We start from the raw sequence: 576716 nt of genomic DNA, 5'->3' as shown, positions 1-576716 counted from the left end.
TTTCGCAAGGATGCTGTCATTTGACCTTTATGAAATTTCTGTGAGGTACTGTTTCTATGATTATTCTTATTTTATGGAGGGAAACAATGGAGGTGCAGAGTAATTTGATTCTTGAACAAAGACAGAGATAGTCCAAACTAGATCTGGGATTCAAACCTGGGTCTCTGGATCTGGAAGTCTTTGCTGCTGTCATTTCACTATAGAAAACCTGAATAATACTGTGAATTTGTAAAGTCATCATTCTATTTCAGAGTAAAATTGATCAACAGGTGGTTTAATTGGTGTATATGAAGAACTCCAAGGGAAATCCAATATAACAATTCTAGTCCTAAAATATGCATTAGTCAGTCTGAAACTTTTTGATGATTTACATTTTTATGCCTGGGTGTAGCACATCTTTGGACTTGAAGGACACAGAGGCCAATAAGACACTCAAAGACCCATCAAGTCTGTAAGCTCATTGAATCCCAGTATCTCCACTCTGAGAAGTTCCTACTGGTACAGCCTGCAGCAGTTTACACAGTGGTCCTAAGGGTATCAGCTACTAACTGGCTGTTTGCAAATGCATTTCCTTGTGCTGATTCTTCATTCAGTCATCCCTTGCTGGTTCGATGTTGTATTGCCCTAGATGTGCTTTTCTCTATATGTTGTGCCCTCACAGTCGATGCCAACCAGAATGTTCCTTATCATCATCTAGAAATGGAAGATAGAACCTACAAGCAGTCGGACATTTTCTTAGACAAACTTGCCTTTGATATTTCCTTCTCTAGAAGCTCCCTCGGGCATCACTTTAACTCAGGGCAAAATATATCTCTCACTGATTAAAACACTGGAAAGTTCAGGGACTCAGAGGAGAAAGAGCATCTGGCAATCTCTTTGTCCCTTGCTCCTTTCTTCTCTCCTTCCCTCTTTCTACCTCTCTTTCCTTCCATTCTGCTCCATTTCCGTCCAGTCTAGTCTATCTCATCTTCCCTCCCTTTTCTTCCCCTCTTTCTGTCTCTCCTTCCAATCTCCCTCACTCTGCCTCTCTCCCTCTAACACAAGCAGGAACATGGTGCACACACACACACACACACACACACCCTTAACTTCTCCTTAGACATCTCAGAGCAAACTTGCTGGAAGTGCTTAAGGCTAAATCAAAAGTGAATAAATGTTTCTTTTACTGGGAACTTTAACTTTTTCTTTGAAGTTTAATTTAGTTCTTGAATGTTAAAGACGATATATTTGATATCTGTAAATCTGTCTGTACTCGTCTGTGCATGTGAATATATATACATGAGCAAAATGAAAAAAAGAAAAAATCTCCCAAACTTCTGCTTTGACTGCAAGATTAGAGGTTCTAACTTCTTGATTATTCCTTAACAAGAACATTTTAGAGAAATCAGTATCTTTTGTCCTCATTCCATATAGATTACTGCAGTTTGCAGACAGCCCTTTTTGCATATTATGTAAATAGAAAGTTACATTAACAACACTGTAGGTAATGTAGGAACATTTTTTTTAATTTCTCTTTTTTTCTTGTAGAAAGAGCTTCTGATTAAGAGCTGTGAATGCTGTTCATCTTTAATTCCATGCTGACTCCCCAAGTGCTGTCTAGGATGCCTCAAATACTTTTTGTAAAACCATCAGTGCTGCCATTTGCATTCAGCACCACCTACCCTAAAAGATCACAACTTGGCCCAATGGAAGACCATAGACTTTGTGAACCTATCCTGCTGAGTTACCTAGTCCAGGGTTACAATTTTGTTCTGTTGGCGGTGGGCTGTAAAAATAAAATATAGTATCCAAAGGTAGCATTTTTGTAAGGGTGTTGTGAAGCTGAGAGGCGGTGGGAGGAAGCAGACTTTGAGAGCGCTTCAGAGCTGGATAAATAAGCTCTAGCTTCAACAGAGAACAGGAGGGAGTGGGAGAGGGAAAGAGCGCCTTGATGCTCTTTACTGGGTGTGTCAAGTTATATGTACATAAATAGAGTCATTGCTTTTGTCCATGCATGCTGTGAATTTTGCAAAATATTAGAATAATGAAATGCTATTTGATAGCTTTGATAGATGATTACATTTAATAGGCACACAGAGAGACACCTAAAGGTATTACACATTTCACCCCCAAGGACAATGCAACAATAGTTACACAAAGTTTCACTTTCGATAGTGAACCTTCATTTTTGTGGAAACAAAATATTCAGCTTGCAGACTAAATTGGTGGCCCTGACCCCTGACTCACCAAAAGCTGGAGAGATATGGCCCCACCCCAGTTGTGACTTTTTCAAGGTCCTCAAAGTACTATGGATGTCAATGATCCTCCAGCTTTTCTTAACGCAGAGAAGAAAGTTGCTCTGCTGAGCACAGTCTAAGTGTCTGATTATAATTCATATATAGCTACAAAAATTATATGGTTCTATCAATTTACAGGACTGCCTCACCTTAAGAAGTTACTAAAATTTCTCTCCTTGAGCAAGTAGAGTCTATAACATTTCTATACTACTAGCATTGAATGGATTCCTCCATGCTCTTTTTGGAAATGTTTGTTGTGATAGCATGTGACACAATTTACTTATTATTGTGGCAGTAGAAATTTAATGTGATTGAAAGCCATCAAAAGGCGTAGCATCTGAATGTCAAACATGACTTGTATCTATAATTCCAGGCAATGATTTGGATGCCTGTTGACTTTCTTCCTCATCCACATGATTTTTTTTTCCCCTTTCCACTAAGTGGCACTGTGTTATTTGCATTTTTCTGTTCAGGTCAAAATATCCGAACATTTGGAATGCTGGTATGAAAACCAGTTTAAAGCTTTGCTGTAAATTTCTGCTAAATAGGTTGGATGGAAAAAAAATACGCAGCAATTAAATTTTTATAAGAAAAAAACTCCCATGAAGCTTACTCTTTTCTGTGCTTAACTCTTTCCCACTTTTCCTTTCCAGCTCCATTAGCCTCCAAATAAGCACACCATATTATATATGTCGAAGGAAGTTTTATTTAGACTTATAAGGGCTGATCTATTCCCATACTGTTTAAATTAATGTTCAAAAAAGAATTCAAACCACATTCTAACATTTGGACTATGTAAGAAGGAAACAGATTTTTCGGGAAAAAAAAAGATGTTGTTTTAGCTAGGCAGAATGGGCTGTAGGAACATAGACACGTGCAGACGGATTTCTAAATGTGTGTATTATCTGATAAGATCTGGGCTGCTCGTGTGTCAATTCAGAAAGTAAATGAGCGCAGGAGCAGAATTACTTTCTTTCCATCCCTCTTGCCTTCCATCCTTCCTTCCTTCTTCCTTTTCATTTCCTTTTTTTCATTATTTTATTTTTTTTCCCTCCTCCTCCGCTTCCTTTTCTTCTTCTAACAGCTTGGGATTTACTTTTATCTCAGCCACCTGCAGCCTAAGGCTTGGAAACACTTTGGTTCTTCACCTAACCGGTTACTTTTCAGACCAAATTAGCTCCAGAAATGCAGGGTGACTTTGAATAAAGAAACTAGAGTCTCTTGAAATAGAATGGCCTCGATTTGCATCAGAGTAACATTTTGAGAATTAAGTTCTGATCACTCTCTCCAAATTCAGTACACCACTGACAGACAGAATGCTTTGTTAGGCTGGCGTCTATACAATCATCCCCCAGAGGAAAATAGTCATGGAAAAAAAAAAAAAAACATAGCTACTGACTTTGCATGTGAGTGGCCACCTTTAGTTTTTTCAATACAATAGATTTTTCCAGTTTCTCAAGTGCAGCAAAAACATTGCCAGATAAAGAAACATAAATGCAACCTTGGAAAGGGTTGTGAGGCCAAAAATTCTATGTGTATGTGTGAGTGTGTGTGTATGTGTGCTTGTGCGTACGCACGCGCGCACGCGCACGCAGAGCCAGTTCTGTTTGAAACTAATGAATTACATTTCAATTAGCCAGCTTTTAGCAGCAGTTACTTTCTTTGGTGTGTTGGCTTCTATTTGTAGCACGTATGGTAATATTTTTTTTTTCCTCATAAACGAGGTGTATTTTTTTAATCAGAAAAAGAAAAGAAATTAGTGAGCCAGAAAAATGTCAAAGTCTACATTTTTTTAAAAAAAATATATATCTCCTAGAGAATAGCACCGCTCTCTCCTTCACGTGCAAAATATTATACGCTTGCCTTTGAAATTAGCTAACATTCAGGAGGAGAATGAATTTATAGATTTCTTCAAGCCAATGGATTACAAGGAACGTGGAATGGCAGTGAAACCCGCACTATGCCATAAGCTAGCATTACCAAGGATTGAGGAAGACTCTCCCGATGCTGTCACAGGAGGACAAAGGCCAGTGAGGTGGTGGAGAGTTGGCATGCATTCCTTGGCATGTGAGCTGTTTTGGGATGATCATCAAATAGAAAGTACTGTATTAGGATGCTTTGTCTTTACAATAGACTTATGAAGATTCACAGGCCACTAATGAATCTGAAACAGCCTACATAACCTATTTCATCTTGTTCAAACTAGCTCTTCCCAAACTTGTCCCATCTGGTACCCCCTTTTTTCCACACCACATGTATTGCAGTTCCAGTGAACTAGTTTAACAGTCAGGAAAGGTTAGGTTATGCTGAGGTAACAAAGAGCCTCTCAAAAATCAGTGTTTTATTTCAACACGCATTTACTTCCTACTCATGGTCAATGTCCAGCATGTCCTTAGGGATCATCAGAAATGTTGCATTCATTATACTCATGGGCTAACCCCAAAGAAAGAGCTAGCACATAAAGTGGGCCAGTTGCCATGATATAGGAAAAAGAGAAAGATCTGGAAAGTCTCCTATATATATCAACCATTAAATGCCCTGGATCAGAGATGACTCACAGCCCTTCTGATCACAATTAATTGTGTAGAACTAGTCAGATGGTTCCGTGCAAACACAAGAGGGTAGAAAATATAATCTTAGCATGTGCCCAAAAGGCAGAGATCCTAAAAAAAAAAAAAAAAAAATCCAAGAAAGCACTAATCAGTACCATATCCGGTATTCTTCAGATTTTATTTTAAGACTTTCTGGACAACTTATGTCTTTTAAATGCTCCAAATCTCATTGTGCATTTTTCCAAGATTAAGAAGAGTTGCACCTGGGAGAAAGGGAGGAGAGATTACAACACAGTAGTACGTTGGAAATACTTCAATTATATGAGAAACACCTTTTACATTTGAGCTTCATAACAACTGAGTTACAGGAGTAGGACATAGATTATGATAAGCAACGTTTCCTTATGAGAAAAATTGAGACGAGGTAATGGCCTTCATGACTTGCTACAGTATTCAAATAGTCTTTGTAAATCAGAAGGAAATGTTGGCATACGGGAAATGTGAACAGGTTCAAAATTTGAGACAGCTGGACTAGCAAGAATTATCACCCACCACAATGTAGTTTTATTCTGAACTCTACCAGATTTGTCCAGGACTTGTCCAAGTGTTGGGGAGATTATTCAACTGAAATACAGTGAGAAATAAAGCTCACTAACACAAATGTGACAAAACAAAGTTTTGGTGAGGTACCATGAGGTGACAACTTGTTTCATAAATATCTTGAGAGTTTCTGGCCACTGGAAGCAATGAACATGAATCATTATTAAAGAAAAAAAAATTCATGCAGTGCCATTGGAGAGAAAAATTTAACCTATCACTTCGGCCTCAAAAAAAAAAAAACAGTTAAAAGTAAGAGAAAAAAATAAATTCTGCCCCCTTTATGTGCTATTGGACTCCTAGTGAGAAAATAAATTCTGATTTTTTGCTGTTTGCCTCAAAAGAAGGATGGAGGCACAGAATGACATTTCATAGCTTTGTTTAGATTGTCAGTGTAGGTGGGGTACCAGGCTGTGGGGGCAAGTATGCCATGACAGCCACTAGCAAGCCACAAGCCATGCTGCATTACCCATTCCACGTCCTGCCTCACCTCTATCTGCCCCAACCCCCAAATCTGCCATAATTAGCCTTGCGAGGCTTACATTGCCACAGCCGCATGCCTTAGGCATTATCTCCTATCTGTGGTATTATGTGCTGTAATCCCACAGCTAAATGTGGTAACCCAAATTTCGCAGAGACTCTGTAGCAGGCTTGCTGAGATAACCCATCTCGATATGTGAAGTGCCAGGTCGCTCAGAGCCTGTAGGCTTGGAGCGCTAGGGATGCTTTGTGTAGATTCATCCTACGCACCCTATAGCTTACCCATCCTTCCAGAGATCACAAGAACCCTAAATAGCAAATATGGCATCCTAACTAGAACACCACCTGTTTTGTGCAAGTGTACATGGGCTTCTGCCACCCGGCTGCTTCTCTCTCTCTCTCTCTCTCTCTCCCTCTCTCCTTCTCTCTCTCTCTCTCTCTCTCTCTCTCCTCTCCCTCTCCCTCTCTCTGGAGAAGAGACAAAATGTAGAGTCTGTCTCTGTTGCCTGGCTTACAAAATATACAGAAAACTGGTAGATATAAGCTCATTGCCTGAACCCAGGCCAATGGTACCTATGCCACCTACACAACAGTGACCTACATACATGTGTCACACATCATGCGCTTAAATATGCTCGCAGGTGCTGGGATCCTAGGCAATAAAGATCGTTGCTTGACAAGCCTTTTTGTTCTACATTTCAGAATTTTTTTGTGGTTGTTTGTTGTCAAAAGAAATATACATATTCTTTCTCTCTTTCTCTCTCTCTCTCTCTCTCTCTCTCTTCTCTCTCTCTCTCTCTCTTTCTCTGCTGTGGGATTGCTTAGAAACATGCAGGTTTTGACATATGCTTTTACCTGAAAATGTATCTACTCCTGCTGCTTTATTGGACCTCCTAATTACTTGTAAAAAAATAATAATAAATTGGGCAGGTGTTTGCTCTTCCAGTTGATTAATTGACAATGATTTCACCACAATTGACGGCAGAAAGCTAGGAAGCTGCCGGTTGGAGTTCAATGAGGAATACACATTTTTCTACTCAGCCATGTGAATCAGCTTGAGAGGAAAATTTACAAAAGGCTCAAATTGCCAGAAAACTCTATGTTTTTCATTCCAGGCTTGGAGATCTCTTAGTCCCTGTATTGGGCCCTGTCACATATATAATTCTCTGTTTTATACATATGAAACTCTGGAGCTGATAAAATGAGTTTAGAAATGTTTTTTCCCTTAAGTGAAAAGGATCACCCAGATCAGTCACTATTATGTGTGGAAAGCAGCGCATGATGGCAGGAACAATGAAGTCTGATGTAAAGTTGACCATGCTTTTTCACTGTGTCGGCGGTATTTTGCTTTTCAATTTACCAGCATCACAAGCAGCAGCAGCCAGCCTAAGATGGTCTCTGAGGACCATGCCTCCCAGAATATTAGCATAGTAAAGTTGGGGCCATTCTGTATTAATCTTTTTCATAGCTTCAAAGAAAGCCACACAATGTTTTCTGGCTGGTGAGTAAATACAAATAAAGAGGTCTGAATTTCAGAAATCAAGAAACAAAACGAAGTAGTTTTCTTCATTTTTTGATTGACATGAAAACTTTCCAGGTCTTACAGAGAATTGAGGGATGTACAGAACACATGGAATATTATAGGTTTGATCATTTTAATTAAGAAAAGTCCTGGGCTTCAAACTTATATTCAGATGAACAGATTTTCAAAAGAGAAGTAGTTTGACTAATAGCATTTTTGTATGAAGTAGGGAAGTGGTGAACTAGTGAACTGATCTAAATAAGTTAGATTCAAGGTTTGGCTGGAGTTCAGGCCGTATTTTTATGTTGATCCTTAGAACTCATTCATTCACTCTATTTTTATTTTACAGCTGGGCTTGTAAGCATGAATAATGTAGATACACAAATAGCATAGAAAGTGAGTGTAGCCAGGAGGTAACGAGAGAGACAAGAGTCCATATTTCCTGAAAACAACTCCAAATAGAAAAGACATTTTCATGCTTTCTAAAAGACAATAACAAATAAAGAAGACTTCACAGTGATGTGGATCAACATAAAGTACCCCTTGAAACATTGTTTTCTAAACTTAGGTGTTAGGAGACTACCTTATAGGGAATCACTATGACCATTTTATGGGATTTTTTACTGATCAAATTTATAAGAGGAAAATAATGGCATTCCAGAGTCAAATCACTAAAACCATGAAATTGATGACCTCTCATCTTTCAAAAAACCTTCAACATATGATTGGGATTCAAAATATTTTAAAGGAACACTTCCCCAAAACAAGTAGGTGATTTGAGAAAGAATGAATATAGGAATTCACTCATATGTTTGCATAGAGGAATTATATTCTCTTTGATGAAAATGATAAGGTAGAGAGTAGAGACTTCTAAATATCATGCATTTTCATCTCCATTCTCTGTGACGCCTATCTTTGGCTATAAACCTTCCTCGTGTTATTTTGATATTCTGATTTGCCAAGCAGATAAAGGGTTCAAATCTTTTAACTTGTCCCTTCATGAGAAAGAATTAAAAAGTGCAAAAACACGAGATTGAAAACTGTCTTGGAAGGAGTATGAGTTCCTTCCCCTTGCTCCTAGGGAGGAAAACATGTCTCATACACTGAGCTTACTGAAGGATTTGCATGGTCAATTTCTTTTCTTTCTTTTTTATTTATTCATGAGACACACAGAGAAAGAGAGGCAGAGACATAGGCAGAGGGAGAAGCAGGCTCCATGCAGGGAGCCCAATGTGGGACCCAGTCCCAGGGCTCCGGGATCACGCCCTGAGCCGAAGGCAGGCACTAAACCGCTGAGCCACCCAGGGATCCCTGCATGGTCAATTTCTTTACAGGTCTAAAAATTCCAATAGACTGCATCTCTCCGATGACTTTAGAAGCTGTTCTCTCTGCCACTGTAACACTGGGAAGGTAAAGCAGCAATTTTCTGTAAGCCTCAAGGATCCAAGGGCACCAGGCTTCTGCACCTGACTCCAGTGATGGGTTCTTAGCATTAATACTTTGCCAAGAAGATGAGATGGTGGTAACTTCCAAACTTGAACAGTAAAACAACAACAACAACGTGTTTTATACAGGTGAATCAATCCACTTGCCTCAAGAACACACACTCAATGACCACTACAACAGCTTCCCAGAAGTAGCACAAATCAAATTAACATTACCAAGGGGATGGAGAGGATGGCGCTTGAGAACTTTCTGTAGCAAATATAGGCTTCCCTTTCATAAAATTCTCCATTTCCCAGGTTCTACGTGAGCACCTTGATTGCCTTGTGGATTAGACTGTGTATACACAGGATGGGCTGTGAGTCAAGGAAGACACAAAGCAGACGGGCATATCCCAGCTGTAAAATTGCACATTCTACCGTAAGTGAGCAATCCCGACTACCTACTTCATCTCCTTCTACCAAAATATTGCGTTTTCCCTCCCAATAAAGATGTTTTATAATGGCAATGAGGTGCTGTAATTCACGGAGTTTCTGCTGCTTACTCGCTCTCTGTGTCCTGTAACTCCCACTCTATCAGGAGAGCATATGTTGTATCTCTGTCATGAATTATTATTTGATGATTCCACATTGGAATTTGCACTTGGAAGGCAGTTTCTCCACCCCCACGGCAAGGATTCCTGCTCATTCATAGAAGGTCCATATTGTCTAACGGCTTCCATGTTGTAAAACAATTCCTTAGGTGCTGCATCCAGGGGCTTGGTCTCCTAAATTCTCAATTAGCAAAACCAATCCTGAACTTTAATATAGGTGCCTAAGGTGCTGTGCCTCTTCATTTTGAAATACCATTCGTGTACACTACATTCAAGACAATGATTCGCTCAACAATGAGCAGATTCAATGGCAAAACATTTCAGGTGGCAGTGATAAAACTCTTGACTAGCACAAATCAGGGGAAAAGACATCCTTTTTCTTTTTTTTTTTCATGAACTGCCTCCTACCTTTCTCCCCAACTAGTAAATTTAGAGGATGGAAAGTAATAAAATGCAATTGGTTTTAGCCTTTTTGATTCTGACTTTCATCAAAGGGATTCCAAACTGTTTTCCTATGGGTAGGCTTTCATTCAAATGAATATTTATTGGACATCTCCTAGCAGTGGTATATTGGAGCCCATTCATTCTGGCTCATAGGAACTGATTGGGCACATCTCTTCTCGATTGCGCATTTAGCAGATGACTCATTGTTGACTTGAAATGGGCCATTGTGGGAGTATTTACACTATGGAAATCAACAAATGCCACAAATCAGGACTTTCTGGGGGGAAGATGGGGGTTAGTTGCTCAACGGTTACCAGTATATCACTGCCTCCTACCTAGTAGGCAAAATATCATACAGATACTGACATTATTGTGTATAGTATCCTGAAACCATAGTGGCTAAGTGTGACTTGCAAAAGTAATTCATAAAACAAGATAAAAATAGTTCAAATTATTAGTGGAAAAGATGTCAGGTGGGGACTGTGACTCACTGGTTAAGGAACTGGGCTTGGTTCAGTTTGAGTTGGTCCACTTACTAGATTAATATCCTTCAGCAAGTCACTCACTTCTCTGAACTTCAGTTTAATGGAAAATGGATATAATAGAAGTTAATTCCCTCACGTGGTTATTTTTTTTAATTGATTGAGGTAACGAATGAATGTTCTTGGTCTTCGGCTAATACTGAGAGCCCAAGACATTTTAGCCATTATTGCCGAAGTCAGATACTTGGAACACTGCCAATGTCATGTTAGTTGCAGTTACTGGTTTACTGAGTTCCAATCACATGTCTTTTTCCGTGTCCTCAAACATACCAGTTTCCTGACTCTGAGCCTTTGCATCTGCTGTTCCTGCTGTCTGAAAAATCTCTCCCGTGGATCTGTGCCTGGCCAGTTTCTTCTCATTATTCCCTGACAGCAGTTCAAATGTGAGCTCTTCCAAGAGGACTTCCTGGGTCTCTCTCTCTCTTCCTTGGCACACATTCTCCTCTCCTACATTTAGTTACCACGTTCCAGATTTCCCTGTTCTGTATTCCCATATAACTCTTCATCGTGAGAAGTTTTCTGCTTTATTTGGTGGCATGTTTATTAACTAACCATCTCTCTTACTGAACCTAACATCTGTGGGAGCAACGGCGGCCCTGCTTGCCTTTTTTGCCACTTAATCCTGAGCCCCAGGAATGATGCTTGGCATGTGGTAGGCATGCAATAAATAGCGGTGAGTGATGAATGAATAAATGGTGACTTTGGAGCCGCAAAAGTTAATTCACTACTTAGGTGGAGCAGATAGTTCTACAGTCCCTATTTTTAGTCCAATTAAGGGTTGTTTTTGATAATAAAATAGAAATATTTATGGATCCACAGGAGGTAGAGAAGTTCATTAATGCTCTAGATAAATAACGGAACGAGCAGCAGAAAATCTATTGACAGATTTAATCAGGAAATTGTGAAAACAACCAGATATAGCTGATTTTGCAAGGCATAGAAAGATTGGATTTAGAATAACTTGATTGGGTGAATTTGAAAAGATTTTCTTTCCTTACACAGTGCTACAGGTTTATTTATCTCTGTGATCTTAGCATAATGATTGGAAATAAGAAAGCAGAATTTAAATTCCCAATCATTAGCCATCCTGATTATTATAATTTGGGATGGGAGGAAAGCTATAATGTGGACTCACCTTCTTGGTATGCAAGAGTTTCCAAAGACCCTTGTGCAGGTGTGTGAGTGACACTTTTCTTTCTCTCATCATATCTGTTTGAGCCTAGGAGAAGGGGAATAATGGGTACTGAAGAAGGAAGGACAAAATAAACCAGTTTGAATGACTACTTTTTAATTTTTGTAGTATCAAGTAATGAATTAAGCATTTCCATGTGAGAAGATATTTTCTTTAAGAGCATGAGAGGTTTGGAGAGCTTTCAAAAAAAATTCATCCTAAAAGTGAAGGACTTTAATTAATAGAAAAAATATTTGCTACCTATTACACTCAGAGTAGAATTAGGAAGAGTATTATGAAGGTAGAAATAGAATTTTAACATAGACATGCATCTCTTGCCTTACTGAGGAAAAGACATTTTATAAGTGGAAAGGAGAATATAAATGCAAGGTATATGGAGATAGAGCTCTTTATCTGTATCTGGATTAAATGCTCAAAGTCCAATATTTTTCTTTATTTTTCAGATTAGCTAGGATAGAGCAGGGGGTAACCTACATAATGTTGGCAGGATTTTCAATTAAATTGTGGATAGATAGTTAGACTGAACATTGAACGAATTACATAAAGTTTTAGGTATTGATGGCAGGAGATTTAAAAGTCAGTTATTTTATGCACATACATATGTATATGTATACATGCACATACACACACATGCAATCATTACCACCACTTTAGGGTAAATAATTCAGATAGATAAAAAGCTGCCCAATTCCCATGCAGCCTTTTGAGCCTATTTCATTATGTGCAAGTAGAATTTTTAAAAATTAGTTTCAGATTCTTAAAAATAGAAAAGCCCTGATTTCCTCTGCCAAGAATTCTACAATTGGGGCCCTGGCCTAAAATGCAGGAAATTAAGTAGATGATTTTTTATACAAAAGAAACAGGCATCTAATTACTGCACATGTAATTTATTATTTACCAAAATGTGTAAGCACATACCATATACAAATTTTTATGCCCACGCTTGTACAGAAGCTAATTCTTATCATGGTTAATATATGACATTATGTAGCAGAGATTGATCCTAAATCAAAATACAGTGTGAAGAAACAGCATTTAGTAACAATAAGCCACGTGCTGGAAAATCTAGGTACTATACACACACACACACACACACACACAAATACATGCACACATATACAGTTGACTCTTGGACCCTTGGGTTTGGACTGCATGAGTCAACTTATACATAGATTTTTTTTTATATATACAGTGCAGTACTATAAGTATATTTTATCTTCTTATAATTTCCTTAATAACTCTTTTTTGTCTAGGTTACTTTATTATAAAAATACAGTATATAACACATAGAACATACAAACTATGTGTGAAACAACTCTTTATGTTATTTGTAAGGCTTCCAGCTTAGCAGTTAAGTTTGGGGGAGTCCAAAGTTATGCATGGATTTTTAGCTGTGTGGGGGAGCTGACACCCCTAATTCCCACATCATATATATATACACACACATATATATACACACTTCTTCTGAAAAAAGGATTAATGTGTTTTCACCTGCACACAGGATAATTGTATCATGTCAAGTGGAAGTATGACCTCTATTTGGAGATGAAGTATGGTTCAAGGAAATGTGTATGGGTGTCCAAGTTGGGGTGAACCTGTGATGCTTGATTTTAATGTGTCAACTTGGCTGGGCCATGGTACTCAGATATATGGTCAAGTATTATTCTAGATATTTCTGTGAGAGTTTTTTGGGATGAGATTTACATTTAAATCAGTGGACTTTAAATAAAGCATATTCCCCTCTATTAGGTGGGTGAATTTTGGTCAATGAATTGAAGGCCTGAGTAGAACAAAAGATAAATCCTCCCTGAGCAAAACAGATTTGTGTAGCAGATATCCTTTGGACTCAAACTGCAGTACTGGGTCTTCCTTGGGTCTCTAGCCTGCTGCTCCACTCTGTAGATCTTAGACTTGTCAGCCTTCATAAACATAGAAGTTAATTCCTTAAAATAAATCTCTTTCTATATATACACATACATATCCTATTGGTTCTGTTTCTCTGGCAAAGACTGACTATACACAGTTCAGTGAAGAAAAGACTCAAATCTTAATTATTTACATGAGCAAAATGAAGCTCACAGAGGTTTCGTTGTCCAAGATCATAAGGCCAGCAAATAGTGGAGTTAAAATCTGATCTCACCTCTTCTAATGTGAAAGTTGACATTCTTTTAGATTTTTTACACGACTTTCAAAACAGACTTCTAATAATCAATAACTTCCTCAATTTATTGATTATTGGAGTTTATGACTAACTATGATTATCTGTTAATCTATAAACTCTGAAAGGACAAGAAATATGCCTTAGCTGTCTTGTTGGCTATGTCTAGCACAATGTCTAATACAGGAAACACTAGAAATCACACATACACAAGCCACACATTCCCCCTAAGACACTTACCCACATCACAAGCACATATACTTTCTCTACCAATGTAACTTATTTAACTCAAAAGAGTCTACATCTTACATAAACTTGGACAACAGCTCATTCTTTTTCTTCAGTGTATGATCCCACGTGCAACAGTGAGCAGGACAAGTCCTCTTAACCTCTCGGAGTTTCCTTCCATTTCTTTGGCAAACCAAAGTTTGGTCTGGAAAAGGGTTTCCCAATTATCAGGTATCTGACGTTTACAAATCATTTTCCTGATGTTTGATGGTCTTACTCACATGTCATCACAAGAACACAGACTGATGCTAAAAAGAAGGCAGAGTTGGTACAGAGGCACCATGACCTAAGCAGTAACATTGTCAGGTTTTAGATACTCATGAAGATAGATGCATAAATGTTAAAAAAAAATTCAATTGTCTACATGCAAACTAAAGTCATATAGTACTACCAATGAGATGAATGCTACACTTTGGAGGGAAAAGTCTAAATTTGGGCAGCCCGGGTGGCTCAGTGGTTTAGCTCCGACTTCAGCCCAGGGCCTGATCCTGGAGACCCAGGATCGAGTCCCATGTCAGGCTCCATGCATGGAACCTGTTTCTCCCTCTACCTGTGTCTCAACCTCTCTCTCTCTGTCTCTCTCTCTCTCTTTCTGTGTCTCTCATGAATAAATAAATAAAATCTCTTTTAAAAAAAAAGTCTAAATTAGCACAACGTAAAGTCTTGCCTAGTTCTGTCTCTATATGTTTGTAAATTGAGTACCGAACATTACATAATTCTGTAATTTACTCCAGATATAACCTTCTTAATATTCCTCCAAAATAAAAAAAAAATCTCCTAAATGTGAGAAAATACTCTTAGTCTTCCATATTCATATTTTCTCCCTGGCTGCTCCTATACCCCTGTCTCAGCGGGATTCACAGGTCTTGTAAAGGGTTCATAGATTAAGTGAGAATATACAGGCTTAAAACTTCAAAGGGTCTTTTCCAGAAGATTCTTGTCAATTTTTTTTTACTACAACCCACATTATGAAATACATATATCTTATGACCCAATGTAGATATACGTATGAATACTATATAAAGTAAAATTTTAATGAACCATGCTTATACTTCATTCTGTCCTGTTTGTCTACTTCATTTTTTAAATTATAGATTGACACTTATCAAATTTACTTTTTTTTAATTTTTTTTATTTATTTATGATAGTCACAGAGAGAGAGAGAGAGGCAGAGACATAGGCAGAGGGAGAAGAAGGCTCCATGCACCGGGAGCCCGACGTGGGATTCGATCCCAGGTCTCCAGGATCGCGCCCTGGGCCAAAGGTAGGCACCAAACCGCTGCACCACCCAGGGATCCCCTCAAATTTACTTTATAACACATATATTAATTACCTGTTGCTGTGTAACAATATTGCCACAAATTTGGCAACTTATGAAAACACACTCTTGTCACACTTTCTGTGTGTCAAGGATCTACATATAGCTTGGCTATATCATCTGCAAGGCTGCAATTAATATGTTAGCTGGGGTAAGGATCTCATATGAGATTCAACTGGGAAAGAAATCATGTCCTTGGTCACTTGGCTTTTGTTAACATTTGGTTCCTTGTAGGTTTGTTGGACTAAGGGCTGGATTTCTTGCTGGCTATTAGATGGAAGCCACCCTTGGTTTCCTTCCACATGACCCTTTACATGGGGAAGCTCTTTACCATATTCTGTTAGTTAGAAGCACATCATAGGTCCGGAACACACACAAATGGAAGCAATTATGCAAAGGCATTAACCAAGAGGAGGGACTTAGGGGGCTATCTTAAATCCTGTCTACTAGAAAAATTAATGTATCGATCTCTGAAATTTGAAAAGCACTGGTCTGACAAATAAACTCTCCTCAGATGATAATAATTTTGAGCCTCTGTAGACCAGCAAGGCAAGAATCATTATTTATAATCTCTGATATTCTATATGATCTTAGTTCTTAAGTTCTTCATATATATGTCTGATACATGTATATTAATATTTAACAAGAGTTAATGATGCCAATTTTGAATACCTCTACTTCTCTACATGTTTAAAGGCAGATGTTTTCTCACAATCTAGCAAGATAGACTTGGCATAAATTCTAGGCAGTGATAAAGAAAACTTGAAAGTAAATTGAGTACATATTATATTATTTCACATGTTTATTTATAGACTAATAATGCCCCTAACAATTCTGATCACATCATAGTTGTGAAAATTTTAAGGAATTGAAAAAAATGTCAATTTGACTATAATTATTTTGTCATCTTATGTTTTAAAACAATTTTATTATTTAAAGCAATGTTTGTTATCCATCACCACTGCCCCAAATAGGGCCAGCTCTGAAATGAGGGTTTGAGGAGCTTTTAATTTGTAAATTAAGCATCATAATAAGAAACAGCTCTTCACTCTGTCTCGTTTTTCCAGATAATGGTCATTTGAACTGTCTCTGAGTCTGGAGGTTGCTGTTAACAATCCGAATTGTATTACTGCTGGGCTAGTTAACATTTAAATTAGACTTTTCAAAACAATGTGGAGAAAACAGTCAACTCTTTGATGGGATTTATGATGGACACATGGCTCGGCTAATGAAGACAACATGTCAAGCCTTGAACAAAAATGATTTTAGGGATTTTTTGAGACAGCTATTTGGGTTGATGGAGCTGATTTCATCTTTGGAGATCACATTCTGAATTAGCAATCACCACCTTTACAGAAACAAGATCAAAGATGAAGGGTGTGGCAGTGTTGGGCTAGATAAATAATTCTAGGAGCAGTCAGATAAATAAATCCTGTCCAAAAGGATATGGATATTTGGAAATTAAATAAAGATTTGCTTGTGGGATTTTTGGTGGGAGTGAAAAGGATTAGGGAGGGCAGTGAAGAGTCGGTATCACAAACAGCTAATAAGAGGTCATGTAGTACAATATACACCTGTAATGAAGATCCTTAGCACTTTGTTGCACAACATGAATGAATTTCCACTTGGGAGAGATGAGCTAAGTAAAAGCCATTTCTCCAGCCAGTATCCAGCTATTTCTTGTTATTTCTTGTCAGAGGTCTTCGAAGCTAGCCACGTCTCCCTACAGCCAGGATAAGCCCAGCTCTCTAGATTTTATTTCCTTTTATCTGATAGACTCTCAAATTATGCTTACCCATTTTTATGTCCTAAAAAATATCTGTATTCTGTAAGAACCATATTTTTACAGAGAAAGGAGAATGTTCAGTGTTAGTATTTTTCAAAGACTTCAAGTATTGAAGTTTGGAAGAAAGACTCAGGAAATTGAAGTGTTAATCTATTAAAATACCTTTACATTGAAAATTGTTACATAAAAGAAAAATTTTTCCCTTTTTAACTGGCAAAGTTTGTATTTCTGAAGATTGTCATTAATCAGAATTACCATTATAATGAAAATTATAATTATTGAATCACAGAATTTTTCAGCTATATGAAATTTCAGATCTCCATATGAACCACTAAGAACATGGCAGTGGAATAAAACTCCAGTTTAGCCAATACTTCTGCATATTATCTCTTTTAACTAAAGTCTCATGATATTTTTGAAAAAAATAAAAATGAAATCTTAAGCTCTCCTTGACTGTTTTTTGTTTTGTTTTATTTTTTTCATTAAAAGTAATTAATGTTCTTCTGTTTCTGGCCAAAATGGAGTAAGAAGAACCTGCCCACCTTGTTCATGATCTTAAAAAACATTTTTTAAAGTACTTTGTCCAGCTTTTTGTTTGTTTGTTTTTTAGAAGGTATTTGGTTTTTAGAACGTAGTTTGGTGATTTCTTTAAAAGTAAATAGATACCAACCACACCATTCAGTCATTCACTACAATTTGAATGAAAGCACATGTCCAGACAAAGACTATTCAACAATAAAAATGAATGGACCACAGTTGATACAAGCAACAACCTCGATGACTCTAAAAATTATTATGCAGAGTGCAAGAAGTCAGACAATGAAGACAATATACTTTATAATTTCATCTAGATGAAACACTAAAATATATAAACAGTAGGGACAGAAAGCAGATACACAGTTACCTCCAACCAGGGTGAAGGACTGCAGAAACTATTGCGGATGATGACCATGTTCACTCTCTTGATTTTGATGATGGTTTCACAGACTTATACATAGATCAAAATTATCAAATTGTACACTAGATATATGCAGTTTGCTCGTCAATTATCCTTTAATAAAGCTGTTAAAGATTTTTGTAAGTAATTATTGTTACTAAAACTTAATATAAGACATGTAACAGAGCACTGTGTCCTAAGTACTCTTTTAACCCCCAAGTTATGATATACTGCTCTATGGAGTACTCCCTCCTCCTACTCCACCCAAATCCCTACCTAAAATATCAAATTGCAAGAGGGAAAGGAGTAACATCAGCAAGGAAGTTTGGCTCCCAAAAGACAGAATTTTAACTCCCTGTGTCATTTGACTCTTTTTAAGAATGATGGAAAGTTGCCACCTTAAAAAATCAGTACTTTTCTTCTCCACAGGTAAGTATTTTTAAAGGAAATTGTACTATCATTATCTGATTGAGCAGATTTCTATTCCCCCTAGATTTAATGTTTTCCATCTGCAATATAAAAGGAAGATAATGCACAATTATGCTAGTAAGACTCTCTCTTTCAATAATGTTTGCACTTCTCAATACCACATTTAAAAAGGAAATAGTAGCACTTGAAAAGTTGAGTAAGAAGATGAACAAAATTGAACAGAAGAAAAGTAACTGTCTGAAGACATGCTGAAAATACATTTAAAGTCTGTCTGAGACAGCAACTTATCCAGCCAGCCCATCTTTTAAAGAGCCGAGCATCATTCAGGTGTAAATATTGAGCTGGAAATGGAAAGAAGAGGGGATCCTACAAAAATATCCAAGAATAAAGAATTGATTTGTCCCAGGAATCAGGCAACTGAGGTTCAAACTTCTATCTCTCTGCCTTGGTATACTGTCACTTCTTGTGGCCGTGAATTTTTAAATGCACATGTATGCCTGGCTTAATGACTTTTCACATATCCCTGAAAATTTTACATCCAAGGGAGAAGCTATTAAATGAAAAAAAATTGTCTTAATTTTAAATGTGTTCCATCTCAACCCATTACTTTCAAAATATATCAACTGAGTTCTATAAATCAATGATCAATTTGTAGCAAAATACAACAATTGAAAAAGAGAATTCATTTGAATACATCAGTTGGATAACTTGAAGGCCAGTAAGTACAACCTGTACTGAGAATGTTATGAGTTGAAAATTTGTGACACTCAATCTAGAAAGAAGATAACAGAAAGTAGCAGGTACTGCAGAAGGGCTCCAAAGGAGTTATTTTTTGGAAAATGCATTTTTCTTTCTGCATCACCTTCTTCATAAATTGTTTTTAACCTTTTGCAAGCTTATGGTTTCCCTGAGGTCAAACTAGATAGAAATAAAGTTTTAGCACAGAGAAGAAAAAAAAAAATCTCAAGGCAAAATAAAGGCTAAGAAAGAGAGCTTTTCAAAAAAAAAAAAAAATGGAAACAGAACTCACACCAGAATAAAGAGATGCACAGATGACATCTCCCCAGCCTTCGCACTTGGTGTACAGCAAATTATTTAGGGCTCAGCCAAGCGTTGGAGCAATTCAAAAGAATCCACGTGGGTTTCTCGGAGTAGAAACTCTTATAGAATACGTTGGTGACTGTATCTTTGCCTAAAACAGTAATGTCAAAATATCACTTCATATAGTGTCATTTTGGTGAAACGTGATTATATAAAATAAATATATTTTTGGTGAAAAAGCAATTATATAAAATAAAAAGGAATTGTCTGAAAATAAGTGATAGACCTTTCCCAGAGCAAGCACCTGAAAAGTTGTTATGTGAGATATGTCTATACCAACTCTGTGAGGGAATATTCAATTGATTCAGCAAATGTGCTCCCCATGTTCTTTTCTTCAATAATTGGTAAAAGTTAAGGGTTTTTCCCCCAGTTGTAGAAAAAGAATTATATTAAATCATTGTCACACTCTATCTCTCTTTTTTAAAGGCTTATTTATTTATTTGAGAGAGAGAGCATGGGGGGAGCATAGGGGGCAAACAGAGGATGAGAGCGAGAGAGAGAGGTGTCCCAAGCAGATACCACATAGAGCTTAGAGCCTGATGAAGGACTTGATCTCACAACTCTGAGATCATGACCTGAGCTGAAATCAAGAGTCAGATGCTCAACCAACTGAGTCACCCAGGCACCCTCATTGTCACTCTTTCTTAACAAAGAGTATACCTTTTAAAACCTGGGTGGGAATACAGGCACGGTCTGTGGCCCCCAAGGGAGGGTTCTTCAAGTCACATTACCACAACTGTTTAATCAGAGGAGCTAAGAGGCACAGACTGCATGTGTTCATGGACCATAGACTTGGCATTCTCTGGAGACAGTGCACCATCACTAACTTGTCTAACTAGAAGTTCAGTTGAGTTAGGTGACATGAGGTTAGGCAATGTGCTCAGAGGGTGGAGGGCTCATCCCTAAAGACACTTATAGGCAAATGAATTCTTACATTGCTTTTCTTCTCACAAAATGGATTTCCTGATGAAAAAAAATGGAAGCAGCAGCCATGTGAATAAACATTAGAGATAATAACAAAATTTGCAAAGCCTTCATAGATATACAAGTGTTATTATGTTTTCTCTTACTTCTGTATGGAGAATAAAAGGCAGCCATTACTATTTTATTGCCATTTAAAAATGAGGAAACTGAAAAGTTGTCTAAAGACACGCAGTCAAACTCCATCCCAGTGTCCATGAAATCCAGATCTCTGAATTGTGAAATCAGGCCTTTGGCTTACAAATTTAGGCCTTCTCATACTATCATAAACTCCAGAATGTGAAAATAAAGGTAATACCAAAGAAGCATCTTTTTCCCCAATCACCACAGTGTGCAGTGATGGAAATAGAAATAATTGACTTAACAAATTCATTCTAGTTCAAATAATCCATATATAAGCTATAAAAACATAATAATGAGAGATTCTTTTTAGTCATCTTGCTTTATATTGATAATCACACTTTTATTTAACTTGAAAGAAAAATGCACTTCTTTCCCTCAAGTAGAAAAGTCATATATGCCCACTAAGGAAAGCTTGAACAAATATAAAAAGTATAAAAAAAGACAACAGGCAAATTTCGAAAGCATTCCAAAAAGAATAAATGGAATGGCATCAGATTAGGAAACATGCCTCAAGAGGCATAATAGAGAGGACTGACAGAGCTGCAGACCTTAACATGTGAGCAGACCAGCGTGTCTCTCATGAATAAATAAATAAATAAATAAATAAATAAATAAATAAATAAAATCTTTAAAAAAAAAGAAAAAGAAAAACATCAGCTTAGAGAAAACTTAAGGGGATTATGTTCATATTTTTAAATAATTGAAACTATTTTTTTAAGATTTTATTTATTTATTCCTGACAGAGAGAGAGAGGCAGAGACACAGGCAGATGGAGAAGCAGGCTCCATGCAGGAAGCCCGATGTGGGACTAGATTCCAGGACCCCAGGATCACGCCCTGAACCGAAGGCAGACGCTCAACCACTGAGCCACCCCGGTGTCCCTCTAAAGTATTTTTTAAAGTGAGACCTACTGATTTATTTGTGCTTCAATGTACAAAACAAGTCCCGCGAATGGACATTTAAGGGGGTAGATTTTGATCTGACACAGATGAGAACCTGTGTTCTCTCATCTGGGACAAACCTCTATTCACCCCATTGAATAGAGCTGTTGGACGATGAGGCTGACCGACTTGGGGGTGACTGAATATCTAGGCTGAAATGGGAGACAGGTGCCTACATTGGACTTGGAGGGATGAACTAATTATATGGTTTTCTGGGGCTCTCAGAAAATGTCTATGGCTCTTTATAGCTCTGCATTACTAATATTCTTTTCTAAACTCTGCCTCCCTATCCAATGTCTGTGTTAATGAGGTGAGGACTAGGTAATATTAACAATTATTCATTGCTGACAACAAATGATAAAGAGGAGTGCAGAATTCTACTCTTCATAGTCTTACCCCAATGCCCAATGCCTCATTACTTGCCCTATTTTTTTTTTAACTTTAAAACATGGCCCTGACTTAACTTAATAAGAAGCCCTCTGACTTAAAGCCCAATGCAGTGTGACCAAAATTCTGCTGGAAACATCCATAGCTCCAGTTTCAATTCCAGTTCTCTTAGCCAGTACGTCTCTGCCTCAGTTTCTCCTCTATAAAATTAAGCAGTTAGAACACGTGATTCCTTAAATACTATGCAGCTTGAAATCCTATGTACCACATACTGAGCTTCTACATAGCTAATACCTTCAGCAATTGCCCCCAGAGTTTCTGAGTCTCGGGGTAGTATTTTATCTATCCATTCATTAATAAGAATGATCTGCCATCTAAACAAGAAACTCATGATCTTTACAGTTTGAGACTCTTCCTGGGTTCTAGGTATTGGCCTAGAACTACAGAATGATCATCTAACAAAAAGTGATGATTTGGGAACAATTCTTTGTATCTCCCTAAGTTCAATATGGAGTTGGGCAGTGGATGGCCAGCAAAAAAGTTTCCTTAACTGAAAAAAAAGTCGTCAAATGAGGCTTGGTGGACTAAATATCTTTTGCATCCTTACAAAGAGAAAAATAGAGAAATCTCGTAACTAAAGAAAGTGAAATGCACTTTACTTAATGCGGACCTCTGTCTCTGGTGTGCAGGTCCTCTGTGTCCAAAGATAATTAGCACTTTATAATGCTAATTATTATAATTATGTCTGAGAAAAAAATCATTAGGGGGTAGGTCCGTTCACTAATTTTCAATTGCCCCCTCTATTTAAAAATAAGGTCACTTTTCTATGAAATAGCTTTAGGAGCTCAAAGAAGAAAGAGGGTTATGGAAAATTCTGTGTAGGGAGAGTCCTGAGCTTTTAATATTCTTATAATTCTATGATGTGTCTGGGACTGAGCAGGGAGGAAAACAGTGAAGATGTTTAGTCTAGGGGACTAAAAATCAGGACCCGGAAGAGCAAATGTTTCTGTAAGACTCATCCTCAAATAGGCATTTTCTTATGACTCACAGTGTGCCTGGTACTGTGTGCCTGTGCTCAGCTCTTCATGCTACCTCATATAATAACCTTCACCACAGTTCCATGAAGTGAGTAGTAAGCATTGTTCCATGTGCCCGATGTGAAGGGTATAGGAAACAAAAAACTGGTTTCTGACTCAGGTTTTGCTCACTCCAAAGTGTGTGCTGTAAACCCTTTCCTACCTGTGCTTCCATGTAAATGTTCCATTCTTCTTAGGGCTCTCGATGCACTGAGCCATTGTCAGGGCATGGAGGAGTCCAGCTTGGAGATGCCATCCATGTAGGCTGCCTGAGAAGCCAACCATCAGGAGGTAGATCAAGCCAACTAGGAGAGCTAATGACACTTTCTGAGATTCCCAGAGGTACAGTGGGGGCTCAAGAAGGAAGATTTTGGGGCATGGAGTGAAAATAGCCAGGGTCTAAAGAACAGCTCCATTTTTGCCTTTCTAGGTGACCATGAAGGAGCCCAGTCATTTTGCCAGGCCGCATTACTGATGCCTAAAATAACAGCTCCCACAGATGTTACTCTTACTACTGATTCTACTACTACCATTATTATCATCACCATGATCATTCTGAAAACTTCCTAGGTGCCAGACACAGTGCTGAACACATCATATTCATTGTCTTAAATACTCCCAAAGCATCCTTATTAATCCAATTTCACATATAAGAAAACAAGGTTCAAAGAGGCTAAGTAATTCATATATGGACATGCTTTATAATGTGAAACACCATCCATAGTAGGTATCATTACTAAGAAACTATCAGCTGAGGAGGAAGAAGTGGCCTTTCATCTTTCAAAGATGAGCAGTTGTCTTTCTGTTTAATGGTTTTTTAAAAATCCCCTTGTGACAAGCTCCAGAGGACAAATAATTTATTTCTTGTGGTGTATGGCTTTCTAAATGAATTAATTGATAGGCATCCCATTGTCAGTCTGAGGGATATGGAAATAAAACAGACATAAGATGTTCTCTACCAAACTAATTTGTACTTTAAACACATAAATAATAATTTTTTTAAAAGTAATTGTGTGTTTACCTTCTCTTCTGCTTCAGAACCTGTGTCTTTGTCTTGCCTTTGCACCATCAGTGAAGTTTGGTTTTGTTTTTGAGTATTAGTAAGTGGAATTAATCAGTAAATATTGCTGGTGGGGGGGTGGAGAAGGTAGGATCCAAAAATAATTCATCCCTGCCCTCATTCATTGAAGAGGGGATAGGAAGAATAGGTATAATAACCATAATAATAATACAATAGTAAGAACCACTCTTTCCTTTTCAGGGGGGCCACGAGGGCAAAATTATTTTCACAGTAATACTAAGATGCTATTTGCCTTTTCACTGTGCTGATACTTGCATTGATTGTGCCAAAGCAATGGTGCCAAAGCACAATTTAAGACCATGAAAATAAACTATGCTGATAATAATCATATTCTTCACCAATATTCATGTACAGGGGGGAAAAAGTCAGTTTCATTTAAGAAAGTCCTTGGTGAAGTAGTAAAAATATTAATTTCATTAAATCTCAACCCTTGAGTACAAGTCTTTTTAATATTCTGTGTGATGAAATGGGAAGAACATTTAAAGCCCTTCTGCCGCATACAAAAGTATGACAATTGTCTCAAGGAAAAGCACTTGTGTGTGTTCAAGGACCACCATTTTTATCTGAAAGAATGAGGGATGAAGTATGGGTTTTCAAAGTTGTATATCTGGCAGATATTGTCTGGAATATAAATGAAGGGAGCTTGTGGCTTCAAGGAAAACAACTGACAATATTTATGACCAATAATAAAATTAAAGCTTTCAAACAACAGTACTTTGACAGCTCCCCAATACTTAAAGAATTTTCTGATGAGACTGATGATGATGCTAATAAACGTGGCGTTTTGGTATTTTATTGTGAAATGTGTCAAAGATTGAAAGGTATGCATAACCCTGAAAAACAATATTTTTCAACCCGTGACCAACACATGATTTTATGTAATTATGGATAAGTAAAAGAGCCATTTAGGTGCAAGACAGACCACTGGATTTTAATTCAACAGAGTTCAAAGCATTGACTTCTGATTCCATATTGCAACTAACCTTTAAGAAACTATCACTTGTTGGTCTTCAGGTAGTGTCAAAGAAAAATACCTACCGTTATATGAAAAGGCTGTTCAAATACTTTTCCCTATTTCACTTACATTTCTGTGTGAGTCAGAACCTTTTTTCATACATATTTCAACCAAATGTGGATTGATCGTGGAAGCAAATATGAGAATCCAACAGCCTTCTATTAAGCCAGATATTAAAGAGATCCTTTAGTTTGGAAAATACAATTATTTTTCATGAAAATTTAACTTTTATTAATTTATAGCAAGTTTATTACTTTTAAAATCAATGAATACATAAACATTTACAATATTCTCAGGTTTAATTTCTTATGTAATACATACATAATACTCACATAAGTCTTTAGGGATCTCAGTAATTTTTGAGAGAATAAAAACATCTGAGAACAAAAAATTTGAGAAATTCTGGTCTAAGGAAGTAGATAATTAAATGAATTGCCCTTGAATGTATAAACTGGTACAAACTTTCTGCAGGGCAATTTATTGACACTATTAAAATTTGAGTAATTGTAACTTCTACCTCTAGTAGTTAATCCTTAAGAAAGAGTTTTAGATCGGAACAGGCATTTATGTATTAGCATTTTCATCATGGTACATCCTTTAAGACCAAAAAACACCCATAAATATCCAGGGGATTGTTTAAATAAATGTTAGTATCCCCTTAAGATGGAATATCATGCAGCCATTAACAATATGTTAAATTACATAAAAGAATATTTGATGGCACATTAAATTTAGAAATGATACAAAATAATACCCATCAAATAAATGTATTTTGAAAAACTAAAATGAAAACTCTCTTCCCCCCATATATTTACATGCTTTATTTATATTTTTTCCATATATCTGGAAATGTTATAAATGAATTTGGAAGGCTGGTGGACAATAGTTTATTAGTAGTATTTTTAAGAATCTTTTTGTATTTTTAGGGGTGCCTGTGTGGCTCAGTCAGTTAGGCATCTTGCTTTGGCTCAGGTCATGATCTTGAGGTCCTGAGATTGAGCCCTAAATCAAGCTCCCTGCTTGGCAGGAAGCCTGCTTCTCTCTCTCCCTCCCCTGCTCCCCCTGTGCTCTCTTTCCATCAAATGGATAAATAAAATTTTTTGTATTTTCCTAATTTTCTACAGAAAATGCAATAATTTTATCAGAAAAAAATGTTTATGACGTGGTAGATAAATTGTGCCTTTGGGGTTTTTTTTTTTTCAAGTCTTTGATTCCTGAGTTTTGATAGAAGAAACTAGAAACATGTGAGTCTAAGGAGAGAGGAAGAAGAGCAGGGCATTACTGCGGCACTGGAGAAATTATATGATAATGGAGAGGCTAAGAGAATCCGCTTTTATTAATGACTGATGCTGGCTCATTTTATTAGGTGCCAGATTACTAATATGAAATTGTCATTTTTGTAGGTCAAACGGGGTTGAGGATTAGCAATTCATGTCAAATAACTCACTTAATATAACAGACATTATTATGCCCATTATACAGTTAAGGAGATGAAGATCAAAGGTTAAATAACTTCTTTTCAGTAACACATGCCCATGCTTTTTCTAAAACATTTTCCCTTCTTCAAAGTTTTCTCTTAGACCAGTTTGAGGGGGAGATCTACATAGGCGTGTGGCATATTTTCACAAACCAAAAGGTTACACATAATGTCTTCCTAGAAAATCTTTGTCTATATATTTAAGATGGTGGAAAACCCCTAGATGTACAAGGTGATTAAAAACTGTTTGACAGGGGTGCCTGGGTGACTCAGTTGGTTGAGCACCCAGCTCTTGGTTTCCACTGGAGTTATGGTCTTAGGTTCATGGTCTTGGGGTCATGGTCTCTGAGTCAAGGGATCTGAACCCAACATTGGACTTGACGCTCAGCAAGGAGTCTGCTTGTCCATCTCCCTACCCCTCTGTCCCTCTGAGTGCTCTCTCTCTCTCTCTAAATGAATAAAAATCTTTTTAAAAAGTTTGATATACTCTTAGTTAATATTTTAGCTATTAGTAAAGTTGATAAACAAAAGCAAAGCATTTAATTATAATAAATGTATTATAAATATAGACCAGATAAGTTTTCAAGAATTTGTCACTTGCTCTTTTCCAAAAATGACTTTGAGACACTGCTCACATGGGAAAAATTAGTATGATAATCTATGAAGTTCAAAGTCTATATGCCCTCCTGCCCACCCCCCCAAAAGAAAGCAGGTAAAATAAAGCAACAAGATATACAAATGTCAACCACAGTTGGGTAATAGAAACAAACAGGAGCCCCATTTAAGCTAAAGAGAAAAAAATATTGAAAGAAAAAAGAACTAGAAGGAAATACAACAAGAAAAAAAATACCGTTTAAACAATAAGCTTAAAAATAATACCATTATTATTTTTTGTTGTTTTTTTATTCCTTGAATGCTCTCCATGTTTATTCAATTTTCTGTATATGCTCCAATATAGGACAGACATTTCACAAATACCGAGATCCTAGGATTTAAAAGTCACAGCCTATGTCACTGAGGGCTTTCTGAGAACCAGAACTAATATTCTATCTCTAAGAGGGAGTTTCTGGGCACAGCTTACCCCAGAAGACTATTTTTAATGTTCTTCCATCAGAGTGGGTGGGGTGGGAGGAGTCTTCAGCTTTTCTACCAGTACCGGTCATCTTCATCAAAAGAATACCAATCATCACCAATGACAATCTGTGACTTGACTAGCTAGACTTCCTTCAGCAGCTTCCTTATTTGAGTGGGATACTCCCTTTTCCACAGCCCGATTATTTGCAGGTTGGATGCGGGTTGTGCAAAGGCTGGGCACAGCTTCGTCATTCCCAAAAATAAACGGTAAAAAATACCGTTTAAACAATAAGGGAATATGTTCAATCCCTTCAGAAAATACTGAGACAAAATTAAAAATAGGCAAATCCTATTTTAATATGAGAAGGTATAATTCAGGAAATAAAGTTGAAAATTCAGAAGCACACTGTAAATGCTAAGTTAAAGAAGACCTAGAGTAGAGGTGACCTTGGGAAGGGAGAAGCCTAATAAAGTTGGATGAAGCTGCCCCAGGGCCACCTGGGTAATTATATTTGGACAAAATTTATCCTAGACATAACCAGAAGAAGTATGAGCTGAAAATGAACCAGTACAGATATAGATGGATGAAAGTGAATGAAGGGAAAGTATATTTGATCCATGCAGGCATCCAAATTATGGAGCCAGTTTTGTTCTATCAATGTGAAATGTAAATAGAGACATTTCTGTTTGAGATATGGTACATCTGACATAATTAAGAAGTAATTCTTAGGGGAGGAACTCCCTCTAGGAATTCCAATGTGTGATGTGGGTTTACCATACACTCCAAAGGAAATACTTTTCTGCTTGAAGAACAGCATCTCATGGAATAAGCATTTTGTCAAGAACTGATCTGGTCTCCAAACATCATTTTATGGACAAGTAAATTCAAATTCAAAGAGGTGAAGTGACTCTCTCCAAAATTGTGGATGATTACAAATTAAAACTCAACTTAGGTTTCCTGTGTGTGTCAGTTCATTTCATTGTTTGTTTCCATGTTTTCACTGAGTGGCAAGTGGGCAAGCCTGCCTTAAACCAGTGCTTTCTCATTTTCATGCCATTTGTCTAAATCAGCTATAATATGAAGGAGGAGTGGTAAAGTTTTTAGTAGTAAGGACTGGTATGGGGTTGGTTGTATAATTCTATCTGGGGAAGGAAGAAGTGGGGAAGGCTTTAGGGCATGCCTTTAAAATGATCATGAGTATAAAGAGAAAAGTTGTATGGGAGTTACTGATTTTTTAGAGTGCATGAGAGAGGATGTACATGGAATAAGTACATGGAAATGCAGACTCCAAGTGGAATTCCAGATCAATAAAGTGTTCTTCAGGACTCTGCTCAAATAGTACCTCCTACAAAGTGTAGGATAGGGATGCCTGAGTGGCTTAGTGGTTGAGTGTCTGCCTTTTGCTCAGGGTGTGATCCTGGGGTTTTGGGATTGAGTCTCGCATCAGGCCGCCCACATGGAATCTAATTCTCCCTCTGCCTATGTCTCTGCCTCCTTCTATCTCTATCTCCCAGCCTCCTTATCTCTCTATCTCTCATGAATAAATAAAATCTGTTTTTTTAAGTGTAGGACATAACACTGATGAATGTCCTTATCCTTTGGACACCCTTTCAACTTGATTTCAGCCTTCAATTTTACAGCTATGGAATCTAGTACCCCAAGATTTCTGCTGATTCTAAAATCACTTCCTCATAGAAATGATTCCATTCCATCTCGTATACTGACTTTATACCATTCACTTAAGAAACTGTCATGCTCATGATTTCATGGAGTTAGTAACTTTAATGAACATTTGCACGATTCTGGGAAAAAAATTCACACCAACACCACACATGCTTCTACCATTTCCCAGCTTCCCTCTTCATATTCTCTCCTACCTTCTTAAATCCCAACCTCCAATCACTAGACTAGAGTGATCAAATAATTTATTATTGCCCAGATTAGAACATTTTGAAATTAAAAGAGGATGTTACTAATAATACACTGGAATGATAAGTGTAAACCTGGACTATGTGGGAGAAAACAAGATGTAGGTTTTCCCACAAATATGTGACCCTTAACCACTGTGAGCAGGCCTATAGGAAATGTAGTTCTGTCTCCTCATCTTTGAGGACTTCCCTGATTGGACTAGTAAACTTTCCCAGGACCCTAAGGCATTCCAAAGAATACAGTTTTCTCTAACTCATTATACTTGTTTGATTCCTTACATAATTATTAATGGATTATCTCTCCCCTAACTTTGTTTATGCTTCCCACAACACTTTTATTCTTTTAAAGCAAGACACAATTAACCTCAATATAATCCTTTATGTACACATCTATCTTTTCTACTAAACAGTAAGCTCCTTCGGGGCAAAGACCATATCAACTTCATTATAGCAAAATATTCTAATTGCCTCCAAATATCTGTTTTCTCCTTTTCCTATCATAATAGAACCTTAAGTTTTAGCTAAGCACATGGCCACCCAGAATTAAAACTGTATTTCTCAACCAGCCACTTTCATAGCTAGGAGTAACCATGTGATAAAAAATGTATACAGCAGAATAAGAGTTGTTAGTTACGCATGAATTTTTTTGGCATTCCCTCCCCTTTACCAATTCATATTCCTACTAGGTGGCATATGAATTTGATTGCATAGCAAAAAGTATTATAAATCACCAATTGTATATGTGATCCTTTACATTTACCATCCTCTTACATCAGTAAGTTGGGATCATGGGACTATCTCTTACCATGTGATTGAAGCAGGAGTTGTGTCACCTTCAGAAAGAGTCAATTAAGACCCAATGTGTATTTTCCACTTCTTTTTTTCCACAATGGACTTGCAGGCCACTAGTGCCAGATATATAGCAATGAGAAAAGCCACCGGACCCATATGAGGCAACTCAGATTTAGAGCAAGTTTGTTACTATAACATAGTCTGGTGGTATTTGACTAGAGTAGATAATGAATCACCTTAAGGCTATGCAGTCAAGTGCAACATCTGATGGGTAACAGAGCCATGATACAGAAGGATCTGGGTCCCTGACTTATGAAGAAAACATATCACATTGGAATTTAATTTATCTGGAAAATAAATACCCATTTCTTTAAGCCACCACTAATTTGGGACAATTTTTCAGCAGTCTAGTTCATTCTCATTAACATTTTTGTAGTTCTTATAGTGTCTTGTATGGTATCTCACTTACCAGAGATACTCATTTGAACATCTGGTGAATTGACATGGGGTGGATGAGGATACAGTGTGAGAAGATAAAGAGCATTTAGGCAAAAGTATATTAAGGGGCAATCCATGAATGAGGAAAAGCTATTTACAAAGTCTAAACATCTGGAGGCACCAGGGTGGCTCAGTGGTTGAGTGTCTGCCTTTGGCTCAGGGTGTGATGCTGGGTCCTGGGATCAAGTCCTGCATCAGGCTCCTGCAGGTAGTCTGCTTCTCCCTCTGCCTATGTCTCTGTGTCTCTATATATGTCTCTCATGAATAAATAAATGGAACTTTTTTAAAAAAGAAGAAGTCTAAACTTCTGGACAAGATTTCCTGGCATTGTTTTCCAATCGGCATACCGATTGGAAAACAGTCTAAAACCAGAGGACTGTAATCCCATAGGTCTAATCACACCTACAGATGGGTTGGGTGGGCAGTAGGGGTGGGGGTGGGGGTTGGGGGGTGGTACTTGCATTATGCTTTCTTTAAAATGTGAATTAGTTGTAAATATTCATAAATAGAGTTTACATGGAAATCTGATTCCAGCTTATTTTGAAAAATTAAAAAACCTGGAAAATTAGGGCATATAGGGAACCATGGCTGCCCCCTTTAGTCAGGACATGAGTAACCAGTTCATGATGACTATGACATTGCCTTTCCAACACTGAAGCTATTTGTCAATTGCCGTCTTTACCACAGTGCTTGCTTGCTTGCTTTTTAAAAGCTTGGTCTGCTTCCATAGGCAATCTTACAAATAACTGAGATTGAGAGCTGTACCCAAGATATTGGAACACCTGCCTTAGACATTTGCTTTAGGGGCAAGATCCTAGGGCACAAAGGTTGAACAACAAGAACAAAAGGAAGTAGGAGATAACAAGAGACAGCAGGATAGCCAACAGTGGGATCTCAGGCAACAAATTGTGATGGCAGAAGGCATTTATATGAGCAGGTGTGAGGAGAGGACAATGATCCCAGTAGGCATATGACCATCATATTCTCTGCCTGTTCTCTTAGCCCCACAAAAGATGAAGTGGACCCCAGGCCCCAGGCCTAATGTAAGAACCATATGCTGTTGTGCTCTTTTGAGCCCTGCTCCTAGATCTTGATAGAATTCTTGACAACCTGAATGGTGATTGGTGCTTCTCCAAAGACTTGAAAGATTGAGAGGAAAATAGATAGCCTATTCGTCTCCCCCTACTCATCTTGGTTTCAATACGAAATGTGAAGATAGAAGGTGAAATACAAGCAGAGACAAAATGAGGTTGTAAATCAAACACTTTCTTACTTTCTTTGCTCAAGAAAGCTTGTTGAGTGCTTAAGAGAGGAAGCGAAAGAGCAAGATGTGGAAAGGGAGGGAGGAAGGGAGGAGACTTGCATTGAGACAAAGGGAAAAGTTGTATTGTTGTTTTTCAGTTAATCTCTTGGTGTTGGTGGGTGTAGAGACCCAGATGTTAGCGCTAATGCAATATGCATTAGTCCATCACATTGGGAAATCTCTAGTCCCAGCAACAAGGAATTAATAAATCTAGTAATTGTGTCATGTTGGTAATATAGGCTAGAAAAAAGAATTGTGTAAATTGTTTGATAAATGGGCATGCCCAGATAGCATATGTTTCTGAAGCCTTCCACAGAGACTGACCCAAAGGTTGCCCAGGTATTTCTTCTCTTCCATTCTGCCCTCTGGGAGGAGGTGGTATGAAACAGAATGGTCATTTATTGAGTGTGGCATGGGCATCGAATTAATAGCATACAAAATCAATTCTCTATGCTTTGTTTCTTATCAAACCCATCCCCAGAACATGAGTTCTCTAAGGCAATTAGAAATAATCACAGGCTTGCCAAAATGTTCTTTTCTATTTTTTTAAACATTAAAAATCAAAATGTGGCTCAGTTTTAGCTCTTAAGAGGCTCAGGTTCCCCCCCCCCCTTTTTTTAAATAAAATGAATGACTAAGCAGTTGTCTGCAGCATCAGGACACTATATATGCATCCAGAATGATATATGCAATATGCTTTGGAGAAATTTCTTCATTTCTCTTTTGATTTTCTGCAGCATGTAGAAAGGTATAAAATTAAAAAATGATTGTGTGACAGCATCATCACAAATTCTTGTACCTCTTCCATGTGCTAAACTCTACACAGAGATAAGGATATGGGGGAAGCAAAAGAAATCCAAGAAGTGAAGGGCATCTGAAAAGGAAGTATCTTGAGGACAGAATCATATTTACCACAATTATATCAATTTATTTCCTGTTAGAAGATTCTTGTACCACTTACGATGTAGGCTTGAGAAAACCAATGAAAACCATTGAAAGCTATGTCCCCATGTATAGCCAAGGTGATTAATCTCTTAGAGGCTGAGGACACAGTAATTTGAAGGTACCACACATCACAATCAACACAAGTGATTATTGACTATATCTGTGTGGATGGACTCTCTGGCAGGACTCTCATGCCAGTCAGAAAACCACCATGTTCACATTGTTATAAATATGCCTTCTGCCGTCAATAAGCTTTGGAAACAAAATCCACATCCACAGTCTTCTTAACATTAGCTTGACTTCAGTTTTTTTCTCTAGAGTGTGGACCCAAGAGGGCAAAAGATCTTTATCTTTTGTGTCAATCCAGATAGTTTTATTTGTAGTAGCTCCTCGGGCACTGTGCTGAGGCCACTTCCAGCTGCAGTGCTATGACTGATTAGCCATGTCTAACAGGGGTAAGGAAAATGAGCATTGTGATATATTCTCTGGGTGTTTGCCAGCCCTGTCCTAAACTCTCCACTTTTTACTTTCTAAAATATCTATAGTTGAGTCCTAGCTATCTCCTTCACAAGATTTCCTTTGGCATGCAACATCTAATTGTGAATCAACAACGCTTTCTCGTGCAAGTAAGATGGAGCTGAGAATCTCATCAGCAGGACTGCTTCCTGTAGGTCAGACCCTCCGTATTCCATAATTACTGTGCCTTATTCAAAATACAAAAATCAGTTTCTAGAGTAATGTGAAATGTGATAATGTATCTTTAAAATTAGTCTGAAAATAAATGAATGAAATCATCTAGGAGTCTGGAAAATAATTTTAACTCTAATGTTTAAGCCTGACTAGAGCTCAAAAAAAAAAAAAAAATGGCAGAAAAGTGGAAAAGGCAAGAAAGTGAGAGAGGAGTTGGCTGAACTTTACATGTTAAGTGGCAAGGAAGCCAATAAGGAATTTGACTCTAGGAGTGAAGAGAAAATTTCCAATCTGAAAGATATATTATATTAGTCAGGGTTCTCCAGAGAAACCGTGTGTGTGTGTGTGTGTGTGTGTGTGTGTGTGTGTGTGTACACACATACAGAAAGAAAGAGAGAATGAATATGAGGAATTGGCTCATGCAGTTATAGAGGCTGAGAAGTCCCACAATCTGCCATCTGCAAGCTGAAGACCCATAAAAACTATTGGTGTCATTCCAGTCTGAGACTGAAGGCCTAAGAACCAGAACTGATGATGTAAGTCCTAGTCCAGAGATAGGAAAAGACCAATGTTTCAGCTCAAGCATTCAAGCAAAGAAAGCAAATTCTCCCCCGTTCTGCCTTTTTGTTCTATTCAGTCCCTAAAAAGGTCAAATGATACTTGCCACATTGGGAAGGTTATCTTCTTTACTCAGTCTGATTCAAAGGTTAATCTCATTTGGAGACGTCCTCACAAATACACCCAAAAATAACGTTCAACCAAGTATCTGGCCGTCTCACCACCTAGTCACGTTGACACATAAAATTAACCATTGCTCACATTAAAGGAATAAATTATATGCTGCAGAGGGGAGGCTAGACATGAGACATAAAGGAAATGGAGTTGACCAACATAGAGGAAGAAGATATACTTGTTGTGGTTTTAAAACATGTCTGCAAATTATCTGACACTTCTATCAAAAGTTGGAGTCTAATTATCCACCAATGAACAATGGCTGGCCTTAGTCATGTCACTAAGACTTCCTGTGAGAGGCTAGATCATGAAAGGGGACCCAGCTTACTCTCATCCCTTCTCTCAACATGTATGTTTGGAACTCTGAGCCACAAGGTAAGATATTATGCTGGAGAGACCATGTCAAAAGACTACATGAGAATAAAGGAAGAAGCTGAAGGAGCCCCATCTGTTCAGCCGCCACTTGACTGTGCCACCAGGCAACATCAACCTTCAGACAGTTGAGTGAACGAAGCTTCAGGCATCCTAGTCACCACTGTCTGACTCAATATTGCACAGGCTCCAACTGAGAATTGCCAGCTGAGTTCAGCCAACTCCAGGACCACCAGAGATAATAACGATCATCATAAGTATTGTCATTGTTTTAAGCCACTAAGGTTTGGGGGATGCTTTGTTACACAGTTAATAGATAATCAGAATTGAGCCTTTAAATTCCATTTTTTCCTGAGCCTCTTTCTCTTTATCAAGGATAAGAATAGGCCATCTCTAAATGTCTTTATAATTCTAAAAACATATTGGAGAATCTAAGCTAAAGTCAAAACTGATGTGAATAGATAGTATTTGAGGTAAATTTTGGGATTAGGTGAATCCCATATTGTGCCTCTTTTCTTTTCTCTCCTTCAAAGTACAGACTTCTCATGGTGCCTGGGTGGCTCAGTCAGTTAAGGGTCTGGCTCTTGGTTTCAGCCCAGATCATGATCTCAGGATGATGGTATTGAGCCCTGAGTCAAGCTCCTCATTCAGTGGGGAGTCAGCTTGGGATTCTCTCTCTCTCCCTCTACCCTTCCCCCTGCTCTCACTCTCCCTTTCTCTCTCTCTCTCTCTCTCTCAAGTGAATAAATAATTTTTTAAAGCAAATTACAGGCTTCTCTGTCCAGCACTGCCTAGGGAGAAATGCCATAGGACTGAAACCAGGGTCTTGGCTCTTTGTCTCCCAAACCCAAGCCTTTAGGAAACCACATGCATTTTTGAGAGATAGAAGAAAAGAAGTAAAGTAGCAAGCAGGAAGAAGCAGAGTAGCTTGGAAAAAAAATATAGGAGCAGGAGAGAGACAAACCACCCCCTCACAACTAGAAGGAGATTCCTCTGGACTGAGGTTGGACTAGAGAGAAAGGAAAGAAAGATCTGAGCTTCATGCAAGCAGGGAGGGCTGTGAGTATTTCCTTGGCAGCAGCCTGAAGGAGCAGTAAATCTCCAGAGAAGAAAGATATGTCTGGACAGTAGGATTCTGGGAGGACTTGAAATAGAGCCCCATGTCCCAAACATGGCATGAAGCCCCAGAGAATTACCAAGCAGGAAGAACCTGAAAATCAAAATAAGTTGACATATAAAATATGAAGAGATGTGATTTTTCTTGTCTTCCTGAGTCTGTGAAGGGTGATTCATATCCTACACTGGGAGTTAGGAGTGATCAGAGATATTTCAAGAACTGATGAGTTGAGCTTCCAGGATCTGGAGAAGTTTTTTGCCTGATTTGGGAGAGGAGAGAGTATTTTTCCTATAAGAGAGGGCAATGAGGAAAGTTCATGGGGAATGGGGAAAAAGAAAACAGAACGTGTTTTTGCAGATGGTCCCTTTGCCAAACCATGTAGGTTTAGGTGACAGCAAAAAAAAAAGAAAGAAAGGGGTGTGTGTATGTGTGTGTGTGTGCGCGCGTGCACGTGTATGTGTATGTGTATGTGATTGTGGGACATGAAAACACAAGCCACACTAATCTCAAAGCAAAGGACCACACATTGTGGGAGACTGAGACCTTTTCCCTCTTATATGGATAAAACAATTTTGCTGCAGAAATGAAGAGGGAGGCAGCACTGCTGAGGGTCAGGTGCAGTGACAGGTGAGGCACTCTCCCAAGCAGCTTCTAGACCTGTGGACCATAAGAAGAGAGCAGAGTAGGGCAGAAGATTCAGGAAAGACTATTCAATTGTTCACATGAAATTTGCCTGAAGATATCCAGGAACATTTAGGGGCTGGAGTTTTTAAGGTATGTTCACTGAGACAACATACCATGGATATTAAAATATTTGCCATAAAAATGACATGATATTACCTTTAGAGTGATAAAGTCTTGGAAAACTCAGGTTCCAAAATCATTTCTTTTGAATCTAGAATGCATTCTAAAATGATTCTATGATCTAATTGGCAATAACTAAGCCTCTGATAGACCACTGTGCAAATCTAATTCTATGATTCTGGGTAATTGTGAAATTAAGTTTAGTCAGAAAGCTTCATTTCCCTCTATTTCTTAAGCCATGATCTAAATAAACACTGCTTTTTAGAATTAATCTCTCTTTCCCACATACACTTATAGAAGTGTGATTGTTTCTCTATAGCAGCAATTATCACAATCTGATTTGGGTTAGTCTGTTATGTTTGTAGCTGACTCCTCACAAGATTGTGAGCTCTGGAAAGGCAGTGACCTTACACTTTTCATTATGCGCCTCTCACAATTCCCCTTATAGAGCACTGTGTTCAATGTTCATTCATTCATTCATTGAAAACAAGTTTATAGAATATCTGTTTTGTGCCTAGCACTGTGCTTAATCAATGCTTCAGGGAACTGAAAATGAAAAGCTTCTCATTTGTGGTAACTAAGCTATTAGGAAAGCTAAGATGTTTCTAAAGGAAAATATTTTTTAAAAGAAGAGTAGTCACAAAAAAAGTCTCTCTGGGGGCATCTGGGTGGCTCAACTGGTTAAGTGTCTGACTCCTTGATTTTGGCTTAGGTTATGACCTCAGTGTTGTAAGATCAGGCCCCATGCTGGGCTCCACACCAGGCATGGAGCCTGCTTAAGATTCTGTCTCTCCCTCTCTCTCTGTCCCTCTCCACCTTCAACCCCAACTTGTCCTGGCTTTCTTTCTCTCTCTAAAAATCAAGTAAGTAAGTAAATAAATAACAAATCTGTGTGATCACTTTTAACTATTTTATTTAGGGCATTTTCCTCTATGTTCCTAAGAAAGACGAACTTACAATGTTCAGTTTTTATATAACTTTGGTATTTGTATAAGAGTTATAATAAGTTTGTATATTACTTAGAAATCATTGAATTTTTATGATTATCAATAATTTTTATATCATCAAAATCTATTCTCTCAAGCTTAGTAGAATTCATCAATAAAATCTGAGTCTAACGTAAAGAGTTTTGAACCCATCATTCTGGTCCTCACAACAAAAAAAAAAAAATGTGAAAAACTGAAAATCAACAACTGTTCTTGGATACAACAGAGTATTGAGACCACAAGGCAAACTGCTGCCCCCCAAAACTGAAGAGACAGACAGATGGATAGAGAGAATCACAGCTTATTGGGAACAGAAGCCACTGGAGCCAGGAACTGGTAAGAACGTAAAAATGGCCATTTACCAGTTGTCGGAGACTGAGCATGGGCTTGCTTAAGGGATAAAACTCCTGGAAGCCCAGCATTAAGGGTCTTTCCACACGTTTGTGAGCTTTACACTCATCAGCTCCACCAGCTTCTTACAGTGAAGATCAGAGACAAATCCTCTAGTGCTCTAACAGAGGAAGGGGGAAAGTAACTATTCTGAAATATGGTCAGATCATTCTGTTCTCTTTAACAAAAACCTCCTTTCAAGAGAAACAGTTTCACCAGATCCTAACTGATATGGGGCAAAGGAAATGCTCAGAACCAAGTCCCTCTAGCTACTCAGGTGGCAGGAGGAAATGCACAATTCCAGTGCCATCAAGCCTTCCTGTCTCACCTAAGGGGAAGAAAAAGCTGACAAGTAATTGTAAAGATCACACTCCAGGCACAGGTCCACTAAAAGACTGAGGTCTAATCATGGTAGATCATAGAACACTTCCTCTTCACACCTTACTGCCACATCAGCAAGACTCCTTTATAACAGGAAAGTACAGAAGAAAGAACTGCAATATTCGGATTCCGTTTAAAAAGGAGACTTTAGGGGCATCTGGGTGGCTCAGTTGGTTAACTGTCTGCCTTTGGCTCAGGTCATGATCCCGGAGTCCGGAGATCAAGCTCTGAGTAGGACTCCCCATCAGCGGGGTGTCTGCTTCTCCCCCTGCCTCTCCCCCTGCTCATGCTTTCTCTCTTGCTCTCTCAAATAAAGTCTTTTAAAAATAAATAAGTAAAATAAACAAAAAGGAGTCTTTAGAGAAACCCAAAGGCAATAAAACATAAAAACAAGGACACTAGGGATCCCTGGGTGGCGCAGCAGTTTAGCGCCTGCCTTAGGCCCAGGGCACGATCCTGGAGACCCAGGATCGAATCCCACATCGGGCTCCTGGTGCATGGGGCCTGCTTCTCCCTCTGCGTATGTCTCTGCCTCTCTCTCTCTCTGTGTGACTATCATAAATAAATAAAAAAAATAAAAATAAATAAAAATATATTAAGAAAAACAAGGACACTAGAGGAAATTTTAACCTCTGACACCTGCAGAACAGCAAACTGTAAACACAACCTGACTCCTAGCCAGATAAATGTAATACCTGACACTAAAGGTCAATTTGCCTCAGTTTTTAACCAATACATCATGACCAGCTATCAATAAAGAGTTGCAGGATAAAGGTAAAACCACACCAAACAAAAACACAATCTCAAGACACAAAAGAAGCATCAGAACAAGACTCAGAAATGACAGATTTTGAAATTATCAGACTGAGAATATAAAATAACTATAATTAATATACTAAGGACACTAATGTGAGATTTAACAATATAAAAGAATAGATGGGTAATATAAGCAGAGAAATGGAAACTCTAAGAAAGAATCAAAACTAAATGCTAGAAATTTAAAAAGGTAACAGAAATGAAGAATGCCTTTGATGGCCCATCAGTACACTGAAAATAGTTGACAAAAGAATCAGTGATCAGTGATATAAGATTTAAAGAAGCATCAATAAAGGGGCACCTGGGTGGCTCAGTGGTTGAGGGATCCTGGGATCAAGTCCCACATCGGGCTACCCATAGGGAGCTTGCTTCTCCCTCTGCCTAGGTCTCTGCCTCTCTCTGTATCTCTCGTGAATAAATAAATAAAATCTTTTAAAATAAATAAATAAAGCTGTGTCAATAGAAACTTCCCAAACTGAAAAGCAAAGAGAAAATAGTGTTTTTAAAAAGGAACAGATATCCGAGTATTGTGGGACACAATTCAAAGGCTATAACACATCTATAATAGGAATATGAGAAAGAAAAGAGAGAAAGGAACAAAATATATCTAGGCAAGAATGACTAAGGATTTTCCAAAATTAGAAACAAACACCAAACCTCTAATCAAGGATCAGAAGACACCAAGCAGGATAAATAGTAGCAAAACAAATAAACAAACAAATGACACCTAGGCATATTATACTCAAACCACAAAAAACAAAAGCAAAAAACTTTTGAAAGCAGAAAAAAATCTTTACCTCTAGAATAAAAAGTGTAAGAATTCTATCAGTCTTCTCTTCAGAAACCATGCAATCAGGAAGAGAGTAAATGAAATATTTAAAGTATTGGGGGGAAAAAACCTATCAGCCTAGATTTCTATATACAGTGAAATTATTCTTCAAAAATGAAGGAAAAATAAAGGCATTCTCAAACAAACAAAAATTGAGGGAATTTGTTGCCAGTAGATTTGCCTTGCAGAAAATGTTTTGAAAAAATTCTTTAGAGATGGAAAATGATAGGTAAGAAAATTCAGTCTACATGAAGAAAGGAAGAGCAATAATATAGGAATAAATGAAAATAAAAGAAAATATTTTTCTTATTCATAATCTATCTAAAACGTAACTGTTCAAATGATAGTAGCAATAATGCATTGGATGATTATAGCTTCTAGATAAGTGAAATGAATAACAGCAATGTTCTAAGGGATGAGAGAGAAGATTGGAAATGCTGTGTTAGGAAATATCTGTAGTACTTGTACAGTGGTCTAGTGTTATTCAAAAGTGGGCTTAGATTAGTAAATATATATATTGCAGATTCTAGGGCAACCACTAAAAAAATGTAAAAACTAGTGATTGGCATGCTAAAGAAGGAGAGAAAATGAAATCATTATAAAAAGCTGAATTAGGGGCACCCGGCTAGCTCAGTTGGAGGAGCAGATGACTTTTCATTTCGGAGTGATGAGTTCAAGGCCATGTTGGGTGTAGGGATTATTAAAAAAAAAAAAAAAAAAAAAAAGCTGAATTAAAATCAGAGAAAATAGAAAACAATATGAAGATAACAAAGTAACAAAGAGTGAGGAGTAGAAAATGGTAAAAAAAAAAAAAAACAGGGCAGTTAATTCATCCAACTTTCTGGATAATCACTGTAAATGTGAATGGTCTAAATTCACCAATTAAAAGGCAGAAAACTGTCAGCGTGGATTAAAAACAACAAAAACAGACTCAGCTCAACAATAAACTCATTTTAAGTATAAATTAGTAGATTAAAAGTAAAGGGATGAAGAGGACCTCAGGCAGCTGAGTCAGTCCAGGTCAGCAAGATGCCCCAGGTTAGGTGACATAAGTGGCCTCCCTTTTAGTGCACAGTGCTATAGGGTCTGCTGTGTAACCTACTGCTCCTGGGAGAGACTGCTTGTGCACCCCAGCTCAAGAGGGCCCTCTTGGACCTGGAGCAGACTCTGGTAAGCAGATATGTTGCAGCAGTGGCTCACTGGGGTAAGGATGTAATCGGTGCCTTGAGAGAAAGTGCTACAAGTTAGTGGGGTGAAAATGTTGGAGACACCAGAAAGTATCCTTGCTGAGTTCTATCATGACTTGCAGAGGAATACCTTCTACCCAGCCCTCATCAGCTACTGGCCTCTTGGTGACCATGGTCTGGGAAGACCTCAGTGAAGTCTGCACCAACTTGGCTGAGGCTGTCCTGGACATCTTCACAGGAGACTTCAACATTCACATCAGTGCACAACCTGAGGGTGTTGCACAGGAAGACTGGTGGGAAAACGAAGCTCACAGAAACAGCCTAGACTGGTCCATGGAGCTGTAGGAATGTCATTCACACCAGTGCCTCCTGGAGGGAACCCACTGGGAAATCCAGCTGTGATTCCAGAGCAATGAACTGGTGGACTGGGCAAAAGGAGGCCACCATTGCAACATCTACCTCGCTTGAGCCTTCAGCCTGCCCTCTTCCACTCCAGCACCTGCCTAAGACCAACTAATTCTGTTGACAAGAACTTAAGCCCACACTTATGCTCTGTCCTCCTGTCCCAGATCCCAGACCACCTCCCTGTCTACCTTCTGCCCTACCCCAGCCCAGGGAGGTTGATCTACCAACATTATGTGCCTTTCAGTATCTTAAGCTAGCAAGAAATTGGACCATATCCTTTCTATACCAAAGTGGCAGGCAACCTTTGAGGTGTCTGCAAAAGTGATTATATAACCTTCCTTCCCCCAAAGGGTTGGACATGGTGCTATATAAAAAAAGTAAAGGATGAAAAAAAGATAAGTCATGTTAATATTAATTAAATAATATTATTCAAAGGAAGCTGAATTGCTTATATTAATGGCAGATGAAGCAGACTTCAGAAGCAAGGGTATTTTTCAAGGGTAAAGAGAATCATACATGTGATAAAGGGGTCAATTCTCTACGACTTAACAATCTTTAATGTGTATACACCTAACAATAGAGCATCAAAACATATGAGGCAAAAACTGATAGAATTTTAAGGAGAAATAGACAAATCCACTATTATGGTTGGAGATTTCAAAGCTCCTGTATCAGCAATTGACAGATCAAGCAAACAAAGAAAAACTCAATATTGTTAATGTATTGGTTCTTCCCAATATGATCTAAAGATTCAGGGCAATGTCAAACAAAATCCCAGCAAATTATTTTGTGAATATTGATAAAATGATTCTACAGTTTTTATTAAAAGGTAAAAGACACAGAATAACCAACACAATATTGAAGAACAAAGTTAACAGACTTATACTATCTGACTTCAAGACTTACTCTAAAGCCACAGTAATTAAGACAGTGTGGTATTGGCAAAATAATAGACAAACAGATCAATGGAACAGAATAGAAAGCCCAGAAATAGACCCACACAAATATGGCCAATGATCTTTGACAAGGAATAAAAGCAATTCAAATGGAAAAGGATAATCTTTTTAACAAATAGCACTGGAACAAATGGATATCCACATGGAAAAAAAATGACACAGACATTATGCCTTTACAAAAATGAACTCAAAATTAATCATAGACCTAAACATAAAATAAAAAATTGTGAAACTTCTACAAGTTAATACAGGAGAAAACCTACATTGGGTTTGAAGGTGAATTCTTAGATATAACCCAAAAAAAATCCATGAGAAAAAAAAGTTGATGTCAAATTTAATTTAAGTGAAAATGTTCTGCTCTGTGAAAGACACTGTTAAGAGAACAGAAAGACAAGCCACAGACTGGGAAAAAAAACTTGTAAAACCTACATCCTATGAAGAACTTGAATCTAAAATCTACAAAGAACTCTTAAATCTCAACAATAACAAAACAACCCAATTAATACATGGGCAGAAGATCTGAATAGACGCTTCATCAAAAAAAGATATACAGATTCTAAGAAGCCAATTGAAAAAGATGCTCAATATCATGTCATAAGGAATTGCAAATTAAAACAACAATGTGATACTATTACACAGCTTGTAGAATGGCTAAAATCCAAACACTAACCACAACAACAAATGGCAGCAAGGATATGGGAGCAACATGAACTCTCATGGGAATGCAAAATGACACAGCCACTTTGCAAGAAAGTTCAGCATTTTCTTACAAAGGTAAACAGAGGCTTACCATACAATCCAGCAATTGCACTCTCAGGCATTTATCCAAATGGGTTGAAAGCATGTTTGCACAAAATCCATATACAAATGTCTATGGCAGTTTTATGCATAATTGCCAAAACCAAAACAACCAAGTCCTTTGATAAACGACTGGATAAACAAACTGTGGTATACCTATGCAATGGAACAGTATTCAGCATATAAAGAAATAAGCTCTCAAGCCACCAAAAGATATGGAGGGAACTTAAATGCATATTGCCAAGTGAAAAAAGCATGCAAAGACTACACACTGTATCATTCCAATTATGTGACATTCTGGAAAAGGCAAAACTATGGATACAATAAAAAGATTACTGTTCGTGAGAAATTGAGGTGGGGAGAGATGAAAAGGTAGAGCACAGAAGATTTGTAGGATACTGAGAATTGTCTAACTGATATTATAATGTTGGATCGTTGGTTGCCAGGGTTTCTGGAGGATGAAGGCATAAATAAGTAGAAGACGAAATTTTTAGGATGAGGATTCTATTCTGTACGATATGGTAACGGTAGATGAGTGAAACTATATGCATTTGTCAAACTCTGAAATTTATTCTTATTTCTTTGATCAACTTAGCAAAGACTTTGTATTTATTGGTCCTCTCCAAGAATTAGATTTTGGCTTAATGATCTGGGTTAGACTTTTGGCTGTTATATGGTTAATTTTCCCTTTTCTCTCTTAATTTCTTCCCTTTACATTTCTGTATATTTTAATGCTATTTTTTCTATTTTCTTTAAGTGTATGCACAATTCATTTCTTTGTGGATTCCTAACAAATATATTTAATATTAGAAATTTTCATCTAGGTACCACTTTACAGGGTATAGCTACACACAAATGTGAACACACACATGTGAATACACACACACACACACATTGCTCACATTATTTATTTCTAAATATTTGTAATTTCCTGTTGGATTTCCTCTATAATCATAGTTATTTAGAATAAGCATAATTGTATTTTTGTTTCCAGAAAACATGGCTTACTTGATTTTTAAATTGAGAAACTTGTTGAAGTATATTTTAAGGCCCAGGTGAGGGTTAATGTTGGTGAAGATTTCATTGAATTTTGAATGGAATATAAATTATTTTGCATGTATAAAATCCTATACATCTATTTCAATTACTTCTTGAATTTCTATTAGTTTCAGTTTAATATGTATCAAAGTTATACTGCAGGGTGCCTTGAGGTTTGTAACTCATATTTTCCTGATGAATTCTACTTTTACCAATATGATTTTATCTCACTTAATACTTCCACCTTAAATTCTATTTTCTCTAGTATTAAAATCAGCATAAACCTACTTTTAGTAGTTGTGAAATATATCTTTTTCCTGTCCCTTTTTAAAATTGTAATAGCAATACCAAAAACAAACACAGCTCTGGAGATGTAATTACAAAACAACTACTTTTTCTTTCTCTGCCTCCAAATCTGTTTTAGGGTGTCCTCTGCTTTCAGACAAAGATTAGATACGTCATATAGTTTTTTATTTTTCTGCGGTAGTAAAATCTTTGGCACTTCTAGTCTCAAATACAGGCTGAGTTTAATAACTTAAATGTTCATCCTTGTGTAGGAGACAACTTTTAAACTCCTTAAGTTACTTCTCATCCAGCTCAATCCTTGGGTTAGTAGGAAGCCAATCATCAGAGGGGTGGGCTTTCTTTACTTTTTCTCTTGCTAGACCTTCTACTTATACTCCTCTGCCTTGCTATTGATGATCTTTGACTTGAAGAAGAGAGAACAGAGGCAAGGGAGCAGGAAATTTTTGGCTTAACTAATACTGTTATAGTGATCTACCAGTAGAACTCTGCTTCTTTCTCTTCTAAAGCAGGGTTGAATCTGCTTCTTTCTCTTCTAAAACAGGGTTGAGAATCTCAAGTACACTTTCTTTTATGTGGGCAGATCCATCTCTATTCTAGCTGCTTACTTCCCCTTCCTCAGATCTATGGGCATTCAGTGATGTCTGTGGTTTCTCTGTATATGGTCTGTCATGCCTCCAGGGACCTAAGGTAGATAGGACCTAAGATGACTCCACGCCAGCTCTCTTTTATGTGGCTCACAGTTGGGCCCACAAAACACACGTCTGCATCCTTTTCTCTGATACAGGCCATACAAAGCCTTCTCTTTTACTCCATCTTCAAACCTCATGTCGTCTTTTAGATTTCTTAGAATAGAATCAGACACACTCTGTCCCCTAAATTCTCAGAGGCTCACCTAGTAAGTTCTTCAAGTTCTTTGTGGAAGACTTTCTTTTACTTTTATAGGGTGGGATTCTCCAAAAATCTTCTACTTACTTCATCTCTAAATCCAACCCTTTTATATGTTTCTTATGGGCAATGAGTATAAGGGACATGTAGCTGGATTTTGGTCACCTCTTTGAAAATTACATTCTGTGCCAGCCCCAGTGGCTCAGTGGTTTGGCGCCGCCTTCAGCCTAGGGCCTGATCCTGGAGACCTGGGATCGAGTCCCACGTCGGGCTCCCTGCATGGAGCCTGCTTCTCCCTCTGCCTGTGTCTCTGCCTCTCTCTCTCTCTGTGTCTCTCATGAGTAAATAAATAAAATTTTAAAAAAAGAAAAGAAAAGAAAATTACATTCTGACCTAGAACCTCACCTTGGAATGTAATATCTGAAGTCTTAGTGATTTATCTAAAACCGTTTTAGCATATTGTTACATGATCTTTCCATATCACTCACTTTTAAGTATGTGCATCTCAGGGTTTTTAGATGAAAATAGCATTAGTCAACATTTTGCTCCAGTGTTTTCTAATATAGATTGTTTTTGATGAGAGGTATGATGCCAATTAGATTTTCATTTCTTTGAAGAAAACCTGGAAAGGTTTTCATCTTTCTGGAAAGTTTAAATTTTCTCATTATCCTCAATGTTTCTAAAATTTTATCCATAAAGTAAAATTACTGCATGTATTTTGCTCAATATGAAGAGTATCTCAAAAGCTGAAAAATCATTTCTTTCTTTCTTCATAATTACTTTCTTTGTTTTTCTTAATAATTTCCTCTTCTACATTCCTTCTTTTCTCTTCTATTAGAATTTCAAAATTTAGGTAAGATTGCTCTCAAATTTTTGGATTTCTATTCCATGAAAAAATATGACTTTTCTAAAATATATATGTATATATGTATGTATGCATATAGATGTCATCTTAAAAGTCTTTTGGGGAAAATTATCTTGTTCAATTACTCTGATTCATAAATATCAATCCAGCAGTGATATTAGGATGGGGGTTGGCATATACTCCTAGCTAGAGTGCCTGGAATTGCTGTTCTAATTGTGGAAGATTCTAAGGCCCTCCTAAAAGTTGCCATATACCTGGATATTCATCAGCTTCTCCCAGTCATTTGCTATTTTATCTTGTGCTACTAAGTCAGGTCAGAAGGGAAGATGTAAGCTACCCACATGTTCAGAATATATTTTCCCAATTTATCACCTTCACCATTTCCTTGTGCCCCCTCTACCTACAGAATCTTTGATTCTTAGCTTTGAACTTCTATAAAGCAACTGCCCAAGCTTCTGAATATCTCAAGTTCAATTATTGCCATGTATCCAACTCTATCTTCTTTCCATTTATTCAGGAATTTCTTAATATTTCTGCTTCACTGATGCCTTCTTTAAAAATTTTAACACAATAATTATTTAATCCTTTAAAAAATATATTTATTATTTTTAGAAATGATGAACTGGAGGAAAGTTAGCTACCTACTCTTAGTTTGTTATCTTAACCCAGTTTCCCCAGAACACATTCAAGGAGACTCTCTTTTAAGAATGATATTCTAGGCATTAAGTTCAAGACCAACACATTTCATTATTTTTAGTCCTGGAGTCTGACTGTAACACTATAATCATGATAGCCAAGAATAGAGAAGGCCAGTATTTGAAATTGGCTTTGGCTGAGTCTGGGATGTTATGCTTGATATTATTTCTTTTTGTCCAGAATAATTAAATAATAGCTTTCATAAAGTGGATAGTTAGTCCCTTTAAAAAATACATCAACTGAGTATTGAAAAGCCACTATCTTTAAAGGAAAAATTATTTAACTGCACATGAGTAGTTGCACCACCAAGTTGCATCCACAAAAAGAATTCTGATCTTCAAAAGTGTTCATAAAAATCAAAATCACTTTGAGAACTCTGAGATGTTAAGTTTTCTCTACTAAGTGATTATACTTTTTAAAAACATGAATTAAGCATGTAATGGTCAAAATAAAATACAATATTCTAGGGCTAACTTTTTTTTGATAGTTTCATCATGTGTTATTCAAAAAAAATTTAGGTACAATAGAAAAAACACCAAACCATTATGTGTCACTGTATGAGGGGGAGAGAAAGGGATAACTTAGTGGTTAAAAGCAAATATCCAAAAATTAACATGCCAGGTCTTACATGAGTTGATTTTTTTTTTTTTATTCAGTAAAGATGATAGAATCTCACCTTCCTTTCCTCCTCCATCATCATTAGCCCAGAAGGAAGAAGAGATAAAATGAATAAAGTCTAACTCTATTCTCTTTTGTCCCAAGGCATGGGATTGAAAATACAAATTTACAACTAGGAGCTAAAATGTAGGATTATATGTAAAAGACTCTTAATGATGGAATCAACCTTAGATTCAGAATACTTGCAGGTGGGCAATGATTCATACATTTCTAGAAAAGAGAAAGGGAATGTACGAGAGCAAATAATAAATGGATTAAAATGTTTGGGGTATTTATTTCAGGGGCCCTTAACCAGTGATCCACGGATCCTTAGTGAGACTTCTCAGAAGGTTTGTGACCCACTTGAATGTATATACAAAATTTTCTAGATGTATATACATAGGCGGCTTCCACCAGACCCTCAAAAGCTAGGTCAGAGCTCACAAATCTACAGCTTTGTTGACATCAATGATCAATGACCGAGAACCTGTAAGTTTGTAGAAATTTGACCAATGACTGAGCTACACTGTTCCCCCAAGGAGCCCTAGTCTTCTTGACATCAAGACCATACATTGCCTTGTATTCCACTTTAAGCTATTGTATAACGATTTTCTTTTTCAGATCTATAAACATAAAACGATATAAATTATACTATTCTACCCATCTTTAAATATGGTATTTGATGCCAAAACTTTAGATTTAGTAAGAGAATAAATCCCAGAAAGGAGAGGAAGTGATCTCTGCAATAGCATTGTCTGTTTTCTATTTTACCTTGAAGGTTTTTATATTAACATTACTTTTATAATTTTTCTAATGCTAAAAGAAATGCTCTTGAAAAGTGCACCATCTGTGCTTTGTCTGATTAGCTGGTCCAAATGGAATGGATGTCAAATTCTGAGTTCCTTTTATTTTTATGAAAATAAAAAGAAGCTTCACTTCTAACTCAGCTTTATGAGTGAATCAATGAGAAGTCATCTACTGCATAATCTTCCCCCTAGAAAGTGATAAATATTTACAGTATATAATGAGATTTCATGTCAAAAATTGATGGTATTTATTGTGTTTTAATAAAAGCAGATTTGGAAACATTAGTTTTATTAAACAAAAAACAGAATATTGTTTTAAAAATTGCCATTTTCATATTTGCTTTTTCTGTGGAGACCTTATATACAAAGGCAGATTTTTAGCTAACTATATTACTATGGAAATCAGCTCCAACTGAATAGAAATAGTACAAAATAATGAAAACACTAATACATCTTTACACATTGTATTATTCATCTATCAATTACTTTCCCTTTTGTGGGGCTCACTCTTCCAGGTTTGGCTGTTTAACAGTCATATTTTTTTTACAATATTTATTCGCAATTTCTTTCCTCAATCTTGATCCTAAGAATTAACTAAAAAAGAATATTTAAAAGGTCATGTTGTCCTTTCCTGTGCAAATCTGGGAGATAAGGCTGTTACTAACGCATTTTCTAATTTTTTAAGTAAATGTTAAGGGGAACATTTGGTTCTCTTCTGAAAAGCTTTTCACAAACAGGTCAAATATGTTACAGGTGGCACAACCACACATGCTCCTTCGCACCCTGTCTAGGTCCCCTACTCCTGAGAAAGTGGCTTCAAAAGGATTATCTCTCACCATGGTTAGAGGATCATCTAAAACTTTGAGTTTTGAAGCTAATAGCTCTCCTCTGGTGAAAAGGCTCTTAAAGATGGATCTGGAGAAGGCAATGGTTTCTACAGCCAATGATGAAAACACATGGCCACGGGCAACTCTCCATCAGAGATTATAACTCAGATGCTTCTCAGCATCTGGTATAAAATAATAGATGGTAGATGACCACAGCGAATGGGAAAGTACAGGATCACACAGACACTAAGATTTTCATCTTAAAACAATATTGTGCTGGCCAGAATAAAAAACATATCTGTGTGCTAAATTCGGCCAGTGGGGCACCAGATTTGACCCCTAAACCACACAATATGACAAAGCTTAGGGGACTGATTCTATCCCTTCCTCTCTCACAATCACAGCAATTTATTTCTATAGTAAGTAACATGTGGTTTGGGGGCTGAGAAAGATACAGGAAAAATAGGCAGATATAAAGATGTGAGATTATCAGGTTAAGGTAACTTATATCTAGTTGTTCATTGTTTTTCAATCCAAAATCAATGTTGACCTTTATCAAATGCCTTTTCAGAGCCGTGTTATGATCATATTATTTTTTCCTCCTTAAATGTATCAATATGATGAAGGATATTAATAGAGGCCCTAATATGAAACCATCCTTGCATTTCCTCAATTGAACCTAGTTGTTTCTGGTGCATTTTAATTGTTGCTAGATTCCATTAGCTAATGTTTTATTGAGAATGTTTCCACTGATGTGCATAAGAGATATTGTGCTTTAGTATTCTTTTTTGTGCAATATTTGTTAGATTTTGATATCTGTATTCATTACAAAAATAATTCAGTTCTTTTTCTAATGCTCTGAAAAAGTTTAAATATTATTAACTTATCATACTCATTAAGGTTTAGTAGACTTCTTTTATGAGTCTATCTGGGCCTGGTGTTTTTTGGAAATGGCTCTTTTCTATGGAAACAGTTTAAATTTTCTAAGTTTGGGAATATTTTGTATTCCTGAAAATAAAATATTTCATATAGATTTTCAAATATATTCAGATAGGGGGATCCCTGGGTGGCTCAGCGGTTTGGCACCTGCCTTTGGCCCAGGGCGTGATCCTGGAGTCCAGGGATTGAGTCCCACGTCCGGCTCCCGGCATGGAGCCTGCTTCTCCCTCCTCCTGTGTCTCTGTCTCTCTCTCTATCGTGAATAAATAAATAAATAAAACTAAAAATAAACAAATATATTCAGATATCACAGCAAAATTATTTATTGAGCTTTAAATTTCCTGTTTCTCAAAATTTCTCTCCTCTCTTTTAATAGTTCTTTTGCTATTGAGGTTCTCTCTCTCTCTCCTCTCTTTCTCTGCATGAAATTAACAATTTATTAGCTTTTTAAAAATAGAAGCTTATAAATAAAAGCTAAAGACATTTTTAAAACAAAAGCTTAAAAATAAAATTCACCATTATTCTATTTTCTAATTAATTCACCATTATTCTATTTTCTAATTGATTCATTCGTGTTGTCCTAGTAATGTCACATAGCAAACAACCACAAAATCTTCATGGCACTGTCATTTTTGAACTTCAGTGTTGCCTGGGACAGTTTCTCTCCAGGTCGTGGTGGGCGAAGCAGCTCTGTGTCATGCACTCGATAGCTTGTGCAGCTCTCCTCTATGTGTCTCTCATCCTCCTCCAGGCCAGCTGATGCTTCTGCAGCATTCCTTTATGTGTCTCTCCTCCAGAACCAGCAGGCTAGCTGATGGATGTTATTCTCAGGGCAAATGCAGATACACAAGAGTTTACACTGCTGCACATGTGCACTGCAAGCCTCTGTTGCATCCCATCTACTGGCATCCCATCTGCCAAAGAAATCCACATGATGGAGCACAAGGGCAAGAGGCAGGGGACATATACAGAGAGAACTGAAAAAGTGAGACGTATTCAATCTATCAAACTTCCTCTACTTACCTCAGGTTAATTTCATTTTCTCTCCTCTAAATTTTGAATTGGATATCTATTCATGACTCCATTTTTTAAATTTATGGCAAACTTTATTTTCATTGATACTTCATTTGACATAATTTCAAAGTAGGCCTATGCTCTAGGATGAGCCAAAGAACAGAAATCCTAAATCTCATAAAAGATTTTTTTCACACCATTATGAGCAGGTCATGGGGCTTTATGTTAATACCTAACATTGTTAATGAAAATACCTAACATTTTACCCCTTGAGACTTTACCTATAGATACAGAAAGAAGAGATAACATCAACATACAAGAATCAAACTATATGAGAATATAACAATAAGCTCTTGGATTATATACCAGCAACCTCTTTAGGGTTGTAATGATAATGACTGATTTTTTTTCTCCTAGAAAGTTCAATGTCATTTTGTTCTGTTTTGTTTTGTAAGTAAAATGTCAAAATACTTGAAAATGCTGCACCTAATTTCTCTCATTACACTTAAAATACTGGAAGTTTTAAATTCTTCATGAGTCCAGGCTGGACATGACTACTACTGACGGGGCATGTTCAATACAGTAATTCCAAGTTTGGCAACCATCGACAAACTGGCACCAGGCAAATTTTCCAGAGTCATAGAATCTCATTCCTATAATGCCAGCTAAGGCTCCAGATGTAGCTAGGAAAATCCAATTGTTCCTCAGATCCTGAGACAGCTGAAAAGCACCCAGGCTTGCTAAAGCACAGGGAAGAAGCCTAGCAGCCAGTGACAGGACACTACCTGCCTTTGCATAGCCAGTGATCCCACCAGAAGCAATCAGTGCTGCATAGCCAAAGCCGATCCAATGTGAAGGCACTAGTGGGCCAGAGTCCTTCTGCATGGTTCCCTCTCACTCTGGCTGGACAGGAGGATACACCAGGCCTGCACTGAACCACTTTCCCCTAGGCCTGCATGAGTCGACAAGGGTGCACAAGCCCCATGACTCCATTTTTTTTACTGAGGTTAAGTGTTTTAAGATGATGAATTTTCCATAAACCCCGTTTTAACTACATCCCATAGATTCTAAAGTGTTTTTATTACATTTTTTTCTACATACAATGCAATTTCATTTTTTATTTCTTCTTCAATTTAGATTTTAGGAAAATATTATTACAAAGTCCAAGTTAAAGGGCCTTTGGGCTGTCTAGTTTCATTGTATGGTGATTAGAGAAGGTTATACCTAAGGTTCCTATTTATTTTTAGTTCAGAATAGATTAAGGATTTTCTTTTTTTTTTTTTTTTAATTTTATTTATTTATGATAGTCATCACACAGAGAGAGAGAGAGAGAGGCAGAAGCAGGCTCCATGCACCGGGAGCCCGACGTGGGATTCGATCCCGAGTCTCCAGGATCGCGCCCTGGGCCAAAGGCAGGAGCCAAACCGCTGCGCCACCCAGGGATCCCAGATTAAGGATTTTCTGGTGGCTCCCATACATGGCCCATTTTTCTAAATATTCCAAGGTTTATTTAAAATTAATAAAGTATAGAATCACCTTATCAATTAGCTTACGTTATTAATTATGTTATTTCAGTATGCAATATACTTAATTATTTTCATCTACTTGATCAGGCATGGACCAAGAGAGGTGATTTCATGTCTCCCACTAGTGTTTTTATGTCTGTTTCTGCTTTTATCACCTACAATTTATGCTTTTTGAATGTTTGGTGCACAGATATTCGTAACTATAGTATGTATGTTTTAAGTCACATACTTCTTTTTTTTTTAATTTTTTTTTTTAATTTATGATAGAGAGAGAGAGAGAGAGAGAGGCAGAGACACAGGCAGAGGGAGAAGCAGGCTCCATGCACCGGGAGCCCGACATGGGATTCGATCCCGGGTCTCCAGGATCGCGCCCTGGGCCAAAGGCAGGCGCCAAACCGCTGCGCCACCCAGGGATCCCAAGTCACATACTTCTGCAGTATTAGTATCTTTCTTAATATTATTTTACTGGAGTCCCTGATCTATTTTTATGTGTATTTTCCGCTCTGCCCTTTTTAATTCTTCTATTTTCAGCCTTACTGAAGTGCCTTGCTTTAGATGAGTCTGTGCCATAGAATCAGGTTGTATGATTCATTCTGGAGATTCATTTCCTTTAAAAATTAAATTCAGGGGCACTTGGGTGGTTCAGTCTGTTAAGTGTCAGACACTTGATTTCACCTCAGGTCCTGATCTCAGGATCCTGAGATCAAGCTCCATGTTAGGCTATGCACTCAGCTCAGAGTCTGCTTGAGATCCTCTCCCTTCTTACCCTCCTCCTACTTACGCATACTTGCTCTCTCTCTCTGTCTCACTAAGATAAGCTAATAAAATAATTCTTAAAAAATTAAGTTAAGCCTTTAAAAAAATTAAAAAGTTAGACAAAGATAAGCCTTTTAAAAGGTGACTTATTGATATAAAAGTTATGTTTCATCTTTTTTCCATCATATTATTGTATTGCATTTTCAGTGTCATTTTAAAGAATTTCTTTCATTATAAATTCCATTTTATTTGGGTGTTTTTTTGTGTGTGTTGTTTATCTGCTATTCAAGTTATGTGGTTTTTTTTCCTTTAGTTGTTATCTTTATAATAATAATTTTATATTAGATCCTTAATCATGTACTTTTTAAAAATACATCTCTAAGTTCCCTACTATAACTAATAGTTAAAAATTAAGATATTTCTTCTTCCTTTTCTGTCTCTCCCCTCATCTCTCTCACCTGACTTTAGTTACTAACAGTATTTATTTTTAATAAATTAAGTGAGAATAAATTTATCTAATTTCTGACTTCCTTTCTCTCTTGCCTATCCAACTTTAGTTATATCATTTCTACATAGTAAAGACATGTAATATCTATATTTCACTCTGACATCTCAATCTCCATATTTTGTTTCTACAGGCAAATACATTTAATATTTATTCCCAGTCCTTTTGCCACTGTTTACCTAATTACTTAGTTGGTCAAAATTCATTGTCTAATAATTCCTACTAGAAGGATTCAATGGCACAATATTCTCTGAGCTCTTGCATGGTCAAAACTGTTCGTAGAGTAGATATTAAATAAAATGTGGTTGGTTAAACTATCTTTGGCCTACTACTTAGTATCTTGTTGCTTTCCAGGCTTCTTGTATAGAAACGCTGATCAGGAGATAAATGAGGCTAGTATTTTGTTCTTGTAAGAATTTTTGTTTTGTTCCTGGTTGTTGCTGCTGTTTGGTGGCTCTTTTTTCTTTTTTAGAGTCCACGTACATGTCTTAGGTTGATCATACTGGACCATTTTCCTGGTTTACTGGCATCCATTTAAAACATTAAACTTTACTTAGGCCCTGTGATCCTAGAAAACAGCAAAGTTAAAAAATAAAAAAAAGAAATCCCCCCACTCTTATGTTCTAGAAAACTACTTATTGCAAAGAACCCCATACCATGCATGACTTAAATAAGACATACAGATTCCTCCTTATCTACCTGTGACAGGGCAACGCAGACCTCCAAAATTCCCATTCTCTGCCTCAGAAATGATTAGCTGAACTGTTTCGTCCTCATTGATCGGTGATGAACAAAATACGTACTAACTAAACTGGCTAATTTTCTCACCTTCTCCCACATATCTGAACCTTGACCCATCCTCTGCCAAAGTCAGCACATGACCCCTCTTTATGGAATGCATGACAAAAGACTGACCTCAGGGTAAAATATCTTCTGATTTATTGTCTGATCATAGATATTTCTGCTCCTTCACAGGGAAACTTAAGCCTTGTCTTCATCCTAAGTACAACTTGTGAAAACTTGCATGGTTCCTGCTTATATTCAAATCTTCACTTTCCCTAGTATTCAACTTTGTCCTCAGGAATTAAACACAAAGGGGGTGAGGCATGGAGAAAGCATAGTGAAGGATCCAGGGTCCCTTTACTGGGGTCCATCTTTATCCAATGTCCTTGTGTATTCTCCACTTGTTCTTTGCCATTGTCCCATTTCATGAAATTTTTATCTCCCCTTTAATAGTAAGAACAACTGAATCTGACTAACCTCTTAATCTTTTATCTCAAATTAAAACAAGACTTTTGAAAATCAAAACTTCTTTCTTTTCTAGCTTTACTGCATCCTCCTCCTCTTAACTAATCAGTACCAGATGAGGAGTCACCAATGCCTGCATGTGAAGTAAGGAAGTAGGAAGCAGGAATGACAGAATTGTATCCTATGCTGCTATGAGTTGCGAACTGTTTTCATTGACATAATAGAAGTGCCTTGAGTCATCTGCAGTCTCACCGATCCCTATTTCTCCAGGTACTACAAATCTTGAGACTTCTGGGTAAGTCTAGGGAGGGGTGTCTCCCAGTGACATCCTTGAACATCCCAAGTCCAAGTTTTATAGGCAATAAAGTATGAGGTGAACCTATCCCAGATCCCTTTGATACCATCTTCTACTGAGAATATCTGGCCAGATAATAACCATTTATTTTCTTCTCACCATTCTTTTTTATTTTCTTCAGATACCTAAGATATAGCTTACTGGATACTTGTTTTCTGTTAATAACTCATCTTCAATCCAGAATTACAGAATTCTCTTCCTTTTAAAATAGAAAATGTTTTTACCTCTCCAAGTCTCTGTCTTCATTTACAAAATAAGGATTGCCATATTTCCTTTATAGGTGTCACACATATGACCCTATCATGAGAATCTGTTGAGACTGAAGATCTGATCCTATTGTGAAAATCAGAAATGATCATATCAATATCAGTTATAATTGTTTATAATATACAGGAATTCCCATGATTATAGAAATATTTGCAAACAGGTCTGAGGAAACCTCTAAAAATACAAAGAAAAACACTGAGAATGGTAGTCTTCCCAAAGCCCCTTAGAAGCTGCTCTTCCTTCCCTGGGGCTGTGCACATCATATTCCAGAATTCTGTCTCAAATAGGTACTCATCTGGCCTCACTTTGCAACTCAATTATCATTATAATATGATCGGGCTCAGCCGGCTGAAGTACTTAGGGCTGTGACGTCTGCATCCAGCAAGACAAAACTATCAAGTGACTTGTAGCTCAATGGGCAGCAGAGGTAAGGTTGGCACCTGTACTATTTTATATCTGCTGTTTGAACTGGCCTGACCCTAAAGTCTAACCCACACTGGGAAATTCCCACCCTCCTCAGAGAAGGCCTGCTTTTTCTTGAACTGGCTTTTATTTTTGCCTCTAATCTTCAGAAAGAATGTTGGTGGTGGTGGGGGGGGGGTTGTTTTGTTATAGCTTCTGTAAGTTTCTTTTCAGCAGGAGCTGAAGAAAGGGGAAGGGAAGCCTGGAAACCAGCATGAGGTTTCTGATCCTGGGCGAGTGGGCATCCTGATACCTCCATGGCTGTTTGATGTCCATCATTGTGGCAAATACACTGACTCATTTGGCCCAACTGGCTGACAGAGCCATCTGTTGTCAGGGAACCCAATTCAGGACTGTCTAGTCAGGGAGCAAAACAAAACACAACTCTAAATCAAAGGACAGAAGGAGAGCTGCAGTTATCTGCTGATTTTTTTTTTTAAATAAGGTTTTTCCTGTAAGCAGGTGGAAGAATGTACCTTACAGGGCTTCTGTGATTGGCTCTCAGCCAGTCTTATGCATTTTTCACAGCTGGCTTCAAGATAAACTAATTTTTTTGCTAAATTGACCCCTATTACTTTCATTTTCATAGCTTGCAACCAATTGATGGGATACAATTTAATACAATGCCATTAATGTTACAGCATCCTCTGTAATAAAGAATCAAAAAAATGAGATAAAATCTTCCAGTGCCCACCAGTGGGGGTGGGGGAATGGAAATAAAAAATATAGAAGATAACATGACCCTAAGAAAAAAGAGAGTGCTAAGAAAAATAAAAACAATTTCTACTGAGAAAGGGATTATGAAAAAAAAAAAATAAAAAATAAAAAAAAAAAATAAAAAAAAAAAATAAAAAAAAAAAAAAAAAAAAAAAGAAAGGGATTATGAAAAATAAGACAACAAATGATCAATAATTACTTCACTAAGATGCTTCTAAAAATTCAAGAAACTTTCCCAAAGGAGGTAACATAAAGCTGGGCCATGAGAAGTGAGGGAAGGAAGACACCAAGCTGGTGGGGAACAGGAAGTCTATTCCAAGCCCAAGGAGAAGTCTGAGCAGGTGCAGACAGCTATAAAGAAACACACCTGGCCCCAAGATCTGATGCCTGCCTTCACCACTCTGGCTGGCATTTGCCCACCACCACCCTAGTATATGATATATTCATTCATTCATTTAGTTTTATATCAATTTGGACATGCATATTTCTATTTTATTCAATGGATTGTAATCCTTTTCTAGCATTATTTATATTGATGCTCAGACTCTTCTAGATTTTGGACATCAGTAGCCCCTTTAGTCCAGTTTTGGTGTCCTTTCATCAGGTTTCCAACATTCTTGAGTAGTTTCTGACTGTCTTGAATAACTCATTTTGTATTTTTTTTTTTTTTAGCTTAAGCATTGGAATTAATCATTCTTCCAGGGAGCCTTGGTCCTTTTTAGTGGAGAATGATACTTAGGAGCCAATATCTGAATACTAGCTGTGGTCATTGCTACTAGCTTTTCATTGCTTTCAACCTCTCTCAGTGTTCAGAGCTAGGAAAAACAACAACAACAAAAAATACACACACACGTTTATTTCTGAATCTATCGATTTATATATTAAAAATAATGAATTAACCTGGTGATTCTAATTCCACTTCAACACTCCTGTGTTCATTCTAGCTGTCTCCCTCCCACAGTTATAACTGCAATAGAGGAAAATCTGGCACCCATTATCATCAATATATTTACTGATTCGCTCAAAGAACACAAAATTATTTCAGAATTGTTTGCCCATACCAGTGTGAAAAGGATTCCTACCAAATATAGTGAGTATTCCCTTTTTTAAGAATAAAACTTATAATCAGTAAGATATGCACATGTTAAGTGGACAATTCAATAAGATTTGGTAAACGCCTACATCCACGTAACTCACACTGCCATTAAGACATAGGAAGTTCACCATTGTAGAATGTTCTCTGGCTTCTTCTGGGGATATCCTTTGCTCCAGTAGGTTAGGGTTTTCTAGTCTAGAAATTCATACATATGAAATCATATAATGTTCATTATCTTGTATCTGACTACATTTGCTTGGTATGATGATTTATCCATGTTGTTGTAGAAGTGAATAGTTTTCATTTTTATTGTTTAATATTATTTCATTGTTTGAATATATTCTTTATCTACTCTTTGATAGGCATTTGGGTTGTTTCTAATTTTGAATATGAATAAAGCTGCCATGAACATTTATCATAAAGTCTTATGTGGACATATATTCTCATTTCTTTTGGATAAATTCCTGGGAGTGTCATTATTAGATCATAGGGAGGATACATGTTCAACTTTAAAAAAAGAAATCAACTAACAGATTTTTACATTGATTGTACTATATAATGCTCCATTGTCAATGTGTGAGAATTCCAGTTGCTCCATATCCTTGACAACACTTAATGTTGCTGTTCCTTTTTAAATTTAACCATCCTGCTAAACATGGAGCGTACAGTACCTCTTCGTGATTTCATTGCATTTTCCTGCAATGATGTTGAATCATCTTTCATTTATTTATTTATTGGCCACATATATTTCATCCTGTGTGATGTCTCTGTTCAGGTCTTTTATGATTGAATTGTTTACTTTTTATTATTTAACTATAGAATACAAGTTCTTTGTCCTTTCCCAGATATATGTTTTACAAATGATTTCTCCCAGCTTACTCTCATTTGATGCAGATATTTTCATAAGTTTTCTTTCATAAGCTTTATAAGTGTAAATTTTAAAATTAGGCCTGTGATCCATCTCAAATCACCACACAACATGATGTAGAGGTTAAAGTTCAATATTTCCATGTGGATATCAAGTTGCACAAGCACCATTTATTGAAATCCTTCAGTGCTATTATGAAAACTCAATTGACCGTGTAAGTGTGATTGTATTTCTGATTCTCTGTTCTATTTAACTATCTTTTTATAAATACCACACTGTCTTTAAATGTAGCTTCATAATAATAATGTACCTTAAATGTAGCTTCATAATGGTCTTGAAGCCAGGGAAAACCTCCTATATTATATTATTTTCCCTTTTTGAGACTGTTTTGACTATTCCAGGTTATTTATACTTCCATATAAATTTTAGAATAGCTTATCAATTTATGAAATAAAAAAACTTTCTGGAATTGTGATTTGGCTTCTGTTAAATCTATATAACAATTTGGGGGAGAACTGACATCTTGACAACTTTGTCTTTTATCAATTAACATGGTAATATAATAATTTCTTTAATTTCTCTCATTAATATTTTGTGGGTTCAGGGTACAAGATTTTTTTATGTATTGCTAAATTTATCCTTAAGTATTTTATGGATTTGATGCCATATTAAATGCATCCTTTAAATTTTTATTTTCCAAATCTTTGCTCTTAGTATATTAACTTTGTATACCACAACCTTGCTAAGTTCACTATTAGGTCTAGTAAATGCTTTGCATATTATTTAGGATTCACTATACAGACAATCATGTCATCTGCAAATATTGGCAGTTTTGCTTCTTTCTTTCTAATCTCTATGTCTGTTCCTTGCCTATTGCACTTTCTTAAACTTCTACTATGATGTAGAATAGAAGTTGTGAGAGAATACCCTAGCCTTGACCATTTTCTTAAACTATAACCTCTTAAAGAGAAAAATGTAAAACTCCTCCTAAATTTTCCTCCAACCTTTGTACAAAATTCATGCTAGTTGTCTCCATACTGTTACAATATCAGTATATATGTTGCCTTTAATGCAATCCCTATCAAAATAACACCAGCATCTTTCACAGAGCTAGAACAAACAATCCTAAAATTTGTATGAAATCACGAAAGAGACCTCAAATGCCGAAAGCAATTCCGAAAAAGAAAAACAAAACTAGAGGCATCACAATTCTGGATTTCAAACTATATCATAAATCTTTATTCATCAAGATAGTATGGTACTGGCACAAAAACAAACATAAAAATCAATGGAACAGATTAAACAACCCAGAAGTGGACCCAAAACTATATGGCCAACTAATATTTGACAAAGCAGGAAAAAAATACCCAATGGAAAAAAGATAGTCTATTTAACAAATGATGTTGAGAATACTGGACAGCAACATGCAGGAGAATGAAAGTGGACCACTTTCTTACACCGCACACAAAAACACATTCAAAATGGATGAAAGACCTAAATGTGAGACAGGAAACTATTAAAATCCTAGAGGATAATACAGGCAGAAACCTCCTTGAGGTCAGCCATAGTACCTCTTATTAGACATGTTGCCAGAGGCAAGGGAAACAAAAGCAAAAATGAACTGTTGGGGCTTCATCAAGATAAAAATTTCTGCATAGCAAAGGAAACAATCAACAAAACTAAGAGACAGCCCCCAAAATGGGAAGGATATTTGCAAAAAAAACATATCTGATAAAGGGTTAGTATCCAAAATGTGTAAAGAATTTATCAAACTCAACACTGACAAAACAAATAATCCAGTTAAAAAATAAGAAGACATGAGTAGACACTTTTCCAAAGAAGACATCCAGATGGTTAACATGAAAAGATGCTCAACATCTCTCATTATCAGGAAAATACAAATCAAAACCACAATGAAATATCACCTCACATCCATCAGAATGCCTAAATTAACAACAAAGAAATGTGTTGGTGAGGTGCAGAGAAAGAGGAACACTCTTACACTATTGGTGGGAAGGCAACTGGTGCAGCCACTCTGGAGAACAGTTTGGAGGTTCCTCAAACAGTTAAAAATAGAACTACCCTATGACACAGCAGTTGTATTACTACATATTTACCTAAAGTATACAAAAATACAGATTTAAAGGGGTACATGCACCCCAATGTTTATATCAGAATTATCAGCAATAGCCAAACTACGGAGAGAGCCCAAATGTCCATTAACTGATGAATGGATAAAGAAGATGTGGGGTGTGTGTGTATGTATATGTGTGTGTGTGTGTGTGTGTGTGTGTGTGTGTGTGTGGAATATTATCCAGCCATCAAAAAGAATGAAATCTTCCATTTGCAACAATGTGAATGGAGCTGGAGTGTATTATGCTAAGCAAAATGGGCCAGTCATAGAAAGATAAATACTATATGATCTCACTCATATGTGGAATTTAAGAAAACAGACGAATATATGGAAGGGGGGGGAGAAAAAAGGAGAGAGGGAAACAAGCCATAAGTAACAATAACAGAGAACAAACTGAGGGTTGACAGAGGGAGATGGGTGGAAGATAGGTTAGGTGGGTGAGGGGTATTAAAAAGGGCACTTGTTGTGATAAGCACTGGATATTGTATTTGATGAATTACTGACTGCTACTCCAGAAACCAATATTGCACTGTATGCTAACTAGCAAAATTTAAATAAAAAATAATTATTATATATGTTGCCAAAACTAGTACATATTTCCTCTGTAAGTCTGTGGCTTCTTTGAGGCCAGAACTTATGATAGAGACATCTTTTCAATTCAGGCACCTAACATAATGCCTCAACCATGTAAGAATTCCTAAAAAGCATTAAAAAGCCAACATTAATTAAAAAGAAAAAAGATTTTTCTTAAGAGATAACTCTCATAAAAACATAGTACCTAATTTCCCAGAGCATGTTCCATCCAATACTAGTTCTGAGAGAAGATGTCACTTGTTAATTTTTTTTTTAATTTTTTGACAAATACATTTGGGGGATTCTAGATTAGATGAAGAATCAGATTGGTCTATGTAATAGAGTAGACAATTCATACCTACATCTAATTTGTGTAAAATTCTACGATACTTCTGTAACTAAACTCCCTTATAATCTGCATTTCTAACAATGGATAGAAAGTAATAAAGAAAACTTTCCAGTTACAGGTAACTCAATCTTTTCCAGTTTAGTATCTTCTCACCTAGGTCATTGTTCACTCAATTGAACATTTAAACTCTCCTTCAAGCAATTTTTCACCTGCAGATGATCTTTCACCATTTTCTTTCCAAAAGAATGTCCAGAATTGGGGTTAATGACTTCTGGACTTTCTCTTGTTGAATTCTGGTTGAGGTGTAGCTTGTGTCACCTAACTCTGGGCAATGGTCTTTTTTCTGACTACATCCCCTTCTTAGGTGTAACGTATTGCCTATTCTCCTAGCAAAATCAAAAGTTTTGAGAGCCTCATCCTCATTTTCACATCTGGATATTATGCTTCTCCTTGGTTTCCTATGCACTCTAAATCCTTTGCTTTTCAGCTGCAGCTTCTTTCTGCTTTACTGTTTTTTGTTGTTGTTGTTGTTGTTGTTGTTGTTGTTTTTTAATGTGGGATCACCTTGCCATCTACTATGGTGACCCATAACAGATCCAGTCTTATTTCTCAACTATTTTCATTTGCCTCAATGGGAGCATGGAACAAATGTTTAATTCCTTTCACACCAAAGATCTGTCAAGGGAAATTTAATTGGCAAAATTCCCTGCCTAAATATGTGTACAATCTTTTCTATTCCACTGTGACCATCCCATTTTGGCACAAGAGGACCTTGTAAGTCATTGTCCTTTCAGAGTTACAATTGGCAAAGGAATGCACATACCCTACAGTTTCAACTTCCCTTTTATTTTGCCTGAAGTTTTTAACCTCACTTGTCTGGCAACCCTTGGGTGAAGACCTGTGGAAGTGGAGGTGCTGCATCTCTGAAGGATCCAGGCTGCTTCTTTTTCCTCTACCTATCCTTCCCAAATGTCTCCTGTCTGCCTCATGAAAAGTATCATGTTCCTTCCTCATCCTGGTAAGGCATTCTTCATACACTACTGTTTTCTGATTAACCTCTCAACATTTTTTGGTAAAATTTAGCAACCTATGGTTCCATTAAGTCTGGATTTGGGTATGTTAAAGATCTTTTGGAATTTATAAATCCATTCTCTCTCAATAAAGCTGAGATTTCAAGAATTTTTCTAGTCTTGATGTTCACAGTCTCCTTTTGGAAGCTAAATGTTAAATATTAACACTTTCTCTTCAAATTCCTACTCTACTGTAATTATTCTGATTTTGCCTAAGGCACTAGGTACTTCAAATTAAATAGTATGGTGATCATGGGTAATGCAGAAGAGAAAAGCATGTTACTATCTTCATGTAACTCGGGACTTCTCAAAGCTTTCACTGTGCTAAGAGTTTTTGACTCTACATGCATGAAGGGTATGGCCTATCGCACTTCAAACTTATTTGAACACAGATCATTTTTCTTCAGAGAACATCTGGTCAGACTAATATTCCATCAGAAATACTCTGAGGTCCAAAAGGATACATTGCAAAACAGGAAAAGCTGGAACCAGGGACGCTAGCTAAGAAAGTACTTCATTTGTCCAGAAGAGAAGTAATGAAGATCTGAACTGGAGAAATGGTAGTAGCCATGAGCCTAAACAGATTCAATAGGTATTTAGAAAATGAAATTACATGATCTGGTGAGAATATTTATCTAATAGATTGAATTCTAGATAGAATTTTTATCTAACAATATAGTTTGTAAATTTTTAAATTTCATGAAAGCACCTGGATAAAAACTAAAAACATAAGCTATATGAAATACATGTTAATGAAGTAGATGGAGAAAGAAAACATTTCCTTTGGGTTGCCTTGAAGGGAAATTTTCCTAAAATGTCCAATTATGTTTTATTCTGCCCCTCTTAGTGTATGAAATATACTAGAAAGGTCCCCTTTATTTATTAAGACCTTTAAGAACAGACCTACCAATGGAATAAGAAAGATTGGTGGAAAAAATCACCAAACAAGCAGTTCAGTGAAATTCTGGATCCAAAGCAATTTCAATATTTTAAGCACCACATATTTTTTTAATAACATGTTGGAATATCCTTCATGGGCCTCCACTGATGAATACTTTCCACTAACTAAGCCTAGTACGATGTGTTTATTGTAATGTGATTTGAACATAGAAGGAAGAAAAAGACAAATTTAGTCATAAACCATATTTATTGATATTATTAAGTATGGTATAAAACACTGCAAATATTTCAGGCTTAGTCAAATAGAACTAATAATAAGAATAGAATTGATGATTTCCTAACTAAAGACAAAACCATAATGCTATGCTTCTTTTTATTAAAGATGGTGATCCTTAGAGAGAAATTATTAATAAGGTATGTTCCCGAAAAATGGCCTTTTCTTCCGTATCTTTCATACAGTGAGAAAAAAGGTATATGAAAAAAAATTATATGAAAAAAATAGTGATAAAGGAAATAAATTGGGGAATATGGCAGATTGCTGGGGGTGGGGGGAATGACTATAGTCATTTCCTTCCCTTTCTTTTTATCCACAGCGCTTTGCAATGTGACTTTGCAGCTACCTATGACTTGCTCTGAATAACAGAACACAACAGAAGTAATATCAAGCCAGTTGCAAGCTTAGGCTTCAAGGGCCATGGGCACTTCCATTTTCTAGACAGGAAGTCTTTTCTGCCTCCATGTAAGCAAATCTGAGCCAGTCCGCTGAAGGATACCATTCCACTGATGCCATCCTAGGCTGGCCAGCTCTGGTAATCAGCGGCAAGTATATGACTGAGACCCGCTAAGGCCAGAAGAACTGCCCAGATAGGCCCAGACCCAATGACTGCTCTGTAGAATTATAGAATAAATACATGGTTGATTTTTTAAGCCACTGAGTTTTGGGGTGGTTTGTTGCCCAGTAATGAATTAAATGGTTCAGATTGTTTCTCTCCTTAACTATTTAATCACCTCTCTGTATTATTCCTTTCTACTGTCTTTCTACTCTCAGTCTACCCACATATTACTGTCAACTTAATTTCCTAAATGCTATTCTTACTCTATTACTTCTTACTCAAAAAATGTTCAGTGGCTCCTGATGGCATGTGTAATAAAGTCTCAACAACTTTAATCTGGTATTCAGGCCTTTCATGATTTCTCCACAACTTAAAATTTGAATCTAAGTTTCTATGACTTTTCTCCATTCACCCTCAATTTCATCAAGATGAGTGATAATGTCCTAACTCACTGATGAGACACTACTGATTGAAAGTCCATCATTCACTTAATATGCATCTTATGCCATAGCCTACTGGAGGGGAAGGTTTTTTTTGAAAGTGACTCCAAGATAATTCATGATATTCAAGACATTAAAACATAAAAAGATAATGTAGCTGAGATTTAAGGCAAGAGTCCTCATTGTTCTCCATGTGTATCATGTTTCCTGCCTTTGTCCCTATCTAGAACAATTCCCTCTGTTTCATATACTCCAGGTCTGCATATTAAAATTCTACCTATCTAAAAATCTATTCAAATGTCCCCTCGCCTAGAAATCCTTGAGAATCTTTCTCTTCACTGAATCAAATGAAATCACTCCTACATGAACTCCCCTAGAAATGATTAGAACCACTCATAGACACTTGTCACTTCCTACTCCATATTGGCAACTTGTTTTCATTGCTTTAGATCATCTTCAGTTGAGGGCAATTCAGTATTTGTTGAATATTTCACACCCTCTTTTTTGCAATGCCAAACCAAAGTTCTAAGTACAATGTCTACTGGGTGTTATACTATATATTTCTTAAGAAAGTAACTCAATGAAAAGCACACCTATAACAAACTTTGGGCTTCTGACACTTCATTTTTATTCTGTCACTAAGTAACCATGTGACTTTAAGCATATTACTTAACCTCCTAGGGCTGAGGCCTCAGATGACATAACAGATGAGATCATGCATGTGTGAAACTCTGTATAAACTATAAACCGTAAGATCAGTTTGAGGTATTGGTATTGTTTCCTATTCTGAGAAATTAGGCAGTTGAACTTGATTGTGTGTGTGTGTATGTGTGTGTTTTAATGATCCGTCCACATAGCATGCCACAATGACATGCTTGCCAGTTGCTGCTTTTTCCTGAAGGGTGCTGACTCAAAGTCTAAAGCGATTTAAAACCTGGTTATAGAATCTGCCTCTTAGAAAGCTTGTCATGGTAGCTTATATACTAGTGAATATCCCCTCGTGTAATTATCATTCTGGACAGTTTTGCACCATGTGGACATGTTAAATGAGACCAGAAGTATTATGAACCAGTGCCAATCAGGCCTATCCCCTTGCACTCTGAGATCAAAAGAGCCAGTCTCACCCGGAAGGAGATAGGGGTTATTACGGCAATATAAGTCACCTGAGAGTTTTGATCAAAACTTTTTTATTAGCTAAAACTTTAATTAAAAAAGTAGTTTTAAAACATATTAAGAGTTCAATATTTTAAAGAATCACCTCTCAGAAATAGGCATGTAGTGATGGGTGTTGGCGTAATGATACACCATAAATAATATGAGTACTACAGAGGCTTGAGCCCCACATCTCTACATTGTGATGGATTTTCCAGTTCAGTTCAATACAGTTCAATTCAATTCACTTTGATTCAATTTACATTTCTTTCAATTCAAGATAGCATTATGATATTGTGGAAGGATGGTTGGCTTTATCTCAGATCTTAGAATTCACAGACTTCAACATAGACTACCATTAGTATGACGTTTGGCAATTTACCCAATCTCTCTAAACCTTAATTTCTTCATCTGCAAAAAGGGGATAATATTAGTCACCTCATAATAGATATAAAGTCCCCAGCACAATGATTATATCATCTTCCTCCTTCTTCAATTCATGTCAGTTCAATTTGACTTAATTCAACAAACATCAACTATTTATCAACTACAATGCTGAGACATAATAATGAATTATGGTAGCATCATTGCAAATGCGGGCTTCTGAGAAGGCCCTGCAATTCAAAAGTTTATCCTTGGGATACTATGTGTAATTTGATTAAGGAATGAGGTTATAATGGACAATGACACAGATGCACTTAGTATGGAACAAAAAGTGAAGGGATATTTGGATATTCCATGCCTATGAACATATTCAGGTCTTCAGAAACTCACTAGGAGACAGTTCAGTGTGGCAGGTATTAGGATCTTAACCAAGACTTCTCAATTCCAATGAGTTCTGATGTGGCAGGAGATGTTAGAAAGTTTCTAGCTCTGAATGTTAGTACATTCCCTCACTTAAGAATTTAATTTCCCCTAAGCAGTGATTCAACTTATATCATAAATATTTATAACATTAATATATAACCCATTCTCCTGACTTTTGATTATAACGTACAAGAAATTTGCAAATGTTAAGGGGTGTTTTACACATAATATGTTACGATATTATAATACAAAGTCCCAAAATCTTAGCAGCTAAACATATAAGGTTTATTACATGCTCCTGCAAAGTCTATTATATGCTGGGTGATCCTTCCAGGCAGCTGTCCTCCATGTAATGATTCAATGATTAAGGCTGTTGTCATTCTGTCATCTCAACAAACAGACTCCATTCTTTTTGCTCAAAGAGAGATGGAAGAGACTGGAAAGTTATGTAGGGGCTTGTTCCCTGCCTCCATTTCAGAGGGACACATATCAGTTCTGCTTATGTTTCATTGGCCATTAGTCGTATCTTACTGCAAAAGGACTTGGAAACTTTGACTTTCATATGCCCAGAAAGAAAAGAATTATCAAGAAAAGAAGCATCAATAAATTGATGCTTTATTACTATATAGCTCAGTGGGAATATCACAAAGGAAAGCCTGATATTTTCTCTCTGAAAATGTGATGTCTTGGCATACTCTACTCAATAAAATGAGTAAGTCTCCTTGAATTTTAGGAAGACCATTGTCTCCCATAACCAGGTCAGGGGACGTGACCTGAATGGAAGGCATGAGTGAATCTAAGTATTACAAGGATGGACTTTAGTGGATCCCTCTTGTAGCCCACTTAATTCTGTTCAGCCAGATTTCTTTCTCCAGCTACTGCTGCAACAACCAGTCCCACATGAGCTTTGATGAGCTTCACCCAGATGCAACCTCAGTTTGAAGCTTTGTTCACAGACTGTTCACCATTCCCTGGATTCTCTGATGCTGCAGCAGAGGACACCTACAGAATCCCACTCAGAACCCAGAAGTATGAATGAGTTAAGGGATTAATAGACAAATTATTCCCTCTTTAATTCCCCAGGCAGATAGGTCTGAGATGCATTTCATTAGGCTCCTCAGAGAGTCCCACAGGATGAACAAGAGTCAGAGTAGATGCCAACATGTTCATGCATCCTTGTTTTAGCTTTTCTACCTTTCCTGTTTCACTCTGCCTATCGCCCACTCCTGTTTCCTCATATTACATTAGGGGGAACCTGGGCTAAGACTGAGTATAATAGGACAATTTGTAGAGCTTGAAACTTCTCTGTACTCATTAATACCTAATATGATAGACTGGTAAGAGGTGGGCCTGATATTGTGATTTATAATAAGAAATACATATTTGGTCTTCATCCCCATTTCTGACACAGAATTCCTAAAATCCTTGGAATTTCTTAAGTGAAGAGAGCAGAAAAGTTGTCTTTGTTATGAGTCACCTAAGAATGGGGGCTGGCTGCCAGAACCAACCACCTGATTAGAGGGTCAGAACTTTCAGTCCCATGGGGAAGGAATAGGGCTGGAGGCTCAATCAACTGCCAATGCCCAATGATGCAATCAATCCTGTCTATAAACTGAAGCTTTCATAAACACCCAAAAGGACAGGGTTCAGGAGATTCCTGGTTGGTGAATACCAGGCAATTGAGGGAGAGTTGCATGCTCAGAAGACATGACAGCTCCATGTCCTTTCCCCATACCTTGCCCTATGCATCTCTTCCATCTGGCTATTCCTGAGTTATATCCTTTCATAATAAACTGGTAATCTAGTAAGTAAAATGTCTTTCTGAGCTCAGTGAACTGCTCTAGCAAATTAATCAAACCTGAGCGGGAGGGGGTGGGTGGCCTTTGGAATCTCCAATTTGTAGCCAGTTGGTCAGAACATAGGTTGCAACCTGGGCTTGTAGCTGGCATCTGAAGGGGGTGGGAATAATCATGTAAGACATCTTAACCTGGAGGATTTTATGCTATCTCTAGGTAGATAGTGTCAAAATTGAGTGGAATTCAGTTAACTGTAGGACACCAAGCTGGTGTCAGGTGTTTGGGTGGCATGGGGTAAACCATCGCCAACATGGGGCATGTTGGAACTCTACCAGAACCATTTTAGTGAATCTTTGTATAAGGAGTCAATGAGACTCTGAAAAGAAAAGATTGAAATGTCCTTCCCTTTGGGGTTCAAGTTTATCAGAATGGCTGATGCATCAAGATGGCCCTAGCGAGGTTGGTCAGCAGCAGAAGACACTCAGGACCCCTAAAGGAGTTTTATCATAAGGGTAAAGGTGGGTCCTGGCTGTTGACTTAGGCCAGGATTGAGCACAGTGTGAAGGTGAGGTTGGAAATGTCATCTAATGTGGTATTTGTGAACTTGCTTAAGATAGGCTAGCTGTGTATATGAGTGCAAATAGGCAGCTATAAAAATGAGATCCCAATCATAAGGCAGTATGAGCCATGATAGATAAGCGTTACCCCAAGGAAAGGCACTTCTGTTTCCTGCCTGCCCTGTCAGCCACTGCTGAGCAGCAATATCAGAGTCAACAAATGTTGATCATCAGACAATGAGTAGGATTTCATATAAGGCCTGTATTATGTGTAACTCCAGATTCTGCAATTCTTTCTGTGGAGATTCTTGAAACTAGACCTGGGCCTGAGAACAAAACAAACTGTGCCACAGCAATATCAGAGTTGCTGTTGTGTGGATGGAAGCATCCTTACCCCAAAGGGGGAAATTCACATGAGCCAGGACAGCCGCGCATTGGAACTAGACTAAGGGAGAACTGATCCAGGGAAAAGAGAAGCTTGTTTGTGACAGCCAAGATAGAAGTTCAATTTGCATAATGTGTCTTTTAGGCCCTAAGTAAGAAGAGCAGAAAATTAGACAGCACCATGGTTAAAGAGATCTCATGATCCAAGTGCAATGGATTCCTGGCAGATTTCTCATCCTTCTGGTCCCTCAAAGATGGGAGACTGAATTTTTTTTAGGCAACAGCTTTGTGAGGGTTTTGATTTCTTGACTTTGGGCTATTGTAGTTTTGTGCTGTGTTAATTTAGCTAAGCTGGAACTACATTCCCCAGAATTCCCCTTTCCCTTTATGGCTCCAGACTACCCTTGGCCACCAGAAATTTCTATGAAGCTGGGAAGGTGAAGATTCAGTTTTGATTATGCTGGAAGGTTGGTATATGGTCAGAAGTAGTTGCAGCTCACATACCTTGTCACAGGTGCTGGCTCACCTGGTTGGTTTGCAGCAGCAACCTAGCCCATTCTCTATCATCTTCCTCTTTTGGCTTCTCTGACTACCTAGCCAAGAGTCGGTTCTTGGCTACTTCTGCAGTAATGGGCTGGCAGCTTCTTCTGCAAATGATTCACATTAACAAAGTCAGAGGCTTAGAGGTGGTGTGACACCTCCGTGGGTTCTGCCTTGATCACGTGAATTACAGCTTGCATTTGCTCTCCCCATTTCACAACCATCCTTCCTTTTCCCTGTCAGCCCTGCTCATGCCAGACCCAGACTAGATGCAAAAGTAATAGCCCTACATAAATTGTCTTACCAGTCACCAGAACTTTACATGGTTAAAATCCCTATAATAAGCTCCTTATTGGATATCACTCCTAGCCAATTTGCTTCTGATCAAATACTGTCTGATACCATGGCCAAACACACAAAGATTTCTGTTTTACAACTTTGGGCCAGAGGTGTTTCCACCTGTTTTGGCCTGATTTCATTTGTGCGATGTACAATATGGGTGGGAAAGGGGGAGGTTGGGGTGGGAATAGTGGTTTCCAAGAGAGCTCTCCTAAGGATGTTCCCAGTTTTAACACGACAGCATAACTGAAGCCACAACATTAAATCCTCACAGGGAAGAAGAAAGTGAAGAAAACAAAGAGAGCAGGCAAGGTGGAGACAAGAGAGCATGTGCTTCAGCAGGGGAAGCAACCAATCCTTCAAGCTGGTTGTTATCAGGTGAGAATAGACACCTGCTATTGCAAGACTTGATTTTCCTAAAAAGCTGGAAATTCAAATTCTTATACAAAATTTCCCAATTTTAAATGTTTACAGCCATAAAACCAAAAGTTAAGGACTTTTTTTAAAAAAAAAATTAATGTTTAAACCTAACAAATCCTACCCGTAAGTCAGATCTCACCCCGGTTAAATGTGAAGTCCACGGCCAAACTTCCTGGTTGCAAATCCATGCTTAACTATTTATTATATATGTACCCTTGGCCAAGTTACTTCTGTACCTTGGTCTTTAAACTATAAAATAAGACCAATAGCACTAAGCGCATAGGATGTCTACAAGGATCAAATGAGTTACTAATACATTTCTTTGTTTCTAAGACACTACTGAATGTAGGATGAACCATTATTTAATGTGTCCCCAAGAAAGAAAAGATGGCTGCTAATTAACCTATGACACAATGGCTTCTTATCACTTGGAATTATTGCTTTATACTTATTGAAGAAGCTCTTTCAGAGTTATTTTAACATCTATTTTTATCACTTATCACATATATAAAAGGCACATAGATAAAGGAAATATAAGTGAAATAATCAGGGTTGGTCTTCTTAAACCCTCCACATTATGATGCTGACAACTAAGAATTAGCTTTCAACTTCGTGCTTTTCCACAAAGTGTCATCCTTTCTGCTATTAAGAATGTCAGTGATGCAGCATTTCTTAAAAGAGTACTCACCATTGTCTCTAGAAATTTCTTCCACGTTGCTGACACCCATAGAGAGAGGATTTGATCTTACCAGAAGATGTCAAACAGAGAATTTTCAGACAAGAGAAAGATGTGTGTTATTTTTTTTAAATGGTCCTTAAGTTAAAGATTGTTGGCTAAACATTCAAAGGATTTCAGCTTTTAGTCATTCGCCAGGAATAACAAAAAAAGTTTGTGCATCTACAAACATTGGCAGCTTCACAATAACTGTTGTTTGGCTGAAAGTGACTGTCAAAGTGGCATTGATTATAAGATATTTTCCTACATATTAAAACATTTAAAAAAGTGTATTAACTTTCATCCAATAGAGTTTTTGCAAAGATTATAGGAGAGTGTTTGATAAATAAAGGTAAATAAAATCTAAATACAGGGGGGAAAGCTAGCATTACTACTTAAGTCTCAGTCCTATCTTGAATTACGTGTATGGCATTTCTTAAGACATTAATCTTTTCATATATAAAGTACGTATAATCTGAGTTGTATTGATTGCATGTGACAGTACCTGGGTGAATGGATGGTCATGTGTAGAATGTCAGGTTTATGTCAATTCAGTGGATCAGAGTCTCTCTCTTAAGGTTGGAAGAGACAAATGTGTAGAAAGAAAGGAACAAAAGAGTTCGCTGATTAGGTCTCTTTGGGAAGGGCAGACTGAATCAATACAATTTCTTAGAAAAGTAAAAATAAAAGACCCATAATATTGTTTTTTTAATGTGATCTCTGTGTCAATATGGAGTTCAAACTCATGACCTCAAGATCAAGAATCACATGCTCTACCAACTTAGCCTTCCAGGTGCCCCTACCCACAGTATTGGTTTTGACTACAAATGTAACCTGTTGAAGGCAAGAACAAATAGAAAAACTTTATCTGCAAAGAGAGGAAATAGCAGAGACAACATTTGCCTACATCAGACAACCTGATTGGAAAGACTTAGATAGTGTGAGTCCAAGTTTCATCTGATCTAGGATGTCTGGCCACAGGAAGTCCCAGAAGAGACATTGTAATGGCTGAGGTCCTGGGACCCCATTTGTCCACTGCACCTGAATCTCAAAGTCCCTTCTCTGAGAGAAAACAACATTGCCTTGGCTTTTTGGTTCTTAAATTATATCATTTCAGTTTCTCCCTCCCCCGACCCCCCCTCCAAGCCCCAGGACATACCAGGACTTGAAGAATGAGGCCGTGTTGGAAAGAAATCAGGCAGAGGAAAGGCCACCCCTCTCCTATCCCACCTTCCATGGTTACAAATGTTTCTGTGAGCTGAACGGGGGCACTGTATATTTCATTTACAATGATTGTACAACAGCTGTATAATCGATGTTGTTGAAGATAGGAGTGTTGCTCAGAGTGCAGCATAAATGTCCACAGTGAGCTGCAAATGTGAATAAGAATGGCCCTGCCTGCATAGTAATTGGTATTATTATCGGAATGAATGGGAAAGCCACATATGGATGGATGGGTGGGCCTTTGAAAGGGTGCAGCACGAGAGACTAGCGGTAGTGCTTGTTTTCTCTTATCCACGTCTGTTTTCTCAAATAACCAGCCAAAGGAGGTAGAGGAAAGGGGATAAGAAGAGGGAATGTAGCGGGGAGAGAGGGAAGCTCTTTATCTGCTAGTCCATAGCAAGCCTGTTTTTCTCTGTCAGTGCCCACTCTTATTAATTACAACCAAGTATATCACACATCCCTTCCCTTAAAAAAAAAATCTGTCACAAAAGGATAGAGTCATAGGCTCAGATGAAGGGGGTAAGGGTGAGGGGGAGACATAGGGAAGAGAAACACTTCAGGTTAATTGGAGCTGAGAATATAAAATACTCGTCTTAAAGTGTGTGCTTCAGTTATGAGAAGGAAAGTGTCGAGATCATAATGTTTTCTGTGCAGGATTCAACACAGCATGGGTGTTTTAAAACAAGCGGTAATCATTTCTCATGGAGAAATTATAAGCTGCAGCTCCAGGCTCAGGACAAGCACATGGGAGACTCTCGTTCTTTTCATCAGACTCTCGTTCTTTTCATCTCTTCAGGGAGACACAGGGAGACACTCGGTAGTTAGCGGCTGAGTCCCTTGAACCAAATGGCAGAGTTAGAGACGGAGAGAATTACATAGTTTAATCTGCTCAGTGCTTTATTCATTCAGAAAGAAATGACATGGAATTCTCCTAGAATTCTGAAAAGTAGGAGGGAAGAAATTTTGGTTTGGAAAATCAAACTGCCTGGCTTCTAAAGAGACCGGGAAGCAAACTGATCAACTTTGTAATCAGGAAATAACACAACATTGTTACAGTGATTTCTTTGGCAGAGCTCGCCTAGCTATGTTATTTCTTTTAAAGACAAGACCTTTTGAGCCTGATGCAAAAACAGCCTCTGCGGAGTTAGTGCTTTGGTGTGCTTGCTCTCGTCCTGGATTATTCACCCATGTGGCATCCGAATCGCGATTAGGTCTCTGTTTAGAGATTCATTTTTACTAGAAATAATTTCTTTAAAGTAATAAACAATACACTGCATAATACTAAGTTAAAAATTCTTAGAAATAAATGCAGGGAAATTAGTTACAATTATTCACATAGTTCTTCAAAATGGTAGCACATGAGAAGAAAGAGGGGTCCCTCTCACCCTTTTTTTTTGAAGATCCATCTTTGTTTACTTCATTCCCAAGTATTAAGAGATTGCATGAACCATTTGCATAGGATAACTAACATATACCACATCATTTGCACGTCTGCAAGTACACGTGAGTAACCGTAATTACACGTGACACCAATTACTCTATTACTTTGTATTAAATTATAATGGAAAATTCCACTAGAGAATTGAAGCCTAATTGCATCTTAATTTGCATAATTTTGCATATTAATTACATCTCAGATGAATAATAAATTTCAGCAGATTTTTAATTTATGCATAGACACAAAAACAAGTGGAGAAATAATTTAGAAAAAAAAATACCAGCAACTATTACTTAGGGCATTCAACTAATTTTGCTTAGTTTAGCAAAACAAAACTTGGTTTGTTTAATATAGCATCTTTAGGCTGATTGCTGTTTATTGCACAATATGTCAGTCTTGAAACATAGGTGCAGACATGGCTTTTCTTAATAAAAAAAGTGTTCAATTATAACATTTCAAGTTTGGGATTTTATATTTTGATAAAACTGTCGTGGGGATAACATCGTTTAGTTGGAAATACCTATAATTGTGATGTATTTTATTGAGGCTTAATTTCTGTTGCAGTTATTTTAAATGCAAGGTATCATGAAAAAGAGAACGTAAAGATATCTTGGTGAAGGAGATCACTAATAAAATATGCCAATGCTTTCTAATTTTGAGTCTATTATGAAGTCACCCAAGATTGTTTTAGTGATTTTGCATGAATGATTCAGAGTAAGAAATTCTATACAGAGAATCACAATTTAGAAGAATGGCTTTTAAAGATTACTACTATTTCCTAATTGTTTTCTTTGTTTTTCCTTGCCTGCATGGTAAACAATCATAATTCCTGACTGCTAGAGAGACCTTGGTTTTAAATTTAGTCCCCTTGCTTCTGATTTACTAAACAGAAGGTTTATTTCTCTGAGATAATTCATGCATTTTAGTTACATAGCTATATCTAGGTTGACAGTCATTAGGAAACACCGATTTAGTGTTCCTCAAATGACAGTATGTAACGGAAAATTCATTTCATCCACGTCTTGCCTAAACCCAAGCCCTACTGCTTTATACCTGCTGCCACTGTTAGACGGGGAAACCCTTAGTTCTGCCTCCACTAAGTCTAATACTGTGATCATTTGCCAAATTATACAAAAGAAGAGGATGACAACGTCCTAATAAATCAGGAAACTGTCAAGATTAATAATCTCAGCCGTCATCTGTTTTCCTATAAAAGCCCTACTGGCATCAAATATTTTCCAGTTTGTTTTGCAGTTCTGTTGGTGCAGAAACTGGACTTGTGCCAGCCTGGTGCCATGTGAACTCCAAGAGGCCATTCTATATGTCTTTTATCACATTAATCTGGATTTCACAACTGTGCTGGTTCAAAAGGCTGTAAGCAAGAATTCTTTACAACATATGTTCCCCTTCTCCAGTTACCAGCCACTGTTGTTATTTGCTATTTAATACACAACACATTTGAGCTAGAGGTTTGGATTTGTCATTGTGTCCTTCTATTTCAGTATTTTCTGTTTGCATCCAAAAAAGTTTGCCTTGTTTGTGGTAAAAATAAAGACTCGTCGGTGCTTTCTCAATTACATGAATTTCTATCCTGTGCTTGACCCGGGTCTTGGGTTTCTGTTAACCAAGTCACCGTCCTGGGAGTACCTTCGATTATTTTAATGTTTAAAAGCTGAGATACTTTAGCTATCAAAAACAGAGCTGCATCGATGATTGTATCTGTCCCTTTACTTTTTTGTTCCACCCCTTTGACCAGGTTCTTCTATTAAAGAGAGATTTGAGCTGGAGGAGTCCCTCAGAAGACCCAGTCCTTCCAACATTTAAACAATGGTTCCCTCTTGTGGCCATGATTGAGAACTGCGACTTGAGAAGGGGGGTAAAAATCTCTTAAAACCGATTACTATGACACATACAGTATTAATCTGCTTTGCAGATAATATTTAGGGTCCTTCTCAGGTCCCTCAGGCCTTTGTTACCTATTTTCAGACAGTTGCAAGTTTTGGAATTTTTTGAGAAAGAATGGCCAAGCAGTCTGATGCTTATTATAGGTAGCATGGAGGAGGGGGGATATCCCTCTTTTGGGGTATAATGTCTGCATTTGAGGGTAGTTTTGAAGCTGTTAATGTGGCTGTTGGAAAAAAAAGACAGTTTAGCCTTTCACTGAAAGCTCTGGAAATGGATTTAGAACTTCACTATTCACTATTCATTATCTCCTGAGGGAACGTTGCTAGTGTAGAATTAAATCTAGACTATGCTTGTTCTTTCAGGCATTTTATCCTCAAAGTTCATCTGAGGGAGGAAAAATCTGACACTTAACCAGTTGTTCAAAGACAGTCTTTCCAAGCACCTTTGATATATGCTCTCAAAGATTTATTTTGAGTCAAATTTCCCCAGGGGCCACCATCTTACACTCTCCAAATTACCGTGATAAAGAGCATTCTTCTGACACAGCAACTATAAACAGCCCACAAATGCTTTCTTTCGGTGCTAAGCTATGTTCAGAACAGCAACAGCCAAGAGATGTCCCTTAAGTAGATTTTTTCCTTAAGATCATGTTTAATGTAAAAGTAAAGTGTTGTTAGCAACAGAGACAAGAAGCTGCTCTTATGGTCATATGACCATAAGTATCTACAAAGGATTGCAGCCATCCACACAAGATGGATGCAGTGTTTTTTTAGTATACTCCAAAATCTTGAGTAATAAAAATGCCATCTTTCAATTCTACTCTAAGGATCCTTTTTAAAGAATGAAAGCATTCGTATTTGTCAAGCCATTTTCAAGCCACGATCCCTCTCATTCACTACAGAATTTATTTGTATAGAAGTTTAACATGGGAAGTGAGTTTCAGGATGGAAATGTTCACTAGTTCTGGGTGTCCAGCAGAGGTTGATCAAAGGAGAGCTAAATGTCAAGAAGGGAAAGCACAGAGATCATTTAATGAGTAGTACCATGTCACTTGCCCTTTGATTCCAAGTGAATGCCTCCTTCCCTCCCTTCTCTCACCCACTTCAGGCTCCGCCACCAAGTTCAAAATCTCTTCCTTTTCCTGTTGAGGTAGCAAAGACAGCACAGGCCACCTCCACCTATTTTACTGACCATCCTCCATTTTGTGCAGAAGCACACAAGCAGCTCATTTTTAACTATCCACCCGCAATATGAGTCATATAAGCCGCTCACATAACACAGGAAGATTATATATTCAGGAAATAGGATTAGCATCAATTTAATTTTTAGCTGGAATTCCAAAATGGAAAAGAATGACTTTCTTCAAATAGTGACTTTTTTTTTTTTTTGTAAATTGTGTTTCCCATGGTGACTCTTGCTACCCTTTCCTGTCCTCACTGGGGAGGGAAGAGTCCCATTTACACCTCCTTTGTCATGCTCTCTTGGGTCTGATAAGAGTATCCCCTGGGAGTTGTGCCTACAATTCCTTTCAAGAGACTTTTCATGCTGTCTTTTTGCTTACTATAATAATATAAAATTAAACGAAATAATGAACTCGAAAAGCTTGTCTTACAAATGCACAATTATTAGCTTTTGTGGACAGTGATTTTTAAATCACTATCAACTGTTTTTTTTATAGGATATGTACCTTCAAACTCAATCTCCCCCTGTTCTTGCTCTGTTTCTGTCTCTCTCTCTCTCTGAGATTAGCAGTGTAATTCATCAGCACAGCAGAAATACAAAATAAAAATCCATTTGGCTTTTCATCTTCCTTCTCTTAGAAGAACACAGAGGCCCTTGGAAGTTGCAAAACAAAAAAAGAACAGAGAGGGGAACTGCAACGCAGAGACTCCCAGATTTTAATTTTAAAGATCCAGTAAAAATTTCAAACACAGGGATCCCTGGGTAGCGCTGCGGTTTGGCGCCTGCCTTTGGCCCAGGGCACGATCCTGGAGACCCGGGATTGAATCCCACGTCGGGCTCCTGGTGCATGGAGGGAGCCTGCTTCTCCCTCTACCTATGTCTCTGCTCTTCTCTCTCTCTCTCTGTGACTATCATAAATAAATAAAAATTAAAAAAAAAATTCAAACACAGTCAAGATTTGAGGATGACATAGGTTTTCCAGCTTTTGATTTTGCCAAAGAAGCTCTTTTTAAAAAATCTAAAAATAACCATATATGCTAACTATCATTTATAAAAGATAGCTTAACAACAAAGGAATATGTAGAACATAATCTCAAAATATAAAAGGATATCCTTTTCATTAACTATATTTAGCTTTAGAAAACAATCACTCTGCTTTCCTTATTTTTCTCCTTTATGCTTTCATCAATTAGAGGAGTTAAACTTCAATCTAGAGTAGCACCAGTCCACGGGCCAGCATCTGGGATTCACTAGCTTGCCTACTTTATTCTGGGATAGATCACCTCTTCTAGGAGATTTCCCCTTAATTTTTTTTCCCCTTAATTTGTTATCACAATGAACAACTCTGCCATTCATGCTTTCATGATGCAGTTTTATTTTATTTTCACCATTTTATTTTAAATTTGTTTTGTTACTTAACTCGTTTCCATCTTCTGATTGTAAACACCTTGAGGTCAGAAATTCCTGTAACTGAAGCATTTTCTAAGAAGCATTCCATAAATTTCAGTTGGCCAAATGAACCCAAAATCTCAAAGAAAATGATATGATTTTGCAAGAGTTGATTTTCCCTCCTAAAGACCAATAACTCCTGTAGGCATGTAGAAAAAAGATGAGAAATGTTAGAAGATGGGGGGAAAAAAACAAAACCAAAACAAAAAGAAATATTGGAAGGTGGAATTGATCACATCCACACAGATAACAATGAGGGGAAGTGTCCAAGAAGATGTAGATTTCCCAAATTGTTCTACTGTGTTCAATCCCAAATCACATAGGTACATACATCAAAAAATTCCCGTAACCTTGCTCTAACTGAGACCACAAACTAAGGTTTAGATATAGGGAGGAAATATGTACTTCTTACTGACTGGTCTTGCTCTTGGCCAAACACTTCCATTTTCAGATTCTCTTTGCTGAGCTCGATTCCTGACAGCTAGGATTCAGAGGCCATTGACTATCATGGGGTTGTGGTTCTTCAGAGTTAGAAAGCCATTAGGAGGTTACCTGTATCTACCTTCCTGAGGTATAGAAGAGGAAACTGAGACTCAGAAGGACAAAATAAACTGGTCTTCTGACTTCCCAGCCAGTGTTTTTTTCCACTCAAACTACTAGATTGACAGAAGGGAAAATCATGTGGCAATTTGTGCTTTTTAGAAGAGAATTTTAGAGGTAATCTAATTATTTTTATATTGCATTAAGAAAGAGAGAACGGAAGGAAGAGCAAGCCGCCAAAATCAGCAAGGTAAACTCTACAGAAAACCTGGTTTTCATCAGCTGGTCATAGCCTTGGGAGTCAGACCAGGGCCCCCGAGGAAAATCCAGGGCTGATCCATTCTTGGCAGAAAATGTTTTTTTGGGTAAGCCGCCCAATAGCCTTTTTTTCCTCCCATCTTCTAGATAAAAATGAGTGTTTAAAAACTGTGCTAAAATTTTCAAAAACACCTTAAAAAGATTCCATTACTTAAAGTGATTTGGATAATTGTGTTCAATGGTAGCCATTATTTAAAAATATAATTAGTTGCTGAACTCAGAGAAGGAGGGAAATTTCTGCAGGTGTTTCTCATTATTTGCTATGCATACAAAATATCTGCATAAATTACCATTATTATTCCAATGTATACTAAGAGACAATAAAGCATTAGCAAGCAAAGAAGAACGCTGTTGACCCACAGACTATGAGAGAGGCTGGATCCACAGTAATGGTGTGCTGGCCTTCAGAGCTATTGTTGCACATGTGCAACTGCATTCAGGATTGAAAGAAACAATTTTGCACCTGTAACAATATTACATATGGAACGTAACTCCATCAGAAAGATATTGAAAATGGAGGGGGGGTAGGGAGAAATCACCACAAAACAATGTGCAAAGGAACAGTGTGTGCTCTAATTGTTTCAAAAGGTTTACACATGCTGTAGGTGGGTTTTTGGGATATTTCTTTGCGTTTATAGCCCCCACAGGATACACAGATGAGGTTTGGTTTGAAGTATGTGGTGCATTTTGCATATTTCTTTTACGATATTTCTAGTGTTTGAGAGCAATGTCATTATCAGCACAGTCCCATAGAACTTTCTGTGAAAGGTAGAAATGTTCCACATCTGCACTATCCAACACCAGTAGCCATCTTTGGCTATTAAATACTTAAAACATGGCCAGTGCAACTAAAAAACTGATTTTTAAAAATTCAGTACCTTTAAATTTAAATAACCACATGTCGTTAGTGACTGCTAAATTGGACAGCACAAGACAACTTAACTTCCCTGGGTTGTCTTCGTCAATGAAAATAATAACTAATATCTTTTGTGTACTTACTATGTACTAGGAACAAGGCTAAATATTATCTCATTTCATTACAAGTCTCTGAAGTCAGTACTATCAGAGTTGAAGAAACTCAAGTCCATAGAAATTGAATTACTTATCTTGAAGTCACCGGACTAGCAGGTATAGAATTTAGACAGTCTGACTCCAGATTTTTCCCTGTTGAACTCTTAGGGTGGTATCAAGAGACATGCTGTTGAATTCAGTCTACTATTCACAATGAAGCAACATCTGTAGGTATATATGAGTTCAAATGATGAATGGATAATATAGGAATGTGCCACATTGGAAATAAAGATTAACCAGTGATCAATCCAGTTCATAATACTGACAGGATGGAAGCCCAGAGGAGCTGAGTTCAAACACATGAGTTAGTGTTAGCAAGCTTAGAACCAAAGCCATCAAGATACATACATACATATATATATACTGAGTGCCCCCAAACAGCGTATCACATAGTAAATACTCATAAAATGGTAAATCTGATATAGCAACTGAGAAGGAAGACACAGAAGAGAAGCTGGGGCCTACTTACTTGCTGACAAAGAACAAATGAAAAACACTAACTGGGAAATGAAGGTAACTTACTGACAGTAATCATAATTCTGGTTTTCAGGTATCATCCCTCCTTTGCATGAGTAATACTATACCAATCTGCCCCAGCCTCTTGTAGTTCAAGAATTCACAAACCTCCTCATGCTTAAGACTTGTCCAAGAAAGGAATAATGCTAAGAGGTTGTTCAAGGGAATAAGGAAAACAGAAGTTGATTCAGCTTATTTTATCACTCTCATATTGCAATGACTGTTAACAAAACCTATGTGGAGTCTTACTACCATAGCCTTTGTGCTATTTATGTAACCTTTTTGGGGTTATTCACATCTGCATATCTTTTGACTAAATACGTAGACCCCTTTGGACCAGAGGGACCAGAACATAGAATAAAACTTTCATTTCTTAACCGTGTACACCAGGCATTTTTGCACATCTTAAGGTAGGTAAAATTACTCCCTTTGAACTTCAGAGAGGTTAAGTAACTTGCCCCAAATGACAGAACTAGTGAGTTAGAAATTCCAAATTTGAACTCAGATCCATTAAATTCTAAAAACTGGCACTCTCTTTACTACTCTGACCTGCTCCTCACCGCCATACAGTAAGGTCTATGATCCTGGCTTGAAATTCTAAAGATAATCTGTCTCATTTTTGATGTTCAATACAACCAGAGTTTAAAAGACACAAGCCAAACCCATCAGACTTGCATGATGACATGTCTCAAAATCCTGACTAATTCTGTTCCCTCCAACTAAATGAGACCACACACTCTATCCCTACCCCTGACTCGTGACCTCTTGAACAAAACTTTCTAAATTTCTAATTTTTCACAGTAATTTTACTGCTTGCCTGCCCCCCAAATTTCTCCTGGGAGCAGAGTTGATTATCCCACCCATTCTTCTGACTGTTGCACCTACTGCACAAGCAATATTATGATTATTTGTTTAGGTGCCCACATCTCTACTCAGCTACTCAAAGTTGTGTTCTATCACAGCCCTTTTATGTATCTTGTAACTGAGAAAGTGCCCGCACACAGTAGGTGCTTAAATATGTGTTGAATGGAACCAAACAGCAAGTTTACACAAACACTATCCAAGATATATGGTTTTTTTCTCATTGATGATGCTTTGAGTGAGCTAGCCATAACAATGATATCTCCATAATTGCATTTACATATTAATGATTTGCTTCAGATTCTGTTTCCCCACAGGACTGAGAGCTCTTTAAAGGGAGTGTCTCATTTCTGTCAGTATAGCTTATATGTTAAGAGCACAGATCTGGAGCCCCTCAGCCTACTGAGTCCCAAGTGCCCCGTTCCTGTCCTCCTTACCAGCTTATGATGAATTGTACCTGGGTCCTAATTTACAAGGGCAACTGAGTGACGACATGGGGAGGTCAATGCCATTGAAAGAAAACAAGAGTCATGGCACACCACAAAGGGCCACAAAGGAAGCACCACATCCAGTCAGGAGGCAGAAGCAGGAAGGATGGGGGGAACCTAGATCAGAACTTTGATTTGTCCTTCTGTGCGAAAGGCAAGACAGAGCAGAATAAATAGTTTAGGACTGGCTAATCTGAATAATTCCAGTAGATTTGGGGCTCTAAGGGTGGTCTCCAGTTGCTTGAGCCCTGCCCTGGGATGATTCAGGGCAGTAGAAATATTGGTTATGTGTGTGAGATTTAGAGAAGTAGGTGGTTGGGAGGATAGACTTGGGACTGATTGGTTTGCATATGAAAGGTGTGCTCCAGGGATTATGTTTTGCTATCTATAAGAAGAGTTCGCTTCCCCAAGGAGGGCCAGTCTCTCCCTAGCCAGCAAGATAGAGAGATAGATTTTTTTTTTAATAGGCTCCATGCCCAGCATGGAACCCATCTAGCCAGCAAGATTTTTTAGATGTTAAAACATCTAAGATGTAGGGGAAAAAAAATGCCAATGCAATGTGACTTTGACAACATGCTCACTCCGTCTCCCTTTCTCATCTGTAAAATGGGGATGATAATACAACAGAGTTGTAGCAAAAATTAAATGAAGTGTGTGACATATAGGATATGATATAAAAATCAACCATAATATTTGTCACATGCCTCCCACAAAGCAGGAGGTGCCCTGAAAGTCCTGAATGAATGAATGCGTGAATGAGCTCCCATGATTATGCACCTTCGTGTTAAGCAACCAACATTTTCAATTTCTTAGAAACAGAAAATGAATCTGTGGGCAAAATTGGCACGGAAGTGGAAAGATGAATCAAATCTAGAGGAAGAATAAGATTCCCAGCCACTAAAGGGTTGCTGCGGTTTTCCTATAGTGCTTCTGTTAGTCCATCTATCTCTGTCTCAATATTTAAGGCAGGCATTTGTCTTTCAGGTTTCTTTTGGCATCACCGCAGTCATCAAATGAAACATAATTTCCCCCATCCATAACCCAGTGAAGTTTAGTTGGACTTGGTACCACTACTCTCACTCCCAATTTTACAAAGAAAATTTGCATCTTCAGACATCAGCAGCATGAGACAACCTAAGAAATAAGTGTGCATTAAGCTTCTAAATAGACTTTTCCTTTATTATCTGTATATAGCATCTATCTAATGGAAAACGAAGCAACAGCATCCATCTCTTTCTACTGTCATTAAAATTCAGTGGAATCCAATGAACTCTCCCTGTTACAAGCAAAAGACCTGGTATCATTCTCTACCTCTAATGAACCTGGCATCTCAGATGCATAGACATTTAGAGTCAGAGAACTGGATAGTATTTAATCTACACCCTCGATTTCCAAAAAAGGAAATAGCTTCCAATGCCCCATCTGCCATTTCTTGTCAACAGTTCTAGAAAAAGGAATCATTTCTGTGTGTTTAGGACACCCAGAATAACATCTTGTTTTTTTTTAAATCATCATCATGGTCGATGAGTGCATACATTTTACTAGTATTAACACAAGAAACTCACTTCATTGAACAGTGAGGCTTGGAAATGTCCATCTAATGTACCCTTGATGCCAAAAGCAGAGCAGAAATAACCCATATTATAACATGAATGAGTAACTAATCCTCTTATGCATAGATGTCAATAGTTGTACTGGAAAGGACATTAGGTGGGGGCCTTGAGGGGGGGCCCCCAATTAGCTAATCTCTAGCTAAGAGACTTTGTGTAAATTATTTAAACACTTGAGTCTCTGTTTTCTTATCTGTAAAATGAGGATATTAAACCAGATGTTCAAGATCTAACACCCTGGTTTGATGAGAGAGATTACACTCAAACTTTATGGCACTAATTACGCAAGGGTCACTTCAGCAAGTCCAAATGTCAAGGCCAGTTCACACAGATCCAATAGAGTTCCGCAGACCACCTGATAACCATGTGTATCTATTGGCATATATATATGTACATATATATCCTTTATACATTTATCATCGTTTATAATCTTTTAAGGCTATTTCCTATAACAAGAAGTTCAATTTAAAAATAAGTAGAGTTATGGGTCTTTATACAGCATTCATTTCTACACACTTGAAATGAGAAATGTTCGCTATTTAATTAGTCAGGTTCATGATTTAGTCTGTAAACTCAAAGACCATATCTAGGTTTTACATAATATTGATTACATGATCTGGGCTCATTAAAGGATAATAATTTTAAAATCACTTTTAAGTGTTAGCTTTCTCTAGCTAATTTCCTTTCCATATGAATGCTTCGTATTTTAATATACAACCTTTTTCTCCTATTTATTTATTTATTTATTTATTTATTTATTTATTTTTTTTTTTTTTTTTTGCTCTAGAAAACCAGTGAGAATTCATCTAGAATGATGGCAAAATTAATGGAAATTTAAATGAAAGTGTACTCTTATTGGAATTTCATTTTTGATGACATAATAATAGGCTTATATAGCACCTTTCATCTATGGACCTCTAAGTACTTTACAAACATTAGTTAATTCGCACAACAATCCTGTGAGGTTGGCAATTATAATCAGCCCCATTATGTAAATCAGGGAAGTGCAATACAGAAAGGTTAAGCTCCTCAGGCAATGTGAAAACCAGTGGCACAGCCAACTCCATACCACAAGCTTTCATGAGCTTAGCACTGCACACCCAGAAAGGCCTGTGGAAAGTCGCCCATTTCTGTAGGTTGTAAAAAAAAAGAACTCTTGTGAAAAGAAAACCAAAAGAGATGTCTAATTTTGTCACCTTTTCAGTGTTCTACACTGGATGTGAAACAACTAGAAAGGGACAGCAGGACAGAGTGGAACTTGACTTGAAATGTGAAGAGAACTGGTACTATTAAGGGAACTTCCCCACCAGTATGACTCTAGCCAGAAGTCTATGTGATACCCACTCATTCATATGGAGAAAAAAAAAAAAAAAAGTATTAACCCAAATACTAATGTGAATGTTGTTTATAGCAGCAGCAGTTCTTTATTGTTTATGGGCCTATGAGCACCCTATGACTCAGTGACTTCAAAATACATTTTTCTTGCTCACAGATCTATAGGTCAGCTGGGGGTTAGTGATACAGGTTGGGGTTGGCTTCAAGCTGCAGGTAGGGTCCAGGTCTGCTTCATGAGTGTCACCTCTCCTTCAGAGATAGATAGCTAGAGCATGTTTTTCTTATGACAGGTCTACTTTAAACTGTTATTGCATCATACTGACTGGTAACCCATCGGTGTATGCAAGCTACATGGTCACGCTCAAAGCCAAATTATGGTGAAATTCCTTCTGCCTTACATGAGGCCAGTCAACTTGCATGGTTAAACCCAGTATCAGCCAGGTAGAAAAGCTAATTATTCCCATTAAGGTGGTAAAGAAGTGTGAATGTTTTTGAATAGTCATAACCTACCATTGTAGTTATTCTTGTGCCCATTTTATAGACAAAAAAGGCTACCGCCAGAGAAAGCTTAGGAGTACCCATTTCTGTATTTCTCCTACCCTCTGCTCCCACTGCTGTCTCCCTTCAAGCACCAAGTATATTAAAGGCTGTTTCTCCTCCCTCAGATCATCCATTCAGAAGTGATATAGATCTACCTTCTCCTCTCCACTGGAGACTGATGATGATTTAAATTACAGGCCATGGACCTCTCTCCCCTGGTTATGGCTTAAGCAGGGACTAAATAGCCCTCTTTGATTCCATGCCTATAGTTTCTCATGGGACCAAGAAGCACTGAGCCCTCCTCTTTCCTTCATCACCAGTGCATTTAAGCCATTAAACCATCCTGCTGCATTTCAACAAATGATGCAGACAATTCACAGAAAGCACCCTTTAGCTTTTGGATATATGAATTAATCATTCCAGCTAACCAGATACAGAGTCCACCTAAGGCTTCTGACCTCCTCAAGATAAATATTAAATGTCTCAGACTTACTCTTTAGAAGCAATGCAAATAACCAACAGTCCCTGGGTCAAAGATCTGAGAAGTGATAAGTTCAAATAAATCCAATCATGAGGTCAGGCAAGAATCTTATAACTGGTGTGAATATTGCACATTGCCCACATACAGTTTTCTCCTGCCAATACCAGCAGGGACACCAGGAAGTGTGAATGGGCTGGTTCAAATCCCCTACTTTTGTGGGCTGCTACATCTTTCAACCCCATTTACAGGATGAAAAAAAAAATCATGAACACAAGAAAAGAGATTTGCGACTTTATTAGTGTATGTCTACTGGTTTAAGAGGAGCCTATAACATTTAATATCTGTAAAACTATGAAAGGGGCAGAAGCTGCAACATTCCAGTGTTTCCTTTTCGAATTCTGCTTTGTAGAACACAAGTATTCCCTGGCAGGACTACAGGAGCAGCTGCTGGAAAAAACAGAGAGGCAGAGGTACAGTGCCCTTGGCCTCCCCTTACTCTACTGGAGCAGCTGCATTTTTATCTGCTTTATCAATTGAACTCCATGTATGATTACATTTGAATAAAAGCATTCTGCTGCTTTAAAAAAACGGTTGGGAAACATGGGTTTTGATCATGTCTTCCTCTGCTGTAAGACCCATTTTTCTACACCCAAGAACAGTGTTTCCCTTGAACATGGCCTTAACATTTATTTATTGAATTTTTGGCTCTTTATATATTAGCAAAGAATGGGATTATCTTTGCCATGCTTTGGCCTTTTTTTTCCACAACGTGCCCCATTTTATTTTGATTGCTTTCATCTTTTTGTTCTCTTCTCCTTATGTTCAGCCTCAAAATTGCTATTTTACTCCTAGCCTAGGGACAGGCATGTTTGATACCATTTCAAATAAATAATCTAACTGGAGATTGGAGAGGAAAACAATGTGATCTCTCAGGTCTAGGAATGGTTGTGTTTCATTTAATTTATGCAAAGCCTTCTGTACCACACTCCCTATAGAGTTTCCTTTGGAAGCCTGACCACTACCTTTCAGGAGAGTGGAGTTTCCTGGAGCACACGGTAAGGATCAGCATAGCCCAAAGGGCTCTCTCCAATCACTTCCACTTCCCATCTCTTTTTTCTAAGTGTCATGTATGGATGAGCAGAGAGACCACAGATACACACAGGCTACTCCCTAAAAACCAGAGCTGCTTTGTATCTATTTATATGTGGACATGGTGGGATCCCCTGGACAGGCAGAGTGGCGCTTCACTGAGATTGCCATAGCCTTTGCTTTTAACACAATATTCCAAGCATCCCTTTTTCTTACCGTGGTGAGTACTACCTCACATTGTACCATCCCTCAATTTCTTGGCTCTCTGAATGGTGCCTTCACAGTTTCAGAAAAGGAAGAATCAAATTTAATCTTCGCTGATGTCAAGTAATTCCTTGTGTCTTCTTTCATACTATCCTTGGTGGCAAATTTCTTACCCATTTAGACTACTATGGCTTTAGAATTCATGAAAATACCCTTGCTGACCTGTCTTAAATGGTCTTTAAATCTGCAATTATGTTGAAATAAAATTCATGAAATGAGTTCTAGGTGACATTTGAGGGTTGTTGAAGAAAACAAATTGGAATACTCATTATGAACCTTTCCTAGTATTCTAAGGAAGGGACCATATTGACCCTTTTTATTTTTTTATTTTATTTTATTTTTTATTTATTTATGATAGTCACAGAGAGAGAGAGAGAGAGAGAGGCAGAGACACAGGCAGAGGGAGAAGCAGGCTCCATGCAGGGAGCCCGATGTGGGATTCGATCCCGGGTCTCCAGGATCGCACCCTGGGCCAAAGGCAGACGCCAAACTGCTGCGCCACCCAGGGATCCCGACCCTGGGTGGTAGTTTCAACTGTTAGCACCCAAAAATATTTGTCTAAAGGTTTTCTTTAATGGCCAGATATGTGTACAAAAGCATGACAGTCTAAAAGCACAGAGAATGAATGCATTTTGGGAATAGCTCTAAACTCTGATGGATGGGACTTTGAGATAAAACACTCCACTTTCATCACCTTTTTGGTGGGATAACTCTGAGGGGCATACCTTCAACATGGTCCTTCAGAGTCCCCCTGTGGAATGAAGCTCCAGTAGCCCACAGTGGTAGGTAACTTCGTAACACATCATTTTTCTGTTTTCTTCCCTTGCCTGACTAAATCCCCAAATTTCCTACTGGCATCTTCTGGAATCAGTTCCCAAATAAACTATTTGCCTTCAGATTCTTGTTTCAGGATTTGCTTCTGGAGCAACCCAAACTAAAATACTACTATAAGCCTCAAGTCTGTCATTAGTAAAAGGGAAGAAATATTAACTCCCTCATTGCCTTATAAAGATTAAGTGAAGCAATATCTGTATAATTCTTAGACTGTTGTTACTCAGAACAAGCATTCAATAAATTATAGTTATCCATAACAACCCCTCACCTTGCCCCCATATCTCTTTCACCAGTTTTCCTACCACTTTATCCTCTATTCATTCCAATCAGGGCACAGTGATCTTGTTGCTCTCCCTTAAACATGCCAAGCACTTTCCTGCTCCAGAGTCTCTGCACCCTCAGTGTCCTTTTCCAGATATCTGCATGTTTTTCTCTATTACTTCTTTCAAACCTTACTCAAATGTGAGCTAACCAAGAAAAGAGTTACCTGACCTTCATATATAAAGTAATATGTCCCATAAGATCTCAGTAACCCCTTGCCCCATCTTGATTTTCCCCATTATAGTCATCACTCTACTAGAACAGAAACTCCATAATGGAAGGAGCTATGTCTGTTCTGTTCATGGTATATCCCCAGCATTTATAACAGGGTCAACCACACAAAAAATGCAAAAATAATATTTGTTGAATGAATCAATGAATCTTCACAAAATCCTAAATTTAAAAAGTCTTTTTAAAATATTCTTATGAAAAAATAAAATAATAAAATAAAATATTCTTGTGTTGAGATATACTGATGAGGGGGATTTTATCAGATTATGACAGTGGTATAGTATGCTGGCTAACACTTACAAGCCAATTATTAAGTATTCAACCATTTTGTCAACCTGTATTAAGGTGCTATAGCTCAAAATTGCCACGATGGAAGCATTTACACCACATAAATTGGCAAATGCTATAAATCAAAACTTTTGTTTTTGTGGAGAACTGGTTGACCAGCATACCACTGATGACAGGCAAAATTCTGGTAAACAAAAAGTGCCTTCAGATTGACTAGAATATAGCTTAAGAAAGGACAAAGGATAACACTTTTGAACACTAACAGCATCCTGGTCACTGGGTTGTGCTTTAAGCCGGATAATTTGTGCTCCCATCTCCAAATCATGTTTTGAGCACAAACTAATGCCCAATGTGATGGTATTAGGAGGTGGGGCTTTTGGGAGGTTATTAGGTCATGAGAGTAGAGCCCTCAGGAATGGGATTAGTACTCTTATGAAAGACACCTCAGAGAGCTAGCTCCCTTGGTCTTTCTACTATATGAATATACAACAAAAAGATGGCTATTTATGAACCAGAAAATAGGCCCTCATAAGGACACTAAATCTGCTGGCACCTTGATCTTGGATTTTGCAGTCTCTGGGAACATGAGAAATAAATTTCTGTTGTTTATAAATTCCCCAATCTATGATAATTTGTTATAGCAGTCCAAGTAGACAAAGATCATGTGATAAATATTGTAAAATCATCCCCAGGCAGATTTAGTAATATTCTTTTCTGTGCTCCACAGCATACACACACTCCACTATTGTTCTTAAGACATTAAATTCTCATTGTCAATATACAAACTGTGAGCTCTACGAGGACAAGACACTGTTCATCTTTATAATCCCAGGGATTAACAAAATCTGCCCACACAGTTTTCTTGTCTGTTGGAATGACATAATGATAAAAGCAGGCAGTATAAAGATGAACACAAAAAGTAAGAACATATATAACTGACTCCATAATGCTTCCTTTTGTAGTATCTTACAGAATGAGGTTGGATTCAATTTCATCTTAAACTTGCAGTCATTTCTGCAGAAACAATGAAAATTCAATGGGTTCAGTCCATTTTTCTTTGCACAAATCAATTCTACTAAGGGTAGGGGGTTCTCAAAATAATGAACGCCAGTCTACTTTTAAATGTAAAACCATAGGGGTATCTGACTTCTGGAACCATAGGGGTATCTCATAAAGAATGAGTGAAGTTTTCAGTTTTAGCCTTACATGCCATTAGTAAAAGAAGAGCTACTAGAAGTCTGAGTAAGGTTTTTCTACTTAGAATAGTATATGAAGTGGGCAGCTCGGGTGGCTCAGTGGTTTAGTGCTGCCTTCAGCCCAGGGCCTGATCCTGGAGACCTGGGATCGAGTCCCACATCAGGCTCCCTGCATGGAGCCTGCTTCTCCCTCTGCCTGTGTCTCTGACTCTCTCTCTCTCTCTCTTTCTCTGTGTGTGTGTCTCTAATGAATAAATTAAAAACCTTAAAAAAAAAAAAAGAATAGTATATGAAGCAAGGAAAGAGATTATAATTAATAGCCCCTAAAACAAAAAAGCCTAGAGATTGCAGTGATATAAATCAATAAAGTTAATTTTTTGTTTGAATCTCAGAAATATCAGTCTAATGTGGGAGACGTGGCTCTCCTGGGTAGGATTCCTCTAAGGCACTCATACCTATTTTCCACTGGCCAGAAGTCAGGCACATAGCAAGAGAAGCTGAGCAAGGTGGTTTTTATATGAATTTGGAAAAAGAAATTATTCAGGTGAGCTTCTAGTCAGTGTCTACCAATGTGGCTAAAAAGTTATCAGAGATTCTACACATAAATTCTTTTTATGGGAAGTCTCATTATCCCCAAATTACTGACAACAGCCTACTTTTGCTATGAGTGGAAGTTTCGGTTTGCTGCCCAACCAATAGTCCCATGTCTTCTGGTTGGGAAAGACTATATCCCTCTCCTAGAAGTTAATTTTCCTAACCTCCCTTGATAACCTTGTGAGTCTTAAAAAGAAATCTGATGGGAAACTTTCCTCCCTAATTAAAAGAGAACCAGGAGTAAACTCCTTTTTTCTCTATTGATGTGGCCATGCAATCTGACCTTTGGAATTAGTACTGGCATCTTGTGGCAATGAGGGAATATACAGCAAAGGTACTGAAGATAGTTGAGCTTAAAGATGCAAGTGACATAGTTCTTGGTAATAATGAGGATCCATTGAATTAACTCTGGAATTCACTACACTGGGTCTCTTATTACTTGAGATAATAAAGGGTTTTCATAGTAAAATCTTTTTAGGGTACTTATGGTTTGATTCAACAGGCATTTATTGAGTGCCTAATTGGCACAAGGTGTAGTATCTGCCACAGAAAGACAATTTCCATGCACTTCAAGATCTGCTCCATTATTTTACAGAATGCTGCCAGGGGCCTCTTTCTAAAAGCCAAACACATGCTCTCTTACGTTGAAACCTGCCCAAATATTTTACCTTCAACCTTTCTGTCAGTCAGTTCAGGCTGCTTTAACACAATACCATAGCCTGCATGGTTTATAAAACACAGAAATATATTTCTCACAGATCTGAAGAATGGAAATCCAAGATCAGGGTGCCAACACCGTCCAGTTTTGAAGACCCTCTTCTGGGTTGCAGAAGCTGTTTTTTCATTGTATCCTCACATGGTAAAAAGAGGAGGAGGGTGCTCTGGGATCCCTTTCATAAGGCTTCATTCTTATGATCTAATCACCTCCCAAAGGCTTCACCTATTACCATGACACTGGGGATTAGGATTTCAACAGATGCATTTTGAAGGATGCAAACATTCAATCCATTGTACTTTCAGTCCCTGGAAGATAGATGGTAGTTTGTTTTTTGTTTTAAAGATTTTACTTATTTATTCATGAGATGCACAGAGAGAGGAGCAGAGACATAGGCAGAGGGAGAAGCAGGCTCCCTGTGGTGAGCCTGATGCCAGACTCCGTCCCAGGTCCCAGGGATCACGACCTGAGCCAAAGGCAGATGCTTAACCACTGAGCCACGTAGGTGCCCAGATGGTAGTTTCAGAATTGCTAGAGTTTGTTGTAGTACTGCTAGCCATGGATAAGGGAACGGAGGACCAGGCCTTAGCTACATTGATGTCATATCTCTAAGTTTGTGTTGTTTTCTTTTTTGTGCTTTTATTTCATTGTTGTTATCCCCAATCCCTCAGAAAGTTTGTTATACATAGCAGAGCTGTTTACTGGTGTCCTAGAGAATAAGGTGAACAACTCATTCAAATTTGTTCAGGACTTCTCTAGTTTTAGCCCAGAAACTCCCACATCCCACGCAAACCAGGATAGTTGGTTCTCCTACCTAAAGAATGGATGCAAGAGGGTTAGATCCGTGGGTGACAGTGGGAACTCAATAGTAAAAGCTGATTGAAATTGAGCTGAGGGGTAGTTTTCCAACCAGGAAGTGAGAGTTACTGAGAGAAGGAAAATACTTTCCCAGGATCCTGAGAAATGCAGGACAGATCATTAGATATCCCCCCTGGGACAAGGACGTCAAATGGACTATTTAAATGGTAGGGAAAAAAAAGAGTAACTTCAGAAGACTGAGAAACAGAGATCCTGGTGTTGCCTGTTTAAACCATTTCTACAACTGTGATAAGTGCTACTTCAAGCAATCTTTTACAGCCTTTTCCTCTTACAGCAAATGCTGTATTTCCAAATATGCCTGACTTAAATCTCTCTGCTTCATTTGGGTCCTAAGAATAAAATTTCCCATAAATCAATTCTGCATAATATGTTATCTATTAGAGAGTTGATTCTCCCAGATAAAGAAATTCAATATACAGGAACGGTGATAATACTGGATAAATTCCGCCCTCCAGGGAAGGTGTTGGCACATACAACTCTGACTACACAAATCTCAAGGTTTCTCCTGAATAAAGCCAGTTGCCAAAATAAACAAGAAAAAAACAATAACTGCATGTGGCACATTCCTCAAGGCCCCACTGAATTCCATTACCCGGACTTCTGGTTGTCCAGGCAGGAAAATAGCCCATGCGGCTTTCTCAATGACGGAGAATAGAACTTCCTCCAGCTTGTCAATAAAGTTCAGTGTTACCGGCTTCATATTCTGGTTAATGGACTGTGATCAGCTACTTGCTATTTTTTCTTAGAAATGATATCATTGCTGCTTATTAGGTCAAAAGACCACTAATAAAAGTTCTCTACCTGAATAAAGTGCCCCAAATGCATTTTCAAAATTCAGTTTAAGAATCTGGCAGTTGAAAAAAAAAATAGGTTGCAATGAAGAGGCTCTAAAGTAGACACTTGTTCTTTGGTAAAAACAATTCTCATGCATTCTGAACTGAATAAATCTAACCTAGATTATGATCATTATATTGTTTTAAAAATAATAAGCTGTCAAGTCTGAAACGAGGAAGAAATTGAATAAACAGACTGAAGAGCTGGGTATGTTTCAGGCATCTAATGGTTTACACAATGGCAGTGAAAGAACAAGAGCGGACGCATGGTCAGTAGCCAGAAAACTTTACCTCTTCTCAATTTCCTGGCTCTGAGATTTTGATAATTCATGGACACCATCTCTGGCTTCTTGGACTTTGACTTCAATGTTACTTCCCATCAAGCAGTGACATTCTAAACATTGTTTTCAAACAAAAAAACTAAAAATAAAATTTCTTCTACCACCACCAATGCGGCTACACAGAACTCATGCCACAGGAACATAGCAATTGTTTTTGCACAGTTCTCGGAAGTCCCTAAATAGCAGCAGAGAAGACATGGCAGTGGTGTTGGAAGCACGCACTATGAGGTCAAATGGTCAGAGTTTGGACCCTAACTGCACTACCTCCCACTGTGTGATCTTAGGCAAGAGGCTGGAACCCTAAGAGTAGCATCTAAACAGCATCTGTGGCCACAATCCAAAGGGCAGTCTTCTCCCTTTTGCTATGGTTTACATGTGCACATCTTTTTTTCCCAACACAACTGTGACAGCCTTGAAATAGAACCTCTCTTCCCCTCTAAGAGCCTTCTACTACAGAACGCACATAGTAGGAGCATGACAAATATCTGTAAAATAAAAGGCTAAATAATTGGGAGTAGTTTAATTATCATGTGTTTCTGACCTTCATCATGCTTTATGACATGAAAAACAAAGACGAAAATTTCTCAGCCAAGATCTATTTCTTGAGGCTCAGGAATTTTTTGAAGCAGAATAGGGGGGTAGTAAGAATTACTGTGTTTGAATGTAGCCCCTATCTGTCATTTGCTGTGTGATATTAAACAATTTCCTTATTTCTCTGTGCTATTTCCTCATCTATAAAATAAGAACAATGACAGTATCTACATACAGTTATGAAGAGGATTAAATGAATAAATGACAAGTGCTTAGACTTGTGTTTGGTGCATGATAAGCACATTATAAAGGTTTTTTTTTTATTACAAATAAACATGTAAAATCAGTATGCATCCTAGAATTGATGTATCAAATAATTGTATCTTCTTCTCCTCCCCCAGCTTATATTAAATCTATGTACATCTTATAATGAATGATATCTATAAATCAAAGAAACAGTCATTAAAGGAAAGCAAGAGAGGCAACAAAATGGGAAAAAAAAAATGGCTAAAGAAAATTGAAAGAATGGGAAGAAAATGGAAATGGAAAGATACATGGAAGGCAAACTCAAATCCTGCCCAGTTGGTTGTTTCATCTTGAGAATGTTAGGTACATCTTGCCTTATGTACCTCTATAAGGATGAAGTAGCTGAGAATGACGTCAAACATAGTTACACTATAGACTGAATATTTGTGTGTCCCTAAGATTCATGTTGTAACCCTTACCCCCAATGTGATGGTGTTATAAGGTGGGGGCCTCCAGGAAGTGATTAAATCATGAGGGTGGAGCTTCATGAGTGGGATTAGTGTCCTTATAAAAAAAACCTAGAGTGCTACGTCTATGAAGACACAGTGGCCTTCTATGAACAAGGAAGGGTGTTCTTACCAGAAGAGGACCTGCCAGCACCTTAATCTTGGACTGCCCAATTCCAGAAGTCTGGGCAACAGAGGTTTGTTATCTATAAGCCACCAAGTCTATGGTATTCTGTTATAACAGTCCAAACTGACTAAGAAAAATTACTTGGCCTCTAAAGACACAAGATTGGCTAAAAGGATTTATTAACTATTCCCCTCAGCTCCTTCTTTCTGGTGTTAGTACTTTTTGTCAGAGGTGGCCTAGAAAGAAGTCCATCATAACACCAACAAGGAATGTGAGAGGAAATTATCTCTGTGTGTTTCCTCCAGAAATCTCAGTGTAGGTATTATTGTCACCACATTAAAAGAGTTGATGGGAATCCTACAAATACTAGGTGAAATATACCAGGTATATTTCTGTATCATATTAAAATAATCTCAATATTATCCTAAAAACACATGTACAAAAATAAGCAGCTTCTCTTTTGAAAACTATGACGTCTTTACATTTTGTTTCAGGGTCACATTTAAAACAATCCAGACCTGGCTTCTTAAATTATGTTCTATAGAAAACTAGTTCCATGGAATGTTTGTTGTTATGTTGGATGTGTCTTTATATCCTTTTCCCTCCATAGAGTTTTAATAATAATACCTTAAAAAAAAAAACACTTTTTCTTAATCCTTAAAAAAAAATCCAATGGTCAAAGAAAGTATTAGTGAACCAAAACTTAAACAAATTTCTTTTTGATGGACTTTTTAGAGCCCTTAATATGGCAAAAGGATTGTTCATCTCCTAAAAGGAGATACCATAGGCAGTTTTTGCCAAACATATTTGACCACATAACATTTACAGCATTTTACCTCATGGGGCATTTTGACATGTATGTTTTAGAAAAAACATTTAAAGAGTTGACTTAGTCTTCCTATAAATATAAACAATAATGCAACTCATTTGACATTCTGTACTTTCACAAAATATTTTCATATATATAGTAATAATTGTCCATCTCTACAGTCCCTGGGAAATAACAGGAAAGTAATTAGTACCACCATTTTATAGATTATGAAACAGAAGCCTTGGAGTGTTCGATTATTTTCTCATTGTCACACCATGTGGCATCTAGGGCATTTGACATTTAGGCCCCCTGTTTCCAAGTCTAGTCTTGAATAAGAGGGTATTTAAGAAATACATGGACTAGTTAGCCATGCAATCTCTCTGTAGCTTTGCACCAGCTCCCATCCCTTTGCTGTAACTTCAGGAAAGGGTGACAGCATCTAGGACACAGAGTACCCTGGTCTAGGGCCCCTGGGTAAACCAGAAAGAGCCATTTCTGAAGTACGGGCAGCCAAGAAAAGCAGCATCCATAGAGCAGCTATAGGAGCAGTTGGAGCTGATTTTTCAGACTGATAGACAAGGAATAATACATTGGAAACTGCAGCTGGGAAGGCCTGGGTGTGGCTTAGGAGGTGATGAACAAAGATTGGTTGGCCAAAGGTCTCTCACATTAGTTGGTGGCTACATGGCACGTGGGTAGATCATTGTATGGTTGTCACAATCAGCTAAATGCAGATGAGGGTTATAATTTCTGTTATTGGCTTCCAGTTCTGGAGGGTCAAGAAGAGCCTGAATGGAACCAAGGGAAAGAAATCATGGAAATCCTTTGATTTCATTGCATCTGGAGTTTTCAAGGTAAAAAACATTCTCAGTGATGATACTTGGTTCAGCGCAGCATACCAGGATAAGAAAAAAGACTTGGAATTCAGTACTGAACTCTTTTATTATGTATGGGAGATACACCTTCTCATCATCCAAGTCTCCAAAGCTGAAAGGAATGTGCAAAGTCAAGTACAAACCGTGGCTTCCCAGGGAAGAGAATTCTATTCAGCCAAAAGTCAGTTAATCTCATAATGTGTTTTCATGTGCTAAGTGATATTTCACTGCATAAGTTGTCTGAGCAGCACACACTGGATTGCCACCAGCCTCCAGAGCTGTAGGAAAAGAAAATGATCACTTATGTATCTTGGTGGCTTATCAGGGAACATAGAAGAATTAATGTATTTATTCTTTCTTCTGAGATTAAATGTAATTGCTTTAAAAAGATAATCATGCTATTGTTTGAATTGTATGCATTTCTTATGAAGCACTAATACATTTTCCTGTAGTCTGACAAAGTATATGGTCTCTTATCCTCATTTCCCTGTGGATAAATACTTTGTTAATTAATAAAGTATTATATGAGCACTTAGTGTCTGCATTTAACAGTGCAAGGATTTCATTCAGATTATGTTAATAGATTGTTCGCATTATTTCTTGCATTAATTACAACTTCTTTCTGTGGTTTCATCATAAGAGCATTGTCTCTGTGAATACAGGGGGCTTTTTGGATTATAGTCTTGTTTGACTGCTGAAGTAATACTAGGAAAATATTATTATACTGAGAACTACTTGCTAGGACTTGGATCAAAAGACAGAAACAGAGATTCAATTATTTCCAAATCTTAGAGGCGACACAATTAGAGTCTGTCTTAGTTGAATCAAAATCAAGCAATTTGGGAATTTCTCTGGAACCCACAATACCTTGGGAACAAATTGATGAAATTGGTATTCCACATCATGATACCTTAGGCATAATTATGAGAAAAAAACTAAAAGGATTCTTCCTAGTTATTGATAAGCGTGGAATTCAGATGAAGCAAATGTGTGGGGTAGGAATGAATCTGAGGCTATGGGCACGCAGTAAATTTCACTTTATTTTCCCTGAATCAGTTTAATTCTGCATCCTCCTGCTCTGCTGCTGGGAAATTTAATCACAGTTGATGTGATGACCTCTCCCTCTCCCACTCCTGCCAGTGTTATGCAAAAGTTCTGAGTCTCTAGTAATTTCTAGAAATGAGGCAGTCTCTTGGTCATCAGTTGATTATGATTGCCACTGAGGCATTATGGGCCTAGCTCTCTGGGCTCCTTCAGGGCTGACTGTACTCTTTATATGCTCCAGCAATCTGATGTAGTTTAGAAGGCTGGGGATCTCTGTGTCCACTACAGAGATGCACCTCCACAGCCATACCTCCAAGAATGCATCCCTTCATCAGTCCACAAGTACAGACCCTCACCAGGAATTGCTATCCCCACCTTCCCATTCTGTTTCAACCTCTTTTTTTTTTTCCCCCATTCTAGGAGCTTTTTCCTTCCTTCACACTGACTGCTTTAATAGTCATATTTACTCACTTCACTCTCCAGTTCCCTCAGAAGCAATTTTAGCATTATTTTTTTAGGTTTTTCCTAGTCAGGGAGACTAGTTTTGTGGAACTGAAGGTTTCCACTGGGTCAAAATAGCTCAGAGGTCCATTTGCAGAAGAATCAGTTACATGCTCAGAACACAGATGAGAAGAAAACAGTGGGCAAACGTTACCATCTTGATAACATATCCTGGAACCCAACTTATTTTCCAAGGGAATGCAATTTTATTTTTAAAAAACTAAACTGGGGGCAGCCCAGGTAGCTCAGTGGTTTAGCGCCGCCTTCAGCCTAGGGCCTGATCCTGGACACCTGGGACTGAGTCCCATGTCAGGCTTCCTGCATGGAGCCTGCTTCTCCCTCTGCCTCAATCTCTCTCTCTCTCTCTCTCTCTGTCTGTCTCTCATGAATAAATAAATAAAATCTTTAAAAGAATAAAAAATAAAAATAAAAAAATAAACTGTAGAAAACACAATTCTGCTGTCATTATTTCATGTAAAAAAAGGAATAACTTATAAAAATTAACAAGCTTGAATTCAGAATTTGCAAAGGCTCAGATTTGATGTTCTAGATGACAAAGTGAGAAAACATTAACATCTGAAGTTTTATCTAATTGTATTTGTTTACAAAAATGATTAGGTTATTTTCATTTTATTTCTTAAATATTCCCAGGAAGGGTAACTCCTGAAATTAAGAAGCGTATTTTCTTTTTCCCTTTTTATGCCTGCATGTTGTCATCCTCCTGCCTCAGTTCCTCTGTTTCCATGCTGTAAAGGTAGATTCAGCTCTATGTTGCAGTCTCTCACGTCTTGCCCTCTGTATTTACACTTCTCCAATTTCTAGGGCTGTTGATTTAGCAAATAAAACTACAGACAGCCACATTAACTTTAAATATCTGATAATAATGCAGAATTATTCAGTATAAGTATGTCCTGTGCAGTATTTGGGACATATTTCTACTATTTCATTGATCTGAATTTCAAAGTCAACAGTCTTCTGCATTTTATCTGACAACCCTACTCATATCCCCAGGTCACTATGGCCTTTTTTCCCCTAACTTCTTCTACCTCCTCTATCAGAAGATTGCTCCATTTAAAGAGCCATTGTAGTAAATGTGAAAGAATCTTCAAAGAAAGGCACTTTGGTTGAATACCCCGAGATCTATGACAAACCTGTGCTCCCAGGCTCTAAGCTATGTGAGAAACAGGAAAGTGGCTTCAAGAGACACAATCTAACAGCTTCAGGATTCCACATTTATAATAAAAATAGAGTCAAGAAAAGGAATTGAAGTTTAGGTCAGAAGATAGTGTCACATAAGAAAAAAAATTCAACCGTTTATTATAATCAAACACTCTGAATTCATGAAATAAACTGAAAACAATTTCACAGTGCAGTTGAAAGGAGAATTTGGATTTTTTTGTTTTCAACTGGATAGTGCTAGAATTAAGAAAGTAAGCTTATTCCTTGAACAGGTCTCTTTAGAAATAATCCATTTGGAATACAAAGACCTTTGTTACAAAGAAAGGTATGGCTGGGAGGGAGAGGCCATTGAATTTGTCCGTTGTGCTCCTCAAGCATTTAACGTAGAAGAAGTAAAGGTAAAATAGCAAGAATTGTTCCTACAGGAAAACATTTAAACTTCTAAACTGGGCTTCACAAATAAGAGTACAAGGACAAGACCAGTAGAGGCTTTTATTTCAAAGCAAAATAAGAGCTGTGCAGGATACCACCCTTCTGGTTCAATAAAGTCTCCAAGATGCTTTCAAGTTGAACATGTTTTTAAGCATTGCAAGGGTATTCCATAAATGATTTTTCTTAAGCTGTTGCTTATTAAATCAAATCTGAATCTGGCAAAGTAACAGCATGAGCCAGGGGAAAGCCAGTAGATGATGCATTAATGCAGCCTTGAAAATAATTTTCAAGTCTTACTCAGCAACAAATTTGGTTATGTCCTGCTTCATACGGAATGATTTCATTCCTTTGTTTTCCTAATCAGTTCACCTTCTACAATAGCCATTTAAATCAAACATCAAGTTTATCAAAAGAGTATTCCTTATTATAATTAATTCTAAGGGATAGAAGAGTACCACCTTCTTTAGCAAACACAGAGTGAGGAACTCTGACATTTAATCATATTTACACAGGAAACAAAAAAGCTATAGATTGACCAGTTATCAGTTTAAAACACAGCTCCATTATTTACTAGCTTTGCAGCTTTGGGAAGATCCATTAACCTCTCTGAATCTCCTTCTTTAATTGTAGTATGAATAATAATGCTTACATACATGATAGTTTGAGAATTAAAAATAGTATGTGGAAAGTGCTTCAGAACGAATAATATCTAATAAGGTCTATTAAAGATATTCTGAGGCTCATGAAAGAGAATTGCAGAGACCTTTTGGATAACATTTCTCATGCATGTTGGGAGAATATTAATTCCTACAGATGGGTCTTATAAGGGATTCTATTATCAAATAAGTTTGGGGAGCATATTCTATAGGCACTACTAGAAAAATCTGTTTAGACTCTGAGAAATTCTGCAAAAGAAATGGTTGTTCAACACTGAGTTTTCCAAGCTAAGGAATCTAGTAACCTTTTATTAGGCATCAAGAGGAATCTTAATCATGGGCAAATCTTGCTTCTTGCATGGAAAAAAAAAAAAAAAAAAGCAAATTTACTGATATTTGTTCAGCAGAGGATATATTTCACACTTAGATTGATTTCAACATTATTACCTTTCTTTTCACTAATTTCAAAACATACAGTATTATATCTGTTCCAAGTGTACAACATCATCACAAGTGCACTCATCCCTATCACCCATTTCACCCATCCTCCTATACCTCCCATCTGGTAACCATCAGTTTGTTCTTTACAGTTAAGTGTCTATTTCTTGGTTTCTCTCTTTTTCTTTCCTTTGATTATTTGTTTTGTTTCTTAAATTCCACATATGAGGGAAATCATCTGGTATATTTCAGTTCTCTGAATGACTTTCTTTGCTTAGTGTTATTCTCTCTAGCTTCGTCCATGCCATTGTAAATGACAAGATTTCACTCCTTTTTATGACTGAATAATATCCCATTGTATATATGTACCACATCTTCTTTATTTATCTGTTGGTGGACACCTGGGCTGCTTCCACAATAGAGTTATTGTAAATAATGTTGCTATAAACACAGGGGTGCATGTATCCTTTTGAATTACTGTTTTTGTATTTTTTGGGTAAATACCTAGTAGTGCAATTACTGTGCTATAGAAGAGTTCTATTCTTAATTTTTTGAAGAAACTCCATACTGCTTTCCACAATGGCTCCACCAGTTTGCATTCCTACCAACAGTGCAAGAGGGCTCCTTTTTCTCCACATCCTCGTCAACACTTGTGATTTCTTGTGTTTTTGATTTTAGCCATTCTGACAGATGTTAGGTGATATCTCATTGTAGTTTTGATTTGCATTTCCCTCATGATGAGTAATATTGAGCATCTTTTAGTGTGTCTGTCGGCCATCTGGATGTCTTCTTTGGAGGAATGTCTATTAATGTCTTCTGCCCAGTTTTTCATTGAATTATTTGTTTGTGGGTGTTGACTTAAGTTCTTTATCTATTTTGGATACTAACTTTATCAGATATGTCATTTGCAAATATCGTCTTCCATTCAGTAGGTTGCCTGTTAGTTTTATTGATTGTTTCCTTCACTGTGCAGAAGCTTTTTATTCTGAAGTAGTCCTAATAGTTTATTTTTGTTTTTATTTCCCTTGCCTCAGGAGACATATCTAGAAAAATATTGCTATAGTCAATGTCAGAGAAATTACTGCCTGTGCCTCTTCTAGTATTTTTATGGTCTCAGCTCTCATATTTAGGTCTTTAACCCATTTTGAATTTGTTTTTGTATATAGTATAAGAAAGTGCTCCAGTTTCATTCTTTTGCATGTAGTTTTCTCAACATCACTTGTTTTTGTTTTTTGCTTTTTAAAGATTTTATTATTTATTTGAGAGAGGAAGAGCAAAGGAGAGAGCATGGGCATGGAGAGGGACAGAGGAGAGAGAGAAGCAGACTCACCACTAAGCAAGGATCCCAATGTTGGGCTCGATCCCAGATCCCAGGATCATGACTTGAATAGAAGACAGATGCTTAACTGACTGAGCTACCTAGACATCCCCCAACACCATTTATTGAACAGAATTTCTTTTTCCCATTGTATGTATATTCTTTCCTTTTTTACTAATTTTTTGATCTCCAATTTTAATTAATTAAAAGAAATTTGGATGAAATGTTATTTATTAAAAATATACCAATTAAGGGACCCCTGGGTGGCTCAGTGGTTGAGCATCTGCCTTCAGCTCAGGGCGTGATCCTGGAGTCCCAGGATCGAGTCCCATATTGGGCTCCCTGCATGGAGCCTGCTTCTCTCTCTGCCTATGTCGGTTTCTCTCTCTCTCTCTCTCTCTCTCTCTCTCTCTCTCATGAATAAATAAATCTTTTTTAAAATTGAACCAATTAATATTCTTTCTGAAAGATTTTCTTATGCAACTTTTAAGTTTAAAATTTTGTCTGACCTGATCAGGAACTATTACATTTACAACCAAGAATATACACTGATCCATTGCCTTATGAACAGAACATGCTACTTTCCTAGCTACTGTGGATATATACACAGTATATAGGATTGTGTGTGCTTACACTCTTTGAGCCTGTCTCCTTATCATCATCTTCTCAAATTCCATCAGCCTCTGTCCTTTCTCTCTCCACATAGGCCATCCCAGCATAAATATAATCCACTTTCATTTGTTTTATCTCCAAATTTCCTCTCTTCTCCAGTGAGGATCCCTATTCCCATGAAGACCTGTCTATAAACAGCATATCTATAAACAGTTGTATAGGACATAGATGAACCAGGCTATTTTCTGCCTGGGTTCCACATTTCACAATCCATTCAGCATCTGCTTGACGACCTCGTTTCCTAAGGCCCCAGTAAGTGAGGACCTGATCTCTCTCAGCTCCAAAAGTTAGATCCAGACATTTTTAATAACTCAGAAGCAAACTATAATGAGTTTTTGGTAAGGCATATACAGAGCAGCAGTAGTGACTGCTATATGCATTATTTGCTATAAAAAAGGATGACTTAATCTATTAGTCATTAGGGCTGATAATACAGTCTTACTCATGTATTGGTTTTGGTCTTTGGAAGAGGGAGTGTATTGGTAATTATCCAGAAGCAGCCAATTTGCTCCCATGGAGCATTCTGAGCATTTTATACCTGGACATTGTGCAATGAGCCTTGAGATCAACAGCTCCAATCCCACAGGCCTCGTGGAAAGTGCCAGTTGTGAGTTGCAGCCAGAGCATTCATCTCACAATCTCAGTTCCTAGAACACCAAGCCATCAAACAGCCTGCTGGGTTGGCAGGGGCTGCCTCAGTGATGTCCAAGACCAGGGCCATGGCAGGGAAAGGGCTGAGGTGTTTTGGCATGAGGGATGGAGAATGGTTTCTCAGCACCTGCCCACAGTATGCTTGCTTCCAGGTGCTATGACAAACACCTTGGCTTTTTATGACTCTCTAAAATTATTCCTCAGCCCAACATAAGACTATAAACCGAGAGGAATATGGATGAGCTCCCTGAATAGTGAAACATAAGACCTCTATTAGAGCAGAATGCAATACATCTACTTATAATCAATCTTTGGTTGTGCTTTCACATTGTTGACTTCATGAATATGAAAGCTCACTGTAATAAAATTCAAGTGTAAGTTTTCCATCAAGTTTCAGCTTCCTAGAGCAAGAAGCTTTTGAATAAAAAGTCTAACGATAAGAGTTAACACACATAGCACTTTTCCAATACAAGAACTATTCAAAATACTTCACATATTAAGATTAACTAGTTTAATTCTCAAAACAATCCTATGAAGAAGATACTATTATTATCCCCATTTTAAAGATTAGAAATGAAGTTAAATAATTGTCAATATGGAGACTAAAGCATTGTTGATAGTGAGCAATTATAGGATCAAAAGCCCTACTGCTGTGAGGAGGTAAGAGGTCCACCAGAGGTGGACAGGAGACTGTGACATCATCACTGCCTACATAATAACAATAGCAAAGTCACATTTGGCCCCACCATCTTCATCTGTGAGATGAACATATGCTCATCTTTTCCTAGAGTGTTTGAAAATATATTTTAAAACATCATGGAAATCTATGACAACCACTACGAATAACAAGGGAGCCATGATGAATAAGTACCTTAAAGCTATGGAAATAGAAGATCCACAGTTTGAGCCATGATTGCCCAACTCTCTGTGCAGTACTGTGTCTCCTGCAACTATAGTCAGGAAATGAGTTATAGTGCTCTCTTGGGGACCATTCAAAGGACAGGATTCTGGAGTAAACTGAAGAAAAGGAAGTAGCCATGTTTTATTCAGAGTTATTTTTCTAGTTGGGACCAAGGACAAGACTGAGCCAAATGAAATTGTTCATATTCAACCATCTTTGACATCAAAAAATGACAGTTTCATACGGTTCATCTAATATAAAGCCCTACTTTATGGGACTCCTAGGAAAAAACATGTTTGATTAGAAGGTAAGTCTGTAAGAAGTCAACGTTGAAATACCTAGCCCAAATCAATGAACCTACACCACACCTACAGCAATCTTGAATACATGATAGGGAGGTGGGTATGCAAACTATATTCATAACTATAGAAATCTGAATCAGTCTATGAGATCACCATTAGCACAGGGAATACACCTGGAAACCTGGGTTTTTTTGTCTCAATGCCCAGTGTTCCAGAAAACTTGGTGCAACCATGTTCATCCTTTCCAGCAGGAAGTTTTAAATACAAATCTGCTAGACTCTTGTAAAACAAACATAGTGAAACAAAAATAACAAAGCCTCTTCCCAGGATTTTTTTTTTTTTTTTTTTTGGAAAGACAGTGAGGTAATGTAATGGAACTCTGTAATATACTTCTATGGCTCCCATTGTAATTTGTGAGATATCCCTACAAAAACAGATTTGGAATCACTCCAGCTCATGCTGTCAGTTTGGACTAAGACTGGCAGTACAAATGGGCAGACCATTTTTTTGATAATGAAATCTAGAAATTCGTTTGGAAGACCCTGAGCAATGTCATTGGTGCTTGTTTGATGCTGCAGTGCCATCAGCATGAAGTGAAACAGCTCTGCTTTAAAGTGCCTGGCAAAAAAAGGCGCATGTCTCTGCATCTCAGGAGCAAAAGCAATAAACATCATGTTACTGTAAATTCCATTTTTATAGCATAGATTAATAATGCATGAGCATGCATTTCTTATTGCCATTCCAGTGAATTTCCAGAAGACTTTTAATTCTAAATGAAAAAAAGGTGTGTTTATATTTTCCACGCTGTCATGTGTGCACTGTACATGTAGTAAGAGATACAGACACATAAAGAGAAAATACAAATTTTGAATCTTGGAGGAATCATCTTTGTGTCCATAAGCATTTTTTGGTGTCTCTGGAGAGATCAAAAGTGTCACTGCACGTATTTCAGAAAGTAAGAAAAGAACAGAAGCATAATGATGTTATATCTTCCTGGGGATTTCATTACTTAAAACAAGTGAATTGTACAGGTGAACACAAGGGATTGGTCTCTCAGTGCTCCTCCAAGAAATCCCTTAGAAATAAAAAATTCGCGTGAGGTCAACTCTGGAATAACTAGCCTGGAAGATGCCATTTATTCATATTTCCCTACATAAATGGCATTTTCCAGGGTGCATGTTCACCCTGACATGCACACTCAGACACAAAATGTGCACAAATCGAATGCAGTAACTACTGCAGTCTTCTGCAGCCAAGATAGAAGTCCTTACATCAAGAATTTCATTTTTCAGTCTATGAAGTCATTCAGCCTCCTACTTAGACTACAGATGGGAAATAATTTTCAGAAGGCCCACCTGAAAACTCTTCCGGTTGCTGTGATTAAGGCTAGCCAGCTATCCCTTCTCAACCTTTTGGCTAAAATCAAGTGCAGTTTAGCCAGCTATGCAATTGGGTGAAAAGTATTTACTGTTCCATTACCTGGGTTGTTGAGTGAGCTCTATAAATTTTGCTGGTCTCTCTGTTTCTGGCTCCCTCTCTTCTTTATCATATTATCCTAGCTTTCTAATCCATCTTATTTTTAGATTTAGATGGCATTTCTCCTCCACCCCCCACTACACACACACACACAATGTAGGTGGGCTTTTAATTGCATGAAGCCACTAGAATAGTCACATACCTATCTCTAGGGTCCATTCTTCAGAAATTGATTTTACAAAATGACCTTAGAGGAATGTACTAACCCTGCTGTGAGATAATTTGAGTTTTACTTGTGCTCACCTTATGTGGAACCTGGTGATAAATGTGACCTAATATTAATTCCTCAATCCTGTCTTCCTTGTTCAGGGTGGCAATCTACCCAGCTAAAAATAGTCTGTTGTAGTTAGAGATGGCCATGGGACATAATTCTGGCCAATAGAAATGGTTGAGGTTTTCTGGGAAAGCTTAGATTTCTCAGTAGAAGTACATTCCTTCATGTTTGGCCTTCTTTCTTCCTGCAACAAAAGTGAGATGAAGGTGTGGCAGCTATACTGCAACCAGGAGGTGGCAAACATGAGTACAAGTGGATGCTGGAATACAAAAATAGAAAATATCTGAGTTCTTGCCATTATTGCTAAGCAGCTGGAAGACACTTGGCCTCATTACCTCTGTACTTTTCATTATTTGATCAAAGTAAACTTTATATGCTTAAGTGACTGTGATCATGTTTTCTGTTATTTGCAGCTGACCCTGTCTCTCAAATGACATGCAATATTAGACAGGGTTCTCCACAGAAGCAGAACCAGTAAAGATTTATTGTAAGAAATCGGTTCACTTGGTTATGGAGGATGAGAAGTCCTGCAGTCTGCCATCTATAACCTGGAGACCCAGGAGAGCTGATAGTGTAAATCCTAGTTCATATGCAGGAAAAGATCAATGTTCCAGCTCCAACAGTAAGACAGAGAGTGCGAATTCTCCCCTCCTCTGCCTTTTTGTTCTCATCAGTTCCTCAGTGGATTAGATGATACTCACATTTGGGAGTGCCATCTGCTTTACTCACTCTACTGATTCAAATGCTAATCTCATCCAGAAGCACCCAGAATAATGGCTAACCCGTGACCCAGTCCAGTCAACACATAAAATTAGCCATCACACATATCTTGCACTCTGCTAACAATTTCAGGTAACCATATCTTCTTTGTGGATTGCTTTAGGGGTTGGGTAAATGCGTGATGGAGCATAATAGTCAAGAGCCAGTTCTTCTTTCAGATTCCTCCCTTCTGAGCAGGTGAACCCACAATGCTACTGGAGAACACTCTTTATTTCCCCTGCTTGTCCTTCCATTTTCAGTTATTCTTTCTTGACTTTTTTCAGCTCTTTCTCTCAATACTTCTATTTTGCTCACTTCTATAAAAGAGCAAGGAGAGAAGTCAGAGACACCGAATTGGAGGTAGAAGTATCTTAGTTTGAGTTTCTCTAAAGCAGACCTTGGGACAAGGATGTGCGATGAGTAGTTTATTTGGGAAATGACTCTAAGAAAACACATGTAGAGAAGTGGGGAAGTGAGACAAGGAAAAGAAGACAGCAAACAAAAGGTGTGTCATTGTACAGGCAACTGACAGTGGGCCACTGAGGCTTAGAGACATGGTGTAATGCGTCTTAGTTATCCCAACATGCCCAGATACTAACCCCAGCAAGGTAATTGGAGTATTTATAGGGGAGTATTTACTGGGGAGAGGTGGTTATTCCCCAACACCTCTAGCCTGTGGACCAAGTGGCTCCAGGTGAAGAGTTGCAAGGGCTTGTAACTCTAACAGTTGAAGTTCACTTTGTTAAGTTAGTGTTTCCTCAAGGTGATATCCAGTTGCAATTTTACAAAGACCAATAAAGTCTTACACAGTAGATTCAGTGGAACCACATACTGTCCTTGTTGTTGCAGTTCATCCAAGATCATAATTAATATACCAGGACTCTATCTGCATGCTCCCACTCTATCAAAGGTGGTATGATGCCATTTTTGAGCAATTTGATTTCACTATCATTTGAGACTATGTATATAACAGTCATTGAAAGACCTATGTTCTCCTTTCCAGTTACTCTGGCAAATACCATAAGGTCCTTTAGGGAAGGACTGGAGAAATCACTACTCTATATCCTCAAAGGAACTTGGAATGTCCTTCCATTAAAGGGAAGTAATGAAAAAGAAAAAAAAAAAAAGAAAAAAAAATAAAAATAAAGGGAAGTAATGTCTCATGGCTTTGAGAACTGGCTCACATCTGGAAGGTAGGTGAAAAATTGTGATTGCCCATTTTAATGGTTCTCACTAGTCTTCTTATTCACCCACTTTTGATCTTTTGTGGTTGCATTAGACAGACAATACTCTTACTGGCTACCCATCTATCTCACCTCCAGGTCCACCATGCTGTATATGCCACGGCCACAAATTGTAGCAGTTCAAGGCCCTCTGGGCCATGTTGGCTTTGCTGCCCTCCATGAAATCACATCCAGCTTGTTTCTGGTGTTTAGTTCCCTCTGTCCTGGTTCCTTATTATTCCCATTGAAAGCAGCAAGCCCACTTTCACAGTGACAGAAAACAGCCACCACTGAACTTCTCAATGATACCAGTCCCTCTCCCCAGTGCATTCCTTATCATCTTCATGATGGGAGTGTACTCCAGGCCTTCCCTAGAAACAGAGTTAGCCAGTTAGTTCTCTAATCTTAAATAGTTTACCTAATCCATCCATTTAATGCAACATTACAGACTTTTAAATTATTACTCAAATCTGAGACAAAGTTGATCACCCTTGTTTTCAGACCTAAGGAGCCATCCTTTTACAGAAATAAAAAGAATGATGAAGAAATAATTTGAACAAGTATATGCCAACAAATTAGGTACCTTAACTTAAATGGAAAAATTCCTGGAGAGACACAAACAAAACCAAATTAAAAACTAGAAAATCTGATTTGAACTATAACAAGCAAAAAGATAAGTAATCAAAAAACTTACCACAAAAAAAAACCCAAAGCCAAATGCCTTCACTGATGAATTCTACCAAACACTTAAAGAAGAATTAATACCAACTCTTCACAAGCTCTTCCAAAAACTAAAAAGAGAGAACTCATCCTATGAGACCAGTATTACCCTGATTCTAAAAACAAAGATTGCACAAGAAAAGAAAACTAAAGAAGAGTATCTCTTGTAAATATAGGCACAAAAATTCTCAACAAAATACTAAGAGATCAAATCCAAAATTTATATAAAACAGATGATACAGTTGAATGAATTTGTCCCAGGAATGCAAGGTTGTTTTAACATTAAAAATAAATTAATATAATATACTACATCAACTAAACAAAGAACAAAATCACATAATCATCTCAATAGATGCAGGAAAACCATTTGATAAAATTCATCACTTCTTTGTGATAAAAACACTTAACAAACTAGAAGTATAAGAGAATTTCCTCAACTTGATAAAGAGTATCTATGAAACACTCACATTTAACATCATACTTCATAATGAATGCTTAAACCTGAAATACTGAATACTTTCCTAAGATCAGGAACCAGAAATGGCTGTCTTATCTAGCACTTGTATTCAACACAGTACTAGGAGTTCTAACCAAGGTAATTAGGCAAGAAAATGAGATAAAATATATCCCATGATTAGAAAGGAAGAAGTAATACTATTTTGGTTTGCAGATGACATGCTCTTATTCAAAGAAAATCTTAAGCAATTCACTAAAAAAAAATTTAAGATTAATAAATGAGTCCCACAGATTGCAGCATACAAGATAAATATACAAAAATTAATTATTGTTCTATATAGTAGCAATGAGAGAGCAAAATTTAAATAAATGAAAAAATTTATAATAGCACCAAAAAGAATAAAGTAATTAGGAATAAATTTAGCAGGAGAAGTGTAAGTATACTCTGAAAACTATAAAACGTTATTGAAGGAAATCAAAGATTTAAATAAATGGAAATAAACTCCATAAACAAGGATCAGAAGACTTATGTTGCTATGATGACAATGCTCCCCAAATCGATCTATAGATTTGGTATAATTAAATCAAAATGCCAGCTGACTTCTTCGCAGAAACTGACAAGGTGTTCCTAAAATTCATGTGGAAATTAAAGACTTAAAATAGCCAAAGCAACTTGCAAAAGAACAAATTTGGAGAACTCACACTTCCAAACTTTAACCTTACTACACAGCTACAGTAATCAAAACTGTGTGGTATTATTATTAAAAAAAAAATATATATATATATATATATAACAATAAAATAGGCATCTTACCATTTATCTTCAACTAAGATGGCCAGGAAATTCAATGGAGAAAAAATAGTCTTTCAACAAATAATGTTGGTAAAACTGGATATACACATGCAAAAACTATACTTAGACCCCACTTCACAACACTCAAACCCTAACTCAAAATGGATCAAAGATCTAAACTCAAGAGCTAAAACTATAAAACTCTAAAATGTTTTATGCATAAAAATATAGGCATGATCTTGAATTAAGCAATGGTTTCTTAGATATAACACAAAAGAACAAGCAAAAAAGACAAAATTAATAAAATATACAACATCAAAATGAAAAACGTCTGTGCTTCAAAGTACATCATCAAGAAAGTAAAAAAAGAAACAACAGAATGGGAGAAAACTTTTGCAAATCTTATATCTGAAAATAACGAGATACCACTTTACAACCACTATGATGGTTATAATAAAAAAGATGGGCACCTGGGTGACTCAGTTAAGTGTCTGCCTTCAGCTTAGTTCATGATCCCAGGTTCTCAGATTGAGCCCCACGTCAGGCTCCACACTTACATTTTTTTAATGTTCTTATCTCAATAATCATCATCATCATCATCATCATCCATAATTAGCTCACTGCTGCCATCTCCCATCTTAACCAAAAAGTCCAGGATCATTGATGCATATTTTCAATAGCAATTCAGTTTGAAAGTTTATCCGGAATAAAAGTAGTTTGTAAAACTGAAGGCTGAAAAAGATGAGAGTCTCAGCATATTAAGATCTATCTTACTGGTATGTAAATATTGGGTATTAATTTAGAAACAAAGGTGGTTTTGACAGTGAAGTGCTAATACTTCAGCCTCATCTGAGGGGAAACATGCAATTGATTGAATCAAAGGCATTCAAAAAAGAAGGTTATTTCAGTTGCTGTGTCACTCAAGAATAAAAAGAAAAGGGTGAAAGAAAATATTCTATTGATATGTGTTGTCATCTGGGTTTGCTTTTCCATAGTCATCTGTGTGTGCGTTTGATTGTATTTTATGTCACCCTGGTGAACAATACCACAATATGTCAAGACCATTAGAATTCAACTACAAAGGAGGCAAGAAAAGAGTTCTGGTTTTCATGTCGATCAGCATCATCTGCTTAGATTTGGAGGCCTTAAAATTAACTCAAGCAATATAAAAAAAATATATCAGACACAATGCAGAACAGGCAGTCTCACAAAAGACTTCCTTTATGGCTCATCAGAGTAAATTTCTTGTCAAAATACTCCCAGCGCTAAGTAAAGGTTATCTATTCATATGAACACCTGACTTATGAAATCAATCAGGGCACAATAAGAAAGATGCCTGCTTTTTGCATGCATTCAAGTTGTTGCTTCCATTAACTTAACTTCCTAAAAATATATTTCATTTTTTCAGTCTGCTCTGCATAACTCATTAACATCATAATCGCCAGCAATAATTGCCTGAAGTGAGTAAAGAAAATCACGAAAGATGAAGAGTTGAATTACCACTTAATGAAAGAAGAAAAAAAAAGAAGACAATTTAAATCAACAGTCTACGATACTACCACCACTCCCTTCCTTGAGAAAATGTATAGTAATTGTGTTTCTTGGAGCTTGTTGTGTTTATAAATGAGGGCTCTCAGACAGTAAATTCTCGAAATGATTCTAAGGGCTTAATTGATGATGTGAATCAGAATATTTGCTCAGCAATCCAAAGATGCATTTTTATAACAAGTCACAAGATAATACTATTTAAAATATTTCAAAATTATCTCTATGGTAATTATAAGTCCTGGCCAAAACAAAGTGTTCCTCTTGGTCTTCAAAATGTGTGGAGCCTACTAGAAATGTTAAATATACTTGGGAACTTAATGGGTATCCATTTAAACCAGTGCTTCCCTACTAGAGTTGATTTGCACTCCCAGGAAACATGTATCAATGTCTGGAGAACTTTATAGAGTTGTCACAATTTAGAGTATGCTCCTGGCATCTAGGACAGCTCCACACAATAAAGAATCATCTGGCCAAAAATATCAGTAGTACTGAAGTTGAGGAATCCTGATTTATATAGCAACAAAGGACCTAAGAGGTTACTATAAAAGGCAAGTGAAATAAAGGGACAGTGTCTTTTACTACAAAAAGAACACAAAGAAGTCTGAGCAAAGCTAAAAAAAATTAATGCAGTAGTTTACAAAACAATAATTTATTTTATAGTTTAGTGAGCAAGCTGGAGTTAGGGAAATGGGAGAGGGAATATAATAACACATTACTCCAGCTGCCCTTACTGGCCAACCTTCAACTCATAGTAATTTAGGACTGATGAGTGTCAGATAATCAGCAGGCTTTGGTTTTAGTAAAATGTAATTATGATTTATCATTTCATAGTTATTTCTTAAATCTGTAAACATGTGCATTATTATAAGAAACAGATTAAGTGGGTCAACAAGTTCAGCTAAGTATACACGTGAGAGGATATTAAAGTGGAATTTTAGGAGATACCTTAGAATAGTGGCTCTCAAACATCAGCATACATCAGAATCCCCTGGAAGGTTTGCTAAAACACAGACTTTTTATGCTTCACACCTAGAATTTCTGATCCAGTAGGTCTGGGGTGAGTTCTGAGAATGGGCCTTTTAACCCATTCTCCCATTATCCTTGGGGGTTCCCCGCCCCCAAGGATAATGCTGGTCTGGGACCATTGTAAGAGCCACTGCCTTCGTTCAATGGATACTGCAACCTTAAAGGAAGTGCAAGGCAACTATGATGCAAACTGTTTGGAGGAGGTGATTAAAACATCCTCCTCCACAACAAGGACCTAGAGATTTAGAGATGAGGGAAGTAGGGCTTTACAGAGAACTCTAAATTGTGTATTGTGAGGCACATCCCCTAATAGGGGGTAGAAGCGGGCTGGAGAGTGTAGGCACTTCCCATCATGACTGGGGGAGAAAGCTTCAATCCAACCACTCACAAAAATATCTTCCTTACAGTTTGCAAACAGAGTACACTCATCTCTCTCTCTCTCTCTCTCTCTCCCCCCCCTCCCCCGAGAAATCTAAATAGCAACAGAGCAATAGAGTCTGACTGGCTGGCTAGCTGATCTGATGGTAGGGCAGATGGGAAGTGGCTATTGTGTTGGAATTAGTCTGCTCTGCTGGAGTCTGACAGGGAAAATGTCAGATGACTGTCCCCTCACATAAGGGCCATGTGCAAGAGACCTTGCAGAGTCTTCGTAAATTCTGACCAAGAGGGCAGCCTGCCATGGTAAGGAGTAAAGGCTGGAGGTACTGCTGGATTTATAGAGGCCAAGAAGAAGTAAGATGTGAGCCATAATACAGATGTATTTTACCCAAGGCAGAAAATTTCCCCAAGAGGTCACCAACGACTAAGTTAAGTGCATCCAGAAAGTCATTGTAAATGCCTGACAAATCTCACAAGCATTGAAATTAGGTAGGTAGGATTCTATTAGGTGGGAACTTTTCCCCTTAGGGCATCTCTCCCTATCCCTCCAACTCTGGAAGGATTAGAAGCATGGTTTTTCAGAGGATAGAGAATGTACAGAATATGGAAAAGATGCCATCTATATTCTTACCCCTGATTCCAGCCTCCCTACCTGGAGGAGGCCTGAGCAACGGAGAATTGTTAGCTTAACTAAAGAAGGACCAGAAAAGACAAGGTCCTGCCTGAGTTTTGATCCCAAGGTAGAGTAGAAATTTGCCTCCCAGTGGGGATTTAAAAGGAAAATGGAAAGCTAAAATTAAAGTTGTTATTGTTTTGTCATGCCCCCATGAGTGATGTATCTTCAGTAATGTCTATACACACAGTATTTATCTTACCTTCCTAATGTCTCTGAGTAAGTTTCCTGCTACACAAATCCATGTCTGACCCACTTCTCCACATTTGTCCTCAGTTTCATCCTTTGATAGAAGAGGTCAGGGTTATTTTATTTTATTTTATTATTATTTTTTTATCAGGGTTATTTTATAAAGCGTGGATAGTTGTAAGCCAAGAAAAGTCTGATAAATGGCTGTTTGAATACAGAAACATCATATTACATTCCACAGTAGATTGAAAGCCCAAAGAATATGTATTATTTGATGTATTTGACCAGAGTTTAAAGTCTTTTAAATAACCCTAATACTTGAGTGAGCAATCAAGTAAGCCATTTGGGGACTCAGTTTTAATTGATATAGACAATTGCAGAGCAAAAAGTAAAGAATATATGAGAATCCTAATGGATATATGTTATCAATTGGATATGCCTTTAGTATTTAGGATTTCATTGTTACAGCTATGACAGGTTCCCTAACTTCTTCATTTTCACTTTTAGTAAACCCTGCCCCCATCACCATATTGATGTCATGGATTGAAACACCATTTTGATCAGATCCCCAGTCAAATCTAGTCAATGGGTCCTCGTGTCTACAGAATTATAATTATCCATGTTGGTTAACATGTGCTGATTAGGACATTCTATCAATTATGAGTATGATCATTCTGAAAAGGAATTTGGCAACTTAATAATCAGGGTTCTACCAGAGAAACAGAACCATTATTATCTCTATCTATCTGGTAAATTATGTAAGTGTGTATATAACCTATACGTATTGATGTATGGGTGCATGTGAAGACATATACACATGTATATAAGACATATATGTACACACATATGACATATATACACATAGTATAAATACCTACAAATACATAAAGAATTGACATGAGTGACTGTGGGGACTGGGTAGACAAATCTGAAGCCCATTCAGGAAGGCCAAGCTAGAAACTTCAGGCAGGAACCAAAGCTGCAGTCTACAGCAGGAATTTCTTCTTCAGGGAAGTCTCAATTCTGCTGTAAGGCCTTTCAACTAATTAAATCAGGCCCACCCTGATGATTGAGGATAATCTCCTTTACTTAATACCAACTAATTGTAGTTGTTAATCATATCTACAAAATACTTTCACAGCAACACCTATATTAGTGTTTGATTGAATAACTGGGTACTACAGCCAAGCTAAGTTGACACATGAAATTGGCCATCACAGCAACATTATCAAAAGGTGCAAATAGCTTCGTATCATTTGACTCAGGATTCCAATTCCTGAAATCTGTCCTAAAGGAAATAAGCAGAGATGTGCACAACTTTTCATATGTATTAGTGGCTCACTTCAATTACTATCTTGAAACAAAGCTCTGTTCCATCAGCCAAAGACACATATGCTTGATCCCAGAAAGTATGCTTATTTGGCAAGTTCAAGCCAAGGTTATTATTTAATCATTGACTAATAAGTTGCATCTTTAATGAAAAGTGGAAAAGGGTTAAAAAGTGTTAAGACTGCATACTATGGTTATTTACCTCTTCACACCATAACATTTCTAAAAGATCCTAGAGTATGCATGTAACTTTTTACACTCTGAAAAATAAACATTTTATATATTTTTAAAATAACTCCAAGAGGCATTTTAAAACACCAATAAAAGCAAAAACAACACTGTAATTAAACTAAGTACAGCACTCTGAATATGACAACATAATTTGTATGCATCCTAATGTTATGATTTTAATGCCTAACACACCACACAGTGTCTAATATTAGGGAATCAAAACTGAATATTAGAGAATTGAGCTTAGACCTCTGAGTTCTACTGTAGGATAAACCAGTGACTACTACCAGAGCAGATAGTACAATGAAAACAACTTTCTGGGAATTAGTGGAGCTTGTATAGAGTCTATTACTCCTTCACCTGGTACCGATCAGGTCAAAAATAAAACAAAACAAAACAAAAATCTAAGTACCAGCATAAATAGCTTATTGCCCAAAGCCACTCCTCTTCAAAGTACCCTGATCCATTCTTTGCCACCCAAAGGCATGTCTATGGTTCTCCTTATGCCAACTTCTAGAAAAACAATAGGCTAATTGTAGTGTCTTCTGACCCTTCCCACTAATCCAGATGGATTAAAACTTTTCTACAAATCAATTTCCTAAACTCTTCTAACATTAGGAGAGACTGATTCATCATAACCCAAGATATTCACTGGATCAAGTCATGTATAATAATGGACAAGCCCAAGGCAGCCCAGGTGGCTCAGCAGTTTAGCGCCGCCTTCGGCCCAGGGTGTGATCTTGGAGACCCGGGAAAGAGTCCCACATTAGGCTCCCTGCATGGAGCCTGCTTCCCCCTCTGCCTGTGTCTCTGCCTCTCTCTCACTGTGTCTCTCATGAATAAATAAATAAAATCTTTAAATAAATAATAAATAATAAATAAATAAATAAATAAATAACAAGCCTGCTATCACTTTAATTGTATGAGCCCAGCTTCCACCCTTTATCTTGATCTTCTAACCTCACCCTTAAAGTAAAACTGGTCTATGGGACAAGTTAGTTGTCTCTTTAAGCTTCCCTTTATTTTCTCTTTAATATTTTATTTATTAATCTGAGAGAGAGAGAACAAGCCATGGGGAGGGGCAGAAGGAGAGAAGAAAGGAGAAAGACAGAGAGAGAGAGAGAGAAATTTTTCAAAAGACTTCCACCGAGCAAGAAGCCTGATGCAGGGGCTCGATCTCAGGACCCAGGGAAACATGACCTGAGCTGAAGGCAGACACTTAACTGACTGAGCCGCCAAGGTGTCCCATAAACTTCCCTTTGTATTCCAGGTGGCTGGCTGAGTAAACTCAGAGTCCTTCTTGGGCTGAGTACTTACCTGCTCTCTCTCTCTCTCTCTCTCTCTCTCTTTCTCTCTCTTTTCAGGTTTATCTGATTACATCTGTCCCAAAATTATAGATTTGAAGTTGAGAGTAGGGAAGAGATAGAGGTTAGAGGTTCCACTGAGGCTCTAAGCTTTAGCCCCATTCTCTGGTTTAGCTTTCATGAGACAGCCTATAATACAGTATTGAATGTTCACCCCTAATCCCTAACAAGGCTTAAAACTGGATCCTTTCCCTAACTTGTTTTAGTCTTACATGTCCATGATGTTCTGGTGTTATTCCTACATCACCACCACTTCAAGACTGGATAGAACAGCCTTCCTCTATGAAGTATAGCTATTCCTAATGACTTTAATGCCTTTGTTTGATTCTACATTTCCAAGAGAAGCTTCTCTGTTCATCGTCTTGGCTTTTTTGAGTTACTGTTTCAGGCTGCTATTCAAATCAAGCCCTGGTATCCAAGAGTCTCTTTCTGCTGTATTTTAGTGTTTACCTCCTTCATTTCTCCTCAGTTTTGGTGATTTAACCTGCCTGCTTATCTTGGGTCCTATGGGGGGGGGGAGGGGGGGGAGGGCAGAATTATAAGATAGCCCCAAGACTTCTGGGCCTTAGTATATATGCCCTGTATAATCCCTTGCCCTCAGGCATGGGTGGGGCCAGAAAATATGATGGATCTCATTGCATGATTAGTTTGTACCATATGCCAAAAAGTCTGAGATTTTTAGGTATAAATCAGATCTCAGGATGATTAATTTTGAGAATATCAAAAGTAAGATTATCTTCAGTGAGCCTGACCTAACCTACACCCTTCAGAAGAGGAGGTCTAGAAGTAAGAGAAAAGCAGCAGCTGCAGCAGAAGTTAACCTTGAAGAAGCAGCAGCAGAAGTTGGCCTTGAAGAAGCAAACTAACACTGCAGAGAGGATATGTGGCAGAGAATGGAGGGTGGCCTCTAGGAAGTAGGGACCTTAGATCTTCAAACATAAGGTACTAAATTCTGCTGACAATCACATGACCTTTGAAGAGAGACCAAAGTTCTAGAAGGGCAGGCACTCCTTCAACATCTTCATTGCAGTCTCATGACACCCTGAGCAAAGGGCCATTTTACCCATGCCTGGACTCCCGACCCACAGAAACTTTGAGATACAGAATGCATGTCGTCTTAAGCCGCTAAATTTGTGATGTTTTGTGACACAGTAGTAGTAGAAAACTAATATACATTCCTAGGGTGTTTTTACTACAAGCATGACTGGAGCCTGCAGTACTGAGGACTGCACATGCAATTGCAGGTCAGCCAGACATTGTCTTAGCACTCTCTTCCAGCAACACACACACAAACACATTCCTCCATTCCTAAACTGCCAGTATCCCTTCTGCTTTGGGAGGAGCTGGATCTAATTTCAAGCTAAAGCTCCTCCTGCTCCTGCACTGGACCGATACCTGCAGACCACCTATAGAAACTTTTCTCTGAGCCTGGAGATAAAACAACGTTGTCCTTGGGGACTCGTAGCCTCAGCTGGTGAAGTTGCTTCCATTAATTACAGCACAAAGAAACCTCTTGAATGTAGTATTGTGAAGTTTGTTTTGAAAATCATACTCCTTTTGAAAATTACCATTCATTATGCTTCGTAGCCAAATCATTTTACTTAGGAGCAAAAATGTGATTTTTCTACCAGCTGAAGAGTTCCTCTACAATGAAGCTAGAGAATTATTCCTTGAGCAAGACTGCCTCTCCTGAAGCTAAACTCTTCTTGCATATTTTAGGGAAGAAATGGACAAATCACATGTAAATGGAGAAATAAATTTTTGAAAGCAAGAGCAACCTCCCTTTCAGTTCATTTCTATGAGTATCTTTTTTCTTGTTTTGCTTGCAAAATGGGAAAGAATATAACTATCTGTATTTTTTGTGAATAACTATATAATTCTTCAATTCAAAATCTAAATCTTTCTCTCTGATCTGTAATATCTCATAGCCTCTATAATAAAACAATCAAATCAACTCAATGTGTCTCAAATATGCCATACTCTGTGACACTCTTGTTCAAAGTCATTTTTTGGCTCCTTAACACTGTAGTTTCTTGATATATGCAATGCCATATTTATAGCTATGAATTGTATTTGCTGGATAGACTGCAATGATTTGTATAGTGATTTGTGATATGTGTCCCTGAAAGCAACCATACAGAAATGAATTGCATTATAAAAACTACATTTGATGCCTCAATCAAGCCCATTCATTATAATCTTGAAAATTCCACCATGCATAGGTCAGAGCTACTACTTTGCATTTATCAGTAGTTTTCCATTCTCATGGATTACAGATTTATAAGTTTCTAATGATTTTCTAGGCCAAACTGAATACCAATAATCAAAGAAGAACTATTTAGTTTCTAATTATTACAGTAAAATAACCTTGTCTGATTACAAGGAAATGAAATCAGTCTTTTGATCAGAATCATTGCATGGGTACATAAGCACTGAAGTGGGTTATTTATTGAAGAAGGCAAGGCTTGTGGTGGATATAAATTAAACAGATGATTCCTTTCCCTTCTTTACTTTCTTTCTCTGTCATGGCACGACAGGAAATGAGGAAGTGCCAGGATTCCCTTTGCAATTCTGAACATTGTCTTAGGTGTTTCAGAACCTCACTAGATATCTTGAGCTGTATTTAAGGAAAAATAATTTGAAATGGCCGACACAGTCAAAAACAGAAAAAGTTTTTTAAAAATAGAAAAAATAAACTTACCTTTTTCCTTCTTCATATTTTCCCCACTCCTGAATATGGACTGTGGTGATTTTTTTTTCTCCTTCTTTTGCCATGCCAATGAGATTGTAGGTTCCATGGAAGTTGAAATGGTGACTTACTTATTCACCATTATATTCCCACAGTTTAGCAGAGTGTTGGATATAGAGCAAGGCCCTTACAAACATGTGCAATACATGAATATCCCTAAGCATTTAGAAACTTGTGCTTCTCTCTAAAATCAGAAAATGGATTGGATAAACCATGTTAAGATGAAATTTCCCACCAAATCTTTAACCAATCTTTGAGGACTAAACTATGTTGACCAGGGATGACCCATAGGAAACCATGCTTAACAATAACAACAAGAGGGATCCCTGGGTGGCGCAGCGGTTTGGCGCCTGCCTTTGGCCCAGGGCGCGATCCTGGAGACCCGGGATCGAGTCCCACGTCGGGCTCCCGGTGCATGGAGCCTGCTTCTCCCTCTGCCTGTGTCTCTGCCTCTCTCTCTCTCTGTGACTATCATAAATAAATAAAAATTAAAAAAAAAACAAAAAACAATACCAACAAGAAAAAATTTTTAAAACTTAGGAGAGATAGCCATCATCACACTGTAAGGAGTATAGACTCTACATAAATAGCTCAGGAAAAATCACTAAAACATGTAAACAAGTGAGCAACATTCACAACCCCTATGAGAGGTGGAAATAAGAATCTAGAGTATACAATATATTACCTAAAATACTCAGTTTTTAACAACAAAAAAAATACAAGGCATGCAAAGAAATAAGAATATGTAGCCAATATATAGAAGGATACTATCTCTGTTTCAATATAAGCACTCTGTAGGGACCCAGATGTTGGACTTAATAGACAAAAAAGTAGGTATTATATATGTTCAAAAACAAAGGTAAACCATGTTCTGATAATTAGAGGACAGTATAATAACAGTGGATAATCAAATATAGAACCTCGATAAAAAGAGGGGAGTTATAAAAACTAACCAAGTAGAATTTCAGGTACTGAAAAGTACAATAATTGAAAAAATCAGTAAAATAGCTCAACAGAAGATTTGAGCTAGCGGAAGTAAAACTCAGCAAACCTGAAGTGGGTCAATAAAAATAATCCTGAGGAACAGAAATAAAAAAGAATGGAGAACATAATGAATAGAACCTCACACACTTGGGACAACATAAAATATATTAACATATATGTAAAGGAGTCTCAAAGAGAGGAAAAGGGGCAGAAAAACAAATGAAGAAATAATGGCTAAACATTTTCAAAACTTTATCACCAAAAAAGAGAAAAGCATTAATCTATATATACAGAAAGCTTAATGAACTGCAAGCAGGATAAACACAATGAGATCCACACCTGGACATGTCATAGATAAAGTCCAAGGGGAAATCTTAAAAGCAGTTAACGCATATATACACACAAAAACACCCTCCCCCCCGCCACAACTCATCATCAACAAGGAAACTGTGTTAAAACTACCAGATGACAGGCAGAAAGAAATGAGGCCAGAAGGCAGGCAGTGGGATGACATATCTAAAGTGCTTGAAAAAATACAACTGTCAACTAATAACTGTAGCAAGCAAAACTATAAAAAAATGAAGGAAAAATTAAGGTATCTCCAGATACAAACGAAGACTGAAAGAATTCATTAACAGATTTTCATGGCAAATATCAAAAGAAGTCCTTCAGACTGAAAAGAAATGATACCGTATGGTAACCTGAATCCACACAAAGAAAGAGCACCAGTAAATATAATTATGTAAGAAAATATAGGGCAACTAGGTGGCTTAGTCGGTTAAGTGTCAGCCCTCCACTGAGGTCACATCCTGGAGCCCTGCTGAGCAGGGAGCCTGCTTCTTCTTCTGACTCTGCTCTCCCTCCCCTATTCATGCTCTCTCTCTCTCTCTCTCTCAAATAAATAAATAAATAAATAAATAAATAAATAAATAAATATCTTTTTTTAAGTAGAAATATATTTACAGATACGTAAACATGTAAATATAAATATATATATTTCTCTTTTCTCTACTGATTTAAAAGGCAATTGCAAAAAACAATTATTACAAAACTATCAATGGGCTTATATAAAGTTATAGATACATGACAATAATAGCATAAAGGAATACATCTGTACTGGATAAAGTTTCTATATCTCACTGGAATCAAGGCAGAGGATGAGGGCTGGAAACAAGAGATGCTTTAGGAAGTTACTCCAGTAGCTGGAAATGGTCACTTAGGGACCATAGTAGAGAAGTGGCAGTCTACTGGAAACTATTTGAGTGGGATAAATAGATAGAATTACCAAATTTGGCAAAGGTTTAGAACAAAGGGACAGGCTAAAGAAAATCTAAATAAGGTTGAAATGGAAGGAGTATCCATTTACATAACTGGAATAGTGATACTTTGTTGTAGATTATTTAGATTGTTTTCTAGCCTGAGGATTCACTAAGAGCCAGGTCTAGGGGATCCCTGGGTGGCTCAGCAGTTTGGCACCTGCCTTTGGTCCAGGCCCTGATCCTGGAGTCCCACGATCGAGTCCCGCGTCAGGCTCCTGGCATGGAGCCTGCTTCTCCCTCCTTCTGTGTCTCTGCCTCTCTCTCTCTCTCTCTCTCTGTCTATCATGATGAATAAATAAAATCATTAAAATAAAAAAAAGAAAGAAAAAGAAGAGCCAGGTCTATGAGGAACCGAAAACAAGGCAGGTCAGTTTTGGCAAGCCCAAACTCTCCATCCCAACCCATCTGAGTTACTACAATGGGAAACCCCATTTGAGTAAGTCACGAGGGTGATGATTCTCAGCAAGGAGAGGAATAAACACAAAAGGTGCCAAGCTGAAGTGGCATTAAATGAAAATTCCTCATATTTCAAATTATTGTCTGGCACTGGTGCTATTAATGAAAAGGAGTCTATTTCAACTCAGTTTCAGTTAACTTAAAAAAAAAAACCAATAGTGTGATAGTTTGATGATGAATATAGAGAAAACTGCCAAGATTTCAGATTGGGAAATGAAACAGGGCAGAAATGAGGAAAAGATGAAGAAATGTAATTCAATTGCCATTTAAGAAGAATCTAGGCTTCCATCTGGAACCGTCTAGCCTTCACCGTTGACTTTGCTGTATTCTGTCATTCTCTACAGGTTGAGTGGTAATTCCATTTTCCCTTTTTTCTTTTCAGTATTAATGATTATTTGAATATATTTCTGAATATATGAGACCAGTTTAAAAATTTAGGGCATATTTTTATTATACCAAAAAGATAAATGGTAAATTTTCTCCTATGTTCCATACTCCATTAAAATGGCCCTGGAAATTTTGATTGGATGTCTGGACCTGTGGTGCCCAGAGATCTATGCTAGCTAAGCCTCTGGAACCTACAAGTCCTGACTCTTCTTTTGGTTTGCAGTTCTTCACAACACACACAGTTGGATTTGTGTGAATTATGCTAAGCAATTTTTTTTTCCTTTGGTTAGAGAGATTCAGGAAAATAAGCAACTCTTATGGAGCCTGGAGATTAGATAATATTAGGATTAATAAAAATGGCAGGGCAGCCCGGGTGGCTCAGCGGTTTAGCGCCACCTTCAGCCCACGGTGTGATCCTGGAGACAGGGGTGTGATCCTGGAGACCTGGGATCAAGTCCCACGTCTGGCTCCCTGCGTGGAGCCTGCTTCTCCCTCTGCCTGTGTGTCTGCTTCTCTCTCTCTTTCTGTGTCTTTCATGAATAAATAAATAAAATATTTAAAAAATTTAAAAAAGGGGCAGCCTAGGTGGCTCAGCAGTTTAGCACTGCCTTCAGCCCAGGGCCTGAGCCTGGAGACCCAGGATCAAGTCCCACGTCTGGCTCCCTGCATGGAGCCTGCTTCTCCCTCTGCCTGTGTCTCTGCCTCTCTCTCTCTCTCTCTCTCTCTCTCTGTGTGTGTGTGTGTGTGTGTCTCATGAATAAATAAAATTTTAAAAAAATTTAAAAAAAAGTAAAAATGGCAATCAGTATCTCCATGGAATTAATAATTCAAGAAAACTTTTTCTATTTATGTGTCCTCTCATCTCCTGTCATCACTCTTCCTATTCTTTTCCTCTCCTTTGTTTATATGGGGAAATACTGCCTTCTAGAAAGTTGCCTTGAATAACATCAAGAGCAGAAGTCACTATGAAGACCTGCTCAGTTATGATGTAAATGGCATCTCTTGCTAAAAACATATAACACCCCCAAAAAGGAAATCTTGGCTGAGGAAGAGAAGAGCTCAGCATGGACTCAATGCCATTGACATGATTTTCATCATGTGTTTCAGCAAACACTGGAGATTTTGTGACTCATTCCTTGGGGGACACCCCATTTCCCAACAGATAGATGACCTTGTCTACTTAAGGTCTACAAGGTAACCAGATCTTGCCAACAGTAACCACAGTTTTTATATTATAATTTGTAACACCTTACCTTACTTAAAAAGTATGAATGGGGAAAAAAAGTATGAATGGCCCAGTTTACTGAAGCTAGGAGAAGTAAGTTACCTTGTGTTGAGTAGCTATTCTGTGCATTATATTAATTAATTGAATCCTTTCCAGGATGCCTGGGTGGCTCAGTCAGTTAAATATCTGCCTTTGACTCAGGTCGTGATCCCAGGGTCCTGAGATCAAGCTTCATGTTGACTCTCTGCTCAGCAGGGAGCCTGCTTCTCCCTCTCCCTCTGCCTCTGTCTGCCACTCCCCCTGCTTGTGCTCTCTCTCTGTCAAATAAACAAATAAATAAAATCTTTTTAAAAAGTCAATTGAATTCTTTCCATAATTCTGTGAGGAAGACATTCTGTGACTGTGACCAAGGCTCATAACATTTAAATGACTTTCTCAGGATCATACATATAAGCTCAGAATAGATTAAGAGGTAGAATCCATGGACAATTTCCTAAGAAATCAATCTGTATCCAGTACTAAAGCATTATCCAAGTACTTGGAAAATTTCTTGACAGTTAACCCAAGGATTCAGATCAGATTTCTCACCATCACTTGGGAAATGTAATTAGTCCTCTAGGACTGAAAGAGAATAGAAAAAACAAGAGTATAAAACACTCTTCTTTGGAACTGATCTCACTGAAGACTAAATGCTGACTAAACATTAAAAGAATATTTTTTGAAGTAGGGCTGCATTATCAAGTTTTCCAAGGACCTTATCTGTCTCAATCAAGGGCTGCATTATTCATTTTCCAAAAACCTCATCTGTCTCAATCAAGCCCTGTCATGTAGTGTCACAAAGCAGGTGTCCTGGGACACCTGCACACTCTGAGAAGGAGTTAGCATACAGACAACTTATTAGGGCATATTTTTAAGATCAATACCTACAAAAGAAAAGAAGAATAGAGGATTGGGCTAAAGGAGGAGGTAAGCTGTGACAAAGATTCAGCTGTGGCCTTGGCTAATCTCTACAATTGAGCCTTTCATAGCTGTTCTGACTTGGGCTGAGATGGTCAGGTATTTACATATTTCTGTCAGTGGGCCATTGGATGATATGGATCAGCTGCCCCAGAAAGGAGTGTGACCATGGGCAAAGAAGTATCAAAGGATTACCAGGAGTAATTTCTGGAGATGGCTGACAGCTGAAAACTCTCAGCTGCAGACTCCCAATCACTGAGAGGAAATGTCCCTCATTCCAGAAGACAGTTCTGGGTGAATCATCACAGTATTGACTACATGTAACTCAATAATAGTTAAGCCAGCCTTCATAATCAGACCCATGTGGCTCTGAGCACATGTTTTGTCCCTTATATCAGTATGCCTATCTGAATGCACAAGGAACACTGTTCTCGATTGCCAAAGTTCCAACCTCTTCTAACCAGGCTTCAGAGTATCTTAAAGAACAAAATATATGTTCCTGGTTGCTCAAATCAACATTTGATTCAATTATAATAATTCTGAGCTAGATGTGGGAAGGAGCATCCTATCACCTGATATTTTCACCCACTCTCCAAATATAGTGAAGTAATTCAGAGAAACCACTCTTACATGCAGACACATAGATATACAGCAAGACTATTATAGGTAGGCAGTCCTTGAGGCTTTCCTGATCCCTAGAAAGTGCTCTGCAGGGCTGAAAGTTGGGTCCCTAGTAAACTCCCCCAAGCCTTTGCTTCCCGTGCTGAAAGAGGTGTTTGCAGCTTTGCAAAGGAAACGGTCAATACTGCCAGACATAAGCTTTTGCTTTTCCCCAAGCGGTGCTAAGGTGTCTGAAGATCCGCTGGGGAAACCAGGGTAAGTTAACAGTGATTCTTGAATGTTTCTCCTGGCCACTGAGGAGTGAGTTGAAAAGAAGGAATCAGACATGATCCAAACCATAAGTGTAGTCTTAGTTTGGGTTCCTCTACAAGCAGAACCTGAGACATGAGCAGGGAGGGGAGAAACAGAGAGACAAGGACAAGCAAATTCCACACTGAGTGAAAAGCCCAACTCAGAGATCCCCCTGACATCAGGGGCAAAACCGAAAGCCAGATGCTTAGCTGACTGAGCCACCCAGGCACCCCTAAATGGTTTCTGTTAGAGCTGTTAGCCCTGGGTAACTAGAATTCAATCCTGTGGAAGACCTTTTGAGGAAACCTTACAAAATTCACCTCAGAATGACTTCAACAAAGAATGGGTGCCTGGGGAGGCATTTCTCTAGTGCCTCCAATCTCTTACTGTATAATGGTCTCCCCTGAGGAGATGAATCTCTCCACACTTCCAGAGCCAGCTCCCATGGTTTTAGAGAAAGCACTGAGTAAGAAGCATGGAGGACCCAGGTGGGACAGGGTCAGCCTGCCAGAAACTGTCCACCACAGCTGGTGCTGAAATTGGACATGGGCCGAGAATATTCTGTAGGACTTGAAAGATGTCTGCTATAGCGGGGGATTGTCCTGGTAGATTTGTGCATGGTTGTTTTGTGAGAACAGCTCTCGCAAAAGCAAGAGTGAAAAGGTGGTCACTTGACTGTCGACCTTAATCTTGAATGTTTCTGCCCTCCGTGCTCAGGGGCCCTTCCTCTTGCCCACATTAAAGAACACCTGCGTGCTTAGGAATTGTTTCTCCAGGGCATTTGTGAGCTTTTTGCTTTCAGTTCTGGCTCAATCCCCCCAAACCAAGAGTAATTTACCCCTATCAGGCCTCTCTCCTCATCCCCAGTTAAATATCAGTTCCCACACCTGCTGCAAGGAGCAAAGTTCAGAAGATTGTAAGTAAACAGTGTTTGTGAGGCTGGGGTGGTTTCTTCAAACTACACATTTTAAATTTTTGGCTTGATCAGTGGGAATCTAGTTACCGGTAAAGATGTCATTTTAGTGACCTTTTATTTTGTCTGAATTCAATCTTGGGTATCGGGAAGGGCCTCGGAAATCAGCTGTCACCACTAACTAACCTTGTGACTTCTTGGGTCACCTGGGTGGCTCAGGAGTTGAGTGTTTGCCTTCAGCTCAGGGCATGATCTGGGGGTCCTGGGATGGAGTTCCATATCGGGCTTCCTGCATGGAGCCTGCTTCTGTCTCTGCCTATGTCTCTGCCTCTCTCTGTGTGTCTCTCACAAATAAAAAAATAAAATCTCTAAAAAACAAAAACAAAAAATTTTGTTGCTTCTTTGGGCTTCTGTATGCCTTATCCGTAAATTCTATGATTTCATTATATATCATGAAATGGCCTACTATTTCTTTTTTTTTCAATCACTCAGGCAAGTGAGATATAACATTTCATTTCTATTCATTGAATATGATTTGTAAAATGGTACAGAAAGCTAAACTCTTAGGGGCAGCCTTTTCACTACAAATCAATTGGCATTCTTCCTACTGTTTGAAAAATTATAATACTCATGTCTTCAGATTTCTCACCCTTATCTTCTTTTGCTACTTCACTGCACTGAACCTTGAAATACAATTTTTTCAGCACAAAAAATAAGGCTGCCTTTTTGGCCAATGTCTAGAGAAGAAAAATAAGCATGAAGGTAGGTTTTAGGTTTGCTTCCCTTATTACCTGTCAAATGTATGATTCTAAATAAGATGGTGCAGACCCTCATTCTCAAATGCTGGCTATTTCTTGTTATTCATTAAAGGGTACAATGTAGTGGCTCCTGGGTGGCTCAGTCAGTTAAATGTCTGCCTTAGGCTCAGGTCATGATCCCAGGGTCCTAGGAGCAAGCCCCATGTTGGGTTCCCTGCCTATCGGAGAGCCTGCTTGTCCCTCTCTCTCTGCTCCTTCCCCCTGCTTGTGCTCTCACTTAAATAAAAAATAAATAAATAAAACTTCTTAAAAAGGGGCACCCTTTTTAAAAGGAGCCTACTTCTCCCTCTGCTTATGTCTCTGCCCCTCTCTCTGTGTCTCTCATGAATAAATAAATAAAATTTAAAAAATAATAAAAATAATTCAATGTATTTTTTAAAAAACAATCATCTAGATCTCTTTGTATGTCACAACTCTTAATTCCCACAGTATCCTCTGTGAGTAACTGCGACTGTTAGTTCCAGAGACAGGTGGAGAAACTGAGGCATTTAACATTAGGTTACACTCCCACGTCTGTCAAGCTACTAAGTAGGGGAGCCAGGATTTAAACCTAGGCAGTCTGACTTTAAATACTCATGCTCATTATCATCATCTTACACGGCCTCTTACCTAAAATTCTCTCTGTGAAAGTTTTTGGCATGAATTCATTGATACCTTGTCAAGCTATAAGGAACTTAAGGACACCAGCTTTATTTATATAAACTATGTAAATTTGTTTGAAAATCGGCAGCAAAGCAAAACATTTTCTGCTGAACCTAATCTCCATATACATAATCTAATTTTAGTAATCACGATTTCTCCCACAAATCAGAGCCCAAGGATGTGTCCATGTCTTTCCCTAAGATACTGCAAAGTACCCCAAATGTAAGGGCTGAAGCTTGGAGATATTTTTAGTCATAGAAAAATGTGATTAAGGATAGTAATTCTGTTAGTGATCTCTGACCTATTTTTGGCTTAGAATCACCAGTAAATCCTGCATATAGCTAGCTAGCACTGATGGCATATCAGCATGTGCGCGTACTACGATTCCATTCAGTCTTTTATGGTTGGGGGGTGTAATGAAATCTATTGCACACTAGATGGCAGCCTTGCCACGTGAGCCCCCAGCCTAAACCCACAGAACTAAAGTGAGAACTGTTCTCATTTCAAAGTAGTATGTTTAAGAAGATGTGAACACAGAGCTAATAATGAATCTACTTCTCTGATTCCAGGTTTAGAGGCTAACCCCTGTGGAAGAAAGGACTAACATGGAAGTGAAAGAATTGTCCTCTGCTCAGTAGTTGGACAGGACTAACAGTTGTCCTACAGAGACTTCTTCCCTATGAGGCTAGGAAAGGTCACTTTCTACACCTTGCGCAGTTAGAATCATTACAGAAAGCTTCCCTGGAGACTCTTCAGAAAGACACAATAGTACACATAATTATACACTGAAATAGCTGAATCCTTGTAGCTCTTACATGATTAATTTATCACTGAATAATTACGTGATGGTTGATCACATTTGTGCTAGACATTTTGTGCAACTTTTTTCTTCAAAACATCCATTTTTCCCCAAAACATAAAATATTTGATAGATGGGGACACCTGGCTGGCTCAGTCAGTAGAGTGAGTACTTGACTCTTGATTTTCGGGGTTATAAGTTTGAGTCCCATGTTGGGTATAGAGATTACTTAAAAATAAAATCTTTAAAAAAAAAGATTTGATGGATAAATAAAAAGGTGGTAGTCTCAGTATTATTATACATGGTACTTTAGAGTCATTGAATGTAACATCTCCTTTTTCTTCATCCTAGAAATGCCTCCTCTGATCTTCACTGTTGCTGAACTCCGTCCCCAGCAGAGTCTATGCTCAAATCCTCCAGGTAGCATGTCTTCCTCCCTGCCAGATGACAGCTAGAGAGACTGGAAGGGAGAAAGGAACTCTCTATCTCACAGAGTCAAAAAAACATATTCCTGCCATCCCACAGGGAAACCTTGACCACACTGCCTCGTGGACACAAAGACTGCTTCAGGTGTATTAACCACTCAATAGACTTTTGTGGGTTGGCTTATGAACTGAATACCACACATGTGCTTGTGAGAAACAGATTCACTGTGCAGTACAAACTATTCCGATGCCTGGGCTACATGCAGCTCCTAGATGAGGGCTTAAAAATAATATTTATCTCCTTCATATTCTGTTGACCTCCTACAGTTTTAATCAGACCTCCCAAGTCAGATGGCTGCTGCTGTTCCAATTTATCTTGCTACAACTATTTATTAGCAAAGCAATAATTATGGCATGACATAGGTCCACTGGGACAATAGTGTTTTATGGTTATCTTCTTGGAGATAAAAAAAAAAAAAAGCTTTCAGTAAAACCCTGCATTTAGGGGCACAATCTAGGTGAGTGTTTTGTACCAAGTGGAATAATCACCGTCAAACTAGAGAGGTATAACAAACTCTTTTTTGGGGGGAAGGGGGTATAACAAACTCTTAACCCAGATACATGTTTGCCCCTCATCTCAATAATTTCAGACTCTTTAATCATTATAATGGTTATATCTGCCCTCCCTCCTTCACTCATTCCTTTCAAAAATTCTTTAAGTCAGTCACTACATGAGGGCCTTAGTAAAGATACATATAACATGTTATAAAGCAAGAAACTCCTCCCCTATGATCTAGTACATAATGTGGAACCATAAATAAGCATTATGCATAGGTTGAAGGAACGTTTAAAGATCTGCAGCAACATTTTCCAGCTCTGTACTGTAGGCTGTCATGACAGCATTCAACTCTCAGAACAACTTCTGAATTGAGGAAACAGATGCAGAGAAGTTGAGGGCCTTGTTCAAGAGCACGTGGAGAATTCTAGAGTCAGGATTTGAAATAACGTCTATTGCACTGATTTTCAGTGCAGTCTCACTGGTGACTATCACAAGTGAATGCATAGACATTTTCTTGGTTTTAAGGCTTTCTTTTTTAAAAATTTTATTTATTTATTCATGAGAGAGAAAGAGAGAGAGTGAAGCAGAGACACAGGCAGAGGGAGAAGCAGGCCCCATGCAGGAAGCCTGACATGGGACTCGATCCTGGGACTCTAGGATCATGCCCTGGGCCAAAGGCAGTGCTAAACCACTGAGCCACCCGGGCTGCCCATTTTCTCAGTTTTAAAACTAAGTCTCACCTAACTATTCCCTAAATAGTTAGTCACTAAGCTAAAAGTCTTGGCAAATTGTGACAAAATCTGCTCTGTTCTGGGTAACTGGCTGCCTATAACTGTGACCTCATTAGTGGTGTGTTTAGTTTATACAGTTTCCATAATATTTGAAAAGAAGAATTCATAACAAAATAATTATTTTTTATCTATGTGACTACCTATAAAAGAATAAACTAGTCCATAGGATTATTTATATTTACTCTTGATTATATAAAAAAAACTTATCAGAACAAAAATGTTAACCAAAGTTACCCTATTAGGTTCCACCATTTATCTTTACTCCCATTTATCTTTGAAATCCTTGATCCCCAAAGCTGGATGTACCAATGGACGAAACTATGACCAAGGTCAAGTATAATTCCCAAGACAGAGGCAAGACAGTGTCTGTTATGTGGGGATATTTGAGAAAAAGGCCTATACTCTAGGATATCAATCAAAACCCCTAATAACCTAACAAGAATGGAATCCAGATTTGTGGCAATTTTAATATGAATGTGTCTGAAAGTCAAGTTTTGCCCATAATTAAAAAAGATGAAGAATGTGATAGAGTAAGAATTTCTGTTCTAGAGAAGATAGATGAGAATCTCCAGGTACCACAATCCAGAGCAGCAGCCTAAGTATAGGCCATTCTGAGAAATTTAACCAAATAAGTGCTTTCTACCTTCACAATGTCTAAGTGACAGCCATGCCTTCTGGGGGCCACCACCCCAGAGGAACCTTACAGGTACAAATGTCAGTCAGTAGGCAGACTTCATAAAAATGCCCATCACTTAGGGCCACGTTAGTGTTCTCTTCCAGACTCCTTTGTTGACATCAGTCCTTGATCCAAATGTTAAAATAAAATGTCCCAACACTCCTTGCTGCCCAAACCTCGGCCTACCATGATGGCTCAACACAGAGGACTGAAATTCTGCTCTGAACATCTACTCTGGTCTCTTTGGTTTCATGGTGCCTGCTCCTCTTCTAGGACTGCAGTTGGTCTGTCTCCTTTTCTAAAAGGCTGAATATTCTCTCCATACTCTCCAGCCCACAGCTATTATTTATAGCTAAAGTGATTCTATATTTATCATCTAAATCAGTACACACTTAAGACTGAAAAGGGGGCAGCCTGGGGTGGCTCGGGCAGCCTGGGTGGCTCAGTGGTTTAGCGTTGCCTTCAGTCCAGGACATGATCCTGGAGTCCCCAGATGGAGTCCCATGTTGGGCTCCCTGCATGGAGTCTGCTTCTCTCTCTGTCTCTCTCATGAATAAATAAAACCAAAAAAAAAAAAAAAAAAAAAGACCGAAAAGGAACACTATCAAGTATGTGGGAAACAGGAGGAAACCAAGATAGTTCTGTGTCCACCAGGATATATAACCCATATCTATCTACCACCAGCCTGGCTTGGGAATGAGTCTGGAATCCATATTTCCTGCTACATGTCTAGTAAGAGAGGCCACTTGACTCACTTTGGTACATGTTGTACTCTTTGCACACATGGTAGGAAGGGCCTGGTCACTCTCACTATGGGCTATTCCTATAGGTGAGTTTTCCTCAATTTGTGGGACATACCCCACTTTTAACTCATCTTTAACTTAAGACTTTACCTATTATGAAACATACTGAGAGAATGTCCCCAGCAAAATGTGTTTAATTACCTTTATTTTTGGGGTGCCTTGTGATTGGCAAGGATCTCTATATCAGACATTTACTGAGTGTCTATATGAGCAAGACATTTTAAAGAAAGAGGGATATAAAGATAAACAAATAAGAAGAAAAGGAATTTAAATAACAATTACAGAGTTGTAAGGGCCATTGAAGAAATTTAGGTGAGGGGCATCTGCCTTTATAGAGGAGTTAAAATTGAAGATTCAGCTAAACCAACCATCAGCTGTATCTTTCATTCCCACCAGGAAATACACAGCACATTCATATTTAGAATAATTTTAGAAAAAACAAAAGGACCCATTACAAAGTCATGTGCAGGGAATAGGGAAACCACAAGGATATGCATGCAGGAAACTGGTGGTAGTGGCAATTGCCAATGCTGTATGCTACCCTAGGACAGAGTTTACTAAGATGTTGGTTTCTGCTGCAGCACAGTGAGCGGGCACTTAAGAGACCAGAAAATAAAATTTTCTACTCACAGGTCCAGAGAGGAAACCCTAGCAGGCCGTGTAGGACCAACAGGAAGTTGGGTGATGCAAAGGCTCAACTGGTGAGTTGAAGGGTCGTAGGTGGTCCCTGGGGATGGTAGCCTGGAGGAAACTTAAGTGTTTTGTTACCGACTGTACCATACTCCTGGAAGGTAAGAGCAGAACTTGGGAGTGGTCAAATGAAGTCAAGATGTGCACCTTATCAAAGCAAGGCAGTGAAATGGGAAGTTTGGTTTTTGTTTAACTTGTTAGAGGCCTACAAAATGGATGCCACAGAAGCACAAAGAATAACTAAAGAAGGTTATGATGCCATTACTAGATTGCAAAGAATGAGAGGAGAAAGCAGTATTACTATTAAATGTATATTGATTTGGAGCCCAGGAGAGAGACATGTCAGGTGGGCCCTCTCGAGAACAGCAGTGTCTGGAGCTGAAGATACTGAGCCATCTTCTCAGAGGGAAGCCAGAGGGATCATTCTTCTGACCTCTCTCTTCTCTCTCCCTCTGAACTCCTTCTGGGGTTCCCAGTTGGCTGACATAACAGGACACTGGAGGGCACAGGAGCCTGTTCGTATAGTCCATGCAGGTCAGCATCCACAGGGAAGAGAGTATAGTGTAGACAAGCAGAAAGCAGATTTGGGGATAAAGAGGCAAACAGAAGATACCTGCCTTACCAGTATTAAAGAATTGTCCTAATTACTACTGCTGCCTAACAAACCATCCCAAACTTACTAGAGTAATACAAAATCTCAGAATCTGAAATACAAAAACATTCCTAGCATCCTACAGGAGATGTAGTTGGAAATTCAAAAAGGTCATGGGGGCACAACTTGTCTCTGCTCCATGATACCTGGAACATGAGTTGAGAAGACATTGAGGGATGACTTGATATCTGGGGGATAAAATCATCTGTTCACTATCCACAAGTCTAGCAGTTTAGTTTGGTTACCGCCTGTCAATCAGAATACCTGTATGTTAGCATCTCCATGCAGTCTGGGTTCCTGCATAGCATGGTGGCTGAATTCCAAAAGCAAATGTCCCAAAGAAGAATCCGGTGGAAGCTGTGTCAACTTTCATAAATTAGCCTCAGATTTCACATTTCATCAGTTATACTATAGTCACAAGCTTGCCCAAATTCAAGGTGAGAGATCATAAAGCTCATGTCTCCATGGAAGGGACAAGACAGGATAGAATATGGCCATCATTGGAAAATGAAATATGTTATACTTGGTCAATAAAACTCTCTATCTGGGATGTCTGGATGGCTTAGTGGTTGAGTGTCTGTCTTTGTCTCAGGTCCTGATCCCAGGATCCAGGATTGAGGCTCCCTGCATGGAGCCTGCTTCTCCCTCTGCCTATGTCTCTGCCTCTCTCTCTCTTTCTGTCTCTTATGAATAAATAAATAAAATCTTTAAAAAAAGATTTAAAAAGAAAACTCTCTTACTTTTAATATCATCATTTATATGCCTTATATACTTTTTTTTTTGTTTTTTTGTTTTTTTAATTTTTATTTATTTATGATAGTCACACAGAGAGAGAGAGAGAGGCAGAGACACAGGCAGAGGGAGAAGCAGGCTCCATGCACCAGGAGCCCGACGTGGGATTTGATCCCAGGTCTCCAGGATCGCGCCCTGGGCCAAAGGCAGGCGCCAAACCACTGCGCCACCCAGGGATCCCGCCTTATATACTTTTAAAAATAAATACTGAATTAATATTAATATAATTTGATTTATTATATTCTTCAGACATTATTTATTTGGTTGTACCCCATGAAAACAAGCAATAAGGAACAAAGCCCTTTTTTGAGGATGGATGTGATTCCTTATAAGATTATATAGATATGATTTTTATATGTATAATACTATCAATTATAATTCCATATTAAATGATTGGTGTAATTTAATAAGTCTTGACTCTCCTTCCATAATTCTGATGTATTGAGCACCTCTAGAATAGTGTCATGTCTATTAAGATATTGAAAATATGATTATAGGCAATCATTAGTTATATACAGTAGGAATGTATTTTTGAGAAATTTTATGATAAATTGGATATTTTTTCTAAATGGTTGTGGTAAGGGAATAAAATTTTGTATTTATGCATGAAGTTCAAGATGAAACACACAATTATGTGGTGGTAAAATCTAATTCAAATATAGAGAATTTGCATCATAAACTGGATATATTCTGTATCTCTCAAAGGAACCCATTACTTCTTCCATACACTGTTCTATTTTGAAGGAAAAGGATTTGCCCTTGAAGTTTGGATTAAGTCTTGTTAAAAGGATGACTCAAAATATCAAAATACAGGCAAAGCAAACACTCTACATTGTCATATTGGACATCAATAAAGACAGTTCTCTTAAGGAGAACAACCCATGACCAAGGCTGAATGATAAGAAAAACCTGAAGAAAACTTTTAAACAAAGACATGTTGGGCAGTGGTATAGAATAAAAATAAGCTGATAAAGCAAGAGACATAAATTTGATAGAGGATTTGGTTATATGATCAGGGAAAGGTAAATGCTTTCATGAGAAGAGATTCTTGCTATGCTTTTGTTGGAACTCTGCAAATAAGTAATTATTAAATATTACCATAAAAATCAAGAAAAAAATAATCTGGATAAGCCTATAGCTATTAAAAATTGAATCAATAATTAATAATCTTCCAAGTTGACTTAATAACTAACAATCTTCCAAAATAAAAAGCACCAGGCCTAGATGGGTTTGCTTGTGAATTCCTAAGAAAGAAATCATACCAATTCTCTACAATCTCTTCTAGAAGACAGAAGCAGAGGAAATGTTACCTAATTCATTCTATGAGGCCAGTCTTACCTTAGTATCAAAGCCAGACAAAGACATTACAAGAAAGTAAAACTACAGACCAGTATTTCTCAAAAACATAGATGTAAAAATCCTCAACAGAATAGTAGCAAATCGAGTCCAGTAACATATAAAAAGAATTATATACCATGACCAAGTGGCATTCGTCTCAGGTATGCAAGGCTGGTTCAACATGTGAAAATTAGTTAATGTAATCTATCACTTCAACATGCTAAAGAAGAAAAATCACATGATCATATCAGTAGATGCAAAAAAGCATTTAACAAAATCCAATACCTGTTCATGATAAAACTCTCAGCAAAATAGGAATAGAGGGGAAGCTTCCTCAACTTGATAAAGAATACCTACAAAAAACCTAGAGGTAAAATTATACTTAATGATAAGGAAGTCAAAGCTTTCCTGTTAAAACTAGGAACAAGGCAAGGAGACCCCCTCATCACTGCTTTACAACATAGTATTAGGAGTCCTAGCAAATGTAATGGGATGGCAAAAGGAAATAAAAGGTATACAGATTGGGAAAGAAAAAATAAAACTGTCTTCACTTGCAAGTGACAAACTATCTATCTAGAAAATCCAAAAGAATCAACAAAAGAACTCCCGGAACTAATAAGCAATTACAGCAAGGTTGCAGTATGCAAAGTTAATGTAAAAGGCAATCAGTTTCCTATATACCAGCAATGAACAAGTGGAATTGGAATTAAAAATTCAATAGCATTTACATTAGTGTCCCTCAAAATGAAATACTTAAATATAAATCTAACAAAATATGTACAAGATCTTTATGAGGAAAACAATGAAACTCTGATGAGGCAAATTAAAGACAAAATAAATAATTAGAGAGACATTCCATGTTCATGCATGGGAAGACTCAATATTTTCAAAATGCCCATTCTTCCCAAAAAGGTCTATAGATTTAACGTGATCCCAATCAAAATCTTGGCAAGTTATTTTATGGATATCAACAAAATGATTATAAAGTTGCCAACACAAAATGGTAAGAGAAGAATACAGTCAGAAGACTGACACTATCCAACTATAAGATTTACTAACAAGTCACAGTAATCAAGACAGTGTAGTAGTGACAAACAGGATAAATAGAGCAGTCCAGAAACAGATCCACATAAATATTATCAAGTAATCTTCGACAAAGGAACAAAGCCAGGACAATTGAGAAAAAGAGTCTTTTCAACAAATGGTGCTGAAACACCAGGAACATCCACATACAAAAAAAAAAGAAAGAAAGAAAGAAAGGAAAGAAAGAAAGAAAGAAAGAAAGAAAGAAAGAAAGAAAGAAAGAAAGAAAGAGAATTTTATAGACATAAACTCTACAACTTTCACAAAATTTAACTCAAAGTGGGTCATAGACCCCAACGTAAAACACAAAATTATAAAACTCCTAGAAGATGACATAGGAGAAAATCTAAGTGGATCTTGGGTATGGTACTGACTATTTAGATCTAACACCAAAGGCATAATCCATAAAAGAAATAATTGATAAGCTAGACTTCATTAAAATGAAAAACTTCTACTTTGCAAAAGACACTATCAAGAGAATGAGAAAACAAGTCACTGACTAGGAGAAAATATCTGCAAAAAACCATATCTGATATGCAATATTATCCAAAATATGCAAATAACTATCAAAACTCAACAGTAAGAAAATAACCAATTAAAAAAATTAGCAAAAAAAAAAAAAATTAGCAAATACCTGAACAGACACCTCACCAAATAAAGTATACACATCCCATATAAAATATGCAAAGATTCTCAACATCAAATGTCTTTAGAGATTTTCAACTAAAACAATGAGATACCACTACACATCTATTAGAGTGGCCAACATCCAAAACATTGACAACATCAAATACTGGCAACAATGTGGAGCAACAGGAATTTTTTGTTCATTGTCAATGGGAATATAAAATGGTACTGCCACTTTGGAAGACAATTTGGCAGTTTCTTACAAAACAAAACATACTCTTATGACCCAGCAATTGTGATACTTGGCATTTACCCTATTGGGTTGAATACCTATGCCTATACAAAAATCTGCCCAGGAATGTCTATGGTAGTTTTACTCATAATTGTCAAAACTTAGAAGCAACCAGGATATCCTTGAGTAGGTGAGTGAATAAATAAAATGGGGTATATCCAGGCAATGGAATATTATTCAGTGCTAAAAAAGAAATAAATTAACAAGCCATGAAGAGACATGGAAGAACATTAAATCCATACTGCTTAGTAAAAGGCAATTTAAAGAGGCTACATATTGTATGATTCCAACTATATAAGGCAAAACCACAGAAATAGTAAAAATATCAGTGAATAACAGGAGTTAAGAAGAAGGGAGCAATAAATAGGTGGAGCGTGGTGGATTTTTTAGGGCAGGGAAATCATTCTATATGATATTATATGGTGGATACATGTTATACATTTACCAAAACCCACAGGATCTCCAACAGCAAGAGTGAATCCTAATATAGACTTTGGATAATAATGCTACAGCAATGTATGTTCATTGACTGTAACAAATGCTCCACCCTAGTGGGAGAATGTTGATAGTAGGACAAGCTGTGTATGAGTGGGGAAAGGAAATATGGAAACTCTACTTTCTGCTCAATTTTTCTGAAAATCTCAAACTTCTCTTAAAATAAATTTTGTTTTACAAATCAAGAAGCACATAGGGCAATATAGATAGTAATATGATCTTACTAGAATACTTATCCTATTCTGTGTGGAAGGGAAATTATGGTACCCTACTGAATGGGTACACCACTGTTACAATCTTAGAAATTGAAATGAAGACATCTGACCTCAGGGTTTTTTTAAAGATTTTATTTACTTATTCATGAGAGACGCAGAGAGAGGCAGAGAGAGAGGCAGAGACAGGAGAAACAGGCTCCATGCAAGGAGTCCGATACGGGACTCGATCCTGGAACTCCAGGATCATGCCATGAGTCAAAGGCAGATGCTCAACCATTGAGCCACCCAGGCATCCCTAACCTCAGGTTTTGATGGCAGTAGGGTATCCTAAACCCAGTGTATAAATCTATGAAGCTTTCTGTAACTATTTGACTTAGAGTTGGAGGAGGGGTGGATACATAGCTTAGGTAAAGCCAACTCCTCTGAAGCTTTATTTTCTAAGTGACATTTTCCAAGTATGCCAGAGAAACCCCATTCATTGGATTCTTCCTGTGTTACTGCTTGAATGATGGGGGCATCATTTGAAAGGAGCTCCGTCACAAAATGTAACACAATAAAACAATGCTTTCATAGTTGTATTATATTCCTCCTTAAACCCACAAGGGCCTGGCATAATTTAATCGGTAAATAAAGAAAATGCAGCCTAATATTGGGCATTTGAAACTCAATTTTCTGTTTCTTCTCTATGTATATTCCTGTCTTCCTACAGGAAAAAAGACCCTTGAAAGAAAAAGAACATAACTAGCAATTCTTACAAACAGTATTTTTAGTCTATGAAAAAAATAGTTTGGATTCATGTGTTGTCACTTAAGTCTTTGAAAAGATCATTTTAGAGCAAAGACATTTCATACACAGATATTATATTTTAAATATTTCTATAAAATCCAATGACACACATCAGTAATTTACAAGAAATGTATAGAAACAGATAGCACCACCAATATGATTGATACTAAGAAAGAATCTTGATTTGAAATTTGGCTCAGCGAGGCACACATTATTCTCCTTTTCAACTGGTACATTTAATAGCCCTATTGTCACTGGAAATTTGCTTCTTTTTTGAATAACTAGAGAATTAGCTTGAGTCTTTCAATCTGGATTCAGGAAGATGCTAATATATTCTTTTAAGCTCAGAAAGAATATATTTTCCTGGGGTCCAAATAATCAGGCTTCCCTTATGCCAGCTATAATTTTATAAAGGTATTTTCCTCAAGCTAACTTTTCTTGACTGTGATTCCACATTCTTAGGAGTGACTCAAGCTACCTCTTACCCTCATTCTACCACAAAGAAAGAGGCACTCTAATGTGGGTTATAGGTATACAATTAAATTCAAAGGGAGAAGGAATTAACATTGTTCACTTCTCCCCAAGTGGAATCCCTACCTTCATATAACTCTAGAATTGCCTCCTACATTTCTGGGCACCACCCTATCAGTTGTTCTGATTGGCCTAGTCTGGTCTGCCTGTGAAAAGTAGCCCCAAACTCTGAGAACCCTATCGTTATTTTGTCTTTATTTCTTTTTAAAAAATCATTCAGTCTCATTCAGTCTCATCAAAGCCTCTTCTGATTTCCTTCTCTTGTTCCCATATCAAAAGGCTCTGGTAAAAGATACATGTCTATATCACTTGATAATTTATGAGGTACTCTTACATATTATCTTCTGGCCAGGGGCCCAATATTTCCATTTATCTTTAGCAAAAGGAGGGCTCAGTTTCTGAGAGGCTATAAAGTTTATCTCAAGGTGATAGAAGAAATGAATTGCAGAGCCAGCCCTGGAGACCAGGCCCTCCAACCTCTTGTTCCTGGCTCTCAAACTGAGCATGCATTAGTATCACCAAAGGACTTGTAGGAACACAAATCTAGGGTGTGTGGATGGCTCAGTTGGTAGAGTATGTGACTCTTGATCTTGAGGTTGTTGAGTTCAAGCCCCATATTGGGCATAGAGTTTACTTAAAAAAACAAAAACAAACAAACGAAAAACATTTAAAAAACAAACACAGATCTCTAAGGGCCACAAACAGAGTTCTTGAGTCAGCAGTCTGGGATGGAGCTAAGTGTTTGGATTTCATACAAATTCCCAAGTGACTCTGATGCTGCTGGTCTGGGGACCACACTTTGAGAATCACTGCTCTATAATATAAGTGCACTGCAGTATAAGTGCACACCTGCCTTATATGCATGCCCCTCACTTCAGACCCAGAGAAATTCCATAAAATAAAAAGAAATGTGTAATAAAAAGAAAGGGGGAAAGAGAATCTTTAGGTTTGCTACCTCCCTTCTTCTAGTCCCTCACTAGAGAGTCCAGAGTTTGTCATCAATAATGTTGTATCATAGTGTCCTGAGAATTAAGTGGTCACAGCCCAAGGCTGTGGGAAGAGGAGAATGGATGGGCTCTGACAAAATGCATTTCCAGGATATGATCATTTTGGTCTTTTCTGCAGATTTCATCACATGCTGTTCTCTCAGCAGGCTTTTGGCATCTGGCCTCCACAGGAAACTCCAGCTTGACTCAAAGACTGAGGTAAGTATTTTTAGCAAGAACTATCCACCATTACTAAATGTGTTTGGTTTTGCTTTAGATTTAAACATGGACTAATTTAATAAAGGTACTGAAGCAAAAGGAAGAATAAACAGTCCTATTTGTTGTGGGGGAGTACTGTCTTATTAGAAGCCAGGGAACTTGACCAGCTGAAATCCCAAACATTTTTCATTGTAAAAATAGTATGAGTTTAGCAAGTCACTTGAATTTAAATTCCAGAATAGCTAATAATAATGATGCTTACTGTGTGCCAGACATGGTTTAATATATAGCTACACAAATTAATTTCATTAATTTGAAACATTAATGAAACATGCTCAGCAAATTCTAAGAACCAGGTACTGTAAATGTCTTCAATTTGGAGATGAGGAAGAGGAGGTCAAAAGAAATCAAGTGACCTACCATAATCTAGATGGTTAAGAAGTGAAATCTGAACCCACATAAATTCTGGATTCTGTGCTTGGGCTCTGAACCACTATCTTTTCACTCAGTGGCCCATGCTTTCTGGCATGAATTCACAAGGAAAAAAAAAAAGGAATGATGATGGGTGCCTGGGTGGCTCAGTCAGTTAAATGTCTGCCTTAAACTCAGGTCATGATCCCAGGAAGCCCTGGAGCAGGCTTCCTGCTCAACAGGGAGTCTGCTTCTCTCTCTTTCTCTCCCTCTGCCCCTCCCCACCACTTGTTTTCTCTCTCTGTCTCTCAAATAAGCAAAACCTTTAAAATAAAATAAGAATGATGAGATTGAACTAGATTGAACCAAGGTTTGATGCTATACCAGGACTGTGCTGGCAAAATGCAGTAATTTCAGGGCACCCGGGTGGCAAGGTCTGCTAAGCATCTGACTCTTGGTTTCGGCTCAGGTTGTGATCTCAGGGTCCTGGGATAGAGCCCCATGTTGGGCTCTGCACTCAGTGCAGAGTCTGCTTGGGTTCTCTCTCCCTCTCCCTTTGTCCCTCTACCTCTTAAATCAATCTATCTATCATCTATCTATCTATCTATCTATCTATCTATCTATCTATCTGTCATCACCATCTATCAATCATCTATCTATCTATCTATCTTTAAACACACACACATGCACACAATAACTTTCCATCTTGATCGCACTGACTTACACTTAGGAACCAAGAGTCTAGGTCCAAGTCAGGAAAGCTCAGACTTCGGATGTCCCCCCACCCTACTCTTAGTTTGTCTATGTAAACTGCCTTAACAGCAACAACCACAATTGACTAGTAATAGAGAAATAACACCAAATGAAATAACAGGACTCAGATTCAGAGACAATTAAGAAGAAAACAGTTCTGTTTCACCTGATGGGTCTTAGTTAGTGTGTCTGTCCGGTTTCAATCACCTCTTCTTTGAAAGAAAAGATAGTTAAGATGCCTGGTGTTTGTTACATAATGAGTCGTTTTGTGACAATAATTGATTTCTAGTAGAACATGATGTACCCTCACAGTGTTTTGCCTCATCTATCAAGGTTAGTTCCTTTACTTGCTTTCCTTTTCTTTTTTAATTGTCTAGAAAACTAAAGTTGGGAAAGAGGAGAGGGAAGCAGAAGGTGCCACCACTGAGTGTTACCTTTCACCTCCACCTCCTGTACTAGGTGACTGAACACCTGAGCCTGAGATGAAGTGACATTAGCCCAAGTTGTGGCCTCTCTGTTCATTTCAAACTGTTTTTAAAGATCCAAGTGTCAAATTTTTCCAACTAAGTCGCTCAGTTCTCACTTTAGTGTTGAGAAAACAACTTTAATTGGCATACCAATTTCCATTTACAAGGAATTTTACATATCATCCAGTTTGGTTCTTGTAATAATGCATGAGCTTATTCAGGTAGTTATTTTTATCCTCATTTTCCAAATACAGAAACTGACACTCAGAGAAACTCATTTTGAAAAGCTTATATTTAATAAGTGACAAAATTTAAGCTTGAACCTGAGCCTACAAACTATAAAATTTTAGTTCCTTTTATTTTTTTCACTATTACATACTATCTGAATGTATAAAACCTGATTGCATTTTTTCTTTTAATTGGCAGTTGAAGACATCCCATATTTTTTTAAAGGAATGATGTGGTTTTTTTCTTCTAAGCAGCTATTAATAATATTTGTAACAATAAAAATTCTATTTTGAAATTTGGAAAGCAATCTCAACATTTTTTTTAATTTTGAAAGGGATTTAAAAATTATAAAATATTTTTCAAATGTTACTATCAAACATTAATTTCTTGATGGGACTAATTTATCATTTTAAATATTTTATTTATTTATTTATTTGAGAGAGAGAGAGAGAGAGAGAGCATAGCATGTGTGCATGCAAGTTTGGGAGAGGGGCACAAGGTCAGGAAGAAGCAGACTCCCCACAGAGCAGGGAGCCTGACCCCTAGGGCTGACCTGAGCAGGGGTAGCTGCCTAACTAACTGAATCACCCAGGCACCTCTCCATTTTAAACACATAATCAAAAATAAAATATAAATGTCAAATGATAGTTTACAAAAAAAAAAAGGAAACTCTTTCAAATGGCCAGTGTACCTTATCAGTGAACATTAAGGAAAGGCCAAAGACTCAGTGCTGATGACACAGATGCAGATGTGGCTAATTTCTTGGAATATATGGAAAAGTAAGACCTCTCAAATATATATACTAAAATCTTCCCAAGGAGTGGGGGGTGTCTGGGTGGCCTGGTTGGTAAAGCATCTGCCTTCAGCTGGAGCCTGTGATCCCAGGGTCCTGAGATCGCCACCCCCTTCCCCACTCTTTCTCTCTCTCTTTCTCTCTGCACTCTTTCTCTCAAATAAATAAAATAAATTAAAAAAAAATCTCCCCAAGGAAATAGGCAACATTGCCATCCATGAGGAGTCAGCCCAAATATCAGATATAATAACACAATACAAAAAAAAGAGCAATGTTCTCTATTTCTATGGGGAAATATAAACTATTCATATTACAGTAAATGAAAGAAAAAATGTCTCAGGAAATATTACCAAAGTATCATGAGAAAGGTGAGAGGCATGGTGTGACAAACAAGAAAGAAAGGGGAAAAGGAGGAGGAGAAGGAAAGCCAGAGAAGAGAGGAAGCTTCGAAGGAAGGAAAGGAGAAAAAAGGAAGAATAAAAGGAGAGAGGAAGGAGGAAAGCTTTTAAAAGGCAGATTAAAAAAAAAAAAAATCCAGTTTGGAAGCAAACAAAAGAAGCAAATTAAAAGGCAGAAAAACAGTCCCTGAAAGGGCTTTACATTATAGCAGAACTTAAAAGTGGAGTAAAATAAGCACCTGGATACTAAATAATGAAGCAATATAAAATTTAAGAAGTGTTATGGCTAAGAAAATAAGGGTTAAAAGGTCAGTGGAGAATTAATAAAGTTAGAAATAGTGAATAATAATGGTAATAATAGTTAACATTTAGATAGCAGTGGCTGTCAGGTACTGTTCTAAATACACACACACACACACACACACACACACACTCAATCCTTAAAGGGACACACTATGTTACACCTAACCTGACACCATAAAAAAAAATTAATTTGACACAGAGCAAAGACTTACATGTGAAAGAAAAATCAAAGAAGCTTCCAGAGGAAAATATAGCAGACTCTTCCTAACTTTAGGGTACACAAAGATTTCTACACCAAAAAACTTAACGCAAAAAACTGACAAATTAGACTTGTGAAAGTTGAGAATTTCTGTTCACTGGGGTGCCTAGCTGACACAGTTGGTGAAAACATGCGACTCGATCTCGGGGTTGTGAAATCGAGTCCCATTTGGGCGTAGTTTACTTTAAAAAAAAAAGAATTTCTGTTCATCACATAGTGAAAAAAAGTAGGGCACAAAGTGGGGAAAGACCTTCACAACGCTGATTTTTCACTTGTGTGAAAAATATACAAAGAATGATAGAAATCAGGAAGACAGGGAAACCTGTTTTGAGAAATAGCAAAGGAGTTGAAGGGACACTTCATAAAAGAAGATCGGGGGACGCCTGGGTGGCTCAGCGGTTTAGCACCTGCCTTTGGCCCAGGGCGCGATCCTGGAGACCCGGGATCGAGTCCCACGTCGGGCGCATCGGGCTCCCTGCATGGGGCCAGCTTCTGTCTCTGCCTCTCTCTCTCTCTCTCTGTCTCTGTGTGCGTCTCTCATGAATAAATAAAATCTTTAAAAAATAGAAGAAGGGGGCATCCCTGAGTGGCTCAGCGGTTCATCGCCTGCCTTTGGCCCAGGGCGCGATCCTGGAGTCCCGGGATCGAGTCCCGCGACGGGCTCCCTGCATCCTGCATGGAGCCTGCTTCTCCCTCTGCCTGTGTCTCTGCCTCTCTCTCTCTATCATGAATGAATTAAAAAAAAAAAATAGAAGAAGATGGTGCGCGGGCGCCCCAGGGCGCCCCCCGTCTGGCTGCGCCTCCCCAGTGCCCGCCCGCAGCCCACCCCACCCAGGCACGCGCCTCCCGCCGGGCCGGCCCCGACCGCCCTCCACATCTTTCCCAGTTGCAGCCTTGGGAACCCCCTGGGCCAACGCGGAGGCCCCAGCAGCCACCCGCCCCCCCTTTCTCTGGGCTGCTGCCTCCGCGGGGTTCCAGGGGCTCCGGGGCACGCGACCCCCCCCACCCCCGCAGCGGCTGAGCCACCCAGGCCCAGGCCGAGCAGAACCCGCGCCTCGGCCTCGGCGAGCTCCTGCGCGTGCTGAAGCCTCCTTCCCCCCACCGAAGCCGCTGCGGTCCTGGCGAAGAGCCTGAGCTGGGCCCCTGGGGTTCTGTCCCCAGGCCCCATCTCTGTGACTGCCGGGAGAACCGCTTCCCAGGTGAGGACGGGAGATTCATCAAGATGAGAAGATGGAGACCACCTGCCTCGCCTCCTCGGGCTGGCGGCCCTGTGAAAGGCTCAGCCTCTGGCCTGAGAGCGCGCCCCCAGCCCAGCTGCCTTGGAGGGGCCCCTCTGGCGGGCCCCCGGTGCCAGGGCTTTTGCCTGAGCCTCGCTCTGCAGCTACTAGGCCGCTTTTTAATTGCTCTGGAGCCCTCGCCCAAGCTGGGAGGAAATGCAGACAATAAAGCTTTTTGCAACAAGAAAGGGGAAAGAAAGAAAAGAAAGAAAAGAAAGAAAAGAAAGAAAGGAAGGAAGAAAGAAAGAAAGAAAAAAGAAAAGAAAAGAAAAGAAAAGAAAGAAAAGAAAAGAAAAGAAAAGAAAAGAAAAGAAAAGAAAAGAAAAGAAAGAAGGAAGGAAGGAAGGAAGGGAAAGAAAGAAAGAAAGAAAGAAAGAAAGAAAGAAAGAAAGAAAGAAAGAAAGAAAGAAAGAAAGAAAGAAAGAAAGAAAGAAAGAAAGAAAGAAAGAAAGAAAGAAAGAAAGAAAGAAAGAAAGAAAGAAAGAAAGAAAGAAAGAAAGAAAGAAGAAAGTCAAATGACCAAGAAGTATATATAAAGATGCTCAATGTCACCAGCCATCAGAGAAATGCAAAATAAAACCTCAGTGACTCTATATCCGCATAAAAATGTCTAAAGTGTTCAGGGCTTCTGTAACTTAGTACTGGAGAGCATGTTGAACAACCAGGACACTCTGTATGGCTTGCAGGGAGATGGAAAATCTCCATAAAGACAAATGTAAGGTTCCACTTCAAGTCAAAAATGGCTGTTTGAAAGGTAACTTATTCAACACTGGAAATCTTGTTACATACGCTGTTTGAAAGCCTATAAACTTATTTTTTTGTTTTTAATTGATTTATATTTCACATACACTGAAGAAATTTGGATTATAAAAGAATTCTGAGCTGGAGGTGTCTTTCTTTTGTAATATGAGTAAGCTACCTTGTATTTGTTTTCTAATTAAGTATAACAGTGTATAATTGACATGTCAACATAATCATTAAGACAGCACAAATATAAAGAAAATAGTTAATAATTTCATTCAATCTCCTCCCTTTCACATTTCCATTCCCTTGAAGTATTGTGTATAAAGAGCCCAATATTTATCTTCCTACGTTCTTTTCCAAACTCAAATACAAGAATTTATAAAAATAACAGATGTTTGTTTTCTTTTTTTTTTTTTTTTTTGACCATGGAAATCAACAAATGATTGATTGATTTATTGATTGATAGGAAGCCAGTTGCTTAACATTGACCAGCACACAGTCACTGTATCCCTAGCTCCTTTAATACTCAGAATATAATAAATACTCAATTAATATTGATTGGTTGAATGAGTGAATGACAGGTTTCCATTTAATCTCAGATCATCACCCATCACACAAGCCTTTGCCCCCCACATTCCCATGTCAGCTCAAGTGCTTCTCACTCCTTGGAAACAGAACAAGGCTTTAGTTCCTGAAGGCTGGGCTTCCAACTTCTTCACCCTGCTTTGCATCTGGGGCCTGTCCATGGGGCCTCCCTCAACTTTGCTGTCACAAAGGTGGGAAGACTTTTCAGTCAGGTGTTTGAACTGGATGCCCCATTTCCCTTAGGACGGCAGAGAAGTTGTGCAGCCAAGCAGTCAGCCTTGCTGAGTTCAAATCTTGACTTCTCCACTTACTGGCTGCATAACCTTGAGCAAGTCATTTAACCTCTTTAAGCTTCATTTCTTTGTTATGTAAGGAATTTCAACAATAGTACTCAGTTAATAGGATTTTCAGAGGGATCAAAGTGAGTATTTGTATAAAGGACCTGGCAAACGGTAGGCACTCAGTAAGTGTCAGCTGCTATTATTATTCCATTTGCTTGCCGTGGGAGCCGAAAGGTCTGTAATCAATTGACAGCACAGAAGACCAGAGCTGCACATAACCTCAGCTTCACAAAAATACTGGAGTGTCCCAGGGCTCTCTGTTTTTGAATCTCTCCTGTATTCCTTTATTTTCTCTAGCTTAGATGTTTGTTTTCTAAAAAATGGAATGATACTGTATACATGTTTCTTAAACCTGTTTTACTCACTGAATAATATACATCATAAATAACCATGGAGGTCAACACATACAGAACTCTCTTTGGAGTAAAATCTTCCATCCTCTAGATGCTGGGAATTTCTGCCAGTGACAGCAATCTCTCCTGGGCACTACTTTGGCATCAGAGAACTGCCTCACTCAAGGTAATGCTTCCTCCTGGTGACTGCCTGCAGCCAATGATTGACTGATGTGGGAATACAAGGGCCAAACTTTCTCACCTGGGGATAATTCTGAACAGCTTTCTCAGCTCCAGAGCACCCTCAAAGGGTTTCCAAAGCCTGGAAACCTTTGTGGGTCAGCTTGTCTTTCTGCCCAGTCTTACCTTTTCCCACCTCCGAAGTAGGGTATCTCCTGAGACCTCTCACCAAAAACCTTCTTCATGCAACTCCCCCTCCGAGTCTGTTTCAACCTGACCTATGTGAGGGAGATGGGGAAATAAGTAAGTAAGACTGTAGAGAGATATTATATAGATTTTTATGATTTTAGTGCATCATAAATTTGGGCAATGATTCTCAAATTGTGGTGCTTTGAACCAGCAGTGCCAGCATCACTTGGAACTTGTTAGAAATGCAAATTCTTAGGGCCCGCCCCAGAATATTAAGTCAGTAACTCTTGTGGAAGGGGGTAGCTAAGGCATCTGTAGTTTAACATCTCTTCTAGGTGGTTCTGATGTCACTCATGTTTGAAAACCACGGGCATAAGGAATAAGATAAATTCAACACTCAATACCTAACATTGAAAACAAGAGGACGTGTGTCATTGATGGCAGAAATGATTATAGAGCAAGAAGTATAAAACTGAGCATTTAGCCCTCATTCTCCTATTTCTGGGCTACTATAAAGATTATATATTTATTGTGGAATCAGTTACTGAAGCATGTTAGAGGTGTACATATGTGGACATGAGGCTGCAGAGATAGTAATTTCTTTTCCATGAGACCAAGTGGCTTGGAATCGAGCAAAACCAGCCATCGGAGAGCCCTGTGATTACTCTTGATGATTAAATCCTTCTCTTTTTTTTAAATATATATTTTATTTTTTTAAAGTATCTCCATGGCCAATGTAGGGCTTGTACTCTAGACTTTGAAATCAAGAATCACATGTTGTACCAACTGAGCCAGCCACACACCCCTAAATTCCACTTCTTGAACCTACAGTGAACTAGATGGAAGCCCCACTGATTAATTTCTATTAAGAACTACCATGGCTGTCATAACCTGTCCAGGTTAAATATCTCTTATGGCACAGTGAGTCCTCAGCGATGGACTCAAGAGGAGAAAGGAGTAAACTGGATAAGGAAAGAACTTAATGTAGGTTGAGGGCTGACTTCCAAGGAGGGTGTCTGTCAATTCAAATTATAGCATTGAAAACAGTAGACATATTTAAATCTAGTAATCACTAACCAAGAAGCTAGACCTCTGTTTAATGGATTGATGTCACAAAAATCATCCCCACCAGGGCACCTGGGTGGCTCAGTGGTTGAGCATCTGCCTTTGGCTCAGGTTGTACTTCTGGAGTTCTGGGGTGGAGTCCTGCATCAGGCTCCCCATGGGGAGCCTGCTTCTCTCTCTACCTATGTCTTTGTCTCTCTCTCTCTGTGTCTCAAATAAATAAATAAATAAATAAATAAATAAATAAATAAATAAAATCTTTTTAAAAAATCACCCCCACTTAGAGGATGAGTGACCACATTTGGTATCCAATGGAGAGTAAATACGTTTTTAAATATATTTTTAAAAAATTCTGTATTAAAGCAGAAACATAGAAGACTCAAGGGCAGGAGTCCTAAATTCTAAACTGACGATTAGGAAATGCATCATAATTGAAGGAGAATTTCACCATGCTTGAAGACATGATCTGAGGGCCAGTAAAATCTATTTTTAGCATTGGCTAAATGAGAGCTAATGCCGTGTAACAGTAAAGTACATTATCAGTGGCATGTGACTATTTCAAACTTTGGGTTGCAACGCTCAGTTAAATCATCTGTGTCTGCAGGTCAGCTGATCCAGGCTGAGTTTGGTTGGCCCACTCTCTCTCTCTCTATATATGTATACATATATACATATATATATAAAAGATTTTTAAAAATTTTTATTTATTTATAGAGACACAGAGAGAGAGAGAGAGAGAGAGAGAGGCAGAGACACAGGCAGAGGGAAAAGCAGGCTCCATGCAGGGAGCCCGATGCAGGACTCAGTCCCCGTTCTCCAGGATCACACCCCAGGCTGCAAGCGGCACTAAACCGCTGCACCACCGGGGCTGCCCAGTTAGCCCATTCTAGAATGATGTCTCATTCTAGAGCTCAGACTGAGGGGGGAGCAGCCACACAGGAAAAGCTCTTTTCATGGCAATGAGAGGCACAAAAGTGCTTGACTAAGTACTGAAGCACATTTCTGTTTACCACCCCGGCTCCAAATCTCCACCTGGCTAAACCAAGTTACATGGTTGAGCCCACAGTCAGAGTTTAGGGAAGAAGACTCTTCCCATGGTGATAGGAAAAACAGGAAAAGTATGTGCCATCAGGCCTGATTACCAAAAGGGATTAAATATTGGGGCCAATAATTCAATCTCCAACTTAAGTTACCTTAAGCAAGAAACAGAAACTGTTTTCTCATCAGCAAATGGCAATAACAGTAGCAAATCCCCAATGCTAAGAGGGACTAATAAATTGCTGGATAATCATAACTGATAGACAAAAAGGAAAAAGAGGGGCACCTGGGTAGCTCAGTGGTTGAGCATCTGCCTTCAGCTCAGGTCATGATCCCAGGGTCCTGGGATTGAGTCTTGCATTGGGCTTCCGGCAGGGAGACTGCTTCTCCCTCTGCCTATGTCTCTGCCTCTCTCTCTGTATCTCTCATGAATGAATAAATTAATTCATTAAAAAAAAGAAAATTGTCATTTGCTTATTACCAGGTATTTATTCCAGCCACTGTGATATGTCCTAGAGAGAGCTACTTATAGAGAACTACTACTACAGAGAGCTACTATAAGCTTAGAGTCTGATAAGGGGGAACCAAGATACAAAAATATAAAACAATGTATGTACAGTTTGTGAAAATTCATAAATCTGTATACTAGTGATACGTACATTTCTGATATAACTCAATAAAAAGTTTTGAAAATACCAAGTGTAACAGGTGAAGTGATAGGGATAAGTAGTAGGTATAATGATAACATGAAAGACAGAGTCCAACTCTGTTTATGTCCTGGAAGACCTCCCAGTGGAAAAGATGCATGAGCAGGAGTTTGAAAAGAAAAAGTAGAAAAGAGTAGAGGTCCAAGTGGTTGGGATGGAAAGTTAAGTGGATAGAACGTATTCAAGGAAGAGAAAACATCATCTACACAAAGTGGATGAACACTCAGTGCTTAATTCCAAATAGTGTGGGAATTAAGTGTATTTAGACCCAGAAGAGAAGTGAGTCAGAGAGCTAGGTTACACAAGAGAAGAGCAGTGTAGGCAGCAGCTTAAGTTCCATCTGCTGGTTAGGGTAGAGCTTATTAGATACTTTCAAGCCCTATTCACCTTGATCCTGGGACTGACTAGAGGCTGATTCTACTGAAAAGTTTTAAAATCTTTCCTCTAGGAATAGAAGACCAACTACCATAGCCCTAACTTGGATTTTGAGATGTACACTGTATTTCATAATCCTAGTAAGCAAATCACTTATTAAATTTTAGAAAAATAAATGAGTCGAGAAAAATCCTTATTTTAAATTTAAAGGATTCAGAAACAGAACAATTAATAATTTCAAAAAAATAATACTCTTCATTGTTAAAACTCTTATGAGGGAAATCCCAAGATGAAAACTAGTTTTACTAGAAAATTCTACCCAAACTTCAAGATACAGATAACTATAATCTTGAACAATAGATAACTCCCTCTAATTAATTTTATGAGATAGTATAACCTTGATACCCAAATCAGTAAGGACATAATGAAAAAAGGAAACTTGCAAATTGATCTCACTCTTTAATGTATCTGAAAAAATCCTAAACACAATATTAGCAAGTCAATTCCAACAGTGTAAAGTGAAGATATATCACGACCAAGTTGAGTTTATCCTGGGTGTACAACTGCATTTAAATTAGAAAATCGATTAATGTAATTCACAACATTATCAGGTGAAAGGGGAAAAAATGTGATCATCTGAGTAGATGCATAGAAACACTCAGTATAACTCAATGTATATTTATGATATTTAAAAAATATTATCAAACAAAGAATAGCTTGGATCTTCTTTAACCTCACAAAGAGAGAGACTGTGATTTGCCCTCACAGGCAATCTCCTTCTTTATTAAGTAAATAATCTTACAATTGAGGAGAGAATAGCACTGTGGGCTACAACAAAATGTTATTAATTTCACTTGTAGCTGGTTGTTTGTCCATGAAGCATAAAGTTAAATTTTATGTAAGATTTCTTAGAAGTCCTTCTAATGGAAACTGATTCTATTTCTCTCTTCTCTCTCTCTCTCTCTCTCTCTCTCTCTCTCTCTCTCTCTTTTTTTTTACTGGCTTCTTCCTTGTTGCTCCTAGAATGGTTGCTGTGATGACTGGAGACCCAGCAACTATTTGGAGCCATGAAATGACCTTGAAAGGAAAATTTGTGTAAGGAATAGTGGAGGAAAAGATTAAACAACTACATTTCTCATGATTTTATGTAACTGCTGTATCCATCATTGGACCACTTATTTCTGTACTATTTTAAATAATAGGATACATCTCCGTGTCAATAAACTACTCTTGTTTTGGATTTTCTAAAATCAAATTGCAACAACTCTAATCTGGACACTCTTACATAGAATTTGCCAAAAAGAAAGCTCAGGAAAAAGCATTATACTTCACAGTTAAATATTAAAAGTATTTATTTTAAAATCAGAGTCAAACAAGACTTAGGACTTCTGATTAGCATTGTACTGGAAATTCCAGCCAGTTCATAAGAAAATAGGTATAAAAATATAACTTTCCAAAAGAAGTAAAAAACTTTGTTATTTTCAGATAAGATTATTTTCTAAATAAAAAAAGCAAAATAATCTACAAATAAATCGTCCCTCTACCTCTGCTTCTCCCTCTCTCTCTTTCTCTCTCTCAAATAAATGAATAAATAAAATCTTTTTAAAATTTGCACTAGAACAATTGGCTATTTATATAAAAGAAGATAAAATCAATTCAAAGTATATTATGGGCCTAAATTTCAAATTGAAAACTTTTAGTGCTTTACAGAAGACAATAGGGTAAAAAGTCTTTATAATTTTGGTATAAAGTAATAGTTGTTTTTAAAAACATACAAATGAGGAGCTCCTAGGTGGCTCAGTTGTTTAAGCATTTGCTTTGGGCTCAAGTCATGATCCAGGGGTCCAGGGAATCAAGCCCTACTGGAGCTCCCTGCTCAATGAGAAGTCTGCTTCTCCCTCTGCCCCTGTGCTTCCTCACACCTCACCCTGCTCATCCTCTCTCTCAAATAAATAAATAAAATCTTGAAAAAAAACCATACAGGGAACCCTGGGTGGCGCAGTGGTTTAGTGCCTGCCTTTGGCCCAGGGCGCGATCCTGGAGACCCGGGATCGAATCCCACGTCGGGCTCCCTGTGCATGGAGCCTGCTTCTCCCTCTGCTTCTCCCTCTGCCTATGTCTCTGCCTCTCTCTCTCTCTGTGTGTGACTATCATAAATAAATAAAAATAAATAAATGAATAAATAAATACATACATACATACAAATGATGAAAGCATCATGAACATTACAGAATTTTTACAACATGAAAATTAAATTTTTTTTCATGAAATGATTTTCTGAAGAAATGAAAAGATAAGACAAAGCAGAGATAAAATATTTACAACTCTTGGAATTGACAAGGGATTTAGTATGCAGACTATATAAATAATTCCTGTAATTCAATTGGAAAAAAGACCCAACAGAAAAGTAGGCTAAATTACTGAACTGGCTTTCACAAAAGAGAAAATGTGAATGACAACAAGCATATGAAATCATGGTAATCTTACTAATAATAATCAAGGATATGCAAATTAAAACCACAATGAAATATGCTTTTATTTAACACAATTGGCAGATAATTTAAAATCTGACAATACCAACTGTTGGTGAGGCTGTGGTGTAATGGGTCTTTACTGTTGTTGGACATGTATATTTCTACTACCATTTTGGAAAAAAATTGTAAGGCTTGAAAATATGCACAATTGATTAGCCAGAAAGTTCTTCCCTAGTGAAAACCCAAAATGTTTACATGTATATTTTAGGAGACAAACACACAATTGATAGAGCAGTATTATTTTTTTAGTAAAATACCACAAACAACTCAAATGCTCATCCACAGAACAATAGATAAATAAACTCCAGTGTATTTATAAAAAGGAATGCTGAATAATGAATGACTGAACTACAACTATACAATTAACATGGAAAAATCTGTAGTAAAAACTTTAACCAAAAGAACAAACTCCAGAACAGGACATACAATACAATATCATTTTATTAAAGTTCAAAACCATGTAAAAAAATAATAAATTTTAATCATAAATACTTATGTGCTAAAAGATAAAGAAAGTCATGGGAATGAAAAGAATATTGCTACAAATGGAGTTCACCTGTGGATATAGAGTAAAGAATGGCTAAGGAAAAACAGGGACCTCAAACATGAAGGCAAGGTACCATTTCTTAACCTGAATATGAAGGTTTTATAAATTATTATTCTTTACATTTTTAATATATAGTCTTCTGTATGTGTGAAATATTTCATATAAAAAAAAAGCTGGGGCACCTGGATGGCTCAGTAGTTGAGTGTCTGCCTTTGGCCCTGGTGATGATCCCAGGGTTCTGGGATTGAGCATCGCATCAGGCTCCCTCTGTGGGGAGCCTGCTTCTCCTTCTACCAATGTCTCTGCCTGTCTCTCTGTGTCTCTCATGAATAAATAAATAAAATCTTAAAAAAGAAAAGGCAAACAACAAAAAGTGACAACTGCTCACAAATGACTACCAAGGTCTATGGACATAATTCCTTTTAAGCAACTAATGTTCTAACAACTTTCATGACTTCCTCTGGGTAAAAATGATGGCTTCTGACATCATTTGATTACAACTGTCCTTTTCCCAGTGGATATACTGCGGGGTAGGATTTTACTTCTACCATCTTTCCCAACAGATTTCTGATAGAACATTTAAACAGTAAGTAAACATTGTTTCTGGACAGTGATTTCTCACAGGAATTTTCAAAGTATGTTGTGCTCCTTGTGTGTGTGTGTGTGTGTGTGTGTGAGTGCGTGCATGAAAAGAACAAATTACGTGTAGGAATAGGAAATTCAGGACCTTAATAGAAAATATAATAATAATATATAATAATATTGTCAATATTGTTAAAAATATATTTTAACTATATTTTAGTTTAAAAGTATATTTAAGCAGGGCAAATTTCTGAGTTTCAAATATATTTATTCATTTGTCTTTATTGTAACCCTATGAGATAAGAATTACTATCATAGTTTATACTGTTATGAGGAGACTATATTTTCTGAAAATTCTCCACACTATTTTAATCCCAAATTTTCCTCCAAAATGAGAAAGAACACTCCCGTGAGTGATGCTCAGGGACCTCAGACAGTAAACATAGCTCTCTGAGAATTTTAAATAGTTGATTGGATGATATTCCATTGCCTGTTGCCTGGCTCTTGTGTCTAGCCAGCCCTCACCTTACTAAAAAGAAGATATCCAAATGTCCATTTTACCATAAGTAAAATGCGAATAAGACCACAGTGAGGTGCTAAACATATCAACTGAATTGCTAAAATGTAAAAGTCGGATACTATCAAGTTTTGATCTGGGTGTAGACTGATTATAACTCCCATGTCCAGTTCATAAAAATATGAATTAGTATAAGCACTTTGGAACAGGCAGTATTTATTAAGTTTAATATATGGGTACCTTACAATGCAGTATTTCCATTCCTATGATACAAATATGTGCATGCAGAAGCTTAATTAAAGATATATACTAGAGTGTTCATGGTAGTAATATTTTTAATAGCCTAAAACACAAAACTACCAAATGCTCATCAAAAGTTAGATGAAGAGTAAGTTGTAGTAATTACACACCAACCAATATGGTACACTATTGAGAATGAACCATTTACAAATCTCAGAAACAACATTGAAAGAAAGAAACAGATGCATATAAAGCACGTCTATAGACAGAACAACTCTACTAGGTAGGAATAAGGATGGTGATTCCTTGGTGAAGGGACGGTGTAGGGATTGGATGGAAGGAGGGCCTTCTGGAGTATTAGTTATGGATGTGCTAAGTTTGTGAAAATTCATCAACGTGTATAATTTTCAAACATGAACCTTTATATATGCATGTTATAGTTTGATAAAATTAAGTCCCAGCTTGGGATGATCTGACAGTCTGTCCAGGTGGAGACTCTCACCTGCCTGAGACAGAAAAATAAAACTCAGGAGAGAGGTGAAGCATTTCTTGGATTTTGATGAAGTGAAGAAATGTAATGGGTGGATTTACTGTGAAGCAAAAGACATGCTTAAATTTCAGGGCTCCTCCCAGCCCTGGACCATACCACTTCAAGTCACACTAACCCTCAGGTATGAAAATCTTGATCTGTCTTTGAGAAACCTCATCCCTTACTTATTAGTTGTTAGAGTTATCCCAGCCTTCATCTCCTTCCTCCTAGGGTTTATTTCCTTAATTCTGAGTTATTCAATCTGGAATACTTCCCTAGAGATTCTTAAAGAACAGTTCTGTTTGACTTTGGTGTTCTAAGCTTCCCCAGAATTGGGGCACCTGTGTAGCTTATTCGGTTAAAGCACCCAATCCTTGATTTCAGCTCAGGTCATGATCTCGGGGTTGTGAGATCAAGTCCCCAGTCAGGCTCCACACTTAGCACAGAGTCTACTCGAGATTCTCTCTCTCTCTCCCTCTGCCTCTCCTCCTGCTCATGCTCTTTAAATAAGTAAGTAAGTAAGTAAGTAAATAAATAAATAAATAAATAAATAAATAAATCCTTAAGCTTCCCTAGCACAACCCATGTTGGACATAGCCCCACCAAATTTAACTATTTTCAAAATCCCAGCTACTGGGAGATCACAATTGTTTATTTAGTTTTTTCAAATCATATAAACACATTCACACACACAGTGAAAGCAAAGATTAATTCTCAAATATTCATAATCAATAAAACCTAAACTTAGAAAAAAGTAGATGATATTCTAAATATTCTAACTGCTCCATCACCTTCAAGGGCATTCCAGACAACAACAGAATCTGCACTTCTGCGATGCTGTAGAGCACTGTTAGTTCTTGCATTTCAACTGTTCCTTTTTATATTTTTTAAATTTTTTAAAGATCTTTGAGAGGCAGAGAGCGAGCATGAAAGAGAGAGAGCACGAGTGGGGAGGGGCGGAGGGAGAAGCAGATTCCCTGCTAAGCAGGGAGCCCAAACTTGGGACTTCATCCCAGAACCTCAGGATCATGACCTGAGCCAAAGGCAGATGCTTAACCAACTGAGCCACCCAGGTGCCTCTCAATTCCTCCTTATCCCAGCTTTCAAACTGCAGTCCACAGGGCCTCCTGCAGATGAAGAAGCTGCACATTACTGAGTGAGCTGTTTTATTAAACCTGCAAGGACAAAGCTGAAATCTCAAAAGAATGCTTTGTAAGGGCTCGATTAATTTCAGACACTATACCAAGTTCTCTTTTCCCTTGGTCAGTGTGTGTGTGTGTGTGTGTGTGTATGTGTCTGTGTGTTACAAATTGTTGATGGCAAGAAAGGAGGACATTGTCATAGAACTAATTATATTTTTATTGTTCCCTTGGTCTAGAAAAGTGAATCAGAATCAGCATGACCTGGAAACTTGTTAGAAGTTATAATTCTTAGGCCCCACGGCCAAACCACTCAAAGCACTGGAGGTGGAGCCCAGTAATCTAGAACCTCCACTCCACTTCCTTTTAGCTCTCTGCCTGGCAAGAATGGCCCCAAGTATCACACCTCTTTGTGACACCTTCCAAGCCCCAAATCCTGCTCACTAAGCAGAACAGAAGTGCCCTGAATTGCTCTGTCCTCTGTGCTTTCAGGGCAATTTGGACATATGTACAACTCTCCATTATAGCACATATCACATTTCTAAAATAGTGGTTTTTCCACCCACTTCCACCCACATCTATTTCAACTTACTTGTATCTTATGATGCCAGCTGCAGTCAAAGGTGTAATAGAGGAGCCTTCTTTCTCTGACAATGTTGGGTCAGTAGTCATGTATGTTGAAGTGAGTCACTGGAGAAAGATAGCATCAATGACACAGTCCTGAAATTTTCATAGACATCTTTTCTTCCATTCTCAAACCTCAAGAGAAACAAGAACCAATAAACTAGCTATTAAGAAAAGAAAGAAATTGATGAGCCGTAGATTAGAAAGCAGATCAGTAATCAGGATGAATGCTGAATCATTGCCCTCTTGCTGTGTTTAGACCACTTTACCATTTCTTAATTAAGCAGTCTTTTTGCCATTGCCACCCAAAAGGTTTCAGATGTCAGTGCTTGTCATATGTTGGGTTGAATGTCTTCACCTTGTAAATGAATCATATGATTAGAAGCTTATGAACCAGGGGTACCTCGGTGGCTCATTCAGTTGAGCATCCCACTCTTGATTTTGGCTCAGGATCGTGAGATTAAGCCCCACATCAGATTCCACACTCAATGGGGAATCTGCTTGTGGCTTTCTCTCTCTCTCTCTACCCCTCCCCCTGCTCACACTCTCTCTCTCTCCTTCTCTAAAATAATAAAAGAAATAAATCTTTTTAAAAAAATAGAAGCTTATGAACCAGATGTGGATGTTTGAGATATACTTGCGAACAGGTTGGCAATGTCTCATTGGAATGGCTCCTTGATTATAAAGTAGATGCTTTGGGAGACTGCAGGATTCCCTTTAAGTTAACTGAGTAAAATCAGATAATACTGCTCCAGCAAACTAAAAACATTTTTTTTTTTAGATTTTATTTATTTATTTGACAGAGAGAGAGAGAGAGAGAGTACACACACAAGCATGGGGAGTAGCAGGCAGAGGCAGAGGGAGAGGGAGAAACAGGCTTCCTGCTGGAGCAGAGAGCCCGAAGACCTAGGCTCCATCCCAAGACTAGGAACATTACCTGAGTCAAAGGCAGCTACTTAACTGACTGAGCCATCCAGGTGCCCAAAAAACAATTTTTAAAAGTGAATATTAAGGATGTAATTCTGGAATAATTCAGTTCATTTTCTATTCATTTTCTGTTGGTAAATCAGAGCTGAATATTTGGAGCTGTATCAGAGATCTCTGAAAATCAATTAATTCCTGTTTGTATTAGGATCAGCACCATGAAAATGCTTTTCATACACTTGGACTTTTGTATGGCCACCAGGTAGCTATATTTTCCTCACAGGTAATGTTTTTGAAAAATTGAGTAAATTCTTATCATGGTTTTGGTATTGTATTAGGATCAGCTCCATGAAAATGCTTTTCATACACTAGAGCTTTTGTATGGCCACCAAGTAGCTATATTTTCCTTGCAAGGTAATGTTTTTGAAAAACTAAGTAAATTCTTTTCACGGATTTTCTCTCCTGGTATTTTCAAGAAAATTTAATGCTTTCTTATCATTGACTCCCATTACTTGTTGATAATGGAAATGAGCAGTACATCCTAATTGATAATGGACAATAAGGGAATGAAACTAAATTATTCCTAAAATATTTATCACTATCATATACTTTTTAGGCTATTGTATGCCACTCTGACTAATAGAAATAAACATTTCTCAATGCTTCTCTTTATTTCTCTACATATCTTTTTTTTTAATTTTAGAGAGAGAAAGAGAGCACATGTATGAGTGGAGAGAGGAGCAGAGAGAGAGAGAGAATCTCAAGCTGACTCCCTGATGAACATGGAACTGATAAGGGGCTTCATCTCAAGACTCCGAGATCATGACCTGAGCCAAAATCAAGAGACAGATGCTTAACTGACTGAACCACTCAGGCACCCCATATAATTTTTATTAAATATTTTGTAAATGGATTTTAAAAGGACATCTTCCATTATGTTCTTTTAAAAGTTAATAATAATAAAAATAATAATAAATAAAAATGTGTGTCTATTTTGAATAATTGGAAAATAAAAACATATAAACATATAATAAGACAAAAATCTCATTCAGGAAAAATCTATTATTTATACTATTGTGAACTTTTCTTATTTATATATGCATTTATCTTTTTTTCAAATTTGGAATCATAAATCACTATATAGTTTTAATTATGCTTTATTTAGTTAATATATCTTATGCATTTATATCTTCACTTTAAAAAAACTATGAAGTGACCTTATTGTTTTCCCATATCTTTTCATTTTCTTTCATAATAAATTTTAAATGACTTTAAAATTATCCAGAAATTATTGTGATTTTAAAAAAATCCTCAGAGAAGTTCCAGCCCAATGCAATTCAAGAGAAAATGAGCCACATATATAATTTAAAATTTCTAATAAGTTAAAAGAAAGTATATTTTCTTTAACCCAATATATCCACCAATCACCATTTTAAGATGCAGTCAGTACAAAATATCATTGAGTTAACTCACATTTTTTTCTTCATTTTTAAATCTTTGAAATCTGATTTATGGGGACACCTGGGTGTCTCAATGGTTGAGCATCAGCCTTTGCCTCAGGTCATCATCCCCAGGTCCTAGGATCGAGTCCCACATTGGGTTCCCTGCAGGGAGCCTGCTTCTCCCTCTGCCTATGTCTCTGCCTCTCTCTCTCTGTGTCTCTCATGAATAAATAAATAAAATCTTTTAAAAAAAAAAGAAAGAAAAAAAAGAAATCTGATTTGTGTTTTATACACAGTGCATCTTAATTCTGACCAGCCACACATCAGACATTTGATAGCATCTAGTAGCTAGGTACCTGCCACATGAGATAGCATAGTTCTATATCGTCTCTTGTGTTTTACTTCATGCAGTAGATATCAGACAATCACAACAGTTAAACTAGTATTCCAAGGTACATGATTTCCCTACATGGCCCCTCTTATACAATCTTATTCGTTTCTCCTACTATCACAATTTCCCACAAGATTCTAATTTTAAGTTTCACATAAAAATTCCCAATAACCTGGAGATGCCAGCTCCTTAAAGCCCAGCCCACATCCAACCCTATCCCTGCCACTCCCACTCTCACTCCTATCCCCAGTGGTCTAGGGCTTTAGGACTTTGGTCCTGAACTGCCTGCTTTAGTCATTTCATGCCCTCGTTATAAAGAAATTTCTCAGTCTCTGGTCTCGTTCTTCTCCTTCTTTGAGACCATGCTTCTAGGGGTATTTTCTGATTACTATATTCCCTTGTACCTTCCTACATTGGGCCATTGTCCAGCCTGTCCACTTTGGAAGCAGTCTTCAAACTGGAGTCTGGCCATCACGGAGTTCCCCAGCGACACATGGGCACGTAGATATTTTTAAGAAAATCAATGTCCAAAATCTCAACCTCCATATGCATTCTTATCTAAAATGAACCAGCTTGAAAATGCTTCACAAGTTCTCCTTTCTTGCCTTCATTTTTCCAAGTAGCCCCCAGCACACCTTTTCACTAATGCCTTGTATTGCTCTATTGTTGTGCACAGAAAATCCTCTGGTGCACACAAAAAAGAAATCCTGTCTAAATGTCAGTACAAGTGCTGAGCAAGTGAATACCTATAAGGAAAAGGTAGCAAACCTTTTTCAGGTCAGGTGCTTTCTAATTCTCCACTTTTCACAATTCATCTAAGTGAATTATGAACTTATAGATGCTTAAAATAATTCTTGGTGGTAGATCACTAAGTATTTTTTATTGTATAACTTGGAAAAGTTGTCAAAGAATTCAAGGGTCATTGCTAGTAACAACTCTTTTTATTCCCATCTATTTATTTATGCAAACATGTTTTCTTAGTACTTACACCAGAAAAAGATATTAAATAGGAGTAAAGCTGATGCTAAACCCCTATTTTAAAAAAAAAAAAAAATGTAGAATCTGCCCTGAATGCATAAAGGAAATCCCTATCCATCTCCTTAAGAAATGCAATAAATTTTCCTTTTATGCTTATTATTTATTAACATTTACAATACATCTACATCACTTTTATTAGCTATCTATTAATAATAATTATAAAGATAACTCAATCTGGAGCCTTATTGTCATAAGAAATGAAATATTTAAATTTCAATTTATATGCACCATTTTCTCACAGAGAATTTTGATAGTGTGATCAATTTAAGCCTTTCAAATATAAAAATACTTTTTAAAGATAAAATCCTATGAAAGAAGTGGAATGGAAATATGAGTTTAAGGAGGTGAAAAGAAATATGTAAAAATTTCCTACTGTTGTTTATATATATATGTGTGTGTGTATATATATACATATATTCATAAATATATATATATATATGATTTATTTTTAAGTAATCTCTACATCTAATGTGGGGCTGGAACTTATAACCATAAGATCAAGAGTCACATGGTCTACCAACTGAGCCATTCAGATACCCCTGGATTTGTTACTTTTTTTTTTTTTCTTTTTTTTTTTTGAGAGAGAGCACGACTGAGAGTATGAGCATGGAGGAGTAGAGGGAGAGAGAAAATCTTAAGTGAGCTCTGCATCCAGCACAGAGCCCAATGGGAGGCTCGATCTCACTATCTGAGTCAATCGGTCCCTTAACCAACTGGGCACCCGGGGATTTGTTACATTTAAAAGAGAGGTGTCAAAATTTCATTGTTAGAAATTACATCCTTTGTCCTTACTTAAATGTATGTTGAAATTTCTTTAAATATTAAGTTAAAGTATGAGATGTAACACAGCTTCTTTTAAAAAATTAGACCCTACACAAACACTTTGACTCCCTACAATTCCCCCAGCATGTGGCCTTCAAGGAGACGCCACTGGCTAGACCTTTAAAGTTTCTGCATCTCTCCACATCTAGACCATGGAATTATAATATTATTTTCCTCACAGCATTGTAAGGTTAAACTGAGATAACTAATCTAAAAGCATTTTGTAAACTATGGAGTATTGGGCAGATGTTTGTTACCAATAAGTGTTTTCATCCATGAATTCCCTTAAACAAAAATATATCTTGATCATCTGCTCTGTGACAGGAACTGTTTTAGGTTTGTGTTTTTGTAAATCTTACATTTTCATAAGATTAGCAGAATACACAAATAAATGAACAAAACAAGATGATTGCAGGTAGCAATCTGTGTTAGCAATTACTGAACTTCCATGTCATACTTTTTGAAAGAAAAAAGCACTGCCTTCATTATACAGAACATCCCTTTCTAAATGTTCTAGGACAGCCAAAGACACCACGGTAGGTTATATACCCCTCCCCACCAGTCTCCTACCATACTCCACTACGTCTGCTGTGTTCCAGCCCGGTGACCTCTTTCTTCACTGCATCTTGACCACTCAAGGTATGCTCCTGCCTTGCAGTGTTTGTTTTTTCTCTGGAAGGCTCTTTTCTGATACATGCAAAGAGAGCTCCCCCACCCCCTTACATTCCTTTCCTCACATTTAATCTTCTCAAGAAAGTCTATGCTGACCGTTCTTTTTTTTTTTTTTTTTTTTTTTAGTGGATATGCTGACCGTTCTATCCCAAATTGTAAACTGTCTCCTCCAACCCTACATTACCAATCTATTTTGCTCTATTTTTCCCCCATGGGACTTAACACATTCTAACAAACTATATAATTTACTTATTTATTATTTCCATCTGCTCCTTCTAGAATGTAAGCCCCCAAATGGGAAAGGTCTCTGGAATTCTGACTCACAGGCCAATCACTAACTGCAGTTGAATTTAATTGCAATGTTCCCCCATAGGGTGCTAATTGTTTTATTATTGCTATCTCATTTAACCCTAACAACAACCACATGAGGTGCTTTCTAATTTCGTTTCAGTATCTATTGCTACATAATAAGCTACTCTAAAACTAAATGGATTGATACACAATAATTTATCTTTTCTCACTGTTCTGCAGGCCAGAAAATCAGGCATGTCTCAGCTAGATAATTCTCTTTTCACACAGGATCACTCACTCATCTGGCTTTCCTATTGGATGGCTCGGCTGGAGGATCCATGAAGACTCCCCTCAAATTTCTGAGATCTCAAGTACTCCTCCCCCTGACCTCTCTGCCACTACCTGATTTTTTTCCCCATCTCAATAGTCTCATTCGAGTTTTGTTATACCACATGGGCTGGCTTTCCTTACCAGAAGCTCCAGGCTTCTTCAAGTTTGTTACAGGAACTAGCATAGAGTTGTTACCTCTATAATCTCTTAGTAAAAAAGCCATTTCCTCACAAGGCTGGCCTAGATTCAAGGGGCTGGGAAATAGAATATACCTCTTAATGGATGGAGCAACATGGGCATAGAGAGAGACAGAAAATGATGGCATCTCACTTTGGAGACTAGCTACTACCGCTGCTCTTATTTTTCAGATAAGGGAATTGGAGCTCAGAGAGATCAGATTGACAAATTAATAAATGGCAGAGATGTGACTCGATTCTAGCTATCACTGACTCCAAAGCCGGCATCATTAAGCACTCTGCTTTACAATCTCTACAAGAGTGGCTTCCGCACTAACAGAGGATGTCTGGGCCCCTCCAACACAGATTGTGGGAAGGCTGGGAAGCAGGCCTGCTACTGGGGTGCTAAGCAGTCAAGGCTCTAGGATCCTAGTTCCACTTCCATCAGAGGAGTTCAACCTCAGATTTCTGTACTCATTGAGCTTCCACAAAATTTGAAGAAGAGATTCCACAGATTTGGAATACAGTCAAAGCATACCAAACAAGTATCTGATTCAAGAATGAGTTTATATTTCTGCAAGTTAAAATCTGTAACATACTAAAAAGATGTATGTTTATGTTTATGCTTGTTGTTATTCCTATTTTGTATATAAAGATAAATTTTAAAGAGATAACTTCATTTCAAATAGGTATTTTATGCTTAAGTTGAAGGTGATTTTTATACAATGATCTTAAGATACTATTTTTTTCGGAAAAAAATACTGTTTTGGGAAAGGCTCTCTGAGCTCTTTTGAAACGTTATAATATATGATGAATCCAATTTCAAGCTGATAGGGGAACAGTACATTTCTGTTGTGTGGTTTGCAAGAATATAATTTGGGGAGCAATTTTCTGTGCAGTTAGTGGGCATGTTACATTACAATTTTGTGCAAACTTGGCACAATATTATTGTAAATTCTAATAATTCTGATTCTTCACAATGCTGCAAATACTGGGGGAGGAAAAGATGGTGAGCAGTCTTGCTTCTGTGTCTCATCCAGAGAAACGTTTCTTTTTTACTTTTATACATTGCATTTTTGCACAAGATTTTTTTAAAAAGATTTTATTTATTTATTTCTTCATGAGAGAGACAGAGAGAGAGAGGCAGAGACACAGGCAGAGGGAGAAGCAGGCTCATGCTGGGAGCCTGATGCGGGACTGGATCCTGGGAGGTCCAGGATCACGCCCTAGGCCGAAGGCAGGTGCTAAACTGCTGAGCCACCCAGGGATCCCTGCACAAGATTTTATATGAAGAAAGTTTATCAGCTGTGAAAGAAAAATACAACTTCAAAGGTGTCTCACTAAATGACCTCTAAACCATGAAGTTTAGCTAAGTCTATGGTTTCCTGGTCATTAAGCAATTTATTCACCAAAATCTATACTAAATATATCCTGAAGTGGTTAAGGGATTTGATAATTTCATGAAGTTTTTGGCAATAGGGGCACCTGGGTGGTTCTGCGGTTGAGCTTCTGCCTTTGGCTCAGTCGTGATTTCAGGGTCCTGGGATCAAGTTCTGCATCAGGTTCCCCTCAGGGAGCCTGCTTCTTCCTCTGCCTATGTCCCTGTCTCTTTCTGTCTCTCTGTATGTGTCTCTTATGAATAAATAAATAAAATAACTTTTTTTTTTAAAAAAGAAAGTTTTTGGCAATGATATCATTAGTTGGGAATAAATAACATAAGAGAGAATAAAAATCTTCCCTCCATATGCTGATGATGACCTGGTAAAAGTATTTTGCCTTGGTATAATTATTTCATTCAAAACCTGTTGAAGATAATTAAGATGTCCCAAATTTTCTCTAGACTATTTCTTAACTTTCCAGAAAATTGCTCTAGATAAGAAATGCATAGACTTTCCATCCAAGAAATCAGTAGAGAACAAGAATAACTGTATTATGTCTAACTGACATCCACTAAAGAATAGAAGCTATCCTAACTTTTCAATAGCCACAGCTCACATTTAATTCAAGATCCATCCATTCCACTCTTGATTAGTTTTACTTGTATCCAAAACTTATTTTCAATTTGTGTTTTTATTTTATTTTATTTTTTTAAAGATTTCATTTATTTATCCATGAGAGACAGAAAGAGGCAGAGATACAGGTAGAGGGAGAAACAGGCTCCAGGCAGGGAGCCCATTGTGGGACTCTATATCCCGAAACTCCAGGATCATGCCCTAAGCCAAAGGCAGGCTCTCAACCGCGAACCACCCAGGCATCCCCCAATTTGGGTTTTTAATAAGCACTCTTTTCTTGGGACAATTTACTTTTGTTTCTAAAGTAGCAACCTGAGAAGCCAGTGGTCTCTCTGATTCCTCCTGGACTGGAAAAGAGCACAATAGATACTCATTCCACATAGTGAGTGTTGGAAATCATTAAGCACTGTCAAATCACCAAAGAAAAGAGTATTGCTCTAGATCCGGTTTGGCACTGAAAGGTATCAAAACAAACAGATACCAAGGTTAAAGCAGAGAGAAACTTTAGTCTCAAGGCAAATCAAATGCAGAGTTAGATACAAGAAATATAGTTTAGACACCATGCATACCCTGCTTTCACAAACTTGGAAATGATTGCTAAAATGAACAATAATGGAGCCAATGATAAAAACATGAAAACCAGTTAGCAGGCCTTTATAACAATCCAAATGAAAAATGCAGGTGAACTAAGCTAGTAACAAATAGGAGAGAGAGGAAAGGGATGGAGAAAGAGAGAAGCTGATATCAGGGGACCAAATATCCTGGTTTGTGTGGGATTGAGAGGTTTTCTGAGATGTAGGACAGTCATTTTTAAAACCAGGATATTCCTGGGCAAACTATTCAATTTTTAGGAGCTTGGGGGGTTTTCCAGAATGTGAGGCTTTTAGTACTAAAACTGAGAAAATCCTTGGTGAACAAGGACAAATTAGTCACCATATACTCAACTTTCCTTCATTTTCTTATAATAACCCAGCTTCTTCTTGCCTTGACATCATTGCAGAAGCTTTACCCCCCACTGATGGCATTGAACCTATCTCTCCAGAAAAATCAATTACAACTGGAAAACTTTAGACAAGTCTATTCTAAATGCCACAAGAACATCTTGAGATGAGTCAGAAAGGGAAAAACATAGTATATGGAAGCATTACCACTGACTTCTATTAAAATCAATGCAAACCAGAAGACAATGGTCTGACATTTGGTTGGTTTAAAAAAAAAAGGAGACTAAAGAAGTTGCAGACAAACACAAACTGAAAGAATTTATTACTGGCACTGCTGCACTATAAGAAATGCTAAAGGAAGTTCTTCAGGCACAGGACAAACTATTGGATATCCGTGAAGGGAAAAAATGAACCTTGATTCTAGGCATAAACAAAAATTCCAGGTAGATTTTTAAAATAATGTAAAAATCTAATCAATAAAGTAGAAGATAATACAGAAGAATATGCTCTGACTTTATGGTATGTAAATTTATCAATTTGATAAATCAGACTACATTAAAGTTAAAAACTTACAGTCCTTAAAATACATAAAGTCAGTGAACAGAGAAGCCACAAAATGAGAGAAGCAAGCCATTATATACTTAATTGAGAATGTATTTGTGTGTGTGTGTGTGTGTGTGTTTGTGTGTGTGTAGAGAGAGAGAGACAGAGACAGAGAGAGAGAGAGAGAGAGAATGAGCAGGAGGAGCAGAGAAAGAGGGAGAGAGAATCTCAAGCAGACTTTTTGCTGAGCATAGAACTTGATGTGAGGCTGGAACTGAGAAATTACTTGTAACCATGATATATAGAGAATATTTTTTTAAAAGATTTACTTATTTCCTTTTAAAGAGAGAGAGAGAAAGAGTGCAGTTGGGAGAGGCAGAGAGAAAGGAAGAGAGAAACTGAAGTCAACTCCACCTCAGCATGGAGCTCTATACAGGGCTCAGTCTCAACCCTGAGATCACAACCTGAGCCGAATCCAAGAGTGGGACCTTTAACTGCCTGCGCCACCCAGGGACCCTTATAGGTAGAAACTTCTAATCAATAAGGGAAAGAAGACAAACCAGTAGTAAATGGACTACAGATTTAAGCAAATACTTTACAAAAAAAAGATATCCAAATGGCCAAAAATATTTAAAAAGATGCTCAAGTCATTGTAATTGGTGAAATGCAATTTAAAGCAAAAGAGATACCATCACAATGTGTGAAATAAATAAGACTGACAATATCAAGTGTTATAAAAATGTGTAGCAATGGAATTCTTATATACCATTGTGGGATTGTAAGAGGCATACCTACTTTGGAAAAATATCATTTTTAACAAAATTAAAATTTAACAAAATTAAACATATATCCACTCCACGACCCAATAATTCTAAGGAATATGCCCAAGAGAAATGAATACATGTACACATAAAAAGACTTACATGAGAATATATATTATAGATTGAGTCATAACAGCCCAGGACAGGAAACAACTTAAATGTTTATCAGCAGTAGAAAGGGTAAACTACTCTACAACCACTCATTGTATAAAAGGTAAACCACTCATTGCAGTAGAAAGGGTAAACTACTCATTGTGTTACAATCGGAATGTATATTATAATACAATAATATGCAGCAATGTAATGAATGGAATATGGGTAAAGGCAACAGCATGAATGAGTCTCACTATCAAAATTGTCTTGAAAAAGCCAGACAGGAAAGAATATCTACCGTTCTATTCCATTTATACGAAGTTCACCATCAGGCAAAGTTAATCTCTGGTCAGAGAATCCAGATAGAGGTTACCTTAATGGAGGAGAGTCAGGTAGTGCCTGAGAGGAGTGAGTAGGGTGCTGATAATTTCTTGACTCGCGTGGTGATTACCAGCTTGTTCACAATGTGCTATTTCCTCCCACTCTCTACTTATGGTGTGTGAACTTGCCTGCATGTATGTTGGAATTTAATTACGTTTTAAAATAATAAAAATAAAATATAGCAAAGTAAAGCATATTGAGTTCCAAACGAGTAAGATTAAAGACCATAACATTGGCAACTATTTATTGTCAATTCGCTCTGAATTTTTTCTGGAAACCGACATTTTGCATTGAGTGAATGACTGTGGCCTCGGTTGTGTTCCTGATCAGCAGCCCTGTGGAGCTGAAGTGTGAGTCAGTTCAGGTTACATTAGCCTTTGAGGGAGCAGTGCCCAGCAGGTGGCTTCCCTTTGCCCTTTTCTAGCAATTTTTCCCTGTTTCCTTTCTGCTCTCCTCCTGCTGAGAGGTCTCTGGTATTAACAACAAATAAATGGGCAGCTGTATCCTACACAAAGGCATGCCTTCGGTAATCCCTTTGTGATGAATCATCTAATTTTTTATTAATTATTGTCCTTTTGATTTCAAGAGAAGGCAGAGGGCACGGCCTAGGATCCCACCACTGATAAATATTATTTGTTGTTTACGTGCCAATAATTGAGGGGATTGATTTTTCTAAAATATATGATAATTATAACTATAGCTATGCTCATTTGTACAGCATCTTACAAAACATTTTAATATATGTTCTCTCATTTGATCTTCATAGTAATCACGTCAAGAATGTGGGGGCAAGCATGACTATTTCCTTTTAATTCAGGGAGAAACCAAGGTTCAGATAAGTCTTACAAAATAAACACTGTATTTTAAACGACAAGGGAAAGGGAAGATCTAATATCACTGTTTGAGTTTGGGTTTCCTCAGATGCAGATCCTGAGTCATAGGTATATGTAAAGAGTTCATTTGGGAGGAGAAGAAAACACTGGAAGGGAAGCAGAGAAGCAAGACAGAGAAGGAAAAGCAATCAATAAAGTGTGTGTGACCATTTATTTACAGCTCCATTATTGGGATTTAATCTAGCTCTGGGAACCAGGGTTATATGTTATATATTTTATCCCACCCAAATCACAAAATAGCTAAGAGCTGGAGTATTTATCCACCAACATTCAGTACATTAACTTTTATAACTACTGGCCTTCTGAGCCTGTGTCTAAAGAGGAGATGGAGTCCACAATATGAAAGGTAGGGTGAGGACACAGAAGTCAACTCCTTGGTGATATTATGAACACCTGATTCAGAGTTAACCTGAATCAAGCTGAAAAATTGGACCTCATAGTTAAATGAAGTAATTCCCTTTAATGTTTAGGCAAGTTTCAGTTTTTACTTTTATACTTACAATGAAAGGATTCTAACTGATATGAAATATGTCATCTCATTTAAATCAACATTATTAGAATTATTATTATTTTATATACTATTGAGAAAAATGCATACAATTAAACTAAGAACTTTTGCTTTATACCCCTTAAGTTTTTAAATTTTTGTTAACTTTTTGAAAGACCTCTGCAAGGTCATTTTTTCAATCATATAAGTTTGGGAGGCATTAATCAGGGTATATAAGTGACATAAGCTAGTTAAAATGTGTTCCCATTCTGCGTTCAATTCTTCTCAAATCATCTCAATCATCATCATTACCTGTATGTTCCCACCAAATATCTCCTTGGGGACATAGCTTTTTTAATATGTGTAACAGTTGAGACTGCAGTTTTTCTCTAAGTCCTACATGTCTGTTCTACAAATTTAATGCTTACTGTTTCTTGTCTATAATAGACAATACTTCAGCATATATATTAGTAACAAACCCTCATACATCATCTACCATGGATTTCTTCCTTTCCTTGTTCTCAGAAAGCATTCAGTTGCAGTCTGCAAGAAAATGGAGAATGAATGTATTTGTTCAATGGAAACATTTGCTTTGCAAATATTAAATTTATGTCCCCATTGTTTACTTCTGTTGGCTTCCTAGGTACATGATAACTTTTCACCTTTAAATCTTAGTGAACTTCTTAAAAACAGTGATGGAACTCAGTTATATTTTAATAATATCTATAGCTCAATTGATGTTATAACAACCAGCTATGACCAAATTTTGGTCATACACACAGGCAATGATAACTAGGTTGCTGAAAGGCATTTTAAGATGCCATAGGTTAAAAAAAAAAAAAAGATGCCATAGGTTACATAACACATGACAATTTCAGAGATTTTCAGAGTAAAAACATGGAAAGATTTGCATCTTAAAATAGATGAAATACAGTATCACTTATCTAGTAATGCAGAATCAAGTCGTCCCTATTATTCTGGTCTCCTTTCAATACAGTTACGCCTTCTTTCTTTTTTTCTTCAGGTATGCCTTATTTCAATGAAGATGTTTGTATATCCTTCCATTTCATTACTATAGTTAGAATTCTTTCAAGTGTTTGCTGTTTGTATATTTCTTTATTTTAAAAATTCTTTGAAACACGAGAATGTGCTGGTCCTTAAAATAAATTCTAATATCTAAGCATTTTTAAAAATTTGAATAAAATAAGATTTGAATAAATGGAGATTAAAATAGATTTCTGGCTGTGAAGAATTAATACTGTAATAAAGTCGATTTCCAGTAAATTAACTTATGAGTTCAGTGAAATTCAAACTTAATTTTCTGTAGATCTCAACAAGCTAATTATTTGATGCTCCTGGAAGAGACAATGTATAAAAGTAGCCCTCTTTTTAAGCAAAAAAGGGAAAATTTCTCTAAAGGATATAAAGTATTCTGTAAGAATACATTAATTATAACAGTATAGGTTGACACTGGCAGAGAAAAGTAAAACTAATTGAAGAGAAAAAGGAGGGCAAAACCACACATTTATGTAGAAATATAGATTAAAAGTGGCATTGCAAACTAGTGAGGGGGAATGGTAAATTCTGTACACAATGCTGAAGCAAATGAAACCAATGTGGGGTCTTACATGATCTGAAATTTAAGAAATAAAAACAAAATAACACAGAAATAATCCCATATTAATATTTGGAGAAAATGAAACTGAATTTTTGTTGTAATTGGGTAGAGAAATTTTATTTTAAAAAGATGTTAAACCTGGAAGAATTTAAGAAAAAAACAAAGATTCTACTACTATTTTAAAATACATGACATAAAAGACTTTATAACTAAAACCTGGGGTTAAATCAATCATTGGGAGAGTATATAGACAATGAGTGTATCTGGGTGGCTTAGTTAAGCTTCTGCCTTTGGCTCAGGTCATGATCCCAGGGTCCTGGGATGGAGCCCCACATCAGGATCCCTGCTCAGCAGGGAGTCTGCTTATCCCTCTCCTTTTGCCCCTCTTCCTGCTCGTGATCTGTCTCTCTCAAATAAATAAATAAATAAATAAATAAATAAATAAATAAATAAATAAAATCTAAAAAAATAAAAAGAATAAAAGAAAACATAGGCAACATGCATAACAATAGAATAATTTCTCAAATATCTAAAATATATAAAGTGTGCAACTCAATTTTATGTAATAAGATTTTGCAATTGAAAATCCATAAAAATAAAACAAATTATACTATTGTTATGCTAAGAATAAAGATACATTTATATTGAGATTATCATAATATATATATTTTAATGCAGTCAATAAAATATGCAAATTATAACTCTACTATTGAGAATTTCACACATTTTTATGATATATGTAATGGTAGCAGTGATTATATCTGGGAAATAGAAATACAAATGATTTCATATTTTATTTTCTTTTGGGAAATATTTTCTGAATTTCCAACAACAAACATATCAACTGCCAGCAAAAATAAAAGCTTTATAAATGTATTATGGATGTTATTTTTCCTTCTTCCAATTTTTATTTTTTCCAAATTTACTTTATGAACATATTTATTTCTCAGGATAAGCTAGATTATCCTTCAATAAAAAATAAGCCCAAGATTTTCAGCAACTTAACACATTAATGCATACCTGATTTCTATTTTTAGCTTCTTGGCCATCCATTAGTCACAAGGCACTGCATGTAAGGGAACTGGGAAAAGAAGTAAGATCATATTTACTCCATAACTGATCAGTGTCTCCACCACCATCTGTCTTTCTGGTCAATAAGCATGCCTTTGTTAATATCTTTCCACTCATAGAACACACTCAGCCTTTCCCTAAGAAGACAACTTGGTGTTAACAACTCAGTGTCACTTCACCCAGCTCAAAGAGTAAGCCATACTCTAGTTTCTCTCTCCTCTTGGGCCATACACCTATCAACTAAAAAGATGGGTGTTCCCTTCCACCTCCTTAAGATTTATTTATTTATTTGAGAGAGAGAGGGTGAGAGAGAGCATAACAGAGAGAATCTCAAGCAGACTCCCTGTTGAGTGTGAAGCCCCGACATAGGGGACTTGATCCAGGACCCTGAGGTCATGACTTGAGCCAAAATCAAGAGTTGGAAGCATAACTGACTGAGCCACCCAGGTGCCCCATCAACTAAAAAGAAAGCTGTTTGCTTCCCTTTCACCCAGTATAACTGGTGGAACTGAAACAGGAAACCTCAATAAAATCTTTCACCAGAAAGGGAAGAATGGAGAAAAGCCTGTACTGTTCCATAGCAATTTTGAAGTCCTGCTGGCCTCCCTATCCTGGATGCACCTTTATTAGACCCTGATTCAACTTTCAAGGAGAAAGTCCCTTGACCATTATTACTCAGGGCTTTCCTTTCTCAGTTGCTTTCTGTCTATGGTAGTTTGGGGTCCTAATGATTGTTAGGTTTTGAACAATCACAAATATTTTTTGGATAAAACTCGATTTTTATAAAAGCAAAACTTTTTAAAACTAATTTATTCATTTGAAATAACTTCTACACTCAACATGGGGCTTGAATTCACAACCCTGAGATCAAGAGTCACATGCTCCACTGACTAAACCAGCCAGGCACCCCAAAGTGAAACTCTCTTAAAAATAAATCAGTATACTTATCCTTTATTTGCTTAAAGTCACATCAATATGCACAACCACGGATGGCTCCCAGATTTGCTACATTTTCCTACTTCCCCCTCATCCTTCTCTTGCTCGATTTAAAGTGAATACCTTAAGGCTATCATTAACAGTAGATATGAAGGTCATACTCTTACTCTGATCTTTGCCTTGGGTCATTTTAAGCTGGTGCTTATTTTAAATTTGTTGAAAAGAACCTCCTTAAATGCTTAATCTTATGAGCTAGTGTCTAGAATCAGTGACTTTGCCAATCCTACAAGGCACTGAATTTCTGCATTTTCATTATTCCTTTTTTTTCCCACTTACATCTGAGCCAATTTTTTCAAAAGCTCATTTTTTCCTTGAAATAACTTGCCAAATGTAAAAGCAAATAGCGCCACCTCATACTACCAGGTTTTACTAAGTGTTCAACCACAGGATAATATAGATCCATCTTTCCAGCCTCTGTATACTTTTTTTTTGAGACAGAAAGGGGGTGTTGTGCAGAGAGGCAGAGGGAGAAGAAGAGAATCTTAGGCAGGATCTATATCCTGTGGGAGCCCAACTTGGGGCTTGATCCCACTACCCTGATATCATGACCTGAGCCAAAATTGAGAGTTGGACACTTAACCGTTTGAGCCACCCAGGCCCCCCTCTATACTTTTTCCCCCACTTCCTACTGGCCAAACTATTAAGCTAATACCAGACATTTCAGTGTTTTTTTCGTTTTCTTTTCTTTCTTCTTCTCCTTCTTCTTCTTCTTCTTCTTCTTCTTCTTCTTCTTCTTCTTCTTCTTCTTCTTCTTCTTCTTCTTCTTCTTTTTTGTTTCAATGGCAATCCTCACTTTAGTACTAATATTTGTATTGGTAAGTATAACAGTTAAAACTGAAGTAATAAATCCTGAAACCCTAGTGGCTTTACATAACAAAGATTCATTTTTCACAGGTGTATATTCTGTTGCTCATTGGTGACTGACTCCCTTGGATCTGTTAACTCCTTCCACTTTCAATCTTATGATGAGGATTCCAATTTACTGCTCATGGGGAAGAAAGATCTGCAGAGTAACAGTCAAAATTCATCACATGGTCATGTCAAATGAAAGGGAGCTGGGAATCATGAGGAAGTGTATGGGTATTTGGTGAGTATTAAACATCTCTGTCACCATGTTTTATAAATACTGAGTACTATGTTGAAAAATAAAAATTTTATGCAGTTGCGATGGCTGGGTGGCTCAGCGGTTAAGTGTCTGCCTTCGGCTGAGGGCATGATCCTGGAGTCCTGGGATTGAGTCCCATATCAGGCTCCCTGCATGGAGCCTGCTTCTCCCTCTGCGTATGTCTCTGCCTCTCTCTCTGTGTCTCTCATGAATAAATAAATAAAATCTTTAAAAAAAATTTTATGTAGGTTATTTCTGTCCCTCCCAAAAGAAAAAAAAAAAAACAGGGGTGTCTGGGTGGCTCAGTTGGTTAAGTGGTGCCTTTGGCTCAAGATCACAGTTCTTGGGGTCCCAGGATGGAGCCCTGTATCGGGCTCCCTGGTCAGCAGGGAGTCTGCTTCTGCCCCTCCCTCTGCTTGTGCTCACTTGCTTTCTCTCTCAAATAAATAAATAAAATCTTAAAAAAAAAAAAGAAGCTATTTTTCAGAAGTTATAGCAAGGAAGGACAAAAGTTAAAAAGATATATTCCAAACTGATAAAAAGAATATAGTACCTTATATTCAGAAAAATATATTCATGTTTTATTCACTCTTCTAAAACATTTACAACTGTATAGGACATATATTTACAAATCTTCACCTTATAAAATTGTAGTGACATTGATACCGTAAACATTTATCTTTGCAAATAGTAACAAGAATAATGTTTATTTTTTTTTTTTTTTTTTTTTTTTTTTTTTTTTTTTTTTTTTAATTTTTATTTATTTATGATAGTCACACAGAGAGAGAGAGAGGCGCAGAGACACAGGCAGAGGGAGAAGCAGGCTCCATGCACCGGGAGCCCGATGTGGGATTCGATCCCGGGTCTCCAGGATCGCGCCCTGGGCCAAAGGCAGGCGCCAAACCGCTGCGCCACCCAGGGATCCCAATGTTTAAATTTATGTTACAATTTTAGTTTTTCTCACAAAATATTTTTAACTTATGAAAATAAAGTTGAAAACTATGAAGAAAATAGCAATCATAATCCTGCTTCCCAGTAACAACCAATGTTAGCATTTACACTTTTTTTCTTAAATATTCACATTCATAGTTTACATTATAACCATAGTATTTTAATACTATCTGATATCTTTTCATTTTGCTAAGTATTTAATATAATATTTTCTCATACTATTCAAAATCATCTGTAAACATCATTTAATACCTATTCAAATCAACCACATAGATATGCTGTAATTTATATAATTATATCCTACTACTTGGACAGGTTTCTTTCCAATTTTACAGCTAAATTACTGTTTTAGGAAATGAGTATATTTGCACATAAATCTTTGGACTTCTGTTTCATTAGTATAGATTCCAAAGAGTAAAATTACTCAACCAAAGGGTATATATGTTCAGAAGCTATGAAAATTAGCACATGTATTTCTAGAAATGTTCTAATTTGCATTCCTGTTGTCAGTATACTAATATTTCTATCTTGCCCAAATTTTATTAGCACTGATATACACACATACATACATGATATATACATATATATCTTTGCCAATTTGAAAGACATAAAAATATTCTTTTTGCATTGTTATTGCATCTCATTTCTTAAAGTAATTGTTTTCATTTAATTGAAGAATAATTTGCATAAAATAAAATTGATAGATTTTAAGGTTATAGCCTGATAAGTTTTGACAAATGTGTACAACAGATTAGCCACCACCCCAAAGAGATATAGAATATTTATTTGATCATTCCAGAAAGTTGCCTTGTGCACATCTTGTCAATCTTCCCTCACAAGCAGACATTATTCTAATTTGACAGTTTTTAAAAATCAACTTTATCAAAGTTGATATCAAAATACAGGTATGTTAAGTGTGCACATCAATGAGCCTTAACAAATATATATGCATATGTAACTAACATTCTGGTTAAGATAAGGAATATTTTCATTACCTCAGAAATTCCTTTCTTTTGTTGTCAGTCCCCTCTATCCCTAGCCTTGCACAACCATTGATCTGCATTCTGTTGCCACAGATTAATTTTGCCTATTTTAGAATTTTTCATAAATGGACTAGTAATACACTATACTGTATACTCTTGTTTTTGGACACATTACTCTGTGCCACAATTTTGAGATTTATCTATGTTGTCACATGTAGCAGTAGGTTATTCTTCATTATTGCTGAGTAGTGTTATACTGTATGGATACACTTTTTCAGCTGCTGGTGAATTTTAGGTTGCTTCCAGTTTGGGGCTATTCTGATTAACAGCTCCTATGAGCATTCCTGTATAATGTTTAACATGGGTAATCTTTTATTTCTATTGGATAAATACCCAAGGATGGAATTGAGGTATCATATGGTAAGTGCACACTTAACTTGAGCTTTACTGTAAAACCAACTACCGAAGTGCTTACACATCTGACTAGCAAGTATAAGGTTTTCCTTTGTCCCACTTTTTTGTCAACATGTGATGTCTTTTTTTTTTTAATCATTCTGCAGGGAATATAGTGGTATTTTATCATTTTTTGATGCTTTTTGTGACCTTCCTAACAAGTCTTTTTTACTCCAAGTTAACAAAGATTTTCTCCTTGTTGTCTTCAAGAAATGTTGTAGATTTAGCTTTTATGGTTAGGACCATGGTGCATCTTGTATTAATTTTTTTTGTATAGTGTGAATGAAGGGTCAAGGCTGATTTTTTTTCCTTAAATGGGCATCCAATTGTTTCAGCATTATTAGTTAAAATGACTTTATGTTCCCCATGGAAATGCTTTGGTACTTTTATTGAAATTTAATTAACCCTATATAAACATGTTTAATTCTATAGTCTTCACTTTGTTTCTTTGGATTCTAAATCTGTCCTTGCATCAATACCATATGGAATTGATTCAGTAATCTCTTTGGAGATGTTCTGGGTGATGATCCATTTAAAAGCCCTTGAATAACCACTGAGAAGTAATTTCCCAAGACATGAAAAACTGGTTTTAAAGAAAAAGAAAATGTACCATAGCATTCTGAAAATGTATATTCAGGATGCTTGCTGTGTGGTAGACTTTTTTTGGTTGTTTTTTGCTTGTTTGCTTTTACCATCTAGTAAGAAGCTAATGTGGTTCACTTTTATTAAAGGCCTATATTATTTAAAAATGGGAAGGAATCTCACATAAATGTCATTCTGTGTTTCTCAAACTGATGCTTGCATTGCAAAGGCAACATTTGTTTCCCCGTAATCAGACCTCTTCAATCACTTAAAGATGTGTTTACTTTATTATCAGCTGTAGTATTATATATTTAATATTTTATATAATCTCTCTTAAAAATCTAAATATTTTAAGAACATAAATATTAAACAATATTTTAATCACTACTGAAATGGAAAACTTTTTAAATATGCATTTTCATAGTAGATAATTATTGAAATAACATAATGTCATCTTGGTACAATCTAAAATCATCCCACAAACAACTCCTAGTATCATAATCTGAGCACTACTTGAGGCCTATCAAACTAATGTTGATCTTTTAGGGAGATTTCCACAGAAAAGTGAATGATACTGTCTATATTCAGTAAGTTTTATTATTAGATGGCAAAGAGTCCAAGTATTTATGATTTATGTGTCTCAAGTTTTCAATATTAGAATTTGAGTCTCCTTATTCCAAGTCTGCTTTTTTTGTCAATTATACCACCATGTGTAGAATACACTTTTCTCCTCCATTTACTTCTTGAAACATGTGTATTCAAACTGTTATTAGCCCAATTTTTATGAGAATGTGTACAGAGCTCAATTGGTAAGTCAAGTTATGCTTTTGAGATTTGTGAATTTATTATCCATAGAAAACTCCAGATTTTTTGGTTTGTTTAAATTATATTTCTGGAAGCAATAAAATAAAACTTGAAATCTTATAAATGGGAAAGATAAATTTTCAATTTAATTATTAATTTTTGACTCCAGTTTATAATTTCTAATTTTTCCTGAATGCAGTCAATATTATTAAGGACTGTTCATCCTCTGATTATAATAGTATGCTACTCATTTTTCAAAAGAAAATAAAACTTTCAAAAGATCTAATCCTTAAAAAAAGGATAAGAAGTGTGATATAAGATTTTTTAAAAAAACTTTTTTTAAAAGATTTTATTTATTTGAGGAAGAGAGAGAGAGAGAGTAAGAGACAGTGGCAGATGGAGAAGGAGAGGCAGACTTCTTGCTGAGCAGGGATCCCCAGGTGGGGCTTGAGCCCGGTACCCTGAGATCATAACCTGAGCCGAAGCCAGACACTTAACTGACTGAGCGACCCAGGCATCCCTAAAGATTTTAAGTAATCTCTATACTCAGTGTGGAATAAGAGGTGATTTTAGCTACTTTCCCTGAAATTCTTCCACATGTGGTTAAATAAGCATTTAATAGCAATTAAAATTGTTAGATGTTCCCGTTTTGTTGCCTTTGGCAGTGAAGAATGAGTAAGCTTACAAAATGCTATCCAGGGGAGTATTTAACAGTTGAAATTCGAACTTAATATAAAGGAGCTGCAGTGTGAGCTTGTTGATCGATAAAAATACTCTTCTTTTCCAAAATTCAAAGGATTCTACACTTCTGCACCACACAATACAGAAATAACACATTGAGCCAAGGCACCTGCCAGTTGATCCAGAAGTACTTGATTCCATACATTCATTCATTCATTCACTCATTTTTCATTGAAGCAATCACAATCTCTATGGCACCTGAATCACTTTGTGAATGGCTTTTATTTTGAATCATTTTGTTCATTAAGCACAGCTGTAATATTGATCTTTATGTATTTTTAATGAGAAGAGCAAGCCATTGGGGGCTTAGCCCACTCAAAATATATCTTAGCATATCCAACAATTTTTTTGCTTTGTTTCTCCAGATCTAACCTCCCTCCTCCCAAAAAGGATTGTGACTGCCATGTCAAACTATCACCTAAACGAAAGAAATGAAAAGTTAACTACAAATTATACTCCTTAAAACGTTGATAATTTTAGGGGTACCTGGGTGGCTTAGTTGGTAAGAGACTCTTCCTTTGGCTCAGGTCATGACCCTGGAGTCCTGAGATTGAGCCCCACTTCAGGCTCCCTGCTCAGTAGGCAGTCAGCTTCTTTCTCTCCCTCTGCCTGCCACTTGTGTTCTCTCCTTGTCTCTCTCTCAAATAAATAAATACATAATCTTAAGTAAATAAAACATCAATAATTTTAGTTTTTAGGAAACAATTTCTCCACAATCTTTGTCTTGCAATGTTGACAGTGTTGACATTTTTTTTTTTTTTTGGTGAAAGAAAATAAATCCACAATGTAAAGATTTAAAATTCTAATGACTTCATTATTTCAGAAACTGTGTTTTTTTCACATTTTATTTTTTCCTTTTAATTGAAACCTAAGAATTATTTTTCTTTAATGTTATAAAAAGGGATTTTATGTGTGTCACTCTTAGAAAAAATAAAATGAGATGACATATAAGATCATGTAACTATGTAATAAAATTATCAATCAATGTGCATGTAAAAGTTACTGATCTATTAATGGTTGTACTTATAACCCACATGCATAACAGTCTTTATTGAATGTTCCATCTATTTTCCCTCATATCAGCAATTTCAAATGAAATTATTCCTCAAGGTAGCCTGTAATTGTTTCTTTCTAGTATTTCTTAGAATTTAAAATATTTTCAAAGTGCTGTACCTTCTCAATTTCTGTGGTCCCTGCTATGGCATAGCTGGGTCTTCATATATCTTGGGGCAGTCTGATATTTCCTTTACCTCTACAAATGGTCTTGATAACTATTTGTCATCCTCAGTAGATATTCTACATTTATTGGGTGGTAATATGTATTGTGCTCAGTAATCTGCTAAATGGTAGGGAGCCCAAAGAAATGAGATTGACAGATTGAAAGTCAAAGTTGAAACACAAGGTACATAATAATTATAGACAGTTTCATAAACTGACATTGCGGATATTTTGCAACTCACTAGATAGTCTTACATCCTCTAAATGTCAACTTTTTGTCTTGAGACCTGCTAACCTCAAGGCAGCCTGCATGTGTATTCCAGGAAGAACAGCTTGTAGTAGTGGCCACAACATTGAAATTTTAAAAAACAAAAATAAAAAATAAATAAAAATAAATAAATAAATAATTTAAAAAACCCTTTTATTAAAAAGGAAATATATAGCTTCATTTTAATATGAAAATCAAGTTTCTAGAAGATGGGCCTTCTTCATCTTGTGGCTTTAGAAATAACTTTACCACATACCATGATCCATCAGGGCACAAATACTTCAGGTTGAGAAGCTTTAAAGGTGATTTACAAAAGATGAGCCGCCATGAATATTTTATCAGAAGAGCTACAACTCAAAGGAAAAGAAGGAAATTAATCTTCTGTGGCCATGTTAAGGGTGTGAGCATCAAGAAGTACACACCTTAATAATCCTTCATAGTTTGAAAAAATATTAATCCAGGAAAAACAGAGATATAAAGAAAAGTCACAAGGGTACTTTGCTGAGACCATTTAGATATAAGTATTCTCTCTTGAATTGACTGTTTGACCTTGAAAAAGTCATAGCTTATCTTAGTGCACCACTCTCCTCTACTAGACTCAATGTATGGTCTCTGTAGTCTAGTTTTGCCATCCTATGATTCAAAATTGTATTGAATTTCTTGTCACTTTACCGCACTCCACTTTGAATTAATGAATACAGCAGAGTGGCAATGATCCCCAAGTGCCAAGCTCACCACTAGAAATAGCTTTAGCAGTGTAATTTTGTTTTATTTATTTGAGAGAGAGAAAGAACAGGCAGTGGGGAGGGTTAGAGGGAGGAGACAGAGAGAGAGAGAGAGAGAGAGAGAGAGAGAAGTTTCCTGCTGGGCAGGAAGCCTGGTATGGGGCTTAATTCTAGGATCTAGAGATCATGACCTGAACTGAAGGCAGATGCTTAACCAACTGAGCCACCCAGGAGGCCCTACCAGTGTAATTTGAAAATATGTTTTGACTGCCTGAAATTTTAAGGCAGCTACAAGGGAAGAAATTAGTATTTATTAAGCTATTATAATATACCAGTCTTTGCATATTCCACAAAATGAAGAAAGTGACTCAACACTTTTCCTTACAAACTATTTAGGAGCAAAATTTATAGAACAGAATTACATAAGAAATGTTTCAAAACTGGGAAGCAGCAAAGGAATAACTGAATCTTGAAAGTTAAAGTGATGGCCAAGGTGGGAAAGGAGTAATAGAAGTCTTTCAGAGAAAGTGAATTTTGAGCTGAATCTGGGAGAAGACAACACTTAGCTAGTAAAGTAGATGTGGAGGTGGGGAAGTAATAAAAAAATGCAGTTGAAATGAATCTGCAGTTCAAGGATTTTGAATGAAGTAGTGGAATGAAGACGTTGGCAACATAGAGATCATAGTTAAGTTCCTTAAACCAACCCACACTGTGTAAATAACCCACTATTTTTGGAGAACACATAAGTCTATATTGAAAACCTCTAGAGATCAAAGTTTAAGCTAGGTACCATGAAAGACACAAAGCATCTAAAATACAACGCTGGTACCTAACATGTCTCTGATCTGGTAGAAGACCCAAGGCATGCAGACTTTGGAAGGTAATGAAACTAAATTTTCTAGAATGAAGATATTGAAAGAACACATGTCTTGATATTTAATGAGACATTACCAAATACAGAATTTGGATAGTGCTACTACAATTCAGAAAAGAAAGAGATCACTGAGCCAGCACTATGAAATTAAACAAGAAATAAACAGCATGATGTCTCACTACCAGGAACTTATAACTTTTAAACATCTACTTCATCAGTTAGAGCAGTTCGACCCTTCCCTTCCCCCTCTGTATCCTTTTATTTCTGTTTTCCATTAGCTGAGTGATGACGGCATTGCCATTTACATCAGCACTGAGCATCTATTCTCATCTTTTGCTAAAACATTGGGTTTTAAATACATACAAAAGAGCAGCAGGAGACTTGAAAAAGACTGACTTTATATATATATTTTTTTCTTGTGTGAAAGTCTAAAAACAGAAACCAGGATAGAATCTAGGAAGGGAAGGAGGGTGTAAGAGTCACTCTTTTCATCTTTAATGCATTAAGCAAGAAGACTCTGCATTGTCTCTATCTGTATGTGAGCAAACGGATACAGTTTTTCTTCTAAGTTCTCAGGGGCAGCAGGATTGTTGCAAGGGTTCAATTTTCAAGTGTAAATACATGACCCCTTATCTTATTTTGAAATATTTTCCCTAAACACGAATCACATTATATTAAAGCTGGAAGGGACCTTGGAGAGCCAAAGCTTCTCTTCCTTCTTTGTTTGTATGAATCCCAGAGATATTAAATGATTTGTTCAAAGTCTCAAAATTAGTTGAGAATGAGTCTGTAGTGGAACCTGAGTTTTTGATGCCCAATATCTTGTTATTTCAATAAAACTAAATGATAGTTTCTTCTTGGAAAAATGATAGTGAAAAAAAAAAAAAAAGAAAAATGATAGTGAAAAACTATCATTTTTGATACTTGGAAAAACTAAATAATAGTTTCTTTTTTAGCACCAAGACAGATTTTGATCTCACCCAAATGACTGAGATACTTATATATTAACCAAACCCTATTTTGGCCTCTACTTAACTCAGAGCTTAATTTAACGTTCAGATGAGTAAAATCACATTTCTTGTACAATAAATTGCTCTTTCCTTTATATAATTTTTTTTCTTTTCAGGGCTTGAACTCACGACTCTGAGATCAAGACCTGAGATGAGATCAAGAGTCAGATACTTAACCGACTGAGCCACCCAGTTGCCCCTCCATTATATAATTTCTGATTTTTCTGAGTGTATTTTAGATTTCATTATAGAGTAATACATATTCATGGGAAAATCTGGAAAACATGTCAAGCTATAAAGAAGCAATAAAAGTTCTTATAATCCCACCACTCATATTATATACTTCATTTAAACTAACTTTCTGTGTCTGTTTTAAATAGTGAACTGTCTTGAAATAGTTTTAAAAGTAGGAAGACATTACTTTATGAATAAGTTCATTTTATCAAGGAGAAATTACATCACCTCACTTTTCCCAAATATTCACTTATCTGTTAATATGTGTAGTCCATTCAACTTAACAAACATTCAACAACTGGAGCCCTCTTTTTAAAAATATGGGTGTCATATGGGTGTCCTGTACTGGGAGCACCCAGTGCAGGACAGAGTCATCGGAGCTTGCCTTGGATTCATTGTGAAAGGTTATAGAAGAATGATTCTATAGCTCGAAATTTTTGTGATTTAAAGAGTGTACATTATTCTTATGTACTTTAGAAAGTGTCTGTTGTATAAATACACATTAGAAAATGCCTGCTCAATAATCTGATCAGGGAAGTTTAGATCACATACAAACTCCTCTCTTCATTTTCTGCCTATAAATTATCAATCCAGCAGTATAGGGAAAACACTTGGAATATTTTCTTTAAGTTAAAATGTATGTGGTTTATAAATAAATAAATCAAAAGGGAACTCCCACAACCACACACCCACACCTACAGTCAGGATATCAGTGAATCAGGGGAAGGAGAAGAGATTGGATAGCAAAGGGAATTGTAATGAAGGAGCTGTGAAGTCAGTGTCGAGATTTGCTGCTGAGGAAGACCTGCTATAGAATAATTTCATCCATCCATTTACTCATTATTCATTCATCAAACATTTTTAAATACTCCTTATGCCAGATTTTTTTGAATAAAAGATTGGATAAGACAGTCTTCTTAAGATAATAAACCTTCAAAAGCTTGGTGGGGCAAAAGACGGAGAGATAAACTAATAAATAGAAAGTAATATATGGGTGAAATGAATGAACTAATAATTGTGATAACTGACTTTTATTCTTTCAACAAGTATTTACATGACTACAATGTGCCAGAGATCATGTTAGTTACAATGGGAATACCACAATGAGTACATGGTGGACATTGGCCTTGTTGATTTCTTTGTCTTTTCTCATTTATCCCTCACAATTGCTCTGTGAAATGTATGTTATTATAATTCCCATGAGATTCAGAAAAGCTAAGTAACTTACTTAAAAGCACAGAAGTAAAACTAGGTCAGATTATATACAACTGATATACAACAGCTGTTCTGAAAGCAAAATGACTCCATTTTAAGGTGCATCCAAATTAGGCAGGAGTAGAACGTGGGTATGTGTGTGTTAGTCATGCTAAGGAGGTTTAAAAAGTGCTTTCCAGGAAGTGAGGATAGTATGATCAAAGTCACAGGCTTCTGAAGAGCATTGCATGTTTTGGGAACTTCTAGGAATTTTGTTTTCCTTGCACAAAAAATTTGAGTATGATGAGAAATGCATCATGAAGAAATAAACTGAGCTCAGAAAATAGACATTTGACTTTACCCTCCGGACAGCATGAGGAGTGACATGATGGGCTTACCTTTTAATGAGATCAATGCTAGCTGGAATGTCAAGAATGGTTTTGAGGTAGATAAACTTTTAGGTAAGGGAACCACTTAGGAGGCATTGCAGGAGTTCACATAAGACATGGGAAAGACCAGAACTAGGTATTGATTAGATGGAAAAATTAGAGATTCTTTAAGATATAATTAGGAGATAAAATAAGGGCCTAAGGATATGATGGGTGTTGGGACTAAGATATAAGAAGGGGGTTCCCTGGTTGGCTCAGTCCATTGAGTTTCTGACTCTTGATTTCAGCTCAGGTTGTGATCTCCGGGTTGTGGGATCAAGGCCCATGTCAGGCTCTGCACTCAGCATAGAGCCTGCTTGTCCCTCTCCCTCTCCTCCTCTCCCTGCTCTTTCTTTCTCTCTCTATCTCTCAGTCTATCTCTCTCTAATAAATAAATAAATCTTAAAAAAAAAGAAAGAAAGAAAGAAGAGGGATGTCTTCCTACTTAATGATGGATGCAAAAGTTTGTGTGGGAGAAATAGTCAAAGTGTAAAATAAAACGCACAGTTGGATGTTATCAGAAGCTTAGAGGAAAGGCCTTGGCTTCATATTAAATATTTGAAAACTGTTTTCATAGAGGAGATATTTCAGATATGACAGCACTTGAGTCTACGGCCATACCACCCTGAACGCGCCCGATCTCGTCTGATCTCGGAAGCTAAGCAGGGTCGGGCCTGGTTAGTACTTGGATGGGAGACAGCACTTGAGATGAAAATATTTAGTAATCTAGTTTATGGAATCTTGAAGAATGATGAAATATGAAGAAAAGTTGAAGGAAAGCTTTTTTTTTTAATGAAAATTAAAAATTCAACAGGCAAGGGGCTTTTTTTCCGAGACAAGAAAGTTTGCTATCTTAGAAATTTATGAAGTAGAGAGTTTTTTTTTTTTTAATTTTTATTTATTTATGATAGTCACACAGAGAGAGAGAGAGAGAGTGTCAGAGACATAGGCAGAGGGAGAAGCAGGCTCCATGCAGGGAGCCCAACGTGGGATTCGATCCCGGGTCTCCAGGATCGCGCCCTGGGCCAAAGGCAGGCGCCAAACCGCTGCGCCACCCAGGGATCCCTGAAGTAGAGAGTTTTAAAAAAGAATTATTGGCAGGATCAAATGCAGGGAAAAAAACATCAGGAATATATGTGCTGAAAATGTCCATTAGTTTAGAAAAATAAACTAATGACTTTAACAAGAGGTCATCAATGGTCATCAATGGCTTTACAAGAGACATCTTGGTAAAATGGTTGAAGAAAAATCCAGATTATAGAGTCACCTGGGTGGCTCAGTGGTTGAGCATCTGCCTTTGGCTCAGGTCCTGATCCTGGTGTCCTGGGATAGAGTCCCACATTAAGTTCCCTGCAGGGAGCCTGCTTCTCCTCTGCCTATGTCTCTGTTTCTCTCTCTGTGTCTCTCATGAATAAATAAATACAATCTTTAAAAAAAAATCTAGATTATAAAGGGTTGATAAGGAAATGAGGAAGTAAGAAACTGGTCATGGTAACTAAGGGCTAATTTTCAGGAAATTTGAATGTGAAGGAAATGTGAATAACTACATAAATCAAGGAAGGTTATTTATAAGGTCAGAGAATCTGGAATATTTATAGGTTAAGAGACTAAACCACTAGAGAAATAAATACATAGGGGAGAAGGGTTTGACAAATGGAATACAGTTCTAGAAGCCAACTATGAAAAATTATGGGGGTTGTATGATACTCTTACAGAGAACACTTAATCTTTTGGGAGAAAAGGAAAGATGGTAGGATGAATGAAGTTATAAAATCACTGGCAGATGAGAGAAGATGAAATTGAAGGTGTTCACCATTAAGATCTGATGAAATTGGAGCAGTGTTTCTTTCAAGAGGCCTAAGCAGAATGTTGAAAACTTCAGATGGGCACTAAAGGACATAATGTTAAGTTTCCTGTGACAGAACATTCCAAGGTAAGGAAAAGATAGTTAGGTTTAATAAATGAATAAAGCAAATATTAGCTCCAGTTTTTATTGTCCACCCTCCGGAAAAGGCTCACATAAACTGAATGCAAAGTGGTCTGGATTATACTCTTGGCTGTGTGACTTGAATATTGTGAAAATTTACCAAGAGTTGAGGATGCTATTAGATGAATCCCTGAACCCCTAGGAATCAGCTATCTGACTGCTGCCAAAGGTTTGTAGTGACCTAAGTTCCCAAAGTGAGAGTCTGCACAGGACAGCCTAAAATAATATCCTATGCTTATAGAGCTCTTACTATGGATACCATTATATGTGTTTTATATTATTACCTCATTTAATTATCACAAGGTTCAAGGTAGAGTATGAGTATTATTTCTCTCTAATAGATGAAGGTTCACACAATACTTCCAAAGCTCTCCATCTTATAGGTGAGGAAGACCATATGCATAATTGGTCAATGAGCTTATCTAAATCTCTCACGTCAAGTTAATATTTCCCCTGCCCTAAATCACCACAGGGCCAGGTGCAACCCCTATGGCCTAAATCCCACCACAACTATTGAAATGAGCCAATCTTAAACTCTGTCCTGCTTTGCCTTTCCCACAGAAATCCCAGTAAAAGCTGTGACCTAGGAGCTCCCCTCACTCTTGCTTCTGTTTCCTTGGTGTTCCCTCTGTGGCTCTGCATCGTGAGTCTTGTCTCTCATTTCTAGGGAAATTGTAAGTGATATTAAACTTCTCTTTCAATGGCATTGACCTCTCTGTCATCACCTTTATAAATTAAGACTGGGTACAAAACAAATTGTATTTTACCACCCTTTTCAAATTCAAATTGTCACATGACTCCTTTTACCCATTAGGTTGTGAGCAGAGGTGTTAAAACAGTGTATGTTCTATCATATTTTCTTTTTCTTATCAGGGAAAACATTTTGAGCAGAGTTTCCATCAATCTGGACCCTAGTAATGAGCAGAGGTACTTGCCAAGTCATGTTGGAAATGTAGAGTGAGCAGGAAATAGCATTGCTGTAAAAAGCCACTGAGATTTTATATTTTTATTGAAGTATAATCTAGATTATCCTGACTGTGATCATAACTCTGGAAGTTTTTGCCAGAATATTCCAGTTTCTATACACATTGAATGTATTTTGGGAACAGGAGGCAGTAACCATACCACCAGAATCCAGTTTAGTTGGATCACAGCAGGACAACTCAAGAGCATTAGTAAAAGAAATGAATGAACTTGATTTTCCTTCTGAGCTTCTAGAGTCATTTATATTTAGAAGGAAAAACTCAGAAGCCATAGGTTGTGATGGGTTATTAATACATGAATGTGTTCTGAGTTAATAAGACCATATATTGTAACAGTCAATGATATTTATTGTGTATAAATAACTTTGAATTAGGTGTTAGAAAACAACAAAAAAGGAGAAATTGATGTTTGTAATAATGCTTTATATCATGTGCTGCACATTACAGGTTTCAAAGATTTTTCACAAATATTTTCTTCTACTCGGTGAAGAAGGTAGGGAAAGTATTATTCCAGTTTTACAGATGAGGGAGTATTAAGTCACAAAGATTAAATGACTTTCCCAAGGTAGTGACAAAGTCACAAAGGGGATAAGTGGTAGAGGTAAAACCAAAACACCACACTTTTGAGTAGACATTCTTTTTTTTTTTTTTTTTTACCAGCCTATAAATTAAAATAGCTACTTCTCCTCTGAGGGCAAAAGTTCTTGTTGCCAGAAAAAGTTTAACAATGTTTTCAAAGCCTATGGACATCAATGAAACATTTATTTGTACCATGGTATTGAATGAATGCTATAATTTAAAACTGGACATGAAGAAGACCTAAAACCATCAAACAGATGTGGAGGTGGGTGGGTGGTTTCTGAAGCCCCTTTTCAATTTCATCCAGACTGAAAAGACAGCATGAAATGTTGAGATGTTGTTTTGAAACCTCAGGAGTTCCCCAGGTAAAACCTTAAATGAATCCTGTATGCAGAGGGCAAGGAGAAACCAAAGAAAAGGGCAGGCCACTCCAGAGTAGTAGGTGGCAGGTTTAACCAGCAGAAGGACTTACATACTAGGCTTGTCTTGAGTAGCTGCAAAACGAATAGATGTTGGCATCCACCCACCAAAATCTTAGCTACGGCTTAAAAGCTTGCTTTCTCAAGTCTGTGCCATTGAAAACAGCTCCAGGCTGTGGGAAAGGTAGGCAGAAAATACTTTACAAGGATAGGGGGAAAGTGAGGAGTCTCTGATTGGAGACCAGCTCCGGGGTCAACCAGTGGTCACATCCTCTCCATGACCTCCACCAACATGAGAGAACAAACATGAAAGAAAACAGTAACCGTTGCCATTTATACATGGTTTTAGTTCTCAAGGGATTTCAATGTATATTTTTACACTTGTGTCTTTTTTTTTTTTTTTTTTACACTTGTTTCTTAACATTTTCCGTATAAAGAATTACGGACTCGAGCCAAGATTTTGTACCCTTAAATCCCAAATTGTTATGGAAATATTTAGAATAGGTGAAATTAGGTTTTTAAATCAAATTTTGGAATACTGTCATAAGGCAATCTCCTTTGAAACTTGAAATACTAACAATCGACTTGGAGATTTTTAATACATGGATTTCTGTTCCTTCCCTTTGAATCTGGATTCTGTGCCTGCTTTAGTCCTGGCAGTTTCTGGACCAGGTAGTTAGAAACTGGTAGTTCCTAATTCCTGTCTCTTGGGATACTCAGGGAAGGCGTGGATTCCAAGACCAGAGTGGTGATGACGGTCTTGAAGACTTCTTGGTGGGGATGTAAGCACGTAAGAGGTGGTGAAAGCCATCTACTACCGACCAGTAGGATTCAGTATGATCCGAGGCTGGACTATGATTTTAGGGGAGAAATCTTGTCATGTCTAGTACAGTCCCTCACACACAGTAGGTACTGGAGAAACGACTAAGACAGTGAGTGATAAATGCTGAGCTTTCCCCCCCCCCCCCCCCCATAAAACCTAGGCTTTCTCTGGGGTTGCCTTTCTTAAGCCCCTCTCCTTTCTCGTTGCATGCGTTTGGCAACGAAGATCAAGGCCACGAGCCAACCGTTTTTACACACACAGACACCCAGCTCTACAGTGCACATTTTATGAACCCGAATGCTGGTTTACACCTGATGTTATTTCCTGCTGAACTTCAAGCCACTAGATGCGGGGCGTTTTTCCGGCTTTCACATCCACAGCAGCAGCCCGGGTTTTCTAGGACGCGGCGCGCCGCCCAAACAGAAGCAGGGGCTCCCTCTGGCCTCTTCCCCACTCTGCCCACGAGGGAGCCAACGGAGCCGCCCGCAGGAGTCTGGGCGCGCCGCGTGGGGGACACCGCCCCCGAGGGCTCCGTTTCCCCACCGCGCAGCCGGCTCGGGACGCGAGGCTGGGGGGGGGGCGCGCGGCTGGCGGGGCCCGGGGGGCGGGGACCCCCGACAAGGCCCGGCCTCGCGGTCGCCGCCCCGCGCCGCCCACGCCGGAGTCCCCGCCCCGGCCCGCGCCCCCGGGCCTCCGCAGGCCGCGCGCCGCAGCCGGATCTTCTTGAATTTCAACACAAAGGGAATCCTCGGCCGCAGGAAGTGCATCACCGAGGAAGAGGGACTGGGGGCGGGGTGCGGGGGAGGCTTCCACCCCGCCCCCCCCGCAGCCCCGGGCGGCCGTGACGACAGCCTCAGGGTCTCCCCTTCGCCCCAGGAGCCCGTCCCCTCCCCCCGCCCCGCTCCCCGCTCCCCGCTCCCCGCTCCGGCCGCGCGGGAGCTCGCAGGCGGCGGGGACGCGAGCTGCCCCTCGCCGAGGCTGCACACCTGTTCGCTCGCCCCCTCCCTCCCTCCCTTCCGGGTGCGCCGGCACCTGGCGGACGGCTGTTTTTCCGTCCCTGGGCTCCCAACTTTTCCCTCCACGTCTCCTTCCCTTGTGCGGGCGCCGCAGCTCCCAGCGCGGGGCCTCCTCCGCGCCAGGCGTGGGCCGGGCTTCCCTGGGCGGAGCGCCGGCAGCCCCGGGTCCCCGCGTGGCAAAGGGGACAAGGGCACCGAGAGCCCGCTTTCGTTTTCCGCGACACCTGCCGCTCCGGGGACTCGGCCAGGCTTTCCAGCCGGAGGCTCCAGCGTCGGAGGCAGCCTCGCCGTGGGGCGGGTGGGGGTTGTCGGGTGCTGGGGAGGAGGCGGCCTAGGCTGCTGGCTGTGGAAGCTGGTGGCTTGTCTTACGAGGCAACCTTGCTGCTTGCACTTAACAGTGCATTTTGCAAATCAATAAAAACAGAAAACTTTTCTAGGAATGTTTTATTTACATTTCATCCGAGAGTGAGAAACCGGTTATGCATCGTCCATTAAGAAACAACCCCCCCCCCCAAAAAAAAAACACACACACACAAAAAACCCCCAAAAAACCTCTTATTGTTTTCTTTTAGTTTAGAACGGCTTGGGAAGGCCACGGGCAATTTGGAGAGCGGGACCGAAATACCCGCTTTTGAACCCGGGAAGGAGAGGTGGAAAAACCCAGGAGCTTTGGACTAGTTTTCAGGCTGCAAGACCCGGGTCGCTGGGGAGGGGGCCGCGCGACTAACTCGGAGCTGCCCTGCTGCAGGCTCGGGCACTCGCCGCGGCAGGTGTGCCGGAAGGGGGCCACCTCCCCCCGCAGGCGCCCGGCTGCCTCGGTTCTCTCGGACACCACGGGGGAGGGGGGGGGCTGCCCCCTCCCAGGCTCCCGGGTACCTGCCCCAACCTGTCTCCTCCCCTTCTCCAGTACCACACCCACGGGACTCCGGTCTCCCCGGGAGAGGGACGGAGCGGGAACAAAGGGGTCTTTGTTCACTGGCTCCTGGGGGGTGGGAGTCGAGCTCGCGCGCGTTTCCCCGCGCCCCTTGGAAACCGGGAGGTTGGGCGCCACCCGGCCTCGCCCTGCAGCGAGCGCCGTCCTCCGCGCCCCCAGCGCCTGAGGTCAGGGCGCGGCGCCCCGGGCCACGGCGGGCTCTTCCCGGGCGGGGCGGGGGGTGCGAGGCCCGCGGAGGGGCGGTGGGGGGGCTTCGGCGGCTGGCGGAGGCGGAGGGGGCGGGAGAGGGAGCCTGCGCCGGGCTGCGCCTGGAGGTGCGGGGCGGGCTCGGAGCGCTCGCGGGGAGGCTCCAGCCGGAGCGGCGTTGGCTGGAGCGCGCTCCCTCTCCGCTTCCATCCTCCTCCCCCGGATGGGCCCCAGCGCCACGCCAGGTTGCCCTCCGCTGCCGTCAGCACGCTCCCCTGCTCCCTTCTTGGCGCTTTCCTCCCGAACCATCCTTCTGGACAAACTTTGATGGAGAATTTCACACCACGCTGGAAAAATGCCGGTTATGAAAGGATTACTGGCGCCCCAGAACACCTTCCTCGACACCATCGCCACCCGTTTTGACGGAACACGTAAGTCTTGCACTTCGACGAGTTGTGTGCTATTTTCCGAGAATGATTTTTCACGTATAAATTACTTTCTCTCCCACCTTCTTTTTTTGCACCGGCGGAGTGAAATTCTTTCCGTTTTTGCAAAGGCGTCTTTCCTTCCACCCATGGTTCGGTGTAGTGTTAACACTTTGGATTGGTGTAGTTGGTCCCCTTGACTTCCTGGGTTTGTGGGAGCCAGCAAGCAGCCTGAAGAAAGACCGACGCCCGTGTTCAGTGTGGGACCTGGATCGGGCACTTCTTTATGGGACTGTTTTTTTTTTTTTTTTTTTGAAAATTTTTGAAAAATTAACTTAACGAGGTGAGAGCGGGAATGTCCATGTTAGTGAATTTCCACCTTACCTTCCTAGAGTTTCAAGGCTGTCTCGATTACAGGGTGAGTTTGAAATGTTAGGCTTCCATGGAGCATCATTCCTTGAGGTCTTTCGGATAGGCATGGTTTCCCATAAGAGTTTGAGACACGCAAACTAGAATCAGGATTGCCAACTGTAAGCTTTCTGTAGAATTCTAAGCGTTATGAGTTTGTCAGAATCTTGATTCCTGCCTTTAAGCTAGAAGAGCGTACCTCTCAGTCCTGAGATTATCCTCACTCTAGGATATACTGTTGGGGAGGGATGAGCTGGGCATTATAAAGGCTGATCGTATGAGAAAGTTTCCACCAATTTTTTTTTTGAGGGTGAGTATTATTAGACGTTTAGCTTGTTTCAGCTATAGTTGAAAACAAGGATATAGTTAGTGTCCTGTGGACGTTTGGAGATGTTTGGAATCACCTGCAAGTTGTCCTCTTTCAGGACCACGGTCAGGTCCCCGTTCCTTCCCAGGCTTCCGGAGCTCTCTTTATTGAGCCTGTTGGTCTTCCCAACAGGCTTAGGACTCTGTACTCTGACCCCTAAAAATGCTCTTAGTTGGTTTCAATATGAATATCCTCACCTTCCTCCTAGCTTATGTTGCTTCTGTGTGTTATCTTTCCTTTTTCTGTCTCTTACACAAAACTCATAGGAACTCCTTTATTCTAAAGGCTCTTCTGTGGTTCAAGTATCATTGTTCTTTTACTATGATGGTGTATTTCATGGAACTGGCATGAGAGATCACCTCTAATTCTATTTCCACTCCAGTAGTCTATATACACATTCCCATTATGGTGAGAAGAAAGTCCTGGACTTTGTGCTTTAGGAATAGTTGGAAAAGTTTACATGGGAGGGAGACGAATAATTTACCTGATTTTGTTCATTTTTTATTTTTGATATCCACCCTACTCAGGGCAAAAGGTGTGGCTATTCTTACAGTGTTTTTAACTCTTGCTTTAGTCGTTCTCTTCCCTTTTATATTCTACATGTGTCAGACAGTATTGGTGAAGTGCAGCCCAATGTGTCTTCTTTGGATAATAAGAGAAAATACTGTAATAAAACTTATAGCCCCTGCCACTGCCATTACCTTCACCACCCGAACAGCATACAAAATCACCCTTGCTGTCTTTAACCATGTGTGAACGTGGGTACTATTAATTGTTACCTTAGGAGCTGATTAGTTTGGTTTGTCTGTTTCTTCTTGAAGTTGCAAATTTAAGCCCCAAAGACTCTCAACATGGATCCCAAAAGCATTTATTAAAAAACGAGGTTACTGGTAAATGGTAGTTGCTTATCTCATTGTCATTTAAAGTTGAATGGAGTGCATAGTGTAGTGAGTGAGTCATCCCAGCATAGCCCTGAGAATTACTGCAGCAATATATTTAGATATCAGTTATAATGAGAGGGGCTTTAGACCATCAGTACGAGATACCTTTGCCTCTTTCTGTCACTCTAACATTTGATGACTGGAGCGCATGTAGATGGGTGTACTAGTGAATAGCTCCTTTTTAAAAAGCTAAACATTAATGTTAATTAAAATGGATTAGAAATTTTAAATTCTTATTTGGGAAGACCATCATTACCTACCAGCATTTAGAAAACAAAACCAAAATCCAAAACCAAAACCTAAACCTAAAACTTTTGGAGAACATGCTTGGTCTGTGCTTGGTTGGGACTTGGGGGATTCCTGTAGGGAACCACTTTGTATGAAATCAGTGAAACAAATTTCAAAATGAGGAGTAACATGAAGGTTTACTTTGGCAGGACTTTTTTCTTTTTACATCTAATGAATACCCTTCATCCCAACAAACCCCACTCCAGGGAAAAAGATTGTATTTTTCTCATTTACTTCTCTTTTGAATTGTAGGATGACTTGAATAATCTGAAATTTAAAAGAATACTTTAAACACATTTTTAGCCTCAAATTTTGCTGTATCTAGAATCATGGGCATACCATTTCCCTGGCTAAGTATTTTATCTTATTGTGCTATCTTTTCTGTATTGACAAAATTTTAAGTATACTTCATTCCCTGAAACTCTTCCTATGATCATCCTTCTTTCTCTTGATTTTTTACAGTATTAATTCCTTGTGCAAGACAAAACTATTTGCAAGTTTTAAATTCACCAAACTTCCACCTACCTAAATAAAAATTCTACAGAAAGTGAATGATGTTATTATACTCAAAAAGTAATATGTTTACTTGGTACATTGGATTATTTGTTAGGTACACTTTATAGTCATCTTAGTTTCTTATTTTATTTTATATTGTGTAATCCTGATGAAAAAAAAATGAAGAGAAAAAACAGTAATCCTGGCAAACCACCTTGTTAACTTAACCACCATGCAGTATTATTATTAGCCTTACTGACTTAATATTGTAACGGAAAATAATAAAACCTAAAACATTTAAAGTTTCTCCCAGGAAAAAAGTAAGTATACAATAATAAAAGCTCATAACATAATCTTATTAATTTATTAGTTGAAACATTATCACAGGGCAACATAAAAGAAGTTAATAATATATTTTATCACCTGGTGACACCTTATTATTTATATAATAGTTATTTCTTCCTTTTGATATTTAAGTGAGCTCTTTGTCAAGATTGAAAGACAATTGTGGACCATTAATTGGAAAAATATTTTTCTCATATCCAATATAATTTTTAAAAACTATTGGAAAATATGAATCTTTTTATGGTAAAACTACCCTAAAATACATGTACTTTTGAATTATGTTCTCCTGGTTTGTGTTTAATTGAAGTGCAGTGAGACTGAGAAAAACTAAGAACCTTGCTAACATTAACTACGTATACACTATTTAGGACAAAAAAGTAATGCCAATGAATTTTTTTGACTCATTACATGTACCCACACTTCTCACTGGAAACACTCTAAAACAGACAGACAGACACACACACACACACACACACACATACTAAGTTTTAACAGCATAACCTGGATCTAATTCGTTTTTCCTACGTGGTTTTTCTTTAAATATATTTGATGTATTTAAAAAAAATCTTCTATGAGTGGACTTCTTGCATTAAGCACATGAATATTAATCTTGCAAAGAGAAAGTATAGTAGAGAAGACATAAGTACATATGTTAAAAATAGTTTTTAGTACAGATATTTGTCATGGAGTACCTTTTGAGCAAAACACATTTTTTTTTTTTTTGAGGATATAAAACTTTCAGAAGCAAGTGTCCATTTTCAAACATACATAATGGTACGTTTTCATAGCTGTAAATTTGCCTACATATTCTAGTCATATCAAAATTTGGCCAGAATACTTCTCCTTTGGGGTTAGTGAAACAAGATTTAAACTTTAAAGGAAGTTTGTAGCCCAGTGACTCTATCAAGGACATTCTAGTCAAAGTATTCAGGATAACAATAGTTTAGAAACTCATTCATATTTGCATGTACTTTATGTACTTCTGTATAGCCTGTTTAAAATGATCCAAGGAAATTTGTTAAAATTGAAATACTTCCTTTACAGAGGTAACTGCAATGGTTTTTCTTTTCATATTTCCTTTCTTCTTTTTTTCCATTTTTCCTTTTATGCTTTCATCACGGAACATAGAGCTCTTAACTTTATAATCATAGAAAGAAGGGTAATGAATCCAATGCTGCAGGAAGGTGGAAGAATAAGGTAGGACAGTGGAGATCTTCCTAAGTCTTTGCTGGGTTGTAGTTTGGAGAATACCAGCAAAGGCATTTAGCCAATAAAAAAGAATGAGCTCCATTATGTACGAGTCTGTCTATAAAAGGCTATTACATGAAAACATTCAAGGAAATAGCTAGAATTCTAGAGATATCTCTCCCCAAACAGAAGTTTATAAAGACTCTTAAAAATTTTTTTCTGTGCTACTTGTAGTCTCTTTTATTCTTATTCTTTATGTTTAAAGAGATAGTTCTTTATTAGTTTTCTTTTCCTGTGTAGTAAATTGTCACAAACTTAGTGGCTTAATAATTCACATTTTCTGTAGGCCAGACATCTAGGCAAGGATCAGGTGGGTCTTCTGCTCAGGGTCTCACAAGGCTGCAAACAAGTCCTCAGCTGGGCCTATGGTCTTTGCAGAGGCTTGAGGCTCTCCTCTAAGGTCATGTCGTTGTTAGCAGAATTTAATTCCTTTCGGTTTTATGATTGAGGTCTCTGTTGTCTTGCTAACTATCAGCCAGGGACTTTTCTCAGCAACCAGCAGCTGCACTCAGGTTGATGCCACATGTCCTCTCCTATAGGGCCTCTTACAACCATGCAGTTTGCTTCTTCTAGAGCAGCAGGAAAGTCTCTCTTTTAAGAATTTGCCTAAGTCAGGCTTACCTAGGATAATCTCCATTTTGATTAACTCACAGTCAACTGATGATGGATCTTAATCACATCTAAAATCATCTGTTCTGCTCACACTCAAGAGAAAGGGATGAGACAACGTGTATATACAAGGAGTTGGGAATTGTGAGGGCCATTTTGAAACTGTCTACTACAGATGCTATCCACCATTGTATTATCATACAAAATCCAATGTTCTGACATTTGTTCTAAAAAGTAGATTTATTAAGTGAACTCTGTAGTTCTATATGCATGAAACCCTGTGGAGTTTACATCTGGAATCTTAGTGAATTCCAGCCTACTAGAGGAAGGGTTTTGCTCACTATCTGGCGGTGGCACAGGAGTAAAACTAGTCTAGTTCATTTTAGTCAGCTGTCCTGTCATACTCTTCATTCTCTGATCTAGAAGTGATGTGGGAAATTTTGGATTATTTTAGGATATTAATCCAGTCCCTTAACAGGGGGTTCCCTCTCTATGGATAAGAAATGGGACCTGTTAGTCTGTGTACCTGGTTCTCTTAACCTGTACTGGATGGAGAAACAATCTAAGAATGTGGCATCTGCAAAGAATTATAGCCAAAGCAGGGCACTGCACTCTAAGGGGTCTGGGGTATTTCTCCCTTACTAATTAACCAGGCCTATTTCTGGGCAAACTAAGTGAACTACTTTGAAAAAATATGTTTTCCATGTCTTTCTCATGCCCCTAGCCATGTCTCAGATTTAAGACTCTATGCACTCTTGCATTGAAGTTGGCTTATGTTCAACTAAATAATGTTCTTTATTTAAATTTATTCTAGATTTACTGAAAATTAGAAAGAAAAAAGAGAGAGGGAAAAGGAGAGAGAGGAGAGAAGAAAGAAGGGCGAGGAGGGAATTATTTATTCTCATGCTTTGATTTTGTAGATGAATTCTTTACTCTGCAAAGGATTTACCACAGCAGTTCTCATAACTTCCATGCAATGAACAAAGCATTTGATTATAAGAATTGGATTTATGTCTTTATCAGACATACATTTCTTTTGATGAGTGAAATACACAAATAATAAGAAAATTTTTATGATATAGTCTTTAAAATATCATATAATTTTGATCTGACATCATTATATAGAGGAAAATTGATAGCCAATATGTTAAAAATGGAAGTTATGCTCATTATATATTTTTCTTAGGCTCTGGCTTTTAGTATCACCCCAGACCAAAGGCCATGGCATGAACCTCTTCTGGCATGAGAAACACATTGAAGGTCCTGAGTTACCCATTTCTGGGATATCCTAGATCTAACATATTTCTAGAATGATACAGTCATTCTGATGAAATCTTTACTTTAGTCTCAATGATCAATCATTTCTTCAACAATATTTAAGCAACACTGACTATATACACAGCCATTATGCTAGGATCTTTGGAGTAAACCAGGCTTGTCCTCCTCTCAAAGAAGATGATAAATGTATGCAAAAGGTATTGTAGGATAGGTTGGAAATGGATAAGAATATTCAGGAGATATAGGCAAAGGACTGTGCACATCTGGATGAAAAAGGAATAATTTCTGTGGGTGAATGATCTGGCAGGGTTTTATATAAAGAATGGCATCTGGGGAGGAATTATTGGCTCATATATGATAAGAACAAAGACAATATTCTGTTTGCTAATTTGTGTAGCAGGGTCATTGAAGCTAAAAAGGGGGAGGGGTGTCTTTGAGTATCTTAGAGGATGTGGATGGCAAAAGGTAGAGGCAAGAGGAGAATGGAAAGTAAATTAGGCCAGACATGGGATGTCTCTAAGTCAGAGTACTTTGTCTTCGTAAGCCATTGAAAGTGATAGATTCATATCTTGGTACAATAGTACGGTGCCATCTATGCCTGGTGTAAAAACTCTCAACCTTTCCATATTCCACAGTCTGATGCATAATGCAGGAGAAACATCCACCTTGAAACCTAAGAAGTTTCTTCTTACTATCTCTTCTAAAAATGCTTTTACACTTTGACAAGGGTCCCAGAGAATTCAGTGGATTGATGGGTTCTTCATGTTTTTACAAATGTCTGCTTTGCCCAGGGAGCTTAACTTTTATCTCTTGGGAAAGAGAGAGATTGATTTCTCACCACATAGCTGAGTACTCTTCTCCTCCAGGGTTGTGTTATACTATAAAATTGTGCCTGTGGAGAAGAAAAAGAATTGAGGGTGTGCTAGCATTCAGTCCTAGTGAAGTCAATTGGAGAAGTGCCAACAGTAAAAGGTACAGAATTGCAACCGCTGCAGAGATAGTAGAGTTCAATCTGACAGTGTATATTTGCTGAGATAGTCTAAATACTAAGTTTTAAATCCATTTTGGTTTAGTAGAGCCCACAAACAAAAAAGATGAGACTTCAGCTTTACCTATGACATAGTTCATATTTAGCAACTGGAGCAGTTGAAGAGCTTTCTCAGTAATTTAAACAGTCAAATACGGTTCTTGGCTTATGCATTCCCTGGAAGATATATTTTGGTTTTCCTTCACAGCTGTTAATGCAGCTATCTATCTCCCTTAAACCTTTCAAAACTCACATGTCCCCAAATGAACTAATAATCTTTCCTGGCCTATCAAACCTATTTGTCTTCTTATGTTTTCTGGCTCCGTTATTGGCATCACCGCCCATCCATTTCTCCAAGCTAGAAATCTGAGTTGCCCTCAACTGTCCACACATCTAATTGGTTACCAAGTCTTTGAGATTTTCCTTTAGAAATGCCCTAATCTGGCTCCTTACCTCCTTCTCATTGCTTCTTCTTTAGTTTGGATCCTCTGTTCTTTTATCTACACAGTTGTAACATTACTCTAACTGGATTTCTCTGGCGATAGGCCCATATCCTGCTTACTCCCTACCCTTCAGCCTACACTGTCCCCAGAGTGACTTCCAATAAAAGCACTATGATTTAATCATTTAACCCTCCTATTTAAAGCCATCTATCAGCTCCTTGCTACCTCTTGGAGACTGTCCAAAGTCCTTAGTGTCAAATGACCCCAAGATGATGCTGCAGAATCTTTTCAAACCTTTGTCTCCCAGGCTGCAGACCTACTCACCCTGAATCCCCTGTTCATTGATGTCTTTGTGCCTTGGCCAGTCACTTGAAGAGCAAGATCCATTTTCTTCAAGACCCATCCTGGGGTTACCTTGTATCTAAGCTCTTTCTATGAGGCTTCAAGTTGAATTAAGTGGCATTTGTTCCCTGCTTCCACATTACCTGGCCTGCTTCTCACAGGTGTTCTGATTCTATGCTTTCATATTCCAGCACTCCATTCCTTCAAGTTTTGACTTTATTCTTTTGTCTTTATTCTTTTGTATCCCCTTGCTCAGGCTTACCTTTGGAACAAAGTTATGGCTCAGTAAATGATTCTTGGTGTAAAAGAATTGCAAACTCCTTGAAGGCTAGAGTTGCGGAGTAATTAATTGCCTTTATTTCCCTTTGGTGCTAACTGATTTTCCTTATATTCAGTATTATGTTGTTTAACTTTAGTTTTGAAACATAATTCTAGACTAGCTTCTAGCCTCTCATTTTCACATGGTTCAAGTGCTAATTTTCTTTATTAAAGTTTAATGATAGTAGTGACTACCATGTTGGGCAGGTCTACATACACTCTGTATACTATGCTGGTGCTTTATTTGTTCCTGCCACAACCCAACAGCCCAGCAAGGGGGAAGGCAGCCCCCCTTTTTGTTACAGATGACAAAACTCAAGCTCAGCATTTTTCCGTGTTATCACACTAGCCTGTGATTTTTCTACTATAGCCTGTGATTTTTCTACTATATCACACTGCCTTTAAAATGTGTTTTTTTTTTATAGCAAGTATAAACAAACTAGGGCAATCTGTGGTATCATTTCTAGTTTCTAATTCTTGCCAAAAGGCATTTCTGCTTTAAAGTTTTTAGCCCCTTCTAGTCTATGTGCTGTTTTTTTCTTTCCCTTTTGATATATTATGGTTTAAGTACTTGTCACTTAAAGAATGTTTTTAGATTGGTATTTAAGACTCATATCTGGAACTACTTAACGCATTCACTGTACAGAGCAGTTTTGCTCATCAAAGAAAATCTACTGTCCATTTTTTAAAAAAAATAAAGAAATCCTTTTTCTTTGAGATTTTGGTGCTTAGAATTTGCTGATTTTAGAACTTGTGATTCTTTTATTGTCAGGCTAATCTCTCTATAGAAGATATTCTAATTCTCATATCTATTATAGTGACATCATTTTGTGTTTTTACCTTGTTAGTGTCTTACAGAAGAAATTCTTCTACCTATTTTGAGTCTCCTTTTATTGGGAGAAATATATTCTCCAGTGTCAGGTACTGTTGACATCTTTTAACAGAGATCATTTACCTTTTCTCCACCTTGAATTTACAGGAAGAAATACAAGTACCTAGCTCTCCAACTTGCAAGTATAATCTAAACTCATTTCTTTTCTTTTTTTTTTTTTTTTTTTTTTTTTTTTGTTCTCTTCTGTCTTTTAGATAGGCTTCCTTATTGTACCTGTCTGTCCAAATGAGTTTCTCATTCTAGTCATTGAACTAGAAGGAACCGAGACCAGGGCACTTACCAATCTTTCCATGTTCTGTTTGATTTTCTAGAAAAAAGGATCCACATAAGAAGTTCACAGGTTATCAAAATAGCAAACACCCAGTTTGACAAGTAGAGTTGTCCTTAATTGTGGTGTTCTAGTTATTTCTTCAATGAAAAGAATAATGAAGTTAAAAGTGGGTGTATTTTTGACCTTCACACCTATGATTCCATAAATGGTGAAAAGAATGCATGTCTTGTCATTGCAGCTTTTGTATTGTATTAATGTGGTACATCTTTGGTTAAGTTATAGTTCCATCATCTGAAAATAAGCTTGCTACCCTCTCTCAAACAGTATGTGGATTCAGGTTTTAAGATACAGAAGTAATAATCACTGAGGGCTCTTGTCCATCTGTATAGTGCTCTATATCTTATAGTGTATTTTTGGTTCAAACAAACCAAAAGTTATAAAATTATTTGAAAGATAGTAATAATAGTATTAATATTAATGTTTGCATAACATTTCAGCATATTCATTTTTTATCCCTTTACTTAAATTACTTTTCAATTTAAGATTAAAAATGGCTTCCTATTATAATTTTGAATGTACCTTTGTTTTCTGTAAGTGAAGTTCAACATTTAATTAAAGTCTACTTCAGTTTCCTTTCCGGGGCATTATTTGTCCATATTCATTGCCCTTTATTGATTGGATTACTAGTATTCTCTTTTTGACACCTGTGAGTTTTTTACATAGTAACAAAATGAATATTTTATAAGTGATGTGAATTGTATACGTTTTTGTTTCCAATTTTGGTTGGTCTTTTGATTTTTACATAGATGAATTAATCAGTTTTCCTTATTGTGTTTTTTATGTCATACTTAGAGAGATATTTTCTATATTAAACTTGTTTTTAAGATATATCCTATGTGCTTTACCATAGTTTCATTTTATATATTCAAATTTGTTCTCCTCCATTCTAAGTTCTGCAATTTAATCTATTGAATATATATGATGTAGGGATCAAAATTTATTCTTTCTAGATGCCTATCCATTTTCCTAACGTGATTGTTTAGTAATTCATCTGTACTATGCTTATTTCTATGCATATTTTCTATGTCTAGTTTATTATGTTATTTTCTGCACTCCTATATGTATATTTATAATATTTTATCATTCTATATGTAATTTTTCTATCTTATGACTTTCTTTTTTTATCTTTTTTTTAATCTTATGACTTTCAATCCTACTATATTCATCTCTTTCTTTATATTAGTGTCATAGTTTTAATTATAGGAATTTTACAATATGTTAAGGATTTTATTTCACTATTTTTTTCCAGAAAAGTTTTAGTTGGCTAATCATACTTACTTGAAGTCCCTATGAATTTAAGAACCAGATTATCTAGCTAAAAACAATCTTGTTGGTATTTTTAATGGAATCTGTATGAAACATGACATTTTTATGATGTTGAAAATTTATATCTAAGAACTTGTTATGTGTTTCTATCATTTATATCTTTTTAGGGGGTTCTCAGTAAAGTTCTTGCACATTTCTTGTTTCTTTTGTTCCTAGTTATTTAATCTTTGTCGTTTCTATGTGGAGTCTTTTGTTCCACCATTTTGTTTTTCTAATTTAGTTATGTTTGTTTATTTGAAGGCTATTGATTCCTATGTGTTATTATTTTTTTAACCAGCCAGCTTGCTGAGTTTTTACTATCCCTTGCAATAATTTTTCAGCTAGTTTCTTGGGGTTTTCAACTAAGAAATAATACTATCTTCAACTAATAAAAATTTTTCTTGTTTCCAGCTTTTGTAACTCTTACATATTGTCCCCTTAATTTTTTTCTGTTATCGAATTGACTTTTGGTTAGTATTATAAACATTATAAATACTATTAAAAAATGGTAATGGTGGGGAGCCCGGGTGGCTCAGTGGTTTAGCGCTGCGTTCGGCCCAGGGCATGATCCTGGAGTCCCCGGATCGAGTCCCACATCAGGCTCCCTACATGGAGCCTTGGCCTGTGTCTCTGCCATTCTCTCTCTCTGTCGCTCATGAATAAATAAATAAAATATTAAAATAAATAAATAAATAAAAATGGTAATGGTAAAGAAAATCCTTCTTATTCCTGACTTTCAATGGAAATTATTTTAATGTCTTTCTAGTAAGCATTTTTCTGGCTTTAGTTTGAGGGATAGATATTTTCTTATATATTTCCACTTTATTAAGAGACTTTGTTATATGTTCCTATTTCATCGAGCAATTTTATAAATTGGCTTTTCATCATCTGTCTAAGCAATTCTAGGTTTCTTATTGAATCAATTAATATAATAAATTCAATTGAACTATCCTTGCATTCTTTTAATAAAAGTTACTTGGTCATGTTACTGGGTTTTACTTGTTAATGTTTAATTAGAATTTTTACACTGGAAACACACACACACACAAACCCACAAACATACATGCATATGTATGCACGTGTTTATAATACTGACATTAATTTTCTCTTTTTGTATATGTATTACTGAATTTTGGTGGAGTACCCACACATCCATATTTCTGCCTATTAATGTAGTCCCATTTAGTTTAGCACTTGCACCAAATTTTTCATTTTTAATGTAGTATCATTATTAATCATTGCATTAAAATAAGTCAAAATGGGTTGGTAGATCTCCAGTTGGTACTTAAAGGTTTTGACTATAGTCTTGTCTAATGTCTCAGGAATCTGTGTAGGGAAGATAGGTTTTATTTTAATGTGTATTTAAGTCTGAAAAACTCCAACAATGCATATCTTTTATGCCAATGCTTTCCAGATACAAAATATTTAATAATAATCTGTATATACAGATTATATATGTATATAAACACACACACACACACACACACACACATCCTTTCCTAGGACAACATGTGCATTGTATACTAACCAGCAGCACCAAGGCCTGTGAAATGCATGGAGTTACCAGAGCCCAGGTTAGTGAAGTCAGTAGGAAGCACAGGAAATTATCATTTAGGTATACAATGAAATTTAAGTAGAATGTAGCTATTTTTGGTATTTTTAAAAGTTTTTTGCAGTGAAACTTTTCTGCCATCAGTGACCTCACAAAAATGAAAGATGTGTTTAATGAAATATTGAGTTCCCATTTCTTTTTTTTTTTAAAGATTTTATTTATTTATTCAAGAGAGACAGAGAGAGAGAGGCAGAGACATAGACAGAGGGAGAAGCAGAGGGAGTGGGAGAAGCAGACCCCCACTGAGCAGGGAGGGAGCCCTATGCAGGCTTGATCCCAGGACCAGGACTCGGGGATCATGACCTGAGTTGAAGGCAAATGCTCAACTGACTGAGCCACCCAGGCACCCCCATCAGAGTTTTTGATGGAAAAGGAGTTAATTTTAATAATGCTTGAGTTTTGTATCTAATTTATGGATGTAAGTAAAGCTTTTCAAAGTTTATTCTATAGAAGGTGAACATACATTATTATAAATGTCATTGTAAATTCAGTGAAGTGGATCATTAACAATAAAGTTACTCAGTGGTGACAAGAGAAATGTAAATTTTAGTATAGCATAATATCACAGTAAACACAGTGTTTATTGAACTTAAAAAATGTATGAAGCAGAAATGTGCTTGGATTTGGTGGTGGTGTACATTTGATTCATTTTTGTGTCAAAAAACAATGATAATTTATCAATTACTAAGAAGCTATAGTGGTCAAAATTGCCAAATATTTTTATATATGAGAAATTAGTTATAGTAGTTACACTACATGATATATATTGTTAAATGCAGAAAAATATTTGTCATGTCAGTGCATGGTTTACTTTTTTACTGGCTCCATCATTTAGAATCTTAAAATATATGAGTCTTTGGTGGAATCTTTCAGGTTTTCTACATAGAACATCATGTCATCTGCTTGTAGTGGAAGTTTGACTTCTTCCTTGCCAATTTGGATGCCTTTTATATCTTTTGGTTGTCTAATTGCTGAAGCTAAGACTTCCAGTGCTGTGTTAAATAGTAATGGTGAGAATAGACATACCTGTCTTATTCCTGACTATAGGGGAAAGGCTCTCAGTTGTTCACCATGAAGGATAATATTAGCTGTGGGTCTTTCATATATGTTGATGTATGTTCCATCTATCCCTATTTTGGTGACGATTTTTTTTACCAAGAATGGATGCTATATTTTGTCAAATTCTTTTCTGCAACTGTTTAGTGGATCACATGATTCTTATCCTTTCTTTTATTAATGTGGTGTGAATATTGAGTCACCCCTGCAGCCCAAGAATAAATCCCACTTGATCATGGTGAAGAACTCCTTTAATGTACTGTTGGATTCAATTTGCTAGTATCTTGTTGAGAATTTTTCCATCCATGTTCATCAGGGATATTTGCCTGTAATTCTCCTTTTTAGTGAGGTCTTTGGTTTTGGAAGCAAGGTAATGCTGGCATCATAGAATGAGTTCAGAAGTTTTCTTTCCTTTTTTTTTTTTTTTTGGAACAGTTTGAGAAGAATAGGTATTAACTCTTATTTAAATGTCTGATAGAATTTCCCTGGGAAGCCATCTGGCCCAGAGCTTTTGTTGGTTGGGTTGATTACTGATTCAATTTCTTTGCTTGTTATGGGTCTGTTCCAATTTTCTGTGTCTTCCTGTTTCAGTTTTGGTCATTTGTGAATTTCGAGGAATTTGTCCATTTCTTCCAGATTGCCCAATTTGCTGGCATATAGTTTTTGATAGTATTCTTTCATAATGGTTTCTATTTCTGTGGTGTTGGTATGATCTTTACTCTTTCATTCATGATTTTATCTATTTGAGTCCTTTTTTCTTTTTTATAAGTCTCCTAGGGGCTTATCAATTTTATTAATTCTTTCGAAGAACCCACTCTTAGTTTTATTGATCTGTTCTACTTTTTTATTTGTTTGTTTCTATATCATTTATGTCTGCTCTAATATTTATTGTTTCCTTTCTTCTATTGGCTTTAGGCTTTCTTTGCTGTTCCTTTTTTAGCTCTTTTGGGTGTAAGGCATATTTAAGACTCCACCAAAAAATGACTAGAGCTGATACATAAACTTGGCAAAGACACAAAATATAAAACCAACATGCAGAAATCTTTGCATTTCTATACACCAATAATGGAGCAGCAGAAAAAAACAATCAAGGAATTGATCCTATTTGCAACTGTACCAAAACAATAAAAATACCTAGGAATAAACACAACTAAAGAGGCAAAAGGTCTATTCTCTGAAAAGTATAGAACACTTATGAAAGACATCGAAGAGGACACAAAGAAATGGAAAGGCATTCCATACTCATGGATTGGAAGGACAAACATTGTTAAATGTCTATCCTATCCAAAGAAATCTACATGTTTAATGCAACCTCTATCAAAATACTACCAGCATTTTTCACAGAGCTAGAACAAATAATCCTAAAATTTGTATGGAACCACAAAAGACCCCAAATACCCAAAGCATTCCTGAAAAAGAAATACAGAATTGGAGGCATCACAATTCCGGATTTCAGGCAACATTACAAAGCTGTAGTCATCAAGACAGTATGGTACTGGCACAAAAACGGACATATAGATCAATGGAACAGAATAGAAAACCCAGAAATGAACCCACAACTACAAGGTCAACTAATTTTTGACAAAGCAGGAAAGGATATACAATGGTGAAAAGACAATCTCTTTAACAAATGATGTTGGAAAAACTGGACAGCAACATGCAGAAGAATTAAACCAGAACACATTCTTACACCATCCACAAAAATAAATTCAAAACGGGTGAAAGACCTAAATCTGAGACAGGAAACCATCAAAATCCTAGAGGATAACACAGGCAGAAACCTTTTTGACCTTGGCTGTAGCAGCTTCGTATTAGACACATCATTGGAGACAAGGGAAACAAAAGCAAAAATGAATTGTTGAGGATTCATCAAGATAAATGAATTCATGAAGATAAATGATATCTGCACAGTGTAGGAAACAACCAACAAAACTAAAAGGCAGCCCACAGAATGAGAAGGATATTTGCAAATGATGTGTCTGATAAAGGGTTAGTATCCAAAATGTATAAAGAATTTACCAACCTTGACACCCAAAAAACAAAAAATTCAGTTAAGGAATGGGCAGAAGACCTTTATAGACACTTTTCCAAAGAAGACATCCAGATGGCTAACAGACATATGAACAGATGCTCAACATTACTCACAAATACAAATCAAAACCACAACAAGATACGGTCTTATACCTGTCAGAATGGCTAAAATTAACAACATAAGAAACCACAGTTGGGGAGGTTGCAGAGAAAGAGGAACCCTCTTAAACTGCTGGTGGAAATGGAGGCTGGTACAACCACTCTGGAGAACAATGTGGAGGTTCCTCAAAAAGTTAAAAAATAGAACTACCCTATGATCCAGCAACTGCAAGTTTTTACCCAAATACGGATTAGTAGGTTTTTACCCAAATGCGAATTAGAAGGGGTACATTCACCCAAATGTTTATAGCAATATTATCAACAATAGCCAAACTACGGAGAGAGACAAATGTCTATCTACTAATAAATGGATAAAGCAGTATATATATATATATATATATATATATATATATATATATATATATATATACACATATGCATATACACACACACACACAATGGAATACTATTCAGTCATTAAAAAGAATGAAATCTTGCCATTTGCAGTGACTTGGATGGAGCTAGAGTGTACTATGTTAGACTTGGTAAGTCAGTCACAGAAAGACATACCATATGACTTTACTCATATATAGAATTTAAGAAAGAAAACAGATGAACATATGGGAAGGGGGAAAAGAAAAAAAGGGGAGAGGGAAACAATCCAAAAGAGACTCTTAATAGAGAGAGAACAAACTGAAGGTTTGGATGGAGGAAGGCATGTGGGGGATGGGCTAGATTAGTGATCGTAATAAAGAGGGCACTTGTTCTGATGAGCTCTGGGAATTGTATGTAAGTGATGAATCACTGAATTCTATTCTGGAACACAATATTGCATTGTATGTTAACAACTAAAATTTAAATAAAAGTTACGACAAAGACAAAACAAATTAAAAAATAAAATATCTGAGTCTTTGAATTCATGCTTTGTAAATAATCTGTGTCCACAAAAGTTATTAGTCCTTTCTAAGTGAGATTTTATTATTTCTTTTCATTTTGTTTGAAACATTTGAAAATATTTAATCAGGGAGACTGGCTCAGTCGGTTTAGCATTTGCCTTTGGCTCAGGTCATGATGTTAGGGTCCTGGGATCTGAGCTGCAAAGGGCCCTCTGCTCAGTGAGGAGTCTGTTTCTCCTGCTCCCTCTGCACTCCCCACCCCCTTTATTCTCTCTCATCTCTCAAATGAATAAATAAAATCTTAAAAAAAAAAGAAAATATTTAATCAAAGTACTTAATAAACAGCATACACAAAACTTCATTTTAGTGTATAGCAACTATTGTAAACAAATCAAAAACAGAAATACATTGAAATGTATCTCTAGATAAGCAAAGGGAAAAAACAATAACTCAAGCTATCCACTAGATTAATATTTGAAATTCTTTAATTTTCCTTTGGAATATTTCAACTTGACTCTTTTGATGCAGGTTCTATTTTTAATTGGACATATTTATGTTCAGACTGAAACTGAATGCAGTCGAAAAGAACTATGATTTTGCAGCACCAATATTTGGCAAAACCCCAAAAATAATCATGAAGACACCTTTTATTTATTGATTTATTTAAGTAAGTTCCATGCCCACCAAGAGTCTTGAACTCACTTCTCTGAAACCAAGAGTCTCATGCTTAATGGATTGAGTCAGCTTGGTGCCCCATAAAACACCTTTTATAACATATTTTTGTATTATAGAAATATTTTTTGAAGATATTTATTCTGAGTAAGGCAAAATGAGAGCCTATGAAGTTTTTAGACTGAGATATTTACATCTTTAAATATAGAAGATAGAATTGAGATATTCTCAATGAGGCAAAATTTTGAGGAAAAATGGAATCAAGAATATCATCCATTTAGCAAAATTTGCATGTGCCTACGAGGTATTTCAGCAACTACAGACTCTTTTTTCAATTATAATTTTTTATGGTCTATAGTGAAGAGTTAATTGAAGATGTCCGCAATTTCAAATTTATTAACCAGAAAATACACCATTGAGGAAAATTACAGGCAATTTTATGAAAAAAAAAAAAAAGGTAATAGTACTATATATAGAGAAAAAGAACTAGTCTTTAAAACAGTAACAGCAACTTAGTGAAGGAGACAGATATGACTAAGTGCAAGACTTAACTATGTGAAAATATAATGAAAAGATCATTGTGCTTAGATTATTATGTTACTTTCTGGTAATATAAAAATATAGATATTATGTTCTAGAAATACTGTGTTTCAAAATAGCTTTGGAAAAAAGAAATTTTATACATTCATTAATATAACTAAATCAGTCGAATATAAAAAAAATGATTTTTAATATTATACAATTATATTCTTTAGTACCTATTTTCACTCTCAAAGGAGTCCCTGCCTCATCCTATGTTATGTTCACCTCATATCAAGATTTTCACAGCTCTTTGAAATAAGGCTTTCTAGCCTACCCCAAGCTGCCAAATACAAATTTCCTTAAATTAGACTTCTTATATAATTTACTTAAATTTTTTTCCTTCTTTTTTTGTAAGTAATCTCTACTCCCAGCGTGGGGCTTGAACTCACGACCCCAAGATCTAGAGTTGCATGCTGTACTGATGTGCCAGCTAATCACCACCGCTGTAATTTACTTTTTTATTTTTTTAATTTATTTTTATTTTTATTTTTTTCCTGTAATTTAGTTTTGATATTATCTTCTAAGGTAGATTGATAGACTTTGGGGAAAAATTTATCCCACAATTTTGAATGTTAATATAAATATTAAGAAAAATATTTAATGGTTTATATAATGTTTGGTATCCCTTTAATTTTAATATGACAGAAACTTTGATATGGAAAGGACTTGAGTCTTTATTGGCCTGTTATTATTCTAGATATTTGTATTGTTCTCACTTTAGAGACAGAGGCAGAGGACCCTAGAGAGGCTGTTTATTTTGTCCCAAAGCTACTACATGGGAGGGCTGGGTTCTAACATTTGTCATTTAATTTCAAAACCCATGTTCTTTTAGTTTTACTCTGATTTTACTTTGAAAAGGGAAAAAGGAAGAGATCTGACATCTAATGAGCAACAATACACCCAATGCTGTGTCTGATATTTTCACCTACATCAGTTTATTTAATCTCTGCAACACTGCAAGTTGTTTTTATTCTTATTTTATGGACAGAGAAATTGAAGCCCAGAAAAGTTGAATATATTATCAAATGTCATGCACTTTATAGTGATGCAGGAGTTTATAGACACAGTTTTGACTATAGTAGTCTATATTTACTAAAAAGACAAAAAATTGGAACTAAAGTGTAAAGCATTACATTTACATGATTAAGATCTTAATGTTTGACTTCACGTTGAGACACAAACCATTTTCATGCTTTGTAAGAACACACCATTATTATCCAGGACTATTGTCCTGGATTTTCCAGGAATTTACCTTCCTTGTTAGATTAAGTACCAAAAATCGTTCTTACCTAAGGGGTTATGAACAACTGGTGGTGGCGATCATTTGAGATCTATGCCACAAGCCCAGAAGTTTGACTACAGTAGATTCAGAGTTTTCTATAGAACAATGCCACACTAATTTGAATGTAAACATACTTCTGGCCAATCAGTGGTTGCTTAGGCATGGGAGTGGGGTGGAGAGAGGTGGCATTACTAAGGAGTATGAGAAAACTGTTGGGGGATGATGAGGACTTATCTACTGAAGGGACTATCTCAAGGCTGGCTTTGAAGCTACCCTTCAGCTCCCTTGGGGCCCTGGCATGTACCTGCCCTTCCTTGTTCCCCACACCATCCCTCCCCCAACTAGAGCAACTCTGAGATCACCTATTTTACACATTGAGCTTTGCAGCAGCTTTCCTTTGAAGAATCTCTGTGGCTGAAAACAAATTTTGAAAATATCAGAACTGGCACCTAAACATTATATAGTTGTAGCTGTCACCGTATGAGCTCCCCAGGGACCAGTTTCTTCCCACGTGGATGAAATCTATGTCAAGTTCTGTGACATTCTGGGTTAATATTAAGTAATGAAAAGATCTTTCAGTTACTATAGTCTCAATAAAGATCCAGTGCAATATATAGTCACAGTTTTCATCTTCTTTGAAAAGTTAGCTCTTCCCTCTCCCAGCATAAGTCCAGCCTGTCTTGGTAACCTATAGTAGGAAAGATCCCTACTATTGAGATTCTCCTCCTCCCCTTCCTCCCCTACCCCCATTCATTAGGCTGCCTCAGTTTCTTCCAGGGTTGAACCTGGAGGAGAGAGGAGATATGTGGGACAGAAAAGTTCTTAGTCAACAAGTATTATTGAAAGCTGTCATTGGCATTTTGGAGTAAACCTGGTGTTCATTTGAAATGTACTGTTCTAGCCAAATTGGTAGAAGCTATGTTGATTGGTCACTGCCTTGTTTTGATTGTATGGCGAATGTGCCATCTGATTATTACATCTTTGGAGTATGACATGTGTTTGGGGATTGTAGTGAGGCTGGTTCTCTTATTTGGCACTTTCTTGAGTTCTTAAGATCTCTTCTCACTCACATGCACATATATATGCATACAGAGGCAGCACATCCCAAGGGATTTATCAACTACTGTTTCCTTGACTTGAGTGATCACATTTTTCTCTAGCTTATGACTATTCCATCAACCCCAAGACACCCAAGGTACACCTCCATCTTCTTTTAAGAAGGTCACTGTCTACCTACAAGGGTCCCTCTTGTACAGGATCTTTGATAACCCCATGCTGGCTCCCTTGTAGGCCTAGATTGAAACCATGGAATCCACAGGGAACACTTTCATGTTCTCTGCAGATAATCTCCTTTCATTGTTCCAGCAGTGCAGCTGGTCTGCTACCATCTCTCACTTTTTAAATTTTTTACCCCAAATTTCCAGAGGACATTCTTTGACTATGCTATTGAAGGCCGATTTCCTGGGCTTGAGGTAAAAGCCTAGCCCCTTCTATCTTTTGAAACCTCTTTGTAGTCTCTGAAACGCCACTGTTTCATAACTAGTGTGAAAGAAAGGCTTAATGTATGAACAGCTGTTTTTTGTTAACCTCATTTTAAAATCCTGTGTGTAGTTTCTTTTAGAATGTGGAGACATTAACACTTAATGTTTTAGGACCTCAACAGAAATGGGAAGTGATATGGGTACATTTTATCATCCTGTTACATAACAAAGATACCTAGCCTAAAATTGTCTTTCAACAAATGCATAGCTTCCACTAGAGTGAATCTTATGGATCCTATCAGGAATCAGTAAATACTCTCCTAATGACTGACAGATTGTCTATACACATCTCTTGTTTCCTTGTCAAAGAATTTCAACATCAAGTTCATGTTTTACATTATGTTGGTGGAAAGTATTCGTAAGTACTTTATCATAAAGCCACATATATTACCTCATTTATTTTTTACAAACACCAGACTAATTTGGGAAGGAAATAGATATATTTCTACTTGAGATCCATGGAGGAGATTCATATATGTGTGTTCCAGCCTTATGTCTTACATTCTTTCCTTATGTCACCTTATGTTAATATTTTATTCTATTTTTATGTGACACATTGTTAATATTTTATTCTATTTTTTTGTGACACATTGAAAGAAATGACATCATTCTTATTTTGCAGATATGGATATTGAAGAAAAGGCATCTTCTCTTAGGTAAAGTTCAGGTGCTATACTCTTACCTTCCTGTTTCTTTGTTTCCCTTCTTTATCAGTTCCTCAAGCTCTGTCCCCAACACACGCACTCATGCATGCACATGCACATACACACAACTATTTATAATTTAGTATTACTTCATTTAAATGTTAATTGTTCCCAAAGTATCATATCTTGTATGATGTAATAGTGTCTCAGGCTTAAAGAATTTACATTTTCCAGTATCAGAAAGTTAGATGGGGAAGAGATATGGGGAATATTGTGAAACTGACCATGTTTCCTCCATTCACAGGCATAAGAGTGTTCAAAGTTGAATGTTCAGACTCTCTATAGCATTGGTACAGACTCTTTTAAGTAAAAATAACATTAGCTACATAGTCTCTTTATTACTCTTACTTGTTCTAATTTCTTCACTCATTTCTTTATTTTAATAAATTATATATATTTTTGTGAGCCACATAAATTATTTCTTTTTTGGAACATTTCATCATATTAAAAAAAACCCTAAGTTTTAAGAAAACTTGTTTTTATACTTTCTCAAGAAGCTTCCTCACTGGCTTAGAGATTTCTAGGTTAAATTAGGTCCCTTGGAGGATACAGGTAATATTTTTTGTTCCTATTAATTTATTTCTATGTATCATCTTGTTTTTCAGTGACTAGAAGGGTAATAACAGGAAAAAATGAATGATTCCTGCTGGCAATATATTTTTCAAGTTGTCATTTTTTAAGAGTTGATGCAAATGGTAGAGATACATGGCTTTTCTTCAATTCTTCTTCAGTATTCAAGTAGGTACTCAGTAGCTTGAGTCTATAAATAAATGAGCCTATCAGAGGTATACCATGAATGACAGATCTGCTCCTCTGATTACTAAATTCACTTCAATAATTTCATGTATACTTTTAAATTAGTGGCGTTTTTTTGAAGTCAGGAAGGAAACGTGCTAATTGCTTCCATTACCGAGTTTATGGATAAAATGAGAAATATCCCATTAACCCAGAGAGACATGGCTCTGAATTTCCTATGTAAAGTGAGAAGCTGAGATTGTTTTGAAATCTAGAATAACTCACAGGTAATTTTGCTCTGTTGGTGTGTTGGTATTGGTTAGCTGATTGAGTATTCTCTGCTCATTCAGTTGTGAAGGATTTTCATTCTGGATGTGTGTGAGAACTTGACAATGTTTGCACTCAAAGTGTGAAAATAGAGTAATCTCATCTGAGTAGAGGAATTCCCTTTTGCAATCATGAAAGAGGAAGCAGGAAAGGCTTCTGATCTTTGTAGTTGCTGTCTGTGAGTTTTCTAGGTACACATATGTCTCTTTGTTTTCTGATATTTTTTACTTCACAGTAATGGGAATACTTTGACTATCTTCCTGGGTTGGGCAAGTTTCAAAAGAATAATATTGTAAATCATGTTGCTAATCTAGGTATCTTAACAAAATTTTTATTTGACATTATTGCTTAGAGAATGATATAGCCTTGTTCACAGTCATTATAGTATTACTTTATTATTATATTTTTACTTACATACTTGCCTCTCACACAAGAGTACATGTTCCTTGAGATATCTCTTTTTTATGATTGTCTTTTAGTCTTGCAGAGTGCCAAAAATAGAGTAGATATACAAAAAAAAATTTACTAAAAGTTTCAACTGGTTAAGTATGAAACAAGACTTAATAGGAAGTGTTTTTCTATTTAATCACTTAGGTTTTTCAAAATTCCTTGATCACTTATATTAAAAAATCATTACTATTTGTCATCATCATTGCATCATTATAAATGCCTGCCATTTGTTGATATGTATTATTCTCTCTGCTCAGCATTTTTTATACATAAGTTCATTTAATTCACAAAAAGACCTTATATGGAATTAGCCACATTTCCATCTCACAAATGAAGACATTGAAGTAGGGAGAAGTTAAGCAATTTGCCCAAGTGTCACACTGCAAAAGTAACAGAATCAAGATGCAAACTCATGTCTGGCCACTATATGGTTTTAGAAGGCATCACCCTCCCCTAAAATTTATGATTGCATAATAAATTTTTTGTTATTGGTTTCTTAAGACCTCTAATTCCATCCCCTGCTATTTGCTTAGTTATTTCCTCCTGTATATATGTTATACATTAAAAAGAAAAAGATTGTCTGAGTTAACTGACAAGGTAAAAATAACAGATCTATGTTTACACGTTAACAAACCTAGGAGATTCATTTCCTTCTAAGTAGTTCTCAACTCTGGCTGCAAAACAGAATTGCCTCATGAGCAGCTGAAAGCTGCAGATCACCAGGCTCTGTCCCAGAGCTGCTGAATCAGTATCTCTGATTCTGGGGGGACCCAGGCGTCTGATTAAAAAGAAACAGATGACATGGTGTGTTTCTTATGTGCAACTGGGATGGAAAATCATGGCTTGGATCTGTGAGATGAGGTTTTGAAACTTGCCCTCTGAGCAATGGACCATTAATATGCAAGGTATTGCCTTGAGAAATAGGTGCCTGGACAGCTCCCAGGTTTTTCCCAGGTTTTGGGGACCTCTGGTGGGGGAGGGAGGTGCCCGATGGGCAACTGGCAAGCCCGGTGGGGAGCTGAGCGGTCCTTATCCTCTGTGGGTGCCCCTGGATGGCACATGCAGAGAACTGTGCTGGGGCTCCAGTAGCAGGAACGGGCCATTTCAGGCCCCAGGCCCTGTCTGGGCCACTCCAGAAGCTCTTGTTGGTGACCACCAGTCCATGATGCTCTGGCTGCAAATTACATAAAGCTTTTAACTGTGATTGAGCTGAGCACTTTTCTCAAACATTTTGAGTGATGATTTTTAGCTTTGTTTTGAAAACAATAAACAGAGATGAACCTGAAAAAAAATTCTAAAAATATTTATTGAGCATCTACTATGTGCCCAACAATGTGTGAGAACTTGCACTCTCCAGGTATAGAAAGCAGGAAATAGTTCAATGAATTGAACTGTTCTATTTTCCTTTCTTTTTTTAAAAAGATTTTATTTATCAAAAATAAATGATAAATCTTTTTTTTAAAAAGATTTAGAATCTGTGCTCACACGAGTCCTGGGGAGGCAAGGAGAATTATTTTCTTTAAGATAAATATATAGAATATTCAGTAATCAAGATAATTAGTCATGTATGTATATATGTGTGTATACACATATACACAATTATTTGTTCTTAGCTGAACTCATTTAAATATTGGTTAAATGTTCTATCATTTTCTCATAAATCATACATTGTGAAGAGCTTATGTTAATGGGTATGTTCTTCTGCCATGATATATATGTCTATACACAGTTTGTGTCTTTCTCCACTCTCTCTTCTCTCAATCCTTTCTCTCTGCAACATTCACAAGCTGAGCAAAGAACTAAAAAATGAGAAGCTAAGTGAGTTGTAGACACAGTCTATCTACTTCATAACGTGAATTAAAAAGAAAAATAGAGGGACACCTGGGTGGCTCAGGGGTTGAGTGTCTACCTTTGGCTCAGGTTGTGATCCTGGGTTCCTGGGATCGAGCCCCACATTGGGCTCCCCATGGGGAGCCTGCTTCTCCCTCTGCCTATGTCTCTGCCTTTCTCTCTCTGTCTCTCATGAATAAATAAAATCTAAAAAAAAAAAAAAAAGAAACACAAATATAGTGGTTTTCTCAAAATAGTATTTAAAAATGCCTGATTGATTCTGCAGATACTAAGAATTAAGTTTCTACAGATCTCATGGCAAGATCATAAATCTCAGTGTTTCCAAATAAATAAATAAATAAATAAATAAATAAATAAATAAATAAATCTCAGTATTTCCTCTATCATTTGGGCAACAGAAAAACATCCTGTGTGAGGTCAAGCAAGTTAGTCAAGGATTTACTTTAAAAGCTTTAATTTGGACCTTCAAATTTTTAAGTAATAGGGATTTTTTAAATGTTCTCGATTCTAAGAACGAAATTGAAGCTGAATCTTCATATTTTAGTGAGTTGACTTTCCCATTGTGTCATAAAGCATGTTTCTTATTCACCTTGCCTGGCATCTCCTCTGTGCTGTAGAATGTGATTAATAAAATTATAGTCACTATCTCAAGAAGGTAGCGTAAGAGATAGATATGAATGTTATTTCTAATCATAAAGTTTAGAAAATGTTATAAGGGAGAGATTATAAATTTGAATTATTTTTAAAAAGATTTTATTTATTTATTTGAGAGAGAGAGAGACTGAGAGAGAGAGGTAGTGAAAGAAAGAGATATCTTGAATGGAGGGAAGGGTAGAGGGAGCAGACTCCCTGTGGAGCAGGGAGCTGGATGCAGGACTCTATCCCAGGACCCTGGGATCATGACCTGAGCCAAAGGCAGATACTAGCCAACTGAGCCACCCAGGAGCCCAGATCTGAATTATTTTGATTTCTGTATAGTAAAAACTTTGTGCCTGTTTTTTTAAGAAGAGGAATTTTGAGTCTATCCATAATTGTTTTCTTTCTATTAGTGGAAAATACTGCAAAAGAAAGAGAGAAATGTGCTAATCTGTCCCTATGAATTAAATACCAATCATTTTATGTTTTATTATGTAGAGTCTAGTGAGAACATAATATAATCTCCTTTTTTTTTTTTTTAATGATGAATTTGGCTTTCTCACCCTAGATGAAGTGCCATGAGTTTTAATATTAGGACACTATCACCCTAGGATAAATACTTTCTGAGTACAAATATTTAATAATGGATTAACTTGGTCTGAATATAGTAATTCAGAAAAACCCTGTATGTAATTAGTCAAAATATGTGAACTCAAAGTAGTAATTTGAAACATGTATAATAACTGTTTTGTCACTTTATCAGTTACACTTTTTCTGTGATCATTCTTTTATTTTATATTAGTCCACAAATGACAATGAAAATACTATTCTTTATGTGACTCTAAATAGTTGAGATGCAATTTTATGGAAGTATCTTTATAAACTTCACGAGAACATGAAGACCAATTTTTGCACACCTTCTAGTATGTTTCTTCTGGAAATACCACCTTTTTCATCACTTTTAAAATGAAATTTCGTTCATCATATTGGTTCTTTAGCTGATCTTATATTTATCCAATTAAATGTAAAGGCTGAATGTAAACTAGTTCTCCTAATACTCTCTATGACATTTCAGAGGGAGAAAAAAATCTGTGAGCTATTTTTATTTACATATGAATTCAAATTCAAGTTTTCCCATATGTACTCAGACTTCACATTAGACATTTTCTTCAACTAATAAATTTACAGCAGTTGTCTGGGAGTATAGGATCAATTTAGCTACATTAGCATGTTTAGAAATAATGCTACCTGAAATAATAAAATTCAAATTATGATATCAGTGCTTTCCTCTGGACTTGTTTTCTATTATTAGAATTTTCTCAGAATATATATACTGCTGAGTTGGGGTGAATATTTTTTTTTTAAAGATTTTATTTATTTATTCATGAGAGATACACAGAGAGAGAGGCAGAGACATAGGCATAGAGAGAAGCAGGCTCCATGCAGGGAGCCTGACATGGGACTTGATCCCAGGTCTCCAGGATCAGGCCCTGGGCCGAAGGCAGTGCTAAACTGCCGAGCCACTGGACTGCCCTTGGGTGAATATTTATTCACATCTTCTCCTTTAATATTTCACTCTTGTGCAGACTCAGAAGGCCTTTTTTGGTAAAGTTCTGAAAGAGATCTGAAGAATTATCTGTTTCAACCTCTAATTTGAAGGTAAGGAAATGGGGCTTAGAAAGGCAATGTGACTTGTCCAGGGTCACACAGCTGGTTAGAACCCATGCTTCTTCTCCAGTGTCATGACCAACCTATAGGCAAATAAGTGAAATTGGAAAGAATATTTGACTTTGAGACTCTGAAATGTCTTCTCTACATAGACTTTTATTCCATGAAGGAATTGACCTTTAAGATAATAAAAGTCTTAGGAGTTATGAGATTTGCTTGGACAACAATGACTACAGTGTTAGCTTTTTAGTATTTTCTTTGAAATGACTTTGGTGTAGACATTGTAAAGTTGAGGTTAGGCAAAAGGAGAAATGTGAAAAAAACACAATGAAGGCTCTCTAAAAAACAAAAGACTTATTAAGGTTATGCGATATGATTTGGAGTTTTCCAGATTTCCCATATAGGCAGTGCCTAGCTTAGTAGAAGTTGTTCTATAAGAACATTCTATTAATTTTTTTTCAGATAGATAGAACATCCTTGATTATTGGTTGAATTTAAGCCTCTTACTGAGTGTTATGCGTGTTCTATTGGGCACCACTGTTCTCTTAGGTTAAAATCTTCTTTTGTTCTCTGAAGCAAAAGTAACTTTTAGTATCCGACCCTGAAGGTGCACATGAGGTAGGGAAAGAAAAAAAATCACTTTTTAATTTTAATCTTGACAAATTAAATGCACCCCATTGAATCAGTGTTTTGGGATTTGGATTAAGGCTCCACTATCCAAAACTAATAAAAAATTAAGTTAAATATTTGTGTTCCATGTGGCATGAATCTGTTGTTCTCTCTGCGGATAGTTACATCCTAGCCATATAGTGATTTTTCTTCTTGTAAGCTTACAGGAGTTCATCCAGCACCATTCCAGTACTTTCTTTGGGGGCAGGCATATGAATGTGGACATGACACTATTCTTGACCACTTTAGTTTATAAGACTCTCTCCCTTTCTCCCCAGTTCCCATAGTACTTCATTATGTACTACTTTGTAATATGTATAACTTATCTTGTATGGTGCAATACCATACAATCTTTTTTAGAGTGGTGTTTTTACTTTTTTTTTAAGATTTTATTTATTTATTCATGAGAAACACACAGAGAGAGAGGCAGACACAGGCAGAGGGAGAAGCAGGCTCCATGCAGGGAGCCTGACGTGGGACTCGATTCCAGGTCTCCAGGATCAGGCCCTGGGCTGAAGGCGGCACTAAACCCCTGAGCCACCCTGGCTGCCCGGTGTTTTTACTTTTATTTTTTAAGTTCAGGCATTGCCAAGTTAGAGCAATAATTCATTCAATACATGTTCACTGAGTGCATACTATATCCCAGCACTGTTTTAGGTACTGGGTATATAGCTGTGAATAATTCAGGAAAAGTCTCTTCCTTCATGAAGCTTATGTTCTGATGGCAGGGGTGGGTGGAAATCCTAAACACACAAATAAAATGAGTTTAGAGAGAAACACACAATAATAAGAAAATATAAGAGAAAAGGGAGAAGAAAAGTAACTTGGAGAAAGAGGTTCTTTCTTTTGAAAAGACGATCATAAAAAAGGCCCTTTAAATGACCTTTATGACAATGATTGAATAATGAGAACAAACCAGCAGTGGAAATATTGGAGGTGAGAAGGGAACATTCAAGACAGACGTGACAAGATTATAGGTTGGGGGTGGGGTGGAGCGTAATATGAAACAAGTTCTGAGTGGTAAGAAACTGGATCATGTAGGGCCATATAAATCATTGTGGAAAGAAGTTTGGATTATGTTCAAACTGAAATAGGAATCCAGTATAAGGTATTAAGAAATGGAGTGATATTATATAACTTGGGCTATATTGGGAGAAAGCACCATAGGTGGATGTGAATGGAAGCCATCTATTCATATATTTTATTATCTTCTATAGATCTGTTTGGAAAGGAATCTACTCTCTGGATCATGTGTGTGCATTTGTGGATGTGAGGGTGCCTTGGGAGAGGTTAGGCTTGGGGTACTCTTCATGCATGGGTAGTTAGAGATCTGGAGTCAAAAATGATCTTGATGCTTGGAGAACACTAAGACTTGAAGGAAAAGATGGATTGTATTTGAGGGATGCCTGAGTGGCTCAGTTGCTTAAGCACCTGCCTTCAGCTCAAGTCCTGATCCTGGGGTCCAGAGATGGACCCCCACCCCAGCAGGGAGCCTGCTTCTCCCTCTCCAATCCACTCGTGCTCCCTGTTGCTATCTCTGTCTCTCTCTTTCAAATAAATAAATAAAATCATTAATAATAATAATAATAATAATAATAATAATAAAAGAGGGATTGTATTTGAGAAAGGAATTCAAACAGGCCTGATGGAGGAGGCATGAGGCCAGGCAAAGGAAGAGTTGCTGACCTCAGTCAGGGAAGGCAGGGAATTCACTAAGGTAGGGGAGGGTGAAGGCCAACTTGGGATAATTTAATGAACACAAATTTTTGTATTTTCTTCTGTTTTCCTCCTTTTGTTGGGCCAGAGCTAATATGGGCTAGAGTGATATGATCTGATCCTGCATAGTCATATATGTGCATAAAGTACACATGCGCACTTTACCTGCATTGTCATTTATTTCTCTCAGCAATTTAAAATTGTATACTACCACTCTACAACCCCTTATCCAAAACCCTGAGGATGGGATGTGTTTGGAATTAAGAATTTTTCAGATGCTAGTTAAGACATTATGATGTGTATGCTAGATATTACCTAACACCCTACTGGAGTATGAGGTGGCACCCTGTAACCAAACATATTAACATTTCTGCAACAAAACACAGTTATTTGCACAATATGGAGAACATTGAGAATGCAAATAGTCTCATCTCAATTCAGATGCAGCTTGTAGATAAGAGTTTGTTTTGAGCTCAATAAGCTTCTCATTTCTAGTATTGGGTTTTTTTTAAAATTCGGATTGAGATTCTTACTGAGGAGGAAATTAGGGTTTAGAGAGGTTAAGCAACTTGGTAAATAGTTGGGCCAGAATTTAAATACTGCATTGGCTGACCACAAACTCTCTGTTCTTAACCATCACGTGATATCGCCTGTTCAGAAATGGTGAGTCCTGCTTACAGATACCTGTCTTGTATGTAAAAGCACATACCTGTGTATTGAGAGACAGATTGCTAAAAAGGAACTACAGTAAACAATGGCTACTAATAAGTTTAAAATATAACCATTTTGAGGGTATAAAGACTATGTGTCTGTAAATTGTTTTATGCTGTTTCTATCATGGTGGCATTATAATGTTATTAATGAAAAATTATCTATTAATACATTGCAGATTGAATTATGATAAACGTAATTAATGACTTAATTAAATAACTTAATTTGATAAATGATTTAAATTATGATTATTATTCTCCATCATCCCATTGATTAACAGAGAGAGTTTTGCCTAAGTTGTGGATGATAGCAACCTCATTTATTTAATTTCAACAAAACTTTAGAACATAAGTTAAAGTTGTTAAGGCTGGAGGTCATCACCCATATTGAATATGTATTCTGCTGGATATATTCAACTAAACAGTATGGGGCCCTGGAAACATTGAATAAGAATATTCCGGGGATCCCTGGGTGGCGCAGCGGTTTGGCGCCTGCCTTTGGCCCAGGGCGCGATCCTGGAGACCCGGGATCGAATCCCACATCGGGCTCCCGGTGCATGGAGCCTGCTTCTCCCTCTGCCTGTGTCTCTGCCTCTCTCTCTCTCACTGTGTGCTTATCATAAATAAATAAAAAAAAATTAAAAAAAATATTTTGAATAAGAATATTCCCATATAACAGACATCTCTTTAGTTTAAGTAAGATTATTCCAGAGATGGAAAATGCTGGAAAGACCTGGAAATGCTGAGATTATTATTGGTGTTATTATTGTAATTGCTATTATTGCATTTAATATTTTATGTCACATTTTAATGTAGCAACTAAATGATTTCTTTCTTTCCTAAGATTCTTTTAGGACTGTTTTCTACTTGAAACGTTATCAAAGAAATTAATAGAAAAATATTCTTCCTTTTACTGAAATTCAATATATATTAATTTGACTAAAACACACTGATTTTGAGCTGGAAATTTTATGTAGTTAAGGAAAAGTAATGTTTCTTTAACATTACCTATGTTTTGCTTATTTAATTTTGTAACTTCATTTTAGACTATTCTATTCCATTGTGTGTGCAAATGTGTAATTGTGTGTGCATGTTTGTGTGTGTGTGCGTGCATGATATATAGCTGATTCTCATTATTTGAAGTAGTTATAACCTATAAAGTTCCCATGAACACTGAATTAGCTAATACTGAACCAGTGCTCCTAGGGAAAATACAGGGTTAGTTTCCAGTGTGCCTCTGATCAGAACGTTAACATTGAACTCACAGCCAACAGCACTATAACTCATGCCCGAATGAAGCTTGTCTAGCACACACATTTTCTCTGTAAGACGCATCATAGCTTTTTTCAGACTTAGGAACACGGGAGAGCACTAGGCTTGGAGGCCATTTTATTTTTTAATCTTCTTTAAGGATCTTATTTATTTATTTATTCACGAGAGACAGAGAGAGAGAGAGACAGACAGACAGATGGACAGAAACATAGGCAGAGGGAGAAGCAGGCTCCCTCTGGGGAGCCTGATGCAGGACTTGGTTCCAGGACCCAGAATCATGACCAGAGCCAAAGGCTGATGCTCAACCACTGAGCCAGCCAGGTCTTGCTCGGGGGCCATTTTAAATAGCAAAATCACCAACAGAAAGCACAATAAGATGAAAAACTTGACACTAAATAGACTGAAAGAGACACTTGTTTACAGTTTAAGAGCTGAAACAAGAAGGCAGAGAAAGACCTTGTTCAACCTCAGTTAGGACCATGCCAGGTGACTCATATTTGTCAGTGCTCTGTGCATGTGTGTGAGTTCTGTTAAAGCACCATAAGTATTAATTTGGTGGTTACAGATATGTTTTAGTGAATAGACAAATTCCCAAATAAGGAATCCACTAGTAATGAGGATAGACTATATAGGGATGCATCTGTAATATGTTTTGGTTACTATAGGGTAGGAATTATCTTCTGTTACATTTTATCTTCTAGTTCATAATACTTCCTGGATAGCCAGGCCCATTCTGTGTTTCCATCTGTTGTTAGTTACAGGCAAATATCTCTAAGTGTAATATTTATTGTCTTTAAATACATGTGTATTAAATACTTGAGTATTTAAGGGCATGCATATTTAAATACATGTGTATTATTTGTATATACATACAAAGATAGAGCAAGAATGAGTGAGAAGAGAGAGTAATGACATGTTGATGTACAGAAGAAAGTCATTTTTAAAAGTAATGAATGTCCTAATTATTCATGTGTTAGCGCAGCAGCCTGTTTAAAAATTCTTTGAAGTACATAAAATTGACTTAACCTCTTCTGTTTATAGACAATTAAAATGAAAAGCTTCATAATTAATATAATCTTAACATTATTTTAAAATGCAGTTAATGGGAAGTCATCCATCTTCTGACATAGTTAATTCAGTTTTTGCCACACTTACAGCTACTGAATTTGAACATGTCATTATATATTAGAAGGTGGTGCTTTGCTTTGCTTTTTTTCCTCTTGTTCTTATTATGAAAGTCAGAAGACCGTTTGCTTAGTATATTACCAACTCAATTCTTTGTTCATTCATCAAAATTAATTTATGCCTTCTAGTAACACTGAATAGCACAGGAAAGTAAATACAGTAATTGGGTGACTTTTTCCAGAAAATTCTGTATTTGATTGTTAATAAGATTTGGAGTTGAAGCCTCTTGGAAATAAATAAATTCACTGGTTTGTATTATGTTTTGAACCTTGAGATTTTTCATTGCCATATCTTTGGAGAACAGAAATACTTGGTCTTCTGAAGTTTTTGGTTTATTGAAAAAAATAATTGAGAATAGGGGATAGGAAGTGGGTGCCCTGTCCATCCCTTAATCTTGAGGCTCTAATTCAGTGTTTCAGACATGAGTTCAACAACTACTTATGCAGGTCACTATGTCACATATTGTTGAGGGCATGACTGAAACAGAAGGATAACTCTTCCCTCTTTCAGGACACTTACACTCTAGTGACAGAGAAAAGATTGGTATGACTAGAACACAGGGTAGAATGGAAAGGTTATAAGAGCACTAGTTAACAAGGATTGTGAATTAATAAACAAAGGGAAGGATGCTTCTTAAAGAAAAGATTGGTATGACTAGAACACAGGGTAGAATGGAAAGGTTATAAGAGCACTAGTTAACAAGGATTGTGAATTAATAAACAAAGGGAAGGATGCTTCTTTTTTTTTTTTTTTTTTTTTTTAATTTTTATTTATTTATGATAGTCACAGAGAGAGAAAGAGAGAGAGGCAGAGACAGGCAGAGGGAGAAGCAGGCTCCATGCACCGGGAGCCCGATGTGGGATTCGATCCCGGGTCTCCAGGATCGCGCCCTGGGCCAAAGGCAGGCGCCAAACCGCTGCGCCACCCAGGGATCCCGGGAAGGATGCTTCTTAAAGAGAACAGAGAAGAGAGCATTTAGACTGGAACTTGCATCCTGAGTAGAAACTGTTAGGTGGGAAGGGGAGATGGTTCTCCAGAAGATTTTGCTGGGCCAGGGCATTTGTGAAGTAAATAGCAAAGTGGATAACTCTAGGAATGCTTGAATGGTAATTTGGACATAATGGCTCATGTCTTGGAAGCTAAGTAATGTGGTTGGACTTGAATCAGACCGTAGAGAGCTACTGCAAAATATTCAGCTGGTAAAGTCAGAGCCTTACTTTGAGAAGTGCTCTTTAGCAATGGAGTTTTGGTGGATTAGAAGACATGAGATACTAGAGACAAACTGGTAAGTAATTGGGTTACTGGTATCAAAGGTCTTGAACTGGGGAAGAAAATTTGAACTAGGAAGTTGGGGATGAATGAGAGAGACATTGTTGAGAAAGAATGTGTTTTTAATGTCATAAATACTTTTTACTTGGATGAGAGATCCTTTGCCCCAAACATTGAGGTTTTGTAGAGAATTTACTCCTGGGAATTGTTTTTGTTCTGGTTTTATTTAGAGTGGGGAAATGTTTGTTATTTGTTTCTTGAAGTTTTGCCAAATGTACTTATCTGTGGTGGTCATCAGCTACCATATATGAACTATCTGTTTTTGAGTAATAGGGACAAAATATAACTCTAAAACTATGTTGATTAATAATGTAATCTTTATTAGTTATTCAGAAGATACTTTCATATATGAACCTTAGTGTCAACATTAAAAATATCAGTTATCAAAAATATATCAGTTATCATGATTCTTTATTTTCTTTTTTTTTTTTAATTTTTTAATTTATTTATGATAGTTACAGAGAGAGAGAGAGAGAGGGAGGCAGAGACACAGGCAGAGGGAGAAGCAGGCTCCATGCACCGGGAGCCCGATGTGGGATTCGATCCCGGGTCTCCGGGATCACGCCCTGGGCCAAAGGCAGGCGCCAAACCGCTGCGCCACCCAGGGATCCCGATTCTTTATTTTCTATAGCATTTCTGATTAACAAAATTCAGAGGAAAAATTTAGAATAATATACTGTACTTAATCGGTAATCTACAATAATCTGCTTCAATTATCTACCACAGAAAAACTTTTTTAAAAAAGATTTTATTTATTTATTTATGAAAGACACAGAGAGAGAGAGAGAGAGAGAGAGCGCAAGACACAGGCAGAGGGAGAAGCAGGCTCCATGCAGGGAGCCCGAAGGCAGGTGCTACACCGCTGAGCCACCCAGGGATCCCCCAGAAACAACTTTTAAACTCCACTTTGTTGCTTATTTGTGCTACAGTGATTGTTCTCCAAGATGAAAGTTAACAGAGACAATCAAAATACTTTCTGGCATATATTTTATTTAAAAGTAGAAACATTTTGGGATGTCTAGGTGGCTGGGTGGTTGAGTGTCTGCCTTTGGCCCAGGGCGTGATCCTGGAGTCCCGGGTTCGAGTCCCACAGCAGGCTCCCTGCATGGAGCTTGCTTCTCCCTTTGCCTGTGTCTTTGCCTCTCTGTCTTGCTCTGTGTCTCTCATGAATAAATAAATAAATAAAATCTTAAAAAAAATAAAAATAAAAATAAATAAAAGTAGAAACATTTTACTATATCTCAGAGACTTTAGGAAATTTAAAATGTATTTCACGAGTAAATTGCATAAGAAAGACTCAAATAAATATCTTTGAATAAGTTCAGCATTGCAGTGAATTTAACAGAGCTAGGTAATAGCAGCAGCAATAAATAAATCCCACAGAAATACAATAATAGGATTTTGGTTTTTTTAAAGATTTTTTTTAGTAATCTTTATGTCCAGTGTGGGGCTCATACTCAATAGTCGCATGCTCCACCAACTCAACTAGCTAGGCACTCCTAGAATATTGTTATTTAAGCAAAGCCATGGGGGAAACAGGTATTATTTGTTGAAAGATGCTAAAAGTTACAAAGAGGAGAAGTCTGCATCCAAGCACATTGGACTCCATACCTCAAATTTAATTATTGTAGAGAAGATCAGATGTAAACAACATTCATAATAGTATTGCAGTAGAGTTGAGGCATTTTCTATGCAGGAAATTTCTTAAGATGATCATCCTATTAGAAGTACTTAATGATGCATAGAAAGAGAGCTGTGTTTCTGTTTTGAGACTAAGCTTTTAAACATGACAAGAATGATGCTGGAGGGGGGAGGTGGGTGAGTGGGGGAGAGGTATTTGGGTGATGTGCATTAAGGAGGGCATGTGATGTGATGAGCACTGGATGTTATACACAACTGATGAATTATTGAACACTACATCTGAAACTAATGATGTACTATATATTGCCTAATTGAATTTAAATAAAAAATAATAATTAAAAAAAAACATGACCAGAATGAGAGTACATAGATAAAACAGAGATGCTTTGCATCAAAAAGTTTTCATCAATTTGTGCCAATTACTTAATACTGAACCTCAAAACATTTAAAAGTCAAAATTATCACTGTTCAAGATCCTTCTTTTCTACTGAAAAATTTGAAGCATATGTTAGGACAAACTAGAATGTAACACTATAAAATATTTTATTTCTAAAATCTGCCTACTTTTAAGCTTTGTAAAGGTGATCTGGTATGACTACATTTGCCCACAGAGCCAAGGCCAGTTTTTCTAATAAAGGTAAAGGTATTTTGAGCATACATTTAAAAATATTCTGAGTTTCTATTGAAACAATTATGAAAACCACTATTGAACTGGTTGATATCACTGGATAAGCAGGAGGCTGTCAAAGTGGAAGATTTGCTATGTCTTCTCAGCTTAACTTCAAACACTCAAAATTGCTATTATGGCTTTATTTATGTAATTTACTTTTTAAATTGAAGTATAGTTGACATGTAATGTTATATTAGTTTCAAGTTTACAACATAGTGAATAGACAATTCTATATATCCGCTATACACATAGAGCAAGTCAGTACCAAGATGTTTCTTTATTTTTAAAATTTGTTTTGTTTTTTAAGTCTCCCCAAAAGACTATTTGACAGACTATGAGGAGGTACTCTTTGTAAAAAATTCTGTGAGAGTTTATTTTTAGATTGTTGCAACAAGTCTAAAATATTTATTCCTAAATGGAATATGTGGTTGCCATATATAATTTCATAGAGTGTTATCCAGGGAAAGGATATTGGGTAGAGGAAATGGAATAAAATAGAAACTAAATTATTTTAGTTAAATAGAGAATATAACATGGTAATATAAAAATATGCATTTTTTGGGATGGTCTGATTATTATCTTAACAAATATGAACTAACTTAAGGAGGATTACATCTTTATCTGGTTTTTATTAGAAATGTTTATTTCTAATAACATGGTATATCTTTAATTGTTGAAGTCAGTTTTTGTGAAAGACATTTTTAGTCATACTAAGAGAATTCACCCTAAATAACCATTCAGAAAATAATTTTTAAAAGATAGACTTTATCAGGAGAAAATTGAACCTGGAAGGGTTGTATGCTAGTCCTTGCTTCATTCACTTTCAGATCTATTTCTTGTCATTCTCCTTTGTTTTGTATTTCATTTAACTACAGAAGGTAGAAAAAGAAAGAGTAAATCTTAAGAAAGGAGGAAGAACAAAAATGGGTAAGAAATTTTCAATGTAAGGCAAAGAAATAGATGATCAGAAAACCAAAAATTTAGGTTTTTGAAGAAGTTAATGATACATAAATATATGTCAAGACTGATCTAGGAAAAGAGAAAAGACACAAAGAAAAAAATAGAATAAAAAGATATTATTTAAATCTCTATGACCAAATACCTGGATATCTGTATCATAGAAAAACTATGTTTTTATGTTAGAAAAAACTGTTAATGTAACATACTACATTAATAAAGGAGGTTCTAGACTGTAGAGAATGACATTCATTCCATCAAGAGGTAGTATCTCTTTCTCTACCCTTGAATCTGGACTTCGCCATGTGACTTGCTTTGGTCAGTGGAGCACTAGGAAATACGATGAAAGAGGCTTAGAAAGTGCTCCTGCATTAGATCTTCTCCTTTATTGTTGCCAGGAGCCCTGATGACATTTTCAGAAGTGTGGGCCAGCCTCCTGCAGAATGAAAGGACAAAAGGAGAAATACCCCAAACTTTTAAGCTGAGGCTTAGTAGGCCTGTTTCATGAGGATAGCCTTCTGAGTGAGTCCAAGTGAAAGCAGCAGAGCCATTCCGCCAGCACACAAAATCACACACAAAAAATAAACCATTGTTGTTTTAAGCCACAAAGTTTTGGGGCATTTTGTTACTCAGGAAAGGGTAGATAATACAGTATGGTATGATCTTATGTTGGGAAAATTTTATTATTTTTGATGTTTCTTCATTAAGAAATGCCATAGCAAAATAGCAGAACTTTCTTGGTTTGATCAAAGGTATTCATCTAAAACTTACAGTTAATGTATGTAGTCGTGAAACTTTAGAAGCAACCTCACTCAAATTTGGAATCCATCAAGAATCCTGCCATTACCTCCTCTGTTTAATATTTACGAGAAGTTCTAGCCAATGCAATCTAATAATAAAAATGAAATGAGTTATACAAATTAGAAAAGAAGTCAAAATAATGTCCTTACATTTCATCGAGAATGTAAATACCAATAGAACAGAAAGCACACTGTGAAGACATGTTGAAGAATAACAACAAAGTGTGGAGATCTGCTCTACCAGATGGCAACATTTATTGTTTGTTAACTTAAGCAAGTAGATTGCAAGGTCGTATGCAGGTATACAAAAATGACCAACAAAAAGAATACAGAACCAAGAAACAGACCTAGATGTTTTTAAGGGCCTAATTGACATTAGAGATGAGCTGGGAAAAGGTGAACTCTTAAATTCTAAGTGAACTAAACTTAGGTAAATAAATAATTTTAAAAATGAAATATAGAAGAATATCTTTATGGTCATAGGGAGGGAAGCATTTAAAATACACAAAAAAACCAGAAACTTAAAATAAGATTGACAAATGCAATTAAATTACAGCTTAAAAATTACTTGACAACCACTGCAGCAAAACCTACCAATAACAAACATAGTTGAAATGTGAACTACACACTGGGCTTAGATATTTGCCACCAATAGAGCTGACAAAAGAGTGCGTACCAAATTTTAAAAGAACTCCTTCTATTAGTCTAAAAAAGAAACAGACAAAGGCAAATCACAGAGGAGAAAACTCAGAGTAAGTCAACAGGAGAAAGAACAAGAGAAAGATGCTCAACCTCACTAGTAACCAAGGAAATGCGGCTTAAAACATTTCACATCTATATGGCTAGTGTATTGTTTTGAAAATTTGAAATGATATATATTGGTAAGAACTTGGAGAAACAGGTTTTAAACATGCTTATGGTAGAGTGACTTGGAGCAGCCATTTTAGAAGAGCAATTTGGCAAGCTATAGTATATTTAAACATGGGCATGCTCTTGGACACAGCTATTCCACTTCTAGAAATATATTCCAGAAATCAGTCCACTACCAGCACACAAGGAAATATGTCCAGAATGCCTGTTGCATCTTGATTTGTAATAGCAACATGTAGTCTAATAAGTAAATTTTGAATGTAATCATATAATGAAATATTACCTTATGAAAGTGAACCATCCATAACATAGAAGAATCTTGAAAACACAATTTTGAGAGAGAAAAGACAAATATATTATTGCTTATACAAAGTTTAGTGATTATGTAGACAATACCATATATTAATTTTAGATATCTGTAGTAAACATAAAATAATAGGCATGGGAATGATAAACATCAGTTTAAGATAGCGAATATCATTAAAGAAGAAGGGATAGAATTTGGATACATCTGCATTTCAACTATATATGTCATATATTTTATTCAGTAAAATCTGAAGTAAAAATGAAAATTTTTAACACTTAAAGCTAGTTGAAGAATACAAGGACATAACATTCTCTCTAACTTTCTGCATGATAATGATGCTTCATAAAAAACTGTTAAATAAAGTCAAATTGTGTTGGTTCTGATGCAGAACTTATCAGAATCTTTGTTATGCTGGAATGGCCTCTGCCTCTCGAAGAGGTAAATGTAGAACACAGCCCTCTTCAAACATATTTGGCAAGAAAATGAATTTTGAACATGTATATGGAGATACTAGATTATTGCAGAACGTGGGAGAAATGCAAATCTAGAGATAGACAGTGCTGTTGGACAGTACTTTCCTAAGGAAATCTCTGGGGTCTAGGATGAGCATCTGCCTTGTGGTCAAAATATTTAGCCAAATGGATTAGGCTTTGTTATGTATGGTTTTGTTATGGGCAAGTTAGTCTAAAAATTATTCCAACTTGTGCCATAAATTATCTGTGGAATTTTACAAGTTTTCACAGGTTTTTTTTTTTTTTATCCTTTCATTGACGTCGAATTTATATCCCATGGTGAATGTACAATGCAATGATTTTTAGTTAATGGATAGAGTTGTGCCACCATCATTGCAGCGTACTTTTGAAGTATTTCCATCATCCACGAAGTTCCCACCAGTCTCTTTGTAGTCAATCCCTTTGACGACCCCCAGGCAACCCCTGATTTTCTTTCTGTTCCTATAAGTTTGTCTTTTTTGAATAGTCCATAAAAATAGAATCATATGATGTGTAGTCCCTTGTATCTGGCTTTTTACGTTTAACATAATGTTTTTGAGGTTCACCCATGAGGCTGTGTAGGTCAATATTTTGGTTCTTTACGTTGCTGAATCCATCCATGCATGGATATGACACTTTGGGTTTGTCCAGTTACCACTTGATGGCCATTTGAATTGTTTCCAGTTTTTGCTTATGAACAGCTTGTTTCTTTTTCTTTTTTTTTTTAAGATTTTATTTATTTATTCATGAGAGACAGAGAGAGAGAGAGGCAGAGACACAGGCAGAGGGAGAAGCAGGCCCCATGCAGGGACCCCGATGTGGGACTTGATCCTGGGACTCCGGGATCACGCCCTGGGCCAAAGGCAGGCACACTAAACCGCTGAGCCACCCAGGGATCCCCAGAACAGCCTGTTTCATAATGCTTCTATGAGTATTCATGTACAAGTCTTTTGCAGACACGCGTTTTCATTTCTCTTGAGTAGATTTATAGAAGTGGAATTGTTGGGTCATTGAAAGTTTATGTTTAACTTCTTAAAATACTGCCAAACTATTTTTAGAGTGATGGCACCACTTTACATTTCTACTAGTAATGTATGAGGGTTTTAGTTTCTTCACATCCTTGCCAAACTTGCTGTTGTCTAGGTTTTTATTACAGCCATTCAAGTGGGTATGTTGTGGTATCTTAGTGTGGTTTTAATGTATATTTTCCTAATGATGAATGATGTCGAACAATTTTCATGTACTTATTAGCTGTTTGATGTCTTCTTTGCTGAAATGTCTATTCAACCCTTTTGCTGTATTTTAAATTGATTACTATTATTGTTGTTTATTGAGCTGTAAGAATCATAGTCTAGATAGAAATCTTTTATCTAATTCAAGATTTGCAAGTGTCTTCATCCCGTAAGAAAGTAATTTTAAGTGGGGCTTTATTTTCATGTGTACCATATCTCTCACATGATCTTAATTTGGGCAGAGATTACTGCTGAGAAGTCAATTTAAAAAAGAATCATTATGACTATAGCTGTTACTTTAGCTGGTTAGCATATTTGTGCTCCTATGATTTATTTGCCCTTTTTCTCTTCAAAGGAGTATTGAGTGCTATGAAAAATATAGATTCAAACTTATTAGAAATCATGCATTATAATTACTAGTGATTCTGTCAAAGGACAGTTGATTCTTAAATATTGCAGGGTTAAGGATGTTGACCTGACCCCCCTCACCATTGAAAATCCATGTATACCTTTTGACTCCCCAAAACTTAACTACTAATAACCTACTGTTGACCAGAAGCATTAAAGATAACATAAAGTCAATTAATATGTATTTTGTATATGTATTATATATTATATTCTTACAATAAACTAATCTAGAGAAAAGAAAATGTTATTAAAAAGATCATAAGAAAAAGGGGCACCTGGGTAGCTCAGTCGACTAAGCATCTGCCTTCTGCTCAGGTCATAATCTCAAAGTTCTAGGATATAGCCCCATATTAGGGTGCCTGCTTGGCAGGGAGTCTGCTTCTCCCTCTCCCTATGACCCTCCCTCCAACTCATGCTCTCTTTCTGTCAAATAAATAAATAAATAAATAATCTTTAAAAAATCATAAGGGAAATACATTTATAGTACTCAGTACTTCTCTACAAAAATCTGTAAGTGGTCCTATGTAGTTCAAACCTATGTTGCTCAAGGGTCGACTGTAATTATATTTACTATCTTGATTTATTCCAAAAATATAATTATTGTTCAAAACATTGTTTGAAGTTTTCTCATGATTTAACAGGGCATTCCAAATCCCTGTTAAGCCCCTGTGCACAGTGTATCTACACACGCTCATACATGTTCATTTTTTTTCTATTTCAAGATATAAGTTAACGTTTTGCCAATTGCAGATATTACCCTTGTAGTAGTTGGGCAGAGTCCAATTGGCAAGATTTTTGTCTCATGGAAAATACAAATTTAGTGAGAAAACAATAAAATTATCCATACGTAGTCCTTAAAAAAAAAACAACAGTAGGAAGTAACAATTCTCGAAGTCAAAGCCTTCTGAAGGAACTAGATTAATCAGCATTAAAACTTGCTGGGGTAGGTAGCTGGCTTCCTGAATCACCTTCTCAGACTGTTAGGGAGACATTGCTGCAATGACACAATCCGCTGGGGTGCATTCTCCCACAGTTTTATGCAGTGTTCCTCTCCAAAAAAAAAAAAAAAAAGTTCTGCAACTTGCCCTTACTGACTTGAAATGAATGTCCTTTCCCCTTGAATATGCCTTTTGTTTCATTTTCAAAAGTCTCTCCAAAAGAAAACCTTGTATAAACACCTGGCATTTCACAAATTATTGTGTTGCTTAAGGGCACTTTTCCTGGGCCTTGTCTTTTATTCCTATATTGAAAGGGCAGAGCATAAACAGATCACTTTTGTATGCTCTACTCTCACGTGATGTTAAAGGAGGGGCAGGGAGAATAATACATATTCTTTGATGTGTTCTTTTTATTCTGCTGAAGGATAAATTTTAATAAAGGAAAAATCATAATTCATACAGATACGTAAATAAATACATTTATACAGATATAAAATAAACATGTGTTAAAGATTTTATTTAACCTATTGTTAAAAAGGGAACTATGCAGACATGACAGGGTTCAAAGGAAAAGTCAAGGGATCCCTGGGTGGCGCAGCGGTTTGGCGCCTGCCTTTGGCCCAGGGCGCGATCCTGGAGACCCGGGATCGAATCCCACATCGGGCTCCCGGTGCATGGAGCCTGCTTCTTTCTCCCTCTGCTTGTGTCTCTGCCTCTCTCTCTCTCTCTTGTGACTATCATAAATAAAAATAAAAATTAAAAATTAAAAAAAAAGAAAAGTCAAAGAATCTCAAATTCATATAGAGTAAAGAAATATCGAAATGAATTCGCAGAAGAGGTAAAATTGGCTTTTTCTGTAGGTGGTGGTGAAGGGGTGAGAAACAAGCCATGGTATTGCATTGGAGACATCTGGTAATCTTTTCTGCTTATTCCACATTTCTGTATAGTTTTAAGCAGAGCTTGTTGAATTTTTCTGCAATGTGCCAGATAATAAATATTTTAGAATTTATGGGCTTTATGACCTCCCACTCAATTCTGCTATTATGACATGAACACAGCCATAGATAACACATGAGCAAATGATTGTTTAATAAAACTTTATTTATAGACACTAAAATTTGAATCCTATATTATTTTTTCTGTGTCATGAAATATTATTATTTTTTGTTTTTAATTTTTCCCCAACCAAATTGGGATTACAGGCCAAATTTGGTTAACTTTTAATCTACAGTGAGTAAAAACCTCATTGCTAAAATTAGCACAGATTTTCCAAAATATGTGATCTGTGGTAATAAATTACCATACATAATAGTAAATATATTTAGTATCTATCAATACAAATAAATTATAGTAATAAAAGAACAACAGGGGATTCCTGGGCGGCTCAGCGGTTTAGCGCCTGCCTTTGGCCCAGAGCATAATCCTGAAGTCCTCGGATCAAGTCCCATGTCGGGCTCCCTGCAGGGAGCCTGCTTCTACCTCTGCCTGTGTCTCTGCCTCTCTCTCTCTCTCTGTCTCTCATGAATAAATAAATAAAATCTTAAAAAAAAAAAAAGAACAACAGTAAAGCCTTATGCTAAAACAACTGGAAAAAACAGGATTGGCTCAGTAAAGGTTACTTTACCTTGTTGATGACTTGGTATCACCCCGTTTGTTATCCATTCTGCTCATAAGACTCAACTTCATATAATCCAGTTAAATCTGCTTTGAAAGTAAAGATCCTGAAATGATTCTCTTTCAGAGTTGCCTTTACTAAACTCCTATGGAGTTCCAAATATACTTGGAATATGTAGCTTTCCGTGGTACATGGGGAACAGAGCAATATTTAATACCCAATTGTTAATAAGTGCTTAAGAGATACAGTCCTCTATATAAGCTGAACTGTAAATATTTTCCATTTATTAAATAATACTTAAAATTGCACGTATAAACAATCAAAACAATCCTTGAGAATAAACTTTTATCTGCTCTCACCTACCCATTGGCTGAATAAATTGATGATTTTGATGATTCTATAAATCAGGAACAGCTCTGAATTTTTTTATATATCTATGTTTACATAATCTTACTGTCTTTTACAACTGCTATGAGAAAACTTGGGTCATTAGAAATATTCTTGGAGTCTATGAATTAATTATTATAAAATAGTTTAAAAACCTATTCAAAAATAGATTTTTAAATATGCATTTTTTAATGAATGCTCAAATAAAATTATAAGGATATTTTCTATTATCTGGAATCCCCATTTATGACCAAGCACTGCTGCACAATTTTTGTTCTATACTTGTGTTTATTTATTTATTTATTTTAAATATTTTATTTATTTATTCATGATAGACATAGAGAGAGTGGGGGGTGCAGAGACACAGACAGAGGGAGAAGCAGGCTCCATGCCGGGAGCCTGACGTGGGACTCGATCCTGGGACTCCAGGAGCACGCCCTGGGCTGAAGGCAGCGCTAAACCACTGAGCCACCCAGGGATCCCTCTTGTGTTTATTTTTTGGTGGGCTTTAGCTGATATTTTAAATATTTAAAGTGTAATCATTAACATAACATTGGTCAAGCTAAGACCATTGGTCCTTGTTGTAGGATATACAAATGTATTCTAGAGCAGAGGTCAGCAATCTTTTTGTGAAGGGTCAGGTCATAAATATTTTTGGTTTTGTGGGCCTCTATCATAGTCCTCTATCATAACTATGCAGCTGGGCAATTGTAGCCTGAAAGCAGCCACTGACAATATGTAAATGAATGAGTATGGCTGTGTTCCAATAAAACTTTATTTACAGAAACAGGTGGTGGGTTGAATTTAACCTAAGAGCCTTAGTTTGTTAACTCCTTTTCTAAGAACATCTAATGATTCTCAAAAGTCTAAGAAAAATTATATACTACTTTAACAAGATTATTCTGTAAGCTAGAAATAATTTAGGAAGCCATTATTTGCTGACACATGATCCTTTTTTGAAGTATAATTAAAATTAGGTCTTTAATAATGCTTTATAAAATAAAGGATTCCAGGGTTTTTTTGTATTGTTTTGTTTTTTTAAGGAGGCTCCACGCTAAGCATGGAGCCCAGTGTGGTGCTTGAACTCACAATCCTGGGATCAAGACCTGAGCTGAGATCAAGAGTAGGGCACTTAACTGACTGAAGCACCCAGGCACTCTTAAATTTTTGTTTTTTAATAAAAAGCTCATTCTTAAGGAAATCTGGCCTGCATGCTACAAGTTATTTTTACACAGACTATGGGTAGCTTTTCCTTTTGATTCAGCCATAAACCATTTACACATTTACCTATTTGAGTAACTAAATAAGTTGATAACCAGATCCCTAGATATAGGACCTATCCTTTCATGCTCATCTTGCAAGTGCAGGATTATTAGAATCAGCCAAATCAGAAGTGTTTGGATGAAGAACTTTAAGTAGTTAAAATGCAATGGTAGGTCATTCTTTGGCAGATCAAAAGCAAAGTTTAAAAGCCAATTAGTTCTCCAAAAATCTATTTGCTGGATAACTGATTTACAGAATTTATTGTTAAATATGCCATCTCTTTTTGAATATATTAAATGAATATTTAGTTGCTGAGTTGAATAATTTTTATGATTGCATTTATAAACATTGTTTTATTTACTATTTTTAGATGAATCTAATAAAAGTTTCATTTGGGAATTATTTAGCTTATAGTAATCTCTTTTAAATTCCTAAATTTTATATTAATGTTAAAGAATCTTTTCATATTTAAAGGACCTTTTTATATTTATTTATTTATTTATTTATTTATTTATTTATTTATTTATTTATTTATTGGAGTTCAGTTTGCCAACATATAGCATAACACCCAGTGCTCATCCCACCAAGTGCCCCCCTCAATGCCCATCATCCAGTCACCCCAACCCCCCACCCACCTCCCTTTCCATTACCCCTTGTTCATTTCCCAGAGTTAGGGGTCTCTCATGTTTTGTCCCCTCACTGATATTTTCACTCATTTTCTCTCCTTTCCCCTTTATTCCTTTCATAAAGGATCTTTTTAATTCTCAAGTAACATTAATTTAGCTTGTTATTTAGTTATTTATAAAGATATAAGTTTTATAGCAGTGCATTTCATAGGACTACATTAATAGTTTTTAAATATTACTGTAAATTTTAGCTTATTGACTTTTTTGTCCTCATAGTTCTTTTTTTTTTGTCCTCATAGTTCTAAAATAAGCCACAGAGATGAAGAGTATAGCATGTAGAATATAGTAAATAATAATAACTTTAAATGGTGACAAATGGTAAAACTATACAGCCTAATGTATAGAATTATTAATATAATAAGTTGTACAGTTAAAACTAAGATAACATTATATGTTAACTATACTTAATAAGATCAATAAATGAATGTTTAAAAATTATTTGGTTGAAAGATAATATTTTAAAAGGTCATAGGATGAATTAGTTTTCTTATAAATACATTTAATTTTCAGAAATTTATAATTCATATTCAACAACCAAAATTTAGACTAAGATTACTACCCCAAATCTAATTTACAGTGGTTTACCTATAAGTATTACAAAGAAAAAAAATCGGGTGATTTTGCTAGTAATTACAGAATTATGGCTCGTATGCCAATTGGTTAATTAATGGCAAAACTTAAAGCCTGAACTCTAGGGGTGCTGGGGTGGGTCAGTCAGTTAAGTATCTGTCTTCAGCTCAGGTCATGATCCTGGGGTCCTGAGTTTGAGTCTCTTCATTGTTGGGCTCCCTGCTCAGCGGGGAGCCTACTTCTCCATAGCCCTCTGCTGCTCCCTCTGCTTGTGCTCTCTCTCTCGTCAAATAAATAAATAAAATCTTAGAAAAAAAAAAAGCCTGAGGTATAAAAAATGGAATTGCAAAGAATGTGAAACAACTAAAAAAAAAAAAAAAAAGTCCAAAACAATTCTATTGCAAATGAAGTGCTGAAATTTTATATTTCAATTGTTATAAATACAAAATTAAGGCCTATGTATTCATATGAGATTCATAAAAAGGTTATATAGTCATTGACTGTAATTTAAAAATTCATGAACATATTCCTTAGAAGAGTTGATACATTTGAATAAAGGTTGACGATTATTTAATTAATTGACTTTTAGCAAAACTGAGCTAGAACCAGCAAAGATGGCCCAGTTTTGGGAGAGAAAACATCTGTGCTTGTCTTGAGGGGAAAACCTAAGTTGGGGCATCAGAATCCATGGTTCTGTGAAATCTAGTCAAATCAAGTGAACATTTTAAAGCTTGTACTCACAGGTTTTCCACTGATTCAAGAAAGTAATAAATGCTTTTTTCCCTCCCATTTTTCTTTTTCAGCTACATTAGTTCTAAGATAAAAATTTTATTCACTGTTCTCTTTATTGTATCAGCAACTGTTTGTGCTGGTAACAAATCTACATCCTGGTAGTTCTCAGAAGAAACTCTAAGCCCCTTGTCACGTACACTCTCATGGAATAGCCCTTCTCATGAGTGGTATGAGTGAGTGGTATGTAGGTGCTGTTTGTAGGTCCCCATCATTCCATTCCAATTTCTCTTCAGTTCTGGCACAATAGCCTAGTTAGAAGCTCCATGGTTCCTTTACAGCAATTAGGAAGTTTCTCTCTTCCCTGTTTCATCTTCTCCTCATCTTATCAAGAGCAAAAGTTGAAAGTATTTTAAAAGTGTAAACAACCCAGGTGAAATTAATTTGACCTTTGATGAGGTAAAAGGAATAAAATTTATCTCCCTGGTTGCTTTGAAGAGATGTCCCCCCCCCCCATAATAGCTGTGTGGGGAATAAGATGTGTCCAATTTATTTATAGCTAAAGAAATATTAGCTGCATGGGCAAGAAGCCTAATGACTTTAATGTGAAAGAAAATAGGATGCTGTTGGTGGTTAGCTAATTTCTGAAAGCAACAAGTGGAAATGACAATGTAGCAATAGCTTGGGGTTTACATTATATAATGGATGGTGGGGCTGAGGGGTGGGTGGCTAGGACAGGACGCACAAAGAAATATTCATTGGCAACGTCTTTGAACTTCCTGTTTAAAATCTCTCAAATGGAAGCCTTGTGAAAGTAGGAGGCCATACACAGTTTGTATGGCCAGCCTGTTTTAAGTATGTTGTATGAATTTCATTTTTAAGGATATATATTTTTACAGAAAATAATGATTTTTATATTTATTGGTCAGTGGTTTTCGGTACAATTGTCCTTAATTTTATAGAATGACTTTCTTCAGCCCTGCGGACAAGATTATTTTGAGGACTTGCTATGATCATATCTTAAAACTCTCAAAGAAACTTGTATTTTTGTAAAATAGTAATAGACTGCCTATTGAATAATATTTTTAAATCATAAAACTAAAACATAAATGTATAATTCAGATAGTGCATACATACATGTACAAACTAAAAAACAGAGTCCTTCTGACTCCAGGACTTCTTTATCTGCACATACCCCTTCTTCACACTTGCCTGATAATCCCATTCCCCTGTGCAAAAGGTTTTAGTATGCATCTTTTCACACCTTTGTTAGGCATTTGTGTTCATGTGTATAATATAAATGGGTTCATACATTGATATTTTACAAATTTTTCCCACTTCATAGATCCTGGAAATCTTTCTATACTACTAATATATATCTCTTCATTTTTTTTCTTTTTAAGAGAGGGAGGGGAAGGGGCAGAAGGAGAGGAAGAGAGAATGTTAAACAGGCACCATACCCAGTGCAGAGTTGCAGGCAGGCCTCAATCTCACAGTCTGGAGATCATGACCCGAGCCATAACCAAGAAACAGACGCTTAATTAACCAACAATGAGCCACTCAGGTGCACTTCCAGTTCATTTTTAACACCCTTCCCTCAGTGGTAGCTGTTTCAAGGATGCAACTATTTTTTTTTAAGTAATCTCTGTCCCAATATGGGCCTTGAACTCACAACCCGAGATCAAGAGTAGCATGCTTCAAAGACTGAGCCAGCCAGGTGCTCCTTAAAGATGTAGCTTTGAGAGAGTAAGGTGTTGAGACTATCTGGATGGTATACATGACTGAAACCATATTTAGGCCTCTGCATAAATTTTTAAGATTCTAGTAGGTGGATTCTTTGTCTCAAGACAAGCCTCTCAAGTAAATTCCCTTGCTTCTTTTTTTTTTTTTTTTTTTTTTTTTAGGTTTATTTATTTTAGGAGAGGCCAAAAGGGGAGGGGCAGAGGGAGAGCTGAGGAAGAGAATCTCCAGCAGACTCCTGTTGAGCCCTAAGTGGGGCTCTATCTCATGACCCTGAGATCATGATCCGAGCCAAAACTAAGAGTCCAGTACTTAACTGGCTGAGCCATCCAGGTGTCCCAAATTCCCTTGCTTCCTACACTTGCCACTGACCAATCTGGAGTGGCCTGCCTCCTCTATCTCTGCCTGTCCTTCACATATGGTGAAGGACATATGGTGGTAATTGTTCATTAGCATAGTTTTTTGCTTATCCTTTTATATCTTTAATTATTGGCAGATTTAGTCTCTTTATTTTTAAATATCAATTTTATTTTATGGAGTTTCTTGAAGGCATTGGGAAATTTTCTTTGGTGTTTTTTTCCCTTTGATGATTTATTCTTCTGTTACCCCTCTCTAAAACTCCTATGAGGTGAATGGATGTTAGCCTATTAGCTCTCACTATGTCTTGTAACTTTGTTCTCATACTATTCAACTCTTGTCCACTGCATTCAGCTGAGAGGTCTCCAGAGTCTGCCTTCTGGGTCACCAGTTTTTATCAGGGCCCCTTCTGCTGTTTTGTCTACAGACTTTTAGTCTTAATTTTAGTCTTAATTTATGCTTTTTTATAGCTACCTCTTTATAACAACCTAATTTTAAACCATTTTTTAGTTTATTCCCTCTATGCTGTGGGGTATTAGTTCTGAGGGCATTAGTTCTACTCATTTTTAGTCTTTCTTCTGTTTTGTTCTTAACTCTGTTTATTTGGATTTCCCATTGGGATAGTAATACTTTTTTCAAAGGTTTGGTTTTCCTTCCTAGGTCTCAAATTGTACAGTCTCCGTAGTGTCCAGTATATTTTTACAGACTGGGTAATAACTGTTCTTTGTTTTGCAGTAAATTCTTATTTTAAAAATAGGAGTTTTTCCTGTGGCTATTGTGTAGAGGAGCAAATGGGCAAGGTGGTGACCTCGAGCCAGTTGAAGCTTTCTTCAAATTTCCTAGGAAATGCTTTACCTAGGATTTTGTCTCAATTTCTAGGACCTATCTCCCATGTCAGAATTCCTACTTTGATAGAATATACTCGTGTTTGTTTTTGTTTTTTTCCAGGTAGCAAAAATAATAGTTACTGACCTTGAGACTCATTGGTATTCAACCTTCTGTACTTCTCTTGAGTATCAGCCAATTCTTCTCCAAAGAGTGCCTTCATCTTGGGGTTGTTTGAGGTTTTCTCTGGTTGAGATAATCATAACTCAGTTGGATTTTACCATCGGTCTGTTCCTGTCTGCTTTATATCTTCCAGGAAATCCATAATTGATTCAAATTTCCAGTGTTCTTTTGTATTTACTTTTGTTTTTCAAAGAGAGATGGGGAATGAAGAGATTTTTTCTGTTAGCTCTCTTCCATTTTGATTTAAGAAGACCATGTTTCTTTTATTATTGCCATAAATGTCTCTAGTTAAACAAATGATGCATTCATCTTGAGCAATTGATTCTATTTTGCCAAGTTACTCCTTTTCAGCTTTCTATGGATTTGGCTTGGGTTTGTGGTTGAATTTGATCCTACTATATTTATTTTCACTCAATCTGATTCCAATAAAAGACACGACTACCTACCTTGTTTTGAATTTGAAATACTTGTAGCAGGTCTGTTTAGAAATGGTCTGCAAACCTGCTGGAAATTTAAGCCAATCAAATATTATTAGAAGCATTATTCTTCACTTTTTTTTTTTTTTTTTACTGTTTTAAGTGCAGGATTGCAGCTGATTGTCATAAAAGATTTAAGATTTCCACATCACTTTTAGAAAGATTCATTTATAGAGACACTGAAACTTTCTCATTTTAAAGCATCAGTAATGAGAGAAAGTTTTACTTTGAAAGCTGAGGCTGATCCCATGCAAGGATTATTTTCAGTCCCTATTTCACTGAAAGTTTTAGATTCTTAAACATATGCCATTTTTAAAAATAGTGAAGAGAACATCTTCTAATTCCAATATTTAATAAGTCCCCTCTTTGCAAAACCTGTAATTTAGTGCTCAACACAAAGTATATGTGTGAGAATTGAATATTAATGTAATTTAGTGAAGTTTCTGCACAGAGAGAAATAAGAACAATCTTCTGTATCTCCATGGACACTAATCTTTCCTTGCTTTTGAGTCATATCATTCTCTCTCTTTCCTCCATGTTTTTCTTTACCTTCTTCATTCACATTTAACATTTATACAATCTCTCATAAATACCAGGTACTGTGTTAGTCCTAAGAGATACAAAGGTGAAGAAATAAACCATGATTTTGACTTTGTGTCTTTTTTTCTTAAGTTATTCAGTTAGTTTGTTTGTTTATTTGTAAGTAATCTCTACCCCCAGTGTGAAGCTCGAACTCATGATCCTGAGGTCAAGAGTCACAGGCTCTTCCGACAGCCAGCCAGGTGGCCCTTAACCTCATGTCTTAACCTTTGAGTGTGTGCAAATTCAAAAAAGATGGTAAGTGTGAATATGCTTTTGCAAGCTGTAAAGTGCTCTCTGAATATAGGGTGTCATGGAAGGTTCAAGTATGTACAGAACTTATCAATTTAAATTTTGGATAGAGATAAAAACAATTTGCAAAATTGTTTTTGAAACAATTTTTTGTAAAATTGTAAAAATTTGTAAATTGTAAAATTTGTTTTGAAACCCAAAAGGTTTCAAATTGTTGTCTTAAGTAGTGAGTAGTAAACTGAAGGTAATTATGCTATTGCAGGAAGAGACTTTTTTTTTCTTCCAAGATATTATTTAAATTCAAGTTAGTTAGCATATAATGTGGCATTGATTTCAGGAGTAGATTTTGTGATTCATCACCTATATATGATACAACAAGTGCCCTCCTTAAAGCCTGTCACCTATTTAGCCCATTCCCCCCACCCACTTCCTCTCCAGCAACTACAAGAGGAGACTCCTTAAAAAAATAGCTGTTTCACTCAAGAATTTTGCTTTAACTTTAAGGCTTCAAATATTGTGGGGAGCTTATTAGGTATTAACACTTTACTTTTGTAGTTTTTGTGTGGGTGCAAAGATCAAATGAGACTATAGGTGTGAAAGTGTTCTGTAAACTGTAAAATGATGTATAAATATAAGTTGCCATTATTGTGAAAAGAGGTGGTATTAAGAGATTATGAACCAAATTGGATAAGGCACAGAATATGGGCCATATTGGGATAGGAAAGGACAGCAGAGTAAGATTTGAGCAAAATTACAACTACCTATATGATATATTTTCAAGCATTCTGGAATGGATTCCATTTCCAAAAATATCTTCCATCTCTACAACCTGCTATGGCATTTGAAGTTCTGCTAGGGAAATTGCTTCTGTTTGATGCTAATTGTAGGTAATAGAAAGTGTTCAGAAGTAGTATTTTTATAATGCAGTGGTTTGACATTTGCAAGTATTTTGCTCTATTTTTATTAGCTCATGATAGCATTTTGAGCTAGGTGTTGGTGATGATATGTTTATCTTTACCACCTTTATTGTTCCTTTTTTTCACTGATGAAGAAGTAAGGATCAAAAGTTGAATGAACTATTCATCCTATAACCAATGTGTGACAGGCTTAAACGAGACTGTCTCTCTTCTGTGTTCTTTCTGCTCCATCATGATCAAATCGTTGATGAAAGTGTTGATGAAGCATCTGTTATAGAGTTAGGGAATTTCAAAGTCTGATGGTAATTTCTTCATAGGGCCCCTAAAATGACTGGAGAGACAGATCTTATGGATCAGAATCAGAGAATGCCAGAGACAGTGTTTGATTTTAAGTACTAAATTGTGCTTAACAATTTGATTAATGGAAAAAACTATATGTATTGGTTTAGGTCAGGGAATGCTTTGCAAAGAGTTGGGACTGTCTATTTTAAAACGTTAGATAAGAAGATAGAGACCCTTTCAGGGTAGGTTAAGTGTATTAAGAGGAAGGCCATCATAAGTGAAAGTGGCAGTAAAACTGATTAATAAAAACGTATGTTTTAGGTAAGAATACCAATAACTTGTGCAATGCAATGTGTCCCTGAGCCTCACAAGCTATGATCATAGGGACACTCCTCTTACCAGCTTGAGGCCCTAGGGAGTGCCCCATGCATTTTTCCTGCTGTCCTCACATACACCTACATGAGCTGCTGCCTGACTGCCTGCAGTTCTAAGACTCAGTATGTTCATTCTTTGTGTGTGTGTGTGTGTGTGTGTGTGTGTGTGTGTGTGAAATGATTCCTTTCCTTGCCCTTTTCTACCTTTTTATTATTTTTTTTAAGACTTAATTTATTTATTCATGAGAGACACAGTGAGAGGCAGACATAGGCAAAGGGAGAAGCAGCCTCCCTCTGGGGAACCTGATGTGGGACTAGATCCCAGGACCCCAGGATCACGATCCAAGGCAAAGGCAGACACTCAACCACTGAGCCACTTAGGAGGTGCTCCCTTTTCTGTCTTTTTAGAAGGAACCCTATACTAGAGCTGCTTGGCTCTGGCATGATGGGGTTTTCCTCCCTTGATTCCCGTAGCTCTGTTCTTCCTCAAGGTGCATTCATGCTGACAGAGTAGATTAATCATAACAGATTCATATCCCATCCTCTCTCCATACCCAACAGAGAAGTTCTCTCTGGTCTCAACACCCAGATAGGCCTGGACAGTTGCTCCATCGCTTGACAGTGGAGCATATATTACCCTATTTGTCTTTTGGCAGAAATTACCAGTGTGTATTGATTTGGTTGGCTGCAGTGTTTTGCCTCTCAGTACAAAAGTGAAAGAGAGAGATACTCCATCTACCTGATAATTCCCCAGAAGCCAGGGCACAGCGTGTGACCCAAGCTCAGCCAATCAGATGTTGCAGCCTGAGGCCGATTCTGGAAAAGTGACCCAGGAAAAGAAGGGTCATTAAGGAGCCACAGTGAACATAGCCAAGTTCAGCACTGATGGCAGTGGCTTCTAGCAGCGGTCACCTTTTGCAGAAGCATCAGAGTCTTGTCATTGGACTTGCTTCTTTCTTGGTCCTCAGGCCTAGATCTTTCCCATGTCCTGCTCTTTTTTTCAGTTTGCACCTTCCTCTAGCCTTCTTTCAGATTCTTTCAAATCTAATATATTTCCATCAAATGTTCAAAAGATAGAATGTTAGAAAATGTTTGTTCTTTTTTATTTTAAAGATTTGAACACTTGAAAAGACATCCTTGTTCTTTTTTTTTTTTTTAAGATTTCATCGATTCATTCATGAGAGACACACACACACACACAGAGGCAGAGACACAGGCAGAGGGAGAACCAGGCTCCACGCAGGGAGCCCAGTGCGGGACTCGATCCCGGGTTTCCAGGCCCAGGCCCTGGGCAGCGCCAAACTGCTGAGCCACCCAGGCTGCCCTGTTCATTTGTTTTTCTTTTAAAAAATATAGCTCAAATTAATTTATTTTTCTTATAACAAAGTACTGACTCAAAACAAAAGACTCTGTTGCCAACTCTGGCTTACTGGACAATGCTGACTTTCCTAGTGCCAGCTTCTCCCTAAGAGAACTCTGGTGTGCCCTTTGAGCTATCATTTTCCTTTTTTGCCTGGGAAGTGGCCAGGTATAACTGCATATGCCTGATCTCATAAAAGACAGTTCTATTCCTTTTCTGAACCTGCCAGTTCACATGCATAATGAGAAAATGATCTCACTCAAAGAGTGAGAAGGAAAGTACCACCTAATTCCATGTGTTAGGAACTTTACATTCCTGTTCTGGTCCAATATTACTGATATTCTCATTTAACGCTCACACCAATGTTGAAATGGGCATTTTGACCCAGTGAAAGACTCTGAAATGGGGGGAAAAATTACTGAAGTTTTCAGTGGAAAACTAGGTGTTCTTTAGCAACTTCCTCTTCCTGGATATCTGGTTACATGGAGGTCTCTCTGTACCTTTCATTGTCTTTGACTGTGAATTTAGACAATTAAAAGTGCAAATAATTCTTATTCCTAGAGATACAAGTGCTTAAACACTTCCCTGGACACATAAAACCCTATATAAAAGCTTTTGATAACTCTCTATATACAAATAAATGTTTTTAAGTTGACTTCCTTTCCCCTTCTAGGGAAAAGTCCAGTTTTTAATCTATTTTTAAGTTCATTTCAGCATTTCTTACTGCCTATCTGTCTAGTTCTTTGGATTCTCCATTGATATAGTTGTAACATCTGACTGGTTATCTCATTAATTAATAAGTTAAGTAGGAATATTGGACAAACAAGGATCCCATCACTTTTGTCCAAACCTGTAAAATAGTATTGTAAGGAGCTTCCTGTTTCAGTATCTTTCTCTTTGATTTTGCTTTACGATCCACTAACAGATTATTATTCTGAAACAATACTTTACACATTTTATCTTTGGCCATTTCTCCCAATGACTTCTAGGGTTAATTAGAAATATTTTTAACTACTGACTTTAGAATTTAACTCCCCCCCCCACCTCTGACCCTACACATCTTACCCTACATGCTCCAGTGTTATCTACCAAACAACTTACCTTGTATTTACTGATCTTTGCTTTCTCTTTCGGGAGGCCTTCTCCCACTCTGCTTTACCCAGTCCAGTAAATCCTGAAAAATCAATTCCATTCTATTTTCACCTCTCCCATAAGATCTTTCTGAATCTAACTGGTATAAAGCTATTGTTCCCCACTGTAAAGTTATAGCACGTGTCTGTTCCTTCATTTGGCAGTCAACCTTGCAATTGTTTTGGGGGCGTGGAAGCATTTATGAGTTATGTTCTTAGAGGTAATATGGTGCAGTAACTAAGAATATAGGTAGGAGCCAGACTGCCTGGTTACAAATCTCAGCTCTGCCTTTTCTTCCTTCTACAAGCTTGGGAAAGTCATACAACTTCTCAGTGGTTTGATTTCTTCACCTCTAACAAGATGATGGCAATTACTGTATAATTATATGACTGAATGTATGAATATATGTCAATTGTTTCTAAATATATTTGGTTCAAAATAAGTGTCATATAAACTTTACCATTTTGGTTGACATTTTTTCTGTTTTACTTATTCTTGGCTTATTTTCCCAACTGAATTTTAAATTATTTGAGGAAAGAAATAATTTTTTATTGAAGTATAATTGAGATACAACATTGTATTAGTTTCAGGTATATAACATAATGATTCTACATTTGTATATATTGTGAAATGGTCACCGCATTGTTTATTTACCATCTGTTACCGTACAAAGTTACATTTTTTTCTTGTGATGAGAACTTTCTAAGATTTACTTTCTTATCAACTTTCAGATTAGCAATAAAATATTATTGACTATAGTCCCCATGCTGTACATAATATGCCAATGACTTACTTGTAACTGGAAGTTTGTACCTCTTTATCTCCTTCACCTATTTTGCCTACCCCAACTACCTTATCCTCTGGCAATCGCTAGTACACTGTGTCTTGTCTATGAGTTTGGTTTTGTATTGTTTTGTTTATTCATTTGTTTTGTTTTTTAGCTTCCACATATAAGTGAAATTATATGGTATTTGTCTTTTCTCTGTTTGACTTATTTCATTTAGCATAATACTCTTGAGGCCCATTCATGTTGTTGCAAGTGTCAAGATTTTATTTTTTCTTATAGCTAAGTCATATTCCATTGTGTGTGTGTGTGTGTGTGTGTGTGTGTGTGAGTAGCCCACATCTTTATTCTTTCATCCTTTAGTAGACTCTTGGCTTGTTTCCATATCTTTGCTATTGTAAATAATACTCAAATGAATGTAAAGGTGCAAATACATCTTCAAATTAGTGTTTTCTTTTTCCACATGTAGCTTTAGATTTGTTGTGTCTTTTGGAGGAAGTGAGTTCAGAGTCTTCTATGCTTCCATCTTGAATAGCACTGGGAGAGAAATTATTAAAAAACAAACAAGCAAAAAACCTTTTGTACTATGTATGTCACAAATTTGATGCTTCATCACTTGGTAAAAGAGAGTTATCAAAGGCTTTTGTATAGGGTTTGTTGTGTCCAAGGCAGCGTTCAAGCACCATGTGGAAAGATATTAGAAAGGTTGGTTCAAATGGCAAAAGACATGAACAGAAATTTCACAGAGGAAAACATAGACATGGCCAACAAGCACATGAGAAAATCTCTGCAACACTTGCCATCAGGGAAATACAAATCAAAATCATAATGAGATACCACCTCACACCAGTGAGAATGGGGAAAATTAACAAGAAAGGAAACAACATATGTTGGAGAGGATGTGAGCAAGGGAAACCCTCTTGCACTATTGTTGGGAATGTGAACTGGTGCAGCCACTCTGGAAAACTGTGTGGAGGTTCCTCAAAGAGTTAAAAATAGAACTACCCAATGACCCAGCAATTGCACTGCTGGGGATTTACCCCAAAGATACAGATGCAGTGAAACGGCAGGACACCTGCACCCCAATGTTTCTAGCAGCAATGTCCACAATAGCCAAACTGTGGAAGGAGCCTCAGTGTCCATCGAAGATGAATGGATAAAGAAGATGTGGTTTATGTATACAATGGAATATTACTAGGCCATTAGAAATGACAAATATCCACCATTTGCTTCAACGTGGATGGAACTGGAGGGTATTATGCTGAGTGAAGTAAGTCAATTGGAGGACAAACATTATATGGTCTCATTCTTTTGGGGGATATAAAAAATTAGTGAAAGGGAATAAAGGGGAAAGGAGAGAAAATGAGTGGGAAATATCAGTGAGGGTGACAGAACATGAGAGACTCCTAACTCTGGGAAACGAACAAGGGGTAGTGGAAGGGGAGGTGGGCGGGGGGATGGAGTGACTGGGTGACGGGCACTGAGGGGGGTACTTGATGGAATGAGTACTGGGTGTTATGCTATATGTTGGCAAATCGAACTCCAATAAAAAAATATACACACACAGAAAAGAAAGGTTGGTTCAAGGACTACTTCAGTAATTCCAAACATGCAATAGTTTTTTATTCATCTCTAATCAACAGACGTTTATTGGGTATTCACTGTGTGCCAGACATAGAGATCAATCATAGGGATTCAGAATGAATAAGTAACCATTCTGATCTTTAAAATACTTTACATACAGTACAGGAAAATTAATAAGCAAATGAATGGGGGCAGATCATTGCTGAACTTTATACTAGAAGTATGCATAAGCAGAGGTTACTGTGGGAAACAAAGGTAATGACAGAAATGGTTTCTCCAAGGAGGTGATTTTTTTAAAGATTTTTAAATTTATTTTACAGAGAGAAAGAAAAAGCATGTGGGTGAGAGAGGAGGGGAGGGACAGAGGGAGAGAATCTTCAGATAGGCTCCCTGCGGAGCCTGGAATTGACGTGGGACTGGATCTCATGATGCTGATGCTGAGATCACGACCCCCGAGATCATGACCTGAGCAGAAACTAAGAGTCAGATGCTTAACCTGATACCCAGGTGCCCCCAGGGAGATGATTCTTAAGCCAACCTTAAACAGAAGGCATTGAGAGGTAAAGATTATGGGAGTGTTCTGAGAAAGCAGAGCACATTTGCGGAAGCCAGAATGAACATGGCAGTGTAAGAGAACTTCAGGGATAAGGCTTGGCTACTGCACAAAACAAAGCTGGAGCAGGGCTCCATTGTACCATAGAAACGATTCAGATCATTTCCTATGGCCAAAAGAGAATGTGTGGAGATTTAGATTTGTATAATAAATGATTAATAAAATTTATAGACTCTTGTGATTCCAAGTTATGCTTCATTTTAATATTATAGAGATAAAGATGTATCTTTTTTTAAAAAGTTTTTTTAAAGATTTTTTTTTATTTGTTTTGACAGAGAGAAAGAACATAAGCAGGGGGAGCAGTAGGCAGATGGAAAGGGAGAGGCAGACTCCCTACTGAGCAGGGAGCCCTAAGTGGGGCTTGATCCCAGGACTCTGGGATCATGACCTGAGCTGAAGGGAGACACTTTACTGACTGAGCCACCCAGGTGCCCCAAGGATCTTTCTTATGTGAGCACAATTGATGTGATAGTGATTCCTAACACCAAGAACAACAAACTTCCCCAACCAGTAACCACCAAGCAATCTCCACTCTTCACTGATGTTTTCAACGTTTTCTTAATACAAGAAAATACACTATATTAGGGTATCTCATAGAGTATAGTAGCATCTTAGTTAAGTATGCCATAGCTTATGAGATGAATTATCTGGCCCAATGAGAATAGGGATTTGCAAAAAGAAGGTAAATCTCAGAAAGTATGGAGGGAGGAGAGATGGGAAGAGAGGGATCTCAAGCAAGGCCAGTACTTGGAAGAGCCACAGACTAACCAGAACTTCAAAGTAGTGGTCTGTGGCAGGTAAGCAGATGATGAACACTGGCTGGCTGACCAACATCTGCCTGGCATCAGCCTCAGGTTTATGGCAGAAAATTATGAAAAAAGAAAATGCTGTAGGAAGGGATGGCTTGCCATTTTGAAAAGCTGTTTTTCTCTCCTCTCAAATATTTAACTTCCACCACGCTGCATGTTCTTATATTCATTTTATTGTATCATCCTATTAATATATAAAGTCTGATAGTTATTCATTGCTAATCAGGTTGAAATAAATCATGTTACACGTTAAACTGAGCTTAATTTATCCTCTTTTTTGTATCTGACAGGGTGCTTTTAGAACAATAAGTTCCACAAATGTCAGAGCACAAACAAACCTTCATTAGAAGCAGTTCTCTACTATTACATAAACTATGATGAGAAACAAAGGACATCACGTCCTAAGAGGCAAACTTTTCAATCATCTAACAAAAGGATACTCCCTCAAATTTGTAAATATGAATTCTTCGCTTGCAATATTAAAGTTCTTGTAGCTGCTGGATAAAAATTGTTACTCAGATAATTCATGCAGCGAAAATGTGCTTGAGTCATTAGTTCCTGGGAACAATTCATGTGTATTGTATATTTATATACTTACATAAAACTAAAAAAATATGTATCTAAAGAGATATATTTTTAAAATCCCCTAGCGATAGATAATTATCTAATTAATAAATTATCTAATTGATAAGTTTCTAATTATAAAGAACTGTCTTTTATCCTCATAAACAAAGCTGTATTCAGTAAGACATGTAAATCACCAAGTCTTATGACAAATGACAGATGTGGTAATAAAGCAAAGTAGTGAGTAATATAATATTGCTGTTTCAATTTAAAAAGTGAGTAGTCCTGTCTGTCTGGATGAACTGGGTTTTATTCAGTTGGTTGCATGATCTAGTGCTACAATTAATAATGAAGGAGTTTAGAAGAGGATGTCTTTTTAAATTGTTTTGCTATAAACTCTGATGTGATACAAATAACTTGGTACAGATTTTTATAGTGAAACTGAGGAATATGGTGTCTTATTCAGTGAATTACTAAGTAAGTCTGATTTTAAAAAAGCTAATTAATCAACTGATTCTCTACATCATTGCAGAAACTAATACTAGGCAGCTTTCAGAGATATAAATAACCGATTAAAAATAAAATTGTTTTCCATATAAAAAAGAAAAACAAAACAAAAAAATTGGTAAAGGAATATGAGTGAAGAAAAAATAAAAGTAGAAAATAAGGTAAAGCCTTTAAAGATCAGCTTGATGTATGAGATGATTTTTGAGAAATTGCTAAATGTGGTTTAAAAATATATCCAGATCAAATAAATAGTAAGCACAAATAACTTGTAGATTTTCGTTAGATATTTATTTTTAAAGATACTTAGAGAATGATTAATAATACTCTATTAAGTGAATAAAGCTTACTAAAATGTTAAATTCTGAAGAGAAAAAAATGCATATTTTTAGAATTTACTGGAAACCTAAACAACACAATACTCAAGGAAAGTTGCAGAGCTTTTACTACATTACACAAGTTGGTATTCCCACTTTTCTTTTTTATTTCTGCAACAATGCTTTATAATCAGGGTGGTATTAGTGTTCTCTATAGCTAATTGTGATTTTCAATTTTACCTATGTCCTTTAAATTTTTAAATTAATATTAGTTCAGCTTCAACTTTATCAATTAATTTTTGTTTAACCCTATAGTATGTAGTAATGTCACTTCATAAGAAATGTAGTTTTGGCTTATGAGTTTTAAAGATTGATTTATCTGAGAGAGAGAGAGAGAGAGAGAGAGAGAGAATGGGAGAGGGGCAGAGGGAGAGGGAGAGAGAATCCCAAGCCAACTACCCACTGAGCACAGTGTCTGACAAGTGGGGCTCCGTCCCAGGACCCTGAAATCATGACTTGATCCCACAATCCTGAGATCATGACCTGAGCCCAAATCAAGAGTCAGATGCCTAACTGACCAAGCCATCCAGGTGCCCTGGCCTGTGAATTTTAAAAAGACAAGTTTTGAGATACAAAGTTCCCAAGCCATTACTTGTACAGTGAGACTTCATTGATGAAATTATATCCTTAAAGTTGTGTTGTTTAATTTATGCATAATACATAACTGGGATCTTTTCAAGTAAGTGAAATACAATTAACAATTACCTTAAAAAATTCTATTAGATACTCATAATGCTAACAACATCTTTATCACAGTGTTTTTATTTTGTTCTCCAATTCTTTATTTCCATTTAATTAATTTTCAACATTCAAATTTCAACAAATATTTTTTAAGGGCCAATTATGAGCCATTGTGTCATTTAAACCTCACCTTCTCTCCCTCATGGCCATTATCCAGATAAGAAAACTGTCAAATTCTTAAGTGACAGAGAAGAGGTAATTAAAGATAAACTTGTAAACATTTTTTTTAGCATAATACTCTATTAGCTGCTATATAGCATATTTCTTCTTAGTTATGTTCTTAGTGGATGCCATAGATGAGTCTGAATTTTTATGTCCCTAACTTTGGGTCACACACCTCAATTCAGCAATCTTGTGGAGGTTTGAGAGCTATCCACACCAGTATTCTTTGAATCCTCAGTTTAAGACAGAATTAGCATACAATACTGTAACTCTCCCACCTTAGAACCCGTGTTTTCTCTTCAGTAAGTTCTATTCATTTTCTCTTAAATGAAGAGAAATATATTGTTAGTTATACTGATACTGATACATATTCAGTACTTGTATACATATATCAGTACTTGTTACTTGTTACTTATTTGTTACTCAGGGGATAACAGGTTGATTGCTTTCCATTTTAGATTAAAGCCTTTGGATGTTAGTTTATATTCTCCAAAAACAATTAGTTAAATTCTTTTCCATTCTAGAAACAAAATACCACTAACAGAATAAAACAAAATGAGAGGTCAATTCATCTTATTTGACAGATGCACCACCAATTTCAAAGATAAAAACTGACAATCTCAGTTTCATTAACAGATCTCCTGTACCATATTAGTGAGTTAGGAGAACTCAGGTTCTTGAATGCAAGCTGGAAGTGCAAACTGGCTTAATGAGGCCAGCGATCATATGTTTGCCTGGTCTAGTCTTGACTTATACTTGTCCTATCATTTACTCTGGTTTAATGACTATCCAAATTTTTCAATTTTTATGGAAATGTTATTCATTTTAAGATGAATTAGTTGGATTGTGTTTCATAGATTTCTGCTTTGCTTGCAGCTTCTGCCCTAGTCTGGTCTAGTAGTTTGTGATACCCATGTGGAATGAAAAGATTTCCCACTCTAATATGTGGTTAAATCTGAAAGACAATGATCAGCCTGTCTCTCTCTACTCCAAGCTTTTCCAGCTTCCTTTCAGAGACTCTATGTATTCTGCTTGCTGATAAAACAAAGAGCTCTCGAACCTCAGGGACTAGGGACAGCTAACTCCTTCTGTGCCAGGTGCACAAAACTGCCAGGACACCAGTCATTGGGGCTAGTAGGAAATGTACACAGTTTTGCTCAATGTATGAGAAATATGTATGAAAAATAGAGGAGGAATAGTCTGTTTCATAGAGAGTTTCTTTTCATTTATTATATGGCCTAAATCTACAACCATATTTCATGGTTTGAAAAATTTTATATTGGAATAAACTCCTTTGGCAGCAACAACAGAAAAAGAGAAATGAATGTTTAATGAAATATTAGGTACTGAATATACAGGTCTTAAAAAAAGAGTTGATAATGAACATGTAACTTGCGCACAAAGTTTATTTTGTTTATTACCCATTGTGGAAACCATAGGTGTGTCACTAACCAAAACTTCTGATGGGAAGATGAAAATTTGCTGAAGAAGCACCAGTGTTCACTTCAAATTCTGTTTGCCTTTTGTTAAAAATTAGTTAGAAATTTAGAATCAAGTATTCAAAGAATGGACAGGCAAAAATATTCATATTTTGGACATGTAACAAACTCTAATTATTGAAACAACGCTTCCAAAAAGAACACATTGAAATGGCTCTTTACAAAAGGAGAGGCTAAACAAATTAAATAATGAGAGCTCAACCACCATAAAGACTTAATTTTGGAATTTTATACTGCACTTTGGAATATCTTGGGTTTGGGGAAGAATGTTTTGTTGGCACTCCTCTCTCTCTTTGAATATATTTATATATTTTGAAGTATTTAGATTTGGCTTAATATTCAAAACAGATATTTGTTGATGTATCAGAAATATTTTGCAAAGAAAGTTATTATAAATAAAAGGAAAACCCAATATCTATAAGAATATTTACATGTTTCAATATAAAAATATTATAATTGAGATTATACTCCATGTAGCATAATTTGCTTTTTATTTACCAGGTACCTTAGTGTTTATGGAGAGAGTATTTTTTTCCAGTTAAAATTTTTATGGTGTACAAAAAAGAAGATTTAAATGTCCCCAGTTTCCTGTGTATTATCCATAAAATGCATCTTTGAAGAAGTTTGCAGGTAATTTTACACAAAATTGAAAATAAGAAGATCATATAGAAAAAGTACATTAAAAAAATACCAGTGATATGGTACTCGAGATATATATAAATAAGAACCTGTTTAAAGTACCTAAATATGTACATGAATACTTTGTCGGCTTATGCTATTTTTAAACTTATTTCTCTTGGTAAATTTTCATAGGAAAAAATACCTAACTCTTTCAGAATGTACTTCCTAAAATCAAGGATAGTCACTGATGAAATAATACAGCTATCAGAATATGGAAATGAATGTTGTATATATTTAATATTCATATAAGATAAGGAAGTATTATAATGTTGTTTTGCTAAGGATATGTGCTCTTTTTTATTTTTAGGAAGGGTTTTATTTTGAAAATAGTTATTGAATAGAATTTTTTATTTGGTTCATCAATATATTGAAACCAAATTGTCAGTTCTTAATTAAATATTTTTAAATTATATAATATTTTTTTGCTTCCATTCAATGCTAAATGTGCACCAATTTGCATGACAAATTATATGATCTACCTGCTTATTTTTAAAGAATATGTGAAAATTGGGGCACCTGATTGGCTCAGTCAGTAGAGTATGTGACTCTTGATTTTGGGATTAAGAGCTTAAGCCCCATGTTGGTCATAGAGTTTACTTTAAAAAAATAATATATATACATTTACATATATATATGAAAATTAAACTTATATAAAAAAAAGAGAGAGGAGGGCATTCTAGGAATTTGATTCTACTGTGAACTGAGGTTACCACTCTCTGTCTCTCCTCTTTGTAATAATTAATTGTGATCTTGGAAATGCAGTTATGTTGATTAAACATGACTGTGAAGCCTCTCTATAATGGAACAGATTCAGAGTTGGCTGGTTAGAAGCCCCAAAAGCTGACCTGAAATCGCAAATAATAGTTTTAAATTATGACACCCTCTTCCACAAATGGAAGGAGATAGAGTTCTCATGGAGATTAAATAAAAAACAACAACCACGGATTAGAAAAACAAAAAAACTCCCACGTCACACAAATGGTTGTCAGGTTTCTTTTCTTTTCTTTTCTTTTCTTTTCTTTTCTTTTCTTTTCTTTTCTTTTCTTTTCTTTTCTTTTCTTTTCTTTTCTTTTCTTTCTTTTCTTTTTTTCTTTTCTTTTCTTTCTTTTTTCTTTTCTTTCTTTTCTTTTCCCTTTCCTTTCCTTTCCTTTCTATTTTTTAAAAAGATTTATTTATTTATTCATTCATTCAGAGAGAGAGAGAGGCAGAGACACAGGCAGAGGGAGAAGCAGGCTCCATGCAGGAAGCCCGATGTGGGACTCGATCCTGGCTTTCCAGGATCACACCCGGGGCTGCAGGCGGCGCTAAACCGCTGCGCCACCGGGACTGCCCAGGTTTTCTTTTAAATTGATATTTGTCCAAAGTATTTTTTACAGTATTTAACCAAAACATTTTAAACTTGTTGGGATCCCTGGGTGGCGCAGCGGTTTGGCGCCTGCCTTTGGCCCAGGGCGCGATCCTGGAGACCCGGGATCGAATCCCACATCGGGCTCCCGGTGCATGGAGCCTGCTTCTCCCTCGGCCTGTGTCTCTGCCTCTCTCTCTCTCTCTCTCTGTGACTATCATAAATAAATAAAAGTTGAAAAAAAATATTTAAAAAAAAAATAAATAAAAATAAACTTGTTGGGAGAAAAAAAAAATGATATTGAGGAGGAGAATCACACTCCATTGTGAATGAGGTATTGGAAGAGATCTTATCTTCATTCTTATAAAGGAAATCAAGGGGCTTCTAATGAACTTCAGAAACATCGGACTATTCATTCAGTGCCTCAAGAAATCTTTGTACTTGGTCTTTCTGAGTCCTGTCAAAATAGAGGACAAATATATATACAAAAAGACCAAATAATGAGGTACAGAGAGTGTTTTCCTAGCCTTATTTCATGAGTAGATGGTTATAAAAAGAAACCAAAAGAGAGATCAAATGAATACAGTATTTAAACTACCCTCCAACCTGTCAATCCATTCATCCATCTACCTATCCATTCACCCACCTACCCATCCACCCAATCATTCATATGTTCAACTAATGGTTAATGATCGCTTATTTTTTTTTACATATTTCATTAGCAAAATCACAAACACCTGGCTTTGATTTTAAATCTTGTGCAGTCTAATCTAGGGATTAAATGTCAATGAGTATATTTCTGTGTGGCTAGAGGATTTCTGCTTACCACTATTTGGGGGCAAGATGAGTTCCTTTCTGAGAATTCAGAAAAATGTTATCTTAGAGTTACTCTCTATGTTAGTAAAATCCCCATCCTTAGGTAAATACAGTTAATCTCCACTTAACTTCTCAAGTTCATTTCAACAAATGCTTACCAATTACTTACAAGCCAGGCATGGGGGTACAGAAAAAATTGATGAAACACCATCTGTGCACACAAAGAGAGCACAGGAACCCATGGATAACCTGAAAACCATCCCACTGATGCTCTAACCAAGGTGTGAGCAGTGTACTGTGGGAGCACAGAAAAGGTGCACCTAATCTGACCTGAGAATGGTAGAGAAGGGAAATGGTATCAGAGAATACCTCTAGGAAAAATTTTAAAGGATGGATGAAAATTAATCAGATTAAAAAAAAAGAGAGAGAGAGGGAAAGGAATTCCAGAAGTGGGCAATGTATGAACAGAGGCACGGAGGCAATAAAATGTATGATGGAGAATTATAAACAAACTGGTGCTGCGAAAGCATAGAGACAGACTGCCATTGTGGGCAGGGGACAAGCTGGAGTAGAAGACTGGGATCTGTCATGCAGGAACTTGTGTGGGCTTTTGAGGAGATTGAAGCTTGAGATGTCATTGAAACAGTTTTAGGAAGAAGAGAAAGCTATCAAAGACAAGGAATGGGCAGGGGTAAGAGAAGAGCTAGGAAAGTGTGACATCATGTCTGCCAAGGAAGCTTTTCAAGAAGGAAGCTATCTTAGTAACAATTTACAGAAATGCACATCCAAGTAGGAAATGAAAAATGTTTTTTGGATAGAGCAGTTAGGGAGGAAAATATAAGGCTAAATGTAGACTGTATTATTCTGCTCTGTAGACTTGGGGGCTGGCATTAAATGGGTGTTCAAGAAACGTTTGTGAGACAATGAAAGAATAAATAAGTAAGGTACAGTTGGTCCTTGAGCAATATAGGGGTTAAGGGTGCCAATTCCCATATGATCAAAAATTCGTGTGTAACTTTGACTCCCCCAACACTTAACCACTGTAGCCTAGTGTTGACTGGATGCCTTACCATTAACATAAGCAGATTAACAGATATTTTTTATGTTTTATGTTTCATTGTACTGTATTCTTACAATAAAGTAAGTTAGAGAAAAGAAAATGTTCTTAAGAAAATCATAAGGAAAATAACATTTATGGTACCATACTATGAAAACCTGCATGTAAGTAGACTTGCACAGTTCAAACCTGTGTTGCTCAAGGGCCGTTGCATATTAAGTTATGCTTAATAAAGGACCTCTTTTGAAAATATAGAAGCAGGTCTCTGTGCCTAGATTGTAATAATGGTCTAACATTGTAACAAATATTATATCGAAGAAAATGGTGATAATGCTCCATTATGTTATAGTAATACAAAATAATCTGTTAATATCTATGAAGTATTTTGAGACTCTCATAAGTAGGTATTGCATTGCAGGGATATATTTTTATTATGTCCCTTCCTATACCAATATGCACAAATAGATGGCTGAATTATGCCAGTGACAAAATAAGTCCAATGTGCAATTGGACTCTTTTAATTTAGAAATGATCATTTGTATGTCCTGAAATATGCCAAGTTGTGTCTAGAAGGCTGTGAACAGCTGTCTTATGTAGCTAATGGCTTTTCTCACCAAAAATGTAAGAAGTAGATATAATAGACATGATGTGTTCTGGATATTGAAGGTGGAGTAGAGGGAGACTTTCTTGCACAAAATTTTAATGTAATGGGCATGGGTTTAAGGATTGTATTTTTCTACATATAGTTCAGGGTATTCAGTGTACCTACTGTCAATTGGCAATTCTACTAAGATTTTTAAAAATAAGAAACTAATTACAGCTGGACTTAATAAAACTCTAACAATACAGCCTTAGCCTGTTTATCTTCTTAGTCTGCAAGTTGAGAGAGTCAAATGCTAAATGCTCCAGAAATTAATTTCCCAAGATTCAAATGCAGTTTAAGGAAATGAGTCATTTACTCTTCTTGTAAATGCTGCAAGAGAGGAGCTCTGCAAAAGTTTGCCAGTTTGAAAATTTCTACATTGTGTTTTTACTCAGTCTTTGTACTTACTTTCAAAAAGTACATATTTAATGTTTCATATGTCATTATTCTTATTTCTATTGCATATCTTCATTATATAATAAAATATTATGAATGATCGTTTAGAAACTGTCCGAATGTTACCAAGCAATAATTCTTAGGTTTGAATTAACACCCTAATTCTATGGACATGTTTTCGAGGACATGAAAAATCGAAAACAGTTTGATTTTCCATCAAGGTCGTGTGACAGAGCACTTGTCTGTATTGCAATATTGCTGAGTATCACAAATAAGTAGAAGTTATAATCCTTATTCTCATGAGTTTGCAAGCCTGTCAGAGAGAAGGAACCATATATAAATCCCTAAGAGAACAATTACGTACCAAGCACTTTTTAAAAAAATATTCTTTTAATAGGTATATATGAGCAAATTTTGTTTTATTTATTTATTTATTTTTAAGCGATCTCTACGCTCAAACTAGAGTTTGAACTCACGACCCCAAGACCAAGAGTTGCATGCTCTACCACCTGAGCCAGCCAGGTGCTCCAAGTACTGAGCACTTTAGAGCCTCCTGCATCTGTAGAAGGTGCTTAAGAATGGGAGAGAATCATGGGCTCAGGATGTCAAAGGAGGCTTCATGGGGGAGATGTTCTGTTTCCTATTTTTTTATGTTGATAGTAGTACCAAAAGGAAATCTGTTTTACCCAATTTGTATGAGAATCCCCTTTATGAGTGGGAGATGGAAAAAGGGGAACTGAATTTGCTGTTCAGAAGAGCTCAGGGTTAAAGCAAAGAATTAAGAGATATCAAATCTTCAATATTTTGGGACCTGAGGCATATTTTTCCATAGTCTCTGCATTCAGAAAACAGAACAGAACAGGTCTGCTGTGAGCATGACTAATTTTTTACTCAATCAGTAGTGAAGAAAATATTGATTGATTGATTGATGGATTTATGCTTTCTTTACTCCTTCATTGGTTATTTTAGTAGTGGCTTTTTCTTTGGTGTTTGAAGCATTATGACTTTTTACTTTAAAAGATTCTTTGTGATGGCCATTGCAAGCAAACCAATAACCTCTTTTGTGCTTAGAAGTTTATTTACTAATGAAAATGCATCACTAAAACATTCTTTTTTTCATTTGGTAGAATAATTTGTGTTTCTTGAACACAATGTCATTGTACTTCCTGAGGCCAAAGAAGTATATTCATCTAGAAAATAATGCTGATAAATTTTTAAAAAGATTTGAATCATTTAAAAATAGAATAGGTTCTTGAAAGCAAAGCTAGTGTAATCTTTGGGAGTTTGGAGGATTATTTAACACTTATCCAGCAATTGGTGATTACATTGTAAAGCATTCAAACTAGTCATGTGGACTGTATCAAATTATCCAAAAGATTTAAATTCCCTTGCAGAAGTAAGCAAATGATCCTGTTTTCACATCTGTCCTCAAAGCACAGCTCCGTCTACTGGATTCCAAGCAAAAAGCAGCTTTGCTTATAGGGAGATGTATTGTCATTGGTAGTGTGAAACTTGATAGAAGTACTGCTTGTTCACTCCAGTTGTCAACGAAGGAAGTCACATCCATGAGCCATATGCTTGCTGAGGAAACCAGCAGAACATTAGTGGTAGAATTGCAGGTTTCTGATGAGTTATCCATCATCTGTGTAATATATACTCCTGTTTTCTCACTATTACTACTACCTGGCCTGGAATGAGAAGGGAAGGCCTCAGGCTTTGAAGGTCGATGAAGGAAATTCTTTGAGGAGGCACTGGATAGCCTGAGGCTGGAGACCAGCATTCCAGACCTCCCTTTGACAAAAGTAACCAGTGATCTTGGACAGTTTACACTCTTCTCTGGTGTTCTCTTCCTTTCTTTGCAGAATGTGGAGTTTGAGCTAGATGATTTCCAAGATCTCTCCCAATTCTAACAAAGGCCCTTTTAGAATTTCCTCCTTGTTTCTAAAAAAGCCTTTAACATTTCAAGAGTGAAGAAACTTGCCATTGCATTTAAGGATGAAAGGAGAAAGGCAAGGATGGACAGCAGACCTAAGCATTCAATTATGATTCCTTTTCTATCTCCTTGCTTTCTCTTCTGCCCATTATCTGATTTTCTCTAAAGTGACATTACCCAAATGCATAAAATGAAATTATATCCTTTAAGATGGTACACCTCATTATGTGATGATTAACATCCTGATTATTACACAAGGCTTGGTAGAAAATGATGTGAGAGCCCTATAGCTGGCTTGGATGAAGCCTTCTATTTGGTGTTCCAATCTCATTTAAAGTGTATGATGTGAGAGAATTCATTTTACTATTTTACCTTCTTTTGTATGATACTGTTTTTTTTTTTAAACCTTACTTTCTTCATAATTGTCTTTATATTTCTGAAATTTCACTGTGGTGGGTTCCAAGCCATTGTGAAATGGCTGTGTTAGTGTTATAGCAGGTTAAGTTTCATACACCTATAAAAAAAGATAATAAAACTGGGCAATCACATATGTCCTAATAAGGGTTATTATCATTTTCAAGCAAGTCAAATGAGAGATAAAGGATCTTGGCCAGAATGTGATGGTTTATTCCTTTGACAGCACTACCTAGATAGAGCTCTGTTAATTCCAGAGTCTGGAAACATGGTGAATTTCTGATAATGGTGCTAACAGCTACCTTTTTCACAGTAATAAGAAGCCAAAATTATCTCAGGAAAACTTTCCTTGCTGCCTAATATTCAAATATTTTTATTTCAGTAATGCCTAGTTAATGTCACTATTCTCGGCCCCCATTTATATTTATCTCAGTTTTCCAGTATGATCATAGTACTTGATATTTTCATTGACTACATGTTGTAGTTATGTATTCTACATATATTTATGACATACCTGCCATTTTCCAAGTATGCATAGGATAATGTGGGCAGCAAAGACAGAGTTCTCACCCACAATTACTTATATTGGAGGAGTAAGAAAAACCTAGATAATGATAAAAATGCAATCAAAATGCCAGTGTGATGGTTATAGAACAAATGTCATAAGGAAGTGCATGATTTCTTTCCAAATGAGTTAACACCAGGAACTTTGATTTATAAGCAGAGAGCTTAACTGCTGAATGGAATAATCAAGGGATGCTCCATGGAAGAGATAGGGCTTAAAAGGGAGCACTGAAAGACATGGATTGGAATAAAGAGAGAGGGCAAGACAGTATGAACCAAGGTGATGTTTCTCAAAGGCTCTGTACAACTGCAGATATGCACAGTATCTAGAAGTAGCATTAAATAATATTTGATAAGTGACAGTGACAGAGTTTTCTCTTTCCAAACATCTTTCAATACTTTTATTCAGGAAAAAAAGGCCTCAATTTCATAGTGATGCATCTGTAACCCCTTTCTGTACTTGCTAGTTAAGTAGTCCCTCTTTACTCCCCTTGCTCTTTGATGTATTGACCTAAATATGATAGTAGACTACAGTAACTAGAATTCAACAAAAAGGGTTTAAATTGCACTTAGTTTTTAGTTCTCTTCACCTATGGGAAAGGAATGCTAGATTTCTATTTAGAGTTGTATAAAATATTGTAATTAAATAAATGTATTTAAGTGAAAACTTCAATAATTCAAGAAAAATGCAGACAAATACTAGTACAAATGTTATGTAGATAGTGCAAAATTTGTTTGGGTGGTATATGAATGACTTTGGGAAAACGAATTATAATATAATTTATACTTGGGATGGCAAGTAGTTCCATGTGGTAACAAGGAGAGTCATGATGGAAAGTAGCCAGAATAAGATTTAAAAGATAGGCTGTGAATAGATCAAGGAGATCAGTGAATACTAGATTCATGAACATTATTCATGTTGTGTCTTTTCTTGGGATTCCATTACTACTTCTATTATTGAAATATTAATAACTATGGTTTGCTGATTCCTTCTTAGATACCAGGTATTAAGTATCTTACATATAATTATAACATTTTTTTATCACAAATATGGTAAGAAGAAGGTATTAGCCTGAGTTTTGAGTGAAGAGTCTTATCAAAGGGTAAACCGTTAAATGCTAATACAGTTGAGTTTGGAGCCCAGGCCTATTTGATTACAAAACTTCTATTCTTCATCATGCCTAGAAACCCTACTCATCTTCAGGCCCTGACATGAATACTAGCCTTTTCTGTTTAAGCCCAACTTGCCAACAGATGGCCATTCTCCTCTTTGGTCTTTCTACAGCTAGCCCTATGCATTTCTGGGTAGTAATTTTCACTCTTTCACTAGAATTGCATATCCAGCCTCTCTTGACCAAGTTGTGAGAGCCCAGGTGGCCTGTTCACATGTCTCAAGGCATCCAGCAGTGTACTTTTCTCTGGATCAAGGCTCCTATTGTTTAAATTGAGCTAAATTTTCTTCCTTTGCTATGGCTTATCACAGAAGTACAGCTGTATCACCTCAGAGTGGAAATAGGAATAGGGGCTCTGGGGAAGATAACTCAGGAGCTACCTGGAAAGGCTTTGCCTTTGTCAGATTGTATGAATCTAATTAATTAATTTTGAACAAATCAGCAACTCTTTGGAGTTATTAAATCATTTTGGATTTTTTTTTATATCTGAGTTTTATAATGTCTGGGTTAAGCAGAACAGAAATGGATCCCTGGTAATTACAGACTTTTAGATCTCAGAAGAGAATGTTAAATATCTTATCCAACTCCTTTATTTTATCAATGAAGAAACTGAAGACTATGGAGGTTTCATGAGTTCCTTAAGGCCACAGAACAAGTTCAGGGCAGACTTTTAACTAAAGATCTCTTGATTCCTAGAAAACTATCTTCTATATTGATGGCTTTGAACTTGAAGATCATGTGCTCCTTCTTTTCACCCGATGTTGGAATCCCTATAGTCTGACTGAGGGCAGCAGATATTGCTTGTGAGCAGGGAGCAGGAACTCATTATTCCATTTTAAATTAAAATTCCCTCTTTTAAATTCAGTATAACTTCACAATCGTGTCTATTGCTCTAGACACCAGAGTATTCCAGGGCTTTCTTTTTGGAAGCTATCCTCTTTACATCTGCATGCACTCTTGTGATCCTGTCCTTCTTAAGACTTTAAATACATCTATGCATTGAGAACTTTCAAATTCATATATCTAGACCGTTCTTTTCCTGTGAACTCTAGATCCATGTACAATTGCCTGCTGGATATCTGCCTTTGAATGTCTAGTAAGCATCTCAGATTTAATACTGAAACACAAAGTCTTGATTATATCTTCCCATTAAAAAGCGCCCCCCAGGGCAGCCCCGGGTGGCTCAGCGGTGTAGCGCTGCCTTCAGCCCAGGTTGTGGTCCTGGAGACCCGGGATCGAGTCCCACGTTGGGCTCCCTGCATGGAATGGAGCCTGCTTCTCCCTCTGCCTGTGTCTCTGCCTCTTTCTCTCTCTCTCTCTCTCTGTGTCTCTCATGAATAAATAAATTAAATTCTTTAAAAAAAAATCTCCCCTACCCCCTAGTCTTCTTTACCTTATGAGACTGTTTTTTCAGTTCGAGGGGCCAGAAATCTGAAGTCATCCTGATGTGTCTTATTCTCTTTCATTGTGCTTCTAAACCATCATCTACCCTATTGGCTCAGCTTTAAAATTACTTCCAGAATTCAATACATTTTAACCAACCCCAGAGTTCTCATTGTAGTCCAGGCTACCAATTTATCTTGCACAGACAACTTGCCCACCACCCTGCCTGCACAAACTATTTTCCTCACAGCAGCTGGAACATAAATCAAAATCCTCACAGTGGTCTGGAATCTCCTCTGCATGATCTGAAAGCTCACCTTTCCTTCTGCCTTTGTCTGCCACTCCTCTCCCTCTCACTTAGTCTTGGCTAGGTACCACGCCTCCTCACTGTAGCTTGAATGTGTCACTTAAACTTCCTCTCTAGCCCTTTGCACCTGTACTTGCAGACCCTTTGATTTACACACTCTTCCCTCTGATGTGCCCACCCACACCCACTCCCTCAGCTGCCTTCACTTCTGTGCCCACCTAATCAGAGAAGATTTTGCTAACTACTGTCTCCAGTACATTATCATAATACTTTGATTAATTTATGTTCGGAGCATTCATCACTATCTGACAAACTATGTATTGACATGTTCGTTTGTTTTTTAGCCTCTGCATATCATACAAAAAAGTGTGAGCTCAATGAGAGCTGGGATTTTTGTTTTTTGTTGTTGTTGTTGTTATTGTTTTCTGCAATTTCCCTCTTTATCTAGAATAGTGTCTGCAAAATGTAGGGCAATAAATAAATATTTGTTAAACGAATTTCTTCTTCAACTTTGCCACTTTAGTCAGATCTTTTATTTGTATTGTGTTGTTTCTGCAACTCACACGCAGGAATTTGCCTTTATTCTGATAAACACTATCATTTTAGTTTGGGGTCATTAGGCAAAGTTGGCAAAATCTTTTTGAATCTGGATTTTTGCCATCCTATGTTAATTTATGATGATTATTAATATTAGCCACAGTTACCATGTGGCTAATATTACCATGTACCATTGAACACTTACGTGACTAGTACTCTGACAAGTATTTTACAATATTATTTTACTCGATCCTTACAATGACTCTGAGTCTACAGCTTTGGGCAAGAAGTCTCTACTTACCCTCTTTATGGCAGTGCTGGAGGTGAACTAGATGTTTGGTGTTTCTAAAAAGAAGTAGAGAGGAACAACCTGCCATTTCTGTGAATGCTTCCCATTGCTTGATATCACATGGAAATGATGAAAAGACCAATAGCATTTGCTACCATCTGTCAAGTACTTACTGTATGCCAGGTACTGTGCTTGACACTGTACAAAATCTCATTTAATCTGCATAATAATTTTTTATACTGGATGTTACCTCTGTTTTCTAGAAGAGGAAACTGTGAAGAGTGGGCACTGGTAGGATCCATTGAAACTCCATCCAGTTCTCCTTTCCTGGACTGAAAGTACTATGTCCATTACCAATTTGTTGCCTCAGCTCCCAAAGCACTTTTCAATATATGCTCTGTGTTAACTGAATTCCAGTAGAGGGTGCTACAGTGACACTGCAGGTGTGTGTATTGGGGGGTGGGGTGCTTTTCTGCCCATTTCAGAGGGGTGTTGGAAGTTGGTGATGTGAATGCAGACTTAGCCTAGCCTTGATCTTTCTCTAGCCCTCTTGACAAAAACCAGAGCCTCAGTGAGGCTCCTACCCGACCCCCTGACTCCTGCCAGCATCCAGATTCCCAACACATACACACCCACATTATCAATGCTGGTCATCCACCCCTGGCTTACTCTGCACTCCAGTGGGTGGTGGCCTATGGCTTGCCCAGCAAACCAACCATATTCAGCCTGACCAAACCAGTGTACTTCTCTACTCTCTGGTGGGCTGAACCACATTTTTCTTCCAGTTTGCCCCTCCTAGGATATTCTCTTTCAGTCTTAGAATGTTATACAGTTTAATCATAGTAATTATTTATATTAAAATTTTTCTGTTTAACCTACTGTATAATTTCTATATCTAGATTGGATCCAGACTACTATCAGCCTATCCAACAGCTGCTACCAGCATTGGCTGGTAAACTCACAGCTTCCCCTTTCCTCAAATAATTAATTGCCCTTGTCCAGGAGGTTAACAGACTCTCCCAATCTTTCCCTTCTACCTGTGGGCCAGGGCTACAAAAGCCAGCTCCTTGGACGATAGGCAGGGACAAATCTCTGGTGTATTCACCTTCCAGAGGTCCCCTATTGATCAGGTCAAGGTTACATTATCAGAAACCATGTCATTTCTCCCCTTCTTAATTCTGTTCCCCTTATTCTCTTAAAAGCTTTTCTTGAAAGCACTCCCTCAATAAATTAGGTATATCTTAAACTTTGTTTCAGGCTCTGCATTTAAAGAACTTGACCTCAGACATGTACCAAGCACATAGAGCTAGAAGATAATGAAGTTGGTGATTACACGAGGCTTATCTGACTCCAAATCCTGTATTTTTAACTATTATGTTCTCATGATTGAGATAATCTCCCTCTTCTAGCATGTCCTCCCTAACCCAGCATGTCTTCTATGCCGAGCCATCTTGGCTTTGAGGATGGACTGTCACTGGTTCTGAGCGAAGTTTGTGATTACTGTTCAACAGTATCCAAGGCCTGTGCCCACTGTCATCACGAAAGGTCCATGTGCCCCTTATCTGCTCCATGAAGGCTTAAGCACCTCCTGCTGTTATTGCCTTGGTCCTGTATCTCTCTCCCTTTCTCCACCAAAGAGTGTAAATTAACATCCTGACTGGAGCTCTACCTTTCCAGTTCCCTGAAGCGAGTCGGCTTGTTTAAGCAAATCATGCTGCACTTCTCCAGTCATGTTTATTTGGGGTAAACTCGTTCTCTGTGCCTTAGGATTTGTGCTCTGGCATTTGCTGAGGTTCAGAAACTTAGGTGACAGCTTGACAGTTGAATCCCTTTTAGGTAAATGGTAGTTTTTATTGGGGGCCTTAGCAGCTGGTTTATTTATAACTCCTGCTACCACACATTGGCACTTAATGGGGGTTGTTGGGGGAGAAGACAGTTGAAAGGCTGTTTCCGGACCTAGGAGAACTAGGAGGGCCTAGATTTACCAGAGATTGCGTCAATCTTGAGCATAATTGGGCCAACACTGCATGAGAACAACTTGTTTGAGCCCATTCCATTTTCAGATGCTCTAACGTGTAGTGAAATATTCAGCAGACAAGTCAACAAGTCTTGTATTTAATTGTGTCTTTTCCATGATCCCAACATGTATTCTGGTTCTGTGGTTTTTTATGTGACCAACATATGCAGATTCTTTTGAGAATTTCTCAGCCTAGCCAATGCTCCCCAGTTGACCCTAAGGGACTCCTGTTTTCTCATGTGGTAGTAATTACTTGACAGTGACACAACTTCTCTCCCCTCCCCCCCAAACAAACTGATAAATAAAGAACTGGTATTCTTCTCAGTAGGCCCTCCTTTCTTCAGAGAGGCAGTCTATTCCACTGCAGAAGGTGATTCCACTCTTCAGCACTGCCACATTTCCTTTGTGGCTAGATGAAGTACGGCTGTAGCTAATTCAGTCACATCTTTAGTTGTCCCACAGTTAGATGAAATTATTAGCCATCCCTACAGAGTGTCAGAAACTGCAAATAGAATGTGCCTTTGAAGGCAGCCGAATCCAACTGGGAATTGAGAAATTAATAGGAATTTAGAATAATGGGCATGCTTGCAATGAACCATTTATGGGTTCAGGAACCTAGTTCCTCTGATAATTTGAATGAGCAGCTTTGCTAATAAAGTTTGTCTATGTTTAGTGAACCTGCTGGCTCTACCTGTCATTCACAAACAACTTGAATTATCACTTTCCAATCAAATTTTGCCCTTTCTCTTAGCTTGCTGGCTCTTGGAGGTGATTTTCTCCATGCCGGCGAGGAATGGAGAGAGAAAAAAATAGGAAGAGGTTTTAGCACCAGCTGGGGCAGGCTGGCTTCCCTCTACATCAGGGTGAAGTGTGTTTATTTTATGCAGGTAATGGATGAAATTCAAATGGTGCCACATTTATTTGAAGATTTATTTATATATTATTTGAGAGAGAGGGAGAGAGGCAGAGAGTGTGAGAGTGCGAGCAGGGGGAGGGGCAGAGGAAGAGGAAGAGAGAGAGAATCTTAAGCAGACTCCCTCCTGAGCCCATCACGGGGCTTATCTCCGGACCCTGAGATCAGGACCTGAGCAGAAATCAAGAGTCAGTTGCTTAACTAACTGAGCCCCCCAGGCACCCTCGTGCCATGCTTATTTGGAAGGGCAGATATTCTCAACTTGAAATTCCCAGTTATGATCAATATCTACCGGTAGCTCCTGACCCTTTTTCTTAGATCTGTACATGTCATGATTCCTACTCTTCTGATTATGGTGGATTTTAACTTCAGGAAAATGAGCAAACGTCACCGGCAGCTTCAAAAGTGTTAATAATTACAGTGATTCCTCATACAGGAAAGCGAGTCAGAGTCGGGGGCCACCTTCGTGTACACGCTCCGAGCGCCTTTGGTAGATCTTCTGTTTTCCCCACTGCACAGAAATGCCTGTCCTCAAGGCAACACAAAGTGCTGCCCACTCCCAAATACATCAGGATCCCCTTCTGTGCTCTCTGCAGCTTCCCCAGCAGCAAGGGAGGCATTCTCCAGGAAACAGCTTTCAACAGGATTGATTTTTCCATTTGGCCGCTGAGATTGCGGCAGCGCGGCGGCGGGCCAGGTCCTGGGTGCTGAGGCTCCCGGGGCAGGGCGAGGAAGGAGCAGGATCCCGAGGGCACTGAGCAGGGCGAAAGCAGGGCTCTGTGTGCACAGGCAGAGTGGCGAAGAGCTCAAACCAGGTTTCCCACCGCCTTGTAGCTGTGTGAGCAGAGAGCAGGCATTTAATATCCCTGAGACTGTTTCTTCATCTTGAAATAGCCAATGATGGCAGGGTGCACTTCCTGAGGTGATTGTGAGCATGAAATGAGGGATTCATGGAAAGCCTTAGCACCCCTTGTAGACGGCTCATATTTTTGCTTGTGTACAGCTACCATCACCGCTAATACGGGGGTCGTTACTTTTGTTGCAGAGCATTCTGTTTTAGCTTATCTAGCACAGATGGCTTAAGAAATTTCACCTTGCATTTCTATAATCTATAAAAATCTGTCATGTTCAAACTTTTAAAGGAGGTGACCATTTGGTGAGTGGATGAGCACTCATACCTATGTATGAGTAGTTTAACACAGACATTGCTTTCTAGAGGCAAAACATTTTAAGAGCTTGAAAAAATTGTCTTTAATATATGTTTTTTCTTTTATAAGCAACTTCATTAGTTTCGTCAAAACTCTTGACCAGGAAAAATACACACTGGTTTATATATTTAACAAATACATAGTTTTTACTGAGTGCTAAGTGAGTTCTATGTTCATACAAATATTAACTCAATCCTTACTATACCAATATGAAGTCACTTCTATTATCTTCTATTACTATCCCCTCTTTACAAATACATACATTGAGGCACAAGACAATTAAGCAAATTGCTCAAGATCCTGTAGGTAGTGAGCTCTCCAGGCAGGATTCTCATCCAGGCAGGCTAGCTTCAGAGTCTGTTTTGTAGGTGTCAGGCTAGGCTAGTCTAGCCTGTTTGTATCGTGAGGCTTTTAAATGACAGGAGCTGGGATTATTTAAAATGTTCTGTGTCCATCAATATGAGATTTCAGAGTTGACATACAGTCACTTTATTTAGTTGGTTTAGGACCATGGCAATAATCAAGAATTTCCCCTCTGGGCAGCCCCGGTTGCTCAGCGATTTAGCGCCGCCTTCAGCCCAGGGTGTGATCCTGGAGTCCTAGGATCGAGTCCCACGTCGGGCTCCCTGCACGGAGCCTGCTTCTCTCTCTGCTTGTGTCTCTGCCTGTCTCTCTCTCTCTCTCTCATGAATAAATAAATAAAATCTTAAAAAAAAAAAAAAAGAATTTCCCCTCTGCATAAGGCCATTTAGATGAGGAGTTAGGGATGCAGGAAATGCCATGAAGCGGAGTTACAGACTTCCTCTTAAGATCCTGTGTGACAGATATTAGGACCACTGAAGCTGAGTGAATTCAGCTGTTTTCATTGACCTAAGTGAATCTAAACTAGATTCTGAAACCTTTGGTATTCTGAACCACCTATGAATCTCTGCTTGGTGATTCCAAGTAATTCTGTTCAACACAAATAGAAGAAGCCCTATACAATGAAACCAGATATTATCTCTTACCTTCTTTTTTTCTTTTGATAAGTGATGTCTGAATTTTAAGAAATTAAAAAAAACACCACTAACCATAATGGATTCCATGGACTTAAGAGGGTAGTTTTTTTATTTTATTTTTTTTTATGCTTTAACTGGCTCTTTGTATGCTTTTGAAGAAGTTGATGGACTTCTCCCTCTTTCCCCTTCACTGGTGATCCCTGATCCGCTGACAATGGACTGCTCTTACAATACCATCTGGCCATGATCTCAGTTTGAAAAGTACCATGAGCACTCCCTGCTGTACAATCTCCTGATTTTTCTCCTGCATCACTGGTGACTCCTTGTCAACTTCTTTGCCATGTTTTCTCCTTTTCTGAGACTTCATAAAGTTGAAGAACTCAGCCTCCTCTGAGCAGATCATATAACTCCTCTGCTGAAAATGCTGTCATGACTCTTCATACAAAGTCCGTGTATGAAAACCCTTTATCATCTGATCCTTATTCTCTTTTTGGCCTAATTGCCCATTGTTAGTTTGCTAGGGCTGCCATAACACAGTGACACAAACTTGAGTGTCTTAAAAAACAGAAATGTATTATCTCACAGTTTTGAAGACTGGAAGTCTGAGATCGAGCTGTCGGCAGGGCTGTGTTCCTTTCCTCAGAAGGCTCTAGGGGAGACTCTGTTCCAGGTCTGTCTCCTGGCTTCAGGTGGTTTTTTTGATTTGCAGCTATGTCACTCCAATCTTCACGCTGTGTTCTCCCTGTGTGTGTGTGTGTGTGTGTGTGTGTGTGTATGTGTGTGTGTCTGTGTTTGTGTCCAAATTTCCCCCCTTTTAAAGGACATTAGTTCTCCTGGACTTGGGGCCTGCCCTACTCCAGTATGATTCATTTTAATTAATTACCTCTGCATTGATTCTGTTTCCAAAAAGGTCACATTCTGAGATACTGGGAGTTAGGACCTCTGCATATAATTTTGGAGGAGCACAGTTCAACTACTACCACTACTGTGCTTCTTCTTATTCACTGGGAGGTACCATGCTACCTTTGCTGCTCCTTGAATGCTTGGATGTGCTCCTGCCTTAAGGCCTTTGCGTTGTCTGTTCCCTTGCCTGGAGCATCTCCACACCCTGACTGTCCGCATAACTCACAAGGTGCCCCGTTCTCAAGTCTGTCTTCAAATAGGCCCCTCTCAGTAATGCTTCCCCCTCCTGATCATCCTATTTACAATCATATCTCAACTCTGCTCCATGCCCCCCAGTTACCCTTGTCTACTGTTGTTGCTGTTGTTTTCTGGACTGCTTATCATCTTCTAACATACTTGGTAATTTGCTTATTGCTAGTTTTGCTATTTATTGTTTTTCTTCTCCCCACCTTGATATTGGAATATAGGCCCAATGAGGGGCTCTTTGTTTTACTCTCTGATGTATTCCAAACACCTGCATGACAGATATTCGGAGCCACTGGAGTTGAGTGAATTAAGCTGTTTTCATTGACCTAAATGAATCTAAACTAGATTCTGAGACCTTTGGTATTCTGAACCATCTATGAATCTCTGTTTAGTGATTCAAAGTAATTCTATTCAACACAAATATTATGGGCCATAATAGCACAATAGCAGCTCAAAAAAATATGTGCAGCTTACTCATTTTACTTTATGGGTTTAGTTGTAGAGATGCTTATTTTAGTACATCGGTTAAGGCAGGCGGGAGGAGAGTGAAACATATAACTATTTTATTGAGCACTGTGGCACCCACGGCTTTCCTGTAGGACCCTGCATTTGGGACTTTCAGCCGAATGTCACATTCGTGATTACTCTAGATCTGGGCAAGTGCTTGCCATCCCTCCCTTCTGAGAGCTCAAGGCCTTTTGCACATACACTATGAAACCAAAACTCTTCTGATGAGACAGTGAGAGGCCTCTCTTGACCTATTTCTACTGTCATTTAGTATGCAGAGAAGCAATCAGTGAAGCTCCTGGAAGAAACTCTAAGGTTGAGAAGTTGGACATCATGACTTGCTGTGATTTTCCTACTAGTGTCAGAAAGCACAATGCTCCTAGAGTGACCACAGAGTGCTCTGGGATACATTTCTTTGGCTTCACTAGAGTGGAAGGGGTTTAAATGGCCCACAGATGTCACATCCAGTTTTCTTAATAATCTCATCAAGGCTTCTCCTAGGCCCCTGGTAGCCAAATGTCAGGAGTGATTCCCAGCAGAATCACTGAGTTAGGTAGCTCACTGTGCATTTCTTGGTCTTGAACTCCATTATTTTATATGAAAGTTACCTGTGATCATCCTTTGTCCTCATAAATATTGTTTATTTTGTAGGAGCCTCTGTCCTCCTAGAATGTAGACATTAATTATGGCAAACATGTCTTACCCAATGCTGGTTTTCACTCTGGTGCCAGCTTAGATGCTGGCCCAGAGTAGATGGCTCTGAAATACTTTTTAAACTCCATCTGAAGTACAGCTGCAGAGCACAGCTCACATCTCATTCAGGCTGCATCTCCATCTGGTCTTGCTGTGGCCATTTTGGCTGGTTTTTCCTTGAACTCAGGAATGGCTTCCAAAAATAAATGCTAAAATATCACTTAAAGACATTTACCTGTCAGGGAGAAGACTTGGAAGTTTGTAGAAGAGCATGAAAGGGTGTTTCTGACATCATGCAGCCCAGAAGGTGAACCTTCTCAACAAAGGCTTCAAAAACAGGAGATTTCACAGCGGAAGTCCTGGCCACACAGATGTGGGAAACATGCCATTGATTTTTTTTTCCAGCCACACTCATTCATGGATAGCAACATTATCCATGACTGACCATAAAACAGAGGGGTATCAGGAGGTAGAAGTTGACTAAGGCAACACATTTGATCCCTGAATCCACAGGTAATAACCCATCTTATTCCTTTTCAGCCACCTGTCATATGCTTCCTGAACTGTGTCTCTTTTTTTCCCTCTATTCTGTTGGTGCTGTCCACATGAACCATCTAGAAGAAAACATTGTGTGTGTTTGACTCCAGACTTAGCTCTATTTTTTTATTCTTAAAGATTTTATTTATTCATGAGAGACACAGAGAGAGGTAGAGACATAGGCAGAGGGAGAAGCAGGCCCCCCCACAGGGACCCAATGTGGGACTCGATCCCAGGACTCCAGGATCACACCCTGAGCCAAAGGCAGATGCTCAACTGCTGAGCCACCCAGGTATCCCCAGAGGTAGTTCTTTTTGATGGGGATCTTTCTGCAGATGAGGTTTTATCAGAAACTTAATGAAACTTAAGCTTTCAGGGCCTTTCATTTGGCTCGATAGCGGCCCTAGAATATACCATTAATCATTTCTGTTTGTAAAATTTTCAAAAGTAATGTATTTTAACCACAACAGTTTCATTGTACTGTTTCTTTCCATTCTAATTTTCCCTCCACCACACTTGCCTTTGTGTTTGCTGCAGGCAGTTTTGGGATTCAACTAACGTGGAAGTTGAGTTGGGAATATTTATTTAGTTTAGGTTGAGCAGAATATATTTATGTAGTTTTCAGTAATTTCCAAGTATAGCTATTGCTAGTTATCTGGTATAGGAATGAATGGCTCGCAGGAATACTCAGGCCACCCACTCCATGACTCATCAGGTGTCAGGACACATAAAAGCAGGGCTAGAGATTTTGCTGCGGGACAGCAGCTCCTATGATGCCCCGAACCCCACTTACCTGAACAGAGGGGTAAAAAGGGGATTGGAATAGACAGAACCAACATCTTGTCTGTAAAAAGTATCACAGTATCTTTTGTAAGTATCCTTACGAAGGACACCTTTTGTCCTTCTTGTAATTATTCTCATCCTAAGTAAGTCTTTTCCTTGACTTCCAATATATTTTCTTTCTTTTTTTTTTTTTTTACAAAATTCCCCCTATTTTTTAAAAAAAGCTTTAAGCCCACCTCTGACTTATCGAGTCTTTATAATTCGTTACATTTTAACAAGTCCTCTAGGGTCAAATGTACACTAATTTCGAATAAAGTTTATGTCATTTTAAGTTAATATTAGTAATATCACTGAAAAAAATTAGTAATTTCACTAGCCTCTACATCTTCTAAAAAATATGTATATGTTAAATAATTAGTTTTTATCAAGTCTCTAGGCATGAGAAAAAAATAACATTAGCATCCCATTTTTATAGGACAAACAAGTGGAGTCAGGCAACTTGAGTAGAATTTCATAGCCTTAAAGCTTCTATAAATTACTCAAGAATGCTTATCTATCTGCCTTCCAAAAGGGACCATGTTCCTCTACATAGAAAATTACATTTTTACATTAAAAAATATTTTTTTCTAATTATTTGCAGATATGAGAAAATTGTCAAATGCCAATTTTGCTGAGTGCCTTTACTCTCTGTATATAGTATCTTCTTCAGTTAAAATAAATGTTTTATATAGCCAAAATATCTTCAAAATTTCTGGGAGAAAAGTTAGTAGGTGAAATGTTTAATAGTATCTACCTGTGGGGCACCTGGGTGATTGAGTGTCTGCCTTTGGCTCAGGTGGTGATCCTGAGGTCCTGGGATCGAGTCCCGCATCAAGCTCCCCGTGGGGAGACTGTTTCTCCCTCTGCCTATGTCTCTACCTCTCTCTCTGTGTCTCTCATGAATAAATAAAATCTTTAAAAAAATAATAATACTATGTGAACTAGGATTGATTAATTAAAGTAGGTCAAAACCTGTGCACTTGTGTACAGAGGATAATTTTGTTTGGCATTTCCAGTCAGTATAACTGCAGTAAAGGTTTCAGAAAACAGCAGTAATGCCTTATAAAACTGGCTGTGGTGTGACAAATAGTACCAGCCCCCCCCCTTTAAATAAATTGCACTCCAATAAAAATAGTGATGGTAAGCTTTGATAAAAGTAAGTGGTTCAGATGAACTTTCCAACTCAAATGTAAACCAGTTGTAGAGAAGTTAAAACCTTTGAAACTTCTGCTTCAACCACGGAGAAATCTGCAGCAAGATCAGTAGCATCCATTTTGTTCAGGATACTTTTTAGGATGAAGCCCATGTGGGAAATAAAAGAAAGCCTCCATATTATGCTTTTCTGATGAAAAAGACCTGTATTTCCTGTCCCTAGAGATGTCCCAAATGACTCCAGTGTGCACTGCCTTGTGCACAGAGAGACCTTGATCAAATCCCTGGACTTTTGGGTTTTAATTTCTCATTTTATAAAACAAAATATAGGGACCCCATCTCCAATTCTCTTTCCAGCTCTGTCACAAATATTCTCTGGTCTTTATCTCTTTACCTATGTATTAAATGGGTCAGATTCCTAAGGGAGAAGAGTAATTAGCACTCTACATGTAATAGATGCTGTGGGAGATGAAGATACCACTGGAGCCCTTAAGATTCCACTGCATTATTATTGCTTGACACTTGAGCAAAGGTTACTGGACAGGATAATTCTGGCCTGAGATCAACAATTCCAAACATAGGGCATTAGAAGAGTGGCACTTTATACAGCATTTCTCTGCTAAGATCTCTATATAGGATTAAATTTGCATGTGATTTAAGTTACCTACCACCGTCCCCTCTGAAGTAAGTCTATTGCGGACTGACATTTTGTCTTTTACTAACACAGATTTTCCCCAGCAATGAACAGGTAACCAATGCTTGACTTGAGCTTCTAATAAAGTAGTTGCCATATGTTTTGGGGCCACATTATAATTTTTTAAAAAAGGCTTATCTTTGAAACTATTCCAACTGAATGGAATAGTTACCTATACTATTTAAATGATTGCTTCTTTTTCCTCTCTTTTAGATTATTTGATTATTTATTTACTTATCTACATATCAATGCTGAACTTGTGTATCAAGTTTGTGTAAGTTAAATGTGCTTATTTGGGATTGGAGTCCATTGTACTACTTTTCATTTGAAGTCTTAAAATTTACTGCTTATATAGCATGGGTCTGCTTCAACCATTTATTACCAATTCCCATTACCAGAGTTTGTATAGCTCACCATCTTTGCCTGCTAGTCTTCCATGATCATGTGGGACCATAAAACTGCAAACTCTGGCTCAAGGGCTCACCATTTACTTACCATTTTCTTCTATTTGTTTGGAAAAAAAGTTTTAAATAATTTCTGCCTTTTAAAGGTTGTACTGCTACATCACTTTGTAATTTCATCTCAAATACTTTAATGTCTTTTCTTAGACAAAAAAGATATGCAAAGTTAAGGATTGGGAAGATTTTAAAAAAGTTACTTGAAATCATATTTGGTAATGCAAAGAGGAATTAATAAATGCAGATTAAGACCTATAGTGACACACCAATAAAAAATAAATTTATATAAAAAAAAAAGACCTATACTGACACATCTCTTATTGATTTGTGCTTCCCTGTAGGAGAATATGTGCATATCGTAAAAGAGAGAGTGAAGATTTTTGTTAAGATTAACAAGGCAATCTGTGATTATTCTCTTAGTAGAGTTCTTTTTTACATGGGGAATAGAGTAACCTAACTCAACAGGAGTTTTTTTTTTTTTTTAAACTTTGAATAAAGGCAAATCCTGACACTTTTCAATGGCGAGTATATTATATGTTCCAAAATAGAAAATACTAAATTTTATCCAGCCATTAGGATTTTAAAGCACTTGACAATGAAGTTCATTAAGAGTTGCTGTGAAGCCTATGAGAAATTAGACTAGTAATGTTGTTCTTGTTTCCTGAACTATGCTTGCTTTGAAAATTATGAAACCTAGCCATTCTAGTTTAAAGATAAATAAATAAACCTTTTACAATAATCTGAAATGTTTAATTTTCTCCTTTTCAAAGGCATTCATTCCCATAAGGATGAGAAGAATTGACGTTTGTTAAGGCTCACCTTGATTTTTTAAAATTTAAAAAATTTTCTTAATTTTTTAATTTTTAATTTAAAGGATTTTTAAAATATAGTTGACACACGATGATACATCAGTGTCAGATATACAACATAGTGATTAAACTTCTGTGTATGTTATCCTGTGCTCACCACAGGTGTAGCCAATGTCTGTCACCATACAACACTATAATGATATCACTGATTATGTTTTCTATGCTGTGCCTTTTATTCTCATGACTGATTCACTCCGTAACTAGAAGCCTCTATCTCCCTCTGGCAACCACCAGTTTGTTCTCTGTATTTATAGGTCTGATTTTGCTTTTTGTTTGTTTACTCATTTGTTTTATTTTTTATATTCCATATATGAATGAAATCATATGGTATTTGTCTTTCTCAGTTTGACTAACTTAATTTAGTATAATATCCTCTAGGTCCATCCATGTTGTTGCAGATGGCAAGATCTCATCCTTTTTAATGGCTGCATAATATTCTATTGTATGTACATGTGTGTGTGTATCACATCTTCTTTATTTATCTGTTGATAAACACAGGTTACTTCTATATCTTGGCTGTTGTAAATAATGCTACAATAATCAATCACATGGGTGCATATATCTTTCTGAATTAGTGTTTTTGTTTTCTCTGGGTAAATGCCCAGCAGTGGAATTATTAGATCATAAGGTATTTCTAATATCAACTTTTGAGGGAACTTCCATATTGTTTTCTACAGTTACTGCACCAATTTGTGTTCCCACCAACAGTGCATGAGGTTCCTTTTTCTCCACATCCTTGCTAACGCTTGTCATTTCTTGTCTTTTTTTATTTTAGGGATCACTGGTTTTGATTTTTAACAAAAGTATAAATAGGCTTTTGGTTCTTTGCCCAAGATTAGAATCAATCACCAGTCATTCTCAAGGATATATTTTGGACAGGGTGTTGCTGGGTATTGTACTAATGGGTGCAACCAATGCATAAGGCCCACCCTGTGACATTGAGGAGCATATAGCTTATAGTGGTGACGGATACATAGAACTCTAACAAAGAGATGGTTTTGGGAAGTGATAGAATGGAGTAAAAGTTCAGTTGAAGAAAAAGGAAGAAAAACAGAGGTAATCATGATGAAGAGCAAGAGAAAAAGAGAATCTGAGTCAAACATTGGTGTAGTTTCAGTAATAAAACAAGAACAAAAGCGGAGGCAAAAGCTGTCATCACTATATGGAAAATTGAATGCAAACCTGGGAGGTTTGGACTTTATTCCTAGTCCCTGAAATTAAATACTAATGTGAAGGAAGATTTGAAGAGACATAATAGAACAGGACAGGTCTATAAAAATCCAATCCATTGTTTTATAGATAAGGAAACTGAGGACAGAGAGGTTGCATAGAATATTAGTAACATAGTAATATCAAAAACCTCTTTGCTGACTCACATCCTAGAAATCTTTTCATCACATCCTGCCATACTAGGCTACTCAAGGTCAAAAACTTCAGCAGTTACTGCTTCTTGTATATGTAGTAGATTAACCTAATAGTCATTGTTTTTAATATCTGTTTTTTACCTGAAGACTTCAAAGAATGAGCTGACTGACTTTTCCCTGACTCCTGAATGCGGCATGTATATTCACTGTAATAACTTGCCCTTCGTGTGTAAAACTCCTAATTTTCCTTCTTACAAAATGGTTGGCTTACTTCATGGCTTGTGAAAGGTGGCATGTTTTATTGATGTGGACTTGACAATTCTTTATAAGCCTTATACTGTAGCGCATGCTTTTTCATCTATTCTGGGAATCCTTGTATTTTTGTGGTCCTACACTTATAGATAATTGATTTGGACAATATTTACCTCCATGATATGTGACTAAAGTTAGGACAAAACTTAGATGGTTAAAATACTTGTTATTTTCTTCCATGAAGTATTTTGGTTGTTGTGGTAGGTCAGGTGTACATATAATCCAGTGATTTTAAGTGAATATACTGTTTGTTTATTCACAGATGTCTATTATGACTTTCCTGCCTATGAAAAGTGATACCATGAGTAAACCACATTGTAAGGAACTGAAATATAAATTCTGAAATAATCTTTTGATTTGAAATTCCTTTTGACCATATGGAACTTCCTGTAGTCTTGGATATTCCAATAATATAAATATCAAATGCCTATCTTGCAAGCATAACTTGTAAAATTCTTCCAGCCTTCATACTGGGAATACTTATTTTATTTACCAATGCTTCAACTACCAGCAGTATTGGTGGGATAGTTTTAGGAAAGGCAATGCCTACCACATTTATTTTTATAAAACGTTTGCATATGTTTGGTATAATTATATATATTTGCGTGTGTGGTATGCCTGTATGTGTGCGTGTCTATGTGTGAAATTTCCATCCTGGGTCCTACAGAAGGTAGTTTTGATCAATCATGTTTGGAATACCCAAAGATTTTTTGCCTCAGACTTTGGAAATGGTATTAGGTGTTTGGTATTTTTGTGGAAAACAAGACAAGAAAGTATAGTTTCTATCATCTTTGTTTTGGCACTAAGAGACCAAGTTACACTTGGAGGCATCATGTGTTGTTCAGCATTAAGGTTTGTGCTCCAGCACTGCATGCAAACACACATACACATGCACACACACAAGGGAAAATTCATTCTGCAGGGAAAGCAGCTGTCTACTAATGCTTGGGCTACGCAGGCTGTGCTCTGCAGAACTCCAGCAGGTGCCATTTACACGAGACTACTATAGTCTGAATAGTGCCCCCTGGAGCTCTACAGTATTCTTCCAGAGGACTACTCATCTTAAAATGTTGCCAGATTTCCAATAACAGGAAACAGCACCAGTGCACATAGGTCTGCAGCTTAGGCACAGTTCTGAAGATCCACAGTGTCCCATTTTCATATCCTTGACTTTTCCACAAGACCATATGATTTAGGGTCTGTTTTCAGAGCCATACTCACAGGTCTCTACCTGGATTCTTCACTGGGCTTCTTTTACCTAGATTCATCCAGTGACTCCTGCAAATCACTGCCTGAAATTTATTGTTTGTACTCACTAAGCTATAATATAGGAAGCGTCATGGTTCTCCCCTAGAGCCAGCATCCCTCTTTGGATGCCTCAATCTGGTTTTCCCACTAACTTTGAAGACTAGACAAAACATTTCCCTCCATCCATGCCTTTTCTTCTTTAGCCTGTCTTGTCCTTGACCCTCTCCTTTTACTCATTTCTTCTCAGTCCCAGGCAAAGTTGCCAATCCATAGTGTTAGTGTTCTCTATTTCTGGTAAGCCAGTATTTTATTCTCTTCAGATACCTCAGAGAAGTGGGGAGGATCTGAGGGAGTAAGATGGTTATACTTGACACTTTTCCCTTCTTGAGAACTTTTGCTCCTAGAGATGACCCAGTGTCTAGATTGGAAACTAGCATATACATGAGAACTCAAGAATTCCTAACAATCACCATGGGTTATATTTGAATGTGAGTGCTTTGTTCCCAATACAGAGCTTGACCAGAGTTACACACACACACACACACACACACACACACACACATCTGTTATAAGTGGTACAACGATATAAAGCATGTCAGCTACTTACGTCCTAGGAAAAAAGAGTTTAGCATAAAACAGCAATAACCAAAATTTTAAAAACATCTTGTTCATGCCAGGAACTCAATGAAACAGTCAGTATATACTATACACCAGACTCTCACAGGAATCCTGCTTATAGGCTCAGTGTTACATCTCAGTAATGTGGGTAAAAATTAGTGGTTAGGATTTGGGTGCAGGTCTGTCTGGATTCTAAGATCTTATGTTTCCACTATACAGGATGCCCATAAAAATAAAAACACTTAGATGGGAAGGGGCCTACCATTTGTAGCTACCCTCCATGCATAATACAATTCACTTTTGTATATTCCTCATTCAGATCACATAACACTCACATGAATGAGGTACAGGTTATTGTTCCAGTTTAGACTCAAGTGGACAGAGGAGACTACTTCACTCAGGTGGCACAGCCAGGAAGGGGTAAAGCCAGAATTTGAGTCCAGACAGTATGACTCTGGAGCAGGGATCTGGAAACTGCTGTCTGCAGGCCCTATCTGGCTCCCCTCCTGTTTGTGAACAACATGTGAGCTAAAAATAGGGGTTGTGTTTTTAAATAGTTGAAAAGAATAAAAGAGTATCTCATAATACTACTTGTTTTTGTATTTTCTATGGCTTCTTTTGTACTATGACAAGGTTGAGTATTTGTTACTGAAATGAGATGGTCCTCAATGCCTAAAATATTTAGTCTCTTGCCTTTTACAGAAAAAAGTTTGCTCATCTCTGAGAGCAGTATTTTTAACCTTTAAGCTATACTTTTTTCATTAAACCATGTTATGCTTATATCAAGTACTATTAGAACTTCTAGATTATTTTGCATCATATGAGACTTTCAAAATGAAAATGATAGTCATCTGGGACCCATTGGATGAGAGTGGCACAGATGTGAAATTTTAGAAGCAGCTCAATCAAACCATAAAATAGATTCTATATTGTATTATAGGAAATATAATAAATGTTTTATTCACACCATTGCTAGCTCTATGACTCATTAGAAAAAATTTATCCCCAGTGACAAATAAAATGGTGGTTTATTCATGTGCTACATCACCAGTATATTTAGCTAATTGGTATTCATTTGTATTCATCAGGTTATTTTCCAAAATAGATAAAAAGTAGAACATTAGCTGGAAAGTCATGAATAATCCACGTACTTAGTGGTTTGGCTAAAAAGGTCTATGAGAGAAGCTACAGAAACTGTCCTAGCTATGAAAAAGATTGTTATCCAAGATACCTACTGTATGCCATGCACTCTTATGAGTGGTAACTCATTTTATTCCCACAACACCATCTCATAGATAAGGGCACCAACACTTTAAAGTACAATAATTGCTGTGGGTCAGTCAACTAGTAAATGGTAAAGCTAAACGAAGGTCCTAAACCAGATCCCTGAACTTCAAACTTGGCATCTTTTTATAGAACAAATTCTAAGACATTTATCATTTCAAGTTGTGAATTAATCTAGAATTGCTCTTCCAGTGGGGCAATTGATTCTCATTCTAAATGTCCATTATTTGGTCCTGTTATTTCTCTTTGTAGTTTAAAAGGTAGGAAAGTAGTTGAGGAAGTAAATAATATTGCCATCAATTTGTGTCTGTCACACACAGAATACTAGAAGATGTTGACCAAACATAATGTGTTTTAATAATTTGAGTTTCAATGAATTTTATTCCCAGTTTTTATAGAAGTTGTAGAGATAATTTTCTCGATTTCCATGTATGTGAATACTTTTTACTTGTTATTGGTGGTTAACTCAATTTTATAGTTGCAAAGAGTAAACATAAAAGTTTAATGAAGCCTAAATAATCAGTAGATGATTTTATGCTACTTGAAACCAGATACCTACTAGGTACAGGTGCCTACTGAAGAGAGGTGAAGACAAGTCAGTTGCCATGCCATCTTGATACATCATGGCTTTAGATGGTTGTGATAAAAGATTACAGCAAAGTGCATAATGTGTCATTGATTACATGATACCAAAAATTGTATTTTCTTTGCTTTTTAAATTTTGAAACAGGTTACTTTTTACAATCAGATGAAACCAATCAAATCTGGATCTTTATGTAATATAAACACATATATTTTAAAAATATTTTATTTATTTATTCAAGAGAGACACAGAAAGAGAGGCAGAGCCATAGACAGAGGGAAAAGTAGGCTCTATGCAGGGACCCAGATGCAGGACTTGATCCTGGGACTCCAGGATCATGTCCTGAACTGAAGGCAGATGCTCAACCGCTGAGCCACCCAGGTGTCCCTATAAACACCTATTTACTTGTGACTATGAACAAACAGATTGTTTACACTTAGATAATTTTGAAACCTTGAAGAAATCAAGGACAGTGTAAATATTTAATAATGTGTACTTGTGTGTGTGTCTTTTAAAATGCTCAATTCTAGGTGGACATGTAAATTGGCACAATGCTTTTCTTTGGAAAGCAATTTTGCAATGTGTGCCAGATGTTTTAGAAATGTTCTTACCCTTTGAACTTCTAGGAATTTGCCTAGGGACAAATGTGAAAGATCCACCATCACGTTAGTTGAAGAGTGAAAAGGTTTATATGCTCAGAACATACAAGCATTACAAAATGATCAACAAATTGTAGTATATCCAAAGCATGAACTACTTTGTAATCTGTAACATGATAAACATATGTATCTACTGTCGAGGGCTCAGTCAGTTAAGTGTCTGACTCTTGGTTTTGGCTCAGGTCACCATCATCACATGGGTTTTGAGATCAAGCTTGGAGTCAGGCTCCATGCCCAGTGGGGAGTATGCCTGAGATTTTCTTCCTCTGCCCATCCTCTCACTTGTGCCTGCACACATGCTCTCTCTCTCTCTCTAAAATAAATACATCTCTAAATATATACGTATATGTCCACTGTCATAGAGAAAATTTACATTAACTGAAAATGAAGGATGCAGTTTCACAAATTTCATTGTATCTCAATATAAAATATGCATCTGTACCTCAATGATAACACTGATTTTTTAAAAGATTTTTATTTATTCATGGGAGACAGAGAGAGAGAGGAAGAGACACAGGCAGAGGGAGAAGCAGGTTCCCTGTGGGGACCCCAATGTGAGACTCGATCCCTGGGCCCCGGATCACACCCTGAGCCAAAAGCAGATGCTCAACCACTGAACCACCCAGGCGTCCCTATAACAGTGATTTTTAAATTTTCCCGTGTATTTATACATGTTCCTTATTAGATGACACATAATTTGAGGGCAGAAATTGTCTTATTCAGTGTATTCCTTTTATTATGAATATCCTTGGTATGTTGTAGACAATCTATAGCTTCTTTTGAATGAATGAATGATAAAGGTGAAAAAAATGATCTGATGATCTTTAATAGAATCATGATTTTTTCTATATTTTACATTTTATTTGGTACCTTATTACTTGTAGGATCAGAACAGATCTATTTTAAAATCAGAAAAATTGGGATCCCTGGGTGGCGCAGCGGTTTGGCGTCTGCCTTTGGCCCAGGGCGCGATCCTGGAGACCCGGGATCGAAGCCCACATCAGGCTCCTGGTGCATGGAGCCTGCTTCTCCCTCTGCTTCTCCCTCTGCCTATGTCTCTGCCTCTCTCTCTCTCTCTCTCTGTGACTATGATAAATAAATAAAAATTAAAAAAAATTAAAAAAAATCAGAAAAATTTTTAAAATAACAGTAAGATTATATATTAGAGAAGAGAGGGGGCTTCTTTTCTGTGGAATTGCTGATATCTATCGTGGAAATGGTTCATTGTAATTTGGCTCTAGTTTAAATAACCCTCTCTTAATGCGCCAGCCTACAAGAGCAAATCTGTTGCTTGGCTTCCTTTCTACCCCAAGGTATTCTTTTACAGAATGAAAATACCCAACAATGCAAAACTAAATCATTATTAGCTTTAATTTGGGGGATTGAGCCTTGAAGTAATGAGTGTTTGGGGTCTGATTCTGTGAGTGCTACTCACTGTCAGCTTTCCTTTCATCAGAGGATCTCATCTTCATTTGCAAACATTCCTTTTCTCCTAGAAGCATCTTCCACAGTGCTCTAGCCAGGTAAATACATCTCTGCCTGAGATATTAAATCAATACAATAGATTAATTGTAATGAGTTGAGACTTGACACCACAAGTGAATACACAATACCTAGCTAAAGTCAGAGGTCCCTTTGCTAAAATGCTTTAAAATTTTTCAAATCACACATTTGAGATATTTGCTCCTGTATCTCAGTTGGAATTTATTTTTAGCAAGAAAATAAGAGGAATTAGTACCACAGATTTTTATTTTGTTTTGTTTAGTTTAGTTTTAAAGAAAAATACGTGGTCAAATGGAAGCCTCCTGTGTGATTGGCAAACAAAACACACCTTACAGGTTTATTAAATTCAATCAATAGATTGCAAATATCCTAATGTCACTGGAATACGTCATCTCTGCTTGGTTGCCAAGAAGATAATCTTACTCTTGCTTTTATTTCCCCAGCCATATCCTTCACTTAGAATCCAGAACTGAAAAAAACCTCTCAACAACTTCAGCAGAGGGATTTTTGTTGTAGAAAGATTTGAACTACAAGAAAACCAAGGGTCCCTTCTAATAGAGGAGAGTCACCATTTGCATGTGCTATGAAGGTCCAGCTCACCATTCCCCTCCATACACGGCTCATTTTATACTTCAGTTCTCCAGGCTTGTATAGAATTTAAGAGACGGTCAATAGTAGCCTACAGAGTGCTTTTGTGAAAAGTTAAAAAATGCACATCTGGTGGACAGATCCATTAGAAAAAGAGACCTCCTTGGGTGGTGTAAGTAGCACCCTGTGGCATGAGGTTGATCACCAACCCTGAGCCTTCCCTTTGGCTGAGAGCCTTTGTGAAGTCACCAATGAACAACTCTGGCTGGCAGCCCTTGATAAAGGGTGGATTTCCACCCATTAACGTGAGAATGGTCTGAAGCATCTAAGAGGTATGATAGGAAAGGAACACTTCCAAATTTTGATTGGTATGGGTCACACATGCTTTGGGCCCTTCAGGTATCTTAGAAATAGTTCTTGACTATTTCAGAAAATACCAATCCTGTTAATGCCAAATCCAGAAAGTATGAGTAACAGCCTATTTTTATGTATTATCAGTTTTGACTTACAAAATGGTGATTTTCTATATTTTATCCTAAATAGCTCCCCCCATCATCTGGAAATTTTTTGATGTTCTGAGTATAAATGCTACTTGCCTCTTATCCTTATACCTCATGTTATCATATTCTTTCTCTGTATGTGAACCAAGCTGGTATCTTAAGTGGCTTCCATCTCTGCCTGGCCCAACAAATATTAACTCTTGCTACTGTTGAAAACAGCTTTGATTTGGTATTATTGTTATTGTCAATACACTGAGTGGATGCCAATTTCAGGATACCATAGTAGGTGAAGAACTTTTGTAAGTGGAAAATTTGTATCAGAGGGGTCACCAGCATCCTTTGTTAATTATACTTAGAAAAATGAAAGTAAGTGGATTAATTGTGGGATAGTTTGCAAAATACATATGGTGCTTTTATAGGTTATAATGCTTGTCTCCTAATAAGAAAGGTTCTTCAATTTGCTATTAAAAATGTAAGGTAACAGTGAACTTCTAGAAACTCTGACACTTATTCTCATGTGCTTTGCTACTTTATTACAGGAAGAGAGAGGAAGGAAAGAAGGAAATTAAATATCCATCTATAGAGGAATAGGTAAATTAACTGTGATATATCCCTACAGTAGTTAAAATGAAACAATTAGATGTATAGTTATCAATGTGAATTGATATGAAACACAAAATTTACTGGTGTTGGGGGAATAGACTTCAGTATGATCCATAAAGAATAATATAATTTTGTAAATTTTACAAACACATAAAACATTTCTATATGTTGTTTATATATACAAAAAATGATGAAAATATAAAAACAAAGGTGAATTCGGTATATGCCCATTCCAGAATTTTGTGTGCTTCTAGGGGAGGATGAGAAGGCCTACCATTGACAAAGGCATGTCATGACACTGCATCTATAGTATTGCAAAATTAGAAATATGGAAATACTTTAATATTCATTAATTTTGTATGATTAGGATCTAGGTTTTGACACATTACTCTTTAATTTTATATTTGAATATTTTATAGTAAAAGCCATGTAACAGCGAGCATCTGTGTAAACCTGTTATAACTGAAAAAGATAAATATTATCAAATAAATAGATTTTTCCTAAAACTGTGGGGGCTGAATGCAAATCTTTTTAATGCCCCTAAATGTCTCAGCTACTTTGAATTCACAGAATTACAGTAACCTAAGGTGCTGAGTGAAAAGTATGCTAGTTGGAGTGACCTGATCTTTGAAAATAATTATTTCAGGGAAATGGCTAAATTAAAGCTAGCAACAACAACTTTTGGCAAGGATGCAGTTGTGCACTCTTTGGGAAGCAGACATTGCAAATTTGTTTGATAAAGTAGATTCCAACATGTGGACTTGTATGTAGAGATAAGTTAAAAGAAAAGTCATTGAATAAGTGATATTTGTGTCCAGATGGGGAACTGTGGTGGTGAAAGGCAGGGAAAAGCCTGGTGAAACAGCCCTGGACCTCCTGGTATAACTAAAATAAGCATCTTATGGGGACTCTAGGGGGCTCAGTGGTTGAGTGTCTGCCTTTAGCACAAGTCATGATCCTGCAGTCCTGGGATCAAATTCTGCATCAAGCTGTCTACAGGGAGCCTGCTTCTCCCTCTGCCTATGTCTCTGCCCCTCTGTCTGTGTCTCTCATGAATAAATAAATAAAATCTTTTAAAAAGTAAAAAAATAAAATGAGCATCTTTTACTAGTATGTGAAGGACTCCATAGATTTCCCAGAGGAATTTAAATTGTTGGTGTCTCTTTGAATCATTTGAAGCCTTTCTTTGTATGGGGTTTGGTTAACAACCACAACCACAACAATAACAAATGTGTGGTTAGTCATACCTTGATAAATCACATATTATCTATTCTCTTCTCCCTTCATCCTGTCCTCACTACCCTTTCCACCTGTTAATGTATTTGAGATGAATTAATCTACTGTCTTTTGTGGGGGAGGGAAGTAAAGAGGAAAACTCTGATATGTCCACCTGTGAGTGTTGCATGTGTTGAGGTAGAGTAAGAAGGCACTGGTTAAAGTTTGGTATATAAAAGAGACAGGAACACGAAGATTGGAGAAAATGATGTAATTTGTGAATCTTGGTGTTTTGGAAAAACAGTCCTGAGTTTCTTTTTTGCTCTCATCCTACACTTTGCTCTGACACCACATGTATGGGTTTTTCTGCACATGAAGCAATTCTGCGCCACCAGCGCAGCATGTCCTACAATTTAACATCATGTCCTACAGGTTAAGGGCTCAGTCCAAAGATGCAAGTCCCAAGTTCCAGTTGTTACCTGTTCTTCTGACTCACTGGCTGTGAATCCGAGGTTCCCATGACCTATTCCTTGGGTTCAATTAATTTGCTAGAGCAGGTCATAGAACTTAGGAAAACATTTAACTTATTACATTACTGGTTTACTAAAAAGACATAACTCAGAAACAGCCAAAGGAACAGACGCCTAAGGCAAGGTGTGAGGAAAGGATGTGAAGCTTCTGGGCCAGCCTGGTGCTCCATTCTTCCAGCATTTCTATGCATTTGCCAACCCTAAAGTTCTTTGAAACCCATCTTCATGGGATTTTTATAGAAGCATCATTATATAGGCATGGTCATTAAATCATTGGTCATTAATGATTGGTTCAACCTCTAGCTCCTCTATCCTCTCTGCAAGTGAGGGTGAGGCTGAAAGTTCCAAACCTCCAATCACATGATTAGCTCCACTGGCAACCAATGCCCATTCTTAGGGGCTTTCCAAAAGTCACTTCATTAGCATAAACTCAGGTATGGTTGAAAGGGACTGGTTCAAAAAGACAGTTTTTTCTGCTTAATTCTTTCATCTTTATTATCCTGGAGCTATTTCACTCTACGGGTATTTGAGGACACAAGATCAACTATTATGACAAAAGGTTCCCATTGATCTTACTGCTTAGGAACATTGCAAGAATTTTAGGAGCTCTGTGCCAGGGAGACCATATATATTTCTTATTATAAATCACAATATCCCATATAGAATTAGATAAAACTATTACAATGTAATCATGTTATATGCCCGTTTCACAGAACCAGGAAAGGGGCATATGGTGTAAGTTTGAGCAGTGCATTAAATTATTCATCCAAATTGTAGACTTAGGATGACACGGTCTCCATTAATAGGTGTCTATATAGAACATGACTAAATGGAGAGAACTAAGACAAGAAAGAGGAACATAAAAATGTAACTTTAAATATAGAAATTATTCATACTTTTTTGTAATACAGTAGATTTCAATATCCTGTGTGCCATATATATATATATTATGCTAAAAATATTTTAATACAATTGTTTAAAAAAATCAGTTGGTTTAAAAATCCAGTTGAACTTGATGTTATTACTCTCTTTTGATTAATTGTTGAATTCCTCTGGAAGTCACTTAACTTATTTATATTACAGTATCTTTATCTGTATTACAGAAGAGTATGAGATTATAGGGTATGAATGTGTTTTCCAAAGTCAAGTTAAACTATGCTGCATTAGCATATAAAGAGTAGTAATAGGCTTTTTTCATTTGTTTTATTTCTATAATTGTTATTTGTAAATCTTCTGGGACTAGTCATTTGATGAAAGATATATGTCTAGTGAACATGACCCAATATTAGGGCTCATGGCTTGGTGAGCTGAGTGCAGGCTGCATTTCAGTCCCCATATAACTGACAGTTGGGCACACTCACTTGGGACATGACCTATTCAATTGTGTGTGGCATCCTGGTTCTCTCCAAAAGCCATGATGGTTTATAAAACCCTGCCCTTGACATTAGCACAAGGACCAGACACTTGAGTATTAGAGGGCAGCCATAGTTGGCATACCCATTGGATAGCAATGCATTTATTGATTTCATTGATCTACATGAATCTGTTCAGAAGCAAATATCAGTAAATAATAAGGGCCATATAAATGCAGGCAATGAAGATCTTGTACTTCATGTAGTGAACTTGAAACAAATGCAAACAACAACACTGAGAAATCTGTGTAATTAGTATATCCTTTGATCCTACTTTGAAGTCCCACAATGTAGATCCAGAATCTGTGTTTGTCTGTGTGTGTGTGTGTGTGTGTTTATACCTTTCATTTCAAAACAATTTAAATCTAAATTGTATCCCATTGCATAAGAAAAATGTGATGAAAAGGTCCATTTTGAAACTATTGGTTATGGGATAAATATATACATAATACCCTATAAATTTTATAATGAGAAAAAAAATTTTATAATGAGAAATTTAGCATTTAGGTTTGGAATACTTTATTTCTATATCTAGATATAAAGACCAGAATCTAAGGCTTGGTAGGAGGAAAATCTTCAACAAAGTGGCAAGATTATCTCTTAGAGTTTTTCAAATGATCTTAAAAGCCATCTAGGCCAAGTTTCTGCCACTCATTGTAGTCCCTTTCTGCTAAATCTGTGTCGGTCATCTGCTTCAGTGAATGCTCTTAGGAAGCTCAGTGTACTTGAGGTAGCTTGTGACCTTTTGGGTAGTGTTAGATATTGGATACAATTATATCTGTGCTAAGATGAAATCTTTTCCCTTGTGGTGTCAATCCATGGACATTGCTTTTACTTCCTAGGCAAATATAGAACAAGACCACTCTTCTATGTGGCAATGGTCCCAATATATCAAATAGTATAATTTTCACGTCAGTGGACTGAGAAAATAGTAGACTAGACAATCCTAAAACAAACTGAGAAAGGAACAAAATCCAGGAAGTAAAGATTATTCCAAGCCTTTGTTTTTGCAACACTTGTACCCCTCTCTGAGAATTCTTATTGTATAGAATAATAACTGTTTTTTGGTTTTATCACTACATGCTGAGCAAATACATCTTGCTTTCCTAATATGGATGAATAGCAATGCCAGAAGAGCCTTTACAAGGGCAAAAGAACCAATTACCTAGCATCCCTATCTCTTAAATTGTATTCTAACATAGAACAGAGAAAAACAACAACAGGATTTAGGATGATACTATTTCATACCATATGTTTATATCATGAGTTACACATCTTAATTTTTTCCCTCATTGGACTTTTGTTGGAAATTACAGAGTTTGGTAGAGATCTTCAAGATCAATTGTTATCAATAAATGTCTAGTAGTAGATGACTGAGAAGGGTATTTTTAAAGTCTTCTTTAATTCTAGAAGATATATCCAAAATACTAACTTTAATTTATGTTAACATCAAAATCTAAAACGCTTCTAGAAAATATATACATTTAAGAAGTGATTAGCTTAGTAACTTTGGTATATTTATATATCATCTTTCAAATTATGTTGATAAAAACAGGAATACTGGGACGCCTGGGTGGCTCAGTGGTTGAGCATCTGCCTTCAGCTCTGGGTGTGATACTGGGGTCCCGAGATTGAGTCCTGCATCAGGCTCCTGTATGGAGCCTGCTTCGCTCTCTGTGTCTCTGCCTCTCTCTCTCTCTCTCTCTCTCTCTCTCTCTGTGTCTCTCACGAATAGATAAATAAATAAATCTTTTTTTAAAAAAACCCACAGGAATACATGGGGAAATATTCATGATACTGTGTATTTCAGTTAGGAATGTTTCCATTTTCAAGTACCAGGAAATTCAAATATTAGTGGTTTAAATACATAGGAATTTATTTTTCATAATAAAATGTGGATATAGGTTTTGCTGGATGAAACTCTCCGATCAAAAGATGTAGAGTGGTATACTTACCTGGTAGGGAACATACCATGATCATAAAAGACACAGAGAGGCTAAATGAATAAAGAACAAACAAACAAGCAAATCAAGACACATCTATATGGTGCCTACGAGAGACTCACTTCAAATATAAGAAAACACACTCACTGAAAGTGAAGGGATATAAAAGATATTTTATACAAATGGAAACCAAAAGAACTGGAGTAGCTACATTTATACCAGACAAAATGACTTTGAAACAAAAACTATAAAGAGACAAAGATAAATGTTACAAAATAATAAAGGGGCCAATCCAACATTTGTAAATATTCATGCACCCAATTTAGAAGCACCTCAGTAAATAAAGCAAATATTAACAAGACCTAAAGGGAGAAAAATATAGCAACATGATAATAGTGGGGTCCTTAACACCCCATCTACATCAGTGGATAGATCATCCAGAGAGAAAATCAGTGAGAAAGTATTGGCTTTAAAAGACACATTAGATCAAATGGATATAACAGACATATATAGAACATTCCTTCCAAAAGCAACAGAATACACACAGTTTTCTCAAGTGCGCATGGAACTTTTTACAGGATAGATCATGAGTTAGGCCAAAAAACAAACCTTAGTAAACTTAAGAGGACTGAAGCATATCAAGCATCTTTTCTGAACACAATGATATGAAACTAGAGATTAATTTCTAAGGAAACTGTAAAAGTTATAAACATGTGGAAATTAAACAACATGCCACTGAACAACCAATAGGTCAATGAAGAAACCAAAGAAGAAATTTAAAAAAAAAAACCTTGATACAAATGGAAATACAACATGGGATGCAGCAAAAGCAGTTCTAAGAGGGAAGTTCATAGTGATAAATGCCTACATTGAAAAGTAAGAAAAGTCTCAAATAATTTAACTATATACCCAGAAGAACTAGAAAAAGAACAAAACAAGACCAAAGTTAGTATAAGGGAGAAAATAACAGAATAGAGCAGAAATTCAAGGTAGACTAAAAAGACAATAGAGATGGTCAGTGAAAATAAGAGCTGGTTCTTTGAAAAGATGAACTGAATTGACAAGCATTTAGTTAGACTCAAAAAGAATGAGAGGGCTCAAGTAAAATCAGAAATGAAAGAGGAGATGATACAACTGATGCCACAGAAATACAAAAGGTCTTAAGAGACTATTATGAATGATTATATACCAACAAATTGGAGAACATAGAAAAAAATGGATAAATTCCTAGAAACATATAACCTACCAAGACTGAATCATGATGAAATAGAAAATTTAAATAGACCAATTATTGGGAAAGAGATTAAATCACTAATCAAAAGCGTTCCATCAGACAACATCCAGGACCAGAGAGCTTCCCTGGTGAATTCTACCAAACATTTAAAGAAGAATTAATACCAATTCTTTTCAGATTTTTCCAAAAAAATAGAAGAGGAGGGAACTCTTCTAAACTTACCTTTTGGGGCTAGCATTACCCTGATTACCAAAAGCAGACAAGGATGTCACAAATAAAATTACAGGCCAATATCCCTAATGGATATAGATGTAAAAATCCTCAACAAAAATGTCAGCAAATTGAATTCAGCAATACATTAAAAGGATCATAGACCATGATCAGGTGGGATTTATTCGGGGATGTCAGGATGGCTTAACTGCATATCAATCAATGTGATGACACTTCATTAACAAAGTAAATGATAAAAATTATATTATCACCTCAATAGAGCTGAAAGAACATTTCACAAGTTCAACATCCACTTAAGATAAAAACTCTCAACAAAGCAAGTAGTGAGGGAATGGACCTTAGTGTGATAAAGGCTATGATAGCCCTCAGCAAACATACTCTGCAGTGAAAAGCTGAAAGCTTTCTGGAACAAGACGAGGATGCCTACCCTTACCTCTTTAATTCACAGCAATTAGGCAAGAAACAGAAATAAAAGGCATCCAATTTGGGAAGGAATAAATAAAACTGTCACTATTTGCAGATTACATATTATATAATAGAAAATCCTAAAGACTCCACAAAAAAACTTTTAAACTAATAAATTCAGTAAAGTTGCAGGATACAAAATCAATACACAAAATAAATTATGTTTCTATACACTGATAGCAGACTATCAGAAAGAAATTAAGAAAATAATCTCACTTATGATAGCATCAAAAAGAATAAAATGCTTAGATATAAAGCTAACCAAGGAGGTGAAAGATCTGTATGTTGAAAACTACAAAATATTAATGAAAGAAATTGAAGAAGACACAAATAAATGGAAAGATATTTATGCCCATGGATTGGAAGAATATTGTTAAAATGACCATAAGACTCAGGAATTTACAGTTTCAATGCAATCCCTATCAAATTTCAAATTGCATTTTTCACAGAAATTGAGAAAATAATCCTAAAATTTGTATGGAACCACAAAAGATCCTGAATAACCTAAGCAATCTTGAGAGAGAATAACAAAGCTAGAAGCATCAGGATCCTTGATTTCAAACTATATTACAAACTAGAGTGATTAAAACTATGGTATTGACATATAAAAAAAAACACATACAGATCAAGGGAGCAGAATAGAGAGTGCAGAAATAAACGTACACATACAAATTTATGACAAAGGAGCTAAGAAAGTTCAAAGGGGAAAGAACAGAACAGTCTCCAATAAATGGTGTTGGGAAAACTGGATGACCACATGCAAAAGAATGAAATTTGACCACTTACACCATACACAAAAACTTACTCAAAATGGATTAAATACTTGAACATAAGACCTGAAACCATCAAACTTACAAGAAGAAAACATAGCTTCTTGACATAGGTGTTGGTGATGATTTTCAATCTGACTGACATCAAAAGCTAGGGCAACAAAAGCAAAAATAATAAAGACTTCTGAAGATTTTATTTATTTATTCATGAGAGACACACAGAGAGAGGCAGAGATATAGTCAGAGGGAGAAGCAGGCTCCCTGTGAGAAGCCTGATGCTGGACTCTATCCCATGACCCCAGGATTATGACCTTAGCCAAAGGCAGATGCTCAACCACTGAAACACCCAAGCATCCCAGCAAGTAAGACTATATATTAAACAACAAAGGAAACTGCCAACAAAGTGAAAAGACAACATACTGAATGGGACAAAATATTTGCAACTCATTTATCTAATAGGGGGCTAATATCCAAATATATAAAGGCTTCATACAACTCAACAGCAAAACAAACACAGAAACAAACAAAAAACAAGTAATCTGATTAAACTGCAGGCAGAAGATCTGAAGAGACATTTTTCCAAAGAAGACATACAGATGGCCAACAGCTATAAGAAGAAATGTTCAGCACTAATCATCAGGGAAATGCAAATCAAAGCCACAATGAGCTATCACCTCACATCTGTCAGATGGCTAGTATTAAAAAGACAAGAAATAAAGAGTGTTGGCAAAGATGTAGAGAAAAGGGAACCTTCCTGCACTGTTGGTGGGAATATAAATTGGTGCAGCCACTATGAAAAACTGCATGGAGGTTTCTCAAAAAATTAAAGGGAGAACTACTGTATGATCCAGCAATTCCACTTCTCGGTATTAATCTGAGGTATACAAAAATGCTAACTCAAAAGTATTTGTGCATCTTTATGTTCATTTCAGCATTATTTACAATAGCCAAGATAGGAAAATCACCTGAATGTCCATTAATGGATGAATGAGTAAAGAAGTTGTGATATAATTTTTTAGCTATAAAAAAGGATAGGGGACGCCTGAGTGGCTCAGCGGTTGAGTGCCTGCCTTCCGCCCAGGGTGTGATTCTGGAGTCCCAGGATCAAGCCCCACATCGGGCTCCCTGCATGGAGCCTGCTTCTCTCTCTGCCTCTGTCTGCCTCTGTGTGTATGTGTGTGTCTCATGAATAAATGTGTGTATGTGTGTGTCTCATGAGTAAATAGATAAAATCTTTTAAAAAAAAGGGTGAAATCTTTTCATTTGCAGCAACATGGATGGATCTCAAAGGACACTATGCTAAATGAAATATATCAGACAGAGAAAGACAAATACCATATGATCTCTCTTACACTTGGAATATAAAGCACCCCTCCCCTGAAAAAACACAACAACAAAAAATCAAGTTCATAGATACAGAGAGAAGAGATTAGTGGTTGCCAGAGTGGGGGTAAAGGGTGGAAATATTTTTTAAAAAAGAATGTGGGGCTCATGGGTGGCTCAGTTGGTTGAGCATCGGACTCTTGATTTTAAGTCAGGTCATGATTTCAAGGTTGAGAGATCCAGCCCTTGTGTTGGACTCTGCACTCTTGGGGGAGTCTACTTCTCTCCTCTTTCTCCCTCTGCTTCTGCCTCTCCCCCAACTCAAGTGCGTGCATTCTCTTTCTCTCAAATAAATAAGTATTTAAATCTTAAAAAAAAAAAGATTATTACCACAGACAATTGGTGAGCCTCATGGTAACTACAAAGCAAAAACCTTAGTAAAGACACAAAACAGAAAGAGAAAGAATATAAGCGTACCATTAAAGAAAGTCATCAAACCACACACACACAAAAAGAGCATAAGACAAGAAACAAAACCTATAAAAATAGCCAGAAAACATATAACAAAATGACAATAAGTACTTTATCCATCCCACATACACACTTACTTTATTCATAATTACTTTAAATATAAATGCTAGCATTAGTTTCGCTATTCAAAGATGTAAAAAATCCAGACTCGTTCCATCCTTTAGTTCTGCCATTTGCAGAAAAGCTGTCTTGAGGCCTCAAAATGACATAGCTCTAGATATCACAAATAAGTTCCAAAGCAGGAGCGAGGGGTAAGAGAAGGTAAATGGGCATAATGCCCTGGATGGTAAAAGCATTTCTCTTTTCATATTGCTTTTTAATGGAAATGAAAATATCTTACTAGATATCTTCAAACTGACTTATCCAAATGCCTCATTGGACAGAACATATTAATTAACCTGGCCATGTAATGACAAGTGAATAAAACCAGGTTTACCATTATGATTATTCATGATTGTTTAATATGTGAATGGCAAAAAATTTTAGAAATGAGTTGAAAATTATTACCTTAACTGAGAAGGGTCAGATGATGGGTAATATTTTTATTTCTTCTCTGATTTCCTAATGCTTTGTAATATGGCTAAATTAATTTGATGATGAAAGGATGCCTTTATAGTAAAAATAAATTCACTTGAACTAAACGTAATTAGACTTTTGCTGAAAAATTCATTGATTTAGCACCTCATCTCACTTCCCATCTTACATATCTGCACTGAGCCAGGGCAGGGAAAGGGGTGGGGAAGTCACACTGCTATCTTTAAGGTCATTCTTTTAAGTAGAGTGTGTACAATGTCACAGTGAACATCTTCTCTAGAGCCTCCTGACTCAGAACATGATTCTATTGATTCATTTAAAAATCTATACTGCAAATCATATTTAAAACATAAAATATACTTAACATTGACCTGGAAATGTGTGATTAGTTTGCCTGCTTTCATGACCTCCTTGGTTCTCCTCCTATCTTACTGGTCATTCTTTCTCACTCTTTTTGGATAACTTCTGATTTTTCCAACCTTTAAATGTTGACATCTCCTGTATTTAGTACTCAGACTTCATTTTTGCTCTACTTATATTCATTTCCTGAATGATCTAATTCCTGCCAAGTCCACATTTATATCTTCGGCATAGATAACATCTTTAAATTTCAGATTCATTTATTCAGCTGCCTACTTCACATCTTCTCTGGGATGCTTAATGGGCTTCTTAAATTTAGCATATGTAAGGCCACACTCTTGAAGTCTCTCAAATCTGCGGGGTTCCTTTTTTTCCCATCTCATAAAATGCACCTCTACCCTTCTAGTTTCTAACCCAAAATCACTGGCATTATTTCTTGATTCTTTTTTTGCTCTCCCATTGAAGTTGAATCCTTTGGCAAATGTTTTCAGCTATTCCTAAAGATTCCTCAGGTTTGGCCACTTCTCACTACAGCCATTGCTAACCACCCTAGTCCAAATCACCTCTTTCAAAATGGACTCTTGGGATAACCTCTGACTGGTTTTGTCAGTCTTGCCAATGTTCTCCTACAGTATATTCTATACAAAATAGCCAGAGTGGGCTTTTCATTATAGAAGTAAGACATGAACCCAGGCCATCCTCCCTCCTTCTCTCCTTTCTCCCCTCAATGCTTAGCAGTATGCCTGGCACATAATATTTGTTGAATAAATGATGCATGTATCCCTAGAATTAGAATAATACAAATTAGTTTCCTGAATCAAAGACCTTTGTTCAGTTTTTAACTGATCTAAGGGTCATGTTCTAGAAAGGGAAATATTTGAAAATAATTAAGGAAATAATAAAATTATGATTTACTGAGCAATGTCTTTACATGCTAGGCATTACGTTAGCTATTTTATGTGAATGAACAATCACCTCCTCTTTACAAAAGGAAGACACTAAAATTCAGATAAGTTAGCTTATCTTCTTCTCAAAGGTAAAGAGTGGCAGAATTTGTCTCTGACTCTTAAGTGGTCACTAGTATCTCATGCAAATCTTTTACTGAAACTGCAGAAGAATTCTGGTTTGAAATATTCCATGTCGTTTTAAGATGCTTCTTTTGCTCAATTCTAATATTCAAGCTCTTTTTCCTTTTGTCTGTCTTTCATTTTTTTCTCTCCCTCTCTCCTTCCCTCCCTCCCTTCCTTCCTATCTTTGGTTCATAAGATTAAAATTATATACAGTATTTTAAGTCACTTATTACAGTCACTATGTTCCAGTCACTGTTGACACATATTTTGGTGCCCATAATTCATTGAACTGCATGTGTCTGATCTGGAAAGGATCTTGGATATGAATTTCCTCACTTTCCATATGAAATAAGTAAGGCCCAGAAAGAGGAAGTGACTTGGGCACCATCATACAGCTTATTACTGAGACAGTGAGAATCCGATTTTAAGATATCTGGTATAGTAGACCAGTGTTCATCCAAAATGTAAAATTCCACTAGATATGTTATACTTCATATTTATATCTCCTCATGACTTAGGTCTAAAAGGTGCTTCACCTAAAATCTAAACATTAGCATAAATGAGTTTTCTTATGAAAAGACAGTTTTCTATACTGCAAGTTAGGTGGCTACTATAGTGTCAGGACTACAGAACCCAGATGTACTGATACCATTCATAGAGGGAAAAGATGTGAGTGTGTGTGTGTGCACGTGTGTGTGTACATGCATGCATATCTTAGATAATATTCACTTAGAAAAAATACACACCCACATAACATGTTTGATGATAGGATACACAAGACAGATCATTTCCTTATAGAGTTTACAGTTTAGTGTATGTTTATAGTTTTGTGCATAGTGGGCTGGAGTGTGACTAACTAATAAATCATAAATAAACAACTCTATGTGTTGAAATATCAGTAAAAATGGTAATAGTCATAAGGAAAGAAAGGGCTACAATGATAGAGAAAAATGAAGGGTGACCTGTTTAGATAAGATGGTCAGGAAAGAATCTTCTGAAAAGTGAATATTTAATCTGAGACCTAAGATGAATCACAGGGAGAAGAAATGCATGAGCAAAAGCCTGAAGGCTGGAAAGAGCTGGGAAGAACTTTCTTTTTCTTTCTTTTTTTTTAAGATTTATTTATTTAAGAGAGAGAGAGAATGTGAACAGGGGAAGGGACAGAGGGAGAGAATCTCAAGCAGACTCAAAGAGCTTGGGGCCCCATGCAGATCCTGATCCCCAGACCTGAGACCATGACCGGAACTGAAACCAAGAGTCAGATGTTCAACCAACTAAGCCACCCAGGCGCTCCTGGAAGAGCCCAGAAGAACATTCTTAAATGTCAGATACCAGAAAAAAGTAAGTGAAATCTTAGGTAGCACATTACAGACCATGGTAGAGAGCATTTAAGTTTCATTCCAATTGCAATGGAAATCCTTTAAAGAGTTTAAAATGGTAGAGTGGCCGGACACTGGGTGGTTCAGTTAGTTAAGCTTCTGACTCTTGATTTCAGGACAGGTCACAATCTCAGGAGTGTGATATCGTGCCCTTCGTCAGGCTCCACACTGAGCATGGAGCCTGAGTAAGATTCTGTCTCTCCCTCTGCCCCTCACCCTCGCTCTTAAAAAAATAAAATAAAATGGGAGAGTGTTAGGCATAATTTTCTTTACAAAGAGTATTCTAGGTAATAAGACCAAAAGCATGTTTTAAATCTGTATGTGAGGTAGGTCAGTACCTTTCATAGTCACAGCAAAACATCATCAGTTTGTGAAACAGTGGGGTTCCCATCCCTAGGCACTGGTGCAACCAAAAAATACAATGTTGTAGAGGACGATTAAAGGACTATAGATTGGGCCATACACTGACCTTCACTATTCTCTGCAAACTTTGAACTTCGATACTTCTGTGCACTGAGCTAATTATTGAAAGTGTCTCTAGGAATTTTAGAAAACCATAAAATCAAAAGGGTTATTATATAGAAGGGAATCCTCCCACACCTTAGAAACTGAGTATGTATTCATCTACAAAGGAGATACCTCTTTCTCAAATTGGGGTTTGGGTATATAATCAGAACCTCCTTCCATTAGGGCAGAAGGTCTCAATTTTTGTATAATAAACCAAACCTAGTGATTTGATTTAAAATGGAGATCCTGGGCTCCCATACTTTGGAGGTTCTAAGTTAATAGACCCGAGGTGAGGTCTGCAAAACTGCAACCTTAATAAGTGAACCCAGGAGATTCCAATGGACAAGCTAGGCCAACGCTGCACTTGGAGAAACTCTGCACTCGGTGACGAGGAACGCCTACTCATATCCCAGCTCTATTCACCGCTGCCTGTCCTCCACTGAAATCGAGAATATTGCAGCCCTAAGGATATTTTAACTTACTGTGGAGCATTGTTAGGTTAGTCAGCCTTTCTGAGCTGAAGTCCCTACATCTGTAATGACACTTACAGTAAGATGCTGTTGTGAGGGTCAAAAATTTAAAATGCTGAACACTGACCTGAGCGCCTGGCATATCACAGCAGTTTAATAAACAGCAACTCTAATCTGCTTTATTTCTGCCTGTCTAATTTATTTGCCTGCCTCCTTTCTGCTCATCTGTTTCCTAATGCAGAGGCAACATTCACCTGTGTTGGTTTGTTTCTCAGTTTTTGCCATCTTCCTCTGGCCACCACCTCCTCTACAAATTCTCAGAGATCTGACTCTGGAAGGTATCACCTTAATTAAAGTTTTGCACTCTCTCTGCCTTACTACAGAAGACACTAGAATAAAAGCACTAATATTACAGCCATGGAATATCTGTAACTATCAAATTAGTTTACTCTTGTGTTTCCTGCTATTTAACTTACAATTATCTCTTGCAAAACCACTCGTCTTTCCTGTTTAATCTAACATGAGTACTGTGAAGCAGAGAAGATTATGCCGTGGACAGATGAGGTTCTGGAAAACGCTACCAAATTATGAAAAACATTTGAATTGCATTAGCTTCCACAGAGTATAAACAATGCTTGAGTGGGAAAGGAGAAATCAGTCCACCCTGTGGCAATGAACACACTATATAGTTTGTCTTCAGAAATTCAAATGTAAAAGTCCTTTAAGTGTAAAAAATAATGAAATGTGGCTAAATTAATCACTTTCTTTTAAACCTTTATGTATATCTCAAGTAAAGATCCTGTTCCAGTCTCTTTGAAATTAAAAGGAAATATTCTTTGAATTAAACATAATTGCAAGCAAACTCTAGGTTGTGCTGGAGGATAACCAGGGGACAAGTTAAATTAAATATTTTGGGAATCTGGGTATTCATAGAACGTGGCTAGTTTCGTTTGCTAGGTTCCATGTAGTCTGCCTTTCAATAGGACAAATACGATGACAAAATAAATTACTCGGTTTGTCAGAACAAAAGTATTGTCATGTGGTCTTACTTTGTCTTTAAATAAACTAAGAAAGCTTTTGCAAAGGTATAAAATTTAAACCACGATTAGCTACATATTTGGTAATTTACATTTATTTAAGGTAATAAAATTGAACTAAATGAGAATTGGGCCAGAAAATTCAGGCCCCACTACTGGCAAGACACAAAACCTTCCTGATCTTTTATTGTCTAACTACCTTACCCTCTGGGGGAGTTAGCATTGTTAGATTATCCAGTCGTGTATATTGAAAAGAGGGAAAGAGTGTAGTGAACATGGTGCTTTCTCTTCCTCTGCTCTTTGCAAAAGCAGGAAAAAACCCTTGTCCTTTCCAGAAGGCTCCCCCAAGGTTCATATTTGATTTTGGGGAGGGAGGGAGGTAGGGTCGGTCGGACAGGAGTTATATGCAAATACAGGGATAATATATATGCAAATACAGAGATATTTACATTATACTTAGTTCTTTTCCCTAGGCCTGTTTGGAACTGACTAGTCTCCCTCCCTACACTAGGGTAGTGGCCAAAATTTAGCATCCTGGATTAGGAAATCACAAAGTACCTTTGAATGATCCTAAAGAGTCCCTGATGATTCCAAAATGCTGATTTACGTTGTTGTAAAACATGGTAGTTTTCTTTACTAAGTAAAAGTGCCTTATAATTTCTTCATTTTATATTTTGGAGAAAGGGCTTAACATTATTTAACCCACTGTTTTTGCTTAATTGATTTTCTAATAGAAAACGAAGTTGTTTATTTCTGCTTACCAAAGACTTTGCTAAAAGTAGCATGTCAGGATGAAAAAATAAAGGTTTATCTGGTTGACCTGGTTTTATCTTTAAAACAAAGATGCTAGAGGGGAGCCTAGGTGGCTGAGTTGGTTGAACAACTGCCTTAGGCTCAGTCATGATCCCAGGGTCCTGGGATGGAGCCCTGCTTAGGGCTGCATGCTCAGCGAGGAATCTGCTTCTCTCTCTCCCTCTGCCTTTCCCTCCTCTGCTCATGCTCTCTCTCTCTCTCTCTCTCTCTCTCTCTCTCAAATAAATAAAACCCCCCAAAAAATATTTAAACAAAGATGCTATTGCTACATGATAAAACAATAGATTGAGCTAAACATTGACTTCATTTGGTATACTGTAATAAAAGCTTATAGGTTATGTGTTTATTTCACTTATTTGTTTAAGAATTGTTGAGCATCTACTATATGTCAGGCACAATAGAGGTTGTAACTACATTAATGAACAAATAAACCAATCCCCTATCCCTTGCTGTGTGCCTCCTAATGGCAGAGTATAGATAGTTATACTCATTTTCTAAAAAGTAAACAAATGATGTGAAAAGATCATTTTGTCTAAAAGATTAACTCTGTAAGACAAGACCTAGAGAAAATAGGGCACATTTTAATATTATTTCAAATGTGTTTGTAGGGAATCAAGTGCAGATAAAATACTAAGTACATTTTATTATTGTCTTTGAGATTTTATAAAGTTTCTCCTTCATTCATTTTGTTTTTGGTAAGTACTGTCACCCTGTCATAAATAAAAATCATTCTTTTTCAAAATTCAACGCATTTCTTCAACTCTTATAGACCATACACCTAAAATTTAGTATAGCTCAACATTGAAGCTCACACCACTGAAAAAGTGGAATTTGCAAAACTTAGTGATTTTGCAGTTACCAAATTATGATAAAGAGTGAACTAAATTTGCTTAACATGTATTTGCCTTAATGAGCTTTTGGAAATTTCAAAATCTGTTTATCTAGATTTTTTAACTTCATCAAGTTTACTACTTATTTTTATCCAAGTTATTTTTATTCAACCATTTAGGAAAATGGTGAAATAAACTTTAAGAAGATATTTTTGAATAGGTGTTACATGTATATACTACAAAATTCACAATTTAAAGAGGTATACCATGAAAACTAAGTCTTTTTTTCCTGTTTTTGTCCTGAGCCACTTGGGTGCCCTCTCTGTCATTAACTATCACTAGGATCTCATATACCTCTCCAATGATATTTTAAAGGAGCTTCTCAACTATTAATGTGCATGTGAATCTTGTTAAAATACAGATTGTGATTTAAGGGGCCTGGGATGAGGCTTGAAAGTCTGCATTTCCAAGAAGTTCCCAGCTGAGGCTGATGTTGCTGGCCTAGACCACATTCCCAGGGACAAGATGGAGCAGTGCATTTGTTTATATTTGTCTGTGTGTTTGCTTACTGGACTGAAAAGACCTAGATAGTCTCATTCACAGATAGAGCTTACTGCTCTCTACTACAGCTTCAGCACTAGAATCCCAGCTTTGAGCTTTGCTTTATGATAGTGTTCTTCTCATTTTTGTCTGTTTGCAGTGATAATTTATACAGTTTTTAGGAAATCAAACCATAAATAAAGGATGAAAGCTACCAATGTAACCATCTGAAGCATGCTACTAGGTGATGCATAAATTGCAAGGACCATGAGATTCCCTCTTTGCAAATTTTTCAACTACTTTTTTTATAAGGTTAGGAAAGTCCTCGATCCAAGCAACCTCCTAAATTTGGGTACAAAGCACACTGAGGATTTTAGCTTGCAGCCAGTACCACCAATCTAATAAAGATGCCATCATACTTGGAAATGATACAATTAAGTTCCCTGAAATCGATATAAAGTGCAAAGATGACTTAAATATTTTAAAGTCAGGGATATTCATAATCTATTTGCTTGAATAAAGTATTCTCTTGAGATGACAGTGATCAATAACACAAGGGAGACAGATGTTGTCTGTCTTGGATCTGTATGTAAATGTTACTCAGAAAGCATGGGGCAACTCCTAAAAGAACTTAAAAGTTAATGTTTGTTTCTTGTTCTCTGCAAGAATGTGAGTGCTGGAGGACTCAAATTTGCCCATCTACTTTGTCTGCAGAGTATGTTCATAGAGTACTGGCTAGCATGACACAAGATTTGGTTTTAAAAGAGAACCAGTACCAGAAGCACATTTCAGAAAGATTTGGACCATCAGAGTCTCTATTTCTGTGCCATTGTCAGAAAGAGCCAAAGGAATACAGAATCCTCCTTGATGCCAAGTACCACTAACTCCTTTGGTTCAAATGATTCCAGGGGTCTGCCATAATGCAGAATTTTTAGACCGGATACAGAGATGGTTGTCTTGAAGTATTTGAGGCCTCTGGAACGGGTTGCTTTGGATCTAATTTTTTGGAGCATGCCCTAGTCTATGATGTAGAAATCCTGGAGTTCGGAACAGTCAAGAAAGAATTCTCGGGACATCTTCAGGCAAAAGATTGTTTTATTAAAGCACAGAGACAGGACCTATGGGCAGAAAGAGCTGAATTCAGATTGTGATGGATGACTGACTATACACTTTCAAGTTGGGAGGGGGTTAGGGATAGCATAAACCTCCAAGGTCTTTTGAAAACAAGGTTTCCAGGACCCTGAGGGGGCAGGCCATTGTTAGGAAAAGGTCATTTATTACTGAAAACTTAGCCATGAGACCTTTCGGATATAAATCAGATATGTATATATTAGCTTGGAGAATGACTGTTAACATATCTTGGGGGGTAGGGATAAGGAAGTTTCCAAAGGAAATTCTGTATGTTAAAGAAGACTTACAGGATTCTGGAGGTCGGGGTAATGTTAAACTAAGATTTCTTTCTGCCCTTAGCAAAGTAATAATATTGAGGCAGCTGAGCTCCCAGAGGGAAGGTCACTCTACCCTTTTCAAGTACTTGTCGGGCGGGCACCTGAGTGGTTCAGCAGTGGTTCAGCGGCTGAGTGTCTACCTTCTGCCCAGGGCATGGTCTTGGAGTCCTGGGATCCGAGTCCCACATTGAGCTCCCTATATGGAGCCTGCTTCTCCCTCTGCCTGTGTCTCTGTGTGTGTGTGTCTCTCATGAATAAATAAATAAAACCTTAAAAAAAACAAAAACAAAGGACTTGTCAATAGATTGTAGGCAGTAAGGAAATTGAATTTGTTTCTTTTGCCTTTGTTTCCCACATCAGTCTACCTTCCATCATGATTCTCAAACATAGGTTATGTTGAGGTGTGCTAAATGGTATCCCCAGAGTCATAGAAAACAAATAGCACACCGTCCTGAAGTTTCAACAGTTAAAAAGTTGGCAGACTCATATTAAAACAAGTCAAAACTCCTCAAACATGAATATACAACACAGTAGAATATGCAGTTTTGATAGGTTTTTATTCATCATGGGGTTTCAAAAACAGTATTGAACTTAGATCTATGCCCCAAGATCCCTTAGAATACAAATTAATGGCTTCAGCCAATGGAGGGATATTTTAATGGAATAATTTTGTAAGAATTCTGATCTACACTGGCATGAGGTCAGAAACCTGATCTGTTAAATCGCAGCTACATTTCTTTGCCTCCTGGGAGGAGGCCTGTGCAAAATATTTTGGAACCAAGAAAGTCGCTGTCATAAAATACTGATTTTCTGGAGAAAATGAGGAAGTGACATGGAGGTTGCTAAGAGACTCAAACTGGCTTGGGAGATGTCATCAATGAACTTTGTTTTAAAGCTGAACTTGGTATTTTATTTATGTATTTGTGTATTTTATTTATGAGTTGATATATGTCAATGATTGGTTAATAAGTGATCTCTGTAGAGAAAAAACTATCAATTTGGGCTGTTGGCAGAACAGAAGAGGTAAACATTTTCTAGAATAACCCATTTTCTAGAATTAGCTTTAGACTATTTTCTAGAGTCATTTTTTCCAGAATTAACCCATTCCTGCTTGAAAACAGAGGACAAGTCACTTCTTTGCAGAAAGAATGCAGGATAGAGTAAACACAGAACCAGTTTTAATCCCCTTGGACCAGAATCTAAAGTTCTCCAGGCCTCAATGTTCTCATTAAAAAAATAATAATAAATAAATAAATTTAAAAAACCCCACAAAGATGAAAGGAGTTAGTTGTGGTTTGACTTTTGCCCTCTCTCCTTCTTTTCTTCTCTACCTTTCCATTTCTTCCACCATTCCCAGAGAGCCTGGGGAGCTGACAAGGAATAGTACAACTCCATTTGAACGGGAAAGTGGTGCCTGTGTATTAGGAAGTCAGAACAAAGGACCTGGGTCTCCCCCAACCCTGAGATTCCCTCTGATGATCTACACAGGCTTTTTGCTAAGGAAGCATTTAGAGAAAGAATCAACTGCCTAAACTGTAAACACATTTAGATCCTACTGTTTACTCCCGGTTCAAAAATGAATTTGCACAAAAGGATGACCTAGAAATAAGCAGGGAAAAGCTGTGTGGCATTTAGATGCATATCACATATACATAATTGATTCCTTAAAAGGTTAAATACGCTTAGCATATGTATGGATAGTGATATACCCATGATGGGTTCATAATCATTATGGCAATGGCTTTGTTTTACATAATTCTAAAGTAAATGTCGTGTTTCTTTGGAGATTCCAGGACTGGTATTCAGAAAAGCATATGTTTCCAAGTAGATAGCAGGGTAAGAGGAGGTACTCTTTCCCAAACAGAAGGACTATTCTTGTAACAAGTACACTAAGCTTTATGAGGCACAGGAGACTGCCACTAAATTCTCTTTGGAATTGAAATGCAATTACATATCGAGGACAAATGCTAAATATAAACAGAAAGGCCAAATACATGATTTTTTTTTTGCTTTGTTTTTGCAGTATATTTGCAGGAAGAATTAAATACCCCAAACAGAGTATAATCCTTTTTTTTGTTTGTTTATTTTTTTATTGGAGTTCTATTTGCCAACACATAGCATAACACCCAGTGCTCATCCCATCAAGTGCCCCCCTCAGTGCCAGTCCCCCAGTCACCCCATCCCCCAGCCCACCTCCCCTTCCATTACCCCTAGTTCGTTTCCCCGAGTTAGGAGTCTTTTTCTTCTCCCTTCCCTTATATTCCCTTTCACTGTTATTTATATTCCCCAAATGAATGAGAACATACACTGTTTGTCCTTCTCCAATTGACTTACTTCACTCAGCATAAAACCCTCCAGTTCCATCCACGTTGAAGCAAATGGTGGGTATTTGTCGTTTCTAATGGCTGAGTAATATTCCATTGTATACATAAACCACATCTTTATCCATTCATCTTTCGATGGACACCGAGGCTCCTTCCACAGTTTGGCTATTGTGGACATTGCTGCTAGAAACATCGGGGTGCAGGTGTCCCGGCGTTTCATTGCATCTGAATCTTTGGGGTAAATCCCCAACAGTGCAATTGCTGGGTCGTAGGGCAGGTCTATTTTTAACTCTTTGAGGAACATCCACACAGTTTTCCAGAGTGGCTGCACCAGTTCACATTCCCACCAACAGTGCAAGAGGGTTCCCCTTTCTCCACATCCTCTCCAACATTTGTGGTTTCCTGCCTTGTTAATTTTCCCCATTCTCACTGGTGTGAGGTGGTATCTCATTGTGGTTTTGATTTGTATTTCCCTGATGGCAAGTGATGTGGACCATTTCCTCATGTGCTTGTTGGCCATGTCTATGTCTTCGTCTGTGAGATTTCTGTTCATGTCTTTTGCCCATTTCATGATTGGATTGTTTATTTCTTTGCTCTTGAGTTTAATAAGTTCTTTATAGATCTTCGATACTAGCCCTTTATCTGATATGTCATTTGCAAATATCTTTTCCCATTCTGTAGGTTGTCTTTTAGTTTTATTGACTTTCTTTTGCTGTGCAGAAGCTTTTTATCTTGAAGTCTCAATAGTTCATTTTTGCTTTTGTTTCTTTTGCCTTCGTGGATGTATCTTGCAAGAAGTTACTGTGGCCGAGTTCAAAAAGGGTGTTGCCTGTGTTCTCCTCTAGGATTTCGATGGAACCTTGTCTCACATTTAGATCTTTCTTCCATTTTGAGTTTATCTTTGTGTATGGTGTAAGAGAATGGTCTAGTTTTATTCTTCTGGATGTGGCTGTCCAATTTTCCCAGCACCATTTATTGAAGAGACTGTCCTTTGTCCAGTGGATAGTCTTTCCTGCTTTGTCAAATACTAGTGGACCATAGAGTTGAAGGCCCATTTCTGGGTTCTCTATTCTGTTTCATTGATCTATGTGTCTGTTTTTGTGTCAGTATCACACTGTCTTAATGATCACAGCTTTGTAGTACAACCTGAAGTCTGGCATTGTGATGCCCCAGCTCTGGTTTTCTTTTTCAATATTCCCCTGGCTATTCGGGGTCTTTTCTGATTCCACACAAATCTCTTTTTTAAATATTTTATTTATTTATTCATGAGATACAGAGAGAGAGAGAGAGGCAGGGACACAGATAGAGGGAGAAGGAGGCTTCACACAGGGAGCCTGATGTGGGACTTGATCCTGGGACTCCAGGATCATGACCTGGGCTGAAGGCAGCACTAAACTGCTAAGCCATCCAGGGATCCCCAATTCCATACAAATCTTAACATGATTTATTCCAACTCTCTGAAGAAAGTCCATGGTATTTTGATAGGGATTGCACTGAATGTGTAAATTGCCCTGGGTAACATTGACATTTTCACAATATTAATTCTGCCAATCCATGAGCATGGAATATTTTTCCATCTCTTTGTGTCTTCCTCAATTTCTTTCAGAAGTGTTCTGTAGTTTTTAGGGTATAGATCCTTTACCTCTTTGGTTAGGTTTATTCCTAGGTATCTTATGCTTTTAGGGTGCAATTGTAAATGGGATTGACTCCTTAATTTCTCTTTCCACAGTCTCATAGTTAGTGTATAGAAATGCCACTGATTTCTGTGCATTGATTTTGTATCGTGCCACACTGCCAAATTGCTGTAAGAGTTCTAGCAATCTTGGGGTGGAGTCTTTTGGGTTTTCTATATATAGTATCATGTCATCTGTGAAGAGGAAGAGTTTGACTTCTTCTCTGCCTATTTGAATGCCTTTTATTTTTGTTGTCTGTCTCAGCAAGAGGCTAGGACTTCTAGTACTATGTTGAATAGCAGTGATGAGAGTGGACATCCCTGTTGTGCTCCTGATCTTAGGGGAAAGGCTCCCAGTATTTCCCCATTGAGAATGATATTTACTGTGTGCTTTGCATAGATGGCTTTTAAGATGCTGAGGAATGTTCCTTCTATCCCTACATTTTGAAGAGTTTTGATCAGGAATGGATGCTGTATTTTGTCAAATGCTTTCTCTGCATCTGTTGAGAGGATCATATGGTTCTTATTTTTTCTCTTCTTGATATGATCTATCATGTTGATTATTTTACAAGTGTTGAGCCACCCTTGCATCCCAGGGATAAATCCCACTTGGTCATGATGAATAATCTTCTTAATATACCATTGGATCCTATTGGCTAGTATCTTGTTGAGAATTTTTGCATCTGTGTTCATCAGGGATATTGGTCTATAATTCTCCTTTTTGGTGGGGTCTTTGTCTGGTTTTGGAATTAAGGTGATGCTGGTCTCATAAAATGAGTTGGGAAGTATTCCATCCCTTTCTATATTTCAGAACAGCTTTAGTAGAATAGGTATTATTTCTTCTTTAAATGTTTGATAGGATTCCCCTGGGAAGCCATCTGGCCCTGGACTTTTGTGTCTTGGGAGGTTTTTGATGACTGCTTCAATTTCCTCCCTGGTTATAGGCCTGTTCAGGTTGTCTGCTTCTTCCTGTTCCAGTTTTGGTAGTTTGTGGTTTTCCAGATATGTGTCCATTTCTTCTAGATTGCCTAATTTATTGACGTATAGCTGCTCATAATATGTTTTTAAAATCATTTGTATTTCCTTGGTATTGGTTGTGATCTCTCCTTTTTCATTAATGATTTTATTAATTAAAGTCTTTCCTCTTTCGTTTTTAATAAGGCTGGCTAATGGTTTATCTATCTTATTAATTCTTTCAAAGAACCAACTCCTGGTTTTGTTGATCTAAATTCTCTTTGGAATTGAAATGCAATTACATATCGAGGTTGAATAGCAGTGATGAGAGTTGATCTGTTCTCCAGTTCTTCTGGTTTCTATTTCTTTGAGTTCTGCTCGAATCTTTATTAACTCTCCTCTTCTGCTTGGTGTAGGTTTTACTTGCTGTTCTTTCTCCAGTTCCTTTAGGTGCAAGGTTAGCTTGTGTATTTGAGTTTTTTCCAATTTTTTGAGGGATGCTTGTATTGCAATGTATTTCCCTCTTAGGACTGCTTTTGCTGTATCCCAAAGATTTTGGACGATTGTATCTTCATTCTCATTAGTTTCCATTAATCTTTTTGATTCTTCTCTAGTATCCTGGTTTACCCTTTCATCTTTTAGCAGGATGCTCTCTAACCTCCACGTGTTTGAGTTTCTTCCAAATTTCTTCTTGTGATTGAGTTCAAGTTTCAAAGCATTTATCATCTGAAAATATGCAGGACAATCCCAATCTTTTGATATCCGTTGAGACCTGATTTGTGACCCAGTATGTGGTCTATTCTGGAGAAAGTCCATGTGCACTTGAGAAGAATGTGTATTCAGTTGCGTTTGGATGTAAAGTTTTGTAAATATCTGTGAAATCCATCTGGTCCAGTGTATCATTTAAAGCTCTTATTTCTTTGGAGATGTTGTGCTTAAATCTGTCATTTGCAGAAAGTTCAGTGTTGAGGTCTCCCAGTATTAGTGTATTATTATCTAAGTGTGTCTTTACTTTGGTTATTAATTGACTGATATACTTGGCAGCTCCCATATTAGGGGCATAAACATTCATGATTGTTAGGTCCTCTTGTTGGATAGATCCTTTAAGTTTGATATAGTATCCCTCTTCATCTATTACTACAGTCTTTGGGGTAAACTTTAATTTATATGATATGAGGATTGTTACCCCTGCTTTCTTTTGAGGACCATTTGAATGGTAAATGGTTCTCCAACCTTTCATTTTCAGACTGGAGGTGTCCTTAGGTCTAAAATGAGTCTCTTGTAGACAGCAAATAGATGGGTCTTGCCTTTATCCAGTCTGAAACCCTGCACCTTTTGATGGGATCAAGCCCATTCACGTTCAGAGTTACTATTGAAAGATATGAATTTAGTGTCATCATAATACCTATTCAGGCCCTGTTTTTGTGGGTTATTTCTTTGGGCTTCCTCTTTCTTTTACAGAGTCCCCCTTAATATTTCTTGCAGAGCTGGTTTGGTGGTCACATATTCTTTCAGTTTCTGACTATCTTGGAAGCTCTTTATCTCTCCTTCTATTCTGAATGAGAGCCTTACTGGATAAAGTGTTCTTGGCTGTATGTTCTTCTCATTTAAGATCCTGAATATATTCTGCCAGCCCTTTCTGGCCTGCCAGGTCTCTGTGGAGAAGTCTGCTGTTAATCTAATATTTCTCCCCATATAACTTAGGGATTTCTTGTCTCTTGCTGCTTTAAGGATCTTCTCTTTATCTTTGGAATTTGCAAGTTTCACTATTAAATGTCAAGGTGTTGAATGGTTTTTATTGATTTTAGAGGGGGATCTCTTTATCTCCTGGATCTGAATGTCTGTTTCCCTCCCCAAATTAGGGAAGTTCTCAGGTATGATTTGTTCAAATATGCTTTCTGGTCTTCTGTCCTTCTCGGCACCCTCTGGAACCCCAATTATATGTAGATTTTTTCCATCTGAGGCTGTCATTTATTTCTCTTAACCTTTCCTCATGGTCTTTTAATTGTTTTTCTCCTTTTTCCTCAGCTTCCTTCCTTGCCATCAACTTGTCTTCTATGTTACTCACTCTTTCTTCTACCTCATTAACCCTCATCGTTAGGACCTCCATTTTGGATTGCATCTCATTTGATTTTTAATTTCTGCCTGATTACATCTCAATTCTGCAGTCATGAAGTCTCTTGAATCCTTTATGCTTTTTTCTAGCGCCACCAGTAGCTTTATAATTGTGCTTCTGAATTAGCTTTCTGACATCGAATTATAATCCAAATTCTATAACTCTGTGGCAGAGAGTACTGTTTCTGATTCTTTATTTTGTGGTGAATTCTTCTTTCTAGTCATTTTGCTCAGTGCAGGGTGGCTGTATGAGCAGGCTGCATCAAGAATATCAATCAAGACCTAAGTAAATTTCACCCTAGATGATTCTGCCGAGGTCAGAGACCAGAAATTGAAAACAACGATCAGGACAAAATAAAACAAAAGGACCACTAAAGAGAAAAACAAATTGTAAAACAAAGTAGTACAAAATAAAAGGCCAGGAATCCTAAAGAAGAAAAAAAAAAAAAAAGAAAAGAAAAGAAAAAAGAAAAAAAAAAGGCGAAGGAAAAAAGGGGGGACTGGGAGATGGTGGTGGTGAAGAAGTTGTAGTGGAGGGAAAATGTAGTCTACCTGAGGGTTTCTAGAGGGTAATCCTCTTGTTTCTGAGTATATTAAGTTCTGTAACTTAGAAGATGCTTAGTTCCAAATTTATATATACCAGAAACACTTGTAGAGGGCTCCAACATTGACCCCCAAAACATAAATGAGATAAAAGAGGGGGGCAGAATGGGAATGAGGAATCTCACGGAATGGCATACCACTTGGTTCTGGGTGCATACTGGTCATGTTTTAGAAGGTATTAACTTATGCCATTGTAGAAATAAATGAGACAAAAAAAACAAAAAACACAAAACAACAACAACAAAAACATATCTTGTATATCTCCCCAAATTAAGTTGAGTATGTTGAAGGGAATCTAGAAGTGGAAAATATATCTAGGACCTGTAATTGTAGAAATATCAAAGTCAAAAAGGAAGAATCTTTTACGAATCTTAAAAATGAAGAGGTGGTAAAATACTATAGTTAAGGTGGGAAAAGAGAAAAAAATTGGAAATTTACAGCCTGATATAAAAATGAGTTGTACTGGAAAAAAGAAGGGAAAAAAAGGAGGGGTACCCTCTGGTTCTATATACCATAAATCCCTCTGGCTTCCCCTGGTGCTTTCCAGTGCTGCTCCGTCAAGCACATGCCCTCCCCTGTCCTTCCAGCTGGTCTTCTGGGGGAGGGGCTGCTGTGCTGGTTCTCAGGTGTGAGCACCTGGGGGAGCTGCCTGCCCCCTGCCAGGTTCTGGGCTCAGGTGAGCTGTTTATCCTGTGAGGCCCCTGATCCCTGATAGTCCCGTCAGTCCCAGGCACAGGGTGACACCAGGAGGAACAATCCCACTGGCGGGGCCAGGTCTCCAGCCCTGGAGTCGGCTCCCGCAGTAACTACCGCAGCTCCCAGTGGGCACTGGCCTAGATGCTCCCGGGGCAGGGGGCGCTGACCTGCACGGCTCGGGGGCGCCCTGTGGCAGGACCGTCCTCGCTGTCCTGTGCCCTCCCTGCCTCCGCCCCTCCCGAGGGGACCGCAGGATCCTGGGCTGTGTCCCCCGACGCCCTGGGATCCGGGGCCTGCGCCACTGGAATAGCGCCCCCGGGGGGGTGTTCCCGAAGGCATCAGGGCGCAGCCCCCTCCGCCCGGAGCCCCCGCCTGACCCACCGGCTTCTCCCGAGGCCCCGCCGGGCGCTCCAGCCCTTTACCGAGATCCGACCGGGTGTGTGGGGCGCTCCCCCCGGCGCCCTCCTCTGCCAGTGACCCCGGGATCCTGGAGGCCCCGCTGCCCTCCTGCGGCTCTGCCCGGGTTCCCTGCTCAGCGCCTCTCCCTCCGGAAGGGTCCAGTGCGGATTCTCAAAGTACCTGCTTCTCCCGGGGGCTCTCCTGTCCCGAGGCTCTTGCCACCTCCTCGTAGGGGCCCCTCCCCCACTTGATTCTTTTTTATATTTTTCCTGCCTTCCCACTTTGTTAGAAGTGAAAATCCTTCCCTCTGTAGTGTTCCAGCTGTTCTCTCTTTAAATCTCAGGTCGAATTCGTAGGTTTTCAGGATGATTTGAAAGTTATCTACGTAAGTTGGTGGGGCCAGGTGCCTTGGGGACCCTACTCCTCCACCATCTGTCCCCGCCCCACAACACAGTATAATCCTTAATTGAACACACAGTTTAGGCAATTTGGTGAGTCCTTTAGAAGCTTTTTTCAAAAGCTTATTGTAGCTCCAGAAGGGCTGGTCTCTTCTTATGTAAACAATTATAAGGACGCTAAGGAAATTGATGAAAGAACCAAGTCACTAAGAACTATGTAGAAGGAAATACTGTAATGTATGCCATAAAATCGGGGGGAAATAGGCAATTTGTTGTGTAAAGATACATATGTAAGTGGTAAAATATGAATGGGAATGGTTATTACAAAAATTCAAGCTTTGGGTTTCTTCTCTGGGGAAGGAGGGAAATACAATCTGTGTGGTGCACAGAGGGAGTTTTGCTGGATGTATGATCTATGGTGGGTATTTATTGTTGATGTTAAATATTGTTATACAGTTTTTTTAGGTAAGTTATATTTCTTCAGTTTTGAGAATGGAAAAGGCAAAATAATGGTGAAGAAAAGCACAAATTAAGTTAGTTGGAAAACAATTTAAGATAGTAATAATGATAAGGGTAAACGTATTGATCTTAGGTTGATCGAAGTATCTTCATATTGTAGTTTTGAGGGGGGAGGGCAAAGGGAGAGAGAGAACCCCAAGCAGGCTCCACTCCCTGTGCAAAGCCCCCCTGCTCTCAGGATCCTGAGCCCAAATCAAGAGTCTGATGCTCAACTGACTGAACCACTTAGACCTAACCCGTTCATATGGTATTTTTTAAAAATTTAAATACGTGCTATGTACAAGCCACAACTAAAATAGATCCCCAGAAGGAAGGGTTGAAAGTAGTAAGATAAGAAATATACCAGATAAATACTAACAAAAGAAAACTATTGTAGTCCTTTAAATAATGGGAAAACTGGACCTTAGGACCAAATGTGGTGTCGTTTATTTCCTATCTCCAATGGCTGCTCTCTATCCTGAGCCTATTCCATCCTGGCATCTGCTTCTGACCTTCCAGGACTTTTGGTTGATCATCTCCACCTATTTCTGTCTTACTCCACATTAACCATTTTCAAAGCTCAGAATCTTTAATCTCTCAACTCTAGTAGTGCATATCATCTGTGTACCATTCATTTGGTACCTATCATTAGCTGTGTTTTAGTGTTATTGATATTCATGCATTTCTTTAATTAAATTGTAGTAATCTAGAGCTAGAGACTATACCTTCTTCATCTTTTATCACCCACCATCATCTCCCCATAGGTCCTGCCATATGGTAGAATCAAGTCACCTGACATATAGTAGAAAGTCAATAAACATGTCAATAGTCGACTAAAAAATGGCTTCTGAAAATGCATTAAAAGCTCTTTCAGGATGCTTGAGTACTTTGCCAATGCTATGTATTTACATTTTCTAAGCAATCTCTCAGCCAAAGTTTTAGAATGGGAAGAGGAAAAGACACTATGGTTAGAGAGTGATCCATAGTTGTGCGGAGCTATGGGTGAAGACCATTAGCCAGTAGGAGGGTGCCCACCTCTGGACCTAGCTGGGAAACTCTGGCAGGCTCATTACTGATTCCTCAAGCGCAGAGACTGCATCCAGTAAACTTTTTGTCTCTACACCTGGAACAAAGTCCGACATGTAGTACACAGTTAATAAATGCTTCTGCAAAGTGTGGCAGAATTAAATATTAGTCTCAGATAATTTAATTCTTCCTGTGGCTTCAAAACAACATGCTGTCAAAGGCTTCCCAGTGTAGGACTTTAGCTCTGGCTCTTTTTCCCCAGGGAGGGTAGACAAGCCAGCCCAGCTGAGGCAGGATGCAGATGTTAGCACTAGAATTGGTGCTCTGGGCTAAGGGCTGATTGGAGCAAAGTGGGTAGAATGGATTTGGTTCTCATAGCGGATAGTGGGCTATGGAAACATGAAACAGATGTTTAAAAATATGATGAGGAAGCCCATGGAAGAGCTCTTCACTGTTTGTGTTATTGACCAATGAGAAATAGCTGGAATTCCTTCTTGCTCAAGATAGGCTGTCTGCTGGAAACATTTTTAAAACATTCTGGTTTTTGAATATGCAATATATAAAGCATGTAGTATAACTTTAAAAGTGTATGGTAGGTGTATGGTAAAAATAAGTGTGCCTACCACCTTTGCCCAATGTTGTTCTCTCTAAAGATATCTACAGTTGCCAAGGTATTCCACTTATTTTTGGGTACACACAAGCATTTCATATTTGGATATACATATATATGTTTATATGTGTTTATATATTTTCAGACAAATAGTTCATCTAATAACATATTATATTGAATCTTGATTTTTTCATCTAACAACCACTGTGGTTCTTTGTATTTTTACTTGTGTTATTTTTAAAAATACTAGCCTCTAATATTGTCTAATATATTGTCCAACATTTGCTTTGTGAAAGAATGAATGAATGATATAATAATAATCTCTAATTCATTCTGAACCTAAAAGTCACCTACCAGCAGATTTTGTAAATGCCTTCTCTTACAGCCCATCCCAATATGTGTCTTTTTGCTTATAAATATATTCAAACCTCAAAATTAATCTCAAAAAGATTCATCCTATAGGAACCTTCCCTAAATATTGCCTTTCACACTGTCTTGTAGAGGTTATCTCCAAGCACTTAATGCTCTGCTATTTTTGATTGTCCTCTGATTCTTATTTGTTAACATAATGACCATAAAGATGTGAATAATACTCAACAATTTTTGTTGAATACTTATTTGTGCCACAGACTTCACAAAGCACATTATGTACATTTCTCATTAATTCCTATGACACACCTTTCTCTCCCCTTAGTGAGAAAATTCCATGTTGTGGTCCTTGGTCAATTCTAGGGTCCCTGTATAACCTCCCACCTGCCATAGCACTAAAACCCTTTCTCCTACTTTTTATTACCGTTCCTGCCTTCCCTTTCTTACTGTTTCTTTATTTCCTACTGTCTTACTTCCTGAAATCACTTGCCAAGTAAATGTCTTACACTCGAATCCTCATTTGGGGTCTGCTTTTAGAGAAATCAAACCTAAGGAAACTGAAGTATAGTGTGTGAATAACTTGTTCAAGTTTATGTATATACATCAAGCAGGAGATTCAGGGCTTGAGCCCAAAATTATGCCCAATAGTGCCTACCTGACTGCCAACTAGATAGTTAAGTGCTTTGAAGCAGGCCAATGAAAACTGTATTCCCTCTGTAGTGTGTTTCAAAATGCAAGCCAGAATCAGAGCTTAATACATATTTCTGCTGGTCAGTGTTTTAGACTGTCTTTTTCTCACCCCAGCACATCAGGACATGCGTTTTAGGCACTGTTAGCTAAACACATGTGCTCATAATTTCTCCTGAAACTATGATTTTAAAAAAGAGTTCCTCATGCTCATGTAGTGCCTGAGTGTCTTCTTGTTGTTCTACAGATAGCAACTTCATCCTTGCGAATGCCCAGGTGGCTAAGGGGTTCCCCATAGTCTACTGTTCTGATGGCTTCTGTGAGCTCGCTGGATTCGCCCGGACTGAAGTCATGCAGAAGAGTTGCAGCTGCAAATTCTTATTTGGAGTTGAAACCAATGAGCAGCTGATGCTTCAAATAGAAAAGTCATTGGAGGAGAAAACAGAATTCAAAGGAGAAATTATGTTCTACAAGAAGAACGGTGAGTGGCTTTCCTAGACTGGTGCTCATTGGGCAGTTGGGAAGGATCACCTGCTTTCAACTCAGTAATTACTCCATAACTCACATTCAAGCTTACTGGCATTTCCCATAAATATACACTGTTATTGAAGTTCCACAAACGACTCGGGCAATAGTCATGTTTTAGCCATTAGCAGCATAAACTGCTTGAAAATTTAGCATTAGAATTATAACTGTTCAATGTTATATATTAACTAAATGACTATATGTTAAAGTGAAGTGTCTTATAATTTCACTAGGTCATTCTTAAAATACATATTAGATATGATAGTTGTTAATATATTATTAATAGATGATCTTATCCAGGGATATTCTCCAAATTACGTGCCTTTAAGAACCACGTCTGAACCACAGTCATTAAGACAGAAATCCGAGTGTTCACTGGCAGAAGAGGAAGTTAATGTAAAGGACAGCATAGGCATTTTCTCTTCCAGTTCCTTGGCCACGGAGCCTTTCTCACTACTTTTTAAAAGACAAAATAAGAGGCACGTGGTGTACCTCAGAGTAGGAATAAATTTGCCTAGACTCAAAATTGCTGCTGAGGAAAGTGTTTTCCTGTGGCTGGTTTTGTGTCTCTTTTCTAAATAAAAGAAGATATAGGGACCGGTATGGTATCTGCAGTGCTTGGGTCTGAAGTAGGAATTGGTTTCTTTACCTCATGGGTCCTGGTAGTTTGGATGAATCCAAGAGGCATGATCCTGGGGAAATGCCAACTCAAAATTAGAACAGATTGGGGCACCTGGGTGACTCAGTGGTTGAGCATCTGCCTTTGGCTCAGGTCATGATCCCTCTTCCTATGTCTCTGCCTCTCTCTCTGTGTCTCTCATGAATAAATAAATTAAATCTTTTTTAAAAAAAGAGAACAGATTGTCATTTTCCAATTTCTAAAATTCTTTTTCTTTAATAGTTTTCCCTGAAATAACATCGCTGTCGAGATTTATTTCCATGCAGGGCTACCAAGCTAGAGAATAGACTTCCTCACCTCTTTTGAAGTTGGGCTGGGTGTGACAAAATTTTGGGCCAGTGATATGCAAAAGAATGATTTATGTAACTTTTAGGAAAAATGCCTAAAAAATAGAATTGTTTGTCATCTAATTTTTCTTCTCCCTTCCCATAATATTATGGACTGTATTGTGTGTCCTCAAAATTCATATGTTGAAGCTCTAACCCCACTGTGACTGCATTTGGAGAGAGGGCCTTTAGAGAGGTGATTAGAGTTAAATGAGATCATAAGGGTGGGGCCCACATCCAAATGACTAGTGTCCTTATAAGAAGAAGAGATACCAACGATACAGGCACATGGATGAAAGGTTATGTAAGTACAGGATGAGAGAGGCCTCAAGATAAAACAGCCCTGTCAGCACCCTGATCTTCATTTGCAGCCTCCAGAACGATGAGAAAATAAATTTCTCTTACTGGAATCATTTCATTTTGGGGTCTTTTTGTTACAAAATCTAAATTGCATTCTAACTCTGGGTTTCTCAGCTTTGGCACTGTTGATTTTTTGGGTTGGTAAATTTGTTGTGGGAGGCTATCCTGTACATTGCTGATGATTAGCAGCATTTCAAGCCTCTATATTTTGCTCTCAGCACTTAGTATTGGGGTCACCGTCAGGAAGAGGTATAGCGTCCTGAACATGGGAACCTCATCTTCTTTTATAACTTATTTGTCTTTGGAGGACAGTCTTTGATCATGTGAATTTTGGATACATGGTAGTCATGAATTATTGGAAAGTACCATTCTAGGAGGAACAGAATATCCAGTGCTTTGGTATTAGGAACATAGTTCAGACCTTTGTGTCCTTCCCAGTGTCAATAGATAAGGCCTGTGTAGCAAATATGATAAAATAAAAGGACTCCAGCTCTGTGTAATTATACCGCAATCACCGAAGAGAGCCTGAGATAGAAGAAAATAGGAGATGCCATGGAGAATGCAGACTGGTCAGGAGTGATAAAACCACCATCTGGTGGAACAAAGAGAAAAGGGATATTTGTCTAAATTATCCGCTGACTGCAGATTTGTCCTTCTCAAGATAGGTCCCTTGTATAGGTAACTCCAGATCCATCTGAACGTCTTCCTTTTTAAGCCAGCTCAAAATATCTAAATGTGGCAGCACTGAGAAAGGTTTAGGCCAAGGGGCAGAATCTAGATGGGAAGCCCAAAGGATGGAAACTTTAGAGGCCAGAAAGGTAGAAAATACGGAGTACAGTGTGGGAGTCAACACCCAAAAGAATTTCCTGAGCCCAGGATTTTATAAGATGTCTATAGCCTTGGACCTCCTTGGGTGGAAATGATTAAAGGCACCAGTCTGCTGTAACCCAATCAATATGGAGAATTGTCTGACATTTTGAGCCAATAAATTGATCCAATTATAAGTGATTGAAAATTGCTCCCTTCCCTCTGATAATCATGCTGTATGTTAGCTAGTTTTGTAAATATCTCTCTCCACATACAATGGTGAACCTTTGAAGCACAACCAATACATGAGTTGTTTCAACATGTCCAGCAGGTAGAGCTTGAGTTTAGAGCAGGGTCCGTCAGACAGTTAGTTCGCAGGAAATGTTTGCTGAATGGAATTGAAAGTGATCATTAGAGGGACTTATGGATACTTCAGAGGATGTCTGGATTTCTGATTTTTAAAACAAAGCTTATGCCCTCAACAGTCCTCCTTCTCGCCTTCATTTGGCTATTATTGATAATGCTGCTATAAATATCAAAGTCCATATACCCCTTCAATCTGTATTTTTGTATCTTTTGGGTAAATACCTAGTAATGTGATGCCTGGATCATAAGATAGTTCTATTTTTCACTTTTTGAGGAAACTCCACACTGTTTTCCAGAGTGACTGCACCAGTTTGCATTACACCAACAGTGCAAGAGGGTTCCCCTTTCTCTGCATCCTCACTAATACCTGTTGTTTCTTGTGTTGTTAATATTGTTAATTTTAGCCATCCTGAGAGGTGTGAGGTGGTAGGTATCTCATTGTGGTTTTGATTTCTATTTCCTGATGATGAGTGATATTGGGAATCTTTTCATGTATCTGTTAACCATTTGGATGTCTTTTTTGGAAAAGTGTCTATTGATGTCTTCTGTCTATCCTAAAACAATTTTAAAAGAGAGATACTCTTACATTGTCATATTACAGATGAAAAGGCCAATATAAAGAAAGAATAAGATTTTAAAAATTAAGTAATAATTAGGAAGACAGTTTCACAGATAAACATAATATAAATCTACATTTGGTATGCTATGGTGAGCATAGCAAAATGTGTATAATTGTCAAATCAGTATATATTTGAAACTAATATAACATTTTATTTCAATTATACTTCAATAAGATCATCTATTTTCAAAAAATAAAGCAATTGCATAATTACCATAAAAAAGTAATCACTGATTTATAAATTTGTTCAGTATTGTGTTGTCACATTGTGTATGATTGTATTAAGAATCCCATTTATTTCAAGTAAAGCACCTACATACAATTCACACATAAAAAAATACAATGCAGACTTTTGTCTAAAATGGCGATAATATTTTACACTTTCATGTTTAGTAGTTAACAGTTCTCATTACTTATCCTCCCTCTAGATAGTCAAGGGTCTACCTATATCAGAAATGAGTACCATTAAGATGCCTTTTCAAAAAGCAGTCTCCTCCACTTCTGTTGATATCAAAAGGCATTAACTAGGGCTATTCTAGGCAAACAGATGTATGGCTATCAACCAAGGCTAACCATTTTATTAATTTGTGTTCATTCTGTCATTGTTTCTTTTAATATGCGCAATACTAAAATCTTTGTGGTTTTCTCCTTTTCTTATACAGAGCATACACAGTATTGCACAGTATTCTGCACTTCAGCAGAACAGTATATATTCTCTAGGACTGTGTATACCTTGTAGAACAATGTATGCTAAAAGTCATTCATTCTCTTTTATAGCTGCATAGTATGATATCATCTGAATCTATCATCATCTATTCAATCGTCTGTTGATGGACTTCTGCGTTCCTACTGGAATGTGGTCTGTTTTCTTTGCCTTTTCTGCCCCTCTCTCTTTTAAATACTTTTATTACTTAGAAAGTTTGTGTCTTTTTCTAAAAGTTATCCTTAACATGAGGCATTTATTTACCTTTAGGGTACTTACAGTCCACTTTCTCAAGATTTTGTCTTCATTTCCTACAATAAACAATGTTGTGACTAGCCGGGAGCCAATTCTTCCTTCTTATCCTTTCCCCTGATTATTTAAAGTAATATTTTTTTGTATCAGTTATCATCTGTAAGACAGCATGTTCATTCTGCTCTCCTCGTAGTCTCCCTTCTTCCTCTCTGACCTCTTTCATAGTTATATTTACATTGTCAGCAAATAGCAATTGCATATATTTTGTCATTCTTATACTCTGTCATTTAATCTTACTGCTATTGTTAAATATGCTTAATGATAACCGTATATCCTTAGTCCAAAGCTTCTCCAATCTCTTCTTGATTTCCTGAAGCCTGATCTCTGAGCCATCTCAGAAAGAGCTCATGGGAACTGTTTTCTCTGAATTCTTGCTTGTTAATAACTGTGTAACTGTGGCCTTTAGACTGGTAGATCAGTTTGGCTGAAAATTAAGCTTTTGGTTCATATTTTCTTCATTTAAATATCTCAATTATGTTATTCCCTTATGTACTGGTATAGAGTATTATTTTACCTTAGAAGTGTTGCTATTTAAGTATCTTGATGTTTTGTCCTGGATGTTCAATGAATTTATTTTATTTTATTTTTATTTATTTTTTATTTTAATCCAATATTTTTACTGGTGTATATTTTGGCATAGGCCATGGGTCAGCACACCTGTTTGTAAAGGGCCAGATAGTAAATACTATATGTATTGCAGGCAATCTGTCTCAAGTACTCCTTTCTGTCACTGTAGTGTGAAGCAGCCCTGGAAAATATGTAAATGACTAGGTGGGCTGTCTCACAATGTGTCTATGTTGACAAAAACAGAAAGTAGGTTAGATTTGGCCTTCAGGCCACAGTTTACGGATAGTTGATACAGAATGTTTAGAGTCAGATTTTACTTCTGATATGTTATATGTCCTTTCTTATTTATTTAAGTCTCTTTTATTGTAGGAAATTTTTCTTGAATTGTAATTGTCATTATTATTTTTCCTATTGCTTTGACTCTCCTCTTTAATAACATCCAATTATATCTCTATTGGGTCCTCTTTGCGTGTTCTTTATCACTTTGTCTTTTTCATTTCTTTTTTTTCCCTTTTTTTTTTTTAACCATGTGTAGTTTATTTCCTTTCCCTTATTCTTGTGGTATGCATTCACAATGTATTTCTTCTCTTTAAAAATCTTCAATCCTTTGTCTTCTGTTTATGTGCCCTCCTGAGCTCAGTTTGCTCATACTATTATTTTTTTTTTAATTTTTTTTTATTTATTTATGATAGTCATACAGAGAGAGAGAGAGAGAGGCAGAGACAGAGGCAGAGGGAGAAGCAGGCTCCATGCACAGGGAGCCTGACGTGGGACTCGATCCCGGGTCTCCAGGATCGCTCCCTGGGCCAAAGGCAGGCGCCAAATCGCTGCGCCACCCAGGGATCCCCAAGCTCATATTATTCATATCATTCTTTGCCTAGTACATTAGTTGCTAGGGCTGCCATAACAAAGCACCACACACTGTGTGGCTTAAACAACAAGAATGTATTTTCTCAGTACTCTGGAGGCTGGAAGTCCAAACTCAAGATGTTGGCAGAATTGCTTCCTTTTGAGGTCTCTCTCTCTGGCTTGTAGATGACTGCCTTTTCCTCTCGGTGTCTTCATATGATCTTGTCTCTCTATGTTTTGTCCTAATGTCTTCTTTTTATAAGGAAACCAGTCAATATGACTCAGGTACATCCATATGACTTCATCTTAATTAATTCTTCCAAGATTCTGTCTGCAAATACAGTCACATTGTGAGGTCATGGGGATTAGAATTTCAATATACAAATTTTGAGGAATACATTCATTCTGTAATACTTATTCATGTTATTTCTGAGTCTTTAAGTTACTGTGTGTTGTTGTTTCAAATTTGGTAAGGTTTTCTTGATTACCTTTGCTTTATTTTGAAATGTTTTGGTTTTGTGTACTCCATGGAATATTTTGGGTGTGTTTTTACTTTATGTAGGTTTTTTGGTCAGATAATTTTTTTAAAAGATTTTATTTATTTATTTGTTTGTTTGTTTATTTATTTATTTATCAGAGATAGACAGAGGCACAGGCAAAGGGAGAAGCAGGCTCCATGCAGGGAGCCCGATGTGGGACTCAATCCTGGGTCTCCAGGATCAGGCCCTGGGCCGAAGGCAGCGCCAAACTGCTGAGCCATCCAGGCTGCCCTGGTCAGATAATTTTTGTCTTTATTCTTCTCTTTTATCCTTGTCTGTTGTTTGTTCGAAAAATATGTTTTCTTTGACTTTTAGAAGAATATTGGAAATAGAGGTATGCTTGGAAAACTTTCCTAATCTATGGCTCTAAGTCCCTTCTGCCATCACCAGAAAGTTTTTTTCTTTTTTATTTTTTTTAAAGATTTCATTTATTTATTCATGAGAGACACACACATAGAGAGGCAGAGATATGGGCAGAAAGAGAAGCAGGCTCCATGCAGGGAACCTGATGTGGGTCTCGATCCTGGAACTCGAGGATCATACCCTGAGCTGAAGGCAGACGTTTAACCACTGAGCCACCCAGGCATCCCAGAAAGTATTTTTTCTTAATCACTTTTTAGCACAGATACATTTTTGCTACTTCCTGAGATTGGTTTCCTCTCCTAGCATGGCCTCTCCCACACTAGTATTTGAAATATTTTCTTTCTTTACCCTGATCTTCATGCTCTGACCAAGTAGAGTTCTGGTTCCAACAATTTCCAAGAAAGATTTTCTCAGAGTGTTGAAGGGTCAGGCAACCCCAACACCATCCTATCTTTGTGTAGCCCACTTGCAATCACTGTAAATTGAAGAATGTAAAGCTCCTTTGTATTTTGTTTTTTAAGATTTTATTTTTAAGTAATGACAGCCAACATGGGGCTTGAACTCACAGCCCCAAGATCAAGAGCCCACCCTCTAAGCCAGCCAGGTGCCTCTCCTTTCTAGTTTTAATTGTTTTCAGATCTGTCTATGAAGTCCTCTACTTTCAGAGCATTTCTTCTTTTGGGAATAGAGATACCTTTTGACAATTTATGAGACCCCCCCAATCTCCTAGGCCTATTGGGAATTCTCCTTTTCCTATCCTGTTTTTTCCTATGCAGCTGTTGTTCCTACAGAATCTAGCTTCTTAGTCAACTAATCCTTCACAATAGAGCTAAAAATACACAATGAAGAAAGATAATCTCTTCAATAAATGATGTTGGAAGAACTGGATATCCACATGCAAAAGAATGAAATTGGACCATAATCTTATGTCATATGTAAAAGTCAACTCAAAATGGAGTAAAAACTTAAATACTAGGGGTATTGCCCTATCACTCTGTATTCTGAGGTCCCAAGGGGACCATTGTCATACAGTTTGATGTTTTTCATGGATTTCTGATTTTGCTACCTTAGTTACTTTTACTTTAATTTTGTGAAAGGATTGGGGATATCTCAAAAACCAAGTCCTTACCACCATGGCTCTTTCATGTAATACTTTAAACAATTTCTTTAGACATTGTACAGTTGCTTTGCTGATATAAGCCCAGTCTGTGAGAGTTTCATTCTCCTTCTTTTTTTTCTTCCTAAATGGTGATTTGCATGGTTGGGATGTGAGGCTTAATGTAGAAAGGGTCCCTTCACTTCTTGTTGACCACTGAGTCATGCATGGCTCATCTGTCTGATGTTCCCCTTATAGCATTACAGCTGAGTTTTGTAGCTGGTGGTACTCCCTAAATCACTTTACCTCCCCTTAGCTCTTAAAAGGTGAGCACACTCATCCTTCATACAAAGAAGCAAAGAGAGTCTCTGAGAAAATAAACTGGAACATCCTTTGTGCTCTCACATTTCCTCAAAAGTAGGCAGCCACCTCCATGTTGATAAAGAGGTATCTTGACAAGCAGTTTTTCTCGAGTCCCAAATACAGAAATAAAAGGTCTCTAATGTCTTCAGTGTTTCCAAAAAACTATCCAACACAGCTTCTTCCTGCTTCAAAGCTGTGAAGCCTCAGAGTGAAGAGATTATCTCTAGTCTCCCATATTCCTTTTCACAATCTCACAAACTGAAGGGATACCGTAGTATATCATGTCATATTGCCATCTTCCAGACTCTAGCTTCTTCCTAAGGTTTTAAATGGTAGAAAGTTATATCCTCCACCATGGTAGATCATCATGATTGGCTGTATGGGCCCCAACCTTTACATGTTAATCTTAGCATATCCTCTACAGAAATCTTACCTTTCAAGTCTATTTTGTTTTTCTTTTATTTTTTATTTAAAAAAAATTAATTAAAAAAATTAATTCTAGTATACTTAACATAATGTTATTAGTTTTGGGTGTAAAATATAATGATTCAACAATTCCATACATCATCCTGTGCTCATCTTGACAAGTACACTACTTAATCCCCATTATGTATTTCATCCACCTCTCCATCCACCTACCCCCTGATAACCAGTAGTTTATTCTCTAATAGTTAAGAGTCTGTGTCTTGCCTTATCTCATTCTCTTTCTTCTTTTTTTTAAATCCTTTGTATTGTTTCTTAAATTCCGCATATGAGTGAAATTATATTGTATTTGTCTCTGACTGACTTATATTGCTTAGCATTATACTTTCTAGATCCATCCATGTTGTTGCAAATGGCAAGATTTCATTCTTTTTGATGGTGGAATAATATTCCATTCTATCAAGCCCAATTTCATATTAGCTAGATCCCAGGAAGAAAAAGGCTGGAGGAGAATAAAAATGTCAAAAGAAAATTAAAATGGCATCATTAATTTTGCAAATATCGTGTCCCGATGTATCAGTTTGTTAGAGATATCACAACAAAATACCACACAAACCAGTGGCTTAGGCAACAGAAATTTATTGTCTCACCCTTCTGGAAATCCACCATCAAGGGGTCAGTTGAGTTGGTTTCTTTGAGGGCGGTGAGGAAGATTTTGCTCCATGCCTCTGCCCTAGCTTCTGGTGGTTTGCTGGCAATCTTCAGTGTTCCTTAGCTTGTAGAAGCATTTTCTTGATCTCTACTTTCACCTTCACATAGTATTTTCCCTATGTGAGTGGCTGTGTTGAGATTTCCACATTTTTATCAGGACACCTGTCATATTTCATTAGTGCTTACCTTAATGTCCTCACTTTAACCTGATTACTTCTGTAAAGACTCTATCTCCTAATAAGGTCACATTCTGAAGTACTTAGGTGTTAGGATTCTATCATTTCTTTTTGGGAGATGAAAGTAAACCTAAAACACCTGGTTACATTCACATTAAATGTATTACAATTTGCCCCAAATTGTCAACTAGTAAACAAAGAAACCAAGATACATAAACATCCTCTGACTTCAAGGTCCTTGCTCTTAAGCCACTGAATCTGTGGAAAGGGGATTGGTACCATCTCCCAGGGACTTCTCTAGGGATGTTTGACTCAATAATTGGGGGGGGGGTGCTGCTTTTACCATCTAATGGACAGGAGTCAGGGATGCGAAATGTTCTATAATGTATGGGTTGGTCTTGCAATTGAAGAATTGTCCAGTGTCTAACATAGCTTTCTTTCTTTTTAAATTTTTAAAAATTTTATCGAGGTATAATTAGTATGCCAAAATTACACATATTTAATGTATATGATTTGATTAGTTTGGACATATATATATACCTGTGATACCAGAGCACAATCAAGATACTAAACATATCCATCACCTCCAAAAATTTCCTTGTGTTCTTGTGGCTTGTTTATTTGTGGTAAGAACCCTTAACATGAGATCTATCCTCTTAACTTTATAGAAAGTGAAATAAACCATTCACAGAAGGACAAATACTACATGATTCTACTTACATGAGGTATCTAAAATAGTCAAACTCATAGAAGCAGAGAATTAAATTTTTTTTTCTAATGGTTGAGAGGAGGAGAAAAAAGGTAGTAGCTGTTAGCTAGATATAAAGTTTCAGTTTTGCAAGATGAGTAAGTTGGAGAGAACTGCTGTATGACATAGTACCAAAAGTTAACAATATAGTATTTTGCACTGTATGACTTTCTAATGCCCCATCAGGTTTTCCAGGAAGTGAACACTGGCTTCTAATTATCTGAACAGTATTTTGAGGAAGGCTTTAATTTCCCATTGAATTTCCAAGAAGAAAACCTTAGTGTAATGAGGAATGGTTAAACTTTTATCTTGTTTCGAATTTCACCCATTTCAGAAAAATATTGTCACTGACTCATAGTACTTGTCATGGATGTAGCACATCCACATGGACTCTGCATTCCGAGCTCTTGCATTCCCTGGAATTCTGCATATCGATCCAGTTATCCAGCTGCCAATGCACATCTTTTGCTGCAGGCAGGCACACCTGAACACTTCATGTTGAGATGCAAATTAGTTTCTCAGAGATGACCTCACTTTAATTTTCTGTTAGATTACAGTTGATAATACTTAGTGCTTTTTTCTGAAAACAAGCTATATAATCATATTAATTATGATTTTTCAGTTCTAAATAGAGAAGAGGGAAGTACAAATATTTGTTACAAAAGGGAATCTTGAGTCTGGTAGAGTTTTAGATAACTCTTTTCACTCACAAATTCACTCATTCCTAGGTTACCTTCAAGAGTTGCCGTTTATTTCCATGTACCTTCTGAACTATTGCTTACTGTTTTTCAGTTGACTCACTTTATTTTTTAAGATTTTATGTATTTATTTGAGAAAGAAAGAGCACAAGCAGGGGAGCAGCAGACAGAAGGAGTGGGAAAAGCAGATTCCATGCTGAGCGCTGAGCAGGAAGCCTGATGCGGGGCTCAATCCCCCAAACCTTGGGATCATGACCTGAGCTGAACACAGACACTTAACTGACTGAGCCACCCAGGTGCCCCTAGTTGATTCACTTTATAAAAATTCAAATTGCAGGATCCCTGGCGGCTCAGCGGTTTAGCATCTGCCTTTGGCTCGGGGTGTGATCCTGGAGTCCTGGGATCGAGTCCCACATCAGGCTCCCTGCATGGAGCCTGCTTCTCCCTCTGCCTCTCTCTCACTCTCTCTCTCTCATTAATAAATAAAATCTTTTTAAAATAATTCAAATTGCAAGCAAAAGAAAACTAAATCACTACTCTAAATGGAAAACTGAGATCTCTAGCCTCAAAAAGAAGGTAACCATAAATAAATATGCAATGAGGGGCACGTGGGTGGTTCCCTCAGTTAAGTGTCCAACTCTTGGTTCTGGTTCAGGTTGTGATCTCAGGATCCTGAGACCGAGCCCTGTGTAAGGCTCTGCGCTCAGTGGGGAATCTGCTTGAGTTACTCTCTCCCTCTTCCTCTGTACCAGCACACATCCCTTCTCGTGTGCACATGCATGCACGATCTCTCTCTAATAAATAAATCTTTTAAAAAATAAATATGCAGCAAAACATTGTAATTTCGTTTCTTGAAATTAATATATATATATATATATATATACCACGAAATCTAAGTAACAATAAATATAATTGATTATAATGTACCAACCAGCACACTTTTCTTTTCCCAATAAGAATTCAGGTAAAAAAAAAAAAAAAAATTCAGGTAAAAATGAATTGTCTCACATTTACAGATAAGGAAACTGTTGCACAAAAATAATTTGAACACAGAAGTGTGTGTTATGTGATAGTCCTCAGCTTGTCAAGACATGGAAAAATGCCTAGAAATATCAACGCTTTTTAAAATATATATACAGTTAGCTTTTTAACATTCTGTGATAATGGACTTTAAATATTTGTGACAATAAAAACAATTTATTTACAATTTACTATTTGTAAATATTTGTTTAAGGAGGATTCCTGGGGGGGTGAGGAATCCTTTGTTTATTTGGCTGCTAGATGTATATTCAAATGCAAATCAGAAGCTGAAAAACTAAATTGTTCAGTAAATAAAAAGTAGCATTGGAGTTAGGGGAAAGCTGGAACCTTGAAACTGAGGAGCCTTCTCTTGGGTGACCAGGGGTGGAAGAAGAGAGGTAGGGGAAGATTGGAAGAGAAGATGAGAGGAGAGTGAGAGAAATGAGGAGACATTGAATGTTGTCTTGCTCATTTCCCTCAAAATGTTTAAATATAGGTTGGATGTACTAGCTGCATAGTTCTGTTTCAATGCACATTAAAACTAACAGATATTAAAATGTAAGGTATTTATATGAACTACCTAAAATAATCTGTGTCCTACGAAGAGTATGCCTACCACTAGCTGGGCAACACACTGTCTTTACTCTGGCACACATATAAACTGTCAGAATCAGGCATATGCTTATTCAGTCTTATGAGGTCAGTTCATGATCAAGGGCAAAAGGAAGCAGATTTCCTCATGAACTTTCTTTTTCTTTTTCTTTTTTTTTTTTTTACAATGAGCTGCTCATAGCAGATAATTATAGTAAGGAACACCACTTTCCTTCTAACACTAAGTTTATATGTAAGATATTCTTAGTGAGTTCTGTTACACTCAGTTTTTCAAATGACTTTGCATATGATTTTTAGAATATTTGATTATGCCCTCCAGGTACTTTAGAATTGGAGCTCAATATAGGAAAAGAGACAAAGCCTTGGGGTTGTAAAATGTCAAATGATTCTCAAAATTAACATTTTAAATGCACTGGCATCATTTCATTCCCATTCCTGTTAAGAGATGGGCATTGCAAATAGAATGGTTTCCACATAAGATCCAAATTTCAGAGCAAGGGGTGTCATGCCCATCCATGTAATAAGAAAATGCACTTTAATGGAAACTGTAGTGTCTTCTGTGGCTGTGGGGGTTCCCAGCATGGGCATCACTCACAGTCGCTTTACATTTCTACCACATCCAAAGAACAATGAGGCAAGCAGTGGGCCAGGAACCTATTGCAACAAGAGTTCGAGAACCAGCCTTGAGATTACAGAAAAGAAAAGAAACTTTATTTTAAGGTGGAGCAAGCCCTGGGGTGGAGGGAAAGGTAATTCTGAGTGAAGCAAGATCATTTTCCTTCTTAGCCCTCCCATAGACGCAGACCAGAGTTCCCAAGAAAGGCAGCACAAAGGCAAGTGCTATCCTTTGATAGACTCTCCTCAGGCCTTTGAGATTGTCAAAGCCATGAGCATTAGCCTTGCTTGGGATGGTCCTTTGGTAGCAACTGAAAGCTTCGGAGTGAGCCTGGAGGACAGTGAAGAGCTTAGAGTCTTAAATTCTTGGAAGCCAAGAGGACTAGATTGTAGAGACACTTCTGGATTTTAGAAGTATCTGTGAAGAGCCCTGTTGGGTTCACATTTCCTGAAAAGCTAGTGAAGGTCAGAGCTTGGAAACTTTTTTCCTGTGAAATGGATAGAAGCAAATTCTTACCTGCAGGCATGTGGCATCAAGGAGGCACAGTACAGTTTATATAATGTCCCAGTTAACTATTGCTGTGCAACAGCTACTTCAGAATTGAGTTGCTTACAACAGTGGCTGTTAGCAGCTTATAGGATTGTGGGTCAGGAATCCAAGCTGGGCTTGGTAGAATGATTCTTCTTTCTTTTGGGGTTGGCAGAGGTTGGTTGTTAGGTGGTGTTCAGAAGGACGATGCTTCCATGTTCAGATTGGAGGACCTTGAATGACTTCACTCACATGTCTGGCATCTTAGAAGTCTAGGATCTATTGGGACAGAAAACTGAAGTGTTTACACAGAGCCTCTCGTGGAGGCTTCCAGATAATCTACTGGTCCATGAACCAGGCAGAGGCTGTGAGACCTTTTGTGACCCAGTTTACGATGTCACCTGCATAACTTCTTCCGTGCTATATTGGGATTGTGTTTGGAGCAGCTGCAAGGCTACCCACATTCATGAGGGGGGGAACCTAGATCCCAATGCTTAATAGAAGGAGTGACCAAAAATGTGCAGCCATGTTTTACAAACTCCACATCTAGATTTGTTGAAACACATTTATTGAGGAAGAGAGAGAGTAGCAAGAGGCAAGAGGATATTTAATTCTGATGCTTATAAAATGTATGGCTTTTCTAATGTCTAAAGGGACGCAAATAGGGACCGTGCTTCCCACAACTAAGTGTATTCAAGAGCTGTGGGTCAGCTTGTTGCTGCTTGCTCTCAGTTACTTTCCAGTCTGATTCCGCTGAGGTTCTACTTTAGACTTTGCATGCCCCAAAATAGAAAGCCTTTTATGATGCTTTTATGATTTCATGATGATTCTCCAATATGTCTGTGCAGTCTTTTTAATATTTTGTGTGTGTGTCGTTCAGTCTTGATAGAAGATTGGAATTTTATATTTCCCTCCTGTGTCTTTTGCATTCAAGATGTGGGGCTCAGTAATGCAGCCAAAAACCATAGGGTGATGTAGCCGGAAGGTGAAGGGCTCTGGGACAGCACAGCGCACACCAGAGCGGCAGGGCCCAGGTGGCCTGAACTGGGAGGCTGCCTGGCAGTTCATATTTTCACTTACGTGTATTCAGGCTTCGTCCTTGTAAACATAGGCAGCTCTCCTGGGCTAGGTCTCATGCATCTGAACAAGCTACTCTAAGAGAAAGCGTGCTGCTCTCTTTCTGTGCCCACAGTGAAAGTTGCTTTGTTGAGTCACTGAGCAGGAGTTTTATGCCAGTCCTTTTATTGACGTGCTCACTCAGGCTCTCCAGCCAGGGTGATCAGAACAAAGTGAGGCAGGGGTGCCTGGCTGGCTCCGTTGTGTTAAGCATCTGCCTTTGGTCATGATCTCAGGGTTCTGGGATTGAGCCCCACATTGGGCTCCCTGCTTAGTGGGGAACCTGCTTCTCCCTCTCTTCCCTGCTGTGCTTGCTCTCACTTTCTCTCTCTCTCAAATAAAGAAAATCTTAAAAAACAAACAAACAAACAAAAAAACACAATAACAACAAAGTGAGACAGCCCTGCAGATCAGGCCTCTGTGCATTCGGGAACCACGTAGTTCTCTGGGTTCTGTGGAGACTGAGTGGTCACCGTTGCCACCTAGCCAGTCCTGCATGCCTTCCCTTCTTCACAGTCAGTCTTGTTGACTAAACAAAGTCACTAAACGACTTTGGTGATAACAGCTCATATTTCCTGTGTGTTTGCTGAGGGCCAAGCTCTGTGCTCTACACTTTGCCTGTGTTGTTATTCCATTTACTCCTGGCACCAGTCCTTTGAGGCAAATCCTATTAATACCCCATTTCATAGTTAAACTCATTCACAGAGAAGTTAAGTGGACTCCGGATGCATGTGCTCTCAGACACTAGGTCATGCTCGTGGGCACGGCAAACCTCAGCTTCCGGCTGTGGACCCTGTGACTCCCCCTCACCGACCCCTGGGTTATGGGAGAGAGCAGCTTCCTAGATGCTGTACTTAACTCTCTGGGAAGAACTGGCAAACTGACAAAGAAAGAACCCTATTAAGTGACTCATTTTTGTACCTGTGGCTATTCATTATTTCATCTTTATGAGCCGGAAATGAAATGTAACCACAAACAATGTTTGAGATTCTTTGGAGTGAAACAAGTTCCCTTTGCTGTATACTAAGTATGTACGCTAGTTAAGTGACTTGGTTTGTCTGAGCCTCAGCTTGACCTTCTCTGACACAGATAGTGGTGCCACCCTCACTGAAGTCTGATGGAGGATGAAATGAGATAACCATTGCTCAGCACCAATTATTAGGAAAGGTACATGATTTGTAGGATCCATCGCGAAGTGAAAATACAGACCTTCCCCCAACACCTCATCTTTAAAAAGTTCTACTAAAAATTTTAAGATAGTAATAGTGGACCATTTCATCAAGACCTGGGGCCCTCCTGAGTGCACAACCTGTGCAATTGCACTGGTTGCATGCCCATGAGGCTGGTCCTCAATGTTATAACCCTTCAACAAATACCCCTTCCTCCCCTGGCATGTTTCCCTCTCCAGAAGAGCCTGTCTGCTCCCATTTCCTGGAGCGCCAGACCTTCAGAACCTCCCACTTAGATGTCTGAATCCAGGGTCAGAACCCTGGCCTGTTGCCTGGTTTCGAGTCCCTCCTCACCTCACTAGAAAAGCCATAGACATGTAACCATCTTCAAAGGGATCCCATAAAGATTCTATGATGTCTTAGCTGAGAGGCTGTATGGCATCTGAGTTGTAGGAGAATTATAAGGCTAACACGAAAACTTACACCATTTTCGACCTGCTGTACTTTTACCATGAGTAATTATATAATATTGACTGGTTACAACTGTTTAAAATAGACCTGTGCTTTATTTCTCAATGATGAGCCTTTACTCTGTGATACTCACCAAATTTAAACACTACCTGGTTATCAGAACTTCAGATCTATAGGGCACTCGCATGGATCCTTTTGCCCTGATGAAGAAAGTCATTCTTCCAGCTGCTGCCTTAGTTGAGACTGCGATGAGTTGGGGCCTGAGTTTCAGTGGTATTTATTTATTTATTTACTTATTTATTTTTAAAAGATTTTATTTATTTATTCATGAGACACACACACACAGAGGCAAAGACATAGGCAGAGGGAGAAGCAGACTCCTTTTGGGGAGCCTGATGCGGTTCTCCATCTTAGGACCCCAGGATCATGATCTGAGCCAAAGGCAGACATTCAACCACTGAGCCACCCAGGTGCCCCTCAATAGTTTTATTTAATCAGGTGTCCGATCTACAATCTGTTCTCTTCCCTGCCTCCAAGTTGTCCCCCTCAGCATTCCTCTGACCCTTCTTCACTCCTAAGACAAAGCCTTCAGTGATTCCTCCTTGTCCTTGAGAGTAAATGGAAACTCCTTCGCCTGAGGTGTAAAGCTACCTAGCTACCTAGCAGGAGCTAACTCTGCTCTACAGTCTACCTCTTCAGACTCAGCCTTTCTCTTTTCTGCCCACCTTTCTCTCCTCATTTCTCATCATCCCTACTCCACACAGCCTCGCTTCAGGCTGACTCATCATTTTATAATATTTAAAAAATCCCCCATGTCCTGACTTGCCTTGTGCCTTTTTACTTGGCCCTCGCCTGCTGGGAACAGCACCCCCACCCTGCCCACACACTCACATTAGACCAGTAAAATCATCATAGTTCAGTTCAAGCCTGTCTCATCTGTGAGGCCTTCACCAACTGAAACCTTCTGTTTCACATCATGCTTCCTTTCTTCATAGTAGGCACCTGCAATGAGCTGAATGTGTTTGCTCAAAATGTAGATGTTGGAAGTCGAATCCCGATGTGACGGTGTCAGGAGGTGAGGCCTTTGGGGGTGATTAGGTCATGAGGGCGGAGGCCTTGGGAATGAGATTGGTGCCTTTATAGGAAGAGGCCAGAGAGTCTTTCCACTGTGTGCGGACACAACGTGAAGTTGACCATCTGTAACCCAGAAGAGGACTGTCACCATAACCAGACCGTGCTGCCTCCCTCATCTCAGACTTCAGCCTCCCAAGCTGTGAGAAATAAATTCCTGTAGTTCTGAAGCCTGGTCTACGATACTTTGTTAGAGCAGGCCAAACTGCCTAATAGACCCTTTGTTACAACTTTCCCTTTATACATGTATCTCTCCCAGGAGATTGTAGGGTGGTTACGGGTGGCTTTTTTTTTCTGGTGCTATATTAATTAATCATGGTATCTGCTGTGCCTAGAACAGTCGTTGGCACATAAGAAATGCTGAAATACTTGCTGACTGAGTAAAAATGTTTGTTTTACTGTTTCAAATAAAGCCCTGTCTTGCTCCCTACTCAAACAGCCTTGAGACATTGTATGAGTCTATCTGTACACCCTCCTGTAAACTCATTTAGTTCTTCTGTTTCAGCCTTCTGGTACCTCTCCTTCCAAATCTCTCCAGATCTCTGACCTCAACCTCCCCTTTTCTTTCTGTTTCTACACATTGGTTCTGTTGCTAGGATATTTTTCTTTTTTTTTTTTTCTATTTGGGGAACCTCTTCTCATTCTCTGTCTTGCAGTGATAAAGGGAATGGCATTTTGGAGTTTTCTGCAGGATTGATAAAGCAACATCTATCTGCGTGGGAAGTAACAGGGTTGTCCTGAGGCATCTTAATCCAAGAATGCAGGATTGGAGGACTGGATTATTCATTGCATCCTTCTGCTTTTAGCCCTTTCTATGCCAGTTTCCTCTGAGAGGTTGAGCCAATGCAGACACATTTATTTATTTTGAGATAAATAAGGCAGCTAAGAGGTGAGTGTCTCTGGAGCAGCTAGCAAGAAAAAGCAAGGGGAAAGCAGCTGGAGAGACAGCCACCAGAGAATGCAGAAAAGACCAGCAACTTGCACACAACTCAGGGATTGTGTTGTGCATCGTGTTGGAGACAGTGGAACCCCTCTGAATGTGAAAGGAAGTATTTGCTCTCCCTATAGGCTCTGGCATGTGAATATCTCTCAAAGCTGAAAGAACTGTCTGAGAAGTACTCCAATTGTTGGCCGCTAGGAACTTGGCAAGATGGTCACATTAATTCACATTTTCAGATGCTTTTTTGAGAACAGAAATGTAGTAAAAATTATCTTATTGTAGAGAGCACTTTTGCCCATTTCCAGCATGTCTTAATGGAAGGAATCATGAATTGTGTATGTGAAGACTTGAGTTCAAGTTCTGACTCAGGACATGCTGAACACCACCTTAGCCAAGTCATTCTACTCTCCAATCTCTAAATTTGCCTGTAAGAGGCAAAGATAATATTTTATATCTTAAAGCTGTTAAGGGGATCAGAAAAAGAAAACAAGGGATAGAAAATATAAAGAACCACATAAATTCTAGCAATAATGATTTTCAGAGTCCAGATTTATATCCACCAGGCAAAAAAGCTGCCATTACTTATGAATTATGTGATTTAGAGCAGTTTACTTCAACTTCCTGAGCCTCAGTTTCCTCACCTGTAAGATGGCAATAGCAGTTAGAGCATCTACTTTTTAGGTTTAAGTGAAATATTGCTTGTAAAGTGCTTTGCATGGTGCCTGGCATATGGACACTCAGTAAAAGTTAGCCATCAGTTTCTCAACCAATAGTATTATTATTATTGTAAAGTTGGAGTTCATCTTATAAAAATTAACTTTGTTCTTTGAACACCAATTGTAGAGCTCCTACAATGTTCAGGCCAGGCAATCTGCTTTATACCTGGGGGAGTACAAGAGAAAGGAAGTCATAATAGTCAATCCTTGCTCTCCTATACCTTAGAGTCTACTGAGAAAGAAAGACTCATCACATAATCATGGACCTTTAAGTAGTTTGCAAGCTGCTATGGGATAGAATAATAGGGGTATCTGATCAGATCTGGGAACAAAGAAGAATTTATCAAGAAATTGAGTTTTGAGTTGAACTTTGGAGGGTGAGTATAAGTTGACTACATGGAGGAAAGAATAAAGGCATTCTAAACAAAGACCCCTGTGCCTGTGTGCAAAGGTTCTGAGAAAGACTACCCCATCTGAGAAAGAGAGAGAAAGCCAGTGGCACTGGAGAACAGGCAGTAAGGTATCACATCCTATAGGAGTGGAATAAGGATGGAATCACAGGCTTTATAGACCATACTCAGGTTATGGCCAGTTAACTGAAGGCAGTCAGAGTTGTGAGCAGGGAAGTCACATAATGAATATTTAATCTTACAAAGATCATTTTTTTTTTTCTGCCATGTGAGGCAGGTAATCCACATAAGCTTAAGTGTTATTGAAGTATGACCAGTAATGAGGATGTCACCTGGGACTTGTGAGAAATGCAAATTATCAGGCCCCACCCAGACCTACTGAATCAAATCAGGAGGTGGGGCCCTGCAACCCGTGCTTTCACAAGCCCTCCAGGGGATTCTGTTGCATACTAAAGTTTTTGAAGCCCTAGTTTAGTCTAGGATGTGGTCAATAGAGATGCAAACATGAATGGATTTAAAACTCATTTCAAGGGTTTAGCTACTGGATTGACAGGATTTAGTGATCTCTTTGGTTTGGGGGTAGGAGGATGAGAAAAAAGGAAGTGTCAAGAATGACTCCAAAATGTGCATCTGCAATGGAATCCCCTAACCTGGCCTTTTATACTTTGTTGGGTTTGTATGTTTTGAAATGAGAGGGGAGGGAAAGCTGGAGCATAGCTTGTTGTTTTAGCATGTCTATTTTTTAATATTTACTAATCCACAGAGCACTGATGACCAGATCCAAAAACTATCATTATTAAAAATGACATCAAGTGAAAAAAAAGTTATGGCTTAGAGCATCTCTAGCAATGGGTAATGTAGCCAAGCTCTAACTGGAGAACTGATTTCATCTATGATAAGGACAGCTATTTTTCTTGAGGTCTTTACTTCCCCAGAATTTTTCAATGCTGAGTCCACTAAATTATCTTTTGAAACATCATCATGTTCCACTATTAAAAAAAAAAAAAAAAAAAAGAGTACTGTGTTTCAGAAATTACACTAGGAGTCAAACAGCAAAAGAAATCTTGTTAACAATGCTACTAAGATACTATTAAAAGGGAAAACATTAAACTTGGAATGTGCTTGATTTAAAAAAAAAATCCCTTTTGCTTGAACTTGTTTCATTGTGTATAGTATCTATAATATATCTATCTATAATGATTTAGAAAACTACTGGTTGTTTTATTTTTAAGATTTTATTTATTTATTGAGAGAGAGGAAGCACAAACATGGGGAGCAACAGGCAGAGGGAGAAGCAGACCCCTACTGAGCAGGGAGCCCAGTGTGGGACTTGCTTCCTGGGATCGTGACCTGAGCGAAAGGTGAATGCTAAAGGCTTAACCAACTGAGCCACCAGGCGCCCCAAACACTACCTGTTTTCCTCCAAGCATAAAAAGAGATTGCCAGAGTAAAAGCTTCTCGTGCATTTGATCTTTTAGTTGCTTTGGCCTGAGTCTGCACAGACTCCTTGACCAGTCTCCATTTGACTCCTTTCTCCCTTGATTTGCATGTATTTTGCTTTTGGGATGCAGCTCACAAAGTTTGTACTCAATGTCATAATCCCCACATAGCTTCTGTTAATGGAATTGAAAGACATGCATAGTCAGAGATCCCTCTAAGGTTGTTAAGCTTTTTTATAGGTGAAGGATAATTAAGTATATTTTCATTATCAAAAGTGAAAGGAAATGACGACCCTCTATTTAGTAAAATAGGATCATCTGGATAATCTTTTTTAGAATGCACCCCTATGACATTCACAGTCTAGGTTCTACTTGGTTCTTGCACTAACAAATAGAGCTTCTTAAACAGTCTGGTAGTATAGAGTAATCAAAACTCCCAAAGAATGAAGAATTAACTCTTAGAACACAGTAATTTATAGACTTCTTCCTAAGGGGTTGGCAAAGTATGGGTTGTGGGTCATATCTGTCAGGATGCCAGTTTTATAAAGGACATTTTATTGGAAAATGGCCATGCTCATTTGCTTATGTGTTGTTTATTACTATTTTGTCACTACAATAGCAGAGTTGAATAGTTGAGTCTGTGTGACTCTATGAACGGCAAAGCCAAAAATATTTACTATCTGGCCCTCTACGGAAGACGTCTACTGACCTCTGAAGATAAATGTACCAAATCTATTAGTTAATATCAAATTGGAGGCCCACATGGTTTAGGAGAATTCTGAATTGTCATGTTTTAATTATATGCATAGGATCAAAATGTGCTTTTGTTGGTGTTGGAGGAAAATGGCTATAATCATATGGAAGCTAGTGAGAAAATGTTATGCATGAATTCAGATTTCACAAAACAGTGTCTGTCTTGGGGCAGGCTTGCCAGTGCTAATAGCTCATCTGAGCACGAAGGGTAGGGCAGTCTTCACCTGGAATAGGGTTTGAACTCAAGTTCTGATGAGGTATCAGCTCCGTTTTAGGGGAGGAGCAAGCAGTAAGTTAAGGAAGCATCTAACTGCTTTGCTTCAATATGCCTGCCAAGTTGTGACTCAGGGCAATCTGGCGCTGTGTTCATGAGTCTTTGCTAAGAGTCGAGTTTGCACAATGGAAGAAATGTTCAGTATGTTTGTTGTCTGCATGTTCTTGGAAAGTGCTAAAATGACACCTAAAACTGCAACCATGTATTTATACACTGGAGAATTGTCATGAGATTCTTAACTACTTCTTTTCAATTTCTATTTCCTTGTTTCCAAATTCTCATCTCAAAATTTCTGCTTTTTCCCATAGAACATATTTGTTATCATTTTTATCTCACTCAACAGATTCTAATCCCAAATCTACTTAAAACAAAAACTTGATTGGGGTGCCTGAGTGGCCCAGCCAGTTAAGAGTCTGGCTCTTGATTTCAGCTCAGGTCATGAGATCCAGCACAATGTTGGGCTCGATGCTCAGCTCAGCTCCGAGTCCACTTCTCTTCTCTCTCTCCCTCTCTCTCGGCTCTTCCCTCTGCTTATCACTAATATCAATAATTTATGCAAGTATAATTTTTTCCTTTTCAGATATCAAAATAATATTATTCACTCATGTGATAATTATTCCTTAGAGATTTCTTTTAATGTTTGTAGAAATGCACTGTGTTTTAGCACAAAGCCAATGAAACTGAAAGTCATATGACTTTTGAGGTATAGTCTCACCTCTTCCAACAATTAACATTAATCATTCTGAATGGTTTACTCAACCACTCTGAACTCAAGATTTTCATCTTTCCAGTAAAGAGTTTCATCTCATCATCTCAAAGATCTTTCTAACCCCAGCAATCTGAGCTGACTTTATGTTACAACTTAACACTAGCTTAGATGTTCAAGTAAATACTGAATAATTCTCCATTTTCCAAAGTAATATGTTTCCTTAATTAAAAATAAAATCATGAAATGTTTCATATGTATGCAGATTTTTATAACCAATACCCACCTTATGCCATCACTTAGCTTTAACAAATATTAATACTGAACCATAGTTGTGCCTGATTTTTTTAGAAAAGATTTTGTGTATTTTTTTGAGAGGGAGAGAGAGCATGCACACAAGGAGGGGGAGGGGCAGAGGGATAGGGAGAAGCAGAACAGGGAGCCCAACAGAGCTTGATGCCAGGACCTTGGGATCATGACTGGAGCTGAAGGCAGATCCTTAACCGACTGAGCCACTCAGGCACCTCCCTTAATGTTTTTTAATAGTTAAAGGATGGAAGCATTACATGTATAGGTAAAGTCCTTATTTTATATAATTAGTCAAAAAGTGTAAAATACTTTTGTACATATTAGCCTCTTCAAAGCCCTTAACCATGAGAAGTAGCTGTATATTCAGTATGCAGACGTGGTTCAGACAGGTATAAAAATTATATTTGAGCATACTCAGTGAGTAAAATGTAGAATCCAAGACTCAACTACATGCAAGGTCATCTAAGCCCTGATTTTTCCATTATACCTTGACTCTCCTTTTCTAAACATAGTATTTTTGTAATTAGAATTCCTCATAAACACCACAAATTGATTATGATTATCTTAACTAAAAATACTAGTTTATTAAAAACATATGTTGCAACTTACAGACCCAAAGAAAGCAATGAGCAACCAGCTCTTGAAAAAGATAGGAAGCAGTAATTTTCTGTAAGGTCTAGGTGGCAGGAATAACTGGAAGGATTTTTCTGGCCTCCATTGTTAAATGAATATGCTTCCTCCATTTTTGATCTTGGGTCCCTCTGTTCAAGACCAAAATTACTGGAAAAGAAACTGATTGGCTCGGTGTAGACTATTTGTGTATCCTTCCAGTGAGGTGCTAGTCAGAGTACTGGGCTTGATGGTTCTATTAGGGCTATGTGCAGAGGAGTGTTTTGGGTTCTGATGGAATATGGTGGTTCAGTGACAAGAGGAAAGGCACGGATGCTATTCTGCCAAAAAAGTGAGATAATCTACTCTGCTAATTGTGGCAACCATGAGAACATGCATCTTGTGTCTCTGATTACAGGATAGTAATTGGCTAATGGCCCCAGCTGCTATGCTCTGAAACCATTTCACTGTGTTGGCACAGAGGCCAAACTTTCTACAGGCTGCTTCCAGCCAATGACTGAATGAAACAGAGGTGCTAAATAGTTCTGTTCCAGGGAGATACAGAAATACCCTGATGGTCACCTTGGCTGGGTGACTCCTTGATGACCTTGGTGAACTTCCATTACAACCGCACTGCAGGCTAACACACTGTTGTCAAATTTTTCTTCCTTCCCTTTCTCCTTTGCTTGACCTGAGACCTGCTTTATGTTCTTCTCATCATTAGCTTCTAAGAAGATCCGCAATGGCACACATCTAGTCATTAATATTCAAAAGCAATACTAAGTAGCACTTTCATGAATAATTCCCTAAGAATATTATTCTTCCTTTCCCACATTCTTTAACCCCCTTTTTGTTGTTGTTGTTCTTAAAACATTTAAAACCTTCTAACAAACTCTACGATTATTGGTAGTTTATTGTTTTTCTTTCCAAAGTAGAATATAAGGTCTCTTGGGGGTATAGGACAGAGATCTATTCTGTTTTGTTTACTGAGGTAACCAAACACATAAAACAGTTCCCAGCCATAGAGGGCACTCAATAAATATTTGTGTTTTTTTTTCTATGTGTATCAATAAATATTTGTTGAATGAATAACTTTATTTCTAATTGCTTGCAATGTAATCTCCAAATATTTTCTTTTGGGTCCTAAACTAAGTAATCCTAGAGTCCCAGACTCCCTTACCCATGCTGGATTTATGTGGGTATTATGATTATTATTGATACCAACAATTATTCCCATTGCCCTACAAAGACCATAGATTCCTCCAACTAAAACCTTGTGCAATTAGAGTTAACTTGATCCTCGAATTCTCATTTAAAGCAAGTTCTTTTTCACTGAAAAACAGCAAGTTTGAAGAAATCTTAAATTGCTTTTCTTAAAGTCAAGTATCGTGGGGGCAAGTTTGCTTCAGTGTCTTGTTCCCAAAAGGAAGTAGCGATCACAAAGCAAAGCCCTTTGGATCAGACATTTTTCTGCTCACTAACAGTTGTCTGTCACATTTGGCCGCCTTTCATCCAGAGGATCGTTGAAATAGAGAACCACAGCTCAGAGTTGATTGGGGCTCAGGGCTCTTTGTTTTTTCCAGTCTTAGAAGAAGAAATGAATCAGGGGGATATCACTGTGTGTCCTACTAGAGCTGCCACAATACAGAGATGACCATTTCTTAAGGTTCCTAAGAAAGCAAGAGAAAAAAACGTATCGGGAGGATGTGTCAGACAAATGCTTTCTGAATGAGGTCAGAATATGGTGCTACACACATCAACGACTTAGGTTACTACCCTTAAAAACTGTTACCAGGAAACTTTTCTGAGTACATTCTCTTTATCTCAACATGGGGACTGAAAGTAGTACAGTAGTTGGTTTTCAGATCCCAGTGTCTCACTGGCTACTGAAGGAACTTTAAGAGTTAGAGCCATGTGTATCTTAATAAAGAATGTATTCCAATCTGAAACTAAAATAGCTAAATCTTGTCTCAAAGAGAGGTCTGGGCACCTGGCTGGCTCAGTTGGTGGAGTGTGCAACTCTTGTGATCTCTAGGTTGTAAGTTCAAGCCCATGCTGGGTATAGAGAGTACTGAAAAAAATAAGATCTTAAAAAGAGAGAGAGAGAGAGAGGTTCTACTCTTATTCTTGGTTGAGAGAAATTTGTGGGTTATCCTAAGCCTTTATTTCATTTTTTTTCTCTTATACTATGGTATTTAAGAAACCATTTGTATCATTATGTCCTAGAGCATGTGGAGAAAACTTAAATGACAGTGAAACTCCATTCCTGAACATTGTTTATAGAATAAGAATATGCCCAGAATATTATAATAAAGCAAAATTTGAAACACAACTGAGGCTTGTGTTTAAATTCTGCTCTTTGGCATTTAAATGCTGTGTGAACTAAAGAACATACTGCATATCTCAGGTTCCACATTTGTAAAATGTGGTTCAGTGCGGTAAAGTATTGGTCATGTTGCTTAATGAGAAGTTCAGATATAATGCATGTAAAGCATATGGCATAGTGTCTAGCACATAATGGAAACTTAAATTCTCACACTAAGTTCTTGCTGCATGCATTATATTGTTTATATTATCAGGACTCCTTTTATCTCTATGTCTCATTGGACTATACTCAGTTGTTCTGGCTCCTCCTCTAAACCCATCCCAGCTGAATTTGTGTTTAACCATATGTGGAAAATCTATTCAATTTCAGGTAATAATTATCTCTGTTTACCGTCAGAGCAGTTTGGTTTTCTTAAAGCAAGTAATAGCTCTACTGGTCAATAACATAATCAATGATTTGTTGAGCAAGGATGGTGCAACTATTGATAAAATCACATCTTGGGGATAATTTTTTTGGCTCTCAAGTTCCCGAGCTCCCCTTTTTCCTAATGATTAGAGATTTCTTAAAAAGGGCTATACATACTCCTGGGAGAGGAATACGGTTTTTATTTAAGGAGAAAAGGAACTTGGAACAAAATGGAAAGAAGAAAAAAAAAAAAAACTTGGCACATTCAAATCAGTTAAGCGTTGCATGATTTGATATCTATTCTTCTTTCTTCTCTCTCTCTTTCTCTCTTTTCCTCTCTATCTTTGGGATATCTGTTAAAATTTAGATCATTGGAATGTGCGAAAAGTGATCTCCCCAGAGATATGACCTCATCACCCTTATTGCCCTGTCTTGAATATTCAATTTCTTACCTCAAATCTCTAGAGTTGCCAGAACCCCACTATATGTTCCTTTATCCTTATTCTATAAAAACTGAAAATAAAGTTCCTGAGAAGAAAGGAGAAAAGAAAAAACAATAATTCCACAAGCCACCGCTATTAATATTTTGTGTGCATTCTTACAGGCTTTTTTTTTCCTACAAAGAAACAAATGTAAAACACATTGTTTTTATTTTTTATTATTTTATTTATTTATTTATGACAGTCACAGAGAGAGAGAGAGGCAGAGACACAGGCAGAGGGAGAAGCAGGCTCCATGCACCAGGAGCCGGATGTGGGATTCGATCCCGGGTCTCCAGGATCGCGCCCTGGGCCAAAGGCAGGCGCCAAACCGCTGCGCCACCCACGGATCCCAACACATTGTTTTTATGAGATCCTTCTTTTCATTGAATATTGAAATGAAAGGTATCTTTAGCCACTGCCCAGCTCAGGGGTGTCTCTAGCTGGTTCTGTTCATCGCCCCCCAACTCCACTTTACCCTCTGCTGTTACACAGGTGTCAGTGTCCTAGTGCCCTTTAACTTTGGGTCACTAAGATCCTGGGGCATATGGAGGAAGGGTTCACTCCAGGAAAATCCAGTGGGGACAGGGCAAAGACCTGAAACATATATATGCTGCACTGTAGATGGATGACCCTTGGAAGGGTTTCCTGCAGGTAAGGTACAGCCTTTACCTGATATTTCACAAAAGAGTCTTTGCTTTTATCCCTTAGTATAGTACAAATGCCAAGAATGGTGAGATTGATATGGAGCTTGTTCCCCATACAGTTCTGGGTACTCCAGGGGACTTCTCTTTCCTTTTTAATATGACTCTTCTTTTAAGTCTCCTTTTCACAGTACCCATTCTATTCCTGTTTTTTTTTTTTTTTCCCCAGTCCCTTGAAAATAGTCCTTCCATATTGATAAAGAATCTGGAATGTTATGCTAATACTTTAAGCAAGCAGTGAAAAGCCATTGGGTGTTTTTATTCAATACTCTGTATTTTCACAGCTTATAGGAAGCAGCATGAGAGGAAACCTAAAGGCAGGAAGAACACTTTTGAAGAGTGGATGAGAGATGATAAAGGCTGGACAAAGCAATAGTAGCAAATGTAAAGAGGAAGGATAGCTAAGAGTTCGATGATAGAATCAGTTGGTATTCGCATTACTGCTGCAGCCTTTCTGCTACAGCTCTGAGTGTCCCATCATCCATTACTATCAGGAATAGCTTTGTTTACTTGTCCGCAGTCTCTTTCCAACCCCTGCCTCAATATGTACTCCCTAGACTAATTTCTAAAAACTGTCAAACTTGTCACCACATCACTAAAAAAGTAGCACTAAGACAACAGTTTTTGGGACCAAAACTCATCAGATTCAGTGTGAAATATGAAGAGCACCTGAAAATGTTTAGGTCACATGATATTAATGCTGTTAACAGTTGGGGTATTGTATTACCGTAGTAATAGTTTCAAAAACTCAATGTCACACATATTTATTGTGAAAAATCCAATTAAAATCCTGCTTGATGGTAAGAAACATGAGGATATGCAAAGTGTCCATATCCTCCTTTCTGCTACTGAGTTACACTGGGAAATGCAACTTGTATCTCTCATCACAACAGCAGAGTCATTAAAGAAAAGAGAACAACTCACAACTCAATTTGCTTTTATATCTGTACCTTCTTATATTAAGTTATCAAACTTTGAACTCCTACTGGAAACTATCTTTTTTCTTTTCTTTTTTTTTTTGCTTATTGCCAAATATAACCTGTTGGGGGTTTGTAGAAAGCATATAAGTCTTCTTACAATTGTGAATAGTAGCAAGTCAGATTCTCCAATACCCTTGTTTCCCAGTGGAGAAAAAGGAAGTACCAAAGTGGAGACATGGGACATTCCACCGCATTTAAGCTCTGTGTAATTATTTATGCAATTCCAAAAATACATTTTACCATATAGGGTATAGACTCTGTTTTCTCCCTGTGAGTTGTATTCATCCATGGAAGTCTAAGGTGTTATTAGCTTAAATCCTGGCAGAGCCTCATCTGTTTTAGCACTCAACAGCCCACATGGTAATTACTGCTGCTATCACAGAAGGACTTAAAATTGACACAGGATTTCTGCCCTCTAACCTGTTTTAAGAATCCTTCATCTCTGGATTTGAGGCTGAGGAATGTGCTGCCTCCCATCTTAACCTTCTGAGAGATTTATCACAGCAGGCTTGAATTACCATTGACTGGAAGATGTTGATGATCTTTATTGTGCCCATGGGTAAGAATGGAAGAGGCCAACCTTGGGGAATAGCTTTGAATGATTATAGTCCTCCAAGCTTGGAGATTTTGTCAGAGAGCCAGGGCAGAGGGCCTAGTAGAGAAATTCAGGAAAGCCAGGGAAGGGATGCATAAATGAGCAAATTAAGTGTGAAGGGTCTTGCCTAACTGCTTGGTAAGTGTTGGCATCTTTCCTCTTTTTTGGGAAGAAGCAAGTGGCATATGCATTGCCTTCTAACTCTAGAGATAGCCAGAACCATATTTGTAGGGCAGTTGATATGGATAAATCTGAAGGAGCAGTTGAAAGAAGAAAGGAAGAAGGAAAGGGAGGGAGAAAAGAAATAAGCCTATAATTCCCTTATACTGTTTCTCTTATACAGGTATACCTCCTTGTATTGTACTTTATTGTACTTCACAGATAATTGTATTTTTTTTTTACCAATCAAAGATTTATAGCAACCCTGCATGGAGCCACTTGATTGTGCCATTTTTCTAACATTTTCTCGCTTTGTGTGTTCACATTTTGGCAATTCTCTCAATATTTCATACTTTTTCGTTATTATAATTGTTATAGTGATCTCATAGATATTAGTGAGCTTTTATATTACTATTGTAATTGTTTTGGGGCACCACCAATGCTGCTCATATAAGACAGCAAACTTAAATGTATGTGTTCTGACCCCTCCACCAACTGGCCATTCCCATTCTCTTTCTCATTCCTTGGGCCCCTTTATTCCCTGAGATACAACAATATTGTAATTGGGTTGATTAACAACCCTACAGTGGCCTCTAAGTATTCACATGAAAGGTAGAGTTGCATGTCTCTCACTTTAAGTCAAAAGCCTAGAAATGGTTAAGCTTAGCGAGGAAGGATGTTGAAAGTCAAAATAGGCCAAAACTAGCTCTCTTATTCCAAACAGCCAAGCTGTGCATGCAAAGAAGTTCTTGAAGAAAATTAAAAGTGGTACTCCAGTGAACACACAAAGCGAACACACTAAGAAAGTGAACACACTAAGAAAGTGAAACAGCCTTATTCTGGTGTAGAGAAAGTTTGAAGGGTCTGGAGAGAAGATCAAACCAGCCAAACATCCCTTAAGCCAAAGTCTAATCCAGAGGAAGGTCCTAACTCTCTTCAATACTATAAAGGCTGGGAGAGGTGAGGAAGCTGCAGAAGAAAACTTTGAAGCCAGCAGAGATCGGTCTATAAGGTTTTTTTTTTTTTTTTTTAATAATCTTTGCAGGTGTAGTTTTTTTCATTTTTTTTTAAGATTTTATTTATTCATGAAAGACACAGAGAGAGAGAGAGAGAGGAACAGATACAGGCAGAGGGAGAAGCAGGCTCCAAGCAAGGAGCCTGATGTGGGACTCGATCCCGGGTCTCCAGGATCACGCCCTGGGCTGAAGGCGGTGCTAAACCGCTAAGCCACCGGGGCTGCCCTGGTTTATGAGGTTTAAGGGAAGAAGCTGTCTCCATAACATCAAAGTGCAAGGTGAAGCAGCAAGTGCTGACGTAGAAGCTGCATAAGTGATCCAGAAGATCGAGCTCAGATAATTCTTAAAGCTGGCTATGCTAAACCACAGATTTTCAATATAGATGACACGGCCTCCTATTGGAAGCAGATATGATCTAGGATTTTGATAGCTGGAGAGAAGTTAATGGCTGGCTTCAGAGCTTCAAATGACAGGTTGACTCTTCTGTTAGGGGTTAATGCAGCTGGTGACTTTAAGTTGAAGCTAATACCCATTGAACATTTCAAACAAATCCTAGGACCCTTAAGAATTATGCTGGATCTATTCTATGCTCTATACATAGAACAAAACCTGGATGACAGCACATCGGTTTATAACATTGTTCTCTGAATATCTTAATTTTAAACCCACTGTTGAGACTTACAGAAAAAGAATTCCTTTCAAAATATTACTACTCATTAATAATGTAGCTGGTCATCCAAGAGATGTACAATGAGACCAATGTTGTTTTCATGTCTATTAGCACAACATCCATTTTGCAGCCCATGGATCAAGGAGGAATTTTGACTTTCAAGTCTTATTAATTAAGAAACACATTTGGGGGTGCCTGGGTGCCTCAGGCGGTTAAGTGTCTGACTCTTGATTTTTGCTCAGGTCATGACCTCAGGATCCTGAGAGGGAGCCCTGTGTCACCTCTGTGCTCAGCAGGGAGCCTGCTGGAGATTCTCTCCCTCTCCCTGCTCACACATTCTTCCTCTCTCTAAAATAAACAATATTTTTTAAAAAAACAAAACATATTTTGTAAGACTATAGCTGCCATAGATTCCTCTTTTGCATCTGGGAAAAGTAAATCGAAAACCTTCTAGAAAGAATTCACCATTCCAAATGCCATTAAGAGGGAAGAGGTCATGGAAAGAGGTCAAAATATCAACATTAACAGGAATTTGGAAGAGATTGATTCCAGCATTCATGGATGCCTTGGTGCCTTGGACGGGTTCAAGACTTCAGTGGAGGAAGTAATTGCAGATGTGGTAGAAACAGCAAAAGAACCAGAATTAGAAGTAGAGCCTGTAGCTGTGACTAAATTGGTGTGATCTCCTGATCAAACTTTAATGGATTAAGAGTTGATGAGCAAGGAAAGTGACTCTTGAGATGGAAACTTCTCCTGGTGAAGATGCTTTGAAGGTTGTTGAAATAACAAAGGATTTAGAGTATTACATAAACTTAGTTGATAAAGCAGCAGGGGGGTTTGAGAGAAGTGACTCCCAATTTTAAAAGAAGCTCTCCTGTGGGTAAAAGGCTATCAAATAGCACCACATCCCACAGAGAAATCACTCACGAAAGTAAGAGTTGATTAATGTGGCAAATCTCATTGTTGTCTTATTTTAAGAAATTGCCAAAGCCACCTCAACTTTCAGCGACCACCTTCCCTTTATCAGTCAGCAGCCATCAGCAAAGGTAAGACCTTCCACCAGCAAAAAAGATTACGTGATGCTTAGCATTTTTTTAAGAAATAAAGTATTTTTAACTAAGGCATGCACATTATATTATTAGACATAATGCTATTGTACACTCAATAGACTACTGTATAGGATTGTTTATCCTAATATGTTATGTTATGTTAGGTTAGGTTAGGTTAGGTTAGGTTTTAACCTAATTTCATTTAACCCAGGCTCAGTTGGTTGGGAGGCCAACTCTTGGTTTCAGCTCAGGTCATGATCTCAGGGTCCTGGGAATGAGCCCACATTAGGCTCCATGCTCCGTGGGGGAGTCTGCTTCAGGATTCTTTCTCTCTCTCTCTCTCTGTTCCTCCCCCTGCCATCTCCCCCCTCTTTCTTTTTAAAGTAAATAAATAAACCTTTTTTAAAAAAGTCATTTATCCCTCTTCATTGCAGTGTTTACTTCATTGGCGTGGTCTGGAACCAAGCACACAGTATCTCTGAGGTGTGCCTCTACACATTTTTTTTTGTCATATATGCAATGGGAAGGCAGACATCAGGCTAGTGCATGCCAAATCATTACAAAATTTGAATTTAAAGGAACCCATGTTGAGAACTTTTGCTGAATTTATAGAATGTCAAAGGTTATATCTCATGTAACTTAAGAGACAAATCTCAAAGTGATCTTTCAACTGCTCCAGAACATGATGTGAAATGACTGCTGTGTGATTAGAGATACTGTCAGGTGGGCAGCTCTTCCCTTGGCTCTCTCTCACCTGATATGCTTTTGCCTCTCTCTAAGATGCTTTGGTTCACCTGTTCAAAGTCTCTGTGGAGACAATAATGATGCCTATCTGAGTGCATAGATAAAATGGATTTTCAGGAAAATTAATAGCCTCTGTTCTTATTTAGATGATGTTTTTCTAAGATAGCTAACAGAGAGATGCTTTAAGGTGTGATCCAAATATCAGATTCATACTGTTTTGCCATGTCCCTGCTATTACTATGTCCAGGGTCTGATTGATAGCTTGCCATGATGGTTCTTTTTGTTCCTACCATAGCTACAGCATTAGTGAAAAGAGCTCCCAACTTGAAATGATGGCCATAGGAAAAGTTAGAATTAAGAGCCATTCTGGGATGATGAGGATAGTAGTGTTTGGCCAGGAATATGGCTTATTTATGAGTTTTCCCCATTAGTCATAGATGATAGAGTTGATTTATTGTCTCATGGTTTTTGAGTTGCTCTATCTACCACTGGACTGATGAATGTGAGGATATTAGAATTGAGGGACCAAGTTAATTGGAGAAGAGTAGTTAATTGATACCCCCCATGGTCCAAGGTTAGTTACTGTAGGAGCTATGTTTGGATCCCAGGTCTCCTGGAGCCTGGTGATGGGATATTGAAATAGGATTGCTGTTACATAGCTATTTGGGAAGATGAATGAAAGGAAATCATAGATCTGAATCAAAAGATCAAAGGAATTCATGATGCTGAAGCTATTAGGAAGATGTGGTGGAACAGGGACACAGTCTATGCATACTTTATATAGTAGAAGCACATTATACACACTTTTTTGTATATTCAACTACACTTTTCAAAAAGTACAAAGCAGATAAAATAAAATGTGATTTTTTTTTTTATGTCAGATGGCCCCTATATCAACTCCTTCATCTGGTGCTTAACTAAAGAAAAAAAATTTGTTAGATTCTAAGGTTGGATAGATATCTCAGCCTGTTTTGGAAATTATGAAATGTAATGCAATATATACAAAACAACTTAAAATATCAGAATATCAGTATTCTGACTGTTATTTTTGTCTTATACCCAACTTAGAAATCAACTCCCAAATAAGGTGTATATTCACAATAGTAGTGTTTTTTCCCCCATCAAAAGAAAAATGAAGGAAAAATCTATGTGAGTAGATGAATAGTTTTGTTTTTAAGCAGTAACTTTTTTGCCATTTTCAATTTTCTCTTTTGCCCAGGAATGCTTTTTAGTAGGAAATCTAGTATAAAAATTTTAATATACTCTGAAAATGTATATCTTAATATACATAAAAACATTTTAAAATATGAGCCTTGGGTTTGAACCTAAAGCTACTAATGATATTTCTCAGGGTTCTTTTGTGCAAAAAATAGAATTGTACTTGATTACCTCTTTTTAAAATATGTTCATTTTTTTAAAAGATTTTATTTATTTATTTGACAGAGAGCATAAGCAGGGGGAACAGCAGGCAGAGGCAGAGGGAGAAGCAGGAACCTAAGCAGGGAGCCTGATGTGGGGCTCTATCCCAGCACCCTGGGAACATGACCCATGAAAGCATATGCTTAACTGACTGAGTTACCCAGGCGCCCCTAAAATATGTTCTTAAAGTAGAAAAATAGACATGCATAAGTGTAGAGTTTGATAGGTTTTCAAAAACTGAACATTCCTATGTAAATAACATAAAAATCATAAAGCAAAACTTGACCAGCATCCTAGAACTCCCCCAACCTGTTTCCCCTTCAAATCACAATCTCCTAAACTACCAACCTGACTTTTAACACTGTAGGTGAGTTTTGACTGTTTTGTACTTAATGTAAATGTATTCTACTCGTTTGTGACTGGCTACTTTTGCTCAATATTATGTTAGTGATATTCATCCATCTGATTGTTGATTATTGCATAATGTTCATTCACAGTGCTGCCTAATGTTGTATTGTGAGAATGTATCTTAATACTGCCATACAGTTTTTAAGGTATATGTACTAATTTGCAACCAGCTGGCATGTAGGAGAGTTCAAGTAACTGCATTTCCCCCAAAACTTGGTATTTTCCATCTTTTTTACGTTAGCCATTCTGGTGGGCAATCATTGATTTTTAAATCGACTAAATAAACCTCCAGCAAACTCCTACCAAACAAAGGTCTTTATTTAGCAACCCATTCGTGCTGGGGGTGGAAAGGGGCAATGTTTCATAAAGTGGAATGCTTCAACATCAACAAGTTCAAAAAAGAAATACAGTTTGAATTACATAAGCAGAAATATCTCAGCACAGACAAGTGTTTTTGTTTAAAATACAGCCTTATTTTCAAAGAAAGCATTTCATTTGGGATTGAAGAGATATGCATATGGGCTAGTCATTTATGGAATCTGAAAACTGACATTTTTAAGATTTTGGAGGGGAGGTGTGGGATAGAAGAAAACAGTAAGGACTTTATTAACTGCACCAGTAATGATTGAGGTTTTCATAAGAAAAACACGAGGCAGTGGTTGATTTGTATTTTTATTACTGTTGCAGGGTCTCCATTTTGGTGCCTATTGGATATTGTTCCTATAAAGAATGAGAAAGGAGATGTGGTACTTTTTCTGGCCTCATTCAAAGATATAACAGATACAAAAGTGAAGATTACTCCAGAAGATAAAAAAGAAGGTTGGTACTGTTTTCAGAAAACATTGACAGATGGAGCAACATTTTGAAATTGTTTACTCAAAAACTCTGGGAGGAAAAAAAAATTGCCTTTTTAATAACAGCAACTGATAAATATTCAGAACTGTTAGCAGTCAGTATTTGGTGCCTATTCCAAAATCACAGAGACATTACATGAATTTACATTCTTGTCTGAGTAATAAAGACTCATTTGACAGGAACCAGAAGTTCATATTCCTATGCAAATAGAATGAGAATGGAAAATAGTTTACTAGAATATAAAGCATCACACCAACTTGTTTTATTAGGGAAGAAAATGAGTCAAGAGCAATAAGTGAACTTAAAATGATGTGATTAAAAGTATTATCTGTCAGTTTCATCTAAAGTGAAGTAGCTCAAAACCTAGAAGTGAAAATTTCACGTGCAAAATTAAGAATCAAGTTTAATGGTTGCTAGAGTGGACTGTCGGAAACAAATGTGTATCTGTATCTCATCATACAGAACAGTATAATGATTTGTTTTAAGGTATAAATAAGCTTTTAATGATCTTTAAAGGAGTCTAAGGCTCTATGTTGCTTTCCTTTTAGTTATACTTTTCCTTCTGTTTATACTTATTATGAAATTTCTTGCAATTCATGCAAACTGACAAAAATTGATGCTGAAAAAATGTCAGTTTTGTTTCACTTAAACAGGAGTAGGATTAGATACTTTGGGGTGACCAGAGAAAAAGCAATCGTCATTTCAGGGATGTCCTATGTAGTAAATTCTTTATGAGAACAAGCTATTTGGCATTCAACAACTATGTCTTTTTAAGAATGAACTCTTACTCCGGTTCTTTTAAAACATATATGTTAGTGTTTTAAATATAGAATGTCTCTTGAAATGACAACCCAAAAGAGAGAACTATCATGGTACTCCCACCCCCACTTCCATCATTTAAAATGTTTGCAAATACACAACCCTTTTCCTGTGTGTTTGCATGACTAAATGGTTAGGCATATTTTACATACAAAAGGAAAGAACAGTCTTACAATGAAAGTTACGTGGATATTACAGCAAGTGTAACACCTGTCCAGTGAGAGAAAAGAAAATGTGGGAGTCAATGTGCAGTTTTGTTTTTAGTTTTGTTTGTTTTTGTTTTTGGTATTATAGGAATATGGAAGGTGAGTATGAATTGTATTTGCTCACAGCACTTGTTGACACTAAATGTGTGGATTTTCTCCATACCAAGAACCAGTTCTCCAACTTTATGGACACCAGCTGGGGGTCCTATCATGTAATTCAGCTCTGACACTACTCAGAGTTAGTGTCAGACTCCACAGGTTTATGGGTTCATTCCCACAAGACTGCCCTCAATTCAGATGCTAGTCACAAATATTGGGAGCCCAGGGTACCTGTACACTTCTGTCCTACTTGGCTTTAAAGTTGGAGGCTCTGCTACCCCACATTCCCCTCTGCGAATACGGTAATTTGTTAGAATAGCTCCCAGCACTCAGGGTAACACTTTTCTTATATTATTACAAAGGATACAACTCAGAAATAGCAAAATGGAAAAAATGCATAGGGCAAGGCATGGAGAGGGGGAATCTGAAGCTGCCATGGTCCCTGTGGGTGAGCCACACTCCCAGGACCTCAGTGTGTTCACCAGTTCAGAAGCCCTCAAGCCTGCTGCAGGAATTCTTACAGAAGTTTTATTATGTAAGCATAATTGATTACATCATTGGCCATTGGTGATTAACTCAGTCTCCAGCCCCTCTCCTCTCCCAGAAGGTTAGGCATGGGGTGAAAGTTCCAACTCCCTAATCTTGCCAGGGACCCCCAGCTACTAATCATTCATCACTGAAGCTATCTAGGGAACCCCAGCCACTAATCATTCATCAGTGTATAAAAGACACTCCTCATCTCAGAGATTCCAAAAACTTAATAGAGTTGTTTGCCAGGAACAGGAGAGAAAGACATTTATATACATGTTTATATATACACACATTTATATATATGTATATATGTTTATATATATATTTATATTTATTATGCCACAGTAAAGAATATTTAAATAAAATCATTATTCATATATTGAATATGTGTGTATATTATGTACACCCATATATGTGTAGATAGAAATATAAAACTAAAAAATATATGACTACTACTTTTTTTTTTTTTTTTTTGCTTCAAAGGGAGCAATTTAATTAATCTGACTTGCTTTAAACATGAGGATCATGTGTCATGGTTTTATAAAATTTAACTCATCACCTTTGTCTTAGGTCTGTCATGTCTGCTCTGCAGATAGGGAGAAATTCCTGTCCTGGAAGACTGAAATTGATAAAAGGAGCAAACTATACTTACTCACTTGGGGTTTGAAAGAGCTCAATGAAAACGCTCCTTTTCTCCACCCAAGCGCTGGACCAACTCACAAGGGAATAAGAATAAAGCAGATGGGAGACCAGCATATCACCTTTCTTTCTGATAATACTGATAACAGAGCATCTGACATGTATCATCTACAGCAAGTGAGCTTCCCCTTTCTCAGCTCTGGATTTAGGCAGAGTTACCCTTGGTCAAGCTGTAATGAGGCAAGGCAGATCTCCCCAAATTATAAATTCAAGCTCAAGGACCAGAGCAGATCAGGTGTTCCCCAAGGCAGCTGTGCCTTAATACCGTCCTTCCAAATGCGATCCAATTAAGTTCCTCTTCTTTCCCTGGGAAGAATTGAGTAAAGGAGCAGAGAGAGGCCACATGTTTCACACTAACAGAACTGCTTGCGCATGAAAGACCGCACTTGCCATTTGGGGGTGGAGGGCATAAATTTGGATACTCTGGAACCAGTGACAATTTTACTAATTCAAAGTTCTTTTTTTTGTAATATTTTATTTATTTATTCCTGAGAGATAGAATGAGGCAGAGAGAGAGACACAGGCAGAGGGAGAAGCAAGTTCCATGCAAGGAGCCTGATGTGGGACTTGATCTCGGGTCTCCAGGATCAGGCCCTGGACTGAAGGCGGTGCTAAACCGCTGCCCCTAATTCAAAGTTCTATCTTAAAAATGAGTTTTACGTTTATATTTAAATAAATATGTTCAACTATGCTCAGTAATAGTCCAGTTTGTTTAGGGAACGTGTATGATCATGTTCTATCACTTGCAAAGTTTAAAGCAAAAAATATCAACAAAACATTTTTAACATTAACTATATAATGCAAAGTATGACTTAGGAATTTTGAAATATTTGACAACAGTCCCTAAATTTTTATAGTTTTATAACTTTTTCCTCAAATGATTATTACTTTATATGAGATTATGTATTATTTCCAACATGTACTGAGCACTTAAGAACATTTTCTTCTGTTACTACCTTATTATAAATGTCCCACCAATATTATAAAGCCAATATGGTTATAAAATGATCTTAAATAATAGATATATATTTCTTTTCTTTATTTTTAACCTGCCATTAATAGAGAAAAATACATTAAAATTCACCAATTGATGGCATGTCTTGCAGGAAAGGCACATCTTAGCGTATGATATTTTTAGAACTTCAGGATAAGTGTTTGAAAATCATTAAAATGTCACTGTGTAACTGGAGCAATATTGTTTCATAGCACTAGAAAACTCTAAGTGAGCCTGATTGACCTGGTATTGCACCTCATACAAATGTATCACTGAAGTTCACTGGGTTGTAGAAATAAGATTTGTGTTAATTAAATTAATTTTTACCAAGGCTCAATTATGGACTTTAAGAGGTATAACTTGTGCACTTCTATTTTTAAAAAATACTTTCATCATTAATATCTATATTGCTTGAGGTTTTCTTAAAGATTTTTTTTATTTATTTATTCATGAGAGACCTAGAGAGAGAGAGAGAGGCAGAGACACAGGTAGAGGGAGAAGCAGGCTCCATGCAAGGGAGCCTGATGTGGGATCTGATCCCAGGACTCCAGGATCATGCCCTGGACCAAAGGCAGGCACTAAACCACTGAGCTACCCAGGGATCCCCCTTGGGGTTTTATTTGAAATGAAGAAAAACATATTTTATAGAAAAGGCTTGCAAGGTATGAGATACAAGGAACAGCATCAATCAGAGATTAGCATAAAATACAAAGTACTGTAGGTGTACCCGGTAGCTCTCTGAGATGTGTGTTGGGTAGGTGATCTGGGGGTGTGTGTTTTTGGTGGGGAGAAGTAGAAGAGAGGGACGGAGAAGGGAGGGAGGGTATGGAGGACTTCAGCAGAAATCTGGTGATTTTTACTACCTAATACCCTCCTTATTTTGGACATGTATTTTACTTCCATTCTAAAAATAGTGTGTAAACCACTAACTTCTATATCCATTTCCAGCATTACAATAAGGTGAGACTCTGTTCACCTCTTTTACTATCAGTAAGAAATGTTTTAATACAACTTAAAAGTGGATTAATAGTGGAGTAATTCAACAAATACTTATTGAGTATCCACTCTGCCTTCAGATTTGTATTGTTAGGGGATGTCAAAATGAAGATGCTTTGGATCATCTATACTTACCTGAAATCCTGGTTCCACCACATGTTGGGTATTAGATCTTAGACTAACTAGCTGCTTATCATCTCAGAGACTGAATTTTCTCATCTATAAAATGGGGTAATTGTACGTGTCTACATTTGTTTTAGATTGTCAAATGACAAAAATCATGGAATTTAGAAATGGATTTGATGCCCTTTATTCAAGGGAAAACACTCCATGGATTGGGAGTATACAGTGTGTCACGAGCAGTGGGTCACTCGGATTTTGGACAAGAATGAGTTTTCTAGGGACGTAGTAGGGGCAACATGGAAACAATGGGATTGGCTAGGAGATAGGGGATTTCTTTATGAGGCTAGCAAGGTCCTATATTTTAGGATAAGGTAAGCTAGCTAAAGCTGATTTGGAGGATAGTGCTTGGTGTATATTAGGATTCCTTGACAGGTATTTCCCCTAAGTGCAGCCTAGCATAGGTTTAGATGTCAGGGCACTGGGTCCCATTTTGTGAGTCCCAATATATGAATCAATTTTATTGAGGTTTATAAGAAATAATATATGCAAATCATATAGGACAGAAAATATGGAATACGCTCAGTAAAAGATAGTTGTGGTCATTGTTATATTCTCTCTGTATTATTTTAATAGCTAGCTGTTATTGAGTCTCTGCCTCATACTAACAGAAACTTCATTTATTTCTCATTATAACTGTGTGAATTAGGTATTATTCTTATTTCCATTTACCAATGAATTTAAGTGCAATAATAGTTGATAAAGTTGACAGAGTAAAAAAAAAATCTTAATATAACTAAGATTTACATTTGTATAACCAAATCAAAGTCCAGAGTGTACGTTATTTTCTTGGGATTCTTTTTTTCTCTCCTAAGAGCTTGTGATCTTATGAAGGACACCGATCCAGTATTTGTGATACAGTGTAGTCAATGATAGTAGAGAGGCAGAACTGGTAAATCCTTTCCAGAAAAGGGAAAAAGATAGGGTGGGGCCAACAAGAATTGGAGCAGAGCCAAGAACTTCATAGGGAAAATAATATTTAAGCAAATCTTGAAAGACGAGTGGAGTTTGATGCACCCAACAGAGGGATGTTAATTTCAGGAGCTGAACTAGCAAATAGTTGACATTTTTTGGAAGCAGATTATGAAAGTCAGGAAGCTGAAGTTTATCTCTATGTAAGTAGGCAGAGCTTAAGTCTTAAATATTGTATTACATCATTCTTTATTTTTTCTTCAAGTTTTTATTTAAATTCCAGTTAACATTTTAGATATAGATGGTGTGGAGTGTAGAAGATGTGGAGCTAGAGTTCACAGTTAGAAGTAGGACTTGACAGGAGATGAAGGCAGAAGACTGACTCCAAGTTTCTGGCCTGGGGACAATTAGGGGCTGAATTGTGTGCTTCCCAAATCCTATGTTGAACAGCCTTAAATTCACTACCTCTGCATGTGACGGCATTTGGAGATAGGGCCTTTAAAGAGGTAATTAAGATGAAATGAAGCCATTATGGTGGGCCCTAATCCTGTCTGACTGGTGTCCTCATAAGAAGAGTAGATTTAGACATAGGGAGACATGAGGGGTGTGCACGCACAGATGAAAGGCTGTGTGACCAGGAAGCAAGGGGGCAGCACCTCCCCTTTTGACTCTCAACAGATGTGCTTTTATGAAAGCAGGTCTTACATTCTCATCACCCCTGCAACCCACTTTCTAACAACCATTCATGTTAACCTTCTTTTTTTCTTTTAAAGATTTTATTTATTTATTTGTGAGAGACACAGAGAGGCAGAGACATAGGCAGTGGGAAAGGTAGGCTTCCCTGTGGGGAGCCCCGCCCCTGCCATGCAAGACCAGATCCCAGGTCCTCCTCATGTTGACCTTCTTGAAGTCTCTGGACAAACCAAGCTGGTTTATTCACACTTAACTAATACAATTCATCCTCATTTTTCTACACACCCATTTCTCAGATTTGCCCTCAATCTAACCACGTTTGTCACTCCTAGTCACCAGGGGAATCCTACTTCTTTTCGTTGTTGTCAGTTTGCCTGAACCACCTGAGCTCAGGGTGGGGGTCCTTCCCTTGGACAGCTCTGTGTTTTCTGCTGGCTTCATTCATCTGGCTTGTCTTTCTCAAACTGTGAAGAGGACCTTAAACTTGGCATACTCCTCCATTGTCTTTGAATTTCTGAAGTGCCTGCACATAATAGATAAAGAGGACATACTTGCTGATTAATTCATTTTATTAAAGGACTTTCCCCTACAAGACAATGTTCAGTTTTTTTTAAAAGTTCCTTTCCTCAGGACGCCTGGGTGGCTCAGTGGTTGACTGTCTGCCTTTGGCTCAGGGCCTGATCCCAGGATCCGGGGTCGAGTCCCACATCGGGCTCCCTGCGAGGAGCCTGCTTCTCCCTCTGCCTATGTCTCTGCCTCTCTGTCTGTGTCTCTCTCATTAATAAATAAATAAAATATTTAAAAAATAAAAAAGAAGAAAGAAGAAAAGAAGAAAGAAAGAAAGAAAGAAAGAAAGAAAGAAAGAAAGAAAGAAAGAAAGAAAGAAAAGAAAGAGAAAGAAAGATCTTTTCCTCTATAGTCAGTTCTATTTGTCTGTTTTCCAAACTTCATTTCACAGCAGTTCATTCATTATAACTGATCTGGTTTTCCATTCAAACCAGTTGCGCACATAATTTGTGCCTTATTGTTTCAGGCACAGGGCCCGAGGCAATTATTTTTGTTTATTTCTTGTAGGACGCCCCAGTTTTGGTTTGAAATGCTGGTTGACACCAAGCTATGCATTATGTAACAACGACATCACCAGTTAACCCAGACCTGGAGACTTTTAATTATAATTTCTAAAAAAGTGAGCACTTCAGATTTGTCTTGAGAATTTAGGGGTTGATGTGTGAGGCGCCTCATATTATCTTCAGCAGTGATACAAACCAGTATTCAAATGCAATGGCTTTCCTGGTAGCCTCACTTTTGGCAGATAGCAGCAGGTTGTCAGTATTAACTACACTGATGAAAGTTTAACATTGCACCCACCTTTTCCTCTTACTAAGTGACTTCAGAAGAAATAAAAATGAATAGCTGCACTATACAATTAGATATCAATAGCAGTTGCAAGAACCTGAAAACCTAACAGCATAAGCTTAACCAGTATGGGCTTTATTTTCTCATATTGCAAAGTGTCTGGAGCTGAGCAGCCCATGTTTAGAATGGTTACAGCAATACTGGTAGGCACTCAGGTTCTTTTTTGCCTTTCTGCTCTGCTGTCTTCATGTGTGCTGCTTGTCATTCTCATTCTTTTCATTTTTAAGTTTTTTTTTTTTTTTTAAAGTAACCTACACCCAGCATGGGGCTTAAACTCACCACCCTGAGATCAAGAGTTGCGTGCTCTTCCTACTGAGCCAGCTTGCACCTCATTCTCATTCTTGTCATTTCATGGTTCTAAGATGCCTGTTGCACCTTTAGAACTAATTTCTGTTGAGACAGAAAGGATAGTGAAAGACAGAGGGCAAAGGCTTCTCCTTTTGAGGCTTTGCTTTTGTGGGCGGAAGGAGTGTCCGGGAATTTCCATCAAGTTGTCAATGACCATAACTCTTTCACATGGCCTTCTCTAGCTGGAAGAAAGGTAGGAAATCAAAGTTTTCCAGTCTATTTATAAGGTTTTCACACATTTAGAGTAGAAATAGCCAAGAGAAGAAGGACTTGGAAGTCAGGTTAGGTCAGCCAATCTAGAGTGTCTATCATTTACTGATGATTTTCTATAAGTCAGACAGATTATCCACAGATTCTGCTAGAATGGAGAAGAGTGAAACTTAAAAAAACAAAGTGAAAGCAAGTGAACTGTCCAAAACCTCGGTACCATGAGAAGATGGAGACAGGACTCAAGCCCCAGGACTGCCTGGTCTCAGAGCAGCTCTCTTTCCATCATGCCCTAGGGCCTCCTATGAAACAAATTATAGAAATTTGGAAATGAGGTGGACAGAAGTCTGGGCTTGTTGCAGTCCCTTCTCCAAACCCCACGTGTGATTGTCATCAAAACAGAAAGCTCCTGCCCCAATTCTTTTTACCATTCTTATTTCTTATTTAGAGTCCTTACTGTTCAATGTGAGATCCAAGGACCTGACACACGAGGCAGGCCCTTATCACCCTCTGAATAAGAATCTGCATTTTAGGGCAGCCCTGGTGGCACAGCGGTTTAGCGCCGTCTGCTGCCTGGGGCCTGATCCTGGAGACACGGGATCGAGTCCCACGTCGGGCTCCCTGTGTGGAGCCTGCTTCTCCCTCTGCCTGTGTCTCTGCCTCCCTCTCTCTCTCTCTGTCTCTATGAATGAATAAATAAAATCTTTTAAAAAAGAAAAAGAATCTGCATTTTAGTAAGATCCTCAGATGATTTACCTGTGCCTCCGAATTTGAGAAGACTTTGGCCATACACATTTCTTAGAAGGGGCTTCTGTGACCACCCTGTCTGAAGGAGCCCACCTCCAGCCATCCCTTACATCAGCATGTTCATTGTCCTCATAGCATTTACTGCCATCTGAAACGAACTTCATCAAAACTAATTTCTACTGTAATAATTCTATCCTCCATTAAAATTTAGGTTACATCAGGGAACACTGTGGGTATCACTTACACTCAGTAAGTTCTCAAGAAATACCTAAGGGATGGATGGATGGATGAATACATAAATGTATAAATGACGTCCAATTTAGCAAGTTTTATTATTCAGGGAGAGAAAACAACATAGCATTCTTGCTTCTTCAAAATCAGATCATAACTATCAAAACTGCATGTCTCAGGTGTACATTCTGATGAATATATTGTTTGGCTCTTTTGTGCCTGATTTAAATCAAAGACCATTTGACATGTATTTACCTGAGTCAGTTCCCTCTCAAAATGTGTTCTTACTGCTGGTGTTGAATGGCCATTTCACTTCAAATAGAATCTTTGCTATTGGTCAATTTCCTGTTCTTGTTGATTTTTCTGATTATCTTTCAGTTTCTGGGAATCTCAATTTGGTCAATATTTTTAAGGTAACTGAAGTCATTATATATATATATATATATACACACACACACACACACACACACACACACAAATATTCTCCAAATCATTAAGCCACTGATCAGATATTGATTACATTTGAGATGATTTTTTTGTATACATGGAATATTTTCATTTTCAGTATGGAACATTCTAATACTGTTCCCATCACTTTCTTTTGTTTACAAAGTGGAAGAAACATATGCAGATATCTTAATAGAGAGCAGTTGTCTAATGGGAGAACTATTGTAAAAATTGATACTTTTTTGTGAGGACATCTATTTCTGCCTCCAGGAAATCTATACCAACTCTTTGTCAAATATGTGATGAAATATGAAATGAACAGCCCAGGCAGATGCTTAAGGTGATTGAAGAATCTTCATCTCATCTATATTATCTATATTAAAAGAAAAAAATCCTTTGGGTTTTCTGTACATTTTCGCTATCTTCATTTTTAAAATAGTCTTCCAAAGACAAATAGTGAAAGCCAAAATTTATAAACTAAGTTGCCTTTAGGGACCATGGGATAATAAGATGAGTGAAATCCTGTGATAAACTGTGGTGGAAACTGAGGCATAATGTACATGTTTTGCTTCACAGTCTTTCCATTTTAAAGAAAAACTTAAAAAAATGAAAAATAAATAAAATAAAATAAGGAAAAACTTAAAATATTCTGCAACCAATTTAAACATATCTGTGGACTGAATTTTTTCTTGGAACTTGTCATCCTTGGACAAATCTTTATGAACCTAATACCTTATTATTCTAATTTTTATAAAAGGTATTTATAGTTTTATTACTTCATGAATGGAGACATGATTTTGACCATTTTGGGGGGTGAATGTAACATTTAAAACATTTTGTAATTAAATGCCCAACTAATTGAAACACTAGACAAATGAGTATTAAGAAGATTCATAAATTCAGGCTGAGGGTTTAGCACTGCCTTCAGCCCAGGGCCTGATCCTGGAGACCCGGGATCAAGTCCCGCGTCGGGCTCCCTGCATGGAGCCCACTTCTCCCTCTGCCTGTGTCTCTGCCTCTCTCTCTCTCTATCTCTATCTCTCTCATGAATAAATAAATAAAATTAAAAAAAATTCAGGCTGAGAATTTTAAAAAGCCATATAACTGGACCTCTGGTTGGTTATATGCATTCTTAGTGATATTCTCTGTATCCAACAGAATTCACCTGGAGGTTGGTATTAGAGAGTGTTCCTAATTCAGGGATTATAGCTGTTATGCAACTGTCATGAATGATATGGTACAGTCTGGAACCATGGACAGATCTATGAGGTCCTGTGTCTCTGGGATCAGCATCCTATGGAGAAGCATACCTAGGTCTGGCAGGACATGGGTTTGTGCTGCAGAGGGTGGTGGTGTAGGAGTGGTTACCCTTTTTGCATTTCTTTTTATATGGGTTAGTGTGGTGATGGCTTTGCCAGTGTGAGAAAAACAGACTGTTAAGTGCCAAGAGCTTAGGTGTCAGCCTTTCAGGTAAGTGCTGGGAAACACTGAAGGGAGGGCCTGGGTCCCCAGTTAAAGGGGGTTTGAGTTTAGTTTCTGCCTCTCACATCAATAAAAGTCAACTGTCCATCCCAGCTAGCTTGTTTGCAGACAAGAAGATCTGAGAGCCCCACTGAGCAATCCTGTTCGTCTCTACAAACAGGCTTCCCCCAAATTCCATGAGGCTTTGAATGTGTTTATTTGACACATTTTGTGGGGAATGATGTGGCTCGGAGAGAACATAGAAGTTTCACTAGATAAATGTCTACTGAAATGTTCATCTAATTGCTTCAATTTCTTGAAATTATATGGTAACTCAATTTTATTTAATCTACTTTAAAAATACATCTTTCAGTTCTTGAGAAAAATATGTACAGACTCAATGTGGAGAATCAAATTTTTTGCCTAAGTATTAGCATTTCATAGCAAACATTCATATTAATGTTGATGCAAGATGGGAGGTGAGATGAATATTTATTAGCTAGAAAGCTGCTAAAATGACTGATTATATTGAGAAGAAACTTTGGAAATTATAAATGGTGCTTATGAGCTCATTGGTGTGTGCGTTTGTTTCTTTATTGTGTTCCTTTTCCCCTTCTAGACTCTGAGCTGTGTGAAGGCAGAGCTACATCTGATTCACTTTTGAGTGAATTTAACCAGAATGGAGATTAGGGGTGGGCACATGAAAGACTGAACTGAGTGCCATTAAGAGATGAAGAGTCTTGTGGCGATTTAGAATCAGTTTAGAATGATTTTTTTTAATTTATTTATTAAAGGGAGTTTTTGAGCTAGGGAAACTCCAGCAATAAGCTGAGACTTAGGGGGTAAATGGGGGATTTTTAAGCATATGGGAAGTCTTATGTAGCAAGGTAAAATAAAGTAGCAGAACAGGCAGAGATAGTAAAACTATTGAAAAGGAAAATAGCAACTTCTAATGACTAATGAAGAAAATCAGTGATCCTTGTATGAAAAGGAGAAATGGGATATTCCAGATATATCTGATACAAAATTTTTAATTTATTTATACAACCTTAGTGAAAAGATGGGTAAAATATGCCTACTAGATGGAATATGAAAGCCCACACATTATAGCACAATATGAGAGACACATCTGTGAGGGCTCATCTCTCAAGAAAGTGGTTTAGGGTAATGTGATCACTAAGAAATGTACTCAGGAACATCTGAAGGAAGCTGTAAAACCCAACAGAGAAGGAGGGAATATGATAGAGCCCTGAGTCCCATTGAAGCACAGTGTTAAGAAGTAACCATCAGAGTGGCTAAGTATCATGATTTGGGTTGATTTCTCCAGTATTTACTCTCTTACATGTTTAAGGTGCCATAGTATGAGCTGAGAGCAGTCATTAAATGATGGAGCCCAAATGGGACTCCAGCTGTATTTCACCTTCAATAGAATTTCAGCAAAACCTGAATGATAGATTAATGAAATTACAAGTTAGCAAATTATTTAACAACTTATTTATATACATTACAACCAAGACAGACAGAACAGAAAACCAAACCATACCATTGGATCATGACTTTTTGAGTAAGTAGTCTAGCTTTGTGTTAAAAGGGAGGTTGGCTAAATTAAAGTTAAAATGAAATTATTCCTAATAATATTCTGTCATTACCTTCTGTGCACGAATAGAACTTCGGATAAGCCCAAATATCTGCTGAGGGTATTGTACCCTGGAAAACTGATTTTCAATGATCTAGTCTAACTGCAAAGTTCCTGGGAAAATGCTGGCTACCAGTGAGTAGGAAAGGACTAGAGGGTATCCAAAAATTCTCACATAACCAGAGAACAGGAACATGGTGAATGAAAGGAGTTTCTCAAAGGCTTGACAAAATGTTCTGCTCAATTACATGAGCTCATTGGCAGCCTTGGGATAACAGGAGAACCTGAAAGCCAAGAATGCTAATCAATATCTGCAGAAGTACTGCTGGCTGGCCATTTTACTCTGTGCAGTCATTGCTAGATTTGTGGATTGGAGTTATATCCATTATGTACACTAAGAAATGCATTTTTGCTGGTGTCTTTTCATAGTGACTATCACCCTTGTGCAATCACACATCATTGTTAGAATCAAAAGAGAAGCTATTAATTTGTGAGTATAACAAACGACAGTGGTGAGAAAAAAAAATCTAATGAATCAGATGATCTAGACAAAGTTGGCAAATAAGAGTTACTGTATAATCTAATGTCTTTTGGCTGGAAATAACTACCTAGATTTTATGTTGAAAAGCCTGTTGAGGTGGCATCTTGTCTCACAGGGGAAGGCTGCTATAATCAATTACTGAACTCTGTCTACCAAGGCCATAGTGAATAGGAGAATAAAAGAAGGTGGTAGTCACAAGCAAGCCAGATATTTTTCACACCTGCTGTTGAGGAAGGAGTTATCATTTTTATAACAAGTAGAAAATTGGACACTTCAACTTTCTCTTGTGGGGTTAAATCAGATACAAAACAGTGTATCTTTCACATATTGAAACATTGAAGTGTCATCTATGGTGGGGGTGGTGGTGAGAGGCCCCAAAGAAGAAGACTTCTTTATCTAAACCTTGGATCTGCATAAAGCATGAAAAAAGAAAAAGAACATTTTTCATAAGAATTCCTTATCACAAGATCACACTTATTTAGATTTGGGGCTGAATTTGTAACATCTGTTGGAAATTGAGTAAACCTAGCTGAAAATTTTATTTAAAGTGATTCCAGTCTGTGAGATTACCAGGCACACAAGTCTTCTCTGATAGGGTTTTTTTTTTTGTTTGTTTTTGGTTTTTTTTTTACTGGAAAAGTGGGTTTTATTTCAGAAATATTGTATTGAACATATTTAATTTTTTCAACATCTTTTTTTTAATTTAAATTAAATTAACCAACATATAGTGCATTATTAGTTTCAGATGTAGAGTTAAATTAGTCATCAGTTGGATATAACACCCAGTATTCATTACATCACATGCCCTCCTTAATCCTCATGCACCCAGTTATTCCATCCCCCTACCCACCACCCCTCCAGCATCCCTCAGTTTGTTTCCTATAGTTAAGAGTCTCTAATGGTTTGTCTCTCTCTTTGATTTCTTTCCATTTTGTTTTCTCTCACTTCCCCTATCCTCTGTGCTATTTCTTATATAACCCCACGTGACTGAAACCATGTTAATTGTCTCTTTCTGATTAACTTATTTCGCTCGGCATAATACCTCCTTTTCCAACATGTTGATGTAAATGGTAAGTATTCATCCTTTCTGATGGTTGAGTAATATTCGATTGTGTATGTATGTATTTGTGTGTGTGTGTGTGTATATATATATATATATATATATATATATATATATCTCACATCTTTTTTTTAAATTTTATTTATTTTTGAGACACACACACACAGAGGCAGAGACACAGGCAGAGGGAGAAGCAGGTTCCCTGTGGGGAGCCTGATGCAGGATTCGATCCCAGGACCCCGGGATCATGCCCTGAGCCAAAGGCAGATGCTCAACCACTGAGCCACACAGGCATCCCTACCACATCTTCTTTATCCATTCATCTGTCGAGGGACATTTGAGCTTTTTCCACAGTTTGGCTACTGTGGACACTGCTGCTATAAACATTGGGGTGCAGATGTCCCTTCAGATCACTACAGTTGTATCTTTGGGGTAAAAACCAAGTAGTGCAATTTCTGGGTCATTGGGTAGCTCTATTTTTAACTTCTTACTGTTTCCAGAGTGGCTGTACCAGTTTGCAGTCCACCATTGGGTATTTCTAATTGCAATTCTAAAAGAATCCTGAGACAAAGTTCCAAGGAACATGAGCTTACAATGAAAGTCATCAATGCTATGAGATAAATTATCATGAGCAAGAGTCACCAGAAAAAAAAAGAAATCACAAAATTGAATCTTCAAGCCTGTAGATATTAAAATTATCAGATAAGAATATAAGTATGCTTTATTTAATGAAAATTCAAGAGGGCTGTAAAATATGATAGAGGGACAAAGACTATCAAAATAGCATGTATATTTGAAGAACCGAACAGAACTTTTATAAATGAGAAAGATAATAATTAAAAATAAACTCAATGAAAAAGATGGATAGCAGGTTAGTCATAGAAAAAGAAAAAGTAAGTGAATTAGAAAAGAAGCAATCCAATTATGCAATGTATTACACATGAAAAAAATCAAGAGAAATAGTGGTTAGAGTAAAAAGATTTTAAAAAGTGGACTTTTAGAAAAAGAATAGAATGATGGGTAATGGGGCAGCCCTGGTGGACCAGTGGTTTAGCGCCACCTTCAGCCCAGGGTGTGATCCTGGAGACCTGGGATCGAGTCTGGCATCGGGCTCCCTGCATGGAGCCTGCTTCTCCCTCTGCCTGTGGCTCTGCCTCTCTCTCTCTGTCATGAAAGAATGATGGGTAATAAACTATTAAGGATTTTTCAAAATTAATGCAACTCAATGTTCAAATTTAGGAAGCCCAACCAATCTGAACAGAAGAAATGTAAAGAAACCAAATCTAGAAATGTCATTGTAAAACTAAAGAATACTATGTACAAAGAGAAGATCTTAAAAGCAGGCTTAGAGAAATGACTTTATCTGCAAATGGAAGCCAATTTGACTAGCATCTCTCCTCTCAACACAATAAAAGCCTGAAGAGAGTGGAACACTATCTTCCAAGTGTTGATGAGAATCAGTGCCAACCTAGAATGTTTTATCCACTTGAACTCTTGAATAATGGAGATAAGATACAGAAACTTCCACCTAAAATATAGATCATTCACTTACATCAAAACTTTCCTTTTGGACAGTTTAATATTAGAAATGAACAAGAGGAAATGACAGGAGATACAGCAGAGATTAAAGAGATAATATAATCAAAAACTTTATGCCAATAGTTTTTCAAAATTAGGTGAAATGGAAAGTTCGTAGAAAAATTTTTAAAAGTTGACTCAAGAAGAGAAAGGAAATTTGAATTATCCTGTAATAATTAAACCTATCGAATCACTTGCTTAAATATTTTCCTCACAAATATTAAACTCAAATGATTTCATGAATGAGTATTCCCAAACATTTAATAAACATATAAACTCAGTCTTAAACATATTCTTTCAGAGGATAGAAAAATTACAATCTTGGCACTAAACCCAGCTAAGGACAACTTGCAAAGCATGGCAAAGAAAATGACAAGCTAATCTCACCATAAATGTAAATGCAAAGATTCTAAACAAAAAATAGAAACAGACTGAATCCAACAATGAATAAAAGCAACAATGCATTCTGAGCAAATTGAATTTATTACAGTGAAGAAAGATTTAACATTAGAAAGTGTATTAATAAATCTACCATATTAGCTGATTAATTTAGGAGACAATCTGATCATCTCAGTAAGTTCAGGAGTTCCACCACAGTACATATTAAAAATATTTTTATATAGAGCTCCTGGCAAAAATACAAATAAGGGAATCTTCTGCTTTTTGATCAAGGTTATGTCTACCAAAAAAATTGTAAAAAATGACCAATATAATAATCAATTGAAACAACACACTGCTGTTGCCATTTCTGTTTCGCCTAAGTTAGCAGCTCTGACTAGTGCCATGAGAAGGGAAAAATAAAAGATTGTTATGAAAGTAACAAAACTGTCATATTTTCAAATGATATAATTGCTTACACAAAAAGCTCAAAAGAATCTACAGATAAATACCCTGCTTGGTACAGTTGATTAGAAGTCTGATTAGAACCTGATTCTTGGGCAGCCAGGGTGGCTCAGTGGTTTAGTGCTGCTTTCAGCCCAGAGCCTGATCTTGGAGACCCGGGATCGAGTCCCACGTCGGGCTCCCTGCATGGAGCCTGCTTCTCCCTCTGCCTGTGTCTCTGCCTCTCTCTCTCTCTCTCTCGCTCTCTCTGTGTGTGTCATAAATAAATAAATAAATAAATAAATAAATAAATAAATAAATAAATACAAAGAGACAAAGAGACAGACTTTCAAACTTGCCATATTGGCAAAAATAAGCACAGGACACAACTGGCTGTTTTACTTATTAGACTCTCGTTAAGCCATAAAAAAGAAAAGAAAAGAGAAGAAAAGAAAAGAAAGAAAAGAAAAGAAAAAAGAAAAGAAAAAAAAAGAAAAAAGAAAAGAAAGAAATCTTGCCATTTGCAAGAAATGGATGGAGTGTTTTGTGCTAACTGAAATAAATCAGTCAGAGAAAGACAAATACCATGTGATTTCATTCATATGTAGAATTTAAGAAACAAAACAAATAAGCAAAGAGGGGAAAAAAGAGGAGAGAGGAAAACCAAGACATAGCCTCTTCACTCTAAAGAACAGACTGATAGTTACCAGAGGGGAGGAGATTGAAGGATGGGGTGGGGGAAATAGAGGATATGGATTAAGGTTGGCATTTGTGATGAACACTGGGTTTTGTATGGAAGTGTTGAATCACTATTTCGTTCCCTTGAAACTAATATTACATGTATGATAACTAACTGTAATTTAAATAAAAACTTAAAAACTCATTGAAAGACATCTATAGTGATGCTTAGTAAACAATTTTTTAAAAAATAGAGGGAACTCATTTAGTTTATTACCTTAGATAATTTTGCTGTGTTAACAGCAGTGGCTGAAAATTTGTGGATAATTACAGCATTATCCTAGTAAGAAGCAGGAAAGGCATTCACCTGAGTAAGCATGCCTTGATTTCAGTGGTTAATGTAGCCCTCAAAATTTCCCTTCTTTTTTTTCATTTAACAAAGGAATATAGTTTTCACTTCTATGTTAGATATTATTAACTTCACATTTAAAAATGAGCTTTAATGTGAATATGTATGTCAAAGTTTATTATTTTAATCTAATGTTTCCCAAAGAGTAGTAGAAGTCTCGAGTATTGTTGGTAGTGCACAGTGATTTTAAAGGACACCCAAAACACTTCTTAAAAAATATATATTATACTATACTAGCACATAGATTAGAAAGCATAATCAAAGTGCAGGCATTATTAAAATGGCCTAAATACAAATAAGTGAGTTCTTTGGAAGTAAATGTTTTAAATGTGTACAAATGTTATATGACAAAGTAAGAAAAACAATATTTAAATGAGTGTAATTTGGGATACATTCTCAATTATAGGAAGACTCACCACAGGGTAGGTAAGGTGATAAATACAGAAAATAGAAATGCAGAGTTAATCTCAGAAGCATTACAGCTTTCTAGCTATTGATTTGTTTACCTATAACTAAGGGGGGAAATGTATGTCCCTGCATTGGGGCATTTTTGTCATGAAGCTAAGCTGTGTTTGATTTCTGTAGTTTAGAAAACAAAAAGCATATTTGCTTACCATAAGGAAGTCTGGACCCTTGGGTATTCATTAATATTTACAAATTTAGTCTTAAGGGTATTTAAGAGTGGAGATTATATAACTTCTTTACATTTTGTGATTTAAAAAAAGTTAAATAATCTAGTGACTCCTTTATGAGAATCCTGGGACGATTTCTTTTAGGTCAGGATATGAGTTTTAAAAATTTATTTATAGCTACTCTAATTATTATATTCAACCATGTTTTCCTCTTTTTAATTGAGCTAGAAATTTAATAATATTTAATAATATGACTAAATAATATCAAATTTTTAGCTCTTTCTGAGTTTCATTTTGTTCTTTTCTACCCTTTGCCTAAATTCTTTTTACTTTTAAAATCTTCCTAATCTATAATTTTGTAAATGCCTTAATTGTTGCTTGGAATAGAAATGATATCCAACATTATTGAATGCTTTCCATAAGCCAGTTGTTCTTCTAAATGCTTTTCATATATTTATGAACTTAATCCTGTCAACTACCCTGTAGTGTAGGGGATATTATCATCAATGAGTTTAAAAGTTAAGTACAGTGCCCACGGGTCACAAATCTGGTAAGTAGTGAGGCCAGGACTCGAACCCAAGCCTTGGTTGGCTTCAGAGTTTGATCTGCTATAATCGCTACATTAGAGAGTTTCTACACCACGGTATAAAGGAATATATAACCATGGTAATCCCTTATAAAAATGCCGCATAGTCATTCATGAAAAAAAAATGAGGAAAATACAGAAAAAAACTGAAGAAATACATGATTCCTAGGTTCATTATACGAAGAAAATCCTCTTGCATACATTCATGGATATAATCCATCCATTCCTTTTTCAATGTAAATTTCAGTACACGTTTTTAAAACAATAAGTCCATTCTCTAAAAATACTCACTTCTAGGGAATTCTTATGTAAAAACTTCATTCCTGGGACTCCTGGGTGGCTCAGCGGTTGAGCCCCTCCCTTCAGCCCAGGGCAGGATCCTGGAGTCCTGGATCAGGCTTCCTGCAGGAAACCTGCTTCTCCCTCTGCCTATGTCTCTGCCTTTCTCTGTGTCTCCCATGAATAAATACAATCTTTAAAAACAAAAACAAAAAACTTCATTCCTTCTTGTTGAAGTTTAAGACCATTTTATCATGCTTGGGTCCTTTAAAAAGGAAGAAAACTAACATTGAAAGGCCTCCTATCAATAAGGTACTTTCACCCACCTATTATCCCATTAAATTTTCTCAGAAAAAGCACTTAAAAATGTGAAAACAAATGAGTATTGCTTTATATGCTTTAGGGCCATTAGAAAATCATGTAATTCTTCTCTTCTGAATAAACTGTGTGTTTTTCTGCTACTACTTAGGTTCTCCCTGTCCCCAACCCTATAATTATATTTGCCATTTTCCTTTAAGCCCTCTTGAAGTTCATTCTACTCCTTTTGAGTCTAGAACAGTACATACTAATGCATATTATATCTCATCAATACTGAGTTTAATAAAAAGATAGCTTTTAAATGCCTGCATTTTATGCATTCTATTCCATCAGGATGGCTGTTAAAGATAGTTATGACTGTCATTCAATTTGTGAACCACCATGATCCTTGAGATAATGTCTAGTTTTTAATCTATACTTAGTCATATCTTATAATTGCAAAATCTGTAATAACTCCTTCCATACTGAACTTCAATCTGATAGTTCCCCATCACTTAAGAATATATCAACTTTCAAGATATATATTATCTCTTACCTGTTCACTCTCCTTACTGGGATTAGGGCAACCAGAGAGCTTTAACAATTAATATTTCCGTTTACTCCACTATGGCCTGCAAATAAAAACGTCAGAAGTTCCAAAGGCAGAGTGAAGTCTACATCAAGAAACTGGCTTATTACATGTACATATTTCCCAAATGTCACTAAAATGACAGTGAAAAGATTTTTTTTTTTTAAGACGTAAGCTTATAGGTCAAAAATAATAGCAAAAAAATTTTAGAAACTGAAAAGCAAATTGATGTGTGCAAACTGAATGGATCTGGGAAACCTAAATCCTAACCAGTAATGCAAAAAGCTCAGAAGAAATGTGATTTTTACTGTAGCACTTTCCAAGACTCAAGAAGAGTTCCTTTTCAAAGTGACGATCATGGTAAAGCTAAAACACAAGTCATTTGAAAGTATTTTTTAAGAAGCAGCTGAATCCACAGATTTCTTCCCTTACTCTGTGCAACCAGACAACTGCCCTCCCCAAACTATTAAGTTCCCTGGGAAGCAAGTATTAGTAGGATCAAGATCTGGGTGAGTGGCAGCCCTGGTGGCGCAGCAGTTTAGTGCCGCCTGCAGCCTGGGGTGTGATCCTGGAGACCCGGGATGGAGTCCCATGTCGGGCTCCCTGCATGGAGCCTGCTTCTCCCTCTGTCTGTGTCTCTGCCTCTCTCTCTCTGTGTCTCTATGAATAAATAAATAGAATCTTAAAAAAAAAAAAAAAAGATCTGGGTGAAAAGGAAAGAAAGTAGGATGAAGCAGAAGACTTCAGGTTCTGGTATGGTAACAGGATGACTTTTCAGAACTGTCCTGAGTTGGGTGAAGGGCCTGGACACTCAGTGCAACCAATCGCTATACACATGCTGTCCCCAAATAGTATGTGATCATTGGCAAGTGACTCTCCTCAATCATGGCATTCCTAACCATTGGAATATAAATCTTTTGGTCATGAATGCACAGCACACTCTAATAGGTGTCTGATACACTTCCCTGCCCTTGCTGAAAAATGTGAGACGTCTCCTTTTGTGAGGGTGAGACTGAAGATCTCTGGACTGAAGAAAATCAGGCACATTTGGGGATACAGGTGCTGCACTAAAAGAGGAGGAGATAAAAATATGTACATCCCAAGTACTCTGACCCTGGTCTGATTTCTCAAGTTTGCTCCTAGAACCCTAGCAGCCAAGTGTATACTCTGTTGATAAGAGTTTGGAAGAATCTTTTCAAAATAATCTGAACAGCACAGGAGGAAAGTTCTGAATATGTTGATAGTAGGATTTGCTTATGCAAATAGCTTAGCCATATCACCCTATGACAAAGAACAAATTTGACACATCTTATCCATGTGCTTAGATCTTCCATTCAGATTTATCATGTTCCATTCTTTTTTTTTTTAATTTTTTTTATTGGAGTTCAATTTGCCAACATATAGCATAATACCCAGTCCTCATCCCGCCAAGTGCCCCCCTCAGTGCCCATCACCCAATCACCCCAACCCCCTGCCCACCTACCCCTTATTTGTTTCCCAGAGTTAGGTGTCTCTCATGTTTTGTCATCCTCACTGATATTTTCACTCATTTTCTCTCCTTTCCCCTTTATTCCCTTTCACTAATTTTTATATTCCCCAAATGAATGAGACCATATAATGTTTGTCCTTCTCCGATTGACTTATTTCACTCAGCATAATACCCTCCAATTCCACCCACGTTGAAGTAAATGGTGGGTATTTGTCATTTCTAATGGCTGAGTAATATCTTAAATGTGAAGCAGATATCTAAAACTGCCTGGACTTCTACTGAAATCTTTTAATATAAAGGATATAAACTAATATAAACACAGATGAATAGTCTACCTTGAGTAAGAAGAAACTCTTTAGGAATAACAAAGCTTAATATTCAATATCTCTAGACACATTAGAATAGATATTAAATCCTAGATATTAAATCCATGAGATATAAATATAGGGTGATACAGGAAAAGAAAATAAATTTTTAAAGAAAAGTTAAATTCCAAAGTTTAAGAAAAATTTGGAAATTTAAAAATAATGATTTTTCTCAAATTTTAATAGAAATATTGGAAGATTAAGTTGAGCAATCTTTCAGAAATTTGAGCAGACTGACAAAGATGTGGAAATAGAAGAAAAGAGATAAGATTAGAGGACCATCTAGGACTGCACTGTCCTAGAATTTTCTGTGATGATGAAAATGTTCTATATTTGTGCTAATAGGGTACATACTAGTTACATATGGCTATTGAACACTTCAAGTGGGGCTAGTGGGACTGAAGTACTGAATTTTAAAAATCTATTTAATTTCAATTAATTTAAATGCAAATGTGAGAAGCCACAGGTGTCTAGCAGCTGTGATACTGAACAGCACAGATCTAGGAGGTTAAGGAACTAGATTAAAAACAGTATCAAAGAAAGAGAGAGAGAAATAGGAATAAAAAGAAACTAGAGTGAAGGACTCTATTAATCAACTACTACAAGTTTCTGGAACTGAAGGATGTGAGTTTCTGCACTGAAATTTCATAATACTGCAAACAAAAAGATGATTCTTTTGGCTTCTAGGAAAAAAAGAAAAAAGTAACATACAAGGGATCAGAAACCAGAATGACTTTGGACTTCTCAAAAGAATACCGGAAGCTAAAAAGCAGTACAGCATTGCCTTAAAAATTGGAACCCTCATGCACTGTTGGTAGAAATGCAAAATAGTATAGCCTGGGAACTAGGTGTGGAGGTCCCTCAAAAAATTAAAAATTAAAACTACCATATGATCCAACATTTCTACTTCTGGATATTTATCCAAAAGAACTAGAATCAGAATCTCAAATATTAGCACTCCAGTGTTCACTCTTGCCCTATTCATAAGAGCCAAGATGTAGAAACAACTTAAATGTCCATTGATGCATGAATGCGTTAAAAAAAATGTGTCATATACATACAATGGAATATTACTGAGCCTTTAAAAAGAAGGAATTCCAGCCTTATGCTGAGTGGATTAAGGCAGTCCCAGAAGGACAAAGATGATATGATCCCACTTACATGAGATATCTAGGTAGGTAAACTTAGGAAAGCAAAGAATAGAATGATAGTTGTCAGGGGCTAGGGTGTTGCTGCTAATCAACCAATGTGGAATTTATATCCAGCTGATATTTTTCTCTGACATGAAAGGTCTAAAAATCTACTTCCCTTCCATGCACCTTTTCTGAGGAATCTACTAGAGGCTGTGATATGCCAAAATGAGGCAGTAAACCAGAAAAATGAAGACATGAGATTTGGCAAGTGAAGAGGTAATTTGAAAGAGTGTATATTATCTTAAGATGACAGCTCAGGATAAGAGCTCTGCCCTGGGTTGAGCAAGCCATCCTGCCCAGATCAGAGCAGACAGAGGCTCTGAGGGAAGGCTTCAAGATTGGTAATATTCCACCTGCTGCGTCAAACTTTACTGAGGGAAAATTCACATAATTAGTGAAGAGATTGGATTTTTATTAGTGATAAATATATAGAAAACAAAGCAAAAAAAATCAGATAATTATTAACTCCAAAGAAAGAAAAAAACTTGTGTGGAGAAGAAAAAATATCATACACCAAATGGCTCAACTGTCAAAATATTGTGAATGCTCAAGACTGATCTAACCAAAGTAACTCTGTAACCATATTGGGAGGAAGGGGAGATGGAAAGAGGTTGCGTGTGCTTGTGGGATGGGATATACAAGAATTAAACTCTCATCTTTTATAGTGAGAAACAAGTCAGTAGCACCTAGAGCTGGAAAGTTGAGAAAGTGAAAATATAGGCATTAGAAGTGATTACTTAAAAAAATAGCCAAAAGACATGAAAAGTTTTGTTTCTGATACAGGAAAAAATGGGATGAGAAGATCTAGAAAATTCTGGTTTTCTAAAAACTTTTGGACTATTGACAGACATGTGCATGTGTAACTTTGATTATTTTTTAAGGAAAAAATTACTGTTTAATTAACTGCACCAGGTGCACTCAAAAATTGTTAATCAACCTTCTGCCCCATCAGCACTCATCCAAACCTGCCCTAATTTATTGGTAAGTGATGAGAAATTTCCTGAAATCTTTGGAAAAACCTAAACAAAACAAAGTAAAACAAAAATCACTTGCTTTTTCACCCTGTCAGGTATTTAACTTGATGAGATGATGTTTAATAATAGGAAAAAAAAGAAGGTCCTGTCTTACTCAGAAGGAAGGAATAACATTCGAAAGTCATCCTTATAAGAAGGGTCCATGTCTGAATCTGTACTGGGTGCCAGCAGGCGTATGAGTGGGTGATTTCAGCCTTTGCTAAGGCATCCAACCTAGGTCTAACTCCAAAGCCAGAAGGGGACACTTCATTCTAAAAACAAGCAAAATCAGGGTTGCACAAAGGCAAATCGTTAGTGGAGAGCACTAAAGGAGGAGCCCCAAGCCCCAGGACTAGAATTGTCCCATCTTCCTTATCAGTAAAGTGAAACAATATGAGGATGTGAATAGGTGGCTCCTTTGATTCATTTTGCCTATCAGGAGGTGTAATATTTCAGTATTAGATATTATAGATCATTTATGTCCTTCAATTTTCAGCAAAAGTGCCATTTTTCAAGTGTTTCTTGGATCCACCAGGGGGAAAAGTGCTTCTATAGTATCAGAAGGTCTATCCTGTAAAGATTATAGACTTTCTAAGACATAAAAACAGGAAATTTTCCCTCAATTTTTCTCAAAGGATAATTAGAACTTATACGGTCTCATATTTGCAGGCCCCCAACTGATCTCCATGTAACAGCTTCAAAAGAAAATCTCTCCTATCTGACCTAAGGCCTGAGTGATCCCATTGCCTGATTTGAATCTGATCAGTCACCTCTCGGGAGAAGGATATTTCACAGTCTGTCAACTCAACAAAATAAAACTTGCTGATTCAATCATGTTTATATATGGGTAAAATCTAGGATATCACATTCAAATTCAATTCCTCTAATCGCAAAAGCTTCCAAATGATCAAAGAATCCAAATATTTTCAGAAATTCCTATTAGCCCTGTTTCCATCTGTTCTAACAAATACCGGCTTTCTGGCTGCTCTAACAAAATACCATAGACTGGGTGGTTTATTTTATTTATTTATTTATTTATTTATTTATTTATTTATTTATTTATTTATTTATTTTAGACTGGTGGTTTTTTGTTTTTTGTTTTTTTTTTTTTGTTTTGTTTTTTTTTTTTTTAGACTGGTGGTTTAAACAATAGACATTTAATTCTCACAGTTCTAGAGGCTGGAAAATTTGATATCCAGGTGCCAACATGATCAGGTTCTGGTAACAGCCCTCTTGAGGGCTTGCACAACTGTTGCTTCTCACCATGACTTCAAATGGCAGGTGCAAAGATGAGAGAGCTCTGGTCTCTTCCTCTTCTCATAAAGCACAAGCCCCATCATGGGAGCTACCCCCTCTTGACCCCTTCTTGACCTCCTCTAAACCTTATTACCTACCAAAGGCCTCATCTCATACCATCATACTGGGAATTAGGGCTTCAACATATGAACTTCCGGTGGGAGGACACAACCATTCAGTCCATAACAAGCCCACACATCATGAGACCCTATGAGTGCTGCCTTTGTTTCTACAAGAAGCTCAAGATTTGAATCATGCTGGGTTTTCAGCCACACTTGTGATACATGATGGTGACTCCTGAGGTTTTCTGTTTACATTTCAGCAGGGAGTGTGGTCTTGCTCTGGCCTTTGGGTGATTGAGTGTGTTATCTCAGGGGGATCCTGCAGGAGCAAATTATTGGCAAACCTCAAGGCATTATGCTAACTGCTAAAATCACTCAACTTCCCTCCTCAAATCTCTATCACTTTAGGTAGAAATTAGCCACACTATCTCAGAGAAGGGGTTTTACATCTAAGTATTTGTTGAGAAAGGTATAAATGATCACTTTTATTTTTAATTCTTTGATAAGTGAAACAGAAAAGTGATTTCAGAAGAAATGACACTAACAAATTTTGTCCCACCTCTTCATGTGAAAAATATGAGTCTTTAACTTCATAAATAGGCAGTGAAAGAAATTTTTGTCTTCAAAGGACTAGTTATAGTTGATGAAAACAAAGCCAAATCAAACAATAAAAGGAAAGAAAACAACTTTATCTCTATATAGAGTAAATCAAGTCTGTTTTATAGATGAGAAAAAAATGGAAGATTTAAGTTACCGATTTGCTGGTTCTCAGTGATCTTTTCTACTGACATCTCCCAAACACAAGATTTGGACAGAAAAATACTTATTTAAAATGAAACATTTTTTTTTTTTTATGCTGAATTGTCATGGACACTGTGCTATGACACCAGATGCCCTATTGCAGGACTGAAGGGTTTGTAGCTTTCAGAAGCTTTGCTGGCAGACAGCCCTGAGCTGTTAGCTCCCTACAGGGGTTACCTAAGCTGAAAGGAGGACCTGTCCACGGTGGCAGCTCTTCCCAGGCAACCTTTATCTGATGACTAGTCAGTGGTGTGGGGAGAGTCAGTTTGAAGGCCTAGTTCTTTCCTCTTACTTGGGATAATTCTGAAGGATCCTCCCAGCTCCAGAACTCCCTAATCCTTGATCTGCCTAAAAGCAATTCTCTGCTTCTCTGCTTCAGTCAGCTTCCTTACCCACTCTCGCTCCTTCTCCCTTCCTCTCTCTCTCTCTCTGTCTCTCTGTCTCATACTCATACATACACAAACACACATGCACACATAGCAAATTTGCCTTCCATTACCATAAAACCAAGGATTAAATTAAATGGGTTTTCAAGGGAACAAGGCAGACTGCCCTAATGTAAACTCTAAGGATGCTAACAAGCAAACATTAGTAATATAGTTAACAGTGTCAAACCTGGAAATAACACCAAATAACAACTCTTTAGGGTTCAAGTGGAATCGGAATGTGACAAGATTAAAACATCATACTAGCCAAATGCTTATTTTCTCCTCTCTTTCTTAGATTTAGCAAGCTTGGTTGTCCTTGGATTCTATATAACTTGAGCTCAGTGGTTTCCAAACTTTTTCATTCTGTTAGTGTTGTTCTGTTTTCTCTCTCAGAGGGCCCAACTGCAAGGACCCCTGTCGTATGAGACACTAGGGTTTCCCCGTAGCTAAGAGATAAATGCTTACTCAAAATGAGAGTGAACCTCTACTTTTATACAAATTACTGAAGGAGTGGGAAAAGCTGTCTGAAAGGCTTTATCAAACTTGACTCTTTGTGGAAAAATTATTTGGAGGTTAAATAGTGTTTCATAAAGTCAGAAAGCACAGTGTCTTATGTGTACTATTTCAAAGCTTAAGATTCAGCCAAAATGCTACCCCTTAGATTCATTGTCTTACGTATCAATTCAGCAAAGAATCATCTAACATCTAGAGACACATGGGTGGAAAAGAAAAATTCTTGCCTTTGCCTATTTCTTGCACTGTCTATTGGGGAGTGACACCAGTAACTAAAATACATTCTTCTATATAGTAAAGCAGAGATCTAGAAAAAGTTCTCTTTATTATTTCTGAGTAGGAATGGAAGAAGAAGGGAGGCATGAGGGGAAGGCTTCTCAAAGGTTGAGAGGTTCAGAAGAAAAATATTTGCATAAGATGGTGGAACATAAACCAAAACCCAGATTTTTGCGACAAGCAGCCGCAGCCTTATTGAAAGCACCAAGTTCAATAGTTGAGCTAGAAACTACACGGAAATCTGGTACCCATAGCCACAACAGAGATGCAATATGGCAATTTGTTTTGACATGGGGCTCAGTTTTCGGTGGATTAAGTGTCTGCCCTTACCCATAGTCTCTGTGTTTTCTTAGGGCTTGCTTTCTGCTGTAAGTAGCTTTTGGATTTTCTATGTGTAAGAACCTCTTGGAAGGAAAGAGGACTTTGGATGGGAACTTTGGATCTCAGAAATGTTAAAATATGTGTGAGACAGGAGACTTTGTTTTCTGGCTTCTGGTATAGTGCCTGCCACACAGTAGGCATGGATTTGACAAGCCACAACAACCACCACGCCAACATTACTTTGGAATGCACAGGTACACAAACCATCAGTGTAAGGACTTTTAAGGCAAAATGGGGTGAGAGAATTTTCTTTTGTTTTCTTTACCCAAGTAAAATTCCAGTGTTACTCTACATAAATGACTGCTATAAAGCTAGTTAATTGTACCACTTTGATTGGCTAGGAGATTTTGACTATTTATTTAAAAATAACGCCTTCTTTAACAAAAAGCAACTCACGAAAATAATTATCTGCATAGGTGCTGAATTCTTACCTTCCAGAAAATGTTGCCAAATCTTATCCAGAGATGGACGGAAAATATCATGAAATGTCAATATAAAGAATGTCATTTTTGTGTTGTTTATGGATTTTTGTAACTTAGGAATCATAACAGCATTGCTCTTATGAAGTCTCCAAAGAAAAACTATGAGAAAAGGGTTAGCAGGTCTGGAGGAGATGAAAGCCATCAAGAGGGTAAGAGTGTTTTGAAGTGAGAATAATAACCTGCAGATCAACACATCCATATTGGCAAGATAGATTGCTGTTCTTGAGTTCAAAGGGGTCAGTTGTTACAATCTGTTTCTTAATGGAGTAATTTTACAAATATTTCATAAACTTCACATGGTGATATCTTCATGTAAAATTGTTTTTAGTAAATGGCTTAAATAAAAGGGGATTTATCATTGTTTCACAATAAAGGACCTATAAATCCAATATGAAAAATAGATTTTTTAAAATTACATTTGAGGAGGAAAACAACCTGGCAGATATACCCGTGCCCAGCATTTCTGAAAAACTCCTGGCAGCTAAGACCTTGTCAAAAGTTTCCTCTTCACTCTAGACAGATTGATTAGACTACTGAGCCTTTTGCTCTTTTTGACCATTACACTTTGCATCATCCAGAATGCCATCTTCCCCCAACACCCGCCCTTAACACAAAGACCCATCCCATGCTATTGAGCACAGGTACACAATTTATCCCACTCTTGATTCCTTTGTAAGTGTTCTCTCCTTTCTCTGATCTTTTAAATACTTACCATTTTTGCCTCTCATACTCAATAATAATAATAATCATGAGAGTTAATGTCGATTGAGTGGTTACCGTGTGTCAGAGACTATTCTAAGCACTTACATGGATGTCATCTCATTTAATTATCACAAAATGCCAGTGAGTAGGTACTATTTCTATCTCTGTTTTTAGAGATGAATACATGAAAGCCCAATCAGGTTAAGTAACTTGCCTAAGCTCACACAGCTAAAAAGCAGTAGAGTGATGATTTGAGTCTAGACAATCTGGTTCCAGAGCCAAATTATTAGCTTCTCCACAAATTTGCTTTCATCTGAACTTTTTGCATATGAAGTAATATTTTTAATCATTTTTATTGTGTGCATGTCATGGACATCTTTTGGTCTCTTGGCCATCTTGTGTTCATTTGCCCTGTTCCCCATAGTGTATTTACAAGGAGGGGACACACTGCTTTTCTAGTCTTAGACCATAACTCTGGTGGAGCTTGCCCCATTCCTCATAGATTCTAGGAGTAAAGTCTGACTCAGGCTTGGCAACTACAGCTGTATACTCCTCTGACTCAGAAATTGGTGAGACACACAACCACACCAGAGCCAAGGAATCATGAATTTCAGGCATATGTACTTTCTGCTAGATTTGAAACAGAGATAACACAAATTCTTAGAGCTTTTCTGAGAATTAAATCAACCCAGAGCATGGACCAAAATTCATTTTTTCTGCTCTTTATCTGAATTGATTAGGATTTTCTGGATTTTTTTTTTTTTTGGGTCAATTGCTGCAAAAAGTATCCTAACTGGTATAAGATCAACAGCTTCTTCCAGATTAAATGGTCATTTTCTTCAAGGTAAAGATTGACTTTCCCAAACTCCCTTCTGCATAGTGTTTTGCACTTAGATATCTTGTATAATATTAATTGATCCCATTTTGGAAATCAGCTGAATCAATATGATAAACTGAAATTCATTCTAAGTATACTGCAAATTACATAGACTTAGGTTGAACTTTGTCGTGAGTTAAACTTTCACCTATTTATTTGAAATCACACATTCTAAAAATGCAAATGTTTATAGATAAATTTATGGCATTGAAAAAAGCTAAATTCTATTTCTATCCCTCCTATTTTTCCATTTTATTTCTTTCCTTTTATCAGAATATAAGGAAAACAGGGCTATGTGACTGGTTTACTCTAGAAGATTCCATGGCATATTCTGTTGGAAGGAACACTGACTCAGAAATGGGAAACTTGGCAAACTGTAAGCTCGAGCTGGCCTTTAATACCCTGTCAGGTTTGGGCTTGAGTTTCCTCATCCATACTTTGAATATACTAGATTATATATCTTCTTGGCACTTACCTTGTTAAAAGGAATGTGAACTATCACTATATGACGTGTTTCTGCCCTCTGTCCTTTCAAGGAAATCCTTCTGCTGTTGTCGGTAGCCAATCAGAGCTTCTGGTCATGTGATATTGGTAAATGTCATTCTAGCTAAAGTGTAGATTAGTAAAGTATGCTATAATTATGGCTCTTATGGGTATTGTGATGATAAAAAATTATTTTTCCTAGGTTTTATGCAATATTAAAGTTAGCTCAAGGACCTTGCTCTAACTTCCCAGGTTTATGGGCCATAAAATTGGAACTGTGGAATAACTGCGTGAGATGTTCCACAAGGTCCCTTGCAGCCCCTGCTTCCTGTGAAAAGATACAAGGTGACTGACTGCCTAGAATAAGCTTTGTGTAGTATCTAGTGTAGTCAACATGGGGCCTCTTTCCCCTTGTTCTATATCCTACTCTTTTGGTATTGGATTAGTTCTGGTGTCCAGGTTTTCCTGAAGACACTGCCTCCAGAACTGCCCTTAGCACTTGGGGCTTCTTGAAGACATGCTGGTCTGTGAGCTGTTCTAGAGCCCCAGGAATATGAGTAGTGGCCTTGAATGGAGAACATATATGTAGTTCAGACTTCCAACTATAGGTCATGCTAAGGAGTTTGGTCTTCATTCATTAGTGGATGAATCCTCCTTTCAAGTCATGCAATCAGAAAGGAGTTTGAGGTTTATGGTTGTCTGAGAACAGCTTTCCTCTACTTCATAATTTTATCTAGTGCAGGTCACCTTGCTAACTCTAGGATATAGTAAAGAGATCCCAGGAGTTATAGGTTCAAGTTGTATCTCTGCCACTAGCTAGCGGTGTGACCTTGGACAGGGCATTTTGCTTTTCCTAATTTCAGTTTCTCCAGCTACAGTATAAAATAATTAGAGGATAATTTCTTGGGCATCTTTTATTGCAAGGATCTGTAATTCCACAGCCATATTACATGACAGGAAATCTTGTAAGATACTGGGTCACAGAGCCTGCTTGTAGACTGTGAACTGAAGACCCTATATTCCAAATCTTCCATCTGAGCTCACCAGAGGAAGAGGACACTCTGTATGTTTGCCACCTTCAGTATTACCAGCCAGAATAGCTCTTATTCTGATCTAAGTTCTTGAAATTGAAGTGTATGTGTACACTTTCTTTTTCTGATGCTCCCACTGATTCAATTGGAAAAACCCAGTAAATAGCTTTGTGGCTAAGTGAAGAAACACTTACTATGAAGTGTCATGTATAAGTCACTAGATGGTCATATGAAGTTTCCAGTGGTCCCTGGTCTTATTCAGGGAGAAGAAAGACAAAAATAGACTTTAGTATTCGTACTGAAGTTAATGGAATTTGCATTTCAATGTCAGTCTTTAAATGGTTTGATTCTCATAAACCCTACATTTTATGGAGTGTTTGATGTTACATAATGGTGAAATGAATAGAATTGGGAAATATTTGAACTTCAAATGTACTTGCTGGTGTGCTTTTTTTTTTTCTTTAAACCACCTACATACACAAACCTAGGATCAATTATGCAAAGTTTAATTTTTAAAAGTTTTGATAAAGCTGGGCCATTATGCTTGCTCCTTCTCTAGTGAGTTAGCTCTCACGTGGGAATATATTTGAGAAAATGGTTAGTTCACATTTTCATTCTCATTTGCTCTTTCTCATTTGATCTAGATCAAAGATCAGCAAACTTTTTCTGTAAAAGGCTTGGTAATAAATATTTTAGGCATTGTGAGCCATACCATATATAGTCTCTACCAAAACTACTTAATTCTTCCACTATAGCAGAAAAGCAGCCATAGACCATATATATAAATAAATGAGTGTGGCTGTGTTCCAATAAAACATTATTTACAAAAAAAAGATGACTGGTTGGTGGGCCAGAGTTTGCAGATTCCTGGTCTAGATCATTAATTAACAAGTGACTCCTCCCTCACCCTGTACCTAAACTAGATCATTTTATACTAGAGAAAGCATTGGAAGATGGGACCTGAATGCCTTCTAATTATGGGATTTCTAATTACAAGACATGATTCCCTGGAAAGTCTCATTGGTGGGGGTCTGATTTCAGTCATTACATTCAGCACTTAATGTGTGTTAGCTAAGTGCTAAGTGTTGTGCCTTATATCTTGTGTAATGCTTTAACTATCAAATCACAGGAACTTCTATAGCTTTAAGAAGTATATAGGTTGAGGTTCCTGGAAGACCCATAGGTTAAGCATCAGTTCTTAGTTTTGGGTCGTTATCTTGGGGTCATGAGATTGAGCTCAGTGTGGAGTCTGCTTGGGATTCTCTCTCCTTCTTCGTCAGCTCCTCATGTCTGTGTTCTGTCTCAAATAAATAAATAAATCTTAAAAAAAAAAGGAAAAGAAAAGCATAGGTCACTTTAGTACTCAGATCAATAGGACCATGCTTCTGGTCTGGAGAACAGGGAGGAAGGAAGGAAAAGAGTCTCTCCAAATGGTCTAAGAAGCAGTCACGTTCTAGAATCATTAAAAACATGACACAGAATTGCACAGTCTTAAAATGGGTAGTGAGATATTAGTACCAAAAATGCCAAGGAAAGTAATATTTCAATTTCTGATTCAAGAGGTAGAAGGGAGAGGCAAGTCTACGTAAGGAAGTTTAAAGAGACCCTAGAGTCAAACTAAGTATTAGAAGCCCAGGAGAGTGATAGATATAACCAAGATAATGAGAAATGGAAATCTGTGAGCTCTACAAACCCTGGTCAGCTTCTTTCTTATCCAAGAGTTTCTTTTATTGAACTTTTATTTTTGCCAACTCTTGTTTCATAAGGCTTACAGGTGCATTTCCTGGCATCTAACACATGGTTAATAGATGCACAATCATAAAATGTTGACATAGAGAGATCATTTGGGGGTCTATTTGATGACTAAAAAAGTTATAGTTTGCTACTATGTTGACCCATCTGGAATGCTTCATCATGCCTCAAAAATTCTTGTTTTGTGCACTTAAAGTATGTTCCCTGACCTATATGAATTAATTTTATGATCTTAATTTAATTCATGGATCACAGAATCAAGACTAGAGATTCAGGGTCTTTTATCTTAGATTTTACTGAGACTGTTATAGATTCAAATTCTGAATTCAAGTGAGTAAGACACTATCATTTTTCTTTTAAGGAAAAACCAGGAGATTATCATAGTTTGCCACCATGTTTGTGAGAATTACTTCAAAAGAAAATCTCTGAAATTATCAGTCTTAGATCATTATTTGGTGAATTGATGGGCATAACTCGAGAAATATGGACCAATTGAGAATTGACTATCTCTGAATTGAATACTTAAGGTCACACTGATTATTAAGGCATGACCCAAAGCTTTAAAAAAAATTAAGTCATTTATTGATTTCAAGTCATTTGATGTCTATGTAACCGTATTTCCTTATTTTTGAAAAAAATAAATAAACCTGAAAATTTCTTTAGGAGTAGTTCATCTTGTGTGTGTGGAAGGTTGCATCATTTTGTAACTGAATATTATGAAAAGAATTTAAAGTTTATGTAAAATGGGCATATAGATAGGTGATTTTTTCAATTCTGGCACTATTGACTTTTCTGTGTCAAATAATTGTTTGCTGTGGAAGGCTGTCCTGTGTACTGCAGGATGTTTAATAATAGCCCTGATTTCTACCAAAGATGCCAGTAGCATCCACACCCATTTTGGCAACACAAACTGTCTCCAGACATTGTCAAAAATCTCCCCTGGTTGAGAAGTATTGGTATAGAGCAACCAAACCATCACCCTATAACATATAGCATTAAGAAGATGAGGGATAGTATTAATACCATAAGTCTCTTTAATAGTTAAATTTCAGTGTTGATGAAAACTAATTTGTTATTCAGTATTTTTGAGTGGTGCATTATTATGCAAGACTTCTAAGGAAGCCATTCATTTAGAAATAAAGGGCTCTCTCCGTATTCCTCCAACTCTTGCATATCATATTATCAATTTGATGGCTGTGGTTTTAATACAAGGATTGTATTTTTGACTCTGTTCTTCACCTGAAGATTGCATGTCCAGTAGCAATGATGGAGTTACATCTCAGAATGGAAAGTAAATGGAGCCTTATCTTGGGACCTCTGTGAATTAGCTGGATCACATTCAAACCTCCTAGCATACTTTTTGTCTGGATAAATCAGTTTGCTTACTTTTCCTTAAGGTCAAGAATTGTGAATTATTTATCTTCGTCTTCCCAGCTTAGTGGCTGGCACAAAATAAATAGATGCTTTAAAATGGAATGAATAGATTAGATCTATTTGTTGGTCTTATAGACAAGGAGTTGGCATATTTTTTCAACATCTACTGTTCTTCTTTTCTCCTCCTTTGTCCTTACATTTTCATTCCTGGCTATTTCTTGCTGGCCTGAATTCTTCATGGATATTCTATTTTATTCCTTCAACTGACTCAAAGGATGGCCAAGATTCTTTTGCTTTGCCTCCTATAAACTGCGAAGAACCAGAACAAAAAAAGCACTAAGGAATTTTAATGTAGGACACTGGGGAATACCAGTGAGAAAAATATTGGATCATTTCACCACCCACTGTCATTATGATAATGCTACTGCTACAAATTTTAAAGGCAAACCTTTTTAAGTTATTATTTTTTTTACTTTTAATTGATTTCTATATTAGAATTCCTATAAACTTGTTTCTCATCTTAAGTAATTTTTAATGTTTTTAATAACTCTAAAATATGGGCCAATTTCCTATAAAACTTGATTATTTTTCAAAATCAATTACCAACATTAAAAAAAAACTGGGGGGTTGACAGTCCTTAAGAAAAAAGTGCCTGCAAATTATGTGAAACTGATAAAGGCAAATGGCAAAGTCTTTGAAATTGGACAGAACTAGGTATTAATTGTCATGCTGCCTTTTGTAAGTTACAAAGATATGGGTAAGTTATTTAAACCTATTGCACTTAAGTGCTATTAACTTTAAAATGGACCAATGTCTACCTCAGAATGTCACTGTGAGAATTAGAGAAGTATAAATTAAATTTGCTCTAGGATGATATTTACATAAAGTAGGTCTTTTTAAGTCAATCATAGTCACAATAGATGATCATGACGGGTGGTGATTTTGGAGATGATGGTACTGGTATTAGCTAGACATGGACCGGGCCAAGCCCTTGCAAAATCATGAATTCTCTATGGAACCTTTCTTATTCCTTATTCTAGATCAGGCTTAAATAGAATCTTTCCCTCTTATCCTGTTCCATATGTTGTGCTCTATTGGCTGTCAATGAAGCCTTGCTAGGCAGCTGAGTGTCTTTCCAGGGAATATTTATATTTTAATAGAGGTATTTTGAAATGTCTTCTATAGGCTCAAGGATATGAATGAAGACAGAGACTAAAGTGACATTACCCTATTGCTCTATCTTTTCCTGATGATTTGTTTTCTCCACTCTGAGATCTCAAAACTGATAATTAGCCTTTTGCTGTATAACAGATTCCCCCCCCCCCGCCCAAAGTGAAAACAATAATAGTTTATCATTTCTCATGATTCTTTGAATAAGCTGTGTGGTTCTTCTGTTCCAAATGGATTTTGCTAAAGTCACTCATGTAGCTACTATCATGGTCTTGGAACTTGGCTGGGACTGAAATATCCTAAATAACTTAATATATCCAATACCTTAACTGAGGAGGAGAGAATGACAGGGTTGTCTAGGTTTCTATTTCTCTTTTCCTCTATCCCTCTCCCTCTACTCCTCTATCTCTATCGCTCTATCTCTCTATCTCATTATTCAGGAGTTCAGCCCTTGCTGTGTTGCATAGAGGCTGGATGTGAAGAGGGCAAATATAGAAGTTACAGAAGTCCAGAAGTCATACACCATCTCTTTTGCCATATTCTGTTGGTCACAGGACCAACCCAAATTCAAGGGGGGAGGAAGTAAACTCTGTATTTTGATAAGAAGAGAGGCATGTATGAATAAGAATGTGAGGATTTGTTAGGTGCCTATATTTATCGATAATCTACCGCTCTCTGGGAAGCTAATTCCATTTCACCCCACTTTCTACCTTTTGCTCCTCCTGAGTCCCTCTCCATATTTTTTTCTGGCAGGATCAGGGGAACTAATGGTTTCTCAGTTTATAAGGAGTGAGTGGTTATCATCATTCTCTTTAATGCAGTAGGTTTAGTGGAAGGTTCATGGGTTTTAGAGACATACAGACCTGCAAATGCATGCCAGGTCCACCTATTCCTATTGTATGATGCTGAGTAAAGTACATCAGCTCTCTCACATCAGTCTTCTCATCTGCTAACTAAGTAGAGGAGATAAAACCCACCTTAATGGTTAACATGAGATTTATATTAATATAGTTTTCCCACAATGATTAACTGAAACTTAATAGATGTTCAGTAAATGTTAATTCTCTTCCTTTCTGTTTTTACCTCTCTCTCCCAGTTTTCCTGTTATCTTTTGGTGGAAGAAAAATTTTTTTTGAAAATTTCTAAACACTACTAATAATAATCTAACGCATTTGTCTAAGCTTTCTGATGTTTCTGGAAAATGCTTCAAAATTTATAGAGAATTTTGACTATTCTATTACTATTCTCTTATCCTGATGGCTCTATTCTATCCTGAATTTGCCATGTTATTGCTACCCTAAACCTTGGCTCACATATTCATCTTGCCTAATAATCCTCCTTCATTGCCTGCTCCTAAATCCACATGAAATCCTTTCTTTTCTAGAAGCATTATCTAATGTTTCTGGTGCCTAATATTTACAACTTTGTGTTTCAATCTATTTTATGTTCCTAAATCCTTTTCCCATCAGTTTTATGCCCCATAATGATTTTAGGGGTCTTTTAAAGCACTTATCTCCCCAGCTAGCTACTCCAAATTCCCCATGCTATAACCAGAACTCGCCCATTGGCAATTTCTCAATAACAACATGTTGACTTGAATTCTTTTACAGAATATCCAAGGAAGGATTTTTTTTTTTCCAAACTCAAGGCTACAGGGTTTTTATTAACATAATCAACCTTATATCTGTACTTCCTTCACTCCCTCTGGAAATCCCTGTCCTTTTTTTTTTTTAATAAATTTATTTTTTATTGGTGTTCAATTTACCAACATACAGAATAACACCCAGTGCTCATCCCGTCAAGTGCCCCCCTCAGTGCCCATCACCCATTCACCCCCACCCCCCGCCCTCCTCCCCTTCCACCACCCCTAGTTCGTTTCCCAGAGTTAGGAGTCTTTATGTTCTGTCTCCCTTTCTGATATTTCCCACACATTTCTTCTCCCTTCCCTTCTATTCCCTTTCACTATTATTTATATTCCCCAAATGAATGAGAACATACACTGTTTGTCCTTCTCCGATTGACTTACTTCACTCAGCATAATACCCTCCAGTTCCATCCACGTTGAAGCAAATGGTGGCTATTTGTCGTTTCTAATGGCTGAGTAATATTCCATTGTATACATAAACCACATCTTCTTTATCCACTCATCTTTCGATGGACACCGAGGCTCCTTCCACAGTTTGGCTATTGTGGACATTGCTGCTATAGACATCGGGGTGCAGGTGTCCCGGTGTTTCATTGCATCTGAATCTTTGGGGTAAATCCCCAGCAGAGCAATTGCTGGGTCGTAGGGCAGGTCTATTTTTAACTCTTTGAGGAACCTCCACACAGTTTTCCAGAGTGGCTGCACCAGTTCACATTCCCACCAACAGTGCAAGAGGGTTCCCCTTTCTCCACATCCTCTCCAACATTTGTGGTTTCCTGCCTTGTTAATTTTCCCCATTCTCACTGGTGTGAGGTGGTATCTCATTGTAGTTTTGATTTGTATTTCCCTGATGGCAAGTGATGCAGAGCATTTTCTCATGTGCATGTTGGCCATGTCTATGTCTTCGTCTGTGAGATTTCTGTTCATGTCTTTTGCCCATTTCATGATTGGATTGTTTGTTTCTTTGGTGTTGAGTTTAAGAAGTTCTTTATAGATCTTGGAAACTAGCCCTTTATCTGATACGTCATTTGCAAATATCTTCTCCCATTCTGTAGGTTGTCTTTGAGTTTTGTTGACTGTATCCTTTGCTGTGCAAAAGCTTCTTATCTTGATGAAGTCCCAATAGTTCATTTTTGCTTTTGTTTCTTTTGCCTTTGTGGATGTTTCTTTTGCCTTCGTGGATCAAAGAAGTATTAAAGACTTATTTCCAGGGCTACTCCATCCATGAAAGATTCCAAAAACTGCATTACTCAATGTCTTGATAAATCTGCATATGTATATACATATATATATATATACACACACACATATATATATGAGATATGAGATAATATGTATATATAATAGCAATGATTAGGAATAATTGAAAATTGCAATTTTTGAGAGGACAAAAGAAGAAAACACATAACTTGCTTCATCAAAATTTCCATAAAAGAAATTCCTAACTAACAGGTGACTAAGGATTAAAAAAAACATCAATGGGAGAATTCTGCTTATACCACATTTTAATACTTGTCATATTTAGATATGCAAGGACTCCTTTCTTTAGTGTGTATTGCTAATTTCTTTATTTATTTCCTTTGTAAATACTGTTAGAACTATATCCTAAACGAGTAAATAATTAGAGGATGTTCCTACCAATCCATTACAGTTTTTATGACTAGATACCATCTGTTTGCTCTTTCTGCATCTAAAATCTTCCTTCAGTGCATACTTCACTGTAAATCCAAAAGCAAAAGTCAAGTCACATCTTCCTCTTTTAAGAGTTAAAATTAAGTTGTTGAGCATGAACCCCAATAAACTGAGCCAAAAGTTTTCTGTGTCTGTTTTCTACTAAGCTGGCAAGAGTCAAAACTGAAAGAAGTAGAGTAGGAAGCAGATTGGTATGTTTATTATTTGTTATTTCTGATTTATGTACATACAACTCTTTCAGTGAAATTGTTAGTGCTCCTTAAGAGATAATTACCTCAGCCTTGGTTCAGTTATTTAAATTTATCACTGAAAGACACTTCCATGAATTTGAAGAATCACCTATCAAGGCATTTTTCCATTTCATTCTTTTTTGAATATTTATTTATTTATTTGAGAGACAGAGAGAGTGCCATGCAATTGTAAGTGGGGTTGGGCATAAGGAGAGGGAGAGATTCTCAAGCACACTCCCTGCTGAACATATAGCCCTATGCGGGCTTGATCTCATGACCCTGAGCTCATGACCTGACCTGAAATCAAGAGTCAAGGCTTAAGGAAACTTAACTCACTAAGCCACCCAGGGACCCCAAAGCATTTTCAGTTTCTATATTTTCTGAAAATTTGTTTCCATCACTATTGTTAAGAAGCATGGATTTTTTTAAAAATAGAAATGCTTACTCTTCTGTTTGCCTCTCCTCAGTCAACTGTTTGATGGATATCTTTTCTGATTTTAAAGTTTACATATTTTAATTTTCAAATGTAGGGATCCTTATGATTCAAAATGGCTAGTGGTTTGGTACCTACATAGATCAATAACCAAAAACTTGGATGTTTTTTTAAAAAATATATTATTAAGAAAAATTTTAATCCAACAAAAGGTAGAAAGGAAATTATAATAAACCCTCAACAGCAATTATTTAGCTGGAGAATATTAGCATTTAAAAGTCAATAAATATAAATTTACTCTAACGTATGTCAAAATGAGTAATTCTCTAGTCATTTTGAAATTTGGTATGTTATATAAATGAGTTTTATTGCTTTTTATGGCTATTTAAACTAACCTCGATCCTCACACCTCATATCTATCATAATTGTTAGCACTTTAAATTTTTCTGAATTCTTGGCTGGCTCAGTTGGTAGAACATGTGACTCTTGTTCTCAGGGTCATGAGTTTAAGTCCCATGTTGGGCATAGAGATTACTTAAATTTTTTTTTCTGAATTCTTAATATTAGTTTATCTTAATCCCTCACTTTATTTCCTATGTTTTGCTGCTTGGACTTCTCGGACTTTTAAAAATTTATTTTAGTTATTTCAGCTTTTCACTCTCAAGGGAAAACTACTTGTTCCTGTAATAATCCTCTGGCATTATTCTGATTTCTTCTAACTCAATCAGAGGTCTTTTCAAAGGAAATCAAGTTCTGCCATTGAATTCTAAAACAATTCTCCTTTGTCTTTTTAGCCAATTCTTGTATAAAGTCTCCTCCCAAACTTCCCACAATTAGTGACTTAAATTCCTCACACAGAACAATGAAGTGAATATATCAACTACATGAATAAAGAATCTGGTAAAGTAACTAGCAACATTAGTAACTTACTTCCCTCTATCCCTATACTAAGTAATGAGTAGAAAGATAAATAACATAATACATCTTCCAGATTAGAAATTGTGCAAAGCCAAAGCACCTACTGCATTATCCAATACACTTTTCTACTAAGTGTACATTTTTTTTCTAGTTTGAGAAAGCAGAAAGAATAGTACTCTTTTGTTTTGACCCAAGATTACCTATTTAGTAATTTCCATTTTCTCTAAATGATAGAGTTCTTTCATTGACTAAAATCTCATTCCAAAGCTCATTTTTTATAAAACAGACAAAAAGAAATGGGGCTTCCTGACCTAGTGCATTGCCTGGTGACTTTCTTCTATCCCACACTCACCTATTTCTATCCCTATCACACTTCCTCTAAAACCTAAGAATCTAAAAATCCCAATTAAAAGCCATATTTCCTTAGGATGCCTGGGTGGCTCAGTGATTGGGCATCTGCCTTTGGCTCAGGGCATGATCCCAGAGTTCTGGGATCTGCTCCCACATCTGGCTCCCCACAGGGAGCCTGCTTCTCCCTCTGCCTTTGTCTCTGCCTCTCTCTCTGTGTCTCTCATGAAAAAATAAATAAAATCTTAAAAAATAAAATAAAAGCCAGAGTTCCTCAATGACTGGTTATTTGATAATATTAAAGAATGTGGTTATATATTTATGTGATATATATTGTGATTTGTTTTAGAAACTTTTTATTATATATCTATGTATGCATATGTATATATAGGGTAGGTAGATATAGATAGATAGATACGATGCCTCGAATTTGCCTTAAGAGAAAGTGGAGCAGTGGAGTGGGTGAAAGTACATAAGACCATATGTTTATTCATATTGTTGAAGCTAGGTGATGAGTAAACCAGAGATAGGGTTCTATGGAGAAAGAGAAGGCATAGGATATAGGTATAATTCACACACATATATTTCTTTTTTCTGACTTAGATATTCAAGATCAATACTAACCAGAAATCTAACTGCACACTTTTTGATTTGTCTTTTCTTTTTTATGTATGTTGTAGCTAATAAAATCTTTACTTCAAGATGTATATAAAATAAACTGAAGATAATTACATCAGAAGTGGGATAAAACATACATGACTTTATAAAATACAGAATCAAGTTTTATGCACAGCAATCTTTTGAGGATTTCTGTGGAAAATAGACTAAAAAAGACGAGGGATGAAAACAGTGATGCTTATCTGATAAGCGTAGCATCTAACCACATTCCCACCAATCAATAGATACTCAAATACATGTCATACAATTATATAATGGGGAAATATTTTTCTTATTTTGTTCATTAAAAAAATTAATTACCTATCACATACCAGGCTCTATTTTAAATATTAATGATACAACAGTAAGTCATGAATGTATAAGATCTAAAAATATACACATTTGCTTTGTAGATGTGTAAGTTTATATCCTGTTAATGATAAAAATTTCTTGCATATGACAGTAAAGTGTCGTATTCTAACAAGGTGGGTTCAGTGTAACAATTTTATAATAGATGGAAGTAATATGTGTTGAGGAAGGAGTCCTTTTCCAAATTGACAAACTGTTGGGATGAGCCAGCATCACTGAGTATGAAAAACCAGCTCCAGGCTTTGATGTAGTTTAGATTCTCAAATATTAAAAAAAAAAAAAAAAAAAAGATTCTCAAATACTGAAAACAATTAGAAGGCCTCAATGTGCTGTGCTCAAAATAAGTAAAAAAAAAAAAAAAAAAAAAAAAGACCAATACCGAGACACAGTCTGAAAAATACTTTTCTATTGTTTTGAAATAATTATAGATTTACAGGAATTAGCAAGGATAGTAGAAAGAAAAAAGAGGGGTCCCAATTGTTCACAATAGCTACATCTTATAATATCAAAACCAGGGAATTGACATTGGCACAATATGTGTGTATAGATTTATGCCATTTTATCACATGGGTAGTTTTGTGTGACTACCACCATAATCAAGATATATAACTACTTTATCTCCACAAATATCTCTCCCTTGCTACCCTTATATAGTCATAGTCACCCCCTACCCTTCACCATCTGTAACCCCTGACTACTGCTAATCTGTCCTTCATCTCTGGCATTTAGAGAATGTTACATAAATAGAACTATAGAAACATCATTTGAGATTTGTAACCTTTTGAGATTAGCTTTTTTCACTGAATATAATGCCCAGGAGATCCATCCAAGTTGCTGCATATATCAATAGTTTGCTGTTTATTGCTCAGAGGTATTCCATGATACAGATACACTACGATTTATTTAGACATTCACCGATTGAGGGATATGGCTGGTTCTTGCTTTCAGTTCTTAGCTATTACGAATAAAATTGCTATGAACAATTGTGCATAGGTCTTTGTGGGACATACACTTTCACTTCTCTGGGATAATTGCCCAGGAATGCAATTGCCAGTTTGTATGGTTAAGTATATATTTAGTCGTTATTTTTGTTTTTCAAGAAACTGCCAAACTTTCAGAGCAACTGTACCATGTTACATTTCCATAAGCAATGTGTGAAACATCCAGTCTCTCTACATCTGCACCAGCAATTGGTATTGTCACTGCTTTTCACTTTAGCTGTTCTAGTAGGTAGATAATGATATATCATTTTATTCTCCATTAGCTTTTCCTTAATGGCTAGTGATGTTGAACATCTTTTCACATGATTATTTGACATTCTTACATCCTCTTTAGTGAAATGTCTTTCTATGTGTTTACTCATTCTCTAATCAGATTATTTAAATTTCATGATGTCAAATTTTGAGAGTTCTTTACATATTCTCGATATGTAGTCAGTTTTTTGTCAGTGATTTGAAAATATTTTCTCCCAGCCCATAATTTCTACCATAAATGTGCTAATTTGGAAGCTTACGTGTACTATTAAAATTCAATAATAACCACAGCAATTGTTTTGAACCAAGCCCAGCAAAAGATTTTTGGAGGAAGCAGAGTTTTTGTCACTAAAATTACTTAAAATGCCTGCACATGGTGATGAAAAGCTGACCAAAGGTAGTTGATTTATCGTTGTTTTCAAATTGTCCATAGACAGCACTTCTTCATGCTTACCCTTGGTTTACTCTGCTCCTACTACCCTGTCCTGGTATTCTATGGCTCCAATAGCCTGAGAGATTATCAGGCTTTGTGATACTCTCAGGGTAAGAAAATTCACTGTAGAGGATTGTACAGTACGTCATATGGAAAATCATAAAGTATATAATCCTTAGATGTCTCTTGAAAAAAAATACTTGAAGATGCATTCCATCCAATAGAAAGGATTCAAAATTATAAATTTAAAAATGTGGAAGTTACAAATTTGTGTCCTTCCTTAACCAGTGTGGACCAGTTATATATTAGTTCAGAAGAATTCTTCAGTTCAAGGAGTAAACCAGGTCCCAGAGCAATTCACTATGTTTTTCTTCTTTCACTTCTAGTCATTTCTATGTATCAGTAAATATTTTGTTCTGATGCACATCCTTGCCTCACAGTTCAGATGTTAATTCTCACTGTGTCAGATTACCATTGAAACACCAACCTGTTGTATTTATTCTGACCCAGTGATCAGTAGTTAAGCTGCAACACTGCTGATGTAGGTCAGGATCTCTAGCAAGCAGCCCTGAGATGGAGATTGCAGAACATTTATTAGGAAATTCTCTTAGGAACAAAGCTAGAATAAAGGATGAGAAGAGAGGACAGAGCAGAAAGGGCAGTTGAGCAGCAGTGCTGCTGCCATAAGATGTTTTGCTGACTCCCAGGTTCACCATTAGCTAAAACCGGTGCCCTTTGAGTTGGGCAGGAGGACCTCCCATTCCATTCCCATATTGACTGGTTATTGAACCCAAGCTGCTCTGGGAAAGGAAATCACTTTGGTCCAGGTCACTCTCCATAGCTGGGAGCATTTCCAGAGTGGTCTGAGGACTGAGGTAAGGGTTCTGGGCAGACACACTCCCAACAACTACAGACTTAGACCTTTCCATTTTGATTAGGCAACTGGGCAATATAGTGCAGCATGCGCTACAACTCTGCTCCAGAATCACTGACTTTTTTCATTTCCCATCACAGAAGCAAGACTTAATTAGTGGCCAAAGACCATTGCAAACTTTTAAAAAATGGTTATATATATATTTAAAATTTATATTTTCCATTTTTTTCCCTTAAGTTTTTATTTTAATTTCAGTTTGTTAACATTCAGTATTGTATTTGTTTCAGAAGTACAATATAGTAATTTAACAGTTCTGTACATTACTCAGTGCTCATCACCCCAAGTGCCCTCCTTAATCCCCATCACCTATTTAACCCATCTCCCCACCCATCTCCCCTCTGGTAACTATCAAATCGTAAAATTCATATTTAATTAACTGAGTTAAAAACTTTTTCTTAATTAGGTAAAGTCCCAGTACCACATCCATTGACAGTCCCACATCCATTGACAGATATTTTCCCCTTTGGGCCTCTTTATTTCTAGGATCTGTGATTATTCCTGTGTTAATTATGTTTAAGATTAGTTTACATAATATGAGGTCAGTAGTATTTAAAAAAAAGTCTAGAACAAAATCAAAGAATAAAATCATCAGAATTTATGGGACACCTGGGTGGCTCAATGTTTGAACGTCTTACCTTTGGCTCAGGGCGTGATCCTGGAGTCCCAGGATCGAGTCCCACATCGGGCTCCCTGCATGGAGCCTGCTTTTCCCTCTGCCTATATCTCTGCCTCTCTCTGTGTGTCTCTCATGAATAAATAAATAAAATCTTTAAAACAAATAAAATCATCAGAATTTAAATTATTTCTGGGAGATGGTGTTATGAAAAATATTCACTTCCTGCATTATGCTATTTTACATTGCTAAATTTTGTAAAATGTACATATATTAGTTTCTGATACTCAAGGAACAAACGTTATTACTATAAATTGGAATTGAGTTTATAAAAAAATAAATGAAATAAAAATTTGGAAGAAAATGCAGAAAACCCTTAATAATGAAAACAACCAGGCATTTTTTGTTTTTTAAATTTTCTCTGTATTTTCCAAGTGAAACTTCTAATGTCACTTCATTAAAAATGAGTTTTCCCTGTGTTACTGATAAATTCTCTATCAAGTTAAAGATTCCTCCTATTGCATGAATATTACAAAGTTTTCTTTAAAACATACGAATATTTGTTGTTATATTTTTAAAAATTCATATTTATTGAGGGACACCCGGGTGGCTCAATTGGTTAAACATCCAACTCCTAATATCAGCTCAGGTCTTAATCCCATGATCATGAGTTCAGGCCCTAGGTTAGGTTGGACAATGGATGTGGAGCCTCCTTTTTTTTTAATTTTTAAAGATTTTTAAAAGATTTTATGTATTTATCTGAGAGAGTAAGAGGGAGAGAGAGAGAGAGAGCACAAACAGAGGAGAGGCAGAGGAAGAGGTAGAAGCAGACTCTCCACTGAGCAGGGAGCCCTACAAGGGGCTCAATCATAGGACCCTGGGATCGGGATCCCTGGGTGGCGCAGCGGTTTGGCGCCTGCCTTTGGCCCAGGGCGCGGTCCTGGAGACCCGGGATCGAATCCCACGTCGGGCTCCCGGTGCATGGAGCCTGCTTCTCCCTCTGCCTGTGTCTCTGCCTCTCTCTCTCTCTCTCTCTCACTGTGTGCCTATCATAAATAAATAAAAGTTTATTTAAAAAAAAAGGACCCTGGGATCATGACCTGAGCCAACTGAGCCACCTAAGCACCCCAACATTGTTTATTTTTTAAAACAATATATTTTCATTTCCAAAAGTCTGTAAGTTCATTTACTAATTTCTTTTAAAATCAAGAATTATAAAGGACTTAAAAAAAAGATCCACATGATGAAAGTTTGAAATAGATGGAAGGCTTTTTTATGCACATGACTTCTACATTTTGGAATATTTTTGAAAATGTTTTTGCAGAACAAAATCAATTATGAATGTTCCACAAGCATATGAAAAGAATGGGCATTCTATGTTGAATGGTACCATAGGTATATGTTCAGTAATTATAGATAATAAACACAGATAAATAAATAAATAAATTATAGAAATAAGTATAGAAAATAAATAATAAATGACTAAATTTTTCTATAATTTTATGTATTGCCACCATGACCTACCAATTTTTAAGACAGTTAATTATTCCTCTGCAATTTTGATTTGTAAGATTTCTTTGTGGTTTTTAACAATTTTCTGTTTTCAGCAGTATATAATTCAGAGCATAAAATTTCATAATTTTTTATGGCTTATAATTTTTTAAACAAGAAGGAGCTTTTGTTTTGTTTTGTTTTTAAGCCATCTTAACCCAGAAGTCTCTGCCTTATTATCTAAATGGAAACACATACATACTCTAATATAAACCAGTATATTATAAAAATATTTTACAGTATAAAAGAGGGGATGTGAGGGGCAGTGGAAAGGAAATGGAACCTAAAAGTGGCAACTGGGGAGGTGGATGTTCCAATGTGTATCTCTGGTGATGCAAAGGAAAGAGCAAAATGAGAGAAAAAAAAAAACAGCACAGGAAATGATGCCTATCTAGGATATAGATCCATTCTGATTCAACAGCATAACACAGATAAGTGAAAACATCTCATAAGAAGCTACTGCTAGTTGTCCATAATCTATGGTGACGTGGAAAGAATGGAAGATCATTAAGGATTCAAGGATTAAGGATTACCTATTAAGGATTCAGGGAAGATCGTTAAGGATTCAAATATGAATCAGTCCACTCATTTTGAATTTGGGCATGTTACAGGATTTCTATGACCTTTCATTTGCTTTGCAATGAATGGAAAAAGTGATGCTTTAAAAGGGGGGATGAAATGAGAACCAAGACAGTGTTCCTAGCCTGATGCCTAGAACATGAGAGGAGCTAAGGGAATATTGCTAATACATAATGTTTTGTTGAGAAGTCCTAACTCACTGGAGTGTAAATGTAAGTTTTAATTTTTTTTCCTGAAAATTATCATTACTTGGTATTGCTCAATAGCTGAAATTGCTTCTTTCATCATATTGATTATGAACATAGTACCTCCTCTCCTGTGTTGATCATGTGTAGTTTTATAGCACATACATTCTCCTAAACATTAAGTCATTTACCTTTTGTGATCTGATGGTGACTTCCAGTTATTTTCTTCCTTTTGTTAGTTCACTACTGTTTTCATTTTTTTTCTGCTTTAGAACTTATGGTTTATCATTTTAATGTCTCTTGTACATAGACCCCAAATTCTCTTGCATCTCTGTATTTTCTCTATATCTATCTGACAAAGCTGCAAACCCAAAAGGACCAACAATATTTTTATTTTGGCCCAGACACAAGTGGCTGTGAACTGCTGGTATAATACCCAAGTTAGGGAGGATGGGAATCCTCTAAATCCTCTGAATCACTCAAATTTATTTTTAGCAGCCTCAAGTGGGGCAAATTCTCCAACAAATCTATCCCTTTCCTTACTGAGCTTGACAGCCCATCCTCTACAACAAATATTTCAAGCATTCCATCTTGTCTTCAAACTACCAGCCCGTGCTAATTACCCCTCACCCTTAGCATTTGGCTGCACCTCCAAAGTCAACAAGAAAGAAAGAAACACAGAAAGGGAAAGGAAAAGAAAGTCCAGGGGAGGAGAGAGAAAGGGAGAAGACAAAAGGGAGGGAAGAAAAAGGAAGAAAGAATTTCCCAGACAGGAGCTATTTCATCTTCCTGCCATCAAACCTGTATGTCCACCTTCATGTATATGCCACCAATGTCCTCCTTCCTATAAAAGAAAGTGATGGGATGTCTCTTCCACCTAAGGAGAATCACTCAAAGTGAGGTGTGAAGACACTATGGCCTCTCTTTCTTGAACCATTCTTCTCCCTCAGATTCTCTGACACCACAACTATCCTTTCCCTCCTCTTTGTATTTGTCTTTTTCAAAGTTTTTTTAGCCTCATAGTTGTCCTATTATGTTTTGAAGGGCCTAGATTTTTTCCTGTCACTGTCTTGCAAGATAATTTCATAATCTATTAAGTGACAAAGCCATGCAACTTTTCTTTCTAAATATATTTTGAATGTGTCAGCTTTGTTCCACTTCTACCGCTGGAGCCTGTATTCAACTGACTTAAAATGGCCACCTGAGTGATTCCTAACGACCTCTATTGACTCTTTCTAATCAGTTTCTACACTGTAGTTTAATGTGCAATTTTGAAAATTCAAATTTTCTCATGTCATTTGAACACTTAAAACCTTGCTATGGTTTCATGTGCCAGAACTGTTAATTATCCCCCAGAACTCATCCATTATTAATAGGACCCTCTCCAGCTTACAACAGAGATTCAACAGGGAACAAGGCTGCCCAGCTAGTGACTCTGTCTCCTCACCTCTTTGTAGCCGAGTGTGGCTAATGTGGGATGAGTAAAAGTGATGGGAGTGACCTCTGGCTCCTATAGGAAGCTTCATGCCCTCTACTTACTTCCTCTTCCTCCTCCCCCACAGGAGCTGCCTTGGACTCCGAGATGGGGGCCACTTGTGAAGGATGGCAGAGCTGCTCCACCACTTTAGATTGCTAAACTCTGCTTGTTATAGGAAAGGGAAAGACCCACAATACAGAGAGAGAGAGAGTCATTTTTCTTATTCAAAGAGTTATTCAACCCTAAGCGGTTCCCCAATTAATACTCTTACCATTGCACTTAGAGTCAAAGGCAAAATTCTTAATGGGGCCTGAGAAGCCCTGGGTGATGGGTGATGGGTGATCTTTCTGTTCTGCCTACCTCCTCGTTTCCCCTTTTACTTTTTTTCTTCCCATTCTCTATATGCCAACTCTCCTGGACTTCTTTCAGTTTTTCAGAGATGCTGAACTCTTATGCCCAAGGCCCTCACACCTTTCATTTGCTGTCAGCAATGTTCCTCCCTCTGCTACCCCTTGTATTGTCTTATTAACAACTAATTCTTTTTAGAATTTAGTTTTATGTTTCCCTTTGAAGGGCCCCTTTTTAAGACTATAAAATTGCTGTTGTTTTCTTTGGAAGATTCTTAGCTCTTAATTTGATTTCTCCAGTGAGAAAGGAATGGGTTTATTATCTGTCATAAATCTCTAATCTGGTTCCTTTGGTAGTTAGCATTGTAATTCCACCTGGCATTTTGATACCAATTGATTTAGTATAAGCAGCCTGCTGGTCTTTGCTACCATATTCCTAAAGACATCTGGCTGTTTTCATATTTAAATGTATTTAAATTTACTCCCTGATGGATTAATGGTTACATTTTCAAATACAGTGTTCAAAAGTTCTGTGTAGACCAAAATCTTGAACACACAAAAACATGATCTTAACCTTCAACAATACAATGAAATGTGATTGTTCAGCCATGAGTTTCCAAAAAAAATGCCCCTTTTGGTGTTGTTCTTTGTTTTTAAATTTGTTTTTAGTGATCCAAGCTTATGATGATGTATCATATTTTATCTTAAACATTCTTTCAAAATAAGAAGCAAAATGTGAACAATTAAAAAAAAAACCCATAGAACATCAGATTACATTTTTGTAGGGAATAAAACACCCCATTTTCTGGTCATTAAAAGCATGCCAGAGTGAAGTGGGAATTGGGTATGTTAAAATCTTTGAAAGACTTGGAGTTCAAGCTTAGATGGGCAGGGACAATGATATGCATTAGTCAAAATTACACTCAAGACCAAACAGTATTCCTGCTAGGTGCTGCGCGTGGGAGGAGTAGGGACTCCAACCAGTTTGGCTTCACATATTGCCTCTATTGCTTACTAGCTCTGTGATAGTATTAGACCTTTCAGTTTTCTCGTCTGCAAATGGAGGATAATAATACTAATCTCACTGGATATTTATGAGGATTAATTGAAATAATAAATAGAACAAGGCCTGGTGCACAATAGCTACCAATAATAGTTATATGGCTTCCCCACTCTTGCAACCAAACCACATCATTTTTATGAAACAGAGAAATCAAAGAGGCTTTGTAATACTATAGAGATTGGATGATGAAGCTTAGATAAATAATAGTTTTTAATTTTTATATTTCACAGTCACTATAATATAGATACAATTTGTTTAGGATGATATTGTATGTTGACTGACTGACCAAATAAAGACTAAATGTTTCTTAATGTTGAATAATATTTTTTTTTTCTCGTGGACAATAGCCCTTTGGGAAGAAAATAAAATAGCTGGAAATCTACCTAATTTTACTGAAATAGGGTTCCATTTGATTAAAGATTTAAATGTCAAAAATAAAAAAGACATAAAGATGTTGGAAGAGAGCAGGCATAAATTTTTTAAAATAATTTTTTAGTGAAGGCAATTTGGCTCTGTAGCACATAATGTCTAGACACCACAATGGGTAAAACATTAAATCTGACAAAATAAAAATTTAAAATTTGTATACTGGATAAATAAAATTCAAAGTGAAGTAACAAAAGGAGAGCATATATCCTATTGGCAGGATATATGACAAGAAAATGGCAATTAGTACACAAACAGCTCCTACAAATAAATTTTTAAAAAGCAATGTAACTTTAATATTGGCCAAAATAATATGAATTGACTTTATAAACATAAATACAAATATTGTGTATATTTAGAATGATTTATAAGTTACTTTGATATGAGAAAATATGTAAAGAGTTTTTATGGCAAACTTCCATTTATGCAAAGAAAAAATATATAAATGTTAATATAGTATATATATATTAGATTGTTAATATAGTATATATATTAGATATATTTCTAGAAAATAGCAAGAAAAAACATTGGGAGCTGAATTAGGGATATGCATATGGAATAGCAGGAAAATGGGAGTAAGTTTTTTGACTTTTGATTCAATGTTTTTCTGAACTTATACTCCTGTATGTTTTACTGTAATTTAAAAAATTAATGCAGTTAAGATGATGACAAAATATATAAGTTGTAAGGACTAAAATTAAATATATGTCATTAGGAGGCAGCAGATAATTTTAAGTGTGGAAAAACGTGTCCTATGTGCATTGAAAAGGAACTGTCAAAACTTGACTTTCTTGGGATGAAATGACGCATTCATTGATGCTTAATGAGTTTTGTTTTCCCCCAGACAAAGCCAAAGGAAGATCAAGAGCAGGCACCCACTTTGACTCAGCCCGGAAACGGAGTCGAGCTGTCCTTTATCACATCTCTGGGCACCTGCAAAGAAGAGAAAAGAACAAATTGAAAATAAATAACGTAGGTGGTATGTGTGCACACTGTGAATGCGAGAACTTCCCCTGGTGCCAATATTTGATTCACTAAAGAAAAGCTCCAATTACTCATTTATTGGCTTTCCTAGATTTTTTTGCACTTTGGATTGTGCTTTCCTATAAAGAATAAACTAGGAAAGGTCAGCCATCATGAGGCAATGCTTAATAGAAGTGCTTAATCATTGTGCTATCACAGCACAGAGATCAAAGTATTGCCATAGTCAGTACACTATGGTACAAGGGACGCTGTGAATGGGGACATATTGGTTACATTTTATGAACAAGATGAGGCACTAAGTCAAATTACACGTTTGTAGTTTGTTGGTTAAAGTTTCTCAAATTTAATTTTAGTTCATCTATTTGCACTTTATTTAATTTTACTCAGTGCTTTTATCCAGGAGGACCATGAACCAAAGTCATTACTCCTTTTAAAAATTTTCATCGTATATGAAGCAGAGTTGGAAATTTCACACAAAGGAACATTGGAATTGAAATTCTATGCCTTCTATCACACAGTTTTGCCAAAAGTTGTACTTTTGGTAAATGACGGTAGGGCTACTTTCTGAAACCTGGTGCTTATCTGTCAAAAGCCATAGCAAATAACTGTGCTTTAAAAAGGTATCCTCTGCAGAGTTTTATGTGTGAAATCTTACAGGATTTCACACTAATTTTATAACTGGTTCTTAGCACTGAAAGATGTCACTGAGAAACCCAGAACTCTATTTGGTTACCGATATTCAGAGATAATTTTTCAAATGCTGCTAACTCTAATGTGCATTGTGGAGTCTTCAGAACATACATCTTTTGGGGTGTGTGACTATGGGACATAGATACAAATATTCAGAGTGCTGACTTGCCAATGACATTAGAAAAAGTCACATCAAACAAGCAGAGCTATTTTGGAATCCATCTAAGATCCAGAAGTTCTGGGGTTAGGGACACAAGGGATTTTTTGGCATCTTATACTTTTACATAGGAAGCTCCAGATTACATAATACACATGTGTATATATGCATGCACAGTCATGCCTCAGACATACAGCATATCCACTTCTCGATAGTGGACAAAGAAAGATTCCTCAACCCAGAAGAGTAGGAGATCTGACAAGAAGTTCTACAAACCTAATTCTGCTTCAAGTGATTTCTTTCTCAAAACCAGAAAGGACCATCACCTGTGGCTGGCTCTAGGACCATCATCCGTGCTGGTGCTGCTGACCTGGTAGCCATCACCATTAACAGTCACACACTGCTTAATTTGGCCTTAGTATAAAGATTTTTCTGGGGATACCTGTGCCTTGGTGTCACATTGACTTCCTGAGAGCCCAGGGACAGACTTGAAAGAGCACACACCTCTTGATCTATGGATCCTTCCACTGGTTCCTATTTACATCCCCCTTCAGTTACTAAGCCAGCCTTAGTGACATTAAACAAGTTCCAGGAAGAAACAAAGGTAGCCACATCTGGGCTTGATTCTATGCAGGTCAACCAACAAAGCACCTAAACAAATATTAGCCAGAGATTCTGTAATGCTGAAAGCTGACACTGTCTTCTACCCTTTAGTTGAAAATCATTTAAACATAGCAAGTGTTACTAAGCTTCAAAACGTATTTGCTGAACATGCTGTTTTTCCCTTTAGACCCAACAAAGTACAGAACAGTACTTAAAAATCTAATTTAAAAAATCATAATGTTCACCGCTTAGCTGATTTGCTAAATTCCCAGTCATTTAAGAAATAAAAACATGAGGGGGAGCATTAAAAAAATACCTAGTAAGTAAGGATGTCTAATCAACAAAGTGACTTCGACAATTTAGATAGTATCTTACTTCTAAAAGCAATGTGTAGAATCAAGACTGGCCCTGTTCACTATCTCTTTTCAAGGAGAACAGAGTAGAATGGCTAAAGACAGCAGGAAGAGAGAAGGAAGAAGAGGAAAAAAATGACCTGGATCGTTTATCATCTGAGCAATCTGTTTTGGGGGAATTTTGGTTATAACAACATTTACACACACACAAATTCTCAATATTTTTTTTACAACTCTTTGCTATTTACAAATCCGTTTTATTTACATCATATTATTTGATTTTCACAGCAAGCCAGTACTAGATATGATTTTTGTTAGGTTCATTTTAATGATGGAAAAGAACTCATTCAAGATTTCAAACGTAGAAGCAAGATTGGAATGCAGCTGTGAATGTTCTAACTCAAAGCCACTGTGCTTTTGCCCTCTACCTTGCCTTCTCTGATACATTTCTTATGGAATAGGAATATATGATTCATCCACAGGCAAATGAACTCATCAGGTCATTAGAAAGGCTTGAGAATCAGGATGTAACACCTTTTAGTCCTGGTTCTAACTGCCTAGTACATCTTCGAAAAAGGTACTTAATTTCTGCTTTCTTGATTTGTTACTCTATCAAGGACAATGTGATGATGCAAGTGTCTCTAATGCAAGGAAATGTAAAGATCATAAGAGCCTTGGGGCTTCAAAGGAGAGTGCTCTAAATGCCAATATTACCAGCTGCATACTAGTGTGGTCCTGGAAGGCAAGGTGAACAAGCAAAGGCTTTCCTGGGACTTGGTGCAGTGATTATAGAAACATCCTCCCATCTCTTTGCTCATTGGAAAGTTAGTTTCAAAGAAAAGTTACAAAACTGGTTTAGGAAACAGTTACCTTAGTAGGCTTTGGCTTTAATTTATAATTCATAGAGGTTACAGAGTTAAAACACTATTGGTACTAAAGAATATGCTTTGAAGTTAATAAATAATATATAACTAAAATTGAGAATAGTTGGTTACATTTTTCCTTAGGCAAACCCCATGTTTCAGGGTTATAAATAATCTTTTTCCCCAACTTGCTAAAAGCATACTTTCCAATTATAAGAAATTTTTTTCCATTCAAAAGATTTTTGATAAAACTTTACAAATCTAGTTGTAGGAGAAGAGAAGCATCCATTTTTTTACTCAGTTGAATGTGTCACAATGTGCAGGATTTGAGATGAAAATCCCTTCACAATTTAAGCCTAATCTGAGGTATAATGAATTCTTAGTATCTTTTAAAATAATTTTAAGGAATATGTTTTAAGTACCCTATAAAAATGAAGTAGTATGATTTATTTTCTGACCTATGGAGATAAATAATATATTGCTGACTTTTTGCTTCAGCATCACTAATGCTTCATGTAATCAGCATAATCCAAAGAAAATACTTCCTGAGTTTTCCCAATCCTCATTCCTAGAGCTGGCATCTCCTTCAAACAAGGTGAAGTTTTAATCTCTTTAAAATGATAGGAAACAACTTACTCAGAGAGAAATTGAGGTATTCTCCCATTCTCTGTTAATGTCTTATATTTGAAAAAAAAATATATGAGAATCCATCATGTCCTTCTTTAAACAGAAGTACTTATCAACCCTCAGGTGATTAATACCAACCCTAACTCTCTCTTCTCCTATGTACCTGCCTAAACTTTAAATGAGAAGCCCAACAGGTAAACTTTGTTCTCCTCTTCCCAGTTTTATGCCAAAACCCACCCTTTAAACTTGTTTCTGGAAACCAGAGAATGAGGTAAAAGAGGCAGGTCCGGTATCAAGGAATTGAATGAAACTTAGATGCAATGGAAGATGGGTATCAAAGAACCATCTGGAAGTAGTAAAACAGTCCCTCACCATGAAATCCTGGCATTATGAGGCGCCTGTGTGGGTTGAGTGGGAATATTAACAGGAAGTAGAAATGTGTTGGAAATGCCTACCAAGGAGAAATGTAAGATAAAGGGTGCATTACTATTAAGGTAGCAAAAATATTTGGTCATTAACAGTTACCACTAAAAAGTTAGGTATTACTGACCTTTCTTGAGTCCTCAAATAGCTTAGGAATCCCTGAACATTCCACATCAATTTGCCCTTTCCTTAATGTCTGAAACAAGAAAACATACTGTGACCTGCAAGTAACACATATTCCAAAACTTTTAACTGTTCACTTCATTCAACTTAACTTTCGAATTTAGGTTTCCATTACTGATCTTGTATTTCTCATTAATTGAGGTCAAAGCAAGGTCTGCAAGTATCTGGTCATAGGCTTGTCAAATTTCCACACATGTTATTGTTGGGCCTTCCTTTGCCTTATAGCAATAAGAATTGTTCATCAATTTGGACTGCTTTCAAAGTGAAGTGCTTTTGCAGCTATGAAATTCCAGCTATTCTTCTGCATTTCATTGGCTGCAGTGAACACTGCCTTTCTCATCCTATGACTTGAATAATTGTTAAGCAACCATTTCTTACTTTGCTATCTTAACAAGGGCTAGCTAGTGTCAGGATGAATCCATGCCAATCAAGGGTATGAGATATAGGTTCCCAACTTGAAACTTCACCAACAATTACAACGCAAAATGCAAGTAGTTAGCACAACCTGGTTATATTTTGGAAGAAATGTAAATTGCTGTTAACCATAGAATATTGATCATATATCTCTATCCTTTCTGGGAAAAAAATGGTAACTTGATTATTATTAGAAGAATTTCAGTCATTTATACCCTTTAGGTAGTGTCATCTCAAAACTACAAGTATAAGGAATGTCCCCGTGACAATAGGAATATAAATGTATCTTTGTGTTTCCAGTGTGTATAGGATTATACTTGTAACTGTGGATGTTCATAGGCAACATTTTAGGAAATGATCTTTTTGTTCTTAATGAACAAAGTCTAGATTATTCACCTAACATTCATGAATAATCCTGTGTATTTCTGTTATTTATAACAAAGCTCTCTGCTCAATTTTAGTATATACATCTCTACTTTTTGCATCACCAACTTCTAAAAGTCACTTGTAAATACATTGGCCTTGTGTGGATGAATGATCCTCCTCACAGAAGTGTGTTTAAGGCTGTGTGATCCTTGCTTCTAATGTTGTGTCTCCCTTCTCTCCTTTTTGTCTTTATCCACAGAATGTTTTTGTAGATAAACCAGCATTTCCGGAGTATAAAGTTTCTGATGCAAAAAAGTCCAAATTCATACTTTTGCATTTTAGCACTTTTAAAGCTGGCTGGGACTGGCTTATTCTGTTGGCGACGTTTTATGTTGCCGTGACCGTACCTTACAACGTTTGCTTTATTGGCAACGATGACCTGTCCACGACTCGGAGCACAACAGTCAGTGACATTGCAGTGGAGATTCTTTTTATTATAGGTAAGAACCAACGGCTGCTTTCCTAGAAGATTTGCATAAAGGAAGTAAGTGTGTTCCAGATTCTTCTGACATGAATTTGAACTAAGATCCATTTGCATGGGCATGACTAAACCTCTGATGCAAATTTTGGAGAAGCACATATTTGGATTTCTGAAAATTGCCTCTTCCAGCTTTCTCACTGTTCCTTTAGTCAAACAGATCTAAGCCCATGTTTTGTGTTTCTATCCTTGTTTTGTCAAAAATAGACTAAAAAAAGACTATTTTGTTGGTACTCTCACATCCATCATGATCTTAATTGCACAGGGTCAGAGATGGGGTTTGACAAGAACCCATCAGTGGTCTGATAATGGGCCAGTCTTGGGCATGATTCTCCATATCCTTCCATGCCTTTTTGGCATGTTGGTGGTTGTTGCCATAGGTGGCCTGGTTGCAGAATCAAAGGATTACATAAGCCTTACGGTCAATCAGGAGAAGAGGGAGTATCTGATTTTAACTTAAAAAGAGGCCCCATGGGATGCTTGCTAAGAATGTTTATCTCTAGAATATTGGGAACCTCAGCTGAAGCCATCTGTGCTCCACTCTTATAAGCCTCTTCCTATCTCCCTGTCCCTTAAATCTTCATATGTTTAGACCAAATCCTAGCTCTTTCTTGTTTGTTCTAAGACAAATCCTTTATCTCCATTAAGGCTTAGATTGACTCCTGTAGAGGGGATGTTCGTGGGTGTGTGTGTGTGTATGTGTGTGTGTGTGGTTTTGTTTTGTTTCGTTTCATTTTAATTCACAGGAAATTGGGAAGATAGTACAGAAATGTCCCTTGTCCCTTTCACTCATCCCTGTGGCGTTCTTGACTATCATTGGTAACCTGATACCTGCTTCTTTACATGGTTGGTCATGGTTATATAGGGCAACATCCTCATTGTAAAAATGAAAAAATGTTTGGAAAATGTTTCCAAGCAGGTAGGCGAACACAGGAATGAGAAATGGATCTTAAAGTTCAACAGAAGAAAATAAATGAGCCAGATCAAACCCTTATTTCAGTAGTGGTGGTACTTTTTTCTCTGTGGAGTTGGTAAAGCTTTGGGGCCAGAGTGGATTCTCTAAATGAATGTTAGCACATTTTCTCTGGATGAGTTTGTATGCTCTTGGTGTGGCTTTGGCACCACTATTACCATTGCATTTACTGAGAACCCCCTCAAAGCTATGTTAGGACCCCTGCTCCCACCCCAAAAGTGGTGGCTGTAGTATGAATAGACCACTAGATGGCAATGTTGTCTACCTGGGTAGCTTGGCAAAACTATAAAGTCAAGGAAATATATTTTAATTTTTTTTAACTTAAACCATTCTTCACTGGGAAGATGTAACCATAATAAAGAGATATAAAATCACTGTTAAATGGCAAATAACAATATTCCAGCCTGTGAACAAATTGAGTGTATCCATATGCCAATCCATTGTTTTATATCCTTTTACTTTGTTAACCTTCCATGTCTTCTCCTACCTGCCCAAGATGCATGCATAAGTTAGCACTCTAAAAAGACTCCCTATGACATGTTCATAGTTTCCAAGAATTTGAGCAGGCAATCTACATGTCTATTATGCCTGAGTATCTGCTTAACAAATATTTCATATCATTACTATTATTATTATTATTATTATTATTATCAACTCTGTCATAGGGATATGGTTATATCTTGAACTTTCCACCCTTCCTTGCCCTTAGATATTTGAAATTCTAAGTGGTTACCACCACTTCTGTACTACATGCTCACTGGCAGATGATAATGTGTTTACACCAGAACTGACACTTATGAGAAAGATATTTTATAAAATTTTGGAGCATTGACTTGGTTGGTTGGCTGCTTTCTTTAAGGCTGCTTTCTTCTACTAAACCAAATATAGGGGCAACTGGCTTGCCCCCTGCCAGTTGCCCCTATATTTTCTGTATTCTTTGTGACTGACATTTCTGCTATGCTCAGGGCAGTAAGATATTCCTCTAAGTAGGCAATACCCACTCTTTAACTAGCAGCATGACAAGGAAATGGAAATTCACCCCTGTTTTTAATGCAGTTTGCCTTCTACAAAGATTAGTTTAGAATTTGAGATTTTGGCCTGCCAACAGTTTTAGAGTTATCCCAGCCTGGAATCCCCTTGAATGACTAATTTTCATAAGGAGTAAAAACTTTACCACTCTTTGCTATTGTTATCTTCTTGCTCTATAAGTGAGTATCTACAATTTATTATAACAGATTTGGAAAAATAGTTGAAAACTTCTCAAAGTATGTTTCCCAGAACCTTTATTCTGTGACATATTTCACAAAGGTAACCTAAAAATGATCACTGAGAAATAATTCAAAATAGTAGGAATAAAAGAGTGCATAGCCTGTAATACTGTGTTTTTACAATATTAATAAGGCTGTGCTTGTACCATTTAATAGTTATTTAAGTTGGTAAGTGTGGCCAAATCTCTGTGTATTTAACATGTTTATTTTCTATTTAAAGATAGTGTTATTAAATTGACATCTTAAAATCAATTGGATCAGAACTGTTAAGAAGTAGTTTAAAGAGATTTGGGAAGGAAAGGATTTTGTATAGCAAAACATGGTACTTTCAAAACATTTTCTTATTTGAACCACTCTATACAAATGTAAGATGATGTGATTTTTTTTCTAAATGAGGAAAATTAAGTATTCCATAAAAAAATATATATATATATAGTCAAAATGAAACTTGGAAGATAATATATCTCTTTTGGTGATTCAATATGCACATTAGCTTTATAAATTCTCTGAGAAATTCAATGTTAAAGAAATATTTAAATGTGATTAATTCAGCACCTCCTAAAGATATTTTTACTTCTGAACTCTCTTCTCTGGGCTGTTTAGTAATACTCTTTTGGGAAGACTGACTTAAAAATATTCTTCCCTGATAAATTCACAATAAAGTATCTGAATGTTATTATTCTAGTAAAATTATAAATGTGAATGGTGAGCTTGAATCTCTCCCAACTACTCTCTTCATTTTAAAATAAATTTCTTTGTAAATTACATTAATACTTTAGGATCAATAGGGCACAATGTTTGTCTGTAAGTTACAAAGTGGTTATAAAATTACTTTTAGTTTGAAAACCATCATGTATAATTTATCTGCTGTCTCAAAGCCTTACAGAAACTTACAATGAGAACTGACCTACTACTAATTTATCTAATCCAATCTTTCTTACTTTATGAGTGGGAAACTGAGCCTTCGTGATATGCCTAAGGCCCTGTAACGAATTGGTGACACACTCAGGTCTCCTGGTTGTTGTATCAGGTTTCTTAAGAATAGATAACCAGGGCAGCCCGGGTGGCTCAGTGGTTTAGCGCTGCCTTTGGCCCAGGTCATAGTCCTGGAGACCTGGGATTGAGTCCCACGTCAGGCACCCTGCATGGAGCCTTCTTCTCCCTCTGCCTGTGTCTCTACCTCTCTCTCTCTCTCTCTCTCTCTCTGTGTGTGTGTCTCATGAATAAATAAATGAAACTTCTTTTAAATGCTTTAAAAAATAGATAACCAATATGATTCCATTTTCTGAAAAATTCTACTCAGCTTGCTTTCTTTTATTCATAGCAATGAGGCAGAAAATGAGAGAAAGAAGTGCCAACTTCCTTTTCTTTCTTCCATGAATGCAGAAATTAATAGTTTTAATCTCTGAAATCTTGGTGGCAAAAATTGTGGTATACCCATAGGTCCAATAATCACTTATCCCATTTCCTTCTCAAAACCCAAAAGGGGGATGCCTGGGTGGCTCAGTGATTGAGCATCTGCCTTCGGCTCAGCTTGTGATCCCAGAGTTCCTCAATCGCGTCCCACATCTGGCTCCCTGAAAGGAGCCTGCTTCTCCCTCTGCCTGTGTCTCTGCCTCTCTCTGTGTCTCTTATGAATAAATAAATAAAATCTTAAAACAAAACAAAACCCCAAAAGAACTCAATTTTGTGCAAACAGCAGTATCCCAGACCCAGGGAATGAATTATGAGAATTCCAAGCCAGTGATATTTCCTATCCCCTTAAAATATGTGACCAATTCTATCCAATAGGATATATAGAGATGGTTTCTATGGGGCCTTTTGGAAATTATGTTTTTACCCTGAAAAAAGCAGAGAGACATACAGGGGAAAATATTTGTGTCCTTATTCCTTTCTTTCCCATAGGATGTGTGGATAGAAGGGTATGATACATTGTAATTACTGCAGCCATCTTTAATCATGAGGAGTGACATAGGGAAGAAGATGTGGACTCCTTGATGAGTCATATAATAGTGTTTCTGTTATTGGGACCACTGTTAATTGGATATTTTGTTATTGATAGCTATATCATCCTAAATTTTTTTTCAAAACCACTCTCTTGTCATCTTGATTCCTTACACTAGGCCATTTCAGAGGTTCAATGATAAATCCCTCCCAGAGGAACAGAATGCTCTTTTTTCTGTCCTGTCATTCCACTGTGAGCCTATCTAGGTTGTGGTTTGCACATACTTCTTATCAGCTGTTATAATCACAATGGCTTAGAATCATAGGCTATGCCATAAAGCTGTAACTCTGTTGGTTTCTCTGGGAATCCTCAGAAAGCTAAAGGTCAAAGGAAACATGGTATGCAATTGTATTTTCTATTTGCCTCATATTCCCCTTAGTCATAAAAAGACAGTTGAAAGTCACGGGGATAAATGGCAATCATACCTTGTGTAGACCATACTGGCCAGGACTGAACATCTAGCATCCTTACTACTCACTACAGACCACCAATGCTCCCCAGTTATTATGACAACCGAAACACCTCATACATATTCAAAAGGTATTTTTTCCTTGATGTTATATTTTTAAGGTTATACTTTGTGCTGACTTAGGTAGTTCTGCTTCACTGGTTCTCAGTGGGCACAGAATCACACATAGGAACTATTTTAGAAATATGTAGGTTTGACTTTATTTCACTAATCAGCACTACCCATCATTTGGTGTTTAATGCTTTTAGATCACAATTTACTTATCTACAAATTATTTCACCCAAACTAATGAATAGAATTCCCCTACATGTAGTATATCTTCTGAGCATATATTTATATTTTCATTTCTGGTTATTTTATTTTTTCTCCTTTGTGATGCTTTATTAATTAATGCTTCTATTCACTCACATGTCACCAAATTTTGCTATCTCAGAATCTTTACTTCTTCCTATCATTCAATTATTATTATAACCTTGTGACATAATTGAAGCAGGTGTATCTGTTTATAAATAGGAAGGAGAAGAGGGAAAACAGAAAGCAGTTTATCCAAGAACTAGCTGATTATTGACCAAGCTAGGACTAAAACCCTAAAACCAACTTGTAAAATGGGTAGTAGCATTATTATGAGCAAATACTCACTGTTTAATCAGTACTGATAAGAATTGTCAATAATGTCACCAAGCTTCTATCTCTTCAGTTTGTTTTACTATCCACTCTTTTTCAGAAAACAAGCACCTTTTAATACAAACTGAAAGTTCAGCTAATCATGGGAATAAGGTAGACCAGAACATTCCATATCCCTTAACTTTCAAGAACACAAGTGTCTGGGGACTCATTTACCACTTAAAGGATCTAAGGCTTTTATCAGCTACTTCTACAAGTTTGCCTCAGCATCCTTTTAGAAAGGCTGAGAGAAGGTCTGTTACATCTACTTAAGTCAGGCATTCTTTATCAGCATTGATGTGACCACAAATAATCATCCCAGGTGTGTCTCCAATCTTCCATCAGAAATGTAGGAACAGGAAGATAGCTGATCTTCATTTCAGCTCCTCCTCCTTTTTCCTGCCCTGCTCTGATGAGACTGAAAGGTACTAGCTGGGCTTCCAGTAACAGTTTAGAAGAAAGTCATTAGCTAAAGGCTTACTCACTAGCTTTAGAGTAATGGAGACTTCTCTCTGTTCAACAAACTCATAATTTTACTGGATCTGCATTCAATTTCTTTTTTAAAAGATTTATTTATTTGAGAGTGATAGAACAGGGAGAAGTCCAGAGGGAGAGAGAGTCTTTTGAGCAGACTCCACACCTGAGCATGTAGTCCAAATTCAGGACTCAATCTCATGACCCTGAGATCACAACCTGGCCAAAGCCAAAAATTGGATGCACAACTGACGGCACCACTCAGAGGCCCCTGTGTTCAATTCCCAACAATATTTAGATATGTGTTTGTTTTATAGAACTTCTTCCCAAATCCATCTTTGTTGTGCATAATCTTTATCAATATGCCTTTTCCCATGTGGAACTAAAGAATAATGTTCTTATACCATTCAACTGCAGTTTGTTACTGTGATAGAAATTCAAGCCTCAAATGAAATACTTTAATTCTTGGAGCGCCTGGGTGGCAGTCGGTTAAGCAACTGCCTTTGGCTCAGGTCATGATCCTGGGGTCCTGGGAGCTCAATTGCTGAGCTTCTCCTTCTCACTCTGCATCTCTCCTTGGCTTGTGCTCTCTCTCAAATAAATAAATAAAATCTTTTTTTTTTAAAGAAATATGTTAATTCTTTCAGCATTCTTGCATGTCTTTTTCCGTTAGGATAAAATTTATAAATCTCAGTGGAACCTGAAAGACCATAGACATTTTATTGCTATTTCATTGCACAAGCTAAGCCCAGCTTAGAGTCATTTTCCTGAAAATTTCAAATAAAGATATGTCATTTTCCAATTTAATCAGGATGACTGATATCAAAGCTACAGACTTGGATACTGAAGGGAAAGTTTTCTAATAATAAATAAAGTCGAAATTTTGTGGTGATGAGGGAATTCAAATAAATTTTACCATTAAATGCTCTGGGTAACCTGGTATTCCCAGACTACATATTTAAAAGGCTTGAGTAGGCATTCATTTGTCTCTTAATATGTGAGTCCCTCCCTCCTCTCTTCTCTCCCTCCATCTGCCTCATTCTTCCTCTCCTGCCCTTCATGTATGTTCTTTCTCCTGTTCTCTCTCCTTTCAAATGGAAACCTACACAGCCATGTACCCCTATATCTGCACCCCCACATCTCTATCCTTCACATTGATCTTGGATTGAGTAAGAGAGTCTCTTAATAAGGAGAACTCAAGGGCAGCCCCGGTGGCGCAGCGGTTTGGCGCCGCCTGCAGCCTGGGGTGTGATCTTGGAGACCCAGGATCAAGTCCCACATCGGGCTTCCTGCATGGAGCCTGCTTCTCCCTCTGCTTGTGTCTCTGCCTCTCTCTCTCTGTGTCTATGAATAAATAAAATCTTAAAAATAAATAAATAAATAAATAAATAAATAAATAAATAAATAAGGAGAACTCAAGATGGCATTCATAGCCATGGCTCAGATTTGTCCTTAGCCTCATGTGGGCATTTTTAACCTGACGACAAGAATATCCCAGTCTCTACATTCCCAGATAATACATTTGGAGAATTGAATAAATGGAATGTGTTGTATCGAGCATTAACCATTGACTGGACATGAATTAATCAGTACCCACCTGACTACTGACCAGCTATTTTCTGGTGAATAAATTTAAGACTGAGGATACAGCAATAATTAAACAGTTAAAACAACCAAAAAAAAAAAAAAAAAAGATTATTTGCCACTTTAAAATCCCACAAAAGTGTAACATACCAAGTGTCTTATCTCAAAAGTGGAGAGATTTTGTTTGTCAGAATGCCTTGGGGGAAAAAAGAGTGCATTGTAAAGTAAAATACTATTGTCATTATTGTTATTGAGAGCTCCCAAATAAGTTGTCTTAAAAGTACTTACTACAGCACCTGGGTGGTTCAGTCAGTTAAGTGTCTGCCTTTGGCTCAGGTCATGATCCCAGGATCCTGGGATCAAGCTTCACATCAGGCTCTCTGCTCAGCAGGGAGTCTGCTTCTCCTTCTCCCTCTGCCCCTCCCCTGCTCCTGCTCACTCTTCTCTCTCTCTCTCTGTCTCTCAAATAAATAAATAAATAAATAAAATCTTTAAAAAAAATAAATGAAAGTACCTACTCAAGCACTTAAGCAAAGACTAAAATTGCATTTATTTTTGCAAATAAACTGTGAGTTTCATTGTTGCTTCTTTAGGCTTTTTAGAATAAATAAACCTAAAAATTTCTTTAGGGGTAGTTCACTCTTTTTTGTATGGATGGTTGCACCATTTTATGATTGAATTATATGAAAAGATTTTAAAGTTCATGTAAAATGGGCATATAGTAGTTTTTTTTTTTTTTTTTTTCATATAGTAGTTTTTTGACCCTGGTACTACTGACATAAATTTTAAGATAGGAACAGTGGAGAAACAAATGGTTCTCATTCATACCCATCCCAGCATAACTACTGCTTCCACATTCAATCTTTCTGGCTGCTCTTTTCCCTGTTTATTTTCATGTGGTTTTGATCATAGTCTACACAAATTTTGGTGACTTTTTTTTCACATAAGATTTTAGTGTAAGTATTTCTCTGTGTTTTGTAAGTATTTATAAACATTTAATAGTTGCATAATATTCCATTATATAAATGAACTATTATGTTTACTTAACCATGTCTTAATTGTTACACATTTAAGATTTTTTTTGCTACTTAAAAAATTATAATTAACATCTCTGTGAAAAATATATCTATTTTTTAATCTATTTTTAGATTTATTTATTTATTAATGAGAGATACAGAGAGAGAGAGAGAGAAAGGCAGAGACACAAGCAGAGGGAGAAGCAGGCTCCATGCAGGGAGCCCGACGTGGGACTCGATTCCAGGTCTCCAGGATCATACCCAGGCTGTAGGCGGTGCTAAACCACTAAGCCACCGGGGCTGCCCCAAACTATATCTATTCACTAACTAAACAAACATATGTCAAATGCCTGTTGTTTGCTATTCAGTGTTTCAGTTGGTACAGATAGAATAGCAGAACAAATAGAGATCTTTGCCTTTATAGGATTTATATCCCAATAGAGACCAATAGGAATCAAAACAAGTAAAATGTATAACATGTCAGAGAGTATAGTGAGTTGCATAGAGAATAGTGAAGCAGAGAAGGGGAAAGAAATGAGCTACAATCCTAAGTAAAGTAGTCAGGGGTGTGAATGAAGAACATGACATTTAAATAAAGACATAAAGGAAGCAAGGAAACAGTCAACTGAATTTCTTGATAAAGAATATTCCAAGGAAAGAGAACATCAAATGCATTTAGTGTTATTTTAAGGGGTGGAGTTAATGGGCTAAAGAATATTAACATATACAGCTTATAACATGTTTTCAAAATTTCATTTTTTTAAATCACATTATCTTCAGAGCATTTATTGGTCAGTAAAGCTCTAGTTGAAATACAATTTGTTCATGCTAATATTTTTTATAGTTATAGCGATTGTGAAAAGTTATAGATGCATGTCACTTTCTGAATTTGTTTTACTACTAAACAGTCATTTCATTTAATGGAGTAATTCAGATAAAAGAGTGTTATTAATATTGCATCATTGTTATTTCTTTCTTTCTATTTTTTCCTTAGGAGATTAGATATATATATATGGAAAATAGAATTGTATTTGCTTGGCAAATACAAAATTTATTACATGATGTGCCTGAATCCATTATGTTTATATCTGAAATGTTTGTGAGTTGGTAGTTTTGAAGGAAAATTATCTCAGCGCAGGTCTGAGAATGATGCTGCCCTCTGACTTACATATTACTGTAAATAGACTATGAGAAGGAGCATGTGCTCATAAAAAATGAAACAATAGTGCTTGTTTTGAACAAGGCAAGGAAATTAAAAATGGAATATTACTAAATTTAGAAACCCAGAGGAAAATTGTGAGTTCTTGATTTAGAATCTTATTGCAGACTAATGAGGGTTTTTTTTTTTCATTTGCCTCTTACCAAACATGAACTCTGCTATGTCATTCTTTTCTTTTCCCATTTGTTCAAGTATGTTTTCTTGCAGTTTAAAAAATCATATTGTCTAAATAAAAATAACACTACTTATGTGGTTTATATTTCCCACTTTCAACTCATGCATTTTGTGTTTGCCATTGGAATAATCTCCTCCCTAATTACACCAATAGTTTTAAGATAACTACATAAATAATTTTTAGAGCAAATATTCATTGAATGTATTGAGAAGTTATTTAAACATTTTTTTAAGATTTATTTATAGAGTTGGGGGGGCAGAGGGAGAGGGAGAGAGAGAGAATCTCAAGCTGACTCCATACTGAGGGTGGAGCCTGACACAGGGCTTGATCCCACAACCCTGAGATCATGACCTGAGCCAAAATCAAGAGTTGGATGTGTAACTGATTGAGCCACCAAAGTACCCCTTTAAATATTTTAGATAACTGAATACATTATGGTCACCTGGACCTAGATGCAACTCATTATGTATTGTTCAATTCATTAATATTTGTTGAGGACCAATATTATGTCACTCAAATGATTGCTCATGGCATACTCAACATAGTTTTGCAAACCTCCCACGGTCTAGACTCTTAACAAGATTTTTTTTTTAAGATTTTATTTATTTATTCATGACAAACACAGAGAGAGAGACAGGCAGAGACACAGGCAGAGGGAGAAGCAGGCTCCTTGCAGGGAGCCCGACGTGGGACTCGATCCTGGGTCTCTGGGATCAGACCCTGGGCTGAAGGCAGCGCTAAACTGCTGAACCACCCAGGCTGCCCTAAGATTTTATTTATCATCACTTTCTCCTTTTACCTGTGGCTCCAGACATATTGGACCATCAGCAGTTCTTTGTACCATTCCTTACATATTTTGTATTTTCATATCTTTCATAGTTCCTACTCTCAGGGAAAAAGAGGGGGCAAGACATCTCCTTAACTCTCTTTGTCCCATAAAATTCTCCTTATCCTTGAAGTGTCATCTTTGGTCTCTTCTTGAAGGTCATCTTTTCAACTCTCCTTACCTCTATCACCATGAATCTGAGTTAGTTTTCCTTCATCCATTATTTAAATACTTTCCCTCTCTGACTTTTCATCCCTATATCATAATAGTCTATTTCTCCCCCACTCCACACACATAGCATAAATAAACTATGAGCTCCCAGAGGATGTGGACTGGATAATATATTTATTTCCCTGGTTTGTCCAGCTAATATATATCTGACTCATAGTAAGCAGGTGACTAATGTTTACTTACTACCATAGTGCAGATAAACAAAATAGGAAGTATGGCTCATGGAGTTGAACAACAGCTTTCTTTCTAAAGGCAAGCCTCCATGGCTTTTTCATGTGGTTCCACGGGTGGCCATTCTTTACTTTTAAACAGTATAGCTCACTTTAGAGTAACTAATCTTTAACAAGTCCGTGCCATCAAGCAAACAGCAGGTAGCTTGAGAAATCCCACAGGTTGTGTGCCCTGCATACCTCTTGCAAACTTTCCAAGAACTCCTCAAGGCCCTCCAAATGGTGCACTAGGGTGAGTGTGAAATGAACTCAGAAATTCAAAGAGCTAGGTTTTAGGATGCCACATCTATGTCTGGGTGATAATCCTAGAAAAGTGTTCTATGGATGTGCAGAGAAGCATGGAGATGCTACAGTCTCAACTTGGCTGGATATCCTGCCTACCAGAAAATTAGAAGTCTTTCTTAGCAATTAACTACTAAGAATTATTTAAAGGTAACCCTGACAAAACTTAATATCATACTTTGGGTGATGAAAAGTGTACCGAAGAAATTGAAGGCATTCTTCCTATATTTGAGAAGCTTATACAATGAATGGGAAAATTTGCCTAAGTATGAAAAACTTTCAGTAGACAGTGAAAGAGCAGCAGTAACCTTGCTCCAGGCTGTATAGACGATGCCATGATTCCAGGAAAGACATAGCTGGTGTATTTTGAAATAGATGTAAAGCTGGTAAGTATTAGTCATGGAATGTGAAGGTGTGATCAGAGAGGAGAAATTGATAGGAAAGTGGAATGAGAAACCATGAGGACTGAGCATCTGGAATGAGGCTTAATTTACTAAGGTGGCAACAAGAACTAAACTGTGCTTGTAGTTGTTCATCTATTTGTAATTCTAATGAAATAAAAATGAAATTCACTATTGGAATGGAACATTTCAAAAAACCTAACACAAATAGGGCTATTGTATAAAGACCATACTCTCGGGGCACCTGAGTGGCTTACTGATTGTGTGTCTGCCTTTGGCTCAGATCGTGATCCCGGGGTCCTGGGATCTAGTCCCACATCAGGTTCCCCATAGGGAGCCTGCTTCTCCCTCTGCTTGTGTCTCTGCCTCTCTCTGTGTCTCTCATGAATAAATAAATAAAATCTTAAAAAAAAAAAAAAAAAAGGACCGTAACTCTCAAAACGTGAAAACCCTGGATTCCAGGTGTTAGTATACAGTAACTGTGCACTAAATCGATATTGAAGGTTTGAAAGTGAGCATGACTGGGAATTTACTACATAGTAAATAAGACAATGATTCACTTGGATTGAATCAGATAATGGCCTGAATAAAACATACGGGCCAAGAAAAATGCAAGATATTAAGTCTGATTTTTAAAATTACTAGTGCTTCATTTTTATTGAGAATATTAGAATATTTAAAGAGTATTAATTTACATTTTATCATTTGACAGACTGAAGTTTGACCCTGATTGAAGAAGACTGAAGTTGCAAAGAGTTACTTCCTTATTTTTCCTATCTTACAATACTGTTGTGGTTGACCTTACACAGTGTAGTATAATTAAGAACTTAATTTGTTGGTATTATTCATCCCAGTTTGTAGATAAAGAAACTGAAGCTCAAAGATGGTAAATAACTTTATAAAGAAAGGAAATATAAAGGGTAACAAGTAAACTTCTATCTGGACAGCAGACTCAAGATAAATATTTTCCCAGGCACCAGGATGGGTCAGTTGGTTAAGTAGACACTTGACCTTCAGCTCAGGTCATGATCTCAGGGTCCTGGGATCAAGCCCTACATCTGGTTCCCTGCTCAGCAGGGAGCCTGCTTCTCTCTCTGCCTCTACTTCTCCTCCTGCTTGTGCTCTCTGTCAAGTAAATAAATAAAAATTTAAAAAAAGATAAATATTTTTCTATTTATTATTTCATTTAATGGTTATAACAAAGCAAGAGAAGAGTCTTCCAATCACCTGTCACCTCTTTGTCAAATGGTGCTTGATAGTCTTTTTCTAACTACATTTCTTTCCATATTTGATACTAGTGATCCCTTCTCTCACATTGGCGTCCATGGCATACTATGTTCTAGTTTTCCTTCTCCTTCCTCAACATTTCTACTCAATCTCCTCCATGAGCTCTTCTCACTTTGCCTGTATTTTAGTTCCCTGGATTTTATCCTTGGCTTTCTCCTCTCTCCCTTACATCGCTCTCCCACCATGAGTGTTTGCATCACCTCCTATTAGTTCAGTGTTGGTGGTTTCCAGATCAATATCTTGAACCTGATTGCTTCCAAAACTTCATGCATGTGTATTCAACTGTGTGCTATCTTTCCAGCAAGCACTGCTTCTTCAAATACCACACATCAGAAATTGAATTCATCACCTTCTTTTCCTAAACGACTCACCTTTTCCCTTCCTGCATTTTCCCATATCTGTGATTATGACCCCATGAGCCATGAACATAGGGCTTTTCACAGATATCCCCTTCTCCCTTAATCCCCCAGTAAAATCAAGCTCAGAGTACTGTGTGGTCCACTCCTAACCATCAGATGGTACACTGTCTCTTCTTATTCTTTATTGTGACTACTTCAGTTCCAGTCACCATCAGTTTTGACTAGATAACCATATCCCTTGACTAACTTTCTTCCTTGCCTATACTTTTAGGATCTATTCATTATGCTAGAGGCAGGTTTTTGTTTTTGTTGTTGTTGTTTTAATATAATGCATATCTTATCATGTCATCTGACTGCTTAAAACCCTTCAATCAGGGGATCCTGGGTGGCTCAGCGGTTTAGCACCTGCCTTTGGTCCAGGGCGTGATCCTGGAGTCCTGGAATCAAGTCCCACATCGGGCTCCCTCCATGGAACCTGCTTCTCCCTCTGCCTGTGTCTCTGCCTCTCTCTCTCTCTCTCTAAAAACAAAACAAAACAAACAAAACAAAAAACCTTCAATCACTTCCCATTCTTTTTTTTTTTTTTTTTTTTTTTGAGAGAGAAAGAGAAAGAGAGCATGAGAGGTGAGGAAGGGCAGGAGGAGAGGGAGAATCTTATTATGCAGGCTCCATGCCCAGATGGACCTCTATGCAGGGCTCTGTTTCATCACCCTGAGATCATGAACTGAGCCAAAATCAAGAGTTGGTCAATTAACCGACTGAGCCACCCACGTGCTCCTCTAGTTTTGAACTTTAAATAAATGCATACCTCCAGCCTCCATCCTCTTTCTCCTTTGCCTTGATAACTCTCATTCATGCTCAGGGCACACTCTTCACTTGTGGTCTCCCACCTGTCTGTCCCAAGCCTCACCTTCTAAGTCTTCATCTTCCAAGTTAGCTCCTCCTTCTCGAGTATAGCTATTCCTCCAGAGCACTCATCACATAACTTTATGATTTCCTGTTTATTTACCTATATCTCCTACTAAATTACAATTTCTTTGAATGCATGAACAAAGTATTAGTATTCTTCCCACCTCCAAATCCAGTCAATAAATACATGTACATATTAGGCGATCCATAAATATTGGTTAAATAAATAAATGAAGGGCAGTAATTATTAGTTCCAGTACTTAAGTAGAAATTAGAACTTAGAAGAGTTAAAAAAAAAAAAAAAAACAAAGCAAAACCAATTTTTAAGGGAAACATGGCTACTAAGTGCAAAGGCTGAAATTAGAACCCAGTTATATTTTTTTGTAATAATAAATTTATTTTTTATTGGTGTTCAATTTGCCAACATGCAGAATAACACCCAGTGCTCATCCCGTCAAGTGCCCCACTCAGTACCTGCCACCCAGGCACCCTCACCCCCCGCCCTCTTTCCCTTCTACCACCCCTAGTTCGTTTTCCAGAGTTAGGAGTCTTCCATGTTCTGTCTCCCTTTTTGATATTTCCTACCCATTTCTTTTCCCTTCACCTCTATTCCCTTTCACTATTATTTATATTCCCCAAATGAATGAGACCATATAATCTTTGTCCTTCTCCGATTGACTTATTTCACTCAGCATAATACCCTTCAGTTCCATCCACGTCAAAGCAAATGGTGGGTATTTGTCATTTCTAATGGCTGAGTAATATTCCATTGTATACATAAACCACATCTTCTTTATCCATTCATCTTTCGGTGGACACCGAAGCTCCTTCCACAGTTTCGCTATTGTGGACATTGCTGCTAGAAACATCGGGGTGCAGGTGTCCCGGCGTTTCATTGCATTTGTATCTTTGGGGTAAATCCCCAGCAATGCAATTGCTGGGTCATAGGGCAGGCCTATTTTTAACTCTTTGAGGAACCTCCACACAGTTTTCCAGAGTGGCTGCAGCATTTCACATTCCCACCAACAGTGCAAGAGGGGCCTCCCACCAGTGAGAATGGAGAAAATTAACAAGGCAGGAAACCCAGTTATATTTTTTAAAAGCCATTATTTATGGGGCATCTGGGTGGCTCAGCCAGTTGAGTGTCAGATTCTTGGTTTCAGATTTCATGATCTCAGAAAGAGTGAAAATAGTGTATAGTTACAGAAGGTAATATTTGATCAGATCAGTCCCTGCCTTGGACATCTTTATTAAGATAATACAAATGAATCCTTATCACTAAAAGATGTGTTTTCATACAGATTGAAAATTCGAACTGACAATACACATGAAAATCCTGATAACAATTGAATTATACAGAATGCATGGTCAATAGCAATCTTGAAGCACATTGAGACAGCTATGTTTCAGTCACTCCAATGCAAAGGAGACATTACTTGTACTTAAGTATGTATTCAGAATAGCATCAGTAGTGATGGACATTCAAATACTAAATAAGAAACAGCATTAGCTTGAGTATAGAATTCATGAAAACAACCCCTTGTCAAGTTGTTACTAGTAATAGCCAAATAACCACATTTGGAGTACTCACTTGTTTGAGTAATGCCTCAGAAAACAACTTCTCAGAATAAAATCTTAGATTTCCAGTCTGTGGCAATGTTCGATCCTGAGTAAACTGAATTTTGTAGCACCTTGTAACTCTAGCCTGATGGAGACAATGTGGTTTCATCCATATACCTAGAAAAACAGCAGTAAAACTATCTTAATGTAATAAAAAGTTAATTTGAGGACAAGATCTTCCTTGAGTACACGAGTAGATGATTTTTAACAAATAGATGTCTTTGTGAACTTTTAGTTATTCATCTTTACATCAATAACCACTGCCCTATAAATAGAAAATAAGTAGAAATAAGTAATTAAAATATATGGAAAATATAATAAGTAGAAAAACACAGTTGGTAGATTTTGAGAGTTATGTTTTTGCTCTCTGTAGAATATCACTGAGAATACTGTATTTTATTTATATAAACAGCTACAGAAGCCGCAGACATTATATTTTATTTGTATAAACATATACAGGAGCAGTTTCTCCCTTAGACTCTAGAAATATCCTAAAATAAGTTTTTAAAGGATAAAGTGTGTAAGAACTTTAAAAACAAAACAAAACAAAAAAAGAACTTTAAAAACAACTTTTAATGTGAAATATGAACAATTAAAAATAACTAGAAACTTTGTTTCTTTTAAGGCTATAGTTCTAATTGATAACCCTTTGATATTGTACATTTCCAAAGGATAAATTTAACCTCCTAAAGTTCACCTTCTGCCCTGACTCTGAGTATATAGCTGCATGTTGGTATTAACTGGCTCTGGAATTCTTCCTGTCTCATTCTAGTACTGCCTTTTGTTGTTGAGTTTTATATGTGATTATTTGGATTCTATTTCTGCTTGTCTTGTGATTTCGTTTCTTGGTTTTGGTGATCCAGCTACCATGATGAATTGTTGGGTCTTAAATGCCTGGTGATATTGACTTGACTTGTAATTGGGCTACTCTCTCTACTCAAACAACCCTAAGGGAGAATTCATGAAACATAGATACTGTCTTACTTCCCAACTTTCCTTTTTATTTGAGTGACCTGGATTATAATACAACTAGAGCAAAGAAACACTTTGTGCCCCAACTTCATCATTATTGCTTGATCCTACTCATATCTTACTGAAATCAGATAGGTGTGGCTTGACATTATTGATCTTTTTATGATTTTACTGTTCAGAAAGACTAAAAGTAGACTAAATTATAGAAACCACAAGTAGAAATGCAATTATGGCATAACACAAATACATGAGCAATTTCTACTGATCACCCTCATAAAAATAGCTATGAAATCATAATGTGCTAAAGTGAGAATCTATTTTTCTCTTAAACATGGTTCCATTATTTCAAATACAGAATATTTTATTTCAGTTAGGTTTTTTTTGATATAACATTTCAGATTTGTGACTAATCAACTTTTGTGTTAAAAGTCAAATATATTAGTCATATTTTAAATGTATTTGAGAATCCTTTGATAGAGCTTAAGCGTATCCATTTCTGACTGTGTTGGAAAAGCTGGTATCTGACAGATAGGCCCTTGGGACAAAATGTAGAGACCAGAAACAGATCTATGCATATACAATCTCCTGACTTCTGACAAAATGCCACTAGAATACTTTGGAGGGAATGGTAGTGCTTTTTAAAATGGTGGTAGGTCAATCAGATATCTACCTAGGAAAATATAAATCTTGACTCCTGAATCCCACCATACACAGAATCACTCACAGCAAAGGATTGTAGATAAAATGTCAAAGTAAAAAAAAAATAAAACTACTACGGGGCGTCATAGTAGAATATTTTAATGATCTTGGCATAGGCATAAATTACTTAGAACACAACTCACAATCAGAAAATATAATAGGAATTCTTACAAATTAGTTTTTAAAAAAAGGAGGAAAACATATTTCATTAGACAAAAATCCTGAACTGACATTTCATGAAAGCAGATATCCAAGTATGCAACTACTATGTGCTTGATATCATTAGGAAAGTGAAAATAATTTCACTGTCACTAGAATGAGTAGAGAAAAATTAAAATAAATTAAGAGACAAAATTACCAGGGATTGTGGAAAGATATAGAACAACGTGAAATTTCATACACTGTGTGTAGGAATACAAATGAATACAGTCTCTCTTAGACTCTTTGCTGGAATCTATTCAAGTAACAGAAGTAACATATATAATTGCAACCCAGCAATTCTAATCGTAGAGTCAACAGGCCTATCTGTATCTACACAAAGATAAGTATAGTGTGTGTATGTGTGTGTGTATGTGTTTCTAAGAGTATTAGCTGTAATGGCCCATATTGGAAACAACCCAAATTTTCACCAACAATGAAATTAAGAAGTGAATCTCTGTATAGTCATATAATAAAATATTATACAGCAATTTAAAAAAGTGAACGTGATATTAAATTGATGAAAATCATATGCAATGTTCAATGAAAGAATCCATACACAAGAGTATATACTATTGATCTATTTGTATAAAGTTCCTAATTAATTAAGCAAAATTAATCTATGGTAATCAGGACAACAGTGATCTTTTGGGAATTAATGACTGGACTAGATCATAAAAGAGGTTTCTGAAGTTCCGGTCCTAGTTGTATCTCTATCCTTTTGTGATGACAAAGCTGATCAGCTTTGGAAAAATTCATCACACTGTCCACTTTAGACCAGTGCATTTTGCAGTGTATAAGCAATTCTTTTTTTTTTTTAATTTTTATTTATTTATGATAGTCACAGAGAGAGAGAGAGAGAGAGAGAGAGAGAGGCAGAGAGAGAAGCAGGCTCCATGCACTGGGAGCGCGATGTGGGACTCGATCCGGGTCTCCAGGATCGTGCCCTGGGCCAAAGGCAGGCGCCAAACCGCTGCGCCACCCAGGGATCCCTGTATAAGCAATTCTTAAATTAAAACGTTCTTTTAGAAAAGGAGTTAAGATGGTGGAGGGACCCTAAGCTTGCACTATCCCTGGAGCATAGCTAGATAATTATCAAATCTTTCGGACCACCGAAGAAATCAATATGGGAGAAAAAAAAAAAAACAACTTGCAAGTCTATTAGTAAAAAGCAGCCACGTTCTGGAAGGCAGAAGGTGCAAAGAGTTGATTTGGGGGAGATAAGAACTGCAGGTGCTGTGGAGGGGAAGAAGTTTTGCTTACAGAGACTACCACAAGGTATTATAAGTGGGGAGCACAAAATCTGAAGTTTTGGAAGTCTATCACTATCCCAGTCAAGCCTGCTTTAAAGGTGATCTGGGGGGGAAGGAGGGCAGAGACAAGAGAGTGGACAAAATGGTCTGAGGATCCCCTGGGTTGTAAGAAGAATGAATGGTGCCAACATTCTGCACTGTTCTCAGGCATATGAGCAGGAATGCCGACTGAAGGCAGTGAGCCCGGGTGCTGGCTTTTTGGCTTCACTTTGCCCTAAACTCTGAACCACTGTGCAGTCAGGAACCCCCTTTTCCTGGGATGGGCCAATAAATGGCAAAGACATGGCAAGACCTTTCCCCAGAGGATTAGCACCTCGAAAATCCCTAAAAATTGGAGTTTTGAAACCCATCTGTGCACATAGGAGTGTGGTGCTACCTGGCAGACACAGGCAGGGTGAAGGCAGGGATCTGATGGAAGCTGGGGACATAAGAGGGATGATTGTTTGCTCTTTTGTGAGGGTTTTCTGAAGATTGGTTAGCACAAACTCTCAGTTCTGGGGATGGCAGAGTGGGGCCTCACTATTTTGCCTTCTCCCCATCAGCAAGGACCAACCTCAGTGAGCTAAACAGCACTACCATGTGGAAACTGGAGCTGCTTACACTAAGCCCTATCCCCCTGCCCCCTGTAGGTGCAAGTCTGCCTGGGGATCAGCACAACAGGACTCTCCCCTAGATGATCAGCACAGACTCCTTGCTCACAAGAAATCCACTTATCATAGAGAACTGCAAAGCCTCAGCTCTAGGAGAAATAGGATCTGGATTTCTTTTTACTTTTATATCTTACTTTATTTTTTAATTCCTTTTTAATTTTTGCTTGCTTATTTATTTTTATTTATACATATTTATATTATTATTTTATATATTTTATATATTTTTAATACACATATTTTTAATTGTGGTTCTAGCTTCTAACAAGCAGACCAAAACACACCTACGATCTAGGTGTGTTTCTTTTTTCTTCCCCTCTAGACAAAATGACAAGACAGAGGAATTCACCCCAAAAGAAAGAACATTTAATAGAAGTAAGAGCCAAGGATTTAATCAATATGGATACAAGTAAGATGTCTGAACTAGAATTTATGAAAACAATTATAAGTATATTAGCTGGGTTTGAAAAAAAGCATTAGAAGACAATAGAGAATCCCTTGCTGCAGAGATAACAAAACTAAAATCTAATCAGGCCAAGATTAAAAATACTATAATGGAGATACAAACCCAAATGGATGCCAAAACAATGAGGATGGACAAAGCAGAGGAATGAATTCATGATGTAGAAGATAAAATTATGGAAATTAATGAAGCTGAACAGAAGAGAGAATGAAATGTAATAAATTATGATGGTAGACTTAGGGAACTCAACAACTTATTAAAATGTAATAACATTCATATCATAGCAATCCCAGAAGATGAAGGGAGAGAAAAAGAGGCAGATTTATTTGAACAAATTATACCTGAAAATTTCCCTACTCTGGAGAAGGACACAGACATAAAAATCCAAGGAGCATAGAGCACTCCCATTAAATTAAACAAAAGCTAACTACTGTGAAAGCAATGTTAAAATCACAAAATACATAGACAAACAAAGACTCCTGGAAGAGCAAAGGAAAAGGGTCCTTAACCTACAATGGAAAACAGATCAGGTTTGCAGCAGATCTGTCCACAGAAACTTAGCAGGCCAGAAGACAATGGCAGGATACATTCAGTGTGCTGAATGGGAAAAATATGAAGCCAAGAATATTCTATCCAGCAAGGCTGTCATTCAGAATAGAAGGAGAGATAAGAGTAAGAGTTTCCCAGATAAACAAAAACTGAAGGAGTACATTACCTTCTATGCCAGTCCTGCAGGAAATATTAAGGAGGACTCTGAGTGGTGGAACAAAAGACCAAAAGCAACAAAGACTAAACAGGAACAGAAAACTCCACCAGAAACACCAATTTCTGGTAACACAATGGCACTAAATTCATGTCTTTCAATAATCACTATGAATGTAAGTATACTAAATGCTCCAATCAAAAGACATAGGGTATCAGAATGGACTAAAAAATAAGACCCATCTATATGCTATGAACCAAGGCTCATTTTAGACCAAAAGCACCCTGCAAATTCAAAGTAAGGGGATGGAGAACCATCTATCATGCTAATGAACATCAAAAGAAAGCTGGAAAAGCCACCCTTATATCAGACAAACTACATTTTTTTGTTTTATTTTTATGATTTTGTTAATTTTTTCTATTTGTTTTGATTTCTTTAAAAAAAATTTTTATTTAAATTCAATTTGCCAACATATAGTATAACACCCAGTGCTTAATTTTTTAAAGACTATTTATTAGAGACAGCATGCACATGCACGTGCACATGAGCGGGGGGAGGGAGAGAGGGAGAGGAAGAAGCAAAGTCCCTGCTGAGCAGGAAGCCCAGTGCAGGGCTTGATCCCAGGGTCCTGGCAGAAGCTTAACCCTCTGAACCACCCAGACGTCCCCAAACCAGATTTTAAAACAAAGACTGTAACAAGAAATGAAGAGTATTTTATTATAATCAAGGGATCTATACATCAAGAAGACCTAATAATCATAAATATTTATGGAGTATCCAAAAATATAAATCAATTAATAACAAACATTAAAAAACTCATTGATAGTAATACAATAATAGTGGGAGACTTTACCCCCCACTTATGGCAATGGGCAGATCATCTAAGCAGAAAATCAACAAGGATACACAGGTTTGAATGACACACTGGACTAAAGGGACTTAACAGATACATTCACAACATTTTATCCTAAAGCAGGAAAATGAATACACATGGAACGGTCTCCAGACTAGATGGAACACATGGAACAGTACACATGGAACAGTCTCCAGAATAGATCACATACAGGGTCACAAACCAGCCTTCCACAAGTATAAAAAGTTGAGATCATACCAAGCATATTTTCCAACCACAATGCTATGAGATTTGAAGTCCACCACAAGAAAAAATTGGAAAAACCACTAATACATGAAGATTGAAGAACATCCCACCAAAGAATAAGTAGATCAACCAGGAAATTAAAGAAGAAATTAAGAAGTACATAGAAGCAAATGAAAATGAAAACATGGCAGTCCAAAACCTCTGGGATGCAACAATGTACTGGGGAAGTATATTGCAAAACAGACCTACCTCAAGAGGCAAGGAAAGTCTCAACTAGACAACCTAATCTTATATGTAAAGGAGCTAGAGAAGGAACAGTAAATAAAGCCTATAGCAGTAGAAGGGAAATAATAAAGATAAGAGCAAAAATAAATGATGTCCATACTACCCAAAGTAATCTACAGATTTCATGCAATCCCTTTCAAAATTCCACCAGCATTTTTCACAGAGTTAGAACAAACTATCCTAAAATTTGTATGGAATCACACACAAAGAAAATCCAAATAGACCAAGCAATCCTGGAAAAGAAAAGAAAAGCAGGAAGCATCATGGATCTGATATTGAGCTTTATTATAAAACTGTAGTCATCAAGATAGTATGGTCCTGGCACAAAACCAGACACATAGATCAATGGAACAGAATAGAAAACTCAAGAATGGATATGGTCAACTCAGAAAGTTAAAAACAGAACTACCCTATGATCCAGGCAAACTATGGAAAGAGCCCAAATGTCCATCAACTGATGAATGGGTAAAAAAGATGTAGTATATATACACAATAGAATATTATTCAGCCATCAAAAAGAATCTAATCTTGCCATTTGCAATGAGTGGATGGAGCTAGAGGGTATTATGATAAGTGAAATAAGTCAGAGAAGGACAAATACCATATGATTTCACTCATGTGGAATTAAAGAAACAAAACATGAACATATGTGACAGGGATGAGATCGAGGGAAACAAACATAAGAGACTCTTAAAGATAGAGAACTAACTGTGGAGAGTTGATGGGGGGTGGTGGGGTAGGGCATGGGCTAGATGAGTGATGGATATTAAAGAGGACACTTGTTTCAATGAGCACCGGGTGTTGTATGTAAGTGATGAATCACTGAATTCTAATCCTGAAATCAGTATTGCACTGTGTATTGACTAACTAGAATGTACATAAAAATTTGAAGAAAAAAATAAAAACATTTTTAAAAGATGTCCAAATAACGTTAAATATAGCAACCCATAGTCAAAATACAACCTAATTATCTTCTTATGACTCTAAAAAGTACCTAAATTTCAAAAAGTAATTCATAAACCTCACCAGAAGAATTCCCTTCCTAAGCTGAAGAATTATAATAAAAAATGTTTTGTGGTTGTATACAGGAGACTTTAAATTACAGGTCTCCCATTTTCTAGTTGGGTAACCATGGGCAAGTTAATTCTGAGCCTGTAACCTATCACTAAATGGACGTAATACCTAATTCATAGTGAACATATGAGGATCAAAATAGATAATACATATAAAGCACTTAAAACAAGCCCTATCAGGTAAGAAGGTTACCTGTTAAAATGCTGTCTGTTATTATGCTCATTTTTTCAATAATCCTATTGTAATGTTAGCACTATATATCATGTGTATCAGATCTATAAAGTAACAATAAACGTAATTGTATTAATTTCTTAGGCAGATTTAGATAAGTCATTCACTGTCCCTGTTTCTCAGTTTTGAAGCCTATAGAATGGTAGTACTACATATTACTCATAGTACTAATACAGATAACAACAATGGCAGCTAATACCTGCTCAGTGATTTATAACCCAAAACGTGTGACTACAGATACTCACTGTTAGCTACTCTGCTCTATAGCCTTTTAGGAATACATACCTGTCAGGACGGGCAGTGGTAACAAGTCACTTCAAAATCTCAGTGGAATATAACACAAAGGTTTATGTCTCCCTCATGCTATGTGTCCATTGTGAGTCAGCTGTGAGCTCTGCCCACTGTAGTCACTCAGAAACCCAGGCTGACAGAGATTCCATCTTGCCACATGTTCCCATGATCATCAAGGCAGGGAGAAGAGTACAGTAGCTCTCAAAACTTTGCTCAGAGTGTTTCAGGCTCCTCCTGCTCTCATAGTTTTAGCCAAAGTGAGGCACACAACTTCTTCAAGTGGTAGGGAAATAAAATCATACCAGGAAGTAGAGAGGCAGGGATATTTGGTAAACAGCAATAAAGACTGCCATAAATACTAAGGGTACTATTTTCCTCAAATATGAAAATGATCAGAAAGTCCTAATTAAAATGTGAAATAATATGTAATCATAAAAGACCTTATTATTTAATCTAAAATTTTTCTCTCTTATGAAGATATATGTGTTGGATTTCACTTTGGGGCAAACATTAATCATATCAATACATTTTTATCTATATTCATTTTCATCAATTCTAATTTTTATTACTTGTATAATCAATATTTATTCCATATGAAATTAGTAGATTCAAGTGTTTGGGGTTTTTAAAAAATTTCATGACTGGGTATTTATAGACATGACAGTCCTTATACTTTCTATTATATTTAAACTAGGAAATTTTACCCCTTGGTAAGTATAATTATAGACAGAATGTGTACCCCAAAAGGATTTCTATATTTAAGTGGCATATGCATGGGTCATGATCTTTCAATAGGTTTATGTTTAATCATTAAATTATTTTTATTAAAAATGATCTGGTAATTCCAAAGTTCAATATCTAATTTAGAGTTACATGTTACTGAAATGAAGTTGAATAATTTATAGGAAGCCAAAATTGGTAGTTTTTACACATACCAATATGCATGTTATGTGGAAAGCTTTTTACATGGTTAACTTATACAATAAAATTAAAGCAACATACAAGTCAATATAATAAAATAAATTTTATTTATAAATAAGAATTGGGGGTTTAATAGAGATACATCGGGAGTGTGTGCTGTCTCTTTTGATCTGCCACCATATTCAAAGATGGGATTTACTTTTGCACCAAAAGATAGAATGACATCAGATAATAAAATCAGAGTCTGTTGCATGCTTCTTTTGCACATTTTGTACATCTTTAAATGCCAAGTGCCCTGCATTGGGCAAAGAGTACAACAGGTCACCAGTGGGGTTATTTTTATAGTACTTAAGGATGTGCCAAATTTGAAAGGGAGAGCTATACTTTTGTTCTTTCAATAAGGAAAAAGACCAGTCATTTGGGAGCAGTCTGTATGAAAAATGTGGGGAGATTTAAGTTGGCAAAAGTTTGCTTCAACTAATAGTAATATAAGAGGTTTTTTTAAGGATTTCCAAACAACTTACTAGGTTTGCATTACTAAAAATAGAACCAATTCTAGATGTATTATTAGGAACTTTATACTTCAGCCCAATTGGCAAAATTTTTAAGGTCTGATGACATCAAGTATTGGTGAGACAGTAGAGTAACAAGGATTCTGAAAACACTGGTAGGAACATATGAATTTGCCACTGTCCACCACACTTCTGGGTACACCTGGGAATTAACTTTTGTCCTTCCTGATAGAGAAGAGTGACACCTTTGAAAATTTATGCCCTGCTTATAGTAAATAGGGGCAGGGCAGGGAGCTTTTCTCATTTTTGCTTCTCTGTTATCTTCAGCTCAAAATAATTGGTATGCCACAATGACGTATTTTGGGATATTCTACCCTTTCAGTACCTTCCTTCCAAAAAGACAGTAGTCAAGTACGTGAACGAATTTCTTTTCCTTATTGTGTTAAAGACTTGAAATTCCTTTTCAAAGTAAAAATTGATAGGGTGCCTCACTATGTAAAATGAATAAAAGCTCAGCTTAAAAAGAGGAAGGGTGAAAGGAGAAGGTGAAAGCTCAAATCCTGTCTTCATGAGATTTTGTTGTGAAAACCATCAAGCTAGAGGAAAACACCAGGACTGGAAACATCAGTAAGAGACCATTGAACAAAATGGAGATATTCAACCTGGGGCATGGAGAGAACTTGATGACTGATCTCTAATATTTATAGAAAAGGTTTTTGGGTGGAAGAGGTCAATGCATTTTGTGTTGCTACTTAGGACAAAATTAGAACCAAGGAAAGCAAGGAATAAGGAAGAAGGCAGCAGTTGGAAGAAAATGATTTTTAGGTTCCTTTCCTTCTACATGGGTTCATGTAATGTTGAAGTTGAGGGTCAAAACCAATGTAGGAGTCCACCATGATAATGCAGGACACACTGGTACAAAACAGAAGTCAATATCAGTATCGAATGCCCCTTGATGCATCTGCTTGTGTTCTTCTTTAGGCAATTGCTTTTAAGTGCTATTTCTCAGAGTCTGCTGACTTTTTCCCCCATAGATCTCTCATTTAAAGTAAGGAAGAGGAACATATGCTGACAAGATGAGCAAGGATCGAGTGGTATGAAAATTTCATCCACTAACATGGACAATCAGTTACATTCTTAGGTTTGCTAGTCCCTCAAACTTCTTCATTAATTAGCTCTCAGTTGTTCACCTTCCCACACTGAGCTCAATTTGCTGTGACACCATCCTGTTTCAGAATGCCTCACAAGCAATGAAGAAAGACGGTATCTTGCAAATGAGTCGGCAGCTGGTTTAGTTAAATATCCTTCCACCCACGCTGTACTACATTGATTAATTTTTGAAGAAATGGCTAAATGAAGATATTAATTATTTGTATGTGGTATATATGCTCACATGCACACCATTATATTTTAATTTACTTTTTAACAAGTAAGCCAATATGACTTTTAAATTATTTCCCATCTGGCTTACGTACTAATAAAGAAGAAAATCTATTAATTTGTGCCATATCAAATTCACCCTTTTTTTTTCTTCTACTCTCTAATTATATGGTTCTCAAAGAAATCAAACTAGAAAAAATGGATTTAACCTTCTTGCTTTTTAGTCCACATATATAGCTGTTTAGTGTGGGAGTGAAAGGAAACATTTATTTTTGGAAGCCTTAACATTATAAAAACAGAACATGTACACAGTTATCTCTCTATTATCTATATTTATTTTAATCATGATTATGTAAAACTGAAATACAACAAGGCAAATTGATTATCCTGAAAATAATTAAGTGCCATCTGAATCATCAGAGAATTCAATTATATTTTACCTCATTTTGATAGTGTATATTATGACCATTTTTTTGGAAACTGTATAAGCCACATAGAATACATATAATGACTCTCTATTGCCCTGGTTATTTACTCATTACACATGATACCAGCACCATGTGTTACAAGGGATTATATACATACAAACACATGAGACATTAAAGTTTTGAGGTGGTAAATTCTTATGAATTAATTTGTTACAGTTTTAGAATACTTTTCCTGGTTCAAACTGTGTGTGTGTGTGTGTATTAAGGGACAATTGTACATGTTGATAATAAATGGAATTGAGAAAAATTACATATAGAAATTTGAATAATGAATATGCTGTCAACATATTGAGTATTTTTCAACATGTTGAGTATTTTTCAACATAAAGTCAAAAAACATTGTACTTTGCTTTCCAGATGTCTCAAAATAGAAACCATACTGTTGCCTTTCAGGTAGGTTGTGGATTGTCTGGAGGAGAGCACATTCTTACTGTAACATTTGAATGAGTCATTGATTTAATTGCCAAAGGTACAAAACCTTTGAGAGAAGTGAGACGAGCACGGGGAGGGGGAGCAGCTGCAGCCAATGTTTGCCAAGCTCCACTTTGCTGCCATGATTCTCTTATGAGGGACTCGAGATCTGGAGTCTTTTATTCTTTTTCTTCCTCAGAATCTTATTTTATTCTATGCTTCCCTTGTGCTTAGAGAACTTGTGTCACCATCTCTGTCCTTGCATTTAAGGAGATATTTACGAGCATCGAGTTCTCTTGCTTCTTGAACACAGAGAGAAAATAGAGTATTCTCTGTTGTCCCTAGACAGAATCAAAGACAGTTCATTTCCTTACATTCAATTCTATGACTCCTTTGTCACTTCTGTGACATTCTTGTTCCTAGGTGGTGCTGATGCTGAGTTTGATCTAAGGGATATGTTCAGAAATGCGCTTCCCTGCGCCAACCTATTGTTATTCCCTCTAAAATATATTGGGAAGTGCAGTAAATCTTGAGGAGAATGGAAAGAAAATGGGATCAAGTGTAAATAGATGTCCTATCCTTTGTTGCTTACTCTCTTCATGGCTTTAAACAAGGCCCTTAAGGGACACCTGAGTGGCTCAATTGGTTAAGAATCTGCCTTCAGCTCAGGTCATGTTCCCAGGGTCCTGGAATTGAGCCCTGTCTTGGGCACCCTGCTCAGTGGGGAGTCTGCTTCTCCCTGTCCGGGTGCTGCTCCCCTTGCTTCTGCTCTCATATTCTCTCTGTCAAATAAATAAATAAAATCTTTAAAAACAATACAAAACAAAGTCCTTAAGTCTCTTGAGTCATTGATAAAATAGTACACCTGAGAGAGTTGGTATTGTCACACAAATTAATGAATGTGAGAATATTTTTGTATATCACAATACACCAGAATTATGTCTATTTTTATGCATATGACAAAAGTAAGTTTCTTAGAAATGAGCTTTCCAAAAATAATGCTAATCGTCGAATAAACCTACAGTTTTGCACAACAATAGGACTATCATCCTGGAAATCTTAGAATATAATGTATGTTTAGTTTTTTTCCCTGAAAAGAAACCTAAAGTATTCATGAAGTATCTCAGAAGTAGATTTGTATCCATAGATTAAAAAAAGAATCTTTTATATTCTTTAAGTATTATTACTATTTGTGTATAAAAGTCTTATAATTACTCTTTTTTAAAACCTAAAATTAGCATATCTCCTTTTTTCACCCAATTAACTCAAATGAGTAACAAATTATTTTTTAAAAGCTTTCTAAACTGATATTCTGTAATGACTCATCCATGAAAATGTCTTTTCTATTCAGAAGTCTGCACCTCTTTTATCTTTTAGTCAAACACATAATTTACTACACAGCTTTAAAAATGCCACATCAATCAACCAAAGGCCAATCATTTTATTCATTCCTCTATTCATGAGAATGCCCCAGAAATGTGGATGGTGGTAGTGGGTTTTCTGTGAAATTTGTGGTAGAACAGGTGATCAGTTAGTAAATATGCAAGGAATTTGTTCCTCTAATTTTTTTTTCCTATCTTCAAATCTTTATTTAAATTCTAGTTAGTTAACATATAGTGTAATAATTGGTTTCAAGAGTAGAATTTAGTGATTCTGTACCTCCAATCTTACAATGAACAAGGAGACTTATCTCAGTCTGTGTTATGGAAACAACAGATCACCCACCAAAGGGCTTGGTAAACAACTCTGGATTTCTCACTCATAAAATGAAAACCTAAATCCCTAATCTGAGCTTTCTTTTGGAAACCAGGAATTTGAAATCCCTGCTTTATTTCAGCAATTAGTGGCCTTATCTGTTGTACTGACTTGCTAATAAAGAAATACATGAGCCCAGAAAGTAAAAGAAAGAATGAGATGTTCACCTGCTACCATAACTATCTGATGGCATTCCATGGTATGTCCATTCTTGGCAGCTAAGCTTCAATGATGCATTAGTACTTTGCTGTGATAGCACTTTTACTCTGCAGAGTCACCTTGGGATTGTTTTCATCTTTTTTTTTTTTTAAGATTTTATTTATTTATTCATGAGAGAGAGAGAGGGAGGGAGAGAGAGAGAGAGAGAGAGAGAGAGAGGGAGGCAGAGACATGGGCAGAGGGAGAAGCAGGCTCCATGCAGGGAGCCCGACATGGGACTCAATCCCGGGTCTCCAAGATCATGCCCTGGGCTGAAGGCAGCGCTAAACTGCTGAACCACTGGGGCTGCCCCTGTTTTCGTCTTTTGTGAATCGTTTAGCCACTGCTTCTTCCTTTCACATTCTCAATATTAGCAACAGAACTATTTCAATATTTTTATTTTTTGACAAAAATGTGACTGTTAATAATGCCATTTTTAAAAAGCTTGATCATTCACAATAGACTAGAAAAGCCATTGTTTCCTTTTTAAGCCACCTAGAACTTGCTTCCAGACTTGGGGCATGACTGGCCTCTGTGAAGTTACCAAAGCCAAAGCACTGAATTGGAAATTAGGAGACTTGGATTTGAGTCTTGCTCTTCCACTGACTAGCTGAGGAGTTTAATCCTATGCTTCAGTTTCATCGTTTGTGTGACCCTGGACAAATCATTTGAGTTTCTTTGTGCTTCAGTTTCCTCATCTGTAAAAGAGGATAATAAAAGTGCCTACTGTGTAGCATTGCTATAAGTAGTACATGGGATTATGATTATAAAGGACCCAGAACAGTACTGGGCTTATGCCAAAAGCATGTGTGTCATCTGTAATAATGTAACAGTAATCTGTCTTGTCATAGTTCTTGTATTCTCTCTCCTTACAAGGTATAATGAGAACCAAATGATGGAATACATGTTGTAGTCCTCTTTGTATTGAAAACTCATATGGCTGTTGGAAGAATTCATTTCCTTAGGATGGAAATTTCTTACTAGATGTCAGCCAGGGACCACTCTCAGCAATTGGAGACTCCCTATCCTTCCTGCCACATGGCCTTTTCCACATTATGGCAGTTGCCTCCTTCCAGGCCAGAAAGAGCATTTCTCACTGGTTTCTAATCCCTTACCACCTGTTGAAGAAAACTTGCTTGTATAGGGCTTACCTGATCAAGTCGGCCACCCAGGCAAATATTCCTTTAGTCAGATCCTACATGAGGGTGGCATGATATCTTATCATGCTCACAGGTTCCACCCTCACTTAAGGGGAGGATATCATATTAGAGTAAGGGTCATCTTTGAATTCTGCCTACCACAAACGTGAACAGGAAGTGAAAAGTAAATTGACATGCCAAATGCACATTCTTATATGTTGCATCGCTGTCATCCTCATTGTGTTCATGATATCAAACTTTTATCATCATACAACCCTATTTTTATTTTCAAAGGTTTAAGTAAACTTTAGGTTTTTTATCATCATACAACCTTATTTTTATTTTCAAAGGTTTAAGTAAACTTAAGGATTATTCCAGTTCATTCGATAACCATGTAATTCAGCTTTGCATTTGCTTCATAACTCTCTCAATTCCTATTCGATTTGGCGTATTTAACCTCCAACATTCTCTCCTTTGATCTTTGAGTCAATGACTCATGGCACTCCCCAACAACAAAGTTCATGAAGAAGTATGTTCTGTTGAATTCACTAACCCATAAAATACTCAACCATTATCCCCCTTACATATACATATTCAGCAATCCTGAACTTCCCTATGGCCTGATTGTGCTCAACTCTAAAACAAACTAGGGAAAAGGTAATCTTTTCCGATGCTTTAATGATATTGAACCCAGAGACTAATATAACAGACTCTGAGATGTTTATTCATAAACATAATATAAATATAAAAGTTCAATAAATAATAAAATATAATATAAATTTAAAGTAAGTATGAATATAAAATAAAAATATAATAAAAGAATGATGTAGAGAAAAATTGGAAATGATTACATCATCCATGAAAATGGAATGGGGAAACTGGGCCTAGAAATCCAAACAAGAATCCTCTGACACTTTCTTAATATAAGTGCTTTTAGGGCAGAGATAAGTTTTATGCCTACACAGAAATTAGTAAAACTTTGTTCATGAAACAAAGTAAAATTTTATTTAAAAAAGAATGCAGACTAGAAATTACATCTGTGTTCAAATTATCTTTGCCACTTTTGATCATGGATGTGTTACTTTGCCTCACTGACAGTTTTTGTCTGTTTAATGTGGAGGTAATACTGTCTACTTAAGAACGTGTTCTGAGGAGTAAGTGAAATAACCTATGCTAAGTTTTTAGGACAATGCCCAGTACATAATGAGCATTTAGTAAGTGATGACTATTGTTGTTTTGTTATTTTTATTCATTTTAGTTATGTTAACATGTGGCCCAATGTCTGGAATGTATTAAGTGCTCAGAAAACATCACTTTCTTCACTCTTCTTCAGTACCTGTTTGTTGAATTGAACTGGATCTGTAAAGAAGAGTATTTCAGATATTATCAGTCTGGTTACCATTTGTCTAATTTTATTTAATTTTATACAATTTTCTTCCTCCCTCTTCCTCCCTGCCTGAATGCCTGTCTTCTTCCCTTCATCCTTCCTTCTTTCCTTGTCTTTCCTTCTTTACTTCTTCTCTCTGTACCTTCCTTCTCTTTCTCTTATCTTTTTTTCTCAAGCAGATATTATTTTAAATTTCCGAACAACCTATGTCAGCAAGTCTGGCCAAGTTATCTTTGAAGCGAGATCAATTTGCATCCACTATGTCACAACCTGGTTCATCATTGATTTAATTGCCGCTCTGCCTTTTGATCTCCTGTATGCTTTCAACGTCACAGTGGTGAGTACAGAGGGTCCTTCCACATGATCTTGATCTTAACCCTGTGTTTGTTTTCCACATATTCAGGTTTTAAGCATTTGTGACAATTTGTATGTCCAGGACCTTGTGCCCTCCTGAATATAGATGCCAAAGTGACCAATGGTACGCAGACCATGGAGTTCCACTTAAGAGAGTTACTTCCTTTTGAAATCTGCATTATCTGTATGAGTTATTTAAATACATAGACAAGGAAATAAGAAAAGCCTGAGTTTATCATCAATACTGACTCACAGAACAAATCCTTTGATAAGGAAACCATCTGCAGGAATACAGGCATTACTATGTATTACTTAGGCAGATATTTACATCAGGAATTTAGTGGAGAGTTTAAGATTTCTTCCAGTTTTATGACTTTTACTCTCTACCTCTTGAGTATTTCATTACTTACTGGCAAAACAAATAAAAGACTGATCAAGATACAGAAGAATATTGAAATTAAAAAAAAAGAAAAAGAATTCAACCACTTCTTAGAAGTCCTTATAAAAATGTTGGGTGGGGCAAAAGTCTAAAAAACACTGACCGTGAACTTGAGAGCTCTCTTGGGTTTTTAACTTTTCTCTATGATTGTAACTTCCCTTCTTCCTTCGTGGAAAGCCTTTATCCTCATGCCTCCTCGCAGGAAATAAAGTATGTCCACTTGTGGTAATAGCTATTTTTACTATTGAACAATTGTTGTTCTTAAAAGCATTAAGTGCTCACTTATACATAGAAAGAGTTTTAGGGAGGCATAATAGCATTTTGGGGCCAGTAATGCAGTTTGCTGCTACAGTAACCAATTTTAGCAGGCAAAAATTTACTAAACATTAGTTCATATTAAACATATTTCTTACTCAGTTGACAACCCCTTGAGATTCTCTATCAAGAATTTAAAAGCATAGTTTTCAATACTAAAGTGATCAGTGTTTCAAATATAGTCATTATTGACTTCAGAATGAAGATTGAACTGTAATCCTGCCTATTGAGTACAGATTTGTGCACTTGTTAATTATCTATATAATAGTATTTTTTTTCTTTTTCTTTCTTTCTTTTTTTTTTTTTTTTTTTGAAGATGGAAAGTTGAGGGTGTCAACATCTTTAAGAGGTTTATAAGTTAACTAAAGGAAACCTCTGGGGAAAAATTTAGTATATAATATCAATCAGTGCCACATTGAGTTGTTATCCAGGCTTTTTAAAGTGCTTTTTAAAATTGAATTTGACTAGATAAGTGTGCTATAATGAAAGTGTAATGACTTAAAACAAGGCTTTGCAAGACTGCAACAAAAAAATTTCAAAAGAAGTACATAATTTACAAAATGCTAAGAAAACTTTTCCACATTCTCCTGGAGAATTCTTAAATAAATCGTGTTGAATAGACTGTGTTCTAAATTAACTTGCTGCTTTGCTACTACATACTAATAATATTTTTTTATGTTCCATTTCTCTTTGGGGACTGAGCAAATAGAATGATTTAAAATATATATTGCATCATTATATTATAAAATCTATAAAATTTTAAGATACATAATATGTTTATATATAATTAACATCCTCATTGTCTAAAATTAACACAAAGGATTTCTGACAAAATCTAATTCTCATATTTTGATGAATTTTAAATACTTGTACACCTTTACTGCATTCTTGCTCCCTTTCTTCATTCTGCCTTGTGAAATCTGGCACTAATACTTTATAAAGAATACAAATTATAGATCAACATCTCTGTTAGAAAGAAAGGGAAAGGAAGGAATAAAGGAATCTCTCTTATCAGTGATGATTTTTCTGTGTCTCACTGGAGTGAGAATATGATCATTAACAGATTGGCACATAAAGTTGCAATGCCCCCAAATAAATGAGTTAAGATAAAATCGTCTATTTTAACAGAAAAGCTTGTTCAATGTATTATATTTACTTCCCAGGAAAACATAAGCTACGAAGAAAAGTTTATGCATTATGCAATTTTTTAAAAAGATTTTATTTATTTACGAGGGGCACAGAGAGAGAGGCAGAGATATGAGCAGAGGGAGAAGCAGGCTCCCCACAGGGAACCTGATGCAGGACTCCATCCCCAGATCCCAGGATCATGCCCTGAGCTGAAGGCAGATGCTCAGCTGCTGAGCCTCCCAGGCTTCCCACATTATGCAATTTCTATACTGCACAGGCTTACCAAAAAAAATAAATAAATGAATGAATGAATAAACACAGGTGTTGGCTTTCCAGATCTAAAATACACTCAGTCAGTGCATCTCTGTAGATGACACTCAAAAATACATTACAACCATCAAAAATATATTGAATGCTCTAATTTTGATTCTGACTATAATTGCTGATAGTAAATGTTTTATATACACTCACACATTTCTTTAATAAAACTTACCATGTGTAAGTCATTATGGAAAGGCACTCTGAGTGACAAAGTTGTGAATGAAACAGAAAATATGATAGAGTGAAAAAGGCAAAAACATAAATCCTTATATTAGGTCTTAATACTTACCATCTGAGTGACTTCCTTGGGGAAGTTAAACATCAAAAATGGCAAAATGAGCATAAAAATTGCTACAGGGTTTCTCAGCAGCCTAAAAAGCAACATTTTTATAAACTACCTTGCTAAGTGTCAAACACACAGAAAGACCTTGGTAAATGTTAATCAAATTCTCTCTCTCTTCTCTCTCTCTCTCTCTGTCTCTCTCTCTGTCTCTCTCTCTCTCTCTCTCTCTCTTTCTCTCCCCTAATGGATAGCCAGGGGGTGGTCATGTCCACTTAGTAATAGGGGAAACTCCCATTTGATAGGGGGTACTGATGAGTACATCACACTCTTGCGCCTGTCTTTAAGGTGCCTCTAATTTTTATCACTGACAAATTCAGGATAGCATCCCAAAAGTAGAAAGATACTTTGTTTTTTCCAGATTATATATTTCCAACTAAATCGAATATGCCTCTTTCTTCTGTCATTCATTAAGAGACCAAACTCACATTTTATAGCAAGAAGCTATTGACTCAGATGGGAATAAGTATAATTTTTTTCAAAAGTGTCAGCAAAATCACTAAGGCTGTCTCATCCTGGACACCAAGGCTCATGTCCTTTATCTTTTCAAAAGACTATTGTTCTCATGTAAGGACAGCCCCCTATTCTTCCCTTGAACATCTTCTTTCTGGTCAAAGGAAATGGGGAGTTCCTTACATTATTAGTATTCTATGGTCATTGGTGTCTTAGTCTGCTCAGGCTGCTATAACAAAATATCATTGATTGGGTGGCTTGAACAATAGAAATTTTTCTCCATTCTGAAGTCTGGGAAGTCCAAGATCAAGGTTCCAGCCAGTTTTGTTCTTGATGAGGGCTCTCTTCCTGGCATATAGACTGCTGTCTTCTTGCTATGTTCTCACATGGCAAGGGGAGAGAGAGACATTGGGTTAAGGAGAGAGGGAGTCAGGGAGAAAGGGAGAGAGGAGGAGGAGAGAGGATACTCTCTGGGCTTTTCTTGTAAGGGCATTAACCCATCTTGAGGATCCTACCCTTATGGCACCATTTAAACCAAATTACTTCCCAAAGGCCCCATCATCAATTATCATCACATTGAGGGTTAGGACTTCAACACATGAGATTTAGAAAGACAAACTTCAGTCCACAGCAAATGGCTTTTTCCCTTTGAGACTTCTGTTTGAGGTTTTATTTCAAGTACAAAACTGTCATCTATCTATCATATTCTTCTACCATAAAACAAACTCCACTGTCAGTAATTCCTCTAAGTTACAAAGTAGATATTCCAAAGTACTGGCATTTAATCATCTGGTTTACAATGAGCTGGAAAAATGACAGATGAGAACTTGGCTGTGAAGGAGATGAAAATAAAACTTGACATAGAAGAATGAGAAAAAGAAAAGCACAGCTAACCGACCTTACTATTTTATTATATTTCAGTATAGAATAATTCACAAGATTACAAATGAAAACACTTTAACTGAATTTCTATTATTATATTAAATGTAGAGTGTTTTGTATCTCAATTTATTACCCATTCATTCATTCAACATATATTTATTGAGCACTTACTATATGTCAGGCACTGCTCTAGGTACGAGTTTCTTAGACATAAGGAGAGATGAATAGTGGAGGAAGGAATTGGAAGTCAACTAACTCCAGAGCTAATTATAAAGGCAAATTTCCAGAAGATGCTGGCCGTGTTTATGATTCTGTCTTTAGGAAATACCGTTTTTAGGGGTAGTCATACAAACCACTTTCTTCCCCTGTATTTATGGTTCTTTCCACACCCCTTCCCAAATTAGAAAAAATTGAGTAATTTGTCAAACTCTATTTGCATATAAGCCTATACTTTATTTGCCTTTTCTATTTTAGAATGCTTATTGAGGCTCATTGAGGTGTGAAAGAGTATACATTAGTGCACCACGTGTGTTGTTAATAACGACATTGACCATTCTGGTGGACACCAACAGTGCACATTTTTCAGTTGGGCGCTCGAAGTCAGGAAAATAATCCCTTAGCAACAAGTATACTGTTTAGTGCATACGAAGTCAGGACGTAGGAGAGTTTTCAAAAATTGTGTTCATTTTATTTTGGTTCTCTAAGCGTATTTGAGAGAGGGCTCAGGATGTATAAGTTTCAGGCACATGTTTTCCCTGTCTATCAGCAATGTTAGAAGGAAGAGAGCACAGCACATGAGACAGAACATGCTACTGGCATTTTTGAGTAGATCTGATACAAGTTTGATAAATCTAATCACTGTGTTTTCCAAAACTAAGTTATCGTTATTGCCACTTCACAGGGTTTTACTTCATCATGTATCAGTTATTGTTATAAAACCGCTCTTACACTGAGGAAGGGATGTGGAATTGAAAGAAAATGTGTGTAATAGGTGGAGACACCTTATGTTCAGTCCTGAAACCATAATGTGTTTCAGTTGTTTATCGTAATATACAAAATTATATTCAACCAAATAGGTTGAGAAAAACAGATAAATCTTAAGGAAAATAAGAATTAATTTAAAGAAATTTTATCTTTTGTTCTATCACTTCTTGATATAATATGTTAAGAAATGAGATTGGTATGGTCATGAAAAATGACCATAGCATTGGGATCATGATTATACTTAATTTCAAGAACTTTTCAGGACAGCTGTAAGTTAAAGTAACGTCATAACATGAAATGAGCCCATGGGTCAAGTTGTGCCGCCCTGTCTCCTCCCACAGGTGTCTCTCGTGCATCTCCTGAAGACAGTCCGGCTGCTGCGTCTTTTGCGTCTCCTGCAGAAGTTGGACCGTTATTCTCAGCATAGCACAATCGTCCTGACTCTGCTCATGTCCATGTTTGCACTTCTTGCACACTGGATGGCGTGTATCTGGTATGTCATTGGAAAAATGGAGAGGGAAGACAACAGCCTTCTGAAGTGGGAAGTTGGTAAGGGCTTACATTTGTCACATTTTCCATTTTTAAGTGAAAAGGAAGATTGTCTAGAATTTGGAGGAGGTGAAAGATGAGTCCATAAATATGTCCTCTGACTGTCAATTTGTCTAATAATTTTTAGAGGTGGAGTGGGCTGGGTCCATGATCAAGTGATTTCTCTTGAGAAAGTTTTCTGGAAAATCCTTATATATATTTTAAAGAGTAATCGGTTAAGATTTCAATGAGTTAACTGTTTAAAATGACCAGCCAGGCTGTAGAAGTGTTCAGATAAGTAATGTGTTATATTATCTGACATCTCCAATGCAGGGCTAGTACCATTGGATCAGTGGGCAACTGGCCTATGGCCAATCACTGCAGTGAGACAGAGAGAGAATGTATTATAATGACCCACTTGCCACATTTAGTATACTTCGGGAATTTGGGATGATAGAGGGTACTGGATATCAACAAATATAATTTGTAGAATTTTGTGTCCCCATAATACATGGGAATTTAAGGGAGATTTTTCCAAGGGTTACATAATTCTGCATAAATGAATCTGAAATGTTCTGCACAGGAACACATTTTTAAACTTATGTTAACCACAAGAACTTTACAGAAAATGAAATTCTGAAGGCTATAACCCTCTATCCAAAAATATCTGCATTCTTCTCCCAGTCATTGCCTTTAGAGAATTGTCATAGTACACCGTGTAGAATTCTTTTTTTTTTTTTTCCTTAATCTGACATTTCATCAAAAGAATCTGTTTCTTGGTTGGCTAGAAATTCTTCACTTCTTTTCTCCAAAAATCAATCTTGAACTTTTGGAAACTCAGACCTTTGCACAGGGATGAAGCCACAAGAGATTCCCAAGAGAGAAAGATGCTCTAACTTTTCATACCAGTACTTAATGGCAGAATGCATTTGGAACATCCCTGGGTTGCCTCTCATAATGCCAGCCTTTCACCATAGGGCGTATATACAAAGCCTTCAAAGTACGTCTTTGGAGAATGAGCTGGAGATCCTATGAAAACAGATTCCAGGGAGTGAATCACCTGTCTACGTTCTTAAAAATGCACCTACACATCTCGATATTGACCCTAAGTTGCACCAAAGCAATGAATGTGTTCTGATAATTTTCATCTCGGAATAGTCTTCTCTTCCTTATCAAAGTACTTCTTCTGTGCCTTGCTGTGGATCTCAATTCTCAGAAATGAAGTCAAGGGAGCAATACAACTGCAGAGTGAAAGCAGGAATATCCTACATATTTGGGATTTGGGAATGTGAGCAGGGATTTGGGAATGTGAGCAGGGAGAGGAAAAGACAGCAGGAGGAGGACAGAGAAGAGTTGATTAAAAGGAGGACCAAAGTCTGGATTGTACTTGGTTTAAAACATTTCCTGTCCTTTAGTATTGTTTCCCTTTCTATTTTCTTGTCCTGAAGGGTCCCTCATCACATACTCTGGTGTAGTCCTAATGGTGTTCAGTGAATCACAGCATTAGATCTCTGCCCTATGTTTTGAATCCATATTTAAATTCTGACTTGTGGTCAGCCACCTGATTCCTTTCTGGGCCTGACCTAATTTCCTTCAGGCCCCAGACCTATACACTCATATTAATTTGTAAGCCTTGTCTAGTCTGAGAGTCTCCAGATGGGGAAATTCAGCTTATTCACGCTCTCAAATTTAGTTAGATGAGGAAAGCTTTTGTTTCATTTCCAACACACCAGTTCTGCTGCAGATGTACAAGCTAGCTGTTGTTTTTCTTCCCACAAACACACAGAGGTATTGATTTTCTAAGAAAAAAGAAGCCAGCCATCTGAACTGCTTCAGTATTGCCCCCTACCACTCCTACTCTTAAACTTGATGTTATGGTTCAATGTAATGAATGGAAGCTTGTGAAGTGGAAGTCAACCCACAAAGAAAGCACTGGCATAGTACAATGATGGGAAGAAAACATTGGGTTGGGGCAACAGTACTCTCCTATCATCATGGCTCCACCACTAACCAATTGTGAGATTTGCAGTAATTTGGTTCACGTCTATAGGCCTCAGTTTCCTCAGCTAGAATATGAGAAAACTCACCAAATAACTCAAAAGTCTATTTTGGTTTCCATAATTTATGACTTTAATGGAAGAACAAACCCAGTATGGTGTGATTTTTTTTAATCATGGTTCAGTGTCCACATAAACCATCAGTAGCAAACACCAATATCAACAAGTTTGAGGAAAGAGGATGTGTCAGGGAGTATATCTTGTGATCACAGCACGTTAAAGAATTGCTATGTTTTACTCAGTTATGATAAGAACAACTAAACCTTTATCTTTAGAGAATTAGATTTCCTGTCCAAACACCTCTCATAAAATGATCAGGAAGGTAGTATGCTAATTATGTCTGTCAATACTGGATTTATAGACTTGGCTATAAGGACTTTCCCTTCTCTTAAAATTACTTGCCCTATTGTTCATTTAAAAGATTTTCCAGCTGAGATTTGGACATAAATTAAATAATTATGACCTTTCCTATTTTTTTAAAGCAGCTGAGAATCTAGGATAATTTAGTTTTTCCTATGGAATTTGTGTATTAATATTATATTTTATCTTTTTTGGTCCAACTACCATGATTCAAAAAATTCTTCACACAAATAAAGTTTGATTAGAGAACATGTTCTTTATGGTGTGACTAAAGGTAGATGTATAGAACAGATTCATATCCCCAAGGGATAAAATGGAATTTTCTTTCTAATCATCGTTAATTGTCTTAAAATGATTTTTCCCCTTTTTGTCCTTGGCAGGTCTACTACTTATAGCTAGAGAGAGCTCCCATACTTTTCATCAGATCAAATCAAAGTTAATCTTTTAAAAAAACTGTAATATCACTTCTCTATAAGATATCTATTTTTGGAAGGAAGAATTAATATTCATGGATTAATTATACCAAAGGCTGGTTATGAACTAATTTGCCTAGTGTTATTTTTACTTCATATTCTTATACACTTTCATACTGTATTTTAAGAAATTTAAGGTTTGACTTATTGTTTCATGGAATTTTAGGCTTGGGAGGAGCTTAGTCGAACTTTTTAAATTTTATGGTGAGAAATCCAGCTCTAGGCTATATAAGCTCTGTGGTGGTAGGGGTTATTGTCTGTTGTATCACTGCTGTATCTCCACTACAGTGTATATTTCTTTGCACATGGCAAATGTTTGAAAAAAAATGTTGAATGAGTCAGTCTTCAAGGCCATTCAATTACTAAGTGACAGTCATGGGACAAGAACCTAGATTCCCTAACTTCTTGTATAGAACTCCTTCTAATAATTTTGAATGTTATGAGATTAGAGGAAATGGTTATTCAGCAAATCTTTTCAGGCAGGAAGTTTGAGAGGGGAAGAATAAATAAAGAGATCACTTAAGTTGTTTACTCATTCAAAAAATATATTTTTGAGTGTCCAGTGCAGGCTTCCTTCACCCTGTGTAAGGCACTGGAGATAGCAAAACAAATATTATACTTAATGTCATGGAACTTAAAGTGCAGTAGGAAGAAGAGACAAATAGCTCGATAGATATATCACAGTGTTATAGTTCTATGACTGGAACATGCATAGAGGGAAGGCAGCTAGATCTAACAAGAATATCATCAAAGGCTTTTTCAAGATGAGCTAGTTTTAAGGGATGAATAGATCTTGGCTCTGCAGATGCTAAAGAAAGGGCATCAGCGAGAGCAGGAACATGGCTACACGAAGCAGTCACTAAGAATCAGCATAGAGGGTGAACAGGGGTGTTAAGGTGATGAGGCTAAAGAGGCAGGTAGTCAGGGACCAGATCTTTAAAGACCATTCATGCTAAGCTTTAGAGCTTGGACTTCATCCTGAGGCTACAGTGAAGCATAAAATTCTCTCAAGCAGTGATCCTTTGAATATAGAATACCAGAGAATAGGGGAGATGTTTTGCTCTGCTTCATTTTCAATATCTATAAACTGGTAATAACAATAGTGCCTACCATATTAGAGTTGCCAGTATTAAATTAGGAAATTTATTTGAAGCATTTAATACTGTGCCTGGCACCTAGTATATTTTCAATAGATAGTAGCCATTATAGCCATCATTACCACTTTATTATGATGGTTACTTATATTCAAGAAAGCACTGTGAACTGTGACTAGTGATACTTATGATTTTATATGAGAAGTGTATTAAGAACTGGCTTAAAACATACTGCCCTTAAAGTTTAGTTGTAATGCTGGATGACAAACTTTATGCTTTTGCCTATCTTCAAAATAAAAAAACCCACACTGTCTATTTGAGTCAGTCTCTGAAAAATTAGTAAATTTCACATAGCCTCACAATTGCACACATACAGATTTCCTCTTCCAGGCTAATACAGGTGACAGGCCCAACATCTATCCTGTAAGCTTGTTGAGGTGTAGAAAACTTTTATGGAACTTAGTGCTTCAAGGGCAAGATTTAACATTGCGTTAAAGAAGCATAACACAGGGCAGCTTTAGTGGCCCCGCGGTTTAGCGCCGACTTCGGCCCAGGGTGTGATCCTGGAGACCCGGGATCAAGACCCACGTCAGGTTCCCTGCATGGAGCCTGCTTCTCTCCCTCTGCCTGTGTCTCTGCCTCTCTCTCTGTGTGTCTCTCATGAATGAATGATGAATGAATGAATGAATAAAATCTTAAAAAGAAAAAAAAAGCATAACACAACTGAGTCTAAGTATGCTTTTTATTTTAAAAAGGTTTTTAAGATTTATTTATTTGAGAGAAAGAGAGAGAGAGGAGGGGAGGTGTTCGGGGAGAGATAAAGAGAATCTCAGGCAGACTCCCTGCTGAGAATGGAGCCACCCACAGGGCTCAACCTCAGGACCCTGAGATCATGACCTGAGCTGAAATCAAGAGTTGGATGTTTGAGCCACCCAGGTACCCCTAAGTGTTCTTTTTAAATTAAAATTTTTATTTTGGCTGCAAAGACATGTTTCAGAATGATCTCTTAGGGAGGGGGTATCTTTATTTGTTTTCTATAAGAAGTCTTCAATAAATACCCAGCTAGATCTGAATAAGAAGACATGCATGTTTCTGTACATCCCAATTAATATAGGGATATATTATTTTAATTATCACTTATGAAGTTCAATAATGACATTGAATTAGTCCTTAAAGAGTTCCTTAGGATCCCAAATAGAACATAATGGTTCTGATTTAAGTTAGAAATATTTGGATTGGAATCTTGCTTCAGGGATTCACTAGGCATGCGATTTTAGCCAAAATGACTTCAGTGTGTGACTTTTTATACAAGGCTCTTTAGTTTCCTTGTCTGTAAAGTGGATATGGAAGTACCGACCCTCAGTGGTTTTGAGTATTATAAGTGCTCAAGTTGACATACCTAACACAGTCTGGTAAGTAGTATGTTCTTGCAGCTGATAGCTACCACCATTACAAACACCTCCTCCATTCTTACTACTGATTGGTGCTATTCTCCAACTGCAGTTATCTGCTCAAACTTCCATCAATGAACTCTGTATGCTATTCAAGTCTAGTGAAGAGGTGATATTTCTCTTACAGTCATGATTCTTGTTTGGAAGCAAAAACAAAAAAGGAATCCATCAGCAGGACATGCAGACTCAGAATGAGAGAACAAGACTTAGGGAAAGAACATGATCCAAGGCAGCTCCAAGCATCCCAGTGCAGGAAGCACAGTTGCTGACAGTTTGGGAACGTGGCCTAGATGTGTTTCTGCTTCGTAAATGCTATGAGAGACCCCTAACCTTCTGTCTCTAATTTGCAGTCCCTGAAGGGAGAATCCAATTGGCCAAGCTTAGGTCACATGCTCAAATACTGACTGCTGGGGTGAGGTGGACCTCCCACCTTCACTTCCCTGGGGCCCTGTGTCTCTCAGTTTACTATACATGATGGAGAATACCCGCTTCACGTAAGGTTTTAGAGAGAGAGAGAAAAAAAGATGAATACCTTCTACAGTAACATCTTTACCCTTACATTTAAAAACAAACAGGACAACGTACAAAAAACATTTATTAAAATGCTTCTATGAATCATACCCTTCTCGGACATTGTCATGCCAAATGGAATTAGCTGAGAAAAGGACATGTGGTAGTTATCGATGCTTCTTGCTTACTACAACACAGTCTGGGCTCCTTATGTAAACGTCACAATGGCATTCTACTGACCAAGCCGTGCTTCCTCGGCTAGACTGCATCGTGGTCAGTAGCTCCAATTTGCAGCCAAAAATACTTCCTTACATTCTTTCTCAAAGCTATCTCTATTTCTAAAACTGTGACATGCTGAACTTTAAAGTAGATGATCTGCTACAAAGGATAGAGATGAGAGTACACTGTAATAGAGAGAAGCTTTTTTATCTTTTAATCCTTTGGCTGGAGTAAGCTTATCCATTGTGGATGCCTAAAAGTATATTTGTACCAATGACCAAAAAAAGAGGGAAAAAGCCCAAAAATCTGGAATGGGAAGAAAAGGATTAAGTGAGATATCATTTTCAAATTTTCATTGACAATTTTAATCCTAAATCTGATCCTCGTTGGATAAAACATCATAAAAGCTGATTGATTTAAAGGGCTCTCTAGTTACCAACTGCTTAGCATTTACAAGCCTCATGCAATGGGCAAAAAAATGACCAGTCTTATGATATTATGAGCTGGTTATTTCAATAACTGCATCAATTTTCCCTTAAAAAGATATAACTGACTAGCATTCTACATTTTCAGGTTTTGTATAAAGAATTATGAAAAACTGTTTGAGATAGCCTTATCTATAGATTCTCATTCTTGGGAGTATATGAAATGAACAAAGAGGAGAAAAAGCTTAAAATGAAGGTTTAAAATGTACCCCAGTGAGGGGTACCTGGGCTTTTTTGAAAAACAAAAGATCTTAAACTTTAATGTGTACTGAAATCACCTGAGGATTGTATTAAAATACAGATTCTAGTTTAGTAAATCTGAAGTGCAGCCTGAGACCCAGTGTATTTCACAAGCTCCCGAGTGAAGTCCAGGCTGCTGGTTCCCCCACCACACTTTGAGTAGCAAGGTTTAAAAAAGTCTCAGGAATTTCTGTGACGTTAATACTCACAGTTTATAAACAGTCCTAAACCAACAACAACTCAGTCCTTCCTAACCTGTTCCACATCCCTGTCTCTTTTCAATCCTCATCACATCTGTGAATTTATTTGAATATAGTAATGGACCAGGGAGGTCCATTCTCTCAATGGAGGTCCTTCTCCATTGAGAAGGAATTAACCTCCATGCTGAAGCAATATAACATGGAGGTCCTTCTCCATTGAGAAGGAATTAACCTCCATGCTGAAGCAATATATAACACAATATAATATAATATAAATTATATAATTTAATATATAAATTAAATATCATCACCAGAAACAATTTATATTACTGGTAGTTCTGAGAAACTAAAATTAAATGCCATCAGTTTTAAAAGAGTTGCCAGTGCTCTATTCTATTTTGATAAAGGTTTCTAGAAAACAGAAATGTTTCCATGTTTTCTAGAAAGATTTTACTCTTTGCCATAAAGAGCAAATGGTCTATTCTTAAAATTGAGTTTTCCATTGTACATTCTGAATATAATGATACACTTTACTTATAAAAAATTGAGGAAATAACATATATGAATTTCCAATGCTGAAGTTGAATTATCTCTGTCGTCTGACCTTGTACGTTTAAAACTTATTTGGGCATTTAGAAAGCAAGCAACACAAAATTAGCTTTTAATTGCATACTGTTCTCAATCCTTTGATAGGAAAGTTTTGTGTTTCGGGTAGCAGACTGGGAGTTAATATGATTTCACATTGCAAGAGTTGCCCAATAAGAGGATGTACTTCACACTTAACAATTAGAAAATACTGAAGCTGATATTTCAGAATATTCTTGTACCAGGGTTTCCAAATATGTTTGAGCTTCAGACCATACACTCCAAGCAAAAATGGTCCTATTGTCATATAAGTTTGAGAAATGAAGGCACTCCATCCCATTCTGAAGGACTGACAAGGTAAATTAGCACAGTGTGAGCTCAGAGAAATCCCAAAGAAATTGTTTAAACTTTATTTAACCCAAATGTCGCATACATTTATCTTACCTCATAACCTTTCCTTTTTCTACTACACATTATTAATATTCTGTTAATCTCTCATGAATTTGGAGTTTAAAAAACACACCTTAACAAATTACTAGACTTAGTATCATAGTAGGAGGAATAATTATGATTTCCATCTTTTTAACAATATGGGATACCACTGAATCTTTCCACAGTAAATCTATAAGAATAGAGAGAGAGATTATCCTCATTTATAATATGGAGATAACAAAAAATACCTACATTAGAGAGTAGTTGTGTTGCAAGATCACTGAGCATGACAATCAAGAAAGAATTCTTGAGACCTTTTATGGTGCAACTTAAGTTTATTTAAGTAGCATGGGGATAAGACCCATGGGCAGAAAGAGCTGCACTTTTGCTGTATGAAGCTGGCGTTCATATGCTTCATGCTCAAGGGGGAGGGGACATGCAGGGAGTATTAGATCATGAGTGTTTCTTTGAATTTCTACTCCTAAAACTACTTTCACTGAGATCTCTTGGTGCATATCATTCAGCTCACTATTAACTATCAGTGAGAAGTACAGGCAGTCATGAGGCCATTTTCAAATGTAGCAACCAGTACTTATTTGATCCTTATAGAGACTAGGCAGGCTATATGTCAGCGAGGGCTAAAGGTGAACATTTTTCTGCTTCTATATCTCATCAGTTGGGTGAGCTTAAGTAAGCTAATGTATATAAAAACAATTTGCAAACTAAAAAGTGATGTAGAATTATGACACATCATTATTGTGTTAATAACATACACACAAACACACATACATATATATATGCATATGTGTATCTGTATAAGTGTATCTTTCTCTCTTTCCAGAGAGACATTATGTACATACTCTATACCACAAACTCCTGTCTTTATGTTCTTTCCATGATACTGATCTCAGTATGCCTATGTAGAGAACCCAAGGATCATTTATTTGGGTGAATGCAGGAATGAATCAGTGGACCACAAATAAAGCCTTCTGTCCCATATCAATGGGTCATCCCACTCAGATTAAAGAGGAAGAGGTTCTGAAGTCAGTCTTCCTTCAGTGTTCAGAAGTAAGTTATGCCGGGTATCTCTTTCTTTATATTATCTTATCATTTATAAAATTAAAGAACAAAATTCTCATTCCTCATTTGGTGAAACTGTATTTCCATGAAGTATAGATCATACAGTAATAGGAAGCCAGAGGGAGAGAGATGAACAAAGAAACACACTCTTAACTATAGAGAACAAATTGATGGTTACCAGAGGGGAGGTATGTCGAGGGATGGGTGAAATAGGTAATGGGGATTAAAGAATACATTTGTCATGATGAGCCCTGCATAATGTATAGAATGGTCAAATCACTATTGTACACTGGAAACTAATATAACACTATATGTTAACTCTATGGAATTAACATTAAAAACTTAATAAAAAATTAAATAAAGTAATAGAAAGCCAAATGTCAAGATTATATTTCGATTACATAGTACATTATTTTAAGATGTAATAGAAAGCCAAATGTCAACATTATATTTCAATCAAATTATGTATTATTTTAGGATACTTTGACTATCCAAAAATTTAATTTCTTCAGTATTCAAATCACATTTGAATGGGAACTGTTTTGTTTCTATGGGAGGGGAAAAATAATTTTCCCTCTACTCTTCTAGGTTCTTGGAGGAGACACCTTGTAATAAAATAACAGACTAACAGAAGAAAACAGAAGCATGATAGCATGTATATCCCCTATATATGTGAGAGAAACCCAGGAAAACTGAGTAACTTGCCAAAATAGTCCATGTTTTCATCTTAAATACTACCCTCAGCTAAAGACAAAGGATTTAGGGAGTGGGGAACCAGATATGGGAGTTATCAGGAAAGCATAGTAAACAAGGGTATGGTTGTGTTAAAAACAAAAATTCAAATGAGTAAATTTGAAGATCAAATTAACTTTCTTAACAATTCAGGACAGCATCCCAACCAGCAAGTAGAAAGCATCCTTTAGAAGCTATACAAAATGGAAGATTTCTAAAGGCAGAAATGGTGCTGGACAAGGAAGTTATCAGCACAAGAACAGAAAGAATTGTTTCAGGCAAGGCCATCTTCCCTTAGCAGAAAAGACAGAAAGTCTTACTTAACATGCAAATGACCTCATTAGTGCTGATCAGAAATTCCAGACTGATTGGTTTAAAATTCCATTCCTGAGAGAGGCTGAAACTGCAGTTAGGTTAGGTATTAAGTTTTGATGGAGCTTAGCAAAAGTGACTCCATTTTGGGCCTCTAGTTTCTTTTTAACAATTGATATGAGTATCAGTATCATATCAATATCAATATCCAACTTCAAAACCATATCATTAAAACAAGTTATTCAAAACAAGTTCTAATCACAAATGACTTCATTCAAAACAAGGTTTCAAAATATGGATTTGAAATCATAAAAAGTAAGTACACAAGTGGTCATTGGTGACTGATTCAACCTCCATCCCCTCTCCCCTCCCTGAAGGTTGGGGTGGGATGGAAATTTCCAACATTCTAATCACAGGGTTGGCTATCTAGCAATCAGCTTCCATCTTTAGGTGCAATAGTTATATCATAGAAAAGATGTTTTAGGAGATCTGTGCCAGAAACAAGATGGAAACCAAATACATATTTATTATGAATCACAATATCACATATACTATTCAAATATGTAGATTTTAAGGGCCATATTCCTCACTTAGCGTCTTGGGATTTGTGTGGTGTGGCAGTGAATAAGTCAGTTCTTAATTTCCTATTGTGTAGAGTATGATAAGCAATGGTTTCATCCTTATAGGATACCAGAGACAGCTAATCATTTCAACTCTTTCATTCCCTATCCTGATCCTTTTTTTGTGTTTTCTGAATTAGTGAATAATTCAAACACACTTCCATTTTCTAACTGGAGATAAATTTGGGTTGGTACTGCTATCTTTTATTAGATCCAAAACCCTCCAATGAGCTGCTTCCTAGTCTCATTTTGTCCTCTCAGCCCTTGAAGGAATATGCTTGGTTCTCAAACACCTTCAGCCCTGCCCTGACCTAGACTTTGGAAGAGAGAATCTCCTTTGAGTATTTTCTGCAAGAAGGTGATGCTGCGCTGACCATTCATTGACTTATTGTGCTCCTCCCAAAGGATCCTATGATTTAATCACTAGAAACTTTGCCTACCTTTGACCTCTTCTTTCTACCCTAAAGGATTTTCCTGAGTTTTGTGGTTGTTAAGATCAGGGACAATAATATGTTTCCGGCTTCCAGAGTGCCAAATGCTTCTATACTTAAATAAGTTCAAAGTTGAAGATACTAGTTTTAGGGTGGTCCAAAAGGCAATGTGAGCATCTAAAGAAAAGAAAAGGTGGTCAGGGGGAGTTTAATATAGCTGGTTGAGGCTTGGATCTAACTTTTTTTCTTTCTTTCTTCCTTCCTTCGTTTCTTTGTTTCTTTCTTTTTTCTTTCTTTCTTTCTTTCTTTCGTATATGTGTATAGTTTAAATGCCTAAATAGCCTCTCAGTATTATTTATTGAATAATCCATTTACTCACACTAATTAAATATGGCATTTTAATCATACTCAATTATTATGCATACTTATGGCTATTACTAGATTTCATTTTTCTTTCACTGACAGTCTAATTTTATACCAGTATTGCTGAGTTTAATTATTGTACTGTTTAAATTTTTGGTACAGCAAGTAGAATGAGGCCATTCTGACTCATTTACTCATTTAGATCAATATTAGGAAAAATCACCCCTCCAAAAAAATACGAATGGCATTTTAATTGGAATTAATTTCAAAAATTAGTTTAAGGAAATTAATGCTTTTATAACAGTGAGATACTTTTGTCATCCAAGGCATGGTACTTAATCTCCAATTATTTAAAAATTTTTATATAATTAAGAGAAAGTATGTAGTTTTCTTCATACAAGTCACACATATTTCTTATTGAGTTTATTTCTAAATATTTTACATTTTTCTGCTTATGTGGGTGGGATCCATTTTTCATTAATTTGGTTCCAGTTATTATTGATATAAGAAAATCTAGTGACTTGAAAATAATATTGTGTAGATATTTCACATAATATGTATCCAAATTTTAACTAATTTCTTTGAGTTTTTAGGAAAACAGTCTTATAATCTAAAGTACTAATAAATTTCTCCCTGACTTATCCAATGTCTATACTCTTTTTCATACTGGTTTCAGAAAATTATCTTTTTTATTAAATATTTACTTTAACTTCACTAGATGTTACTGAGAAAATATTTTATAGATCACTAACAGACATTCTTATGGATACTTGATACCAAACTTTCAACTCTGGCCCTCAAAAATATTTTTTGTAAAAGAACAGGGTAAAATAGAACAATTCTTAACTTGGAAGTTGGGATCTTCTATCCTAACTGCAGCCCTGCTGCTAGTTACCTATATGACCTATGAAATTTTATTATACCATATCTGTGCCAATTATCTCTGTGGAAATGAGATACGAAACTGACTCTTTTTTTTTCTCTCTCTCTCTCTCTTTTTAAATTTTTTTAAAGATTTTATTTATTTATTTATTTATTTATTTATTTATTTATTTATTTATTTATTCATGAGAGGCACAGACAGAGAGAGGCAGAGACACAGGCAGAGGGAGAAGCAGGCTTCATGCAGGGAGCCTGATTCAGGACTTGATCCCAGGACTCCAGGATCACTCCCTGAGCCCAAGGCAGGCACTAAACCGCTGAGCCACCCAGGGATCCCCATGCAACTGGTTCTTACTGAGTCTCAATTCTTCTTGAGTCATAAGCCTTTTTGGAAAATGAGTGGAAGTTGTAACTCTCTGTGATAAATTCCTACATCTGTTTAAATAGTATGCATAAAACTATAGTTTGTATATTCTATGATACTTTTTCATGGGTTCCTTGTAAATGGGACAAACAAAAACATCCTAGAGCTAGATGATCTCTAAGATTGTTTTCAACTTGGAGAAGATTCGGTTCCAATTCCTTTAAGAAAATTGCCTTGCACTTGAAACTTGGGTTTTTTGAAGAAATAATACCTAGTCTGTTGACGTATCTTTTACCGAGAGTGAGACTCAGTCAGAAGTGCTCCAACTCAATAGTAGAACATTTTTTCAACTTTCTGTTCTTTCCAGGGTTTTTACTATTAGAATGTAATTGTATTCTGTACAATAATATACATGCCATGGAAATCCTCTCCTGTAATCCATTTTTTTTCTAAATTTCTTAACCATTGGAAGAATTTAGCCACAGCCATGCACTGTCAATTTTATGATGCAAACAAACTCAATAAACAATTTCACTTTACATGCAACTTTAAAGAATTGTAATGATTTCTTAAACTGAGAGAAAGCAACGCTACTCTCCAAATGGATATAGAAATAACTTGTGATTGAAATGTTCAAATTTTCATTTCTGGTTTAGTCTCTAAATGATAGTCCGAAGCAAAGCTGATTTCCTAATATCTTAGAACTTCAGTTATTTGGACAGCATTTGATTAGCTCAGCTGGGGAGTCCTTTTGCAAAGCAGCCTTTAATGCCAGCATTTTTTTTTCAACCCCTATACTCAGCAACCTTAGGCAATTGAATTGGCTCCAGTTGAGTTACTATTTTATTCCAGCTAACCTTGGTTCATAGATCACAGAATGTTAGTGTAAGGAAGAGCCCTAGAGAGAAATATTCTAAACTTCTAATTTTACTTACTTGCTTGCTTCTCATGATGTACTGAGAAGAACAGTGGACTGGGAGTCATGAAATTAAGACTCCAATCTAGGCTTCAGGTTTCATATTTCTTCTGGGTAAAATGAAGTGGTCAGAACAGATGATCTCCAAAATTGTTAGAACATCAACTTATTTTTTATGTGAAGAAGAGGGGTACAAAAGATTTTCAATGGAGATTTTCTACTCTAAGGTATTTCTGAAGATAGAAATACATATTTCTACTTCCAAAAATATGTGAACTGATTTTTGTTATTTTTGGCCCTTATTTCAAAGAGGGCGTAGTGTTGACCTGATGTATGTCTTTTTAAAATTACATTTTAGTCTATATATCCCTTTCCTCAAATCCAAATACACTATTTTTAAATTTCCAGGGCTGAAGTGTAAAGATAATATTTTTAAGAAGTAATAGAAAAGGGACACCTGGGTGGCTCAGCGGTTGAGTGTCTGCCTTTGGCTCAGGGCGTGATCCTGGGTCCTGAGATCAGGTTCCTCATTGGGCTTGCCATGGGGAGCATGCTTCTCCCTCTGCCTGTGCCTCTGCCTTACTGTGTGTCTCTCATGAATAAGTAAATAAAATCTTAAAAAAAAAAAAAAAGAAGTAATAGAAAATAACTTGTGATTTCAATGGAAAAGAATCAGGGTGTCAGGATTTTTCTTAAGTTAGTATCTTCTTTATCTTTTTTTAATATGTTCCCCTCATCACTAAATTCAAGAAAATTGGATCCAGGTAACAGTTTTTCTGAATAGCAACCCTTGATGCAGCCTCTCCCGTCTTCCCACTAACATTTATATAATGACCAGGATAAAAGCATCCTAACCATCTTAACCATCATCAAAAATTAGGATCAACCATTGATCTCTTATTACTAGAGACAAGAATTTCCACAAAATGACACATAAATAGGTTTGGATTTTAAAATATAACCAACAGACAACTTGAGCTTCAAATTTTGAGAGATCTACACTAACGGAAGTCCTTCATTCTATACTCATACTCTGCCCTTTGATTCAGAGAGCACAGGTCTGCAAGGAGATGGGACAATTATCTTTGTTGCACAGACATTCTTTTAACGTCAAATAATAGCTCTGCCAGGCTCAGTAGGTTTTCTATTTCATCCAAGATTAGAAGAAAATTTCAAATATACAAAATTTCTCATCTTAGAGATGTGGGCAGGGAAAGGAGGTACTACAATGTAAATTGTCAATATTAACTGGTAAGTAGAGAATATAGATTAGATAGACTTTGAAAAACTAAATGTCACCACCAAATAGAATTTAAAATAGTGCACATAGCTTATAAATCACACAAACCATAGGACGTATAGAAAAAGACAGGAAAAAAGGAAGTATCAAGAAAACACAAGGGTAAGAAATAATACATCATGATTTTAATGAAAAGTTAATGACATGGGGAAAAGCTCTGGTTATTTCAAATGAAGAACTCAAGATACAGATTTCAGTGCATTATATGATTCCTATTTGGGATAAAGAGGAAGTACACACACACACACACACACACACACAGAGAGAGACTAGAAATAAATTCAGTAAGTAGTGGAGTTATTTGTAAATTTTTCTACATTTTTAAAAACAATAGACTTACATCAAATTAATATTTAGTTACGTATATTTAGTACAAACTACATACATGGTTCAGTGCTTAATATATTTGTGTACATTGTCTCATCTGATTTTTATTGCATTTCCATGAGACAGATATTTTCAACCCCATTTACAAAAAAGAAACTAAAGCTTGAAAAGTTTGAGGTTTCCTAGAAATCTCTTTTTTTAAATAAAGTATTTTTAACATACAAAAGATTAGAACAAATGGTGTAGACACTGTTTGAGATTATTTTGCCGTATTTGTTTCATTTGTATTTTTAAAATAATACAACATTACAGATAAAGCCAAAACCCCATTACCCACTAATTCCCACTTGCTCCCTTCCTCAAGTTGGTGCATAGGCTCTTCTTGGATTCTATTTTTCGCCTATGCAAATGTATTAATAAAGAGTGTTTTATTTTGTCTCATTAGCTTCCATATAAATTACCACAAATAGAAGTCATAGTAATAGTAACAGTAGATAATTAAATAGCAGATAGTAGTTGATGATAATAATAATACATTGTTGCAGTGTCTTACTTGGTAGTGTAATATGTGTTCTTTCCCCAGATCATCACCAACAATTACTATGAATGATTTTAAACTTGCAAAAATCTAGGGTCAGGGAGAAGTGGAGGGTAAATGAAATAGCGTCATGTTTTAATTTCCAATTCCCTAAGTAAAGTAGAAGATATTTTCTTTTTCTTTTTTCTTTCTTTCTTTCTTTCTTTCTTTCTTTCTTTCTTTCTTTCTTTCTTTCTTTCTTTCTTTCTTTTTCTTTCTTTCTTTCTTTCTTTCTTTCTTTCTTTCTTTCTTTCTTTCTTTTTCTTCTTTCTTCCTTCCTTCCTTCCTTCCTTCCTTCCTTCCTTCCTTCCTTCCTTTCTGTTGTTTCTTCCTTTTTTCTCTTCTGACTACTACAGCTTCCTCTTTGGTGAATGAGACACTTAGCTCATTAATTTACAAATTCTCTTCTTTCCTAAATAATCTTTCTGATGCTCTATATTTTTAAGTGTTAAATCTTTAAAAATTACTACTCAATGTGTATGTGACTTATGAAGTTAAGTGTTCGTTATTGATTTTTAATTACATGCATTAGTTGTCACAGAATTTGGTCCCTATGACACTGGTTCTTCAGGTTTGTTGACACTCATTTTGAATATACTCTTTGGTGTTTGGATTAGGACATGCATATATATTTTTTGCATATAATTTTGCAAGGTTTTATATATGTTTATTGGGTCAAGTTTTGAATTTAGTTATACATATGTTATAGATCCTTATTAACTATTTTCTATCAAATATAGACTGAAATTTTATTTGGTGCTCTCTCAGATCTCTGTTTTCCATGGTGTTTGGCTTCCTTTTAATAGTTCTAATTCCTTCCTTTATGTCCATTAATTGAATTTAAATATTTTAAATATATTGTCTTAATTGTATTTCCCTTTTTTATTTTATTAATTCGAGTTCATTGTATTTTAATATTTATTTCCTCATGTATTTTGATGTTTTTCATTTTCATTGTCAGCTCATCTTCAATAGGACTTCTTTTAGAAATCCTGTGCAGAGGGAGGAATGAGAATATACAGAATTTTGATTGTTTTTGTTTGCTTTTGCCAAGGACAGAAACATTATTTCTTGGCCTAGGATCAAATTCTTAAAAATTGCTTAGCTTCAAGGTGCCTCATGGATAGTATATATTCAGACACCAATGTATGCAAGGCACAAGTCTGAATTTAAAAAATTTCTCTCAAGAGATTACTTTTTTCAAACTCTAGTTTCCTTGTCTTTCCCATAAGCTGTTGGGTAGATCATTTCTACCCTTCTCCATGCATGTGTCGCGGTTTTATACCAGGTGTCAGTTCAGTGTTTGTAAGATTTAGGTATTCTCTCCTGTGCCTGAATGGGTGTGAAATCCAAGGCCATAGACATCATTACTTCTGGTCAGCTTCCTATCCTTCTCTCCCTATCAGCACCATCACCATGCCAGCCTTCAAATTTGCTACTCCTTTTTTTGCATGTGAAGATTTCACTTCCTCATTTGGAAGAATGCATATATTACCAGTATTTTCAGGTATTTATATCAGAAAGCCTTACACACTAGCCAAGGTCATTATCTTGCCAGAACTACTGTATCAATTTCTGCCCCAAATACTGTAACCTAAATTCCAGTGTGATCTCATTGTATGTTTTGTTTAAACTATAAGAATGGTTGTAATCTAATCCTAAAAGGCCAATTCAATAAGGGTTAATTACTGAAGACCTGATTCCCACTTATGATATATTTATAGGGGAAAATCATTTAAATGTAAGACATCAAATCTCCAGTCCTTCAAACAGAATTGTTCAGTTACTAGGAAAATGAATTATGCTGCTGTCTAGAGAAGGCATCATCAAATTGCTTGATATAGAATTATTTCTAGCTACTATATTAATCATATTCTTTGGAATAGGTGACAGTTCAATGTACTGCAGATTATTTTCATAAGAGACTATAGATATATTGAAAAATAGAATAGAAAAAGAACTGAGTCTTTGAGATTGTTGCATTTAAACTCTACAAGGTTTTCAGTATTTACTATGAAATAAATATTTGTTGAGGACTGAAAAAAGACAGTGCTATGAGCTGCAAGCAATGTAAAGAGTTGTAAATTAGAGCCCCTGCCTTATAGAAGTATACTCTCTTCTTGGAGTGTCAAGAGATAGACACAAAACTACACAAAAATTATTTTTTAAAGGCTGATTTGCTGTAAATTTGCACACATAAAAATTTCCTGAAGAGTTTTTTAGAAACAGGGCACCTGGGTGGCTTAGTGGTTGAACATCTGCCTTTGGCTCAGGTCATGATCCCAGGGTCCTGGGATAGAGTCCCTCATCAGACTCCCCACAGGAAATCTGCTTCTCCCTCTGCCTATGTCTCTGCCTCTCTCTGTGTGTCTCTCATGAGTAAATAAATAAAATCTTTAAAAAAGAGAGCTTAGAAAGAAATAAAAATAATTTTAACTGAATTTCTTTGAGAATGGCATTGGAGATGAACTTTAAAAGGTGAATACTATTTTAGAGGAGAACATTTAGAGAATATTTAGGTGTGGTATACATGGTGTGAATAAATTCATGGAAGTAGGAAATTTCACAATGCATTTGAGGAACAGTTAGTAGATGAGTTTGTGTGGAGCAGAACATTCTTGAATAAAATAAAAAGTTAACAAGAGGAAGTCATAGCATTTATGGATGAAGGAGGCCAGGTGTGAAACTAAAGGTTACTGAAATTAAGTTCTGAAAGAAGTGGAGAATGCAAGCCCTACTTGAGAGAACCAACTATGACCTAGGTCCAGCTACATTAACTGATTTTTTCAGAGAATTTGAGAGTCAGGATTTTTTGTTAAATGTCTGATATTTAAATATTGGCAAGTAATGCAGAACTTGAAAAGCACAATGTAAGCACAGTGTAAATAACTGGACCTGATCCAGTCCATAGGTAACCAATTTGCCTTTTCAGATACACAGTGAGTAAAAAGAGAGATAAGGCCAAAACAATGGTTGAGAGTTTTGGCTGAGATGTGCAGATGTGATCTCTAAGACAAGAGAGACCAGAGAAGGTGTGACCTGATTAATAGAGTATTTTAGAAATCTTATTCCAAACTCAAAACAGAGAAATGTAGGCAATACTTCTCCTTGTGATGTTTGTCAAACTGTTTAGTCCAGCTGTACATTCACATGAAAAGGAATACACATGCTATTTTTAGGAAATTTGTCTCACACTTTATATCCTCATGTATATATACTTCTATATGAAGTATAAGCTTTATATACATAACTAATGAAAAGTTTTCTTCTGTTTGTTATCCTCATTGTGTGATTACTTTTATAAAGTGGTATTAAATTTATAAAGAATTTCCACTGGAGTTATTTCTCCATTTGAGATTTTAACAAACATGACCATGAGTTATAGATAAAAGATAAAAAGATAATTGGACATTTTATGTAAACCAATTAGACATCTGGTTTAAAAATGTCCATACCTCTTTCCTTGGTTCTTGTCATGTGTGTATGTTTGGGTGTTTGCTTGTATGTCTTTCTCCAACTAGCCACAAATAGAAGAAGTGATTAAAATGTGGTTCATAGTTTAAGACACTATGGAGACTACTGCTAAAATCTCTTTACTGACAGGTCATTTACTTGGACAGAGTCTTTTGGTTTTGTTTTTTTTCCACTGAGATTAGTTAGGAAAGACAGAGACAAATCCCAAACTTAATTCCTCAGAAACTTAGAGACCAGAACCCTGTTAAGATAGAAATGATTTATGAAGTCTCTCTGCAAAAATGGTAGATTTGTTTCCTTGTATATTTGTCCATGCCCTTGTCCTCTACACCAAAATTAAATAGACTGGCAGAAACTGGATGCCAGAAGATTCCCTCCGTTGAAATATTAAAGATGGAAATAAAAGTTAATGTACATCAAGCTTTATACAGCTTTCAAACTCTTTATCCATTTTCTCTCATGAAAACATTGAAAATTAATTTTGGGCTGGATAGCTTCCTGTAAACCTATATTTGATCTCAAAAGATCAGATGTCACATGACTGCTTTTAAGAATGCGAGTTCTAGATTCAGACTTCAAAACCTGAATCCTCTGCTTACCAACTGTGTGGCATTTACCTGTCTAGGCACTGGCTCCTCATCTGTGAAATAGAAGCAGGATTAGCTTCTTTACCAGGTTATGATGGAGATTAAGTGATAGGAAGTGATTATCAGATGCTCATTTCATGTTAACAGCAGTTGCTGCCACTGCCACTGCTGCTGTTTTAGCTATCATTATTCCTATTACTGCCCTATGATATTTTATTAAAATCATGACTCTCACAGCTGATTTTGTTCTCCAGAAACTTTATGTACTTGATTTATAGTGTTGAAGCCAGCACGCAAACTGCTCGCAGTCTTTACTGAAAATCTGCTGCTGATGGTCAGAGATTACAGTTTTATTTTTAGTAGTCTTTCTAGCCTGAAATGGAATTCTGTCAAGGTTGGCTTTTTTTTAAGTGTCATATATAGAAGGGTGGTATTTCTAATTTTATCATTTGCTCATAAAATCGTATTTTTAGTGCTAGTTAATCCCATTAATTTTTTTAAATATATTGGTTTAGGCTTACAGATTGCAAAGCTATTCTGTGGCTGAAATGGTATATCGTGGAATATGTGGAGACTGACCCTCTAGGAAATAACCAATGAAATTATTTCAAAGAGCCAATTAGTACTTGATTTAAGAGTATGTCATAAACTGAGGAGACATGATTCCTATCTCCAATACAGTGTTTTGTATGTTTCATACAAAAAAATGCTTGTTCATAGCAATGCAAATATATTTGCAAATCCAAAAATAATACCATGGTATAATAGGTTTCTGAAGAATTAGATCTTCTTAAATGAATAACCCAGTATTATTTTGTTTTTCTGTTGACAACATGCTTGATGAGTGGTGTAAGCAAGTCATATCAGATAGTCATTCTTAACAATTATCATGGCCTTACTGAGTGTGTGTGTCTGCGTCGGGGAAACAAACACCAATTCATTGCCACTGCCAACTTAGAGGATTTTACATTCTTTAAAATTGGTGAATCACATATTTTTCATTCCCTGGAAGGGAAAGATTCCATCTTTGGATGGCAAGCTCAATGGAATTATTTTAGTAAAAGTCTCTATTTTCTGAGTCAATAATTGCATTGAAATATTGATCAAACAATTAAAACATCTTTATTCGACCAAATATTGAACTGATTTTGATGAAGGCAGATGTTTTGATCCTACCATTTTGAACCCTGCATTTTAACTAACTCTGTGGATGTTTGTCCTTACTCTCTTGACCCCTAAGGACATTTCCATTGTATATTTAGTATACAGACATTTTCACTAGAACAACATTTCTGACTTCTCATCTAGAAGTCACTTAACTTCATTATACTTAATTTTTGTATCAAATACCTATACAGCAGTGTTAAATAATTCCTTTCCATTTCCTTTTTAAAATTTCTATTGAAGTTATTTTTTATCAAGGTAAGTTCTTTCCTGTGTGAACTTTGTACCAAAGACTTAATTCATCAATCAATTTTTTTCAAATCAGATAGAATGAGTTTTCTTTTGTGACATTTCCAGCAAGTTCAATTTTCTCAATGTACGTTTTAAAGAACTAATTTTTGTTAAGAAGATTTTATTCTTCCATCATTTTTGGTCAATAACAATTTTACCTTGTGCAGTTGTAGCTATTATGATTTTTTTAATTGATTATTTCTACTGTGTCTAATTTGTCCCTGATCAATGTTCACTGTCTCATTGTTCCTAAAGAATGTTTATTTTCAATCAGGTTATTTTGTGTTGGTAACTAGCGAATGTGAACATGGTCTCTTTTCAACTTCATCAACTCTATTTGTTTCATTTCTACTAACCATGCTTATTAATTGATAGCATAATTAAAATATGTTTATGTCTCTGAACAAGGAACAAAGAGCATGAGATAGAACAATGATGGCATCTACATGGAGAGAGGCATCAAATATCATTGCAGTCCAAACAGTGGGTCAACATGTCCTTCGAATTTTTAGACACCTCACTGAAATTAATCAGGAGACATATGGTTTTGCTAAGTGATGTAATGCCTCAATATGTTTTATTATCTGTCTATATTAATGGATAACTTTATTCTAACACCCAAATTTCCCTACTGGCACATGTCCATTTTTAGTTATATACATGATATATGATGAAAATTAATTGTCAACTCATCTTCTAATTTAGAAAGCTAATTTGTTTTGGAATCATCTAGTTATTTGTGACAAAGTGATGGAAGACTGCAGGAAAGGTGAAAAAGATCCAACATTTTACACAGTAATCACTCCAGGCACCATGACAGATGTTTAACAAAATTATCTTCTTCAAGCCTCTCAAAAACAAGAAGGCATTTTTAGTTCCTTTTTTAGTTGAAGGAGTTGGAACTTAGAGGGCTAGCTTCCCTGAAGTCAGATTGTGAAGTAGTCATGGGGCTGAAGTCTAACCCATTCTGCAAAACCAAAGCTTGTTTTATATTCATGGCAAGTGTATCTATTTTGCAATGATTATGATTGAGAAGGATATATTTTATCACTTAATAAATATGTATTGGCTGCATATTAGGTGCCACGCCCTGAGTTAGGCTTGGGAATCAAGCGTATAAGATGACAATAATTCCTACTCTCAAGAAACTGCGGTCTAATGGGAGCTGCAGGCAGATAATCAGATGAGATGAAAGGGCAGTAAAGCATCCAGTGGTGGGAGGGGAAGGAGAGGGACAGAGGGCTAAGCAATGGAAATGAAAAATTGATTACATAGATTACTGCAAAGTGAAAGGGGATAAAAATAAGTCCTAAATGAAATCACTGAAGGTTTGAGAGTTTTGCAAGATCCTTAAAAATGTTTGTGAGTATTGCATCATAGTGATGATGATTCATAATGATTAAAAATTGTAATCTAGATACCAGCATGAGACTTGAATGCCAATAACTCAAACTCTTCAGTATGAGCCTCTCCCAAGACTGAAAACGTGTTTCTCTTTCTTCTACATTTATTGAACTTTGTCAGACCGAATGACCCTGAGATAAACCCCCAGAGGTTTCTCCAGCGGTTTCTCAAGGCCTTGGTACCTTTTGCCTTATTGTTTCTTCAAAAGTTATTTCTAGATTTTAAGAATGTGCAGTATCTTTTTCATTATGAGTATTCTCAAAATAAAGTTGAAGGAACCATCCCGATTCTAGCAAGAATTATACTAAATTCATCCCCACATTATTTGTGATTTGTTTCTCTGACACTCACTCCCTTTCTGTCTTTCTCACTCTCTCTCACCCACACATGCACACGCGCACACACATGCACACATGCATATACCTAGGAGGAGAATGATTTGGCAGTTTTCCTGTTAATTTATTCAAAGGCTTAACATTCTTGCCACAAAGTAATCCATTATATCAAATGTTAGTCCTTGATGGAGCAGTTTAAACCCAACTTTCCTTTTGGTTGACTGCTTTTGTTGATTTTTGATATCTTGGAAGAAAAGGAGGATAGTTTTAAGTTTGCAAACTTGCAGGCTAAACATACTTTACATGACTTCCTGTCCCATACCCTTCACTTCAGCCCAATTGCATAAACTCCTTTTCTCCATATGTGCATTAAATGTTCCTGGCCTAGTGCCTTTAGTTAACTTCCCAAATGCACTTTTCCTCCATCTCTGTTATTCTTTGCAGTACACTCTGAATACTCTCCTTCTCTAAACCATTTCTGATTGCTCCAGCAAGGGGCCCTTGGTTCAGACAAATGTACACTATTATTAGAGTTTCCCAAGCAGACTGCAAGACAATGATGCCCCAGTTCCCTTGTCTTTACATCTCACAGCATCTCAAGCATTATACATGGTTACTAAATAGTTGCTAAGTGAGTGAATTAATTAATGAATTTTGAGCTATTTAGAAACTCCTGAACAGGTGGAAACAATGAAAGTAATATGTTAGTCTCCCGGCTCAAGAAAAGCCTCTCTTGAGGAGTGGTGGGAGGTTAAGAAAGAGAATTGATCTGAATGTACACTCGGCTGGGGACTGGATGTAAGAACAGAGCTTTCAGGAACCAAGTCCTGTCATCAACCAAGTCTTTGGTCACAATTGCTGACCAAAACAAACAAACAAACAAACAAACAAACAAACCAAAATACAAAAATTAACTGCATTCTATTCTGAGACAAAACATCAAAGATAGACCTGAACAATCTGCAGGATGTTCAGAAAAGGGAAACCGGGCACAGGAAGTGGAGTCATATGACCTTGAAAAGTGGTTGCAGTTGAGCATTGACAGTTGTATTTTTAAACATAGGAAATACTGCTATATTTTGGAAGAAAAGAGTAGAAATAGGGCCAAAGGGTGGGTAGCCAGGGGAGGCAGATTGGATTCAACCCTAGTCTTAGAGAGAGCCTGGGCTGTGACTACAGGGTAACTCACATGTTCCTGGGTCCTCAGCAGTTGGAACTGGGAGCCAAATCCTGCCTCTGCCACAGCCTGGGCTCACTAGGGTTGTGTACTGCTCCCTCAGCCGTGCCTACCCATGCTACTGCCACTCTACCCATGCTTCCTGCCACTTTTTCTCAAGATGTTCTGGTGTCTTTGGACTTCTTTGTTTTCATTACTATGTTCCTCTTGCGGCTTCTGCTCTATGCCTAGAGTGGGACAGCTTTCTCCCGGAATGACACCTACAAAACCTGCCCTGTGGCATTTGAAACACGTTTCCCAGAAACAGAACTGAAGGTATTTCAGAAGATATCATCCAATGAAAGTAAAAACACCTTCTTCCCCCAAATTGCTAGGGTAAGACTTAGGCAAATATGTAGATAAACTATATACTGTACTTTGATTACAGTGTGAGTTAAACCAACTTTTGCATGCCAGGCTGGAGACTAAACCATCTTTTGCCCTTGCTTCCATTGTTTCCAATCCATTAAAAAGGCATTACGGTTGCCAAATAATGAATTTGTAAACAGAGTTGGTATCTGCGGGTGAAATCAAAAGTCAGATGCCAATGAATGGGATGGTTAAAACATGGTTCAAAGTACTTAGTTTACCTAATATTTTTAATAAGGTCCAAGAAACTACATAAGAAAGTGGGTTTTCATAAGAAAAACAAAAGCTGTGTGGTCTCTAATTCCTTCACAACATGGACCTGACCTATATAAAGTCTCTTGCAAAGTCCATGAGAGGATAACCAAAGAATTCTATTCCTGAAAAATGAAACCTTGGGGACTTGCTGAGAGTTCAGGCTACAGTTCCAAAAAGCTTTCACATTCCCCAAGCTTTTGCATACACTGACCATTAACACATCAATTCCCGCCAACTGCCTTTAGAATAATAGCTAAGGCTTCTGGTGGGGGTGGTGGGGCAGCAAAGAGCATCACAAAAGTTTCCAGTCTCAAAATAAAAATAACACCATGTCTCCTGACCACATGTCTTAGATGATGGTGACTATAAGCAGCAGAAGGAGTATGGAAAATTTCTATTTGCAGGTGGAAGGGAAAAGCAATGACATAGAAAAATCTATTGCAGCAGCCATTTCTATAAAAGAGACGAAGTCAATCAGGAGCGTGCTAATACCAAAATCTTGATTGACAAGAAGGATCAAAAGGTAGCATGATATTAACTAGGGTAAAGACTCTCAACTCAGACAACTCCAGATTCAAAAGCTGGTCCTTCTCCCTAACAGATGTCTCTCATGTTTGACTTAGCCTTTCCAAGTACTAATATTTTAATATCAACATTTTAGATTGTAATGCTTGGCTCTTAGAGTTGTAAGAAATTGTTAACACAATCGATGATTAAATTAAATGATATATAAAATATTCATCACATTTGATGATCAGCGTGTGGTCTCCAGCCACGAAGGCACAAGCAAGAATATTATGACATACTGTTTTTACCATAACAAATCAAGTAATGGCAAAGAAATTGATGACAAAATATTATGAACTTACATCCTATCGATTTTGTGTCTTCAGTACCTCAATACAGAAAGTGACATTTGTAATACGAATGATACAAAATCCCTGATTTGCAAGAATGATGTGATTGTTCACGTTATTTCTGCTACCATGTTCATTATTTTATACGGATGGAAATGAGATGGTGGGTTAAGATTTTATACCAATCTTGAGGAATGAAGGATTTTAGAAGTCTGCATTACTTTCAGTAAGACAGAAAACCTTCATTCCTTTCAAACAATGGCAGCAACAATAAGAATAGCTTTTTATCTAGTGCTTGCTGTGGTTAATTCTGCATTCTGCTAAGCCCTTTATGTGAACTGTGTCACTTGACATTACAGCAGCCTATGAGGTGAGTTACTGTCATGTTCTCCATTTTAGCAAGAAGGAGACTAGGGCCCAAGAAGATGAGTAAGTTAGCTAACATCACACAACTAAGTAGCACTTTCCTATGCTGCATTGCTTGCCTTCTGAGTTATTCAGGTTTACAGAACTCCTTGGTCAGATACATTTCTCTGTTGTCACGTTTCTCTTCTGCATTTTTCCTGCATCTCTTGTTCCTTGATTGTTGTCTCTGGGCACTCTGTCTACTTCTCGTTTGTAAAAATTTCCATGCCACCTGTAGGTGTCTTGGGCACACCTGTGTTAACTTCACATCTGACCCCTCAGCCATGTGCTGGCAAAAAACTTATTTTGGAATGTTCATGCAAAACTCCCACCACTTATTGTATTTCATTCCCCCATCAAGCCATCAAACAAAGTTAGTTATATGTTTTAAATGCATTACTGGACATTCTTCTAAAGGAGAACCAAGGCTGACACTTCAAACTTGGTGTTTTATTTTGACACATGGGTATTTCCTAGAAACTTGAAGAAAATGCCTTTAGAACATAGAAAATGCCTTTAGTTTCAGACCTAACTAAAGGTAAAGAAAATCCAGAGGACTCTTTAATGGGGCATTTGAACACAACATTCTAGCATATTCTATGGCTTAATTTATTTGAATTACTTTTATAATTGAGATGTTAGAAAATGTATTTCCTTTAATGCATTTGGAAGAAATGTAATTAGAACTTTATTTTGAAGTTCTACAAACCAGAGAAACTTAAGATTCCTTTTTAATGGATATCAAAGCCTATCCTTCTAATTTAAATGACTGCCAGGCAACTACAACAGCTGAGAAATGGTTTGCAAACGTGGGACATGTCAATTCATTTTTCTTCCCTAGGTTTGTAGCAACTCTGAATCTTTGAGAGAAAAGAGAAAACATAAAGGAGATTGGGAGCAGATAATGAAAATAAATTTAGCATGCCACAAAAGTAAAATTACTTGGTTGGATTCAATTACTTTTACCCTAAATTATTTTCCTGAAACTTGTTTTTGTCTCTTTGTGCAAAGAATGAGTGCTTCGGATTAGAATTTTCTTATCGAGTGACAAGTTGTCTCTGGAAATGCTACTCTGTGCTCAGACATGAATGTATGTCACAAACTCATTAAGCCATGAAAAACATATAAGCAATGACTCAGGAAAAAATGCTCATGGTGAGGCAGATCTGAAAGCATTGTGAACTGTATGAGCATTTCATATAGGACGGTTAAAGGCAAATAGTTCATAGTTTAGGTTCTGTTAACTTAGCCATGAGCCTAATCTTTGTTAGAATTTCCTTTATTTTTAACCAAGATTTGAAAGGCATTTGGAAGTGCCTCAGTTGGTTGGAAACAGATGGCCTGTACTGCCTCTTCTTAGGACCAGTCAGAAAACTCTACAGTAGTTGCTCAACTGTGGCTTCAGGTTGTTTCACATTTCGTGTTCTTTCTGGAGGATTTCTGTTTGGTTTGATTTTTGTTTTTTTGCTGCATGTATTAATGATCAATTTTGGTAGTTTACCATAGTGTGTAACCTTTCAATTCATCGTTGCTGAAGTGAAATGCTGGACCTTAGCAATCAATAGTCAGGAAATTTCTTTCATACAAACTTCATATTCAAGTAGACTTTAGAGAACTGGCAAACTCTGGACTGGTTTTAGCGCAAGCAGTACATCTTTTTGTTGACAGTATCAACATCACATAATATTGCTTCTGAAAAATTGTTCAGCAGTGGGAATAGAGCAGAAATGATACACACATCAAAATGTGAAAATCTCCCATCCTTATCCCATCAATATTTGTCGATGGGTTATCACTCAAATAATTAAAAACAAATAAAAGATGGATTCATAAGATCATGGGTTATTACACAAGCATTTTGCTTTAAGAAAGTCAACCACTTGTGATGAAACATTACAGGATCTTGTTTCATAAAATCTTAGATCTGAGAAACATTACTAAAAGATTATGGAAAAAGAGATTACTCAATCCAATCACCTCATATTCAAGATGGAAAAATGGAAGACCAGAAAGGCTAACTGGCGCTAACTGGTGACCCATATAGGGTCATATATCAACTTAATTAATGGCAGGACCAAGATTAGGATCCCAATTTCCTGACTCAGAGTCCAGCCTTTCACTGTATGGTTAATCCTTTTTGTTTCAGACTTTTACCTCGAAAGTAAGTTATACCATTTCAGAAATGTAAGATACCTCCCGGTGTATGAAAACCAAAATGTGCTATTAGTGGGAACTTAAATGATGGAGTTCCTATTCAAATTAGGACCCCAGATTTATTGATGCCTTTTCTTTAGTGGAATCAACAAATCAGTATCAAATACCACTGTAGCGTGGTGCCCTTCTCGTCTAATCCGCAGTCACATCCTGTAACATGGGATGAAGTAGAGGTGGAGATTGAGTTTTGAAATCTAAGTCTCTGAACTCCTTAACTCTTTATTACATTAAAATATTGAAAGTCCGTAGTTTAGTTAATGGTAATGTGTCAATGTTAATTTCATAGTTGGACAAACATTAAGATATTAATAGTAGAGGAAACTGGGTGAAGGATATATAGGAATTCTTTGTACTCTTTGCAACTTTTTATTAGTCAAAATTATCCCAAAATAAAAAGTTTGTTTAAATCAAAAAACAAACAAAACAAAAACCTATAGCAACAGGTACTAGTTGAACCTTAAGAAATGGAGATGAATATATAGATATTTTAAGAGACAATGGAGATGAAATCTTAAGCTTTTTTGTAATATTTTTTGGGGGTTAACAACTCCTTTTTGAATATGTATAACAGTAAATACAATACCTGACAAATGCTTTGGCTTTCCAGTACCACACCATCACCACCCCCACAAGCCTACATAAACACATGCATACACTCAGACTTCTGACACCTAGTTTCATATCTCTCACTCACTCCTGCAGCTGGGCAGGCCTACACCTCAGCCCCTTGTGGGAGGCTGAAGAGATCAGAGAAGTTCTCATGCTATGCACTACAATCATTGTCTCCCATGGCTTTGCCTCTCCCAGTAAGACACCTCCTGCCTTAGGACTCATAAAACAGTGTTTTTCTACCTCTCATCTGAATGAAGTCCAAAAGGATTAAGTATGGAGGGAGGGGAAGCAAATGTTAACTATAGTATTTTCTATGCTTGGAATTTACATTAGAAGCCTCTTGATCCCTGTTGAAGTAATTTTCAGGTTCTAAATGCCATGTTATCCCATGTCTACATTGTGGATTATGTTTGGATAATTCTTCTATTTTCTCTGATATGATATGTGCCTTTGAGACACAATCTCCCACTCTAAGCAAAAGTGGCCACTGAAAATGCAAACTTACTAAATAATGGTTTCCACAAGCACAATTAAAAAGATTGTTTAAAATTATTACTTCTTTATAAAGTATAGTATGAAAAAAAAAAAGTATAGTATGGTAGAAAGATCATGGATGTTTAGTTAGAAAAGTATGGACTTGCCTCTCAGTTCTAAAACTCCCGAAAAGAAGGGAGAAAATTGCTGAACTTCTCTGTTGGGACTCATCATCAGTTTTTTATTTTTCTTTTGTTTTTAAGGCAGAGTAATTGTGATAGTTGTATGAAAATAATGTTATGTGGAAGCCTAGTAAAACATTTGGCATTTAGTAAGTGTTGGCTGCTATCGAAAATGTTCTTGATTCTCCACCATGTCCCCTCAATCTATATGATTCCCATCCTTAGGATCTGTAGCTATGTATCCATGCCTGAGGCACTGTCTTCAGGTATGGAAGGCTCCTTTGCTAGCAGTCATGGCAATGGTAGGGAATTCAAACTCCCTTGGAGCCGCCGTCAATTATTGATAGCTGATAGCTGTTATATATATATATATATATATATCCCCTGCTCCAACCGAAGGTGTGTTCCACACTGATCCCAGAGGTTCCCCAGTAGGATTAGGCTGCAGTTGTCTATAGCGGTAACTACAGACACACTTCATTGGCTGCTTCCACTCTATGTGCCCCTTCCCTATTGTCTCCCAAAAATATTGACTGGACCCAAAACTTACATAAATTACTTATAGATAAAGCCATGTCTCAGAGTCTGCTTCTGGGAAGGTTTAACTATACTATTTCTTTTTTACCATGTTTGTATTCCATCATAAAGGATGGTACCTCGCTTGTAAAGGCATTCAGTTACACTGCAATGCTGGTACTCTTAGGTCTGTAGCACACTGAGGTACTATGCATAGTGGCCAAGAATTTGAGTTCCAACAGTGAACATATCTGGATTAAAATCCTGAGGATTTAAAATTGCCATATTGAGCAATTTATTTAATCCCTCTGAGTCTTAGTTTTCCTACCTTTAAAACAGGGATGATAATTTCTAAATTGTTACAATGATTAGTGAAATAATGAATCAAAATATGGATGATAACCTATCCCATAGAGTTAAGGCCTATCCATGAGTTGGAAGATGTACTGCCCTAGTAGAGTGTCTGGAGCACAGGAAGTCCTCAGCGAAAAGTAAACTACGCGCCAACCTAGTAACAAGGAAACTCTAGCATGGGCTCCATTGTTGCGTCTAGCTAAACCCTAATACAGCATGGTTCATTCATACCCAATTAAGTAAAGTACCATTTTGAATTTTGGTGTAATTATGCATGTGCTAGTCCCTTCTCTCTTTTCTCTATCCATACAAACATATCTTAACACACATATAAATCTGATTTACTAAGCTTATATTTTACTGGGTAGTTTTTATATTCCTAAGGTATTTTATGTGACCAAAGAAATTCACCATAGGTCTTCCTTAAATAACATGTTCCTATTTCTTTCATTAAACCTAAAATAATTTACTAAGTGCTAACCTAAACTAAGCTTTTCAAGAATGCATATGTTGTATAAAGCAGGTCACACCTGTACAAACTGTACACACATGCATTGTAAAAGTAAATAAGTTGGGCAGCCTAGGTGGCTCAGCAGTTTAGTACTCCCTTCAGCCCAGGGCGTGATCCTGGAGACCCAGGATCGAGTCCCCACATCGGGCTTCCCTGCCTGGAGCCTGCTTCTCCCTCTACCTGTGTCTCTCCCTCTCTGTCTCTCTCTGTGTCTCTCATGAGTAAATAAATAAAATCTTAAAAAAAAAAAAAATAAGTGAGTTATTGTAGGAAACCTAAAGAGTAAAATAATTAAGAACTTCCATTTAGAGTTAAAGTATGTAATTAAGTGAAATATTGAGCCCATGGTAAGAATACAATGAAAAATATATGTATTGAATTATACTAAGTTACAGGCTCTTCTGGGCTTTGAAATTGATCTTTATTCCAGAAATATACTCTTTTATTTATCTAATCAATTTTACTAATGATAGGATTATTTTGTTATCTTTTGTTTTTATGAGAGGGGAATGTATTCAGTATATTTAGATTCTACTTTATGTTGTGTATGTTTTTCCTTCAAAATGTTCTTTAGGAAAAAAAATTGAGCAGAAGCAGACAGACTGTTCTAGGACATCCCTTCCTTTAGAGATGAGTTTCTCCAGCATAAAAAAAGATTGGCTTCCAAATTGGTTAAACTGTTTTTTCTGTACAGTACAGTGACATGTTGTCTTGTTACAGTGAACATGTGCTCTCATTTTGGACGAGCTGTTCTGTGAAAAAGTTTTATTTAGCCCACAGATCCAATCCCCGGATTTGTGGGTGTTACCTCTTTTCCGTGTTACCAGGTTTTGTCATCATCATTATTGCTTTCGCTCAGTCAGCTGTAACACAGTTTAGTAGCAACCTTTCTTAAAAAACAAGATGTTTCTGAAAATAGACAGAACAGTTGGCTAGACAGAAAAGAGATATCAACAAAAGTAGGTCTGTCGTTCCTCTGCATTTTGCTCCCTGAATCACTTCTGAGATAGCTTTCCACATTGTAAATGAACAGGCATTGGATGAGGATATAATCTGTGTGTCCTAATACAAACTTTTATCCTATTTTAATACCGAAATCAATTTATATGAGAACTGATTTGTTTCAGAGAATTCTTATGTCTTTTACTTTTATTCAAATTAAGGAACTTAACCAAATCTATTGACTGGGTTTGTTTGTTTGCTTTTTTTTTTTTTTTTTTTTTTTTTTTTTAAGTGAGAAAACTGGCTTCTGTAAGTAAATGAATACTTTACTTCAAGATCAGTAGATGGTCCAGTTGCTTCTTCATGGTCTGATTGTATAGCTGATTCAGCCAAGAGGAAGCAGTAGCTTTATTGTTTCTGATTTTTTTCTTCTTCTGTGCATCAACTAAAACAAAAAATAGGTCATGCAATATTTACTCTTTGGCCAAAATGGTATTCTTCAGTTGCCCAGTAATTAGCAGAAATGACCAATATGGAACAAAGGGATGAGAGCCCTTCTAATCACTTCCTTGTCCAGTAGAAATAATACAACAACAAACCTTTCAGAGCACAAGTTGGAAGACACATAAGAAACAGCCAACCCACTGGCCATTCAGCATCCTCTTGTTCTCAGATTTGATAGTATTTGGATCAAATGCCAACAGGGGCACCACTCTGAGAAATCAACATCCTGAATATGACAATAAATTCAGATGTTATTTCTGCTTCCTGATTTTTTTCTGTGTCTAGACTGTTTTCCTACAGTGTATATAAACATACCAGTAATATTTTTTAAATGCACATTTGATTTGCTTTTGTGCTATCTCTTCAATTAATCTTGGATAAGTTGTTTTTATTTCTGAATCTTTCTCTATACTAGATTAGACTAAGTTTTATTAAGTCTCCTTTTATCACTTTCTCTTCCCACTCACTTCTAGAACAGAGGTTTTTAATCTGATATGTATGAAGGGGCTTCAGGAAGCCATGAACCAACTAAAAATGAATACAGTGGTGCAAGAGTCTTCACATGAATTTTGTTCTGACAAAAGGATCATGTCTCTCTTCAGATTTACATAGAGGTGTATTACTCCTTCAATTTTAAAAACCACTGCCATCTGAATTTTCTCCCTTTTGTTGCTATTAGAAAATGCTAATCCTTACCTTAGGTTCTACTGAATACATGTGGTCACCACCTTTCTTTTCCATTACAGTTCACTGCTGATCTCTTATTTTTTCTTACCTTTCTGGATTGTGTACTTTCTTGTTCAATGTTATCAAGAGAAGCAAGAAAGAGAAAAGAGATATGATGCACCAACCCTCTACCAGTAACAGTGGTTGGCATTTTCATATGTGGCACTTCATTGGATCCACTGCAGCCCTACAAGTTAGACAATATCCTTGTTTTTACAAATAAGAAAAGTGAAACTTAAAGAAGTTAGTTGTTCCTACGGCCTGTAAATTAAAGAGTCCAGATTTAAATCTGTATTGAATCTAGTGTAGGGGAGGAAGTTTTTTTCCTTCTTTTAGGTTCTTTGGCTGGCTAATAATAACATTGACATAAGACAATCAAATAAACGAAAAACAACTTAATTTAGTACATATGGAAGTCTCACATAGACATGAGGAGGTCAAAGACAGGTAGTTGAGTCATATGCCATCCTGAGTTAAACTGAAGGGGGCTTCAAAGGGAAGGAATGCAATTCATTGGAAGATAAGAACAATAAATGTTTGGTAAACAAATGTTTGCCTTTCTGATGTAAAAAGTTATCCCTGGTAATAGCTCTCTTTTTGGTATAGGCCCCCTATTTAAATTATTTTAGGCAATTGAGAGGAAAGTAAAAGGCTCTTCTTGAGTCTGTTAGGCCTTGATTGCCTTCAGCTCAAATAATTCACATGCCAAAGTGGCACATTCTGGGGCAGCTTGCCCTGAACCCCATCACTAGTGTTTATTTCATCACAAAGCTTTCCAGACAGAGTAAATATTCATAGCTTACTAACAGCATCACCTTTTATAATGTGAAATTTAATGTTTTATTATTATTCTCTATCATCAAAACATACATTCATTATTCTAGTACAAATTTACAAATGCGTATATGCTGTTTCATTGCATCAATGTTGTCATATTGTCTCATACTGTGACAGAGTGCAAGAATCATTTATTCATTCCTTAATTCATTCTTTTTTTTTTTTAAACATTTATTAAAACTTATTCTTGTTAGTGCTTTGCTAAGTACTGGAATAGTGGTTCTAAATTCTATCTTTGCATTAGATTTTACTGGGGACTTTTAAAAAATACCGGTACCTGGTCTTGGCAACAGAAATTTTAATGCAGTTAGTGGAGACAGCCGTTGGGCAGTGTATTTTTTTAAAAAGTCTTCTAGCTATAGCCAGTGTTGAGAATCATTGTACCAGAGCAGTGGCTTTTCAAAGTGTGGTCCCTTCCATCTGCAGCATCAGCATCATGTAGGAATCTATTACAAAGGCAGATTCCCAGCCCCTACCCAGCCTCCTGAATTGTACCAGTAACTTCCAGGGATGCACTTGGCTATCTCTTTAACAAGCCCTCTAGATGTTTCTGAGGCAAGCTAAGGGTTGACAAACATTTCTCTAGGGAAACAGGATGAATAAGGCACAATACTTGCCATTAAGCAATTCTCTTTGGTCTCAAGGAATTCCCAGTTGTTTAAAATATGCATTTTAATTACTTAGTACAGTTCCATAATCTATAACTTTAGCAGAAAAGGGCAGAATTATTACTACTTAAAAAGTATAATGACTTTCATCTCTTTTGGGGCAGCCATTAAATGAAGTGTTTATAAGAAAGTAGTGGCCAGTGAATAACATCTCTTAACAAAAGTCTTATGAGCCTTATGGGTTCAACTGAATTGTCATAGTGTTTTGTAACATACATACATACAGTGAGAGAGACAGAATTTTAGAATACAAAATCTTAGAGGATAAATATTTCCAATAAAGGACTTTAAAGTTGTCTTTCTGTTGTGTTTCCATTCTATTACTGTCAATAGCCTACTTGCTAGTTCCCATCTTTATTAATACAGTTTCTTTATAGCTTTATGACCACATAATTGACATACAACAAACTGCATATATGTAAAGCTCTTGATTTGATCAGTTTGGGCACATATATACACCAGTACTATAAAACAGTTGCAAGGGGCATCCAGTTCTATTACAGAAACCTCTTAGTAGAGCAGTTTTCCCCCTCCCAGCCCCAAATGGCAGAATGGGGTTGCAGAGGAAGATTCCTGAGTAAGGTAGCATGAACTGGTAAGCCCAATGAATGATGTCAGCCCAAATGAATAAAACAGGGTAAGTTGCGCAGGATGAAAATAAAGCCCATCTTGTCTGTGTGAAGTCGAGATTCTTGTGTTTGTTGCTATTTATCATCATGTAGGGTTTAAAAATACCTACTAGACTCCTTTATCTCTTAAAATTCCAATTGAGAAGGAGCTTAACCACTAGAGAAATAGACAACACTGTTACTGACAGTAACAATCCCAATTTCTCTCCCTGCAGGTGATCTCCTGCATTAGGGGAACCTGTTTAGCTTTGACCACCCATCTGCTCTTGAATGCCCACTTCTCCGCTGGGTCTTAAACAGAACAGCTTGCATAAAAGTGACATTTTTGCTTTTTAGGAATGGAAACTCATTCTTTGCCTTTAATCTCCTTTTAACTTTTCTCTCTTCTTTCTCCTGAGCAAATTAGTATGTCCCTAAATGTTCATTTATCATGACTGCCAGGTGCTAATACTGGGATTTTACAATTTGGGCTTACCTTCTCATTCTTCCATTGCAGGCTGGCTCCATGAGTTGGGAAAGAGACTAGAATCTCCATACTACGGCAACAATACCTTGGGGGGCCCATCGATCCGAAGTGCCTATATTGCCGCTCTGTACTTCACCCTCAGCAGCCTCACCAGTGTTGGGTTTGGGAATGTCTCTGCTAATACAGATGCAGAAAAGATCTTCTCCATCTGCACCATGCTGATTGGTGGTAAGACAAATTCTTCTTTCACACCAAGAGAAGGTGCCATACTATTGCTGTTCTGTTTATTCTGTCATAAAACACAATAGAGGTATGTTACTTAAGTTGGAAGAGTCTAAAAGCACTAATTAGAAAATCAGTGACATGGGACGCCTGGGTGGCTTAGCAGTTATGTGTCTGCCTTTGGCTCAGGGCATGATCCCAGAGTCCCTGGATGGAGTCCCACATCGGGTTTCCTGCATAGAGACTTCTCCCTCTGCCTGTGTCTCTGCTTCTCTCTTTCTGTGTCTCTCATGAGTAAATAAATAAAATATTAAAAAAAAAAGTGGCAAACACTTTAATTTACATACAGATTAGCAGTGAAAGTCTATGATGTCAAAAAATTCCATTTTCTGGACAGATAAAGAAGTAATCATTTACTCAATGCTGATTTTGTTTTTTTGTTTTAAAGATTTTATTTATGTATTAATGCGAGACACACAGAGAGGAGCAGAGACATAGGCAGAGGGAGAAGAAGTCTCCATGCAGGAAGCCCAATGTGGGACTCGATCCCGAGACTCAAGGATCATGCCCTGAGCCAAAGGCAGATGCTCAACCGCTGAGCCACCCAGGCATCCCATTAATGCTGATTTTGAAAGGGCAGGAACTTTGTTTTCTTAGCATACTGTTTACTCCTAGTATTTGTGAATTACATGAGTCTGAATTGCACGTATGTATAAATGTGAAACTCCATTTTATAATCTCAAGTGAATGTTATCAAATCTTATTAATACCAATATAGTAGATTAAGGATGCTTGATAGATCACTTAATTAAAAATAAAAACAAAGAAACACACCCAATAAAATAATAAATATTCAACATTTTAAAATTGTTTTTATGTTCCATTCTCTGTGCTAGATGCTTCAGTACAATACCCTGAGCAATTCTTATGGGTTGGGCACTATCACTATTCTATTTAACAAATACACAAATTAAGATACTATTGTCTCTGAGTTCCAAACCCACCTTCTGTGCTGTGCTTTGTAGTGCTGGGGTTTGGACTCCGCAAAACTCATTTTTCTTTGCTAGCCGACTACAGTTACTTCCACCAATAGGCGAGCCAAACGAAAAAAAAAAATAGGGGAGGCCAAAGGGAGAGTGGAAAGCTGGAGGTGGAAAGAGTAGACTGCCTGCTTCTGATGTGTATGATGTACCTTGAGTGGCAGACCACGTCGAGCAGCAGCAAGTAGTCCCAGCATTCAGCATCTTCAGGCACTCCCAGAACCAGCCTCATTGGGTCTTCTTCAAGATCCCTGCATCAGTTGGGAGCACCTCTACATCCAAAGTCAGAGCCCTGGTTTCTTATGGCTCCTCTCAGCTCCTGTTTTGGACTTCTGTGTTCTGATAAGTGCACTTCTTCCCTTTGTTTATCCATCTCCAAGGACAGAAGCTCCTTCTTGTGGTTATTATATCGACATTACCTCTATACTCTCTTTTTGCTCGTTTAGCACTCTAGCCCCAGGAAAACCAATTCTCTATAGTGAGTTTCCTCTGTTGAAACCTTTACTTTAATTTCCCTTCCCTGAACCTCCTAACTTAAAACAGGATTGATACTATTTTTCTCCACATTTTCAGATGATAAATCTAAAGCTTGGAGAAATAAAGTAACTTTCCCAATGCCATACAATCAGTAAGTAAAAGAGGCAAGGTTTGAACCCAGATAAATGCTTACTACTACATACATATAAATACATGATTGGATATTTACTGAATTATAAGACTGTTCTCATGGGAGTAGTAGGAGATGTGGTTGTTTAGGCTGGATCAAGTCTTGTTTTCTTAGGTCATTCTTAAACATTCTTCTTAGGTCAGAATTCTTAAACTAGGGTTCTAGCAGTATTTTCTGCCCCATATGATTTGCCACAAAAGCCTGTTTTATCATTCTTTTTTTAAAAAATACTTTATTTATTTATTCATGAGAGACACACAGAGAGGCAGTGACATAGGCAGAGGGAGAAGTAGGATCCCTGCAGGGAGCCTGATACAGGACATGATTCTGGGACCCCGTGATCATGACCTAAGCCAAAGGCAGATGCTCAACCACTGAGCCACCCAGGCATCCCTTATCATATTCTTTTAATGGCCTTAATTCCGGCTATCACTTAGAGTTTCTCACCTTATAAGAGGGAATGGCTCCTACCAGCTTCCTTGCGTGGGAGATGTAAAATGAGTTATGTGGGGCTTTAAGCAATGACTCATCCTGCCTATGGTGAAATCAAACAAGGATAAAGCCAAACTTTCCCTCAAGGAACTTGTGATCCAGCTTAGAAGAGATAGGCTGAAAGATGTGGAAGGAGTTTTACTAACAGCAGACTGTAAATGCTAAGTGCCAAATCAGATAGAAGTTCAGAAGCAGTGAAAAAGCAAGGGCCAGGGATCAGGAGAATTTCTTGGAAAGGCAGTGCTTGTGGCAGAGTTGCTGAAGAGGAATGCTGGGACTATAGCAATTGTAACAGGCTCTTGGCTGACGTACAGCGACAACAGCCTAGGGAGCAAAGAACAGGAACTCTCATTTTGTGAAGAGCTGCAATGTGTCCGACACCATGGTGGCTGCTTTATACCCAATGTTATAACTTCTATAATCGCCAGTCTCCTCAATCACCCATCTTTCAGGTTAGCAAAATGACAAGTGTTTTGCCAATATACACAGTTTATACTTATTTAATATTTGCCCATGTTTCTTCTATTCCTGGTGGAAATTTGAGGAAATGCTCAAATTCTCAAGGCTTAACCTAACTGATCTGACATTTCAAGAATCTGCTAGATAATTGAGCTTTTATTCTCTATTGATCCACATACTATATTGTGAATGGTCCTGAATCAGAAATGGTTAAGGCATAAATTATTCCCTGCTATTCATTGTAAGTAGAAAGCAGTGCTGGTCACAGGGCCAAAAGATAAAGGACATAATCAGATAATGTTACTTTGTCACTTGTTAAGCGTTCATTGATCAAATTATCCTGGTGGAAAACCAGGGCACATTTGTTAGTGGCATTAAAGCATTTAGGTGACTTGAACAGCACGTAGGCAAATGGTATCTAAATAATTTGACTTTATTAATTAAACCTTCTGAAATTTGTGTTTGTGGGAAATAACTCTGTATTATTATGACAATTACCCTAGGCTAGAAGAAATGATGCCTGCATTTTAATATTTCCTAATTAACTAACTAGCTAACTTTGAGAGCTGATCATAAGGGCTCACAATATGGAACATTTTGTTCATTTAATTTTCCTAACACTATGAGATAAAAGTTAATAACACTTTAATTTAGATATAAGGCAGCAGAGGTTTAGTGAGTTTACAGCTATCCACTCACTCTCACCTTGGACCAGTACAAAGGCTACCTCCAGGACCTGGTTGAGGACATGATTTTGGAGTCACTGGGGAGGTCTGACCCTTCACTCCTCATCAGTCCTGCCTTCTCATGCCTTCAGCATGGTCAATAAACTGTTTCTTGCCACTGTTTAAAAAAAAACAACAACAGGATATCCATTGTATTATATACTATAGATTGATTTTATTCCCTTAATTTCTATAAATGTACACAAATAATTTTTTTAATTAGGTGTATGTTACTATGGAATCAAGTCTGAGGTATCTTATTAGGAATCTCCACCCAAGGCTAATGAAATTATTAATGACAGGGATGCAATATTTACTACAAAAGCAGGTAGTAGCAATATTTAATGTTGCAGGTGACTGCCAAGATCCAAGATAATTATCTAGGGCAGTAGCTTTCACTAGCTGAGGGAGGAGGAGGGAAAAATGAGAAGGTTGCATGTGAGCATCTGTAATGACAGTGTATACAAACCACTAATTTATGAGAAGAATATTTAAAACTATCAAAGAAATCTAGCAAAAATAATGGGAGAGAAATCCATATCTGGACAAATTTATGTAACCTTAAAAGTTTCAAACACCTATCACAGTTGATAAGTGAATGTTGTAAAGCTACTGGATACAAGTTCAATATGCAAAAATTAATAGTATTTCTATATGATAGTAACAAACAACTGAAAATGAAATAGAAGTAATTATAAAAATATCAAATATCAAATGTGCAATTCTACTATGCAGAAAACTACAAAACATTAGTGAGAAAATTTACAAATTGTTTAAAATAATGGAAGGATTTACAATGGTGATGATTTTAAGACTCAATATTCTAAATATACTGGTTTTACCCAAATTAAAGATTCAATACGCCAATGAAAATTCTAGTACATGTGTGTTGGTGGGTATGTGTGTGTGTGTTTGCAAAATGACAAGCTGTTTCTACGGATGAGTGCAAATGCAAAGCTAAAACTGGTCAAAGCAATGGCAAAGAATAAAATCGGAAGATTTGCAGTACAGATATCAAGATCCATTGTAACATTATAGCAATTAAGAAAGCACATGCTATGGGCTCCTGGGCAGCTCAGTCAGTTAAGTGTCAACCTCTTGATTTTGGATCAGGTCATGATCTGAGGGTCCTGGAATTGAGCCCAGCATTTGGCTTTGTGCTCAGAGTGGAGACTGCTTGAGATTCTTTCACTCCTTCTGCCCCTCCCCCTGCTCTCTTTCTCTCTCTCCCAAATAATAAATAAATCTTAACAAAAAAAAAAAAAAAGAAAAGAAAAGAAAGCACGTGTTAGCTCAGGAACAGACAAATAGGCCAGTGGAATAGGAGAGTACAGAAATAGGTCCACGCACATATGGTCACTTTATTTATAACATTGGTGACATGTAGTGTGACGGGGGAATGATGATTCTTTCAATAATGTTGCTGGTTCAAACGTATATCTGCTTATTGAAAAACTACCTCGTCTCCTCCTAAAACTGTACATTAAAATTAATTCTAGCCGGAGCCCTAACCATAAAGAAAACACTGGGTAAATTGAACTACAGAATTTGTATTTATCAAAAAACATGATTTAAAAATGTAAAGAGGCAAGCCATAGGATAGGAGAAAGTATTTACAAATATCTATCTGACAAAAGACTCTTATCTATTATAAATAAAGACTGTCTACAAATCCATAAGAGCAGACAATCCAAAAATTCATAAAAACTTTAGAAAATACTTCACAAATAGGTTTCCATGCCAAATAAACAATGCAAATCAGGATCGTTCATGAAGGGCATGTAAATTAAGATCAAATTAGATAGCATTTATATTCACCAGAATGCTATTCTTTTTTTTTTTTTTTTTTTAAGATTTTATTTATTTGTTTGACAGAGAGAGACCATAAGCAGGGGGAGTGGCAGGCAGAGGGAGAGGTTGAAGCAGGATTCAGGACTCAATCCCAGAACCCTGGGATCATGATCTGAGCCGAAGGCAGATGCCCAGTGCCCAGAATGCTATTCTTAAAAACAGTGTCAACCCAAGGGTTTGAGAGGATATGGAACACCTTGACTTCTCCTATACTGTTGATGGGAGTGCGATTGGTACAATAATTTTGTTGATATTTACCAAAACTGAACATACTTGTATTCTGCCACTCAACAATTCCACTTCTGAGAGTATATATCCAATAGAATACTTATATATATTTCAAAAGACCAATAAATGTCTATAGAAGCATCGTTGCTTCTATTACATAAATAAATGAATCGTGAAACCAGTATTCAATAGAATACAATACAGTAATGAGAATGAATGAACTATTACATCACGCAACCACATGGATGAATCTTACAATGAATGCTAAGCAGAGAAGTCAGACACCAAAAAGTACATATTGTGTGACTTTGTTTAAAGAAAATTTAAGGGCAGCCCGGTGGCTCAGCAGTTTAGCACCGCCTTCAGCCCAGGGCGTGATCCTGGAGACCCGGGATCGAGTCCCACATCAGGCTCCCTGCATGGAGCCTGCTTCTCCCTCTGCCTGTGTCTGTGCCTCTCTTTCTCTCTGTGTGTCTCTCATGAATAAATAAATAAAATTTTATAAAAATAAAGAAAATTTAAAAGTAGGCAAAGCTTATGGATTGCAATATAATTCACAACTACAGGTTACCTTTGGTAATGGGGCTGGTTAGTGTCTGTGAAGGGGACACAAGGAAGGCCTAGGGTGCTGGTAATATCCTGTTTATTCATCAGGAGGGTAAAACGCTTTAAGAAGCAAGCTGTACATTTAGTATTTGTATAATTTCTTGATGTGTCATTGATATGAATATCGCCTTGTAAAATTGTAATAGATGAGCTAAAAATAGTAACTACCAAGTGTGGGATGGGAAGGTAGGTAACAGTGAGCTGAGTTCTCACCTTTCATGTCAGGTTGTTTTTAGGTCTTGTCTTAACATGATGATTCAACCAATGGAAGTAAAACTAAGTTGTCTAAAATATTGGTGATGATCACAAGAAGACCTCAAATAAATAATTTTAAAAGATTGCCTTTGGGGGATCCCTGGGTGGCGCAGCGGTTTAGCGCCTGCCTTCAGCCCAGGGCGCGATCCTGGAGACCCGGGATCAAATCCCACGTCAGGCTCCCGGGGCATGGAGCTTGCTTCTCCCTCTGCTTGTGTCTCTGCCCCTCTCTCTCTCTCTCTCTCTCTCTGTGTGACTATCATAAATAAATAAAAATTTAAAAAAAAATTGCCTTTGGGAAGTGGGATGAGGGTGAAAGGATGTGTTTGGGGCTGAACTATTCACAATATATTTTCTAAGCTAATTGCTCATGATTACAAAACTTTTAAAACAAAATATCAAATGACCAGAGGTTCACTTCAGTTCCATAAATATTCATGGCATGCTTAAATTATGCCAGGCACTGTGCTAGATGCTGGGGAAACAAAAATGACTAAGACATAACTTTCCTTCGAGGAGTTCACAGTTTAGTAATGGAAATAGGAACTTGGGCAGATGATGTTCTTTCTTTTTCCATTTTAATTCTTCCTATTATAATGCACATTTAGAAAAGACTGAGAAGTCCACACAAAAATTAAAATTACATAAAATCCCATTACCAAAGATAGTCTTTTCAGTCTTTTTACACATATATTACCCTCTTTTTGACAATATTTACATTAACTCTGCATATCATTTTTGCTGCTAAACAAAATATATTAGAACATTTTCCCATATCTTTAAAAGCTCTTCTATCAGGGCACCTGGATGCCTCAGTGGTTGAGTATCTGCCTTTGGTCGGAGTCCCACCAGAGCCTACTTCTCCCTCTGCCAATGTCTCTGCCTCTCCCTCTCTGTGAATAAATAAATAAAATATTAAAAAATAAATAAAGGCTCTTCTATCAGATTTACTAACAGCGGCCTCATAGTCACCTAATAAGTAAGCCCCAATGGATGGGTCCATTGGCTCCATCTCGGAGGTCAGATAAAACTTCCTAGTGAAGGTGGCTCATCCCTGAGGACATGCCCCGTTTAAATGAGTCATTGTTGTCCTGAAAAAGGTAAAGTGAAATTCCTAACAGTTAAGGCTTTCCTTGGGTCCTCTCATCCTATATATATTCTCCTGACAGAATTTTATTGGCCCCATATGGGCTATGGTGTTCACAAATTCAGGCTTTTTAAAGATGGCTACACTGCCATTCGAATAGGTCGTTTAGGAAATTGTTCTCACTCTGCTTTCTCCGCCATCTGCTCTCCACAATCCAGTGTACTCCAGCAGGAGGGGAAAATTCTAGGTCAGTGAGTAGGTGGGAGAGAGGAGGAGGGCAGCTAAGATTACCCAAAGCCTGGGCTCTGGTCTCCTTTTATATTAGGGGCAAACAGTCTGCAGGCACTGCAAAGTGGTTGGCTGACGAACTCAGCAAGGATGCTCTACCTCAGGAGAGCAGTGCTGCCCAAGAGGCAGGGAGAGAAAAGGGAAGGGAGAGGGAGGAGAAAAGGAAAGGAGAGGGAGGGAAGAGAAAAGAGAAGGAAGAGGAAGAAAAGGAGACACAGAAAAAGAAAGCCAGGCAGCCCCTCTAAGAGTGCACTTTCATTTAAGTTCTATTGACTTTCTTCTGAGATCCCAATTACGGAGGTTCCTCCCAAGACCTGATATTAAGACAGGATTTTACAGGATTCGTTTTATACAAAACTCAATTATACAAAGCAAAAGAGCCACCCACACACTCAGCAGCAGCCCTAGCATGCTACTTTAAGAATTATATACATCAGATTTGCTAGGAGGAAAAGAAAAAGTGAATGATAACTTCCAAACTGACCTGGATATTGCAGTTCTTGAGTTAAACTGCCATAGCAGATGGAATGATTTGGCCTGACAGTTATCTACACTCTTCACCAGTGTGAAAGTGATAACCAGTGACAGAGAGGCAAAATAACTTTAGAAACTGAAAAATTAAGGGATCTGTGGTTTTATTTATTTAACTACTTAAATGAGAAGTATTTGCTGCTGCTGAAATGAAACTGAAATTATGGTGACTCGAAAATAGACTAGAACTTTCCAACAACACTTAGAATGCTACAATTAATCCAGTAATTCATTTTATTGATAATGTACAATTAGGATGCTAAATGATCTGAACATATTACTTCTCTTACTTTAAGTGTTTTACACACATTATAATTAAGCAAAGCAAAGTTAAAATCATACACATAATTAAGGAAAGCAGGGTTAAAATAAATGAAATAAAATTGTTCTCAGTACTCAGTTTAATCTCCATGAAAGACTATTACATACTTTTACAGATGGTAGGGCTTCCAAACAGTGAGCCCATAAGTATATTAACTGAGCCTGAAATTGGTGTTTAATTTCTTTGAGTTGGAGCAGAATCGTTTCCTTCCTTTGCTGAGTGTTTACCATAAATAGAGGTCTCTTCTTCCAAACAAAGTATTTGACATAGGAACTACTGTGCTTTAAAAAACATGCAGAAGAATGGAACTCTATTTAGAATTTACCAAGAGCCATTCAATAGTGAGTTATTAGGCAGTATACATCTTTCTTGGAATAATTTTGACCCGTTGTAAGACATTCCATTTTTGAAAATGTAGGGAGAATATATACTTACATTTGTATGGAGCCAGCATTTTTGAAATATTCTTGAATTTCTTTCATCAAGAAGTTATTTCCATTAACAAACACTCTTAAATATTTAAGAGATTGCTGTAAAACCTAAACTGAGTCCTTTTCCCCATATTTTTACACTACTGGGCATATTGAAAATTCGTCATTACACTTTCCAATCTCACAGGAAAAATTAGCATAAATTGAGCAGCCACTGTTTTTCATACAAAATATTAGGCACTTTAAAAATATATATATTAACTCTTTAAATATCAAAAAAGTCATATGAATAAGTTACCACTCTTACTTATCCATGGGATTTCTAACATCTTCCCAAGTTCACAGTTAGGAAGTGCCAAAGTCAGGTTTCAAATCTTGATGTGTCTGATTCTGAAGCCCATATTCTCTCTGCAACATTATACTCCTCCTGTGTATAGACCCTAAATTTAGCCTTTTCTAGTAACTTTTCCAAAATGTTGGGGGCTTCCTTATTATTACCATTTATCTTTATAGGCATGATGACCATATCTTCCATAGAGAAATGATGATGTATAACCTGAAAGAGTTTTAATTCCAATATTAGATTAGATTGAAATTAACATGCCAGTGGTCACTAATTACTGGGGAATGTAGAGGAAAGAGAAAATTTTATTTGAGGCTGTCTTGAAATAGAATGAAGATTCTGGAAGATAGATGCAGTAATATGTTGACACATTTGCACTAATGTATTCATTTTGATGCTGAGAAACTTGAGTTCCTTTGACATTGAGATTTTGGTACAAGGACACTTTGATAGGTCCTAATAGACAAACTACTAAATTTTTAGTCTTTTTTTTTTTTTTATCAAAAGCTGTTGAAACAGATGATTTCACCCGACCTCTGAGTTGTCAGTCCTGTCCAGGATGGGGATCAGGGGTGAATTCTGAATATCACTGAGAGTTGACCTGCCCAGAAACCTAACTACACCTGGCTCTCAACTCTCCCAATGCCATAGCCCCAGGTGGGTTCAAGGCCTTCTTGGATTATCTGCTAGTGTCTGCAGAGACCATTCCAGTTCTGTTTGGCTAATCACTATTTAGTACAAATTCTTGTCTTGCCTTCTTGACTTTAAGATACTTGGGCATTCCATATGGTGAATAACTCCTAGAAATAACTTTTTTTTTTCAGTAGAAGACCCATCTCCAATCCCCATCAACTCTTGAATTCTTGTGAACTGTCTTCTATCTTATAATCTATTGGTGGTTTGAGAAAGGGGAAAGGTCAGCAAGAAAGTGGGGATTAAATACCAACTGAGAAATCTCATTAAAACAGGAATCGCATATATATGTACCAACCTGGTTCCTCTCAGAATGGCAAGATGACTCTAAGCAGAATATGTTTTTCTCTATGAATGCATTTGTTTCTTTAATGGTCCCAGGTTTTCAGATATCTCCTTAAAATGTAAGTAACCTCAGAGCTAAAGTGAGGTTGGCGATTGGAGCCATATTAATCTCAGCTTCAGATTGCTCAGAAAATCCTCAGTTACATTTCTAGCAACTTTCTCTATACCTTTATTAATAAAAATGTGTTATATTTAATATGCTAAAACAAATTTTAAGTGATGGCTTAGGGGAAAAGACTAATAAAGGTTAACCAGTTATAATAGATTTTTAAAAAAGATTTTATTAATTTATTTTTGAGAGAGACAATGTGTGCATGCACACACAAGTGATGGGGATGTGTAGGAGGGGGAAGGGAAAGGGACAAACAGATTCCATGCTGAGGGCAGAGCCCATTAGGGCTCTCCTGACCCTGAGATTATGACCTGAGCCAAAGTCAAGAGTCTGATGCTTAACCAACTGAGCCCCTCAGGTACCTCTATAATAGACTTATTTTTAAAATGTATTTGTTATTATGATAACCATTGAACTGTAACTTTAGAGCTTTTTATGAAATTATATCAAAATTATTTTATCTTGGCTATTAAACTATACCTATTAAAATAATATAGATGCAAAAAGTACAAAATAAAAGTTGGTCATAGCCAGAATAGTAGTTAGTGGATTGTGAGTCAGAGGGGCCTATTTTACCTATTACTGAATATTTTTAGAAGATATTTTTACTTTTATCAAGCCATATGGATTCAAGTGAATGCATCAGGATCCACTCTGTGACAAAGTGGCTGTACCAAAATGCTCATACCAAAACAGTTGTATCAACATGGCCACATAAGCATACTCTGCTGAATTCAGGATATATAAACTGTAAATTTAGACTTAAGGGGTGAGCTACTCAATCATATTTCTCTCCCATTGTATGCTTTGTTGTCCTCTCTAGCCTTAATGCATGCCTTGGTGTTTGGAAACGTGACAGCGATCATACAGAGGATGTATTCCAGGTGGTCTCTCTATCACACTAGAACTAAGGATCTGAAGGACTTCATACGGGTCCATCACCTGCCCCAGCAGCTCAAGCAGAGGATGCTTGAATATTTCCAAACAACCTGGTCAGTCAACAATGGAATAGATTCAAATGAGGTAATGTTCATTTCTCATGTTGACGTTTTCAGGCAGAAAGCACATATTCTTAGGTAAAAGCAAGGTGCTCTAATGCAGTCCTCAGAAGTGAAGTACACACCAACTTCTTTACCTGTATTTTTTAATCCCTCATGAAACCTGGTTCATCTTCTTTCATCGGCTTTGGCTTACATTTTCATGATGACACTCTGGACTGACCATTGTTTTACATTAATTTGCTACTTCGGTCAATCAGGTGGACTTTCATTCTTATTGATCCTCTCTGGAGGAACCAATCAATTCTTATGACCATTAAATTGTGTAATGTTGGATTATTAGATTAACCAAGTTACTGTGTGCCTTTAAAACCAACAAAGTAAAAAAGAAAATGTCTTCTGGCACGTGTATTATCTGTGGACTTCCAGGAATACCCCAGATCACCACGTAAGAAAGGTATCCTATAATAATCAACTGTGCTACAGTGCCCCAATCAAACTATAATCCCTCTTTTAATTGATGATTTGGTTTCTCCGCTTGTGCAGATATGACCATGATGCCAGAGGAAAATACCAGTGGGTCCAAATTCTATATCTTCTCTCCTGAGTGAGAGTCTTTGTGAAAATTAAGTCACAAGAAGCCATACATCTTCATTCTAGAGTCTTTTATTAATGTATCATATTTCTCCAGACTTATTATCTGCTGATTTTACAGTAGCAGCTAACTGGGGTCACAGTCACTGAAAAATCTCCCCAGGGTTCTATATATTTCCTCTTCTGTACACTAGTTGGTCAAACAGTGGGAAAAACATCCCTCTTCTCTTGCAGAGTAAATAAATTAGACTAGACTTAACCCAACTTGATTTCTTCTTTCATCTTGACAGCTTTTGAAAGACTTTCCAGACGAGCTGCGTTCTGACATCACTATGCATTTGAACAAGGAAATCCTCCAGTTGTCCCTTTTTGAATGTGCCAGCCGGGGCTGCCTCAGGTCTCTGTCTCTACACATCAAAACCTCTTTCTGTGCTCCGGGGGAGTATCTGCTTCGTCAAGGAGATGCTTTGCAGGCCATCTACTTTGTATGCTCAGGCTCCATGGAAGTTCTTAAAGACAGCATGGTGCTGGCTATTCTTGGTGGGTCTAAGTTTAAAAACCTCATGAAATTTTACCCTAGAGCATAAGTTGAGAAGAGAAAATGGTGGGGGAACGGAATACTGCTATTGTGAGTAAGGAAATTCTGGGTGAATATATGGAATTAGGATTATTTCTTAAATGGATTTCATTTGCCAATTATTTATTATTGTTATGCCACATACTGAGTTTACCCTGTGCTAAGTATTACATCCAACATATCATTTCATTCTTGTTAAAAATCCAGCAGGGTGAATATTTTTTTAAAGATTTTATTTTATTCATGAGAGACACAGAAACAGAGAGGCAGAGACATAGGCAGAGAAAGAAGCAGGCTCCATGCAGGGAGCCCGATGCGGGATTCGATCCCGGGACCCCAGGATTACACCCTGAGCCAAAGGCAGACGCTTAACCACTGAGCCACCTGGGCATCCCCAGCAGTATGAATATTAACCCCATTTTACAAATGAATAAATAGTATCTTAGTTAATTTCTCCAAATAACATGATAAGCAAATGAACACAGTTCTTTTTGATTCTTAAAGCCAGATTATTAGTCGTGATACTTGCTGCCTTTTGGTGAAGTAGCCGATCAATTTTAAGAGAGCATTTCTTTATTTCTGTGGAGAACAAATTCAGAGAAGAACATAAAAATTATTTCATCTGGGCTAGAAATAGTGCAAAAATTATTATGCATTGAGAATAAGCTCTCACTGCAGTCATTAATCCAATATTTTCAAGGTTTTTTATTTTTACTTCCTGAAAGAAATTTCATAGGATGGTTTGTAAAGATTTTATACCACAAAGTTGACTCCCATTTATTAAGATACAATTGGTTTTCATTAAAATACAAGGTCACCTGGGTGGCGCAGCGGTTTGGCGCCTGCCTTTGGCCCAGGGCACGATCCTGGAGACCCGGGATCAAATCCCGCATCGGGCTCCCGGTGCATGGAGCCTGCTTCTCCCTCTGCCTGTGTCTCTGCCTCTCTCTCTCTCTGTGACTATCATAAATAAATAAATAAAAATTAAAAAAAATTTTTTTAAAAATAAAATACAAGGTCAGCTGACAAAAGATGATGTGTAGAGTTAATGTAGAAAAATTCCTACTCACAATTTTTGTGTAATTCTTTTAAAATCACTATCTCTTGTTTTTTTTTGTTTTTTTTTTTTTTTTTGTTCATTCAACTAATATTTACAGAGGGCCTAAGAATGTGTCAGGTTGTGACCTAAACAATAAATATATTTTGAACACGAATGTAGTATATCGATGTTTAGAATTTGTGTTAATATAAAAAGGTTAATTTATTTTTAATATAATTTAAGAACTAAGATTTATAAAGCACTTAACCATTTATAAAATATTTTCACGTGCAGGTTCTTATTTAAGCCTTCCTAACACAAAGAAACAGATGGGAGTGGTATTTTCTCTGTTTTTCCAAAGCCAAAGCTAACTTAGGTCTTTTGACTCTATATCCAGTTCTCGTTCCACCTCTAAGCAATGCCTGCTATTCTATATAATTATTGTAAGCCTGCTTTCACTGGATTCTAGTCATAAGCTTCAAGACAGATTATATTTGGGAAAGGGAAGAGAACTAATATTTATTGAATCCCCAATATGAGCCAGGTGTTTTATGTCCATTATCCAACTTAAATCCTACTATCCTGTTAGGTTGCCATGGTTAGTCCTGATTAAAGGTGGAAAGGGGAGGCTAGTGAATAGTGAAATACCCACAGGCTTCTCATTGCTTCATATTCACTCAATTTGCCACTTACCAGAGGAAAAGTAGGGCTTGCTTTTTAAAGTTTTGGTACTACTCTTGATTCATCCTCATGTTTTTTCTCCTTAACAGAAAGGCTGGAGGGAAGGTACGAGGTTGAGGGATAGGGCAATTGGATGATGGGCATTGAGGAGGGCACTTGATGTAATGAGCATTGAGTATTATATGCAACTGATCGTCACTAAATTCTACTCCTGAAACTAATAATGCACTATATGTTAACTAAATTAACTAAAATTAAAAAAAAAATTTTTTTTAAGAAAGGCACAGGATAGCAACCGAAAGAGTTCATTTTCAGGTTGGCCAGTTCATTATCAGTGTCGGAGTGAGGCTTAAAACTCCTGCTACCAACTTGGCAAAGTTAACAACCATTCTATTATTTTGTGATTCTAAATCAAAATTTACAGTTATTTCTAAATTTGCTTCAAAAATTACTTTTAATCATAAAATAATTTTCCATGGCCTTCCTTAAGACCATGTAAGTTTTATAGCCTGCCTATTAACATAGCCTTCCTTTAGAAGGGCATATAGTTATTTTTCCAAAACTACATGGTTTGATATGCTTGTAAGCAAAAATAATATAACTTGTTTAAATATATATAATCTCTTTTTTCCATAATCTTGGTGTGTTTTACATTCAGTAACTAGCAACAATTCTAGGAATGGAATATGAAGCCAACCTCCATAACATTAGAACATAATAGGTACAAATTCAGTGGCTTCTAGGTGATTAGCATTGTTTGTAATACATAATTCAACTGGATTTTCTTATTGAAAAAAATTCTACTCACATCTGAAAGGCTTAATCCTTTGCCTTATGCTCTTGGCCCCAATTTCCTCCATGAATTATGATTTTCATAATTAACATTTTCACATCTTCATTTCTACTGTGTCGAACACGAAAAATGGTTTAAATGCAAACTGTCACATGACCATTCTAAATGCTTGTATGTGGTATTGGGACTAAACCCAAACAAGGATAACAAACTACTAATATTCTATCTTTTTGGTTAACATTATTTCAATGGAGATTGGGTATTTTACTTCCCCTGTGGTAATATTGTCATATAGGGCCAATTAAAAGCAATACTGACTTTAATAAATGTAAGCACATGGCTTCACATTTGATCTTTAGATATTTAATACACATTCACTCTGCCAACAAAATGAATTAATATATAATGTTGTAGGGAAGAAGGATCACCAAACAGCTGTCAAGCCGTAACTTATTCAAGCAACTCAGTTGTCCAGTCGATACACGAAGGCATTTCTTAATCTGATGCCTGGGGAGGCGGTTGACATAGAATCAAGGATTTGTTATGGGGATAGAATTTGTTTGCCTTGTGCACTTCCATTTCATGTCCTGGTAATTATGTTTTTCTACCAATTTCTTCACTGATGTTTAAAAGAAAATGACAAAGCACTGATAAATGTGCTCTTCACAGATGGTATTAGTCTGCTTAATTATAATTAAACATGTTATGGCTCTAACCTGGATAATTTGCAGATGCTTCCCATCAGCTTGCCTCACACACCCCCCATATCCCACTGCCTGTGGAAGACTCACTAGTTAGCAAATATCAATAATAGAATTCTGAAAAATGGAGAAAGAGATCATAGAAATCCTTCTCTTCTTTAGAAATAAGGACACTGAGACCTAGACTAATTAAGAAACTTATATCAAGATCCTAAATCTAGATAGTAAGAAATTCACAAGACCATAAAATCAGTGAAGGTAGGACCACATTGTTATTTACCAGTGTACACATACCAAGGCTCAACACAAGGTCTGGTACATAGGTCAGTGCTTCATAAATACTCATTAAATGAAAAATACACTGGAATTCTTTCTATGGTGCCAAGCTTAGAAAGATGTTGATGTTGCTTTTATAGCTGGGGTCATTGTGGCTTAAATAGTCATGCTATGGTCATCCAAAGTATGAATGTGTGATGACCCTAAAGTCGTTCTAAACAGCAGTTGCTTAACAGAATATATAAACACTCTTTGTAGCAAGACACTACATCATGACAAACTCTCCTGAGATATACAAATTTCAAAATTTACTAGATTCAAAGCATCCTGGTATATTTACATCTGGGATCCCTGGGTGGCTCAGTGGTTGAGCATCTGCCTTTGGCTCAGGTCGTGATCCTCGGGTCCTGGGATCGAGTCCCGCATCGGGCTCCTGCAGGGAGTCTGCTTCTCCTCTGCCTGTGTCTCTGTTTCTGTGTCTCTCATGAATAAATAAAATCTTAAAAAGGCAAAAAAGCAGAGCAGATGGTATATTTACATCTTGCATTGGTACCCAATTTTGAGTTTTTGAGCATCAATTTAGATTTCTTTTTTTTTTTTAAAGATTTTATTTATTTATCATGACAGACATAGAGAGAAAGAGAGAGTCAGAGACACAGGCAGAGGGAGAATCAGGCTCCATGCAGGAGCCTGATGTGGGACTCAGTCCCGGGTCTCCAGCATCACGCCCTGGGCCAAAGGCAGGCACTAAACCGCTGAGCCACCCAGGGATCCCCCCAATTTAGATTTCTAATAAAACATGTAAGAAACAAAATTGCCAAGTTTAGCAGTATCGGTGACAACAAAAACAACTTGAATTCTCTAGCACCATGTAGTTGTATATTCCCTTAGAACTGTAAGTATAGATTTTAGTCCCTTTTTTCTTTGGTCAAATAGGCTCAGCCTCAAGGTTTGAATTTAATGTTATTTCAAAGATAATACTTAGATGTAATTCAATAATTTTTAAATGTTCAATTTTTATCTTTTATATACTTATGAATATTTCAAGTATTCATGGTTAATTTGGCATGTTTCCTTTTACTGTGAAATTCAATAAAACAGAATTTTATTGAAGCCTACTATAGGTCAGATACTTTCCTTCCAGAAATGCTGAGCACGATAAAAAAATAACAATTTATAAGTTAAAAAAATAACCGAATGTGGGACAGGGCAATTTGCTGTATACCATTCCAAAGATATTATTTGTTTGGTGGTTTCTCTGCTGATCAGTTGTTGGTTGTTGATTCCCTGTGAGACAGAGTAAAGTGGCCATTAAAAAAATAATAAAATTTAAAGCACAGGCAGGAGGACAAAGCAAAGAAATTCCAAAGTTGTAGCCATGAATCTCATGCCAGTGTCCTCTGTGAACTTAGGTCATATTACTTCAGTGTTTAACCTAAGTTTGTCTGATGATTGAATGGATTTTCTTTCATGTTTCTCACATGGATGCCGAGTGAATTAATGGCTGTGTCTAAAATCAATCTGAAGGTGCAATCAACACTTATATTTATGCTCGCCTTCCTGCTAAGCTAAACTGATTCAAATCAATTGAAATATTTTAAAGATTCAAATACATCATCTAGTATTATCTAATCAGCAAACTCAAGGAAGCCAGCTAGTTCCCAGGCAGGCGAATCCAACCTAAGACTGATAGAGACTCCGCAGGCAAAATACCAGAAGGTGCTGGGAGTGGGTCGGGCACAGATGACAAAGTGGTGGTAAGTCTCTCTCCTTACAGTGGTGCAAGCCAAGAGCACATAGTTTTCATTTATTTGATTTCTTTTTCTTTCTTTTCTTTTCTTTGCTTTTTTTTTTTTTTAATGGGAAAATTGGCCTTTTACACTGTTAGAGAGTGTTAGAAGTATAGCTTGTGTCTTATATTTTCATTTAGTACATTCAGTGTCCATCATGTCTAATACTTCTCTCTGCCCCCCAGTTCTGAGGAGATGGAAGGAGGCCACCTTCTCTCTCCTTGCCATCCTGTCTGATAGACATGTTCAGAGGTAAATAAAACAACCTGAGTATGTTAGCAAGCTGATGATGAGGACAATTATTGTGTTAGAATCAAAATTATTAATAGACATTTTCAGGATATGATACAGAGCCTTACAAAAAAAACTGGAGCCATTATCATTTCTCTTGAACAGTTGAGGCAACTGTGACAAAAATGTCAACTGCTTTGTTTGAAGTTATTTGTTGAATGCCATGAGGGGTTGTCTGGAGTCATCTATGCATGACAATTGCTGTCTCTGGCTCTCCTAGTCTTTATCCCCTCTCTGGCTCTCCTAGTCTTTATCCCCTCTCTGGCTCTCCTAGTCTTTATCCCCTCGACCACTGCTCTCAAACAGGAACAGTCTTGCCTCGCCAGGGGACATTTGGCAATGCCTGAAGATATTTTTGGTTGTCACCACTGGGGGATTGGGAATATGTACATTCTACTGTGTACAGAAAGCCCCCTCCCATGACAAAGAATTGCCAGACCCCAAATATCAACACTGCCAAGATAAAGGTTTCTTTTTCTTTGCAGAGTCATCTCAGAGAAGTGAAGCCTGTAAGTCAAATGAAGTCTCCAGTCCCAGCTTGCTTTTGTTTAAAAGTGACATGTCTCTTTTTTCACTGTTTCAAGGGAAAGGGGACTTAATTGGAGCAAATCTATCAATTAAGGACCAAGTGATCAAGACCAACGCAGATGTGAAGGCTTTAACCTACTGTGATCTTCAGTGCATCATCCTCAAAGGACTCTTTGAAGTGCTAGACCTTTACCCAGAGTATGCTCACAAGTTTGTGGAAGACATTCAGCATGACCTCACATACAACCTTCGAGAAGGTCATGAGAGTGATGTAAGTCTCACTTCTAATTAGTGCTGAGACCTAAAACATGGATCCTCAGGATCATTTATAACAGTAAAAGCACATGTCATGACTTCACTTGTAAAAGTCCCTGAATGAATAAGGTATGGTTATTCAGCCAGTAGTTGAACAATTAAATAATTAGGTAGAAATCAAGCCTGGCGTTGGTTATCAACATTTTAGGAAAGTATTGTTTATAGATGACCTCCTTTAATTCAGTTTCTTTCTTGTTTATTTTCATGCGCTTATAACAAGAATCAGTTTTAGTGATATACTATTTAGCTACAGATGCATGATTTCTCCAGAATTTAAAGATTTCCAGATAGAATATATGGCTCAGAGTTTGCTGTGTTTGTAACTGTTTACTATTCCACTTGCTTGCTAGGGAGTTTGCTTAAGAGATATCTTTTTGTCAAACAGTACCCAAAATAGTCTATCTTAAAATTACTAAATATGCATAAAAGGATTCAAGCCAAAGATTGATACACTGAAAGCATAATGAGCATTTTATGAAATTAGATATTTGCTGCGTGTCTCAGTTTATACAAAGAGCTTTCCTAACAAAATAGGTACTACCCTGCATCTTGGGATTAAGCTGGTCACGAATATGACTTCATTAGATGTGTCAGTGGCACAAATGATTTAATAGGAATGATTGTTGAAAGGCAAGCCAGAGCATGCATAATGTTCAGTAACAACAAAAGTCTCGATCGGCCGCCTTGAGTTTTGCCCCAGATATTTGCAATATTCTAGGGGTTTTTTTCCCTGAGAGGAACTATTCTTCTGACTAACCCATATTGTGGAAGCATTTTGTTAGTCATTAATATTCCTCGTTCTGAAAGGTAGAGAAAGAATTCCTACTTCTTTAATAAAGAAAGGGGTATTTCTCCAGTTTCTTGAGGGTCAGTGACCTATCTAGGTGAAGGACCTGGACTACCCATCTCCAATACAGCACAAGAGGCTACTGCAAAGTTCAGAGAAGGCTCCTGAGGCAGAGACAAGGGAGCCCCTGAGGACATGCTCTTCCAGCAGCTTCTTTCCACTTGGACGTATGTGGTCATACTTGAGTGGTTGAGGTGCTGACTTCTCATAGCTACTTAAAACCTCATTTCTTAACATCCTAGTTCCCTACAACCTTGATCTGAGGCACCTGGCTGGCTCAGTTGGTAGAGCATATGAGTCTTGGTATTGGGGTCATGATTTTAAGCCCCACTTTGGGCATATGGCTTACTTAAAAATAAAATTAAATGAAAAGTTAAGAGAATTCAGAATTACTTTCCTAAGAGGTAACAAAGCCAAAGAAAGTATCAATTTTTTTTGTAATACTAAAAAGAATAAATTGAAAGAATAGCTAAATTGGAAATACTACTTTTCACTTCCCTTAAATTTAAGATGAGAGGTTTTCAAAAGCCATAGGAGGAATTTAAGCTGAATTAAAAAAAAAAAAAAAAACCCTCTTGCAGTATAGATAACGTAATTCCTCCAAGTAATTTGGTATAGTAAGTTGTCTTAAGATGAAAAAGGATCTGCCTTCAAATCTAAACTCACACATGTATTTTCTGTAGAAATAGATGAACTCTTACAACACTAAAACCCCCAGAAAGTAGAGAATCAATACCTTTAACCATTATGTCATTCTGGACTGTTATTCACTTCACATTTATTGTCTAGGATATGAGACTACAAACTTCCTGGGTGAAATGAATTTACACATGGAAAATTCTAGGTCTAGCAAAGCAGCTTATCTATGTTTATAAAATACTTCATCAAAACATAACACACAGATCTGTTGCACTTACTTAATGGTTAACTGTGAGATATAGGGTCTCTAATGTGTATGGTGGAATCTGGTTGAGTATATCTCATATTCCTTAGTTAGCATTAGCTTCAGTGGTATCTGAATGTGAATTTATATTTCTGAGTCTAGACCCCCATGCCTTTAATATGCCGAGGTGAATCTTTATTTTGTTTGAGTTTTCAGTAGGCAGCCCCTATCTCAAACACAAATAACACTGATAAAAGCATCTAATTCCTAAGTTGTATTGAAATGTGTCCATTGGGTCACTTGACACTGGACAGTTTCTTAAATACTTAAGCTGTACTATATCCATGAGGTTTGACTCTGCTTCCTCACTTAGATAACAACAAGGCTGAATAGATCTTTCAAGTGAAATCTGTGATTTACCAACATCTCTTGCCACCGATGTGACTATATTACAATTTAATTCAAGATTGTACTGAAAAGAGAGCTATTTCCAAAGGAGGGACTTGGTTTAAATTTAGTACCCATTTCAGACTGAAATAAGATTGGGCTACTTGGAAGCAATTTTCCTGAAAATGATTTACCAAATGGTACTAATTTTAAAAATCATATCCGACAACCTAGATACTTAGCTCTTCAATAGTAGCCTGAGTGTAGGTGTGCATCTGCTAGCTCAGTCTTGTGTAAAAAGAGAACATAATTAATTCTGCACCTTTTTGAGATATTTGTTCTTTGAAAATTGCGTATTAAAGGACTCACATGTTATTTGATCATGTCAGCTTTCCTTGCTATCGGAGAAGCAACAGGTGTTTTGTTTGTCAGTGTATATTTTAAAATATTTTTCCTGCAAGAAATGTTTTCTGGTGAATTGTTTTATGTATCATACACTTTTATGGTGCTTACAATGGTATCAGATATGGTGGAAAAAGCTCAGTAAATAATGGCCTAGAAATTTTACTTGCACCTACCCAGTATATTTCTGTTCTGAAACTTTTCTCATACTGATCTTTCAGTGGATTCAGAAGTTGCAGCAAACATTACCTTGAAGGAAAAGATCACATTTCAGGTAGTGTCCCCAGGGCCCAGCGTTATGTTTATTATGTTCATGGCTTTCAGTAAATGATGATGGCTGTTGGACTTCTGGCACTTAATGAACATCTTACTTGCTCTGACTGCAGTAAAAAGACCCTCCGTGTCTTCTTTTCTTCTAGCGATTACGCAGGCTTACTGCTTCATTCCCTCCATTACTATTAGTTTTGTCCCTGTTTTCCCCTGAAAGACCTCAGGGTGGAATGGACTCCACTGGATTCTAAGTTTATATTCCACTCTACCTTGAAGTTCTCTTGCTCCTGCCTAGTCCCCTGCCTCAGAGAGATGAAGGCTCCATACTCCTAAGAAGAAAAAGGGTTACTCTTCACCTCTTCTCAAAGTACAGACTGATTCTTTTTCTATCTTAGGATAGAGCTAGTGTGGGGCATTGGCACAAGGGCCAGCCTGAGGATCCTGGTAAGTTTGGAGGCAACTTAGAATAAGGACATTGACTATAGGCAGCAAAAATCCAACTCAAATAGAGCATCAGAAGCAGAGGAGATTTATTGTAAGGATTCCAAGTATCTTATAGGATTAAATAAAGTACACGCGCACACACATACATGCAAATGCACACATACACACACCTGAATCTCAGGAATTCTTATAATCAGGTTAGGATTTTCTCCACATTTCTCACTTTTCCTTGCTTCTCCATTTATCTTTCCTTTGGTCATCATGCCGTCTTTCTTTCCTTGTCCAAATGGCAAGAAATTGTTGCAGATAGCAGCTCCTCAACTCAAGGGGGGGAGCGGATTAAGCTGAACTCTTTTAGTCAATTCTAGATTCCTGTAGGAAGACTGAGTGGTTCAGCTCAAGTCAAGTGCCTACTCAGGTTTCATCATTTATTGTGTGTGGGAGTGTTTGTGTGAGGGGGTCAATGATGAAGAGAGATCACACTCTAGTAATATGGTGGTTTCCATGGCAACTCATGGACTGAAGAATTACGGTAAGAAAGATCCAGAAAAGTGGTGGGTGGTCAGGGGTAGCTGTTGGACAAATGAACCAAAGCCAGTATTGTATGAACTGTGGAGAATCACATCATTGCAGGTTATGCAATCATATCTCAGCAACATTTTCTTAGAACAAAATATTTAAACATATACAAAAAATAAAAACAAATAAAGTAGAGAACACATAAAAAGCTTTAAACCACCCTGAGCGGGCTCTTGTATCATCTCTTCTGGATTCTGTCTGGTGTAACCATTTGTCAGTCAAACAGCATGAGGCATATCCTACAAAGAGATCAGCCACATTTGAGGACATCTGGGTATTTCAGCTTGTGTTTGCAAGTTGAACAGTGAACATTTAGATTTTTAAACTCCTTGGGGGAAAGCAGGGGTTAGCTGAGTTGGAAAAGTCAGAGGATAAAAGGCCACCTGCCATCTCATAAACAAGACAAAAAAAGTCTTTCTTTCCTTACTTTCTTGGCTACTTCCATCCTGCAGGGAGCAGCAGATGTTCAGCCTGAAATAAAAGGTGTCAGATTTGCATACACACACACACACACACACACACACACACACACACATAGGCAGGAGTCAATTTATGCACATTCCTTGAGAATAAAAAACTACCTAGGGTGCATTCACCTAGAATCCTCAAACCTGCCCCACTGGTGTTACTCAGGTCCCTACATTCCCCACTGCACTTCTGATGGTTGTTTAAGCTACCATCAAAGTCTGGAGCCTGCCCTCAAGTTCTCCTGTAGACTAGGGTAACAGAACCCACCCTCTTGACAAGGTTCTGTGACATGAAGATGATGTTGCTGCTGCTAATAGTATAATAGCTCCTGTGAACAAAGCTATATGGTAAGCACTTTACAAACATTGCCTTCTGTTACTATTATAGTATTCTTGGAGATTAATTGCTAAATTCAGGTACTAAGTAGGAAGACTAATTAAAGAAAAAAGTGGTAAAATCTGGCCCAATCCTTCAGCAAATGAGGTCAGGAACTACAACTTCAGTCCCATGCCACCTGAATCCTAAACCCAGTGGCAATGTAGTAGAAGTTTATCCATCAAAACAAAGTTATACATTTTTCCTGTGTCCTTTAATCCTATGAGCAGTGAATGCAAGCTGTATTTTAGGTTAATGGAGCATTCATGGGAAAACATGTTTCCATGGGAAAACAGGCTTCACACATTAAGAGAAAATGAACCACAGAACTTTTTGATAATTCTTCAAACTGTACACTTCTTATTTGTGCATGCTTTTGCATATGTTATACTTTGATGAGAAAGTTTTTTAAAAATAAGTCATTGAGGAACTCAACCAAATTATAAGCGGAGAACTCAATTGTATACATATAAATTCTTTGAGAGCCATAACTATATTTTATTAATCATTGTAATCATTTTCCTAGTAAAACTGCTGGAACAAGGTATGGGCTCGATGAATATTGATTGGAATTTAGTTTATATATATGTTAAAGTTACATATAGTTATATAAACTATATATACATATATATGTTTCCATATCCACAGAATAATAAAATATTGGAGCTGGAAGGGATTTTAAGTACTATGTATTAAAACTCAGATTTTCCTTTGATTATAAGTGACTTAAAGGGAAAGGCAAAGAAAATGTATTCATTCACAGAATTGAAAATCCAGTCATTGGTTAGGTATATAACTTAAGTGAATGGTATACCTAAAGGAGTTAGAATAATCCCTTTGCACAAAGCAGACTTTTACTTTGGGATGAAGCTTTCCATCAACCATTCCAAGTATGTGTTTCAAATAGGATTCAGTCAAAATATCAAAATATCTTTCACCATGTTTTAATTTCTCTTGTCGACTGCATATTTAGTAGCACATCTGCTGATGAGGAGAGGATGTTAATGTTTATTAAGTATGTATCAGGAGCAAGGGAGTTTATTTACATTACCTCCTTTCATTTAATTTTTAGTCCTTGCATCACCCCTGAATCCTTGCTTAACAGATGAAGGAACTGAGTGTCCCAGCAGTATCCTGCCTGAGATTACAGAATTAGTGAAAGAATCAGATAGTATAAGATTGAGTCAAATGCTGGTATTCTGAATCCCAGCCTTGTACATTTGTCCACTAAAGCACTCTGCTACAAATCAGAACATAATTCTCCTAAAAGAAGTTGGTTTCCTTCAGTCATCCTGACGTACAGCAGGAGCTATACTGAATTTCTAGAATAACATCACTTTAATCTTCTTAACCTTAATGCTATTACTCGTCCTGTCTCATCAAAAACCTACTGTGCCTAAATATTTCAGGAAAGACATCTCATTAACAAGAGGATGAGTAAGACGGCAGAACTATTGTAGCTTGGCCATCTGAGTTGTCCTTTCCCTTAGTATTTGTGCTTTCATTTGCTCATAAATCCATCCACCTATTAATAACCCTTTGGTCACCAACTGGCACTCAGAGAACACCTTCCCACTCAAGTACATGCTTTTCAATCTTCTATACATGTAATGGTTCTTCATCCTTCCTTCATTCCATGTTTACAAGTAAATCATGATCATTTCAGATGTACAAAATAGTATTTCAATTCTTTTCAGATTCAATTTCATCCTTGTAAGAAGTTGGAGGCCTTCTTATCAATTGAAATAAAATGTTCTCAGCACTTCCTTTATGTGTGTGTGTGTGTATATATATACATATATATATATATATATGTATATGTATATATACAAAGTTATGGAGGAGGATTAGAATATAGGTGAAGAGGGTGCCAGGGTGGCTCAGTCGGTTGAGCATCCAACTCTTGATTTTGGCTCAGGTCATGATCTCACCATCCAACTCTTGATTTCGGCTCAGGTCATGATCTCACCATCATGAAATTGAACCCCACATTGGGCTCTGTGCTGGGCATAGAGCCTGCTTGGACTTCTCTCTCTCCCTCTCCCTCTGCCTCTGCCCCTCCCCCCATCTCTCTCACTCACTCTCCCTCCCCCTAACAACAATAACAAAAAGAATACAGATAAAAGAAACAATATTTTTAACATTTCTCAATCAATCTGCAAATACTTTACCTCTGTATATTAGGATTTTTTGAAAACATAATTTTATTTTGTTTTTTTAATTCAAGAATTGGATTTCTTGGGTCTTGTTAGAATAATCCTGAATGTTTTACTATAGTATATATTTCACTGTTTGCACTCAGCTAGTCTAATAATATTTCACAGGTCATCCTTGGGCATGTACAACATCTCTTCAGTTAGCCCTTTAATCCCAAACCCAAACTCAATTGATACAACACAGAGTCTGTGGGTGGTATAATTAAAACTGTTCTAAATGAGCTAAGTTGGTAGAAATTAAATTAAAATTAAAAACAAATTACAAAATCCCAGGATAAACATCTCTAATAGTGCTTTTCCCGTGAAGTTCCCCAAAAGGGTGTAGACAGCAGAGACGATGACATATGGTAGAGACAGTCTGCTTACACTACAGCGCAGACTGTGCTCGGCAGGCAGATCTGGAGGCCTTTGGTTCATCAGATTGAAGGCATCTATTTGCTCACCATTTAAACCTAGCATCCTGGGATGCCAAAAGAGTGGTGGCTTTAACTGAAGGGAACAGTAGCCAAGTAGTCAGAAACCGGAAGCAAACAAGATGCCAAGTTAGGGGGGAAATTGAAGTACCTCAAGATTATGAATTGGCAGGCCAGCATGCAGTACTAATGACAACTCTATAAGGGCAGAGGGATTCATGGAGATACAGTTCTGTGAAATGAATTGGGATTTAAAGGATTTGGTTTCCACGCCATTGAGGAAAATGATTAAGGAAAAATTCTGAGATGAACATCTGCAAGACGCTAAGCTTTTAGTGATGTGGTAATCCCACTTATGTGTTCCACCCAGAAGATTAAGTTCTTTAAAAGCAGAGCATATGGTCACCGATCTGTGTCACTGCATTTTGCCAGGATTCATACAGTCCCATGTCTGACTAGGGCTAACGAAGTCTATTTGTATTCCAGGTTGTAGTTTACGTTTTTTTCTTTTATTAGTCACACTTTCATCTTGATAGGACAAAATGTTAGCATTGTATATGGGGAAAAGAATGAAAAGCCAAAAGAGGATTCTGTCAAAAAGAAAATGAATCTAGGCATTACACTCAATACATACAACTTGGAGAAAGTTGTTTTCTTTCTGCAGGCCTCCAGTTCCTCATCTCTGGCCTAAATGGTCACTAAGAAACTGTTGGTTGAGTCAAGCTAAATGCTGCAACAAACAACCCCAAGTCCTGGTAACTTAATATAATAAGTAGAATACATGATTTATGCAGTAAAGTTCATTCATATTCCATGGACAGGTGGCAGTTTCTCACTTGATGACGTAGGAATCCAGGCTTCCTCTATTTGGTGGCCCCATCACCCCCTAGCCCTCAGGGTCATCTGGAACTCAGAGTCCCTCACAGGACACTTCGTATCCAGCCAACCAACCAGTTAAGAGAGAGAGATTGGAGGCTGCCCTTGTATTATTTAGGGGCCAGACCCAGAAATGGCACAGATCTCTTCTGCTCACATTCCATCAGCCAGAAGGAGTCATGTGATTCAGCCTAAGTACACACAGTCTAGGAAATCTCATCAAGCTGCATGTCCAACAGGATGCATCCATCCAGGTGAATAGTTAGCCAGTTAGTGAACAATTAACCAGTCTGAGTCATAGGTCCTTCTTGTATTACCTTTCTATTGTTTTTTTTTTTTTTTTTTTTACTCCAGCTTAAGAAAACGTTTAAACATTGAGAAATGTGTGCAGCCAAATTAAATTATTTGTTTTGCTCTCTGCATGTGTTTTATTTTACTATTGTGTTTTTATTTTGCCTTTAAATGAGAATGTGTTCTTTAGGAAACGCAGAGTGAGCACATATGATATCATTTAGTATTTTGAGGAAAATATGAGGAGTGGCAGATGAATGCAGCTTGCCGGACAGATGAGTGTGCCACCATTTTATAAGAGTCTAGCCTACAGGAATATATTTCTGCCAAATTCATTAATAAATAGGAGGATATTCATAACTTAAAATATTTCTTTAGAGTTTCTAAATAATTTGCCACAGAATCACTTTAATGGTGCTTCTCCAAGTAAGTGTTTATTTAAAAATTCTGAATGAATTAACAAAAAAGGAAGAGAGGAAGAGAGGCTTAAAGTCAATGATGTAGAGCCAGTGCCAAATAGAAATTACACCTCCTGAAGATCTAATGGAAATTAATAAGAAAAACATGACTCCCACTGTGGAACTCCAAATGACTAATTTTGGAAGCATCTATCTTACCTAAAAGTAGTATGCCTTCACAACCCAACCCAAGGCCAGAATTGTTCCTTCAAAGAATCCAATATGCCAGTTTCTCACAATCCCCAAAGACAGAACTTCACAAGCACAGCCTGATCCACGAGATTGGAAACTTGAAGGGCCAGAATTCCTTTGCACAAACTTGTGTATACTTGTGAAAACATTGGCCTTCCAGTAAAGTCACTGGTGCATGTTTTGCAATCATGGAAATAATCACCTTAAAACCTGGAGAGAAAAGTTTGTTCTGAAGAGAATTAAATGTATAGATTTCATGTGTGTAACTAGAAAAATGATGTCTTTGTGTGAACCTATAAGTAACTCACTTAGCTTGTAAGTAGAATGCCCCACTCTAAGAAGTTATGACCATTCTAAGTGGATATGCTTTATTCACTGTTCACATTTTCATGAAGAGGAATTCCACAGTAGATAACTGCTGTGATTTTTGTCCAAATTTGGAAATGGCCACTCTGTGACTAGGCTGTTCCATGATAATGCTAAAATCTTGTCCACATAGTATAATTTCAAGAAAGAGGTCATGGCCTCACCTCTCCCCATAAACCTCTCCCCTAAATCCCTCACAGTGTATTTTGAAAGGTTAAGGAAAATTCTATCCTGGGATAAAAGCTGAGGCTCAAAATATAAATTTACATAAGAAAAGAAATAGAAAAGACATACCACCATATAAATTACTGGGGAATGACTCCCTTCACAGACTTTGGGTGAGGATGTTATTAGGAGAGAGACCAGAAAAGGAAACAAGATTAATCAGGCAGATTTGATCTATGACAATTGTTATGGGGGAACAAAAATGCCAACTCAGACACATTTCTTTCTGAATTTCAGTGCTTTGTACTCCTCTTGTGAATTCTCACAAAGACTTTTTTCAGTCAATATATAACTATATTGTTATATATAATATGTAACATATTATATATTATATAACATTCTAGAAACACCTTATAGTGTTCCATCATGTACATGAGTACATGATGTACATGAGTACAACAAAACTGTAACCTAAGAAGCTTGGCCTCCATCTACTATCTGTGAGACTTTCTTCCTCACCTAGAAATTGTTGAGTATTTGGCAAAAGTGTAAATGCTATGAAACACAATATTCTTCATGCCGAAGTTTCAGACTGCTTTAATTAAAAAGGGTATGCATTTGGGGGTGCCTCGGTGGCACAGTCAGTTAAGGGTCTGATTCTTGATTTCAGCTCAGGTCATGATCTCTGGGTTATGGGATTGAGCCCTGAGTCAGGCTCTGTGCTCAGAGTAGAGTCTGCTTGAGATTCTCTCTTTCTCTCTCCCTCTGACCCTCCTGGCTCATCCTCTCTCTAAAATAAATCAGTAAATCTTAAAAAAAATATATATATATATATACATTTGGTCATGTAGAAGCCTGACCTTCTATGACCCCTCTACCATGGTCCTATATAGGCCTCTTATTTTCTCTGGCTAACTGAGCTTAACCAAGGCACTGTGGTTTAAATAAGCAAAGTAGCTCTTTTCGGTTTGCTGATACAAACACTTTTCAACATATAGGGCAGTTCACCTTTTTTTTTTTGTTACAGTGTATAATTGACAGTCAGCTTCCTTGGCAGCAAATTAGGCATTTCACATTAGCTTTAGAAGTACCGTTGGGAGTTATGATGTGAAAACTTCTCATACCAGATTGAGCATTTTCCTTCACCAACCTGGTTTGGAACCAAAGTACTCAGCTTGTATCCTGAAACTCTTATGAAACCAGCTATTGTGTTTCCTTACAATTACATAGTAGCTGATTTTACAAGCTAACCAAGGAGCCATTGTACCCTAATCAGAAGCAGGTCATTGGGGGGCATGGAATCTCAGCTCAATATAATGAGTTTAAACTGCAAATTCTTTTAGCGCTGATTAACTGCTGAACTCCCAAATCAGGGAGTTGGTACATAGCTCCTGAAGCCTGAAGTCTTTAAAACTCTATGTCACTGTGGAGAAATTTCTAGTTTTTTCACATAATGGTGCATATTTTCCTCCTTTGGCTTTCTAGAATGATATTAAGCACATATTTGTAAGTAACTCTGACTCCCTCAAAATCATCCTGCATTTTCTAAGTTCTTAAGTAAGTATTAAGAGACTTGTTGGGTTTTCTTTTAATTCAAAAGCCTTGTAATTCATACATTTGAATTTAGAGATAGGAAGTTAAATTTGTGCTTGAGTTAATTTGCATACATTATCCATGTCTTGACTGTATGGACAATTTGAAAGTACCTTATTTTATTTAAGTGAAGCAGATAAAAGGGTTGAGAGAGAAAAGAATAGAATACCAAGTCATTACATTTTCTAAAAAAGATTTTATTATTTGACACAGAGCTTCAGAGAGAGCAGGAGCAGGGGGAGGGCCAGAGAAAGAGGGAGAAACAGACTCCGCGCTGGGCAAGGAGCCTGAGGTGGGACTCGATCGCAGGACCCTGGGATCAGGACCTGAGCCAAAGGCAGACGCTTAACCAACTGACCCAAGCACCCATCCGAGTCATTACTTTATGTAAAGTGTTGTACAAAGAAGAGTTTTATGACATGGGATGACAGCCCTCGCTAGGAGAGCAATGTGGGGAAAACTCATGTTTAACAAATTTGTGACCTCTTTATTAAGTAGTCCTACATATATATTAGTTTCGGTTGGACAAACCTATCTGTGTGAATGCTTGGATATCCATAGCTAAAAATGCCCTATATCCCATTAATCCAATTCAAAGGAAACTTTTCTTTATAACCCATATATCAATAATAATGTAACACTTATTAACAGAAATTAATCACTTTTTATGCCAGACACTGGACCAAGTGCTAAACAAATGCAACTATATGAGGACTTTTTTCACCATAAGTCTTATGTGAGAATTCCTCATGTATCTTAAAGTTGAAGTGGCAAAACACACTGCTTGTCAAGCTCCAGATGCTTTTTCTCCCTAGAGAAACGAGAGGGCTGGAAGGCATGGCACCACCTAGTGGTCAGCTCCGGCAGGAACATTGGGCATGACGGCCGGAGGGGAAGCAAGGAGGGAAATGTGAACAGAAAGATCCCAGTTTCAGGAAGAGAACTGAGAAAAAGCACCTTAGCTATTGCTAATGGAGTAGAAAGGGAGGGGGTAATTTTAGAAAGTCTCACTGCAGACTTATCAATAGGTTTATCAAAGGTTTATCAATATATAACCTTTAAGGTTCTTGAAAACACACAAAAAGAATTATTTTTAAAATTACAATTGACTCAGGGCACCTGGGTGGCTCAGCGGTTTAGCGTCTGCCTTTGGCTCAGGTTGGAATCCGGGGGTCTCCAAGAGGGATCCTGCTTCTCCCTCTGCCAGTGTCTCTGCCTCTCTCTCTGTCTCTCATGAATAAATAAATAAAATCTTTTAAAAAATTAAAGTTGACTCTTGAACAACACAGGTGTAAACTGCACAGATCCACTTTTATGTGGATTTTTTTGATAAATACAGCACTGTAAATGTATTTTCTCATGATTTTCTTTTTTTTCTCATGATTTAATAACATTTTCTTTTCTCTGGCTTACTTTATTGTAAGAATACAGTATACTGTAACTGTATATAGTTACTCTGTAACATATAAAATATGTGTTATTCAACTGTTTATAGGGTTTCTGGTCAATAGTAGGCTATTAGTAGTTAATTTGTGGGGAGTCAAAAGTTCTAAACGACTTTTCACAGGGAAGAGGGTAGGCGGCACCCCTATAACTCCCAGTGCTGTGCAAGGGTCAACTGTACTTTTGGTTACTATACATTTTACTTAATGTCCAATGTGTGGCCAATTGGGTCTCCAAGATTTGTTCAGTTTACATTTATGTATCTCATTTAATCCTCAAAACAACTTTAAATACTATCACTGGGATGCCTGGGTGGCTCAGCGGTCTGCCTTCGCTTAGGGCATGATCCTGGAGTCTTAAGATTGAGTACCACATTAGGCTCCCTGCATGGAATCTGCTTCTCCCTCTGCCTATGTCTCTGCCTCTCTCTCTCTGTGTGTGTGTGTGTGTCTCTCATGTGTAAATAAATAAAATCTTTACAAATAAATACTATCACCATTTTTTTTAAAGATTTACTTTTTATTTGAGGGGAGTAGAGAAAATCTTAAGCAGACTCCAAACTGAGTGCAGAGCCCAACATGGGGCTTGATCTCATGACCCTGAGATTAGGGCCTGAGCTGAAACCAAGCATCGGAGGTCCAACCAACTGTGCCACCTAGGCACCCCATCATCACTTTTTAGAGGAAGAATGAGAAATAAAATTCTTTTGGATTAAAACATTAAAATTTACCGAATTATTTGTTACCTCAGCATTACCTATTTTATCCCAATTAATATGTTTCCTATGGTCACATAGCTACTAAGTGAAAAAACTAGGAAAATCCTGCCGCTTAACCACTATGCCATACTATCTCCTAAATGGGTCCTATCCACCCTATTCCCGGACACACAGACCTTTTATCGTAATACACAGCAATGAAGAGTTTGTGTGGCATTTCCTACACTATAGGCTCAGTAGTTAAGCTCTTCAGAACTAGAAAATAAACTCTAAATTCAAGTGTCGGTTACTTGACATGTGCTTTCTTCATCAGAAGTGATGATATTTACTTAGAGGAAAAGAATTCTCTTCTCAGTCTTAATAGTTTGTCTTGACCTCAGGCTCAGGGTGAAATTAAAAAAGTTCAAAATCATCAGTTTTTTAATTAAAATCTCATTTCTAAGTTATACAACAAGCAAAGGAAACATGTTGGCTACTGTATTGCCCACTTAGGGTTTCAGACCACCTTCAAAAATGTCTTCTTGAGAGTAGATGGTAGTGAACTTCTATGAATGCCCCCTTATTCAGAGCCTATTCTTTCTCCAGAGCTTTCCAATTCCTCTGTCTTCCACCTGCCACTGGTGGCATTCACCAAGAGGTTTCTCCACTTAAGTCTACAAGAGAAAGAAGCAGATCAGAAATAAAAATGAGACCTCCTGATTTGCTGCTTGCCCGTATCATATGACAATCATTTAGGTTTTGTAAGAATGGGCATTTTAACTATGTGAGTTACTGAGTATCCTTCATTCATACTCTTATTTACCCAAATAGCCACCAATATCGGTAATGTTGCTGTTCAGAGAACAAGATAAAATATGTGATGATTCCTTTTTCTGAATGAGGACACATGTTCCTTCAATCTGCTTTTGTGACTTAATCAATGTGGCATTATTAACAAAGCGGAGGATATCATGAATCACTCGAAAAGAAGAGCCTTGTAATTTGCATCTCATTTCCCAATTGAGCAATCAGCTGTAGATAACATTCTTACCAGAGCACTTTAGTGTCTTAGGAGATTCCAGAGTTGCAGACTCACACAGGGACTTATAATTCTGACCTACAAACCAAGTAAGCCATGGAAATACCTTCCTTGGGTCAACGGTCCACTGGGTTATAGTTCAGGATTCCTAGGCCTCTGTGGTGGGTTCTATTCCCATTTGCTACATTCCTACCTCGTAGTACTCAACTTTGATGGTTCAACCTCCTGAAAAGATCTTGAGAGTAAGGAAAGCTTATTGACAATGCCTCACTACTACCGAAAAACCATTCAGCTTTTAAGGGTAGGGCATTAGCTTCCATTAATATCTGTTTGCAGTTCAAGCCCACTAGTAGAATTTTGAGGCCTTCCCAACACAGTTCTTTGTTTTTTAAAGAAGATTGTGAATTTGTTTTGCTTTTTTGTAGCAGGGTGTCTGAGGAAGAAGAGACCATTTGCCTTCTTCTGGTTCTCTATGCCAGTGAGCAGTTTTTTTTCATTGTAACCTCCCTCTTGGTTCCACAGGATTTAACAGAGTGATAGAGTAAGTTAAGTGGTTAGGGACCAGGGAAATAAAAGAAGAAGACAATCTTTTAAAACCAACTCTGCATATCTGAGAATGTTTCTTTCCTAGCCCAAAGGGTTATAAAGCCTTACCTCATTCATGATGACCTTGTACTGAGACATGTCCCCAGTCCTTCTTGCCCTCACTTGGCTTCTTCTGTCCTGGCAAACTGAAAGTGCATTTCCAAGTGGGCTGACCCTCAGCCTTCTTTATTTCTCTCTAGACTTTATTGCAATGATCTTCATTCCTTATTTTATGTTGATTTAGAACATTCTATCATCCCAATCCATATTACTTCAGTCTTTTTTTTTTTTTAAATCATCCCCATTAGAGACTACCAGCAGCTCTATTATCTATAAGGTTTAAAAGTTCATGTGGCAAGGACTCAAATTGCATAACACTATCTTCCTCAAAATGTTCAAAACCTTTGAGTTTTCCAGTTACTGGAACAAAAAAAAATGAGACCTGGGCAGCCCCGGTGGCGCAGCGGTTTAGCGCCGCCTGCAGCCCAGGGCGTGATCCTGGAGATCCGGATAGAGTCCCACATCAGGCTCCCTGCATGGTGCCTGCTTCTCCCTCTGCCTGTGTCTCTGCCTCTCTCTCTCTCTAGCTGTGTCTCTATGAATAAATAAATAAGTAATCTTTAAAAAAAATGAGACCTATAAACATTATCTATTCAAAGGTTGTTTTTCCCACTGGGGATAGAATGCCTAGAAAGTATTGTATTTCCAGAGAGGTCTGGAACTCAGAAAAGCCTAATAAGGTGCTTGGGTAACTTAATATCATGAGATTTGGGGGCCTACTTTATGGCAGTCATCAAACCTTCTGCTAAATTCAATTCAACAATATGTCAGGCACTTAGCCTTTCAGCTCAAGTAACAGCATTACCTGCTGAAGAGGGCACCTGAGACAACTTTTGATTGTGTGCAAGGTGCACTGGGAGTCAGGGCATATGGTGTCTGGTAGGGTTTTGCCAGGACTCTAACCTGATGCATAAATTGGGCAAGTCCCCTCATCTTCCTGGGTAGCAGTTTCCAATGTCTAGGTAGGCAGTTGGACTAACTCTGATTTCAACCTTGACCCAGAGACCCTGGCCATACCCACCACCAACTGGAAGAGACCCTCTGTGGAGTTGGTGCTCTGGAATCTGATTTACTTAGGAATGCTTCTCAAATATTCTACTGTCTGTCAGGTTACAAACCATTGCAACAGACACTCTGTTGGGTGACTTCTAGCTTTAAAATACTGGGATTCCATGAAACTAATATTCTCTGCAATTGGCAGAATCTGGGTCAGCATGAAGTGTTAGTCAATAGAATGAATGTATCATAGTACACTTTTTAAATACGTGTGATTAATGCCATATGCAAATGAAATGACTTACTTAGAGAGCCTACCACAATAGTGTTGGTTATATAATGTATACTTCTTACCTCATAGGCTTGCAATGAAAATTAGTGGACATAATGCCTGGGAGCATTTTTCAGGGTTTTTGTCACATAGTGAACACTTAGTAAATTAATAGGTGACAGAATGATAATAGCAGTGATGTTGGTTATGAGATCAAAGTATGCCCGTGGGTGGGCAGCATCAGTATTGCCCGGGAACTCGTTAGAAACACAGAATCTCAAGCTCCACCCCGGACCTCCTGAACCAGAACCTGCATTTTGTAATGAAATCCCCAGGTGACTTGTGTGCACATATAAGTTGAGAAGCACTGATAGAGAACAAACTTTGGATTCAGCAATTTGACAGAAGTCTTGTTACTACCATGTAAACCAGGGAGCTAGGATTCACATCTAAATCAGAAGACTCTAAGGCCATTTCCTTTTCCCTACACCTCAGAGGGTGCCTCTGACCTGGAGCTGTTCATGCCTCCTGAATCCCACAGGTGTATTCATTCTCCCATCCAGCCTGTATGTAACTGACAGGCTTTTTAAAACACATTTTTGTGTCTACCACAGTAGCAACAGCACTGTGATTTTGGTTTTCACATTTTCAATTATTCAGCTGTTTTATTTGTCACCATTTAGGGAATTATTACAAAACTTATGTCTACAATGCCTCTGATTAATGCATATTTAGGCAACTAAGCAGATGTAGAATGGGTTGACTTCTTTGATAAAATTAAACATTGATGAAACATATTTGCACAGCAATAATGATGCCAGCATTTGTATAAATAATAACACATTTATTTCCCTAATCATCTAGAAAAAAAAAAAAAACAACAACAGTGAGAGTTAACAGAATTACCAACTATGTCTCACTTACGAGGCAGATCATTTTTGAGTGTAAAAGGTTTTTTTTATGTGAATAAAGCTACGCTAATTTATAGCATCTATTATCACTTTAAAATGAAAGAAGTGTATTTGAGCAAAAATCAAAGTGGATGAGACCTGAAGCATATTTCCAGAATAGATCATAAGTTTTAGAGCTTCTTTGTCCATCGTGGAAAGCTGCATGTTTTGGAATGGACTCCTCCACAGTAGTGTAGTTTGATTTTCTATAAGATGTATTCTGAAACCCAGCTTAAGTGATTCAACAATACACATTTGTTTGTCACCTTTCAGCATCTCTGAAATTGGGGTCTATCTTATAATTGATGGCATGTCACCATTTGATTGGCAGCATTTTTTTCTTTTCATAACCAATGGGATCTTAAATACAGTCAACTAGGAGATCAGGATCCGCAGTGAACTTAATTGTAGTTCACCAGGAACATCATGGTGAGGAAAACAAGTGAGATGGAAAGGAGGTGTCACTCGCACCTGTATTCAAACAAGAAGAGGTGGATAAATGGAAAGAGTTTAGATTAAATAAGAAAATATTCCATGAGTTTCTGTTTCACAGAACCAGAGAGAAAAATCATAGAAGACTCAAGAATTTAGCAGAGGGCAGGAAAGATGAAAAGGGAGATGGAAAACAAAAAGGGAGCAAATAAGACATCAAGTTGGAAAAGATAGCCAGTACATCCACTATTTCAATCATTATTTTCTAGGTGTGACGTTGTTTGCTGCTCCCTTTTCTTAGTTCACACACTGGTCAGTAGAGCTGCCAGAGGCTGGGGTGAAGGAGGCTTTTTCTGCATCTTTTAGGGGGCATTTTTTTTTTCCTTCTTGCCTACCCAGGTGGATCAATCATCCCTCACACTCTCTTTCCCCGGCTTCCTACGGTTCACCCAGTCCCAAACCACCTGGGGAGGTTTAAATGATCATTACAAATTCTATTTGTTTGTTTGTTCTTTCAGGTGATATCAAGATTATCGAATAAATCTACAGTCTCACAGGTATGCCTTTTTCCAAAAAGCAGAACACTTATCTAAAATCTGTAGGATTTCCAATAAATCTGCCTTCTATTTCAGGAATTTTATGTACTTATTTTCTACTTTCCCTGATATATTTTCCAGTGAAATGTATTGACGGACTTTCTGGAGTTTAAAACAGAGAAGTATTGAAACTCCTCTCTCTAAGGGTTATATTGTTGTTGAAAAGTAGTTGGCACCAGAACCTTCCAAAAGTAGTAAAGTCCTGAGATACTGATCTTGGAAGTACATTTATTACGTTTAAGATTAGTAGCCAAATGTTCTCTTGTAAGTTTCCAATTGATGGTACAACATGATTCTCCATGATATAAAAAAAAAAAATAGTTCAGAGATATTCTGGAAGTGGTTTCACCTGAACCCTTAAGGCAGTCCCAACTTTTAGGAATCCTCCAATTTCACAGAAAACTTTTCTAAGAAACAGTAACTTATCAGATTTATTACCTAGACTTTTACTACCAATAATCCTGTGACAGGAACCCTATAAAAAGCTCCTTTTCTTACTCAGTACTCTACTGGCAGCAGAACCCAACACCTTTCATACACAGACACACGTACGTATCCAATTACGTAACAGATATCAAAGACATTGATGATTTACTGGAGATAGTTGGGACTGTGGAGGCACAAACAGGGCTTACTCTTAATACTATTGAGAAATTTCTTAAAAGCCCTTAAAACCTCTCAGTGCATTCAACCTAGTTTCTCTCTGGCACTAGTTATCTTTCCTTCCTCATGTCTACAAATTACCCTCCTCAGGAGCTAGCAAAACAGTTATTATGTTTCAACTCTTCTCAACCTGGAGACTCTCCTCATTCTATATCCCTTTCCCCCTAAACTGTTCCTATGTTCTCTTTCTTATAACAAGAAATTTAGCTTTTTTTTTTTTTTTGGATTTTCCAATTTGAATTCCTCACCCCTTCATTGGACTCTGAAAATGAATATCCCTTCTAAGAACACAACATCTTTAGCTTCAAAAGAAAAATTATTCTGTATAATTTAGGCTTAAATTTGTTTACAATATCATAACCACCAGAATAACGTGGGCTTCAAAGCAAAAGATGTTTATTTCTCTCTCATGGACAAGACCAGAGGTGGGTGATAATAACAGTGTCAATAGGGTCCTGAGCTTTATTCTTTTGGCTTCATTATGCTCAATGCATGGCTTCCTTTTTAAAGATCTCATTGTCTAAGATGGCTGCTGGAGACCTCTCCATTTTATCAATATTCCAGATTAGAAATAAAAAAAAAAGAAAGAAAGAAAGAACAGGATAGAGGCTCTTCTTTCCAGACGTCTTCCTATAAGTTCCTTTTAACCTGTCCGTTTATATGGTATCACCCCTAAACTTAGCCTTATGGCCAAACGAACTGGCAAAGGAAGATCTTTGGGAAAAAGGAGATCTGTGGGCAGGGTGCATTGCTAAGAGTTATGTTAACTAGCAAAGAAGGGTAGATTATGTAAAAAGAAAGTAACCAACACTCTCTTTAGCACCTGCCCTGAGGCAAATGCTTCCACTTACTTCATGATCATCATCACAAGGGCAAGCATCTATTAAGTACTTCCAATGCACATTGCTATGTGTTTTAACTTCCATTATCTAATACCTATTTTCTCATACTATTCCCAATATATAGGCGAGAAAACCAAGGATTTAAGCAATTATATTACTTCACCAAAGTTATAGATAGTAAGTCTCAGGACTTCTAGGACTGTATGACCAAAAGTCCATGCATTCAGCCACTGGACTTTTTTCTACTTCCCCTATAGTCATGAGAGGTTTGACTGAATCTAGTCAACTGTGAGTTCAAAGTGGCTATCCACATAGAATGTCATGAGCTAAATTAGAGATTGTTTTGATTATGGGAACAAACACCTCATTGCCCTCATAAAAGCACTGGTTAGGAGAAAATAAAGGATGGGTCAAAAGAGAAAGAAGAAATCTGTGGTCGAAGTTTATGGCTGTGTATATATGAGTGAGTCCAGCTACACAAGGGAAGCAAGCGTTTCTGTATAGATGGCCTGAAGAAAGTAACTGGTACTCCTGCATAGAGGCTGCGTGTGGGCTGGGTGTTAAATAATCTAATAAACATGGCATCTGTCAGCAATAATGGTAGGGAGAATAATTAATTCTTGGTTAAAGTACTGCTGGCTGCCTTGATCACAAGAGTCAATATCTAAGCAACTTGCCCAAAGTGCCAAGTTTCCATAATAAAATGGAAGTTTTAAATTTAAACAAACTCATAGAAGTACAAACACTGTGGATTATTAGTCAGAGAATTCTTTTAGGGCCAGAGGAGCCTCCTTGAGCCAAAGGAATGATTAAATTGCCAATGCAAATATAAACAGAAGTCCAATTAAAGAATTCACTCATTGTTTTTCATTTCTTTGATAACTTTGCCCTGTTGTGTCTTTAACTGAGTGAGCTAATTTTTCTCTTCTACAGTGCTACCAAACAAATATTCCCCTGAAATTCCATGTCGGTCCAACTTTTGTTAAAAGCACAGAATTTTTAAATGCTGTGAAAAGAAAAAACAAAAGCCAAACCATGACTATCCCAATAAAGAACTAATGGCTTCACATTAATTAAAAGAATCGTATCTAGTTGGAAAGATGAGTCTAATAATGCCATTTCCTCAAGAAATTTTGAGTCATTAAGATTAAAATACAAGAAAGCTACATGAGTAAACTAATTGTTCTTAGCTTGGCCTACACTGAATGGGCTATTGCCTGTAAAGTCACCACAGGTTCAAGTTCATTTTTTGTTGTGGTATCTATCATTAGAACATTACAGGAAAATCCAAATATACCAATAAACCAACTGTTTATTAAGACGAAGGAGTAACTATGACAGTTCATGAGATTTAAATAGCACTCTTAAATCTTTTCTATTTGTTGTCTTATTTCTCTTAGAAAATAATAGTGAAAGGGAATATAAGGGAAGGGAGAAGAAATGTGTGGGAAATATCAGAAAGAGAGACAGAACATAAAGACTCCTAACTCTGGGAAACGAACTAGGGGTGGTGGAAGGGGAGGAGGGCGGGGGGTGGGGTGAATGGGTGACAGGCACTGAGGGGGGCACTTGACGGGATGAGCACTGGGTGTTATTCTGTATGTTGGTAAATTGAACACCAATAAAAAATAAATTTATTTAAAAAAAAAGAAGAAAGAAAGTGATGAGGAGGTAGAAGCAGTTGTATCCTGAAAAGAGAATGAGGCATACAAAAAAATGTGTTGACCTTTTGGAGCAGGGAAGCCATGTCTGAGGCAGAGCAAGAAACAGCCACTCTTATAGTGACCCCATGAGGGCCACTAGCTTCCTCTTTGCTGTCCTCTCTGCCCTGCCACTCTATCATTACCTCCATTGCCTTTACACATTCTCTCCCTTGCTTCTTCTTGGTCTAAAAAATTGAATGACTCCAGTCAAGAGTCTAAGATGGGGTCTAGCAAGACTTCTCCTTCCCTTCCCAGGGTTCTCAAGGGGAGTAGACCAAATGGTTTGCCCCATTTCCTGCCAATTGACATTGGACAATAAATATAGCAGAAAGTAGAGTAGCTGTGGCTGTTACTGACCTTACTCCATCTCTGTGATCCAAAATAGGAAAGATTTTTTTTTTCTCAAAGATAATATATTTTTCTGGTTGATCGACACATAAAGTTCCACTCCAGACCCTATGGCTTTAAAGGAACAAGGGGGCTGACACCTTCCTGTAAAATTTAAAATGTCCTAAGAACGTGCCCTCATATACTATTACCAATGACAGACTGATTAAAATCTGGATGCAAGCCTGGTAAAATGCACCAAGACAGTTTTAAAAAGACCAAGAGAGGTGTTAGCAGACTAACACCAGGATAGCAGAAAGGGTAAACCTGGGGAATATCAGAAATGGGGATACATTGAACCCCTGAATAAATAAAAGCAAAATCTGCAAAGTGTGAAGTTTTACTGAGAGGTTTCTAAAGGATTTGACTTTGCTTAGATGGGCCCACCAGCATGAATGATCTACCTCTCAAGTGGTCTTTGCGATCTGTACTAACCTATGTTATCCACTGGTTTAGTCGGAGCCCAAGGGAAATGGCAGCATCAACAAAAGACTCCCATCCATTGTGGAAGATGAAGAGGAGGAGGAGGAAGGGGAGGACGAGGAGACAGTCTCCCTTTCTCCCATCTACACGAGGGGAGCCTCCTCTGCACGCAGCAAAAAGGGTGGAAGCAATAAAAGCTATCTAGGCTTAAGCTTGAAGCAGCTGGCTTCAGGCACTGTGCCATTTCACTCACCCAGCAGAGTCTCCAGTTCACATTCCCCAAAAAACAAACAGGAAATCGACCCACCTAACCATGGTAAAAGGAAAGAGAGAAACTTGAAATTGCAACTTTCAGCTTTGAATAGTGCTGGACCCCCAGACCTCAGTCCAAGGTAAGAATCACATCATGCAATTCTTTCCTGGGTGAAAGGGCTACTTTTTGTTCAAATTAGTGCCGTGTTAGTAAATTATTCAGCCTTCTGGGCCTCTCAACCACACAGGTTTCTAGCCTGGCTTCTTCAACTTTCCTGGATTTTGTGTGCAATTTTTGCCTCTACATGGAGGAGTGTGCAATGTAATAATTAGTTTTAGTCATATTCTCAAAAGGGTCCATTAAATATTCAGAAGTCCTTCATCCATTTAGCTCTACCTCTTATTATAAGTTTGTATTTCTACACTGTAATTCTATAATTTATAAATTTAAATGAAAATAAAAGAACAAGGCTCATTGATGTTATTCCCTCAGTACTTGAACCCACCAAAAATTTTATGGAACAATAAGTTAAAATCGTAAAGAAAATGAAGTGATGTTCATTTTTAATACTGATTTCTTCATCATTGTGGATAACTGAAACTTGGTTTTATTTTTGCCTCTTCCATAGGTAACATGGCATGGCTCTACTTTTACTTTTAAAAATTCACTTTAGGATTAACTAAAGATAATTGAGAGGGTGAAAAATCCTGACTCAGATAATGTGAAAGGAGTAGTTTATGGTGCATACAAGCAATACTGAAAAATCACATCATAGGTGAATAATAAATAAAAGCAAGAAAAAAATACTGATTGCTTCCTTTGTGTCATGTCCTCTGCTAGGTAATTCCACATTCACTATTGCATTTAGTCTCCTCAGGAATTCAGGAGTCCTGTAAAATAATTCATGTTATCTGTACTATGAAGATATAGGAAGTGAACTATTTTGTCTAAAATCTCAGAGATTAAGTTTGGAAATCTGGATTCAAATTCTGTTTTTCTACTTGAAAGGCAAGTGATATTTGTCAATATATTCAACTAGTCATTTGAAGAAAACACAATTTATCCATTTAGAGAGAATATTTTTAAAAATTAGCAAAACAGTGAAAAAAGCAGGTGGACATTAAAGGTTCAGGAATTCAGCTGAGGATGGTAATTTGAAAATATTGCCTTATTCTTCTCCTTCCTACATTTTAAATAAGAAAGACAATAAATCTTAAAGGGAAATATATCAGAGCTGGAAAAGAAAGGTTTATGTACAATTGATCCTAACACTTATAAAAGGATTTTGAGGATCTGCATCAAAATGCTAACAGTAGTGATGGATTACAGGTGATTTTTGTTTTCTAATTTTTACTTTTATGTTTAAATTTTCTACAATAGACTTATATTTTTAAAATAATGAGTAGCTTAGACATTTTTTAGCAAGAAAAGACTAGGCAAAGTCTTAATAGTTATTTATATGTAATTATTTAACTCTTACTTCAGAGTATTGTCCAGGTTGAGAGTAAAGGTGTCATCAAAGTTATTTAATGTGATGCTATAATCACTAGATTAAAACATTTAATTCTGGATAGATTGGTGATTTAACATGAATTCAGATAAGAAGAATTCTGTAGTTTAAGGCTTTGAATCTGAGAATAAATAAGATTCTAAATTCTATATTTCCATTGGAATACAATGTACACTAAAATTGTGAGCCACATATGTAATTTTAAATTTTCTAGTAGCCACATTTTTTAAAAGCAAACAAAACAGAACTCAAAAAAACAAAATAAAGTGAAATTTAATTTAATAATGTTTTATTTTTATTTGACTCAGTATGCCCCAAATAATATAATTTCAAATGTAAATAATATTAAAAAATTTTTAATAAAACCATTTGCATTTTTTCACTCAAGCCTTCAAAATCCAATGTGTATTTTATGCTTACAGCATATCTCCATTTGCATGAGCCACATTTAAGGTGCTCAATAGCCATATAAGGCTAATGGCTATCATATTGGATAGTACAGCTTTAGAGTATGTAGAATTTAGAAATTAACACAATATTTTAGTCTTCTAGAAATACTGGAACCCAGGGTGCCTGGGTGGCTCAGTCGGTTAAGTGTCCAACTCTTGGTTTCAGCTCAGGGCATAATCTCAGGTTGGTAAGATGGAGCCCCAGTTAGACTACATGCTCAGTGGAAAGTCGGCTTGGAGTTCTCTCTCCCTCTTCCCCTGCCCGGCAGCCCCACACTCTCTCTCAGGTGCTCTGTCTCTCTGTCTAAAATAAATAAACAAAATCTTTAAAAACAAAATACTGGAACCCATTAATATAAATGCACAACTAGCCAATGTCCTTTATTTTAAATAGGATTGTTGATGGAATTGAAGATGGAAATAGCAGTGAGGAAAGTCAGACTTTTGACTTTGGCTCTGAACGCATCAGACTGGAGCCCAGAGTCTCCCCACCTCTTGGAGGTAAGTTCTGTATTTAGCCTTTTGACGAAGGGTGATATTTCTTTTTATCTTGTAATGTTTGGCATAGGCACTTTTTTGCCTTCCCATTCTCTGAATATTTTCTACATGATAGAACTTTACCAATGTCATTGAACAATTAAACTTGAGTCTGTCCCATCTCCAAATTATTAAGATATAATTTGAAATTGTTTCTCTGTCCAGGCTAGATGCTCTGTCATTTACCAGCCCAGGTAAATGGTATGTCAGGAGACTCAAGTTTCTGCTGTTGATTAAAGGGTGACCATGTTTTCTTACTACAAATGCAGACTAATCCACAAAAGCATTATCCAGAGGAAAAGCTGTATTGGTTGTACACTATGGGAACATTGGTTATTTTTAACCAACCTATTGGTTAGAGATTGTGTATGTGCATTTTGTCAGAGCTTAAACAACTTCAAAAGGATGTAAGAAGGTTGGAAATGATGGAGACCTATGTGAAGCACTACCCTCTGGTGATGGTGAATTAATGTAAGGGTACCCCTAAACCTAACCAGCCTCCTCTCTCCTTTGCCTTCTTGAGTTCATTGTCCATAAAAAGAAATCTATCAACATAATGAAGACCAGAAATAACAAGTAAATTCTAAAGAAGACACACTTGTAGTTATAATAAAGTGAGAATAATGAGCAAGCATAGGATATCCAAAACAATTTACCAGAAAACTACCAGATGTAAGGCCAATAGTCCCCTGCCAACTCTGTCATCCCCTTCCCACTCAGCTCTGAGATCCTGTGTCAGTATCTACTAATAATTAGTGAATATTTCTGTGAACAAAACCAAGCCCAGTAAAAACTTTTGAATGTATAGTTCTGGGTGTGTGTCTCCTTTTTTAGAATACCAGTATTCCATGTCAATCAACAATCCTACTTCCTGGCACTCATCATCTTCTGGGGAAATGGAAAGGTCCTTATAAGCTTCCCTGATGGAAGTGAGGGGAATTGCAGATGGAAGGAAGACAGGGATAGAAGGAGTACAGATCTCAGTCAACAATCCTGATTCATTCATTTGATTGACTTACCTGTGCTGATATTACTCTGGGGAAAGAGGCACAGAAATCATAGTTACAGTCACACTGATGTATTTGCTATGAAAGTTGATGGTAGGTCCCAATTGGAAGTTTTCCTTATTGACTAACCTAGACCTAGACATGATGCACAGAACCTCACCACATCCATCCACCTATTTCTGGTCCCCCCACCTCCTTATAGCCTCCTCTTCTTGTATTCCTAACATTCACTCCTACACTCATGCACTCAAGCAACAAATTTTCTTGGCTATACCTCCTAAGCCCTACATTCTAAGACTTTGTGTCCTTACTGCCACCATACTTTTCCTTACCACATCCATCTCTTGCCTGCATTGCTACCAAGGTCTCTTCTCTGGCCTCACTCTGCTCTCCATACAGAGTAAACTTTTTAAAAAATACAAGTTTATTCTTATAATTCTGATCCTATGCTTTAAACCCTTAAATAGCTTCCTATTGCCCTTAGTGTGAAATTCAAATCTATTGCCTAATTGCTTTTTAAATGTCTCTTTTCCCAGCTAGACTCTAAGCTCCATGAGGGTCAATTACATTTTCTTTATTCATTGCTCTCTCTTCTAAAGGAGGCATGGTCTATTATATATGTTCTCTAGTCATTCATTGAATTAATAGATTAACTTTGCAAAGTCTTTGCAAAATGAGCTTCTATTACTCTGCCACTTCAGACTGTTTTCAGTGACTTCTTTCTTCCACACGTTTTCTACCCATAATTTACCAGAATTAAGATATTAGGATGACCATATAATTTTCTATAAATATATTTAAATAATAAGTATAAATAAATTATATATGTATATGTCACATATACATATATAATTATATATGTAATATATAATATATATATATTCCTTTCCACTCCAGCTAGCAGCAATTCATCCAAATTTTTGGTGCTGACAGAAATAAATGTATTTGGAAGAGTAAGGTAAAGAAAAAGTGCAGATAAGAGAACCAGGAAATAGGAGATACTATCTTTTAGAGTAACACAGGAGGAGATAGGAAACCTATAGTAAAGTTAAGCACCTGAAATATAAGTGGGGGAGGATGCTCTCATGGGCATGGGAATTAATATTTGGGGGGAAAAAGAGGAAAAGAACATTCCTTTTCCATGGTTTAGGCACTGACTGTGATATATTTTTAGAGAATGATCAAAAAAGAAAATATGCCATCTTGGAACATGGTGGTGATTGTGTTCAGGGGAAAGGAAGATATGATGTGAACACATCCAATCAGTGTGGTCACAGTCCCCACTATGATACGTTCCTAGTTTCAAGGAGTGTATCAGGCATGATCCAGAGGATTACTAGAAGCATGTCCATTTCCAGGGAGACAGAACCTACAGTGCACAGGCATCAGGAAGATTAAAGGTAGTAGCTTAAGCTTCCTTCCCCATTCCAACTGCCCCAATTCTCAAATATGAGGTTTATTACTAAAGGACTCATTTTGTGTGTGTTCCACTTTTCAGACCCAGAGATTGGAGCTGCTGTTCTCTTCATTAAAGCAGAGGAGACCAAACAGCAAATAAATAAACTCAACAGTGAGGTATGGAACTTCCTCTTTTTTTGGTCATGCTGGAGTGGTAAGAGCTATAAATCCTAGTTGCTAGCAAAAGCAATATAATTTAATTATAGGCATGTGCTCTGGTGTCAGACCAGCATGGATGAATTCCCACTAAGCCTCATATGAGTTACGTGACCTTTTATAATTTACTTACCCTCTCTCTATTTCCCTGTGTACAAGAAGAGGACAATAAAGGGCCTTATGGCCCACTGTGAAATTGAAATAGTAAAGGCAAATCATTTAGCATAAAGTAAGCACTAAATAAATGATAATTATACTAATTAGTGTCATAAATGTATTGATACTTGATATAACTGGTGCTTTTTCACTTTTTTCATGTACTTTAATTTTTAATGAGTTAAAGCAAGATGATTAATATAAAGATGAATGCTATTTCTCAGAATAATCACATGGCTTAAAATGCTCTTCCCTTCCCTGACATATATTTGCTGTGTAACTTTGAACACTTTTACTCTCCAGATCTTACCATCTATCCATGTAAAATCAGGTAACTTTTTAACAACTTTATTAAGATATATTTTAGTTTATTTTTTTTAATTTTTATTTATTTATGATAGTCACAGAGAGAGAGAGAGAGGCAGAGACATAGGCAGAGGGAGAAGCAGGCTCCATGCATCGGGAGCCCGACGTGGGATTCGATCCCGGGTCTCCAGGATCGCTCCCTGGGCCAAAGGCAGGCGCCAAACCGCTGCACCACCCAGGGATCCCCTAAGATATATTTTATATATCATAAAATTCATCCATTTCAAGTATGCAATTCAATGATCTTTAGTAACTTCATTGAATGGCTCCACTGTCATACCAGTTTTAGAATAATTTTACCACCTCCCACCCCCCCAACCACTGACAACAAGACTTCTCATAGTGATTTATGATTAATCCCTGTTCCCTCATCCAGCCCTAGGTACCCACTTACCTACTTTTTGCTTCTTCCAGCCATTTCATATAAATAGAGAAGGTAATTTCTGAATCACTGTCCTAATTTGGTGTCCTCCCCAAAAAAATTCAATTAGGAAAAAAAAAAAAAAAAACAGATTCAAGACAACAATTTGGATGCAAATAGTTTATTTGGGAGGTGATCCAGAAAGCAGTTGGGGCTCACTCCTGGTGGGGACCACTGAGAGAGCATGTAGGACAACTCAAAACTGTTCTACCATTAGGCAAGGAAAAGGGGAATTGAGGGTGGTTCCTAAGAGATTGACTCTCTAGCTCTTCATGCAGGCCTAGCTGCAGAGGAGACTCAAAAGCTTGCTTCTTCAGACAGGAATATGCAGGAAGACCTGGACCTGTCTTTGGTGACCTTTAGGGTTGACCTAAGGTGAGGACATGTGGGTAGGCACAGACACACCCTTTCTAGGACTAAAGTTTTAGATTATCTGATGAGATCTTAGCAAAAAATGTAACCACTTACTAACACTGATGAGATTTCTGAAAATGAAATCATATGATCATAATCAGTTTCCAATTATCTGTAATAGAGGAAAACTGGGTAGCTTGTCATGAAGGTCAGAGGTTTTTCTTAAACCTGTGTGTCTTCAGCTTCGTGAAGATTTACAATTTACTACCATTTCCCCTTCTGTGTCCACTCTCTCTGGAAGTGAAATTGTTGCTAACAAGACAAAAGAGCTCCAATGGACAGAGTAACAAGATAGGAATGGAAAACTAACCGGATTGAAACTTCTTAAATCACAAGGACTTGGCCATACACTGGATTACCTAAATAACCTCCTGTTAAAAATCCATTTAAAAAACAAAACAAAACAAAACAAACTAAATACCTTGTCAGAGAAACTTCTATTGAATAATTTCTTTTCACATACTGTTTTTGGCTAAAAGCACCCATTGATATAATTTGAATTCTTTTCCCTCACATTTGAGATCATGTAATGGTTTTAAGAATTGACTGACCTATATCTTAACTCAAATATTGGAGTTCATAATTGTTCTGGGAAAGAAATATGTTTATATCTTCACCTTTTGGAAATTACATAATTTTCCCAAGTCACGGCTGTAAATCCACACATGATATGATTTTTCTTTGACAATGTGAGCCAGTGGTAGATACGTTAAAACAGATAAGCACTTGAAAAACAAAACATTTCCCCAGTGTGATTTGGTATTCATGATTGCTTTTCTAGTGAGATGACATAAATCTTTTTATCTTGCTATATATTGAAATAAAAAGGGCAAGTTAAAATATCAATTGTCCAATTATCCTTCCCTAAAGAATTAGTTTTTTCTTATAGGAAATATCTGATTTCTTCATGGTTGAAGCTTAAGTAAGAAAATCTTATCCTTTACACATAACTTAATTTATACAGTCTTGACCCTTTGGTGCATTAAAACCCACTAAGATAGGCAGAATGAAAATACAAATTGGTTTCAAACTGTAAAATTATCTTTCTTCCAACCTCCTATTTGTTTTTTCCTCATACCTCCTATAAAGTAATGTTGCTTATCATAGCAAAAAAAAAAAAAAAAAAACTACCTTTTAAAATCCAAGCCTAATTTTTCCATTTCACCTGTATCCTACCACTCACCCATGTGCTCATCTGATTGCTTTATTCTTCATTTATTCTATTCCTTGTTAGTGGTAAACAAGAGAATTGATAATGACCATGGAATTACTGCATAATAATAACTCTGTAATAAAAAGGGCAATCTCAATATATGTGGGGTATGTCAAGCATTGTATAAAGTTTGAGAACATGGCAACAACTCTATTCTGATATTTGCTTAAATATTTAAGATATAAAGAAACTGTTCATTGATGTGTAGATTTCATAATCAGCTGGCTAAATACAGAACAAAAATCAGGAAAGGAATCATGTTGGTAATAACCTACATTCACAGAACAGTGAAGAGAGTTTAAAAGATGTAGGGCAGCTACTAATATTAGAACACTTTTGAAAACATTGCCATTGCTTTACAGCAAACAAAGAAATAGTGCAATTCTAAGGAAATCGTTTAAAAATAACAACAAAATGTCACTGTGGGGGCCATGGGCTGTGTAAGTCAAGTGCTCCATTTCTGAAAAGGTTTGTAGGTAAGGGTTAGAATGTTTCCTTATTTCTGAAATCTGGCTGACCCAGAAAGACATTGCAGCAAAGCCTACCGGGGGAGCCTGCGTGCTTGGCCACAGCAGGCATAAGACATAAAACAGACTAGTAAAGAAAGAGAATAAGCTTTGGAGAAAGAAAAATATTCAGATCCCTACTCATAAAATTAACCATCTGACTTCAGCAAAATGTTCACCTTCCCTAAGTTCAGATTTTTCCTCTATTAAGTGGTAATAATAACATCTGCAATATAGGATCATTGCAAGAACTTTATACCATAAATAAAGCACCCAGCATGATGTTTTCTGTTAATAAGGGGTCAAATACTCATTTTCTCTTTCTACAAGGTTATACTTCCATTCAACAGAAGGCTACTCTCAAGTTAAAGCCCCCTGCTCCCTCCTCCTACCCGGTGTGGAGTAATAGGAGAGGATTTGTCTCAGTGCTTTCATGGGAGAGAAAATTTTGAATTTTCATGAGGGATAAAATGAAAATTAATAGATTTAAGGGACACAGATGATCATAAAAATTACTGTTTTTACCTGAGACTTTTTTTTTGCTATGAAAATTCTTAATATAAAATTAGAATAGAAAATGATAGGGCAAAGTGTTTATATTTCAGTGCATCTTATTTTAGCTAAATAATTTGATGAGATAGTGTCACTGAATCAATGTAAAGAACACTTGTTCTGTAAGACTTAGAGATTAAAGGGCAAAGACACCCAGTATGCCACTTAAACAATGCTTAATCATTACCTGCTACTATACTAAACATGTAAGTAGCAAAAATGATTATTAAACTAGGCAGAAAAGAACCTGCCAAGCTTACTGGAAACATCATCATAGCCAAATCTTCATTTTCAAAATGAAAGAATGCAGGTGTCTTGTTAAATCATCCTTGTTCAGCAAGGGGTATTTGGGCTGGAATGCTCTGATTGCCACTTTTTAGCATTTTTTTTGTATGTACACAAAGTTAATATTAGATCATTTTAACCCACCCAAGTCTTAAATATATTCATAAGAATTAAATGTACATTTCTAAACAAAAAATGGCCTTCGTAGAAAAAACTTGTATTTACTATTTAAAGGGAAAAGCCTGACTTTTCATACTATTTATTAACTCCTTTTTTAAAAAACAACTTTTCTGAGATATAATTAATATATCATATAATTCACCTATTTATTTTTTTAAGATTTTATTTATTTATTTGAGGGGGAGAGAGGAGAGAGAGAGAAAGAGAGAGTGCACAAGCAGGGAGAGGGGCAGAGGGAGAAGCAGGTTCCCTGATGAAGGCAGACACTTAACTGACTGAGCCACCCAGGCACCCTAATTCATCCATTTAAAGTGTATAATCTGAAGGCTTTTAGTATGTTCATAGAGTTGTGCATTCATCACCTTAATCAATTTTAAACCATTTTATAACCCCACAAAGAAACTCCGTATCATATAGCCATCACTTGTAATGCCTGAAGTCCCCCTATCCTGAACCCTATTAATCTACATTCTCTGCCCATATTTTTGTGTATTTTGAACATTTCATATAAATGGAATCATACAATATGGTCCTCTGTGACTGGCTTTTTTTCGTTTAGTATAATGTTTTCAAGGTTCACCCATGTTGTGGCTTGGGAGTACTTCATTTGTTTTTATACCCAAGTAATATTCCATTGTATGGATATACCACTTTTTGCTTATTCATTCATCAGCTGATGGACATTTGTGTTGTTACCACCTTTTAGCTAATATGAATAATGTTGCTATGAGCATTCCTAAGACATTCACACAAGTTTTTGTGTGGACATGTTTTAATTTCTCTTGGGTAATTAAGTGGAATTGCTGAATCGTAATGTAACTCTATGTTTAAACATTTGAGAAACTGCCAGACTGTTTCCCAAAGCAGCAGCAGCACTTTACATTCAGCAGTATATGAAGGTTCCAAGCTCTCTTTTCCTTGCCAGCAATTTTTTGTTTGTTATAAGACTTTTTTATTATAACCATACTAGAGTGTATGAAGTGGTATTTCATTGTGATTTTCACTTGCATTTCCTTGATAGCTAATAATATAGAGCATCTTCTCATGCTTTAGAAAGTTGTCTATTCATGCTTTGGAAAGTCGTCTATTCAGATCCTTTGCCCACTTTAAAATTGGATTGTCTCTTTGTTACTGGGTTGTAAGAATTACATATATATTCTCGATACAAGTTATGATGTGCAGTTTCCTTCTCCCATTATTGAAGTTGCCTTTTTATTTTCTACACATTTTTCTTTGAAACACAAAAGTATTAATTTTGGTGATATTCAGTTTATTCTTTCATTCTTTGTGATTTTGAAGTCACATCTACAAATTTGTAGCATGAGATCAATGAAGTCTCCTTCAGTCAAAGAAATAGAATAGCAATATCAGAAGTTGTTCCTTACCAAAGATTTGCTTTATTACTTTTCTAACTGGCAATGAAAATTTAGACTTCTATTAATAATTCACACAGAGAAACTTACATGAGTAACATCCATAGTAAAGGGTATGCCTCAGTCCTCTGAATTAGTATTATCATTATATCTTTTATTTGACAATTAGTTTAACCAAACACACTCAGAGAATTGTGAGACCATTCCAAGTTCTGACTGTACAATCTCATTTCTTCCTCATCATGATCACATATGTATTCTTAACCATCAATTCTCAAAAGTAAAACCTAAAAAAAATTTGTACATTCACTTTTTGACATAGAAAAACAAAATCCATTTAACTGCTGACAAGCCATTCTGTAGTTTTCATTTTAAAACATAAGTATTACTGATTATAATGCTACGTTTTGTGGGCATAGCTTTCTAAACTGGAATATACCCAACTATTTAATGATTTGCAGGATGCTTTTTGTTTATTTTCAGTTCTCAAGCCTGTATACCTAGGTAGATTTGTAGCTCTTATGAGAGATTTCCTGATAATAAATACATACCTCATACATACATACATACATACATACCCTAAACAATAGTGAGGATCTCCCAAAAGGAAAAAAAAATGCCACTCAAAAGTTTATCCTGTGAAGTATGAATTTAATATGGATATAGCTTTTGGATATTAGGTGTTTTTGTCTTCCTAACCTGTGATACATAAGCCTCTCTTATTTTGAGTAGAGGGACTAAATGGACATATTGGTAAAGGTCCAAGGGGGACCAATGCCACATTCCAAATGGGCAACTTGAGCAGGAAAAAGAGTATTTACAAAGAAGTTAGTTGAGTGTAGGGCAACCACAAAGGTTAGCACTGTCCCTCCCACTGTGGGTATAATAACAATAGAAGAGCACTACAACTCCTGGGTCTGAAGGGGCCAGGGTAGAGAGTGATTATAGATAGAATCTTGAGTCCCAGAAAGGTGGAGAAGGCCACCTGAAAAGAGCTGTGATCTTTTGTTGGGACCCTCTGTGACCTTCTGCCCACCTCAACTCTGCAGGGAAGCAGCCAGAGGAACATATACCCCGACTTCCCTCTTCTATCTCTCTTCGATCTGCTGATGTTCTACAATGGCCAAACCCAACCAGAAGCCAATGAGCCAATGAGCCTGTTGATGGAGTTCATACAAGTCAGTCTCAGCTCATACAAGGAGCAGAATTGGTTGGAATGTGGATCTATTCTAGAAATAAAAATGAGAAATATTCCGTAAAATGAGTTATTGTGTATTCAAGCAAGTACAGAGAAATTCAAATGAAATTTAAACAATTGGTTATTAATTATTTATTAGTAGTAATTAGCCAGTTAGTAATAGCCTAGTTATTAACTGGCTACTAACTAATAGTTTCAGAATAACTGTTTTTTTTTTTAATGAATATGGGTGTTCCTCTCCCATACTTCCTAAATAACTTGTAAGTTTTGATACATTCTTTAAGGATTTATTTATTTATTTGAGAGAGAGATCAGGGGAGAAGGGCAGAGTCTTAAGTAGACTCCATGCTGAGCATGGAGCCTGACACAGGGCTTGATCCCCCAACCCAGAAACCACAACCTGAGTCAAAATCAAGAGTCTGGCACCTAACTGACTGCACCACTTAAGAGCCCCATAAATTGATACATTTTTTTAAAAGATTTTTTTAATTCATCTATTCATGACACAGAGAGGCAAAGATACAGGCAGAGGGAGAAGCAGGGTCAATGCAAGGAGCCCGATGCGGGACTCGATACCGGGTCTCCAGGATCAGGCCCTGGGCTGAAGGCGGTGCTAGACCGCTGAGCCACCCGGGCTGCCCAGGTTCATACATTTTTAAAAGAACATACCCCTCTGCCATTTTCCATTCATCAACAGAAAAATTAAGTCCAATAATTGATCCAATCTAGCAGCTACAAATAGTATTAGAAATTTTTTATAGAATTTCACAATTGGAAGGGATTACAGGGAAATTTTTCTTTCTTCTCATCCCCTAATACATGAATTTCACCTTTTTAAAAATGAGAACATCATACATCTTTCAGAAGGGCTCTGATTCCACCTCCAGTCTAATATGAATTTTCGTGATTCTTCCATGATGAATCCCAGTTTTTAAGTGCCTTCTCTGAGTTTTAATACTTGCTTTCTAACCTTGCCATTCAGCATTTTCTTTTCTATACTTTTATGTTATTTTCATGTGCACATTTCTTCTTTCCCCAAGCTCTTGAGAACTTTGATCATATCTCCAAAAAATTCTGTGAATTGCCTCAAAATTATTATTATTATTTTTATTGTTGTTGTTAAAGTATGCAGACTTTACAGAAGTACAACAGAGAATGTCCTTATCTCAAGTAGGTCAATGTTCAGGACTAGAAAATAAATATATATGAACTTGAGAAGGCTTGGAGATTCTTTAAGTCTTTTTATTAGAGAACCATAAGGCACGTAGACAAATGGGAACTGACACTTCCCATTTACTTGTACCTAATTAGAAATAAACACAATATCATAAATCAATACTAAATTAGTCAGATTTCCCTTTTGTGCTTATGTGACCATAGGATAAGATAGAATTTGAAAATAATTTATGTAATAGGTAGACGAATTGTTCTGAAATCAATATTTTAGCAATCTCAGCTTCAATATTGTATTTTTATAATGTGGGAGAATCATAAAATTTGAAATTTGAGAGATATCTCCGAGGCCACCTATTCTAGCTTATCTTCTAGTAGTGGAATTTTGTTTCTGAGATTTTTAGCAAGAAGTTATTTTGCCTGAACATTTTCTATAGTGAGAAACTCACTATGTCCCAATAGAAAGCTACACTAGTATTTTCCAAACCTAGTTGTGCTTTCAGATTCTCTAGAACTTTTTACATGATTATAGATTGTAGATATTTTATAAATTATGAATATATAAAATATATTTAATATTAGTAAGTATTTTAAAAATAACAATTCCTTTGGCCAGGCATAGACTAACTGAATCTCAGAACTCTAGAGTTGGCACTGGGAATCTGTATTTTTAAAAATTTTCCAAATGCAGGGCACCAAGGCGGCTCAGTCAGTTAAGCTTCTGACTTGTGATTTTGGCTCAGGCCATTATCTTAGGGTCCTTGGAGCCTCAAGTTGAGCTCTGTGCTCAGCAGGGAGTCTACTTAAGGATTTTCTTTCTCCCTGTCCCTTTGCCCCTCCCCCACTCATATTTTCTCTCTCTCTCTCTCTCTCTCTCTCTTGCTCTCTCTCTTTCTCTAAAGAAACAAAATCTTTTAAAAAATTCTCCAAGTGCTTCTGATGACAGCCAACCTCATTCCTCAGTTTAGCTATTAGAAACCTATTCTCTATATTTACCTCATATAACTTTCTATAAAGCCTTTTTATTAATATTTCCTACTCTATCCCTCTTGAGTTGCATAGAAAAAGCTACATAAATGTTTTTTATGCTGAAAATATTTTAAATTTTGAAGATAGCTAATATCTCTCTTCCTCCCCATTCTGTAGCATATTTTCCTCCTCTCTAATGCTCTCTCTTCCTGAAACTTTACTCATGTAACATGAAATACAGACCCTTTAATCATCATGATTAACTTCCTCTGCCACTGACCCCTCCTCTTGTCCAAATTTCTTAAAGACAACCACAAATGATCCCAGTGTCCTATAGATGACATTTCCAGAACAGACCATATTGTCTATCATGTTTTAGTTTACGAAAACACCTGAAGGTCTTGTATTTTTCTCTCTGTTCAGAAAGCTCTTCCCCAATATCTGCATGGAAGCTCTCTTCCCTCTTTTAAGCTTGTGTTCAGATGTCAACTTAGTGAGGTCTTCCTTGACCAGTCTTTTTAAATAGAAGTCCCCTCTACCCAAATTACTTCTAAATTTGTTCTTCCTCATAGCTTATCAAACCTCTGATACAGTACATAGTTTATTTATCTAGATTTTTCATCATCTTTATCTCCCATTAGGATGTCAGTTCTATGAGGACAAGAATATTTATCTGTCTTTTTCTTTGCTATGACTGGCTACATACAGTAGCCATACATTTATGGTGATGAATGTATAAAAAGTGCTGGATTATGCATTACATCTTTTTTAACCATCAGGTAGAACATTGAATAAAAGAGAAAATAAAATTCCAATTTTGAGTTTGAAGAGACCCTATAAATCCCATCATGTGAGATGCTTCTATCATGGATTAGTAAATTGAGGCCCAGAGATAATCACATATGCAGCAAGAGGTATAGAAAGGCTTAAAAAGCCTTAAAAGTCCCATTTCAGTGGCTTTTTTTATTGGGTTAGTTTTCAGAGAAGGCTATCCTTGGTGTGCACTGAAAAGATTTCCTTCTGAAATATTAGATACCCATGTTAAGACTTGAGTCTTTGGTTTCTTAAATTACCCATATATACTTAAAAGTAATATTTGATTTAATAATGGACAGATAATTTTAAGATATGATAATTTTAGAAAGGGCTTTTCAAAAAAAGTCTAATAAAATACAGTGTATGTTTATTCAAGGGGAAAGATACATCTCCCAAATATGTTTTTCCATTGGTGACTATTCCACATGTTAGCATATTCAAATCCAGAAAAAGAAAAAAAGAAAGGAAAAGGAGTACATTTTGAAGCAAATAAAATGATAAGTGGGGTGGAGTCCACTGGTAAAATATTGATTTTTTTAAACGTATTTTTAAATCAAATCTGATAACTGGTAACAAAATACCGTTACTACAGCCTTATACTGACTTCAGTTGATGATCTGCAAGCCTACTCTCTAAAGTGAATCTCTTCAGCCTTGGTGATAAAGGAGTTCTATTCACATAGCATTCATTTGATAGAGAATTGTGTTTTTGTTTAAAACTCCATTATCAAAAAAGCTTGAATCGGGTAGGTGTCTACCGGTGGTTAAAAGAAAACTCTAGACCTCTGAACAAGCTTTAGGTAGTAGGTTCCATGATGCTTTATATTAGACCTTGCTGAACCAGTCTTTCTCACTGAGGTGTTCATTGCTCAATTGCTATGAAAGTAAAAGAAAAGCTTTTGCATTCATTCAAGTAGGTATCTATTCTTTTGGTGTTTTTTTTGGACACTGATTTGCAGTAGTTAAAAATTAGTCATTGAAACTTATAACAACCAGAAATAAAGGAGAAGCAATTAATGTAAATCAGTTTTCTTTTTCAGGTAAGATATTTGGGGATTTTTAAAGGAATTACATGTACATTGTATTTTTAAGTGAGATTCTAATGTACATACCAAATATTTTGTTTTTATTTTTTAACCATGAGCCATTTTAAACATATAGGTATTGATAAAATAACAGATGTCCAAATAACTATTATTCATATTAAGTAAATAATAACATATTTCTATGTTTCATATGTTGTGTACATACATGTTGAATGTACATCTATACACAGAATAATTCCCTGTGAGATAAACATACAAATAAGAAATAATAGAAACAAGCTGAATGACTCCTACCCATCAGGTGAATGAGAAAATCACTACATAGAGACAGATAGTAAAGGCCGGGACACATAAACCTTAAACCCCACCCCGGATAAAGTGCCACATAATCAAGAGGGAGCCCCTAACTCCCAGCATTGGAGAGTTTGGAACTAGAGCCCCCAACTAGGGTCTTCAAAACATCTGGCTCTGAAAGCCAAAGGGGCTTATTTTCACAAGTCCTACATGATTATAGCAAACAAAAATAATTTTTAAATGGTTGGGAGAACATAGCAGATAAGGGGCTAGTATCCAAAATTTATAAAGAACTGAACAAACTCAATGCCTCAAGAACAAATAATCCAATCGAGAAATGGGCAGAAGACATGAACAGACATTTCTCCAAAGAAGACTTACACATGGCCAACAGACACATGAAAAAAATGCCCAATATCACTCAGCATCAGGGAAATACAAATCAAAACCACAGTGAGATACAACCTCAACTGGTCAGGATAGCTAAAATTAGCAAGTCAGGAAATGACAAATGTTGGTGAAAATGTGGAGAAAGGGCAGTCCTCTTACACTGTTAGTGGGAATGCAAGCTGGTGCAGCCACTCTGGAAAACAGAGTGGAGGCTTCTCAAAAAGTTGAAAATAGAGCTACCCTATGACCCAGCAATTGCACTACTAGGTATTTACCCAATGATACAAATGTAGTGATCTAAAGGGGCACCTGCACCCCAATGTTTATAGCAGCAATGTCTACAATACCCAAACTATGGAAAGAGCCCAGATGTCTGTCGACAGATGAATAGATAAAGGTGTGGTGTATATAATGGAAAACTACCCAACCATCAAAAAAATGAAATCTCGCCATTTATACCAAAATGCTGCATATTTATATCCCAGACTGAAACCAAATCAACTCTAGGTTTAGAAAATGATTGGAATATATATCCATGATGTTCCATAGCAATTAAAAGAGGGTTTGTTCAGTTGTCCATCAACAGATAAATTGATATAGATGGGATTTGCATATATATATATACATACTCAGCTATCAAAAAAATGATATATATACTCAGCTAGTATGTATATATATATATACTCAGCTATCAAAAAAATGAAATCTTGCCATTTGCAACAATATGGATGGAACTAGAGGGTATTATGCTAAGCAAAATAAGCCCATCAGAGAAAGACAATTATCATAGGATTTCACTGATATATGGAATTTAAGAAACAACAGAGGATCATAGGGGAAGGGAAGGAAAAATAAAATAAGATAAAATCAGAGGGGGAGACAAACCATAAGAGACTCGATCATAGGAAACAAACCTAAGATTGCTGGAGTGGAAGGATGGGGTAACTAGGTGATGGACATTAAGAAGGCATGTGATTTAATGAGTATTGGGTATTATATAAGACTGATGAATCACTGAACTCTACCTCTGAAACTAATAATATCCTATATGTCAATTAATTGAATTTACATTTTAAAGAGTGAAAAAATGGGTGTTAAGAGCATCTCTATGGTTGTATATCCAAGTTCAGCAGAGAGGGAGCATGCAAAAATGCCCATTTCCTAGTTTCTCCCTGAAAGGGATATTACTGCATACTTTCCCAGCTGCTGCCTAAGGACAATCCACGTGCACCTAGGTACTCTCTATGATCCTCCACTTTGGGACACTGACAGATCTTGGGACACCCTCAACTACTGGGAGCCACCAAGAAGAAAGACAACAGTTTCAACAATCACAAAGACCCTAAACCCTCAAGATTCCACCAAAATTTGTTAGAACTAATAAATGAATTCAGTAAAGCTGCAGGATATAAAGTCAATATATAAAAGTCAGTTGTATTTCTATCCACTGATAATGAACTATCAGAAAGAAAAATTAAGAAAAACAATCTCATTTACAGTAATATCAAAAAGAATAAAGTACTTAGGAATAAATTTAACCAAGGAGGTATAGACTTGTACACCAAAAATGACAAAATATGTGTTTTTTTGTGCTTATTTTATTTAAATTCAATTAATTAACATATACTGTTGGTTTCAGAAGTAGAAGTCTGTAATTCATCAGTCTTTTATAATACCCAGTCTCATTATATCCTGTGCCCTCCTTAATGTCCATCACCCAGTTATCCCATCCCCTCACTCTCCTCCCCTCCAGCAACCCTGTTTGTTTCCTATGATTAAGAGTCTCTTATGGTTATGACAAAATATTGTTGAAAGAAATTAAAAGAAGATCTAAACAAAAAAAAAAACTCCAACTACAGACTTGTCAAAGGAATTGAGAAAAGCTGTTTAGACTAGATTCTCAGCTCTTACTGAAAGACTAGTACACGAAGAGTTAACCAAAGGGACTAGATCCATAATAGGAAGTCATGATCTGACTTAGAATACGACAACCAGCAGCACTCGCATCAACTGGGAGCTTAACAGAAATGCAGAATCCCACCCCATACCTACCGAGTCTTAGTATACATGGTGTCAAGATCCCCAAGTAATTCCTCTATTCATTGTCTTGATAAGCAGTGTCAATACAGTTTGTATTCTGAGATGAGACAGATTTTTCACTAATAGCAGTGAAGATCCTTTAGCCAGACAGCAATTTGGATACTAATCAAACTTTGTCACAGGAAGTGGGAAAGTAGATGAGGAAAGCAATCAAAGGGTTGATAAATAATGGATTACAACAATACAGCTAAAGTAATAAAGTCGTGTCCAAAGGCCTGAGTTTGCAGAAATTCAATGAAACCATTGGAGTAATCACTTTCAAGACTTGTAATTCTTCTCTTATAATTTAAGTGGCATCAGATGCACCTGCAAAAGTAAAGCCCTTGGTACTATTCCTGTGTGACCTCGGGTAAACCATTTCACCTCCCAACATTCTAGTCTCTCCAGCTGTAGAACAAGATTTACAACTTTCGTTAGTAATGGGATTGAGATTCTCATTTGGATGAAATTTATGCAAGTGCCGAGTATGATTATTATTTTAGCTGACAGATAAAAAGATTGTCATTTGTTTTTGAATGTGTTGTGAAGCAAAAGACACAAGGATGAAATTATACCGATCGTCCTTTTTGTTTTGCCTGCTTATGGAGTTTGATTGAACTTGTCTGAATCCCATGATAAATATGCAACATAACAAAAGATTAAATGAAAGACCATTTAATTACCTGAATCAGAGCTTGTAAAAATGTATATGTGTTCATGGCGGGGGGTGGGGGATGGAGAGGATTGGTGTAATTAGGACCGGGAATTTAGAAAAATTGTGTCTAGCAGGAAAATGTGTACATGTTTGGCAAAAATTGAGTGATGGGTCAAGAACTCTTCAAGCTAAGAAGATTATATCAACAGATGCATTACCCATCTGCTCACTGAATGTACAAAAATGGAAACGGCATTTTTTTTCTATCAATTGAAGTTCCAGTTATACTCAGAGGCCATGAATCATACCATGCCAATAGCCAAGATTGAAAAATGTAAAACATGAATAATAGAAAGCAAAAGTTAGCTACTTTCTACGTGAAATAAAAGGTATTGTCAATTCTGGTCTTCCTTGTGAAACTCACATTCCTGTTCCCAAAAGGCACAATCCAGAGACACACCAGAACAGCAAATCTGTGTTTACACTAAAAGGCACATAATCTAAGTGTAAAAACTGGCAGTGCACAGTCTTATTGGAACAATAGGTCACCAGCATCCCAGATGGATTTTTTTCAACTATGTAATAACACAATGGTTTTAAAACCTCCCATTTTGAAGTGAGGGGGATGTCTATGAGATACTGACATCATATAAAACATTCTTACCTGCTAGAGATATAGTGGTACTTAAATCTGTGTCTTGCAGTGCTATTTAGGGGAGATTGGTGAAAGTTATTTAAGTTCAAATGAAAATATTAGAAACTCATACTAAGAAATTAACCATGCAACTTATTATTCATTAACTTACTCATGTATCAACAAAGAGTTGTAAATGGCAGGATTTATACAGAGACTAGAGCTATTATAAAGCACAATAATGACTAGTCATACCTGCCCCCAGCTAATCCTGCTGAACATTGTTGTATTTTGGCTCATGCATCCTTTATAGAGATTTCTCAATCCATCTGACTGCAATTACTCAAACCTTAGATCAACATTTTTCAAAGGCTTTGGTTATCGCTGTTACTATTTGTTACGGCAAAGAGCTACACAAGTGATGCTAAAACTTGGAGACTCTATTTCTCCCAAATTAATTCTGTAAAAGCATTAACAGCATGGTTTGTCTCTCCGTGCTGAGGCTGAAGAGGAGTTATATATGTCCTTTATTCTCTTTGGGCTAAATGTTTCCTGGGTCAGTATTCCCTACCATGAAGAAGTTTTCAACTGAGCTGTTTTGCATTATCAAATGCAGATACTGGGGATCCTGGCAAGCATCAGTTATATGTAGGGACCAAACATTAACTCCATTGTATTATTTAATCCTCACAACAAAGTATCTGTGGACATATGATTGAGGGTGAGAAGTAGCATCACATCAGTGGTGCAAATTAAACATAAGAAAAGAAAAACAGATACCTTGGAAATGTAGGCAACAATAACTATTTCTTAGCAAAAAGAAGTTCTGAGAAAAGCTGGATATGGCAAAAAATAGAAAAATTGTGGCAATTAGTGACTTCCTTCTTAAAGGTATGGGATGATCACTTTGTGGATTATCATGGATAATTGACCAGTCCGGTGTCACATGAGTGTTTCTATTCATGACAGAAGATGCTGCTAAACAAGAGCAAATGTACTGCCTAAAAATCTGCTAAACACCTAATGATTCGTGTGGTAAAATACATGTTACTGGGAGAACAGAGAAGAGAAGAATCTTTAGATGATCCAAAGTTTTGGATAGAAAACTGAACCACTTGGAAGCACAGATGGTGTTTTCAACACTTCTTTCTAGCAGTTGGGACTTTGGAAGGGATAGAGAAATCTTGGATGTGAACAATTGGCTCTGCAGATGGTGATGGTGAACTGGTTTGGCCGACAGTTTTAAATCCCAGACTGATGGGTTCTTATTCACAGAAGAATTAAGAGAAGGAAGTGGAAGGAGGGGGGAATGAATAAAGGAATATAATTTAATACACAAGGGGAAAATGTGTATTAAGTTATGGTTTATTTATCAGTTTTATAAATAGAAATAATCAGAAGGCCACATCTAAAATAGCCAGCTACGGTAGCAACCAGAGATGCAAAAAAGTTTACCAAATTTCAGCTGATAAAACAATTCTGAATAACTTAATTAAGTTTGTCACTTGGCACTCATAGTCATGAGATATGGGAGTCAGTAAATAGGTGCCACTAAAAAATGTGATGGGGGGACACCTGGGTGACTCAGTTGATTAAGCATCTGACTCTTGATCTCAGGGTCAAGAAAGAGAGGAAGAAGAAAGAAAGAAAAGAAAGAAAAGAAAGAAAGAAAGAAGAAGAAAGAAAGAAGAAAGAAAGAAAGAAAGAAAGAAAGAAAGAAAGAAAGAAAGAAAGAAAGAAAGAAAGAAAGGAAGGGCATTGAGCATCTTTAATTAGTAAAACAATCCCTAAAATGGATTAGAAAAGAATCCAAATCCTATCCTCACCCCATCCCATCCCCTTACCAACATTAACCTTTTCAACAACACCTGGAAAAATGGGGTCATTCACCTAGAGGTATGAGAGGAAGAAGTGAGGGAGGGAGGGAGGGAGGGAAGGAGGGAGGGAGGGAGGAAGGAAGGCAGAAGAGGGAAGGAAAAAAAAGAAAAACCAGCAAAAGAAAAAACGCAAGAAAGAAAGAAGAAAGACTAAGAAAGACGAAAAGAAGAAAGAAGGAAGGAAGGAAGGGAAGAGAAAAAGGAAGGAAGGAAGGAAAAGAAAGGAAGGAAGGAAGAGAAAGAAAGGAAGAGAGAGAGAGATAGGGCTTGTTAAGGGCTTTGTAATATCCACTTAAAAAGAGGCTGTATTGGGCACCTGGGTGGCTTAGTTGGTTAAGACGCTGCCTTCGGCTCAGGTCATGATTTCGGGGTCCTGGGATTGAGCCCCACATTCTTCCTGTTCCGTGAAGACTCTGCTTCTCCCTCTCCCACTCCCCCTGCTCTTGCTCTGTCTGTCTCTCTCTCTCTCAAATAAATAATATGTATTTTTAAAAAAAGAGATAGTATCTTCTAATATGAGTAACAGAAGACATTTAAAGAATTTGAGCAGGTGTTGAGGTAAGTGGGAAAACTTTGGTTCATTTGATCTGGAATGATTTTTGTTTGTTTTTACTGACCTATTTTTGCAGTACTCTGGTTTTAAGTTGTATTTTGAAGGCATATCTCCTTAAATGGATGGAGCCTTGTTCACAAAGTAGCCCCAACAAGCTTTTTTAGCAAATGCACATCTTAGCATGCTATAAAAAGGCAGAAAGCCTCACCACCCTTGTAGAGACTTCATTCTTTGCTTTCCACATTTGATTAAGAATAAGGCCTTTCCTGTTTTAGAATGAATTTTGTTAGCAAGCCCAGCAGAAAGCAGTAAACAAAAGTGCCGTGCCTCTTACTGCAGTTTTTGTGGCAGTATGTTGTCACTTTCAGCGTCACCAGAGTATCCACCTCCAGGAGATGCCGTGTTTCCTTGTGACAGTTGCCTTTGTCCTTGGGAAGTGAGAGATCCCATATCCAACAGGGATTAATTCTCTTCATGTAACTTTAATAAGGTGCAGGGGTGTTTCCTCAGTGACACAGTGACAGAAATCTTGATATAAATTGATCTTTACCCTTCAGAGCTAAAGAAAGCTCTATTTCCTTGGATTCTTTGTTTGCTTTTAGTTCAGGCTAATATAGTGATTTTGTTTTCTGGAAATGTTAATGCTTCTTTACATTCTGGGAGCCAGTCAAGACTCTCGATTCTCATTCGAAGTTCATTGCCCCGAAGTTGTGATAAGTGCACAGTAAAAGTTGGATGTCAAGGATGTGGCTATCAAAAGCTATTTCACCCATGAGAAAATACCTGTCCATCTTGAAATCTAGAAAAAAATAGTTCATCAGAAATATATATGTTGGTGTATTGTCTGGCTCCAAATTCCCCTTACTGCACACTGTTTTTGTTGTTTTATTTGTATAATTTAATATGAGGAGGTTTTGCTCTGCTTAATACATCTCTGACTTAGAGATGATGCCATTTACTTACTTGATGTTGAATTAACACTTCAGATAGATTTCACACATGAAGCTATCTTTTTGTATCATCTGGGCTCTTCACAAATTCTGAGCACATTAACAAAAATCTCTCAACTCTTAATCAATACCTCCTTCTCCAGGTGATTATATATTATAACAGAAAGAGCACCAAAATAAGAAGGCCTGGATTCCAGACCAAAGAATGAAATAAGGGACCTTAAAAATGTTGTTTAAGTTCTGAGCCTTAGTGTCCCCATTTTATAGGTGGGGAAATAATAATGTATCTCTGCCTATCTTAGCACTGTTTATAAATCCAATAGAGAAAAAGGTACCTGAAATCACATTGTATCATAAATTTACTCAAACATTTATTGAATAACATAATTGTTGATGTGCTTAAAATGCAAAATGGTTCTTCAAAGACTATCTTTATTCAAGCCTAATAAAATGCCTATTAAAAAGCATTTTACTGGGAGCTAATGTACCTCTGGTCAATTCGATGCAGAAATGAAGCTTAGACATTTCACAGAAATGAATGGTCAATATATCCCTTCAAACATCTCGTTTAGTGTCAGCCTTCTCTTCTGAAATTTGGATAAGAGAGCTAATCAGTTCAAGATGGAACCCATGGGTGAATGTCTGCAATGCCAAGATCCAGATCCTGATTTAAGTGTGACCCATGCACTTTAAAATTGAGGCTTGGCAGGTAATAAAATTAGACAATCTCAAAACACATAGTTAAAATGTAGTGAAAATCTCAAAACACATAGCATCTTTCTCAGATTCACTATTTTGCTTCTTAAATGTGAGGCTCAGAGGTATCTTTTTATCACCCAAAGTTTCAGATCTGTTGAAAAGCCTGGACAGGCATTCGATTGAGTCCCTCGAGTTCCATGCTAGCAGCAAGGCACAAATACTTTTGGCCTGGCAACTTCAAGGCAGGTGTTACCAGTTGGTTGCCTGAACCATGGAAAAACCTCCTTCTGGCCTTTTTTAAAATGCCTGATTCAAGCGGCACTACCTCCTGATGGGCCTGCCAGGGAGAATTAGTTTCAGAACGCACTCACAGGAAGTGAAATGAATTAAGCTGCTGGAGGAATTAGGAATGTGTACGTAAATGTTGAAAAAAGTTTGCCCAAAACAGCAATCTTGGATCTGGCATCACTGAAGTCGAACTTGCCTTTTGTTTTGTTTTGTTTTTTGAGGATAGTCAATGGGTTCAGGTGCTTATATTGGAGTTTTGTGGTTCATGATAGAATAATCAAGTCACAGAAGGTCCTTTATAAAATACAATCATAGCAATGAAGGCAAAGTATTACACCATCGTGTTATTGTTACAAATCACCAAAGATTAGAAAATACATGTTTGTGTCCTGCTTTCTTTTCCTCACTTTGAAGAATGTAAGCACTCCAGAAAAGCTAGATTCAATCTTCTGGTGGTCTTCCATGGTTAGAAAAAAGTGATGTGGTTGGCAAGAAAATAGATCCTCTGACAGATTTTATTATCGGTTTTAAGTATAAAATGAATAATGAAGACTTTTCAGTGGGTCTTAGGTGTTTGAGGGTTGTGTCTACTTGGAAAATCTTACAAAAGGTAAATGTCTTGGCTAGAAAAGTGAATAAAGCACATACCACATAATCTGGGTTACAATTCCACAAGGCTCCAGGTTCACTGATCTACCACAACGCCCCAAGGCTCCACACCATCTGATCTGCACCTACCTAGCTTTCAGGTTTCTCTTATTTGGCTGTGTTCCCTCTTTCTGCAACTCCCTCCCTCACCGATCTGGTGCAGGTTCTTGCTTACCACCTTCATCATCCCTGAAGGCTAGTTTGCCCCTGAACCTACAATGAGCATGGATCTCAACCAAAAATGACGAAAGTGAGGGTTATTATTTACTATCTACTCTGGACAGATGGTGTGCTGAGTGCTTTACATACAATACCCACCACTCCATACTGGTTTTTGAGGTGTCTGAGGATGATTTGTGTGCACCACTGTGTAACCCATTAACTTAAGGTACTGTCTGTATGTACGAGATACAAGAGATAATTGACCCACGTCTCTAATTTAGTTCAAGAACCCCAGAGTCACTGATTAAGAACACAACTATGAATATCTCTGTAGGTTCCCTCAGAATAAGAATGGCTGTAGATTAGGTGCCCAACTTTCCCATCCACCCCTTGGACTTGGCTGGAGTTAGAGGTGGGCAGCCTTTCAGTCCTTCGTATTGTGAAATCTCATTTCCCTGCCTCACTGCTCTCAAAGCACTGCCATGCACCTCTGACTATTGCTTTCTGCTTTGCTTTATCCACGCAGGTAACGACATTGACTCAGGAGGTCTCTCAGTTAGGTAAAGACATGAGGAATGTGATGCAACTTCTAGAAAATGTTCTTTCACCTCAGCAACCGTCACGGTTTTGCTCTCTGCACTCCACATCCGTGTGTCCCTCCAGGGACAGCTTACAGACCAGGATGACCTGGAGCACACACCAACCTTGCCTACACTTACAAGCTGGGGGAGCTGCTTATACTCAAGCACAACTCTGTCATGGTAATGTCACCTCACACATTTGGAGTGTGGATCCCTCCTCTGTGGGGAGCAGCCCCCAGCGAACTGGAGCTCATGAGCAAAATCCAGCTGACACTGAACTTTATCATTCTCCAAACCTTGATTATTCACCTGCGCACTACCAGGTCGTCCAAGAAGGTCATCTGCAATTTTTAAGGTGCATCTCCCCACATTCAGATTCTACACTGACACCTCTGCAGTCCATTTCAGCGACCCTCTCATCCTCCCTCTGCTCCTCCTCAGAAACGTCCTTGCATCTGGTTCTCCCAAGCAGATCAGAGGAGGGCAGCTTCAGCCAAGGAGTCACGAGTTCCTTCAGTCTGGAAAACTTGCCAGGATCTTGGGACAGGGAAGGAGCAGCATCAATCTCTACGGAACCCTTGGAAAACTTTCCACTGGAAGTTGTCACAAGCACAGCAGAAATGAAAGATAGTAAAGCCATAAACGTATGATATTTGCGCACGTGCAGCAGCTGCCAGTTCCAAACCCACCACTGCATGACAGCTTTAGTTTGCCTTTTTTGCCTCGGGCAGGTGTGAAGACTGGGCTAAGCTGGGAGTCCTGCAGGAGCGTGCGTGAGGAGCCAGCCGAAGGCGAGCCACATCCATACTGTAGCAAGCACTTGCTAGATCCTTAGGAACATAGCAGAAACCGTTCCCTCTACAGGCATTCACTTACCCGTCTGTTTCACAGACTTTTTAAAAGTCCAAAGACCCTGAGGGTCTGAGCAGCTAGAAGTTCCAGACAAAGAATCTGTGGATTCATTTTGTCCTAGGTGACTTTTGTGAAATGCAGCAAAGGTTTTTCCTGAGTGCCTGCTTGTCGTTCCTGAACAATATCCATAGCACTGTTGGCCTCTGGAGTGCACAGCTCCTGCTGATCTATTTTTCTTTTTGTGAAGGCAAAGGGACAATTATCACTGCATGTCATCTCCTAGACAATCAGTCAAATAGAGCTGGTGGCCAGTGGTTAGCTATTGCACGTTACTTGCCATGTAAATGAACATGTCTTTATTTATCGAAAAAAAAAAAGAGAGGCTATTTTTATATCCTTGGTATGAAATATGTATTTAAACTATTTAAAATATTTATAAAGAAATGAATGTTTTCTTTTCATTTTGGTAAAAAAAGAAAAAGCTTGCCGTCTTAAGAAATGCACTACTGTTATGTATAGTAGATCAAAAACTATTTATTATTAAGAGGATGTAGTTTCAAAAGGAATCCCCCCTTTTATTTGCATGCAGTTTGCAACAAATGTATCCTCACACTTCGGGATTACAAAGAAACAGTGAGGTCATATTTTATTAATGAAATAAAAACATGGACTGAGTGTCAAATATGTGGGCTCTGGCATGGTGGTAGGCAGGGCTCCACCTCGTTAGGCTCTGCTGACTCACGCCAACGACCCGAATTAAGGCTGCCCCCACTGTGCTGGCATAAATGTCTCCCCTCCAGGCATCAAACTTCATTGTTCAGGAACCCAAAATTGGTCTGTGGGATATGAGATCTCAACTACTTTAAGCCATTCTGATCTCAAAATGAGGGAGAGAACCTTGGCTGTATGCTTCCTTTGTGCTATTCTTGAGGGAGAGATTATACACCAGTGCAAATTCCAAAAGGGAGCCCAGACTTCTGAGCAATGACTTGTGAGAGTAGTAAGGCCAGCTTACACTGGATCAGTGTTTTCATTTTTTTCTGTAAAGCTCTCAACAAAGCTGTAAGTTATGCAGCGCAGGTGTTTTCATTCTCATTTTGCAAAGAGATAAAAAGAGATTACACAGCTCAGATGCCGGAGATGGTCTAGAACCTATAATTCTCCCTGCATCTCAGCCAAATGCAAATTCAGATGCTGGCTTGGGAATGGTTTAAACACCTTCACTCAACTTTTATTTGTTTTGGGTTTTTTTTAAAAGATTTTATTTATTTATTTCAGAGAGTGAGCACAAGCCTGAGCAGGGGGAGGGGCAGAGGGAGAAGCACACTCCCCCCTGAGCAGGGAGCCCCATGTGGGGCTCCATCCCAGGACCCTGGGATCATGACCTGAGCCGAAGGCAGACGCTTAACCAACTGAGCCACCCAGGCACCTCTCAACTTTTATTTGATGTTTAAGGACATTTAGGGCCAAATCATCCCAGACATTCTTAGAAAACATCCCATTTACATTCTGGAGTCTCAGGTTCTTTTTTTTGCATCACAAAAAATAAACAGTCTGAGAATTGTATCATTAAAAACATCTAAACAAACCAAAAGCTCTGATGTGTGAATCTTGTACCCTAAAATTGGCTGGGCAGCAGAAAGAAATCTGTATGAAAAAGGAAATAGTACGTGTGTATCAACATATTACTCAAGACAATGCGTTCTACTTCTCCACCTCCAAAATTTAATCTCTCCTTACCTAAGTGAATGGGAAAATTGAGGCAAAGGCAGCTTTCTAGATTTAAAGTACTCAGGTTTGTATTAATTCTCCCTTTTGTTCTCCTGACCTATATAGTCATTTTTAGTACCATTCAAAAAGAACGGTATTAGTGTGTGAATATTCTTCTGGCAAACTAGCACTAATTATTGATGCTAACAATAATGACTGACATTCTGTTTTTTGAGTAGTGACTCTGTACCAACATATATTTAGAATTTAACATGTTATATTTCCTCATATAATTGTCAAACAATGCTAAAAATGACTTACTATTATCCTCATTTTGTAAATGAATAATTGGGCCATGGACTTTTTTTTAACTTACCCAGTCACATTGTTTTAAATGATAAATCCAATAACCCATAGCCACTCGGTATCCTCTTCATGTCCAGATCTGTTCTTGCTGTCTTTTAAAACTTTACTAGTAATTACTTCCTTTTGAAATCTGTGAATAGAATAAAATAAAATATTTGTGTGTTTTTTTTTTTTTTTAAGGAAGCATACAGATGGGACAAATTAGCTAACCTGTGAGGATTTGAGGAAGCCCCTGTGAAATGTCTGGAAACATGCCCATATTTTTCCAGCCAGTCTCTCCTCTGTATCTGCACTTAATGGCTGACCTTAGGCATAAGAATCAGATACCTGCCCTCATAGGTCTGCAGCTGGATGAAAATGAATGATCACCCATAGTAAGTGAGGGCTCTCATTGATTTCTTAGAGGAGGGCACCTACTTCAGTCCCAACTTACTCTTTATTCACCTTTTCCCTCATCATCATTATTCTGAGCAGAACTCCTCCATATCCTGGGCAGCCAGAATGACACATTTTGCTTTGTTTGTTTATGTCTGTTGTGATATTATTCCAGGAAATGAGAATCCCAAGTTTTTCTAGGTATTTGATTTTCCAAACATTATTGCAATGTAAGTAGCAGAAGCCCTTGTCTACTTATCAGGGATGCATGTTTGGATCTCTACCTACCAACTCTGCTGAAGAAGCAAAACAGGGATCCAGAAGAAAGAAAAGCACTTATTTTCTTGGTCAAGTATATTTTCTTTAAAACAATACTGAGGACTAAAGTCTTCTGTGTAGCTCTAATTAAGAGAACCAGACAGATTAACAGGACTTTATTTTAATTCAACGTAAGAAATTTCTGGTAATTAAAGCCACTTACAAATGGAGTTTATTGCCTTGAGAGATGGTAAAATCACTAATAAAGTGTCCTTTGAGAGGTTGCATAACTACGTGACAGGAAAATTGTTTTCCAGAAGGATTCTGTATTGGGTGGGAGGTTAACAGAATACATGCATCAGAATCACATGGGGTGCTTGCTTAAACTTTAGATCTGGCTTCAACCAAGTGCCTTTGGGTGGGGCCTGATATCTCCCACTTAAACTCCCTGGGTGATTTATATGCACTAAATATTGGGAAATATTGGTATGGAATCTATAGTAGTACAAGACTGAGTCCTACCTAATTTATACACAGGTGGACTAGCATCTACATTCTGTTAAAGATAGGTCTGAGTCTGTCATTGTATCAGAAAGACCTGGTCAACCTCTATATCAGTAGTTTCAAACTTCTGTTCAAATGATGTATTTCCAGGGGATCTTAATAAAATTGAGATTTTAGGGACCTGATTCCTAAGATATGGGCTGGGTCCCAAGCAATTCTGATATAGATGTTCCAGGGAACAAACTCCAGAAACGTTACCCTAAGCTGTGTCATCATCCCTTAGATAATGAGTAGTTGGTTCTGTGGGGGGCAGACCAGCTAGAGTCAAACAATCAAAACTGACAATTATGTACCATACTGTTTCCATGGCATTCTTAATAAATCGATAAATTTTTTCATGAAAATAAGTGATCACTTTCTTCAAGAGCACTTTGAACGTTCCTTCATTACTGGTAATGGCTGAATGCCTACTATGTGTCATGTACTGGTACCTCTTGATTTGTCGTAGGTCTTTGTTCTCTTGTTTAACTTGGATTTTCTAGTAGGAAGAAAAAAATGAAAATGCCTTTTGAAGCCTTATGAACTTGTCAGTTCTTCCTGAATAGGGAGGAATCATATTTGGATGTGAAGTAAACCAACTACTTGGTTAGAGAATGACAGTTGCTATTGATGGCCCCTGTGTGAAATGGAACTGCTCATGTCAAGATTATGATTTTATCCAGAGCAATGAAAATAGCTTGTTCCAAATAGTTCTTGCTACAGCTGCTTCTTCTCATGAGGTGTAAGATCATCCTTATAAGACATCACCTTTACTAGAAAGTTTTGTAACACTCCAAATGGATTCTCCCCTTAGATCACCATCACCACTGAAAACAGAGCCTCAGAACCTGTGCAGTTTCCATGAAAGACTGCTCTAAGAGGCTTCTCCTTTGCCTGCTTCTTTCAGTTTATCCAAGGGCACACACTCCAAAGAAATACAATGTTGAGGAAAGGGCAGGAGTTTTGGAGAGACACAAAGGAGTGTTTGCCTCCAGCCATTTTTCCTTGCTCTATGACCTCAAACAAGTTATTTAACACTTCTGAGCCTCCATTTCTTTATCTAAAAATCGGGTATTAAAATATATCTAACTTGCAGAGTCTTTGTGAAGAGTCAATGAAGTAATTTATGTGAAAGCACATTGCCTGACATATAGAGAATACTAAGCAAATGTCAGTTGGTCTCCCCTGGCTCTCCTACTTCCTCTGCCTCCTATCTCTCTCTCCCACTTCCCTTCCAAATTTCTCCATCCTTCCTTCCCCCTACCTCTTCTCCACCTGCTTACTCCCTAGCTCTCCCTCTTTCTCCATCTCCCTACCCTGACATCTCCATTCCCTCTCTCCCTCTCCCTTCTCTTTCCTTCTCCCTACTTCCTCTTTCCCCTAAGAGTCTCAGGCTAACTTCTGAAAAATGAGCTGCCTTTGACATTTTCTCCACAGAAGCCACAATCTAGCTTTTACGCTATGTCACCTGCAATCTATTCCTTACAGTATTACCAATCAAGTCAACATTTACCTTTAAGAAAAAGTTGTGGGGGATGCACCAGGGGAATAATATGCCACCTTTGCTCCTAGCCATCTTAGCTCCAACCTGTGTGGCTTCTGATTTCTATCCAAATTTTAGTAATCAAAGCCTCATTTTATTTTTTTAAATATTTTATTTATTTATTCATGAGAGACACAGAGAGAGAGAGGCAGAAACATAGGCAGAGAGACAAGCAGGCTCCATGCAGGGAACCCGATGTGGAGCTCCATGCAGGGAGCTCCATGCAAGGAGCCCATGACTCCAGGATCACGCCCTGAGTCAAAGGCAGACGCTCAACTACTGAGCCACCCAGGTGCCCCCCAAAGCCTTATTTTAAAATCTTTACAATTACAGAAAGATCCGGGAAATGTATTCATCAATATGAACATGTATCTCTTTTTTTCTTGCCCATAAAGTTTCTCTGAAGAAATTTGCTGTTGCCTCAGAAATCAGACATATATATGTCATGCCCACCACCCTGAGATACAGAACACCTGAGTACTGTCAGCCAAAAGCCTCAGAAATTTCCCTGCAGCACGGGGCCTTGCCCTATTGCCCATAGCTCCTGTAGCTGGAAGCCGAGATGAAGAAACGTCTGCCACTTCACACAGATGTCTTCAAAGTTTCCCCTCGTTATCCCATAGAGAGAGTAGGTCCCACCAGAGGGAATAAGCTAAATGTCACTCCCTGCAGCTTGTGTCCTGAAAGAATCTGTTCCTTGGGTTGTAAAAGTCAACAGAGCCCTGAATAAACCTCGCAAAAGACAGGAGGACAGCCCAGTGAGGCAGAGACCAGCACATCTGCATCTGTTGTTCAAGGGAATTAAATAAAATGTATATTCTAGAAAAAATAGCTGAGTGGGCAAGATGCTTCCTATGGGCAAAACTATGCCTCCTCAGACTATTTGCTTCTGCCTTAGGTTTTTCCCCTGGAGATAAGGGGGTGGGGTGGAATTTAATACTGAATTTAAGGCTCTGTTTTGGGTTGTTTTTTTATCTTTTTTTTTTTTTTCAGTTGGCTGGTAAAAATAGAACGTACATATGTGATATATTTGAGTACAACAGAGAATAAAATGGGAGGAAGTGAACTTAAAAGAGTATCCATGCTGTTTGTTTTTGTAAGAAACCAGAAGGGATATACTAACATGAAGGGACCATTTTTATTTAAGAATTCCCTCTGGAGTAAAGAGTACTCTATCCCTTTGGTACTCTTGCTTTCAGTGGTAAATTTTCTACCAATACTAATTTCCTGAACCCCAACTGGCAGTTCATTCTCCACTATGGTTTATTTGTCGTGAGGGAGAATTATTTCTGAGCTCAGCATGGGGATCAGTGTTAACTGCTGCTGAGGAAGGGGCTCAAACTCAGCTGCATCTCCCAGGTAACACAGAGGTCTCTGAGTGGCTGCAGCTACATGGCTAACACTCTCTAATGTTTTTGGAGTCCCTTGCTGTGATTGGCAGTGATGTTCAGGAGCCCCCAGGTTGATACGCAGATTTCTGAAAGTTGCCATGGTAACCCATTACCCAAAATGAGTCATGAGATTCCCTGCTCTAGTCAGAGGACCTGTAGAACAAAGTCAAATTTTTATTTCCAGCTCCTAGTACCCAAAAATATTTGAGCCCTAGACCTGAAGCATTTAGTATACCTCTGGTTAACTTACAGAAAAACTTATATCCACAGAAAAGAGACAGCATTTCTGACTCTTGGTTTTCAAAGTATGGTCCATGGAGCAGCAGCAGCTTCATCTGGGAGCTTGTTAAAAATGCAGAATCTTAGACCCCATCCCAGAGCTACTGAATCAGGGTCTGCATTTCATCAAGATCCTCAGGTGTACGCATTACAGTTTTGCAGAAACACTTAAATAAGCATTGGTTCTTGGCTTGCCACTCATTAGAATCAACCAGGCTAGCTTTTATAAACCAGATTCCTTGCCCTAACCTCAAAGATTCTAACTTAGAGTGGGCCCCAAGTACCAGTAATGTTTAAATCTCCCCATGTAACTCCAGTATACACCCAAGGTTAAGAAAACACTGTTCTAGAATAGTGGTTCTCAAAATATGGTACCTGGACCAGCACCATTAGTATTACCAGGAACTAGTTAGAAATGCAAATTCACAGGCTCCACCCAGACCTACAGAGTCAGAAACTCTGGGGATGGGCCCCAAAAACCTCTATGATTCTGATGCCTGCTAAAGTTTGAGACTTCTGCTCTAGTCTAGACAGCAAAGGAACCAGTAGCACCTAAAGCAAGTCATAAGCAAGAAGGAGTTTGAATATAATAGTATATTATTATTACATGTTATATTTAATAAAATGTACATCAATATCTACCTTCTTCCAGGAGACTCATCATTTTCTATTTCAAATCTCTCTCTATGTTTTAAAACCATACTGATAAGTGAACATGTCACTTTCTAATTAGAATAGGCTCCTAACTTTTCTATTTCTATAGGCTAGCCTAATGACATCCTTGTGAAAAATCTTATTCTTAGGAGGCACTGGTACATTTTAGTTTTATAAGGCCTAGCTTGATAAAGGCTTGGTGTTGGTTACAACAACAAGTCAAAATTACAAGATTAGTGAACCATGGTTGGAGAGAGAAGTTTCTCCCCCGAGAGTACAGAAAATGTATCCCAAGAAAAACCAATCTAATGTTTTTCCTAGTTTTAATTACAGATAGTTGTTGTGTTTAGAAATCAGGGCTTTAGTGCCGCCTGCAGCCCAGGGTGTGATCCTACAGACCTGGGATTGAGTCCCATGTCAGGCTTCCTGCATGGAGCCTGCTTCTCCCTCTGCCTGTGTCTCTGCCTCTCTCTCTCTCTCTCTCTCTCTCTCTGAATAAATAAATAAATCTTTTAAAAAAAGAAATCAACACTGAAATATAACACTGAAATATAAAAACACTGTTTATATTTCAACACTGAACCAGCTGCATATATAAGCCATGAGAGTAATAGTATGCCATTTTGATCACATTTGTAGATGTGAGGCACCTATTTTTGAGGGTTTTTGTATTTAGACTAGACTAATGGATCTGAACTTATCTAATATGTGGTTAAAATGATCTTTTTAAAACAAAATATTTATTTATTTATTCATGAATAAAGAGAGAGAGAGAGAGAGGCAGACACATAGGTAGAGGGAGAAGGCGGCTCCCTGCAGGGAGCCCAATGTGGGACTCGAACCCAGGACCCTGGGAGCATGCCCTGAGCCAAAGGCAGATGCTCAACCACTGAGCCACCCAGGCATCCCTAAAACTATCTTTATAGAGATATTTGCTAAAGCAAATGTATATAATAAGGCTTAGGCTGAGACAAACTGAGTTTTTAACTCTACTACTCAGCTATTTGACTTGACAAGACAATTATATTCTCCTACTCTTCATTCCCTCATATCTGAAATGGGATGCATTAATTTGAGTTCCCCTAGTAACATATCCTGAGACAAAAATTGTAGTAAAATAGAATATTTGAGGGATGACTTCAGGAAACACTGGTGGGGGGATGGGGGAATGCGGAAATGAGATAAGGAGGGGGAAGGAAGGAATAACACATAAAAAATGTGTTGTTGAGCAATAATCACTGTGAGCAACTGAGACTCAAAAGCCCCACGTTGCTCTGGGAGACATTGTAGAACATGACCATGAGTTGTCCCACTTGAGGAGGAAGAAGCTGGTGTATTCATCCCCTAGGTCCCATTTGTTAATGGCTGAGGGCTGCTCCCAGAGATGTTAGCTTCTCAGTATGCCAGGCCTGCCCCATGGAAAGGCAAAGACAAAGCCTCAGCAGAGAGTCACAGATGCTTGCAGAAGAATGCCTTGGGAAAGGAGTGGAATGGTGTGTGCACGGTGGAGATGGGCAGACTACCAGAAGAATCTGCTACCTGAAGTATGTATCAGGTCGAGTCAAAGACAGAAACCAGTAATTAGAACAGAAAATACTTGATATAAAGAATTATTGTTTATGGAGGATTACCTCCAAAGAAGAGATGAAAGAGAATGCTAAAGATACCCTATGGCAGAAGGAGAGTCCCCAAGAGGAACAAATTTGGAAAAAGGGGCCTCAAGGCTAGAATCTAGACTGAGTGATAGACATAGCACATTGGCAGCAGGGTTTACCTGGTTGCCTGGATAAGAAATGTCCATAGTCTCTGGACTGAGGCTGGAGGGCAGGAAAATGCATGCAGGGCAAACAGGAAACCCCTGCCAGGTACAGGTGGACCAAGCCTGGTGCCAGAATTGGCAAGCCAAAAGTCAGCTTCACTGAGTGTGCAGCACACTACTCGTCATCATGTACCACAGGAGCCAACCAAGAAGCAGCACACAGAAACCAGAATCCCCTCTCCTCTGTAGTGTCTTTCTAACACTGTCATTGGAAAAGGGGAAATATTTACAAGACATAGTCGACTATCTGTAATGGCAATGAAACAGGGCAATAACAAGTGGGTTTTGAGGTGAAAGACAATACTCTGACAGAAAATAATGCTATTCATATAATATCATTCCATATGAAGTAAATGGAATAGCATGTTTTAGGATTACTTTTTAAACTATGAAGTTATTTTTGATAATATTTTAAGTGAGTGTTTTTATTCAAAAACATCCTTAGAATTACTGTTTAGGGCAAAACCATGTTTTTCACTGACACAACTGATTTATTATTTTTTTCTAAAACATTGTTAGATATGATATTCTTAACAGTGTTTGTCTTCTGTGTAAGAATGTTATAAATTGACTCCTGTATTAATACACCTCTTCTTTTGTCACCTAAAACTCCTTGAATGGGGACCAGGTCTTTCTTCTACAATTAATGACAAGTGCAATATGTCCATTTTAATGCGTGTAATAGAAGGACTCTAGCATTTTTTTTTTTTTTACTGAAAATTTTGATAAGCTGAAGGAAAAGGGAAGAGTATGGCTGGGGTACACAGTGAATGAGTGTCTGAGTAGTTAGAATGTCCTTGCTTTCCCCCCTCAAAGACCTTCAGAAAACCACATCTTATTTCTCACCTTTATTAGTGCAGAGTCAGAGAGAGTGCAATCAGAAACACTGAGTTTAAATTCTCTAATTTAGCACTTTTCTCTCTTATCCTCCTCACCAGTGATATGACTGACAATTAAAATATCACCTTGAGATGTCTTTATCACATACACATCCAATTAATTAACCTTTCCACTAAATGAATTAATCTCTTGACCCATCAATATGCTTCTGGCTATTAATTTATTGTTTCCTTTCAATTACCATTGATGTTCATAATCACTCACAACTCTTAAAAATAGAAAAACAATTTGTCTTAGGTCAGACCATCCTTCTTTCTTCCTCTTCCTCCTTGCTTCATGAAGCTTCAAAGGATTACAATATAACTCATGGGCACAGAAATAAATGACAAGAGGTGATCATGGATGGAGATACATCCTTTTTTTTTTTTTTTTTTTTTTTTTTTTTTGAGAATTAAGCCCATGGTGGAACAATTGGTATTTTGAAGGAAGTGGTAACCGGGATCAAAGAGTTCCTAGATGACCACTGTTCAAGCCCAGTGTGGAGGCAATGTATATAGGGTGAGTTGACTTGGACCTGATGGCTTCTAAAATCTTTTCTGGTTTAAGATCCTCCAATCATGGGGAAACTGGAGAGAAGACTAAGGGAGAAAAATCTATAGGTCACTTGGACTCTATTCAGATGTGACCAAAACTAAAATTGATAGTTCATAAAAGCATGGAAGAGGACAGTCTAGTTAAGAGTGAGAAACAACTTAGATCGTAAATTTCCAAGTAGTTATTAATGCCTCAACTCACAAAGTGAAAGAAACTCAGCTTCTAGAGCCACCAGAGAGAATTGTATCCCTGAGGACTGATTCTGGCCAGTTACTTAACCTAACTCTGGCATTCAACATAATTCTGGGGCTGGGACAAGAGACAGCAGTTAGATATAAGGTGAATCAAAGTGAAAGTAGCAGAACTGGGGATGCCCTACTACATGCACCCCAGGTATCTGCTGCTCTAGAGAGAGTTGATTTGGATTATTGGGGTTTGTGTAAATGAGTGTTCATGCTGGAGTTCCATACCCCTCTTCCATGACCTTCCTTCCAGGTTTCACCTTTCCCTCTTCTTTTCATATCAACATACGATGACTTTAATGAACTAACTGCTATATGCCAGGTACACTAAATATGTGCTCTCTCTAAATACTCCCAGTAAGGCCATAATATATCCTTTATTATCCCTTTATCACAAATAAGAAAGCAGAGGCTGAGAAATTATGCGATTTTCCACCACAAATTGGAGACACAGTCCTTCCTCTGATATTCCAAAGACCAAATTCGGCACAATTTCACAGAGTTGTTAGATCTACCTCAGACCTTCCTGGACATTTATAAACACATACTTAATTCTGTTCTGAACTTGAACTTGGAAAACAAATCTTATTAATAAAAACATACATTGTGTCTTCCCTTAATAGTATAACTGCATTTATTTGCACTGAGTCTCCTGATAAACCTGTTACGTTGTCAGCTTATGATATTAGGCTTATTTTATTGATGAGGATATTCAGGCAAGGTTGAACAAGGGTCTAAACCAGAAAGAAATTAAAACAGCTAATATTTAATGGAAACAGGTAACTACACTCAGAGTCTTATAGTATATTAATTCATTTTGTCCTAACAATAATCCTATCAGGGCATCACTGCTGTGATCTTCATTTCATAGCTGAGAAAACTGAGGATAAAAGTAGTTAAATAATATATGCAAAACCACACTCCTGGTTAAGTGGCTGAACTAGAGTTTAAACCTAACTACATTGGTTCCAAAATCCTTGCTCTTAGCTCTATTCATATTCCAGTTTTATGCCTGTTATTACCTGTGGGTCTCTTTGGGTTATAAGCCATTCCAAGACAGCTAGTTTTTCAATTGATTCATATTCTCTACATAACAACCAGGACAGAGCCTGACACAAGATGGCTGCCACAAAATTGTGACTGGAAGGCCCTATAATCTCAACAGTGATTATTATTTGCAGGAGAAGTAATAAAAGATTGGTCATTATACGGCTTCACAGGATACGTTTAGAACTCAATGCAAATAACGGAAATGGCATTTAACAGCTGCTCCAAAAGATCTCTTCTTGTGCTTCCAGATCCCCCCTTACTTGTGCAGCAAAGGTGAGATGTAAACAGGTTTCGACAGGGTACAGCATCTGTGTTCCAGTCTGGAACCCAGAGATGGGCAGGTCTCCACTCAACACATTCTATACAATCTTCCTCACCATTATTTATCTAAGATAGCTCCCTTGGAGGGACTTTGTAAGAATTTGTATACTTTAGAGTATGATTTATCCAGCAAATCAATAATCTAACTACTCAGCATGACCATGCTTATTTTGCAAGAAATGAAAGTCAAAGGAAATGGCATTTTTGCTTAGGCTTAAAATCTTTTTTAAATTACCCCAGTCAATAGCCCAGATGCTGATAGTGGTAAAAAGAACAGAAATAAACACAAAAAGTTTTATTCCTCTACCCAAATCAAAACAGCAAGGCATTCACACACATTCAAGACAGGCAGGCACCTTTCTCCTACTGTCTCGTTAAAGCAGGTACAAGTTAAATGTGACTCTTGTCCCCCCTGAACTATTCAGAGTTAAGCATGTATTTTTTTAATTGAAGCTTCCTTATCCTTGTTTGCTATGGGAGCTTTCCTTTAGAACCAAGCCCTTATTATTTATAAAGCTTGAGACTTAACAAGAAATGTCTCTGCTCTTCTTTCTTCCCTTTCTCCCATTCTATACTGTTGCCTCTCTTCCCTCAATTCATCCCGATACTCCAAGTTGAAATATCAGCACAAGAGAGTCAGCCTAAATGTGAGGTAAAATATTTCCATCATCTGCTCAGAGACCTCTGCCAAATATCAAGGTTATTGACCCACGTGGAGTGTAAATATACTTTGGAAAGCACATGTCAAGGGACTTTGGTTTACATTATCCACTTGGGCCTTGCTCACAAGTAGGCTGCTCAAAAAGAAGGCTGTTGCCTGAGGCCACAGTAAGAGCAAGGCTACAGTGTGTTGCTTTTTTATGGCCCTAATATCAGTTGCCATGATTCATTTATAGAAAAACAAGTGGCTAAATTTTTCATTTACAGAAAGGAAATTTGACAGAGTAAAGGGGACTTCAGGTTTTTCCTAAGAAGTCATCTGCATTAGTTTTCAGTAATCATGATTGAGTACGATCTTTGCTACAGCAGTTTGTAGATAGCTAATTGTGGTATGCAGCTTCTGGCATGGCTCTCAGTGCTCCCTCTTTCCTGATGCTCATGCCCTTGCATGATCCCATCCCTGTGAGTGTAGGATAGTGACTTTCTTCTACAAACAGCACATGGTAAAAAATGATATGCTATCCTTCCCATTTTTAGGTAACAAAAGGCTGTGACTTCTCTCTTGCTGGTATTATCTCTCTCAGGTTCTTCTCACTTAATTACTGTGATGGAAAGCACCTCAAGGCAAGGAAGTGAGGGTTCTGGCCAGTGCCCAGAAAGGAACTGCGGCCTTCAGTGCAACAGTCCACGGAAAACTAAATCTCACCAAGAACCACAGTGAACTTAAAGCTGATCATGCCCCAACTGAACCCCCAGATTGAACCTTACAGTTTCTGCCTATATCTCAATTGCAGACTTTCAAGAGACCCTGCAAAACCATGCTCAGATTCTTGACCCGCACTATGATATAATAAGTATGCACAGTTTTGTGCCAATAAGTTTGGGAATAATTTACTATCCAGCAATAAATAACTCATACCATAAGAATTGGGGAATTTTCCCTTAAATTGAGCAGATGCCCTAACACCTGATCTCATTATAAAAGTAGCTGCAAAAATCCTCAAATATGGTCATGGGTTGCTTGATGAGCATGATGTAAGATAAAAAGGAATTCATTGGCCTTAAAAGTTCTTTCATCCAAAGTTGAACAGCTCTTAGTCTAAATACTAAAAACTGTGTTCTCTCCTTTGGACAGGACAAGAAAGCACTTGTAATTTTTGCCCTTTTTTCTACACAGCCCTTTTCCAGACCATTCAGTTACAATACAGTTGATGAGGTTTCTACTTTCTGTAGTTATCTCTCTGAATTCACAACCCTTTGCCCACACTGATTGGTTTGCATGGTTTTCAAGTGTCATGCAGATGGTTCTACTGTCCATCTTATGCTGTTACTAGCTTCCATCTCAAACTTATCCCAATAACTACAATATTATTAGCTCCTATTTACCTATAAGGAAATCTGAGAGAGGTCATATGACATGTAAGTGGAAGAGCCAAAAACAGAATCCAGTCTCTAAAGCTCATTTCTTGGATATTCAACTTTTTAATACCATTCCTTCTGGATTGTTTATGGAAATTAATTTAAAAATTAATTTCAAGATTTGCACATTGAAATGCACATTCAAGATTTTCTCATAGTTCCCAGTTCTATCTATTTCTACACTGACATCTTTTACTTAATACCAACCTTGTGTCTTCCTTGGTCATACGGTCCCTCCTCCAGCTTTGTGCTTTGAAAAATTCATTCTGATCTCTCCCTTGGAGTCTTAGAATCTTGGAATCCAGAATCTCAGTACTTTTACCAAACAGTCTCTCTTGCCTCCTTGAATGACTTAGAAAAGGCATGAATCTTAAAGTCTGACATTCCTTGGTTCCAGTTCTAGTTCTACCATTTACTAGAAGTGTGACTTTTGAGAAAGTTGCACAATGCCTCTGGTCCTCAGTTTCCTAACAGTTTTTTTTTTTTTTTTGGCGGGGGGGAGTTGGGGAAGAAGGAATAATCATGTGTCTTTTAAAAATTAAGTAAGATGCTAGATACAAAACATCAGCACAGTATAATGTTTTAGGTACTTAGCAACTTCTAATTCTGTCCTACCTGTCACTCTCTTTTCTACTCTCTCCTCCATTGCCCTTCCTATATAAATAGAAGGGAGTAAACTACTTTTCTTGGCTTATCAGTTCTTTCTCTACCTTGGCAAAACCCCACATCAATTGAATACACTATTACAATTTTTAAACCATATGCATCCTTCAGGGCTGTTTCTGTTGTGTTGTTTTTGGGTAACCGCTAAAGATTTTTTCAACATTACCACACAATAATACTACATAGTGTGTTAAATACCACACAACATTTCAAAGTGTTGGGGTAAGGGGACATTGGTGATGATATTAAATCCCAATTAATGTGAATATTGGCTCCTAGGTAGATAAATCAACAATCCCATGAGGTTATCTGCCTTTAGAATGTTTTGTAACCCTGACAAAATCCCCACAGGAGTCCAAAGATTGTCAGTGTGAGACCATGAATCAGATAATATGTGACAAACATTGTTTCTTGGCGTGTGTCTTTTCTGATTCCATTACTCTTTCCTGAGATTTCACGTTGTATGAATCTGAAAGACACTCCACAGACCTGGTCTGATGTCAGTCCTTCCACATCAAAACATGTGATAATCATCCTACATTTATTTCCAAAAAACTATTTGTCCTTGATAGCATTTATTCATTTTCCCGATTAATTCCTGCTCTCTGTCTGTAATAGAGGAAAGGGGGCTCCAGTTTTTTGTATGAAACTGTGTTTTGAGCATTAAAGTTTGGGTGTCTTTCCACTTCGCTCATACCTTCAGACTGGGACACATAACAGATGCTAGGGTCACTTAAGAGCCAAAGAGGAGCCTAGGAAGAAGTCTGTTGATGACTTAACCACTCCATCAACAGGTTTACATCCCAGCATAGGACAAAGTTTCATCCTCTATCTTCAAGATATTTAATGGTTTCTTATCCAGATGATACAAATTGCTTTCTTATATTCAGTGCAAAGTTTCAAGCTTTAAAAACTTTTTTAAGGGATCTAAAAACTGATAGAATTGTCTCTTAATAAAATTTATATGTAAAAAGTCAGGTACTGTCATCTTTCCTTAGTCTCTTACCCATTGAATCATTGGTTGTTTTTTTTATAACCTGTGTGCAGAGGCTGGACTAATTTCTATAAAAATTTTAAGATGAAAGTGAAATTTCAATAAGATACGCATGGCAATTCACCCTTCAGCTCAATGTCACTTTTTAGGTTTATACTTTTAGAGTGCCATGAGATTTTCTTTCACAGGATTTAAATTTAAAAATACGTGCTACATAGTTGGTTAATGTCTCTTTCCTAATCAAATCATCACCTCTTTGGAAGCAGGCATCTTGTCTACTTGGTTCATCATTATATTATAGGTACTGCATACCCAATCCCAACTTCCTCAGGCTCTCCAGGTTCTAACTCAGCAGAGTGGACCAGGAGATGATTATCAACATCCAAGACTTCAAAGTTTCTTATCTAAAGAACATGAAATTAGATCAAAGAATTATCCAAAAACCTGAAAGACGTTTTGGACCTAAAACTCAACCATACTTGAGTACAGAGGAAAGAAGTGAAGGAGAAAAAGATGAGAACTAAAAGGAAAAAGACAACATAAGAGGACATTGACTTTTTAACACAATCCTTGGAAATAAGGGAAAAAATAATAATTCTTATGTGACTGGTTATATTGTTACATTATTACCAAAGAATTACAGCACATTGCTCAACACCTAGGCTTTTAAAATTGATAAATAGATTGTTAATGGTATTATCTCTTACAGTTCGTGTGTTTCTATTGGGAACATAGTAAGATATCTGGTGTTTATATTTAATATAAATTTCTATGCTTTATCTATTAGGGGAAAATTGAATAAGGACACTGTGGTTTAGAATACCTCAAATTTCCTCAGCTGTAGCTCAGCATGCAGATATAATTAGTGGTGGGAATGGAAATTCCCTGCACTGGGAATTCTGGCTTTATTGCTATTAAATCTTCTGCACAGAGTTTGGGCCAGAAGGTCTTGGAACCACATATTCCATTTCCCCTTCCTATCCTGTCCCCATTTCTGCTACTGAGTAGATTTTCTCCAGGAACAAAACCATAAGATGTAAATGGTACCTGTTGCCATAGCAGCTAAAATGTTCAGTTCTACCTTCCTCCTCTCAAAAAGAGCTTAATGTATTCAATACCTTTCTTGAGGTTAGAACATAAGTTAGAAACTGGGCTAGGATTAGCTCAGATATTTTCTCAACCACTGAGGTATAGCATCTGTGTGAATTCATTGTTGATATTCTAAATCATTGTGAAATCACTTGTGGTATGAAAAAGAATCAACCAGATGATTGACTGATAGCTCTGTATTAATACCATCTGTCCAGAGGCTCTTCTAAGAGCTCTATGGCAAGACAGAACAAGGAACACTAACTCAGCCTGAACTTTCTATGGCTTAGAAAGTTGGTTACATCTCAAGTTAGATTTACATGTTTGATTCCCTGAAGTTTAATTTAGCAAGCAATACCCCATTAAGGTTGGCCCTCCCTCTGATTGAGTCAGATAATTACTTGCTTATACTTCCAAGCTCTCACATCCCTTCCAATTTATTTTGTTCTCTCAATGGAACTACTGTCTGCTTGGTTAGTTGAAAGGATTAAATCCTAACTGAAATAGAGGTAGGATTTTTTTTTCTTTGATGTGACTACTCTCTGTCTCCATAATAGAAACATGAAAGGCAGGAAGTCCCACAAATACTGTCACCACACTTATTGTCCATATCTGTCCATTTCAAGACATGGCTCTATGAAGCGGTGGAAAATAAAATAAGCAGATAAACTGTAAAGAAGGAAAACAAAGCAAACAAGCATATATCTACACAAGGACCTATACATTACTGTTCATGATAGCTTCAAAGTGGAAACAATTCAAATATTCATCAACAGAGGATGAACAAAATGCTACTCAGCAATTAAAAGGAATGGTTTACTAATACAGTCAACAACATGGATGAATCTCAATAGCATTATGCTAACTGTAAAAAGCATACTGTATGATTATATAAAACTCTAGAAAAGGCAAATTTAATATGCAATGACAAAAAGTAGATCACAATGGAAAGAACACAAGGGACCTGTGTGGGGTGATTAAAAAAATGTCTGTATATTGATTGTAGGTGTGATTATAGGAATGTATAAATTTATCAAAACTAGTTAGAATACTTAAAATATAGCATTTTATTGAATGTAAATTATATTCAATAAATATGACATATATATATTCTTCAGCCCTTACTTACAAAGCCCAAACTTTTACCAACATTCACACTGCCTTTTACCCTGCCCTTCATTTTTGAATAGAGAAACAGACTCAACATTTTAAAAAATATTATATTTCTTTGGATTAGATGCTATAGACCTGTGGTAGGATGGATAATATTCAAAGACATCAAGTCTTACTCCCTAAAACCTGTAAACTGAAAAAGGGTCTTTGCAGATGTGATTAAGTTAAGGATCTTGTCCTTGATTATCCAGGCAGGATCTAAAATACTATCATCAGGGTTCTTACACGAGAAAGGCAAAGGGAGACTGCACACACAGAGAAAACAATGTGAAGACAAAGATTGGAGTAATGGAATCACAAGCCAAGGAATGCTGGTAGCCACCAGAAGCTGAGAGAAGTAAGGAATGTACTCTCCCCTAGAACTTTCAGAAAGAGCTCAGCTTGACTTTGGCCCAGTGATACTGATTTTGGACTAGTGGCTGCCAGAACTGTGAAAGAATAAATACTTTTTATAAAATCCCAATCATTTAGAACTTTTAAAATTCCATTCAATCATAAAAGGATTTAATGAGTTAGAATTACAAACAAGACTCAAGAAGATCTGAGTTCATGTCACTTATAATCAGAGAAAGGAAACAGATGCTAGAACACAGGGTAGAAGAGACAGAGACATAACATGAGAGCCTAGGTCATGGGAAAAGAGAAGAAGAAAAAAAAATCATATCAAACCAAAGATACAGAGAATGTTTCTGGAAAAAGCCGCCTTTAAATTGGGCCTTGAAAATTGTCAAGAATTTTGAGAAACAAAATATAAACTACTGGGACTATATTGAAATAAAAAGCTTCTGCACAACAAAGAAAACCATCAATGAAACAAAACAAAAAGGCAACCTACCGAATGGGAGAAGTTATGTGCAAATGATACATCCAATAAGGGGTTAGTATCCAAAATATAAAGAATGTATACAACTCAACACCACAAAAAAATAAAATAAAATAAATGATCTGATTAAAAATTGGGCAAAGGACTGGATAGATATTTCTCCCAAGAAGACACAAGATGCCCAACAGACAGATGAAAAGATGCTCAACATTACTCAATGCAAACCAAAAATGCAATGAAATATCACTGCACAGAGAGTGGCTAAAATAAAAAAGACAAGAAATAACAAGTGTGGACAAGAATGGGGAGAAAAGGGAACACCCATGTGCTGTTGAGAATGCAAACTGGTGCAGCCACTGTGGATAGTATGGAGGTTCTTCAAAAATTAAAAATATAAATACCATATGATCCAATGATTCCACTACTGGGTATTTATGAAAAAAAACAAAAGCACTGAATTGAAAAGATATATGTATGCCTATGTTTATAGCAGCATTATTTACAGTAGCCAAGACAGAGAAGTAGCACAATTGTCTATTGATATATAAATGGACAAGGAAGATGTGATGTATATGTCTGTATCTGTATATCTATGTGTCTAGCTAGCTAGCTATCATTC

General features: G+C 37.1%; 1 protein-coding gene, 1 long non-coding RNA gene and 1 pseudogene across 5 annotated transcripts; 1 reads left to right on the top strand and 2 right to left on the bottom strand.

The window, feature by feature from the left end:
- Positions 1-52332: 52332 nt before the first annotated feature.
- On the bottom strand, positions 52333-52660 carry LOC100684734 (annotated as a pseudogene).
- A 45629-nt stretch (positions 52661-98289) lies between these two features.
- Positions 98290-192875, bottom strand: LOC111091981. 4 transcript variants are annotated; one of them, XR_005376718.1, is made up of 8 exons: positions 192709-192875; positions 183398-183488; positions 174990-175050; positions 160063-160229; positions 150195-150286; positions 115906-115986; positions 110203-110480; positions 98290-98501 (listed from the first exon to the last, which is right to left on the bottom strand). It is a non-coding gene; the product is annotated as an uncharacterized LOC111091981 (long non-coding RNA). The 4 variants fall into 4 exon arrangements; XR_005376715.1 differs by lacking the exon at positions 183398-183488; XR_005376716.1 differs by lacking the exons at positions 110203-110480; positions 183398-183488.
- A 1759-nt stretch (positions 192876-194634) lies between these two features.
- Positions 194635-560883, top strand: KCNH8 (potassium voltage-gated channel subfamily H member 8). The gene is made up of 16 exons (XM_038570738.1): positions 194635-194964; positions 322352-322585; positions 357795-357926; positions 409741-409868; positions 414819-415059; positions 447434-447591; positions 452812-453019; positions 489031-489228; positions 500521-500720; positions 501580-501829; positions 508022-508236; positions 526497-526535; positions 530626-530984; positions 533199-533305; positions 535847-535923; positions 556385-560883. Exons 1-16 carry the CDS (start codon positions 194889-194891, stop codon positions 557087-557089), a joined length of 3327 nt encoding a protein of 1108 aa, XP_038426666.1. The 5' UTR covers positions 194635-194888; the 3' UTR covers positions 557090-560883.
- The last annotated feature ends 15833 nt before the right edge of the window (positions 560884-576716 follow it).

Source organism: Canis lupus, chromosome 23 (assembly GCF_011100685.1).
Source record: "Canis lupus familiaris isolate Mischka breed German Shepherd chromosome 23, alternate assembly UU_Cfam_GSD_1.0, whole genome shotgun sequence".
NCBI classification, from domain to species: Eukaryota; Metazoa; Chordata; class Mammalia; order Carnivora; family Canidae; genus Canis; species Canis lupus.
The sequence above is the reverse complement of the archived record's forward strand: the minus strand, read 5'-3'. Positions and strand labels throughout refer to the sequence as shown.

What these genes read in the sequence shown, in the direction of transcription:
- KCNH8 (XM_038570738.1), top strand. Translation starts at nt 194,889, where the DNA reads ATGCCGGTTATGAAAGGATTACTGGCGCCCCAGAACACCTTCCTCGAC. An exon ending in TATGTTCTACAAGAAGAACG is followed by an intron (nt 322,586 to 357,794) that starts GTGAGTGGCTTT and finishes TTACTGTTGCAG; the next exon opens with GGTCTCCATTTTGGTGCCTA. An exon ending in CCCCCAGACCTCAGTCCAAG is followed by an intron (nt 530,985 to 533,198) that starts GTAAGAATCACA and finishes TATTTTAAATAG; the next exon opens with GATTGTTGATGGAATTGAAG.